Source organism: Heptranchias perlo, chromosome 1, assembly GCF_035084215.1.
Source record: "Heptranchias perlo isolate sHepPer1 chromosome 1, sHepPer1.hap1, whole genome shotgun sequence".
NCBI classification, from domain to species: Eukaryota; Metazoa; Chordata; class Chondrichthyes; order Hexanchiformes; family Hexanchidae; genus Heptranchias; species Heptranchias perlo.
The window spans coordinates 169,880,122-170,380,586 of NC_090325.1; the positions used below are offsets into that span (position 1 = coordinate 169,880,122).

The 500,465-nt window shown below is 43.9% G+C and overlaps 3 protein-coding genes across 6 annotated transcripts; all 3 read left to right on the plus strand.

Annotated features, from left to right (window-relative positions):
• Positions 1-43,961: 43,961 nt before the first annotated feature.
• Positions 43,962-159,262, plus strand: LOC137302084 (uncharacterized). The gene is made up of 10 exons (XM_067971792.1): positions 43,962-44,285; positions 44,767-45,173; positions 77,372-77,442; positions 101,721-101,783; positions 132,978-133,120; positions 139,556-139,652; positions 141,428-141,580; positions 149,383-149,555; positions 153,529-153,694; positions 156,788-159,262. The coding sequence occupies exons 1-10, from the start codon at positions 44,107-44,109 to the stop codon at positions 156,974-156,976; spliced, it is 1,641 nt and encodes a 546-aa protein (XP_067827893.1). The 5' UTR covers positions 43,962-44,106; the 3' UTR covers positions 156,977-159,262.
• A 26,943-nt stretch (positions 159,263-186,205) lies between these two features.
• On the plus strand, positions 186,206-410,858 carry intu (inturned planar cell polarity protein). Of its 4 annotated transcripts, none has more exons than XM_067993504.1 (17): positions 186,206-186,620; positions 222,182-222,777; positions 255,073-255,158; positions 316,046-316,255; positions 351,184-351,302; positions 353,447-353,536; positions 357,558-357,635; positions 359,598-359,787; positions 364,676-364,729; positions 369,383-369,445; positions 375,601-375,822; positions 376,876-377,004; positions 379,685-380,185; positions 381,394-381,491; positions 403,759-403,948; positions 404,883-405,049; positions 410,164-410,858. In XM_067993504.1, the coding sequence occupies exons 1-17, from the start codon at positions 186,532-186,534 to the stop codon at positions 410,273-410,275; spliced, it is 2,994 nt and encodes a 997-aa protein (XP_067849605.1). In that variant the 5' UTR covers positions 186,206-186,531; the 3' UTR covers positions 410,276-410,858. The 4 variants fall into 4 exon arrangements, with proteins under 4 accessions (XP_067849605.1, XP_067849596.1, XP_067849614.1 ...); XM_067993495.1 differs by lacking the exon at positions 186,206-186,620 and adding an exon at positions 197,133-197,381; XM_067993513.1 differs by lacking the exons at positions 186,206-186,620; positions 376,876-377,004 and adding an exon at positions 197,133-197,381.
• A 1,048-nt stretch (positions 410,859-411,906) lies between these two features.
• LOC137321510 (ADP/ATP translocase 4-like) lies at positions 411,907-471,813 on the plus strand. The gene is made up of 6 exons (XM_067983940.1): positions 411,907-412,117; positions 427,369-427,496; positions 429,698-429,815; positions 436,349-436,503; positions 447,232-447,357; positions 471,566-471,813. Exons 1-6 carry the CDS (start codon positions 411,907-411,909, stop codon positions 471,755-471,757), a joined length of 930 nt encoding a protein of 309 aa, XP_067840041.1. The 3' UTR covers positions 471,758-471,813.
• Positions 471,814-500,465: the final 28,652 nt, after the last annotated feature.

The following is a 500,465-nucleotide window of genomic DNA, read 5'->3' on the forward strand; positions in this document are numbered from 1 at the left end:
AGTGCTAGTGTATCTGCCTGCCTCTTTAAGGCGGCAAAAGGTTGCTCACCCTGAGTCCGAAGGGCCGTTGTCAGGGCCTCAATGAGCCATGCTTGAAGCTCAATGGAGGCTAGCCTTCCCTCCATCACAGACATTCCCGCACTTACCCGCAGCACTATCTCAGAGAGTTGCTCATGTCCCTGTGACAGTATCTCAGAGATTCCCCCCTGTACCTGTGCCACCATTCCATTCATGCAGGAGTGGGACTCCTCCATCCTCTATGTGATTGTGAAGAGTGCGTGTGGCACCTGTTCCAGCACCTCACAAATGTGCTGCTGCCCCTTGATCATTCTCCTTTTAAAGGATAGCTCCCAGGGTTCAGCATCTGTGTCCAGCTGAGCAGAGCCTGGAGAAGAGTGCTCCCACCGATGCAGACTCTCCACAGCTACCCCTGCCACCAGTGTCTGCTCGTGCTCACGTGTGTGGTGACTCACCATGTGTGACCCCAACTAAGTGAGGTTGGGGACCCACCGAAGTGTGTGTATCTGCGCTGGTGGATGGCTCGCTCAGATGTGACGGTGCCCTTCAGAGGCCAGCAGGTCCTCTGAGGAATCGCCCTCTGTCGTCACGGCAGTCGCTGAAGGCCCTGTAAGAGAACAGAAGGCAATATTAAGCATGATGACAGATGTTGAGGTGCTGAAGATGGCAAGGCATGTTAACATCATTTCCTATTGTGAGTGCTGAATGTTAAAGTTCTGTCACGAGCCATTTGTCGGGTGGCAGTCTCAACGTCCCTGACGGACAGGCACTCGAGGGTGCGGCTCAATTCGAGATTCTCCTACTCCGCATCCGTGAGGACGACCTGATGTTGCGGCTCCCCTCTGGTCTTCGCCCTCTCCCGTGTATTCTGGGCTCTCTTCTCCTATAAGGGGAGAAAGTAGAGAGGCGTGAGTGTGGGATGGTGACGTGGCCAACCGTTGAATGCATTGGTTTGGGTGAGGCTGACCGTGAAAGAGATGCATCAGAGGGTGAGTAAGAGACAGAGCCATGAGATTGTATGAGGATTGGGTTGAGTGGTAGTGGTGGGATGAGTACTGGGGAGGTGAGTAAGTGCAGGTAAGTTGAGGATGAGCTTTGAGTGGGTGTGAGGAGTGATGTGATAGAGTAGTGTTGGCATGTACAGAATGAGTTGTGGGGTGGGGGCAGTGATGTGGAAAACGGAGTGTAGGAGAATGAGTAAGTGTACTCAGTTTGGCTGACCTAGTTAGGTCATTGAAGCGCTTCCTGCACTGGATCCATGTGCGGGAGACGTTGCTGCTGCTGTTGACCTCCTTTGCCACCCCGAGCCAGGCCTTCTTGGTGGCAGAGACAGGCCAATTCCTCTTGTCCGCCGGGTAGAAAATATCCCTCCTCCTCCTCACCCCATCCAGTAAGACCTGGAGTGAGGCATCAGTAAATCTGGGAGCAGCCTTTCCCCTGGCCTGCTCCATGCTGCACTTTTGGTTGGTTGCAGCATTGGAGGACTGCCCCTTTAAATAGCGCTCCTCCAGCTGACAGCCTGTGATGCGGGTGCACAGTCTGCCCGCTGCGCAGGTTTCCAACGGGAAACCTGGAGGCCACGGTAAGTGCCTTCAATTTACCCACAATCGCGTGGGGAACGGACCGATTTCACTGGGTGGGTTACCCACGCGCCCTGTCGCCTCCCCCACCCTCCCAGCTGCCATCCCACCTCCCTGGTAATATCGGGGCCACTCTCTCTCATACACACACACTCTCACACATACTCACTCTCACACTCACACATACACTCATACGCACTCAGTCACACACACTCTCTCACACACTGGGCCCGATTTTAGCACCCTCCACCGGGTGCGTTCTCGGCGGGGGGGCCCCGAAAATCCCGAAATCCCGGAGCGGGACCGGATCGCGCCTCGATTCCGCCCACTTCCGGGTTCCGCGCTGACGTGCGGGGGTGCGTGCGCAGCCCCCGCTGGTGGGAATCCCGCAGGCAATTAAAGCCAGCGGGATGCCACTTGAGTGTATTTACTTTGGTTGTTCAGGTCATTAACTGACCTGATTAAGGGACTGTGTGTGATTTTGGATAAACATGGGACTGTTTCACACACTGGGGGAAACAGTCCCAGTTGAAATGGACGTGTTGCAGCCGTCAGCCTGTGGCAGCTGCAAAGGTCCATTTGACAGGTGGGGCGGGGGTGGGGGGAGACCCTCAGCCATTGCAGGAGGCCGCTCTGTCACTTCGGACAAAGTTTGGCCTCCACCACCCTCCTCCTGATGGTCGAAGTCACCAACCTGCACACTTACCCCGGGGTCCGGAGACATTGCGGACCCCCTCAGATGTACATCTTGCGGATGGGGGCCGCCGTAGCTGCAGTCATGACCTCCTAGGAGGGCGAACAGCATCACCAGCCTCACCATCCACGCCGTCCACCTCTGACACGTGGAGCTCCACAACAGAGTGCTGTGACACATCCACCTGCACAGCAGGAGGGAGGGCTACCGCAGAGAGAGATGCGTCGCAGAGGGCACTACCCTCGCCACACGTTCCACAGACCAAGGCTCAGCCTCCTGGACCTCTCTGAGCAGCAGTGCACACGGAGGCTCAGAGTCACTCGACATGTAGCCGTGGACATCTGCAGCCTCTTTCATGCCGAGCTGCTCCTGGCTGGCCCTTGCACCATCTTCCTACCTGTCGCTGTCAAAGTCACCACTGCCCTCCCGAACTTCTGCTCCACAGCCTTCCAGGCTGCAACCGGGGACATCCCCGATGTCTCTCAGTCGTCTGCGCAGAAGAGCCCTGCAAATACACCTACACCCACTCTGCAGTGACACACTGGGTGGCATCAGTGGTGGGTCCTCATAGGGATACCCAGGAGCGGGCATTATTGCACAAACCGGACAGGATTCACAAAGACATGGCAGTAGTGGTGCCAATATAATGTGTGATGTGTGTTGTTCTTTAATTCAATAGAAGTAAGAACCATGACAATCCCTCAAACACCCTTGTGCATCCCCTTCATGCTCACGACACGTTTGCCTTACGCTGCCTACTGCACATATGTGATGCATGCCCTGTGGCTGCAGCACAGGTAGTGGCAGGTTGAGTGAGGCTGGCCGTGAGAGAGATGCACGAGAGGGTGAGTATGGGATAGAGCCATGAGATTGTATGAGGATTGGGTTGCGTGGTAGTGGTGGGATGAGTACTGGCGAGGTGAGTAGGTGCAGGTAAGAGGAGGATGAGGTTTGAGTGGGTATGAGGGGTCATGTGACAGAGTAGTGTTGGCAGAGCCGATGTAGATGTGGGGTGGGGGCAGTGTTGTGGCAGGCGGAGTGTAGGGGAAAGACTACGTGTTCTCACTGTGGCTGACCTACTGAGGTCATTGGAGCGCCTCCTGCACTGTATGCAGGTGGGCGATATGTTGGTGGCGCAGGTAACCCCCTCTGCCACCTCGAGCCAGGCTTTCTTGGTGGCAGAGGTGGGCCGCTTCCTCCCGCCCGCCGGGGGGAAGATCTCTGTCCTCCCCCTCCTCCTCACCCCATCTAATGATACCTGGGGTGAGGCATTATTAAACTGGGAGCAGCCTTCCCCCTGGGCTGCTCCATGCTGTAATTTTTGCTGTTTGTGGCAGCATCTGTCAGTGGAGGACTGCCCCTTTAAATAGAGCGCCTCCAGCTGACAGATCCTACTGCGCATGTGCAGCCCGCCCGAGTCGCAGATCAGCATCGGGGAACCCGGAGGAGCAGGTAAGTGGATCCAATTAGTGTGTTGCCTGCTACGATCGCGCGGGCAACCCACTAATTTCACCGGGCTCGTTTTCAACGCGCCCGCTGGCCTACCCGCCGAGAACCCGCACCCCTGGTAAAATCGGGCCCACTCTCTCATACACTTTCATACACTCTCTTTTACACTCTCTCGCACACTATCTCTCTCTCTCTCACGCACACACAATTCAAGCAGTAATCACTTGTTTGCAATTAGGAGCAGGAACCATGGCCAATTTTTCAGTCCCTAGCTTAGGGAATGACAAGGCCAATTATACTGCCTCTGCTGTGCTGCAGTTCAGTACAGTTAACGGAGTTCAGGCCAGGGTTTGAGCCTGGGACCTTACTGGTCTGAATGGCCACAACATACAGGGGGTAACTTTCAACTTCGGTGGGAGCATAAAACTGGTGGTATCAGGTCAGCCGCCCGGTTTTCAAACCTCGCCCGATATCCCTTTCCATTGTGGAAAGGGCGGCTAGTCCAATACCACCAGTTTTACACCCATGCCTCTGTTGAAAGCTGTGCACACAGTGCATTTATCTACTGAGCTATCAGGCCGTTGTGAGAATAACTCATTCACCAGGACTCGAGTCAAGATGAGGTTGACGGTGAAAGATCCACCAAGGAGGAAGCACAGTGACAAGTTTTTTTGCTGAATAACAAGGTAGGAATTGGATTTTGAATATAAGGTGTAAACCAGAAAATAATTGGAGCCAATGATGGCCCACTCTGAAGAGAATGCACTGCAATCAAGTTTTAAAGCAATAGGTGCCCTGATGTAATTTAAAGTAATACAGTTATGATTATCTAATAAAAAAGATAAGGAAAGATGTTCTATAGAGTTTATTTAATATGAGGCGATAAGTTTGATCACAGTTTGGTCCATTAAATTGGAGGTTTCTGGGAATGTAGGATATTTACAAATTTGTTGTTAAATATTGTAATAAATAATGGTGAATTGTATGGCATTTGAGAATTTTATCTAATTTATGTCACCAGAAAAGGGATCAATCTAAAAATAGTTTCAAAGGGGCTAAATTTCCCTTTTCTCAAGCGGGAATCACTAAATACTTGGAGGATATTTGAACTGCCAATGTTCATATGATTTGACAGATTTGTTTGGAAACTGACATCCTGTCTAAAACCTTGAAACTTATTCAAATAATACATTGACCAAAACAGCGGACCCATAGAAACATAGAAAATTTATGGCACAGAAGGAGGCTATTCGGCCCATCGTGTTTGTGCCGGTCAAAAAAGAGCTGCACAGCCTAATCCCACTTTCCAGCACTTGGTCCGTAGCCTTGTAGGTTACGGCACTTCAAGTGCATATCCAACTACTTTTTAAATGTGATGAGGGTTTCTGCCTCTACCACCCTTTCAGGTAGTGAGTTCCAGACCCCCACCACCCTCTGGGTGAAAAAAAATTTCCTCTAATCCTTCTACCAATTATTTTAAATCTATGCCCCCTCGTTATTGATCTCTCTGCTAAGGGAAATAGGTCCCTCCTGTCCTCTCAATCTAGGCCCCTCATAATTGTATACACCTCAATTACATCACCCCTCAGTCACCTCTGTTCCAAAGAAAACAACCACAGCCTATCCAATCTTTCCTCATAGCCAAAATTCTCCATCCCTGGCAACATCCTCGTAGTTCTTCTCTGTACCCTTTCTAGTGCAATCACATCTTTCCTGTAATATGGTGACCAGAACTGTAAGCAGTACTCAAGCTGTGGCCTAACTAGTGTTTTATACAATTCTAGCATAACCTCCCTGCTCTTATATTCTATGCCTCGGCTAATAAAGGCAAGTATCCCGTATGCCTTCTTAACCATCTTATCTAACTATCCTGCTACCTTCAGGGATCTGTGGACATGCACCCCAAGGTCCCTCTACACCTCCCATTTATTGTGTATTCCCTTGCCTTGTTTGACCTCCCCAAATGCATTACCTTACAATTCTCCGGATTGAATTCCATTTCCCTTTTTCTGCCCACCTGACCAGTCCATTGATACCCCAAACTACCCCACAGTATTTGAGCTGAAGCATGATTAAAAGTCACCATCAAAAATAGGACTGCACATTCTTATGTCTAATTGGATAAAAATAAACGACAGGAAGAGCTTGTCAAAGTTTTGAGAAATCCAAAAATGGGAAGATTTTAGTACAGTCCCCACTTCTTACAATGTCCCTGCAATATCAGGCAAAATGGCGCTAACTATTTGCCATTTCCACAGAACTCAATTACAAAGGCACCGCTTATAACACATTAAACGAGGGGGCTATTTCGGGCAGTTCAACAGTGCCACAGTAATGCAGAAATGTTTGCGATGGCGTATTTGCCCTATTATCAAGCCTGCCTCAGAATAAATTATAGATTTTAATTATAGGGATTACAGGAGAATGATTGAGGCTGCATAACATCACCAATTTCCAACTGCCTCCCGTAATTGTTAACAGTACGAACAGCTGATGAAGACTTCAGGCAGCATCATTCAGCTGTTTTTACCGTCCACCGCGTGAAGCGGGCAAATCACGTTAGCACGAGTGCGGCCGCTATATGCGGTGGGGACTGTATTTAATTGAGTGTTCTGACATTCAGAGAATAAAGTAACTGACAAGTGACCAGATGGATCAGCGGGCTAATTGTAGTAGTTAGCAGTTGAAGGGGGTCTATTTTAGCTTTCTGAAATCAGCGTTAATGCCTCAAAATGGGGTCGGTAGACGTACCATTCCATTAACAATGATGCTGTGGCCGCCACCTTTTTTGCAGGGGCCTAATGCTGGTCAGCCGAAGTGCCTGCCTGTTTCAGGCAGTAGGCCCCTCTAAATATGCAAATTGAGGTCCTATGACACACATAGGACCCCGATTGCCATTTTAGAACAGAACTGCTGGGGGCGTGTCCCGTACACTCTCTGGCCAGTTATAATGGCAATGCATCCAAAGAGTCTCCAAAAAGGTAAGCTTTAAATTATTTTTGTGGGGCCAGGAGGAGCTAGTTTCTGCCACCCTGGGCTCTTGCCCCCCGCCCCCCCAACCTTTGATCGTGAAACCCCCTTACTATGCAGATATTCTGCCGGCCTGAATCTGGCAAGCTGCACCTGGATGCCCGTTTGGGGCGGGTAGCTTGCTGGTTCTATTTAAATGAGGCTCCGACCTTTGCCATGCCGGACTGGGCAGCATGCTCCGCTGGTTGGCTGCCCGAACATTAAAATCTATCCCAAGGTATTTGAGCTGAAGCATTCTCAGTTTGGCGTTCCTTCAGCCCTGCACATGGTTTAACAAAGCATTTTGATGTGTATAAAGAGACTTGGGTAAACTCAGCAATCCTGTGCTCCCAGCAGGGATCTGTGCTCAAAGGGAGCGAGGTTCGGAGAATTGGCACCATAGTGTTCTAGGCCTGTACCCAACCGACACTCCCTTGCAGTTTGGCTCTCCAGAGAGGAGGATCAGTGAATTGTGCACATTAGCTCTTGAAGATAACAGGGTTAATTTTACAATTTGGAAAGTCATGGGGAATTTCCAAAATGAACTGCCAGCAGAGGATGCTTCCAGCCGGCAGCACGTACTTGGAAATTGCCCCTAACATCCATATCTGGACGTGATCCATAATATGGTGTGACTATGTTCTGAATTCACCCAATTTATACTGTGAAGCAGATTCATAATAACACTTGAAGAGCTGCACATGCAGAGGAACATGTATGCACAGTTGGGCAAAGACCAGGTTTGCAACTTTATGCTTTCAGCTGCGGACTTTCCACGATACCAGGGATAGTCCACACAGGCCAAAGGCATGAAACTCATTTTGCTGATCTGCAGAGGCATCTGAGAGTTCTACCAGGAAGCAGCATTTTGATATAAAAGCAGCAGTGTTTTATCTCCAGAGGCAGTATTGTAATATAAATGATTTGGACATAGATATTATCCAACTTGATCATTTGTTCTGCCTACCTATCTAATTTCATAAGCATTCCAGGTCCTTAAACGTATGGAACTCCATACCTCCCTCAATTTTTCTTCCCTTCTACAATTTATGAGTTTTGGAAACCCACGGTTGGTGTAACCTAATCACTACTTCTGGATTTACTTCATCTCTCCAGCTCTTTTTAACCCTACTGGTGTCCTGCACAATGAACCTTGGCCCTTCACCTCCATTGCAAATATATGACTTTTATGATTTGTTTAAAAGAAAGCTGTACTGTACACACTTGGACCAAAGGAATATATTGAGACCAAAATAAATTTAACAAGCACTGAAGCAGCAATGGTGTTAGGAAGACATACACAAAGCAGCAAGCAGTTAGGAAGGCGAATGGTATGTTGGCCTTCATTGCAAGAGGATTTGAGTACAGGAGCAGGGATGTCTTACTGCAGTTATACAGGGCCTTGATGAGACCACATCTGGAGTATTGTGTGCAGTTTTGGTCTCCTTATCTGAGGAAGGATGTCCTTGCCATGGAGGGAGTGCAACAAAGGTTTACCAGACTGATTCCTGGGATGGCAGGACTGACGTATGAGGCGAGATTGGGTCGACTAGGCTTATATTCACTAGAGTTTAGAAGAATGAGAGGTGATTTCATCGAAACGTATAAAATTCTAACAGGACTAGACAGACTAGATGCAGGGAGGATGTTCCCAATGGCTGGGGAGTCCAGAACCAGGGGTCAAAGTCTCAGGATACGGGGCCATTTAGAACCGAGATGAGGAGAAATCTCTTCACTCAGAGGGTGGTGAACCTGTGGAATTGTCTACCACAGAAGGCAGTGGAGGCCAAGTCATTAGATATATTCAAGATGGAGATAGATATATTTCTTAATGTTAAAGGGATCAAGGGATATGGGGAAAAAGCGGGAACGGGGTACTGAGTTAGACGATCAGCCATGATCATTTTGAATGGCGGAGCAGGCCCGTAGGGCCAAATGGCCTACTCTTGCTCCTATTTTCTATGTTTTCTATGTTTGTATAGTGATTGACAACAAAGCAGGGAGGAGAGAGATTGAACGGCTTCAATATAGCAAGAAAGAAAAATAGAGAAAGAAAGGATGAAAAGATATAGGGAGAAAATGTAGAGTTGGGAGAGTGAACAAAATAGGAGAAAAGCACAAAGGGAGAATAGATGAAGAAAAAGCAAAGAAAATAGGGAGGGAGAGTGAGAAAACAAGGAGAGAGGAAGGAATAATAAAGACATCCAGAAAACAATAAATTCATCATAAAAGCAAGGGGTGAGGGTAAGCAATATGGTCTAAATTGAGGAAGGAGAAAATGAAAATGGTAAAGCAGCCGATAGAAATGAAGAGAAAATAGCTATAGAGGACATAGGGAGATCTCATAAAACAACCAAGAGTTAAATGACCAGTTAATCTGTTTTAGTGGTGTTGGTTGAGGGTTAAACATTGGCCAAAACCACCAGGAAAACATCCCTGCTCTTGTTTGAATAGTGCCATGGGATCTTTTACATCTACCAGCAAAGAGAGATGGGGCCTTGATTTAACATCTCATCTGAAAGATGGCACCTCCAACAGTATAGCACTCCCTCAGTACTGTGCTGCAGTGCCAGCCTAACTTATGTGCTCAAGTCATGGAGTGGGACTTGAACCTTCTGACTCCTAGACGAGTGTGCTACCACAGAGCCAAGGCTGACACTTGAGCCAGTAATAGATCTGGGTAAAACAGGAATCAGTGTGATCCAGCAAAGCAAATACAGATTGATACTATATAAATTTCACCAATACCACGCTGAAGACATACTTCAAGCCAGATACTGCATGTGGGAGCTTTGTGGAGGTGGTTGAGGAGCTCTTCCACAATGAAGTGAATTGGGGCTGGATCAGACTTTCCTTATGTTCAGGGAGCCCAATGTGTGGAGAATATCAAAAAATGCAAAATGGTGCTCAGCAATAACATCACCAGCTGGATAACTATTTCTCTATTCCACAGGTTCCAAAACCGGATCCATACCAGTGCAGGCCAGATATACAAAAGTGAACAAAACGGGGTCATGTGCTTCAGAAAGACATTTTTTAAAATTTAATTCTTGACCCCTCCATCCCTCAAGAAATATGCGTTATGGGAGGCCAAGATAACGGGAAGCAAAGAGGCACGGAAAACATGCAGGGGCTTTGAAGGTCACGTGTTCAAAAATATCAGCACTCGAGGCCCAATTATGTATCCAAACTGCAAAAAAGGAGCAGAAGGTAAGCTCAAGAATGTTGAGAGAGAGGAGTTCTTCAGAGGGTGGGGGGGGGGGGAGGGTAAATTGTTTGAAACTGTTGGAAGGTGAGATAAGTAAGTTTACATATTGATTTTGTGATTTGCTTGCACATAGGTTTAATTCATTATATATTTTTTGTGCAATAAATTAAATGTTGAAGGGTTACAGTGGGATGGGTTGGGAACTATCGGTTCTCAGAAGAATTTGGGAAAAAAGGTAAGCAATTTGATTGGTTTTGTGGTGGTTACTGGTTTTTCTGCATTTTTCTTTAGCATGATTCATTTAACAAATCATGGTTTGTGATTGGTTGCTTTCTTTATCACCAGGACATTTGAGCTATTTTCAGATATATCCCAATGCCTTACAGACATTAGGCTTATTCCAGTCAGGTAATCCCCGCACAGAACAGCGATCACAGGGAGCGCTGGCCAGAAGAGCGTGGGCTCAAAGTGCCTGATTTTCCCATCCATTTAAATGGACTTCCTGGCCAGGGGCTCCCTGTGGAGTCTGACCATGGAATCAGTCCTATGTTACTATTGCGAGGCTAAACGCAGAACTTTTAGGGCTTGCACTTGACATTTTACACAATGTCAGGACATAGACACGGGAAGCAGAAAAATTTACAAAAATTTGCGACTGCAGAAATAAAAGTAAAAAAAACAGATTGTATCCATTCTGTGAAGGATTCACCAGTCTCTAGACAAATGAGAGATCTCTCTACGGCACATCAGTGACTCACTTGAATCAGAATGGAAAACTCTCGTCTTGATTTTGGGCATGTTGCAGAAATACTATTACATTCCAACAGGTTTATTGGAACCATTTTAAATAGAGCAACACCTTGCAATTCCCCTTCAGCCTTTAGTCCTCAAACTGAAATAGCACTTGGTGAATTTCAAAATGACCACAATCACTTGAATATATACCTACGGACCTAGAAAATGATTGCCTTTACATTTTTAACACTGACTGTAAAGTAGAATTAGAAGATGAAGGTTAATTTGCCTAATTTTCCCCTGATAGTTGACGTCAAAAGCTAACCGGAGAACCTCGACTGTGAACCTGAGCCCTAGCACTCTGAAGTGCCATGGAACCACACAACAATTTTGCTTACCATGGTTTCTGAATAAATTCCCCAAAATTATGCTGTTCTTTGGCAACAAAGCCAGAAGTATTATCCCAATCTATTCTCAGTGAGACTACTGACTGACTGTTACTCACTTTCTTAGTTTCTCCCTCTTCTCCGCACATGTCTTTTTCCTGATCTTCCCCTCTCTCAGTTTCTCCCTTATGTTTATCTTTCCTGACTCTCTCCAATTCATCCTTCCTCCCCGATGTTTTTTTTTCTGGTTTAACTTTACACCTGAAGTATTGTGTCTAGTTTTGGTACCCTGACTTGAAAAGGGATATCATATTGTTGGAGAGGACTGAGCAGAGGGCTGCAAAATTAATACCAGAACTTAGAGGACTGAGCTATGAAGAGCTCATAGTTGAGTTTGACTTTTCTCTCTTGGAAGGAGAAGACGAAAGGGAGACTTGATAGAAGTTTTTAAGATTATGAAGATGTTTCATGTGTTGGAAGTAGATATATTTTTCTGTCATGTACGGCATTCTAGAACCAAAATCATAGGTTCAAGATAAGGAAAACCAAGTAAAAGAGAAATTCTGACCGAATAGCCCTGATTTTAACCTGCTTGCCCGGCAGGAACAGGGCAGGCAAAGGGATTAAAATTTAAAATAATGCTAGCCGCTGCATTCACGGTGTGTTCATGCCCGCCGCCATTTTAACACCCAGGTTTTCGAGGCCACCCACCTCAAGCAGGCAAGCAGGGGCCTCATAAATATTTAAATGTCGGGGTCTGATGATGTAATTCAAACCGACGCAAATTTAACTAAGAATCGCACAAATAGCACACAATCCTGGACCCGCCAGCAGAACCTGGCAGCAAGCTCCCATCCACCATCCTCCACATCATCCCTGACGGCTTCGGGCGGGAGTCAGCACAGACCAATCTGAATAAGGCCAGGGAGTTAAAATGGCAGAGGCCTCATGCTGCAGGGGGATCAGACGGATTGCTGCCCGGATCAGTTCCTGCATGTCCTGAGTTAAAATCAGGGCTAATTTCTTTAGCAAAAGTGACAAGCTACCAGTGCAGGTGATCAAACAGGAAATTTTAAGGGACTTCACAAAAGAATGGACAAGTTGCTGACATTTGAAGGGACTCTTGGCCTTTAAACTTTATAAATTGTACAAAAGTGTTATGCAGGAAATAAATAGTTAATTGGATGGGCAGGCTAACTGTACCAATGGTCTTCTCCAGCCAGAAATATAGTACTTTATTGAACTCATCACCGTATAGGTCTCCCAAATGACAGACTGACTTACCAGCAGCAATGACCTCTAGTAGAATTTAGCACTAATTAGCATAACCTTGGCAGCGTTCCCACCCCGACATAACACAGGATACCACAAAATGCGCGTAAAACACAGTTGGAGCAGATACATTTTCATACATCGGTGTATCTGCACCTTTATATCTTTAACTGTATCTGGCATCACTACATTTGTAACTTTTTCCTCTGTACTTTGTGGGTCATTGCAGGCCTACTAACCCTCCTGCATTTGGTATGAAACTCAAGTGGGAGATCGCAAACTCACTTCCAGCAGCCTGTGGAATGCCATGTCCTGCTGTTTTGACTGTGGGATTTCTCCCATTTTCTTCTGCTAGGACACAAGATAAAACAATAGAAAGGGATAAAGGTAAATCTACCCCAACATCCCTCACAGTAGGGAAAGCTATCTATTAAATCTAAAGCTTCTATAGTGTTAATAAAGGTTTTTCACTAATGCTTTCTCTCCTTCTTCAGAAAGAGAAGGCAAAGGAATCCATGTGGATCGTGAAGAAGGAGAAGTACAGAAAGGGGGGGGGGGGGGAGAGAAAAAGGAGATCCACAATTTTGCGGTCTGGGGAAAGAATGAGTTAGAGTTGGAGAATATGTGATTTTAGTACAGTTAAAATATAGGAAGGAGGAAACGCATGTAGTATGACACCATATTTGGAAAGGAAAGTTCAGAGGAGTATTTATCTTAGCGGTATAGAAAAATGGGGAAAGACAAGAAAGGTTGCAACAGACCAAGAGAAGCACAAGGATAGAGACAAGAAGGATTGCCTATCAGTTGACAGGCTTGTATTTATATCTTGTCCAGGAGTCTGAGAGAAGTGTTAGAAGAGTCTCTTCAAATATTGGAGCAGTATTCAAGTGTACTGTTGTGTATGGAAACCTACACAGATGTTCATTTCTAATGGATATAAACCCATATAATTTGATTCTGTCGTGTGCGTGTAAGCAAGAATTATGATTTACTAAACTGAGGTATGTGCGTGTAAAAATCAGATAATTGGTGATATTGGGAGGGGGTAAGGTAGAAAATCCTGTTCAAAAAAATGTGCACAGTTCAAGGTCCATCAGTTGCTTCTAATTGCCTCTCTCACCATTTTCCTTTTATGGCATTAACTTCAATGTAGATAATTTGTTATGACATCATGAGACATGGGGTCTGCTGAAATCATTGCCGTGTCCACTATTTTAATTGTTAGAGTAATTGTAATTGAAAACAAAACATAAACAGCTATTAAGTGTAATGAAGTGGATTACAATCTATCCAGAAAACTCGAAGACAATTCAAGAGGGCAATTTCATAGTTCCTGTTGAAAATGCCAGAATATGTTCCCTGAGTGTGTGAATTTACATGTGTTCTTAATAAATAGTTTAATTTTAGAGAAGAAAGGTGATAAATCATCATCTTAAATCTTAAACATGTCCATGCACGGACCTGTCAAATCTTACTTACATTCAGTAAAAAGGTCACAGTTCCTGTGTTTCAATGCAAGAAAATAAATGCAGCTCTATTCATGTCCCTGAATTTGCAATCAATCTCACTGTTCCCCTACTAAAAATTCAGTGTTTTGCCAATTGTCTGACCTTGGCAACTATACATACATGTGCTTATAACTACAGACCAATGGGGAAATGTATTGACGTTGTTTCAGTAGACATAGCCCCTGTGCTTTTCCTTTATATGGATCAGTGTGCCAAACTGTTATTAGAATGTTCTTTTTTTATCTGAATTTAATATTTCTCAATGCACTGGGGATTGGAACATTTCCCAATTTTAGACAGCAGTGTCAGCAGCAAGCACTCCCAGGTCAGGTACAGCACAGGTTGGATGCTGAATAACGTTTACTCTACTCTACCCCAGAAATTGACCCCACCTTCAAAAAAGGCCCCCATGGATTTTATTCCCATTTCCGACACCAGCCATCCTTGTGGCCTCTTTGAGTGAGATTGCTCATTTGGTGCTAAATTAGAAGAAGCTTTGTGCAGTAAGCCCATTTTCACTATTAACTGAGTTAGAACTGCCCAAATATATTTCACAGCCAGCAAAGCGAAAAACTTTTATTCCCATCAGTCTGACGTGGTTTTGAACTTGGATCCGAAGGTAAAGGGATGCTGTCCGAACGCACTATACTGCCCAGAACCTCTATTCTAACTACTTTTACAGATTTTTGTTGAACTGTGATACTTGAATTTACAAATATACAAAGTTCCTTGAGTCTACTGCCCCATATCAATGATAATGCTGTAGTATTCATTCAATAGCTTAGAAATAACTGCAATATCACTGGACAAATGCCAATTCTTTTGTATGACGTTCCTTTGTCCATTGCTATAGCACAGGTATTAACGCATTTAAATAGAGATTAATGCATGTATTAAAGTGGTGGACAGAGTAATGTACCACCAAAGCACCATGCATTTGTCCTTTATTACAGACAGCATTCATTTTTATCCGGATACCCTAAAGTGTAGAAATTGTGATTCTTTTGTTCTATTTTCCAATATTTGTGGTAGTTTCTTTTTAAATGTTAACATTTCTCAGTGATCGCACTCTCACCTCTGAGTCACAGGGTTGTGGCTTTAAACTTCACAATAGACTTGAGTGCATAATCTAGGCTGGCACTTGAGTGCTGTACTGATGGAATACTTCATTGTCGGAGGTGTTGTCTTTTGGGTTAAATCAAAGCTCCGTCTGCCTGCTCAGCTGGACAGAAAGGATTTCACAGCAATATTTGAAGAAGAGCAAGGAGTTTTCCAGTGTCCGAGCCAACAATTCTTCCCAACAAAAACATATTATCTGGTCATTCATTTGCTTTGTCGACAGTGCGATCAAACGGCACTTAATCACCAATAACCTGCTCACCGATGCTCAGTTTGGGTTCCGCCAGGACCACTCAGCTCCAGACCTCATTACAGCCATGGTCCATACACAGACAAAAGGGCTGAATTCCAGAGGTGAGGTGAGAGTGACTGCCCTTGACATCAAGGCAGCATTTGACCAAGGAGCCCTAGTAAAATTGAAGTCAATGGGAATCAGGGGGAAAACTCTCCAGCGGCTGGAATCATACCTAGCACAAAGGAAGATGGTAGTGGTTGTTGGAGGCCAATCATCTCAGCCCCAGGACATTGCTACAGGAGTTCCTCAGGGCAGTGTCCAAGGCCTAACCATCTTCAGCTGCTCCATCAATGACTTTCCCTAAATCATAAGGTCAGAAATGGGGATGTTCGCTGACGATTGCACAGTGTTCAGTTCCATTCGCAACCCCTCAGATGATGAAGCAGTCCGTGCTCGCATGCAGCAAGACCTGGACAACATCCAGGCTTGGGCTGGTAAGTGGCAAGTAACATTCGCGCCAGACAAGGTGGCGGTACAGTGATATACAGTCAGGAGGGAGTGGCCCTGGGAGTCCTCAACATTGACTCTAGACCCCATGAAATCTCATGGCATCAGGTCAATCATGGGCAAGGAAACCTCCTGCTGATTACCACCTACCGTCCTCCCTCAGATGATGAATCAGTCCTCCTCCATGTTGAACACCATTTGGAGGAAGCACTGAGGGTAGCAAGGGCACAGAATGTACTCTGGGTGGGGGACTTAAATGTCCATCACCAAGAGTGGCACGGTAGCACCACTACTGATCGAGCTGGCCAAGTCCTGAAGGACATAGCTGCTAGACTGGGCCTGCGGCAGGTGGAGAGCGAACCAACACGAGGGAAAAACTTACTTGACCTCGTCCTCACCAATCTACATGTTGCAAATGCATCTGTCCATGACAGTTTTGGTAGGAGTGACCACCGCACAGTCCTCGTGGAGACGAAGTCCCGTCTTCGCACTGAGGACACCATCCAACGTGTTGTGTGGTACTACCACCGTGCTAAATGGGATAGTTTCAGAACAGATCTAGCAGCTCAAAACTGGGCATCCGTGAGGCGCTGTGGGCCATCAGCAGCAGCAGAATTGTATTCCAGCACAATCTGTAACCTCATGGCCCGGCATATTCCTCACTCTACCATTACCAACAAGCCAGGGGATCAACCCTGGTTCAATGAGGAGTGATGATGTGGAGATGCCGGTGATGGACTGGGGTTGACAAATGCAAAGAATCTTACAACACCAGGTTATAGTCCAACAATTTTATTTGAAAATCACAAGCTTTCAGAGATTATCTCCTTCGTCAGGTGAGCGTGGGACTCCTTGAACGTTTCGCATTTATAGTCAGAGAACAATACCTGGTGATTACAGATAATCTTTCCAACTGCCCGTTGTCAAGGCAATCATAGTGTTCAGACAGAGAGGTGTTACCTACAGGACCACCGAATATACAAACGGCCAGAACACAAGACGGAGAGAGAGAGGGAGAAACATCCAAAAGGATGAGAAAGACAGAGAATGACCCATTGTATTAAAAACAGATAACCTTTATCCGCTGGTGGGGTTACGTGTAGCGCGACATGAACCCAAGATCCCGGTTGAGGCTGTCCTCATGGGTGCGGAACTTGGCTATCAATTTCTGCTCGACGATTTTGCGTTGTCGTGTGTCTCGAAGGCCGCCTTGGAGAACACTTACCCGAAGATCGGTGGCTGAATGTCCTTGACTGCTGAAGTGTTCCCCGACTGGGAGGGAACCCTCCTGTCTGGCAATTGTTGTGCGGTGTCCGTTCATCCGTTGTCGCAGTGTCTGCATGGTCTCGCCAATGTACCATGCTCCGGGGCATCCTTTCCTGCAACGTATGAGGTAGACAACGTTGGCCGAGTCACAGGAGTATGAACCATGTACCTGGTGGGTGGTGTCCTCTCGTGTGATGGTGGTATCTGTGTCGATGATCTGGCATGTCTTGCAGAGGTTGCCGTGGCAGGGTTGTGTGGTGTCGTGGATGCTGTTCTCCTGAAAGCTGGGTAATTTGCTGCGAACGATGGTCTGTTTAAGGTTGGGTGGCTGTTTGAAGGCAAGTAGTGGAGGTGTGGGGATGGCCTTAGCGAGGTGTTCGTCGTCATCGATGACATGTTGAAGGCTGCGGAGAACATGGCGTAGTTTCTCCGCTCCGGGGAAGTACTGGACGACGAAGGGTACTCTGTTGGTTGCGTCCCGTGTTAGTCTTCTGAGGAGGTCCATGCGATTTTTCGCTGTGGCCCGTCGGAACTGTCGATCGACGAGTCGAGTGTCAATCCCGTTCGTACGAGGGCGTCTTTCAGCGTCTGTAGGTGTCCATCGCGTTCCTGCTCGTCTGAGCAGATCCTGTGTATTCGCAGGGCCTGTCCATAGGGGATGGCCTCTTTGACGTGGTTAGGGTGGAAACTGGAAAAGTGGAGCATCGTGAGGTTGTCCGTGGGCTTGCGGTAGAGTGAGGTGTTGAGGTGCCCGTCTTTGATGGAGATTCGTGTGTCCAAGAAAGAAACCGATTCTGAGGAGTAGTTCATGGTGAATGGTGAACTTGATGGTGGGATAGAACTTGTTGATGTTATTGTGTAGCCTCTTCAGTGATTCTTCGCCGTGGGTCCATAGAAAGAAAATGTCGTCGAATCTGAGTTTTTGTAGGAAGTCTGTAGTGTTGCGACAGAAGCTGGGGGTTCCCTGTACGATGGGTTTCAGGATACCCTCGACGTATCCAGAGAGGTTCTCACACAGGGTTCCGTTGCCTGATACGATAGGACGTCCGGGTGTGTTGGCTTTGTGTATCTTTGGGTATCCAACCAACGCTATACACCAGATACATCGACGACATTTTCTCGGCCAACATTGTCTACCTCATACATTGCAGGAAAGGATGCCCCGGAGCATGGTACATTGGCGAGACCATGCAGACACTGCGACAACGGATGAACGGACACCGCGCAACAATCGCCAGATAGGAGGGTTCCCTCCCAGTCGGGGAACACTTCAGCAGTCAAGGACATTCAGCCACCGATCTTCGGGTAAGCGTTCTCCAAGGCGGCCTTCGAGACACACGACAACGCAAAATCGTCGAGCAGAAATTGATAGCCAAGTTCCGCACCCATGAGGACGGCCTCAACCGGGATCTTGGGTTCATGTCACGCTACACGTAACCCCACCAGCGAATAAAGGTTATCTGTTTTTAATACAACTGGTCATTCTCTGTCTTTCTCTTCCTTTCGGATGTTTCTCCCTCTCTCTCTCCGTCTTGTGTTCTGGCCGTTTGTATATTCAGTGGTCCTGTAGGTAACACCTCTCTGTCTGAACACTATGATTGCCTTGACAACGGGCAGTTGGAAAGATTATCTGTAATCACCAGGTAATGTTCTCTGACTATAAATGCGAAACGTTCAAGGAGTCCCACGCTCACCTGATGAAGGAGATAATCTCCGAAAGCTTGTGATTTTCAAATAAAATTGTTGGACTATAACCTGGTGTTGTAAGATTCTTTACATTTGTCAATGAGGAGTGTAGAAGAGCATGCCAGAAGCAGAACCAGGCATACCTAAAAATGAGGTGCCAACCTGGTGAAGCTACAACTCAGGACTACATGCATGCTAAACAGCGGAAGCGATTGCACAACCAACGGATCAGATCAAAGCTCTGCAGTCCTGCCATATCCAGTCGTGAATGGTGGTGGACAATTAAACGACTAACGGGAGGAGGAGGCTCTGCAAACATCCCCATCCTCAATGATGGCGGAATCCAGCACGTGAGTGCAAAAGACAAGGCTGAAGCGTTTGCAACCACCTTCAGCCAGAAGGGCCAAGTGGATGATCCATCTCGGCCTCCTCCCGATATCCCCACCATCACAGAAGCCAGTCTTCAGCCAATTTGATTCACTCCAGGTGATATCAAGAAACGGCTGAGTGCACTGGATACAGCAAAGGCTATGGGCCCCAAAAACATCCCGGCTGTAGTGCTGAAGCCTTGTGCTCCAGAACTAGCTGCGCCTCTAGCCAAGCTGTTCCAGTACAGCTACAACACTGGCATCTACCCGACAATGTGGAAAATTGCCCAGATATGTCTTGTCCACAAAAAGCAGGACAAATCCAATCCGGCCAATTACTGCCCCATCAATCTACTCTCAATCATCAGCAAAGTGATGGAAGCTGTCGTCGACAGTGCTTTCAAGCAGTACTTACTCACTAATAACCTGCTCACCGATGCTCAGTTTGGGTTCCGCCAGGACCACTCCGCTCCAGACCTCATTGCAGCCTTGGTCCAAACATGGACAAAAGAGCTGAATTCCAGAGGTGAGGTGAGAGTGACTGCCCTTGACATCAAGGCAGCATTTGACTGAGTGTGGAACCAAGGAGCCCTAGTAAAATTGAAGTCAATGGGAATCGGGGGGAAAACTCTCCAGTGGCTGGAGTCATACCTAGCACAAAGGAAGATGGTAGTGGTTGTTGGAGGCCAATCATCTCAGCCCCAGGACATTGCTGCAGGAGTTCCTCAGGGCAGTGTCCGAGGCCCAATCATCTTCAGCTACTTCATCAATGACCTTCCCTCCATCATAAGGTCAGAAATGGGGATGTTCGCTGATGATTGCACAGTGTTCAGTTCCATTTGCAACCCCTCAAATAATGAAGAAGTCCGAGCCCGCATGCAGCAAGACCTAGACAACATCCAGGCTTGGGCTCATAAGTGGCAAGTAACATTCGCGCCAGATAAGTGCCAGGCAATGACTATCTCCAACAAGAGTCTAACCACCTCCCCTTGACATTCAACGGCATTACCATCGCCAAATCCCCCACCATCAACATCCTGGGGGTTGCCATTGACCAGAAACTTAACTGGACCAGCCACATAAATACTGTGGCTGCAAGAGCAAGTTATTCTGCAAAAAGCTGGGTATTCTGCAGCGAGTGACTCACCTCCTGACTCCCCAAAGCTTTTCCACCATCTACAAGGCACAAGTCAGGACCGTGATGGAATACACTCCACTTGCCTGGATTAGTGCAGCTCCAACAACACTCAAGAAGCTTGACACCATCCAGGACAAAGCAGCCCACTTGATTAGCACCCCATCCACCACCCTAAACATTCAATCCCTTCACCACTGGCGCAGCGTGGCTGCAGTGTGTACCATCCACAGGATGCACTGCAGCAACTCGCCAAAGCTTCTTCGACATCACCTCCCAAACCCGCAACCTCTATCACCTAGAAGGACAAGGGCAGCAGGCACATGGGAACAACACCACCTGCACGTTCCCCTCCAAGTCACACACCATCCCGACTTGGAAATATATCGCCGTTCCTTCATCGTCACTGGGTCAAAATCCTGGAACTCCCTTCCTAACAGCACTGAGGGAGAACCTTCACCGCACGGACTGCAGCGGTTCAAGAAGGCAGCTCACCACCACCTTCTCAAGGGCAATTAGGGATCGGCAATAAATGCTGGCCTTGCCAGCAACGCCCACATCCCATGAACAAATTTTTAAAAATTGTGAGACCTTGCTGTGCATGACTTGGCTGTCACATTTGCCTGATAACAAAGTGATTGTATTTCAAAAGTAATCCATTGGTTGTAAAGTGCTTTGTGGATCCTGAGGATGTGAAAGGGCTTTTAAATACAAATTCATTCTTTTTACTGCAACTTCTTGATTCTGCAGTTTAGTGCAAGTAGCATTTGCTTTAACTATTGGACAGATCCTCATTCTTTTGCCATGTGTGCCAAAGAACCAGGCTTTACAAAAGGATATTATGAGTAAATAAACTAAAAACTTTGTAAGAGAAAGATTTTAAAATGTGCTGAAAGAGGTGTGGTGTTCAAAGCAAGTCCAGGTTTGAACCTTAGTATAAGCTGAGTTAGCTGGGCAATGTCAACACCACAATTGGTCCCAATACCCTTGGGTTAAAATAGAAATCAGACGGGGTTCCTATTTCGACCTCTATCCAGTGACCCCTGTGAAAGTATGTGTGTACGAATATCAGGAGAGGATTGGTTTGGTTTCAGTTGTGTTGCAAATTCTCAGCTGGGTGAGAATCTGGTGGCTTGCCGGCGCCCATGGACCCATAACCCTCAAGAGAGGAGAAGGAGTAAGTGGAGCAAATCTGAGGCATACTAACAAATAAATGAATATTCAGAGGAATCAATTTCTTTAGGTTCAGACTGAGATGTGAAACCTGCCTTCAAACACAACTATTAAAGTTTTGGGCCCTGCACTTTTGGAAGGATATCAAGGCCATGGAGAGGGTACAGAAGATATTCACTAATATGATACCAGGGACGACAGGCTCTATGCACAGACTCTAGAGAAACTGGTGCTCTTTTTATTAGGGCAAAAAAATGTTAATAGGAGATCTGAAAGAGGTATTATTATGAGAGGTTTTGATAAAGTAAATCGAGAAAAGTTATTTTCACTCGCCAGTGAGTTGGTAACTAGAGGGCATAAATTTAAGATCATCTCCAAAAGAACAAAGAGAGAGCTTAGGAGAATTTTTTTAACACAGAGGGTTGATAGACATGGAATGCCCTACCAAAAACAGTGGTGAAAGCAGAATCCATACTAGGATTTAAAACAGAAGTGAATAAATACTTGGAAAAGAAAAAATTAACAGGGTATGCGGAAAGGACAGGGGAATGGAACTAATTGGTAGCTCTTTCAGAAAGGCAGCACAGGTGCATGGCCCATATCTGTGTTATAAAATATTTATAATTCTATCTTGATGAAAGTAATAGGCCTCACTGGTAACTGCAGCAGCTTTCTACCCACCATAATCAGGGTTTAGTTTAGCCTGTTTCTAGATCAGATCTGACCTGACCCTGGTTTGGACTATTTTGAATGAGCAAAATTTTTCCATACACAAATTCACACCTGGCCATTTAAGGTGGGATCTCAAAAAAATTATTATAGGGAGAGATTTTCCAGTTACTAAAACCGATAGAACAGATTGAAAATTCTGGCTCAGATCCACGTAGCTGGATTTTCGGCAGATTAGTGCCACGTGTGATTTTCCGCAAGCCTTTTAAACTGGCCTAAAGATGCCTTAGCTTCATTTAAATATTATAATGGCTTTAAATGAAACCCAGCTCAATTTGATCGAGGTCTAGAAAATAGTGAAGAGACTAGATTGTGTCCATGCTGACAAATTATTTCATTTGGATAGGTTGGGGAGGACTAAGGCCCATGCTTATAAGTTACACATGGGTAGAACTAGGTTAGGTGTTAGGCAATTTTTCTTTTCCCAGAGAATAGTAGACCTATGGAACAAGTTGCCAGCTCATGCGATAAGTGCTGATTTATTGTATGCCTTCAAAAGAGAGCTGGACCGGTTTCTGACTGGGGCAGAGATCATGTCCTACAAGGGGTAGGAACCAAAGCAACATAAGTGATGGTCGATGTAATCTCCTGAACTAGTTTCAGTGGCCTTGTGGGGGAGGGGGGGGGTCGGAGAAGAGATGTTCAGATATTTTTTCCCCTAATTGGCCTTGGAATATTGTGTGGTTTCTCGCCTCTCCAAGGAGACTACAAAGTCACGGGTAATAGGGAATGTCTTAATCATGAACTATAAGGCATCATGACTGTATGGGACAGGCTAGATGGGCCAACTGGTCTTTTCCTATCCAGTATTTTTTGAATGTTCATATGTCAAAAATTGACCATGTATCACATAGGTAGATTGTGCTAGTGATTTTATATGTAATATATGTGTGAAGATATGAGTGTGCCAACAGTGTCCACTGTTAGTCGCAGTTTGAATATGTGCCCTGCTGGAGTATGGGTATGTGTGATAAGCAATGAAAGCCTTTTCACCATCTACAAGGCACAAGTCAGGATTGTGATGGAATACACTCCACTTGCCTGGATGAGTGAAGCTCCAACAACACTCAAGAAGCTTGACACCATCCAGGACAAAGCAGCCCGCTTGATTGGCACCCCAGGCACCACCCTAAACATTCACTCCCTTCATCACCAGCGCACCGTGGCTGCAGTGTGTACCATCCACAGGATGCACTGCAGCAACTCGCCAAGGCTTCTTCGACATCACCTCCCAAACCCGTGACCTCTACCACCTAGAAAGACAAGGGCAGCAGGCACATGGGAACAACACCACCTGCATGTTGCCCTCCAAGTCACACACCAACCTGACTTGGAAATATATTGTCATTCCTTCATCGTCACTGGGTCAAAATCCTGGAACTCGCTACCTAACAGCATTGTGGGAGAACCTTCACCACACGGACTGCAGCGGTTCAAGAAGACGGCTCACCACCACCTTTTCAAGGGCAATTAGGGATGGGCAATAAATGCTGGCCTTGCCAGCGACACCCACATCCCATGAACGAATAATAAAATAAAAAGATGGTGTGCAGGTTTGGCATGGGCCAGCAGCATATGGAACATGTTAATGGGCAATACTTCGTGACTGCATACTTAGGTAATCTACCTGGTAAATGGAATTGTTAAGTAGCCTTACCTTAGCAGCTTCCTTTAGATGTGACATCATCTTCTACATCTGCTCCCAGGTTTTGTGAATATTGTACACAGCACTCACTGGCTGTCACACTTCCCAACATTACTACAGTGACCACACTTCAAAAGTACTTCATTGGCTGTGAAGCACATTGGGACCTCCAGAGGTTATGAAAGGCACTATATAAATGCAAATTCTTTTTTTTTTCTTTCTTTCCAGTGTAATATTGCTTTCACATCCAATGCAGACTGGGCCCAGACTAGAAGCTTTCTCCTGTGATGCACTGATGCAGGCACATTGTCACTGTCATGAGAAACAGCAACTTCTGCGCCCACTAGTGCTGGGCATGGGCTCAGTTGGGCTAATATTCTGCATGAGAGCAGGCTGAATAGTCACAAGTAAGCTCTGAAAGCTTTGAGCTGGAGTGCTCTTCAGGCCATTTGTGGAAGCAATCATTGCTGCCACTCTGGAAGTGACAACTGCTCTTTGAGCCTCTTTCTGACATCTTGAGGTTGCATTAATTTCCTGGACTACATAGTAACCTGGGTGTACCTCATGGCATGTCATACCTCCTGAATTGTGTTCCAACGTTTCCACCATCTGCACCACATGAGAGGACACATGTGTCCACTGCCTACATTTTAGATCTATACTTCCAAGTCATAGATCTTGTAAAGACTGTATCCTTCAGATGTTGGTCCTTGATCTCCTCAGCAAACAACTATTTCTGACCCCTCTGGTGAGAGATGGCTATTTCACCATCATTCCCCCTCACCTCCTCTGCTCACTGGTGCTCTGTGACTCATCCAGTGATACCCACTCCGGGTCAGTAATTCCTTCATCCCTTGTGGGTGTATCTGGGCTGGTGCTTGAATAAGTAAAGTGGTTAAATCAGGTGGAGAAAGGATCCCTCAGGCTTCTTTCAGTAAGCCTTCAGCACCTGTGAGGGACAAAAAGGACATTTATTTTAGGAAGGTGCTGTCTGACTTGTGGATCAGAAGATGTGCAATAGCAGGAGGCCTTTCAAGTCATCAGAATGTCTGTAGACAGGAAAATATCACAGCTGTGTAAGTGCTTCATCTGATTACCAACCTGAATCTAACAGCTCTCCTCCAACTTCTCCGTCTCCCACAGGCTCCTCAGTGTGTCTGCCCAAGGATTGCAGAGCTTCCTCCTCATGCTTACTGAGGGGCCTGATGCTAGCCATTCCGCCACCCGTGACAGCCCATTGCCTCTGGTAGTGTGCATGTCTATCCTTTGCAAAGAACACAAAGATTTAGACGTGCTACAAACTACTTCCCAATGGGGTAGAATTACTGCGGGGGTCCTCCCGATTGTCCCTCATGCTACCTCCCGACAGACTGCCTCCACATACTTTTTCTGGGGCATGATTCCTCAGGTGCTAAAAAGCCTTTGCCTCCTTGACCCTATCTCTGCCAACATTATCTCCACTGCTGCTCCTGAGAATACTTGGGGGCTTGGTCATTGCAGACACCACCCACCCCACCGCCCCCCGGATGGTGCTCCTACTTCTGACATTGCTCTTCAGTCTTCACGTGAAACTCCAGCTCTTCACCTCGCTTCACTTTCTGAGTCACCTTCTGTACTTCTGATTATTTCAGCTGCAGGAGCCTTTTAACTGCAAGCTCTCTCTCCCAGCTTTGGAGATCTAGTCAAGAGCGGCATTCTTGTTGAAATCCCATCATAATATAGGAATAGGAGTAGGCCATTCAGCCTCTCGAGCCAGTTCTGCCATTCAATGAAATCAAGGCTGATCTGTATTCTAACTCCATTCACCCGCCTTGGTTCCATATCCCTTAATACCCTTGACTAACAAAAATCTATTAATCTCAGATTTAAAATTATTAATTGAGCTAGCATATAATGCTTTTTGTGGGAGAGAGTTCCACACTTCTACTACCCTTTGTGTGAAGAAATGTTTCCTACCTTCTCTCCTGAATGGCCTGGCTCTGATTTTAAGGTTATGTCCCCTTGTCCTAGTCTCCCCCACCAATGGAAAAAGTTTCTCTCTATCTACCCTGTCAATTCCTTTCAAAATTCAAAAAACCTCAATCAAATCATCCCTTAACCTTCTAAATTCCAGGGAATACAATCCTAGTTTATGCATTCTAAATTACCTCAACCCCACCTCCCATAAAAATACAGTCAGGTGTCGGTTACATCATGTGGATGGGTGGAATCCCGCCCGGTCATTTTTCCAACAATCCCAGGAAGATCCAGCCCTTATTGCCTCAATGTGTAGAACCACTTGCCAGACAGGATAGCAAAGGCAAAAACAGTGGGGCTGTTTCAAATACAGCTGGATGCTATGATGGGAGCTTCAACAGGCCCTGACCCTGCCGTGATCCCACCCCATTTTCCTGGGTCCGTGTTTATTTAATATGGAGGGTGGGATCCTAGGCACAATGAGAGAGAGCCCATTTCTGCCAACATGAGAAATCCTGGTGGTACTGCAGCACCAGAAGAGGCAGACGGCTATTGGATGGGGCTAAGAAGCCCAAAGGACTGCAGCAATTTTTTTACTGAAAGCCTCAGCCAAGATCGAGGCCTTCAGCAAGTAAGGAAATGGGCCGAAGTGGAGGCAGAAGAAGACTCCACTAGCCCTTCTCCCTCCATCAGGGCTATCTCACCACTATCCCAGGAAGTATCGCCAGACTTTACCTGGCAGTCCCAGAGAATAGTGATAAGACAGGAGGAAATGGTTCAGGATCCCAGGCCCTGCCTCCCCACTGGTATTTGCATGCAGTGGCCGGAGAAAGAGTGACCAGCAGTGGTCCCGATGAGAACATGGGAAGGGATATTATTATTGAGATGGGGAAGGCATTAGGCCTCGTTGCCCATTTTTCCCCACTGTTTCCATCACTATGCTGCACAATTTGGGACAGGATGGTGGAGCAAAATCCAGGCCCATGGTCTTTTCTTTTCTCTAACTTTTCTCATCTTTCAATGCACTCTCACTTGTGAAAACAAGAAAATGTTTGGGGGAGAAAATTGTATTATTCATGAAAGGTCTGATCATGAGCTGGGAGCACTATATTGATTGGGTCCTTCTCTCAATTCAGCCATTCTGGTGGTTGGTAGAGAGAGATGGGATCAATCTCTTAAATTTTTTAAAGTTAAGGCTCTGTTGTAAGGTGTTTGTGTATGAACATAGAAACATAGAAAATAGGAGCAGGAGTAGGCCTTTCGGCCCTTCGAGCCTGCTCTGCCATTCAATATGATCATGGCTGATCCTCTATCTCAATACTATATTCCCACTTCCTCTATCTAGCTCCTTCTTAAATATATTCAGTGACTTGGCCTCCACAGCCTTCTGTGGTAGAGAATTCCACAGGTTCACCACACTCTGAGTGAAGAAATTTCTCCTCATCTCAGTCCTAAATGTTCTATCCCGTATCCTGAGACTGTGACCCTCGTTCTGGACCTCCCAGGTAGGGGAAATATCCTCCCTGCATCCAATCTGTCTAGCCCTTTCTATATGTTTGAATAAAATCCCCTCTCATTCGTCTAAACTCGAGTGAATACAGGCCGAGTCAACCCAAACTCTCCTCATATGACAGTCCTGCCATCCCAGGAATCAGTCTGGTGAACCTTCGCTGCACTCCCTCTATGGCAGGTATATCCTTTCTTAGGTAAGGAGACCAAAACTGCATACAATACTCCAAGTGTGGTCTCACCAAGGCCCTGTATAACTGCAGTAAGACATCCTTGCTCCTGTACTCATCTTCTTGCAATGAAGGCCAACACACCATTTGCCTTCCTAACTGCTTGCTGCACCTGCATGTTTGCTTTCAGTGACTGGTATACAAGGACACCAAGGTCCCACCCCATTTTCCTGGGTCCGTGTTTATTTAATATGGAGGGTGGGATCCCCGGCACAATGAGAGAGAGCCCATTTCTGCCAACATGAGAAATCCTGGTGGTACTGCAGCACCAGAAGAGGCAGAAGGCTATTGGATGGGGCTAAGAAGCCCCAAGGACTGCAGCAATTTTTTTACTGAAAGCCTCAGCCAAGATCGAGGCCTTCAGCAAGTAAGGAACATTTCCCAATCTATCACCATTTAAATAATATTCTGCCTTTCTGTTTTTCCTTCCGAAGTGGGTAACTTTACATTTATCCACATTATACTGCATCTGCCATGTATTCGCCCACTCACTCAACTTGTCTAAATCGCCTTGAAGCCTCGTTGCATCCTTCTCACATCTCACTATGTATTTGTCGGAAATGTCTTCACCGTGATGCTAGTGGAGGTATTAACCTATTTATTTTAAAGAGGTTAGCGTTAGCAAGCAGAAGAATTTCAGATGAACATGTAGATCAACGTAATTTTATCACTGAGAAGAATCCAAGCTGTTAATCATTTGAAGATCTCCTCCTGCTTCAAGAGATAAGGGAATAGGAGGAGTGAGCAGTACCATTATAGTCTTTATTTTTGTGAGCGTTCACTTGTTCTTCACCAAATATGCAATAGAGGGTGCTATATGCTTAAAAGTAATAAACCTCATGTACATTCACAGTGGACATGTAGGCATCAAACAAAATCATTTCATAATTTAACTCCATCGAACCGAAAATATCCTAGCTCTACCCCCACTGCAGAAAGCTCCGTTGATAAATTGGCTATCTACTATGGAACTGAGCTGTATTGACCAGGAAGGTCCCAGGTTTTATCCATGCCGTGCTGATTTAGCTGGTCTCAGCCAGTGTGGCAATATGGCCAACACAATTGGCTTCAGAACTCCTGGGTTAGAGAATGGGGGTGGGGAGCAGGGGGAGGAATCAATCAGAGTTTGGACTTCTGATCGCTATCGAATGAATCTCGGTAGGAAATGCATGTGTGTGTAGATGGCAGGTGAGGGCAGGATCAGGCCTGCGATGCTGTAATGCACCATAATCCAATAGCCTGCTGACTCTTGCTGTCTAAGCACGCAACTAAAGAATAGTCATTTCGGCAAGATACCAAATGAAGCAAGTTGCCTGTGGAACTGTATGTCAACATCAATCGACACCTTCAGGAGAGCAGGGGGGAAATTAAAGGAACAAAAATTGCACCTTTTTTTTTTAAAAGAAGTGCCATAAATATACTAACGATAGCACAACTAAACCTACTGAACAGAAGGGCAAGGCAAGAGAATTGTCAGCATACCTGTATCTATTACCGGACAGGGTTAAAGTAAATGATGACTCATATACTGAGGTTAAATATACGAGAGGTCATTTCCTGGAGTTTATCTTCTGGTGGTTGATAATGAGCACATGATAGAAAAAGTGACTTGTAAAGCATTTCTAATGGAGTTAGGATAACAACTAATTTCAAAGACCAACTCTCTGTTTAAAGTCAGTTCCAATTACTTTTGTTTAGCATAAACTTTGTTTAGCTTGGATAGTCAATCACAAATGAGTTCACCAAGTGCAGTATTGAACTTAAAGATTCACTTAATTCATTTCCTTTGATTATTTTTAATATTTGACCAAAAGAAGTGAGCTACTTCTTCTTTTGTTCTTTCTGAAAATCTCTCAAAATATAATGATCAAGACCCACAAAAATTTAGACCTCAAAATTATAGTTTATTTTAAGCAGCTAAATGCCTCTGCTAACGTAGCACAGGGAGGAAATTTATACAAACGTATTAAGCGTCTTTACACTGGTATTCCACCGTGTAATTTCAGAGACTTGGCTCAGTCTCATTGGAAATCTGTCCCCTGCCACTCCGTTGCACATGTTGCCGTACTATTTCCTAATTGTCCTTTTAAAATCAGAAACTTGTTGTCTACACATTATTACTTATTAATGGTATATAGGTAATTATTGGGAAGGACAGAAGTTTTGTTTAGTTGACAAGTATTTTAAAATACTATCCTACCTATTAAACATTAAACCCATAACTGTCTAAATTTGTACCGATAAAATGTTCAGTAACGCTGGCCTCAATGTGTATGGCTTTTGAGCAACTGAAATATTCCTTCCAGAATCCTTTGGCTGTTTTTTTAAGCTAACCCACAGAGGTCAGGTTCCTTAGACACATACTTGGTCTGTTTTGGTGCAACGTTTTCGTTGCTGTTTATAATATGCTATATATGACCTTGAGAAACAAAATATAAAACACAGGTCCTTTTTTCCCTCAAAGATTAATTACTTAAAACGTAAAAAAAAGACTCCAATCACACAGAACATAAAAATGGGAACAATTACTCCAGACCAAAGTGTGCACAAATATTCCCAGTTCTGAAGTCAACAAAGTAATGTGCTGGCTATCCATTCCAGAGGCAGAAATCTCACAAATGAAAAGTGGGACATCTGTTTCCACCCAATACCTCATGCATGCAGAATAATTCTGACATTGAAATGTTATTGGGAGTCAGACTGCCTGATAAAAGCAATGTTACACAGGGTATGTTTTAATTAAAATAGGAATGTAGCAGAGAAAGAACTTTATTTATAATTTGGTACAAACAGTGCATTTTTGTTGATGCGCAACACAAGTATTGGCATGATCACCAAGCTAAAAGTAAACAAAATTTTACAACTAAAGCACTGATGTTGTATAACAGGCAGGTATGTAACACACAAGATAAATACGGATGAGGAAGCCCATTCTTCCCAACTTACCTCACCCATCTAGAAAAACCTACAGTATCCCATCATAACTGTCTTTTAAATGATCAAGATTTTTGCCTGCAAGATCCGACCTAGAATTCCATTCTAATTGCTGATCAATCTTTGCAAGAGGGCATATTTGCTGATATCAGTGCTTTCACCTGTTTAAATATGTGTCCTCTTGTCCTGCTTTCATGGTTTTAGTTTGAAGCAGTGTTCTGAATTTATCTTTTCTACATTATTTTAATATCTTATATATCTCTCAGTCCCCTCTTTTCCAGGCTGAAAAACACAAGTTTCTGTAGTCTTTCCTCAGAAATCAGTCTGCCAATGCCAGGGATCGGCTTTGTGATGCTTCACTACACTACTTCCTAGTCTTGAATGTCTCCCTTGTGTCTTGGTGAGCTAAAGTGATAAAGTATTCATGGTATGGCCTGACTAAAGCAAGGTATATTTTCAACATGAAATCCTCTGACTTATACTCTACTGAGTCAGCAATATCATATGTGTCAGCCTAGAAAACTAGCAAAAGCTGACCAACAGCTTCAAAAAAAGCTAGCACTGCTCCCAAAAAGCCAACAACACAAAAAAACAGCTCTGAATATAAACCTATGACACATGAAGAAAAGGGAGGAAAATTTTCACAGGGTTCTCCTGAATTCTGCAGCCAGGAAATATTTATCTTATCTCAAAAAAGCAGCTGCAATCAATATCGAGGAAAATAAACCTTCACGTAAGACAACAGTCAGGCATGCCCCTGAATGTTCCTTTTGGGGAAAATAAGGGCCCCGGTTTTGACTGTGGGTGGGTTTTGGGCAGGTGGGTGATGAGATGAGTTGGAAACTCACCTGCTGCTGCAGAAATCAGGCCGAGGCTGTTTTAACTCCCGGGCCTAATTAACATGCCGACAGTTTTACATACTGATTTTGTGGGTCCTTAGCTGCTGCGGGAAGCAACTGCTAGCCTTTGGAAAATCAGGCAGCACGTGGCTGCCTGCCGGCATGCAGGTAGGTATGAGGGAGGGGATTCTGGGATGGTCTTGCGGTGGGGAGTGGCGGGGGGGGGAGTCAGGTAAGAAAGGCCTAAACTTTCTTTGTGGGACCCAGAGCCTCCTACTCCTCCTGATCCCACAAACAAAAGTAAAATACTTACCTTTCCCACTGATCCTCTTCTATCCCGGGTTGGCCTGGCAGGAAAGCCACAGAGGCTTCCCCAGTCAGACCTGAGTTAAATCTGCAGTCAGGTCCTGATGACATTATCGGCACCCAACATGCATATGTAAAGATGGACTTTGCCAGCTTTCGGCAGGTGTCCTTGCCGCCTGCTCGGGAGAACAGGTTAAAATCATGGATGGCATGATCCTGACAGCTCCAGAGTGGGTAAATAATTTGGGGCATTTTAACTGCCTACCCGCCTGGATTCTGCCAAGCAAGTAGGGTTAAAATCTCCCCCAAGTTGTTTTCAGAAGCTGCATTATAATAGCTTATTTGTTGTATATAACTTCTTTGGGGACAAAAACTAAATAAACTCATCCGTAACTGGGACCTTAAGAAACCAGCAGCTTATTTTAAATTTTGTTCCGTCAACTTTATGCACAAAAAACGAGAGAAAGTATCATATGATTGGTTCCACTCCCACCCTCCAACCTATCTGGTGCTGACAGGCTCCAGTTCCACCTTCCAAATGATCAAATTGGTTGACACTGGTAACTTCCAATGCCAGTGAAAAAAGTTGATATTTCTTGTAAAATGCTGACTCATAGGAGTAGATTTACAACTTGCCACCCAGGCGTAAAACTGGTGTTGCAGATTGGTCACTCCGTAGGTTGAAAAGCTGACTGTCAGCTTAAAAACCTGACGGTTGGCACGTATGAAGTGTAGTTCAGTATTCCATTCATTTTGTTGATTGCTGCTCCACAATGTCTGAACATGTTAAGCACCGATCAACTATCGCTCTTAGATCTCTCTCAACTTCACCCCTATCTAGTTTGACATAATTCATAGAGTGTGGAGGTGGCCCATTTTTTTTTTCTTCCAATATGCAGCATTTTACAGTTGTCCCTAATGAATTTCATCTGCCACTGTTCCTCCTGCTTACAGCTTTATCCACTAATTTTGTGGATTCTTAGCTTCCTCATCAGATTTTATTACCTCCTCCTACTTAATAATATCTGCAAATTTGACCAATTTGTGTTTAGTTTCTGAATCCAAGTCACTGAAGTAAATCAGAAACTTTGGAATCCCTTCATTACTTTATGTCCTCTTAGATGTGTATGTCTTTTAAAATTGCTACTAACCTAGTTCTAAAAGTTCTAAGTGCTGTATTGAAAAGTGTAGTTCCTCCTCAGAGACTGTTTGTCTGTACCACAGGCCCAGAAATCTTTCATCAAGAATTAATCAAATTAAAGCTTATGGTTGAAGGGGAAGGGAATTTTAAATGCTAAATCATTGATCAATATCCTAGCCACAAATGTTGTTTCCAACTGGTGTGCAAGGGAAGTGGGTGTTCACACAGTCCGTATGACACTTTAATCCCTTTGAATTGCAAGCATTATGCTGCCATTGCAGCATTTTCTGCCATTTATCCAGAGAAAGTCATTCCGCATTTGAACAGACAATACCTCGGTGATTCATTACATTGTCAAGCAGGAAAGGGGGACCTCACTCCCATTTATTATGTTAGTAAACGATTTGGCTGGCAATATGGTAACTTCCCCCGTGAATATCTCTCTCAGCCCTTCAGCTGATGAGAATGGATAACTCAAGGCTGGATGTCCTCAGTCATCCTACTATCCATTCCAACTTTCAGATCCATCATAAGGTGATTTAAGGAACACACTGCAAAAGGCTCCAACCAGATATCAACCTGGATATCAAAAGCAGGACCTCAAAGGTAGGAAGACTAAAGAGGCCACATACTGCTTGGATAATAAGAGTCTAAATAGGGTAGAGGAGCAAAGAGATCTCGGGGTACAGATACACAAATCACTAAAAGTAGCGACGCAGGTTAATAAGGCCATAAAAAAGGCAAACCAAGCATTAGGGTTAATTTCTAGAGCGATAGAATTGAAAAGCAGAGAAGTTATGTTAAACTTGTATAGAACCTTGGTTAGACCACAGTGCTGTGCACAGTTCTTGTCTCCATATTATAAAAAGGATATAGAGGCATTGGAGAAGGTGCAAAAAGGATTCACAAGGATGATACCAGAACTGAGAGGATATATTTATCAGGAAAGACTAGACAGGCTGGGGCTCATTTCTCTAGAAAAGAGATGCCTGAGGGGTGACCTGATAGAGGTCTTTACGATAATGGAAGGGATTGATAGGGTAGATGTAGAGAAAATGTTTCCACTTGTGAGGGCGTCCAAAACCAGCGGTCATCAATATAAGATAGTCACTAATAAATCCGATAGGGAATTCAGAAGAAACTTCTTTACCCAAGGAGTAGTTGAGGCAAATAGCATAGATGCATTTAAGGGGAAGCTAGATAAGCACATGAAGGAGAAAGGAATAGATGGGTATGCTGATAGGGGTAGAGGAAGTAGAGAGGGAGGAGGTTCGTGTGGAGCATAAACGCTGGCATAGACCAGTTGGGCCAAATGGCCTGTTTCTGTGCTGCAGACTCAATGTAACTCAACGTAAATGTAGTAATCTCTGGATTACTCCCAGTGCCACTCACTAATGAGTTTAGGAATAGTAGGATAAGTCATAGAGTCATAGAGTTATACAGCACGGATAGAGGCCCTTCGGCCCATCGTGTCCGCGCCGGCCATCAGCCCTGTCTACTCTAATCCCATATTCCAGCATTTGGTCCGTAGCCTTGTATGCTATGGCATTTCAAGTGCTCATCCAAATGCTTCTTGAATGTTGTGAGGGTTCCTGCCTCCACAACCCTTTCAGGCAGTGAGTTCCAGACTCCAACCACCCTCTGGGTGAAAAAGTTCTTTCTCAAATCCCCTCTAAACCTCCTGCCTTTTACCTTGAATCTATGTCCCCTTGTTATAGAACCCTCAACGAAGGGAAAAAGCTCCTTAGTATCCATCCTATCTGTGCCCCTCATAATTTTGTACACCTCAATCATGTCCCCCCTCAGCCTCCTCTGCTCCAAGGAAAACAAACCCAATCTTCCCAGTCTCTCTTCATAGCTGAAGCGCTCCAGCCCTGGTAACATCCTGGTGAATCTCCTCTGCACCTTCTCCAAAGCGATCACATCCTTCCTGTAGTGTGGCGACCAGAACTGCACACAGTACTCCAGCTGTGGCCTAACCAGTGTTTTATACAGCTCCATCATAACCTCCTTGCTCTTATATTCTATGCCTCGGCTAATAAAGGCAAGTATCCCATATGCCTTCTTTACCACCTTATCTACCTGTTCCGCCGCCTTCAGGGATCTGTGAACTTGCACACCAAGATCCCTCTGACCCTCTGTCTTGCCTAGGGTCCTCCCATTCATTGTGTATTCCCTTGCCTTGTTAGTCCCTCCAAAGTGCATCACCTCGCACTTTTCCGGGTTAAATTCCATTTGCCACTGTTCCGCCCATCTGACCAACCCATCTATATCGTCCTGCAGACTGAGGCTATCCTCCTCGCTATTTACCACCCTACCAATTTTTGTATCATCAGCGAACTTACTGATCATACCTTTTACATTCATATCCAAGTCATTAATGTAGACCACAAACAGCAAGGGACCCAGCACCGATCCCTGTGGTACCCCACTGGCCACAGGCTTCCAGTCACAAAAACAACCTTCGACCATCACCCTCTGCCTTCTGCCACTAAGCCAGTTTTGTATCCAAAGTGCCAAGGCACCCTGGATTCCATGGGCTCGTACCTTCTTGACCAGTCTCCTGTGGGGGACTTTATCGAAGGCCTTACTGAAATCCATGTATACCACATCCACTGCGTTACCCTCATCCACACGCCTAGTCACCCCCTCAAAAAATTCAATCAAATTAGTCAGACATGATCTTCCCTTGACAAAGCCATGTTGACTATCCCTGATTAATCCTTGCTTCTCCAAGTGGAGACTAATTTTGTCCTTCAGAATTTTTTCCAATAATTTTCCTACCACTGATGTTAGGCTCACTGGCCTGTAGTTCCCCGGTTTTTCCCTACTCCCCTTCTTGAATAATGGTATTACATTAGCGGTTCTCCAGTCCTCTGGCACATCCCCTGTGGCCAGAGAGGTTCTGAATATATGTGTCAGAGCCCCCGCAATCTCCTCCTTTGCCTCACACAGTAGCCTGGGATACATTTCGTCCGGGCCTGGGGATTTATCCATTTTTAGGCCTGCTAAAACCGCCAATACCTCCTCCCGCTCGATGTTAATATGTTCGAGTATATCACAGTGCCCCTGCCGTATTTCTATGTCTACATCGTCCTTCTCCATCGTGAAAACAGATGCAAAAAATTCATTTAGAACCCCTCCTACATCTGCCGGCTCCACACACAGATTGCCATTTTTGTCCCTAATGGGCCCTATTTTTTCCCTAGTCATCCTCTTACCCTTAATATACTTATAAAACATCTTAGGATTTTAAGATGGGTTAATGCGTGGTTTAAGGAACGGTGCAGGAGGGAGGGCTTCAGATTCCTGGAGCATTGGGACCAGTTCTGAAGCAGGAGGGAATCTGTTCAAGATGGATGAGTTGCACTTCAACAGAGCTGGGACCAATGTCCTCATAGGGAGGTTAACTAGTGCTGTGGGGGAGGGTTTAAACTAATTTGCCAGGTGAATGGACAACAGGATGAAACATTAGAGAGGAGATACAAGATGCACAGAGAACTCGGAGGGACAAATAGGAGGGATCAGAAAGGGGGCAAATGCGAGGCAGTCTAAGATGAGTTTGTGGGTAAATGCTCCTAGCCTGGTAAATAAGGTTGGTGAGCTGCAGGCTCAAGATGCCACATGGGACTATAACATAGTGACAATAACAGAGACCTGGCTCAAAGAAAGGGAGGATTGGATACTTAATATTCCTGGCTACAAAGTATTCAGGAAAGACAAGGAAGGAAAGAAAGGAGGGGGTGGGTGGCAGCATTGATCAAATAAACTATTATAGCATTGAAAAGGGGATGATGTAGTTGAGGTGTCAAAGACAGAATCTATTTGGTTAGAATTAAGGAACTATAAAGGAGCTATTATGCTACTAGGTGTATACTATAGACCACCAAACAGTGGAAAGGAGGTAGCGAAGCAAATTTGCAGGCAAATTACAGAAAGACGGAAGAACTATAAAGTAGTGATCATGGGGGACTTCAATTATCCCAATTTCGACTGGGACAGTAACCTTGCCCAGGTGGATTGGATTGATCAATGGGAGGCCTTCAAGGAGGAGATGGTTCGGGTACAGAATAGAACCATTCCCATGAGGTGGAAATGAAGGGCATCCAAAGCTAGAGCTCCCTGGATGACTAAAAAGATAGAGATTAAAATGAAACAGAAAAAGGAGGCTTATGACAAATGTAAGGTTCATAATACAGTAGAGAACCAAGCTGAATACAGAAAGTACAGAGGAGATCTAAAAAAGGAAATAAGAGGGGCAAAGAGAGAGAGGGTAACATAAAAGGGAACCCAAAAATCTTTTATAAACATGTAAGAGGGTAATCAAAGGAAGGGTGGGGCAGATTAGGGAAAAAAGGAGACCTTGTGGAGGCAGAGGGTATGGCTGAGGCACGAAATGAATACTTCGCATCCATCTTCACTAGAGAAGAGGATGCTGCCATTGTAGTAGTAAAGGAGGAGGTAGTAGCAATATTGGATAGGATAAAAATAGATAAAGGGAAGGTAATTAAAAGATTGGCGGTACTCGGTCCAGATGGGATGCATCCTAGATTACTGAGGGAAGTAAAGGTGGAAATTGCAAAGCCTCTGTCACAATCTTCCAATCCTTCTGAGATATGGGGATGGTGTAAAAGGGCTGGAGGATTGCAAACGTTACACCCCTGTTCAAAAAAGGAGAGAGGGATAAACCTGGTAATTACAGACCAATCAGCTTAACGTTGGTGTGAAGATGCCGGTGATGGACTGGGGTTGACAATTGTAAACAATTTTACAACACCAAGTTATAGTCCAACAATTTTATTTGAAATTTACAAGCTTTCGGAGGCTTCCTCCTTCCTCAGGTAAATATCAGGAACTCCTCGAAGCCTATGCATTTATAAATCACAGAACAATACATGGTGATTACAGATAGTCTTTGCAACTGCCCGTTGCCAAGGCAATCACAGTGTTCAGACAGAGAGGTGTTACCTACAGAGCCCCCGAGGAGCCCTGTAGGTAACACCTCTCTGTCTGAACACTGTGATTGCCTTGGCAACGGGCAGTTGCAAAGACTATCTGTAATCACCATGTATTGTTCTGTGATTTATAAATGCGTAGGCTTCGAGGAGTTCCTGATATTTACCTGAGGAAGGAGGAAGCCTAACGTTGGTGGTGGGGAAGCTTTTAGAGACAATAATCTGGGACAAAATTAAATGGCACTTGGAAAAGTATGGGCTAATAAATTAAAATCAGCACAGATTTGTTAAAGGAAAATCATGTTTGACTAAATTGATTGAGTTCTTTGATGAAGTAATGGAGAGGGTTGATGAGGGTAGTGTGGTTGATGTTGTGTATATGGACTTCCAAAAGGGATTTGATAAAGTACCACATAATAGATTTGTTAGCAAAATTAAAGCCCAAGGAATTAAAGGGACAGTGGTAGCAGGGATACAAAATTGGCTAGGAGACAGAAAGCAGAGAATAGTAGTGAAGGGTTGCTTTTCAGACTGGAGGGAAGTATACAGTAGAGTTCCCCAGGGGTCAGTATTAGGACCACTGCTCTTTTTGATATATATTAATGACCTGGACTTGGGTATAGAGAATATAATTTCAAAGTTTGCAGATGACACGAAATTCAGAAATGTAGTAAATAATGTGGAGGATAGTAACAAACTTCAAGAGGACATAGACAGACTGGTGAAATGGGCAGACACATGGCAGATGAAATTTAATGCAGAGAAGTGTGAAGTGATTCATTTTGGTAGGAAGAATGAGGAGAGGCAATATACACTAAATGGCACAATTTTGAAGGGAGTGCAGGAATAGAGAGACCTGGGGGTGTATGTACACAAATCTTTGAAGGTGGCAGGACAAGTTGAGAAGGCTGTTAAAAATACATATGGAATCCTGGGCTTTATTAATAGAGGCATAGAGTAAAAAAGCAAGGCAGTTAGGTCACAGCTGGAGTATTGTGTTCAATTCTGGGCACCACACTTTAGGAACAATGTCAAGGCCTTAGAGAAGATGCAGAAGAGATTTACTAGAATGATACCAGGGATGAGGGACTTTAGTTATGTGGAGAGACTGGAGAAGCTGGGGTTGTCCTCCTTAGAACTGAGAAGGTTAAGGGGAGATTTGATAGAGGTGTTCAAAATCATGAACAATTTTCATAGACAAAATAAGGAGAAACTGTTTCCAGTGGCAGAAGGGTTGGTAACCAGAGGACACAGATTTAAGGTGATTGGCAAAAGAACCTGAGGCGACATGAGGAAACATTTTTTTACGCAGCGAATTGTAATGATCTGGAATGCACTGCCTGAGAGGATGGTGGCAGGAGATTCAATAATCCCTTTCAAAAGGGAATTGGATAAAACTTGAAGGGAAAAAAATTTACAGGGCTATGGGGAAAGAGCAGGGGAATGGGACTAATTGGACAGCTCTTTCAAAGAGTCGGCACAAGCACGATGGACCGAATGTCCTCCTCCTGTGCTGTACCTATTATGATATTACTTGTATCCCCAGAGAACCTTTGCCTTTCTCTGTTCTAAATCTGTGACAGGAGGTACATCAACGGCTTCTCCTTTCCCTGGACATGAATATTTCTGTATATCTTTCTTCCCTTTCCCCGATCCTCTAGGTGCTGCAGGAGGCAATCGTAGACCAGACTAAACTCATTCCGATCCTCCTGTTTGTTTGAGCACAGTCAAAAGTCACAGTGGTACTGTATCACAGTGATCAAATAGCCATTCTTATTTGTAAAAATCCTTCAGTTAGTATCTGAAGATATCCAAAAAACGTAACTTGCATTTATTTAGCACCTATAATGCAGAAAAATGTTCCAAAGCACTCTACAAAGGCATAAGGAAAATTGGACGCCAGACAAGAAAGATTAGGCTTGGTCGAAGATATGTGTTTTAAAGAGGGTCTGAAAAGAGAAGACAGAGGTGTAGAGGTGGAAGATTTTCAGTGGAAATTCCAGCGTATGGGGCCCATGTGGCTAAAAGCATGGCTGTTAATAGAGAGGGGATGCAGAAGAGGTCGGAATCAGAGGAATGGAAGTTTTGGAGATGTTATAGGGCTGGAGGAATTTACATGGTGAGATCATGGTGGAATTTAAATATGAGGATGAGAATTTTTAAAACTGAGCTGTTGGGTGACTGGAAGCCAATGTAGGTCAATGAGGACAGAAATGGTGAGTGAGTGAGACTTAATGGGGTTGAGGGTGTTTTTTGTGAGGAAGAAGTGATAACGGCAGTTTTGAAAGGGAGGATAACAATGTCCAAGGACGGGAAGCCATTTACAATTTCAGTTAGCATGGGCCCAGGAAGGGAGGTTGGGTAGTCTCAAATTTAGTGGGAATGGGTTCGAGGAAGCAGGAGGTCAACATCACGGATGAGATGAGCTTGGAGAGGGCATAGGGGGGAGATATGGGGGACACAAGAGAGAAACAGAAGATCAGGGCTAGCAAGAAGACTGGGGGAAGTTTAGGCTTGGTGGACAAGGGGAAGGGGGGAATCAGCAGAGGCAATTAGACCTGATGATGGATGGCTAAGCCAGTTGTGCACCAGTTGCAGTCAAGTTTGCGCCCCTTCTGATAGGCTTCAATACTTTCTTTTTTCTAATACTTTCCAATTTATATCTTTGCTGAGGTTTGCAGGTACATTACCAGGCCTAGGAGAGGTACAAACAGTAAGCCAATACATCCTTTACAACTTTGGTTTACTATTGCCTCATTTGGGCATTGAACCACCTTCAACAACTCCAACAAATATCTGGTAAGATTGCTTAAGGCAGTTTTAAGTGCCAATATTTTCCATGAAAGTTTGAATGGCACAGCACAGGTCCGAAGGATAGGTAACAATTGCATGTGAGAGACGCGACTAATCCAGATTAATCACGGTGTGGCAAAAATGAATTTTTGCTTATGTTTAATTTTTAACTTGTGTTTTGTATTGCTAGAAGCAGCATGTTAGGGGTTAACACCCAGGGTCAACAGAAAGCCGTCTCAAGCTAGACAGTTTGGCAAGGTTTTCTACAAGGCATGAGATTTCAAGGCTGGTAAATTGATTATCTAAATTGCTATTGTTTAATTAACCAAAGCCATTATAGTGAATCAAAAACATCTTTGCCATTGACAAAGATTGCCTACATTCCATATTGATGAATGGTTGTTTGATTTAATTTACTTATGAGAAATGTAGCCATCTACCTCTTTTGTTTCAGGATATCTCTGGGGAGAGATCAAAGAATGGGCCTTGCCTGAGTTAGTGGCTTTGATTGATAGCTCTGTTTGGTGCCAGAACAGGGTCTTTGATTGGTTGGAGTCCTCTTTGAAGGACAGATCAGTGATTAGAGATCTCCTATTACAGAATTATATTGGGCATTGAGGGTCAATCTACAGCCAATTAGGCTTGTAGCCAGTGGCCAAAGAACTATTTGTGTTTTAATTGTTTCAGTGGTGTTCATCCAGAGATTTAGGCTAAATTGAGATAACAGTATAAAAAATTTTGTTTAAAGTCAATGTTTAGAAAGAAAACAAGTGGCATATTTACTATTGTTTGTATCAAAGAGGGTAGAGAAATATATATTTCACTGCATTATCATGTTTACTTTATTCATCTGTCTTACATAAATAAAACCATTGTTCGTTCAAAAGCCTATTCTTGGTCTATTATATATGGTTATCCAGTACACTTTTCAAAGACACAGGATTTATATAGCTGCTTTCCAGTAATTTGTGTACAGTGTAAGAGCTCTCTGCTATGATTCATGGGCCTTGCTCACATTTACCTGGATATTGGACAGAAAAAGACGCACTCCAGATCATAGGGGATGTCAGGTGAATCCAAGAAAATATTTAATAATACTTAAAGGTGACACACATTCTATTTATTTCCATGATTATTTAAGACACCAAGAAAAAACCAAAGGGATATCATCTTTTGTGAACAAGACCTTTCTGAAAGTAGAAAGCCCACAATCCTAAACTAGTTTACCTTCAGTTCTGCTCACTGCTGAATATTGAAAGTTAATTCGCATGAATGCGTTCATTATAACAGGTTTCTCGATACTTGAAATGTTGGTCTTAAGGCTTGGAAATGACTAGTCACATGCATAGAATAAACTACATAGAATAAGTAACATAATAATATATATGTAAATATAATGTATGTACACCTATATATAAGACAGGAGGCAGATTAAAAGAGAAAATGTACTGGGAGTACCAACAAGCAAATTCTAAAATATGACCCAACAACCTTGCTACAGGAATTAATCATTAAGTGTGTTTCAATTTCTGCATATAATCTTTCATCCAGCTTACTTGGTAGTATTCCCGCAATGAATTTCTGGAACTTGGCAAACTCCGATATTATCAGTGTGGCCAAAACTATTCATCCTTAAACCTTATCATGATCATATTCAAGGCAGGTAGGTCCAGCTTTACAGATTTGATATAGGTGGAGTCACTTTTCATTCTTTCATATTTGGTAGATATATTCCACATAAGAGACTTATGGCATAGATAATGGGACCTGTAATTAAGAGGAACGTGGTCACATGGATAAAGAGATGTTTGGAGGGCAGAAAACAAGATAGAAGTAAAAAGTTGTTTCTCTGACTGGAAAGGTGTGGTGAGTAGTATTCTATGAGGTCTCTTATTTATTCTATACATAAATGATTTGGATTTAGGAATTAAAAAAACAATATCAGCATTTGCTTATGACATCAAATTGGAGATGTATGGCAAATTGTAATGGGGGTTATGAAAGATTGCAGGAGGACATAGGCTAGCAGGATGGGCAGATAGATGGCAGATGCAGTTCAACAGTGAGAAATAAATTTTGGAAATAAGAATAGGGAAAAGGAATGCATCTTAAATGGTAAGATTTTAAATAGAGTAGATGAGCAGAAGGACCTTGGTCATTAAAGGTAGCAGCACAAGTAGGTAAGGCCATAAAAAAGGCAAATGGAATCCTTTGTTTTGTATTTAGAGGCTGTCACATTTCGAGATTTCTGACCAAATGTTTAAAATGCTATTGAGTTAAACTGAGCTCAAGAGGTTAAATTCACATTAAATTCACAGGACAGCAGGACTGGAAGATTTAGATTCAGATTCAGATGAGGTTTCTGAACCAGCATGCTTCAGACAATGAAAGAGGTTTATGTAATGAAGTTAAGAATTTAGGGTTTTTTTGCAGTAGAGCTGAGAAGGTTAAAGGTAGCCCTGACTAAAGTCTTCAAGATTATGAAGAATTATGGAGTGAGCCATGCCTTGCAACTTTAGGATAAACAAATGCAAACAGCTATATAATATTTTCTCAGGACAGGGTGCAGCTTAAAATGGCCTACTCCCGTTCTATGTTCCTAAAAGGAAATTAGGTAGTTATGTAGATTTACATAGAAATTATAGCACAGAAAAAGGCCGTTCGGCCCAACCAGTCCGTGTTGTTTATCCTTCACACGAACAGTATCCTAATCCCATGTGTCAGCCTTTTTCCATATCTTTTTACTGCCCTTTCCTTCAACCACCTATCTAACATTTTCTTAAATGTTGACATAGTCTATGCTTTGACCACTAACTCCAGTCCTCTAATCCACAGTCCCACAACCCTCTATGTAAAAGAGATTCTCCTGCTCTCTGGCCCACATATCTTACATTTAATCTTGTGTCTGTGTTCACTTGTTCTAAACACCTCAATCACTGGAAACAGTTTGTTTATATCTACTCTGTTCCATTCCTTCTCAATTTTAAACATCTCTATCAAATCACCCCTTAAATTCCTCTGTTGTAATGACAACAAGCTCCAATTTTTGAAGTCTTCGTATTTGTGTTCCCTTCTGCCAGGTGACATTTTATTGACTGCGCTGTACCCTCTCTATTGCCTCAATATCCTTCCTATGGTATGGAACCCAAAACCCCTGAATAAAAAAGAGGAATATTAAAAGATATAGCTCGAGAGACATAGACTTAGATGGCTCATATCCAGAAACCAGCCCCACACATTTGATTGGCCCAATGTCCTCTTTCTTTGCTGTAACCTTCTATGATTCTGTAAAATAAATTGGACTCGAGTTGGGACAATCTCTTTACCGTGTGTGGAGCCTCCTGTCACCAGAAGGGGGCGGCTCCCTTCACCATCCCCAGATTCCCACTTCCACAAATAGGTGTAATATTCCAGCAGAGTATTTTCCCATATTAATCCAAGTACATTGCTATACAGACCTGTGCTTGTCAAGGATTTAGGACAGTACTCCAGCTACATTCTGCCGTGTGAATATATTATAAGTCTGTTTGCATTCATTTATCCTAAAGTTGCATGGTGCGGCTGACTTCTCGAGTGTGTTTGCAGAGCAATGAATAGGTGTGGACAGGGGCACTTGGAGATAGTGAATGACACTGGTCACACACATGGAGCTGGACTGTGACTGCAGGAGGAGGAGGAGCCGGCCCGAGTATTCAGTGCCCTAATCCGTGGGTGCACACCTATGACAAGTTCAGTTCCAGACATGGTGGCGGCTCCTCGTCCTTCGTCTCAGCTCAGTCTCGGTCCCGGGCAGCAAGAGCCCCCGAGAGCCCCGAGCGGCGGCAAAGCGCAACTTGCTGGCGGAGCTCAAGGACTGGGACATGGGCACTGGGAACACACGGTCCCTGCTTTGGTAACGGGGTGAGTGGTGCATCGCATTTCTCTTTTTTTCACTTGATTTTCTTCTCCTTCGTTTATCCCTCTTCATCTCCCTATTCGTTTCCTCTTTTTCCCCGTCTCTGTTTATTTTGTTTTTTCCTCTTTTACTTTATTTTTGCTTTCTCGTCGGCACCGCGACTAGACGTTGTCCTCTGTTAATGTATGTACATGTGTCATTCGTGTAGTTAATGATAAAGCGTTACTGTTGCATTTGGAAAAAAAACATAAGTCGATTATTACCAAATTTTCTTTATAAATAAACCAGGTCAATCTAAAGCTTTTAATGAAAAAAGTGCAATTTCAAGGGAGTAAGACCAGAATTAAAACAATTTCCCCGTAAGCTTTTGCATTCATTAATGTATAATTATTAATTGCAATAATTAATATTTGAATTATTGTAAGAATTGCATGATAAGTTATTAATATTATTACAAGAATGCAGCCTGTTACTTTTTTCCTGTAGAAATCTGACAGAACTGCAGAAGCTGGTAGAGATGGAAGATGTAGAGGTTCTGTGTCAGTACGATAAGAAAGGACACACTCTTGTGCACTGGGCAGCACTCACTGGATCCACATCGCTCCTCAGATACTTGGTAGATTTAAGGCTTCCTGTAAATCTGCCCAGCCGCTCTGAACCGGCACAGCGACCTATTCACTGGGCAGCGGTCAATGGACACATCACTATCATAGACATCCTGCTGCAAGCTGGGGTTTCACTGGATGAGCGGGATCAGAGAGGATGCACTCCTTTGATAATAGCTTCACAATACGGACACATTGCTCTCTGTTGCTACCTGATGGGGAAAGGAGCCAGACTGCAAGTCTGTGACAGCGAAGGCGACAATGCATTGCACTGGGCAGCATTTAAAGGTGAGGTGTAACAATTTTTTCTGGGATATATATGGGTGCCAATGTTGAGGTTTTCCTTATGAAAAAGCTCGCCTTGTACTCTGGAAAGAAACTAATGTATACCAGACTTAGTGAGAGTCTGATGATCAACAGCTAAATTATCTGTTATTAATAATTTTAGAAATCTCCATTAACTAAGAGCAATGAATGGTCAATCAGATAGCAGTATTGGTGCTATCTGCAGGGATCTGGGCTAGATTTTCTGCCCATTCATAGTCAATAGGCAGTAATCTATCATTGTGTGTCTAAACATGATCAGTTAGCTCTGGATCTGTCTACCATTTCCTCTACATTTTATATTATAGCCTAATCTTTTTGCATCCATTTAGATGTATTCTTCTCTATTTGATTTTAGCTTAAAAATAAGACCTGGAATATATGATACGTGAATGTATTTCCTTTGGAGATTAAGTAGCTTCTTGCACGGGTTATCTTGTAAAGAACAGGTACCATAAGTCTATGCTTGAATCTATGCACCTATTATGACTTAAGAACATATAAAGCTGGATTGGTGACACATGGCAAGTTGTTCACTGTTGCATAGACCAGGAGGGCAGGTTTCAGATCAGAGGAGAGTGTATGAGAATAGATTTAATAACATAAAAGGGAACTCAAAAATCTTTTATAAACATATAAATAGTAAAATGGGTGTCAAAGGAAGGGTGGGGCTGATTAGGGACCAAAAAAGATCTTCTTGTGGAGGCAGAGGGCATGGCTAAATGAATACTTTGCATCTGTCTTCAATAAAGAAGAGGATGCTGCCAATGTCACAGTAAAGGAGGAGGTAGTAGAGAAATTGGATGATAAAAATAGATAAAGAGGAGGTTCTTAAAAGGTTGGCAGTGCTCAAAGTAGAAAAGTCACCTGGTCCAGATAGGATGCATTGTACGTTGCTGTGGGAAGTAAGGGTGGAGATAGCGGAGGCTCTGGCCACAATCTTCCAATCCCCCTTAAATATGGGAGGACTGGCGGATTGCAATTGGAACATTCCTGTTCAAAAAAGGGGAGAGGGATAAACCTGGTAACCACAGACCAGCCAGCCTAACATGAGGAAACTTTTCGAGACAAAAATCTGAGACAAGGTGGGGAAACTTTCAGCAACAATAATCCAAGACAAAATTAATTGTCACTTGGAAAAATATGGGTTAATAAATGACAGCCAGCAGAGATTTGTTAAAGGCAAACCATGTTTCACTAACTTGTTTGAGTTATTTAATGAAGTAATGGAGAGGGTTGATGAGGGTAGTGTGTTTGATATTGTGTATATGGACTTTCAAAAGGCAATTGATAAATTACCACATAATAGACTTGTTAGCAAAATTGAAGGATTAAAGGGGCAGTGGCAGCATGGATACGAAATTGGCTGAGGGGCAGAAAGCAGAGAGTAGTGGTGAACATTTGTTTTTCAGACTGGAGGGAAGTATGCTGTGGTGTCCCCCAGGGGTCAGTATTCGGACCACTGCTCTTTTTGATATATATTAATGACCTGGACTTTGGTACACAGGGCATAATTTAAAAGTTTGCAGATGACACAAAACTCGGAAATATAGTAAGCAGTGAGGAGGATAATAAAAGACTTCAGGAGGACATACTCAGACTGATGAAATGGGCGGACACATGGCAGATGCAATTGTACGCAGAGAACTGTGAAGTGATGCGTTTTGATAGGAAGAATGAGGAGAGGTAATATAAACTAAATGGTATAATTTTAAAGGTGTGCAAGAACATAGAAACCTGGGGGTAAACGTACACAAATCTTTGAAGGTGGCAGGACAAGTTAAGAAGGCTGTTAAAAAAGCATACTGTAACCTGGGCTTTATAAACAGAGTCATAGAGATGTGCTAAATCTTTATAAATCACTGGTCAGGCCTCAGCTGGAGTATTGTATCCACTTCTGGGCACCACACTTTAGGAAGGATGTCATGGCCTTAGAGAGGGTACAGAGGAGATTTACTAGAATGGTACCAGAAACACGGGACTTCAGTACGTGGAGAAACTAGAGAAGCTGGGGTTGTTCTCCTTAGAGCAGAGAAGGTTAAGGGGAGATTTAATAGAGGTGTTCAAAATCATAAAGGGTTTTGATAGAATAAATAAGGAGAGGCTGTTTCCAGTGGCAGAGGGGTCAGTAACCAGAGGACACAGGCAAAAGAACCAGAGGCGAGATGAGATTTTTTTTATGCTGCGAGTTGTAATGATCTGCAATGCACTGCCTGAAAGGGTGATGGAAGCAGATTCAATAATAACTTTCAAAAGGGAATTGGATAAATACTTGAAGGAGAAATATTTGCAGCGCTATGGGGAAAGAGCAGGGGAATGGGACTAATTGAATAGCTCTTTCAAAGAGCCGGCGCAGGCACGATGGGCCAAATGACCTTCTTCTGTACTGTATCGTTCCAAGGTTCTATGATCTTCTGCTGACATTCAGGTCTGGGCTTCCCCTGGATCATGAGCAGGGTGTCAGATAATGAGGAGGTAGAATGACTGTTCTTACTACACCCAGCGCTCCTGACAATGAAAGGTCAACTAAGGGCAGGAAGCATAGTTGGAGAAAGAAGGGATAAAAATACAGGATTATTTTCAAAATGTAAATGGCCCAATTGCATAACCCGTTGGAGCACCAAGATCCAAAGCCAGGAGTGGGTTCAATCTATCATTTCATCAACTTTACAAATTAACTGTCCTAATGCTTCCTCTCAAAGGAGGGGAAAATGATCACTAGACTACTCTTGTGCACTTCAAAGTTGCCAGGCCAAGAATGGCATTGACTGCAAGGGCCTGTTAGCAAGTCTCTCGCGTACCTTTTCAACAGGGGGTGTGAGTCTTGGGAAGAAAACTGGGTAGAAACTATAGAGCAAAGTGTCCAAAATACAGCCTATGGGCCAAAAGTGACCCACAGGTTCTGTCAACAGAACCCAGGGAACTCAGTTGCACTTATGTCGCTTACACATTGGTTTGACCTGTTTGAATTTTGTGTGTCCAGAAAGATACGTTTTTAGTCTCATTGTGTTATTGGTGGATAAATCTTCAATAAAGACATTAAGATTTATTAGTATCAGCAGCTTAAGATATATGTAAATATATGGGAAGATGGATTTAAACTGCATATGTACATCACAAAGCTACATAGTGTATAAATAAGTGATCCATGAGACAAACAGCCTGTACTGGAAGATAATAGCTCATCTGAAAAAAACAAAGAAAAGTAAAAAGTCCACAAAGCCTCTTTCCAACTGCAAATTTTGCTAGTTTTTAGAGACTTGGTAAAATATCTCTTGTTAACCATGCGTCAGAAACTTCCTTGTTTGGTTGTAATACAGTTTATTAACAAGTATTGTGTCTTGCCTAGTGTAAATGTATTATTTTTGTCTGAAGCTTCTTCTCACACATTTACTACTTGGACACTAACCAGGCCACAGTGCTGTACAGGGCTTGGGGAAGCGACTGCTAAAAAAAAGTGCTGATGTGTTTTTGTTTGCAAACAATATCTAATTTACACAAAATTTTAATTTAAGCAGTACTTCTTGAATTTACGGCCATCTATAATACTTGTATAAACCATGCCATGAGTATATTTATACTACACAATGCACAGTGTTAATTATTTGTCTTTCAAAATCACAGGATAGAACCCATCAAAATGACTGAATTTCAACTAAGAACCTCAGTACTGTATTGGGTCCCATAATAGAAAATATTTTTTGCATATTGTCCTTTAAAATATCAAATCTGGATTTAATTCAACCCAGACTAATAGGATGAAAGTTTCATCCTTTTGCTAGCTGTGAAGGTTCTATATTAAATTAGTTTACGCATCTTAGACTGCAATTACACTGCAGCTGTAGCGTAGGTGCAAAGTGAAACTACTTCACACCAATGCTCCAATTATAATACAAATGAAACCTTAGTCTACTTTCTGTTATATGGAGGCACACAGTATAGAAGCACCCACAGTTTGGCACAAATTAGCAATAATTTAGCAGTCTTGTATAGAGAAACATAAGGATGGCTTGTATGGGGAATTGAAAAGAATTCACACTGTATATTAGTGGATCCTCTTCTGAAATTAGAGCTGAGTCACATTGATGATCCAGAGTAGAGAGAATTTTACTCAGCTTAGTTAGATGAAGTAGCTGACCCACAAGTGCTTGATGTTGACACTAGAGCCTAGAATTTCTGCTCCTGGCCACTCATTCCACCCATATAAATCAGGTGGCTAGGAGTATAAAATGGGCAGGAGTTCAGTTCCACAAAACTGTCCACTTTGTGTTGAGGTGTAGTTTCCAGGTTGCACAGGGACCAGCAGTGTCAGAAGTGCTCACCTTGAATGGGCGGAAACTTCAAATAAATATTAATTTTGGGGCAGGGGCAGCCTGCCCCAAACTTTCTGGAATGCAAGACCTCGGGTATAAATCGTGCCCATGTGCAATAGCTGTCCAAGGTTGCTAGGCAGCGGTAAGTATACAGAAGGCCACAGAAAGGAGACAGCAGTGTTAAGCTAAATGTAGTTCATTCATTTCTTAACCATTTTTCTTTTGTTTTTCCTGGTGGCACTTAGGTTCTTTGTGCCAGTTGTATTTTTATTTTACTTTCAGCACTTCTTCTGACACCAATAATTATCCCAATGGGAATTCCCCTATCTGAAGTGTTTGGAGTAAGAAGGGGAGAAGAAGGACCAATCAAGGAATGCTAAGTAGGTCAGGCTGCATGAGTGGTGCTCTACATCCACCCATCAGTATCCACACAACCACATCTGCAGAGGTGAACATGCACTGCTTTGGCAGCGATTATTCTGTTCAAAGAAAGTTGAGACAGCATACCCGCTGCCACCAATAAGATATGTGAATGCCTGACTAACTACTTTTGGATACTTCCTGAGAAGCACATCAAGCACAGAACGTCATGCTTTCAATCATGTTGCAAGAAACAAGGCATGCCAGGGCAATCAATAGCTAGTATACCTTGATTGGCTATACCCACCAACATGCCATCATTCACGTCTTCGGTGTCTCTTAATGACCATGTGGTACTGTCTTCACAGGCACCGGGTCAGCAGAGAGCCAGCTGCAGACTTGTGCCATCTGCTGCAAGGACACCTGCTGCTATCATGTAGCACAGGACTGGTACAACCATTGACACTAACAGGCAGCTATGCCCTGAAATTTGGCTGCACCTCCTAGGCATGCTGTAATTCATACCTATGGAGATGGTAAATGGAGTTACACAGAGGGCAACTTTCTTTGCCACCACCTCATGCAGCACCTCCTCCACTTCAGCAGCCATCAGACAAAGGGTCAGGTGCAACACTTTCCTACAGACTCATGCCTCCATCTTGGTTTGGCTTTCCCTTCATTTTTATTTGTCACATCTTAGTCCAGTATCCCTTATTTACTTGGAGTTTTCCATTCCCTGCACTCATCCAAATCTGGACCTGAAGCAATAAAAATGAGCTAACCTAGGGAGAATTGAATGCTTACAGCACACCTCCCTTTGAATCTATTTGCAACCCACCACTAGCCTTTCGGGTTTACACTGCGCCATTAGCAGTAAATCTAGGCTTGGATGACAAAAGTGGAAAATGTTTCATTCTCACCACTGACATCTCTCACCTTGATAAGCATATGTATTTACAGAAAAAAGTTTAGAAAAACATTTTTAGATGTCCCAAAGGTACAGCAATTAATGGAGAGATACACCTCTGAGTCAGAAGGTCCTGGGTTCAAACCCCACTCCGGGACGGGTAAATAATCTCAGCTGACACTCCAGTGCAATACTGAGGGAGTGCTGCACTGTCATGGGTGCTATCTTTTGGATGTGTCAAACCGAGGTCCCTCACAGGTGGACATAAAAGATCCCATGGCACTATCTAGAAGAAGAGCAGGGGAGTTCTTCCAGTGTCCTGGCCAACATTTATCCCTCAACCAGCATCTCTAAAACAGATAATCTGGTCATTTTCACGTTGCTGTTTGTGGGACCTTACTGTGGACAAATTGGCTGCTACATTTTGTACATTGCAATTTCAAAATACTTCATTGGCTGTAAAGCACTTTGGGACGGCCTAAGGTCATGAAAGGCGCTATATAAATGCAAGACTTTCTTTTACAGTATAAGGAAAGTAGGTGGAGGATAAGAAAATATTTATAACAAAGATGTCCTCAAGTATTAGGGTATCATTATATATACACACAAAAATACATTTAAAATATTGGTAAGTCCGAGAGTGGGGATCAGACCTGCAACCTTCCACTTCCTGATATTTAATTGTTCTTCACAAGCGTCCTAAATAATTATGGATGAGGAAGGACATTGAGTACATCTTAGTTCATCCTGCCTCAAAGACCCTTGAATTCCCCCACTGTAGCATCTAATTGGTTCTTAGAGGCTTTTCACCTCCAATATTTTATCTGGGAGTCTGCCCATTTGTTGATCACACTTTGTATGAAGAAGAACTTCCTGATATCAGTCCTAAATTTGAACTTGTGTCCCTTTGTCCTACACACACAATTTAATTTAGAGTAATTTTCCAGATTCACTTTTTCCAGGCCACTTACTATTATTTAATTGTGTTCTCTCATCTCTTGGGCGCCTCCTTTCAAGGTTGAAAAAGTATAAGTTTCTCCAGTCTTTCCCAGTAACTCAGACCTCTAAAACTAGAGATCAGCCCTGTGGCCCTTCCCTGCACTGCCTCCAGAATCTGACTGTTATCCTTCTGTCTTGGCGACCAGAACTGGACACAGTAGTCACAATGTGGTTTTAAATGTCTAGATCTTAATTCAAGCAGAGTTTTAGCTGCCCTCCCTCAAATTTACTGTGTTGCCAAAGAAAATATTTTACCATCTATGTGAGTCTCACAGATGTGGGTTATCCTTTGTGGTTCTTTCTTGTGCCTCCCAATGGAAGTATTTTGCAGCAGTTATCACAACCCTCACTTTACTGAGCTGCCATCAATTCCACTTTTTCTCTTCTCATTGATTATTTTCTCTTCCACTCTCATTTATCTTTACTGGTGCTCCATCTCATTTGCTCATTTCCATTCCAGTTTCTATATCTGGAGACACCTAATTTAAACAGAAGAGCTTCTGGTTTCAGACTGAACTCCAGATTGCAGTACCAAGTGTCCCACTGGACACCACAGAAATCTTACACTAGATAACTATAAACAACTAGTATTTTAAAAACAAAGTACCAGGACGGGTTGTATAAACAAAATACATGTCAGTGAATGATATGAAACAGATCACATGACATGTCTAATGTAACTCACTTGTTGCCATAGCATTGGTGAATTATGCTGCCCTGTACCACTTTATGGTTTATTTTACACAAACTGTTACTGCCAAGTATGTTCCCTACTTATTATTAAAGGAATTAAACATTGAGTTTGTGTTTAAGGTTGACATTCAGCACTATCAAGGTTCTTTGGTGGCACAACAGAAGTTGTACAGCTTTTGACAGTGCTGTAAGCTATTTACCATAAACTCTGTGACTATCGAGGGGAAAGCCGCTTATGTTACTTTCGTTAATTTTGTACGGCTTTTGACTTAGTGCCTCATAGACCCCTCATGAAGAAGCAGAAAGTTATGAAAGCACACAACCGAATATTGGATTTTATCCAGGATGTATGCTGCAGCTCCAAGTTTTGTGCAAGGGTAGAACTCCTTTAGATTCAAAAGAAGTGAGTCAAGGCTTTCCACTATCACCCATCCTATTTGATATCTTAATCAGTGAAGAATTGTTAGAGACCGTCTTTGAGTGTCTGTTATGGGCTTTCCTAAAAGAATTGCAGTGATTCTTTCATAGATGATATTTTGTTATTAGCAGTCTCAACTGGGATTCTAGTGCACTCTACTTACCATCTGGAATAATCAGCTAACAATTGGGTCATTTTACTGGGTGCTGCCAAGTGCGTTATTATGGCTTTGCACAGCTCATCAGGGCACCTCAAAGATTTTGATTTGAAGATGTAAGGGGTATCTGTCTCAATTGTTCAGTCATGTTAGTACCTGTGGGTTCTGGTGAATGTTAACTTTAGCTAGGACACTGTTCTTTGGGACAGTAGCTAGAAGAGACGAAGAGTGCTTTGGTCTTTCTCATTTTTCTTCAGTGACAGCAAAGTCCCATTGCATGATAAGCTTGTGGTCTGTAAACAGTTCTCCTTCATGATTCAGAACTCTGAAGCATGCAACAGAAGGGCTTCCTCCGTGCGAGCTCCAGGACCAAGCTATGAGGTGGATTTGTGGTAAAAAGAATTATTATTTGAGGGGGGGGAAGGCTCCAGCCTTTACCAACCTATCACTCAGCACCCTGGAAGAGGAGTTAACCTAACAGCAGACACATTTCTTTATCAAAGTTCCTTGCACGAGAAGCTAGATTAAGCAGTTGATGATGAGTAAGCCTAGTACACGACATTGGACATGAAAGCCTAGAACATCAAGGTGGAGGGCACATCACATGCTTTTCCGCATAGTCCTTCCACCAAGCAAAGTGCAAATGTCCATCAGATAGCTGATTCTGAGGATGTAAAGTGTTACCTGGAGGCCAGGTATCAGAAAAATGCACTTTATGTCCGAGGTTCAATCCCTACCTTGAATGGGTTGCTTTAAGCAAGGAGTTGCTGCTGAAGTTGCGCACGTCCAATTAATGGACCACCATTCAGTGAGGTATGGTATGTGTCTATACTGTGGTCAGGAGGATGGTGGCAATGCACTCTCACGTTATATGGTGAGTCGTGCTGCTCACTATGCCATTTGTGAGAAGATAATGGTTTCTGCTATCTGTTGAGCGGAGGCTTCAATCTACTTGCTTGTCCGACAATAAGTAAAATAGTGCAGATGCTGAAAATCTGAAATAAAAAGAGAACATGCTTGAAACACTCAGCAGATCAGACAGTATCGTGGAGAGAGGAAGGTAGGGTTAATGTTTCAGATCGATGACCTTTCTTCAGAACCTGGTTGACAGTTGTTTGATGAACAACTACTGACTATCCTCTTTTGGGAGAGGGGGCAAACGGGGTATCTTTGAGATCAAGTCAGCTCCAATATGACATGTCTGGCAATGGAAGATTGGGACGTCATCATCCTTTCATGGCAGACTGGACAATCCAATACTTGAGGCAGACAGGCCTGACCTACTTCAGGGCACTACAGGTAATTGACCAGCCTTTCTGACTCATCAATAGGAATTGGGTATACAGGCTTGTCACAGGGGACTGACATTCTTCCCACTTAGCTCCAGAAAATCCTGCAAGCTAAAGCTGGACAAGCAGCAGGAAGTTTACCAGTGCTCTGTACTCTGTAAGTTTATGTGGATTTAAATGGTTAAGCTCTACCATTACTCCACATACTTTGGGGTCCCTAAGCCTCAGTTGTTCTCAAGTTGCATCTAAGCTCACACTTGACTTGGAAAAATGGATTGTATCCCTTTGGAGAGAGAGAGAGTACATTCCATATCAGGCAAACAGAAACTCTACCTGGGTGGATTTCTTGGTAGTTTGGTTTGGAGAATCTTAAGAATGGTGATGGGTTTATGCATGCGTCATGCCTAGCTGATCATGTTACCTCGTTCTAGTCTTAATATCTTTTGTTTTACAGTTGTCTTTTAAATTCTAACCTTGTCTCATATAATTATGTTTTTTTTCAAATAATATGATAGAGAATAAAATAGACAATATTTTAATCAAGAGCTTGTATGTTCCAATGCATTGATATATAACGATATAACATGTACAATGCGATTTATCCCTCTGTGCTTTCTCAAAATGATACCCTTGAGATCCACACGTTCATGTGTCAGACGATATAAATTAGTTTCCTGTAATGTTTGTACTTAACTGATATCAAGCTTTTTAATGGCTGGCTACTTTGGATCAGCATCCGGGAAGAAGAATTCTGATCCCACCAAATGGATGCAAGCTTTCGCTATCCCGGTTGTGAGTGATGTAAAATGAGTGCAATCTGAGGGCTTTCGCTGCTTAAAATGTTAGATTCCTATGATGGTGCACTGCAGTGTTAGCAAGGAATATCTCTTCAAACGTTAAGGGAATTTTCAATAAATTATAAATGTGTTCAAGGGGAAAATTACTCGTCCTTTCCTATAAACTATCTTTCCCCTTCAAGTATCGCTGTATTACACATTAATTAGTGCTATTTTTCAGTCCCAGGCACGCTATTTCTTACCAGTGAATGATAAAATTGCATGTACATGTTAAAATAACACTTCCAGTGCCCTCCACATAAATCGTTGTGACCACTAAAAGGCACCACAAGAGTATTCCCCTCGTGAAGCTGATCATGCGGCCTTATTTACACAAATAAAGTTCAATAATTCATTGTTTCTGCCATTTATTCTGCATGAACACACCAATGGCTATCACACCTCTAGCAGCCTATTATTGGGGCCCTGAAACTACACTGTAGGATGCTAACACAGGAATGCTTAACAGGTTTGTCTAGAATTCTTCTCTCCACCATTTTAGTGTCGGCTTTAGCCCATTTAAAATATTATTTCACTTTTGTGGAAAGTTTCTGCCTATGCATTTGTGGCTCTTTCATACTCCTGAAATAAACTCTGTAGAGCCTCGCAGGCAGTGGGCCCGGGTCTGCACAACTAATTTGGGGTATCTGATGTCCTGACGGGTGATTTGAGGCAAACACAGGCTACGCTCCCGGTAAGCATAGGCCTAATATAAATTCTTAAATAAGCCGGACAGAGTCCCATGCTGAACTTTACAGAGCACGTCTTGCCCATAGAAACTTGGTACACAGGAGCCCGGGGGCTGCTCTGCTGAAGCAGGATTCTTAAAGGGAGAAAGTAGATTTTCAGGAAATAATTTATTTTTTGCTGTCCCTTTGCTTCATTTTGCTCCATGTGCTAGTTGGTTTTGCTGGGTTGTCCTCCATATTGTTTCTCTTCCCCCACCAATACTTTGCTTCATTATTCTTTGTTTTGATGGCTTTGACATCGCACCTTACAAAGAAGCAAGGATGGGTATTTCTTTGGTGTTTGTGAAGGGACAACAGATCCATGTGCGATAATGTCTGATATGTTTTGACCACACCCTTCACTATCTCACGATCTGCGTTTATATACTCCTTCACATGTATCTGAACATATAAGAGGGAACATGTCTTTGCCACCTCTGCTACCACAGAGATGTACCATCTGCTGCACAATGATCTGCACACAATACCAGGGATTTCTCTTTCAGTAGAAATGATGGTTACCGCAGCAAGAAGAGACATCTGCCAGATCAGGCACTCTACAGTGTGCACACGTCAAGCAAATGACAAATGCTATGTTTGCAAGGGCCAGCACCTTCCTCACTTTTCCTGGGATCTTCATTGTCAACCTCATGGCCTCATGAACAGAAAGGGTTTGCACTCAATCATTGTTCAGGTGGTATCTGACTACAGAGACATCATTATGCATGTCCAGGAAGCAGCCATGATACCTTTGTCGTATAGCATTTAAAGATTATTTTATGGAGAAGAAATATTGGTTGGATGACTCTTAGGATATCAAAGCTATCCTCTGCATCCATAACTACTGACCCCACTGAGAAACTCCCTAAGTACCCACATGAAGACCCCTGATGCTTAGAAGGATAGCATGTGTGAGGGAACCCTACTGGCCCATGCAAGCTATGGGTCCTCCCTATTTGATGTCTTCGATTCATAGGAAAAAGGCGTGGACAGCTTTGCATGTGTTTGCCGTTCCTTGGCTGCTACCTAAACCTTCAAAAAAACTGTGTTGTGCAGTTTACGCACAATGAAAGAATGAATGCGAAAGGGCAATGGTTGTGCACACAATGTTTCAAATGGAGCCTCCCAGTGGGATGCGGGAATTCTGAACTTAGGTTTGAGCCATGGTTGATGGGACACACAAGGAATGTTTGCAAAAGAATCTGGCACCTGATGCCAGAAAATTTCTTCCTTATTTTCAGGCAATATGAGGGATCTGGGTGACTACATTGACACAGTCGACAATCTCCCTCCAGGCAGCTGGCAGGTGTGCTTTTACTGGAGGGTGGCCTTCAATAAGGTCACCCTCCTTTGGTGTACCTCCTCCAGCATGACCTCCAAATCTTCAGTACCAAAGGAAGCAGTATTACCCACATGTTGCTACTGTGCCACTGTGAATAATCAGTTCACTTTTCTGTCACCACCAAAACATCCCCTTTTATGGCGAGCTGCAGCCCTTTAAGACCTACTGCCTTGCTGAATCTTGCAGTCCACAGCCACGCATTCTACAAGCCAAACTCTCTGGGCAGGCTATCTCTATTAAGATTTGGTGCAGTGCACCCCTGAGCTATCGGCACAGAGGTACCTGTGCCATGGGCCAACACAACCTCATTTTTGTCTGGCTTACAGAATTGAGGTTAGGAAATCACTGCTATTAGTAAAGTATTGTTTATTTCATATGTTAGAAATTACAACAGAAATCAAGTATAGTATCAGTTTGAGTACTTTAATTCCCATCCATTAAATAAAGGCCATATTATTGGCACAACAGGCACTTATAACAAGCTCTCATTGGGGTGGAAAAGTTGAGGTATTTCAACCATTACTCACACAGATTCTCAAACTATGTTAGGATAGAAAATGAGCCTCAAATACAGTGGAGCTAACATTATAAGAACTTGGCTCTGTACTATACCTCTGGCACTAAGTTGTTCATGTTGGCTTCAGTGTAGTACAGAAACCAAATAAAAACTGTATGTAACTGGAGCTTGGAATGCTCCACTTTATACACCATGTCAGAGAACCATGGGGAGAGCAATCAGAAACACACAGCTGTCTTTCTCTATTTGTACGTATATAATTGCTTATGTATGTGTGTATATATATCCTTACAAAATAACTGATCTATGTAAAAAAAATAGTAACACTGAAGCCCCGATTTTAACTCCCCAAGCCTGGTGGAAACCAGGGGGGGTGCAGTTAAAATGGAGTGGGTGAGTTACCCAATTTTGAACTGCAGGTGGCAAGGAAACCCGTCCCAAGCTGACGGAGTCTAATTTAAATATGCAAATCGGGCTCCAATGATGCAAGCGGGGCCCAATCTGCTATTTTAACTGGAGGCCATGAGCAAAGAAGCAGTGGTGGCTTCCCCGCCAAGACAAACCTGCCGGAGCTGAATCATGGGCCAGAGGAGGCCCAGGCAGGGAAGTTTAAAAATTTTCTTTTAGGTTCTTTGCTGCTCCATGGGCCTCAGAGGAAACCTTGGGCCTGCCTTACCTTCCCCCACCCACTCCCAAACACGATCCCCCCCCACCCACCGCACTCCTGACCACTTACCTGACTGCTTCCCACATGTCCACGCCGGTGGCCTCCTGCCATCTAAATGTTTGCTCCTGCCCGCCGGCCAGTCAGTGATTTCTGCTGGGTTTGGGTGGGAGTCGTGGCCTGGATATGGAAATGATATCCACGAGTTAAAATCTCTCTGGGCCTTGACATGCGAGCTTGTTGCTCGCCTAGGTCCCTCACACGGAATGATCCCACCCTGCAATAAAATCGGGGTCAGAGAATCCAATGTAGGAGAAATCTAACCCCCACCCACCAGGCTGGAATGGGACGTGGAGCAGTAAAAATCAGGAGAGCAAACTTACTGTCTTGCTTCCACTTTCTTCGTGCCCGTCGCCATTTTACTGGCTCATGCTTGGCAGTCGGCCAATGCACCTGCTACAGGCAGCTGGGAGTCTCATGAATGTGATACAAGTCAGGATCCTATGGTGCAGTTCGAACCCCAACGCATTTTGCCACTGAAAAACCCCAACGCATTTTGCCACTGAAATGCTGAAGTCGTTTCCATCGGCGAGCGGGATTGATGGCTGATTCATCAAGCTGCAGAATTTAAACAGTTAAGCACCTCCAAGCACTCAGATCATTGGCATCTGAGTGCTGGTGAAGTTTTTGTAGACTGACTCCTGCTGTGAAGGCCCAGCTGCAGTGTCCCTGGAGATGGAATCACACCCCTAGGTAGATTGCAGAGTGGAAGTGCCATGCGATAAAACTCCACACATGCTGGAAGTGGACTCCTCCATGCTTTTTGACATGGTGCTCAAAGTCTTTGGCAGGTCTTCCAATACCTTATATAATTGCTGGCGTGCCTCAAGCATTGTAAGATCAGAAGGTCAAAAGCATTTTTGTTTTCATGGCTGGGCCTCAGAGGTCCGCATCTCTGTCCCAGCAGAGCTGGGAGAGGACATCGCCCTCTGGTGAGTAATTTCCTGAGCTGTTCCTGCCACCTGTACCTGCCCCTGCTCACTTTGCAATGCATTTCACCAGGTGCAGGCCCCTCTAACTCGCTATCTATCCCACCCAGCGGGCCAATCACTATGCTGATGCTGGGGGGGATGAAGTGCACAAAGGTGTTTGCTTAGGAGGAATATTGTCTTCCGAGGTGTCTTCTTTAGCAGGTTGCCGATCAGATTCTTCTTGTTGTGAGGGACCTCAAGCAAAGAAGAGAGGGATAAGAGTTAAGAGGGATTGAGAGGCTGGGCAGTTGTGCATGCAAGTCTTGACCACACTGGTTCATGTTTTAAAGTTGTGTGGTGGTGCAATTGCTTGTGGTTCATGAAGTGGTTCAAGTGACAATCAGTCACCCTGCTCAGAGGAGCCACCAGTCTCACCATCTCCAATGCTGTCAGCTCTTGCTGTGCCACAGACTTGCATTGCCTCCAGTTCCATCTGGTGAGTGTCATGATGACTGGTGTTCCTCAATCAGTCTTATCGCTCCCTCTTCTGTTATGCAATGTCTTTTCCTGCAGAAGGAAAAGAGAGTTATGAGTGGCTACTTAGAAGGAAAGTGCACACCTGTGGGGCTTCTGCGGTAGTGTGTTGGTTGAGAGGCAGAAGAAGCAAAGTGCTAGGAAAAAGGGAAGTTTTGAGTGGGAAGTAACTGGCTTGAGTGTGAATTGAGGAAGGAGTCATGAAAGGAGTTGCAGGTTGTGCAATTGCGAGCAGGTGACAAAAGCTTGCCGTTAGTGGAAGCGGTGAAGGCAGCAAACAGCAGGTGTGTGTTAGGAGTGAGAATGAGAGGTGGTGCAGTGTGCCCTTGTGATTAGTGGTGAGGAATGTGATGCAGGAATGGTGAATGCTCTGAATGTTGGAAGAGTGAGGAGAGGGACTGTGACCAGGTACAATGCCAGATATGGGGAAAGGAGTGGCTGTACTCACCTTCGCTGTCCATGTGAGGTCATTAAATCTTTTGTGGCACTGTATCCAGGTTCTTGGGGTGATACTCCTGCTGCTAACCTGATCTGCACCTCTAGCATGCTTTCTTCGCCAACGTTCAGTACCTTTCTCCCACGTTGATGGAAAAGCACATCACTCCTGACCCTCACCTCAGACAATAGTCAGAAAGTCTGGGGCCTAGATTTCCCTACCTTGCAGCCATCTGAAAGCTCCAGCAGATTCAGAATTCGAAGTTGTCAAAAACTGAACGCAACTTCCCTTAAAGAGGTGCATTCACCAGAGACTACGTGTCAGGTGCTGTCAGGGCTACCAGCCAGGCAGTCCACCAAGCATATGATAATAAGGCCTGACACTTATAATCGGCCAGGCCCCACACCGACAAGGGTGTTCAGGTCCACCACTCTCCTTGGACACCCCTCCCCGCACAGATCCCACCTCACGGGAAAATCGACCCCATTATGTCCAATCCGTACTTCGTTTTTTACAATTTATACGAATAAGTACTAATGTGGATTTCTGATATGATTCTCTGATAGTTGCTGTTTGAGTCATATTGAGGATCTGGCCATATTTTATGTCTTGATTCAATGAAGCCTCACTGGAATGGAGAGTTGAGTTTCTTCACAGTAAAAACCATTGTGGGTTCTTGTTCCAAGATGACATCTGTACATTGTTATCTGATTATTTCATTGTTATTCTGACACCTCCTATTTTTAACTGTTTTCTAATCAATCCTTTTCTGTGACTCTGATCTTTACAATCTAGAACAGTCCTCGTTCAGCCTGTCCAGTGCAGGGAACATCTGTAGGGGGTGGTGGTGTGTGTCAGCTTCACCTCTGACCTCTGAGCGGTCCGAATCGCTCCCACTCCCTGGGTTCTAGACCTTGGACTTATTTGGGGGTTGTGGCAAAGTGCAGCAGACAACTGGTTTTGGTGCAAGAAAAAAAAACTGGGTTTATTGAAATCACAAATGAACTTATAACATTAGGATTACACTGAGATTATACAGACATACAAAGTACACTTAGTTAAGAATGGGGAATACACGGCATAACGAGGGAAAATCACGCTACTAATCCCCTTACCCTTGTCCCACCCCCAAAACCTTACTAAATTGAAATAGGAGAGGTCAGGGATCATGCTCACCAACCAGGGTTCCTTGACAGTTCGAAATCCAGCCAGGTAAGCCGGTTGCAGTTTTGGGGTACGCTCTTTGTGTCCTCTGGGGCCTGCCGTCCCCACGTGGTCCTAGTCTGTGGAATCTGCGAAGGTTCTTCAGTTGGGTGGAGTCCGCTGATGCGGTAAGGCGCAGTTGTGGGTGGGCGATCTTCATGGAGGGCTGCGGTTGCGGCCTTGTTGTCTTCGGTTGAGCCTGCCACGCCATGCCCCTCGCCGTGATGTTGTTTGCGGGCCTGCGAACCTCCGGATCTCCTTCCTCCGCTTGGCTCAGCTACCTCTCCCTGCTTAAAACTCTGCTTCAACCGCTTAACACCTGCTTACAACCTCTGCTTAAAACCTGCTCCAAAACTGCTCCCCTCCCCTTCATAACTGGTGGCCTAGTTATACTGTTTTTCGAATTTCTTATCTGAATCCAAATCAAGGTTAGTTCTTTGTCTGATTATGGTGGGCTTCTTCAGGTGATTGTTGTCTCGTTGTTTTTAATGGGCCCACATAATGTTTATTGTTGTCTTCCTGTCCCCGTAACTAGTCTTGAACTGAAAGCCATTGTATAAGTGAAGTATTGATGGGTTTGCATAATTGCATTGATTGCTACCTTCCTGCCTTAGTAGTTAGTAGCGATTATTTATGCAAGGTTTTGATGGGCTTTAGTTTCGTGTAAGATGAAGTCTTTCTCTGGGTTGATTGTTTTAAAGGGAAGAATGCGTATTCTGTCTCCTCTCGTTGTCTGGTTTCAGGCAACAATCCGCACTGCATCCAACAAGCCCGGGCATGTCCAGTCCCAGGCCCTCATGGGCCTAGCCTTCTGTCTGCAGGGTTCTACACTTAACCCAGCAGTTGGGTCCTCTGCCATAAAAGTCCAAAAGTCATATCCTTGTTGATGATATGAAAAATGTGGGAATTTTGAGAACCCTTCACATCTGGTTTGAAAATGCTACAGGCAGGCATTAAAAAACAAACTCTCTAGCCCCCAAAATTCCACACAGCGGATTTGCGCCAATGAAGTGGGACTTGTGCCCACCGATGCTCTGCAGTGCTGACACCACCATAATTTACGGGGTCAGCTCATTTAAATATCGATAGGTGGTTCTCTAATGCAAGTCATGTATAAGTTAGGAGTACTGTGCTGGGGGTGCTTAAAAATTGGACTGCAACCTTTAAAAAGCAAAATCTGGCTGAGGGAGCAACAGGTAAGTAAAAAAGTACTTGACTCACTCAGAATGTCACAAAGTTGTAATGGATGGCTCACGTGATTATTGTCCCACTTTTCAAGAATATCTTCCACTGGAGGATCTGGCAAAGGCAGCCCAGGAAGGGACAAGGGCATTGCAAAAAGGCTAGAGAAGACACAATTTCAGGGAGACGGTCCTCCAAACCCTCTTCAAGGAGATTCAGCAAAGGTGAGGGATGCTGCTGGGTCTCTATCGGGGAAGCCACAAACAAATGTGTCTTGTACCACTGGCACCGAATGTCACTCTCTCACCCCCAGAACTGCAGACCAGTGCTGAAGGAAGTTCAATGACCTGATAAGGGCAAGCAAGGTAACATTCCAGCCACTCTCCCTTTTATTCCTTAGACAACAACACATTCTTCACCCTGTAAAATTAATAGCTGCACAACTAACTCTTTACACTGCACTCTGGTTAAGAAGGCCATGAACTCAGGATCTAACCGCCATTGCTTGCAAGTAGAACTTTAAAACCCCTTCCCCCACTTTAACAAAATAATAATAGCAGATCTCTCACATCAGCTGTCTGATGCCACCTAATTCACTTAATCTTGTTGCAGGAGATACTTTCTCACACCGCTCATGAGAGCCAGGGCACAGGAGCGGACATGTCGAACATTAAAGTCCTCACCTCCATTCCACCAAAGTCTCAGGCGCAGCCCCAGTCCCCACCACCATTTGCTTGCAGTGAGAGGGAAGGGATGGTCCTGACATGTTGAAGGACCTCCAGGTTGGGGCGGTGAGGCAGTGAGAGGCTTCACTCCTGGATTTTGCCTAATTCTCTGCCATTATCCTGTCCCATTTTGGGAAGAATCCCACGGTAGAATCCAGCCCCGTGTATCTTGACTTCCAGAACTTTGCCAAAGTTTATCATGAAAGGCTTATAACAGCAGGAATTATAGGTAAAACTTGGATACAAGTAAGAAATTGCCTGCAGGAAGGAAAGCAGTGGGTACTTTTGGGGGAATGATATCGGGGTGGGAGGAAGTATTGAATGGAATACCCTACAGATTTGTACCAGGGCCCTTACCGTTACTAATACACATTGACAACATGGATTCAGAAATTCAGTAATAATTGGTCAACTTGGCAGACCACAATAAGATAAGTATAATTTAACCAGCCCAAGGCTTATCTTGATTTTATTTAGCAAGTTTATTTACAAGAAGAAACTATAAAGTATTTTATTTTCACTTCTTCAACAAATTTGCAGAAGAATTCAGCAACTACTTTAGTAAACAGTAAATATTCCACATGATTCCAGCTAATTCTATAAAAGAGAAAATACATTCCCGTCACATCTTTTTTTTTCAAGCAATGAAACAAATACATCCTAACTAGAATTGGGTCCAACAACAACCAAAGGGATTATTCTGACCTTGCAGTTGCTAACTAATCATCATCCCTGTCATAACTTTTCCACCATTTTATTAATGCAAAGGAGTGACTTGGAGTAGATACTCAACTAGGAAATAACCCTTAAACAGTAGTGATCTTAAGGCTCAGATTCATCTCATGCTGATGGTAATTCAATCCCAGCCTGTAAACCTTGATCCGACCTACTATTCTTTGAACTTGGAATCAATTGTAGATGTCTAATGTTCCTGAAGATAGTGTTATTATCTGTCTATACTCTACACTATATATGATTTTGCAGTCCAGGATTTCCCCAACCTTTTTCCCTGCAAAGCTAGAATTTTACTTTATCACCAAGTTTTAGCTCTGGAAGTGCTCTAAATGAATATTGCTAGTTAAAGAAATGCCAGTGTCATGTTTCGGGATTTATGAATATGCTGCCACTGGGGGACCTTGGTGTAATATATATTAAAAATGCTACTATTGAATTAAACTGAGCCTAATCAATGGGATAAATTCATAAGACAGCAGGGTTGGAAATGTAGATTAAGATTTAGACGGGATGTCTGAACCGGTGTGCTTCAGACGTTGAAAGCCAGTTTGGATATTTTAGTGATCGTTCACACTTATTCTGGTTGAGATAAGTCTATTCATTTGAGCTCGGCAACGATAGTTAACTGGGCCGTCTGGTGAAATTCTGCTTCTGGTGTCAGAATGAAAAGAGAACAAAATATGCTCGGGTTCAGGCAGGTCTTACAAAGGCTGCAACAAGGAATTAAAAATAGCAGGTTGGTTTAATCAGCTAGAAACTGACTTGAAAGGAAATAAAACAAAAAGTGAATATTCTGTCCATATGTTTTGTTGGTTTGTGTTATTACAGGGAATTTACAAAGTTTGCAATTGCTATTTTTGTTAGTCACGGGTATTCTGCAAAATAAACCAGTTTCTTGATTTGTCATGACCTCTTCTTACCAGAGTCTCATTAGTTCCGCCTATTGAAAGATTGGAGAAGCAAATATAGGAGCAAATTTGATTTCAGGATATCCAGTTCATATGTTAACGGGGTGCATCATTACATCCTCTGGGTTATGAAATTGTATAAGTAAATATTGGGCAGTGTGAGTCAACTCCATAGCATAAGGGACATGGGATCCACTTACGGGAGTGACTGTCATCACTGAACCCATGAAAGTATCTACGACACACCCGAATTTGTAACAGCTGGTAAGCCTCATTTGCTTTCTTGCCAGCCTGCTTTATCACAAACTTGCCTTGTCAATTTTCTGCTTTTGCTTTCAGATTTTTGTCTAATATTGGGACCACAGTTTTAATCTGCTTTCCAATTATTAACTGTGCTAAGCTGTTCCCTGTAGTTGCAATTGTAGTTGTTCTGTAACTAAACTATGCTTGGAAAATATCCTCTTGTTTTAGAATTTGCTATGCTCTTTTTACAGATCCTCCATTAGGTTATGGAAAATAAGGACTAGTTCTGTACAAAGTCATACCGAGTCTTGACTGCCTGAAACTCTGCCAATTTTCTCCCCCACCCCATCCCCTCACCCCACACAGGTGGAAGTCAGGCAGAGTGCGTCTGAAGTATGCTTTGTCTGTCCTGAACTGCACCTGTCTGTATTTCCAAGTTTATATCATTGCCTTAGGCCTGATCCCCTAGCACAAACTTGCTGCTTGGCAGGACCTTGTACCTGGAAGATAGAGAGGAAAGTCAACCACTACTTCAGGCCTGAGAGACCTGCAGCAGTGGTAATGGCTGCCAATTTTGGCGACTTTTGGCTGCGGTCCAAAAACCGCAGCCAAAAGGCCTCCAGCCTCGAAGATTTCATGGTATACCTAGAAAATAGGTCACTTACCTTTTGTAGCACTCCGTGGCCTTGCGCCTGCTGCTTTCAGCTCCTCCGATCTGACATGGGTTGGACACAAATACTAAGGCTAATGATTGTGGGTGCAGCTCAGGCCTCTGCCAAGTAGAGACCCAGGATATTGAAGTAGGACCCATAGCCATTTCACTTATATAGCCTTTAAATGTTTGTGCCTGCTGCACTCAGTCCATCCCCGGGCCAAAACCTGGAAGTGCAAGGGTAATGTAAATGGAGCAGGGAGAAACGTAATTGTTCTCCATACTACTTTCCTCTGCCCTGCACTTGGGAAATAGCCTATTTCAAGTAATCTGGAATAACAGTCAATAACTACAAGGTATTTTGGTCCTCTGAGCATTCACAAGTCTCTATAATCGTCTGTCAAAGTCTCTCCAGTAATGGCTCTCTTCTTTAAGTTTGGATTATTAACCTGACAGAACTAACATGATGCACATTTTCTGATATCTTTGCTGACACATGATTACCACAGATATGTTTACCAATTCTGGCACTTCATCAATCCTTGATGTCTCTCATGAATTCTGTCAAAAATGTCGCTCCTCATTGTAGGAGATGTTACAATCCTCTAAAATTGACTAGAAAGCTGTTTATTATGGAGAATTCCCCATATCCGATAAAACTATTCTCAATTCATAAGGAGCACTTTTGAATATACTTAGGCCACCCTTCCTTAGTATACCTGATAGCCATTTGAGGTTTTCTGTCTGCAATTGTTCCTTCTCCTATTATAATAATAATAACAACAGCTTGCATTTATAGAGAACCCATAATGGAGAAAAACATCCCAAAGCACTTCATATAGGCATAATCAAAAAAAAGTGTGCTGAGCCAAAGAAGAAGGGATTAGGAGTGTGACTGAAAGTTTGGTCAAATTGGTGAGTTATACAGAGGGTCTTAAAAGAAGAGAGTGAGATGGAGAGGCAGAGGGGTTTACAGAGGTCATTTCAGATTGCAGGGCCTAGGCAGCTGAAGGCATAGCCACCAATGTAAGTGAAGGGATAGGAAGTTACACAAGACACCAAAGTCAGAGAAATGGAGTTTGTTGGGGAGAGGGGGTTGTAAGGCTGGAGGAGGTTACAGAGAAAAGGGTTGAGGGATTTAAACATGAGTTTGAGGCTTTTATATTTGAGATGTTGGAAGATCAGGAACCAAAGTAGGGCAGCAAGCACAGGGTTGATGGCAATCGGGCCTTGGTGTGGGGTAGAATACAGGCAGCAGAGTTTTGGATAAGCTGGAGTTTATGGAGGGTGGAGGATGAGAGGCCAGCCAGGAAAGCTTTTGAGTCTGAAAGTGACAAAGGAATGGATGAGGGTTTCAACGGCAGATGGGCTGAGTTGGGGCAGAGGCCAGTGATGTTACGGAGATAGAAGTAGGCAATCTTTGTGATGAAGGAGTCAGAAGTACAGCTCGGGGTCAAAGAGAACGCTGTGGTTTGAGCAGATAGTGTCCAGGGAGTGGGATGGAGTTGGTGGTAAGGGTATAGAGGAGCCAAAGATTTGGTTTATCACAATGTATTAATTTATCAAACTTGAGGAAATAGCAAATCATACAATATTGGATGTCAGATGAGCAGTTTGACAATACAAAGGCAGTGGATGGATCAGGAAACATAGTGGAGAGGTAGAGCTGGATGTCATCAATTGCCATGTGGAAGCTGACTGCATGTCTGCGGATGATGACACCAAGAGGCAACATCTAGGATGGGGCCAAGGATAGATCCTTGGGGAACTCATGAAGTGATGGTGAGGGGGCAGGAAGAAAAGCCATTGATAGAGATGCTTTGGCTTCACACGAAGAATAGTTCCACTGAGCCGGACGAAAGAGAAGTATTGGATAAGGATAGTGTGGTTGACTATGCCAAATGCTGCAGAGATATCAAGGAGGATGATGAGGGACAATGCAACGTGGCCACAGTTACAGAGAATGTCATTCATTACTTTGTTTAGGGCTGTTTCAGTGCTGTGGGAAAGGCAGAAGCCTGATTTGGAGATATTGAAAAAGAGAGTTGCAGGAGAGATGGACCTGGGTTTGGGAGGCAACAATACGTTCAAGAGTTTTGGACAGAAAGGAAGGTGGATGATGGTGCAGTAATTTTAAACTTTGAGATGTTGAGGGTTTTTTTTGAGGGGGTGTGATGATAATGTTTTTGAAAGAGAGGGAACAGTACCTCAGGAAAAGGAACCATTTACAATCTCAGCTAGCATGAGGGCCAGTTAGGGAAATTGGGTGGTCAGGAGTTTAGTGGGAATGGGGTCAAGGGAGCAGAAGGTGGGTTCATGGATGAGATGAGCTCAGAGAAAGCATGGGAGAAGGTGGGAGAGAACATAGAGATGGAGGTTCAGGACGAGACCTTAGGTGAGGTTTGGCTGGGTGGACAATGGCAAGGGGTCAAAGGAGCAAAGACAGCTAAATAGTTGGTCTCTATCTTGGTGACAATGAAATCCATGAGCTTCTTGCTCTTGTTGGAGATGAGGGTGGTGGGGGCAAGGGAAATAAGCTTATGGAGGTGGTTAGTAGTGGGAAAAGAAGCTGGGGTTAGCATTGCTCTTCAGGATGATCCTAGAGTAGTGGGCAGTTTTGGCAGAGGAAAGCGAGGCCCACTAGAGTTTGATGTGGTTTAGCCAGATCTAGTGATGGATGTCTAAGCCAGTTTTGTCACAAAAATGTTCAAGTTTGCACCCCTTAGACTTGAGGGAGCGAAGCTGGGGGCCATACCAGGGGGAACAACTGAGATACAAAACAGTGAAGATTTGCTGGGGACAAGGATATAAAAGGTAGGGCTGAAGTGGTTGAGCAAATCAACAGCTGCAGAGGTATCATGGCGAATGGAGGGCGCAAAGACTTGGCAGTTTGAAAGTGCCGTATCTAACCCGGGGAAGAGTTTTTTCCAGAGCCGATGCAGAAGGAGGTTGGTTTGGATGGGATAGGTGGTGAAGGATACAAGGAAGTGGTTGGAGATTGCCTTGTCAGTGACTGAGACCACAGGAGTAGAGAGGCCACAGCAGATATCAAGGTCAAGGCGTTGACCATGTTTATATGGAGGGAGAGGTTTAGTGAGGACAAGAGGGCAGTGAATTCAGATGAGAGAAGAAAAGAGGAGCAGAGATGGAGATTGAAATCACTGAGGATGAGAAGTAGCTGGGTATAAAGGCTGAAGGAGAAAAGGAAGGAGGATATCTTGGGGAAAAACTTGGGCTGGGATGGTGTACAACATGTATTTAAAGGAAAGGTGAGAGAAGTGGAACAGGGTGAGATGTTCAAAATAGAAGAAAGTGCCAGGGGAGTAGGAGGTGAGACCAAAGTGTTATTTGATAATAAGGGCCGCACTGCCTCTGCAATGGTTTGAGCGGGGAAGATGGTGGAAAGTATAACCAGGCGGGGAGGCTTCAGTAAGGGGCAAGGTGTTGGCACCCATGAACCAAGTTTTAATCAAAGCCAGGATGTCAATCAAATCATTTAGAATAAGGTTGTGGATGGCAAGGGCCTTCTTCATGAGTGAATGCACATTGTGGAGGGAAATGTGGAGTGGCACGATGTTGTTGATCTGCCAGCAGAGTCCAAGGAGACAGTGATGGTTGGGGTTAGCTCCCAGCAGGCACGCTGGGCAGGAAGGTCGGCTGGAGAAGAGGATGGGGCAGTTAGCTTTGCTGCTCATAAGGAGGCAGTGATGGGCACCTCAATGGGCCCTTCGTGGAATGCTAAGAAAGATACACTGGTTAGGCATGGGCTTACTCAATTGGCATTCAAGCCTGGGACAGTAGCAGGACAATAGAAAGGCAGAGCAGCAGTAATGGGTTAGGTAGGGATTGGGGGGGATGTGGGGAGAGCCAAGGTACCAGAGAGGGGAGAAATGAAACATGGCATGGCTGAGTGACAAAGAAGAGGAGAGAATGTCCAAGAAGGAACAAGAGAAAAAGGGAGTCAGAAGTACTGGACTTGGGCCTGGAATAGCAGCCAAAGTGCGCATGTGAATGGACACAGAGCAAATTGGGGTATATAGGCATGGCAGAGATTAGACAGGACAAGACAAGCTTTAACTGCTTCAACAAGAAGCTTTTACCTTATTCTCAGTATTGGATCATTCTGTGTCTTGAATATGGTTCCTGGAATGGTGTTTTGCTACAAGAAACTTTATATGTCCTTTGTATGTAGTGTGCGCCGTAAATTATTCCTTTGCAATCCAGTTTTCCTTTGTAGGCTTTTCAGTATAACCTTTGATGACCATAGCTGGGAATACTGTAATAGTCTGTAGTACATATGCTGTGACATAATGGTAATGTTTGCACCGGTATCAATCTTAAAATTTACAGGGGGTGAAATTGTTCTTCGGCAGTAGCGCAAAACAAGCGATAGCGAACCGACTGCCCATTTTACAGCCCGCTCAGTTTTCTTTTCCACTGAAGTGGATGGAAAAGAAATCAGGCAGGGTGTAAAACGGGCAGCCGATTCGCTATCGCTCGTTTTGCACTATTGCCGAAGAACAATTTCACCTCCCTATTCTTGCCTTTATTTTCAGGTCTAGCTTCCTAATTTGTCTGCGTTGTCATCACACATAATTATCCCAATGAAGAATGACTCCTGATCATGTGTGAGAGATAGAGGCCAACAGGGTTTAGGAGCACTACAGGCCAAGGAGCAAAGTTTAAAGTTAATAGGAAGCAAATGTTTTTAAGATGGATGTCAGGCAGTAAGGAAGTTTGAGTAGGTTTCCAAGAGATGCAGGAATGGGTCAAGCAGCTTATATAGTAAAATACCAAAGATTGTGAGCTACCCCTCAGCATTAGCTGATAGTGGTAACGTTACCTAGGTGATCAAAAGTGATTGCTTTGAGAGAGTATTCATCCATGACACAGATTACTTAATATGAGATATCACAATGTCTTTCACTCCTTGTTATCCTTGCTCTAATTGCTCTTGCTTATCAAGAAAGGTGTCAGAAAGTAAAAATCTGACATTGGTTTGTGATATTAAAAAATGAGCAGGTAAATGATTGATTGAAATCATGATCCTATAGAAGTGTTCAACTGAATGTACTTTGAATAACATTAATCAAGTTCTAGAGGTCTGCAGTGAGATTGGCAGGCATATCCAGCTGTCGCCTTCTGGTATACATAGCACATCATGTGACACAAGTCATCCAATGCAGTGTTCTGTCAGCCTCAGCAACACTTGCACCTTATCTTTACCAATTGGAATGGCTGTATTCACACACTTAAATCACCTTTGTTTCTGAAAGTGATGTTTCTTTATCTTTACTGAAAACTGTTTATGTTTTTATTATAATTCTTTTGATTAAAATTAAGCTTATGAATACTGAAGTATAGGCAGTTGAGTCTGTCAGTGTACTGATGCACCAGAGGTCAAGCCCAATCTTCTTCTGGCTTGACAGCCACACACAAGTCACTGGAGAGCAGTTAAGGGCAGGAACTCTGGCTAATTTTTCATAGGACTGTTGAGGGTGCCCCAACTGAGATCAGCTACCTCAGCACAGACTGGGAATTAAACCTGGGAATTAAATCTGGGACTTCCTGGACTGGATGGCTCAGTTAGACGAAGCCTATCACAACTGAACCATCAACAGAGATACCTCAGGAGCTTAAATGGGTCAGGCAGAATCTGTGGTAGAAAGGATTGTGTATAAATGGCCTGTGATATGATTTGATAGGCCAAATGGCTCTTCTCTGTCATTATTTTCTTACCTTCCTAGATTCTAAAAATAATTACAAAAACAAAGTACAAAAGAATAAATTCTAAATTCACCTTTAACTGATACATCCTTGTATTACTAAAGGTAGTAAAGTAAATTGCTACATTGTTACTCAAGTACAAATGCTAAAGGGCATAGACAAAATAAACGTCAATAGGGCCGATTTTAACCCTTCCCCGCCACCCAGCGGTAATGGTAGGGGTTCAGGTGGACTGAAATGGCCTTTTCTGTTTCTGTACATTCCTCTGTTCCTATATACATTTAAGGCAGAATTTGAACATGCAGGTGTATTTGTTACAGTTTGGCCCTTTAACCACAGAATATTGTTCAGATATATTGGCAATCATATTTGTACTTATTGCGAAGATTGAGTTTGAATAAACCTAATATGTAAAGTGGAGTGTTAGGAGGTAGTAAACCACAAATACTAGAAACCATAAGAGTAAAAAGTTTGTTATGTTTTGTTTGTTTTGTCAGTGGCAGGTCTTATGGTGGATGGCAACAGATGCTAGGATCCAGCAGTAAACCATGAGATTTGCACTGCAATGCTATCGGATTTTATTTCTCTGATTTTTACAGAGGAAGTACTCACCCCTTATATTGCACTATATAGTATAGAATAAAAATTATTTAAAGTGGTTATTTTTGTGTTTTGTCATCTGGCATTTGGATTCTTTCATTTTTTTAAATAGTTTGATTAATAAGAACATCTGTTTCCTTCATTCCTTTCTGTTCACCAACCCTTTGCGAGTGTTAGATATTAACCCCCATCCGCATTCTCTCTTGGAGAGCAGGTGCTGGTAATGGAGGATAACTGCACCAGAGCCACTGGGAATGGGGGAGGTGTGGGCTGGTGCTTAGGGTGGGATCCCCTATCGGTACATGGCTGGTGGGGTGGTCCACACCCTGGGGTCTGCCCACCTTTCTACGTCACATTCCCGGGCCACGGGAGCCTTCTCCTTTTTGCCAGATTTTCCATGCTTCCCTCCCCCTCTGCTATTCTGCTGTAACCATTTACACCTCCTCTGGACGTTTTGTTTCTTTACTTGTCACATCATCACCACCTTTTGCCTTGCACTATCATCCCTTTTGTCATTTAATCACTCCTGTCCTCCACCCTATCACAGACCTTCCCCTTTGTTCTTTCCTCTCCTCCCCCCACCCAACCCGGCTCTGTCCTTGCTTAAAACTGTTAATCTCTAACATCTTTCAGTTCTGATGAAAGGTCATCGACCTGAAACATCTATTTCTCTCTCCACAGATGCTGCCTGACCTGCTGAGTGTTTCCAGCATTTTCTGTTTTTATTTCAGTTTTCCAGCATCCACAGTATTTTGCTTTTGCCTTTGCAAGTGTTACTTATTTTTCTATTTGCTGTTTTTTGGATTTCTTTTGCAACACTAAAAGTAGCGACACAGGTAAATAAGGCCATAAAAAAAGCAAATAAACACTGAGGTTCATTTCTAGAGGGATAGAATTGAAATGCAGGGAAGATATGTTAAATTTGTATGGAACCTTGGTTAGACCACATTTGGAGTATTGTGAACAGTTCTGGTCTCCATATTATAAAAAGGATATAGAGGCATTGGAGAAGGTACAAAAAAGATTTACTTGGTGATACCAGAACTGAGAGGTTATACCTATCAGGAAAGATTGAACAGACTGGGGCTCTTTTCTCTAGAAAAGAGGAGACTGAGGTATGATATGATACAGGTCTTTAAGATTATGAAAGGATTTGATAAGGTAGACGTAAATGTTCACTTGCTGGGGAGACCAGAACAAGGGGCCATAAATATAAGGTAGTCACTAATAAATCCAATAGGGATTTCAGGAGAAACTTCTTTACCCAGAGAGTGGTTAGAATGTGGAATTCGCTACCACAAGGAGTAGTTGAGGCGACTAGCATAGATGCATTTAAGGAGAAGCAAGATAAACACATGAGGGAGAAAGGAATAGAAGGATATTATGATTGAGTTAGATGAAATAGGGAGGGAGGAGGCTTGTGTGGAGCATAAACACCAGCATGGACCTGTTGGGCCGAATGGCCTGTTTCTGTGCCAAGCCGTTTAATAAAATTCTATTAAATCTATGTAACTCTATGTAGCACAAGTGAGAGAAAGTAACATCACATGCAATTTTTGCTTCTCCTAGCTAAACAGTTGAAATACAATAGGTGCCAGTCAAGGGCACCTTGTCTGTGGGAGCATTTATTTTAAAAGGAATGCTTACTCAGGCAGTGATTCAGTGCCTACAAGTCTGCAGTGCTTGCATAATAGGAACAGCTGTGTGAAGGGACTGTTTTATCTGTCAATATTGTATTCGTTGATAGAGTAGTTATACTGCACACCCTGCATTTGATGCAGATGGTCTTTATGCCACATTAACACAAAGAGTACAGTTTAACTTCAGTTTTCCGGTATAAGAATGTCGCCACTCTAGCTAATCTTTTTAATTAATAGGTCCGAGTGTCAGCAACTTTAATACTTTATTAAGAAATATAAGATTAACAGTTTTTCAGTCCTCTACCCTATCTTATATTGATACAACAATCATAGTAAGCTAAGAAATATAAGGTTAGGAGATTTTCTGTCCCCTATTTTATATTGATATATCAATCATAGTAAGCACACAAGTGATACATGTCTGAATTACTTACATCCGACCAGCCCACTGGATGGATCCTTGGTGTCTTAAGTTCAAACTACCCACCTTACACTAGTACACTCACTTTTTATACCTGTTTTATAACACACCTACTTTTGGTCACAGGATATGGGGTAACCATAGCATCATGTGCTTGTCTCTTTGTCGGAAAAGTGGTACAAATCGGTTATGTCCGGATCTTGTAGGCTCATTTCTTAGCTCTTTAAGGTTTTTCTGTTCAGTACTTTTTTCCACAGCTTAGGGTTGCCAGCCCTCCAGGATTGTCCTGGAGTCTCCAGGAATTGAAGATTAATCTCCAGGACACTGCTGCGAGCAACCTAGGAGAAAATCATAGGGGCATTAAAAAAAATTGTGTTGTTTTCATTTTCTTTGAACATTTTCATTTATTAGTTGTAAAAATATTGGAGACGGGGAAAAAAGGCTGTTTAACTAAAAGTCAAGATTAATCCAATTGGCTGACAGAGTGTTCGCTTTTCAATTAGCATGGGAAGGCAGTGCACCCGGAGGATGGACCAATGGCGGGAATGTGGGGTATGGTGTTGGAAGCAGGAGGTCATGTGATGAAATCTCCAGGAATACACCCAACCAGAGTTAGCAACCCTACCACAGCCGGAGCAGGACAGCACTTCAATTGTCTGACTTCAACCCTTTCACTGTCAAAGTCTCTTAAGCATTCTACTTATCTATAGCTAGTTTTTCTTCTGATAATTATGTTGGTTCTTATAGTACTAAAATCATATGTTATAATCTGATCTATTATTCACTCTTGCTTAAGCTTATATTATGGTTAATAACAGACAAACCGTTGTTCTTCCTCCTTCTCTCATTAAGGTACCAGCCATCCGACTCCGAGGAATGTCTTATAATAGTTGCCTTAGCGACCTGTCTGCAGTGAAGTGCCTGTCTGTATTTCTAACTCAGACTAACATCTCTTTCCCACAACGCATATAATCGAGTTATTCAAAACTACAGCACAGAAACAGGCCATTCGGCCCAACTGATCTATGCCGGCATTTATGCTCCACATGAGCGCGTTCCTCATTCTTACCACTCTTTGGGTAAAGAAGTTCCTCCTAAATTCTCTATAGGATTTATTAGCGACTATTTTATATTTATGACCTCTAGTTTTGGACTCGCTCACATTTTCTCTACGACTACCCTATCAAACTCTCTCATCTTAAAGTCCTCTATCAGGTCACCCCTCAGCCTTCTCTTTTCTAGAGAAAAGAGCCCCAGCCTGTTCAGCCTTTCCTGATAAGGATATCCTCCCAGTTCTGGTATCATTCCTGTGAATCTTTTTTGTACCCTCTCCAATGCCTATACATTGTTTCTATAATATGGAGACCAGAGCTGTGCACAATATTCCAAGGTTCTATACAAGTTTAACATAATTTATTTGTTTTTCAATTGTAACCCTCTAGAAATGAACCTTAGTGCTTGATTTGCTTTTTTTATGGCCTTATTAACCTGCGTCGCTACCTTTAGTGATTTGTGCATCTGTACCCCTAGATCCCTTTGCTCCTCTACCCCATTTAGACTCTTATTATCCAAGCAATAAGTGGCCTCCTTATTCTTCCTACCAAAATGCATCACCTCACACTTACCTATATCGATATTATATCAGCCATTTTTTATAAAGATATGAAATTGACAGGTGGGAAAAGGTCAGCTGGTGCATCAAGCCTGCCCCACACTCATGATGGCAGGAGCATCATGAGTGGACATTTCCTACCACCCCCCCCCCCCCCCCCAGCCATGTCAATGTATGTTTGCCATCTTATATTAATATATCTTAAACCTGCACTGCTTATCATCCTGGGAATGATTTGAATTTTCTGGAGTATAACTGCAGTCAAACTGAATTTTGAAACTTTTTAGATGGCTCTCTGAAACTTTTTAACATTGAAGTTTCATCTCCTTTCTTGCAAACATGTTACCATCAGTTAAAGGCCAATATGCTGAGCTCTGTGTGCATGTTAATGTACTGCTTTGGATGATTAGTGTGAATGGGCAGTATATACCACTGTGAAGATGGTACAGGTATCAAATCAGTAGATGCATTGTAACTGCCCCAGGAGAGACTTCTGTATTTTTGGGATGTTTTCACACGAAAGTGCCACTGACACTCAGTGCCTGGATCCCACACAGCCAGTTGCACCACCGAAGATAAATCTAACAGGTCAGTTAAGTACAGCAGCAGCAGAAACCCAGTTTCTAAGGGGGATTGCCAATTGCCACTGGTTTCCACACGTCCGTTTACTGGCCACTAACCAGGTTGAGTCGAAATCACTGTATCTGTGTTCTGATGACATGATGCGAGGCAATGACATGATGTCAGCACACAAATGCAGGGGACAGACTCAGTGCCCGTGGTGTTGCCGTGACACATGTTCTTTGGCCCATCCCTGTCCTGGGCTTTAAATGACCCAGGTAAATGCTGGGTCTTGTTTAGGTGCTTTTATATTAGGAGCCTTTATAGTCCTGGTTGCTAAATGACCTAAATGTGTCACTCTCTTGTGTTTATGTGTAAGAATGGAGCCAGCTGTTGCTGACTATACAATGCCGGTGCTTCAGTGGCCAAAGTGTCACAGCCACTCAGGCATTCCTGGATTCACAGGGTTTATGATCCGAAGCTGGCCTACATGCAGGCTGGCTCCACTTTTATGCATAAGCACAGGAATGGTTGAGTTTTGAGTTCGTACCCCACACTACAGTGGCTCCTAATGTAAAAGTGCACTTTCACCATCTTAAACATTCAGATATTGTGCTTCAGAGCACAGTGCAAGTGTTGATCTGAAAGAGATAACAGATTCTCGGACATAATCAGTATCTGGTCAGGTGTTTTGCATGTCATTCTCGTAAAATTGGCTATGTGCAATAATAAATTGTCCCAGTCACTCTTAACTTTGTCCCTTTCTCCCCACATTCTTTTTTTACATAGGACACTGTGAGTTAACTCGGCTGCTGATATATTCTGGCTTCAATCCCAAGCAACTGGATGGCTTTGGTCAGGTAAGAGAAGTTTTTATTTTTTTCACCCCCCAAATTTACCCCTTTCCTCTCTTGACACGTCCCATGGTTGTTGACCACCTTCCAGTACCTCACCCATGGGACTATTCTTCATGTAGGAACATTGAGTATTAATGTCAGCAAGCTGTCCAAGTGTGAAAAACATCACAGCTAAGCCCGATCCTGTCCTCATCTGATGCGCTCTTGTGTACACACACACACGCGCACACACATCTGAAGGGACAACTGGATAGGACAGGAACATAGAAACATAGAAAATAGGAGCAGGAGTAGGCCATTCGGCCCTTCAAGCCTGCTCCGCCATTCAATATGACCATGGCCAATCCTCTATCTCAGTACCATATTCCCACTCTCTCCCCATACCCCTTGATGCCTTTTGTGTCTAGAAATCTATCTAGCTCCTTCTTAAATATATTCAGTGGCTTGGCCTCCACAGCCTTCTGTGGTAGAGAATTCCACAGGTAATTGGGACCCTGGTTATTTTTTCCCCCTCTTTAGCTCAGGACACTCATACCAATTCTATGCCCAAGGCTGCTATCAGCCAACTGAGCATAGACTGTGAATCATAGAATCATAGAAAGCTACAGCACAGAAGGAGGCCATTCGGCCCATCGTGTCCATGCCGGCTGAAAAAGAGCTAACCAGCTTAATCCCACTTTTCTGCACTTGGTCCGTAGCCCTGTGGGTTATGGCTCTTCAAGTGCTCATCCAAGTACTTTTGAAATGAGTTGAGGATTTCTGCCTCTACCACCCTTTCAGGCAGTGAGTTCTGATGAAATGAATCTTGGAATATCTATGTGGCTCAGTTCTGCACTTACCTAACTGAGCCTAACATGGAGCCCTTCCAATACTGTTGCAGCTTACTAAATACTTGAATTGTACTTACTGTTTTTTCTAAATAAATACTGTTTTATATAAACAAAGTAAACAATGGATACTGGATGGCTGTCACTGCATTATATGACAGTAATCTAGTGTAGGGGTTCAGATGATGTTGCACAAAAGCAAAGGCTTTCATCAACTGAACTTCAAAACAGTATTATTGACTGTAATACACAGATAGCTAACTAATTTTATTGGTGTTAGTGAATTAGTTGTCAACCCTGGCTAACTGGTAGCACTCTTGCTTCTGAGTCAAAAGGTTGTGGGTTCAAGTCCCATTCCAGAGACTTGAGCACAAAATCTAGGCTGACACTCCAGTATTGAAGGAATGCTGCACTGCAGGGGTGCCATTTTTCGGATGAGATGTTAAATCAAGGCCATGTCTCTGGTGGACATAAAAGATCCCTTGGCACTTTTTGAAGGAGAGCAATGGAGTTCTCCCAGTGTCCTGACCAATATTTATCCCTCAACTAACATCACTAAAACAGATTATCTGGTCACAATTACATTGCTGTTTGTTGGACCCTGCTGTGAGCAAATTGGCTGCCGCGTTTCCTACATTACAATAGTGACTACACTTCAAAAGTACTTCATTGGCTGTAAAGCGCTTTGAGACATTATATATATTTAAAAATGCAAGCTCTAAGTTATTTTGCAAAATTATAGATTTTCTTTCATTGTTAATACTTTTCGATCTCCATTGACATTGTCATTTAGGACCCCACAGGATATTATTCTTTTACACAATTAATTATACTTTCACTTACCACCAAATTCACTTACCACCAGATATTTCAAACTTCTGAAACAATTACCTTGATAACATAGATTTGACAAGATGGACAAAGTGTTCCAATGTGAACTTAACTGTAACCTATTAATTCAATTTATATTGAGATTTATATTGAAGAAAATGTATGAAAAGAAAATGAAGACAAATGAGGGTAATCATTTTGTTGGGGTTTTTTGGGGGGGGTGGGAAGGGAGGAGGAACAATTTCTCACTCTACAAGTGAGAGCTGATACTAACCCCATTGGAAGACACTGAGACGGATTTTGCTGTGAAAATAATGGTGAGGCTAACAGCGCTCAATGTTATTTATGTGCAAATCGGACAGCAACTTCCAGCGACCGTACATGTGCAGTTAAACGCGGAAATCGGGAAGTTGCTGTCCGAGTTGGCCTGCGCCTCCAAAAACTACACAAAAACGGCATCTCAACGTCTGACTCACCATTGAAATGTATTGAACAGCGTGAAGTTCCGGTACTTATTTCATAGATACGGACTAAACTTGCCAAAAAAAGTTAATGTTTGTCCATTCCAGTGCAAATACCCTTTTAACAGCGTGGTAAGCCTTAGTCACTGCCAAACAACCTCTCTGGCACTGAAAATTAACTTTTACAAGTGTGGAATCTCATTTCTTCAGCTTTTAAATATTGCTGGACATTTTTTTTTAAATTTTACTAACTTCTTTAACTTTTTCTATCTGTTCCTTTTATCTCTGTCTCTAAATCCAATCTTTCTTTCCCTCTCTTTATTTTGCTTTCTGTACCTGATTTGACAGTGAATTCACTATTCTAACGTACACTTCCTGGTTCAGACTCCGCGCTGCTCATTAACGATTCTTCAACCTGATTGGTTAAGGAGACACACAGTTGCTTGTCCTGTACACACAGGTTCCAGATGTGCCGTTGACAGGAACTTGCTGTGCAAAACCCCATAGAAAGTCTATGGGCAAGGGCAAGTCTAACAAACGGCTGGCACTCTTCGTTCGCTGCTCCCAGCACAATCCGGCCCCTTGTGATGGAGTGCAGTCTGACCTATCCAGCACATGCCAATCACAACATCTGCACAGCTGATTCAGATTCATTATTATTCATAAGTGGTCACTTTAAGTGGGTGTGTAGTGCAAGGAATTTGACACCCAGCAGCTTTGTGTAAAATGTTGCATTTCTGTATCACTGCTGCTTTAAATATTTGGTTGGTTGTGCAGTGGCAACTGGCAGAGACCCCCATCCTAACTTCTAACCACAACAGTTTTCACGGCGTTATTTTTTACTTATTGTATTACACTCCCCAGCCAAGATGGCAACCAGGTAACTAGCTGTTTCCACACCCCTCCTTATATTACTTAGTAAGCAGGCACTGGGAGGTACATGAGAGCAGTTCAGAGTGACCCTTTTTCCAATTTTTCCTATTTCCGGTGGAGAAGGCCTGGTCTTAACGTCTCCTGCCAGCTGACATTGGGAGCCAGATAAGTGGAGAATATTCCTTTAACTCGAGTTAAAATGCCAAAATGCTTGCAGAGAGTGCCAGATGCAAGACCCGTTTTTTTTACACAGCTTTTCTTCTTTTTTCTTCTACTATTACTACTCAGCATCTGCTGCTCCTCTGTGGGATGTTTCCAGTGCTGAAGGTGCCGTTTAAGTACATTTGAATCAAATTCTACCGCCGGCTGCTGGGCGGGAAGCCAGCAGTAGAAGGCAGCAGCCGGGCAATCAAGAAGATCGGGGGTTGGTGGGGGCGGGGCTCGGTATGCAGCCAGCAAGGAGCGAGGGAGGGAGGGAGAGATCGTGGGGGGAGAGTTAGAGATCGCAGTGGGCTTAGAGATAGGTGGGAGTTTTAAACCCCACGGCAGGCGGGAGAGGGTTGGAGGGGTTAAATTGTTAAAAATGTGAAACCCGACCCCAACCCTCTGAGAATGCACCTACTTCCGGTTTAACTATGGCGTTTCCCAGGATTCGGGAAACCCAGCAGCTGAAGGGAGGCGGGAGCTGCCAGATCCAGTAGGTAAATGCTTTTCCAGCACAGCTTGTGGACCTGGAGGAGCTTGCCCCTGCCCCTCAAGCAAATCTTCTGCTGCAATCTCTCCCTCCAGTCCCACCACAATCTGCGGATCTGGGGATAGGGCAGGAAAGTGGAGTTGAGGTAGAAGATCAGCCATGATCTTATTGAATGGCGGAGCAGGCTCGAGGGGTCGTATGGCCTATTCCTGCTCCTATTTCTTATGTTCTCTCCCCCACCCCCACCATAACTCCCCCACTCCCACCATCTCTCCCCCCGCCATCTCTCCCTCCTTCCCTCCCTCCTCACTGCTGTGCTCCAAGCCCCACCACCAATCCTTGATCTTCTTGATTGCTGGGGACCGTCCCCAGCAGTCCTCGGCTGCTGCCTTTTGCAACAGGCTTTCCCACCCAGCCAGCCTTTCAATCTGGTGGTGAGATAGGCAGCCTGACTGAGGGTTAGCAAAGTAAGATTTGGATTAAAAAATAAAACCTATCATATACTTTAATTTTTAAATAAACTTTAATATCCTCCTAAACTTTTCGATAAGGATATACATAATCTGTGATGTGTTGAAGGACTTTGTAATGTCTTTGCAAAGTAATCAAAATAACTATTCCCACAACATTGCTCAGGTTACACAGCAGGCATTTTACACCCAAATCTTTGCTGTAATCTATGATACATATTGAACAGAAGAATCTATTTTGTTCATAAACAGTTTGCTTTTATTTACGGCTGCGTCTATTTACACCGCTGTGTTCCAAATACGCGAATTCGTTATTGTCATCGACAGGAAGTGGGAGGACAACACTCACCCAACCCTTTGTCTGGAATGTGTAATTTGATCCAGTCTGCTGTAGAGTAATTGAAGTTCTCTGCAATGTGTAATTTGATTCATGATGTGGAGATGCCGGTGATGGACTGGGGTTGACAATTGTAAACAATTTTACAACACCAAGTTATAGTCCAACAAATTTATTTTAAATTCCACAAGCTTTCGGAGGCTTCCTCCTTCCTCAGGTGAATGTTGTGAATACCGATTCCACACCATTCACCTGAGGAAGGAGGAAGCCTCTGAAAGCTTGTGGAATTTAAAATAAATTTGTTGGACTATAACTTGGTGTTGTAAAATTGTTTATAATTTGATTCAGTCATTGTCAGGCAGGCTACAGAGTTCAGACAAGGCACAGTGCTGACACTACCGAGTTCAGAGAACACACAGCACTGACTCTACCGAGTTCAGAGAACACACAGCACTGACACTACCGAGTTCAGAGAACACACAGCACTGACACTACCGAGTTCAGAGAACACACAGCACTGACACTACCGATTTCGGAGAACACACAGCACTGACTCTACCGATTTCGGAGAACACACAGCACTGACACTACCGATTTCGGAGAACACACAGCACTGACTCTACCGATTTCGGAGAACACACAGCACTGACTCTACCGATTTCGGAGAACACACAGCACTGACTCTACCAAGTTCAGAGAACACACAGCACTGACTCTACCGATTTCAGAGAACACACAGCACTGACTCTACCGATTTCGGAGAACACACAGCACTGACTCTACCGAGTTCAGAGAACACACAGCACTGACACTACCGAGTTCAGAGAACACACAGCACTGACACTACCGAGTTCAGAGAACACACAGCACTGACACTACCGAGTTCAGAGAACACACAGCACTGACACTACCGATTTCGGAGAACACACAGCACTGACACTACTGATTTTGGAGAACACACAGCACTGACACTACCGATTTCGGAGAACACACAGCACTGACGCTACCAAGTTCAGAGAACACACAGCACTGACTCTACCGAGTTCAGAGAACACACAGCACTGACTCTACCGAGTTCAGAGAACACACAGCACTGACACTACTGATTTCGGAGAACACACAGCACTGACGCTACCAAGTTCAGAGAACACACAGCACTGACACTACCAAGTTCAGAGAACACACAGCACTGACACTACCGAGTTCAGAGAATGCACAGCACTGACGCTACCAAGTTCAGAGAACACACAGCACTGACACTACCGAGTTCGGAGAACACACAGCACTGACACTACCGAGTTCAGAGAACACACAGCACTGACACTACCGAGTTCAGAGAACACACAGCACTGACACTACCAAGTTCAGAGAACACACAGCACTGACACTACCGAGTTCAGAGAACACACAGCACTGACACTACCGATTTCGGAGAAAGCATAGCACTGACACTACCGAGTTCAGAGAATGCACAGCACTGACACTACCGAGTTCAGATAGGAAGGGGTGAGGCCATGGAGGGATTTCAACATGAGGATGAGAATTTTAAAATCAAGATGTTGGTGGACCGAGTGCCAATATAGGTCAGTGAGCACAGAGGTGATGGGGTGAATGAAACTTGCTGCGAGTTAGGATATGGGCAGCAGAGTTTTGGATGAGCTCAAGTATATTGAGGGTGGAAGATGAGAGGCCAACCAGGAGAGCATTGGAATAGTCAAGTCTGGAGGTAACAAAGGCATGGATGAGGCTTTCAGCAGCAGATGGGCTGAGGCAAGGACTGAGACCGGCAATGTTGTGGAGGTGGAAGTAGATGGTCTTTGTGATGGAGAGGATATGGGATCAGTAGCTCAGCTCAGGGTCAGCTAGGTTGCCAAGGTTGTGAACAGTCTGTTTCAGCCTGAGACAGTGGCCAGGGAGGGTGATGGAATCAGTAGCAAGAGAATAGACTTTGTGGCGGAGACCGAAGACAATGGCCCTGATTTTCAGATCAAATTGCGGGTGTTTTGGGGATGGGGAGGGCTGTGAAAATCGGAAAAATCCCCAGCGGGTGAGGAAGCCAGTCCCAACCCACCGACTTCCGGGTTTCCCACAGACGCACCTGTGTGTGCGCGCGCTTCCCAAATACGGAAGTCCCGCCTACAATTAAAGGCAAGTTAAAGAACCAAATGTACCTCATCGAGGTACTTAATGTACTTTATTTCTGACATAATAGATAGTTAAACTGATTTTAAACTTACCTGGGCGGCTTTCCCACGGCTTCTGATTCATGTCTGGTGAAACCAGGCGTGATGGGCCAGATCAGGCAAAAATAAACAAAATAAATTAAATAAAAAACCATGGATTCAAATGTAGGAACGTTAAAAAAAACAAAATAAAGCTACCTTTCCACTGATGTCATCTGCACCTCCCTGCTCCGATGTCCGATGTCCCCCTCTCCGATGTCCCTCTCAGCCCCCGATGTCTCCCCAACCCGATCTCCTACTCTCTCCCCCCGATCTCCCACTCTCTCCCCCCGATCTCCCACTCTCTCCCCCCGATCTCCCACTCTCTCCCCCCGATCTCCCACTCTCTCCCCCCGATCTCCCACTCTCTCCCCCCGATCACCCCCACTCTCCCCCCGATCTCCCACTCTCTCCCCCCGATCTCCCCCACTCTCCCCCCCCCCCATCTTCCCCACTCTCCCCCCCCATCTTCCCCACTCTCCCCCCCCCCCATCTTCCCCACTCTCTCTCCCCCACTCTCCCCCCCAATCTCCCCCACTCTCCCCCACTCTCCCCCCCATCTCCCCCACTCTCCCCCCCCATCTCCCCCACTCTCCCCCCCCATCTCCCCCACTCTCCCCCCCATCTCCCCCACTCTCCCCCCCATCTCCCCCACTCTCCCCCCCATCTCCCCCACTCTCCCCCCCCATGTCCCCCACTCTCCCCCCCATCTCCCCCACTCTCCCCCCCCATCTCCCCCACTCTCCCCCCATCTCCCCCTCTCCCTCCCCCATCTCCCCCTCTCCTTCCCCCATCTCCTCCTCTCCCTCCCCCATCTCCCCCTCTCCCTCCCCCATCTCCCCCCCTCCCTCCCCCATCTCCCCCCCTCCCTCCCCCGATCTCCCCCTCTCCCTCCCCCGATCTCCCCCTCTCCCTCCCCCGATCTCCCCCTCTCCCTCCCCCGATCTCCCCCTCTCCCTCCCTTTCCCCCGCTCTTCCCCCTTTCCCCCGCTCTTCCCCCTTTCCCCCGCTCTTCCCCCTTTCCCCCGCTCTTCCCCCTCTCCCCCATCTCCCACTCTCTCCCCACCTTCTCCCCCTCTCTCCCCCCTGATCTCCCCCTCTCTCCCCCCCCGATCGCCCTCCCTCTCACCCCTCTCTCCCCCCCCCCCCCCCCGATCTCCCCCTCTCTCCCTCCCCGATCTCCCCCTCTCTCCCTCCCCGATCTCCCCCTCTCTCCCTCCCCGATCTCCCCCTCTCTCCCTCCCCGATCTCCCCCTCTCTCCCTCCCCGATCTCCCCCTCTCTCCCTCCCCGATCTACCCCTCTCTCCCCTTTCCCCAATCTCCCACTCTCTTCCCCCCGATCTGCCCCCTCTCCCTCCCAATCTCCTCTCTCCCTCCCGATCTCCCACTCTCTCCCTCCCGATCTTCCCACTCTCTCCCTCCCGATCTTCCCCCTCTCCCCCCCCGATCTTCCCCCTCTCCTCCCCAATCTCCCACTCTCCCCCATCTCCCCCTTTTCCTCCCCATCTTCTCCCTCTCCCCCCTCATCTTCCCCCCCGCACCCGATCTCCCCCTCTCCCTCCCCCCCCCCCCCCCCCCGATCTTCAGCGCCCACCCCCACTCTCTGTTCCAGCACCGGATGGCGTCTCTCTCTTTCTCTTCCCCCCCACCCCCCGGCCTTGCAGCTCCTATCAGCAGCCAGCCTCTCAGTTAGGCTGGATGCCGCACTCGAAACTCGGAAACAACTTTAATCACCATCAATTACATCACCATCGCGTTGGAAAAGGTACGTTTTTTTGCCACGCGCACCTTTCCCCCCCCCCCACCGCTGCCAACCTGCTACCATTTCAAAATTGAGCCCAATATCTTTGGTCTTCCCAATGTTTAATTGGAGGAATTTGCAGTTCATCCAAGACTGGATGTTGTGACAACACAGAGGCAGTGGAGGGGTCGAGAGACGTGATGGTGGTGAGGTAGAGCTGGGTGTCGTCAGTATACATGTGGAACCTGACGTCATGTCTTGGGGTGATGTCACCAAGGGTCAGCATGTAGATGAGAAATAGGATAGGGCCAAGGATAGATCCGTGGGGGACTCCAGAGGTAACAGTGTGGAGGTGGGAAGAGAAGCCATTGCAGGAGATTCTCTGGCTGTGACTGGATAGATAATAGTGGAACAAAGCAAGGGCATTCCCACTCAGCTGGACAATGTAGGAGAGGCGTTGGAGAATGACAGGTTAACCGTGTTTAAAAACTACAGAAATAAAGATGAGGAGGGATAGTGCACCGTGGCCACAGTCACAGAGGATGTCACTTTTGACTTTGTTTTGGGCCGAAACCTGATAGGAGAGGTTCAAACATGGAGTTGTGGGAAAGATGGCCGACAGGTTTTTTTTTATTCATTCATAGGATGTGGGTCGCTGGCGAGGCCGGCATTTATTGCCCATCCCTAATTGCCCTTGAGAAGTTGGTGGTGAGCCGCCTTCTTGAACTGCTGTAGTCCGTGTGGTGAAGGTTCTCCCACAGTGCTGTTAGGAAGGGAGTTCCAGGATTTTGACCCAGCGACGATGAAGGAACGGCGATATATTTCCAAGTCGGGATGGTGAGTGACTTGGAGGGGAACGTGCAGGTGGTGTTGTTCCCATGTACCTGCTGCTCTTGTCCTTCTAGGTGGTAGAGGTTGCGGGTTTGGGAGGTGCTGTCGAAGAAGCCTTGGCGAGTTGCTGCAGTGCATCCTGTGGATGGTACACACTGCAGCCACTGTGCATCGGTGGTGAAGGGAGTGAATGATTAGGGTGGTGGATGGGTTGCCAATCAAGCGGGCTGCTTTGTCCTGGATGGTGTCGAGCTTCTTGAGTGTTGTTGGAGCTGCACTCATCCAGGCAAGTGGAGAGTATTCCATCACACTCCTGACTTGTGCCTTGTAGATGGTGGAAAGGCTTTGGGAAGTCAGGAGGTGAGTCACTCGCCACAGAATACCCAGCCTCTGACCTGCTTTTGTAGCCATAGTATTTATATGGCTGGTCCAGTTAAGTTTCTGGTCAATGGTGACCCCAAGGATGTTGATGGTGGGGGATTTGGCAATGGTAATGCCGTTGAATGTCAAGGGGAGGTGGTTAGACTCTTTCTTGTTGGAGATGGTCATTGCCTGGCACTTGTCTGGCGCGAATGTTACTTGCCACTTATCAGCCCAAGTCTGGATGTTGTCCAGGTCTTGCTGCATGCGGGCTCGGAGTACTTCATTATTTGAGGGGTTGCGAATGGAACTGAACACTGTGCAATCATCAGCGAACATCCCCATTTCTGACCTTATGATGGAGGGAAGGTCATTGATGAAACAGCTGAAGATGGTTGGGCCTAGAACACTGCCCTGAGGAACTCCTGCAGCAATGCCCTGGGGCTGAGATGATTGGCCTCCAACAACCACTACCATCTTCCTTTGTGCTAGGTATGACTCCAGCCACTGGAGAGTTTTCCCCCTGATTCCCATTGACTTCAATTTTACTAGGGCTCCTTGGTGCCACACTCGGTCAAATGCCGCCTTGATGTCAAGGGCAGTCACTCTCACCTCACCTCTGGAATTCAACTCTTTCGTCCATGTTTGGACCAAGGCTGTAATGAGGTCTGGAGCCGAGTGGTCCTGGCGGAACCCAAACTGAGCATCGGTGAGCAGGTTATTGGTGAGTAAGTGCCACTTGATAGCACTGTGAACGACACCTTCCATCACTCTGCTGATGATTGAGAATAGACTGATGGGGCGGTAATTGGCCGGATTGGATTTGTCCTGTTTTTTGTGGACAGGACATACCTGGGCAATTTTCCACATTGTCGGGTAGATGCCAGTGTTGTAGCTGTACTGGAACAGCTTGGTTAGAGGCGCAGCTAGTTCTGGAGCACAAGTCTTCAGCACTGCAGCTGGGATATTTTCGGGGCCCGTCGCCTTTGCTGTATCCAGTGCACTCAGCCGTTTCTTGATATCACGTGGAGTGAATCGAATTGGCTGAAGACTGGCTTCTGCGATGGTGGGGATATGGGGAGGAGGCTGAGATGGATCATCCACTCGGCACTTCTGGCTGAAGATGGTTGCAAACGCTTCAGCCTTGTCTTTTGCACTCACGTGCTGGACTCCGCCATCATTGAGGATGGAGATGTTTACAGAGCCTCATCCTCCCATTAGTTGTTTAATTGTCCACCATCATTCACGACTGGATGTGGCAGGACTGCAGAACTTTGATCTGATCCGTTGGTTGTGGAATTGCTTAGCTCTGTCGAAAGCATGTTGCTTCCGCTGTTTAGCATGCATGTAGTCCTGAGTTGTAGCTTCACCAGGTTGGCACCTCATTTTTTGGTGCACCTGGTGCTGCTCCTGGCATGCTCTTCTACACTCCTCATTGAACCAGGGTTGATCCCCTGGCTTGTTGGTAATGGTAGAGTGAGGAATATGCCAGGCTATGAGGTTACAGATTGCACTGGAATACAATTCTGCTACTGCTGATGGCCCACAGCGCCTCACGGATGCCCAGTTTTGAGCTGCTAGATCTGTTCTGAATCTATCCCATTTAGCACGGTGATTGTGCCACACAACACGTTGGATGGTGTCCTCAGTGCGAAGACGGGACTTCGTCTCCACGAGGACTGTGCAGTGGTCACTCCTACCAATACTGTCATGGACAGATGCATTTGCGACAGGTAGTTTGGTGAGGACGAGGTCAAGTAAGTTTTTCCCTCATGTCGGTTCACTCACCACCGGCCGCAGGCCCAGTCTGGCAGTTATGTTCTTAGGACTCGGCCAGCTCGGTCAGTTGTGGTGCTACCGAGCCACTCTTGGTGATGGACATTGAAGTCTCCCACCCAGAGTACATTCTGTGCCCTTGCTACCCTCAGTGCTTCCTCCAAGTGGTGTTCAACATGGAGGAGGACTGATTCATCAGCTGAGGGAGGGCAGCAGGTGGTAATCAGCAGGAGGTTTCCTTGCCCATGTTTGACCTGATGCCATGAGATTTCATGGGGCCAATGGACAGCAGCATTGCCTTCTACTCCACAGCTGCAGATATCGCAGTGTCTTTTGGAATACGGGTGATAGCTGTTGGGAATTGCAGGCAACACAAGTTGCACAGCGCCTCCTCTTCGCTCCTACAACTGCCCTGCCAGTTGTGTTATGTGCGTCTATGAATGCTGCTCATCCTCCTTCCATTGCTCCTTCTCTTCTTCAATCAAAAAAAGAATCACAAGTTAACTTTGGATGAGCAAAGCCATTTGGATCACTTTGAATCAAGTGTTGATCCCTCTCTGTGTGAGGAATGATTTCTTGATATCATTCCTACATTTGAATCTATGTTGTTTTCTCCTATATTAACAATCCTCCTTGTGGCTTTTCTCTGCACTGGCCACAGTACATCAGTAGCTCCCTTGTGCCTCAGTGACCAGCACTGCATAAGGGAGTCAAGGTGTGGTCTGAGCAGCAGACTGTTCACAACTTCCTCTGGCATAAAGGCCTGGACTGTCCTTATGAAAAATACCCACTTCTGGGTAGTGGTCTGGCAAGTGAAGTGGGGCTGGGCATCTCAGCCAAAACTCTGCCGCAGAGTTGGCCACCTCAATTTCTGCCATGATATCCCTCACATGACCTCCCTGTGGCCCTAATCATTCTGCTGCAGCGCAACCACTGGAATCAAATGAACAGGGGGTGGGGCATGTCTAAATGCGAGCCCACCAAGGTGCGATTCTGGAAAACAGATTTGACTGGGAGTAACTGTTGCCAGAACAGAAGTGACAACAGCTCTTATACCCTCCTCCTAATGTTTGGTTGGCAGCTACGTTGATCTCCTGGACTGCCAGTCACCAGGCGCTAAATTGGGCTTTGTAGTGCCCGTTGTTTCGGCGCTACATGGCCTCTCCGACATCAAAGATGGCGTCTTGGATGCGCACACACATTTCCTGCGTGACATGCCAGACACCTGGTATAGGAGTTTGCCCAGGTGCAGATAACGAATGCTGGAATCATGTAAAGTAGGGAGAAAATAGCTTCAATCAGTGTGCAACGCTAATTTAAAGTGATGGACACCATTTTGGAACTTAACGCTCAACTCAACGCACAGTCTTAACCCCAATCATCTGAACATGTCTTAGAGTGGCTGGAGGGCCTCCCACCGGCGCTATTTAAAGGGACCATGCAGGATTTACAGGTTAGTGGCTGGATTATTGCCTCTGGCTGCCGAGACATTTGTAACTGTTTTTGGAGGTCTCCTAGACTTCAATACTAGGACGCAGAGACATAGTCTAACATTTAGAGTCAGGACGTGAAGGAGTGAAGTTAGGAAATGCTTCTACACGCTCTTCTGCAGATGGCAGTTGATGCTAGCTCACTGGTGAATGTTAAATCTGGTGACTGATAGATTTTTGTGAACCAAGGGTATTAAGGGATATGGGGCTAAGTCGGGTATATGGAGTTAAGTCACAGGTCCACCATGATCTCATTGAATAGTGGAACAGGCTCAAGGGGCTAAATGCCACGGCCACTTGCTGCCTCTTGATATGTGCCACCTTCTCCTGCAAGAAAGCGGGAGGTGTGACTGGATGATGTGCCTGTCATGGTTGAATAGCTGCCAATGTGTGTGGCCTGTAAGTTGTGGGTGGGCAGCTTGAAACAGTGGTAATGTGTAAGGGTGAGAGGAAGCATCTGATGGGAAGAGTTGAGTACTGATGGAAAGAGTTTATTGGTATATGGGGGATGGGGGGTGTAGTGCGTGGAGCAGTTGGTAGGAGACGCCACTTGACAGTTGACCTCACTCACCTTGACCTCTCATGTCAAAGCATTGAACTTCTTCCTGCACTGCATCCATGTTCATGATGCTGTGCGCCTGGCATTGACTTTGTCCCCCACTGCCTCCCACTGTCTTTTGGATGAATGTCTGGAGGACCTCTTGCCACCCCCCCACCACCCCCGCGGATATAGGATGTTCCTCCTTCTGTCCACCTCTTGCACCCAACGTCTCTAGTGCATCAGCAGAGAACCTTGGTGCATGCACTCTCACAGGCCTGGTACCAACTCAGATCGGCAGATTGGTGAGGTCTGGTGTGCAGATTGAAGGATGTGGGATTTAGTAGTGCGCAACCTTTATTCAATGTTTTAACATAACTCATCAGTGTGTAAACGTAGGGATGGGATCTACATCTGTGTTTTACGTGTGCGATGTCTGATCTCTGTTCAGATTCCATGCAGACAGTAGACTGTTATTTTCAGCAAATAACAGGTACCAGTTACCTTTAAGAGATTTCTAAAAAACATCGTCCCTTTAAGAGATATTGCTCCCTCTGGTGGTGAAAAGTGTGAATTGCATTGATTCCATGTGCAAGGCCTGGAAAGGAACGCTGATTGCAGGTAAATGCTCCCTTGGGTCCAAATTTGCATCCTGCCTGTGCAGAATCCGTCGGGCATGGGATGGTAGCTACCATCGCCCAAAATGGACCCTTATCCAATTTTTCCCCCTTCATGTCCTGCCTCTCTCATTGCATTGCAGATGCAGGTTCTGGACTCTTCCAATTGTCCCATCATCAGCATCAGGAGAGAAGAGAATATTTCCTGAATCATTGATCTTTAACAGCCCAGACCCCTGGGATCTTGGACTTGAAATCCTCAGCTCAGGGCACTTACTTATGTCACCTCTGGGAAGAGACAGATGTCTCCTCAAATTTGCCTACCATCTCCTCCTGCTCACTGCTACTCTGGGATCCAGCCAGTAATATCTGCTCTTTGTCAGTGATACCATCTCCCTGAATAGGTGTAACTGAGCTGTTGCTTGGATAAACAAGATGCCATGACAGAATGGATGGATTGGGTGCAGGAAGGGTCCTTCTGGAGGTACCAGGGTGCTCAGATGCTTCTTTATCTAAGCATTCAGCACCTTTGAGGGATGTGCGTCATAAGGTTGTGATGCTCTTCAGTGTCGCTGTGTTCTGTGCACCTCGTCGAGAGCTGACAGCTTCCATTATAATGGCTTTACTGTGATTCCCACAGAACTTTGGCCCTTGCCCACCTGTAGGTGGGTGGTAATTGTTGACGTGTCAAGCACCAAGATACTAAGAGAACTCAGTGAGGAGGCACAAAACTAGTTCTCTGACCAGACAGAGGAGCAGCACAGTAGCTACTTCCCTGGTTTAGGGCTGACCAAAGGGACAAGCCAGGTGAATTAAGTAGCTATGAGAACTGGCCAGTGTGGAAAGCCAGTCCCCACTCTATAGAGGGATGCATGGCACCAATTTGTGCCAGTCGTTGTGAACCTGGAGTCACTCATGTCACACTATCAGCATGATCTGTAAACCCCGCCCCCCCTGTCTGCTGGAGGAGTGAGGCCTCCACATTGAGCAGCCTCCTGCCTCGCTTTGACTCTAAAAACACTCCATGCCAGAGCAACTCAAAAATTTACTTGTGGGCTCCTTCAAATATGTGGCCCCATGAATGGGCACTGCAAGATCATGTGGGGGGCTGTAGCCGTTTCTTTGAGGCTGAAGTTGACAAATCCACAGCATTGACTATTTTACATAATTTGAGCTGCAAGGTTGGTTTTGGGTAGAACTTTGCGGGGGGGGGGGGTTCACCTTTTACATTACAAAGTGAAGTGACACTGCCTCCTAACCTTTGGATTTCGGGCCGTCCGATAAATGTCTCTTGCGCCGGATGTGACTATCTGCCATTCATGCTCAAGTGCGTGATCCAGACCTAATTTGGTGGGGGGGGGGGGGGGAGAACATGATTCGTTTCCCCGTCTGGAACACGTTCTTCCCCCCACCTCCCCCAGGCTTCGGTTTCCCTCCGGCACCTGCTCCCTCCTCCAGGCTCCTGCAGCCCCACCCCCGTGCTTCTGCTTCCACCCCCATGCCCCAGCTTCCCCCACCTGGGCTCCTGCCGCCCCCCCCCCCCCCCCCCCGTGCTGCTGCCCCCCGGGCTCCTGCCCCCAACCCCCCCTCCCCGGTGCTCTTGCCCCCCACCCTCCAGTGCTCCTGCTGCCAAACCGCACCCCCCCGGTGCTTCTGCTCCCACCCCCCCCCACCCCGGGCTCCTGCTCCCCCCCACCCCCCCACCCCAGGCTCCTGCTCCCGACCCTCACCCCGTACATCTGCTCCCCTCGCATCATGCTCCTTCTTCCCTCTCCAGGATCCTGCTCCTGCTACTGCTCCCCCCCACCCCCCCCCCCACCTACTCCCACCCCCAGCTTTTGCTTCCCCCCAACCCGGACTCCTACTCCCCCCCCCCCCCCCCCCCCTGCCCCCAAGGGCTTCTGCTCCCCCTCCCCCATCTCATGCACCCCTCCCCCCCAGGCTACTGCTCCCCACCCCACCTCCCCAACGTGGTCCAGTTCCCCGCCTTGCCCCAGCTTACCCTACTCGGGCTCCTGCCGCCAACCTCCCTCCCCCGCCCCGGCCCCTGCGCCTGCTTCTGCAGCCCCTCCTCACAGATGCCTGCTTCTGCCCCCCCGCCACCCCACCCCCACTCTCCTGCTTCCCCCCCCCCCCCCCACCTCCGTGTTCCTGCTTCCTCCCCCCGATGCTCCTGCTTCACCCCTTTGCATCGGCATTATTTTTGGTGCTCGACCTCTGGGCTCCAGGTCGTGCTCGTAGTGAACGGCAGCGAGGAGGGCCAGCGCAGTGTGCATGCGCGGGTGGTGACCTACAATGTGCACGCCTGGCAAGTTAGGAGTCCCGCACATGCGCTTCAGTGAAAGAGGAGGAGGTTCTCATTCCCTGGCACCACTCACAGCGTTTATTTATTTGAGGAATATATTTATATTTAAGATATTTATGAAAACCATTTAATCACTTCACTGGTGTGTTTCCTGATGAATATAAGTGTCAGCACCTAATCTGTCGGAAGCTGTTAAGCTTAAAAATTTGCCGCCTGGTGGTTAAAATGGTCCTGGCTAAAAGAAAACCTAGAAAACTGCAACGTGACAGTGTCTGTGTTTCTGGTGTGCTAATTTAAGAATGGAAGACATTACGCCCTTCGTCTCACCTTACTGTGCTGATGAGTTTAGTCTCTCTTGTTTCAGCTTGCTGCCCTGGGATTGGTCAGACCAAGGATTTATTTTCAGTTCCATTTCCGTTCCCACCAGACACTGAAGGGGCTGATTTACAGGCTTTGATGTACAATATGTCAAACATGCCCGCTGACGTCACACAAACGGAAGTCTAACTGGCATGTGGCCTACGTATGAGTTTCAGAGCATTGATTGTGACCTCCTTCTAATGGAGCACGGTTAACCAATTATGAATGGTTTCACAGTTCAGCAATTACAAGAGAATGCTCCAATACTGGAGGTTCTAGAAACTTAGGGCCCAATAATATCGCAGTGGTGGGTTCTGAACAGGGTTGGTGGGGGGGTGTGTGTTGCAACAGTGAGCGTGTAATCCGGAAGGAGGTTTGGCGCGTCGGACTGTCCGATTTCAACATGGCTACCTAATTGTGATTTTACTTATGGGTTTCGCGTCTCCAGTGCTCGACAGCGGGCATGATGCGCACCTGCGTGTCACGATTTCATCTCAACTATTTAAAGGGCCAATTCAAAGATGGAATTTGGAAGAGTTAGGAGTTGTGTAAAGAGATGGCAAAATTTACAGATGGACTCAGGACGGTCAAAGGCTGCGCCCCGGTTTAACGACACCTCACTTGATGAAATGTTGGCTGCAGTAAGGAGCAGGAAGTAGATAATCTCCCCAGCAACAGGAAGAAGAAACCTGCTGCTATCACCAAGAAGGCGTGGTTGGAGTTGGTTGAGGAGGTCAGCAGCAGGAGCATTGTGCCCCGTATCTGGATCCAGGACAGAAAACGCTTTCATGACTTAACCAGGTCAAGAAAGGTGATTATATTTGCAGTTTCACCTACATCCTGGAGTGCACACCAATCTCACTCTGTCTTGTCAATTGTAAACAATTTTACAACACCAAGTTATAGTCCAACAATTTTATTTTTAATCCCACAAGCTTTCGGGGGCTTTCCCCTTCCTCAGGCGGTGTGGAAATGACATTTTCGAATCCTTCGCATTTTAAGATCACAAAATAATGCCTGGTGATTACTGCCCGTTGCCAAGGCAATCACAGTGAGCAGACAGAAAGGTGTCACCTAAAAAGGCCACCGAATATACAAACCCCCCAAAAAAAAGAGAGAGAGAGAGATAAGGAAGACAGTCAATGACCCGTTATATTAAAAACAGATAACATTTGTTCGCTGGTGGGGTTACGTGTAGTGTGACATGAACCCAAGATCCCGGTTGAGGCCGTCCTCATGGGTGCGGAACTTGGCTATCAATTTCTGCTCAACGATTTTGCGTTGTCGTGTGTCTCGAAGGCCGCCTTGGAGTATGCTTACCCGAAGGTCGGTGGCTGAATGTCCATGACTGCTGAAGTGTTCCCTGACAGGGAGAGAACCCTCCTGTTTGGCGATTGTTGCGCAGTGTCCGTTCATCCGTTGTCGCAGCGTCTGCATGGTCTCGCCAATGTACCATGCTCTGGGGCATCCTTTCCTGCAACGTATGAGGTAGACAACGTTGGCCGAGTCACAGGAGTATGAACCGTGCACCTGGTGGGTGGTGTCCTCTCGTGTGATGGTGGTATCTGTGTCGATGATCTGGCATGTCTTGCAGAGGTTACCGTGGCAGGGTTGTGTGGTGTCGTGGACGCTGTTCTCCTGAAGGCTGGGTAATTTGCTGCGAACGATGGTTTGTTTGAGGTTGGGTGGCTGTTTAAAGGCGAGTAGTAGAGGTGTGGGGATGGCCATAGCGAGGTGTTCGTCATCATTGATGACATGTTGAAGGCTGCGGAGAACATGGCGTAGTTTCTCCGCTCCAGGGAAGTACTGGACGACGAAGGGTACTCTGTTGGTTGCGTCCCGTGTTAGTCTTCTGAGGAGGTCTATGCGATTTTTCGCTGTGGCACGTCGGAACTGTCGATCGACGAGTCGAGCATCATATCCCGTTCTTACTAGGGCGTCTTTCAGCGTCTGTAGGTGTCCATCGCGTTCCTCCTCGTCTGAGCAGACCCTGTGTATTCGCAGGGCCTGTCCATAGGGGATGGCCTCTTTGACGTGGTTAGGGTGGAAGCTGGAAAAGTGGAGCATTGTGAGATTGTCCGTGGGCTTGCGGTAGAGTGAGGTGCTGAGGTGCCCGTCTTTGATGGAGATTCGTGTGTCCAAGAAAGAAACTGATTCTGAGGAGTAGTCCATGGTGAGCTTGATGGTGGGATGGAACTTGTTGATGTTATCGTGTAGTCTCTTTAGTGATTCCTCACCGTGGGTCCATAGAAAGAAAATGTCGTCGATGTATCTGGTGTATAGTGTTGGTTGGAGGTCCTGTGCAGTGAAGAAGTCCTGCTCGAACTTGTGCATGAAAATGTTGGCGTATTGGGGTGCGAATTTGGTCCCCATGGCTGTTCCGTGTGTTTGGGTAAAGAACTGGTTATTGAAGGTGAAGACATTGTGATCCAGGATGAAGCGGATGAGTTGTAGGATGGCGTCTGGAGATTGGCTGTTGTTGGTGTTGAGTATTGATGCTGTCGCAGCGATGCCGTCATCGTGGGGGATACTGGTGTAGAGTGCCGAGACGTCCATCGTGGTGAGAAGTGTTCCTGGTTCAACAGGTCTGTGGGTACTGAGTTTTTGTAGAAAGTCTGTAGTGTCGCGACAGAAGCTGGGGGTTCCCTGCACGATGGGTTTCAGGATGCCCTCGATGTATCCAGAGAGGTTCTCACACAGGGTTCCATTGCCTGATACGATAGGACGTCTGGGTGTGTTGGCTTTGTGTATCTTTGGGAGGCAGTAGAAGTCTCCCACGCGGGGAGTACGTGGGATGAGAGTGCGTAGGATGTTTTGAAGGTCTGGATCGAAGGTCTTGATCAGTTTGTTGAGCTGATGGGTGTGTTCTTTGGTCGGGTCTGCGGGTAACCGTCTGTAGTGTTCCTGGTTGTCCAGTTGTCGGTATGCTTCTTTGCAATAGTCCGCTCTGTTCTGTATGACCATGGCTCCTCCTTTGTCCGCTGGTTTGATGACGATGTTGCGGTTGGTCTTGAGAGCTTTGATGGCGTTGCGTTGTCAAGCGGACTCTATCACATTGCTTCTCACAGCCACTTAAGTTTCAACAGGACCCATCATTCACTTTCTATGCACTTCCTCTCCTCCCCATTTATCCATCACCATTGCTACTCACCCCAGTTCTTATGCAATGTGATGCATCTGGCTAATAGTCACCCTCACCAAATGCACTGGATCCATCAGGTGAGCACATGCCTTACGGACACTCACAGGCCTGTTGTTTCTCCTGTTGCAGGTGAAGCGAGCACAAAATATAAGGGGGAGGGAGGGACCGGAGGTGACCCGCCACAGATAGTGCAGCTGATCTCAGCAAAGGAAGAGGCCATCGAGATCAGTGACATCTGTACATCACTGACCATCGGAGATGGAGAGACTGGGACTATTCAAATGCCTAATGACAGAATTAAATATCTCTGGCCCACATCTCATTGAAGGCTAAGTCATGTTGATTTGATTTCAGCAATACGATAAGTGTAATTATTCTGAGTGGCAACATTTTTACATTGCCAGTACTAATTCATATCCGTCTCTTCTCTCCTCCAGGGCTTTCATGCATAGCACAGCAGTCCGCCAACTTTCCTGACGACGATTCCTCAGAGGAGCTGATTCCTCCTGAGGGTGCACCGTCCCAGGACATATTACCAGGCACCAGTATAGATTCTCACACTTCGGTGGGTTCTGTTAGACAGCTAGTTGGGTTTTCACCTGGTGAGTCACAGTTCACAAGTGAGCACGAGCAGACACTGGTGGCAGGGACAGCTATGGAGAGTTCACGTTGGAGGGCACTCTCCTCTCCAAGCTCTGCTCAGCTGGACACAGGTGCTGAACCTAAGGGACCATCGACGAGAAAGAAAATCATAGAGGGACAACAGCAAATTTGCGAGGTACTGGCGGACGTGCCTCACACACTCTCCACATTAGCAGAGGAGTCCAGCTCGAACATTTGTGGGTTGATGTTGCTGGCCATCGTGAGAATGTCTGCCATGTAGAGAGGGGCCTCCTCCGTGGAACTTCAATCGCGACAATCAAACCAGTCCACGGATGGCATGACCACAGCCGTACAGACTTTGGATGCCAGCATGTCTGCCGCCTTAAACAGGATGACAGAAACTTTATCCGTGGCCTTACATGGCGTCACTGATCTGCACCAAGCTGCTCCCCAGCAGAGTGGCAGGAGTGATGTGCCGCTGGCCCGGGAGAGGGATAATGGTGAAAGGGGACATGGAAATGGGAACTCTACTCATAGCACTCCCACGTTGCACCCGTTGCCCCCGCCCCCTCAGCCAGTACCTGATATGCTGCTTCATCTCCCAATGGCCGAGTCTGCCCCTACACAGTTGCAGGTGGAGCAGTCTTTGGCGGGGCCCTCATGTGGAGAACAGACACCAGGAAATTCGCCCCCCCGCCCCCCCGCCCCCCCACTTAAATCTGGCGGGCCGATACTTAAAAGGGCAATGTACCTCATTGAGATACTTGAGGTACTTAATATTTTGAGTATTGGAATAATACAGTGAATTTAACCTTTCCTGTTTGGGTTTTCCATTCACGTCAGGTGAAAGCAGATGGTGAGTGCCTTTATTGCACTGCTTGTAGACCCAGAGGATCAGGAGTGCTTCATCCAAACACAACAAGCTCACCTGGCCGACAGGACCCCTGCGATCGGCCGCCCCCCTCCCCCCACCCCCCCCATGATGCCCCCTCCCCCTGATGCTGGACCCCACCTACCTCCGACTCTTCACCCGACCTCCAGGGACCTCCGATCTCCTTCTCAGCCCCCCGATCTCTTCCTCAGCTCTCCCCGCCCTCTGATCTTCTCCCCCGCCTATGATCCCTCCCTCCCTTCCTCTGATCCCCTGCTGCAGCAGGCCTTCCTGGCCAACAGCCAGCCATCCTGTCAATCAGGCTGGCTGCCGGGCGCAAAACCTGGAAATGCCATTGATGGACCTCATTAAGGTCGCGCGCCCACTTACCTTCCGGGTTTTGCACCATGAAAACCTCCCCCCACTCCCTTCCGGGCTGGAAGTTAAAATTTACCCCAGTTTCTCTGGATCGGCCAATTTTGTAAATTTTCAGCTCATATACTGCAATGTGAAATGAAACACTAATAAAGCTACTGAAATGTTAAAAATAGCTTTATTAATCTTAAATTGCAAAAATATATATTTAAAATACAACTTTAATTGAAAATAACAAAAATTAAACACTTCAATTCTATTCAAACCTCATTTTCCCCAACCATTCTTTTCCTGTTCTCTTACTTTAATTTTACTTGGCAGTAAGTTATCTGAAGTAATAGTCATAATCTATAAAAATAGTCTAAGGAATCAAATACTAGAAAACCTATTCACAGATCATGAACGTAGGTCTGAAAATTACTCTGTGCCATACAATGTTTAATGTGTTGGTATGAAATTCCTCTGCCTGCTTTATCAGTAGAGACACTGATGCATTTATTTTAAACAGGTTAATCAACTCTGTTGAAACAGAGTTTCATACAACTGTGTTGAGTGCCAGTACGCTAATATCGCACGGCTTCAGACCATCTTATTTTAGAATTCTGGGGATATTTTTAGCCCAAACGGCCCAGCAGGAAACTGACTGGATCGGATTGGCTGCCAGTTTTACACCCTGCCTGATTGACTTCAATGGAAAGTAAAATCGTTTACGGTTTAAAACGGACGGCCAAATCGATTCCCGGTTAGGTTAAAATTATCCCCTCTGTTTGCATTGTGTTCAAGATTGTGTGTGGAATGTAGGGTAATGCATGCTATAAATTATTTGCATAAGGACATGCCTGGCACTCATCCACACATAAGCGAATGGGACTAGGAGAGTCAAGCTAGTATCATTTGGAATTCATTTTTCCCCTTACAACCTGACAGATCAATATAATTGATGCAATGATTTCTATTATCACAAGCCTATCCGATAACACTTAAAGCTGTACTGTGCAGGATGTACACAATGTACATTTATATGTACATATCTTGTCAATCTTTCATGGGCTCCTACTTTCAACATGTTTGAACCAGACATTAAGTGCCAAAATGGTGTTTTCGATTATGAAATATAATCAACCTATAGCTAAACAAGAAAATGAGCCTTCATTTGGATGAAATGTTTTCTGACGTTATGGGGAATCAGGACGGCTAAGTGTAAGTGGTAACACGAGTGGTATCACAAGACAGATCCTGGTTCTAGCATTTTAATTTACAGCTTTATCTTGAAGAAATCCATTCTGGCAGTGGCTCCTTTGAGCAGAGTGGCAGGGATGATGCTTTGCAGCTGCACTAACCACAGTTATAATGTGTGTCCTAACTCGCACCAAGCCCCAATCACCCATCACCCCTGTACTCGCTGACATACATTGGCTCCCAATTCAGGAACACCTCGATTTTAAAATTCTCATCCTTGTTTTCAAATCCCTCCAAGGCCTTGCCCCTCCCTATCTCTGTAACCTCCAGCCCTTCAACCCTCCAAGATCTCTGCGCTCTTCAAATTCTTGCCTCTTCCACATCACCTATTTTAATCACTTCACCATTGGCGGCCGTGCCTTCAGCTGCCTAGGTCCTAAGCGTTGGAATTCCCTCCCTAAACCACTCCACCTCTCTGTCCACCTTTAAGACGTTCCTTAAACCTCTTTGACCAAACTTTTGGTCACCTGCCCTAATATCTCCCTATGTGGCTCGGTGTCAAATTTTGTTTGATAACACATCTGTGAAGCGCCTTGGGAAGTTTTACTACATTAAAGGCGCTATATAAATGCAAGTTGTTGTTGTGTCAGTGGTAGAAGGCCGCAGCTGGGGACCCTTGGGGACGGTCCCTGGCAATTGGAAAAGATAGGGGCTTGGTGGTGGGGGCTCAAAGCACGGCAGTGAGGAGGGAGGGCAAGTGGTTAAGGGTTCAGCAGATCGCAAGAGGGGGGTCAGCAGATTGCGGGAATCAGAAGGTCGTGGGGGTTAACAGATCATGGAGGGTCGGCAGGTCGCTGGGGGTCGGCAGATCGTGGCAGAAGATTTGCTTGAGAGGCGGAGGGGAAGCACTCCTACTCCTTCTGGCCCACAAGCAGTGCTCTAAAAAGCACTTACCTGCTGGAGCCGGCTGTTCCTGCCTCCCTTTAGCTGCCAGCTTTCTCGAGCCCTGGGAAACCCCACCCACAGCCGTTAAATTTAAATGGCTCCCAAAATGTGAGGAGTGGAGCCTCATTAACATATTATAATGATAGACCCGCCTCTCCAGAGCAGATTACTCGGACACCCCCAAACCCGCCACGGTTAAAACAGAAGTAGGAGTGTTCGCAGCGGATTGGGGTTAGGTTTCACATATTTACCAAGTTAACCCCCCGTCCCCGTCCCCCGACCCTCTCCAGTCCATTGTGGAGTGGTTAAAATTCCCCCCATGGGTTGGCAAAAAAGACTTACTCTATGATTGTAGAAAAATTTCAAGAGCAGCAAATTGTCTTAGCTTAGTAGTCAGGTAAATAAAACTGCTGTGTGTGTGTTTTTTTCCAGACACCGTTACATTTAGCTGTCCTTAATGGAGATCTCCTCACAGTCCAGCTGCTATGTGAGCAGGTAGGATAAAAAAATCTCCTGTGTTGCAGATCATGTTAAACCATGGCCATTCAATGATTTGGACAAGTTCAAGTCACTGTGTCTGATGGAAGGATGTTCAGTAATATAATTAAATATCTGCTGGCAAAAAAATAAGAATCTTTCTTGCAGTGGAAAATATTGCAACATTCAAATTAGAACAAAAGTGCCAACATTAGTGCTTCAATCGACCAGTTTTTTGTGTTTAAGATCTGATGCCTATGCTGATTTTATGGTGGAACTCAGGCGCTGAAGTAAATATTGAGTTAATTGTTCACACATTTCTGGTTGGAAGTCCATCTCATAAACCTGCAGAATTGTGTACCACAATACTTTAACTAGACAGCGACAGGCACAAAAAAATGAAGGAGCTGAGAATCTGGCATTAACAAAAGCCAAGAATAGCCTTTCTCAATCAGACCAGACAGATATCATCCAACATATGCTATGTTAACAATTTATCTGTAACTCCTTCAGAGATGTCATTGATTATCTTTCAGAAATCAGTACACCTAACTTATACAATGATGTGGAGATGCCGGTGATGGACTGGGGTTGACAATTGTAAACAATTTTACAACACCAAGTTATAGTCCAGCAATTTTATTTTAAATTCACAAGCTTTCGGAGGCTTCCTCCTTCCAACAACGTTCACCTGAGGAAGGAGGAAGCCTCCGAAAGCTTGTGAATTTAAAATAAAATTGCTGGACTATAACTTGGTGTTGTAAAATTGTTTACAATTAACTTATACAAGACTCTTTTCAATCAGCCAGTAGTCCAACCATTCTCCCAAGAAAGCATTCCAGCAATTAATACGGAACTGGGACTGTACTGTGGCATTGTGTACCTGTAGTGTTGTAAGATACATAGAGAGTGCTGCAATTAAATTGATTTCTGTCTTCATTCAGCCTCCATTTTATTCCTGACCTATAAGTTAGACTGCCCAATGAGTCACCATGTTAGAGCTACTTACAGTTTGATTTAAAGTAATAAACTTTTCCAATACCCTTAACAATCTTGTATACCTCTAAAAGATCACCTCTCAGACGCCTCCTTTCCAAGCTGAAATGCCAGAGTCTATCCAGTCTTTATAGGAACAAGAGAAGGCCATTCAGCCCCTCAAGCCTGTTCCATCCTTCAATTAGATAATAGTTGATCTGTACCTCAATTCCATTTCCCTACCTTTGATCCTTATCCCTTGATAGCTTTATGTAACAAAAATCTATCGAACTCAGCCTTGAAAATTTCAATTGACCCAGCATCCACAAACTTTTGGGGGAAGAGAGTTGGCGGGGAGTGGAGTGGCGTCTCCAATCCGGAGGCCCCTCTGCAGCGGCAACTGGTGATGTCACGGAGCAGGGTGGGCCAGTACTGCAGCGGAAAATTTAAAGTGAGAAGATCTACTGGGCTGCTAGCAACAGCGCCCAGGAGATCCATGCCCCATTCCAGGAGGCTCCCGAATAATCCGGGAGGGTTAGCAACTCTAGATGAGGTTGCCCAAAACTGAATGCAGTATTCCAGATGGGGTCTGACCAAGGCTCTACACAACTGAAGCATAACTTCCTCACTTTTGTATTCCAGCACCTTTGAGATAAAGGCCAACATTCCATTAGCCCTTTTGATTACTTTTGTACCTGTGCACTAACATTTGGTGATTTGTGTACATGGACCCCCAAATCCCTTTGCTCCTCCACAACTTCTAGTCTCTCACCGTTAAGAAAATATTCCGATTTGTCTTTCTTTGATCCAAAGTCGATGACCTCACACTTTCCCACATTGAACTCCAACTGCTATACTTTTGCCCACTCACTTAATCTGTCTATGTCACTTTGGATCTTCCTGCTCCCATCGACACAACTTACTGTGCTTCCTAACAGTGTCACCTGCAAACTTTGATATACAACTCAATTCCTTCATCCAAGTCATTGATATTTATGATGAAAACCTGAGGCCCCAGTACAGATCCGTGGGGAAAACCAATTGTCACATCCCACCAATTAGAGTACATTCCTGTTATCCCTATTCTATGTCTCCTACATCCCAACTAATTATCCAGGTTACCTCCAATTCTGTGCACTTTTATTTTCGCTAATAACCTCTTGTGCAAAATCTTATCAAATATCTTCTGGAAGTTCGTATAGACAACATCCATAGACACTCCCCTGTCCACCATGTTAGTGGCCTCCTCACAACACAGATCCCAGGTACTGAGGATCAGCGTCATGGCTCTTCTCTGCACTACCTCCAGTGCTTGAATGAAACAGGGCACTTAGAACATCATAATATGATTAGGCAGAGTCAACATGCTTTTATGAAAGGGAAATCATGTTTGACAAATTTATTAGAGTTTTTTGAGGATGTAACTAGTAGGGTGGATAGAGTCATTGAATCATAGAAAGGTTACAGCACGGAAGGAGGCCATTCGGCCCATCGAGTCTGTGCCAGCTCTATGCATCAGCAATCCAGCTAGCCCCATTCCCCTGCCCTATCCCCGTAGCCCTGCATATTTTTTCATTTCAAGTACTTATCCAGTTCCCTTTTGAAGGCCATGATTGAATCTGCCTCCACCACTCCCACGGGTAGTGCATTCCAGATCCTAACCACTCGCTGTGTAAAAAAGTTTTTCCTCATGTCACCTTTGGTTCTTTTGCCAATCTCCTTAAATCTATGCCCTCTGGCCCTTGACCCTTCCGCCAATGGGAACAGTTTTTCTCTATCTACTCTGTCTAGACCCTTCATGATTTTGAATACCTCTATCAAATCTCCTCACAACCTTCTTTGTTCCAAGGAGAACAATCCCAGCTTCTCCAATCTATCCACGTAATTTAAGTCCCTCATCCCTAGAATCATTCTAGTAAATCTCCTCTGAACCCTCTCTAAGGTCTTCACATCCTTTGTAAAGTGCGGTGCCCAGAACTGGACACAATACTCCAGTTGTGGCCCAGTGTTTTATAAAGGTTCATCATGACTTCCTTGCTTTTGTACTTGATGCCTCTATTTATAAAGCCCAGGACCCCATATGCTTTTTTAACCGCTTTCTCAACCTGCCCTGCCACCGTCAACGATTTGTGCACATATACCCCCAGATCCCTCTTCCTCTACCCCTTTTAGAATTATGCCCTCTAGTTTATATTGCCTCTCCTCATTTTTCCTACCGAAATGCATCACCTTGCATTTTTCTACGTTAAACTTCATCTACCATGTGTCCGCCCAAGCCACCAGCTGTCTATATCCTCTTGAAGTCTATCACTATCCTCCTCACTGTTTACTACCCTTCCAAGTTTTGTGTCATCTGCAAATTTTGAAATTGTGCTGATTACCACCTACCGCCCTCCCTCAGCTAATGAATCAATCCTCCTCCGTGTTGAACACCACTTGGAGGAAGCACTGAGGGTAGCAAGGGCACAGAATGTACTCTGGGTGAGGGACTTCAATGTCCATCACCAAGAGTGGCTCGGTAGCACCACTAATGACCGAGCTGGCCGAGTCCTGAAGGACATAGCGTCCAGACTGGGCCTGCGGCAGGTGGAGAGCGAACCAACACGAGGGAAAAACTTACTTGACCTCGTCCTCACCAATCTACCTGTCGCAAATGCATCTGTCCATGACAGTATTGGTAGGAGTGACCACCGCACAGCCCTCGTGGAGACAAAGTCCGTCTTCGCACTGAGGACGCCATCCAACGTGTTGTGTGGCACCACCACCGTGCTAAATGGGATAGATTCAGAACAGATCTAGCAGCTCAAAACTGGGCATCCATGAGGCGCTGTGGGCCATCAGCAGCAGCAGAATTGTATTCCACCACAATCTGTAACCTCATGGCCCAGCATATTCCTCACTCTACCATTACCAACAAGCCAGTGGATCAACCCTGGTTCAATGAGGAGTGTAGAAGAGCATGCCAGGAGCAGCACCAGGCGTACCTAAAAGTGAGGTGCTAACCTGGTGAAGCTACAACTCAGGACTACATGCATGCTAAACAGCGGAAACAACATGCTATAGACAGAGCTAAGCGATTCCACAACCAACAGATCAGATCAAAGCTCTGCAGTGCTGCCACATCCAGTCGAGAATGGTGATGGACAATTAAACAACTAACGGGAGGAGGAGGCTCTGTAAGCATCCCCATCCTCAATGATGGCGGAGTCCAGCATGTGAGTGCAAAAGACAAAGCTGAAGCGTTTGCAACCATCTTCAGCCAGAAGTGTCAAGTAGATGATCCATCTCGGCCTCCTCCTGATATCCCCACCATCACAGAAGCCAGTCTTCCGCCAATTCGATTCACTCCACGTGATATCAAGAAACGGCTGAGTGCACTGGATACAACAAAGGCTATGGGCCCCGACAACATCCCGGTTGTAGTGCTGAAGACTTGTGCTCCAGAACTAGCTGCGCCTCTAGCCAAGCTGTTTCAGTACAGCAACAAGACTGGCAATGTGGAAAATTGCCCAGGTATGTCCTGTCCACAAAAAGCAGGACAAATCCAATCCGGCCAATTACCGCCCCATCAGTCTACTCTCAATCATCAGCAAAGTGATGGAAGGTGTCGTTGACAGTGCTATCAAGCAGCACTTACTCACCAATAACCTGCTCACCAATGCTCAGTTTGGGTTCTGCCAGGACCACTCGGCTCCAGACCTCATTACAGCCTTGGTCCAAACATGGACAAAAGAGCTGAATTCCAGAGGTGAGGTGAGAGTGACTGCCCTTGACATCAAGGCAGCATTTGACCGAGTGTGGCACCAAGGAGCCCGAGTAAAATTGAAGTCAATGGGAATCAGGAGGAAAATTCTCCAGTGGCTGGAGTCATACCTAGTACAAAGGAAGATGGTAGTGGTTGTTGGAGGCCCATCATCTCAGCCCCAGGACATTGCTGCAGGAGTTCCTCAGGGCAGTGTCCTAGGCCCAACCAGCTTCAGCTGCTTCATCAATGACCTTCCCTCCATCATAAGGTCAGAAATGGGTATTTTCCCTGATGATTGCACAGTGTTCAGTTCCATTCGCAACTCCTCAGATAATGAAGTAGTCCTTGCCCGCATCAGCAAGACCTGGACAACATCCAGGCTTGGGCTGATAAGTGGCAAGTAACATTCGCGCCAGACAAGTGCCAGGCAATGACCATCTCCAACAAGAGAGAGTCTAACCACCTCCCCTTGACATTCAACGGCATTACCATCACCAAATCCCCACCATCAACATCCTGGGAGTCACCATTGACCAGAAACTTAACTAGACCAGCCATATAAATACTGTGGCTACAAGAGCAGGTCAGAGGATGGGTATTCTGCGGCGAGTGACTCACCTCCTGACTCCCCAAAGCCTTTCCACCATCTACAAGGCACAAGTCAGGAGTGTGATGGAATGCTCTCCACTTGCCTGGATGAGTGCAGCTCCAACAACACTCAAGAAGCTCGACACCATCCAGGACAAAGCAGCCCACTTCATTGCCACCCCATCCACCACCCTAAACATTGACTCCCTTCACCACCGGCACACTGTGGCTGCAGTGTGTACCATCCACAGGATGCACTGTGGCAACGCGCCAAGGCTTCTTCTACAGCACCTCCCAAACCCACAACCTCTACCACCACAAGAGCAGCAGGTACATGGGAACAACACCACCTGCACGTTCTCCTCCAAGTCACACACCATCTTGACTTGGAAATATATCGCCGTTCCTTCATCATCGCTGGGTCAAAATCCTGGAACTCCCTTCCTAACAGCACTGTGGGAGAACCTTCACCACACGGACTGCAGTGGTTCAAGAAGGCGGCTCACCACCACCTTCTCTGGGGCAATTAGGGATGGGGAATAAATGCTGGCCTCGCTAGCGACGCCCACATCCCATGAACGAATAAAAAAAAAATTCCCAAGTTCAAGTCATTAATATATATCAAGAAAAGCACCGACCCCTGGGGAACACCACTGTACACCTCCATCCAGTCTGAAAAACAACCACACTCATCCAAGTGACTGTTAATTCTGTCCTGGATTATCGTTTCCAAAAGTTTCCCCACCACAGAGGTTAAACTGATTGGCCTATATTTGCTGGGTTTATCTTTACACCCTATTTTGAACAAGGGTGTAACTTTTGCAATTCTCCAGTCCTCTGGCACCAGCCCCGTATCTAAGGATGTCTGGAAGATTATAGCCAGTACCTCCTCAATTTCCCCCCATACTTCCCTCAGCAACCTAGGGTGCATCCCATCCAATCCAGGTGACTTATATATTTTAAGCACAGCTAGCCTTTCTAATACCTCTTTATCAATTTTTCGCCCATCCATTATCTTAACTATATCTTTCTTTACCAAGACTCTTGCAGCATCTTCTTCCTTGGTAAAGACCGATGCAAAGTACTCATTTAGTACCTCAGCCATGCCCACTGCGTAGATCATGAGTAGATCTCCTTTATGGTCCCTGATCAGCCCCACCCCTCCTCTTACTACCCGTTTACTGTTAACGTGTCTGTAGAAGACTTTTGAATTCCCTTTTATGTAGGCCGCCAGTCTATTCTCATACTCTCTCTTTGCCCCTCTTATTTCCTTTTTCTCTTCCCCTCTGAACTTTCTATATTCTTTCTGGTTGGCACTTGTGTTATCAACCTGACACCTGCCATACGCCCCTTTTTTCTGCTTCATCTTACTCTCTATCTCCTTTGTCATCCAGGAAGCTCTGGCTTTAGTTGCCATACCTTTCTCCCTCGTTGGAATGTACCTTGTCTGTATCTGAATCATCTGTTTAAAGGCCACCCACTGTTCAATTAAAGTTTTGCCTGCCAATCTTTGATTCTAATTTACCCGGGCAGGATCTGTTCTCATCCCACTGAAATAGGCCCTCCTCCAATTGAGTACTTTAGAGTGGTCAGAGTCCTTTTCCATAGCTATTCTAAACCTTATGATGCTATGATCACTGCTCCCTAAATGATCCCCCACTGACACTTGCTCCACTTGGCCAGTCTCATTCCCTAGATAAAGGCGAACCAGTGGATGTAGTATATTTGGATTTTCAAAAGGTTTTCGATAAGGTGCCACATAAAAGGTTGTTACACAAGATAAGGGCTCATGGGGTTGGAGATAACATTCGCATGGATAGAGGATTGGTTAACGGACAGGGAACAGAGAGTAGGGATAAACAGGTCACTTCAGGTTGGCAGGCTGTAACTAGTGGGGTACCGCAACGATCGGTGCTTGGGCCTCAGCTATTTACAATCTATATTAATGACTTAGATGAAGGGACCGAGTGTAACGTATCCAAGTTTGCTGATGATACATGGCTAGGTGGGAAAGTAAGCTGTGAGGAGGACACAAAGAGACAGGTTAAGTGAGTGGGCAAGAAGGTGGCAGGTGGAGTATAAAAGCAGGGAAGTCATGCTACAACTGTACAGGGTCCTGGTGATACCACACCTGAAGTACTGCGTACAGTTCTGGTGCCCTTTTGTAAGGAAGGACATACTTGCACTGGAGGCAGTTCAGAGAAGGTTCACTAGATTGATTCCGGGTATGGAAGGGTTGTCTTATGAGGAAAGATTGAACAGGTTGGGTCTATACTCATTGGAGTTTAGAAGAATGAGAGGAGATCTTATGAAACATACAAGATTCTGAGGGGACTCGATAGGGTAGATGCTGAGAGGATGTTACACCTCATGGGAGAATCTAAAACTAGGGGACATAGTCTCAGAATAAGGGGTCACCCGTTTAAGACGGAAATGAGGAGAAATTTCTTCTCCCAGAGGCTCGTGAATCTTTGGAATTATTTACCCCAAGAAGCTGTGGGGGCTGAGTCATTGAATACATTCAAGGCTGAGTTAGACAAATTTTTGATCAGCAAGGGAGTCAAAGGAAATGGGGAAAGGGCGGGAAAGTGGAGTTGAGGTAAAAATCAGATCAGCCATGATCTCATTAAATGGCGGAACAGGCTCAAGGGACCGAATGGCCTACCCCTGCTCCTATCTCTTATGGTCTTATGGGAAATGTGAGGTTATTCACTTTGCTAGGAAGAATAGAAAAACAGAATATTTTTTAAATGATGAGAAACTAGTAAATGTTGTTGTTCAGAGAGACTTGGGTGTCCTCGTACAAGAAACACAAAAAGTTAGCATGAAGGTACAGCAAGCAATTAGGAAAGCAAATGGCATGTTAGCCTTTATTTCAAGGGGGTTGGAGTACAAGAGTAAGGAAGTCTTACTGCAATTGACCAGGGCTTTGGTGAGATCTCACCTGGAGTACTGCATACAGTTTTGGTCTCCTTATCTAAGGAAGGATATACTTGCCTTCGAGGCGGTGCAACAAAGGTTTACTAGATTAATTCCTGGAATGAGAGGGTTGTCCTATGAGGAGAGGTTGAGTAGAATGGGCCCATACTCTCTGGCGTTTAGAAGAATGAGAGGTGATCTCATTGAAACATATAAGATTCTGAGGGAGCTTGACAAGGTAGATGCTGAGAGGTTGTTTCCCCTGGCTGGAGAGCCTAGAACTAGGGGCATAGTCACAGGATAAGGGGTCAGCCATTTAAGACTGAGATGAGGAGGAATTTCTTCACTCAGAAGGTTGTGAATCTTCGGAATTCTGTACCCCAGAGGGCTATAGATGCTGAATCTTTGAGTATATTCAAAGCTAAGATAGATAGATTTTTGAACTCTAAAGGAATCAAGGGATATTGGGATCGGGCAGGAAAGTGGAGTTGAAGTTGAAGATCAGCCATGGTCTGATTGAATGGAGGAGCAGGCTCGAGGGGCCGTATGGCCTACTCCTGCTCCTATTTCTTATTGTCTTATGTCTCTTTTGTTTTTTGGTGACCAGAACTGGATGCAGTATTCAAGGTGCAGTCTGACCAGAACACACTAAAGTTTGATCATTACCTCCTCTGACTTATGTTATACTGTTTGGCTATGCAGTACAACATCCTATTAGGTTTTGTAATTGCTGTTCTGAATTTGTTGGACATATCTGCCCCGGGTTTAAGTGGGGGAACGGGAACGGAGCGTGCAACGACAGAAGCGGGCAACGAGTCTGCAACTTCAGAAGAGGTGGAGGCCTGGTCGATTTTAACAGCCAGGCCTCATTTACATAAGACTTCCAGGTTTCCCGGCCAAGTGACTCATCTAACACAGCCCCGCCCATCCGCATGACGCAATCTCCAGTGGGAGTCCCGGCCACTATTGAAAGCGCCAGTGCACCTCTTCAAGGGAGGCTGCAATCAGGGCTCAAATCTGAGGAATTGTAAATCACTGGTAGAAAGTCTCTATGTGCCTGCTGTTGTGCTTTCTCTACTCCCATACTGGCAGAAGCTAGCTTGTCCAACTTGGGATCTTCAGCTACAGGACATGGCAGAGGAATCAGTTGTATTCCTTGATGATGTAGCAGTAAAGGAAGGAGAGCTTCAGACAGTCATTGTGCAGGACTCACTGCCTTTGAAGGGGGAACTTGACACGTTCTCATGCACTGTTCTGATATGAAGGACATGCTCCTGATTTGCATTCCAATATCCTTTACCTGATGTCCCCTATTTAGGTCACTGTTGGTGAGTGTCTTATCATGGCTGCCAGTGATCCGTCTTCATATAGAATCCAAGGTATTGCCTTAGAGCTGACCACATTCTCTTAAAACTGTCCTGCCCTAAGCAATTAGTTACTTGGATGATGGACCCTGCATTAAACATAGCACCAGAGTCATCTGGGCTATTCCCCCATGTTGCTTGGTCCTTGGGTCACAAGATTTCCATTGCAGATGCTATGTTGGTACCATTCCCTCTCTGGTAAACATAGTTGGACTAACACATCAGCCATGCCCGAGATGGAACTACTCATCTGAATTGGAAGTATCCACCCAAGAGATGATCTCCCCTTATTGCCCAGCCACTCATCCAGCATGGTATATATGGTGGCCAGGACATTGTGTATATTGTTTTGTTCAACTTCCTCACGTAGCAGGTGGGGCCACTGACCTCTTCCATCTTTTTAGGAAGAAGTTGATAAATTCCAATAAAAGACAACACTGACTGCGAAGTCACAGCCCGCAATGCAGTGAAAGACAACTGTTACAGCTGTATTCTCATTGTGGCCCCATTACATCAGCACACTGAACAGTGCCGATCCAATCCTATCAGGGTTCCCCGAGCGATGTCCCCAGGCTCCCTGTTTCCCATGCTGCACCAGTTAAAATAACACTGGGGTCCTGATTTACAGATATTCTTGAGCCTCCCGGCTCTCCATAGTGGGAGACTTGTCGGCCATGTGAGTTATCTATTTTATGGGTTTAGTCCAAAGTAAAGTAGCTTTATTAATAAGTTATAATAAGCAGCAAAGATGTTAAAATTCAAAAAGTACAATTAAACATACTGAGAAGATGTTTGAATACAACCTGGCAAAGTTTATCATCCCACACAGGGCCTCGAAGTGCACCTTTTGAAGGTCCTTGATATTAGTTGAGCTGTCCAGCCTCGCTCCAAGAACATTCTAATCAATACAAAGATGTTCTCATCTTATATACATTTTTAACATGTTAGCTGTATGTGGGGCCTCTCATCAATCATCCTCCCTGTCTCATGAATCTGCCATCTGCTTTACTTCCTTAAATTCCAGGTGACACACATCTGACGTCATGCCTCCCATAATGATTAGTTGTCTCCAGGTTATCAAGAACACTTATCTTTGCCAAGACGTACTAAAACTAAAGACAACTCCCTTTACCCATCTTATGCACATGAGATAAGAATGACACAGGATGCTTATTACTCAAGGGTCCCTTTCTGCACAAGGTAACCAAAAGCTTGATCAACAGAAAGCCTTTGTTCACAGGGAAAACTGACACAACGCTTTTCTTTAACAAGGTTAGCAATACTATATAGAAAGCATGTATAATGCTTTTCTTACATTCCCTTCTTCTGAACCTACAGGGTAACCCACAACTTGGTAGCGCAATACATCCATTTGCATATTCAGATTTTATACATTCAGTATACTACACAGAGATTAAAACCTATGAAAGAATTCTAGCTCAAGGATGCTGTTCTACATTATATACTGTTTCCAACCATGCATGATTCCCAAAGATAGATGTCCCCTTTTCAATGTCAGCATTATGTTGTTTCATTTCAGTCTTTCAGTCTTAATCTCCAACAGCCCCTGGTGAACCCACACGGCCTTATTACACACTTATGAGTTTTTTGCTCTTCTGATCTAAGTTTCATTTGGTTAATATTACACACCATGATACAGAGAAAGAAAATCATAATACACTGTACAGAAAACTACAGTGTACCATATTATCAAGAAATCATGGACTTAAAAGATTCTCCAGCTCTCCTTTTAGCAATAACCATCTTGTGGATATTTTTGCTAAGCATTATTTCTCCCTAGTCCTCAAGTTGTCCCAATTTCATTGTTAACTCAAAGGAACCTAACCCTGAATTTTGGAAATCCAAATTTCTATGTCCCTCTTTACTTTAATTTTGATGTACCAGTGTTTAACTCTATCCTGATTTAATTCATGAATTAATTGGTTTCTCTCTATGGAGCATGTGTCAGTGCCTTGCTTAAAAGGTTTTCTCACTCTCCTGAGTCACATTAACCATTTTATGTTGTGCTGTTGTCAAGTAATTGAGCATGTCTGAGACCCGTTCTTCAGCGCATCTTCATCATGCATTTCTGCATGCTAGTTGTCTCACATGCAACATCTCACATTTGCACACATATCCCAAGACCATGCCACATGTGACATCAGATACAAAACAATTCTTGGGCTTTCAGGTTATCGTATCAAAAGATCAGGGGGTGTCTGGATGTCTTTGCTGATCACCCCTGTATGGTCCAGATGTTTGGGGTAGTGGCCAGGCTGTCAAACGCAGTTTTCTCATTGTTCAGTATAGACAAGGACGCAAACATCTCCAAGAGAAAGCTATCAATTAACCATTCTCAACTACACTTTCCTGACTTTCACTAGATTGTACATTGATACCAGATTGATATCTTTTGGTGAATCATGCCCAGGTGATTTCTGTTACTCATGGATGCACTCACACCTCTTTCCCTAACCCCTTTGGTTCGGTTCCTGAAATTCATCCATAATCACCAGAGCGATGACCTTAGAAAAATTCCCATTTGGTGACGTAATTTCCCTGTTTCTATCTTATATCCTCAATCATTTCCTCTCATCCAATTTTACACACCCCTATTACCATTTCATCTCATTCATGAGCCCTGGAGGAACTTTACTGTCCAATACAATATTCACAGTCTGGTCCAATATCTCAATACATTTTTGGTTTATTTTACTTAAATTCTTCTTGGACTGTTTTTCATTTCCCAAAATATCCCGTTACATTGTGCCTGAGTCTATTCCATCAGTTCAAAATTATCCCATTTCCAGACAGCAGTATTATTGGATTGACAGGACTTGTCAATGTACAATTTTATTTCCCCAAGATACTCCCTCTGATACACAGCACCGGGCAGCAACCACTTAGACTTGACTCCTTTTTTTAAATATAATTTGATTATCCCCTTAAACTTCAGGTAAATTTTCCCTTCTAGAGTGCTTAAATAGTAACGCGTATCAATTTATCTTATCAATTTCAATTTCACAAACAAATTATGTCCAGTCTTGGTAGTTTTACAGTAGAGACAGAAATGCTTGTAATTACTTTTGGATGTAACTCCCCATATCTATACCCCCCCCCCCCCCGAGCCCTCTGTCTCGAAAGATAACAAATAACCCTGAACCCGTTAAAGCCAAACCTTTGAGAGGCAAAGTCTTAGTCCAAATCGTCACCGTGCTGTGACATTTGATATCTGCCGAGATCTGCAGATAAAGTCTTAAATTCTTAACACCACTAGATCGCTTCCAGCAAAGGTTGCTCCGTAACTTTGTGAAGCCACTTTTATGTCAAAGAATTACTCTTGGTAATCCTGCACCAACATTCATGTGATGCCGAAAAACATTGTCTCCCGCTTTAAAAGAAATGAAAAACAGAAAATCTATTGTGACTCTTCTTGAGAGCCCAAAGGGTTAATTTGTCAATTCATGATTTCCTTCTGTCACCGTAGCGAAACACCCACCCAAATTAAGAAACTTAAAAATTTCATATGCTTAACCAAAGCACTGTGGCTATACCACTAAATGATCTATTTTTAAAAAAATCCCTTTAATCAAAACAAATTCAGAAAAACAAAACCTGGGAGAGACAGCCTAGCTTCTCTGTCCTATCTCTCTCTCACTTTTTGGAGCTCGCAGCCTGTCTGAAATTAATCCTGTCTATCGCACACACAGATGTACATAGAATGGCTAAATTTGGAATTTCCAACTCCAAGTCCTTCACTTTGTGTTTTTGATTGTTTTCATCTATTCCCTCAGGTAAGGAGAGTTCAGAATGTTCAAACTCCCACTCATCATCCTATGTTATTAAAGGCCCACAGCCTGGGAATGTCCTTCTGGAGTCGATGGAGACAGTCTTGTCCTCCTCGACTTGCACATTGTCATTGTCCATAAGCCATGAAAGGATTTTAGAAACAATGAAATGTACCCTTCTGGTATCCTGTCCCTGCCACTTCTTTATCTAGTTGTTATGTACTCACCTATCCCTTTTATCAGCTCGGATTTTATACACGTTACTACTCAATTTGTCTATTATCAAGAAGGGTCCTTCAAATCTCTTTGCCCATTTTCCTGTTATATTGTTCAGTTTCATCATCACCTTGTCCCCCACTTCTAGACCCTTAACATAAGGACCAAACTTGTGCCGACTCTTATTATTGTGGCCAATGGATAGGGTGCATGGCTAGGTACACATGTAACTGCTCCATATATGTGTCCATGGTCACGCTATCGTGCTGAGGTCCAGAGAGGGCGCCGCCTAGCCAAAGCTCTGGCGTCCAGTCATGACCTCGAATGGAGCATGTCCCGTCGCCCAGGAAGAGTTACCCCAAATTGCCATCAATATAAGCAGCAATACAACATACAATATCCCAAGTCTTACCAGCCTCTTCCATTGCCATGATAACTCACTGCTTAAGTGTACGATTCATACTCTCGACCAACCCAGCTGCCTAAGAGTTATATGAAATGTGAAATTTCTGCCTTATTCCTAGGAGTCTTAGTGTCTCCTTCATTCGCAGTCCCCAGCAAATGAAAACACGCTCAATAAGTACCTTTGCAGTTTGGGTAGCAGTGGCTGGTCTCACAGGGATAGCCTCAACCCTTCTGTTAAAGGCATCTTTGGGCCATGAGCGCTCACCTTTGATGGTCACCTGGACTGATTTAATCCAAGGGTCCTCACCATGCACCCCTGAAGAAAAGAGGGTGTTTCACTTTGAACTTTTCAGACCAATTTCTTTAAAAAAACTAGTACAGTCGAAATATTTAACTTCTACAATACAGAAGTAAGGGGTTAATTACTTCTAGCTTGTCAAAACCTATGGAGATGGGGGAGGAATCAATCACAATAGCACAAAGTGTTTTGAAGAAGTTCAAGTTGATTTATAACTAGAGGCCATCCTGCAACTATAATTTGTAATTCTTTAAAGCTGCATTTTATCTTTTTTCTTTACAATTAAATTCTGGATAATAAAATCTGTTGAAACAAGCATTTCAGTTCATTCATCTCATTTTAAAGCATTTAGCATTTATTTAAGGAGATGTCCAAAATGTTATTGACTCTTAGATAGTCCAACTACAAGATATCTTCCAATTGTTGTCACAGAGACAGCAGGAGATCCTTTATTCATTCTTTCGGTCACTTTTTTCTGACCATAGTCAATCACAAGATCAAAGGGGTGCTGTCAGTTTGCTAACAGCTATCACATTCCAGTACAACCAATATCATTAAACCAATAGAATCACCTGCAATATCAAAATTTTAAGACATCAATTCACGCTCACCATTACTCAACACAACTCCAAATGTACAAATTCACTCAACATTCACTTCAAATCATTAGGCATTTAAGAAATTCAAAATGGCAATTTTTATTTGATAACCTCACGTCCGGAATTAGAGACCCTCACTTAAATAACCAGAATTTCACCGTAGCCACAATAAAATTGCCGCTGGGTCAAAATCCTGGAACTCCCTTCCTAACAGCACTGTGGGAGAACCTTCACCACATGAACTGCAGCGGTTCAAGAAGGCGGCTCACCACCACCTTCTCAAGGGCAATTAGGGATGGGCAATAAATGCTGGCCTCACCAGCGACGCCCACATCCCATGAACGAATAAAAAAAAAGTCTGGTTTTCACAATTTAACAGGTTAGTTAACCTCAATAACTCCAATTTCATTCATCAATATCTTAAACTTAACACAATACAGAACAGATAACTATTATCAAAATAGTATGTGCTTACTAAAACCCAGTAAATTACATCATCTTTCATTTTGTTCGTTCATCAAGCCTGTTTCCAAAAAAACTGTAAAAATACTAAATATAACTGAAGGAAAAGTTAGCTTGCACAGTTGAACAAAATTTTGAAAAGGGGGGAAGCCATGCATTGAAACATTCATACAGGTTTTTAAAGAGACATTACATTAAAAACAAAAAACTATTGTAGAACAGTAAAGAGACATGATCTTCCCCTTTCTCCATCTCTATTATGTCAGACTCATTTATCCTTTTTTTTTACTTAAACCAATTTTCAATTTCTGATGTTTCTGACTTAACCCCACTCTGTACTGACTCAAAGTCTCAAGCTCACAATCCGTGTGCTCAGCCAAGCCTGGTGTGGTGAAGGTCCCTCCATCTTTCTTTTTGTTCCTCTTTTCTCCTTTATCTTTCAACTTACCCTTCAGAACTTCAACTTTCTCTCTTAACCTCCCTAACTTTTGTGGTTGAAACAACAAGACTCCCACTTTCCAATCTTCCTCTTTAATTTTCTTCATCTTTACCAGTTTCTTCATCTTTACCAGTTTCTTCATCTTAGTCTCCACTTCACACAAAGTCTGACAGATTTTAACTAATACAGTACAAGTTCCTATTTTCTCCTGGATATACGTCTTTGTTTTACCCACCAGAGTTTTTACTAGCTTTCCTCACACCTTCCCACTATCTAAACACACTCCCTATTTTTTATTTGTTTTCAAAATCATGAGTCCTTGTGAGGATATACGCTCTTACCATGTTAAACGATCCACCACTAAAACTGTGAGTCCGTGCAAGGATATAATCTCTCGCCATGTTAAACAACTCACTGCGGTACCGCCTCTGGATTATTACACTGGTCTCTCATGACCCAAAACGCATGATCCCAACTTCGCCCGTTTGACATGTACAACAACTCAAATACTTATACTTCAAACCCATAGTTTTGTACAGTCTTTAATCAAAAAGGCTCTGGGGTGTTTTGTTCCAAAGTATAATAGCTTTATTAAGAAGTTATAATAAGTAGCAAAGATGTTAAAATACAAAAGTACAATTAAACGTACTAAGAAGATGTTTGAATACAACCTGGCAAAGTTTATCACCCCACAAAGGGCCTCGAAGTGCACCTTTCGAAGTTCCTTGATATTAGTTGAGCTGTCCAGCCTTGCTCCAAGAACATTCTAATCAATACGAAGATGTTCTCATCGTTTTTTAACACGTTAGCTCTATATGGGGCCTCCCATCAATCATCCTCCCTGTCTCATGAATCTGCCATCCGCTTCACTTCCTTAAATTCCAGATGACACACATCTGACATTGTGCTTCCCATATGATTAGTTGTCTCTGCGTTATCAAGAACACTTGTCTTTGCCCAAAACATGTTAAAACTAAAGATAACTCCCTTTACCCATCTTATGCATGAGATAAGAATGATACAGGATGCTTATCACTCAAGGGGCCCTCTCAGCACGTGGTAACCAAATGCTTAATCAACAGAAAGCCTTTGTTCACAGGGAAAACTGACAAAACGCTTTTGCCCAACAATATTATATACAAAGCTTGTGTAATGCTTTTCTTACAGGCCCCAATACTCACCGCCTTTAATATCATGGCGGCCAGTAAGGCGGTGGGTTGGTGCGGGAATGCTGCTTCCGCCATTTTAACCCCGCGCCTGACCCTTTCTTGCCTGTTGGGTGGGGGGAGGAGGGTTAAAATTGAGGCCATTTAGTCTACTAAGACCCCAGTCTCGTTCAACCTCATCTTTGTTTATTTCAACACCATTCATGGATTATGCTTGTTATCTATTTTTTCTTCCTTTATGTGGCACTTTACCCTAGTCTGCATTAAATGTCATCTCTCATTGTTTTGCCCACTTGCATATTTTGTCCATTCTGAGCTACCTTGGCCAATTCCACTGCCCCTTCTAGTTTGGTATCACCTGCAAATTTGACCACTTTGCAATCTGAATCCAGGCCATTGATATAAATTAGAGACAGTAGTGGTGCCAGCAACAAGTCCAGAGGCACCTCTCAGTACTCTCCCCCCTCCCCCCCCCCACTTCAAAATTATTCCTCTAATGAGTAATCGTTGTTTCCTACCCGTCAGCTAGTTTCTTAACCATTCCCAGGATTTACCCTGAAACCTCACAGCTTTGAATTTAATTAATTGTCTTTCGTGTGGAACTTTATGAAAAGCCTTTTGGAAGTCAAGGTGCACCACATCATAGGACTTATCACAGTTAATTTGGGTGGTTAATGCATCAAAGTCGAGGAGGTTGGTCAGGCAGCATCTTCTCCTTCTAAATCCATGTTGACTTTATGACTAGGTTTCTGTTGATCAGATGATTCTCAAGTTTACGCCTGATAATCAGTTCCATTATTTTACATAAAATGGAACGAAGACTAATGGGTCTGTAATTGTTTATGCCTGTTTTGTTACCTTTTGTTTGAACATGGGAACCACATTAGCCTACCGGTGGTACCAATCTACTGGTACTTCCCCTGTGTCCGTTGACTCCCTCGTTTTATAGTCAGTGATTCACAAATCTCTCTCACTTCCACATGTTTACCATTCCCTGCGTAAAATAGTTAAATTTAAACAGTCTGTACACTTTCCTCTTCCAAGCTTGAGCCAGAGGCTCATGCTTCTAGAGTTTGTGGCAATCTTGAATATATTATCTGGGTTCAATTTATCTCTTACCTTAATCCAGGCAGCTCAACCACTCCTCAAGCATAAGATGCCTTAAGCTTGCAATCAGTTTGGTTGCCCTTTATTGCACAGTCTCCAATATCTGGATATCCTTGTTGCAGTACAGCAACCTGAATTGTACACAGTACTTCAGGTGCGGTTGTACCAATGTTGTGTACAGATTTATTATCACCTCCTGAGGTTCTGTCCCTGTGGCTATACATCCCAAGATCTGGTTAGCTTTCCTTATCACTGCTGGATACTACACTGATGGTCTCAGTGAACTAGCCACCATTTTCTTCCTCCCTGATCTCTCGCTTGTGTTGTGACCTGTAACCTAGAGTTAGATGGTTTATATTCCCACTACTTATTTCCCTTTCCTAGTCTCATTACTTTGCATTTGACCTTTTAAGTACCTTTTACTACTCATTAGCTCACCTTTCCAGTCCATCCACATCTCTTTCTGTTTGGTTTGTCTGTTCCCTATTGTTTGAAACATGTCCCCTTGACCCTGCTATTTTAGTACCATCTACAAACTTAGATTGATTTTTGACTCCAGCTGTAAAACATTTATATTCACTGATCTCTATGGTGCCTCTCTAGCGACCCTTAGCCGTTCTCTACCTCGTTTTTATATTCATTTCAACCATCATGGTATCAATAGCTTTATAGAATCATAGAAGTTTACAACATGGAAACAGGCCCTTCAGCCCAACATGTCCATGTCGCCCAGTTTATACCACTAAGCTAGTCCCAATTGCCTGCACTTGGCCCATATCCCTCTATACCCATCTTACCCATGTAACTGTACAAATGCTTTTTAAAAGACAAAATTGTACCCGCCTCTACTACTGCCTCTGGCAGCTCGTTCCAGACACTCACCACCCTTTAAGTGAAAAAATTGCCCCTCTGGATCCTTTTGTATCTCTCCCCTCTCACCTTAAATCTATGTCCCCTCGTTATAGACTCCCCTACCTTTGGGAAAAGATTTTGACTATCTACCTTATCTGTGCCCCTCATTATTTTATAGACTTCTATAAGATCACCCCTAAACCTCCTACTCTCCAGGGAAAAAAGTCTCAGTCTATCCAACCTCTCCCTATAAGTCAAACCATCAAGTCCCGGTAGCATCCTAGTAAATCTTTTCTGCACTCTTTCTAGTTTAATAATATCCTTTCTATACTTATAATTTTATATTTTAGGAACTATGGAGGTAACTTTCAACTTCACCACCTGGGTGATAACCTGGCAGAGCAGATTGCCTTCCAGCTGTAGAACCCATTTGATCTCCATTCCATTGAAATGAATGGAATGAAAATCAGGTGGCTTCTATAATGGACGGGCGATCCACTCTGCCAGGTTATCGCCAATGTACTAAAGTTGAAAATTACCCCCTATGTCTATTTTGCCATTATTCCCCACATTACCTCCGTTGTTGCCCACTTCAGCCTTTTATCCTCCATTACCACCCCCACCAACCCCCGTATATATCCATTCTGTACTCTCTGTATAGTATGTAAAAACATGATGCTGTTCCATGTTTTCCCCTCAAAGTACTGACCAGTCTAGTTACTTATCTCATTCCTCATCTCCTCAAAATCTACCTTTTTAAAAGTTGAATATTTCTATTGTACTCGTTCTCTTTTCCATCATAAGTCTAACCTTAAACTCCACTATATAGTGGTCACTGCTTCAAGGAGTTCCCTGACACTGACTTGTTCTATCATCTCCTGGTTATTATTTAATAACCCATTAGAAAATATATTCTGAAAGTTGATTAGTGGAATAGAAGTTACTGCAGTGTAGTGATTTTTTGCTGTACTTAATGTGACATCTTCACTTTCTACACACTTTTACCTTAGCACTTTTTCACACAACGGGTTGTGGAAATCAAGAATTCTCTCCCCCAAAAAGCTGTGGATGCTGGGTCAACATACTGAGAGCAACAGATACTTATTATTAGGTCAGGGTATCAAAGGATATGGATCAAAGACATGTAAATGGAGTTGAGCTACAGATTAGCTATGATCTAATAGAATGACAGATCAATAGAATAGGAAAGGAGAATAGCAGGGAAACTGATTGAAAGGGAGGGCGCCTCTGGCCTCTGAGCACTCACCCTTAGGGAGAACAAGTGGGAATGGGGGAAGAGTCAATGGAGGATTAAGGGTGAGATGAATGACAGTAAAGCAGGGAAGAGATAGGGGTAGTGATAAAAATGAAGGAATGGTAGGAAGGGAAATGGATAGTGGGAAAGCACATGTGATTGGGGAGGAGATGGGAAGGGAGCTATTGAGGGCCATATTTTTGTACAACCCCACCCCAAATGCAGCCAGCAGTTATCGATGGCTCCTTTCCCCAGCTCACAATACTATGCTACCTGCCATTTCCACTTGAAATGAAAAAGGAAAAGAAGAAGACAGAGAGAGAAAGTGGAGGACAGAGAGAAGAAAAAGGAGTAGTTAGGGAGAGAAGCAGAAGCAGCAGCACATCTTAGCACTTATGCCATGATGTGCTGCCTCGTAAATTTTCAGGGTCATTAAATGTAGAAGTGAAAAGAATAAACACTTCAAGGTAAATTGCAAGTAAAATTAATTTTTACTGATGCTGCATGTTAATTTTTTAAATAGTCTATTTTTTCCGGCGATAATGGAGAGGGTTGATGAAGGTAGTGCGGTTGATGTGTATATGGACGTTTAAAAGGCGTTTGATAAAGTATCACATAATGGACTTGTTAGCAAAATTGAAGCCCATGGGATTAAAGGGACAGTGTCAGCGTGGAAATGAAATTGGCTAAGAGACAGAAAGCAGAGAGTAGTGGTGAACGGTTGTTTTTCATACTGGAGGGAAGTATACAGTGGTGTCCCCCAGGGGTCAGTATTAGGACCACTACTCTTTTTGATATATATTAATGACCTGGACTTGGGTATACAGAGTATAATTTCAAAGTTTGCAGGTGACACGAAACTCGGAAATGTAGTAAACAGTGAGGAGTATAGTAACAGACTTCAGGAGGAGATAGGCAGACTGGTGAAATGGGCAGACACATGGCAAATGCAATTGAACACGGAGAAGTGTGAAATGATGCATTTTGAGGGGAAGAATGAAGAGAGGCAATATAAACTAAATGGTACAATTTTAAAGGTGGTGCATGAACAGAGACCTGGGGGTGTACATACACAAATCTTTGAAGGTGACAGGACAAGTTGAGAAGGCTGTTAAAAAAGCATACAGTATCCTTGGCTTTATAAACAGAGGCATAGAATACAAAAGCAAGGAAGTTATGCTAAACCTTCATAAATCACTGGTTAGGCTCCAGCTGGAGTATTGTGTCCAGTTCTGGACACCACACTTTAGGAAGGATGTCAAGGCTTGAGGGAGGTGCAGAGGAGATTTATTAGATGGTACCAGGGTGCGGTACTTCAGTTACGTGGAGAGACTAGAGAAGCTGGAATTGTTCTCCTTCGAGCAGAGAAGGTTAAGGGGAGATTTAATAGAGGTGTTCAAAATCATGAAGGGTTTTGATAGAGTGAATAAGGTGAAACTGTTTCCAGTAGCAAAGGGTCAGTAACCAGAGGACACAGATTTAAGGTAATTGACAAAAGAACCAGGCGTAAGCTGAGGAGAATTTTTTTTTTACGCTGCGAGTTGTTATGGTCTGGAATGCACTGCCTGAAAGGGTGGTGGAAGCAGATTCAGCAATAACTTTCAAAGGGGAATTGGATAAATACTTGAAGGGCAAAAATTTGCAGGCTCTGGAGAAAGAGAACGGGAATGGGACTAATTGGATAGCTTTTTCAAAGAGCCAGCACAAGCATGATAGGCCGAATGGCCTCCTTCTGTGCTGTACCATTCTATAATTTGTTATATCAACATTTATAATCGAAACTGCCTATGTAAACTTTTCATGCTCTAAATACACTCTTCTGCCAACAGTGATGCAGCAAGGCCTCGATTTTGCTTCTCCCAGCCCCTCCGCCTGGACTGTGACAAATTTCTATATTCCAACTAATTCTACTTTTCTGCTTCCCAAATGGCCACGTGTCCACCCTGATATTATATAAAAATAAAACATAATAGTAAGGGGAGTTTAATGTCACTAAAACCTTGTGTAAAGTTTATTAATAAAAGGAAAACACTAAGGATTTCCTTTGCTATGTTTGCAATGCACTTAATAATTTTGATCACAACTGGAAAAAGCAAGTAATGGAATTTTAAAAAAAAGAAAAATATTGTTCCATCAATATATTAAATTATGATGTGCTCTGAAACATACCTTTGTACTATTTACAGAGTGCCAGCTGCTAAGCTTTAGAAGGACCCATCACACAAAAGAATCATAGAAAGGTTACAGCACAGAAGGAGGCCAGTTGGCCCATCGAGTCCGTGCAGGCTCTATGCAAGAGCAATCCAGCTAGTCCCACTCCTCCGCCCTCTCCCCGTAGCCCTGCAAATTTTTTCCTTTCAACTACATATCCAGTTCCCTTTTGAAGGCTATGATTGAATCTGCTTCCACCACCCCCTCAGGCAGTGCATTCCAGATCCTAACCACTTGCTGTGTAAAAAAGTTTTTCCTCATGTCACCTTTGGTTCTTTTGCCAATCTCCTTAAATCTATGTCTTCTGGTTCTTGATCCTTCCGCACCCTTCATGATTTTGAATACCTCTATCAAATCTCCTCGCAACCTTCTCTGTTCCAAGGAGAACAACCCCAGCTTCTCCAGCCTATTCTCGTAACTAAAGTCCCTCATCCCTGGAATCATTCTGGTAAAATCTCTTCTGCACCCTTTCTAAGGCCTTCATATCTTCCTTTAAATGCGGTGCCCAGAACTGAATACTCCAATTGTGGCCGAACCATTGTTTCATAAAGGTTCATCATGACTTCCATACTTTTTATAAAGCCCAGGATCCCGTATGCTTTTTTAAACCACTTTCTCAACCTGCCCTGCCACCTTTAACGATTTGTGCACATACACCCCCAGATCTCTCTGTTCCTGTATCCCTTTTAGAGTTGTGTCCTCTAGTTTATATTGCATCTCCTCGTTCTTCCTACCGCAATGTATCACTTTGCAATTTTCTGCGTTAAATTTCATCTGCCACGTGTCCGCCCATGCCACCAGCCTGTCTATGTCCTCTTGAAGTCTATCATTATCCTCCTCACTGTTTACTACCCTTCCAAGTTTTGTGTCATCTGCAAATTTTGAAATTATGCCCTGTACACCCAAGTCAAGTCATTAATATATATCAAGAAAAGCAGTGGTCCCAGCACTGACCCCTGGGGAACACTTCTGTACAACTCCCTCCAGTCCGAAAAATAACCGGTCACCTCTACTCTCTGTTTCCTGTACCTTAGCCAATTCTGTATCCATGTTGCTACTGCCTCCTTTATTCCATGGGCCGCAATCTTGATGATAAGCCTACTGTGCAGCACTTTATCAAATGCCTTTTGAAAGTCCATATACACCACATCAACTGCATTGCCCTCATCTACCCTCTCTGTTACCTCATCAAAAAACTCTATCAGGTTAGTTAAACACAATTTATCTTTAACAAATCCGTGTTGGCTTTCCCTAATCAATCCACCCTCGTCCAAGTGACCGTTAATTCTGTCCCGGATTATCATTTTAAAAGTTTCCCCACCACTGAGGTTAAACTGACTGGTCTATAGTTGCTGGGTTTATCCAAAGTACCACTGCTCTAAACGACACCTTCTCAGAACAGATGTCTGCGCTCCTCAAATTCTTGCCTCTTCCGCATCCCTGATTTTAATCGCTGCTCCATTGGTGGCCGTGCCTTCAGCTGTCTAGGCTCTTAAGTCCTGGAGTTACCTCCCTAACCTCTCCGCCTCTCTACCTCTCCACCTCTCCTCCTATAAGACACTCCTTAAAACCTACCTGTCCTAATGTCTCCTTAAGTAACTCAGTGTCAAATTTTGCTTGGTAACACTCCTGTGAAGCGCCTTGGGACGTTTTACTACTGTATAAATGCAAATTGTTGTTGTAGATATATCCTCGGTCCCTGCGGCAGACGTCGCCCTTGGTCCCCGCAGCTGATGTGTCTTAGAATCACAGAATGGATACAGCACAGAAGGTGGCTATTCGGCCCATTCAGCCCAAGCCGGCTCTTTGTAATACCAATCCAGTTAGTCCCATTCCTCTGCTCTTTCCCCATAACACAAACCCTCATTTTTCCCTTCAAGTATTTATCCAATTCCTTTCCCAAAGCCACGATTGAATTTGCTTCCACCACCATTTCAGGCAGCGCATTCCAGATCATATCTACTCGCTGCGTAAAAAAGTTTTTCCCCATGTCGCCTTTGGTTCTTTTGCCAATCACCTTAAATCTGTGTCCTCTAGTTCTCAACCCAATGGGACCAGTTTCTCTTTATTTACCTTATCTAAACCCATCATGATTTTGAACACTTCTATCAAATCTCCTCTTAACCTTCTCTGCCGTAAGGAGAACAACCCCAGCTTCTCCAGTCTATCTACGTAACTGAAGTCCCTCATCCCTGGAAACATTCTAGTAAATCTTTCTGCACCCTTTCTAAGGCCTTCACATCCTTCTTAAAGTGTGGAGCCCAGAACTGGACACAATACTCCAGTTGTGGCCGAACCAGTGTTTTATAAAGGTTCAACATAACTTCCTTGCTTTTGTACTCTATTTATAAAGCCGAGGATCCCGTATGCTTTTTTAACCACTTTCTCAACCTGTCCTGCCACCTTCAAAGATTTGTGCACATATACACCCAGGTCTCTTTTCCTGCACCCCCTTTAGAATTGTACCATTTAGTTGATATTGCCTGTCCTCATTCTTCCTGCCAAAGTGTATCACTTTGCACTTCTCTGCATTAAAGTTCATCTGTTATAAGTCCGTCCATTCCCCCAACCTGTCTATGCCCTCACTGTTTACTACACTTCCAAGTTTTGTGTCATCTGCAAATTTTGAAATTGTGCCCTGTACACCCAAGTCCAAGTCATTAACATATATCAAGAAAAGCAGTGGTCCTTTGGGAAACACCGCCATGTACCTTCCTCTAGTCCGAGAAACAACCGTTCACCACTACTCTGTTTCCTGCAACTTAGCCAATTTCATATCCAGGCTTCTGCTGACCCTTTCATTCCATGGGCTTCAATTTTGCTGACAAGCCTTTTATCAAACGCTTTTTGAAAGTCCATATACATATCAACTGCATTGTCCTCATCAACCCTCTCTGTTATCCTCAGCAAACAACTCAATCAAGTTAGTTAAACATGATTTGCCTTTAACAAATCCATGCTGGCTTTCCTTTATTTATCCATACTTGTCCAAGTGACTATTAATTTTGTCCCGGATTATCGTTTCTAAAAGCTTCTCCACCACTGAGGTTAAACTGACTGGCCTATAGTTGCTGGTTTTATTCTTACATCCTTTATTGAGCATGGGTGTAACATTTGCAATTCTCCAGTCCTCTGGCACCACCCCCATATCTAAGGAGGATTGGAAAATTATGGCCAGCAACTCTGCAATTTTCACCCTTACTTCCCTCAGCAACCTAGGATGCATCCCATCTAGACCAAGTGACTTATCTACTGTAAGTACAGCTAGCCTTTCTACTATCTCCTCTTTCTCAATTTTTAATCCATCCAGTATCTCAACTACCGCTTCTTCCTGCCAAAGTGTATCACTTTGCACTTCTCTGCATTAAAGTTCATCTGTTATAAGTCCGTCCATTCCCCCAACCTGTCTATGCCCTCTTGAAGTCTATTACTATCCTCCTCACGGTTTACTACACTTCCAAGGTAGCATCTTCTTCCTTGGTAAAGACAGATGCAAAGTACTCATTCAGTACCTCAGCCATGCCCTCTGCCTCCATGCGTAGATCTCCTTTTTGGTCCCTAATCAGCCCCACCCCTCCTCTTACTACCAGTTTACTATTTATATGCCTATAGAAGATTTTTGGATTCCCTTTTATGTTAGCCACCAGTCTATTCTCATACTCTCTCCTTGCCCCTCTTATCCCCTTTTTCGCTTCTCCTCTGTACTTTCTATATTCAGCCTGGTCCTCCCCCTCTTTGCCCTTTACACTATTACTATCCCAGTCTATATTAGGATAGTTGAAGTTCCCCCATTATCACTACTCTATTGTTCTTGAACCTACCTAATTTCCCTGCACATTTGCTCCTCTGTATCCTTCCCACCAGTTGGTGGCCTATAGAATACACCCAGTAGTGTAAAAGCACTTTATTGTTTCCTAACTCTAACTAAATAGATTCTGTCCTTGACCCCTCAAGAACATCCTCTCTCTCCAGCACTGCTATATTTTCCTTAAATCAATACTGCCACCCCTCCTCCTTTTTTCCCTTCCCTATCTTTCCTGAACACCTTGTATCCAGGAATATTTAGTACCCAATCCTGCCCTTTTTGGAGCCAGGTTTCCGTCGTCACCCCTACGTCATATTCCCACGTGGCTATTTGCGCTTGCAGCTCACCAACCTTACCATACTTTGTGCATTTACACACATGCACTCCAAACCTAGCTTCCACCATCTCGTATTCTCTCTTAGTCTGCCTAATACTGTACTATTTCTTACTTTAGTGCTATCTGTCTCTCCCAATCCTTTGTGCACTTTGTTTCTCCTTTCTAATGCTATATCCTGGTGCCCATCCCCCAGTGAAATTAGTTTAAACCCTCCCCCACAGCAGTAGTGAACCTCCCCACAAGGACATTGGTCCCAGCTCTGTTGAGGTGAAACCCATCCGTCTTGAAAAGCTCCCTCGTGCCCCAGAACTGGTCCCAATGCCCCAAGAATCTGAAGTCCTCCCTCTTGCATCATGTCTCTAGCCACACATTAACCTGCCTTAGCTTCCTATTTCTGTACTCACTAGCGGGGGCACTGGGAGTAAGTACCTGAAACTGTAACTGCAGGACCTCATCCCTTTTTTTTCCATGTCGTTGGTACCCACATGGACCACGACTTCTGGCTGAACTCCTTCCCCCTGCAGAATGTTCTGCACCTTCTCCGTGATGTCCTTTACCCTGGCACCTGGGAGGCAACACACTCACATCGGCGGTCACAGAAACACCTGTCTGTCCCCCTAACTATCGAATCCGCTATGACTACTGCATTTCTACACTTCACTGTGCCACCCTGTACAGTCCTTTGCCCCATGGTGCCATGCTCAGGACTGCACTCCTTCAAGCTGTCACCACCCTCACCTGGTATTCAATGCTGAATACCAGTTTGAGAGTGCCATTCGCCCAGAAGATTCCTGCAGTGCCTGCCTCTTCCTACCCTTTCAGATGGCCAGCCACTTGCTATCCTGAACTCTCTGTGGCTGCGGGGTTGACCAGCTCCTGGAACGTACAACCCAGGAAACCTTCAGCCTTCCTTATGCCCTGCAGTGACTCCTGCTGCCCCTCAAGCTCAGAAACCCTCAGCTTGAGCGCAAGCAACTGGAGGTATTTCCTGCACATGGCCCTCCAGGACACATGAAGGGTCCTGAAGTTCCCACATGGCACAGGAATTGCAGGCAATGGGTCTTAGCTGCCCGTCCATTATATTTAGAAACCTTCTTTTCTAAACTCTCTTTAGATTCTCGATTATTATTAATTTACTTACCCCAATTAACCTACCCTTTTATTCCAGGTCTCTCAGAGCTCCTCCTCTCTGTTCACTGTGCTGTCACTCTCTGTTTTTAGTGAATGGGGAAACTCCCCTGGTGCTCAGTGCCACTTCTCCCCATTGATTTATAGATAGTTACTTTTTAGTCTGTTTTGTTTCTTTTTCTCTTTTTTTTAAAATTTAGCACCTCCTTCCCCCTCTACACCTAATTCCCACTCTCACCAAATTCTCAAGTTCCCACTCGGTTCACAATCCATACTGTTCAATGCGCTCTGTGCTTCAGCAGATAACCTTCTACTTTATACACCTTTTGAGAACAGCAGTTACAACTGCTCAATCAGTTTCCAGCTCACAGTAACTACTCTCTATTCAGGCAATCACTTACAACTGATTGACTGTTAACTATTTACTAGAATTGACTTGCAGTCCCTGTTAACCATTAACTAACTTGCTGTTTCTTTTAAGTTCTACGTTAAATTTTAATTTCAATTCACCCACTACTTTAACAGAGTCCCACTCTCGCCAAATTCTCAAGTTCCCACTCAGTTGACGATCCACACCCTTTGCGATCCACTCTGTGCTTCAGCCCTCTGTCTCCATGGCTAATGTGTCTTCTGTCCCTGTAGCTGATGTGATCGCTGAGCCTGTGGCTGATGCGTCTTCTGTCCCTGTGGCTGATGTGTCCTCTGTCCCTGTGGCTGATGTATCTTCTGTCCCTTTGGCTGATGTGTCCTCTGTCCCTGTGGCTGATGTGTCACCTGTCCCATTGGCTGATATGTCTTCTGTCCTTGTAAATGATGTGTCTTCTGTCCCTGTGGCTGTTGTGTCCTCTGTCCCTTTGGCTGTTGTGTCCTCTGTCCCTTTGGCTGATGTGTCCTTTGTCCTTGTGGCTGATGTGTCCTCTATCCCTGTGGCTGATGTGTCCTCTGTCCCTGTGGCTGATGTGTCTTCTGTCACTTTGGCTGATGTGTCCTTTGTCCTTGTGGCTGATGTATCTTCTGTCCCTGTGGCTGATGTGTCCTCTATCCCTGTGGCTGATGTGTCCTCTGTCACTTTGGCTGATGCGTCCTCTATCCCTGTGGCTGATGTGTCCTCTGTCACTTTGGCTGATGCGTCCTCTGTCCCTGTGGCTGATGCGTCCTCTGTCCCTGTGCCAGCTTATATTATTGCTAAAAAGATTCACATCAGTATTTTGTAGGTGTTTTCTTTTGTTTCAGTTATTATCCATAAGTAGCTCTTTCAAAATGCTGACTTAAATGAAACTATCACCCAAGTAAAACCTTTCCCTGACAATTGTTTTCCTTTAAACTCAGGGGCTTCGAAATTCGATGATGCTGTGCCCATTTTTCAGGCACTAAGCAACCGCCTAAGCCTTCAATTCCTGGTGGTCAGGAAATGCACGCTCGTAGGAGCTGGATGTGCATCATACACCATATTGGTGAAGGCAAAAAAAAGGCCTCCAAGGCCCACACCTGAAACAGGCGTTAGCCCCTTTCCATATGCAAATAATGATCCTAATACCTGTTTGAGGCCCCCCTCTTTTATATCGGTTTGCCCTGAGGTAGCTGGCACCTGCTGCATTCAGGAAAAGCAAGTCTACATGCGGCCTAATAGGTGATCCTTAAATAATACTTACCTGAATGTGGAGCCGGGAGGAGCACTCGACCTTGACTCCATGCGCCCCTCCCCAATGACCACCATCACCCTCCCCGATCGCCGCTGCCACCCTACCTTCTGGCTACCAATACCCTCCCTTCCAATCGCCCCCATCCCGGTCCCCTTTAAGGACTTATCTGACGGTGGCTGCCGGTGATATAGCGGCCCGATCTTCAAGGTCTCTTCTCCAACGCACTGCCTGGGGACGCCCATTAGGTATCCGCAGCTCGCCTGTTCGATAATAATGAAGCCTGAGGCCCAATATTCGCTGCATCTCAGGCCTTTCCATTCAGGCGCAGGAAATCTTCTTGCGGGATGATCAGTGGTATTGCTGACTTTTGAATTAGCTGAGACACTTTATTTTCTTGTACTGCCATTACTTCATCCAATGTGTTGTAGATTCTTTCAATGTCCATTTTAAACCATTTTTTTTGTAAAGATTTGCAATGCTATTGAATTTTATACCTTCCCGCAAAGCAGAAAGGTTTAATGTAATGGCCTGTGGGTAACATTTGAACTTTCCTACCTGTTTGGTTGATATTTCTGACTGACCTAGTAAATGAATCTATTGTTGATTTAAAAACTGTATTGGTCTTCAGTTTTCACTTCTTTGCAAGAAATTATAATTTTTCATGCATTCAGAGGATGGCGTTGAAACTGTAGAACAGTTTTTAATAGATTCCTAATGGACAATATTATATTCTAGGAAGACCACTTGTATAGTTGGTGTTATGTATAACTTCAGATTAAATTCTGACAAGTCTGTGCTGCACGACATTTTCACATGCTGGTCTACACTTCTTGAGTTGTCTGCTTTTTTGAAGCTTTTTTTCAGCTTTTGCTATTTTTCTAGCTTAGCATGTATGTAGCAATATAATCTCAGCAAGATTTTTTTATTTTTCATTGAAACAATTGTTGCAGAACAAATGAATAAAGAAACTTTTTCCTAATTTCCTTTTAAAATAATGTAAAAATTATTCTCCATGAGAGGAATGTCCTTGTAACACAGGTACAAAAGTATTTTGGCCAGGTAGTCATAGATCCGGAACCCACTGAACCCACCCATGACAGTATTCAGCTGGGCTACTAAATGGAGTGCCTGAGGATAGTCGGATGACCCATCTTGATGAGGAGGGGAAAACGTATAATTGGCTTTCACCACCATGTTGCATTTGTGACATTAATCCTTCCTAGGCTGATGGCTTCAGTGTCCTATCTATAATCCCTTTTAAGAAGACTCAACCCATAATTCAAGGTTGTAAGGATAGTGGTGTGGGAAATGGGAAAATTACTGACTGACAAGTAGGGTATGCCTTTCTGAGATTGGCATTAACATATACAAGTATATGTTAATGCCAATCTTCAGAGGGAGCATTACTTTATATTTATACAAGATGAATTCTGGCAGGTGCCATTCCTTCCTGTTTCCTCCAGCGGTAATCATTTTTGGGCAGGCGGTGAAATGCTACAATACTACAGCTAAATGTCTGCTGCAGTTTAGCACCTTACTACCAGTAATCAGTCTTGAATGTTATTTCCATTTTGGCTGACATTTGTTAGTTTAAACACATTTATATGTCATTTTATATGACTCAATGTTTATCTTCACTACAGCTTGTCATGTACATGATATTAAACATCTTGGGGACCAGTTGTGACCTTGAATCTCAAATTATCCTGTCCTCCCCAACTACAGACAGAAATGTCACAAAGAGCAGCCTGCACAAAGACACAAATGGGAAAAATTATGGAGATGATTAAAAAAATAAATTGGAATTTGAATCATAATCAAACTTTTTTCAAAAAAATCAATCTAGTTTTTACCATATCTTTGTCACCTTTGCTTGTTATCTCTTAAATTATTTTTCTTTCATATTGCAGAATGGAGTAGAATTAGAAACTGAGGATAAAAATGGGAACACGCCTCTAAAACTTGCGAGAAATCGCCAGTATAAAGAAATCGTTGTATATTTAAAAAATACTATCAGTCAATCAAAAAGTCTGATTCCGAAGTTTGACTGGAGGTAAAGTAATCAATTCAGTTGTGTAATTTCTTTTTTTTTAATATTACACATTACTGTGGAGATACAGCCTCAGGAACGTGTGTTACACTGAACAGTAGAGGAAGGTCTATAGTTGATCACTAGAAAGATTTTTGAGAGTATTACAATATAAAGTACTAGCAAACAGCCAACTTTGTAACTAAGTTCATGGTGGAGTTAACAACAGAGTTTAGTAGATTGGGAAGCAATGTGTTTTTTTTAAATGGCTTGTGTGTGTGTATGGAGAGAGGTAAGATGTAGGGGGTCACTTTAACCTCTAAGAATGGATGCATTGGGGGTGGGTGGGAGGTTAAAATAAGAGCTTTTTGAAACGCGACCGCAACCCACCTCCAACACGCCCACTTCCAAGTTTAGCATGGGCACGTTTGGGTGCACGCGCACAGCTGAAACCCAGAAGTTGCGTCCCCAATTAATGCTGGTGGGCGGATCGTTAAAGGGGCAATTTACCTACTTGAAATACTTGAGGTAAGTAATTTTTTGTTGATTCTGAACCTGAAATGAATTTTACTTTGCCTGCACACATTTCTCATAGCTTCTGAATCTTGCCATTGAATCGGAGGCGAGATGCAGTCGAAGTTGATTTGGCTCTTTAAACCTGTGATTGACACATAAAAGCTCAGGGTTTGCAACTACTCTCTCAGACCTCTCAGGCAAACATTTGGCTGAGGGTTCTTTGTTGAGATAGCTTTAGGAAAACTTTGGAGCCTCTCAAGCTGACAAGATCAGGATTGGGGGGGGAGGGTGCAATGGATGTATGCTGAGGAGGAGGAAAATGACCATCCACAGCAGCCACGTTGTGCTATGTTGGCAGAGGTGCGGAACAAGGACCTGGAGAACAGCCAGGAGGGGGCCAACAGAGGGGCCGAGGTGACAGGAGGCACTACCCACATACGAAGGAATACAGGCAGAGGCTGAGCTTCCTGGACCTCTCTGTGGAGCAGAGCCTATGCAGGCTCAGATTGAGTCAGCAGCTGGTCGCAGACATCAGCAGCCTCCTTCAGGAAGAACTGCTCCCTGCTGGACCTGGTGGCGACACATTGCCCATGGTAATAAAAATAACCACTGCCTTCAATTTCTTCGCCTCTGGGTCCTTCCAGGGTGATACTGGTGACATCTACAGGATGTCTCAATTGTCTGTACATAAGTGTAGATGGCAGGTGACGGATGGGTTGTTTGCCAGGGCGTCCAATTACGTGAACTTCCTCCCCCCACCGACGACATTAGCCAGAATGAGCGGGCGGTGGGTTTCGCCTCTCTGGCTGGCTTCCCACGGGTGCAAGGCACAACCGATTGTACACACATAGCAGTCCAAGAACCTGCACATGAGCCAGGAGTCATCATAAACCAAAAGGGCTATCAGTCCATCAATGCACAGCTGGTGTGTGACCGCTGGAAGAGATTTCTACAGGTGTACGCCAGACTCCCTGGCAGCTGTCATGATGCATTCATTCTGCACCAGTCCGACACTCCAAGCCTTTTCCAGACAGGAGATAGACTTTAAGGGCTGGCTCATTGGAGACAACAGATACCCCCTGCAAACATGGCTCATGGCACCTGTGAGGAACGCTACCAATGAAGCACAAGAGCGATACAACCAGTGCAACATCACCACCAGGTATGTCATTGAACAAGCCATAGGCATGATGAAGATGCACTTCAGGTGCCTGGTTAGGTCTGGAGGCCCCCTTCTGTACCTGCCAGAGAGGGTCTCCAGAATAATCATGATGTGCTGTCTCCTGCACAACATTGCGCAGCAAAGAGGTTTACAGGTGGAGGAGGACGAAGGCACTCGTCCATCATCCCCTGTTGGTGACAACATTGAAGAAGAGGAGGAGGAAGAGGAGGAGGAGGAAGATGAAGATAAGGCACCTATCGCCACACCATCCGCTCAAATTGCCGCCTGGGATGCCAGGGATGCCCTCGTCTCTCACAGGCTCTCATAATAAAAGTGTTACAATAAAGATATTGAGATACTCAGACCACCTGGCACAATCACCGCCAACACCCCCCTCCCCTGCCTTGCCTAAAACAGTCCTTCATACACCCATTGCGCATCCGCCCAATGGGTACCATCACGTATTCGTATTCATCATAAAGCAAATGAAAAGGCGACTTAACAGTTGGGACGGAATAATGGCCAAGACGTGGAAGTGGTGAAAATCAATACATTTCATTGTGCCAATATAAAAAAAAGGAAACTTCACAACATAACATTTCTTCAAACACCCTTGTGCATACCCTTGGTGAACTACAATTGCTTAAAGTTATGCTTCCTTGCACTTCTACGTCTTGCATCCCCTGTGGCCTCAGCAGAGGTAGTGGCAGGCTACTCAGATCCCTGCCCTAACTGCTGAGATGCTTTTGGCCTACAACCTCTGGGTTTCGGAGCCCGTGAGATCCCTTCCAAAGACTACTCCACCTGCAACTGTGCAAGGGCAGACTCAACCATCGGGAGAGGAGACAGTATTTTGGGTACTGGTTGAGGAGAGGTGTGGGTGAGATGTGGGAGCGCTTTGAGTGGAGTCTCCACTCCCTTGCGTTTTGCGCTCTCTTCTCCTATAAGGACCAAAAGAACAGAGCTGTGAGTGACTGAGGGTGCCGTATTCACCTGATGGAAATAGTGGACTTCAGAAGTACAATTAAGTGCCTTCAATTGAGTTGCGATCACAGATTCCAACATGCTCACTTTACTTCCAGGTTTCCCACGTGAAAATCTACCCACCTGCTGAGTACCCAGCGCCAAGTAAAAATCATGCCCCTGGTATCAGTAACCGGAGCAGAGTGGTTAAAATGCCTTGAGATTTATTCCCAGGTTTGATAGGTTTTGGCCGGCTGTGGCTCCTTGAGGTAGGACAGGAAACTGGCCTAGGACCAGCAGCCCTTTTGAAAGAGAATTTGTGGAGGTAAACATTGTGCACAGAAAAATGTTGTTTCGTGAAAATGCATGTACATAATATAACGGGAGGGGGGGACGCACTTACATAGGCCGGGGATGTGCTTACATAGGCCAAGGATGTGCTTACATAGGCCAAGCAGAGTCCCAATCCTCAACTTGCTGCTTTGCAGTTTTCATTGGACTGCTGCAGAATCAAGTGTCCTCTATAACTCTCTATGTTTGCATGATATGGGGATTATGGAAGATGCTGTGTGACCTTTATAGTCAGAGTAAAGCTAGGAAAGCAAAGTCAGGGTAATGTTTTATTAAAATGAGCCAAAGGCAGCCAGAATGTTATTGATCTAAAGAGTGCTTGGTGTGCAAAAATGTCCTGATAATACAAAAGGTGATTCTTATAGGTCACAAATAATTCTGAATTGTCATTCATTTGGTAATTCTGATATTTAACTTATTTTAAATGCTTTGTAATATCCTCGCGAATTAAACTATTCACATAGTTTGCACAACCCTAAGTACCTTTGAAAGCAGACATTAATGGCTAGGGAAAGGAATGTTTGAAACCTGAAAATTACATTTTAAACTTGGATCTATAAAGGTAGAAATTGGACAAATGAGAATTAATATTCAAATATGAAGAAATCAAACTCCATTCTGCAAACTCCTAATTGATAATATCAGGATTCAGCTTGAGGTAAATGCTTGACAGAACTGCAGAAGCGATGGCTTGTTGGAGATAGAGGGGAACAGTCAAATTGGCCCAGCAAGGGAAATTCTCACAAAATTTGGCTAATTATAAGGAACACAGAAAACCTGTAGCCACAGTTTTTATTGGACAAATCATCAAGAATGTACCTTGAAGGCGTGGGAGGTGATTGATGCACTTGTGAACCTTGGCACTGGTATTGCCGATAGGAATGCAGTACTGGGTAAAAAAGAAGCATCTTTTCCACAGGAATTCCTTGCCTGGAATGAGTATCCACCATTGAGTTTTGGTTACCAGGAATTTTGGCATGTCAGGCTGAGGTAATAGAATCTCTTGCGTTGCAGACACTGTACCAGAAAGCTAGACACAATGGTGTGAATTTCCATGGAGGTTCTCCCGCACATCCGCTGTAACAGAAACCCCAGGAAAATGGTGTAAACGTTGTCTACTCCCTTTTTCCAAGGTTTCCGTGGCTCTTTCACCGAAGTGACGGCAGACAATCAGCAGAACCTCCGTGGAAATTCACCCCATTGTATTTAACATGCCTTCCTAATTTAGATATGCTACAAGTGAACTTATTGCCATAATACCATCCAGGACAAAGTAGCCCGCTTGATTGGCACCCCATCCACCACCCTAAACATTCACTCCCTTCACCACAGGATGCACTGCAGCAACTCGCCAAGGCTTCTTCAACAGCACTCCCAAACCCGCGATCTCTACCACCTAGAAGGACAAGGGCAGCAGGCACATGGGAACAACACCACCTGCACGTTCCCCTCCAAGTGACACACCATCCCAGCTTGGAAATATATCGCCATTCCTTCATCGTCACTGGGTCCAAATCCTGGAACTCCCTACCTAACAGCATTGTGGGAGAACCTTCACCACACGGACTGTAGCGGTTCAAGAAGACAGCTCACCACCACCTTCTCAAGGGCAATTAGGGATGGATAATAAATGCTGGCCTTGCCAGCAACGCCCACATCCTATGAACGAATAAAAAAAAATAAGCGTTTGCTTTGGGATGGGTTTTATCTGAGATAAAAGCTCTGATTTTAACTCCCTGGCAACTGGATGGCCCTCTGCAGTGTGAGGCCTGGGAGATTTTAATTTAATCTCAGTCTCCCGCCCAAACCTGGTGGGAAGCGCTAACTGACTGGTGGGCAGGAGCGAGATTTAGGGCAGTATTAGCCTGCTGCCATGGACCCGAAGGATTGGTCCTGGCACTCAGGTAAGTGGTTGGGAGGGCGGGTCAGGAGGGCATTGCAGTCGGGGGAAAGGGAGGGAAGTCTAGGACACGGGAGGCCCAAGGTTTCCTAGTAGGGCCCGGAGGAGCATTCCTATTCTTCCTGGCCCACAACGAAACAAAAAAAATTAACTCACCTTTCTAGGCCTCTTCTGGCCCCAATCCTCTTGCCGCTGGGTTAAAATTGCAATCGGGCCCTGATGATGCCATTGGAGCCCGATATGCATATTTAAAGAAGGGCCTGGCTGCCTTCCAGAAGGTGTCCCTCTTGCCTGCTCAAAAGAGCAGATTAAAATTGCAACCCGGGGGTAAGTTGCTGCAGCTGGTTTCTGCCAGGTGGGCAAGGTTACAATCAGCCCCAAAATATTACTAACTGTAAGGCATTCTATGTGAATTATGTGAAATTATCCACTTGGTGAAGCCATCTTCACCCAAAAGAGGAGGAACCTGGAACTGGGCATCCACTGCTCCTTCAGGACTTGTGTCTCACTTATAGGCAGGAGAAAGAAGTGTTTGGGGAGGAATGTTCTTCAAAGTGGCAGTTCACCAGTAAACACAATGCTTCACCTACTTTTCATACAATGACACAAAAGAAAAAGGTGAAATTAGATAGTATGGGGTTGAATTTCTATGGGGTTTCCCAACCACCTGCCAAATCTTCGGCAGAAGATTCATGGACACCCCAGAGAAACTGTGTCACCCTAACCCTAACCCAAATTCAACCCCTACAATTTTAATTTTCTGTTCTTCAAAAAGAAATCCAAAAACTGATATGTCAACAAAAAAAACAAAAGCCTACCTCAGGAATGGATAACATTGGGATTCAGACATATGGATGTTAAAAAAACTTTACTGATGTATCACCAAATAGGACCTGAAGTTTCTGAAGCATGTGTGGAGATAGGAAAATTTCTGATCTGAAAAGCAACCCTTAGTGCTTCTAACTAAGATTACTAACAGTGAGCTAAGCATCCTTTGAAAACCTCCTACTTCTTGAGAGAGAAAGAGAGAGGCTCCATTGTTCTGTTTATGGATCGCAGGACTTTCTGAAGTTCTATACCACATAATCATAGTTGCCTCAGTCATGTTTATCACAGACCTCCAGAGAGGACAGTGGGTAGTATAATGACATCTTTTGGTACAGTTGCTATTTTTAGCAATATTCCAGTAACTTGGAAACTACAACCAAAGAATGCCACTTTTGTCACTCCCACTACCACCAGCGGAAGTTGAAAATAATGTACAAAGCTGTAGACTCCACATCTTGCCTTAACCATAAATTATTCCCCATTTTGATCTGGATTGGCTACTGTAGTAGCAAATACAGCCCTCAACAAAGTGTTACTAAAGATAGTATAGAAACCGTAAGTGTACCCTCTGTATTTACTGTTGGAGATATTTTTCTGAGCAAAAAGAAACAAAAGGATTTCAATGTCGTTATCTGCTTTCTCGAACTCTTCAATCCAATCTCTCAAAGCCCAGTCAGAGAAAATGTCATTCCAACATTCAGTGCCAGTGATCTCATCTGATTTCTTTAATTCTTTGCAGTGCGATGGTCTTTGGCCCGCCTGGAAAATCAAAAGGACCGATTCTTTTCTTTTACGGCTGTTTGCTGTTGTGGGGTTACCCTACTTATTTTACACAGGTCAGTAAATTCAGAAATGCTAAAGTGACAGCCAGCTCATGTTCAGCAATGTGTTCAATATCCCACAAGAAACTGTTTCTTAATACAAGACAATAAGATCTGCATTTTTCAACACTATATTTTGCCGATAACTGTTGGGGAATTTCCATTCCATTGCCTCACAGATCTGCCATTGACATGGATATCTCAGTATCTGCATTATATTGACATGATCACCAATAATGGATGAGGGGGGACAAGGTAGGTAGAAGCTTAAGGGGCAGCACTGTCAAGATGGGGTGGTGTATCTGTATACTGTATTATTAAGTGGTAGGAATGATATTAGTGCTGCCATTGTGCACACAATGAGTTCCTGAGTTTGACTGGATCACTGGTGTGAGGTATCGAGTAGAGGTCTGGCACTTCTCACATGAAGGGTTAATTGGCCAACATGTCACTCCAAGTCATCCTGCAGAACCTCCTTGTAACCAATTGCAAAGCAGCATAGAAAGAGGCCCGGAGCAGGTCAGATCCTGCCTAATTGGCTGAGGACTGTGGGTGGAGGTAAGGAACCTAAAGAGGGGGAGGGGGGCAAAAAAACTAAGAAAGAAAGAAGAAAGAACTTGCATTTATTTGGCACTTTTCATGACCTCAGGATGTCTGAAAATGCTTTGCAGCCAGTGAAATATTTTTGAAGTACTTTTGAAATGTAGTCACCTGACAGGACAGACAGCACCTTGGTTTAATGTCACATCCAAAAGTCGGCACCTCTGCTAGTGCAGTTCTCCCTCATAACTGCACTGAAATGCCAGCCTAGATTATGTACTCAAGTCTCTGCAGTGGAATTTGAACCCATGACCTTCTGACTCAGAGGCGAGAGTACTACCACTCACGACCCACTGTCTCCAGGCATTGAGAGCCTAACTGCCTGTCTTTAACAGGCCTGAAGGCCTCCCCCAAAAGGTAAGTCCTTTTGTTTTTTTTAAAAAGATTTTTGTGGGGCCAGGCGCAACTGAAGTGCTTCTCCAGGCCCTACAAAAATCTTATAGCCTGCTGCCTGACTGCTCTCTCCCCTCCCCCTGGCATCCGCTCCCCCAGCATGCCCCCCGGCCACAGGCATTACCTGCCAGTCGGCTGCGTAGTAGCTGGCTGACTTTACTCCTGAACAGGCCGGTGAGCTGTAGCGGTGCGCACATTTGACAACTGCAGCCTCGCCAAAAAATTGGTTTCAGTGAAAGTGGTTTCAGCCTCCCAACTGCCGATATCACGCCAATTTGACACCCAACCTGAAGGTTTCCCCCTAAACTTGTGTGATAACGTACCACTGAAACCTCTCCTGGTATATCTTCAGTAATTACACAAAACATTAATCTATGTGACTTACAGAATAGTCAATAAAATATTGCAAACAGTTATTCGAAAAAGATCCAATTGAGCTCTTCTGCAGATTTGAACAATGGTCTAAATCAAGATTTATCTATATTTTAATGACCTTTAAAACATTTGTCTTTTATGATTAAATAAAGAAAATTGACAGAGATGCTGTGAATAGAAATATATTTGTTAGAACTTATATATATTAAACTATCGATACATATGGAAAGTATGATCTGCACAGTTTTATGTCATTAATTCAGGGTTTCCACAGAAATATATATTTTTTCTCTATCCTTGATTGGAGAGTCTTTCAGTCTGTCTAAAAGGCAGTGCAGTAGGTATTAGATTACATACATAGCCAAGGCAAATTCATTAATCTGCCACCAATGACTTCAGTTGCTGTCTATTCTATTGCACAGATTGTCTCGATCTCCTTCAACAGGCTATTCGGCATCCATATCACCTTCTTGATCGGCAATGTACTGATGTGGTATCTATTTCTAAAAGCTTCCCTGATGGATCCTGGTTTCCTTCTAAGAGACAGTGAGGAATACGATCGTGCTCTTAGACAGGTATAATTCCCAGCCTTTCTCCCAGGCCAAGGAAATTGTAGCTTACAGGAAATTCCCATGAATGTTTCATCACCAATTGTTTATATCCAAGGGATGTCACAGTTTTTGATTTTAAGTACAGTAAATATCTTCATCCATGTAAACCAAAAACAAGTATTCTGTAAGTATATAAAGTATATTTTATGTTTCCAGTCACTAAGTTTGGTGCACTATCACAGTACACATCTATTTATTATTCTATATATAAAGTGAATCCACTTTTTAGCAGATGAAAAAGAATCTTAAAATGATGATTATTTCTCAGCTGCAACCTGAAACTGACCATTACATAACAGACTTCAAAGTTCCCTGACCAAACAACAATAAATTCTGAGCAACCTTGGGATAACTTTAGTTATTGCAGTTAGACTTTGTGGCCTTAAAGAAACAGTCTAATTAAACACAGCTATGAGTAGAATGCACAGTGCATTCCATGATGTAATACTACTATCATTATAAAACAGCAAATCATTTAATTTACTATGAGCAACACTGTGGGAAATCCACTAGTATATGTGGTCCGTTGAGTGTACCGTCTGATTGACCTAAAGAATGATACTTTTTAAAAAGAGAAAGAAAGTCAGTCACCTAATGCTGGGTACTTTCTGACCACCAGTCTGCAATTTACAAGCACTTCCCAATCTACAAAGTTCCCTGGCAAAACAATAATTAAACTCTGGCCTGAACCTGTATTTACTTAACAACAATCAGACTTTGTGAGCTTAAGAGGACATATCTCCACCTTAGAAACAAAGTAATAGATTGTGCATTGCATAGGATAATACTTCTGTCCTTATATAAAACAGTATATCATGAGCAATGGCATGAGAGATGCATGTGAGTGAGTGTTTGTGAATATAATATATTTGTATACACATATATACACAGTTGCATCAAGATGAAAATCGAATGGGTAGAACAACGGGCAGGTGATCCGCTCCACCGGATTACCGCCCAGGTGTTGAAGGTCAAAATTACCCCCAGTGTATTTTTTCTATAAAACATGAAAACAAGGTAAACCACGAGCTCTTCAACTTTTCACTGGGGTATTTTTTCCGAAAAATACAATGTTACTATATTCAAGGGGTTATTTACAATATGTTCCATGTTTGACAAATAAAACTTTCCACTTTAAATTTTGGCATTGTTTTATCTTGCAGGGAATGACTGAATAAAAGTCATAATTAAATCAGAACCATTTAGTAACACTAAGTACAATGTCACAGATATTTGGCAAAGAAGGAAAGATAAAATAGTTTAATCTTATCTTAAGTTTAAGTATTTCTTGGTATTTGCAATAAAACCCACCAACTGAAAAAACGGACAATAAAGAGTTCTGCCTTGAATTTACGTGCTAAGATTTATTTAACCGTGGCATTATTTATCTACCTGCAGTTGGTAAGGAAAACATTATTTGCTTTTCAAGAACCAATTAAAAACCACATATTTTATAGTCTCTGAGGTGATCTCTTATAAAATTCATTCACTGAAGTTCTGAATCTCATCACCTACATCCACACCCGAGTGCCCCCTTCCAAGAACGTAACCTTGGGTTCACTGTGAACAACACTGGAGGAGATATGCTAACATAAAAATGTCACATCTAGCGTGCATTTTTCCATCAAATACTTCACACATCATATTACCTAAGTGACAATTCAGCATCATTTGTATATATACATGCAAAATTCTTGCAGTTGACCTCAGCATGCCATACATAAAGCAGAAACAAATCACAACTAAACAGGTAGGCAACATACAAATCAAATGTGAGGAAGCAGGTAAATAAACTTCTAATGAGGAACTGCTAAGGACATATAGAAACAACAAATTAAGCATGAGGAGTCAGCAGAAGAAGGGGTAGTGGGGTGGCTGTGTTAATGAGAAAAAAACATAATGGTAGTAGCAAGAAAGGACAAAACAAACAAAGAAATAGAAACAGAATCCATATGGACTAGGATAAGAAGGGATCGGTCACACTATTAGGGGTATACTACAGACCACCAAATAATGGAAAGGAAGTGGAGGGAGAAATATGAAGGCAAATATATGAAATAAGTAAAAAAAACAGAATCACAATTATGGGCAATTTCAACTACCCCCAAATAAACTGGCAGGGAGAGGGAGTGAAAGGGGAGAAGGGGTTAGAGTTTTTACAGTGTGTGTGTCTCTTTTCTGACCCAATATGTAAGAAGCCGAACAAGGAAGGAAGTACGGTTAGACCTAGAAATAGGAAATGAACTGCAGCCGATAAGAGGATTAATTGTGGGAGAACGTCTAGGGAGTAGTGATCGCAATATAATAATTTCAAGATAATAATTGAGAGTGATATAGATAGTACAAAGACCAAAATAATAGATTGGAAAAAAGTTAACTATGAGGGAATAAGGGAGAAGATGACAAAAGGGCTTAAGGGATAAGAGGTTAAAGAGGTAATTAGGAAGGCAAAGAGGAAATATGAAATCAAAATATCAGGCAATACAAAAATAAATAGCATTCTATATACACATAAGTAACAAAAAGAGAATTAAGAAAAAACCCAACTGTGACTGAATGAGGATGGAGAATGAGTAATAGTGGCCATGAAACTACCAGATTGTCATAAAAACCCATCTGGTTCACTAATGTCCTTTAGGGAAGGAAACCTGTTGTCCTTACCCGGTCTGGCCTATATGTGACTCCAGACCCACAGCAATGTGGTTGATTCTTAATTGCCCTCTGAAATGGCCTAGCAAGCCACTCAGTTGTCAAGAAGGTGGCTCACCACTACCTTCTCAAGGGCAATTAAGGGATGGGCAATAAATGCCGGCCTTGCCAGCGACGCCCACATCCCATGAACGAACAAAAAAAAGCTAAGGAAGGTAAATTGGAGAAAACTATTGACAGACGAAGAAGTAGAACAAGAGTGGGCAATATTTAAAAGCGAGATCAATGGAGTTCAGGAGAAATATATTCCACTAAAAATAAGAACAAACTAGTCAGGAGTGAGATGCCATGGAAAAATAAAGAGGTGAGGATAAAAGTGAATCTAAAGAAATAGGCTTACGCAAAGTACATGAACAATAAAAGAGAGGATGACAAAAGGGAATATGATGAGCTCAGGAAAGAGATTAAAAAGACAATTAGGAAGGCAAGGAGAAAATATGAAATGAAAATATCAAAGAATATAAAATCTTTATAATTTCATCTTCTTTTGGAATAGAAGTAAAAATGTTGCCACTGTCTGCTAACGTATGATTTAAAAAATAAATGTAGCCGGATTATATCCTAGTATTTCTCTTCTAAAGGTCTTTAACACTCATCTGACGATGATTTTGGTGCCAGTTTGTCTCATACACATCAATCATCATATTCTATAAAGATCTCTAATAATGGATTCCCGAAGGTCACTGCAGCTCAAAAGAATTGGTCAACCTGACGAGTAAATACCAATTAGACTCACTTGGCTATGATGTGAAAACTGCAGAAATCGTCTTTAACATTTTCAGGACTACAGTAATAATCCAGTACCAAATAAAAAACCCAGCAGAGTTGTAGTTTCATTCTTTTTATTCCATGATTTCAATTCTGAGATTTAACTTTGCCAAATTTACTATTGGAGATTGATATTATTTTAAGTTTCCAAGCTGGCACTGCATTATTTTTGTGCATGTGTCTTATTTTCCGAACATACAGTTGGAGGATTACAAGGAGCTATTGACTTTATGGATTTGGGGCAGGGATGCGCTGAATTCAGCTATTTTCAGCTCCTTGCAAATTCTAGAATCAGCTGCAGTGCAATACATCCCATAAAGCAGCTGAAACCTGTCTTTGTTTCCCCAAGTTTCTCCCTGCTTCTGCAGAATATGCTGACATCTTGTTGGTGTAAGTTTGCACGACCTTCTTGGTCCTGGCCATTATTCATGTGAAAGCCTCGTAAGTGAAAGTCATAGGCTTTTGACTGTGACAGGCATTGCAGCTAAGCTTGATCCTCCTCTCACCCAACATCCACACATGCACACTTTCCAGCCCAAATTACTCAACTGAGATCAGGAGCATGTACCTTGACTGGGTTTTCCCCTCCCTAGCCCAGGGCTTTGAGCCCAATTGTTGCACCCTCCTGCCACCCTGACGTGAGATCAAATAACTTCATGCAAACCATGAATCGAACCTGTGACCTGGTGATGATATGTAACTTCAAAATAAGTCACATTTGAAATGTGGCTTAAAAGAACATTTTAAATCATTAGCTCACTTTTAATTGATACAAAAAATTATGGGGAGCTCCACATTTAAACACAAATTGTATAATATGATTTTTTTAAAATTCAATTTTACTTTTTTTGAATTTTAGAAAGGTTCCATTTTCTGAATGCATTGTTATTAGTCATCACAAGCTATTTGTTTACAATAAAGAATAAAGTTAAAGGACACCCATCAGAGTCACAGAGCTCAACAGCACATAGCTGCACCATGGTACACCATGAGAGTCTGCATTTCAGAAATCCTGCAACAGATGATTTGTCTGAACTATAAACCCACAGAGTTTGTAACTTTTAGAACCAAATCTTGACCTTTATAATCCATTATTTGTGCTTTGCAGTTATTCAGTAGCAACCTACAGCTAATCACTGACCAATAGAGACTGGTCTTCCTCCCTTCCCCTCAGAACCACCCATACTCCCGACAAAGAGAGAAAATTCAGAGCCAGTGCTTCACTGTAATCTTTTAATGCAATCTGCTTCACCCAATTGTATCACACTAGAACAGAGAAGCTCTGAACCATAATATAACGGCCTCTTGAGAATTTGCCATTTCCAGAAATCCACAAACTTCTCTCTCCTGCCAAACCGTTTACAGACTATGATTTACCCCAACAGATTTCTGGTTTAGTGTTCACAAATAATATCTAACCCATCACATTTAAACCCTCGCACCATACCACTATTTCTGTTTGTTTTGATGAAATTATGTCTAATTATTATAAATATAAATCTTAATGATCATATATCAGTTTACAAATGTCGACTTTAAGATATTTGGTGAAATATTTAAGTAGTTTTTCCTCTTCATTATTGCTGTCATTCATCTGAAGGTGTTGCTGTCCTTCACTTCTCTAGCCAGCAGCAGTGCCTTTGCAGTGAGTCCTTCACACTTGTGTTGTGCCAAATACATCACCTGAGAGCTTCTGACTCGGGGTTGATCCAGGCTTCCTGGCAAAATGACTAGGATTAAACACTCCAACTTTATTTATGCAATATACAAACATCTGATTTCCCCCCTCCCAAGTTGAAGGAAGTGAAACACATTAATCTTCTATTAGCTCATAATGATTTTACTTTTTTAATAATTGCATGCTAGATCATATCTGACTAATCTAGTTGAATTTTTTGAGGAGGTGAAGAGCATGGTGAATAGGGGAGTTTCTATGGATATTGTCTATATGAATTTCCAAAAGGCATTTGATAAAGTTCCTCACAAGCGATTGTTAACAAAAATAAAAGCGCACGGAATTGCAGTATCATTGTGACATTGGTTGGTAATTGGTTGTGATGTAAGAGGCAGACAGTAGGGATAAAGTGAATGTTCTTTGATTGGCGAGACGTGACAAGGGTGTTCCACTGGGGCCTTAGCTTTTCACCATATATATTAATGACTTGGATGAAGCAATAGAGAGTTGTATATCCTAGTTTGCAGATGACACTAAGTTAGGAAGTACAGTAAATTGTGTAGATAGGAACATAGGAACAGGAGTAGGCCATTTAGCCCCTCGAGCCTGTTATGCTATTCAATGAGATTATGGCTGATCTGTGACCTAACTCCATATATCCGCCTTAGCCTCGTATCCCTTAATATCTTTGGTTAACAAAAATCTTATCAATCTCAGATTTAAAATTAACAATTGAGCTAGCATCAACTGCGGTTAGCGGAAGAGAGTTCCAAACTTCTACCACCCTTTGCGTGTAGAAGTGTTTCCTAACTTCACTCCTGTAAGACCTGCCTCTAATTTTTAGGCTATGTCCCCTATCCCTAGACTCCTAGGACTAGAAATAGTTTCTCTCTATCTACCCTATAAGTTCCCCTTAATATCTTGAAAAGTTCGATCAAATCACCCTTTAATCTTCTAAATTCTAGTGAATACAACCCTAGATGGGAGTAGGAAGTTCCAAAGGGACATAGACAGGCTAAGTGAGTGGGCAAAAGTATGGCAAATGGAGTTCGATGTGGGTAAATGTAAGGTCATCCACTTTGGATCCAAGGACGACATCAGAATATTTTCTTAATGGTGAGAGGCTAGGAGCTGTGGAGGAGCAAAGGCATTTATGTGTCCATGTGCGCAGATTACTAAAAACAAGGACAAAAATCAATGAAAAAGCGAATGGAATGTTGGCCTTTATCTCAAGGGGGTTGGGATACAAAAGTGAGGAAGTGATGTTTCAGTTGTACAGAACCTTGGTCAGACCCCATCTGGAGTACTGAGTTCAGTTTTGGGCATGAAACCTCAGGAAAGATATATTGGTCTTGGAGGGGGTAGAGCATAGATTAAACTGACCTTTTGGTGGCAGCTACTACTAAGGCTGCAGCAGCCACTGAAGAATTCTCAGTGGAGCAGGTAAGGCATCTGCTCCACTCTGCACAGCCTAATTTGGCAGCAGAAACCTAATACAGGCATTAAGCCCCTCATTTGCGTATGTAAGAGGCCTAATGCCTGATTTAGGTGGCTGCCTGGGTCGCTTGAAAAATTGTCCAATCTAACTTTGGGTCGGTTGTCTTTCAAGCGTCCTTGGGGCGCAGGACGTTGATCCCCAAAATTGGCCCTCATTGTGTTTCCTCTGGTGAGGGAATCCAGAACAAGGGCGCATAATCTTAAAACTAGAGCTAGGCTATTTAGGAGTGAAATCAGGAAGCACTTTTTCACACAAAGGGTAGTGGAAATCTGGAACTCTCTCCCCCAAAAGGCTCTGACTGCTGGGTCAAATTAAATTTTCAAAACTGGGACCGGTACATTTTTGTTAAGTAAGGGTATCCAGGGATAGGGAGTAAAGGAGGGTAAATGGAGTTGAGGTACAGATCAGCCATGATCCAGTTGAATGGTGGAACAGGCTCAAGGGGCTGAATGACCTCCTCCTTCCTGTTCCTTTGTTCCTACAACAACCTGTTCCCACACATCAGCCTATGATACCCTGTACTGCCTGTTTTGAAGTGCACAAAGAGAGACTTGGAGGAGTTCTGTTTCTAATTTTGCCTCCTCTGTGAAAAAGCACTTGCAGCTGAGATTGGGAACTTAACAGTGTGGGACAATCATACAAACAAACCCAAGTGCCATTATTCTGTATCACCACGTGTTGGTGCTCTCTGTCATCTTTATTTTATGGTGCTAAATGATTTGATGGACGAAGATGATTTGAAACTAGCTTTAAATTAAATATGCACTGTGTTCTTTGCCATAACTCAATGCCACTGTAGATCAACTTAGTTGAAATTTTTTTTTTAATCTGCAGGTACAAAAATTTCTATCAAAGAAAAGAAAAAAATACAAATGCTGAAAGTCTGAAACAAAAACAAAATGCTGGAAATACACAGCAGGTTCATCAGCATTTGTGAAAAGTAAAGGCAAGTCATTGCGTTCCGAGAAAGGGTCTTAAATTCAACACATTAATCTGTCTTTTCTTCTTACAGATGCTGACAAACCTGCTAAGTATTTATAGCATTCTCTGATTTTGTTTGTATTTTCTGTCAATATTTGTTTTTGATGGTGTGATTACTGATATTTGTATTTTTAGGCAGTTTATTTTGATGAATGGAAACAGGGAAAGAACCCTCTGAGGAGGCTTTGCCATACTTGCCACCTTGTGAAGCCTCTCCGGTCCAAGCATTGTCATGTAACTAACCGCTGTGTGGAGTACTTCGACCATTACTGCCCTTACATCTATAATGATGTAGGCTACAGAAACCGGTACAGTGATGTTAATTTCTTGTATAAGTTTGGTTATTCATAATTTGTGTTTTACTTTTTTTTTTATGGTTGCAAACGCAAAACAGAATAATATTAGGCATGAAAAGTCTGAAAGTATACTTTATCTTTTTTTTCTTGTAATTTTTCTTACCTCTATGTTGTTTTTGTTTCCATGCAACTTATTTCCTGGTGGGTCTTATCCACAGCTGCTATCATGCTGCTCTGTCATTGATTTTGGAGTCAGTTCACTTGGTGTCTGCCCTTTGATCTTCTGGGGCAGCTGTAAACTGACAACATTTTCCTACTAGAGGGACACCAGTTTGAGCCCTGGTACTCAAATTAATAGTCTTTTGGTAGAAGTTGAGATCTCCAATGCCACCGTTATCCGTATGTCCCATAACGATCATTCTGGCATTAGGGAATGGATGTTTTTACTTGTACGTTTATAAGTTATTCAGTAGGATTCAAAAGCATTTATTGGCTTTCATTGGAATTAAGCATACAGTGATAACCATTATTACCAATAACCACACAGATACAATGATAACCATTACTAATAATAATCATACATGTACTCAGTGTCACATTTACAGTATCATGTACCGGAGAATTCACACGTTCAGTTCTCGAGCTGAGGAGATCGGCTGACCAAGTCTTTTCGAATTCTGAAGTATCTATTCTAACACCCCTCTTTTTATACCTTTCTTTCACTCTAGCGCAGACTCATATGTTATCAAAGGATCACCTTAACCCGTTATTCACCTAGTGAATTTCAGTTTTAATAAGAAAGCCTACCATACACCTTATCAATGCTAAGTTGCCAATCAAATTATTCAACTGGATGAGTTATCAATTGCCTTGTGCAGAAATGTCCTTGGAGGAGTTAATTTCTAGGAGGACAGCTGCCATGAAAGCTTGTAGCTGAATGCTTAACAGCTAAAGTTTCTGTCTGGTAAACAAAACTGACTTTTCCACTGAATATTTCACTGGAAACGAAACTGGTATTTCCAGCCTTCTAACAAAAACTCACTTAAAAGCTAAAGTTAATGTAAAGAATTTAACCGTTTCCTTAGAATGGTTAGCACCATATGCATAAAGTCATATTGTACCCAATGAGTTTAACTTACTAAATATATATACTTACTATATATTAAAATGGTGAATGATCTCAAGATTCCAGTGGTACTGCACCTGTAGGTGACACTGTGAGCATTACCTGACATTGAGTATAGTGGGGCAGCACCTAATGTTAAAGGACTGTCGACCAACAGATGTTGAGTCGTTTATAGGTACTCAGTATAGTACCTTGCATCCATGTATTTACGGGGGCAGGACTGACATCTTTTTAATGGATAAGAAATTCATACTAGTTAACAGGATAGATATCCTTCCGAGCAAATAAAAACTAAGAAGCTCACAGTGAAAAACAGCAGTAGTCTTCACATTGTCCCTCCCTGAATTGCACCTGATGACTCTACTGATTCAATCTTAGCTGTTCAAGCAGAAGCTCAACCTGATGGCCTCCATGAATGGGAGCATGTTAAACTTTGATGTTGATGCCAGAATAGGCTGAATGGAGTTATGGGCACACTGATAGACAATATATGTGAGGCAATGTAATTATTCATGTCAGCTACATAGTAAATTGGCAGGGCGCTGTGCCGTTGCGAATATTGACCAGTGCTGCACGGATCCTCAAAGTCACATACTGTTTGCCAACAGAACGTAACCTGCCCCCCACCGCCCCCCCCACACCACCCCAACCCCCCCACACCCCCACCACCACCCCCCCCCCCACCCCGCCACCCAGGGGACCCAACCTCTATAGGGTAAATGCAATAACATTTGTAGAAGTCAAGTGATCAGATGTCACATGATCAGATTTCATGTGGTCAGAACATCACATGATCAAACCTCCAGGAATGCCTCCAACCAGAGTGGGCGAATCTATCCTACCCATCTCGCCCTCCCTCCTCTGCTCCCTTCTCTACATCTCTCCCTCTCTCCTTTCCATCCCCTTGCTCTCTCTTTCACAAACTTCCCTTTCCACTTTGGTGCTCCTCCGGATTCCACAAAATCAGCCCAGGCCGCTGCCACACCAGGAGCCCCTCCCGAGATCGGAACCCTCCCACCAGACCAATGCTTGATTTCAACCTAGTCGCCCGCCAGCCTGATGCTAATGAGACCCAACCCTCAAAATGGACCGAGCTTGCCGTCAGCACTATCGGGCAGTCAGCCGGTGCGCTCTGCCAGTCAGCTGCCCAATAGTTAAAATCTACCCCATAATCTTGGGATTCAGGGGTTAATGAAGTCCTGAAGTTTTGCTGTCACAGCTCATGACATCTGCCTGGACATTCCATAAAAAGCTTATACTAAGACAGGAGGGCAAGTCGTGGGAGTAAAAAGAACTCTTTGATGTCCATGAGATGAATAAATCAGCTCAAAAATAAACATATGATCCAAGAACACAGCCTTTGGACCGCAGACTTAAGACTCAACTGGTCAACATGACTGAATTTTTTTAATGTTTTTTATTTTGCTAATAAGTATCTATCAAGCTAATAGTAGTTAATTTTGATGGATTACCCAGTGAGTTCAACTTACTGATTAACCTATACCTATTTTTAAATCTTCAATCTAAAAAAATCCAAAAAGACAGTGCAAAGTTTTGCTAGTAAACTTTGTACCAATCATCTGCAATAGTTCTGGTCTCCATATTACAGAAAGGATATAGAAGTACTGCAGAAAGTGCAAAAAATACTTACAAGGATAATACCAGAACTGAGAGGTACAACTGTCAGAAAAGACTGAATAGGCTGGGGCTCTTTTACATTGAATTTTTTCTTTTTTTTATTCTTTCATGGGATGTGGGCATTGCTGTCAAGGCCAGCATTTATTGCCCAGAAACCTAATTGCCCTTGAGAAGGTGGTGGTGAGCCGCCTTCTTGAACCGCTGCAGTCCATGTGATGAAGGTTCTCCCACAGTGCTGTAAGGTAGACCTTACAGTGCTGTAAGGTCTAGAACTAGGAGTCATAGTCTCAAGATAAGAAGTGGGCCATTTAAGACCAAGATGAGGAAAAATATCTTCACTCAGAGCGTTGTGAATCTTTGAAATTCTCTACCCCCGAGGGCTGTGGGTGGTCAATCGTTGAGTATATTCAAGACTGGGATCGATAGATTTTTGGACACTAAGGGAATCAAGGGATATGGGTCTAGGCGGAAAAGTGGAGTTGAGGTAAAAGATCAGTCATGATCTTATTGAATGGCAGAGCAGACTCGAGGGGCCGTATGGCCTACTCCTGTTCCTATTTCTTATGTTCTTATGTTCTCATGAACCATTCAAGCTTTGCTCATCTAAACTTCCAAGCATGTAACAGCTTCATAAAAACACTCCCGCTTGTATTTTATTCTATGTATAATACATTGTGGATGTGATACTTCCCAAAGTCATACATAAAAAAATGTCCCTGGCCGCTGGCCCTTCTATATGGTCTGATGTGGGTCAAGGCTTTCATCATAACTGCAACTGCATCTTCCTGTAATAATATCTACCGCTGTCCTCAGAAGACCGTTGTGCAGACAGTACATGTGCTGGTCCTTACAGAACCATAACCACTTTTAAGTACCAAATGACATAATCCACTATGTAAAAACATAATTTTGGAATGAAATGAGGTTGTGAGATCTGACTGCCAAGCGCCTGGCACACAGGGCAACTCATCAATCCCCCTCATCTGGCTTTCAGTACAATATGTGAGTCCAGGATTGGGCTCTTCTCCCATCAGCACACCCACAATAACTGAGACTCATCCGTTGACTCGACAGGAGATTACAACATCATGGGGACGAAGGAGAAAATGACATGGAAATGAGAGATTTCAGTCCTGTCGGAGCAGGATGCAATAAATACATATATTTAAAGTTCATATCCTGAATGTTGCTCACAAACTTCATTTGTGTTTATTTTTACAGGATTTATTTTTTGGGCTTCTTGGCTACAATGTGCCTTAATAGCGTGATGGGAGTCTACCTCGCTTGGGACTGGTTTAATGAGATGGGTCGCAGCATATTCATTGGAATTGGCTTCATCTTCCTGTCTGTCATTGCTGTCATCTCAGCAATAATGACTGGTACATGTGTATGTACTGTTCCTGTCTTTCAGATTATAGTGTTTCTTTTTCCATTTTCATTCTTCTTCCCCTGAAAACAAACCCATGTTGGGGTACAGTTCTACAGGTGCTAGCAGTACTCTGCTGTCTCACTCAAGTGCCCCTTCTTCGTGTGTGAACCTAATCAGGGTGTCAGCAGGCTATTCGACTGTGGGATAATTACAGCTGAGCATAATCTGGCCCTCATTCCACTTCCCCACACACTTTCCAGCAGGGATCACAGCATCGCTAAAATGAGCTTATGCTCTATATTCTTCGCATAGGTCAAAGATAATTGTAGGAGCTCAGCATAGATGAGACATTTCCTCACAGGTAGAGAGAGAGGAAGCATCAAAAGGAGAGTTGACTCCTGATGACCAACACACATTAGAGAAACCTGATACAGAGGCCTGGAAGCATGTTTAACAATTAGGAAATGTTGCTAGTTATAGGGTCAATCTAAAGGTGGTAGCAAAGACACTAAAATACAAAATAATTACTTTTTTATGTTTAAGGTACTGCAGCTGTCAACATTTTTTAAAGCTGTGTGATACCACAATTAGTTTTTAATTTATTTCAGAAATTAAACAATTGAAATCATGAAAGGGAAAATCATTTTGAAAATGTCACTTTAAAATAATGAAACATATTTTATTTTATTCCTGATCTAATGGGTCAGGTCTGGCCTGAAACATTCATGAAAAATCTTGTTTACGACTATAACAGGCACAATTGGTCAACAAAGGAATACAATTCATATGCATTATTATTTTAATATTAATTATCTATTTACAAAAACAAATTGATAGACAGTTATTATTATGCACTTTCAATTACAGAATCATAATGTAATTCTTCTACTTAAAGAATGTTATTTTATTTGTTTTGGAAGTGCTATTATTTAGTACTATGCTAACAAAAACTAACTATTATACAGTTAGATTATAAACTGTAACCTACAATGGTTAAATGAATGGGACACAGGCTTTCATTTTATGCTAGCTTTGTTGCCCTCTAGTGTTTTACTTTGTTAAAACTACTAAAATTCATTAGCAATTCAGAATTTTCAGTGAGTTTGCAGGACTATGGGGGTGATTTTAAACCCCAAGAATGGGTGGGTTGGGGGCAGGTGGGAGATGTTTTTTTGGGTCGCAACCGCAAACTTTTTGGACTGGGCATTCCCAGTGGGAAGCCTGTACTTTTACGCGCTGCTTTATACCCGGAAATAAAGCCGGATTGCGGTCGCGACCCAAAAAACAACTATTTTCAACTCCCACCCACCCCCAACCCACCCGTTCCTGGGGTTTAAAATCACCCCCTATGTGTATGGTATATCTGTTATTCAGACGTATGTCCACTGCAGCCCCTTCATTTATACTCTCATTTAATAATGCAGGTCACATAGCTAGCTTCATATAGTGTCTGCTACTCTTCACAGAATATATTTCTTACTGGATGTGATTTGATTTGAATATGTTATTTCTATATCAGCCCTTAACTCTACTCAGCGGTTTTCATACAAATTACAAAAAACACTTGACATACTGACTACTTTGTAATAAAACTCAATTCTTCTCCTTCTCTCCGCCTTTGCTATTTTTCTATTTCTCTTTCATTTTCCATTTTTTTCTGTCTCTTGACAATTTTGTCTCTTTCTTTATTACTCTCATATTTTCTTGGATATCTAACTCTAGGTTAAGGATTATAAATGAAAGGCTCAAAACTAAAATATTGCTGTAATAATTGAACTTCAGCAGTGAAGCTCTCAATTAGCTTCTGAACTGATTACAAAGTAGATTATAGCTCTAATGCAGTGATGCTCTCAACTGCATCTATTTTATTAAATTTGACCTAAGAATACATATTGAAGTTATTGGAAGCAAAATGGAAAATGCCCATTTTCCTATCACTTTTCCATATTATGTTCCAAATAAAATCTGCACTGTGTCCTTTTTCTATGCGAATTGTACAAGGAGCACAGTAATTTGAGTTGTGCACAGTAATTTAGTCTGACCATTTCAATTGAAAATCATTGATAAAATAGCAATTCAATTGCAATAAATGATAGATACATAAAATTCTGGAGAGATGAAGCTTTATCATAGAATCATAGAAATTTACGGCACAGAAGGAGGCCATTTGGCCCATCGCGTCTGTGCCGGTCGAAAAAAATTATCATGCCTAATCCCACTTTCCAGCACTTGTAGGTTACGACACTTCAAGTGCATATCCAAGTACTTTTTAAATGTGATGAGGGTTTCTACCTCCACCACCCTTTCAGGTAGTGAGTTCCAGACCCCCACCATCATCTGGATGAAAAAATTTCTTCTCAGCTCACTTCTCAGCTCACTTCTAATCCTTCTACCAATTACTTTAAATCTATGCCCCCTGGTTATTGACCTCTTTGCTAAGGGAAATAGGTCCTTCCTATCCACTCTATCTGGGCCCCTCATAATTTTATACACCTCAATTAAATCTCCTCTCAGCCTCCTTTGTTCCAAGGAAAACAACCCCAGCCTATCCAATCTTTCCTCATAGCTAAAATTCTCCAGTCCTGGCAACATCCACATAAATCTCCTCTGTACCCTCTCTAGTGCAATCACATCTTTCCTGTAATGTGGTGACCAGAACTGTACGCAGTACTCAAACTGTGGCCTAACTAGTGTTTTATACAATTCTAGCATAACCTCCCTGCTCTTATATTCTATGCCTTGGCTAATAATGGAAAGTATTCCGTATGCCTTCTTAACTACCTTCTCTACCTGTCCTGCTACCTTCAAGGATCTGTGGAGATGCACTTCAAGGTCCCTCTGTTCCTCTAAACCTCTCAGTATCCTCCCATTTATTGTGTATTCCTTGCCTTGTTTGCCCTCCCCAAATGCATTACCTCACACTTCTCCGGATTGAATTCCATTTGCCACATTTCTGCCCACCTGACCAGCAGATATCTTCCTGCAGTCTACAGCTTTCCTCCTCACTATCAACCACACGGTCAATTTTTGTATAATCATTTATAAACTTGTCAAAATTTATTATGCACTGTACGTACTGCTGATGAGTCATTTAATTGCCATTGCTTACAGATCTACATGGCCGCAGTTAACGTAACAATAAACGAACACATGAACCAGATGAGATACAGTTATCTTTATGATGAGAACGGATGCTTTCATAATCCGTTCAACAGGAGTATTAAACTGAATCTAATGGAGTTCTTTCACCTCATCGAGCCATGGAAGGAGGATCAACTGAATGAACTGGGTATCATCTGAACAACAACGTGGAAACTGTGCAAATGGATAAGATTTGCCTTCATCAAAATGGAAGCACAATTATCTTTTTTTTTAAAAGTCCTGATAATTTCTACTATTTCAGAAAAAAATGTAAAGACGCACTACTGTCAAACGGCAAATATAAGTAATTTTAAAAAAGCAGGGATTAAGTTTTTCTGTGGACACAACTAGGTGAGTGCAGTGTCACTCTGCTGCTATTACAGTACTAACTAAGCATTTGCATTTGAGGTGCACTAGAAAACCACAGAGAGGGTAGCTATAAAAAGTCAGGGTGGGTCACTGCTGTGAGCACACAACTATGTTAATTTTCATCTCCCACCTGAAGCATTACGTTAATAAAATTCAGGGAACAAGTAAGGCCATCTGTCAATGACCCAGTGGGGCCGCATGGTCTCTTTTCCTAATATTGTTAGTTTTAATTCAATGCTGTCTGGCCCATTATGCAGCTGCCTTGCCTATTCAGGAGTCAAGTAAACACAACTAATTCTAAAAAACTGGACATTAGGAAATTCCACGAGGCTTAGTGCAGGTGATCCCTGCTGGCATTTTATGCAAATAATGACGTGGCCAACCAAGTGTTATGTATAGAATGATTTCCATATTCTTACAATTGCAATTGCTTACTGCACTGCACTGTTGATGAAAGTGCCATCTTTCACAGTTGAACATTTTAGCACCTGTTTTTAGCGCTTATGCACAGAAAGGGTGAACTTGGGGCAAAAAAATTATTCTCAGAAAAAAAATTTATGCAACAACTGCTCTACAACAAATGTTGTTCTGTAACTATGCATTAAAAATAGCTCTGTGTTCCAATGCTGCTTCATGATACCCACATGAATGGGTAAAGGGCTGAGATATCCACCACAAAACTTTGGGTGATGTAATTTGAACTATAAGGATTGATTGGTATAAACCCCTTTGAGGATTATGACAGTATTTGCATGCACTCACAATTTTGTTTACTCAGAGAATTATTTTTTCTGAGCATTGTGTATTTTGCCCAGTGCTTGCTTTTGCAATCTGCAGAAAGTGACTTTGAAAATCTGTACGCAAATAAGCATTGCTTTTGCATTTTCAAACCTGCAAGAGGTATTTAGCACCTTAAGGGTTAACTGACACACGTGGAATAACTATTGACAGTTTCCAGGTTAGGAATAGAATAGTAGAACAAGCCGGTTTAGTAGGAAAGCTTGTGTGCTTCCTACACCAAAATGTGTTGTAATTTATTTTGCTAAACCGTTGATGTCCTAATGGGTTATTCTCTGTTGATAGGTTAATTAAGTTGCTTTTGAGGTGATATAATAATCCTGATCAGATAATAAAGACCAAGATATTATTATAAGTCTTTGATTTTTGTTTAAATATTTTCAAATTGTTTTCAAAGTTGTAAATCTCTGAAACTCAAACTTGAATTTGTTTGTGCCAGTTCTATGTAAACATATCATTAGATTTCACCCATGTAGGAGAGATACTCTGGCATTTATCAGCGTAGGTGAGACTCACAGGCTCATTCTCCACTAATAAGCCTTTGACTTTCGATGCCCCTACCAGCTATGTATATATTATTTCCTCCGATGTGAAGCAAACTAATTGAAAACCAAATATAATCATTTCAGTACTTTGCACTGGTTCACGGTGTCAGCAAATCACATTTGAATATAGCTTTCAACCTTGAGCACAGAACCCAGATAACACTTGGCACTTTAGTCCAGAATGAGTTCCAAATAGATGACAGAGACGGAGCAGTGACTCTCTGCAAGGCTCAATAAAAAGCACAACTATTATCAATATATCAACTTTAAAGCCTTGTGAGGCAACTGAACCTAACCATGTCACACTGCATTAACTGCTAATATATGTAGTACCAAAACTTTGTATTAGCTGTGCCTTAGCGATTTTTACAATTTCTGTGTATGATAACAGCAAGAAAGTGATACCACAGTTTTCACTAAATTTTTTCAGTTTTAGAAAAAAGTACAAAGGTGGTCAAAAATGTTTCTTTTTTTAATATTTGTTATCAGTTGTAAACCTTACTACAAATGTATTAAATATAATAAATAGAACACGTTGTGAAGAATAGCATCATATGGTAAATATCTCTACTTGTGAAGTTAACTATAACCCACTTCAGACTTTGTTATGTAACCAGCTTCATTTTAAAGACATTTATCATACTGGACCACTAGAAGTGGCATATCTTCTATATAGTTTAGTCTCTTTGTATCATGTATAAGTATATGGATTTAAAAAGGAAAGGTCCAATTTACTGAATCATATATTTTTGGCTTAACATTTCAATAAAGTATGACTTTAGCGTTAACCCTAGTCTAATGTTTTTGTGTACAAGAAAATATGACCCAATCCTTGATTAGCTTAACATCAAAATTATCATTGTACAAAATAATTGCAGCTGTTTTTATTTTATTCATAAAATATTGAAACTGACATTTTATATAGTCATTCATGGTTTTGCTATTGTATTTGTTGATCAGTATTGGTAATTTATAGAAAAAGCATTTACTCAGATTTTAGGAGACTTGCATGTATTTTGAAGACTTTAAAGGCTATTCAGCAACATGGGATGAGTTACTTTCCACCTATGTTTGCAGACGTTTTGGCAGGATTTGGCAGCTAATTTACGCCATTTCCCTGCGGGTTCTGCCGGCGTTACAGTGAGAGACCAGGAGAACCCCAGCAGAATTTTAAGGCCAAAAGCAAAATACTGCAGATGCTGGAAATCTGAAATAAAAACAGCAAATGCTGGAAAAGCTCAGCAAGTGAGGCAGCATCTGTGGAGAAAGAAACAGAGTTAAGAATTTTAAGGCCACTGTGCTTTGTGTCCTACATTGTTCAGTAATAACATATTCCTGATATGAAAGATATGGACCCCGATATTAACGCGGAGACAGGATCGGAGCGGGGGGGCACCAATAGCGGGCGCATGATCGTGGGGCTGTAAGGGGTTTCTTTTTTTACTGTTTCTCGGGCTTATAATAGGTCAGCCAGTTATGTTTTCCTGAGCTGCCCTGCCCGCAGTGCGGTTGCGAATCGCTTACCCCTTCCTGATTCTGAGCTGAGGACTTATCGAGTGGTAACAAAGACAGACAAACAGACCAGTGGATTGGTACAAGGAAAACCAATGTTTATTAATAAGAAAACTAAAACTACAAGGTAAACAGTATAATACAGAAGATAAAGAAATCGCTATGGATGTAATACAGTCTTACACTTATCGGGTTGAAAGAAACAGACACATCGAGGGAAAATTCTAAAATCACAAGTTTAGCAATATCCCTTAACCCCCAACCTTACACTTATGCTAGGTTGTCTTGTGGCAGCCAGAAAATTAATGCTCACCGGTGAAAACAGATGAAAAGGCCTGGCCCCTGTGCCTGCTGCTGCCGTCGACATGTGGTTGCGAGGTTTACTGGATGGCTTCCTTCTTAGTTGCTAGCAGACAGCAGGACAGGGCCAAGAGGCGAAGAGAGCAGCTACTCCTCTACTACTAGCCAGAAATATACTGGGCAGCTTCAGTTATACCCTCTTGGTAACAGGTTTTTTCATACCTTATCAGCTTGCTTCATTGTTTGATTTAAGCACGAAACGTAAGACAAAGGACCCCCATCTCTGGCCCATTTACATTATGGCCGTTTCCTGTATCGATCTGTATGCTAACTGCTTTACCATTGTTCCGAATGTACCTTGATGGTTCACCTTTTGTCCTGCGATCACTTCCTGCTCGAATTTTGATGTGTTGACCGGCCATGTTGATAGCTTGCCTCAGGGCTAGAAAGCAGCTGCATTGTTTAAAGAAACCTGTCTAGACACGAAACCTGCCAAGTTGTTGAAAAATGCAATTTCAAATCTGCCGGTCCTTGGCCATGTGTCTGACTGCAGCCATTTTGAGAGACCTTGGATTTTTTAAAACAGTCACACCAGGGTTTCTTTAATAACTCCAATAAATCTTCGGGGTGGGGGGAACATGTGAAATTTTGCGAATCCCTTCAGGGCACGTGGGAATGTCTGATTTCAACAGGGATGCCTAATTATCATTTTACTTCCGGGTTTCTTGTCTCCACTGTGCATGAGCGGGTACGATGTGGACCCACATGACGCGATTTCACCATGACTATTTAAAGGTACACTTCACAGATACAATGGTGGAGGAGTTTTGGAGTTTTGTGGATTGTGCTTTGTGTTCAATAAAGTAGAAGGTGAAAAATGGAAGCAAGGAAGGCAAAGGCTGCGCCAGATTCAATGAGACATACCTGGACATACTGCTAGGTGCAGTAAGGGCGAGGAAGGAGGACCTGTTCCCTAGCAATGGGGGAAAAATCCTGCAGCCATAACAAAGAAGGTGTGGCTGGAGGTGGCCCAAAAGGTGAGCAGCAGGAGTGTTATTATGAGGACATGGATCCAGTGCAGGAAGTGTTTTAATAACCTAGCCAGGTCAGGAAAGGTGAGCAGAGTTGCAGATTCACCTACATCCTGTAGTGAACTTTTCCCTCACACTGTCTTGTCAAGCGTATCACACCTATTTAAGTTTCGCATCACTCCTCACGCTCATTTAAGTGTCAGTAGCACCCATCGTTCCGTTTCAATGCACTGCCTCACCACCCCCTTTCTCCATCCACCGCTACCATTCACCCCAATCCTTATGTAATCTGAAAGCACCTCAGTGACCTTCCCCAATTCTCAGTACGTGTCCTCAAATGGCACTGTCAACACGTTCCTCAAATGCATGCCAGTGCCACTCATGATGCATCTGCCTGAATGTCACCCTCACTCCATCGGATGCACACATGCCTTACAGCCACTCATAGGCCTGTCGTGCCCCGCAGGAGAAGAGAGCGCAAAATACAAGGGAGAGGGAGAGGACCGGAGGCAGACGGCCACAGATCGTGGTGCTCACCAATGCTGAACATGAGACTTTGAAGATTAGCGGCACATCAGCCTCCATGAACATCGGAGATGGCGAGACTGGTAGTTCATTGCTGCAGGGTGACAGAATTAATCTTTCAGACCCACATCTCCTACAAGATTAAGTCATCATGACTAGAAATCAGCACCTAATGAAATATGATCACCTTAATCATGTGCATTTCAACATTTGTACATTCCCATGACTAAATCACATCTGTCTCTTCTCTCCTCCAGGGCCATCACGCAAAGAACAGGAACCCCTGCCCCTAGATGATGAGGATTCCTCAGAGGTGCTCATTCCTGCTGAGGGTGCACCGGCACATGACACATGCAGGCACCAGCGTAAATACGAGCACTTCGGTGGGTCCTGTTAGAGATTTAGGTGGATCGCACTTGGTGAATCGCATGGCACAAGTCTGCATGAGCAGAGAGTGCTGGTAGGGACAGCTGTGGAGAGTCCGCGTTGGAGAGCGCCATCTTCTCCAAGCTCTGCTCAGCTGGACAGAGATGCTGAACCTGGGGGAGCCATGAATGAAAAGGAGAATATTAGAGGGTCAGTAGCAACTGTGCGAGGAACTGGCAGTGCTGCCAGGCACACATTCCACAATGTCCCAGAGGATGGAGGAGTCCAGCTTGAACATTTGTGGATTGATGTCGTAGACCATTGCAAAGATGTCTCCCATTGAGAGAGTGGCCTCCTCTGTGAAACTTGAATCACAGTGTACTAATGAGTCCCTGCAGGCCCTAATGGCGGCCCTGCAAACTATAGATGCCAACATTTCTACCACCTTACTCAGGATGATGAACAGATTAACTGTGGGCTTACAAAGCATCACTGATCTGCTTCAAGCTGCTCCCCAGCAGAGAGGTAAAAGTGATGTGCCACTGGCCCAAGAGAGGGACAAAAGTGATAGGGCAGATGAAAGTGCAAACTCCTCTCAAAGTGTTTGCACATCTCACCCTTTGCGCCCTCCCCCCCCCCGCCGCATTAGCCGAGTCTGCCTCTGCACAGGTGCAGGTGGAGCAGTCTTTGGCGGGGCCCTCAAGGGCTCCAAAACCCAGAGGTCATAGACCAAGCATCTCAGCAGTCACAGCAGGGATCTGAGCAGCCTGCCTCTACCTCTGCTGAAGCCACAGGGGATGCACCACGTAGAAGTGGTAGAAACCGTAAGGTTCAGAAATTGTAGTTCACCAAGGGTATGCATAAGGGTGTTCAAAGAAATGTTATGTTGTTAATTTATCTTTTTTTTTGTATTGGGACATTACATTTATTGAGTATCACCACTTCCACGTCTTGGCCTTTATTGCAACCCAAGTGTGAAGTAGCCCTTTCATTTGCTTCATCATGAATACCAAGACATGACAGGACTCATTGGGTGGGTGTTCAATGGGTGTATGCATGTTTTGTGCAAAGGGAGGGGGGAGGGTTGGTGGTGGTGTTAGTGCTGGTGGTCGTTCCAGGCTTGTTCCAGGTGGCCTAAGCATCTCAAATTCTTTATTTTGCAACTCTCATTGTGAGAACCTGTTGGAGATGTGCGCAGCTGGTCCGGCAATGGGTGCCCCATCGTCACTTTCCTCCTGCTCCTCGTCCTCATCCTACTCCTCTTCCTCAATGTTGCCGTGAGTGGACGATGCTTGACGTGCGCCTTCGTTGGTCTCCACCTGTAACCCTCTCTGCTGCGTTATGTTGTGCAGGAGGGGGCACACCGCGATTATTCTGGACACTCTTCTTGGTGAGTACTGAAGGGCTCCTCCAGATCTATCCAGGCACCTTAAGCTCATCTTCAACATGCCTATGGCTTGCTCAGTGACACACCTGATGGTCATGTGGCTCTGGTTGTACCTCGTTGATGGGGTTTCTCATAGGTGTCATGAGCTATGTTTGCAGGGGGTATCCCGTGTCTCCAACGAGCCAGCCCTTAAGCCTGAATCCTGTCTAGAAGAGGTCTGGAATGTTGGACTGGGGCAAAATGATTGAATCATGACAGCTGCCAGGGAATCTGGCGCACACCTGCAGAAATCTCTTCTGGTGGTCGCACATCAGCTGCGCATTAATGGAGTGATAGCCCTTTTGGTTTATGAACACTCCTGGCTCATGTGGTGGTCCTTGTATTGTTATGAGTGTGCAATTGATTGCGCCCTGCATGTCGTTGCGGGGGAATTTCACATAGTCGGACGCCTCGGCAAACAAACCATCCGTCACCTGCCATATAAACTTTTGTGCAGATGATTGACACACCTTCGAGATGTTACCAGTGGCACCCTGGAAGGATCTGGAAGCGAAGAAATTGAGGACAGTGGTGACTTTAACTGCGACGGGCAATGCGTGGCCACCAGGTTCAGCAGGGAGCTGCTCTTCCTGAAGGAGGTTGCAGATGTCTGTGACCACCTGACGACTCAGTCTGAGTCTTTGTAGGCACTGCTCCTCAGAGAGGTCCATGAAACTCAGCCTCTGCCTGTATACTCTTTCACATGGGTAGTGCCTCCTGCAACATTGACCCCTCTGTTGGTCCCCTCTCTGCTGTTCGCCAGGTCCTTGTTGCGCACCTCTGTCTTGTGCACCTGCAGATCCCAACACACCACAACGTGGCTGACATGGATGTTCTTTTTCCTTTTCCTCCGATGTCCTTTGGAATACATCCATTGCGCACCCCCCCCGCCCCACACCCATCCAGATCTTGTCAGTTTGAAAGACTCCAAAGTCTGTCTAAAGCTGCCTCAATAAAGAACTCTCAGTCTCAACAAAGAACTCTGTCTCAACACAAGAAGAACTCTCAGCCAAATGTTTGCCTGAGAGAACTGAGAGATGAGCAGCAATGATTGAACTTTTATTGAGATGTGTCAATCACAGGTTTAAAGGGCCAAATCAACTTCTGCATGAATCTTGCCTCCGTTTCACTGGTGAGTTTGAGAAGCCATGGGAAACCAGTGCAGGTAAGGTAAAATTAGTTTCAGCTTCGGAATCCACAAAAAGTTGCCTATCTTAAGTATTTGAAGCAGCTAAATTGCCCCTTTAATGATCCGCCCACCTGCATTAATAGAAGATGCACCTTCCGGGTTTCGAATGCGTGCCCAAACATGCCTGGATTATACCTGGAAGTGGGCACATTGGAGCCAGTTTGCAGTTCTGCTGATGAAACCTACAATTTTGACTACCCACATACCCCCAGCCCACTCGTTCTTGGGGGTTAAAATTACCCCCAGCAAGTCCTGCACAATGACTGTCTGAAGCTCTCTTTCCTTTATTGCCACACTATCAAGAAATACAACTGATCCCTCCATAATGCCATATGATCCAGTTGAAGATCCCAAGTTGGACAAACTAGCTTCCGCCAGTATGGGAGCAGTGTGGTTATGTTACTGGACTAGTAATCCAGAGGCCTGGACTAAAAATCCAGAGTCATGAGTTCAAATCCTGCCACAGCAGCTGGCAAATTTAAATTCAATTAATTAAATTTTAAAAATCTGGAATTAAAATACTAGTATCAGTAATGGTGGCCATGAAACTACCGGATTGTTGTAAAAACCCATCTGATTCACTAATGCCCTTTAGGGAAGGAAACCTGCCGTCCTTACCCGGTCTGGCCTATATGTGACTCCAGACCCACAGCAATGTGGTTGATTCTTAATTGCCCTCTGAAATGGCCTAGCAAGCCACACAGTTGTAAAATCTCGCGACGAAAAGTCATAATAAGAATAAAACCGGACGGACCACCCGGCATCGGACCACTAGGCACTGGAAACGACAACGGTAAACCAAGCCCAGTCGACCCTACAAAGTTGTCCTCTCTAACATCTGGAGACTTGTGCCAAAATTGGGAGAGCTGTCCCACAGACTAGTCAAGCAACAGCCTGACATAGCCATACTCACAGAATCATACCTTTCAGCCAACGTCCCAGACTCTTCCATCACCATCCCTGGGTGTGTCCTGTCCCACCGGCAGGACAGACCCACCAGAGGTGGCGGTACAGTAATATACAGTCAGGAGGGAGTGGCCCTGGGAGTCCTCAACATTGAATCTGGATCCCATGAAATCTCATGACATCAGGTCCAACATGGGCAAGGAAACCTCCTGCTGATTACCACTGACCGCCCTCCCTCAGCTGATGAATCAGTCCTCCTCCATGTTGAGAAGCACTGAGGGTAGCAAGGGCACAAAATGTACTCTGGGTGGGGGACTTCAATGTCCATCACCAAGAGTGGCTCGGTAGCACCACCAGTGAACGAGCTGGCTGAGTCCTGAAGGACACAGCTGCCTGACTGGGCCTGCGGCAGGTGGTGAGCAAACCAACACGAGGGAAAAACTTACTTGATCTCGTCCTCACCAATCTACCTGTCGCAAATACATCTGTCCATGACAGTATTGGTAGGAGTGACCACCGCACAGTCCTCGTGGAGACGAAGTCCCGTCTTCGCACTGAGGACATCATCCAACGTGTTGTGCAGCACTACCACCGTGCTAAATGGGATAGATTCAGAACAGATCTGGCAGCATCCATGAGGTGCTGTGGGCCACCAGCAGCAGCAGAATTGTATTCCACCACAATCTGTAACCTCATGGCCTGGCATATTCCTCACTCTACCATTACCAACAAGCCAGGGGATCAACCCTGGTTCAATGAGAAGTGTAGAAGAGCATGCCAGGAGCAGCACCAGGCGTACCTAAAAATGAGGTGCCAACCTGGTGAAGCTACAACTCAGAACTACATGCATGCTAAACAGCGGAAGCAACATGCTATAGACAGAGCTAAGCGATTCCACAACCAACGGATCAGATCAAAGCTCTGCAGTCCTGCCACATCCAGTCGTGAATGGTGTTGGACAATTAAGCAACTAACGGGAGGAGGATGCTCTGCAAACATCCCCATCCTCAATGATGGCGGAGTCCAGCACGTGAGTGCAAAAGACAAGGCTGAAGCGTTTGCAACCATCTTCAGCCAGAAGTGCCGAGTGGATGATCCATCTCGGCCTCCTCCCGATATCCCCACCATCACAGAAGCCAGTCTTCAGCCAATTCGATTCACTCCACGTGATATCAAGAAACGGCTGAGTGCACTGGATACAGCAAAGGCTATGGGCCCCGACAACATCCTAGCTGTAGTGCTGAAGAATCGTGCTCCAGAACTAGCTGCAACTCTAGCCAAGCTGTTCCAGTACAGCGACAAGACTGGCATCTATCCGACAATGTGGAAAATTGCCCAGTTATGTCCTGTCCACATCCAATCCGGCCAATTACCGCCCCATCAGTCTACTCTCAATCATCAGCAAAGTGATGGAAGGTGTCATCGACAGTGATATCAAGCGGCACTTACTCACCAATAACCTGCTCACGGATGCTCAGTTTGGGTTCCGCCAGGAACACTCGGCTCCAGACCTCGTTACAGTCTTGGTCCAAACATGGACAAAAGAGCTGAATTCCAGAGGTGAGGTGAGAGTGACTGCCCTTGACATCAAGGCAGCATTTGACCGAGTGTGGCACCAAGGAGCCCGAGTAAAATTGAAGTCAATGGGAATCAGGGGGAAAACTCTCCAGTGGCTGGAGTCATACCGAGCACAAAGGAAGATGGTAGTGGTTGTTGGAGGCCGATCATCTCAGCACCAGGACATTACTGCAGGAGTTCCTCAGGGCAGTGTCCTAGGACCAACCATCTTCAGCTGCTTCAACAATGAGCTTCCCTCCATCATTAGGTCAGAAATGGGGATGTTCACTGATGATTGCACAGTGTTCAGTTCCATTCGCAACCCCTCAAATAATGAAGCAGTCCGAGCCCGCATGCAGCAAGACCTGGACAACACCCAGGCTTGGGCTCATAAGTGGCAAATAACATTCGTGCCAGATAAGTGCCAGGCAATGACCATCTCCAACAAGAGAGAGTCTAACCACCTCCCCTTGACATTCAACGGCATTACCATCGCCGAATCCCCCACCATCAACATCCTGGGGGTCACCATTGACCAGAAACTTAACTGGACCAGCCATATAAATACTGTGGCTACGAGAGCAGGTCAGAGGCTGGGTATTCTGCGGCGAGTGACTCACCTCCTGACTCCCCAAAGCCTTTCCACCATCTACAAGGCACAAGTCAGGAGTGTGATGGAATACTCTCCACTTGCTTGGATGAGTGCAGCTCCAACAACACTCAAGAAGCTTGACACCATCCAAGATAAAGCAGCCCGCTTGATTGGCACCCCATCCACCACCGGCGCATAGTGGCTGCAGTGTGTACCATCCACAGGATGCACTGCAGCAACTCGCCAAGGCTTCTTCGACAGCACCTCCCAAACCCACGACCTCTACCAGCTAGAAGTACAAGAGCAGCAGGCACATGGGAACAACACCACCTGCACGTTCCCCTCCAAGTCACACACCATCCTGACTTGGAAATATATCGCCATTCCTTCATCATCGCTGGGTCAAAATCCTGGAACTCCCTTCCTAACAGCACTGTGGGAGAACCGTCACCACACGGACTGCAGCGGTTCAAGAAGGTGGCTCACTACCACCTTCTCAAGGGCAATTAGGGATGGGCAATAAATGCCGGCCTCGCCAGCGACGCCCACATCCCATGAACGAATAAAAAAAAAGTGAAGGCACAACCGCAGGCACATAGGGCTATAAATTGGGCCAAGTAGTGCCTGTTTTATACGCGCTACGCGGCCTCGTAAGGACCAAAAATGACATCCAGAATGCAAACCCACGCTTATAGTATGACGTGCGCCGGACGCCACCTTGGTAGAATATTCGTTAGATCAGTGTGCGACGCTGATTTAATAGGACAGATATCATTTTGGAACTCAATGCTCCAGCTAACGCACTGTCTTAATCACACATAGCTGAACAGGTTGTAGACGGCCTGGAGGACCCCCCCGCCTCCCCCACCAGTGCTATTTAAAGGGATCATGCAAGTGTTGCAGGTTAGTTGCTGGACTATTGCTTCTGGCCACTGATGCACTTGTATGTCTTTCTTGAAGCCTCCTATACTTGGAGAAAGTTGCAAAAGTATATAGAGAGTAGTCTGGTAGGTCCTGCATTACTGTAGGTGGTATTTGCAACAGTGTGCTGAACAAGATTTCTGGCAACCATGGATGGCTTGCCAGGGCTCCTGCTGGGCATTGAACATGACTGGGAGCATGCAGAGAGGCCACGCAGAGCAGGTCAAGCTGCGAGGAGAGGGAGGAGGAGGAGGTGCAGGGCAATGAGCAGGAGGCCATATCCAATGAGGGCTTTCAGGGACCATTTCTCTTTCCTCAACCTGAGCGAAGATCAGCGCATCCGACGACTGTGGTTCACGAAAGAGGTCGTGACGGAGATAAGTCAACTGGTGCAGTCACAACTGCACCCTCAGAGCAGGGCATGGACAGCATTGCCTGTGGCTGTGAAGGTAACCGTGGCACTGAGCTTTCATGGCTCTGGATCCTTTCAGGCCGCTGTTGGCGATATGTGCAACATCTCGCAGTTTGCAGTGTACTGCTGTATAAGGGAGGTCACTGAGGCTCTGTACGAGCTGCACAACAGATTCATAATGTTCCCGCTTGACAGAGAGAAGCAGAATGAGTGAGCACAAGGGTTTGCTCGAATTGCAGGCTTCCCCCGATGCAAGGTGCCATACATGCTCCACATCTCAACTCGGCCATCTTCATGAACAGAAAGTGGTTCCATTCCCTCAATGCGCATCATGCAGGACAATGCCCGCTACCCTGGCAACAGTCATAATGCCTTCATTATGCGGCAGTCCAACGTCCCACCTATCTTTCAACTGGCACGGCAAGTCAAAGGCTGGCTACTGAGTGATAAGGGCTATCCCTTCATGAGATGGCTCATGACTCCAGTCGGGAACACAGGCACACATGCAGAGCAGGCCTACAATGAGAGCTGTGCGGCCACACGAAACGTCATCGAGCACACTATGCATGTCCTAAAGCAACGCTTCCGCTGCCTGGACCATTCTGGAGGAGCCCTGCGTACTCTGCTGAAGGGTGGTAAAACTCGGCGTTGTACGCTGCATGCTGCACAACCTCGCCCTTATGAGAGGACATCCCTTTCCACTGTCTATGTGGCAAGACCCTAAGCCAGAGGCAGAAGAAAAGGAGGAGGAGGAGGAGATGGAGGAGGAAATGGAAGAGGCAGGGAGGCAAAAACGTGCACAGGCCCTATCTGCCAGTGCTCTGCGTGCTCACCTGATTCACGAGCGATATCAGTAACCTCAACGACTCCTCACCTCTCCTCTCCAACATGACCATCAAATCGTCCTCCTTATGATTACACATTGCTTCCTCCCTCAGCTCATCGCATAAATAAAACCACCACCAACTGCAACTTCAAATCCAAATTTATAAATTTACACATGAAATCATGTATGCAACATTACACTATTCACCCTTGTGCAGTCCCTCAGTGCCTGTCGTTCGTGTACCTTTTGCTTTCCTAGTGCTCCTACGAGGTGCATCCCCAGTGGCTGCAGCATGGGTGATGAAAGACTGCTGACCTTCAATTGAGTAGTGTGCAGATGGCCATGGAGGACGACCTCGAGCAGCTCTAGGCCGGGAGGGCCCGGCTTCAGACTGCACCATCTCGACATGGGCTGCAGCATTCTGGCCTGGCTGGCTGATAGGCAACAGCAAGGACGCTGGCGGAGTGGCAGGGGTGGGAGCAAGAATGCTGTCATCCGGACAGAGGACAGCAGGTTCGACTGCCATGGTGCTACTACCACCCGCACAGGGCGGCGCCTCAGCACTCCTGGTAATCAGCTGGAGGACAGAGTGCTGCCACGATAGCAGCAGTCTGAGCTTGTAACACAGCAGTCTGAGCTTCCAAAGCTACAGTGGAAGCTGTTTGTGCTGCAATGGAAGCTGAGACATTGGTCATCAGACGCTGCACATGGTGGGTTCCACAGGTGTGCTGATGGAGGTGACTACCCGTTCCATGTGGGAAAGGATGGGCTCCAAACTTTGCGCAAAGCCCTGTGCCAAGTTGGAGCTGGACTCCTCCATGCCCCTTGACATTGTGTGCAGGCTTTCTGGCAGGCTTTCCAGTGCCCCAAGCATTTAGTGGTGTACGCCCATCAGTCTAGCCCATCGAAGTCATCATCTGACCCCTTGGCAGCAGAACTAGTGTGCGGCCTCGCCCTCCGACAAGCTGGCACCTGTAGTATCCGTTCCCCTTGCCCCGTGTGCCCGGTGTCTCACCACTTCCAGATCCCTCCTCTAACCTAGCCTCTAAAGGATGCGCAGTGTCAGTCTCTGAGCCGGTGGGCGCGAGTGTCAGATCAAATGACGGTGCAACTTCATTGTCAGTGTCTTCCTCCCCCTCCTTGTCCTCCCCCTCCTCCTCCTCCTCCTCCACCTCAGACGGTGCCAGCTTCAGTTCTTGGGTATCTGCAATTACAAAAGGAGACGGGTTGAGTTGTGGAGCGGGGAGAGGAGCAAGTAAGACTTATGTGCTGACAACATCTGCAGCACTTGAGTCAGAAAAGATTGTGGGATGAGGGAATGTGGGAAACGAGAAAGAGGATTAGGTGTGCAGAAACCCTCATCTTTGATAGCTCCAGCACCGCCAGTGGCCAGGGCCACAGCGATGGCCCGCCCAATAATCCCAAGCACGGTCTCCTCCATGGGGACGAGGACATGTAGGTGCGCCTGTCCTCCGTCCATTCTTTCCCGCTGCCGGCTCTTATGTGCCACCTTCTCCTACAAGACAGAAGGAAGTGTGTCAGTGAGTGTCCTGCAAGATGTTTGGGTGATGTGCCTATCATGGTGGAATAGCTGCCAGTGTGTGTGACCTGTGAGTTATGGGTGTGTGGATTGCAAGAGTGGTACTATGTGATGGTGAGGTGCAGCATCCGAAGTGCAGCATTGCGTACATATGGGAGGCATTTGTTAGTGGGTGGGTGATGGGGGGTGTCATGCGTGGAGCAGTGGTGCAGTTGGAAGGATGTGCCACTTGACACTTGCATTCACTCACCTTGACCACTCGTGTCAAATCATTGAACTTTTTCCTGCACTGCATCCATGTGCATGGTGCAATGCTCCTGGCATTCACCTCTAGGGCCACTTCCTCCCACTGCAGGTGGTGTCTGGAGGGTCTCCTGCCACCCTGCAGATATAGGATAGCCCTCCGTGCGTCCACCTCCTCCACCAAGGCCTCCAGTGTGTCATCGGAAAACCTCGGTGCATGCTGTCTTGCAGGTCCAGCCATTCCACTTGTCTTTGTCCACCGATTGCATTGACAGTGCACCTCCCTTTAAGAGGTGAGGGTTGCCTTTAAGTAGTGCTGGCCACACCCCGTATTGGGCTCCCAACTGCACCACTGCTCCACGCATGACACCCCCCATCACCCACCCACTAACAAAGGCCTCCCATCTGTAGGCAATGCTGCACTTCGGATGCTGCACCTCACCCTCACATAGTACCACTCTTGCGTGTAGCCATTCAACTGTGCAGGTATGAGTGGCGGTACACCGGCAGATATATTAGTTTGCCGGGAAACCCGGAAGCCTATGTAAATGAGGACTGGCCGTTAAAATCGGCCTTGTGGCTCTTCTCTGCACTGCCTTCAGCATTTGAATGTTTTGGCAACCAGAACTGGATGCAATATTCAAGGTGCAGTCTGAACAGACCGCCATAATGTTTTATCACTACGTCCTCTTACTTATAGGGCGCTAAATTGGGCCGTGTAGCACCCATTGTTTCGGCGCTACACAGCCTTTCTGACATCCAAGATGGCGTCTTGAATGTGCACGCACGTTTCCAGCGTGATGTGCGCTGGATGCCATCCTGGTATAGGAGTTAGCGCAGGCGCAGATAACGAACACTGGAATCATGTAAAGTAGGGAGAAAATGGCTTCAATCAGTGTGCAACGCTAATTTAAAGTGATAGACACCATTATGGGACTTAAAGCTCAATTCAACACACAGTCTTAACCTCGACCATTTGAACATGTCTTAGAGTGCCTGGAGGACCCCCTACCAGTGCTATTTAAAGGGACCATGCAGGATTTACAGGTTAGTGGCTGGATTATTGCTTCTGGCTGCCCAGACATTTATGACTGTTTTTGGAGGTCTCCTACACTTGAATACTAGGACATGGGGACATAGCCTAACAATAAATGCTGGCCTCGCCAGCGACGCCCACATCCCATGAACGAATAAAAAAAAATTAAAAATTTAGAGCCAGGACGTGCAGGAGTGAAGTTAGGAAATGCTTCGACACGCAAAGGGTGGGAGACGTTTGGAACGCTCTTCTGCAGATGGCAATTGATGCTAGTTCACTTGTGAAAGTTAAATCTGAGATTGATAGATTTCTGTGAACCAAGGGTAATAAGGGATATGGGGCTAAGGAAGGTATATAGAGTTAGAGCACAGGTTCACCGTGAACTCATTGAATGGTGGAACAGGCTCGACGTGCTAAATGCCACAGCCACTTGCTGCCTCTTGATATGCGCCGCCTTCTCCTGCAAGAAAACGGGAGGTGTGTCTGGACGATGTGCCTGTCATGGTTGAATAGCTGCCAGTGTGTATGGCCTGTGAGTTGTGGGTGGGCAGCTTGAAACAGTGGTAATGTGTAAGGGTGAGAGGAAGCATCTGATTGGCAGATTTGAGTACCGATGGAAAGAGTTTGTTGGTGGGTGGGTGATGGTGGGTGTATTGCATGGTGTAGTTGGTAGGAGACGCCACTTGACAGTTGACCTCACTCACCTTGACCACTCATGTCAAAGCATTGAACTTCTTCCGGCACTGCATCCATGTTCATGATGCTGTGCGCCTGGCATTGACTTCGTCCCCCACTGTCTTTTGAGTATATGTCTGGAGGGCCTCTTGCCACCCCCCCCACCCCTGCAGATATAGGATGTTCCTCCTTCTGTTCACCTCTTGCACCCAAAGTCTCTAGTGCATCAGCAGAGAACCTTGGTGCATGCACTCTCGCAGACCTGGTACCAACTCAGATCGGCAGATTGATGAGATCTGGCGTGCAGATTGGAGGATGTGGGATTTAGTAGTGCACAACCTTTATTCAATGATTTAGCATAACTCATCAGTGTGTAAACATAGAGATGGGACCTGTATCTGTGTCTCATGTGTGTGATGTCTGATCTCCGTTCAGACTCTATGCAGACAGTAAACTGTTATTTTCAGCAAATAACAGGTACCAGATACCTTTAAGAGATTTCTAAGAAACATCTTCCCTTTAAGAGATTGAGCTCCCTCTGGTGGTGGAAAGTGCAAATTGCATTGATTCCACGTGCATGGCCCGGAATGGAATGCTGATTCCAGGTAAGTCCTCGGGTGGGTCGAAACTTGCGACCTGCCTGCACAGGGGCCATTGGGCACGGGGTAATAGCACATCACGCTACCTATGCCCAAAAACGGCCCCTATCCAATTTGTCCCCCATACTATTTTGGCTATGTAGTTCAACATCCTATTGGGTTTTGCTGATTGGTCTGCATTAGTTGGACGTGTTTAGTGTAGTATCTACTAAGACTGGCAGGTTTCTTTCAGGTTTCATCCGTAGCTATTTCAACACCATCCATGGAGTACATATGTCATCTATGTTTTCTTCCTATATTTAGTGCTTTAAACTTATGTGCATTAATTTAATCTGCCATTGTTCTGACCACTTGTATATCTTGTCTGTCATTTCTGAGCTACCTCTTGCGACTTTATTGTCCCCTTCAGTTTGATATCACATCTGAAAATTTAACCACTTTGGATTGAGTTTCTGAATTCAGGTCACCAAACTCTGAGGCACTACACTCAATACTTACCCCTCTCTCTCTGATATAACTCCTCTAATGAGGACTCATTTTTTCCAACCCTGTAACCAATGTCTTATCATTCCCAAGATTTACCCTGAATCCCCACAACTTGGAGTTTATAGCCTTTCGTGTGGAACTTTATCAAAAGTCTTTTGGAAGTCAAGGTACACCATGTTATAGGGTTTACCATGATCCACTTGGGTTGTCACTACAAAGAATTCGAAGAGGTTGGTCAGGCAGAATCTTCCCCTTCTGAATTCATGCTGACTGTTGTTACCTAGGTTGTTGTACAGATTGTTCTCAAGTTTATTTTTGATAATTAATTCCATTAATTTACATGAAATGAAAGTAATATTATTAAATCTGTAGTTGCCTGTGTCTGTTTTGTACCCTTTTTGTATATAGGCACCATATCAGCCTCTTTTCTGTCTATTGCTACCTCCTAGGAATTTGACTCCCTCAAAGTAATTGTTGGAAGAAACCTGCAGGTTGTTGTGTGGAATATGGCATAAATTGGATGTTTCATACGTTTTAAATACACCTTAATACAGGTACAAAACAATTTGTAGATCTCCTGATGCATTCTAAGTGATCTTAGTTTGATTACTCAAACAAAATTCTGACCCTTATAGGTAAATGAGTTGTATTTGTTCTTTGAGTTCTAAATTTGAACTTTATTTATGTTTAAAGATTTGTATTTTTAAAATATAGATTAGATTATGACAAGCATATGTAACTCAACATACCTTTTTAAAAGTTTTTGTTTCCATATTTACTCATGAGATATCCTACAATTATAGACCAACCATATAGAATATGCAGCAGTTCATTGTGATTCCAGTTGTATCTGCAGGACCGAGTATGTGATTTCTTGACCTTATATATGCACTTTACACGTTTTTTCCATTAAATTTATGGTTATTTTTCACCCTTCCCCAGGGAAGAAAAAGAAAGTTTTAATGACTTGCAAAAACCTGTTGAAACAAAACATCACAAAAAATAATAAAATTAGGAATACTCCAAATATAAGACAGCAGTAGATGTGAATTTTATTTTAACATTTCACCTTATGGAGCATGCTTTATGTAAAAGTAATACTATGATTAGTTGCTAAACTTACGGCATGTACATAGTTTAAACTTCCCTTTATACAGTATACATGGTGCCTCCTTGTTAGGAATCATTCTACTAAGTTTATGACAGTCAAATCTTTCAGATGTGGGTGGACGTGGACAGTTATCAATGAATTACATTCCTGTGATTAAAATTGCATTTATTTCTGAAATTAGTGTTTCAAGTTCTGAAATAATATTTCAAATTATTTGTGAAAACAAAAACATGTGACAGCAAAAGGATAACCCAAAATATCAGAAGCGTTTCAGCTACCTGAATGAAAAGATTAGCTCAGAGAGACCAAATGAAAGTCTCCTCATATTGTTGGCTGTTAAGGAACACAAGTAAAGTTAAATTTCATAGATTGAATCCACCATTCAGTGAACTTGAAATTACAACACAGCCTACTGTGAATTGCCATATTTGGAAGCACTTTGATTCTTATTTCTCTCTCTCAAAACTACACAATGGTGCACTAAAGGGTAGCTTTGTAAGAATAAGTGTCAGTTTAATTCAGAGTGTAAATTGTCCATACCATACCCAGCCTGAGAATACTCTATCACAAGTAACAGCTGCTGCTGTAGTTCAGAAGTTCTTCCTTGAGAGGCTTGGATATCTATGTTGTTTATTTTATTAATGTGAATACAATACACATTCAATCCTCATGAGATTATCTTTTTTTATTCAATAATTAGAAGATCAATGTCCAATGCAACTGGTCCCATCCGCTTTGCTCCAGGTTAATGGGAGTGACAGGTCATAGTGAGCCCATCATATGAGTTCACAACTACATTACTTGTTTAGCTTAGACCCCCCCCCCCCAACCATACTCAATGAATGGACGCCATTATAACATTACAGCTGCAAAATCTCAAGTAAATGGTGGGAAATTCCCATTTTCTCAAACTAGTCTGGTTGGTGAGAAACATAATTCTGAGACTTATTCCAAGCTAATTTACCCTAAATAATACTCCAGGTAATTCTGTATGCTTCTGGGAGTTAACTCCTTGTGAGCCCAATTTAGCTTCATAGCAACATTGAAATGTAAATCAACTTGAAATTCCTTCGAAGCCAAATAGGTAAAAATCTTGAAATATGATATTGTTATATAAATGGAATTATTTATTTTTAAGTATATTGTTATCTCATTGGCTATACCAATTAGCTAAATAAATCTCTAATAAATGCCTGACAGTTTAAATTTTGATTGATGTAGATTCAACGCATCGGAGACTGTTTTGTTCATTTTCACTTAAGCAACCTTCACACAGTGGTCATGAATTACAATCCTGTTTGAAATATGCAGCAAAACAATAAAATTATCATGTTATACTAAACCCTTTAAGCAAATATTCTGTGATTTTAAAGATAACATTTTATTTCTGAAATTTCTGAATTGAATAGCAATATCTATAACATGCAAAGGAGAGAAGCACGCAAAAGTCCAAATAAAGAAAAAGAGCTGAACATTACACTATATAAAGAGAAATAGCAATATTACAACCACAAAAAAATTAACACACAGGTACGTTGCAGTCAACCACATAAAATGAAATTAAGGGGTAAATTTCTTCAGGGCTTCTCTTGCTCTGCCACTGTAATTTTGGAAGTTTAGTTAATAAAATAAATTTTGTGAGATAATGCTGCTTGTGGCAATCTAATCCCGCACTGCATCAGTTTACAATCTCAGCTAGCTCACAAGAAAGGCAAAAATCAGAGATCAAGGAAAGCTATCCTCACTCACATAGTTTTAGCAGGCAGCAACACTGTGGCATTGCCAGAACCACCTGAATACCTTCTTAGCTGGGGCATTCAGGTAGTTCTGGCATTGGGTACAGTAGCATAATGGTTACGTTACTGGACTAGTAATCTGGAGTCATGAATTCAAATCCTGCCACAGCAGCTGGGGAATTTAAATTCAATTAATTAAATTAAATTAAATCTGGAATTTAAAAAAAACTAGTATCAGTAATGGTGGCCATGAAACTACTGTTTTGTCATAAAAACACATCTGGTTCACCAATGTCCTTTAGGGAAGGAAACCTGCCGTCCTTACCCGGTCTGGCCTATATGTGATTCCAGACCCACAGCAATGTGTTTGATTCTTAATCACCCTCTGAAATGGCCTAGCAAGCCACGCAGTTGTACAATCTCGCTACAGAAAGTCACAATAAGAATAAAACCGGACAGACCACTCAGCATCAGACCATTAGGCCCGGACACGACAAAGGCAAACCAAGCCCAGTTGACCCTGCAAAGTCCTCCTCACTAACATCTGGGGACTTGTGCCAAAATTGGGAGAGCTGTCCCACAGACTAGTCAAGCAACAGCCTGACATAGCCATACTCTCAGAATCATACCTTTCAGCCAAAGTCCCAGACTCTTCCATCACCATCCCTGGGTATGTCTTGACCCACCGACAGGACAGACCCGCCAGAGGTGGCGGTGCAGTGATATACTGTCAGGAGGGAGTGGCCCTGGGAGTCCTCAACGTTGACTCTGGACCCCATGAAATCTCATGGCATCAGGTCAAACGTGGGCAAGAAAACCTCCTGCTGATTACCACCTACCGCCCTCCCTCAGCTGACGAATCAGTCCTCTTCCATGTTGAGCACCACGTGGAGGAAGCACTGAGGGTAGCAAGGGCACAGAATGTACTCTGGGTGGAGGACTTCAATATCCATCACCAAGAGTGGCTCGGTAACACCACTACTGACCGAGCTGGCCGAGTCCTGAAGGACATAGCTGCCAGACTGGGCCTGCGGCAGCTAGTGAGCGAACCAACACGAGGGAAAAGCCTACTTGACCTCGTCCTCACCAATCTACCTGTTGCAAATGCATCTGTCCATGACAGTATTGGTAGGAGTGACCACCGCACAGTCCTTGTGGAGATGAAGTCCCGACTTCACACAAAGGACACCATCCAACATGTGTGGCACTACCACCGTGCTAAATGGGATAGAATCAGAACAGATCTAGCAGCTCAAAACTGGGCATCCACGAGGCACTGTGGGCCATCAGCAGCAACAGAATTGTATTCCAGCACAATCTGTAACCTCATGGCCCGGCATATTCCTCACTCTACCATTACCAACAAGACAGGGGATCAACCCTGGTTCAATGAGGAATGTAGAAGAGCATGCCAGAAGCAGCACCAGGCGTACCTAAAAATGAGGTACCAACCTGGTGAAGCTACAACACAGGACTACGTGCATGCTAAACAGCGGAAGCAACATGCTATAAACAGAGCCAAGCAATTCCACAACCAATGGATCAGATCAAAGCTCTGCAGCACTGCCACATCCTGTCGTGAATGGTGGTGGACAATTAAGCAACTAACAGGAGAAGGAGGCTCCGTGAATATACCCATCCTCAATGATGGCAGAGTCCAGCACGTGAGAAGAGAAGGCTGAAGCGTTTACGACCATCTTCAGCGAGAAGTGCCGAGTGGATGATCCATCTCAGCCTCCTCCGGATATCTCCACCATCACAGAAGCCAGTCTTCAGCCAATTCGATTCACTCCATGTGGGATCAAGAAACAGCTGAGTGCACTGGATAGAGCAAAGGCCCTGACAACATCACGGTTGTAGTGCTGAAGACTTATGCTCCAGAACAACCATGCCTCTAACCAAGCTGTTCCAGTACAGCTACAACACTGGCATCTACCCAATAATGTGGAAATTTGCCCAGGTATGTCCTGTCCATAAAAAGCAGGACAAATTCAATCTGGCCAATTACAGCCCCATCAGTCTACTCTCAATCATCAGCAGAGTGATGGAAGGTGTTGTAGACAGTGCTATCAAGCGGCACTTACTCACCAATAACCTGCTCACCAATGCTCAGTTTGGGTTCCGCCAGGACCACTCGGCTCCAGACCTCATTACAGCCTTGGTCGAAACATGGACAAAAGAGCTGAATTCCAGAGGTGAGGTGAGAGTGATTGCCCTTGACATCAAGGCAGCAGTTGACCGAGTGTGGCACCAAGGAGCCCTAGTAAAATTGAAGTCTATGGGAACCAGGGGAAAAACTCTTCAGTGGCTGGAGTCATTCCTAGCACAAAGGAAGATGGTAGTGATTGTTGGAGGCCAATCATCTCAGCACCAGGATATTGCTGCAAGAGTTCCTCAGGGCAGTGTGCTAGGCCCAACCATCTTCAGCTGCTTCAGGAATGACCTTCCCTCCATCATAATGTCAGAAATGGGGATGTTCGCTGATGATTGCACAGTGTTCAGTTCCATTCGCAACCCCTCAGATAACGAAGCAGTCCATGCCCGCATACAGCAAGACCTGGACAACATCCAGGCTTGGGCTCATAAGTGGCAAGTAACATTCGCGCCAGACAAGTGCCAGGCAATGACCATCTCCAACAAGAGAGAGTCTAACCACCTCCCCTTGACATTCAACGGCATGATTTCTGTGGCTCTTCCATTGAAGTTATGGTGGTCAAATGAGAGAACCACTGCAAAAATTCATCCCCATAGTGTGGCACAGTCCTGCTGTCTTTATAAAGTAGCACATTCTCTGACTTACCATGGGCAGCACCATGAGCGATCTGGCAGTTTATTAAATAAATGGTCAAGAAGATAATTTCTGATTGCTGAGCTTTTTACATTGTCTAGTTGTTTTATCTTACTGTGACATTGTCAGCAGTAAATTAACATGTGGAAGAAGCAGAAAAGATCAGTAACTACATATAATTATCACACAGTTTCCAATATAGCTTCATTAACTGTAAACAGGACAATCCTGCCCACAAATTATCTTGATCTCAGTTTTTTTTTAAGGAAAGAATAAATCACTGCCAACATAAGTGGTGCTTTGCTTTAAGCCCAAGGACAGATGTGTAGTGTAATGGAGATGCACCCCCACCAGCCAGCTGAGATATCAAGCTGGATGTTTCGCAGCTGTTCAAAAGGCTTAGGTGATGAAAAAAAACAGGGAACTGGAGAGAAAGTAGAGAAATTTAATTTACTTAGAAAAAAATGTTAAAGCGATTGGACATTATCTGATTCAAAATGAACCACATCTCTTTCCATCATATCATACGAGGTTTGAAATAGGTGTCCAAAGCTTTCTGTTCTATGTCCAACAAAATTGAGTCTATAAAAAGACTTGTTACTGCTACTATGTTATTTCACTGACTGACTTTAAATTATATTGAGTTTGTATTGAAAGAAAGAATTTGCATTTGCTGCACACCCTTAGGATGTCCCAAAGTATTTCACAACCAATTAATTACTTTTGAAGTCCAGTCACTATTGTTCTGTAGCCAATTTGCCCACAGCAAGGTCTGCTGTTTTTGTTGATGTTGGCTAGGACACAGGGAGAACTCCCTGCCCTCAATAGTGCTATGGGATCTTTTACATTCACCTAAACAAGCAAATATGGCCTCTGTTTAATGTCTCACCCAAATATACATCTGCCAATACTGCACTTATGTGCCCAAGTCCTCAAGTGAAGTTTGAATCCACAATGTCAGAAGTTAAGCACACCCTAAACCCCCCTTCTTATAAAAGGGGGGCCTAAAAACAAAAAAGAAAAAAAAACAATGTCAGAAGTGAGAGTACGAGCAATTGAGCCAAGCTGACATTAGGGTGCAGTTATACTATCACATTCACATGGATGCAAAGTTTTTTTTTTGTTTTTTTTATTCGTTCACGGGATGTGGGCGTCGCTGGCAAGGCCGGCATTTATTGCCCATCCCTAATTGCCCTCGAGAAGGTGGTGGTGAGCCGCCTTCTTGAACCGCTGCAGTCCGTGTGGTGACGGTTCTCCCACAGTGCTGTTAGGAAGGGAGTTCCAGGATTTTGACCCAGCGACAATGAAGGAACGGCGATATATTTCCAAGTCGGGATGGTGTGTGACTTGGAGGGGAACGTGCAGGTGGTGTTGTTCCCACGCGCCTGCTGCTCTTGTCCTTCTAGGTGGTAGAGGTCGCGGGTTTGGGAGGTGCTGTCGAAGAAGCCTTGGCGAGTTGCTGCAGTGCATCCTGTGGATGGTGCACACTGCAGCCACAGTGCGCCGGTGGTGAAGGGAGTGAATGTTTAGGGTGGTGGATGGGGTGCCAATCAAGCGGGCTGCTTTGTCCTGGATGGTGTCGAGCTTCTTGAGTGTTGTTGGAGCTGCACTCATCCAGGCAAGTGGAGAGTATTCCATCACACTCCTGACTTGTGCCTTGTCGATAGTGGAAAGGCTTTGGGGAGTCAGGAGGTGAGTCACTCGCCGCAGAATACCCAGCCTCTGACCTGCTCTCGTAGCCACAGTATTTATATGGCTGGTCCAGTTAAGTTTCTGGTCAATGGTGACCCCCAGGATGTTGATGGTGGGGGATTCGGCGATGGTAATGCCGTTGAATGTCAAGGGGAGGTGGTTAGACTCTCTCTTGTTGGAGATGGTCATTGCCTGGCACTTATCTGGCGCGAATGTTACTTGCCACTTATGAGCCCAAGCCTGGATGTTGTCCAGGTCTTGCTGCATGCAGGCTCGGACTGCTTCATTATCTGAGGGGTTGCAAATGGAACTGAACACTGTGCAGTCATCAGCGAACATCCCCATTTCTGACCTTATGATGGAGGGAAGGTCATTGATGAAGCAGCTGAAGATGGTTGGGCCAAGGACACTGCCCTGAGGAACTCCTGCAGCAATGCCCTGGGGCTGAGATGATCGGCCTCCAACAACCACTACCATCTTCCTTTGTGCCAGGTATGACTCCAGCCACTGGAGAGTTTTCCCCCTGATTCCCATTGACTTCAATTTTACTCGGGCTCCTTGGTGCCACACTCGGTCAAATGCTGCCTTGATGTCAAGGGCAGTCACTCTCACCTCACCTCTGGAATTCAGCTCTTTTGTCCATGTTTGGACCAAGGCTGTAATGAGGTCTGGAGCCGAGTGGTCCTGCCGGAACCCAAACTGAGCATCGGTGAGCAGGTTATTGGTGAGTAAGTGCCGCTTGATAGCACTGTCGACGACACCTTCCATCACTTTGCTGATGATTGAGAGTAGACTGATGGGGCGGTAATTGGCCGGATTGGATTTGTCCTGCTTTATTGTGGACAGGACATACCTGGGCAATTTTCCACATTGTCGGGTGGATGCCAGTGTTGTAGCTGTACTGGAACAGCTTGGCTAGAGGCGCAGCTAGTTCTGGAGCACAAGTCTTCAGCACTACAGCTAGGATGTTGTCGGGGCCCATAGCCTTTGCTGTATCCAGTGCACTCAGCCGTTTCTTGATATCACGTGGAGTGAATCGAATTGGCCGAAGACTGGCTTCCGTGATGGTGGGGATATCGGGAGGAGGCTGAGATGGATTATCCACTCGGCACTTCTGGCTGAAAATGGTTGCAAACGCTTCAGCCTTGTCTTTTGCACTCACGTGCTGGACTCCGCCATCATTGAGAATGGGGATGTTTGCAGAGCCTCCTCCTCCCGTTAGTTGTTTAATTGTCCACCACCATTCGCGACTGGATGTGGCAGGACTGCAGAGCTTTGATCTGATCCGTTGGTTGTGGAATCGCTTAGCTCTGTCTATAGCATGTTGCTTCCGCTGTTTAGCATGCATGTAGTCCTGAGTTGTAGCTTCACCAGGTTGGCACCTCATTTTTAGGTACGCCTGGTGCTGCTCCTGGCATGCTCTTCTACACTCCTCATTGAACCAGGGTTGATCCCCTGGCTTGTTGGTAATGGTAGAGTGAGGAATATGCCGGGCCATGAGGTTACAGATTGTGCTGGAATACAATTCTGCTGCTGCTGATGGCCCACAGCGCCTCATGGATGCCCAGTTTTGAGCTGCTAGATCTGTTCTGAATCTATCCCATTTAGCACGGTGGTAGTGCCACACAACACGTTGGATGGTGTCCTCAGTGCGAAGACGGGATTTCATCTCCACGAGGACTGTGTGGTGGTCACTCCTACCAATACTGTCATGGACAGATGCATTTGCGACAGGTAGATTGGTGAGGACGAGGTCAAGTAAGTTTTTCCCTCGTGTTGGTTCGCTCTCCACCTGCCGCAGGCCCAGTCTAGCAGCTATGTCCTTCAGGACTCGGCCAGCTCGGTCAGTAGTGGTGCTACCGAGCCACTCTTGGTGATGGACATTGAAGTCCCCCACCCAGAGTACATTTTGTGCCCTTGCTACCCTCAGTGCTTCCTCCAAGTGGTGCTCAACATGGAGGAGGACTGATTCATCAGCTGAGGGAGGACGGTAGGTGGTAATCAGCAGGAGGTTTCCTTGCCCATGTTTGACCTGATGCCATGAGATTTCATGGGGTCCAGAGTCAATGTTGAGGACTCCCAGGGCCACTCCCTCCTGACTGTATATCACTGTGCCGCCACCTCTGGTGGGTCTGTCCTGCCGGTGGGACAGGACATACCCAGGGATGGTGATGGAAGAGTCTGGGACGTTGGCTGAAAGATATTATTCTGTGAGTATGGCTATGTCAGGCTGTTGCTTGACTAGTCTGTGGGACAGCTCTCCCAATTTTGGCACAAGTCCCCAGATGTTCGTAAGGAGGACCTTGCAGGGTCGACTGGGCTTGGTGTTTTGCCGTTGTCGTGTCCGGTGCCTAGTGGTCCGTCTGGTTTTATTCTTATTCTGACTTTTCGTAGCGAGATTTTACAACTGAGTGGCTTGCTAGGCCATTTCAGAGGGCAATTAAGAATCAACCACATTGCTGTGGGTCTGGAGTCACATATAGGCCAGACCGGGTAAGGGCGGCAGGCTTCCTTCCCTAAAGGACATTAGTGAACCAGATGGGTTTTTACGACAATCCGGTAGTTTCATGGCCATCATTACTGATACTAGTATTTTAATTCCAGATTTTTAATTAATTAATTGAATTTAAATTCACCAGCTGCCGTGGCAGGATTTGAACTCATGACTCTGGATTTTAGTCCAGGCCTCTGGATTACTAGCCCAGTAACATAACCACTATGCTACCGTACCCTGGGTTGGAGTGCACAACGATCTGATTTGCAAATCAGATCAGCAATCTGACTCCCAGGTGAAAGATATGAGACACCCTGCAGAGGGTTGTCTTATGCTCCAGGAAGTTCACACTTGCTGCAGTATAACCTCAGTCCAGTATAAAGCCATGTTTTAAATCTTGGATCCTTTTAAACTTATTTTTAAATCTTTTTTATCATGAGAAAGCAAACATTCCAGCCTATGCTCTGCTAACTTAAAAAAATATTACCTATCCAGGGAATAAAGCTCTGCTTGCTCAATAAGCTCCTTTGTCACTCGGTACACTTGAGGTATAGCTCAGTTCTGCCAACTGAGGACCACACTCTGCAGATACTGGTTTGAAATTGAAAATTTCAGTAAAAAAATGTTTTACCCCTCAAATTTGAAGCAAGATGCCCAAAACTAAATTGTTGTATTTGCACTTAAAATTGAGTAACTATAATATTGCGGGTAATGCATTTTTTTAAAAAAATGTGTTTTTGGGAGTGAACATAAGAGATTGTTCTGGCTCTGCTTGTTTTAATTGTGGTTTAATTTTCTTGTTTATATTATCTCTTCCCTGGTAAGACTTTTATTGTATGTAATTTCAACAAGTCGGCTGAATACAATTTAAGTTTTTTTTTTCTGGAGCAGCCTCTGTTACTCTGCTCAGTCCACCTTCTATTTTCGGGGACTTTTTTTTTTCTTTTTTTTTCTCTAAATTAGGCCCCCCTTTTATAAGAAGGGGGGTGTGGGGTGTGCTTAACAACTAAAAACCAAACAAACCAAAACCAAGTGTTCAAATCAAAATTTTATTATCCTCGTTCAGGATGCACTCCAGCCCCTGCGGTGCCCAACGGTCGCGGAAAGCCTCAAGCGTACCGGCACAATTTAAGTCATTCTATTAGGTTAACATTTGAAATGTTTATTATTAGCTCTTGTTAAGTGACAGAAGTCGAACTAAAGTGATTCTCCGCTACAAACCCAAAGCCACACTTGTAGATGGTCTGTGGGAAAACAAAACACCAGAGACGACACGCAGCCATCCGGAAGTGTCTTGGTTTTCATAAGAGTAGAGAATACTTTAAAAAGGGATTAACTCTCCAAACGTAGTTTTTTACTTTCTATCTTTTTGACAGTTGGCTTTCAACAGGGGGTAAGCAAAAGAATAATTATACTAATGGTAACAATTCCAATAATTATTTACATGTTTCTGTTTTGTTTAATGCAAATGACGCAGCAAACACTCCCGAGTAATCACTGTAATGTGAGATAGCTGGGCTTTAGGACCCGCGGGGATGCGGTTTGACGAGTGGGAAGTGCTGGCTGCACCCACCTGCTCCTCTGGAGACAGAAAGTGAAGGAAGTTCAGTCCCCGGCGTTTCGCGAGCTTTCTGTCGCTGCATTTCCGCGGATCAGAGCTGTATCGTGGCTCGGTCTTCAAAGAAGGGGATTGAAGGAAGCTTTGTCCCTAAATGATTGGCAGCTGAGCTCTAACCTCACTCAGGCGAGAGGAAGCTTTTATTCGCTTGAATGAGTGAAACAGTAAGAAAAATGCTACTTGACACCCTTTCCAAGGAAAGATTATCGCCCTGCAATCCCTAAAGAACGTGAGGCACAGTGTAAAGGCTCAGCTAGTATGAGATAAAGCTACAAACTCGGCAAGTTGTATATCTGGCATTCGTCTTGCGCTGCGTGCAAAATACTATAGTCCGACCTGAGCGTGATGAGCTGCACATTACTACAGTAATGTTTACTGCTGGAATGTGAGTGTTCAACTGAAATATGATCTGAAGCGAATAATGTTCAATGTTGGGAGATACGGCATCTCAAGACCCGCAAGAAGTCGTCTGGATGAGTTGGATTCAGTACCGAGTATCCTTGTTCACAGGTGAGTATAATAAAGGGGCAGCCTGCAATGGAAATGATTTGTGACAGAAACTTTAAACCTGTATCGGCTTTACTTGAATTTCCCAAATATATATCACGTCATGACTGGGGAATTTTGTTTGGGTGAAAAATATTTCAGTAGCTATATTAGTCTTGAAAACATTAAATTGGATCATTGCCAATCAGCTCAAATCCGGGAATGGTTGGTTAGCGGATTTTAGGTTTGATATTTCTCAGAAAACTGTCAATTGTTAGAAAAGACTAAGCTCTGGGCAATTAACAAACATGTGGAAATTGAGAATTGTAAAACTTCTAACCCATAAAAATCTGATCGCTCCATTTGACGAATTTCACTTTGGGGCACAATTTACATTGGGCAATAATCCAAAAAATATTACCCCTTCCCCCGAAATGTGACAGTTTAATAGGGATTAGCTCTGTTTATAGATTAATACTCTGATTTTAAATACAATACAATGCATGTCTGGAGTAATCGTGCAATAAAAGTGAAATTCTCCAGAAGGCGCATTGGGTAACAGACCTGTTTTTCTTTAAATGACAGGTGGTATTTGTTGTGATCTTTACTGCCCACTCAACTCCCGAGTCAACCCAAAAGAGTGCAGGTCAAGAAGAATGTCTATGGATAGAGACAAGGGAGACGGGTGAATATATAGCATCAGAAAGACATATTTATGGCCCAGAAGTGAACAAATACAATAATTTGAAATCCTAAATATGCTGCCTCTAATCTCACTTAGCTTCTTAAAGAATCGATGTCAAACTCAAGGTTAAAATAAGTATCATTACAAAGTTTACGACGGTTTACAAAATATGGCAAATGATGCATAAGATAATTTGATGTACATTGTAGGAAGAGTCGGCGCCCTGGTGCAAACAACTCGCACAATTTTTATTAAAAACCTTTATTTTAGGAAATATAGGTCCAGTTCTCGACATTTTAACCGCACAGTGCGTTATTTGCTCTAACTTTTAGGTATTTTGACTTTCTTAGAACAACTTCTCCTTTTATAGTTTATATTTAAACAATTTCTGTCTGAGAACTTCAGAGGCTCCGATGTCCTCCACAGTAACACCATCGCGACACACTGTCCTTCCAATCTTTTCACTAATTATTGTACCTCCAGAATCGGTCCTGAAATGTCACAGAATAATAGGAGGAAGACGAAGAACTAGAGGTAAAATATATGTATCTTTTAAAACGAAACAACTTTCACTGCGTTTGTCTTAAAATCGGGAGATTTGAACGTTTGATTTGAAATTTTTTTTCGTATTAAGTTGGAACAAGAAATCTGCTTTTTTTGCCATTAGCGAATTGAGATGTGTAGAATCATAGAAAGGTTACAGCACGAAAGGAGGCCATTTGGCCCATCGTGTCCGTGCAGGCTGTATGCAAGAGCAATCCAGCGCGTCCATTCCCCTGCCCTATCCCGTAGCCCTGCAATTTTTTTTTTACTTTCAATTACTTATCCAGTTCCCTTTTGAAGGCCACGATTGAATCTGCCTCCACCAACCCCTCCGGCAGTACATTCCAGATCCTAACCACTCGCTATGTTTTTTTTAAAAAAGTTTTTCCTCATGTCACCTTTGGTTCTTTTTGCCAATCACCTTAAATCTATGCCCTCCGGTTCTTAACCCTTCCACCAAAGGGAACAGTTTCTCTCTATCTACTCTGTTTAGACCCTTCATGATATTGAATACTTCTATCAAATCTCCTCGCAACCTTCTCTATTCCAAGGAGAACAACCCCAGCTTCTCCAGACTATCCACGTAACTAAAGTCCCTCATCCCTGGAAATCTTTTCTGCACCCTCTCTAAAGCCTTCACGTCCATCCTAAAATGAGGTGCCCAGAACTGGACACAATACCCCAGTTGTGGCCGAACCGGTGTTTTATAAGGGTTCATCATGACTTCCATATTTTGTACTCTCTGCCTCTATAAAGCCCAGGATCCCGTATGCTTTCTCAACCCGCCCTGCCACCTTGAATGATTTGTGCACATATACCCCCAGAACTCTCTGTTCTTGTACCCCTTTTAGAATTGTGCCCTCTAGTTTATATTGCCTCTCCCTGTTCTTCCTGAAATGTATCACTTTGCATTTTTCTGCATTAAATTTCAACTGCCGCATGTCCGCCCTTGCCACCAGCCTGTCTATATATCTTCTTGAAGTCTATCACTATCCTCCTCACTGTTCACTACCCTTCCAAGTTTTGTGCCATCTGCAAATTTTGAAATTGTGCCCTGTACACCCAAGTCCAAGTCATTAATATATATCAAGAAAAGCAGTGGTCCCAGCACCGACCCCTGGGGAACACCACTATATACCTCCATCCAGTCCGAAAAACAACCATTCACCACTACTCTCTGTTTCCTGTCCCTTAGCCAATTCTGTATCCATTTTGTGACTGCCCCCTTTATTCCAAGGGCCACAACCTTGATGTCAACCTTACCATGCGGCACTTTATCAAACATTTTTTGAAAGTCCAAATATACCACATCAACTACATTGCTCTGATCTACCCTCTCTGTTACCTCATCAAAAAACTGTCAAGTTAGTCAAACATGATTTGCCTTTAAGAAATCCGTGCTGGCTTTCCCTAATCAATCCACACGCAAACAAGTAACTGTTGATTCTGTCCTGGATTATCATTTCTAAAAGATTCCCCACCACTGAGGTTAAACTGACTGGCCTATAGTTGCTGGGTTTACCCTTACACCCTTTTTTGAACAAGGGTGTAACATTTGCAATTCTCCAGTCCTCTGGCACCAACCCCATATCTGAGGATGTTTGGAAGATTATGGCCAGTACCTCCACAATTTTCACCCTTACTTCCCTCAGCAACCTAGGATGCATCCCATCCAGACCGGGTGACTTATCTACTTTAAGCACAGCTAGCCTTTCTAGTACCTCTTCTTTATCAATTTTTAGCCCATCCAGTATCTCAACTATATCTTCCTTTCCTGAGACTCTGGCAGCATCTTCTTCCTTGGTAAAGACAGATGCAAAGTATTCATTTAGTACCTCGGCCATGCCCTTTGCCTCCCTGAGTAGATCTCCTTTATGGTCCCTAATTGGCCCCACCCCTCCTCTTACTACCCGTTTACTGTTTACATGCCTGTAGAAGACTCTTGGATTCCCTTTTATGTTGGCCACCAGTCTATTCTCATACTCTCTCTTTGCCCCTCTTATTTCCTTTTTCACTTTCCCTAGTGTAATTTATACTAGCTGAAATCCAGAAATTACATAGATATTTGGGTTTGTAATTTTGGTTCTCGATTGCCAGTGTGCAGTATAGAAAGTATTTCATTTCATTCCGCTAGCCCGGGTGTTGCATAGTTTGATTTTCTTTTGAAGTGGGGGGTGGGGAAGGGGGAATATTTAGTCAATGTTTCAACATTTTCTTTAGGTTATTCGTAACCATAATGCTTATAGTGATTCTCACTAGAATCAAATTCAACTAGCCAGTTTTACAAACCTATATCAAGTTACGTTTAAAGATCATGAAAGAAGGTTTATTTGGAAAAAACAAACTGCAGTGTGCACATTTACACTCAAGGAAAATACATTTCACCATTTTGTTCAATTGGCATACTGTGTATAGGCTGACATAGGTACAAGACTATTGTGGGGTCCCATCAGGTTAAAATGGAGTAGATAGGGCCTTTAGCTCTTGATTACATAAATTTGGCTTTCTTCATCCCCTAAATAGAAATATGAATATTTTATAAAAGTTTGTTTTATATGATACGAACAACCTTAGTTGCTGTAAATTCAGAAACTTCCATACCACGGTTTCCTTTCATACTTTGACGCTACATAGTTCTTTATTCATTTGTTTTGCGTATTTATTTTACATTTTTATATTGAAGGATAAGAAGCTTTATTTTTGGAAAAATGTTTTGATTTCATCAATTGCTTTTACTTTCTGATCATTATATTCCTTTTAAGCTTGGTCAATGTGGAAAGAAACAGCTTAGAAATCAAAAGGTACACAATGTATAAAAGTGTCTGGGTGATCATTTTATTTTAGGACAAAATGATTTGTCCCCCTGAATGGGTCACCATGCGAGTTAATAGAGTTAATGTACCTGATGAAGTCATGTTTTGGATCATCTAGCAGGTCGAATTAGTTAATGGTTGGGTGGGAGCAGGATTTGGGGATTAGCAGTTAATGTTAGGATATTAAAGGAGTGGGTAATGAAATCGAGAATGCTGTTTTGGTAATTATGTCTGGGCAGCGATTAGGGATAGTTATTTTGATTAGATTGCTATCCATAATACTGTTGGTCCTTCTGACAGGTTCCTTATGCAAACAAAAATCTAGGGAGGCACCAGCTTTGACAATGTAAAGATTGATACTTTCTGCAATGGAAAAAGAGGCCCAGGGTTGGGGCCCAGAAAGTAGGGTGTCAACCTTGCCATCCCAAGACTAGAACATTTTGTAGTTGAGCACTAGAGTACATTACCTAGGTTGGCACTTCAGTGCTGTATTCAGGAAGTGCTGCATTGTCAGAGATGCAGTCCTTCAGATGAAATGAGGTCCCATTTGCCTGCTCAAGTGGGCAGAATAGAACCCATATCACTATTCCAAGGAGTTCTGCTCCCTGGCCAACATCCCTCCCTCAACATACACCAGCAAAAACAGATTAACTGGTCCATTATCTCATTTACTCAGGCCCTGCTTTGCGCATATTAGTTGCCTGTTAGTCTACATAACAACAGTGACTGCACTTTAAAAGTATTTCAATGGCTGCAAAGTGCTTTGGGATGTCCTGAGGTTGTGAAAGGCACTGGGTAAATGTGAGTTCTTTCTTTAATTATTTTTCTTTTGGACAAAATAATCAACCGTTTGTTCACAAAAGCTAGTAAATAACAATTTACATTGCTAACCACTCATGACTTAGGGGTATAATGTTGCATGTGTGGTCTAGGTACTTGTGGAGCCCTGGGGATCTTGTCAAGGATAAGTGTTTCTGAAGTTGAGTAGTGAGTAGTTGGGGGGGGTGGTGGTGAACTGTAGAGGTTTTGGCATCTGTTACTATGCTGTGTGGTCTGGAGTTTTTCTTGCAGAGACTGTGACTTGTTTGGTTCCTGCCTTTGAGATGGACGAGTCTTGATTTTTCATGGGTTTGTTGGAAATGCCAGTGTCTGCAGGTGAGTGGGTAAAAGGAGACTTACTAGATGGCCTGAGAAATCCTGTGCAGGGAGTTGTGGACGCCTGTGCAATAATCCTCAATGGCCATATTGCTGAGGGCCAGAAACTAGTTTTTTGTTGAACCAGTAGGCATCCTTTTTTCCCTAATGTCATGACAGCTTTGCTATTGTTGATGGTATTGTGAATAGATTAGTCACACTAAGTCATTCATGCCTATGCTTTCCATAATATTATCAAAATAAAGGAAAATGAGTGTGCAAACTCGATCAGCTAGAGATTGATGATATTGCTGTTTATATGCAGCAGGTGGTCCTGCTGCCTCTTGGCATAGGGTGAGTTGGCTCTGTCTGGGGATGAAGCATTCTGATTATGGCCCCTTTGCATTGGGGATTGCTGATATGAGTTTGTGGCCTACCGGGTTCCTGCCGCAGAGCAACAGCAGGAGCTTTAAGTTGATTCACGTGCACTCAGCAGTGGCATCAACAGGTAAGCTGATTTTCCAAATGCTGTTTCTGCTATTTCCTCACTATATTTAGAGATGTGGGTGCTCCCCAATAGCTGAGAGAACTCAGTGCAATGCCAAAGGCCCAAAAAAATTTTTGTCCCCAATGACATGATATGTTACTATAGTTGATGGTATTATGAATGGATTAGTCACATTAAGACATTCATGCCTATGTTTTCCATAACATTATCAAAATAATGGAAAATGAGTGGTAATTCTGTCCAGAATGGTGCTTTATGCTGGGAGAATTGATGTTGTTGGATACTCTGATCTCTAATGGTTCCATTGTATTGTGGAGTGGTGTGAGCTGGCAGTGCTGACCCCAAAACATGAATTTGCCTTCATCTATGCTGATACCTGCAATTATGTTGACTGATTCCAGTACTTGCTTTTAGAGTGGTGTGAACCAGTAATACTCCTACTCTACTTGATACTCCTTTTATTACAGAGCTGCATCTTTATGAAAGTATCCAAATGCTAGTGAGATTTTTAATGTTTCCAAAATGCTGACAGGACAGCCCAAAAAGTTCTAAGGCAGTCCCAGGACTTTTTTGAAGTTTGTTTTAAAAAAAAATTTAAAGTGTCTCCTGCTGCTTTTGTATGGCTGAATGGTACTAAGCTTACAATAATTGTCTGCAGATTCTGTGTCAATTTGAATTATTTTTAAGACATCAAATCAATAAAAAATCTGCATTATTACTGGGTTACTATACTGTACACATTGTATTGCTGTGAAGCCAAAACCACTAGGCAGTAACACAAATGGGCAATATAACTGGCCTATAGCTTACTATTGTGGGTTGATGTACAGGATACCATTGCAGTGTATTGATGAATTGGATATATTTGGGTGGGCTGATGTACTGACAGGAACTTAGCAGTAAGGATAAAAGTCAAGCAATTTTTTTTCATCCAAAAATGGGGACTAAATTTGTTGAACAAGTTACAAGGGAAGGCCTTTTAAGCAGACAAGTGTAGTACAATGAAGTGTCAATTAAACGTGTTTTTGGAAAAAGATGATTTTAAGGGATATAGTGGAAGTTAATTTGGTGATCTATCAAAAAGGAAAAGGCTTATTGGGCCTTCCTCATTGTTCAAAATAATGTTCTTATGTCTAAAATGCCATGGTCTTCTCGGTACTGGGGCCAGAATATGGTAAATGATATTACTGCCTTGCTAAGTATTGTGTGTGTTAGCAGATCTCCTGTGTCATTGCTCATGGGATGAGTGGTGTGGCGATGAAGGAAGGATGTGCATCTCCATTGAAAGAATTTGGAAAGAAGTTTGTAAGAGATTTTTAGAGTGACAGTAAAGTAAGTCATTTTTGATTGCATCCTAGAAAATAAATAAATAGTATTTTTCTTATCAACTGTAGGTAGATTTTTTAAAAATTTCCTTACTCAGAAAGCACACTTAGTAAAGAAAATGTTAAATCTCTATCTGTAATATGGGGAGCAGTCCATTTTCTTTACTTCCCATAGAATCATAGAAAATTTACAGCACAGAAGGAGGCCATTCGGCCCATCATGTCCACACTGGCCGAAAATGAGCCGCCCAGCCGAATCCCACTTTCCAGCACTTGGTCTGTAGCCATGTGGGCACATCCAGTTACTTTTTAAAATGAGTTGAGGGTTTCTGCCTCTACCACCCTTTCAGGCAGTGAGTTCCAGACCCCCACCCCCCTCTAGGTGAGAACATTTTTCCTCAACTCCCCTCTAATCCTTCAACAATTACTTTAAATCTATGCCCCTTCGTTATTGACCTCTCTGCAAAGGGAAATAGGACCTACCTATCCACTTTATCTAGGTCCCTCTTAATTTTGTACACCTCAATTAAATCACCCCTCAGCCTCCTAAGGAAAACAACTCCAGCCTATCCAATCTTTCCTCATAGCTAAAATTCCCCAGTCCTGGCAACATCCTCATAAATCTCCTCTGTACCCTCTGTAGTGCAATCACATCTTTCCTGTAAGGTGGTGACCAGAACTGTATGCAGTACTCAAGCTGTGGCCTAACTACTGTTTTATACAGTTCCAGCATAACCTTCCTGCTCTTATATTCTATGCCTTGGCTAATAAAGGAAAATATTCCATATGCTTTCTTAACCACCTTCTCTAAATGTCCTGCTACTTTCAGGGATCTGTGGACATGCACTCCAAGGTCCCTCTGTTCCTCTACACCTCTCAGTATCCTCCCATTTATTGTTTGCCCTCCCCAAATGCATTACCTCACATTTCTCTGGATTGAATTCCATTTGCCACTTTTCTGCCCACCTGACCAGTCCATTGATCTCTTCCTGCAATCTACAGCTTTCCTCCTCACCATCAACCACAGGCCAATTTTTGTATCATCTGCAAACTTCTCAATCACGCCCCCTACATTTAAGTCCAAATCATTAATATATACCACAAAAAGCAAGGGACCCCACTGGAAACTGTTGAGGGTGGGCTTCTTATAGTGAAAGCCAAGAAATTTCTAATACTTTAGTTAATTTTTTTTAAAATTTGTATTTTTTCCTTCTTTATTATATAACTCTTCAAAGGACCTTTTTGTGTTAGAAAGAATATTTGAAGTGATTTGATTGGTTCAACTTTTTTTTATTGATATTTGTTGCTGACTGTCCATTTTTGATTCATGGTTTTTTGAATACTACATTGCCACATTGCCCTTTATTGACTGCTTTTATTTCTGCTTGCCATTTGCTAATTAGTGCACACTGTACAGTTCAGTTGTGATTCATTGCTGTTTTGTGAATATGAAATTTGAGTTAATTATTTTTATTTGTTCTTGGGATTTGGGTGACAGTGGCAGGCAGTATTTATTGTCCATCCCTAGTAGCTGTGTGGTCAGATCAGGTAGAAGTGGTGGGTTCCTTCTCTGAAGGACATTGATAAACCAGTTCAGTTTTACAACAGTCCAGCAGCTTCCATGGTCATTTTATCTGGTGCCAGCCCAGATTTATTGAGTTCAATTTCATAACTTGTCATGAGTTCAAATCTCACCATGGTATCTACGCTGCTAGTCTAGTACCATAACCACTAGGCTGCGTACCCTATTTCATATAAGAGTGAAACAGAAATTTGTACGAGGACAGATGTAGTTCCTGAAGTGCGACAGACAAATGTATGCTAGATGTATATACTATAAAATATGTCAAATATGCACTAGTCAATCTCCAATAGCATTGTGCACTAAGAGTTCAGACCTAATGAAGTGAAGTGGGGATGGATGTCAGGATATAATTGGACCCGGGCATGCAGACGTGACTTTTAATAAAATATTTCTCTGCAGTACAGGCTAATGAGCTTGGAGACACAAAAGTAAGGTATTATGCACCACCATTACTGAAATGATATGATTACAGCATGGCAAGTTTACATAAGCAGTTTCCATTATAAATGTAGACATAGGGATTTATAATAGCAAAAAGTTGACACAAAAATGTGGCAGAAACGTGACGAGAAGTGTGCACAGACATAAGATTTTTAATATAGTATTGTATATTGTGTCTTTCGGATGGGATGTCACACTGAGGCCCCGTCTCCTTGCTCAGGTGGATGTAAAAGATCCCATGGCACTATTTCGAAGAAGAGCAGGGGTGTTCTCCCTGATGTCCTGGCCAATATTTATCCCTCAACCAACATCATTGAAACAGATCTAGTCATTACCACATTGCTGTCTGTGGGACCTTACTGTGCGCAAATTGGCTGCCGCATTTCCCACATTACGACACTTTAAAAGTACTTCATTGGCTGTGAAGTGCTTTGGGACATCCTCAGGTTGTGAAAGGTGCTATATAAATGCAAGTTCTTTCTATAGATATAAATGGGGAGACAAATTTTTAACAACTAGTGCACTTTTGATCTTCAAGATACCATTAAGCATAGTGACATCATGATTCTCCAATGGTAACCAAAAAATCCGTGTCCTAAATAGCAATAGCCCCCTATCCATTCACTAGATTTCAATGCTCTCAGCATAATTGGAGTCTACTGATGTCTAACGCTGCAACTGTGGCGTCAATATTAAGCAGTTTCGACCTCTGCTGACCCTGCCGTTATAGTGTAAATGCAGACTGAATTCTAATCTGACACCGGAGTAAAGCAAAGTAACCCTGCCTATTTTTAACTCTGCTTTGGTTCCGAGTTAGTTCCGGTCTTGAGATGCAATTTACATTACACAAGTTTAGCATTGGTGCTCAGGGAAAGTCTCGTATTAATGCTAAACTGTTAGTATAAACGTACCCTAAGATACCTTTTAGGTATATTACTGTCTAGGATATCTCAAAGTTAAGGAATAGAATTTACGCTGTTTACTCTTGGGCGTCTGTGTACTCTTGGGGGCACAGATGCCTGAGGTAAGTATTGGGGGTTGGACTATTACTGTATTAAGATTGATTTCAGTCTATGCCTTAAGTTGACTGATGTGGAGATGCCGGTGATGGACTGGGGTTAACAATTGTAAACAATTTTACAACACCAAGTTATAGTCCAACGATTTTATTTTTAATCCCACAAGCTTTCGGGGGCTTTCCCCTTCCTCAGGCAGTGTGGAAAAGACAATTTCGAATCCTTTGCATTTTAAGATCACAGAACAAAGCCTGGTGAGTTGACTGCGCAGACTTTTTTGTGGTTTCGATGAACAAGGTAATACTTATTTAAAAAAAAAATACTGGTCAATTTTCACCACTATCAAGGGCTAAATATTACCAATGTAATTAAACTTAAACTGAGCGAATGCAATCAAAGTCACAGCTTCTCTCGTTTCTATGGCTACCGAACAGAAACCAATCGTAGCAAGCGGGTCCAGGTCACGTGACGGAACAGGCGACCCGGATGTTGACAATATGGCGGGGGTGCGGTAGTTGATGGGATGTTCCCAGAGAGACCGAAAGCGCTTCCACAAACTGAGGCGATGTCTTCCCGGGTTCCGGAGGTGAGTAGGTGCGCGAGCGGCCCCCGGGAGCGGAGCTACGAGACGCCTTACACCCTGGAGGATGGAAGTTGGGACAGTGGGAGTGAGACGGTGTCGTCGTCGTCGTCGTCGTCAGCTGCCCGCACGGACTCAAACTCGTGCTCCTCAGAGTAAGTGCGCGCGAGGCCAAACTTTAAGCCTGGGGTGGGGTGGGGTGGGGGGCGGTGACGATGCTGTAAATCTGCAGAAAGATGTGTCGGTGTCTGAGGCGAACGTTGTCAGAAATGTGTATTCTCACAGGCCGCACCAGACACGTGCGAAAACCGAGTACAGTGGTGTTCTTTGACAGCTGCATTGCTGCAGTCTAGAGCTGTGAAAAGTTAAAGAATAGCTGTGGCGTATTCACTTGAAATACTTGGCCGGTGACTGCTACAATGCAGAATTACATAGTAAGCGATATTTATTTATTATGCTAGGAATACAGCGCGGATGATAAATTACTTTAAACAAAACAAAAATAGCAAACTCAAGCAAGAATTTACGTCTTATCTAGAAAAATAGTTGTACAGTGAGAATATTATTTGTAATGAGAAAATACAAATTATCGTAAGAGCCTCTGGTAAGTAATACGCCCTGATAAAATAATTGTCCAAGGTGCTAGTCTAATTGCATAATTTGCTGATCGTGTTATCAAGTTTCTATTATTGAAAAATGTAAAGTTTTGAAGGGGACAGTGAGAAGTCCTTGGTTTGAATGACTTTGGCCCAGATTTTGCTGCCAAAATAATGGTGTGTTTAATGGCGCTCGCTGTTGTTGTTGTGTAAATCGTCCAGCAACTTGCGGCGAGGAAGAGATGAATTACGAATTGCCAAAAGTTGCTGGATGATTTGCGTTCCTCCGCTGTTAGCCTTGTGAAAATGGCAACTTGCCCTCAACCTCCCTGTGAGTTTATGAAATTGCTGCATTTGTGCATTAATTGCCAATTAAACTTGCTGCAGAAAGTTAGGGCTGCTACTTAACAGCGTAAATCTCATTAAAAAGGTACTTATGTTCCTGCAATGCCATGCAACCTCTCTGGCCCACAACGGAACAATTTAAATTGTAGAGTCTCATTCCTACAGGTGGTATGTTAGATTTTTTTCTAACTTTTCCTTTCTGTCTCTTTTCTCTCAATCCAATCTTTCTTTCCCTCTATACAAGATTTGACTCTAATTCACCCTACTTCCTTCTCCATCTATCCTGTTTCTTTCACAATCCTTGCATCTCATTGGTTAAGGAGATAGACTGTTGATCTTTTCACTCACCAAGATCCCAGATGCCCCATTGCCCTCGCTGCCATTATCAGCTTGTACTTCCAGCAATTTGAAGAGCAAAACATTTTCGAGCTAAAGGGTGAGGGGAAAAAGTCTAACTAACTGGGCATGCTGTGAAATGACCGCGCTCCATCAAATTCTGGGCCTTTCAAGTCTTTGCGCTAAACAATAATTGCTGATCTTGGGGACAGCATTGATTGGGGAAAGGTGTGTTAAATGCTACTATACAGTCCATCTATTAGGAATGCACATGGGAGTAGCCTGATTGGCCATAATGTAGTTTGCAGCTGAGGGTGGAGTATCTTAAAAGGTGCAATAAACTGTTTCTAAACGGTTTCTTTATTAATAATGCAGTCAACTTTGCAATGAAATTTTATCATTGTACTATAATTATAAATGTAACTTCAATTTGTAAACCTATAACTTGTATAGGTACTGCACAACTCTTACTTTTACACTTAATTTTTAACTTGCAGTAATGTTAAATTAACAATTACAGTAATTTAACCAAAAATGCATTGAATAGTTTGAATGTTTTCAAATGAAAAATGTCTTTAGTATAGCCATCTTATGTTTATGGCTGCAAACTGACAATTATCCACAGTTTATGATGCCTTGATCCAATGGCTGGCCTGATGAAGTGGGAGAATGGTGAAGTAATGTTGACTAAGAAGAATTTAATTCTGAAATTCTGATGTTTAAATTTGTTTTGGGTGGCAGCCAGGAATATCAAGAAAGAGAAGAGCTTTACATTTCTGTCTGATCATTTTGCAATCAAATTCCTTGAATCATTTTTTTTTTATTTACGTGACAGGTCACAAGTAGTATTCTTTGTCAAAATTTTTGAAGCAGTAAGGCTTCTTGACTTTTCTAAAGATGACAGCCTGTTCCTTATCTCTGTGCATTACGCAGGGATACATCTCTGAAGCGCGCACCCCCCCCCCCCCCTGCCCCCACTGTATTTACAGTGCTTTGCTTTAAAAATGAACTATTTGTCTGGAAGGCATGAAACCATTAGTTGCATCCATGGATCATGTTGTTACCAATGGATGGCAATTTCTAAATATACAATCACTGCTTTTTCTGGTATGTTTTCACTTTTACCACATCACAGTAGATGAAGCAATATTGTGATCTTTCTGAAAAGAATCCCGCTGAATTGGGAATTTTGAATTTGTTGCCTACTTGCTGAGCAATTGTGAGGACCTTTTCTTGCACTAGTGGTGGTATTGAAGTGGAACCATTTCCACACCAATTAATTAACATTATCATTGCATGATGTAATTTACTTTTGCAGCTTTTTGCCACATTTTCTTCATACAAGGAGCAAACTTAACATTTTTTGATAATTGGCTGTATTTGTGTCCTTTTTTATATTTAAACTGGATATTAATTTCTTGTGCTGCTTGTTCCGGATGGGTATAGAAGAAAGAACCTGCATTTACATAGCGCCTTTCACAACCTCCGAACACCCCAGCGCTACCCGATGAAGTGTATTCACTGTTGTAATGTAGGGAAACAAGGCAGTCAATTTGCACACAGCAAGGTCCCACAAACAGTAATGAAATAAATGACCAAATAATCTGTTTGTGTTGTTGGTTGAGGGAATAATTGTTGGCCAGGAGAGCTCCCTATCTCTTATTCGAATAGTGCCATGAGATCTTTTACTTCCACCTGAAAGGACAGATGAGGGCTCATCTCATCCGAAAGACGGTATATCCAATAGTGCATCGCTCTCTCGGTACTGCACTGAAGGGTCAGCCTAGATTACATGGTCGAGTCTCTGAAGTGAGGCTTGAATCTTCTGATTTCAGAGATAAGAGTGCTATCACTGAGCCAAGGCTGACCTATGCATCCAGCAATGATTAGCTCTGCTACGGACCTCTTTTCCATTATTGTTTTCTGACTTTCAGAAACCATCTTTGTGATGTACACTCCACTGATATAGCCAACAACAGAGCAGCAAGCACAAAACCTCAGACACTTTATTTAATAATCTGAACAAATTGATTGGCAGAAATAAGGAAGTCATACTATGCAACAAATCAACTGGAGCCAGTGGCAGGCCATCAATATCTAAATTAATGAAATACAATTTAGAATATATAACAGTGAACAAAATAGGGCTATTGCAGGTGCATCAGAATATGCTTAGCAAATGACAAGATAAACACCGCGGTCTCTACCCCAGAGGGCTGTGGATGCTGAGTCATTGAATATATTCAAGGCTGAGTTGGATAGATTATTGGACTCCAGGGATATGGGGATCGGGTGAGAAAGTGGAGTTGAGATCGAAGATAGCCCATGATCTGATTGAATGGCGGAGCAGGCTTGAGGGGCTGTATGGCCGCCTATTCCTATTTCTTATGTTATTTTAAAACACCAATTTTAATTTGTTAATATCATCTGAAAAGAACAGTGCAGTAAAAAGATTGTCTACTGCTATTTTGTGATTTTTTTTTTCACGCTGTTAACCGTTGTACACTGATGCAATATATAAGCACAATGTATAAAACTGTCAAATGAAGTGACCATAAACTTAAACATTTTAAAATCTGAAAGTCATATGTAGAACTTTTGGAAATAAATGTTTTTTGTTGTATATTAGGTGGCGTAACATTAGGGTGCAGTTGTAGACAGCAAAGGTAAATATCTTCGGAAAGATACCCTGATGGTTGCTGGGGGACAGAATAACTGGGGAAGATGCTAGCAAGCAGATTGCAGATTTTTTCATAGCCAATTGCATGCTCCACCAATACTGGTTCAATAAGTGATGTTGTGCAACTGGATTTGTATGTATAAAAGAGAAATTTTCAGGTAAAGCACTTGGAAAGAATTCCATAAGCAAGAGAAATAGTGGATCTATCTTGTGTAGTAATTTAAAAAAAAAATTATGGTATAAAAGAGGCACTATATTGAAGTAAAGTATGGTTAAAGTCATCTATAAAATACAGCAATTTTTAAAATATCATACCGAGCTTTGTTTGGCATTGCCAGTTAACTGTAGATCTCTTATTGGTAAAGTCTTAAGCATAACTTAGATATTGACATTTTGACACCGTTCAGCAACCTGTCTGTTCTTCTGCAGTATATTGCATTCATTCTTTTACAGTTTGCTATGCCTCCTAGTGTAGCATCATTATTAATCTTCAATGTAATTATTCTTGGCCTATGTCCAAATCATTTGTATAAATGAGAAGATATAGCACAGATCCCTGTGGTACATCACTGCCCATATCCCACCAATACAAAAAATATCCTTCGAGCCCTGCTTTTTGCTTCCTGTCCCTTTTTATCTATGCCGCTATGTTCCCTTTAATTTTCATACAAGTCTCATATTTGACATCTTATCAAATGCTTTCTGAGAATCTTTCTGGATTGCTCTAGCAAAGTGCTGGCTCAGACAAAATAGACAATGGCCTCTTTCTGTGCTGCAAACTTCTGTGGTTCTATAAAAACAAACTAGAAGATGGTTGCATTGTTGTAATCGAAAAACCAGATAATGAAGTTTTGTTCATACTGAAATCACTTTTAGACTGGCACTATTTTAATTTGAATTCGGGAGATTAGTGTCCATGGGGTAAAATGTCCACTACACCATTTCGCTGCCTTGTTTGTTGTGTCATTCTGGAAGCAAATATCATAAATTATGCATTCCAAGCCTGTTATTTTACCATCCTTTAACTTTAATGGATGAAAAATTGTGTGCTGGCAGTGTGCAACTTGGCAATGTGTACCCTTGGCATCACTAAGGAGCAGCACAGTGGAATGTTTAATCCCTTAAACTGGCTCCTCTGGATCCATTGACAAACTGGGTCTACAAGTCTGCGATGGGGTGAGGGAGAAGATTTAACAGGGTTCTTGTTGGGAGGTGGCTCACAAACTTTAGCCTTCCTGAATCTGAACTAAAACAGTATCATTATGAAAGCAGATATGATTTGTAAATCATATCACTTTGATCATTCAAAATGCCAAGACTGGATTTGGAGCTTCTGCAAATACAGCTGAGATCAATATATTTAAATGAACCTGTCACACTTCAGACTTCAACTTTGGCGTGTCAAAACATATAAAAAAGAAAGTCACTAATTTGCTAATGTTTTTTCTGATAACCTAGCTTTTCCGCAATGGCAAAAGCTGGGGATTTACAAGCAGCTGCCAAACTATAGAAACTTCTCGCAGCAATATGCCTCTAATAGTATGTTGGCCTTTATTGCAAGGGGGTTGGAGTATTCGAGCAAGGAGGTCTTGCTGCAATTATACAGGGCGATGGTGAGACCACACCTGGAGTACTGCGTACAGTTTTGGTCTCCTTACCTAGGGAAGGATATACTTGCCTTAGAGGGGAAAAACTGGCAACCAGATGGATCAAATCCAGTAATTTTCCATCTAATACTGGGAATGTGCTTGTAGAATGTGATGACTAAGGTAGTTGTAACAAACCGTATATGAGTTGCAAAGAAATACTTCTGCTGCTAATGTTGTCAAAGCTAATTGCAAAAAAACCCCAAATATTTTAAGGTTACTTTAACAACAGCTGTTGATCTGGCTAATAATTTATACGTTTTGTTGACTAGTAGAATTGACTCATGGTAAACAGAATTGTCATCTGTTTAACTACCCTAAATTTTACTTGTATCTTTCTAACATAACAATTTTTTAAAAATTCTAGCAGATCTCCCTTGGCATTACTCATGGTGCAAAGGAAGATATGCTATTTATATCAATGTACGTTATGTGGCATATCAACTCTAATGTATTATCAGGACCACTAATTTATGATGACTGAAATAGTCAAGTTTTGTATATTGCATGGTACTTTATCACTTGTATTGGGGATTGAATTTTATGTTCATTTTTCTATGAAAACTGTAAATTAGTTGCCTTAATTTTTATATTCATAGTGAGTGGCCTACACATCAATTATGTATTAAAATCAGTAGGTGGATCACAGTGAATGATACCGGGGCTTAGAGGGTTAAATTTATGAGGACAGGTTGCATAAATTTGGCTTGTATTCCCCTGAGTATAGGAGATTGAGGGGTGATCTGATTGAGGTGTTTAAAATGTTAAAAGGATTTGATAGGGTAGATACGGAGGAACTATTTCCTCTGGTGAGGGAAACCAACAACAAGGGGACGTAATCTTAAAATTAGAGCTAGACCATTCAGGAGGGAAATCAGGCAGCACTTTTCACAGAAAGGGCAGTAGAAATCTGGAACACTCTTTTCCCCAAAAGGCTGTGGATGCTAGCTCAATTGGAGCTTTCAGCACTGAGATAGATAGATAGATAGATTTTTGTTAGGTAAGGGTGTCAAGGTAGAGCAAAGGTATTGCTGGACCTTACTGATTGCTGAGACTAACATGTCAGTTACATGCTGAAGGTTGCTAATGAAGTAAATGCACAACAGATGCAGATTAAATTCAAGTTACAGATAAGTGTGTCAAATTTCAGTCTTTAAAAATATATATGTATTTTTCAGGGGTTGAATGTGGCATTTTGAGATTAAAAGAAAATCGGGTAAAGTGTAAAATAGGTTGTTGATTCTCTATTGCCCGTTCTGCGCTACTGTCCCACATGAATTGCTTGCTCAATGTTCCTCTAAAGTGTCAAGAAGCAGTAGTTAACTCAAGTGTTCCATTGAAGAGTCACGTTACTCAATTTGTGTCAACTATAGCTGGTGCCTGAAATTAAGAGTTTAGAGTAGAGGGTATCCCAATTAAACATCAAATGTGATTTTTAAAATATATTTATATATACATACATACATATATAATATTTATTTATATTATGCTGGATCACCAGTGACTTAATGCACACTCTAAATCTGAAATCACATTTATTAGATGGCAGTTTTTACCCATATGTATGTGAATCTGAGGGAACAAAGATTTTTAAAAATGGAGAATGAAAGACAGAACCCCAGCTGGTGTTGATGCTGGATTCATAATTGCAATTACTAGTAGTTTAGATTGCCCCAATACTTTTTCACAATTGACAATTAGATATGAGTGGTGCCAGAGGACTGGAGGGTTGCAAATGTTATATCCCTGTTCAAAAAAGGGGAGAGGAATGAACCTGGCAACTGTAGGCCAGTCAGCCTAACGTTTGCGGTGGGGAAACTTTTAGAGACAATAATCAGGGACAAAATTAATTGGTACTTGGAAAAATGAGTTACTAATTGAAAGTCAGTGCAGATTTGTCAAAGGCAATTCGTGTTTGACTAACTTAATTGAGTTCTTTGAAGTAATGGTGAGTGTTGATGAGGGTAGTGTGGTTGATGTTGTGTATATGGACTTTCAAAAGGTGTTTGATAAAGTACCACATAATAGACTTGTTAGCAACATTGAAGCCCATGGGATTAAAGGGGCAGTGGCTGCGTGGATACGAAATTGGCTAAGACAGAAAGCAGAGAGTAGTGGCGAATGGTTGTTTTTCAGACTGGAGGGATGTATGCGGTGGTGTTGGGACCACTGCTCTTTTTGATCTATATTAATGACCTGGACTTGGGTATACAGGGTATGATTTCAAAGTTTGCAGATGGCAGGAAACTTGGAAATGTATTGGACAGTGAGGAGGATGGTAACATACTTCAGGAGGACATCGACGGACCAGTGAAATGGGCAGATACAAGGCAGGTGAAATTTAATGCAGAGAAGTGTGAAGTGATTCATTTTGGTAGGAAGAATGAGAGTCAATATAAACTAAATGGTACAATATTAAAAGGGTGCAGGAGCAGAGACACCTGGGGGTGTATGCACACAAATCTTTGAAGGTGGCAAGACAAGTTGAGAAGGCTGTTAAAGCATATGGGATCCTTGGCTTTATAAATAGAAGCATAGAGTACAAAAGCAAGGAAGTTATGCTAAACCTTTATAAAACACTGGATAGGCCCAAACTAGTTGGTCAATTCTGGGTACCACATTTTAGGAAGGATGTCAAGGCCTTAGAGGGGATACAGAGGAGATTTACTGGAATGGTACCGGAGATGAAAGACTTCAATTACGTGGCAACTAGAGAAACTGGTGTTCTCAGAGCAGAGCAGGTTAAGGGAAGATTTGATAGAGGTGTTCAAAATCGTGAAGGGTTTTGATAGAAATTGTTTGCAGTGGCAGAGGGGTCGGTAACCAGAGGGCACTGATTTAAGGTAATTGGCAAAAGAACCAGAGATGCCATTGAGGAAAAATTTTTTTACATAGTGAGTTATGATCTGGAATTTATTGCCTGAAAGGGTAGTGGAAGCAGATTCGATAATAACTTTCAAAAGGGAATTGGATAAATATTTGAAGGGGAAAAATTTGCAAGGCTATGGGGAAAGAGCAGGGGAGTGGGATTAATTGAATAGCTCTTTCAAAGAGCCAGCATGGGCACGATGGGCCGAATGGCGGCTGCCTCTGCTGTATCATTCTAGTCTATGATTCTATTTCCCCATTTTGAAATTATTAACATGTACCTGCAGTACCAGTTACACCTGATGATGGTGCTGTGATAGGCTCTTTACTATTTTAAGAGCTGTGTTATACAGTTAGGTACAAAACCCACTATTGGTATTGTAGTGTGAGCTTGAGAGTCAGCATGCAGTTGTACAGTAGGCAACAGGATGGCTGGGGAGAAGTCTCATTCATATCAGCCCAAAAGATAATTATTATTTGAGCTCTAATTACTTTGAACATTGAATAAGTTCATTTTCCTCTCCCCTCCTGTTGACAGTTTGCTGGATGTGCTACCGTGTTTCTCCCCTATTGGCAGAGGTATTTCCTCCCTGTTAGTCTTCTGACTTGAGATAGTTAGCAGTTCCTAGCTCACCCTCTCTTCTCTTCCCCCGAAATTATGCTGAGCAGTCACTATGGAGCGAGGCAATGGTTATGCAGCAGCTTTGGCAGAGGCCAGGGAGCTGATCTTCTGTCAGCCTCATGCCCAAGGAATATTACACACGATGTAAGAACCAAAAGGAGGTAAAGGAAAGAAAAGATTTGCATTTGCCACATGTCCATTTCCCCCTAATGGACAGGGATTGACTGCTTTTCATTGAATTTGAGCTATTAAAAATACTTTTATTTCACTGTCTCAAAATATTCCCCGTCATAGTTCTGAGAAAAATATCAAAATCCTTTCAGTTGTCATGTTGGTGTCTCACCCAACTCTAAAATCTTATGTCCCTAAAATTCAAATTCATGATACAATAAACTCATTTTAAAAATCAAGAGTTCAGGGGTGGGGGAATCAGAAAATCTGCCCATGAGCTTGCCTGCTGCTACAATTCAGGCTGCTTCCCAATACTTTTTACTCGTGCTCAAAGCTTAAGTTAACTTCCATAGGTAAGCTCTGAATATCCTGTGAATCAAAACTTGAGCTTATGAAGTATCTAGCATAGCAAACCTCCTGGTGAACAGTGAACCCTCTTACCATTGAGTTAAGCACTGAAAATGGTACACATTGCTCACCATATCTTTTTGATCTTTCTGAACCAGTAGATAAATCATGCAGCCAGACCAGACCATGTTGCTCAGGCTAAAAACTGATTCAAGAAGTAAAAGTTATAAAGAAATGAAGAAAACAGCATGAACATAGTAATTTTAATTTCTCACCTGTACTTTTAAAGCAGCTTTCTGATACCAAAATGGCAAAGGTCCGTTGAGCTTTTTATTAAGTATTTGCTGTTGTACTCACTGAGTCCTTCCTCACTGCAGCGACTTATGTATGTAATGTAATTGTGGTTTGAACTAAAGAACTAATGAAAGCTTGTCCTATTCATTCCTGGGTTCAGGCTGCTTCTGGATACAGATCTGAGTTAGAATGAGAATAAAGACCCATTGAAGGGGGAGAGTCTCATTACATGTGACATCTAGTGTTTGTTACTTCAGGACACACTAATCCTGACATAATAGGGATGATTCTTCAAGTGCACACAATCCTGTGGTGAAGCCAGGACAGCCAGAAGTTCACATTGGGGGAGTAACTATTGAGAAATATGGGCATGTTCCTTCTGTCTGGTAGCATGCATTTAGAAAATTGCTCCCATCTTCCTTACAAGCATGGGCCCCCCTTATCTGATTAATTATCACTTCAAAGAATCTGGCCTGCTTTCTATCAAAAATTTTGACTTATTAATTAGTTTTGAGGGACAGGCAGTTTTCATTTTTTAATTGTGGCTGGTTCAAAAATCACTAATATTTAAAAGCCGAACAGAAGAAACATATATAATCCAGAAATTTCATGTAATAAGGTAAAATATTTAGAATTTCTATAATTTGAACCAGGACTCTGTCACACCCACCTTCCAATATCTCCAATTACTTTTCCCTACCTGGTCATCGAGCTCATCTATTGCTCCTATTCAGCTGGGTTGCTTCCTCTCTGGGCTCCTGATATTCAGACACTTCCATTGTCTACTTTGCACATGTTTGACTCTCTATCCTGCTCATGACAGCCACTTGACCATTGCTCTCGGCTTGGTGGCTGTGGGTTCCCTTTAATTCTGGCTTGGTGGCAATGGTCACTGTATCTTGCTGAGTAGCCGCAGCCTGTCTCCATGTGCTTTTTGCACCCTGCTCCCACTTTGTGTTCCTTTAATGCCCCCCTCTAAAACTCAGACAAACAGTCTGAGTTGAGAGGTCAGAAAGAATTGAAGATTGAAAAAGAACCAGAAACATAATCACAGGAAGAGAGAGACTATGGATGAGGAAATAGTAATTCATTCATTTTGATTCAAACTCTCTTTGCTGTACCCCAGAATTGTGATACAACATTAACCTCACATGAGTATCTAGTGTGAATTTTTTCTGTGTTCTTGGGATGTGCTCATCACTGGCAGGGTTGCATTTATTGCTCATCCCTGGTTGCCCTGAGAAGGTGGTGGTGGGCCACTTTCTTGAACCGCTGCAGTCTTTGTGGCAGTGGTATTGGGTGGAGAATTCCAGGATATTGACCCAGCAACAATGAAGGAATGACGACATTTGTCCAACTCCGGATGGTTTGCGACTTGGAGGTGATGGTGTTCCCACAACCTTACTGCCCTTGACCTCTACCACAAAGAAGGACGTAGGACTGGGAGCTGCTGTCAAAGTAACCTTGGTGAGTTGCTGTAGTGCACCCTGTAAACAGTAACTCCTGCAGCCATAGTGCATTGGTAATGAAGAGTGGATACTGAGTTTAGTGGCAGGGACACTGGTCAAGCACCTGCTCTATCTGGGTGATGTTGTGCTTTTTGTGTTGCAGCTACACCCATCCAGGTCGATGGTAAGTATTTCATTATACTTCTGACTTGAGCCTTTTGGATGGTGGGGAGGCTTTGAGAGGTCAGGAGGTAAGCTGTTCATTGTAGAGTACCCAGCCTCTGCCTTGTTCTTGTAGCTACAATGCTGATATGGCTGGTCCAGTTAAACTTTTGGACAGTGGTGACCCCCAAATTGTTAATGGGGGGGGGGGTCCAAGCAATGATGGTGAATTGAAGATCAGAGGGATTGGGTTGGACTTTTTATTGTTGGAAATGATCATTTTGTGGCACATAAACGGCAATTAACATTCGCACCACATATCAGCCCATGTATTGCTGCAAGCTGGAATGGGCTGGTTCATTATCAAAGGAGTTGTGAATGAGGCCGAACACTGGAATTGTCAGCAAACAGCCCCACTCGCGACTATTTGACAGAAGGAAGGCCATTGATGAAGCAGTTGAAGATGGTTGGGCGAAGGACACTTTCCTGAGGAACTCCTGCAGCGATGCCCTGCTGTGGTGATTGGCCACTGACCGCTAGGATCATCTTCCTTTGTGTCAGGTATGACTCCAGTCACTAGAGGGTTTTTTCTTTGACCCCCATTGACTTCAGTTTTGCTAGGGCTCCTCAGTGCCATACTTGGTTGAATGCTGCATTTAATCTTGAGGGCAGCTACTCACCTTTCCTCTGGCATTCAACTTTTGCATCCATGTCTTGTTTTTCTACTTCCTACATCAGCCATTCTATGAGTAAGACTGCTCTTTTGCAAATTGTAGGCATTTTTGTGCAATAGACCCACATACAATGCAACAAGGTTTGAACAAGCCCAAACTTATTTTTATGTAATCATCAATTTGTGTTGGATTTAAGTCTAGATCCCAGAGTTGAAAGGATAATTCCTTAACTCAGGACATCACACAGTCCCTTGTAAAAATGTAGCTCTTTTAAAACTGCAACAATATGAAGCACCTTCCAATTTTACTGGCCCACTGCACTTTGTTTACCATAGTGCTTCATCTAAAGAGAACAAACGTTAGTGTTACAGGACACGGCAAAGGTTAGAATCATAGGTTACAGCACGGAAGGAGGCCATTCGGCCCATCGAGTCCGCGCCGGCTCTATGCAAGAACAATCCAGCTAGTCCCATTGCCCCACCCTATCCCGCAGCCCTGCAATTTTTTTTTTACTTTCAAGTACTTATCCAGTTACCTTTTGAAGGTCATGATTGAATCTGCCTCTGCCACCCCCTCAGGCAGTGCACTCCAGATCCTGACCACTCCAGTGTTTTTAAAAAAAAGTTTTTCCTCATGTCACCTTTGGTTCTCTTGCCAATCACCTTAAATCTATGCCCTCTGGTTCATGACCCTTCTGCCAGTGGGAACAGTTTCTCTCTATTCTGTCTAGACCCTTCATGATTTTAAATACCTTTTTATCAGATCTCCTCTCAACCTTCTCTGTTCCAAGGAGAACAACCTCAGCTTCTCCAGTCTGTCCACGTAACTGAAGTCCCTCATCCCTGGAATCATTTTAGTAAATCTCTTCTGCACCGTCTAAGGCCTTTACATCTTTCCTAAAGTGGGGTGCCCAGAACTGGACACGATACTAGAGTTGTGGCCAAACCAGTGTTTTATAAAGGTTCATCATGACTTCCTTACTTTTGTACTCTAAGCCTCTTTATAAAGCCCAGAATCCTGTATGCTTTTTTTAACCGCTTTCTCACCCTTCCCTGCCATCTTCAACGAATTGTGCACATATACCCCCAGATCTCTCTGTTACTGTATCCCTTTTAGAATTGTGCCTTCTAGTTTATGTTGAAGAGATTAAAAGAGAAAACAAGACATTTTAGGAAGTAGTGACGAGGTTTAAAAAACCTGAAGATTGTAGTAGGAAGAAAAGACGGGAAGGTGAGGAAATCCATAAAATCAAAAGTAATTTTTCTCTATGCTCCGTGTCGCAAAATTGTAAATTCTTCATGCATGTTTTATAGCGCACAGAGCAAGTCTTCCCTTTATATTATTTCTATCACTTGGTTCTAGACCACAGAAGTTTGTGGAGCTAGACCTCTGGTATTTTGCTAGACCAAAAGTGTTATTCAACATAACAACTGCAATCAAAAGGGACACAGAGGACGACACACTGGTATTTTTTTTCCCCTAATTTGTCCCTATCGGATGGGTTTCTTAACAGAAGTCTTTTTCTAAGCTGTAAAAGAAAACTGTTCAGAAAGGATTTGCTAAGCACTAAGGACGTTTTAATGTGACAGCTTGTGGATTGTATGGTAACTGATTTCTTATTGGTATTATTATGAAATTCTTTGTTCTGATTATTGCTGAAAGTATAGCTTTAAAATGTTATTTAAATCGTGATTGTGTAGTATATTGGAGCATTATGCCACCCCATTGCCATTGACTGGAGGGATATAGATTGTAGTTTTCAGTCTGTTGGTATAGATGAGCCATCAAGTGGAGGCCATGTGACTTTCCCATGGAGGCGAGAGAAAATGGGGGAGATGGCTGTTCTCTAGCATCAATGATGGGAGTCTTTGAATATGTCAAATTAATGATTCTACTATCACTACTGTGGTATTTTTAAAGTCTGTGGTCCTTCACCACACAGTAAGACTATTTCCAAGTTTTGGTTTTGTAACCTGAGCCTGATGATACATCCTTCAGATCTGCAGATGCAAATTTACATTCTATGTGTAGGCGTTAGTACCATGACAGCGTGTCGATGTGTGCTGCAGATGTCTTTGTAAATTATTTACTCTGTTTGACCAGATGCAATGAAATTTCAACAGTGAGGTCTGTGAAATGTTTCACTTAAGTAATAATGCAGAAATAGATCGGCTGCATGTTGTTAAATTTTATTGAATTCAACAAAGTGCAAATATAGATTTTTTTTTTAAAACGAAAGCAGTTGCAGTAAAAAAAAATCACCTACCTTTGAAAAAACTTTAATTGCTTTCAACAACTGTTTACAAAAATAATTGCCCAGGTTCCACTGAGATTGACTGAGAACATCCTGTCCCCTTCACACCTCCCCACCTGCCACACACACAGACTGCTTCCAACATGACATAATAAGGTTTAAGATAATTGTCTTGTGTCTCTCTCTCAAAGACCAAAGTAATAGATTGGAAAGAGGCTCGTTATGAGGTGTTGAGAATGGAATTAGGGAAGGTAAACTGGAAAACAAATATTGACAGGAGATAGAACAGCAGTGGGAAATATTTTAAAAGGTGATCAGGAGGAATATATTCCGCTAAAAAATAAGGGGCAAAAAGAGAGTATGAAAATAGACTGGTTGCTAACATATAAAAGGGAATACAAAAATATTCTATAGACATATAAGTAGTAAGAGGAATGGTGGGGCCAATTGGGGACTATAAAGGAGATCTACGCATGGAACCAGAGGGCATGGCTGAGGTACTAAATGAATATACTTTGCATCTGTCTTTACCAAGGAAGAAGATGGTGCCAAAGTCACAGTAAAAGGGGAGGTAGTTGAGATACTGGATGGGGTGAAAATTGTTAGAGGAGGTAGTAGAAAGGCTAGCTGTGCTTAAAGTAGATAAGTCACCTGGTCTGGATGGGATGCATCCCAGGTTGCTGAGGGAAGTAAGGGTGGAAATTGCAGAGGTGCTGGCCATAATCTTCCAATCCTCCTTAGATACGCGGGGTGGTGCCAGAGGACTGGAGAATGGCAAATGTTATACCCTTGTTCAAAAAAGGGTGTAAGGATAAACCCGGTAACTACAGGCCAGTCAGTTTAACCTCGGTGGTGGGGAAGCTTTTAGAAATAATCCAGGACAAAATTAATAGTCACTTGGACAAGTGTGGATTAATAAAGGAAAGCCAGTGTGGATTAATAAAGGAAAGCCAGCATGGATTTGTTAAAGGCAAATCATGTTTAACTAACGTAATTAGTTTATTGATGAGGTAACAGAGAGGGTTCATGAGGGTAATGTGGTTGATGTGTATATGGACTTTTGAAAGGTGTTTGATAAAGTGCCACATAATAGGCTTGTCAGCAAAATTGAAGCCCATGGAATAAAAGGGGCAGTGACAGCATGGATACGCAATTGGACCACTGCTTTTTTTGATATAAATAACTTGGTCTTGGGTGTAAGGTGACAATTTCAAAATTTGCAGATGACACAAAGCTTGGAAATGTAGTAAACGGTGAGGAGGATAGTAATTGACTTCAAGAGGACATAGTCAGGCTGATGGAAAGAGTGGACACATGGCAGATGAAATTTAATGCAGAGAAGTACGAAGTGATACATTTTGGCAGGAAGAACGAGGAGAGGCGACATAAACTAAATGGTACAATTCTAAAGGGAATGCAGGAACAGAGACCTGGGGGTATATGTGCACAAATCTTTGAAGGTGGCAAGGCAGATTGAGAAAGTGGTTTTAAAAAAAGCATACGGATCCTGGGCTTTATAAATAGAGGCATTGAGTACAAAAGCAAAGAAGTTATGTTGAACCTTTATGAAACACTGGTTCGGCCACAACTGGAGTATTGTGTCCAATTCTGGGCATCGCACTTTTAGGAAGGACGTGAAGGCCTTTTAGAGAGGGTGCAGAAGAGATTTACTAGAATGGTTCCAGGGATGAGGGACTTCAGTTACGTGGATAGACTGTGGAAGCTGGGGTTGATCGCCTTAGAGCAGACGGTTGAGAGGGTGATTTGATAGAAATGTTCAAAATCATGAAGGGTTTTGATAAAGTAAATAAAATGAAACTGTTCCCATTGGCAGAAGGGTCGAGAACCAGAGAACACATTTTAGATGATTGGCAAAAGAACCGAAGGTGACGTGAGGATAATCTTTTTTACATAGCAAGTAGTAATGATCTGGAATGCATTGCCTGAAAGGATATGGTGTATGCAAATTCAATCGTGGCTTTCAAAAAGGAATTGGATAAACACTTGAAGGGAACAAATTTGTAGGTCTACGAGAAAAGAGCGGGGGAATGGGTCTAATTAGATTGTTCTTACAAAGAGCTGGCATAGGCTCGATGGGCCGAATGGCCGCCTTCTGCGCTGTAACAATGATATGATTATAGGAGTGCAAGCCTAGTTGATGTAATCTCTCCTCATAATCTAGCCCTAGGAGCCCTGGTAACATTCTGGTGAATTTGCACTTCACTGCTGCCAAGGCCAAAAATACCCTTTCTAAGGTGCGGTGCCTCGAACTGTACGCAGTACTCCAGATGTTGTCTAAACCGGGTTTTGTATAGCTGTATCAAAACTAACATTCCATTAGCCTTTTTGATTTTTTTTTGTATCTGACTACTACATTTTAGTGATTTGTATACATGGACCCCTAAATCTGTTCGGACCTCCACTGTTCCTAGCTTCTCGCCATTTAAAAAATACTCTGATCTATCCTTTTCTTGGTTCTTAATGGATGACCTCACACTTGCTTGCGTTTAAATCCATCTGCCACAGTTTTGCCCACTCACTTAATTAATCTTTTTTTGTAATTTTATGCTCCTGTGTTCACTACTTTCTATGCTACAAATCTTTTGTGTCATCGGCAATCTTGGTTATATGGCTCTCTATTGTGTTATCTAAGTCATTCATAAATATAGTGAATAGTTCAGGCACCTGCACAGACCATTGTGGGACACCACTAGTCACTTCCTTCAAATTAGAGTACATACCCATTATCCCTGCTCTCTGTCTTCTACCGCCTAACCAGGTCAATAATTTGCCTTCAATTTCATGAGCTTTAATTTTAGCTAACCATCTCTTATGTGGAACGTTATCAAATGCCTTCTGGAAGTCCATATAAACCACATCCATGGATGTGGATACTCCTTAGTTACTTCCTCAAAAAATTCAATTAGTTTCGTTAGACATGATTTACCCTTTACAAATCCATGTTGGCTCTCTGAGCATTTAGAGAAATTTGAGCTGATTAGTCACTTTTTTTCCTTAATTATAGGTTCCAATAACTTCCTCACAACAGATGTTAGACTAACAGGTCTATAATTTCCTGGTTTCTCTCTCTTACCTTTCTTAAATAATGGAGTTACACTTGCAATTTTCCAATCTAAAGGGACAATTCCTGAATCGAGAGGGCTTTGAAAGATTATGGCTAAAGCAGCTGCAATTTCCTCACCTACTTCCTTTAAAACCCTGGGGTGGAAACCATCAAGTCCTAGGGACTTGTCAGCCTTTAGTGCCATTATTCTTTCTAATACTGTTTTCTAGCTTACGTTAACTTTAGTGAGTTCCAGTCCTTGATTCATTATTAGTTTCCCTGGAATGTCAGGTATATTATCCTCTTCCTCCTAGAGGGAAGACGGACCCAAAGTAATTATTCAACAAATCTGCCATTTCCTTATTTTCATTTGCCGTATTATCTACATCTGTTTTTAAAGGGCCCACATTACCTATTACTACCCTTTATCTTCTAATATAATTGTAAAATCTTTGTGTTAATCTTTATATCCCTCAAGTTTCTTTTTGTATTCCCTTTTTGCATCTCTTACTATCTTTTTTTGTCTTCCTTTGCTGTTTTTTATATCTCTCCCAGCCCTCCTCTTTGTGCTTTTGTATGCCCTTTCCTTTAGTTTTATGTCATCTCTCACCTCTTTTGTCGACCATGGATGTTTTAATTGGTAAGTGTTTGAAAGGGAGAAACCCGTATCAGCTACTAAGAGTCTAAATTTATGTAAGGCCGTCTTCAACAGGATGAGACGGAGACTGTCCACAGTAAACTGGGCAAATCTGTTAATGGGTAAAACGACAGATGATCCGTGGGAGGTGTTCAAAAAAGAATTTGTGATACAGACCCAATTATACCCCTATGGGGCGAGAGCTCCTCTTGCCAAAAAAACAGCCATGGATGACAAAAGAGGTAAGGGACAACATAAAACTAAAAGAATACAAAAATGCAAAAAAAAAGCACAGATCCTGGCGACTGGCAGAGAAAGAAAGAACAGCAAAGGGTGACAAATCAGATAGTAAGCTACAAAAAGGAAGTATGAAAAGAAACTTGCAAGGGATATCAAAATCAACACAAAATATTTTTACAATTAGGTTAGGAAAAAGGTGGTCAAGATGTTTGTGATATTGTAAATGAAAATAAGGAAATGGCAGACATGTTAAATAATTACTTTGTGTCAGTGTTTACGCAGAGGAAGCCATGCCAGACGCCCCAAGGAAACTAATTTTAAATCGGGGATGGGGACTTGCCATAATTAACGCAAGCAAATTAACAGTAATGAAGAAAATAATGGCACTAAAGAGTGACAAACTCCCAGGACCAGGTGGTTTCCATCCCAGGGTTTTAAAGGAAGTAGGTGAGAACATAGCAGATGCTCTAACTATAATCTTCCAAAGTTCTCTCTATTCAGAAATCATTCCTTTGAATTGGAAAATTGCACATGTCACTCTGCTATTTAAGAAAGGTGAGAAAGGGAAACCAGGGAATTATAGACCAGTTAGCCTAACCTCTGTTGTCAGGAACTTACTAGAGTCTATAATTAAGGATAGAGTGACTGAACACCTTAAAAATTTTCAGCTGATCAGAGAGCGCCAACATGGATTTGTAAAAGATAGGTCGTGCCTGACGAACGTGATTGAATTTTTTGAAGGGGTGACTAAAGTAGTGGACGGGGACGGTTTGTGGATGTTGTTTATCGATTGCCTTCTGGAAGTCCATATAAAGTCCCTCATAAGAGACTGTTAGCTAAACTTGAAGCCATGGAATTGAGGGCGAATTATTGACCTGGTTGGGAAATTGGCTGAGCAGCAGGAGACAGAGTAGGGATAATTGGCCTCAACTATTCACTGTATTTATTAACGACTTAGATGACAGGATAGAGAGCCACAGATCCAAGTTTGCCAATGACACAAAGATAGGCAGCATTGAAAGTAGTGTAGGTGGAGGCATAAAATTAGAGATATTAATAGATTAAGTGAATGGGTAAAACTGTAGCAAATGGATTTCAAAGTAGGCAAGTGTGAGGTCATCCACTTTGGACCTAAAAAGGATAGATCAGAGTACTTTCTAAGTGGTAAAGCTCAAAACAGTGGAGGTACATAGATTATTAAAATATCATGGACAGGTACAGAAAATAATTAAAAAGGCTAATGGAATGCTGGCCTTTAGAACTAGCGGACTAGAATACAGGGGGGTAGAAGTTATGCTACAGCTATGCAAAGCCCTGGTTAGACCACACCTGGGGTACTGTGTTCAGTTCTGAGCACCACGCCTTAGGAAGGATATATTGGCCTTGAAAGTGCAACGTAGATTTACTAGAATGATACCTGGACTCCAAGGGTTAAATTACGAGGAGCGATTACACAAACTGGGGCTATATTCCCTGGAATTTAGAAGATTAAGGGGTGATTTGATCGAAGTTTTTGATATATTAAGGGGAACTGATAGGGTAGAGAGAAACTATTTCCACTGGTTGGGGAGTGTAGGACTAGGGGCCATAGCCTAAAAATTAGAGCCAGGACTTTCAGAAGTGAAGTAAAGAAACACTCCTACATGCAAAGGGTGGTAGAAGTTTGGCATCCTCTTCTGCAAATGGCAGTTGGTGCTAGCTAAGTTGTTCATTTAAATCTGAGATTGATAGATTTTTGTTAGCCCCATATCCCTTAATACCTTTGGTTAAGACGGGTATATGGAGTTAGGTCACAGATCAGCCATGATCTCATTGAATGGCGGGACAGGCTCGAGGGGCTAAATGGCCTTCTCATGTTCCTATGTAAGTAGAGCTGTTAGGAGTATATACTGGTACTGTATTAAGCTAAATTTTTTTTGAACACCTTCTGATAAACATTTTGACCAGTTTGCTGTCATCAGTCTCTGCCTCATTACATTAAAGGTAGCCTTACCAGAATCTAAATTTCTTAGTAACTGTTAAGTTTCTCCTTTTCAAACCTGACATTGAATTTGATCATATTACGATCACTGTTAGATTATTAACTAACAGTAAGGGAACATTTATCTATGTCTGGCTCATTACTCATTACTAAATTTAGAATGGCCTGCTCTCGTTTTGGTTCTAGAACATATTGCTCCAGAAAACTATTTTGAATGCGCTCAAGAAATTAATTACCTTTCTGACTTGAGCTACTCTGCTTCTCCCAATCTATATGAAAATTAAAGTCTCCCATTAAAACAACTCTGCTTTTGCTACAAACCTCTCATTTCTGAATTAATACATTGCGCCATTTCATTGCTGCCATCAGGAGGCCAGTGGACAACTCCCACTACAGTTTTAAGTCCCCTCTTATTCCTCAATTTACAAGGATGGTACAAGTATCAAGAAAGACTGAGCAGGCTGGGCTGTTTTCTCTAGAAAAGAGAATACTGAGAGGTGACCTAAAAGAGGTCTTTAAAATTATGAAGGGGTTCGATAAGGTAGACACAGATGATGTCTGCATTTGTATGGCGGCTATGAAACTACCGGATTGTCGTAAAAACCCATCTGGTTCAGTAATGCCCTTTAGGGAAGGAAACCTGCCATCCTTACCCGGTCTGGCCGATGTGACTCCAGAATCGATGTGGTTGATACTTAATCACCCTCTGAAATGGCCTAGCAAGCCACTCAGTTGTACAAACCGGACAGACCACCCGGCATCGGACTAGGCACCGGACATGACACAGGCAAACCAAGCCCAGTCGACCCTGCAAAGTCCTCCTCACTAACATCTGTCCCACAGACTAGTTAAGCAACAGCCTGACATAGCCATACTCACAATCATACCTTTTCAGCAAACATCCCAGACTTATCCGTCACCATCCCTGGGTGGTGGTACAGTATATAGTCAGGAGGGAGTGGCCCTGGGAGTCCTCAACGTTGACTCCGGACCCATGAAATCTCACCACTTGGAGGAAGCACTGAGGGTAGCAAGGGCACAGAATGTACTCTGGGTGGGGGACTTCAATATCCATCACCAAGAGTGGCTCGGTAGCACCACTGCTGACTGAGCTGGCCGAGTCCTGAAGTACCTGTAGAAGAGCATACCAGGAGCAGCACCAGGTGTACCTACCAAAAAAAAGGTGCCAACCCGGTGAAGCTACAACACAGGACTACGTGCATGCTAAACAGCAGAAGCAACATGCTATAGACAGAACTAAGTGATTTTACAACCAATGGATCAGATCAAAGCTCTGCAGTCCTGCCACCTCCAGTGGTGGACAATTAAACAACTAACAGGAGGAGGAGGCTTCGTGAACATCCCCATCCTCAATGATGGCAGAGTCCAGCACGTGAGTGCAAAAGAGAAGGCTGAAGCGTTCGCAACCATCTTCAGCCAGAAGGGCCGACTGGATGATCCATCTTGGCCTCCTCCCGATATTCCCACCATCACAGAAGCCAGTCTTCAGCCAATTTGATTCACTCCACGTGATATCAAGAAACAGCTGAGTGCACTGGATACAACAAAGCCTATGAGCCCTGACAATATCCCGGCTGTAGTGCTGAAGGCTTGTGCTCCAGAACTAGCCGTGCCTCTAGCCAAGCTGTTCTAGTACAGCTACAATACTGGCATCTACCCGACAATGTGGAAAATTGTCCAATTATGTCCTGTCCACAAGAAGCAGGACAATTCCAATCCGGCCAATTCCAGAGGTGAGGTAAGAGTGACTGCGCTTGACATCAAGGCAGCATTTGACCAAGTGTGGCATCAAGGAACCCTAGTAAAATTTGAAGTCAATGGGAATCGGGGGGGAAAACTCTCCAGTGGCTAGAGCCATACCTAGCACAAAGGAAGATGGTAGTGGTTGTTGGAGGCCAATCATCTCAGCCCCAGGACATTGCTGCAGGAGTTCCTCAGGGCAGTGTCCTCAATCCAACCATCTTCAGCTGCTTCATCAGTGACCTTCCTTCCATCATAAGGTCAGAAATAGGGATGTTCGCTGGTGATTGCAGAGTGTTCAGTGCCATTCGCAAACCTTCAGATAATGAAGCAGTCCGTGCCTGTATGCAGCAAGACCTGGACACGTCCAGGCTTGGGCTAATAAGTGGCAAGTAACATTCGTGCCAGTCAAGTGCGAGGCAATGACCATCTCCGACAAGAGAGTCTAACCACCTCCCCTTGACATCAACGGCATTACCATCGCTGAATCCCCCACCATCAACATCCTGGGGGTCACCAGAACCTTAACTGGACCAGCCACATAAATACTGTGACTACAAGAGCAGGTCAGTGGCTGGGTATTCTGCGGGGAGTGACTCACCTCCTGACTCCCCAAAGCTTTTCCACTATCTACAAGGCACAAGTGAGGAGTGTGATTGAATACTCTCCACTTGCCTGGATGAGTGCAGCTCCAACAACACTCAAGAAGCTTGACACCATCCAGGACAAAGCAGCCCACTTGATTGGCACCCCATCCACCATCCTAAACATTCACCCACTTCACCAGCGCACCGTGGCTGCAGAGTGTACCATCTACAGGATGCACTGCAGCAACTCGCCAAGGCTTCTTCGACAGCACCTCCCAAACCTGCAACCTCTACCACCTAGAAGGACAAGGGCAGCAGGCACATGGGAATAACAACAGCTGTGTCCTGCAGTCACACACCATCTTGACTTGGAAATATATCGCTGTTCCTTCATCGTCGCTGGGTCAAAATCCTGGAACTCCCTTCCTAACGGCACTGTGGGAGAACCGTCACCACACGGACTGCAGCGGTTCAAGAAGGCGGCTCACCACCACCTTCTCAAGGGCAATTAGGGATGGGCAATAAATGCCTGCCTTGCCAGCGACGCCCACATCCCGTGAACGAATAAAAAAAAAAATGCTGGCCTTGCCAGCGACGCTCACATCCCATGAACGAATTTTAAAAAAACTCAGTAGTGAGAATGTGTAACGCTCTACCACATGAAGTATTTGAGGCGATTAGCATAGATGCCTTTAAGGGGAAGCTAGATAAATACATGTGGGAGAAATGAATAGAGGGATATGTTGATAGAGTGAAATGAAGTAAGGTGGGAGGAAGCTTGTGTGGAGCATAAACATAGATGTGTTGGGCCGAATGGCCTGTTTCAGTGCTGTAAAATTCTATGTAAAGTCACAATTTGTTATACGTACTGTCACTATGGAACAGATTCAATTTTGCAACCTTTTAAATTGCAAGATATTGGAACAAGTTGTTCTCTACTTTTTTGTTTAAATTACATGTTCTTGATAATGGTTGCACTGAGTTCACTGTGGTTGTGGGACCTGTGGACAATTAGTCCAGGAAGAGGGTTAACTTGAGTTTTAATATACTTAACCCTTTGAAGATTTTTGGGTATTAGTCCCTTATCAAAATGTGCCCCTTGGATATTTGGTTTCATTAATCCTTTTGAATACTGAGTGTATTTTAGAGATTGTCTCCATGTCACTTAATTTTTAATTCATAACAGTATAGATTATAAACTGGAATTTGAGATATGTATGTAACTATGAATATTGGGTTAAACAGATTGAGCAGTTTGTCTGAGCCAGTCGATATTAATATGCGGTAAATAGCAGCTGATGGTAATAATGAAGTGTATGTCTATTGCAGTGTAAAAATGCCATTAGTGTTATATAATAGAAATAAATACTTAATCTTTTTATTTAATTTGTTCCTGAACATGCCATACAGTAGTAAAATGATTAAAAATCCAAGTATGTGCAGAATTTTGTTTCTTGTGTTGAATTATTCCTCCTGTAATCTGTTTGTTCAGTGTTGTGCTAACATAACAAATGGAATTTATTTATAAACAGTATACTGTTGATTCAGCACATAAGGGCTTATGTCATTTTGTGGTCGTGCCTTTCTGCATATTCCTTGCTGTAATACATATTGCGGCGTTGCAGAGACCACAGTAAAACCAAAAATCAAAGAATCTGCTTCTAATTCTTCAGCTGTTCCCTTGCAAATAATATAGTTGTCCTTTTTTTGATAATTGTCATAATGGGAAGAAAGTGTGATGCAGCCACTTTGAATCTTAACCAGCACGGTCTTCAAATATTAAATGCCATATATGCCAAGGGAATGTTGAGGTCTTTTTCATTGCCTATCTGCAAGCCATTTAAAACTTGTGCAGTATGGCTGCTGGCAACACTGGAAGTGAGTTAGAGATGCCATTGACACAGATCAAATTGAAGGGAAAGAATAGCATTTGTTGAATGATGCTTTTTTTTTCCTGATGGTGATTGTGGAGCTATAGTTCAACGGAACTCGCTTTTGTGAATGACGAAGTGTGTTGATTATGGTGTCGCTAAGGGAAAGCTGATTTGAAGCTCAGACTGGGCTTTCTGTTTTTTTTCTCTCATGGTTACAGACAGCTCAGTGAATTATGCAGCCTATTATGAACCAGAGCAAGAACCCTGCAGAACTCCAAGGGACTCTGCCTCAGCTGTCCAGCAGGAGGGCTTTGGTATCCTCATCTTCCTCCTCATTCACCTCTGTTACCTCTTTGCTTTTTTGCAGCGATCTTGAACCAGAGTGGTTGGATGATGTGCAGAAGAATGGTGAGCTATTCTACCTGGAGCTGAGTGAAGGCGAGGAGGATACGCTGATCCAAGCTAATTCAACACCGGCACCTCTGATCAATCATGTTAGGTTTAGTGAGAAAGAAGCAGAGGTCATTACTGACCACAAACCAAAGGAGCCTTGCAAACGTGAACACAGACTTAAAAAGCTTGCTAATGCTTTAAAAAAGAAAAAGCTAATGTATACACATTCTTGCAGCAAAGCTAATGAACAGGGAAGTAGTCAGCCACCTGGACCTGCTTCAATATTAAAACACCAGGCAAATCCCAGAATTGGTGTTTCGATACAGTTATCTTACAAGGATGTGTATGTTTATGTTAATCCAAATAAAATAAGTGACAGATCACTGGATGAAGGGACAAAGCTCTTGGAGACTTTTGTGGGGATTTATCATCAGCCTTCAAGGAAAAACCCAGTAGCAGGAAAGCACTCGGACAGATTGACCGACACTAAATTAACAACTGAAGAGAGACTTGTTGTACACAGTTTGGTCCATGGCAGTGCTGCAATGAAGTGTGGTCAAATATTAATCGGTAAGTGTGAAAATATTTATTTATACAATAAGATATATTTTTGTTAATGTGTTAGAATATAGTATGTACAAATTGGTAAATAATATGGTCTATCATATTTACAAAACAAATTCATAACATCAGAATACTAACCGCACAATCCTTGCGTATTCTATTCCAAACTACAGTTAATGCTGTAATACGAACTTGTTTGTGACAGTATCGTATTGTTGCTGATGACCCCAACCCTGTCATTCTTATTCACACTGCCAGTAATTATAGTATTGGAAGCTACAGTGGTAGTGCATAGTATAGGAGCTGAAGTCTTTAAAGTTTTAAACTGCACACATTGTAGAGAAGCCTCAGCATTGGAATAGTACATTGGTGCCTAATGACTCATTCCTCGTGTGTTAATTTTGAATAAACTCTTTTTGATTACCTATTCATATTCCTAGTTGATGTAACAGTCACACACGGCCCATAAAAGATCACTTGCACAATTTTTTAAAAAAACAATTTTCCTTGAGAAGAAAACATATACATATATTTTGTGCAGTGACTGCACAATTTTGTCACAAGGTACACAGAAGAATACATTGGAGTAGTGGGTACATTGTGCACATATTGAGAACAATGCAGCATTTGGGGTTAGGATAATTTTATGATGGTCCCTGGGGTTTGGCTGGGTTAGAGTATCAAGGGTCTTGCATATAGGATGATGGGCTTTGTAGGCTTAGTACGTTGTTATTTGTGGAGCACCAGAAGGGGATTGTTAGTTTTCAACTCCATTCTGACTTAGGGATGTGGGAGGTGGTCTGGGTTGTGTGGGCTTAGAAGAATGGGTTCTAGACTATGTGGCATTTCCTGAGTTTCAGACAGAGTCTTTTTGATTGGGATATGTCCCACAGATGTTTTCTCCACTTGTTTATGGTGGAAATAGTTGTAGTCAGGCAAAGTGGATCCATTGCTCCTTTCTTCAGTCTGGCACAATGGGGAACTCCCAGATGAATGGCGGGTCCTGAACTTGGTATACAAAAGGCATTAGCAGATTAGGACAGCTTCTTGATAGAAGCCAGATTATGCTGTTTCAGCGATTGTCAGATGAATTCCACCTTGCTCAGCATTGGTCTATTCTACTGTCTCTAAGTTCAACATATCTCCCAACAGCAACCTCCTATTCTCCAGGACCTAACCATGCTCTTAAAACACCAGCCTGAGCTGTCTTTCCCCCCCACCCTTGTAACTGTACCTCCATTTTCTGGCAAATCCCTATACCCAAATCTTCATTATCTGTAGCATGTTTGCCTTCAGACCACAAACAACTGAGAACCTAATAGAGGCCTGGGATTTAGACCTAGGTTACCAGACCAAAAAAAAGGAATGGAGAGGGTATAGAAGCAATTCCTAAACTACTCCAGCAGAATGTGTGAGGGCCAACTCTGGATAATATAATGAGTGTACCACACTCCACATTTGGTCCACAAATTCCGCCACTCCCTGGAAGTTGAATAAAAGGCAGGGCTGCTGCCAGAGGGGTACACTATTGCACATGCTCTTTCACCCTTATGCAGCCATTCTAGCTAGTAATCTGGAAAGCCAGAGAACATGTCAAGCTTCACAATCCCTTGATCAAAGTCTACTCAGTAATGAGTGAACTGAGTCTACTCAGCAGCAAATTAACCCTTCCTGCAACACACAAACTAGTGTAATTGCTATGCAGTGATTTTATGGTAGTTGATTTTGTTGGGTTCAGGCTTTGTCTTCAAACAATTTTTCTTGTCAATGTGAATTCAAAAGCTGTTCGCAAGCAGAGCATTGAAACAAAAAAAAATGGAAAAACAATGGGCTGGATCTTGCTGGAGCAGGGCCCCGTTAGTTGGACTTTTTTCTGCACCCTTTAGCTCAAATTTTTTGCACCATAACTTGCTGGAAGTGCGAGCTGATAAGTGTGGCGAGGGCAATGGGGCATCTGGGCCCTTTGAATGGTGGGAACAACAATGTAACTCCTTAACCAATGAGATTTAAAGATTGAGAGAGAAAGAGAGAAACATGAATTGGAGTGGGTGAATTCAATGTCAAATCAGGTACAGAAAGAGAAATAAAGGGCCCGATATTAGGAGGGTGGCGGGTTGGCAGCGGGGGGTTGACTGAGCGCGTGGGTAACGGACCCAATGAAATCGGGGTGCTCTGCACGCTAGCACACCCTAATTGAAGGTACTTGCGCGTGCTTCCGGGTTTCCTGTTGCAGGCCTGCGCAGCGGGCACACTGCGCATCTGAATCACAGGCTGTCAGCAGGAGGAGCCCTATTTATAGGGGCAGTCCTCCTGTAGCATAGAGCCAAAATAATAGAATACAGCAGGCCAGAGGCAAGGCTGCTCCAGGGTTTTCTGACTCCTTGCTCCAGGTGCTGCTCGATGGGGTGAGTAGGAGGGAAACATTTTCCCATCTGATGGGAGGAGGTGGCCTCCCTCTGGCACCAAGAAGGCCCGGCTCGAGGTGGCAGAGGAGGTCAGCAGCAGCAATGTCGGCCGAACCTGGGTCCAGTGCAGGAAGCGCTTTAATGACCTAACCAGGTCAGCCAAAGTGAGTATACTTACACGTCTTCTACATCACCTCCACTACCACACAACTTCTGCACTGCCACCACAATGCTCGCGCATCACTCCTCACATCCATCCTCACCTTGCCTGCACTTACTCACCGCCCCAGTTCCCATTCGAACACTACCACGCAACCCAATCCTCATACAATCTCATGGCTTTGTCTCAAATGCACCCTCCCATTCATCTCCCTCACGGTCACCCCTACCCATACCAATGCATGCAGCGGGTCACTATGCAACCATCACTCAATCACGCCTCTCTGTGTTTTGCCTTGATAGAAGAGATGCCCGAATGCCCGGAAGAGGGCAAGGACCGGAGGGGGCCCGCCACACCAGGTGGTCCTAACGGACGCTAGCAGCAGGTAAAGGAAATAAGCTGCACGCTGGAGTGCCTGTCTGTGGCGGACGCCAAGACTGGGAGCGCACAAGCGGCTGTTGACAGAAATCTAACACTCAGCACTCATGATAGTGAATGATCTTAACATCACTTGGCATCTGCAGCATCTCAACATCTGTCCACTTGCTTAATATTGCTTTCTTTTCTCTTGCAGGGCCATCTGCGACAGCCGTGACTGCGGAGGGTGATTCTTCAGAGGACCTGCCGGCCTCTGAGGGTGCATAGTCACATCTGAGCGAGCCAGCCATCCAGCAGCGCAGATACACACCTCGGTGGGTCCCCGTCCTCAATTAGTTGGGCTTGTACATGGTGAGTCACCACACACATGTGAGCACGAGCAGACCCTGGTGGCAGGGGCAGCCATGAAGAGTCCGCTTCGGTGGGAGCACTCTTCTCCAGGCTCTGCTCAGCTGGACCCAGATGCTGAACCCTGGGGGCCAGCCATGAAAAGGAGAGTCATCGAAGGCCAGCAGCACATTGCTGAGGTACTGGAACAGTTACCATGCGCACTCTCCACAATCACGCAGAGGATGGAGGAGTCCAACTCCTGCATGAATGGAATACTGTCACAGGGACGTGAAGGCACCTCTGAGATAGTGTCGCGGGAATGTCTACAATGGAGGAAAGGCTAGCCTCCATCAAGCTTCAAGCATGGCTCAACATTGAGGCCTTGACAACGGCCATTCGGATTCAGGGTGAGCAACATTCTGCCGCCTTAAACGGGCTGACCGATACATTACAACTGGCTTCCAAGGCTTCACACAAGTCCTCCGAACTGTCGTCCAGCAGGGTGGAAGGAGTGATGTGGGCCTGGCCCAGGAGAGGGATGATGGCGAAAAGGGACATGGAAGTGGGGACTCCACTCAAAGCGCTCCCACGTCTCACCCGTTGCCCCCCTCAACCAGTGTCCGCAATGCTGCCTCCACTCCAAGTGGCCGAGTCTGCCCCTGCACAGGTGCAGGTGGAGCAGTCTTTGGAGGGGCCCTCACGGGCACCGAAACCCAGAGGGCGTCCACGCAAAGCATCTCATCGGTCAGGGCATGGACAAGCGCAACCTGCCACTACCTCTGCTGAAGCCAAAAGGGTAGCACCACGTAGGGGTTCCTGTAAACGTAAGGCTAAGGTTTTGAGTGCAAAGGGGATGCACAAGGGTGTATGACAGAATGTCATGTTTTTCATTTAGTTTTGTTTGTCTTGCCAAGCACATTAAAATTTGTTATCACCACTACTGCCACGTCTTTGCAAATCTTGTCTGGTTTGTCCAATAATTCCCTTTCCTGAGGATCATCATGAAGACCCACACCAGATGCCACCCATTGTGTCACTGCAGAGTGGGTGTAGGTGTATTTGAAGGGCTCTTTTGTGCAGACGACTGAGAGATGCTGGCGATGTCCCCGGTGGCACCCTGGAAGGACCTGGAGGAGAAGTTGTTGAGGGCAGTGGTGACTTTGACAGCGACAGGTAAGATGATGATGCTCGGGCCAGCCGGGAGCAGTTCGGCATCAAGGAGGCTGCAGATGTCCACGACTACATGTTGAGTGATTCTGAGCCTCCGTGTGCACTGCTGCTCAGAGAGGCCCAGGAAGCTGAGCCTCGGTCTGCAGACTCTGGTGAGGGTAGTGTCTTCTGCGATGCATCTCTCTCTGCAGTTGCCTTCCCTCCTGCTGTGCAGGTGGATGTGTCACAGCACTGTTGTGGAGCTCCACATATCAGAGGTGGACAGCGAGGCTGGTGATGCTGTTTGTCCTCCGATGAGGTCATGACTGCAGCTATGGCGGCCCCCATCCGCAAGATGTACGTTTGAGGGGATCCGCAAGGTAGGTAAATGTGTCTGTACACCAGAGTTGAGGTTCCAAGTTTGTGAATTTTTGTGTTAGGAGGAGAGTGGTGCAGGCCAAACTTTGTCCAAAGTGACAGAGTGGCCTTCTGCAATGAGTGAGGGTCTTCTCTTCCCTCCCTCCCCCCCCCCCCAAAACTTTTCAAATGGACCTTTGCAGCTCCTACAGGTTGGTGGCTGCAACACGTCTGTTTCAACTGGGAGTGTTACAGCTGAAAATCCCACCCCTCCTAAAATATCCTCCCAATCAGGTCTGCAAATGACCTGAACTATCTAATTAATTGGTTTCAGTGGGATTCCGCCGGCTTTAATTGCATATGGGGTACCCGGAAGTGGGCGGGTTGGAGCCAGCCTCCGGACCCGCCTGCCACGAACGCACCCGCTCCGCCATCCAAAAATCGACCCCAAAGAGAGAAAGAAAGATTCAATTGAGAGAGAAAAAATAGAAGGGAAAGGTAAGAAAAAATAAATTAAAATTTGACATTTTTAAAATCTCAAACAATTTCACACCTGAGGGAATGAGACCACAGTTTAAATTGTTCGGTTTCTGGGCCAGAAAAGTTTAATTGGCACTGCATTAACAATTATCACGTTGCAAAGGTATGTGCGCTGTTAATTACAAGGCTTAAATTTCTGTGACGTGTTTAATGGGCAATTAATGTGCACATCCAGCAAGTTCTTAAAAATAACGGGGAGGCTAAGGGCGAGATGCCATTTGTACGAAGCAGAATGGTGTAAACTTCTGGAGATTTGCATCTCGCAGTGTATCTCTTAATCCCCTGAACTTGCTGGCCGATTTGCACATTAATAACGGTATGCATTGTTAACATACTGTTATTTTTTGAGTAAGATCCAGCCCAATAAAATGCCACAGTTGAACATGGGAGAAATACGTTAAGGTGACATCTATGTATACAGCGCATAGATAGGGGCTGTTACTAAACTCATTGCTGGAGTAAATTAAAATAGATCTGACCACCTTGGATTTATTCATAAATCTAAGATTAGGTAAAGTCCAGGATCTAAAGAATAATTCAAACAGCTATTATCATTGCTAAATAAAGGGAATCTCTTGAGCAAAGTATCTGGATCGATGCCCCACATAGAATCATAAAATGATTACAGCACGGAAGGAGGCCACTGGGCCCATCGAGTCTGTTCCAGCTCTCTGCAAGAGCAATCCAGCTAGTCCCACTCCCCGCTCTATCCCCGTAGCCCTGCAAATTTTTTCCCTTTAAGTACTTACCCTTTTGAAAGCCACGATTGAATCTGCCTCTACCACCCCCTCAGGCAGTGCATTCTAGATCATAACCACTCACTTTTTAAAAAAAAAAGTTTTTCCTCTTTTCACCTTTGGTTCTTTTGTCAATCACCTTAAATCTATGTCCTCTGGTTCTTGACCCTTCTGCCAAAGGGAACAGTTTTTCTCTATCTACTCTGTCCACACCCTTCATGATTTTGAATACCTCTATCAGATCTCCTCTCAGCCTTCTCTGCTCTAAGGAGAGCAACCCCACCTTCTCCAGTCTATCCACATAACTGAAGTCCCTCACCCCTGGAATCATTCTAGTAAATCTTTTCTGCAACCTCTCTAAGGCCTTCACATCCTTCCTAAAGTGTGGTGTCCAGAACTGGACACAGTACTCCAGTTGTGGCCGAACCAATGTTTTATAAAGGTTCATCATAACCTCCTTGCGTTTGTACTCTCTGCCTCTATTTATAAAGCCCAGGATCCTGTGTGCTTAACCACTTTCTCAACCTGCCCTGCCACCTTCAATGACTTGTGCACATATACCCCCGGATCTCTCTGTTCCTGCACCCTTTTAGAATTGTACCCTTTAGTTTATTTTGCCCCTCCTTGTTGTTCCTGCCAAAATATATAATTTCACACTTTTCTGTGTTAAATTTCATGTGTCACGTATCCGCCCATTCCACTAGCCTGTCTATGCCCTCTTGAAGTCTATCACTATCCTCCTCACTGTTTACTACCCTTCCAAGTTTTGTCATCTCCAAATTTTGCAATTGTGCCCTGTACACCCAAGTTCCTGTCATTTAATATATATCAAGAAAAGCAATGGTCCTCGTACCAACTCCTGGGAAACACTACTGTATACCTCCCTCCAGTCCGAAAAACTACCGTTCACCACTACTCCTCTTTCCTGTTACTTAGCCAATTTTATATCCATGCTGCCACTACCCCTTTTATTCTATGGGCTTCAACTTTGAGCCTATTATGCGGCACTTTATCAAACGCCTTTTAGAAGTCCACGTACACCACATCAACCGCGGTGCCCTTTCTTACCTCATCAAAAAACTCAATCAAGTTAGTTAAACACAATTTGCCTTTAACAAATCCGTGCTGGCTTTCCTTTAATTAATCCATACTTGTCCAATAATTTTGTCCTGGATCTTCGTTTCTAAAAGTTCCCCCATTACCGTGTTTAAACTGACTGGCCTGTAGTTGCTGGGTTTACCCTTACACCCTTTTTTGAACAAGGGTGTAATAATTGCAATTCTCCAGTCCTCTGGCATATTCTATAGCTAGTCCTGCCAACAAGCCAGCTGTGTTAGTTTAGCTGGAAAAATTAGTACGGTATGGTGTTGCACAGCAGACATTAAATTCTAGCTGGGCAAACTGCTAGTTGATCGTGAACATCTCTACAGTTTCTGATGATGTTGCCGGCTACTAGAAATGGCTTAATTTTGTTCTAAATTGAAACACCTGCCAAATTTCCCTACCTGTCATTACGTTGTCTGATAACCTAGCCAACTTGCTGATTCTTGACTCCTGTCAAAATTTGGGCTGACATTAATGGAACTTTTGTTTCTTGATTCCTATTAAGTTTCACGCTTGTGGCAACATAGTTAATTTATGCTGTTTCTTGAGTTCAAACCTGGTGAAAATATTGTAGCCAATAGGCAAGGTCAGTCCTAAAATTCTTCCTTGTGTCATTTCATGACATAGAATTTACGGCACAGAAACAGGCCATTCAGCCTAACTGGTCTGTGCCGGTGTTTATGCTCCGCACGAGCCTCCTTCCACCTTACTTCATCTAACCCTATCAGCATATCAGTTTATTCCTATCTTCCCCCATGTACTTATCTAGCTTCCCCTTAAATGCATCAATGCTATTTGCCTCAACTACTGCATGTGGTATATGGAGGGAAATGAGTATGTCCTTAAAGATAAGGACACATAGCATTTGGTCTTGAGCAGTCCTTTCTCTTTATATAAAAGCAATTTTTCCAACTAACATTGTTTTTAGAGAATCATACAACACAGAAAGACATGATGGGCTGAACGGCCTCTGTCAGCTCTTTGAAAGAGCTATCCAATTAGTCCAACTCCCCTGCTCTTTCACCATAGCCCTGCAAATTTCTCTTAAGTATATATTCAGTTCCCTTTTGAAAGTTACTATTGAATCTGCTTCCACCACCCTTTCAGGTAGAGCATTCCGGATCATCATAACTTGCTGTGTTTTTAAAAAAAAATTATTCTTCTGATTTTCCACACTGGATTTTTTGCCAACTATCTTAAATCTGTGTGCTCTGTTTACTGACCCTCCTTCCAGTGGAAATAGTTTCTCCCTATCTACTCTATCAAAACCCCCTCATTCATTTTATACTATATATAATGTTTCTCTCAAGTTTATACCTAACTTGGATAGATGACTTTATTTATATGAGCACAACAAATATGGAAGGCAGAAAAAAATGAAAAAAAAATTCAAATTTTAAAAATGGCATTTAAGTGAAAGTTATCACTTATGTCTTGTAACTAGATCAGAGTAATGAAGCAGTGAGGTGAGTTACTGCTCTTTGCTACTGCGAGGGGAAGGAGAAACAAAATGTGATTTCCTAAAGGTACACCAAGCACAAGATCAAAACAAGAGCTGATGTCACTGTTTTCTCTTTTACAGAAATCATCTCTTGTCATTTGGTAAATTAAAGGAACTGCAACATTTGGCATGTTTTCAGCTGCTTCTTTGGTAGAAGGAATGACCTCAATTTAAAAGATTAAAATGTACACAGGCATCTTGGCAAGCCTGCATATTTCTATATGGCACAGGTTTATTAAAAAAAATCCCTTAACATGACTGCACCAGAAGCTTCCTTTTTTTTGGCTATGGTACAATAGTAACGTTGTTTAGTATTAATAACCTTCATAAACATAAATAATGTGATGAGTTTTCATAAACCCATAAACTACCATTGGAGGTGCTGAGTGTTAGAACAGCTGGTCTAAAGTATTTGAATTCTCAGTTCAAATACAATAAATGCAAATTCCAAATCCCAGGGTTGACTGTTACTTGCACATTGGATGTGCTTCAATGTACATGCAGCATGTTGTTCCCTCTCCAGGACACGGTCAAATGGAAACAATATGTTTCTGTTCGCATGAGGTTATTTTTGAAGAAAAGTCAATGAATTTATCATGCTGCTGAAGAAGAATAATGCAGTCTTTTATCTGGTAGACGACTGGAAATGAGTGATTATCTGATATAACCTGGTAATGTCAAAATAATAAAGTACCATCACTTTTCTGATGCTTAAAACCTTCTGGAGAGAGGTGAAAACAGTTCATCAATAGACATGAGAAATACAGCAATGCCTTCTACATTTACAATAATCCAGACCAATATAAAACTGTTTCAAAATAATGAAATAAATCTCATTTTATTCAACACTTATCATTGAATACTTATTGTAATGCAGGTAAGACTTTTATCCATTTATAGTGTGTAGTAGGCGAAAAAATAAAGCACATTAAGGCTTGAAGGATAACAGGATTAAGAGTCTGTCTAAAAAGACTGGGTTAGGAAAAAAATCTTTACATAGAATGGTTAGCATTTGGAATTCTCTGCCACAAAACATTGTTGAAGCAGATTCCATCAGTTCTTTTAAAAGGGAATTTGGTGCTTAAAAAACAGTCGGTATAGTGAATGAGAACTAGAGTGGGTATTAGACAATTTCTTCAAGTCCTTGAACATGCTGTCACCTCCTAAATTCATGCCCATCTTTCCCACAACTTCATATTTTAACCTCTCCAATAAGTTTTCCGCCCCTGCCATAGCACTGAAACGGCCCTAAACAAAGTCACACATTACATCCTCTGACTGACCGTGGTGCACTGTTCTTCCTTATCCTTGTCAACCGGTCTGCAGCCTTTGACACGGTTAACCGCACCATAGGAACAGGAATAGGCTATTTAGGCCCTCTGCCATTCAGAGAGATCATGGCTGATCTGTGACCTAACTCCATATACCTGCCTTAGTCCTGTATCCTTTAATACCTTTGGTTAACAAAAATCTATCAATCTCAGATTTAAAATTTAACAATTGAGCTAGTGTCAACTGCCGTTTGCTGAAGAGAGTTCCAAACTTCTACTACCCTTTGCATGTAGAAGTGTTTCCTTACTTCACTCCTGAAAGTCCTGGCTCTAATTTTTAGACTATGGCCCCTAGTCCTAGACTCCCCAACCAGTGGAAATAGGTCAGGTAGAGAAAATCTATCAGCTCCCCTTAATACCTTGAAAACTTCGATCAAATCACCCCGTAATCTTCTAAATTCCAGGGAATACAACTCTAGTTTTTGTAATCTCTCCTTGTAATTTAACCCTTGGAGTCCAGGTATCATTATAGTAAATCTACGCTGCACTCCCTTCAAGGCCAATATATCCTCCCTAAAGCGCAGTGCCCAGAACTGAACACTGTACTCCAGTTATGGTCTAACGAGGGCTTTGTATAGCTGTAGCATAACTTCTACCCCCTTGTATTCTGGTTCTCTAGATATAAAGGCCAGCATTCCATTAGCCTTATTGATTATTTTCTGTACCTGTCCACCTCATTTTAATGATTTGTGGACCTCCACTGTTTTGAGCTTTTCACCATTTATAAATTACTCTAATCTATCCTTTTTTAGGTCCAAAGTGGATGACCTCACAGTTGCCAACTTTGAAATCCATTTGCCACAGTTTTGCCCATTCACTTAATCTATTAATATCTCTCTGTAGATGGAAGCATATAATTACACTACTTATAATGCTGCCTATCTCTGTCATCAGCAAACTTGGATATATGGCTCTCTATATCCCGTCATCTAAGTCGTTAAAAAGACAGTGAATAGTTGAGGCCCCAACACACATCCCCATGGGACACCACTAGTCACATCTTGCCAATTTGAGTAACTGCCCATTACCCCTACTCTGTCACCTGCCGCTCAGCCAATTTCCTAACCAGGTCAATAATTTGCCCTCGCTTGCATGAGCTTCAACTTTATCGATTGCCTTCTGGAAGTCCATATAAAGAACATTCATAGACATTTCCCCTTTCCACTACTTTGGTCATCTCTTCAAAAAAAAAATTGAATCAGGTTTGTCAGGCATGACCTATCCTTTACAAATCCGTGCTCGCTCTCTCTGATCAGCTAAAAATTTTCAAGGTGTTCAATCACTGTATCCTTTAATTATAGACTCTATTAAGTTCCTGACAATAGATGTTGGGCTAACTGGTCTATAATTCCCTGGTTTCCCCCTCTCGCCTTTTTTTAAATCGCGGAGTGACGTGCAATTTTCCAATCAAATGGAACGGTTCCTGAATGGAGAGAACTTTGGAAGATTATAGTTAGGGCTTCTGCAATGTTCTCGCTTATGAGCTCCATAAACTTGAGCTCATCAAACTTGAGCTCATCCAAAACTCTACTGCCCATATCCTAATCCGCACCAAGTACCATTCACCCATCACTACTGTGCTTGCTGACCTACATTGGCTTCCAGTTCACCAACGCCTCGAATTTAAAAGTCTCCTTGTGTTCAAATCCCTCCATGGGCTCGCCCCTCCTTTTCTCTATAACCTCCCACCCTATAATCCACCGAGAACTCTGTTCCTCCAACTCTGGCCTCTTATGCATCCCCCACATTCTTTGCCCACCATTGGCGGCTGTGCCTTCAGCTTTCCAGGCCTAAGTTCTGGAATTCCCCCACCCCAAACCTCACTTTCAAAGCTGCCTCTTTAACCAAGCTTTTAGTTACCTGTCTTAATATTTCCTCCTTTGGTTCAATGTCAATTTTTGTCTGATTAGACTCCTGTGAAGCCCCTTGGGATGTGTTACTATGTTACAGGTGCTATATAAATGCAAGTTGTTGTATGCAAGGTGGCTTGTGGAGAAAAAGACAAACTCAACTTGGTGAGCCAATGGCTTGTTTCTGTGCTGAAATCTTCTATGGTTCTATGACTGCTAAGGTATCTGAAAATGCTTGAAATATTATTCTCCTCATGAATACCCTTTTGGTTGAGATATAAAAGGTTTGGTTTATAGCCTGTTTAAAGGAATATACTCCAGACTGCCTTTTGAGATGCTATTCAATAGTATTTACTAATGATAAATAGGCTGCAAGGTCCTGCATAAGTCTAATTATATGTTTGCTGTTTCATATTTGGTGAAGTACAGCAGACATTGATCACATCTGCAGTTGATAATTGCCATTCGTTCTGCTTGGTGAAACTGGCTGGTTACCTTGCACTTGGTGTGAATCCGTTGCATGAAAGCAAAATGGTTCAATCGATACATTGAGCAAGGCCGTTCAGATGAGGTTGAATGGCAACATCGACTCTAGATTTGGTCTGTGGTGTATCTTTAGAAAGTCATATTTTATTTCTCTTTTTCTTCATAGTGGTTAAGAATAGTTGCATAGAGAATTGTGAACTCACACTCTCCCTTTTCCACTCCCTGGTACAGCACAATGGAACTTCTGTGCACTGCAGTATTGTCCATAAGAGTTTTTAATGACAGCAAACTGTTACACTTGCAGGGAATGTAACAGATATTTTAAATGGAACCCAAGCATATTCCTTTAATGTAATACTGAACTTCCATATATTCTTTCCTCACTATTTCTGCATTGTAAAAATCCTCATTGTGTGATATTAGTTTTGAGGTACCAGAAATGGCATTAATTATTGAAACTAAAGTAAAACTTCAAACTTAAGTTTAAATGCCATTTGAGGCAAAAATGGCACTTTTGAAATGAAGAGGCGGAAGCTATTTAATTAGGAAAAGGGTGAGTTAAAAGTTAGCAGGTCGGCAAGCCAATGCTGCAGGCCCCCAATACCATGGTTACCAAACAGCAGGAGAATTGTTTTGTTTTTTGGATTCAGACTGATCCACTGGAACCATCTGGTTCTGTGAAGAGATTTGGACAGCTTTTCTAATTACTATGTGCTGCTTTTAAACAAGTTGTCAATGTTAGTACATTAGCAGTTTAAAGAATTACTGTACAGTCTGGTGTGCATTGATGCAATTTATACATGTTTTATTCTTTCTGAGTATAAGAGTGACTTCTAAAACTGACTTATTATCTCCATTTTGCAGTGAAACTGATATTCTTGTAATGACTCACCCCAGATTGAAAAAAAATGGCTATTCAGTCCAGGTTAGGATTCTATCCCAAAATATGTTAGTGTAACATTAGTGTAAATATCTGCGGCGAGTGACTCACCTCCTGACTCCCCAAAGCCTTTGCACCATCTACAAGGCACAAGTCAGGAGTTTAATGGAATACTCTCCACTTGCCTGGATGAGTGCAGCTCCAACAACACTCAACAAGCTCGACACCATCCAGGACAAAGCAGCCCGCTTGATTGGCACCCCATCCACCACCCTAAAAATTCACTCCCTTCACCACCGGCACACAGTGGCTGCAGTGTGTACTAGCCACAGGATGCACTGCAGCAACTCGCCAAGGCTTCTTCGACAGCACCTCCCAAACCCATGACCTCTACCACCTAGAAGGTCAAGGGCAGGAGGCACATGGGAACAACACCACCTGCATGTTCCCCCTCCAAGTCTCACACCATCCTGACTTGGAAATATATCGCCGTTCCTTCATCGTCGCTGGATCAAAATCCTGGAACTCCCTACCTAACAGCACTGTGGGAGAACCTTCACCACACGGACTGCAGCGGTTCAAGAAGGTGGCTCACTGCCACCTTCTCAAGGGTAATTAGGGATGGGCAATAAATGCTGGCCTTGCCAGCGATGCCCACATCCCATGAACGAATTTTAAAAAAACGGCACAACAATAATTAAAATGGCTGTGGCTGGATTATTGCAAAAGATGACATGGTGCAGTTTCATTCTAGATAGAGATCCCCTTCTTATAAGATCATGGTAACCTATTTTTCCTCCAAAAATATCCTTATTACATTTGGGCCCATCCTATATCAAAATAAGCTACTTTGACTCCTGAGATTTGCATTGATTTTGAACTAGAGAATGCTTGTCTGCTTCCCTCTTCAGGCTGTTCAGGGGGGTGGTGGCACAGATATTCTCCTTACACTGAGTTTGTACTCAATGACAATTGATGGATTCTGTAGTAAGTATTGTGATTTAAGAAATCTATCAGATCTAAATATGACTTTCATGAACCCTGTCAGTGGGAGAACTCCAGATATTTACAGAACAACTTCAAGGGGCATATGAGAAATTTAGATAACATTTAATGGAATACTCACTGAAAACAGACATCAATTTATATGTTTGGATGTGGTCGCTGTATAACCATGGATATTAATTGAATCATCAACTCCGTGTAGAATCATAGGTTACAGCACGGAAGGAGGCCATTCAGCACATCGAGTCCGTGCCAGCTCTATGCAAGAGCAATCCAGCTAGTCCCACTCCCTGCCCTATCCCTGTAGCCCTGCAAATTTTTTTCCTTTCAAGTACTTATCCAGTTCCCTTTTGAAGGCCATGATTGAATCTACCTCTTTGGGCAGTGCGGGTCCAGATCCTAACCACTCAGTGTTTTTAAAAAAAAGTTTTTCCTCATGTCACCTTTGGTTCTTTTGCCAATCTCCTTAAATTTATGTCTTCTGGTTCTTGATCCTTCCACCAATGGGGACAGTTTCTCTCTATCTACTCTGTCCGCACCCTTCATGATTTTGAATACCTCTATCAAATCTCCTCGCAACCGTCTTTGTTTCAAGGAGAAAAACCTCAGCTTCTCCAGTCTATCCACGTAACTGAAGTCCCTCATCCCTGGAATCATTCTAGTAAATCTCTTCTGCACTCTCCCTAAGGCCTTCACATCTTTCCTAAAGTTTGATGCCCAGAACTGGACATGATACTCGAGTTGTGGCCGAACCAGTGTTTTATAAAGGTTCATCATGACTTCCATACTTTTGTACTCTATGCCTCTATTTATAAAGCCCAGGATCCCGTATTTTTTTTAAACTGCTTTCTCAACCCTCCCTGCCACCTTCAACGATTTGTGCACATATACCCCCAGATCTCTCTGTTCCTGTACCCCTTTTAGAGTTGTGCCCTCTAGTTCATATTGCCTCTCCTCGTTCTTCCTACCGAAATATATCACTTCGCATTTTATATCTATATCAAGTAGTGTTCCCAGCATCGATCCCTGGGGAACACCACTGTACACCTCCCTGCAGCCCAGTACTCTGTTTCCTATCCCTTAGCCAATTCTGTATTCATGTTGCTACTGCCCCCTTCGTTCCATGGGCCGCAATCTTGATGATAAACCTACCATGCGGCACTCTATCAAATGCCTTTTGAAAGTCCGTATACACCACATCAACTTCATTGCCCTCATCTACCCTCTGTTACCTCATCAAAAAACTCTATCAGGTTAGTTAAACACGATTTGCCTTTAACAAATCTGTGCTAGCTTTCCCAAATCAATCTACACTCGTCCAAGTGACTGTTAATTCTGTCCTGGATTATCGTTTCTAAAAGTTTCCCCACAATTGAAGTTAAACTGTCTGGCCTATAGTTGCTGGGTTTATCCTTACATCCTTTTTTGAACAAGTGTGCAACATTTGCAATTCTCCAGTCCTCTGGCACCACCCCCCGTGTCTAAGTATGTTTGGAAGATTATGGCTAGTACCTCTGCAATTTCCACCCTTACTTCCCTCAGCAACCTAGGACATATCCCATCTGGACCGGGTGACTTATCTACTTTTAAGTAGAGCTAGCCTTTCATGTACTTCTTTATCAATTTTTAGCCCATTCAGTATCTCAACTATATCTTCCTTTACTGAGACTCTGGCAGCATCTTCTTCCTTGGTAAAGACAGATGCCAAGTACTCAGTACCTCGGCCATCCCCTCTGCTTGCTTTATGAATCACTAATCAGCCCCAGTAGATCTCCTTTATGGTCACTAATCGGCCCCAGCCCTCCTCTTAGTACCCATTTACTGCTTACATGCTGTAAAAGACTTTTGGATTTCCTTTTATGTTAGCCGCCAGTCTATTCTCACACTCTGTCTTTGCCCCTCTTATTTCCTTTTTCACTTCTCCTCTGAACTTTCTATATTCTGCCTAGTTTTCACTTGTGTTATCAACCTGACATCTGTCACACACCCCTTTTTTCCGTTTCATCTTACTCACTGTCTCTTTTGTCATCCAGGGAGCTCTGGCTTTAGTTGCTCTACCTTTCTGCCTCATGGGAATGTGCCTAGACTGTACCCGAACCATCTTCTCTTGAGAGGCCACCCACTGTTCAATTACAGTCTTGTCTGCCGATCTTCGATTCAAATTTACCCGGGCCAAATCTGCTCTCATCCCATTGAAATTGGCCCTCCTCCATTTGAGTATTTTTACTTCAGAGTGGTCCGTGTCCTTTTCCATAGCTATTCTAAACTTTGATACTATGATCGCTGCTCCCTAAATGATCCCTCACTGACACTTGCTCCACTAGGCCCACCTCATTCCCTAGAACCAAGTCCATCAATGCCTCCTTCCTCATTGGGCTGGCAATGTACTGGTTAAGAAAGTTATCCTGAACACTTTTCAATTGGACAGCTATAAGATATGGAAAAATAAAACCTATCCATGTCTTTTACAATACTCTTATTTTGCTTTGGTTACTTAGATAATCAGGGACTTTTCATATTTGGTTAGGCTGATTTCAGCCACTTTTTCAGGAGTTACTGGGGCTGGGTGATGTCATACACTCACCTTTCGGTGGGGAGCAAAGTAGATTCTCTCTCTCTCTCATGTTTGGGGGGGGTGGTGGTGGAGAAATCTCGGAAGGGAGGGAGCTATAGGGCTCAATTTTAGGGTGCAGTTGTGGGTGGAGAGGCTCCGGAAATCGCAGAAATCCCGGCTCTAACGCCGACTTCAGAGTTTCCCAGGGACCCACCTGTGTGCAGCCGGGCAACCCGAAAACGCATAGTCAAAGACCCATTGAGGTACTTAAGGCACTTTACCTGTGACAGATGAAGTAATTAGAATAATTTTTAACTTGACTAGGTGGCTTGCCCACCACTTCTGATTCACACCTGGTGAAACCAGGCATGAAGGGCCGAATTAGGGACAAAGAAACTAAATAAATTACATAACACCATAGAAGGAAGTTAAAACACAAAATGAACGTACTTTTTGCACCCTGCTCTGATGTCTCCCTCTCTAATCTCCCCTTTTTCACTCCGCCTCCTCATGTCCCCCCCGGATCGTCCCATCTTGCTCCCTCGGGATCTTCCGTTCCAGCGCCAGATGATGTCTTGCTTTCTCTTCTTTTCCCCCCCCCCCCAACCTCAATCAGGCTGGCTGCTGGGCGCGAAACCCGGAGAGGATGTTGATCATCAGCAATCAACATGCGATCGTGTAGGAAATAGTAAGTTTTGTTCATGCCGGTTTGCCACATGCACCTTCACTGCCGTACCGCCACCATTGCAAAATCGAGCCCATAGTGACTGTCGAGTGGAGGAGAGAGAGAAAGATGGTCCTTAATTGAGCAGGAGTGTGGTTCTGGATTAAGAGAGGAGGAGAGAAACCATGTTGCAGGGGGGCATTTCTGTCTCTGCTGGGAAGCAGAGAGATAGATGCTGTCAGAGCTTAGCCTGTCCATTTTATGGAGCACTGCATCCTTTGATTCACCATGAGCAATGATGAGATCTACTAGTTTAGAAAACAGTTCAGTGCATAAATGTTTCTCTTCCTATCCTCATTTTCAAAGAAATGAAAGTTATTCACCGAGAAAGTAACTTTTATGGGAATGAAACTCAGACAACATGATGGGAAGGCTGCAGGAGACCTCATGTTACAGTTGCTGAGTTCAGTTGCAGGATGATTAGCCCCCGGGTCTTCCTAAACTTCCGTGACCATTATCTCATTTTTTATCCTCAGCTTAAAAGCCATTACATCATACCTCTACGACCTTCATTCTTGGTTTACGCTAACTTACATTAGCTCAGCACTCCAGAGAATGCGTCTCTAGTGCAATCACATATTTCCTGTAATGTGGTGACCAGAACTGTACGCAGTACTCAAACTGTGGCCTAACTAGTGTTTTATACAGTTCTAGCATAACCTCCCTGCTCTTATATTCTATGCCTTGGCTAATAATGGAAAGTATTCTGTATGCCTTCTTAACCACCATCTCTACCTGTCCTGCTACCTTCAGGGATCTGTGGAGTTGCACTTCAAGGTCCCTCTGTTCCTCTACTCCTCTTAGTATCCTCCCATTTATTGTGTATTCCCTTGCCTTGTTTAACCTCCTCAAATGCATTACCTCACGTGTCTCTGGATTGAATTCCATTTGCCACTTTTCTGCCCACCTGACCAGTCCTTTGATATCTTCCTGCAGTCTACAGCTTTCCTCCTCACTATCAACCACATGGCCAATTTTTGTATCATCTGCAAACTTCTTAATCATGCTCCCTACATTTAAGTCTAAAAGCAAGGGATCCTGTGGAACCCCACTGGAAACAGCCTTCCAGTCACAAAAACACCTATCGACCATTATCCTTTGCTTCCTGCCACTGAGCCAATTTTGGATCCAATTTGCTGCTTTCCCTTGGATCCCATGGACTTTTACTTTTTTGACCAGCCTGCCATGTGGGACCTGTCAAAAGCCTTGCTAAAATCCATGTAGACTACATCAAACGTGCTACCCTCGTCAACCCTCCTTGTTACCACCTCCAAAAACTTCAATCAAGTTAGTCAGACACGACCTTCCCTTAACAATCCACGCTGACCGTCGTTGATTAATCCATACCTTTCTAAATGACTTTGTTTATACTGTATCTCAAAATTGATTCCAATAATTTGCCCACCACCGAGATTAGACTGACTGGCCTGTAACTACTAGGTCCTTTTTTCTCCCTTTTTAAACAATGGTACGACGTTAGCAGTCCTCCAATCCTCCAGCACCACGCCTGTAGCCAGGGAGGATTGGAAAATGATGGTCAGAGCCTCCACTATTTCCTCCCTTGCTTCTTTTAACAGCCCGGGGTACGTTTCATTTGGGCCCGACGATTTATCTATTTTCAAAGTTGCTAAACCCCTTAATACTTCCCCTCTCACTGTTTATCCCATCCAATATTTCACACTCCTTCTCCTTAACTACAATCTGCATCGTCTCCCTCTTTTGTGAAGACAGACACAAAGTATTCATTAAGAACCATACCCACATCTTCTGCCTCCACACACAGGTTACCTTTTTGGCCTCTAATAGGCCCTACTATTTCCTTAGTTATCCTCCTGCTCTTTATGTATTTATAAAACATTTTTGGGTTTTCCTTAATTTTACTTGCTAGTATTTTTTCGTGTCCTGTCTTTGCTTTCCTAATTTCCTTTTTTAATTTCACCCCTGCACTTTCTATACTCTAGGCTTTTGTAGTATTGGGCTCTCGGTGTCTGACATAAGCTTCCATTTTTTGCCTTAGCTTACCCTGTATGCTCCTTGTCATCCAGGGGGTTCTAGATTTGACAGCCCCACCCTTTTTCTTTGTGGGAACATGTTTACTCTAGGAACATAGGAACAGGAGTAGGCCATTCAGCCCCTCGTGCCAGCTCCGCCATTTGGTGAGATCATGGCTGATCTGTGATCTAACTCCATATACCCGCCTTTGGCCCATATCCCTTAATACCTTTGGTTGCCAAAAAGCTACCTATCTCAGATTTAAATTTAGCAATTGAGCCAGTATCAATTGCCGTTTGCAGAAGAGAGTTCCAAACTTCTACCACCCTTTGTGTGACTGAACCCCTTGAATCTCTCCCTTGAATGCCTCCCACTGCTCTGACACTGATTTACCTTCAAGTTGCTGTTTCCAGTCCACTTTTGCTAAGTGAATTCTCAGCTTAGTAAAATTGGCCTTTCCCCAATTTAGAACTTTTACTCCTGTTCTATCTTTGTTCGTTTCCGTAACTGTGCTAAATCCAACTGAGTTATGATCACTATCGCCAAAATGCTCAACCACTGATATTCCTTCCACCTGCCCAGCTTCATTCCCTAAACTGGACTGAGACAAAATAAAGGAAGACATTAATTAACTTGCAGAATAGGCATATAATTGGCAAATGAATTTCAGTGTAGATAAGTGTGAGGTATTACATTTTGGTAGGAAGAATAAAGGGTCCACATATTGCTTGGATAATAAAAGTCTAAATGAGGTAGAGGAGCAGAGGGATCTAGGGGTACAGATACACAAATCACTAAAAGTAGCGATGCAGGTTAATAAGGCCATTTAAAAAAAAAATAAAAGGTAAACCAAGCACTGGGGTTCATTTCGAGACAGATAGAATTGAAAAGCAGAGATGTTATGTTAAACTTGTATAGAACCTTGGTTAGACCAAGAGATCTTTAATATTATGAAAGGGTTTGATAGAATAGAGGTATAGAAGATGTTTCCACTTGCAGGGGAGACCAGAACTAGGGGCCATAAATATAAGATTGTCACTAATAAATCCAAGAGTGAATTCAGGAGAAACTCCTTTACCGAGAGAATGGTTGGAATATGGAACATGCTACCACAAGGAGTAGTTTAGGCAACTGGCATTGATGTATTTAAGGGGAAGCTAGGTAAACATATGAGGGAGAAAGGAATAGAAGGATATGTTGATAGGGTTAGATGAAGTAGGGAGGGAGGAGACTCATGTTGAGCATAAACATTGGCATGAACCTCTTGGACTGTGTGGCCTGTTTCTGTGCTGTACATTCCATGTAATTCTGTGTAATTTGTTTAATATTACACATGATACAAAGAAAATCATAACACATTGCACAGCAAGCAAAGTTTTAAAGCTAATTATCTCCCCAATTACTGCCATAGACTAAAAAACCATCCCCTGGGCTTAAGATCCTCCACTCCTTTTACCATTATCCAGCTTGCGGATAATTCTGACTAAATATTATTGCTTCCTAGCCCTCAATTTCAGTGTTAGCTCAGGGGAGTCAACTCTGAATTGTGGATTTTCAAATTCTTTAATTTCAATCCCTCTGATAGATATGTGTGTCGAACTGTACCCTGGTTGTTTCATTAATTAGTATGTCACTTATACACACAGAATCATACTTTTCAGCCAACGTCCCAGACTCTTCTATCACCATCCCTGGGTATGTCCTGTTCCACGGGCAGGACAGACCCACCAGAGGTGGCGGTACAGTGATATACAGTCAGGAGGGAGTGGCCCTGGGAGTCCTCAACATTGACTCTGGACCTCATGAAATCTCCTGGCATCAGGTCAAACATGGGCAAGGAAACCTCCTGCTGATGAATCAGTTCTCCTCCATGTTGAACATCACTTGGAGGAAGCACTGAGGATAGCAAGGGCACAGAATGTACTCTGGGTGAGGGACTTCAATGTCCATCACCAAGAGTGGCTCGGTAGCACCACTACTGACTGAGCTGGCCGAGTCCTGAAGGACATAGCTGCTGGACTGGGCCTGCGGCAGGTGGTGAGCGAACCAACATGAGGGAAAAACTTACTTGACCTCGTCCTCAACAATCTGCCTGTCGCAATTGGATCTGTCCATGACAGTATTGGTAGGAGTGACCACCGCACAGTCCTCGTGGAGACGAAGTCCCGTCTTCGCACTGAGGACACCATCCAACATGTGTGGCACAATCACCGTGCTAAATGGGATAGATTCAGAACAGATCTAGCAGCTCAAAACTGGGCATCCATGAGGCACTGTGGGCCACCAGCAGCAGCAGAATTGTATTCCAGCACAATCTGTAACCTCATGGCCTGGCATATTCCTCACTCTACCATTACCAACAAGCCAGGGGATCAACCCTGGTTCAATGAGGAATGTAGAAGAGCATGCCAGGAGCAGCACCAGGCATACCTTAAAATGAGGTGCCAACCTGGTGAAGCTACAACTCAGGACTACATGCATGCTAAACAGCGGAAGCAACATGCGATAGACAGAGCTAAGCGATGCCACAACCAACGGATCAGATCAAAGCTCTGCAGTCCTGCCACATCCAGCCGTGAATGGTGGTGGACAATTAAACAACTAACGGAGGAGGAGGCTCTGTAAACATCCCCATCCTCAACAATGACGGAGTCCAGGACGTGAGTGCAAAAGACAAGGCTGAAGCGTTTGCAACCATCTTCAGCCAGAAGGGCCTAGTGGATGATCCATCTCTGCCTCCTCCCGATATCCCCACCATCACGGAAGCCAGTCTTCAGCCAATTCGATTCACTCCACGTGATATCAAGAAACGGCTGAGTGCACTGGATACAGCAAAGGCTACGGGCCCCGACAACATCCCGGCTGTAGTGCTGAAGACTTGTGCTCCCGAACAAGCTGTGCCTCCAGCCAAGCTGTTCCAGTACAGCTACAACACTGGCATCTACCCGACAATGTGGAAAATTGCCCAGGTATGTCCTGTCCACAAAAAGCAGGACAAATCCAATCCGGCCAATTACCACCCCATCAGTCTACTCTCAAACATCAGCAAAGTGATGGAAGGTGTCATCGACAATGCTATCAAGCGGCACTTACTCACCTATAACCTGCTTACCGATGCTCAGTTTGGGTTCCGCCAGCACCACTCGGCTCCAGACCTCATTACAGCCTTGGTCCAAACATGGACAAAAGAGCTGAATTCCAGAGGTGAGGTGAGAGTGACTGCCCTTGACATCAAGGCAGCATTTGACCGAGTGTGGCACCGAGGCGCCCGAGTAAAATTGAAGTCAATGGGAATCGGGGAAAACTCTCCATTGGCTGGAGTCATACCTAGCACAAAGGAAGATGGTAGTGGTTGTTGGAGGCCAATCATCTCAGCCCCAGGGCATTGCTGCAGGAGTTCCTCACGGCAGTGTCCAAGGCCCAACCATCTTCAGCTGCTTCATCAATGACCTTCCCTCCATCATAAGGTCAGAAATGGGGATGTTCGCTGATGATTGCACAGTGTTCAGTTCCATTCGCAACCCCTCAAATAATGAAGCAGTCCAAGCCTGCATGCAGCAAGACCTGGACAACATCCAGGCTTGGGCTGATAAGTGGCAAGTAACATTTGTGCCAGACAAGTGCCAGGCCATGACCATCTCCAACAAGAGAGAGTCTAACCACCTCCCCTTGACATTCAACGGCATTACCATCGCCGAATCCCCCACCATCAACATCCTGGGGGTCACCATTGACCAGAAACTTAACTGGACCAGCCATATAAATACTGTGGCGACAAGAGCAGGTCAGAGGCTAGGTATTCTGTGGCAAGTGACTCATCTCCTGACCCCCCCCCCCCCCCCCCCCCCCCCAAAGCCTTTCCACCATCTACAAGGCACAAGTCAGGAGTGTGATGGAATACTGTCCACTTGCCTGGATGAGTGCAGCTCCAACAACACTCGAGAAGCTTGACACCATCCAGGACAAAGCAGCCTGCTTGATTGGCACCTCATCTACCACCGTAAACATTCACTCCCTTCACCACCAGCACACAGTGGCTGCAGTGTGTACCATCCACAGGATGCTATGCAGCAACTTGCCAAGGCTTCTTCGAAAGCACCTCCCAAACCTGCGACCTCTACCACATAGAAGGACAAGGGCAGCAGGCACATGGGAACAATACCACCTGCACGTTCCCCTCCAAGTCACACACCATCCCGACTTTGAAATATATCGCCGTTCCTTCATTGTCGCTGGGTCAAAATCCTGGAACTCCCTTCCTAACATCACTGTGGGAGAACCTTCACCACACAGACTTCAGCGGTTCAAGGCGGCGGCTTACCACCACCTTCTCATGGGCAATTAGGGATGGGCAATAAATGCTGGCCTCACCAGCCACGCCCACATCCCATGAACGAATAAAAAAAATGTAAAAAGTCGGTTTCTTTGTGGAGCATTTGTCACGCCTTGAGGTAAAAAGTTTAAATCAGTAGTGATAAAGCATATATTCTCACTCTCCAATGCCGCATTAACCATTTCATGTTCCTATGTTCCATTCCTGCCTTTCTGGGCTATATATCAAAAGATTTGGAGGGTCTGGAGGTGTTTGATTTAAAATCTCCCCGACATGGCAGGACAATGGCCAGGTTGCGAAATATATTTGCATTGTTAAGGACACAACCATCTTCAATTAACTACTTCCCTGCCCTTTACTAGCCTGTGTATTGATACTAGATTGATACCCTTTGGTGGCTTGTTCCCAGGTGATTATGTTTCTTGTGGGTGTACTCACATATCCTTTTTTCCTTGACTCCTTGGTTCAGGTTAGCATAAAATTCACCAATATCATCAATGATCATCTAGGATGCCTATTTTAGACCCCAGTTGGTGGTGCAGTTCTTTTGCTTCTACCTCTTATTCCATCAGTCACTTCCTCTGTCCAATTTACACGGACTATAACACAATCTTGTGATCTCGGTTAAACATTACCCCTGGAGGAATCTTACTGTCCAATAAACTAGCTACATCATTTCCTGTAAATCATTTCTTTCACAGCCTGTTTCAATGCATCGTCAATACTTAGTTTATTAAACCCTTCTTGGATCTCTTTAAAATATCATGCATATTGTCAACAATTACTGTTCAGTCGAGTTAGTTTCTTTTTTTGAGTGTGCGGGTGGTCCTCTCAATATGATCTGCATAAAACATTAGAAGTTCTAGGAAACCATCGTATTCATGTAGTACCTGTACGACTGTAGGTCCCAGGTTTGGTATTGCTTAAATGAGAATTTTTTTGTAAACAAGCGACGTTCAGGCTGAGTCGATAGACAACAGTGCTCACACCTGCCTTGGGAGCTAACCACCATGGATGGCTTCCCCATCCCCCATGAGCAATTTGTTTCAAAAGCTGAGAGAGGACACTAAGCCTTTGAGGGGCTAAGCTTTACTCCACCTTGTGACCATACTGTGAAAAGATGTGACATTTGGCAATGTTCTTCCGTTGTCTGTAGAAGCAAGTACATTGTCAGCCTAAAACAAAATTTGAGGCACTCAACTTGAGTCCTGAAACTTCAAAAAAAAGCAATCCCAATAAAGCATGATTTCTTCACACTCAACACTGCAATTTAGCAAAATTTTTGTTCAGTAAATATTGAAGCAGAGCTGAATAGCCGATCGTAAATTCTTAATGACTTGAGAGAATAGAATCATAGGTTACAGCACAGAAGGAGGACATTCGGCCCATCAAGTCCTTGCTGGCTATATGCAAGAGCAATTCAGCTAGTCCCACTCACCCACCCTATCCACGTAACTCTGCAAATTTTTTCCTTTCAAGTGCTTATCAAGTTCCCTTTTGAAAGCCACAATTGAATTTGCCTCAATTGCCCCCCACCCGTGCATTCCAGATCCTAACCACTCGCTGTGTAAAAAAGTTTTTCCTCATGTCACCTTTGGTTCTTTTGCCAATCACCTTAAATCTATATCCTCTGGTTCTTGACCGTTCCGCCAATGGGAACAGTTTCTCTCTATCTATTCCGACGAGACCCTTCATGATTTTAAATACCTCTAAACCTTTTTTCCAAGGAGAACAACCCCAGCCTCTCCAGTCTATCCACCTAACTAAAGTCCCTCATCCCTGGAATCATTCTAGTAAATCCTTTCTGCACCCTCTCTAAGGCCTTCAGATCCTTCCTAAAGTGCAGTGCCCAGAACTGGACACAGTTCTCCAGTTGTGGTCAAACCAGTGTTTTATAAAGATTCATCATGACTTCCTTGCTTTTGTACTCTATGCCTCTATTTATAAATGTAAGGAATCTTACAACACCAGGTTATAGTCCAACAAATTTATTTTAAAATCACAAGCTTTCGGAGATTATCCCCTTCGTCAGGTGAATGAGTGAAAAGGTTCTCAAATCGCATATCTTATATTAGGCTGGGACAGCATCACACCAATCAAAAGGTGTCGTCGTTATTCAAACAGGCCAGTCACGGAGAACAGCACGTCCCAGTACACTGGATATACATTGTGTCAATTACACAGACAGACAGAAAGAAACCCAAATGGCAGAGAGAGAGGGGGAATATTAAAAACATAATTTTTTTTCCCCTTTTTGCTGGTGGGGTTACGTGTAGCGTGACATGAACCCAAGATCCCGGTTGAGGCCGTCCTCATGGGTGCGGAGCTTGGCTATCAACTTCTGCTCGACGATTTTGCGTTGTCGTGTGTCTCGAAGGCCGCCTTGGAGAACGCATTGTTAAGTCATTTATCCTCGTTTTTCAGTTGACATGTTCAATGCCCCTTCAGGATTCCTCTTATTGATTCTTTTGTATAAGCAGTATAGTAGTTTTGACTTGGGGTTCAGTCAGTACAGTCCAGTCACATGTCTCCAGTTGTTGCCATAGAGCTGGCAGGAGACCCTCCACTATAACCTTCATGAATGCAGCCTTTCCAGTGTTTTCCCAGACTAGGGTCCACTTGGACCACAGTTGGTCACAAAACTCCAAAGAGTGCGCTTAACTTCCTGCCTGACAACTATTCACCACTGAACTTAATCTAATTCACTGTTGTGATTTAAGGTGATTGGCAAAAGAACCAAAGGCGACATGAGGAAAAACTTTTTTACATTTATGGTCTGGAATGCATTGCCTGAAAGGGTGGTGGATGCAGATTCAATTGTGGCTTTCAAAAAGGAATTGGATAAATATTTGAAGGGAAAAAATTTGCAGGGCTATGGGGAAAGAGCGGGGGAATCGGACTAAATGGATTGCTCTTACAAAGAGCCGGCACAGGCTCAATGGGTCAAATGGCCGCCTTCTGTGCTGTAACAATTCTATGATTTCTTTTAAAAATAGACCAAAACAAATGACACAAAGCAATCTCCCAAAGTTTCAGGGTACATTATTAAGTTGGATTTAATTCTTCGAAGGCGTAATTTCATGAATAACTTGTATTTAAACTAGGTTTTCTTAGCTATCAACTTTATTTGTGTTCTCCAATACTTAGTGCCACAACTCTGGTTATCCTAATTATACTCAACATTCACTACTTATTCACCCTGATACAGCTTAAATTATTGATTTCCTGTTATGGGTGACGAAACTTAGAAGTGTCCGTTGTTACGTGGCAAACCCATGTTGTGCAACTATGGAGTATTAGATTTCTTTCAGAAAATAATATTTTGGGATATGGTATGAGTAATTTGAGACATAACATGTAACTGTAGCATGCTTGTGAGGAATGCTTGTTTGGACCTATGGTTCCTAAAGTGCTACACTGGGTGTTTCCTCGCCTCATGTCTCAGTCTGTTGTAGACTAATTGATAGAGATTGATTTCCATTATTAGTCAACAACTCCATTATCGTGGTACCATGTGACTACCAGGATGGTAGAAGGCGAAGAAAATGGACTGCGGTTTTTTTCATCTAGCAATTCTTATGTTCAGTTAATTTACTCATCTTGCTATCTGGTAGCCAACAATAGAAAACCACTATTCATAACTTAATAATTTTGATCAGACATTCCGTCTGTAAATTCAGGTCAGTTAGCATCAATTACTCTAATACAGTTCAGACCCAAAAACTGAGGGAGCCAGTATCATTACTTTTATACATGTATGTGTTAATTTAATATAAGTTAAGACAGCATAAGCTTACGACTACCCAGTAGGTTACAAGTTGTCTTCTTTCCTCAGCATGCCTTGTGGATAACCTGTAAATCTACTTTATGTAACTGGGTAAAAATTTGCTCTTGCAGGTATAGATTGAATTGGGATAACAGGCATTTACTACTTTGGCCACCTCCATCCAGGCTTCCTGCTGAGTCTGTTTAGGGACCCTGGTGCCATGTGAGGGGAAGAGGACCTGCCTGCATGCTTGCTCCACGAGGACCTCCATCCGGTGTCATTGAATCTAGGCTGCTGTGAATAAATCCCTGCACCTGCCACAATTTTAAGAGGGGCTTTCAACCTTTAGGTTCGTGCCAGAACCAATGAAATCCTGCCGCCTAATTGGGCAGGTTGTCCGTGACTGCTGCAAATACATGGGCAGCCTGCCAGTGAGATGCTAATGAGCCCATCCATCAAAATTGGACGGGGCTTCAGCTCACGCGATCGGGTGGTTGGCCCATCGTCCCGGCGGTCCGAAAACTGCCACAGTAACAATCTATCCCATGGAATTCTTAAAGTGTATGGGCTATAAAGTTCCACATATGGTATGTTTCGGATATTTTGTTAATGTGTTGGAATGCAATGCTGTGTATTTGAGGTTTTCTGGTGGAGAATCCAGTTCAGAGCTTGTCTACTTATCTCCTTGTAGTCTAGTTAGCGCAGTTACCATAGTTTGGTTGCCTGCTCCTGCAATTAAATTGGAAGCGCACCGTCAGATTGAAAGGTGGATTCTCACTTCCATCTTAAACAATTTTTGTCATAATATCATTGCTAAAGAATGGTTTACTTGTTGCTAAGATAGCTGTAGGTTTCGATGTCACAAAGAATGGTTTTGCTGGGCTTTTGTTTTTACTGTGGTTGCTCAACATCACAAAGTTAAGCACAGGATTTTATTGCTTAAGACATATTTTTTACTACTATCAACTGTGGATAAAGACTGTCAGAATGAGTGACACCTCTAGTCAAAATTGTGTACAGCTGGCCAGTGCAAAGGGCAGGGAGATCCCATGTGAGAGACAAAAGTGGACAAGCAAATTTTGGTTTCCTTTGTTAATCATCTCTATTGTATAGAAGACAGCATATGTTGACATCTCTTAAATGATGTTGTGACAAGAAATCCATCATATATTAGTCCTGATTGTACATGAGTTTCAGCTATGATTTACTAATTGCCTTATAATTTGGTATGTAGTAATATCTGAATTTTTATTGACATTTGAATTTAAAATTGTTGGATTATGAATTGATATTATTTCTGTTGCTGCATAAGATTGGTCTTTAAGTAAAACATTACAAGCCAAAATAGCCATTATGTTGTTTTAATTTTATATCATGTCAAAAAAAACAATTAATTTTACACAAAGGGAAGAAAACTCACACATGGATATTTCGGTTCAAAAAATCCCTCCGTCGTTTGAAAAAAACACGAGCTCACTAAAAGAAAATCAAATTTGCTGTAAAAATGTTTTAACTGTATGATTACTAGGCTGAAAAGAAATTACAGTTTCTATAACTGCACAGACCCAATAAAATTCACATCAGCCTGAAGGTTTTGTAAGTCATTAAATGTTCCTTTCCACTTTAATAACATGGACATCAACAAATGAAAGTGAACTGTTACCACCTTAAAACTAAGTATTTCAAGGAGAAATTACTCAGATTTTATTGAACCTGTTGAAGAATCAGAAAGCTTTATTGGTGTGAATTATGATTTTCATACTTCAAAAGAGACTAAATTGTTACACGGTTTCTCCCAAACAGCAATTCTCAACAGTGATAATGTATATGAAACAGATGCAACGAAAGGAGATTGTGAACTGAGAACACTGTACAAACAGAATTGTATCGATAACAAATACCTCTGTTGCTATTGTTTTTTTAAATTTAAAGCAATACTCGTGGGGAGAAAGGCTTTATTTAGGAATTTACCACATGGTGACTGATATCTCAATTTGGGGTGGTGAGATTGCCATCTTTTTGGTGCTTCTGAAGCTAGGCTCTGAAATGAGAGCGCTCTTCACTGCTCACTCCTTTCAGTGGAGGAATTGGGTTGTTGGGGAGTCTACACTAAGCAAAGAAACGTGCTATTTCAGTGCCTAGCCTCACAGATGAGAAGATGGTAACCCCATTTGAGAATCCAGTGACCACGTGCATCAATAATCCTTTCTATATTGCCCTGAAATTGAATTTCATATACATGATCACTCCAATTATTTCAACTTAATGTAAACCAATTATGATGCATTCAATAGGAACAGTTTTGAGATCAAGATGCACTCAGTAGCCTTGCACGAATTGCGTGAAAATGTTTTTTTTGTGCTAATCTGAATGCTTTATTAATCTTTGTGTATTTATAAAATTAGCTAATCTCCTTTCATATTGCTCATGGATAGTCTGGGTCCTAGAGTACAGCATCTTATGTGTAATATATAGTCTTAATCACAGTTGATTTGACTAAGTTAATAGCTATAGTCATGCAGCTTTTGTTTATGTTTACTTTCTAAAGATTTCTCTCTTAGACTAAGTTCAACTCAGAGTTGTCACAACTTCACAGATCTATGGGAGTTTTATTCAGATTTCTGCTCAATTTTATTCAGGTTTGAATATTTTATTCAGCTTTAATTGGTATAAATTTATAATATTTCTCAATCTAAATTCAACTCACTGAGCTATTCCTGTGGCTGTAGTTTTGCAAATTGCTGGGTCCAATTTTAGAGCTGCTGAAATTTATTTTTATGTCATATTAAATTTACAAATATGCAAATTGTTTGTTTTCAAATGGAGAATGAAATAAAAATAGCCTTTGCCTCTGATTTATGCAAATTGGGGCTCTTGGAATAGAGGTAATATATTAGCATGGATTGAGGATTGGTTAACGGACAGAAAACAGCATTGGAATAAACGAACCATTTTCGGGTTGGCAGGTTGTAACTAGTGGGGAGCCGCAAGGATCCCTGCTTGGGCCTCGGCTGTTTACAATCTATATCAATGACTTAGATGAGGGGACTGAATGTAATTTATCCAAGTTTGCTGACGATACAGAGCTAGAGGGGAAAGTAAGCTGTGAGGAGGATGCAAAGGGGCTGCAAAGGGATGTAGACAGATTAGTGGGCAAGAAGGTGGCAGATGGAGTATAATGTGGGGAAATGTGAAATTATCCACTTCAGTAGGCCGAATAGAAAAGCAGAATATTTTTTAAAAGGTGAGAGACTAAGAAATGTTGGCATTCACAGGTGCAATGAAGGTTCACCAGATTGATTCCTGGGATGAGAGCGTTGTACTATGAGGAGAGATTATGTAAAATGGGCCGATATTCTCTGGAGTTTAGAAGTATGAGGTGATCTTAGTGAAAAGTATAAAATTCTTAAAGGGCTTGACAGGATAGATGCTGAGAGGCTGTTTCCCCTGGCTGGAGAGTCTAGAACTAGGAGTCGTAGGGCATGATTTTAACTCGGAAAAACGGGTGTTCTGGGGGGCCGGGGGAGGGCAGAAAAATTTTTATAAATCCAGAACCCGCCCACAATCCGCCTCCAACCTGCCCATTTCCAGTTTTAAAGGGGGCGGGCGACCAACCCGCTCTCAGGAACTCTGGTCCCCTCCGCGACCTACGCGCCGCCCCCCACACCCGACCTCCGCGCGCTGCCCCGCCACGACCAGTGATCTTTGGCCCCCTCCGCCCCGCCCTCTGACCCTCCGACCCCCCCCCCCCCCCCAATGTCTGGAAAACTTGTACTTCCGGGTTTCCCATCAGGAATTCCACCCCCTCGCCCCTTTCCCGGCACCCCAATAAAATCATGCCCATAGTCTCAAGGGGTGGGCCATTTAAGACAGAGATGAGGAAAAAAATTTTCACTTAGAGAGTAGTGAATCTTTGGATTCTTTACCCCAGTGGGCTGTGGATGCTCAGTTATTGTGTATATTCAAGACTAAGCTCGATGGATATTTGGACACAAGGGATATGGTGATAGGGCGGGATAGTGGAGTTGAAGTAGATGATCAGCCATGGTATGATGAATGGCGGAGCAGGCTCGAGGGGCCGCATTACCTATTCCTGCTCCTGTTTCTTCTGCTCTTATGTAACTGAAGGCACATACCAGTGAGGAGACTTTTCCCAAACCTTTCAACAGATTTGGCAAAGCTGTAATCTGATAATTGGAAGAAATCATAAAATTCATCTGTGACCAATCAGGTTGCTAGATAGGGACAGCTTGTGGCAGGCCAATCAACTTGCAAGGACAGAACACTGGCACATACTTTTTTTGTGATGTAGATGAATTTGTTCTAATACTTTTCAGTCTACATACTGGCTAAGAGGATCAGCAAACAACCTGATCCTGTGCCCCTATCAATGTTATTCTTGATCCAACTACTTGAAATCATTCTGGAATGGCTTGGGGGATTGTTCTCATTATGGTTTTGGTTTTATTTCTATTTATTAGGAACCAAGCTCCCTGGCTGGAACCTCTCTGGCTCAAATTGGGAACACTATGCAGAGTTTCATTTGTGAATCTACTAATGACTCTACTGTGATGGATGTAACCCTAAAATCAGGAGGCCTATTAGTAATTATGTTCGGGAAAATAATTGAGGATTAAATTGGTATTTGCTTATTTTACAGCTTGAATTTCTCAATTGTTAATATAGTCCAAGTAATAATATTGAACTTCTGCCCGTCAGGTGATGCTCTAATTGCTGTGAATGATGTGGAAGTAACCACTGAGAACATTGAGCGGGTTTTATCTTGTATTCCAGGTCCAATGCAGGTATGTTTATGAACCATATAATTGATATTGAAACAGTGTTCTCTGTCGTGGAAACCATTTTGCATTGTTCCATCGTACTGGTGTCAACAACATATTGGGGTAAATTTTTATCTTCACCACATGGGCGGTAATCTGATAGAGCGGATCACCTGCCCACCCATTATAGAACCTGTCTGTTTTTCATTCTATTAAAATCATTGGAATGAAAATCGGGCAGGCAATCCACTCCATCAGATTCCCGCCCATGTGGTGAAGACAGAAATTTACCCCAGTGACTTCCCATGATTGCGATACTACATTTTGCAAATGTTTCACTTGTTTGTTTTCTGTGTTCATCTCTGCCTTATTGCAATGCTGTCATAATTATCTTTCTGTTGAATTTGATGGTATTGCTGGACAATGACTAAAGCATGTGTCTGTTAATGTGAAAAATGCTCATTTCTCAAGGACCATTGAATAAGGATGGAGTGCATTAAGAATTAACACTCAAATGAAAAAAAATCCAGTGGAAATCACACGATACAGCAAAGTCAACTCATTTGTCCTTCGTGTCTTTTATATTTTTTCGATGGAAATACTAAATGTGAATAGCAACCATGTCTGAATTTATTTCCCTTAAGTTAATATTTTAAAAGCTTAAGGAATTCAAGAAGACAATATTTGTGTCAAAATCGTCTGAATTTCCTACTGTTTAACCTCATCCATTCAGTTTTAGTTGTAGTTTGACGGCTGTAAAGAGAAATACAAATGGAGGTAATTTGATGGTGAAAAATGATTGTTCCTGAGCTGGTGAGACCATGAAAATGTTTTGCTAAGGAAGGCAAGCTCTACATTTTCATTAAAATTACTTTTGAGAATGGAATACTTCGACAAATTGTGCATCCAGTGTTACTGTCACATATTCTCTTCTTGGCTACAGTGTAGCCAGATACTGAGTAAAGCTGCATCTACATTTTTCCTACAATGCACCTTAATTTCAGAAGAACACATCTGTGTAGAGGTTTCAATTTCCCTTGCTAGCTACGTTTTTATGAGTGAGATTGCCAGTTTAGTGCTAAATTGTGGGTAGTTTTATGTTGTGGATCCATGTCTACTGGGAACTGAATGAAGATTGCTCAAAATCATTTCATGTGGGAACCTTGCAACTAGCAGAGAGAGAACATCAGTCTGGGCTGGATTCATACCGAGGTCCCAGAGAAGAAAGAACAAGATGCTAATCCGTTGTGTCATTAAATCCCTACCTTTCTGTTAATTTTTAAAACTAATAGTTTAAATCCAAATACTTGGTGGCAAACAAGGTCGAGGGTAAGAATTCCACTTCTGCGCTCGCATCACCTGCCAGAAGCGCATATCTCAAAATTGCTCAATGCCAGGCAGTAACTTTCCATCTGTTCATTTTGTTGGATCGGAAATCACGGGCTACAGTTCCACAATTTCACGATTGCCAGGAACACATAAGTGGAATTTATCAACAAGTTAATATTGTAAGTGTCAACAGGGCTCAGTGGTAGCACTCTTGCTTTGAATCAGAAGGTCGTGGGTTCAAGCCCAACTCTGAGGCTTGAGCACATAATCTAGGCTGATACTTCAGTGCAGCACTGAAGAATTGTTACATTGTCAAGATGTGCCATTTTTCACATGAGACATTAAACGGAGGCTCCATCTGCATAATTCAGATGGCTAACTTTCATCCTCAAACCAACACCATCAAAACAGGTAAATTGGCCATTTATCTCATTTTCTGTTTGTGGTATCTTCATCAGCACAAATTGGCTACCTACAAAGCAACAGTGACTACTCTTCAAACGTAATTCATTGCTCTGAAGCACTTTAGGATGTTCTGAGGACATGAAAGGTACTATATAAATGCAATCTTGTTTGCTCTTTTGCTTGTGAGAGGGAGGAACTTAAAGTAATTGAGATTAGTAAAGAAAAAGTTTTAGAAAAATTAATGGAACTAAAAGCCTGCAAATCCACTGGACCTGATGGCCTACATCATAGGGTTTTAGGAGGTGTCTGCAGAGATAGTGGATGCATTGATTTTGATCTTCCAGAATTCCCTGGATTCTAGATTCTAGTGGATTGGAAGGTGGCAAATGTATCCCCGCTATTCAAGAAAGGAGGGAGAGAAAACAGGGAACTACAGGCCAGTTAGCCTGACATCAGTAGTAGGGAAAATGCTCAATCTATTATTAAGGACATAGTAACAGGGCACTTAGAAAATCATAATATGATTATACAACACCAAGTTATAGTCCAGCAATTTTATTTTAAATTCACAAGCTTTCGGAGGCTTCCTCCTTCGTCAGGTGACGAAGGAGGAAGCCTCCGAAAGCTTGTGAATTTAAAATAAAATTGCTGGACTATAACTTGGTGTTGTAAAATTGTTTACAATTGTCAACCCCAGTCCATCACCGGCATCTCCACATCATAATATGATTAGGCAGAGTAAACATGGTTTTATGAAAGGGAAATCGTTTTTGACATCTATTAGAGTTTTTTTTGAGGGAGTAACTAGCAGGGTAGATAAGGGGAAAACCAGTGGATGTAGCATATTTGGATTTTCAAAAGGCATTTGATAAGTTGCCACATAAGAGGTTGTTACACAAGATTAGGGCTCATGGGATTGGGGGTAATATATTAGCATGGATTGAGGACTGATTAACGGAGAGAAAACAGAGAGTAGGAATAAACGAGTCATTTTCGGATTGGCAGATTGTAACTAGTGGGGTGCCGCAGGGATTGATGCTTGGGCCTCAGCTATTTACAATCTACATTAATGATTTAAATGAGGGGACCAAGTGTAATGTATCCAAGTTTGCTGACAATACAGAGCTAGGTGGGAAAGTAAGCTGTGAGGAGGACGCAAAGAGGCTGCAAGGGAATATCAACAGGTTACGTGAGTGGGCAAGAAGGTGGCAGATGGAGTATAATGTGGGGAAATGTGAGGTTATTCACTATGGCAGGAAAAATAGAAAAACGGAATATTTTTTAAATGGTGAGAAAGTATTAAATGTTGGTGTTCAGAGGGATGTGAGTGTCCTTGAACATGAATCATAGAAAGTTAACATGCAGGTACAGCAAGCAATTAGGAAGGCAAGTGGTATGTTGGAGGGGGTTATTGCAAGGGGGTTGGAGTACAAGAATAAGGAAGTCTTGCTGCAATTTTTACAGGGCTTTGGTGAGACCACACCTGGAGTGCTGTGTGCAGTTTTGGTCTCCTTACCTAAGGAAGGATAGACTTGTCTTAGAGACGGTGTAACACAGGTTCACTAGATTGAATCCTGGGATGAGAGGGTTGTCCTATGAGGAAAGATTGAGTAGAATGGGCCTATACTGTTTGGAGTTTAGAAGAAGGAGAGGTGATCTCATTGAAACATACAAGATTCTAAGAGGGCTTGACAGGGTAAACGTTGAGAGGATGTTTCCCCGTGCTGGAGAGTCTAGAACTAGGGAACGTAGTTTCAGGATGAGGGGTTGGACATTTAGGATTGAGCTGAGGAGGAATTTCTTCACTCAGATGGTTGCGAATCTTCGGAATTCTCTACCCCAGATGCTCAGTTGTTGAGTATATTCAAGACAGATCGATAGATTTTTGAACGCTGAGTGAATCAAGGGATATGGGGATTGGGCGGGAAAGTGAAGTTGAGGTTGAAGATCAGCCATGATCTTGTTGAATGGCAGAGCAGGCTCGAGGAGCCATATGGCCTGCTCCTATTTCTTATGTTCTTATGAGACAGTTATGAAGGTTTTCCTTTATGGGCATTTCCAATTATTTTGTGTGTGTGTGTTAATACACAACTTAGATAAACAGTACCAACATCAACAAGTTTAAGATCTCAGTTTGGGTGTGCTGTTTTATTGACCATAAAGTCCTGTCCCGGTCTCTGCAGTAAGGAAGTGCATAGTTTCAATGCTGTAAAATCTCTGATGGCACCACTGAGATTGAAAACTATACGTGGAGAAGTAAAGGATAAGAACTTGCATTTTACTACTTTATAGTCCATTGCTGTGGAGTTCCAATGCTGTGTGCCATTCCAGGTTTACCATTTATTTTATATTATACCATATAAATCAAAAGAACACAACATGTGAAGGGATATGCATTCCACTGGTAAGATGCATATATCCATGATTTAACTGAATTTTGCTTCTAAGGTAAATTTCACTGTATATTATCCTTTTCTAAATCTATTTAGAAAGGAAAAAAAGTTGGATTGTAAGCGTCTATAGCAACTTAATAGGAAGTAGTTGTTTTGTCCTTCCATTTTATTTAAACAGAATAATGAACAAGTCCCACGGCAGTCTTTAAATCCCACATGTGTGGTCTCTAGAACAATAGTTTAATGTTCATAGTATATAGTTTTGTTATTTACCATAATTGTAGTATAATACTTTCAGCATGAACCATAAGGCTAATTTAAACCGGCTGCAAGTCCATAAGGATAGCTCACCTGTGCAGTGTGTACATTGAGTACAATTGTCCTATGCTGTTGCCATGGCTCTGCCAGCCAAACCTACTGCCCCAGTTTCCTGCCCCCTGGCCACACATAGGATCATATCCTTTTAGCTCCAACTCAACACTTTTTAATATTATGACACAGTAGCAATAAATCTGTAGAAAGAAGGAAAAACTAAAATTAAAGTGTAATCAATACATTTTACTTTTCAGTGCCCCTTGTACTGCATACTTTAAACCATTTAAAAAAAACTGCTAGCAAAGTCAAGTTGGTAACAGATATTTGTATAGAATAAAATTGAAGTGGAATTTTTATGATGTAATAGCATTTAATTCTCCCTAGAACTTTCTCACAGCTTGGATGGGGTATTGGAGAGTTATTAGTACAGCATCAGAAGTAGATGGCAATGCAGATAGATACAGATTCTGTAAGTTAAAACTTCTTTGTATTTCTGTGACGGGACACAGTTAGACAATTATACAAGTTATCTAATATAATTGACAGGAGTTTCATTAGAACACAACAGGAGACTTCTTCATTTCACACAATCACTGATTGCTCACTGGTACATTTTAATGAAACTGGCATCTGCATTGCAGAACATCCACCACTCATGTGTTTTGTGTCAATTCTGTTTCTTTTTTCAATTCTCCTACTTTAAAACTTAATTTAGCCTATGTTTATTGTACCCAGGCTTCCATTGCATCACATAAAATACATTGATTGGATTTAAAGCCACAATTATTTTACATATGTTTTCATGAAACATATTGTAACGTGCTTTCTAGCCCTTTTCTGCTTTTTGAGCAATGTGAATTTAGCTATAGTGTCAAATTTAGGTTTCAACTTGCACCAAGTCCTGTTCACCCATTACCCCCGTGCTTGCTGACCTCGATTTTTAAAATTCTTATCCTTGTTTTCAAATCCCTCCATGGCCTTGCCCGCCCCCCCCCCGCCCCCCCCCACCCATCCCTGTGACCTCCTCCAGCCCTTCAACTCTCCGACATCTCTGCGCTCCTCCAATTCTGGCCTCTTTCGCATCCATGATTTTAATCGTTCCATTGTTGATGGCCATGCCTTCAGCTGCCTGGGTCCTAAGCTCTGGAATTCCCTCCCTAAACCTCTGAGCCTCACTAACTCTCTCTCCTCCTTTAAGATGCTCCTTTAAGTCTGCCTCTTTGGCTAAGCATTTGGTCACCTGTCCTAATATCTCTTTATGTGGCTCGATGTCAAATTTTGTTTGATAACGCTCCTGTGAAGTACCTTGGGACCTTTTACTAAGTTAAAGGTGCTATATAAATGCAAGTAGTTGTTGAATGGAAATGAGTCAAATGTTTCACACTAATCAGATAGTAAATCTGGTCAGGCGAGAGATTCTTTACTGTGTGGTTCAATACTAGAGTTCAATTTTTCAACATTTATATTAATTACTACTAAATGAATTACTGTAGGTATTATTTTCTAGTTTGATCTCCTCTGGTATGATGTTGATAATTGGAGTGATTTGAATATATAACTTCTAGCTGAATAGGGGCAGCCCTCTTGGATTGTGCAGTTCAGTGAATAAGACCCAACACCAGATGTTCACTATGGAGGTGAGCTGAAATTCATAATTGAAACAGGAAATGGATATCCATGAATTGTCAACATTCATGAGAAATTGGAAACAAAACTCTCTACTGTCAGCTTTGCATTCTACTGGATTTGTTTTCTTAGATTTTTAAGAGTCTTAACAGTATGACCATACAATAGCTTTCCTTCTGTACTCTGATGCTTGGATCTTGAAAATGTACCAAACTGACTTTTCATAACTGAACATTCCCGTTCACTTTGTGGAAAATGTTTGGTCAAGAGCTGTATTGGTGAAAATCCTTGGCCAGGATTCACAACTGACTGCTGAGATTCATAGGCAATGATTGATTTAGTAGTCAATTGTATAGTTAAAAATTAAATAGGAAGAGAGAACCTCAACTTATCAGAAGGAAGTTTGGAGACATCTACAGTGCTCACAGTTTACAGAGGACCCCAAAACATTAACAGTCCAAAAAATTAATTTCTGGCGATAGTTGGAAATATCAGTGGAGTGTGTCTTTCTTATGGGGGCTGAGAAGATGGTAGATTGTTCCCCAAGTGTGATTCAGATTTTTTTTGTATTTAACCTAACTGAAAATTGACAGCACACTGTTTGGCACTCCTGGTACATCTTGGTAAGTGTCCGCTTATGTGAGTGGTAGCACTTGCCTCTGAGTCAGAAGATCGTGGGTTCAAGCCCAATTGAGCATATAATTTAGGCTGAAACTTCAGTGCAGTTCTGAGAATGCTACATTGTCAGTGGTGCTGTCTTTCGGATGAATTTAAAGCAAGGCCCTATCTGCCTGGATGTAAAATATCCTGTGCACTATTCAGGGGGAAAAAAGCAAGGAGTTCTCCCAGTGTCCTGGCCAACATCATCAAAACAGATTAATTGGGACCTTGCTGTGCACCAACGAGATGCAGCAGTGACTACACTTGAATAATTAATTGGCTGTGAAGCACTTTGGGATGCCCTGAGGAAGTGGGAATAACATTACATAAATAGAATTTCTTTCCCCCTTTACTTTGACGTTCTCTTCCTCCTGGAAGTACTATCTTTTTGCGTACCACCCGGTAGTCGTTTTGTTTGAGGAGCAGGGAGAGCTGTGGTACCTAGCCATGAGTAATTTAAGGGCAATGGCTTTACAGTGGAAAAGAGCAGAATAAAGTCCCAATGACTTTGAGAGTCATCCAGAACATTGTAATTTCACACAAAGACACTGCATAGCATCCATGTCGTTGTGGCCAAAGACACCTTGATCTATTGACCCAGAATTTGCTGAAAAAATAACGGCATGTGAACGATGCACGTCGTTATTAATGTGCAAATCAACCAGCAACTTGTGGTGAAGAAGAGATACCCCGTGAATTATGAATCGCCAGAAGTTGCTGGACGATTTGTGCCGTTCCGCCATTAGCTTTGGTCCGAGTTAGCAGCTAGGCAATTGCGAAGCTTTGCCATTGCAAAGAATTACTTAGAATCTACAGTACAGAAAGAGGCCATTTGGCCCAACTGGCCTGTGCCGGTGTTTATACTCCACATGAGCCTCCTCACTTTCTAATTACCTCTTCCCACCCTGCCCCCATATCTCTCCATTCCCTCATCCCTCATGTATGCATCAAGCTGCCCTCAAATGTGTCAATACTACGTGCTTCAACCACTTCATATGACAGGGATTTCCACACTCATCATTCTCTGTGTAAAAGAATTCCTCCTAAATCAGGGGTGTCAAACTCATTTTACATGGTGGGCCTGATCTGCCATGCTGGCACTTGGCGTGGACCACATTCACCAAAAGTTATTTGGACACACTGGGGTAGAAATTGGTATGTGTTTCGTCCGATTTTTATCACCTACTCCAAAAACAATTTACACCTGGATCGAACAAGACAACAACCCAGACCAAGGCTAATTTGACTTTCTAAGCAGGCTATACAGAATTGATGTACACAAGAGATAAAAACCAAATCCATTCACCACATTACATTTTTGAAAAAGATGTTCAATATATCTCACTATCATTCCAAACATTTAAAAAGAAAAGAATACATGGAGGAATAAGATGCTCTTCAGAAAATGATTATAAACATGTTACTCAAATAATTTAGAAAAATAATCCCTGCCATCAGGACAGCTGGCCTCCCCCTCAAATCACATTGTTCAACTGTTCCCCTTGCTGCTGATTGAAGCTCGGGCCCGGTCTCCAGCTCCAAACTCTGTGAGATACTGGGAACCAACAGACAATACCTAGGCGTCAGGCCTGGGATTGTTTGTGGGGTTTGTTATCGAGAGAGGAGCCATGGAAGTGGGGCTGCAGCTTGCAGCTGTGTTGCTCACTTTCCCAGCCCGATGTGAATGGTTGCAGTTATAACTTGCAATATAAAATCAGGACGTCCAATTCCCCAGGCCTAGTGAGAATCCTCAGTCTTCATTCCCTTATTCCCCATTTGCCCACCAGTGGAAACAATCATTCACTATTTGTCCACAGTAAAGTCTACCAGTTTCACTCAGGTCTTTAATTGCTGCTCCTCTTTGCGTGCTGCTCCCACTCACCATGTTGCTGCTACTGCTCCCGGCTCTGCAGGAAATGCTGGACCCCATGCCCACACAACCCCACCCCATTCCGTAGCCCTCTCCCGATCTCAGTCCCCCTTTACCTTTCTCTCCCAACCTCTCAAAATCCCAGGTCTCCTGACCCCATGGCCTCCATTTTAGCACCCGCTATCGGGTGTGTTCCTGGCGGGGGTCTCCCGGAGCGGGTCGGGAGCCCCGGCTCCAACCTGCCCACTTCCGGGTTCCCCACAGACGCGCCGACGTGCGCGCGCAGCCGCCACATGTGGGACTCCCGCAGGCAATTAAAGCCGGCGGGGTGCCACTTGAGACTATTTACATTGCTATTTCAGGTCATTAACAGACCTGATTAAGGGAATTTGTGTGGAGAGGTGGGATTTTAGAAATAACTGGGACTGTTTCCCGTACTGGGGGAAACACTCCCAGTTGAAATGGACATGTTGCAGCTATCAGCCTGTGGCAGCTGCAAAGGTCCATTTGACAGGTGGGTGGGGGAGACCCTCACTCATTGCAGGAGGCCACTCTGTCACTTGGGACAAAGTTTGGCCTCCACCACCCTCCTCCTGACAATCAAATGCACCAACTTGCACACTTACCCCGGGGTCCAGACACATGTACCTACCTTGCGGACCCCCTCAGATGTTCATCTTCCGGATGGGGGCCACCGTAGCTGCAGCCATGACCTCCTCGGAGGATGAACAGCATCGCCGGCCAAGCCGTCCACCTCTGACACGTGGAGCTCCACAACACAGTGCTGTGACACATCCACCTGCACAGCAGGAGGGAGGGCTACTGCAGAGAGAGCTGCATCGCAGGGGGCATTACCCTCGCCACAGGGTCCACAGACCGAGGCTCAGCTTCCTGGACCTCTCTGAGCAGCAGTGCACACGGAGGCTCAGAGTCACTCGACATGTAGTCGTGGACATCTGCAGCCTCCTTCATGCCGCGCTGCTCTCGGCTGGCCCGAGCACCATCTTCTTACCTGTCGCTGTCAACGTCACCACTGCCCTCAACAACTTCTCCTCCTCATCCTTCCTGGTGCCACCGGGGACATCGCCGACGTCTCTCAGTCGTCTGCACAAAAGAGCCCTGCAAACACACCTACACCCACTTTAAGTAACACAATGGGTGGCATCAATTGTGGGTCTTCATTGTGGTCCTCAGGAAAGGGCATTATTGCACAAACCAGACAAGATTCGCAAAGACATGGCAGTAGTGGTGCCAATATAATATGTGATGTGAGTTGGTCAGAAATTCAATATAAGTAAAAACCATGACAAACCCTCAAACACCCTTGTGCATCCCCTTCATGCTCACAACACGTTTGCCTTACGCTTCCTACTGCACGTATGTGATGCATGCCCTGTGGCTGCAGCACAGGTAGTGGCAGGTTGAGTGAGGCTGACCGTGAAAGAGATGCATGAGAGGGTGAGTACGAGATAGAGCCATGAGATTGTATGAGGATTGGGTTGAGTGGCAGTGGCGGGATGAGTACTGGTGAAGTGAGTATGTGCAGGTAAGATGAGGATGAGGTTTGAGTGGGTGTGAGGGGTGACGTGACAGACTAGTGTTGGCATTGCAGAAGGAGATGTGGGGTGGGGGCGGTGATGTGGCAGATGGAGTGTAGGGGAATGAGTAAGTGTACTCACTTTGGCTGACCTACTGAGGTCATTGGAGCGCCTCCTGCACTGTATGCAGGTGGGCGATATGTTGGTGGTGCAGGTGACCTCCTCTGCCACCTCGAGCCAGGCCTTCCTGGTGGCAGAGGCAGGCCGCTTCCTCCTGCCCGCCGGGGGGAAGATCTCTGTCCTCCCCCTCCTCCTCACCCCATGTATTGATAACTGGAGTGAGGCATCATTAAACTGGGAGCAGCCTTCCCCCTGGGCTGCTCCATGCTGTAATTTTTCCTATTTGTTGCAGCATCTGTCAGTGGAGGACTGCACCTTTAAATAGGGCTGCTCCAGCTGACAGACCTTACTGCGCATGCGCAGTCCACCCGACGCACAAATCAGCAGTGGGGAACCCGGAAGACCAGGTAAGTGGATCCAATTAGACTGCGATCGCGCGCAGGGCAGACTGATTTCACCGGCCGCGTTACCCATGCGCCCACTAGCCCCCCCCCCCCCCCCCCCCCCGCCGGGAACCCGCTGCCCTGGCAATATCGAGCCCCTAGTCTCTGTTCGCCCTTGCTCAGTTCAGCCTTGCACCTCACCCTGCCCCCATGCTCTCTCCCCTCCAGCAGCTGGTCTCATTCCCTGTCACCCCTAAGCTAAGAATCGCAGGGCCTTCACATCACAGGGTCCAAGCGCTGGGGTTCATGTTCACTGTTCCCGCTTCCCTTTTAAAATCGGGGCCCAAGGGTCAGTCAAGCAGCAGAAGGGAGCGAACTGCTGTCCTGGGTGGTACGATAGGATACAGCGAGATTTTGCTTTTTAAGATGAGTTAGACGACGCATCAGTGTAGGTAAGCATTCACATGCTCTTTATTTCTTCAGTAGTACATGAACGGAAGTTATACTGATCGTAACAAATGTTTCTTATTGTACTCAATAGGTATGTTTTACTTACTGTAGAATAAAGCAGCTTATGAATCGAATGCCATTGCACCGTGTTGATTCGATCTATTTTTGGAGAGATTGAAGGAGTACACATTCTTGAGTTATTAAGATTTGAACCCGAACACAAGGGAGTTTTATTATTACGCTTTGGGACCTGCTACCTCGTTAGTACATATACAACAAAAACTTGCATTTATAAAGCGCCTTTAACGTAGTAAAACGTCCCAAGGCATTTCACAGGAGCGTTGCAGAAGCAAAATTTGACACCGAGCCACATAAGGAGGTAGTAGGACAGTTAAAGAGGTAGGTTTTGAGGACCGTCTTAAAGAAAGAGAGCGGCGGAGAGGTTAAGGGAGAGAATTCCAGAGCTTAGGGCCTAGGTAGCTGAAGGCACAGCCTCTGATGGTGGAGCGAAGAAAATCGGGGATGCACAAGAGGCTAGGATTGGGGGAACGCAGAGATCTCGGAGGGTTGTAGGGTTGGAGGAAGTTAAGGAGATCGGGAGGGATGAGGCCATGGAGGGATTTGAAAATAATGATGAGAGTTTTAAAATTGAGGCGTTGCTGGACTGGGAGCCAATGTAGGTCACCGAGCACAGGGGTGATGGGTGAATGGAACTTGGTGCGATTTAGGATATGGGCAGCAGAGTTTTGGATGAGCTCAAGTTTATGGAGGGTGCAAGGTGCGAGGCAGGCCAAGAGAGCAATGGAATAATTGAGTTTAGAGGCAACAAAGCCATGGAAGAGTGTTTCAGCAGCAGATCATCTGTGGTGGGGCGGAGACGGGCAATGTAACGGAGGTAGGCGATCTTGATTATGGAGAGGATATGGAGTTAGAAGCTCAGCTTAGGGTCAAGTAGATCGCCATGGTTATGAAAGGTCTGGTTCAGCCTCAGACAGTGACCAGGGAGAGGGATGGAGTCAGTGGCTAGAGAATGGAATTAGTGGCGGGGACTGAAGACGATGGCTTCGGTCTTCCCAATATTTAATTGGAGGAAATTTCTGCTCATTCAATACTGGATGTCAGACAAGCAGCATGACAAATTAGAGGCAGTGGAGGAGCCAAGAGATGTGGCAGTGAGGTATAGCTGGGTGTTGTCAGGGTACATGTGGAACCTGATGTGTTTTCAGATGGTGTCACTGAGGGGCAGCATGTAAATGAGAAACGAGAAGGGGGCGCAGGATAGATCCTTGGGGGAGCGGCAAGAGAAGCCATTGCAAGTGATTCTCTGGCTACGACTAGATAGATAGGAACGTAACCAGGTGAGGGCAGTCCCACCCAGCTGGACACTGGAGTAGAGATGTTGGAGGAGGATGGTGTGGTCAACCTGGTCAAAGTCTGCAGACAGTTCGAGAAGGATGAGGAAGATAGTTTACCATGGTCACAGTCACGTAGGATGTCATTTGTGACTTTGATAAAGGCTGGTTCACTGATAGGGTTGGAAATCTGATTGAAGGGGTTCAAACATAGAGTTGTGGGAACGATGGGCACGGATTTGGGAGGGGACAACATGTTCAAGGACTTTGGAGAGGAAAGGGAGGTTGGAGATGTGACCGAGGGGTCAAGGGTGGGTTTTTAGTGGGGGGAGGGGTGATGGCAGGTTTGAAGTTGGGGGGGACAGTACCTGAGGAGAGGGAATCGTTAACAATATCAGCTAACATGAGGGCCAGGAGGGAAGTTGGGTGGTCAGCAGTTTGGTGAGAAGAGGGTTGAGGGAGCAGGAGGTGGGTCTCATGGACAAGAGGGCATGAGGGGAGATAGGAGAAAAACGAAAGAAAGATGTAAGTTCAGGACTGGGGGAGGTGGGAACCTTTAGAGGAAGTTTGGTTTGGTGGGCTAGGGAAAGGGAGGGAAGCTGCAGGGGCAGCTGAACGATCCCATGGGATCCAAGGGAATGTGGCAAATTGGATCCAAAATTGGCTCAGTGGCAGGAAGCAAAGGGTAATGGTCGACGGGTGTTTTTGCGACTGGAAGGCTGTTTCCAGTGGGGTTCCGCAGGGCTTGGTACTAGGTCCTTTGCTTTTTGTGGTATACATTAACGATTTGGATTTAAACGTAGGGAGCATGATTAAGAAATTTGCGGATGACACAAAGATAGGCCTTGTGGTTGATGGTGAGGAGGAAAGCTGTAAACTGCAGGAAGATATGAGTGAACTGGTCAGATGGGCAGAAAAGTGGCAAATGGAGTTCAATCTGGAGAAGTGTGAGGTGATGCATTTGGGGAGAGCAAACAAGGCAAGGAATACACAATAAATGGGAGGATACTGAGAGGTATGGAGGAAGTGAGGGACCTTGGAGTGCATGTCCACAGATCCCTGAAGGTAGCAGGACAGGTAGATAAGGTGGTTAAGAAGGCATATGGAATGCTTTCCTTAGCCGAGGCAAAGAATATAAGAGCAAGGATGTTATGCTGGAACTGTATAAAATACTAGTTAGGCCACAGCTTGAGTACTGCGCACGGTTCTGGTCACCACATTACAGGAAGGATGTAATTGCACTAGAGAGGGTGCAGAGAAGATTGACTAGGATGTTGCCAGGACTGGAGAATTTTAGCTATGATGATAGGTTGGGGTTGTTTTCCTTGGAACAGAGAAGGCTGAGGGGTGATTTGATTGAGGTGTACAAAATTATGAGGGGCCTGGATTGAGTGGATAGGAAGGACCTGTTTCTGTTAGCGGAGGGGTCAATAACTAGGGGGCATAGATTTAATGTGATTGGTAGAAGGATTAGAGCGGAAATGAGGAAACATTTTTTCACCCAGAGGATGGTGGGGGTCTGGAACTCATAGAGAATATGGGAACAGGAGTAGGCCATTCAGCCCCTCATGCCTGCTCTGCCATTTGATAAGATCATGGCTGATCTGTGATCTAGCTCCGTATACCTGCCTTTGGCCCATATCCCTTAATACCTTTGGTTGCCAAAAAGCTATCTATCTCGCATTTAAATTTAGCAATTGAGCTAGTATCAATTGCCGTTTGCGGAAGAGTTCCAAACTTCTACCACCCTTTGTGTGTAGAAATGTTTTCTAATCTCACTCCTGAAAGGTCTGGCTCTAATTTTTAGACTGTGCCCCCTACTCCTAGAATCCCAATCAGCGGAAATAGTTTCTCTCTATCCACCCTATCTGTTCCCCTTAATATCTTATAAACTTCAATCAGATCACCCCTTAACCTTCTAAACTCTAGAGAATACAACCCCAATTTGTGTAATCTCTCCTCGTAACTTAACCCTTGAAGTCCGGGTATCATTCTAAAACTCATTGCCTGTGAGGGTGGTAGAGGCAGAAGCCCTCAACTTATTTTTTAAAAATACCTGGATGTGCAACTGAAGAGCCGGGACCTGCAGGGCTACGGACCAAATGCGGGAAAGTGGGAGTGGGGTTGGGCTTGGTGGCTCGTTTCTCAGCCGGCGTGGATACGATGGGCCGAATGGCCTCCTTCTGTGCAGTAAATTTTCTATGATTCTATAATTCTAGTGACAAAGTCGTCTATGAGCTCCTCGCACTTGTTGGAGATGAGGGTGGAGGGGTCAGGGGAGACAGGTTTAAGAAGACTATTTGAAGTGAAGAAGAGAAGCAGGGGGTTATCTTTGCACTCCAGGATGATCCTGGAATAGTGAGCAGTTTTGGCAGAAGAGCACAGGACCCGACAGTGCTTTATGTGGTCCAGCCAGATCTGGCGATGAATGGCTAAACCAGTTGTCGGCCATATACGTTTAAGTCTGCGTCCCTTGGACTTCAGGGAGGGGAGATGGGGCCGTACCAGGGGGAATGATCAGGTTGAGAGAGAGTAATGGTTTTAATGGGGACAAGGACATCAAAGGTAGAGATTGAGCAGATCGGTAGCTACAAAAATGTCATGGTGAATGGAGGGCCAAAAGCTCGATAGTTGGGAATTTGAAAGTGCTGTTGTAAGAGATTTGGGGGGAGAGTTTTTTCCAGGGGCAAACACAGAAGGAAGTGGGATTGGGAGGGGAAAGGGGTTGTGAGTGGAGAGCGATGCAAGGAAGTGATCAGAGATGGCCTTATGTGATTGACACGAGGTCAGGGTGGTGGCAGTGAATATGAATAGACGAGTTTATATGGAGGGAGAGATTAAGGGAGGATAGAAGGGCAGTGAACTCAGGAGAGAGGGCGTGATGAGTTGAGATGAAGATTGAAATCAGCAAGGATGAGAAGTCGCTTGGTGCAGAGGCTGAGGGAGGAAAGCAGTGAAGATATCTTGGTGAGAAACTTCCTGTGTTACTTGGGTGGGCGGTAGAGAACGAGGATTTTAAAGGAGAGGTAAGAGGGGTGAAACAAGGTGAGATGCTCAAGGAGGAGAAGGTGTCAGAGGAGTCGAGGAACGGACCAAAGTGTGACCGACCAAGACATAGGGTTGTGAGAGTCAACTTCTATAAAAAGCAGGCAACCAGACCACTTCAGAGACCGGCTGACGCTACTGAACCAGAGTATATATCAGCAGCAGACCCACGTTTGTAACGCTCTGCAATAGTATTTAGTGTTACAAAAAGGTTCTGGTTGAATAAATGATTAAAATTCAACTTTTGTTCTGAACCTCCCTCCAAACTTCTACGTTCTTCCAGAACTTGTCACTGTTAAAATGCATTTTTTTTGTTGTTCCTGAGTTCTAAGATCAACATTAAATAAAAGAAATGCAGCTAGCATAAATATTTTGATTACAGAATATAAAGGCATACAAAGCCCTTCCTAACTTGAAGGATTTCTGCTCAGCTGCATTGATGTTCTTGCGTACTTGCCAACTACAGTTGTGGAAGATCAGTTAATATATAGTTAAACATTACTTTTGCTTTCAAAGCTACCTCAGAATAAGACACAGAAATCCAATCATGCCTAGAATCATTGGCTACATGCATGTGGAGGTGTGAGGTGGGGGGGGGCACTTAAGGGCTGCCAACACCTTTTAAATGGGAGGTGACTTCTGGCTGCAGGCAAGGGAAAAACTTTTGGAAGGAGAGATATGGCTGAAGCAAGTACTGAGAGGCACCAATGCTGCCTTGGAGGCCCTGGTGCAGGCAGTGGACAGGAAGAGGGACATCCTCCTACTCCCTTCTTCTCTTCCCCCCCCCCCCCCCCCCCCCGCAACCAATGGGCAGGAAGACCTCCAGGCATCAACTTTGCCATCAGTGTGAAGAGATTGCAGAGTGTGTTAATGCCAGGAGTTGAGCACCCATAACATGGCTGCAATGCCAGAAGAAATTCAATAATGTCACTAGAGTTGTTAACATAAAATTACTGCTGTCTTACTCTCTGCTCACAGCTGTACCAGTTACAGCGTTGCGAATCACAAAACTCCCCTCCTCCGCTTCCCTTCACTCTCCTGCAATCAGTGCACCACACTTCATTTTGCCTTGTCTTTGATGTTTTATACCCAAAAAAATTCTGGTTAGTTTCACTGCAGCTGAAAATGATTTTCTTGAGGGTCTTCATCTGTTGTAATTTTCCATTGATACACAGGATGAGGGAGGGGACATGTCTTAAAATTCTTGGTATGCTCTGTGAATGACAGTCTTGCTGTTCATCATTTAAAAACCACTCTGAGTTGTAACTGCAAATGTTTATAGGGAGTTACGGTCATGCTACCTTGTTCAGCTGAGAGTGATGACTTTGGTGGAAACACCTGGATCGTAATTTGTCTCATAGGGCCTAAGAATATAGAGCACTGTGCACATCAGGATTGCATTACTGGCTCCTGTGAAGTTAATTCTCATATGACCACTACCAGCAATAGTTCTCCTGCTCTCTGCACTATTCACATTCTTAGGCCCTGTTAATTTTAATCATTTCAACAAAAAGGACTTTTCATAAATCACACCTCCACTAAGCTACTCAGATTTTTCCTCAATTTCCTTTTCTTCTGAGTACACCCTTGGTGTTATCTGAAACCTATTGGGCTCTTTCATTTCCCGTATTACTGCACTGTTCTGCCTGTTTTAATGATGTGGAGATGCCGGTGATGGACTGGGGTTGACAATTGTAAACAATTTTACAACACCAAGTTATAGTCCAGCAATTTTATTTTAAATTCACAAGCTTTCGGAGGCTTCCTCCTTCGTCAGGTGAACGATGTGAACGATGTGATTTTCACATCGTTCACCTGATGAAGGAGGAAGCCTCCGAAAGCTTGTGAATTTAAAATAAAATTGCTGGACTATAACTTGGTGTTGTAAAATTGTTTACAACTGCCTGTTTTAGTTATAGCTTCAATCTACCTCCTTTGTCAGCCTTTTTCTCCATTGTTTTTTTCTAACATGTCTGTTATGCATCTCCTCCAGTTGTCGCTCCCACTGAGCCCAAAATCAATCATATACATTCTGTGAACCTATCACATTCACCAATTCCTGTTAATACCTCGACATTACTCTCCAATTCACTATCCGCTCCTTTAGCTCAGGCACAATACTCTGCTCACAACAATAACTCTGCCTGGGATTACAGCTCTGTGGCTAAATATATCCCATCACACACAAACCATTGTTCTCTTTCCAGTCTCCAACTCCCTTAATTTACTGCCCGCCCTTATTTCAGTCCAGTGTGGATTCCCCTCGCTCTCTCCCACACTCCCTACAAGTGTGGCTCCCTGCGAGGAGAACAGAATCTCAGAATTACCCCTTGTATTCAATCTAAGATGCTTCCCCCTTCCTATAAGCATAGAAAAAAAATTAAATGTCCTCTTTTATATAAAAATAGAAATTGCTGGAAATACTCAGCAATTCATGCAACATCCATGGAGAAAGAAACGTTTCAGGCCAATGACCATTCGTCAGAACTGGAAGAGGTGAAAATTGAAGAGTTTTTAAACAAGTACAGAGTCAGGCGAGGGTGGGGGGGTTGGAGGAGAGGGAGGGGAGGAGGGAACAAAAGGGAAGGTCTGTGATAGGGTGGAGGGCAGGAGTGGTTAAATGACAAAAAGGATGATGGTGCAAGGCAAAGAGGTATATTGGGATGTTCATTTTAATTTCTATTTTCATAGTTCCCTGTTGTGTTGTTCTTGCACTTAAGGATCACTATAATAAGAGGTATGATGTTGACAATTCTGGAATATAATTTGTTAAATTTACTGGAGTTTTTTTCTACTTTCTCGCTGTAGGAACGTGCTACAGAAGGTGCTTTTTGTTGGCTTTTGCAAGTGATTACACAAGACTGATACTAACATTGCTTCTTGCTGGTTCTTTTTAATTGGATACTCAACACTGTTATTAGCTCTTCCATTGGCCTTTAAAAGCCATTAATTATGTTGATTGTTAGATACCGAATTTGTTTTCTCTTCCTGTAATCTGGCAGTGCACGATGTAAGGGAAGCTGTCCTCTCAAGTGTCGAAAATTGCTCTTTCCAGAGCTTCGACATGTCTTTTTTTTTGTTTTAGCTGTCTTTGTTGGGTTTTTTTGTGTATTCCTGAAACTTCTTTGTCAAGGAATTGCTGATGAGTCTAACAGTTTCACTTAAGCTGGTGAAGTGATGAGTCTGGTTTTTTATGTTAAGCTTAGGATGCTTGTGGTCAGTGTAGTGTCCTCTTAATATAGTTCTAAAATAGTGGGGATTAGTCATTGCAACAATTTTATGTGTGCAAAACCTAATCTCAGGAATTCAAAATACTCTTCATGAATTGTATGTTGGTGTAGAAGCTATCCTGGGTTTTGTAAAGATTTTCCTGTGGTGACTGAAAAGAAAATTAACAATTTTAACATCAAATTAATTTGTAGTGTGAACAGATATTCTAAAACAAATCTATATGATTTGGAAAATCATTCTGATTTGAAACCATTTGTCTTCTAATGGGAAAGTTTGTTTCTTTTTTTGAGTCTGCTTACCAGCCCAGCTCCCGCTGCCCCTGGTAAGGCTGTCAATAATGGACTCAATCAAAATGTTTAGGCTTCACAAGCAGCAGTTAGAAAATGAAGGCAGTAACAGCAGTACAGGAGCAGCATATTTTTTTACTGTCTGCAGAACTTCTCCCTCAGCCTGGCATTTTTAGCCTTCTCAGGTGGCATGTTGAATAGCTTCTTTGAACCTGATGTGGAGATGCCGGTGATGGACTGGGGTTGACAATTGTAAACAATTTTACAACACCAAGTTATAGTCCAACAAATTTATTTTAAATTCCACAAGCTGGCACTGAATCCACATTCTTTGAACCTGGCACTGAATCCACATACACAGAAGCAGTAGACTAGGTCTGTGCCATACAGGTGATGTTTTGTGCTCCTGCTTCTGTGAGTTGTCTACCCCAAATGCCAGTTTGAATATAAGCAGCCATTGTAAATATAAATGTTGCATTTTTAAAATGTTGATATTTCCATTTGCTGTGTACACTTTTGCAAAAAGTATAAACTTGCATTACGATGTCCAATCTTAAATAATGAAAATGTAAAACCAAATTTGGAATACTTGAGAAGGGGCTTACATACTTTGGAAATTTTAGTGTTTTCCTGTACACTTACTAATAATTGGAAATAGTTTACCGAAGTTAACTATTTTCCTTATTAGTGACCTGGTTATTTGAGTAGTTATTAGTCAAGTGTAAGTACTTTATCAACCCAGTGCATGTTTGCTGTCTCTTCCTCTCATAACCATTAGGAGTTTGGGGCAAATGGAGAGGTTATTTTTATAATTCTGGAATGGATTTATATATTGTTCCTGTATCCTGTGTGTGTACTGACTTAAAATAGAATTAACATTCAGGCAATTTGATATCAAATTTTCTTTAGTAGGGAAAGAACATTTGACCATCTTGTTCTGCTTCCAATCATTAATCCAATGCCACAAATTCTGAATGAATAAAAATGATTACTAGCAGCTTAATTTGCACTCTGTCCATTGCACTCTGCTGTGGAAGATGTTCAGTTCTACGAGGATAAAGTAAAAAGCATGATGCTTCCAGGATGATGCATTGCATTGGAGTACTGAGCACCAGTTCCTAGTACTGTGGAGTAGAGAGATGAAGATTTGATCTCCTGGTTTGCTGAGTTCCTAATCTCAGTTGCACTGTGTATAGAAGCGAGATAGTTTCCGGCAATGGTGAGTGACAATCAAATGGCAAGTTGTCACTAGGTCACTGTAATACACTTGTAAGAGTGGCAGTAGTGGAGACCAAGAAACAGTTTTCCCACTCCCTTAGCATAGGTTAAATCGTGGTCAATAGGCAATTTTATCTTCACGCTTGAACGGAATCTATTTTGGGAGAGTGAAGAGGTGCTGCTGTCTCTCCCTGGTACTCAGATGGCCTCCCACCATGTTTGCAGCCCATATACTGTCTAAAGTGCACATGGAATGTGCTGCCATCCATCTGTGAATCAAGCCCCTGCCCAGTTCCCATGCCCATTGGGCATTTCTTCACCTGCTGCCACCAAGATCTCATCTGTCCCTGCATCTTCCACATATTGTACCCACATCCTCCCATGTTCCTGCCTATCAACATCCCCATCTACTGAGACCCAAAATGTACTTCCCCAAAGTATTCCCAGTCATCAGCCAGGAACTGGCTTTGTCAGTTGACAATTGGCAAATACTAAAAGCACATTAAGTGCTTTCAACGGACCTAAAACAAGGAACTTGGTGGGGGAGGGCTCTGTTTCCTGGACTATGGGCCAGTCAGGGGAAGGGTGAGTAGTGCAAGCACTGGGGAAATGGCTGAAGCCCCAAAAGAGGCCAGTGCGAAATTGGTTCACATTCTTCTGTGTGCCCTCCCAGTCAACAAAACACAGCCTGACTTCTCTCTTTCTTTTCCCCGCTATAATATTGAGACACCCCGGGTCCCCTCATAGCTGCCAGGCTCTGGTTCTCCAGTTCTTTGCCAGAACATGACCCCTCCCCAAGCACTTTTCCCAGTCCTTGCAGACCCTATACCTTCTCTCCACAACATTCCCACACTTCAGGGCTTTCTAAAATGTATAGAAAATTAAACAAAAATTATAACAGTTGTGTAATAAAATGTCTTTTTTGCTCTCTCAACAAGCAGAAATGTAAATTTGCCTCAAAGCTTTTCAAATTTTCCTATTTTTCAAAATTATTTGAAGAAAATCTACTGAGCAGAATGTGCTAAAAGCTAAAGAAAAATATTCCAGCAAAGAACAGACAGTTGTGAGGAGATTTGATAGAGGTATTCAAAATCATGAAGGGTCTAGATAGAGTGAAACTGTTCCCATTGTCAGAAGGGTCAAGGATCAGAAGACTTAGATTTAAGGTGTTTGGCAAAAGAATCAAAGGTGACATGAGGAAAATCATTTTTACACAGTGTGTGGTTAGGATCTGGAATGCACTGCCTGAGGGGGTGGTGAAGGCAGATTCAATCATGGTCTTCAAAAGGGAACTGGATAAGTACCTGAAAGGAAAAAAATTTGCAGGGCCAGTGCGGGTGAGTGGGACTACCTGGATTGCTCTTGCATAGAGCAGGCGTGGACTCGATGGGCCGAATGGCCTCCTTCTGTGCTGTAACCTTTCTATGATTCCATGATACAGCTGACTGAACAGTACTGATGTATCCTGGGAAATTAGGTACACTGCACATGTTCAGATTCCACAGCCCAAATTCAGATCAGCGTGATGGCTCTAGGCCTTCAAGTAAAAACTTTGATTAGGGCATCAAAATACAATTCAGTGAGGAAGGGGAGTGGAAGAGCTGGGGGTGTATGACTGTTTTCTTAGTGGGGGGAGGTGGAGAAGTGGGATGGAGTTTCGGCAGTGGTTTTTACAGCCTGGGGGTGGAGAGATTCTGGTGGCCGAATCTGCTTCAAAGGGGTTCTGGTGTGGGACGGCTACCTGATTTTTTTTTGTCTCAGTCGGATGTTCGGTGACTGCTTTCTCCCGGGGAGAGATTAGGTTTGGCTTCAACAAGAGTTGGGTGTGGATCACTGGGTTTCTTTTTAACATTATTTCTTCAGTTTGTGCATCTTTTACGACCGCCATGCAGCTTTAGCATCTTCCTTTTGCTTCTTGCTGTGACAGGGATACAACTTCCTTCGTATTGGTGTCTGCTTTCCTCTTCCAGGCGCTTGGGGGCTACAGATTTGTGCTGCCAGTTATATTTAAGTAGCAGTTGTGAGTGGAGAAGAGAGCTTCCAGTGCTTCGTTCAAACGCAGAAAGTTGTGGGTTCCTTTTATTTTGTTCTCTTAGTAACTTACCCATATAAATCAACTTGCTTATTTTGTTTTTACTGAACCGTTTTTTTAAAAAAACATCTTTTTTTTGGGGTTCCAAGGGTAGGCTGATTATTTTTGTTTTAGGTGGTCCTCTCGCATAATGTTACATTTAAAAAAAAATTTTTTTTATTCGTTCACGGGATGTGGGCGTCGCTGGCAAGGCCGGCATTTATTACATCATGTAATCTTAAGCTCATAGCACCGCCTACAAATGCAATGGGGCCGATTTTTGGATGTCCGAGTGGGGCCGGGTGGCTCAGAAAATGGTGGAATCCTGAAGCAGGTTCGGAGCCCGGCTCCAACCGCTCACTTCCGGGTTCCCCAATGATGTGTTCGGGTGCGCTTGCAGCTCCCGCATGCGGGACTCCCACTGGCGGGATGATAATTTACATTGTTATTTAGGTGGTTGAGGTACTTGACAGACCTCATTGACTGGAGATTTTGGCAGGGGTGCAATTTTGAAGGATCCTCAGCGTGTTTCCTGTGCTGTGGGAAACACTCCCTGTTGGAGCAGACGTGTATCAGCCAGCAGCCAGTGGGAGATGCAAAGGATTATTTGACAGTTGGGGGGAGTACCTCATTTATTGCAGCAGGGCACACTATCACTTCAGACAAAGTTTTGGCTGCAACACCTTTTGTCTTTCCACTCAAAATTATAAATTTATACCCTAAACTCTGCTGTGCAAACACATTTACCTACTTTGCAGACCCCCTCAAACTCACACGGTCAGGATGGGGTGGGGGGGGGTGCCATAGCTGCATTCAACACTTCATCCAAGGACGAGCAACATCACCAGCCTCGCCTGGCACACCGTCCACCTCCGCCACGTGGAGCTCCACAACACAGTGCTGCGCCAAAGGCACCTACGTAACAGCAGGGAGGGCAACAACAGAGAGAGCGGCGTCGCAGGAGGCACTACCCTCGCCACAGGGTCTACAGACCGAGGCTCAGCTTCCTGGACCTCTCTAAGGAGCAGTGCATACAGAGGCTCAGACTCAGTTGCCAGGCAGTCGCGGACATCTGCAACCTCCTTCATGCCGAGCAGCTTCCGGCTGGCCCGAGCAGCATCTTCTTACCTGTCGCTGTCAAAGTCACCACTGCCCTCAACTTCTTCGCCTCCGGATCCTTCCAGGCTGCCACCAGGGACGTTGCTGGGGTCTCTCAGTTGTCGGCACACAAGTGCATAAGGCAGGTCACTGACTGCTTGTTTCACAGGGCCTTGCACTATACCAACTTCCCCGTGGATGACCTCAGCCAGACGGAGAGGGCAGTGGGATTCCACGCTGTGGCTGGCTTCCCACGGGTGCAGGGTGTAATCGATTGCACCCATATAGCAATACGAGCACCTTCACACGAGCCAGGACTATTCATCAACAGGAAGGGCTATCACTTCAACGCTCAGCTCATCTGTGACCACTGCAAGAGATTCCTTCACGTGTGCGCCAGATACCCTGGCAGCCGCCACGATTCCTTCATCCTCCGGAAGTCCAACATCCCGCCCCTCTTCCATGCACCGAACACCCTCAAGGGCTGGCTCCTCTGGGTCAAGGGATACCCCCTGCACACGTGGCTCATGACACCTCTGAGGAACTCCACCACCAAGCAACATCGTCGATATAACGACAGCCACATCACTACCAGGTGTACAATTGAGCATGCTATAGGGCTGCTCATGATGCGCTTCAGGTGTCTTGATTGTTCTGGGGGAGTGCTTCAATACGCACCAGCCAGAGTGGGACGCATTATAGTCGTCTGTCGTGCCCTGCACAACAGGGCACAACAGAGTGGGGTGCCGCTGGAGGAGGCCCCATCCACATCTACCACCCATATTGAGGAGGAGGAGGAAGAGCAATCCATGGGCAGAACAGCAGCTCACCTGGCTGCTCGTGAGGCCAGGGAGCCACTGATATGTGAACGGTTCTCCTAACATCAGACAGTATGAAGAGTCCAGTCCTCGCCACCTGGACAGAGGAGCGGCCACACCAGCCCCTCCCCTGCCCCCTGCACAAAATAGTCGTGCAACAACATATACACCCACTGTAGAGTGTCCCAATGGGTGGCATCAAGAGTGGGTGTTCTTGGTGAACCTCATGAAAGGGACTTATTACACAAGCCAGTCAAGAATGGCCAAGACGTGGCAGTGGTGGTGACAATAATAACATTTAATGTCCTATTAACAAAAAACAAATATAAATAAAAAACATGACAAAGCATGTAACACCCTTGTGCATCCCCTTTATGCTCCCCTGAGCAGGGGCAGACTCAATCACCTGGAGAGGAGGCAGCATTGCGGGTACTGGTTGAGAGGGGGGCAACAGGTGAGACGTGGGAGCGCTTTGAATGGCATCCCCACTTCCATGTCCCCTTTCACCATCATCCCTCTCCTGGGCCAGGCCCACATCACTCCTGCCACCCTGCTGGACGACAGTTTGGAAGACATGTGTGAAGCCTTGTAAGGCCAGTGCTAGTGTATCTGCCTGCCTGTTTAAGGCGGCAAAAAGTTGCTCACCGAGTCCGAAGGGCTGTTGTCAGGGCCTCAATGGACTCATTGGTGAGCCGTGCTTGAAGCTCAATGGAGGCTAGCCTTCCCTCCATCGCAGACGTTCCTGCACTTACCCGCGACACTATCTCAGAGATGTCCTCACGTCCCTGTGGCAGTATCTTAGAGATTCCCTCCTGAACCTGTGCCACCATTCCACTCATGCAGGAGTTGGACTCCTCCATCCTCTGAGCGATTGTGGAGAGTGTGCGTGGCACCTCGCAAATGTGCTGCTGCCCCTCGATCATTCTGCTTTTAAAGGATGGCCCGCAGGGTTCAGCATCTGTGTCCAGCTGAGCAGAGCCTGGAGAAGAGTGCTCCCACCGATGCGGACTCTCTACAGCTGCCCCTGCCACCGGTGTCTGCTCGTGCTCATGTGTGTGGTGACTCACCATGTGCGACCCCAACTAATTGAGGACGGGGACCCACCGAGGTGTGTGTATCTGCGCTGGTGGATGGCTCGCTGAGATGTGACGGTGCCCCCTCAGAGACCGGTAGATCCTCTGAGAAATCGCCCTCCGCCGTCACGGCAGTCGCTGAAGGCCCTGTAAGAGAACAGAAGGCAATGTTAAGCGTGATGACAGATGTTGAGGTGCTGAAGATGGCAAGGCATGTTAACATTATTTGCTATTGTGAGTGCTGAATGTTGAAGTTCTGCCACCAGCCATTTGTCAGGTGGCAGTCCCGGCGTCCCCGATGGACAGGCACTCGAGGGTGAGCCTCCTGCCCCGCGTCCGTGAGGACGACCTGATGTTGCGGCCCCCCTCTGGTCTTCGCCCTCTCCCGTGCATTCTGGGCTCTCTCCTATAAGGGGAGAAAGTAGAGAGGCATGAGTGAGGGACGGTGATGTGGCCAACCGCTGAATGCGTTGGTTTGGGTGAAGCTGACCGTGAAAGAGATGCATCAGAGGGTGAGTATGAGACAGAGCCATGACATTGTATGAGTATTGAGTTGAGTGGTAGTGGTGGGATGAGTACTGGGAAAGTGAGTAAGTGCAGGTAAGTTGAGGATGAGCTTTGAGTGGGTGTGAAGAGTGATGTGATAGAGTAGTGTTGGCAGTGCAGAATGAATTGGGGGGTGGGGGCGGTGACGTGGAAGACGGAGTGTAGGAGAATGAGTAAGTGTACTCTCTTTGGCTGACCTAGTTAGGTCATTGAAGCGATTCCTGCACTGGATCCATGTGCGGGAGACATTGCTGCTGCAGGTGACCACCTCTGCTGCCTCGAGCCAGGCCTTCTTGCTGGCAGAAGCAGGCCACTTCCTCCCGTCCGCCGGGTAGAAAATCTCCCTCCCCTTCTCACCCCATCCAGTAACACCTGAAGTGAGGCATCGTTAAATTTGGGAGCAGCCTTTCCCCTGATCTGCTCCATGCTGCACTTTTGGTTAGTTGCTGCAAGAGCAGCATTGGAGGACTGCCCCTTTAAATAGGGCTTCTTCGGCTGACAGCCTGTCATGCGGGTGCACAGTCTGCCCGCTGCGCAGGTTGACCATGGGAAACCCGGAAGCCACGGTAAGTGCCTCCAATTTACCCGAGATCACGTGGGGAACGGACCGATTTGACTGGACGGGTTACCCACGCGCCCAGTCGCCCCCGCCCCGCTGCCATCCCGCCTTCCTGGTAATATCAGGGCCAATACCTTTTGGAATGTTGCGACCGTGCACCGTTTTTTATTGAATGATTTCAGTCAGCTAGCTTCGTGATAACTTTGAGTCAATGAAAGCGTTTCATGCATTATATGTACGTTCACGGACATATAGATTAAACATTTTAAATTGTATACTTTCATTGCTTCTCTTAACCTATTACTTGCCCTGCTTTTTGGAGCCATGTCTAGCTCATTCCTTCTTCTTAGCTTTGTTTTTCAAATGCCTACATATCTAATCCCTATTTACGATTGCCTTTTATATCGTGTACAGGACTTTTTACTGCTTTCCAGCATTTTAAAATCTTTTAATAATCCTTAAAAGCCATTATCCTCCTCATGTGACAATGTTTACTAGGTTTAAGCTCTACGTGTTGTCCTTTCCTCCTCCTTGTTCGGTTGCTCGTTTTTCATGTCTTTGTCAATGCAGCCTGACCCTGCCCGTTCTGATGAAAGGTTATACTCAAACATAAACCTATCTTTCACTTTACAAATATTGATTGATGTTCTGTGTATTTTTAGCATTTTCTGTATTTCCGATTTCTTATTTTATCAACACTTCCTAAATATCTTTTAAAACTTTAATTTTTTTATTACTTTTTAAATTTGGGAAATGGATAATAGAATATTTTTGTGACTGCTGACAATTTCATTAGTGGAGTTACTGGGCTTTGACTGTGGGAGAAAGCTGAATTAGAGCAGCAAATTTTGCAATTTTTCACTGTCTTGGATTAGTGATTTGTACTGATACTAATTTAGCCTTAATGTTCCCAAACTCATAAAGAAAAGCCCAATGACAGGACGAGCTGAATGAGCTCCTGTGCTGCAAACTTCTATGGATGTTAGTACGACAACCTAAGTGTAAATTTTTGTGCCTGTATTATTGTCCACTATACTGCAGTGTATCTGAATGTTATGAATTGGCTAACCACGTAACCAATCAGATCCCCATAAGAATGTGAGGTAGATTTTTATTTTATTTTCTACTTTGTTTTCTATATTTTAGTTTTTAGCATTTTTCCTCATTTTATTATGTGGCTTTTATCCGGCACAGCTCAATCCTGAGCCGTTCAGCTCCTTTGCTCCCCCCAAAATCTCTACTCGCCTCTGAACATAGCTACATTTTAAAGACTTCTATCCTGCCCAACTCAATCCTAAACTCATCTCTACCCTGATCCAATACCAACCTGACCTGGCATCTTTCTGACCACCTAACTCCGACTGTTGTACAAGGTAGCAGCCAGCCTCCCTGATATCATTGCCAGCTGTGCCTCCAACACTATTTTAATCAATTTTTTAAAAAAAATTTGTTCTTACTCTTACAGGTGTCAGGGAGTCTGAGTTTCAGATCCTTCTTTGATCTGAAATGGGGGTGGTGGTGGAGGGAAGGGTGGGATGGTGGGTGGGGAGAGGCCATCATGGGTGGGAGGAAGGCCGGAAATCGGGGCTGGAGGTAGGGGGGTGGGGTCGAGGTCTGCGATTGCAGCAGCGGGGAGAGAGAGAAACAGTGAGAGAGAGAAAGGCAGTGATCGACAGAGGGGAGATTGAAGGCTTCCTTGAGAGCCCGGGGGAGCACTCCTGCACCTCCTGGCTCACAAGGAGTGCTATAAAAGACACATACCTTTTTGAGCCAGCAGCTCCCACCTCCCTTTCACTGTTGGGTTTCCCAAGTATATCCCTTGATGCCCTCAATGTCCAAATATCCATCGATCTTTGTCTTGAATATACTTAATGACTGAGCATCCACAGCCCTCTGGGGTACAGAATTCCAAAAATTCACAACCCTCTGTGAATAATTTATTCCTCATCTCTGTCCTAAATGGCCGGCCCCTTATCTTGAGACAATGACCTCTAGTTCTAGACTGTCCAGCCAGGGGAAACAGCCTCTCAGCATCTGTCAAGCTCTCTAAGAATTTAATTGTAAACAATTTTACAACACCAAGTTATAGTCCAACAAATTTATTTTAAATTCCACAAGCTTTTGGAGGCTTCCTCCTTCCTCAGGTGAACGGTGTGGAAATGAAATTTTCGAATCCTTCGCATTTGAAAATCACAGAACAATGCCTGGTGATTACTGCCCGTTGCCAAGGCAATCACAGTGAGCAGACAGAAAGGTGTCACCTAAAAGGCCACCGAATATACAAACCCCCCAAAAAAAAGAGAGAGAGAGAAGGAAGACAGTCAATGACCCGTTATATTAAAAACAGATAACATTTGTTCGCTGGTGGGGTTACGTGTAGTGTGACATGAACCCAAGATCCCGGTTGAGGCCGTCCTCATGGGTGCGGAACTTGGCTATCAATTTCTGCTCGACGATTTTGCGTTGTCGTGTGTCTCGAAGGCCGCCTTGGAGTATGCTTACCCGAAGGTCGGTGGCTGAATGTCCATGACTGCTGAAGTGTTCCCCGACAGGGAGAGAACCCTCCTGTTTCGCCAAACAGGAGGGTTCTCTCCCTGTCGGGGAACACTTCAGCAGTCATGGACATTCAGCCACCGACCTTCGGGTAAGCATACTCCAAGGCGGCCTTCGAGACACACGACAACGCAAAATCGTCGAGCAGAAATTGATAGCCAAGTTCCGTACCCATGAGGACGGCCTCAACCGGGATCTTGGGTTCATGTCACACTACACGTAACCCCACCAGCGAACAAATGTTATCTGTTTTTAATATAACGGGTCATTGACTGTCTTCCTTCTCTCTCTCTTTTTTTTTGGGGGGTTTGTGTTTTCGGTGGCCTTTTAGGTTACACCTTTCTGTCTGCTCACTGTGATTGCCTTGGCAACGGGCAGTAATCACCAGGCATTGTTCTGTGATTTTCAAATGCGAAGGATTCAAAAATTTCATTTCCACACCGTTCACCTGAGGAAGGAGGAAGCCTCCGAAAGCTTGTGGAATTTAAAATAAATTTGTTGGACTATAACTTGGTGTTGTAAAATTGTTTACAATTGTCAACCCCAGTCCATCACCGGCATCTCCACATTAAGAATTTAATGAAATGATCTCTCATTCTTCTAAACTCCAGAGAATATAGGCCCATTCTACTCAATCCCTCTTCATAGGACAATCCTCTCATCCCAGGAATCAATCTGGTGAACCTTTATTGCACTAAGGCAAGTATATCCATCCTTGGGCAAGGAGACCAAAACTGTACACAGTACTCTAAGTGTGCTCTCACCAGAGCCCTATATAATTGCAGCAAGACCTTCTTACTTGAATCCCTCTGACTACCAACATTTCTTAGTCTTTCACCTTTTTAAAAAATATTCTGCTTTTCTATTCTTCCTCCCGAAGTGGATAATTTCACATTTCCCCACATTATACTCCATCTGCCACCTTCTCGCTCGCTCAATTAACCTGTCTATTTCCCTTTGCGTCCTCCTTACAGCTTACTTTCCCACCGAGCTTTGTAGCGTCAGCAAAGTTGGATACATTATACTTGGTCCCCTCATCTAAATCATTGATATAGATTGTAAACGGCTGTGGCCCAAACACTGATCCTTGCGGCAACCCACTAGTTACAACCTGCCAACCCGAAAATGTAGCCGTTTATTCCTACTCTCTGTTTCTTGTCGGTTAACCAGTCCTCAATGCACGCTAATATATTACCCCCAACCCAATGAGCCCTTATCTTGTGTAACAACCTCTTATGTGGCATATTATCGAATGCCTTTTGAAAATCTAAATATACTACATCCACTGGTTCCCCTTTATCTATTCTGGTAGTTACACCCTCAAAAAACTCTAATAAATTTGTTAAAGACGATTTCCCTTTCATAAAACCATGTTGACTCTACCTAATCATATTATGATTTTCTAAGTGTCCTGTTACTATGTCCTTAATCTAGCATTTTCCCTACTACTGATGTCAGGCTAATTGGCCTATAGTTCCCTGTTTTCTCTCTCCTTTCTTGAATAGCAGGGAGACAGTTCTAGAATCTAGGAAATTCTGGAAGATCAAAACCAATGCATCCACAATCTTTGCAGCCACCTCTTTTTATAATCCTAGGATGTAGACCATCAGGTCCAGGGGATTTGTTGGCTTTTAGTCCCATTAATTTCTCCAGTATTTTTTCTATACTAATCTTAATTGCTTTAGGTTCCTCACTTTCATTAGACCCTTGGTTCCTCACAATTTACAGTATGTTTTTTGTGTCTTCTACTGTGAAGTCAGATACAAAATATTTGTTTAACGTCTCTGCCATTTCCTTATTTCCCATTATAATTTCTCCTGTCTCTGCCTCCGAGGGACCCATGTTTACTTTCACTAATCTCTTCCTTGTAGAAGCTATTACAATCTTTTTACATTTCTTGCTAGTTTACTCTCATTCAATTTTCTCCCTCTTTATCAATTTCTTGGACATCCTTTGCTGATTTCTAAAACCCTCCCAATCCTCAGGCTTACTACTCTTCTTGGCAACATTGTAAGCCTCTTTTAATCTAATATTATCCTTAACTTCTCCAGTTAGCCACGGTTGGATCATTTTTCCTGTGGAGCTTCTTTCTTCAAGGGAATGTATATTCGTTGAGAATTGTGAATTATTTCTTTAAATGTTCACCATTGCTTATCTACAGTCATATCTTTTAATCTAATTTCCCAGTCTACCTTAGCCAATTCGCCCATCATACCTACATAATTGGCCTTGTTTAAATTTAAGCCCCTAATTTTGGACTTAACTACATCACTCTCAAACTCAAATGAAATTCTATCATGTTATGATCACTCTACCCCAGAGGATCCTTAACTATAAGATTACTAATTAACTCTGTAATAACACAATACTAGATCTAAAATAGCCTATTCCCTAGTTGGTTCCTCGACATATTATCCTAGAAAACTGTCTTTAATGCATTCCATGAACTTGTCCTCCAAACTATTTTTGCCAATTTGGTTTGCCCAGTCTACATGAAGGTTAAGGTCCCCCATGATCATTGCATTACCCTTGTTACATGCTCCTCTAATTTCCTGATTTATATTTTGTCCAATACTATAACTACTGTTAGGGGGCTTATAAACTACTCTCACCAGTGTTTTCTGCCTCTTGTTATTTCTTAGATCCACCCATACTGATTCTACATCCTTTCCTGAGCTCAGATCCTTTTTCACTACTGCCTTTATCTTAAATTTAAATTAGGCTCCCAATTGCACTGTGGGATATTAAATATGTTAATGAAGGTGGGACACTCATACGACACAAAACTCGCCGTCATAGGGGGTTAATATCGAGGCCATAGTCTCAACAATGAGAGTGCAAGAGCTAAAAAGAAAGGGAGACAGACAGTGAGATAAATGGAAAGACAGAAGAAAGAGTAGAAGACAAGCAGGGAGAATTATAGGAAGAGAGGCACACAATTTTTTTTTGATTGTAAGCAAAGCCACAGAAAATCACCTAGTTAAATTTTAATTTTCCTTTTGAATTTTCGACATAGCTGGTTTGGTTTTGAAAACTATTCTTTAGAACAAGTGTTGACTATTTTAATTCATTAAAGGACATATGATCACACACTGGCTTCAGATCATAGTTTGCAAATTAACTCGATTTATTCATTAGTGGTTAATTGAGTATTTAAAATTCAGTCTCTTTGACAGAGAAGTCGATTGTCGTGTGTTAGTTGGTGATTAGCAATAATACTGTCATGGAGATTGAATGCCCTGATAACGAGAGAGCTGGAGTTCCTTTGAATCTAATCCATAGTGCCGGGTATATATTGTTTAGTGTTGCACCTGCAGAAGAGCTGCCATCAGCCTTAATTAAATTTTATGCTGTTGCTAGTTAGCAGTCAGATCATATTTCAACAATACAGAACTTCTATTAATGTTTATGAATCTATGGCTTGTCTCTTGATTGATCTGAGACAGAATTACTTCTTTACGGATATTGAATGTTTCATTTCTGTGACTCATAATAATTAGTTATCATTTTAGAAAACCCAGCATATAGTTTGTTTTAAATGAAATATAGTAACTTTTACTATTGTTAAACTTGCATTGATCCGAAAATGTACATTTGCATTTAACACAATTTTATTAGGCTTCATTTTTGTTTTTCTCTTCTATAAACAATACATGGAACACATTTTTAAATCAATACAGATTCAATGTTTAGTATATTGAAAGGCCCCCCCCCACCCTTTGCTTAGACAACTGCCGTTGTTCGATTCCACAAATTGTTGACAATATTGTCCACAGATCTGAATTTACATTGGTTGTCATCCATATTCTGCATAAGATGCTTTGATGTAGCATTCCTAAGTTAAATTAAATGTCAGAACTGCTAACCCCAACTCCTCTAAGCAGAAGTAGCCTGTATCATGCAACAAAAACATAATAACGGAGCCTAACCAATTGCCAATTTGTAAGTACATGTCCTAGTTTGTAAGTAAGCCATGCAGACCTGGTTTGTACTGAATTAGCAGACCTCAGCTTGGACAGCATTAGGGGTACTGCAATTGGTCTCCTAGACTATGGGTTAGGAAAGGGAAAATTATCTAGGGTTCCTGATCACGATACGAGTGGTTTTGGCTGTTACATGTTCCACAGTCGAATAGCCTGACAATTGTTGCCAAGCTCAAACATGAAGAATGGCCACTTGTCAAGACACTAGGAGTGCAATGCCCAAAAGAAACATAGTCCAGCACAAGTTAGTGCCTTTGGGAGAGAAGGACTAAAAATGTGGAGGGGAGAGGTACAACAATCATAGGACCATAGAATGATACAGCCACTTGGCCCATCGTGCCTGTGCCGGCTCTTTGAAAGAGCGATCCAATTAGTCCCATTCCTCTGCTCTTTCTCCACAGCCCTTCAAATTTTTCCCTTTTCCTTTTGAAAGTTATTATTGAATCTGCTTCCACCACCCTTTCAGGCAGAGCATTCCAGATCATCATAACTTGCTGTGTAAAAAATTTCTCTTCATCTCGGCTCTGATTCTTTTGCCAATTACCATAAATCTGGTTATTTACCCTTCCTTCTGCCACTGGAAAGAGTTTCTTCTTCATGATTTTGAACACCTCTATTAAATCTCCCCTTAACCTTCTTTGCTCAATGGAGACCAACCCCAGTTTCTCTAGTCTGTCCACGTAACTGAATGCCCACATCCCTGGTACCATTCTAGTAAATCTCTTCTGCACCTTCTCTAAGGCCTTGACATTCTACTTAAACTGTGGTGCCCAGAAATGGACACAATACTCGAGCTAGGGCCTAACCGGTGATTTATAATGGTTTAGCATAACTTCCTTGCTTTTGTACTCTATGGACAGCATTTTAGCACCCGCTATCGGGTGCGTTCCTGGCGGGGGCCGTGAAAATCGTGAAATCCCGGAGCGGGACCGGAGCCCGCCTCGAACCCGCGCACTTACGGGTTCCCCGCTGACGCGCCGGTGTGCGCGCGCAGCCCCCGCTGGTGGGAATCCCGCAGGCAATTAAAGCCAGCGGGATGCCACTGGAAAGTATTTATTTGGCTTGTTCAGGTCATTAACTGACCTGATTAAGGGATTATTTGAGGAGGGGTGGGATTTTAGAGCAACCTGGGACTGTTTCCCACACTGGGGGAAACACTCCCAGTTCAAATGGACCTGTTGCAGCCATCAGCCTGTGGCAGCTGCAAAGGTCCATTTGACAGGTGGAGGGGAGGGAGACCCTCACTCATTGCAGGAGGCCACTCTGTCACTTGGGACAAAGTTTGGCCTCCACCACCCTCCTCCTGACAATCAAAATCACCAACTTGCACGCTTACCCCGGTGTCCAGACACATGTACCTACCTTGCGGACCCCCTCAGATGTACATCTTCCGGATGGGGGCCGCCGTAGATGCAGTCATGACCTCCTTGGAGGGCGAGCAGCATCACCAGCCTCGCCATCCACGCCGTCCACCTCTGACACGTGGAGCTCCACAACACAGTGCTGTGACACATCCACCTGCACAGCAGGAGGGAGGGCTACCGCAGAGAGAGATGCGTCGCAGAGGGCACTACCCTCGCCACAGGGTCCACAGACCGAGGCTCAGCTTCCTGGACCTCTCTGAGCAGCAGTGCACACGGAGGCTCAGAGTCACTCGACATGTAGTCGTGGACATCTGCAGCCTCCTTTATGCCAAGCTGCTCCTGGCTGGCCCGAGCACCATCCTCTTACCTGTCGCTGCCAAAGTCACCACTGCCCTCAACAACCTCTCCTCCGCATCCTTCCAGGGTGCAACCGGGAACATCGCCGACATCTCTCAGTCGTCTGCACAAAAGAGCCCTGCAAATACACCTACACCCACTCTGCAGTGACACAATGGGTGGCATCAGTTGTGGGTCTTCATAGTGATCCTTAGGAAAGGGCATTATTGCACAGACCAGACAAGATTCACAAAGACATGGCAGTAGTGGTGCCAATATAATATGTAATGTAAGTTGGTCAGAAATTAAATATAAGTAACAACCATGACAAACCCTCAAACACCCTTGTGCATCCCCTTCATGCTCACGACACGTTTGCCTTACGCTGCCTACTGCACATATGTGATGCATGCCCTGTGGCTGCAGCACAGGTAGTGGCAGGGTGAGTGAGGCTGGCCGTGAAAGAGATGCATGAGAGGGTGAGTACGAGATAGAGCCATGAGATTGTATGAGGATTGGGTTGAGTGGTAGTGGCGGGATGAGTACTGGCAAGGTGAGTAGGTGCAGGTACGATGAGGATGAGGTTTGAGTGGGTATGAGGGGTGATGTGACAGAGTAGTGTTGGCAGTGCAGAAGGAGATGTGGGTTGGGGGCGGTGATGTGGCAGACGGAGTGTAGGGGAAAGAGTAAGTGTATTCACTTTGGCTGACCTACTGAGGTCATTGGAGCGCCTCCTGCACTGTATGCAGGTGGGCGATATGTTGGTGGTGTAGGTGACTTCCTCTGCCACCTCGAGCCAGGCCTTCCTGGTGGCAGAGGCAGGCCGCTTCCTCCTGCCCGCCGGGAGGAAGATCTCTGTCCTCCCCCTCCTCCTCACCCCATGTATTGATACCTGGAGTGAGGCATCATTAAACTGGGAGCAGCCTTCCCCCTGGGCTGCTCCATGCTGTGATTTTTTTTCTGCTTGTTGCAGCATCTGTCAGTGGAGGACTGCCCCTTTAAATAGAGCTCAAAGGAAGATGGTAGTGGTTGTTGGAGGCCAATCATCTCAGCCCCAGGACATTGCTGCAGGAGTTCCTCAGGGCAGTGTCCTAGGCCCAACCATCTTCAGCTGCTTCATCAATGACCTTCCCTCCATCATAAGGTCAGAAATGGGGATGTTCGCGGATGACTGCACAGTGTTCAGTTCCATTTGCAACCCCTCATAATGAAGCAGTCCGAGCCCGCATGCAGCAAGACCTGGACAACATCCAGGCTTGGGCTCATAAGTGGCAAGTAACATTCGCGCCAGATAAGTGCCAGGCAATGACCATCTCCAACAAGAGAGAGTCTAACCACCTCCCCTTGACATTCAACGGCATTACCATCGCCGAATCCCCCACCATCAACATCCTGGGGGTCACCATTGACCAGAAACTTAACTGGACCAGCCATATAAATACTGTGGCTACGAGAGCAGGTCAGAGGCTGGGTATTCTGCGGCGAGTGACTCACCTCCTGACTCCCCAAAGCCTTTCCACCATCGACAAGGCACAAGTCAGGAGTGTGATGGAATACTCTCCACTTGCCTGGATGAGTGCAGCTCCAACAACACTCAAGAAGCTCAACACCATCCAAGATAAAGCAGCCCGCTTGATTGGCACCCCATCCACCACCCTAAACATTCACTCCCTTCACCACCGGCGCACTGTGGCTGCAGTGTGCACCATCCACAGGATGCACTGCAGCAACTCGCCAAGGCTTCTTCGACAGCACCTCCCAAACCCGCGACCTCTACCACCTAGAAGGACAAGAGCAGCAGGTACATGGGAACAACACCACCTGCACGTTCCCCTCCAAGTCACACACCATCCTGACTTGGAAATATATCGCCATTCCTTCATCATCGCTGGGTCAAAATCCTGGAACTCCCTTCCTAACAGCACTGTGGGAGAACCGTCACCACACGGACTGCAGCGGTTCAAGAAGGCGGCTCACCACCACCTTCTCAAGGGCAATTAGGGATGGGCAATAAATGCTGGCCTCGCCAGCGACGCCCACATCCCGTGAACGAATAAAAAAAAAAGCTCCTCCAGCTGACCGATCTTACTGCGCATGCGCAGTCCGCGCGACGCGCAGATCAGCAGTGGGGAACCCGGAGGAGCAAGTAAGTGGATCCAATTAGTGGATTGTCTGCTACAATCACGCGGGGAGCTGACTAATTTCACCGGGCGCGTTACCCACGCGCCCGATAGCCCCCCCGCCGAGAACCCGCAGCCCTGCTAACATCGGGCCCTATGCCTCTGTTCATAAAGCCAAGGATCCCGTATTTTTTTTTAACAGCCTTTTCAACTTTTCCTGCCATCTTCTAAGATTTGTGTATGTACACCCCCAGCTTTGAAAGAGCTATCCAATTAGTCCCATTCCTCTGCTCTTTCTCCATAGCCGTTCAAATTTTTCCCTCTTTGTTGCTCCATCCTCTTTAAAATTGTACAATTTAGTTTATATTGCTTCTCCTTAGTCTCCCTACCAAAATTCATCACTTCACACTTGTGTGTTAAATTGCATCTGTCATGTGTCTGCCCATTTCAGCAGTCTGCCTGTGTCCTCCTGAAGTCTGTTGCCATCCTCCTCACTGTCCACTACATTTCTGAGTTTCGCGTCATATGCAAACTTTGAAATTATGCCCTGTATACCCAAGTCCAGCTCATTAATATAAATCAAAAAGAGCAGAGGTCCTAAAACTGACCCCTGGGGGACACCCACTACATACTTCACTCCAGTCTGAAAAACAACCGTTCACCACTACTTTCTGCTTTCTGTCTCTTTGCCAATTTCGTATCCATGTTGCCACTGCCCCTTTAATCCCACGGGTTTCAATTTTGCTAACAAGTCTATTATGTGGTACTTAATCAAACACCATTTGATTGTCCATATACACAACTTCATCCGCACTACCTTCATCAACCTCTCCGTTACTTCATCAAAGAACTCAATCAAGCTAGTCAAACATGATTTGCTTTTAACAAATCCGTGCTGGCTGTCATTTATTAACCCATATTTTTCCAAGTGACTATTAACTTTGTCGCGTATTATTGTCTCTAGAAGATTCCCCACCACCGACGTTAGGCTGATTAACCTGTAGTTGCTAGGTTTATTCCCCTCCTTTTTAGAACAGAGGTGTAACATTTGCACTCCTTCAGTCCTATGGCACCACTGCTGTATCTAAAGAGGATTGGAAGATTGGGCCAGAGCCTCTGCTATCTCTACCCTTACTTCCATCAGCAAGTCCCATCAGGACTGGATGACTTTTCTACTTTATGCGCTGCCAATCTTTTCTGCACTTCTTTATCTGTTTATATCCTATCTAATTTCTTTACTACCTCCTCTTTTAATGTGACATTGGCAGCATCCTCTTCTTTAGTGAAGACAGATGTAAAGTACTCATTTAGTACCTCAGCTATGCCCTCTGCCTCTACAGGAACTATTCCTTTTTGGTCTATAATCAGCCTCACCCTTCCTTTGACTACCTTTTTACTATTTATATGTTTATAAAAGACATTTGGGTGTCCTTTTATGTTACCCGCCAATCTATTCTCAAACACTCTCTTTGCCCCTCATTTCCATTTTCAGTTATCAGTACAATGTTTTGATTACCACCACCACCCCCCCCCCCCCCCCCGAGCACTCATTATCCTGCTCTTATGGCCTTTTTTGATGCATTTACCAGTCTTGATTGCTAGGAAGAGACTAAGAATTCTATTGGATTATACATTTGCTGTGTTTATCTCTTGATGTTGAGGCTGAGATCAGAAACTCATGAGGTAGAGGACTGTTGTTGTAAAACCCCTTTCTATCATTCTGTAATGCTGATCCACTGGGTTTAATCTAATTTACAGCTTGTACTTGTATATCATCTTTAGCATAAAAAAAATTGTTCCAAGGCACTTCACTGTTAGGCATATGGAAAATGGATGCTGGAGGTGAGAGATTAGGAAGGGTGACCAAATGCTTGGTCGAAGTAATGGACTTTGAGGAAGTTAAAGGAGGAGAGGGAGGCAAAGAGGGAGTTCCAAAGAGTAGGACTGAGGCAGTTGAAGGCTGTATCACCAATGGGGGTTGCACAAGTGGAGTCAGAGGAAGAGAGATTTTGGAGGGAGGAGTTATGGGGTTGGAGGAGATTGCAGGAGCTAGGGTTGGGCAAGGCCATTGTGATTTAAGACGAGATCAGATATTTTAAATTTCAGGTATTGGAGAATGGGGAGCTAATATGGGTCAGTGAAGAGTAAGGTCATTGACGAGTAAAACTGTGAAATCTAGAAATTTCTGACTATATAGGCCCCGTCAGTCTCCCACTCAAGTTGTAACTGACCAGCGGATAGGAGAGGGTGTCGGGCAGCAGGAGGCCTCTGCCAGGGACCTGAAAGAACAGTCCCTGGCACTTGGTAATAGGGGAGCCAGGAGGGCTTTGCGGTGGGTGGAGGGGGAGGCAAGCCCAAGGCTTCCTTATGGGGCCCAGAGTAGTAGTCCTGTTCCTCTTGACCCACAAGGAAATTTTTTAAAACATAAAATCAACTTATCTTTCTGGGCCACTTTTGGCCCCAGCCCCTCCTTGGTTGGCCTGACTAGAAAGCCACAATGACTTCCCTATGCAAGCCTACAGTTAAAATAACAGTCATGCCCCAGCAGTCATGATGTCATCGGAGGCCAATCTGCATATTTAAAGAAGGACCCAACTCCCTTCTGATGGGTGTCCCTCTCACCTGCACAGAAGAGCAGGTTAAGATCACAACCTACGGGAAGGCTGTGGGATCGGTGTGGGTAAGTCGCATGGGCCATTTTAACTGCCCGCCTGGTTTCCACTGGACGGGCAGGGTTAAGATCATCCCTTTATATATTGATGGTTTTTCACTAGCTTTCATTTTACCATGAGCAAATGTTTAAAATGAAAAATTTTATCAGTTCCTTTGGACCTCCTAGACTTTCATAGTTTTGGACATATTTATTGGAAGAGCTTTTTGTCACAAAAAGCAATGTGTTATGTTTGTTTTCTATTTATTAAATGTTGTGTTACTTAGGGCTTATTGAGGTAACTACCAAGCAATGGATCAAAACAGCTGAGAAAATGCGTCAAATCTGACAACCATAATGCAATTGGGAGCCCGAATTGAAATTAACTGGTACAGCACAGGTTTCCCCAGGGGTCGGGAAAGTCAACAGGGAAACGGAGGCTAGATTGCTCTGCACTTTATCGGGGTAGTTAAAGGTCAGGAGGCCTGTTGTCAATAAAGGTTCTGTATTCGTGGGTCCTTTCTCAGTTCCCCGTTAGACACGGTTTGGTGAGTGTACTTGATGTGAGAGAGTTATTTGGAGAGGTTTGAGGTGGTCTCATAGAGAAGCTCATTATAGGTAGCGCTATGGCTGCTCTCGATTGGACTGAGGAAGGGCGTGCTGTGGAGGGAGCTGCAGGTAGCCAGCCAAGAAGGGAATAACAGAGGGGATGAGCTTGCAGAAGGCTCTACCCACCTAACAGGATTTACAGAGGCTCAGCTTCCTTGACCTGTTGGAGGAGCAGTGCTTCCGAAGGCTGAGATTGTCACGTCAGGTGGCCTCAGCCATCTGTAGCTTCCTACAAGAAGACCTGTTGTCTGCTGGACCTGGTGGCCACCGATTACCAGTGGCTATGAAAGTCACCACCGCACTTAATTTTTTTGCATCTGGTTCTTTCCATGCACTGACCTGGCGAGGCTTCCCAGTCAGCTACACACAAATACAAAAGGCAGGTGTCGGATGGATTATTTGCCAGAGCTGGGAGGTATATAAATGTCCCCTGTGATGACAATAGCCAGAATGAGTGTGCACTGGGATTTGCGTCTCTGGCTGGCGTCCCACAGGTACAGGATGCCATCAACTTCACTCACGTGGCAATCCAAGCACCACCAGATCAACCAGGAGTATTCACCAAATCGCAAGGGATTTAATTCCATCAATGTGCAGCTAGTGCGGAACCATAAGAAAAGGTTCATGCAGGTCTGCGCCAGACTCCCTGGGAGCTGCCATGAAGCTTTCATACTGTGGCAGTCCAGCATTCCCGACATGTTCCGACCTGGAACCAGCCTTAAAGAGTGCCTGCTAAGCGACAAAGAATACCCCCTTCAAATCTGGCTGATGACATCTTTGAGGAATCTCACCGATGAGCACCAGAAACGGTACTACTTTAGCCATATGACAACCAGATGTGTCATCGAGCAAACTATCAGCATGCTCAAGTTGCGCTTCAGGTGCCTGGACAGTTCTGGATGCGCCCTTCAGTACTCATCAGTGAGAGTCTCGAGGATAATCGTACAATGTTCTGTACAACATAGCGCAGCAGCAAGGACGAGAAGTGCAGAAGGAACAAGCTGCTCAGCACTCCTCATCTGATGAGGATTCCAATGGGGAGGAAGATGGGACGCCCAGTGCAAAACCAACCGATCACACTGCTGCTTGAGATGCCAGGGATGCCCTGATAGCTCAAAGGTTGAGTTAGTCATTCAAACTGGACCAATGTCACGATAACATCTCACCCACCGTCTCGCAAGTAGTCCTGTAACCATCCATTCACTGGTTCTACATCCACCAATTGATGTCAGTCAATTCATCTCTCCATATTCAGCACCAAACAAATGAAAAGCACAATTGGCACTTGCCGTTCAGGAAAGTGGTGCAAATTAATAAATATGATGTGATGTAAAAAATTAATTGGATTAACAAATATCAAAAAATACCCATGTGCTTACCCTCAGTGAACTATAAAGCTTTTCTTTTCCTATCTCTGGCACTTCTATGTGGTGCAATCCCTGTGGCTTCAGCAGAGATAGAGGCAGGCTGCTCAGTTCCTTACCTAGTCTTTTGAGGTGTTCACTGCCGACAACCTCTGGGTGTTGGAGCCCGTGAGGGCCCCGCCAATGACTGCTTCACCTGCACTTGTGCAAGGCTGACTGGGCCAGTGGGGTGCGGAGGTAGCACGTTGGGTACTGGTTGAGTGGGGGGGGGGGGGGGGGCAACGGTTGAGACATGCATACGCTTGGAGAAGAATGCACACTTTCATCTCCCTTATCACCATCCACCCTCCCCATTGCTAGTGGCACATCATTCCTGCCTCTGCTAAAGAACAGCTAGGAGGAGATCAGTGACTCCTTGAAAGCCCATGTCTAATCTATCTGCCAGCATGTGGTGGCCGGGAAATATGTTGGTGTTCACACTTTGCAAGGTTGCTGTCTGGGCCTGCAGGGACTCATTTGGGCATGCTGACACAACTTCCATAGAGGAGGCTGTTGACCGGAGGTCACCGGTTACAGTTACTGGCTTAGTACACAGAAGAGAAGAGTCAATTCTCTCTTAACTCTCAATTCACTTTATTCACGCCGTTAGATCATATACATATAGCTTATACGTCTGGTTAGATATAGGCATGCAGTTTACACCAGGTTATACAGTCTTATACCCAAACTAAGATCTAAACGCACACCCACTAGGTTTCTCTGACACTCCGAGTGGTCACAGAATATAAAGGATAATACCCGAAAAGGAGAGCTGACACTGGCCAGGCGTTCCATTCTCTCTCTCTTTCGACATCGTCTCTATGTCCCTGACGTAGGGTCTTCCACTTCTGCGATGGTTGATCTCCGGAGTCTTCGCTCTGGCTCCACACCCCAGATCCTTCATTCTTATTCCGAATCTTATCTCTTCAAGCTGTGCTGTCTCTATATTTCATTGGTTTAGGCTTCCTTGGTTATCCTGTGTCTTCTCTTCATTGGCTCTGTCCCAAGGACTTAGGTAGCATTACCTCATTACTCCTTTTCTAAATAAGGACTTGTGTCTTATCACGTTTCCTTTGTCTTTCACACAACTTGGTTAATTCAAACCGGTTCCAGGCAACTGAGATCAGGACTGAACTCAGGTTACTTTAGTTCAAAAGTCGTTCCTGACTGTGTATATCAGCAGCTGACGTCTCAGGTTACCTTCTGCAGCCTCTGGCCAACATCTGGCCAACAAGGCCAATGGAAGATTGTATCTTTGAAAGGGCCTGTGACATCACTACACAAATGTTTGAGCTGGACTTCTCCATCCTTTAAGCCATTGTGGAGAGAGTGCCTGGCAGGACTGCCAGTGCCTTGCACGGTTGCTGCTGACCCTCCAACGCGGACTCTCCACTCGTGTGATTCACCAGGTGACATCCCACCCAACTGTCTAAGAGGACCCATCGATGTGCTCATATCATGAGTCCTGTGATGGTGTGCCCTCAGTAAGAGTGAGCTCCTCTGACGAGTCCTCATCATCTCAGGGAACGGGCTCATTTTCTTCACATGATGGCCCTGGAGGAGAGAAGAGATGGATAAGATTTAGACATGGATCCTTACAAATGTTGAATAACACATGATTAAACTGATCATTTGATAAATTGCTGAAGACAACTCAAGATTAATTTGTCTTGTAGGAGATGTGGGTCTGAAAGATTAATGCTGTTACCCTGCTGCAATGCACTACCAATCTCGCCATCTATGATGCTCAGTGAGGCAGATATCTCACTAATCTCCAAAGCCTCCACCTCTGCCAGGTAAAGTTCCATGATCTGTGGGGTCCACCTCCTGTCCTCGCCCTCTCCCTGGCATTCTGTGCTCTCTTCTCCTGCAGGGGTGACACGACAGACTTATGATTGGCTCTGAAGCATGTGTGCCTCAGATGGACACACTGCATTTGGTGAGGGTGATAATCAGGTGAGTGTGAGGAGTGAATGGAGTACACTTGACAAGACAGTGAGAGGGGCTGCACTACAGGATGTAGGTAAACCTGCAACTTTGCTCACCTTTCTTGACCTGGCCATTTAAAACGCTTCCTGCATTGGATCCAGGTCCTCATGGTCACGCTCCTGCTGCTCACTTTCTGGGCCAAGTCTAGACACGCCTTCTTAGTCGAGGCAGCGGGTTTCTTTTTCCTGTTGCTGGGAAAGAGGAAGGACCTCCATCCTAACCCTTACTGTACCCAACAGAACATCTGGAGATGACTCACTAAACCCGGGTGTAGCCTTTGCTCTTGACAGACATGTCCCTCAGTTTTCTCCTTCAACTATCTCACTATCAATCTCCTGACGACATCCTCCATTGCATCTGTGAACTGGGCCTTTAAATAGTCGATGTGAAATTGGACCATGCAGGTCTGCATCATGCTCGTTCACGTGCATTGGAGACGCAAAACCCGGAAGTAAAATAATAACGAGGCATCCCTGTTGAAATCTGACATTTCTATGCAACCCACGATGTTGCGTGTTCATTGCCCGCTATCATCCTCCCCCCCCGCCCTGCTCCATTCCCATCTCTGCGTTATCAGAGCCATTGTCTCCTCACTTAGCATAGAAGTACTTGATTTTTAAAAAGTAACTACCGCCTTAAAAAAAAACTGCATGTTAAACTTTATGAATTCAGTAGAATATTTACCTACCAGGTGATTGGCTACTTCCAACTCGGGTGGGACAAGGAGGCAGCATGTCAGGGACTCGAAGAATGCTGTCTTTCCATCAGGGGTATGCACCAGGTTGCCTGTTTCTTTTTTTATACACGTGCCCACAGATGGTGGGATTATTTCGTACATGTGCAAAGCAAAGATTTCCTGTAGTGCAGAGCAACCTGTAGTTGGGTCTTCTCTGTGCAGCTTTTCATTGAGACCTTCCACCAAATATGGGAGAGTTGGTAAGGTTACTTAAAAGGCAGATCAAAGGTATACTCCAGAAGTCCCTCAAGAATCCCTTTTCCTTCAGTATTTATCTGACAATTAATGTACTACTGCTTCTATTTTTAAAATCATAAAGATTTTTAAAGAACTTTTCCATCTGGCAGATGGTCTCTTGATGAGTTGTTTGAAGCTTGGATGTAGAAATGTGACATTCAGTTTCTGTTCTTGCAGTCTGTAACTGTGAACACACAAAGGGCATGCTAGAAGTTGAGGTGTAGTAATGGAATATCATGTTTCTGCTCCTGAGCCTCAAATACTGAGAAGGTGACTACCACAATGAGGAAGCCAGTCACCTTGTGATAAGTTGAAACTGGGTGTTTGTCAGATGAATTCTTGAGGATAAGCTCATTGTTGGGCTTTGTTTAAGACTGTCCCTTTAACTGCCAATGTTTCAATGGTCTTACTTAAGGGTAGATGGAGATTCAAGTCACAGGACATTCTCCTACATTTGAGATCCTAGGATTCATTCATTTTCATTACTTTATGTCCACAATAAATCATTTCAACTTTTTTTTTTGTGAGCAGGAATTTCACTATGATGCTTACTTTTTTTTTAAAAAACTGATTTTTATTAAAACATTCTTATTTAGCAGTGCTGCAGCACATTGGAGCTCCAGCATATAGTGCTATGGAATGTTAGGATGTGAGTTTGTGCACTGGTGTACTACTCTGCTGAATTGCAAATTTTTATCTGCTGCTGGGCATTTTTTTCAAAGATGAAATTATCATTATTCTGCGCTTGCACTTCCAATTGACCTAGTCCAAAATTGGCTCAAGCCTAGGAGCAGGTTGACTACAGTTGATACACAGATCAGGGAGACCAAGAAGGTGAAAAATGCTAAAGGATATAAACCCTCTCACAAAAAAAATCTTCCATTTTTGTTTTCTTTCAATTATGTCTTCAGGACTTATTATTTAATTTTTTTTAAAGTGTAGAAAAATATAAAGAATAACCTGTTACCGTCTTATTTTTTTTAAAAGGGAATTATTACAGTCACTCACTTGGTGCTAAATGTATGTTGGAATTTGCAGGAACCCTGGGATAGTTTGAGCAGATGTTGTGTTGTTGAGTAAGCTCTACAAATTGGGCATCTCTGTCAGCAGTCTCCATCTCCAGAGAGCAGAGACACCTTACAGGAAGCGGGGTGGGAGGAAGTGTAATCAAGGTAGCTGCCGGAGTCCGTGGGCTGATACTAGATATTGGTTGACAGCCTATCCCCAGAAATGGAGATAGAGAAATTGAGGAAGGGAAGAGTGGAGATGGACCATGTGAAGGCGAGGAAAGGGTGTAAATTGGAAGGAAAGTTGATCTTTTCTGGTTCGGGGTGAGAGCAGGAAACGGCACTGATACAGTCATCAGTGTGGCACTTTACAACCTTCTGGACTCAACATTGATTTCAGTAACTTCAGATCATACGACTGCTTCCATTTTTTTCAGGGGTGTAATTTTAACATGACAGGACCTTTGCAGTGGCGGGGGGTCAATAATCAGGTGGGAAACGCAGAGAAAAAAATAGTGCGGTTTCCCGAGTGATTGGAACTCAATTGAAGCCACTTAACTAAACTTCCGGATTTCACGTCCTCAAGCTGCGCAGTGGGCGGACTGTGCACCCGCATGACTTATTTAAACCCCACTATTTGTAGGGCCACTCCGACAATGCAGTTTGAAGGAGAAAGGAATTTGAAATCACAATGCAATGTTCCAGAGCCAAGCCAGCTCCCAGGTTCTCCGCCACTGCCCTGGAGACGTTGCTGGGCGCAGTGAGAAGCAGGAGGGAGGTGCTTTATCCAGCCAACAGGAGCAAAAAACCTGGGTCTGTCACGAAGAAGGCATGGCTGGAGGTGGCAGACTGAGTCAGAAGCAACAGCATGGTGCCCCGGTCGTGACTTCAATGCAGAAAGAGACTTAATGACCTAACCAGGTCAGGAAAAGTGAGAACAGTTACTGGAGAAAACTTTGGAGGGGCCCTCACAGGCTCCAAATCCTAGAGGTTGTAGGCCGAAAGCATCTAAGCAGCCTGGGCATGAACCTGAGCAACCTGCCACTACCTCTGCTGCATCAGATTTCTTTGTTCACACTCAGAATTCTTCTGTTCAGACATAATTGCCTGCATTTTGGACCCCCTCAAACTAACACCATCAGGATGGGGGGCACAATGGATGTATTCAGCACTACATCTGAGGAGGAGGCACATCACCATCCGCGACAGGCACGGATGCACCATGTAGAAGTGTTAGGAAGAGGAAGTCAAAGGTTTTGTAATCACCAAGGGTATGCACAAGAGTGTCTAACGGACTGTCTTGTCTTTCATTTATATTTGGTTTATGTTAACATCACATTAAATGTTATGATTCTCACCACCACTGCCAAGTCATGCCCATTCTTGAGTCCCTTTTGTGAAACCGCCCTTAAATGTATGTGGTTGCTCATGAACGGCGAGACTTGATGCACCCATTGGGTGTGTTTGCAATGGTGTATGTGTTGTCGTATGACTGTTTTGTGCAACCTGGGTGGGGGGAGGGGGTTGTATTTGTCGTGGTCATTACAGGTGGTCTGAGTACTTGGCTGTCGTCACTTTGCAGATATCTCTGAGAATTTATCAAGTATGAGTGACTCCCTGGCATGACGAACACCAGGTCGAGAAAGCTCAGCCTCTGTCTGTAGACTCTCTCGTGAGGGCAGTGCCTCCTGCAACGTCGGCCCTTCTGTCATTCCCCTCTCTGCTCTTCTGCAGGTCCCTGTGGAGCAACTTTGTCTTGTGGAGCTGCAACCTCCAGAAATGCATGCCGTACCTCCTCCTCAGATGTAGTGCTGAATACATCCATTGTGCCCCCCATCCTGATGGTGTTGGTTTGAGGGGGTCCAAAATGCAGGCAAATATGTCTGAACAGAAGAATTCTGAGTGTGAACAAAGAAATCTCAGTCTAAACACTAAGAACTACCAGCCAAAAGTTTGTCTGAGAGAACTGCATGCCCTGCTGCAAAAACTCACCTTTTATCCCCACTTCTCAATCAATGGTTTGTGTCTAAATGGCTGCTGGCTGTAACTCGCCTCTGTTTCCATGGTGTCTTTCAGAGGCCACGGGAGACATGTTCAGGCAGAGTTAAAATTGTTTGTCTGCCTCAATCCCCAAAAATTTAATTGATTTAAGTACTTCAACTATTTTAATTCCCCCTTTAAATGTCATCCCGCCGGTTGGCGCACCCAGATGCATCTGGGTAAAACTCATTTTTTGGCGTGTTGGAGCCAGGACTTGTTCCCGCTCCCAACTTAAAAAATTTAATGTTCCCCCAACCTACCCATTTTTCGGGGTTAAAATCATGCCCCAGGTGCAGGTAATGGTTCTGATGTTGCCATTTACAGTTCCTCTAGACTCATCTTTTGTTTCTTGTCCCATTACCACCTCCTTGCCTTGCACCATCATCCCTTTTGTCATTTAATCACTCCTGCCCTCCACCCTTTAAGAGACTTTTCTTTTTGTTCTTTCCTCTCCTGCCCTTCTTCTGCCCCCCCCCCCCCACTTTCCCCTGGCTCTGTACATGCTTAAAAACTGTTTATCTTCAACTTCTTCCCGTTCTGATGAAAGGTCATCGTCCTGAAACGTTAGCTCTGTTCCTTTCTCCACAGATGCTGCCTGACTTGCTGAGCATTTTCTGCTTTTCTAATGAGATAAATGACCAGTTAATCTGTTTTTTTCATGTTAGTTGGGGGATAAATGTTGGCCAAGACACACAAATGTGGTGGATATCATCTTGGTGTTAACTTTTGCAGTCAACATAAAAGGTAATAGCAAAGGCTTCTATAAGTACATTAGAAGAGGAACATAGTTGAAGGGGTGGGCCACTGAGAGATGAAGGTAATTCTATAGAACGTACGAACATACGAATTAAGAGCAGGAGTAGGCCATTCGGCCCCTCGAGCCTGCTCTGCCATTTGATAAGATCATGGCTGATCTGATTGTGACCTCAACCCTACTTTCCCGTCTACCTACTATAACTGTTGACTCCCTTGTTAATCAGGAATCTGTCTAACTCAGCCTTAAAAATATTCAATGACCCTGCCTCCACCACTCTCTGGGGAAGGGAGTTCCACAGACTCACGACCCTCAGAGAGAAAAAATTTCTCATCTCCATCTTAAATGGAAGACCCCTTATTTTTAAACTGTGGCCCCTAGTTCTGGTCTCTCCCACAAGGGGAAACAGCCCCTCAGCATCTACCCCTTCTAGTCCCCTCAGGATCTTATATGTTTCAATAAGATCACCTCTCATTCTTCTAAACTCCAATGTACACAGGCCTAACTTGTCCAACCTTTCCTCATAAGATAACCCCCTCATCCCAGGAATCAGTCAAGTGAACCTTCTCTGAACCGCCTCCAAGCATAGAAGAAAATAAAGAAATGACAAAGATGCTTAATAAGTATTTTGCTTCTGTATTTACAAAGGAGCATAAAGGAATGACTAGGAGTACCAGAAGCTGGATGTGGAGGAACAACTAAAATAAATATTATAAAAAGGATTAAAATGGCTGAGTTACTAGGCCCACACAGTCTGCCCTCCAGAATTCTGCTGGAGGTTAGTGATGAAATAGCAGAGTTGCTTATCGTCCATAATTTTCCTGAATTCTTTAGGAATGGTACTACAGGACTCTAGGGAAGTGAATGTTATGCTACGTTCAAAAAAGATAACTATAGATCAGTTAGCTTCAAGTCTTGTAGTATGAAAAGTGTGTGGCCACATTAAGGGATAACATTCGTGAACACCTAGAATAATTTGTAAAGAGATCATGGTTGACTAATTTAATTGAGTTCTGCAAGGAAATTATTTGATGTATAGAAAAAGGGATGTAGGTATACTAATATGGATGTTCAAAAAGCCTTGGATAAAATGTTGACCTGGTCATTTGTAGCAACCCTCCAGTACTCTTACTAAAATCAGCTAACTCACCGCAAACCAGAGGTTGAACTTGCGTTGCTCCTGGTCTTTTTTTTTATTCGTTCATGGGATGTGGGCGTCGCTGACGAGGCCAGCATTTATTGCCCATCCCTAATTGCCCTCGAGAAGGTGGTGGTGAGCCGCCTTCTTGAACCGCTGCAGTCCGTGTGGTGACGGTTCTCCCACAGTGCTGTTAGGAAGGGAGTTCCAGGATTTTGACCCAGCGACGATGAAGGAACGGCGATATATTTCCAAGTCGGGATGGTGTGTGACTTGGAGGGGAACGTGCAGGTGGTGTTGTTCCCACGCGCCTGCTGCTCTTGTCCTTCCAGGTGGTAGAGGTCGCGGGTTTGGGAGGTGCTGTCGAAGAAGCCTTGGCGAGTTGCTGCAGTGCATCCTGTGGATGGTGCACACTGCAGCCACAGTGCGCCGGTGGTGAAGGGAGTGAATGTTTAGGGTGGTGGATGGGGTGCCAATCAAGCGGGCTGCTTTATCTTGGATGGTGTTGAGCTTCTTGAGTGTTGTTGGAGCTGCACTCATCCAGGCAAGTGGAGAGTATTCCATCACACTCCTGACTTGTGCCTTGTAGATGGTGGAAAGGCTTTGGGGAGTCAGGAGGTGAGTCACTCGCCGCAGAATACCCAGCCTCTGACCTGCTCTCGTAGCCACAGTATTTATGTGGCTGGTCCAGTTAAGTTTCTGGTCAATGGTGACCCCCAGGATGTTGATGGTGGGGGATTCGGCGATGGTAATGCCGTTGAATGTCAAGGGGAGGTGGTTAGACTCTCTCTTGTTGGAGATGGTCATTGCCTGGCACTTATCTGGCGTGAATGTTACTTGCCACTTATGAGCCCAAGCCTGGATGTTGTCCAGGTCTTGCTGCATGCGGGCTCGGACTGCTTCATTATCTGAGGGGTTGCGAATGGAACTGAACACTGTGCAGTCATCAGCGAACATCCCCATTTCTGACCTTATGATGGAGGGAAGGTCATTGATGAAGCAGCTGAAGATGGTTGGGCCAAGGACACTGCCCTGAGGAACTCCTGCAGCAATGCCCTGGGGCTGAGATGATTGGCCTCCAACAACCACTACCATCTTCCTTTGTGCTAGGTATGACTCCAGCCACTGGAGAGTTTTCCCCCTGATTCCCATGGACTTCAATTTTACTAGGGCTCCTTGGTGCCACACTCGGTCAAATGCTGCCTTGATGTCAAGGGCAGTCACTCTCACCTCACCTCTGGAATTCAGCTCTTTTGTCCATGTTTGGACCAAGGCTGTAATGAGGTCTGGAGCCGAGTGGTCCTGGCGGAACCCAAACTGAGCATCGGTGAGCAGGTTATTGGTGAGTAAGTGCCGCTTGATAGCACTGTCGACAACACCTTCCATCACTTTGCTGATGATTGAGAGTAGACTGATGGGGCGGTAATTGGCCGGATTGGATTTGTCCTGCTTTTTGTGGACAGGACATACCTGGGCAATTTTCCACATTGTCGGGTAGATGCCAGTGTTGTAGCTGTACTGAAACAGCTTGGCTAGAGGCGCAGCTAGTTCTGGAGCACAAGTCTTCAGCACTACAGCTGGGATGTTGTCGGGGCCCATAGCCTTTGCTGTATCCAGTGCACTCAGCCGTTTCTTGATATCACGTGGAGTGAATCGAATTGGCCGAAGACTGGCTTCCATGATGGTGGAGATATCGGGAGGAGGCTGAGATGGATCATCCACTCGGCACTTCTGGCTGAAGATGGTTGCAAACGCTTCAGCCTTGTCTTTTGCACTCACGTGCTGGACTCCGCCATCATTGAGAATGGGGATGTTTGCAGAGCCTCCTCCTCCCGTTAGTTGTTTAATTGTCCACCACCATTCACGACTGGATGTGGCAGGACTGCAGAGCTTTGATCTGATCCGTTGGTTGTGGAATCGCTTAGCTCTGTCTATAGCATGTTGCTTCCACTGTTTAGCATGCATGTAGTCCTGAGTTGTAGCTTCACCAGGTTGGTACCTCATTTTTAGGTACGCCTGGTGCTGCTCCTGGCATGCTCTTCCACACTCCTCATTGAACCAGGGTTGATCCCCTGGCTTGTTGGTAATGGTAGAGTGAGGAATATGCCGGGCCATGAGGTTACAGATTGTTGTGAAATACAATTCTGCTGCTGCTGATGGCCCACAGCGCCTCATGGATGCCCAGTTTTGTGCTGCTAGATCTGTTCTGAATCTATCCCATTTAGCACGGTGGTAGTGCCACACAACACGTTGGATGGTGTCCTCAGTGCGAAGACGGGACTTCATCTCCACAAGGACTGTGCGGTGGTCACTCCTACCAATACTGTCATGGACAGATGCATCTGCGACAGGTAGATTGGTGAGGACGAGGTCAAGTAAGTATTTCCCTCGTGTTGGTTCGCTCACCACCTGCCGCAGGCCCAGTCTAGCAGCTATGTCCTTCAGGACTCGGCCAGCTCGGTCAGTAGTGGTGCTACCGAGCCACTCTTGGTGATGAACATTGAAGTCCCCCACCCAGAGTACATTTTGTGCCCTTGCTACCCTCAGTGCTTCCTCCAAGTGGTGCTCAACATGGAGGAGGACTGATTCATCAGCTGAGGGAGGACGGTAGGTGGTAATCAGCAGGAGGTTTCCTTGCCCATGTTTGACCTGATGCCATGAGATTTCATGGGGTCCAGAGTCAATGTTGAGGACTGCCAGGGCCACTCCCTCCTGACTGTATATCACTGTAACGCCACCTCTGGTGGGTCTGTCCTGCCGGTGGGACAGGACATACCCAGGGATGGTGATGGAAGAGTCTGGGACGTTGGCTGAAAGGTATGATTCTGTGAGTTGCTTGACTAGTCTGTGGGACAGCTCTCCCAATTTTGGCACAAGTCCCCAGATGTTAGTAAGGAGGACCTTGCAGGGTCGACTGGGCTTGGTGTTTTTTTGCCGTTGTCGTGTCCGGTGCCCAGTGGTCCGATGCCGGGTGGTCCGTCCGGTTTTATTCTTATTCTGACTTTTCGTAGCGAGATTTTACAACTGAGTGGCTTGCTTGGCCATTTCAGAGGGCAATTAAGAATCAACCACATTGCTGTGGGTCTGGAATCACATATAGGCCAGACCGGGTAAGGACGGCAGGTTTCCTTCCCTGAAGGACATTAGTGAACCAGATGGGTTTTTACGACAATCCGGTCGTTTCATGGCCACCATTACTGATACTAGTATTTTAATTCCAGATTTTTATTTAATTAATTGAATTTAATTAATTAATTGATTTTTTTTTTTAAATTCGCTAGCTGCCGTGGCAGGATTTGAACTCATGACTCTGGATTTTAGTCCAGGCCTCTGGATTACTAGTCCAGTAACATAACCACTATGCTACCGTACCCGTGGATGCCTTACTACCGCACTAGGAGAAACATTAATCCATTGAGCTAAATTCAGTTAATAACTACTATATCTATCATCATAGGTTTTGCATATTTTACAGCAATGCAATGATGTCTATATTGATGCATTTTTGATGAATAGAAACCCTAATTTTATGCACTTTTTTTTCTGAATCCAATTCCTATGCATAATTTAAATGAAAAGTAACCTGAGTTTATACAAACCATTTGTCCTCCAATTTCACTGATACCCATGAAAACTAAATTTGGGGGTTGGGGAAGTCTGCCATTGATGACAGCTATAATGGTAGCTCCTGTCTTTTCATCTGGCAGTGTATCTCCTCTTCTGATTTTTGTAATGTCTTTTTATTACCATCGTCCCATTGTTTATACTTGTCAACAGACCTGCACCCTGGCTTTTGAAAATGTAAACATGGCTGTTATCCAAGATTCATACAGCGGTTTAAAAAAAAATTAAACAAAATGATAAGCTATGGAACCATAAACAGAATATGAAATAATTGTTAGGCTGAAAAGTATCACAGACTGACAGGCCAATTCTGAATTAAACATTTGTGACAGCAATGGAATACAATATTTTAAATGAGGATTATTGCCATTTTAGGGAGGAATGGAGTGTAGATGACAGAATTATTTTCACATTACCACATTGCTTGCATGTGATGTCTTGGCAACAAGATTATGTCATTGTGCTCAGTGTTCACAAAGATAGAGTCATTGGAAAACGACGCCAATTTTTTTAATATGCTAATTTCCCCTTTTAAATTGCTCTCTTGCAATAATCACACTGCTGCATTGGAGTGCTCAAAAAAGGATCGGATGAGCCCAAACTGATCTTCAGAGCATCTTGCGGGGAGCTGCTGAAAATATCAATGAAAAGTCGTTAGCTTTGTTTTACGCTGCATTTCTTGTTTAAAAGGACTATTCAGCCTCTAATATATCACAAAAGGGTTTAACTTAATTTAAAAAAAAACTCAGAATTGAAACCCACACATCGTGGGGTTGGGGCCTAATATTGGAAATTTCTGTGACTATTTTTCATGTACTGCATGTCCAAAATATTTCATGTGTATTTGTATGTACACAAATCCTTGAAGTGGCAGGACAAGTTGAGAAGGCCGTTAAAAAAGCATATAGGAACCTTGGCTTTATAAATAGAAGCATAGAGTACAAAAGCAAGGAAATTACGCTAAACCTTTATAAAATACTAGTTAGGCCTCAGCTGGAATATTGTGTTTAGTTCTGACACCACACTTTAGTAAGGATGCCAAGGACTTAGAGAGGGTGCAGAAGAGCTTTATTAGAATGGTACCAGGGATGAGGGACTTCAGTTATGTGGAGAGACTGGAGAAGCTGGAGTTGTTCTCCTTGGAGCACAGAAGGTTAAGAGAAGATTTGATAGAGGTGTTCAAAATCATGAACAATTTTGATGGAATAAATAAGGAAAAACTGTTTCTAGTGGCAGAAGGGACAGTTCCCAGAAGACACAGATTTAAGGTGATTGGCAAAAGAATCAAAGGCGACATGAGGAAACATTATTTTACGTAGCGAGGTGTTATGATCTGGAATGCATTGCCTGAAAGGGTGATGGAAACAGATTCAGTAGTAACTTTCAAAAGGGAATTGGATAAATACTTAAAGGGAAAAAAATTACAGGGCTATGGGGAAAGAGCAGGGGAGTGGGACTAATTGAATAGCTCTTTCAAAGAGCCAGCATAGGCACGATGATACTGTGTACTCGGTACACACCTGACTCCACAGTATGGGACATTCATCCTTAAAATATGGGAAAAGGTGGAATACTGATCCCAAAAGGCAGGACACAACTTTTTAAAGTAGATTTTAAAATGTGATTAAATAATTCATTTATTTAATCAATACGTCTAGTGTTTCTATCTCTCATTTAAAATTGGATTTTAGCTGTATCATTCCTTTCAATTATGACATTTCCGGCCAGTCATATATTGAGATCTCTAGAACTGAGCTGATTTGCAATGCGCTCACAAGGAAATTGCTCATTGTGTGATTTTAAATTTTGCAAAATCAATAAGCTTTGAATGGGGAATTCTGCAACTATTTTTACAATTTGATCATGCCTATCCAAAACTGAAACAAACAACAATGAATGTTGAATGTCAGAAGTCCTCTTTGAATCCAGCGTAGTCCATTTTTTAAAAAACTACTGATTATTAGCCCCTCCTGTTCCCATCTCTCCTAGCCTTATTCTTTATGGCCTGTATGAGCTGGCCTAATTGGAGCAAGTTAAGGAGGGATCACAAAATTGTGTGTAGTTCACCATCAGCCCTTTGCAGAATCTTTGTTGTTGCAAATTATGTTCTGAAATGTGGAACTTTTCCTGGGCAAGAGTAGAACAGCAGGTTTTCTGCTGTATAACTGCATGATGTCCCACGCAATGCAGGTCGCTTGAGTGGTTTGATGTTGTATCTTGAATAATTAATGCAATATAAAAGAGTAGAATGAATATCACAAATATGACATTTCACCCTCAGACAGAGAAATTAAAAGTATCTAAGTATATTTAATTATCTGGAAATCTCATTTTGTTTGGACAAATTTGAGATGTTTAATGGCCAACTGATAATTTTCACTGTCCTGGCAGTGTTTAAAAATTTGCACATGTTACATTGGAACAATTCATTTGTCAACAAAAGTTTTGTTTATCAGTTTTGTTTTGTGATCTGCTCTCACTTAATCGCAACTGCACACAGGTGAGTGCATAGAGGTTTTTTTAAATTAAAGCAGTAGTACATGTATGCAGTATGGTATGAATAATACAGCAGTAGTTAGTTAGCAGTTAGTGTAAGATTCATTCAATCTTTACAAATCTGAGTAACCTTCACCAACTTTTCTTTAGAGAGCTGGTGGACTAAATCTTCCTTCTCAAAATAATGTTTGTAATTGTGACCTGAAGCAGCATGGCACTCTGATGCAGCGTTCGTGGTACCAGCTTCTGATGTGCACGGCTGCTGCAGTTGCAACCCAAAAGTAAACTTGCTGGGTTTGTGAAGGCCATTGGGTGGTGATGGCCATTTTTACTGGGTCTTTTCAGCATGCTTTATTTATTTGCATACGAATGACAGCCAATCAATGCTAATGATCTTGCTGCAGTTACTTAAATCCCACCTGTATCATTTGAAATGGGCGGTTGATGGCCATAGCACAGCTTCAAATGATTTGGTCATTCTTACATTGCATTTGTTTGGTTTGGATTGCAGAGAGCAGCACACAGATTCTGCTACTGGGATAAGGGAGCTAATTTTAGCAATGTAAATGGAGAGCTAATGCACAGATGTTACTCTCCCGCTATCTGCACTAAACAATACTACTTTAAAAGCATCTTTTGATCTGCCTTTGCTGCTTTTTAGTAGTGGAAATGTGGGGAGCTGGTCCATTTATCCCCACAGATCGTTGTATAAAAGTGGAGTCCAGTACACTTACGGATCACAGCTCCCCCAGTCCATATGTAAAGCTTGAGAGCAGCACAAGGATGTTTCTTTCCTGAAACTGCACTAATTGTTATGCACAACTGGAAAAGTGCTCCCTTATTCATTTAAGCAGGCTACTAAATTCATTTAAATGAACTAGAAAATGTAAGAAAAGAGTTCGAATTGTATTAGTTTAGGTAGACTGTTCATTCATTCTTTCTTTAATTTGGATTCATTTGATGAATTTCACTTTTGATCAGCTAAACTTGTTTTATGACATTGGGCTTTTACCACACAGTAGTAACCCCTAAAATAGTTAGTCAGCTTATTCTTTTGTAATCTGTTTACTAATACAAAATTCTACACATTCTGCATAGCTAGGACCCAGATTTTCAGCTTCTGTGTCTGGGTGTAAAAACTTTGCCTGCCAGGAGCTCCTATTGTAAATTTGGACACAAGTTGTACATGATTTTCTGTTCTTTTATGTTTAATGGACAGAAAATCAGCATGTTCCCAAATTTGTGATAGACATTCATGATTGGTGAAGCTCTTACTCCTATAACAACAACTACTTGTATTTATATAGTGCTTTTAACGTAGTAAAACGTCCCAAGGTGCTTCACAGCAACATTATCAAATGCAATTTGACACTGAGCCACATAAGGAGATATTAGGACTGGTGACCAAAAGCTTGGTCAAAGAGGTAGATTTTAAGGAGCGTCTTAAAGGAGGAGAGAGAGGTAGAGAAGTGGAGAGGATTAGAGAGGGAATTCCAGGGCTTAGGGCCTAGGCAGCTGAAGGCATGTCTGCCAATGGTGGAGCGATTAAAATTGGGGATGTGCAAGAGGCCAGAATTGGAGGAGTGCAGAGATCTCGGAGGGTTGTAGGGCTGGAGGAGGTTACAGAGATAGGGAGGGGAAAGACCATGGAGGGATTTGAAAACAAGCATGAGAAAAGACCTAATCTCTACTTGTAAAACTATTTGCTATTCCAGGTTTAAATTTGTTTTAAATCTAGAGACACATGAAGACCATTTTGGCAGTACAGAAAAGACCTCAATTTGCAACTTCATGTTTGTCGATCCAAGTTAGATATAAATTTTGGAGTAACATATTGTAGTATAAATTAAGAATGAGGAGTTTTGATAGGGTAGATAAGGGGGAACTGTTTCCACTGGCAGGAGGGCTGGTAACCAGAGGACACAGATTTAAGATAATTAGCAAAAAAATTCAGGGGCGGAATTAGGAGAATTTTTTTTTACACAGTAAGTTGTTATGATCTGGAATGCACTACCTGAAAGGATAGTGGAAGCAGATTCACTAGTAACTTTTAAAAGGGAAGTGGATATATACTTGAAAAAGAGAAATTTGCAGTGGAGCGGGACTAATCGGATAGCTCTTTCGAAGAGCCAGCTCAGAAACTATGGGCCGAATAATTCTATGAAAACAATGAAATTTGGAAAAATTGCTTTTATATAAAAACATAAAAGAATGCTCAAGAACAAATGCTATCTTTAAGAATATACTCAGTTCCCTCTATAGCTGCATGCAGTAGTTGAGGCGAATAGCATAGTTGCATTTAAGGGGATGCTAGATAAGTACATGAGGGAGAAAGGAATAGAAGGATATGCTGGTAGGATGGGTGGAGGCTTGCGTGGAGCATGAACACCAGCACAGACCAGTAAATTCTATGTAATTCCATGTAATTTCAAAAACGCACTTTTTGTGTGTGACTGAATCTTTATACTTTCTCCCTATATTGTTCTGGCTTTTGTGGAAACCATCTTGCAATGTCAGTGGGGTGGTTGCTACAGCATCTGGTGTTACAGAACTGCTTCCCGAAGAGCTTTAGCAGTTTGAGTGTAATTTGGCAAAATGCAGCAGTTCTTGTGTTTATTTTATAATATTTGACTATTTAGGTAATGCAGTGCAGTATGCCATAAAATAATAGAACATTGATTTTGTGTATGCAATAATGCCTGTGTAAGTCGGTGAAGATACAGTGGAGACACGGGGGCAAAAATTCGATAGGGGCTGTTTTTGGACGCGGATAGCGTGATATGCTATTACCCCATGCCCAATGGCCCCTGCGCAGGCAGGATGCAAGTTTGGACCCACCGGAGCACTTACCTGCAATCAGCGTTCCTTTCCAGGGGTTGCATGTGGCATCACCTGAGGGAGCTCAATCTCTTAAAGGGAGGATGTTTCTTAGAAATCTCTTAAAGGTAGCTGGTACCTGTTATTTGATGAAAACAACAGTCTACTGTCTGCATGGAGTCTGAATGGAGATCAGACATCACACACATAAAACACAGATGCAGGTCCTATCCCTGTGTTTACACACTGATGAGTTATGTTAAAACATTAAATAAAGGTTGTGCACTACTAAATCCCACATCCTCCAATCTGCACGCCAGACCTCACCAATCTGCCGATCTGAATTGGTACCAAGGTTCTCTGCTGATGTACTAGAGACCTTGGGTGCAAGAGGTGGACGGAAGGAGGGACATCCTATATCCGCAGGGGGGAGGAGGGAGGAGGCAAGAGGCCCTCCAGACATATACTCAAAAGGCAGTGGGAGGCAGCGGGGACAAAGTCAATGCCAGGCGCACAGCATCATGAACATAGATGCAGTGCAGGAAGAAGTTCAGTGCTTTGACATGAGTGGTCGAGGTGAGTGAGGTCAACTATCAAGTGGCGTCTCCTACCAACTGCACCACGCACTACACCCACCATCCCCCACATACCAACAAACTCTTTCCATCAGTACTCAATTAGATGCTTCCTCTCACCCTTACACATTACCACTGTTTCAAGCCGCCCACCCACAACTCTCAGGCCACACACACTGGCAGCTATTCTACCATGACAGGCACATCAACCAGACACACCTCCCGCTTTCTTGCAGGAGAAGGCGGCGCATATCAAGAGGCAGCAAGTGGCTGTGGCATTTAGCCCGTCGAGCCTGTTCCGCCATTCATTGAGATCATGGTGGATGTGACCTAACTCCATATACCTGCCTTAGCCCCATATCCCTTAATAACCTTGGTTCACAGAAATCTATCAATCTCAGATTTAACATTCACAAGTAAGCTAACATCAACTGCCACCTGCAGAAGAGCGTTCCAAATGTCTCCCACCCTTTGCGTGTAGAAGCATTTCCTAACTTCACTCCTGCACGTCCTGGCTCTAAATGTTAGGCTATGTCCCCGCGTCCAAGTATTGAAGTCTAGGAGACCTCCAAAAACAGTTACAAATATCTCGGCAGCCAGAAGCAATAATCCAGCCACTAACCTGTAAATCCTGCATGTTCCCTTTAAATAGCGCCGGGGGACGGTCCTCCAGGCACTCTAAGACACGTTCAGATAGTCGGGGTTAAGACTGTGCGTTGAGTTGAGCGTTAAGTCCCAAAATGGTGTTTATCATTTTAAATCAGCATTGCACACTGAAGCCATTTTCTCCCTACTTTACATGATTCCAGCGCTCGTTATCTGCGCCTACCCTAACTCCTATACCAAGATGGCGTTTGGCGCACGTCACGCAGGAAACGTGAGTGAGCATCTAAGATGTCATCTTGGATGTCAGAGAGGCCGTGTAGTGCCGAAACAAAGGGCGCTACAATGCCCAATTTAGTGCCCTTAGTATTTCCATGTGGTATATTTTAACCAACTCTAAAAATGATACTGCTTTACATTGTCTAATTTTTCCAGTAGAAGTATGTAATTGCTCCTATTCTTTTTCAGAAGCTGTTTGAAGTAATGAAGCTATCTATGGATGTGCTTTATATCAGGATTCAGCAACTTTAGAAAAAAATCTTAAGTGGATTGCAGTTCTTATTTTTGGTAATAGTTCTGTAGTTAAGCACTCCTTAGTTGTCTTTCTGTGTGAACTGGAGTGGCAACAGCGCAGTATGATGCTATCAAGGGAAGATGTTTAAAAGAAGTTTGTAACTCATTACTGCATGATTACAGAGAAGAAACCTGCAGCTGATCATGTTGCGTTGCATGTTCAGTGTATATTTTAGTTTTCGAAGTACCATATTAAGTTGCATATAGTCCACATTCCAAATTTGAGATGTCCACCTGCACCCCCAGGCTGGGAAAATAAATAATTGTTAACCTGCATATAGGTTATGTCCAACTTAAACTGATTTTTTTTGCTTTAGAAAGTGGCTTATACACAGATGAATACTGCATTTCTAAGAAAATGACAATATCTTTGGATATTTCTGAATATTCTAAGGTTATCTATTTTAATACTCAGCATTTTGAAATTATCAAAAGTAATTCAAGTACAAGTTCCATGTCCAAAGCAGTACGTTATTTGAAAAGCTGAAAGAGATTTCTGATACTGAAAAGGATTAAACTGACTCAAACATGATGTAGCTGTATAGAGTTTGAGATTTCAGGTGAAACTGATGTGTCCTAAAGAACAAAACATCCCTTTGTATCAGATTCTGGAGCTTTGAAAAGGCTACACTTTTATGTTTTTAATTAAAACTATCGATGGCAGCAACAAATAGAGCAGTGATTAGTCACTCATCTGAATGATTAAAAGGAAGGAGAAATCAAAGGGCGAGTCAAGTTGAAGCTTGCTTTAAAAATACAGGTAATTTTGTCCTATATTGGAAACACAGTAAGTGAATAGTGTAAATGCAATTGAAAGATTAAATCTGATAATTCGCCCGTTTCCTCAGCATCGATTCTATCTCCAATATTATTTTCTTTAAGTGATTTCAATCTTCCCTTTGTATGATTTTCAACAGGTGAAACTCACAATTGAAACTTCCAGCCCTGACCCAGTAGGAACTGGTCTGTCTTTCGAACACATCGCTAAACCAATTTCCACTGTTAGCAATCTGGTGAAACTCTTGTGGGGTCAAGACACCACAGATCTCCAAATGGGAATTGGCAACATTCCTCATATTGCTATGTATCTAACTTTAAAGCTGGAATCTGAAAATTCAAAGGAAGAGGTATGTGCAAGATTGTTATTACGGTGTCTTTTTAAAAAGTTTGGGAAGGCTGATTTTGTAAAATGAACTACAGAATTGCTTAGTAAACTCATTTAAAAATGAAGCCTGTCCACTCCAATTAGGCTCCAATTAAACATTAATGCATCATTACATTGTACATGTTGGTACAAAAGTGGCATTATTTGAGCAGTATCCATGCAGAGCCATTGCTCAGTCACACTTCTGTGGAGAGGGAGTAGCAGAGTAAAGTCCATCAATGCTCGAGTGCATCCATGGAATTTTATTTGCATCCGGCTACTGGTGAATTTTCTACTGATCGCTGAAAACTAATAGGACAAACTAGCAATACAGGAGGCTGTTTCATTGTTTTTCTTAAAGCGAAAGTCTCTTTGCGCCGATGAAATGAATGTGAGTCCTTTGGAGCATCATATTCCTATCACAGTGTATATCTTTCCTGATTGATATTAGAAAAAATATAACACACTTTTAGCACCAGTGTTTTAGTGCCACCCCCATCCTGGCGCTAGACAGGAACAGTGTACTCAGTGTCTCTCTGCAGCTGCATCTTGGCTTGGAGATCAGCACCTTCTAGCTCCCGATGGATTTTGGAGGTGCCTTAGAGTGATGTTTCAGTACTCACCTTCAAGTCTTCATCCTGTCCCATACCACTGCGGATCCTCAGGTCCACAAAGGTCTGGGAGCAGACAACAGCGCCATGTTCTTCAGGCACCCTTGCCCTGGGGTGTCCAGCAAGTAGACCAACAGGGAAATGAGATGAAGGTCAGGAACGCCCCATCGTACCTCGTTATCCAGCTGACCAGCGCATACTTCAGATGAAGGCTAAACTCTACCCTTCCCCCAGGGAAGAACCGGAAATCCCAGGTTTACGTAAAAGGGTAGAACCTCTGCAATCTGGGTGTCTGTCCCTTTTTCCTTACCTTTGCACTGATGGAACTAGGCATACCTTGGGGGCGAAGGTCATGAAAATCCACCCTTATAAATAACATTCGATGAGCAGTATTTGCCATGGAGTGGAAGTATATTTATAATTCCTTAACTAGATGGTTATTGTTTGGAATGAGCGATCAAAATCTAGTACATAGCAAAGGTAGGTGCTTCCCCAGATGCATTAAGGGGAAGTGAGAGGAGAGGATGAGTCTAGTTGACACACCACTAGTGGCTGCCTCAAAAGTGCCATCAGTTAGAGAACTGAGAGTAAGTCTCTCAATTACTATCTTTTTCAGGAAAGGTATATAGTGTGAAGAGACCTAAAGCAGTAAGAAAATCAAAACGGGCAGAAGTGCAAACGTCTTAAATACAGAAGATGATTGAAGTTGTTGTAAAGATGCAATTCTGTTGACATTTATAAAGCACTGTGCTTTGTTGTTTAGAATATCCAAAGTTATGCACTTTGAATGGCAGATTTGTCGCCTGCTCAATCGATTTGTTGTTTATTCTGATGTGTTATAACTGGAGTAATGCAAACTTATTTTGTGTTCAGTCTGTGGTAATACCATTCAAACCAAGTTTTACTTTTCTTTTTTAAGTAGAACTTTAAAATGTATACAGGTGCACTATAATCTCTTAAAGCTCACTTTATATCCTGCTGTTATTAACTAGCAGAAAAATAAGAGTTGAAAGCTGATTGTTTTTCCAGAGGCTGTGCATTACCGTGCTGTGATGGGAAACAAGCTGCAGTCAAAGAAATTGTGATCACTATTCAGAATTTTCTTTTTTAAATTGTATTTTTGGCACACTTTAGCCATAAGTAAGCATCTTACTAGTTGCTTGCAGTAAAAGAAAAAGAAGGAACTTGCATTTATATAGTGCCTTTCCCAAGCTCAGAACTTCCTCACCGCCAGTGAATTACTTTTGCAGTATTGTCACTGTTGTAATGTAGGGAAATGCGGTAAGCTACTTGTGTACAGCAAGGTTCTACAAACAGCGGTGAGATAAATGACCAGGTAATCATTTTTAAAGTGATGTTGGTTGAGAGATAAATGTTGGCTAGAAAATCAGGAGATCTCCCATCTCTTCTTTGAACAGTGCCATGAGATCTTGTACATCCATCTGAACAGATGACCTAGGTTTAAAGCCTCATCTGAAAGAAGGCACCTCTGATAGTGCAACATTTTCTCAATACTGCACTGGAACGTCGGCCTAATTTATGTGCTCAAGTCTCTGGAGTGGGGCTTGAACTCACAACCTCCTGACTCAGAGGTGAGAGTGCTACCACTGAGCCAAGGCTGACATCTGCTGCTAGTACTTGCCATTTGCTCTGGTACTTGCTGAATTTATTCTTAGCAATAGTCCTGTAATATACATTTAACTAGGTTTATCCTTGTAGGCATTACATAAATTAGAGTTAATTTCATGGTAATTTATAGAATCCCCATAAGGGATAACCTGGTAGAGAGGTTGAGATAATGCAGACCATAAGAATAAAGCATAAAATTCATCATCATCTTCTGAGTTCTGAAATTACAATTTTGAAGTCAAAAATAATAACAATGTGTATTTATATAGTGCCTTTAACGTAGAAAAACACCCCAAGGTGCTTGACAGAAATGTAATCAGACAAAAATTGACACTGAGCCGAAGAAGGAGATATTAGAATGGGTGACTAAAAGCTTGGTCAGAAGTAGGTTTTAAGGAGGGTCTTAAAGGAGGAGAGAGAGGTGGTGAGGTTTAGGGATGGAATTCAAGAGTTTTGGGCCTGAACAGATAGGCACAGCCACCATTGATGAGGCAAAGGGAGTGGGGGATGCATAAGGGGCCAAAGTTCTTGGGGGAGAGCAGAGTTCATGGAGGAGCGCAGAAGGACTGGAGGAGCTTACAGTAATTGGGAAGGGCAAGGCAGTGAAGGGATTTGAACACGACAAGATTTTTAAATTGGAGGACCTGGAGCCAATGTAGGTCAGCAAACGTGGGTGAGCGGGACTTGGTTAGAATATGAGCAGCAGAGTTTTGCATAAGCTGATGGAGGGTGGAAGGTGGGAGGCTGGCGGCAAAGCATTAGAAGAGCCAAGTCTGGAGATGACACTGGTATGGATGAGGGTTTCAGCAGCAGATGGACTGAGGCAGAGGTAGAGACGAGTGATGTTACGGAGGTGGAATTAGGCAGCCTTTGTGATGAAGCAGATATGGGATCCCAAACTAAGTTTGGAATCATATCTTTTCTGGTATTTTGTTTCTAATATTTTCTTAAGCTTTGATATTACTTAGAATTTATATTCCATTTTCTTTTTTTTTGCCAGTATTTGCTGTCAATGTGCTGTTTTCTTGGTGCATGTTGACATTGATACAGGAAAATTAATGATGAGCAATGTAATTTTGGCAGGAAATCTGCAGTTGATTACTGGCAAATCCTGTATCTAGTATAGAAGGTTACTCTATATGACTTGCTTAGTTTGAGAGTCTGGCAATAAATGTGACCATTTCTTACTAGTGTCACAGCTTTACCAACATGGTAACTGTTTAAACGTTTTAAAACAATTATAGGCATGGAGAGTGGAAATGTAACTTGGGTTATAATCACAGAACTAGAAGACGTGAACCTCAAGCAAAACTGGAGATTAGAAATATATTTACATAAAATAGACTGCCAACAAAAATATTTGTTGCTATGTTGATTATTAATTTCCTTTTTAAAAAAAAAATAAAGTTCAGTATCTGGTTCAAAACAAGATTTATGGTTGTAAAGATAAGTGAGTATAGATAGAGCAGGTCAAGTACTCTTATGAGCATTGTAACTGGTAGGAGTTGAGTGACACAGATTGCAGGATGGATTGATATTTTGGAGTTTCATTTGATTGTCCTCTTGTATTAGGGATAAATTTCAAAGAATTTTATCTTATTGGAGGTTGGTCGCCAGAAAATTGAATAGTTTGATTAGAATCTGTGATTTTGACTGGCCCTTAGAAGGAATGGTCTTTTCTCGTTCCATACTACTTACATCCTTACATTTTAGTAAACAGGAATGTCACAGTCTGAAACTCAATTTATAATCATTGCTGCAGACGTATCATTATGCATAACATACTTTATTAGTGAAAGATGCAGTTCCTCACTATCTATAATTCCTTTTCTTAATAAAACCAAAAAGACTAGATTATCAAAAGACTTTGGTGCAATTATTTTAATAATTTTCACAGCTCCATTATCTTAAAACATTTTATATTTCATTTTGGATAACTTAAGATTAAAAAAATTAGATTACATTTTTTCAGGACTAATTTTGTCTACTTCTAGAAAAGTTGTCTTTGGGTATGGTGAAAGAAAGCTGATGGAGGAGGTTAATGTCTATTTGATGAAGACTGAATATATTCACAATTTGGGAGTTTCAGTGTAAAGTTAGACTTTCTTGCCAAAAGGAGAATGCTGAGTCAGTTAATCAATTCAGAAATTATGCAAGTTGGTTTTATTTTACAATTTTCATAATTAAACCTTTTTGTATTTAAGGACTTAAATGAGTCCTTCTTGAATTATTTTAATTATAATTTCATGTAGCTTTAGCAAGACCAGTAGAATCAACTTAACAAAACAAAAGGTCGATGCTACTTTCCACGGCAAACTCTAATAATGCAGGTTATCTGTAGAAACTAAACAGTAAAATAAGACTAAAATGACCAGCTTTGAACCGACTTCATGTGACTGATATGGTGCTGACTCAATCATCCGTTTTTTGCATCAGCTGATGGATGGATTCTATTGCACCCTTGCAGAATGGATGCATGCTCCCATAAGCAGATTTTTGTAGTGTTTGTATTGACTTAAATCAAAGCTTTATGATGGAGTTTGTTTGAGCAAGAGAAAGCCGAAGTGTCCTGTGCTCTGAAGTGAAGGTTCATTTATTATCTGCGTTAATTGACTTTTTAAAAATATACTTGGTGAGAAAAATAAGTATTGAAAGTGCTACCTTGAATGAGTTCAGGTTGCTGGGTTATATAAAAGATGATGTTATAAAGATTGCATTTTTAATATTTTGGCAGAAAAGCTAACAAATTACTAATACCTTTTTAAAATGTTACTACCTAAAGACAGTCTTTATTAATTCTCAAAATCAATATTTTGCAACACTGATTCTGTTCTATAATTTCAAAAACAAAAAGGGTTCTTGCATTTAACTTTGAAAAAAGTTTTATACATTTTTTTTATTCGTTCATGGGATGTGGACGTCGCTGGCGAGGCCAGCATTTATTGCCCATCCCTAATTGCCCTTGAGAAGGGGGTGGTGTGCCACCGCCTTGAACCGCTGCAGTCTGTGTGGTGAAGGTTCTCCCACAGTGCTGTTAGGAAGGGAGTTCCAGGATTTTGACCCAGGAACGGCGATATATTTCCAAGTCGGGATGGTGTGTGACTTGGAGGGGAACGTGCAGGTGGTGTTCCCACATACCTGCTGCTCTTGACCTAGATGGTAGAGGTCGCGGGTTTGGGAGATGCTGTCGAAGAAGCCTTGGCGAGTTGCTGCAGTGCATCCTGTGGATGGTACACACTGCAGCCACTGTGCGCCGGTGGTGAAGGGAGTGAATGTTTAGGGTGGTGGATGGGGTGCCAATCAAGCGGGCTGCTTTGTCCTGGATGGTGTCGAGCTTGTTGAGTGTTGTTGGAGCTGCACTCATCCAAGCAAGTGGAGAGTATTCCATCACACTCCTGACTTGTGCCTTGTAGATGGTGGAAAGGCTTTGGGGAGTCAGGAGATGAGTCACTCGCCGCAGAATACCCAGCCTCTGACCTGCTCTCGTAGCCACAGTATTTATGTGGCTGGTCCAGTTAAGTTTCTGGTCAATGGTGACCCCCAGGATGTTGATGGTGGGGGATTTGGCGATGGTAATGCCGTTGAATGTCAAGGTGAAGTGGTTAGACTCTCTCTTGTTGGAGATGGTCATTGCCTGGCGCGAATGTTACTTGCCACCTATGAGCCCAAGCCTGGATGTTGTCCAGGTCTTGCTGCATGCAAGCTCGGACTGCTTCATTATTTGAGGGGTTGCGAATGGAACTGAACACTGTGCAATCATCAGCGGACATCCCCATTTCTGACCTTATGATGGAGGGAAGGTCATTGATGAAGCAGCTGAAGATGGTTGGGCCTAGGACACTGCACTGAGGAACTCCTGCAGCAATATCCTGGGGCTGAGATGATTGACCTCCAACAACCACTTCCATTTTCCTTTGTGCTAGGTATGACTCCAGCCACTGGAGAGTTTTCCCCCTGATTCCCATTGACTTCAATTTTATTAGGGCTCCTTGGTGCCACACTCGGTCAAATACTGCCTTGATATCAAGGGCAGTCACTCTCACCTCACCTCTGGAATTCAGCTCTTTTGTCTATGTTTGGACCAAGGCTGTAATGAGGTCTGGAGCCGCGTGGTCCTGGCAGAACCCCAAACTGAGCATCGGTAAGCAGGTTATTGGTGAATAAATGCCACTTGATAGCACTGTTGACGACACCTTCCATCACTTCGCTGATGATCGAGAGTAGACTGATGGGGCGGTAATTGGCCGGATTGGATTTGTCCTGCTTTTTGTGGACAGGACATACCTGGGCAATTTTCCACATTGTCAGGTAGATGCCAGTGTTGTAGCTATACTGGAACAATACATATATGCATTCACTAAGAATTAGTTGTTCAGCTAAATAAATATATTTTATTTGCCAAATATGACTAATGCTGACATATTGGGCATAATTTTAACATAGAGGCGGGAACTCAGCAGGGGGTTTGTAAATAGTCGTGTGGGAAACCCGGAAAAATTTTGTGTGCGTTGGCTCGAGCGATTGCGACTAAATTGAAGGCCCTTAATTTTACTTCCGGGTTCCGTGTCTCCTAGCTGCACAGCGGGCATACTGCGCATCCGAATGACATGCTGTGAACTGGAGTATTTGAAGGGCCATTGCAAGCATGGATTTTGAAGGAGAAAGGAGGAATGTTCAGAGATGCAGCATCACAGGAGTAAGGAGTAAGGCAGTACCCCGTTTTAGCGACTCCTCTCTTGAGTTGCTATTGGCTGGTGTGAGGAGCAGAAGGGAGATACTATAGCCTGCTGACTGGAGGAAGCGCCCTGCTGCCACCAAGAAGGCGTGGCTGGAGGTGGCAGAGGAACTAAGTAGCAGGAACACTGGTAAGGTCGTGGATACAATGCAGGAAGCGCTTTAATGACATTACCCCCTCCCCCCCCCCCCCCCCCCCCCCAACTCTGTCTTGCCAAGCATACGCCATCACATCACTCGTCACACTCACTTAAGTCTCATCGTAAACTTATCTTCACTTTCTGTGCACTTCCTCACCTCCCCATTTGGGAGCCCACCACTCATCCCAATCCTGATACAATGTGACAGTCACCCTCTGATGCATCTGTTTCATTGGCAGCCTCACTGAAAGCAGTGCATCCACAGGGTGACCATGTCACCTTCACTCACTTATAGGTCTGTTCTTTCTCCCGCAAAATGCACGTGAGAGGAGTAGGACTGGACGGGGGCCACCACAAATAGTGCCCCTTGCAGATAAGGATGAGGAGGTGTTGGATCTGAGCCACTTGGCTGAATGCCTGGCCGTCGGTGGTGGCGAGACTGGCAACCTGCAAATGGCTGATGACAGAACTTTAATATCCTTCACACACATCATGAATTGATGTTATCAACGATTGACCTGTTGCACACCTCAGTATCCTCATTATAAACTAACTTCTGCGATGATTGTTAATATTGCTTTACGTTCTCTTCCTGGGCCTTCAAGGATTGATTTTGAGGCACACGCCATGAAAGAAGGCGATTCCTCAGAGGAGCTCAATTCCTCCTGAGGGTACACCATCACATCACATCACATCCAGCCATGCACCAGCGCAGATATTCGCATTTCGGGGGTCCTATTAGGCAGATAGCTTGGTTGTCACCTGGTGATTCAACACTCAAGTGTGCACGAGTAGACACTGGTGGCAGGGCCAGCTGTGGAGAGTCCACGTCGGGGGGCGCACTTCTCTCCAAGCTCTGCTCAGCTGGTGCTGATGCTGAACCCCAGGGGATATCGTTGAGAGTGAGAACGATCGAGGTACAGCTCCACCTTTGCGAGGTAATGGAAAAGATGCCACGCACACTCTCCACAATAGTGGATAGGATGGAGGAGTCCACCTCTATTGCTAGTGGTTTGGTGGCGCAGATAAGTGCGGGAATGTCTTCGATGGAGAGAGTGGCCGCCTCCATTGAGTTTCAAGCACAGCTCTCTAATGTGTCTATGCAGGCCATATGACAATGGCCATGCGGACTCTGGATGTCAACATGTCTGCCGCCTTAAACTTCATCCGTGGCCTTAAAGTGCCACATCTACTCACCAGCCTGCTGTCCAGGAGAGGAATGATGGCAAAAGGGGACATGGAAGTGGGGACTCCACTCCAAGCACTCCTGCATCACATACGTTGCGCCCCCCCCCAATCAGTACCCGCAATGCTGCCTCCTCTCCTGACGTCCGGGTCTGCCCCTGCCCCGGTGCAGGTGGAGCGGTCTTTGGCGGGGCCTTAACAGGTTCCAAAACCCAGAGATCGTAGGCCGAAAGCAGTCGGCATGAATCTGAGCAACCTGCTACTACTTCTGCTGAAGCCAAAGAGAGTGCACCACCCAGAATCGCTAGGAAGATGAAGGCTAAGGGAGTATGCACAAGGGTGTTGGACGGAATGTCATGTTTTTCATTTATATTTGTTTTTTGTTAAATGCACATTAAATGTTATAATTGTCACCACCACTGCCACGTCTTGCCCATTCTTGAGTCCCTTTTTGTGAAATCGCCCTTTCATGTGTTTCATCATGAACGCCAAGACTTGATGCCACCCATTTGGCACGTGTACAGTGGGTATATGCATGGCTGAAGGACTGCAAACGGAGGGGGGGAGGTGGTGGTGGTGCTTGCTCCAGGTGGTCTTAGTAGTTCACTATCTTCATATTGCAGATTTCATTATGAGAACCTGTTGGATAAGAGTGATTCCCTGGCATCGTGAGCAGCCATGTGAGCCGCTGCTCCGACGATGGGTTACCCATCTTCTCCCTCTTCCTCCTCCCCCTCCTTCTCTTTGATGTTACCAGTAGATGAGGATGCTTCATGAGCACATTCAAGCTCCTCCACCTATAACCCTCTCTGTTGGGTGATGTTGTGCAGGATGCAACACGAGACTATTATTTTGCACACCCTCGCTGGTGAGTACCAAAGGGCTCCCCCAGATCGATCCAAGCACCTGAATCGCATCTTCAGCATTCCTATGGCCTGTTCATTGACGGACCTGGTGGTGATGTGACTGTCATTGTACCGCTGCTGTGCCTCGTTGGTGGGTTTCTCAAAGGTGTCACGAGCCATGTCTGCAGGAGGTATCCCTTATCTCCAAGGAGCCAGCGCTTAAGTGTGTCTTGTGCGTGGAAGAGAGCCGGGATGTTGGGTACCGCAGGGATCAGTGTTTGGGCCCCAGCTATTCACAATATATATCAATGATTTGGATGAGGGAACGGAATGTAACATTTCCAAGTTTGCAGACGACACAAAGCTGGGGTGGAATGTGAGCTGTGAGGAGGATGCAAAGAGGCTCCAATGTGATTTAGACAAGTTGGGCGAGTGGGCAAGAACATGGCAGATGCAGTATAACGTGGATAAATGTGAGGTTATCCACTTTGGATGTAAATGGTGTCTTTTTCTCTTGACATTTTAATGGAAGCTTTTACGTTCTCTGCTAGTTTACTTTCATACTTTTTTTCTCCTCTTAATCAATCTCTTTGTCCTCCTTTGCTGAATTCTAAATTGCTCCCAATCCACAGGCTTGCCGCTTTTTCTGGCAATTTTATGTCTCGTCTTTGGATCTAATACTATCCCTAATTTCTTTTGTAAGCCACGGTTGAGCCACCTTTCCTGTTTTATTTTTGCACCAGACTTTTATTTTTGCGCCATACACAAAAAGTTAATCCCCTTACCTGGTTTAAAAGCCTAAATTGGCCCTTTTAAATATCGCCGGCGGGACTTCTGGGTGTCAGAAGCAGGCGCACATCCAAATGCGTCCTGGTCAAACCCAGAAGTGGACACGTTGGAGCCGGGATGCGGTCCCGCTCCAAAAACAGCATTTCCACTGCCCACCTGCCTCCAATCCACCCATTCTTGGGGGGTTAAAATTTACTCTATTTTCCCTATTTCTGATGAAAATGCCACTGTCAAATTCTCAGGAGATAGGTGGTTTTATGTCAATTGAATCCTCTTTTATTGTAGGTTTTTTTGTGGGTGCTAATTAAGAGTTGATTAACTTGTTTTTGGGCAAACATTATGTCATTAGCCTTGCACAAAAACCATAGTTTGAAAACTTTCAGTAGATTTTGTGAAGCTTGCACTTTTCATTGGTCACCCCGTATGTATCCTATGCTAAAAGGAGCATTGTCCTCCTTCAGTATAATGTATGTAGAAGTCTAAAACCCTTTTTTGTCTTAACAGCATTCTGGGAGTGCCAGACTTTGCCAGGGACTGTTTAGTATCTTAATCCTTGCCTGAAGCTAGCTATGATTAAGCAAAGACTTTCAGAGATATTGTTCAGTTTATGCCAAAATAGAAAAGATAATAATGGAGGAAGATGAACTGTACAGGCTTGAAGATAAGTCTCAAGATTTTCCCTTGACTGCAATGCTTTCTTTTGGGTTTCTTCAAACAGAATTGTATGTTTTATGCTTCAAGAAAGAGTGTCTTTGCTTCTGCATGTTTCCCATTTGTATACTGAACCACACCAAGCTTTTTGTTTATTTAGGGCAAAATGACAAGTGAAAGCTAGTGTTGAATAAGTGCTATCTTATCCTGCTGTTGCACATTGAAAGGAGCCAAGCAGAAGGACAAGGGAGAATGAAGGACCTTTGACACATTTTGTCTCAAGTTCCTCTGGGAAAGTACAGCTACTCCTCTGAAGTGCCTCCTCTCTATAACAGCAGATATAAGAGCCTTTTTTTTTACAGTTAAGGGTTTGTAATGATGAATACTAATTGATAAATAATGGGAGCTAGGGCTATAGGAGGTTCCATGAGGGAAGCTGTATGTGCCCATTCAACCAGTAGTCCCTTTCCACAAATCGTTTAATTTGTTTTATTGCTGTAAACTCCGAACCAATCTTTGACATTTTACCCCTATTGATACCCCCTGATATTTCCTCACGTAGAGCTGGGGTGGGGAGGGGAGGCTCATAATTAAGCAGAAAGGATTCTCTAGCCTTAAAATTTTTCTTTTTAAGCCACCTCACTAGAATGTTTTCTGTACAGCGATAGGTGTGATTCACACCAGGCTTTGTATTGGATCATTCTTTATTGCTATAATTGAAAAATACTGCATAGACATTTTTGCTTGAGTACAGTACAATGTGGTGACTTATAACAACAGTTTTAGGAATGTAAATTGTTGAAAAGTTCTTTTTGAAATGCAAAGTAAGAGTGGTAAGTGGGGAATTTTTCTAATAAAGCTAGTTATATGAAAGCCATTCTTAGAAAGCTTAATCGGTATGTGATTATAAGTCTGCATAGTACAGCATTTTCATCAACTGATTTAACATACGTCGCTATAGAAACCCTTTCAAGTAACAGCATTAATCCTCCTTCATGTTAATAGAGCTGGGTAAATGAAATGTTGTCATAGTGTTTAGAATGTGGAACTCGCTACCACATAGAGTAGTTGAGGCTAAAGCATAGATGCATTTAAGGGGAAGCTAGATAAGTACGACGGAGAAAGGAATAGAAGGATATGCCAATAGGGTTAGGTGAATAGGAGTAGGCTCGTATTGAGCCTGAACACCAGCATAGACCTGTTGGGCCGAATGACCTGTTTCTGTGCAGTAGACCCTATGTAATTCTATGTAAGTGTTCTTGAGTAATAAAAAAAAGTCTCATTATGCTCATGCTCTTTCTGTAAATTGTGAGTTAAAGATTTGAGTGTGCAGTCTATGTAGTTTCAGCTTCAGTTTGCAAATTAAGTTGTCAGAATGAACTACAAGGCAAAATCGTAAGTAATCGTGCTATCTAACTGATTTAAAAAACATCTGGTCTCAATTGTAGTGCTTATCCTCTCTGGCCCAGAAGCCTGTATCATCATGCCACCCCAATTTTGTTCTTTTAATTGCATCAACCCTACCCCCATTTCTGTGCCAATGAAACAAAAAAAAGGTCATTTCACCTATTGAGACTATTCCTTCCAAACATTATGTACAATTTGCCTCTTGGGTTCAATTTCCTAGGTGTGACATGGAAGAAGGCTCAACTCTGCAACACTTCAACATGACCCTTCCCTACAAAAATAACCAAGTGAAACCCCAATTTTACAGATGAAACAGACCAGTTATATTAATCAGATGGCACATCAATAGTCCTAGGAGCACAGGAACCATTGTGTTCCATAGAGTTTTGATCGTTGGTGTCTATCATTGCTCTTGTACTCCTCGATCGCGTTCTTAAAAAGACATTTATTCAATCAACTAGGCATTAACTGGGAGTATCGGCATAAATTTAATATATTACAGAAAGCTCAGGATAGCAGTTACAGAGAATAGAAATGGAAGAGAAATGTAAGTATTGAAATTGTGATTAAAAATGTAACATGGTGAAATGTGTGAATTAATATTAAAATACGATTTCCTGGAGGTGGCTGCAGACAACTAAAGGAACATAGGAACAGGAGTAGGCCATTCAGCCTCTCGAGACACTGGCACCATTCAGTGAGATTACGGCTAACCTGTACTTCAACTCCATTTACCTGCCGTTGCTCCATATCCCTTAATGCCCCTACCCAACTAAAATCTATCAAGTTTATTCAACCAGTCCTCAAAAGCCCTGATATAATTCTGGTGAATCTGCACTGTACCCCTTCCAAATGCCAATATATCTTTCCTGAGGTTCAGTTCTCAAAACTAAATGTAGTACTCCAGATGGGGTCTGACCAAGGTTCAATACAATTGAAAGATCACTTCCTCACTTTTGAAATCCAACGCCCTTGAGATAAAAGCCAACATTCCATTAGCCTTTCTGATTACTTTTTGTATCTGTGCACTTATTTTTAGTGATTTGTGTACATACACCGAAATCCCTTTGCTCCTTCACAGCTCCTAGTCTCTCTCCGTTAAGAAAATATTCTGATTTGTCTTTCTTGACTCCAAAGTGGATGACCTCATACTTCCCCACATTGAACTCCATCTGCCATAGTTTTGCCCACTCGGGTAGGCTTTCTAACTTCCTACTCTCACCTATTCAATTTATTGTAACTTCAAACTTGGCGTTATCTGCAAACTTGAATATCTAACTCTCTATTCCTTCATCCAAGTTATTAATATATACATGGTGAAAAGATGATCCCTGGAGAACACCACTTGTCACATCGCACCTATCAGAGAATGTTCCCTTTATTCCTACTCCTTGACTCCTACCTCCCAACCAATTACCGAATCATGTCATCCTCCAATTCAGTGTGCTCTTATTTTTCCTAATCTCTTGTGCTGAACCTTACTAAATGTCTTCTGGAAATCCATATAGAGAAGATCCATAGATACACTCTGATCCACCATGCTAGTGACCTCCTCAACTAGATTAGTCAGACATGCTGTAATTGTCTTTGATCAGCTCATACTTGTCCAAGTGCTCATTCACTCTGTCTCTAATGATATATAAAACCTTGGTTAGGCCACACTTGGAGTGCTGTGAACAGTGGGAGAACCTTCACCACATGGACTACAGCGGTTCAAGAAGGCGGCTCACCACCACCTTCTCAAGGGCAATTAGGGATGGGCAATAAATGCTGGCCTCGCCAGCGATGCCCACATCTCATGAACGAATAAAAAAAAATAATGCCAGGTTCCACACGTACGCTGACGACACCCAGCTCTACCTCACCACCACCTCTCCCAACCCCTCCACCGCCTCTGATTTGCCACGCTGCTTGTCCGACATCCAGTATTGGATGAGCAGAAATTTCCTCTAACTAAATATTGGGATGACCGAAGCCAATGTCTTCGGTACCCGCCACAAACTTCGTTCCCTAGCCACCGACTCCATTCCTCTCCCTGGCTACTGTACAAGGCTGAAACAGACCGTTCACAACCTTGGCGTCCTATATGACCCTGAGATGAGCTTCCGACCCCATATCCTCTCCATCACCAAGGCCGCCTACTTCCACCTTCGCAACATCACCCATCTCCACACCTGCCTCGACTTATCTGCTGCTGAAAGCCTCATCCATGCCTTGGCTATCTCTAGACTTGACTATTCCAATGCTGTGCTGGCTGGCCTCCCACCTTGCACCCTCCATAAACTTGAGCTCATCTGAAACTCTGCTGTCCGTATCCTAACTTGCACCAAGTCCCATTCACCCAACACCCCTGTGCTCTCTGACTTACATTAGCTCTCGGACTACCAAAGCCTTGATTTTAAAATTCTCATCCTTGTTTTTGAATCTCTTCATGGCCTCGCCCTTACCTATCTCTGTAACCTCCTCCAGCTTTACAACCCTCCGAAATCTCTATGCTCCTCCAATTTAGGCATCTTGCGCAACCCTGATTTTCATTAATTCACCACTGGCGGCCGTGCCTTCAACTGCCTAGGCACTAAGCTCTGGAATTCCCTCCCTAAACCACTCTGCCTCTCTACCTCTCCTTGAAATCTTTCTTTTTGACCAAGCTTTTAGTCACCTCTTCTAATATCTCCTTATGTGGCTCGGTGTCACGTTTTGTTTGATGCTGCTGTGAAGCGCTTTAGGACATTTTACTATGTTAAAGATGCTATCTAAATGCAAGTTATTGTTGTTGATAGATTCCAGTAACTTCCTTGCAATTGATGTTAAATTGATAGGTCTGAAATTATCTGTGTTTCTCCCTCCTTCGCTTTTTAAATAATGGAGTGACATTTGTAATTTTCCAATCAAAAGGCACAATTCCTGAATCTAAAAAGCTTTTTGGAAAATTATGACTAACACATCTGCAATTTCCTCACCTGTTTCTTTTAATACCCTGGGGTGGATATCATCAGGACCTGGAGATTTGTCTATTTTAAGTCCTATTGTTTTCTGCATTACCATTTTTTTTACATGTATTAAATCCACTAAATTCCTCCCCTTGACTTATTTTTAGGTTCCCTTGTACCACTGGTATTTTGTCTTCTTTGTCCACATTGAAAACTGATACAAAGCATTCATTTAACAAATCTGCCATTTCCTTATCATTCATCATAGTCTTGCCTGCATTTTTCTTTACAGGGCCATATTCCCCTTTAGCACTCTCTCTCTCTCTCCTAATATATTTATAAAAACTTTTGCGGTTTACTTTGATATCCCGTGCAAGATTTTTTTTCAATTTCCCTTTTTGCACCTCATTACTTTATTTGCATCCCTTTGTTGCTGTCTATAACTCTTCAAGTCTACTGGATTTTCAATTTTTTTCTTGCATTTGTATAAGCCTTTTCTTTTGGCTTAATACTGTCTCTTGCCATAAGTTTTAAAAAAAAACTTACGTTTATAAAGCACCGTTCGTGACCTCAAGACATCCCAAAGTGCTTTACAGCCAATTAAGAACTTTTTTGAAGTGTAGTCACTGTTGTAATGTTGGAAATGGGGCAGCCAACTTGCACACAATGAGATAATGACCAGATAATTTGTTTTAGTGGTGTTGGTTGAGGGATAAATATTGGCCAGGACACTTGGGAGAACTCCCCTGCTCTTCTTCGAATAGTGCCATGGAATCTTTTACATCCACCTGAGAGGGCAGATGGTTTAACAGTTCACCTGAAATACGGCACCTGTGATGGCGAAGCGCCACCATAGTACTGCACTGCAGTGTCAGCATGGATTATCGTCTCAAGTCCCTGGAGTGGGAATTGAACCCACAACCTGCTACCACTGAGCCAAGACTTTTTGTTGACCATGGTTGCTTCACTACACAAGTGGATCCTTTGGCTTTTAGGGATTGTACAGGTTTTGTATCAAAGCAAATACTGCCTGTGGGCCATTAACAGTTCAGCCCAGTTTAATTTCTCATTCCTTTTGAAGTTTGTCTTATTTAAACTTTAAACCTTGGTTTGTGACTCTCCCTTCTCCCTCTCAAATTTAATATCAAATTCACTCATAATATGGTAACCATTTGCAAGACATTTCCTTATTGTCAGAGTTCTGGTTCATTACTCATCACTAAATCCAGTATGTCGGTTCTAAAACATATTGGGGGGAATGTTAACCCCAAAGAATGGGTGGATTGTTGTCGGGTGGGAGGTTAAAATGATAATATTGGAAGCGGGACCACATCCCAGCTTCAATGCGCCCACTTCCAGGTTTAACCCAGGCACGTTTGGATGCATGCGTGCACGCACAACCAAAAGCCAGAAGTCTCGTCCCCACCTAATGCCAGCAGCCAGATTGTTAGAGGCAATTTAGGTCATTTAAACAGTTGAGGTACTTAATTTTTTGCGGATTCTGCAACAGAAACTGATGTAACTTCACCTGCATGAGTTTCCCATGGCTTCTGCAAGACGTCATTGAAACGGAGGCGAGATGCAGTACATCTGAGGAGGAGCAAAATCACCATCCACGGCAAGCACGTTATGGAGTTCTGGGATCTACAGGTGCGCAAGACAGCGGTGCGCAACAAGGATCTGAAGAACAGCAGGAGGCACCACCCACGTGAGAGGGTGTACAGGCAGAGACTGAGCTTCCTGGACCTCTCTGAGGAGCAGTGCCTATATAGGCTCAGGTTGAGTCGGCAGACATCTGCAGCCTCCTTCAGTAAGAGCTGCTCCCAGCTGGACCTGGTGACCACGCATTGCCTGTCACAGTAAAAGTAACCACTGCCCTCTATTTCTTGGCCATTGGATCCTTCCAGGATGCCACCGGTGATATCTCCAGGGTGTGAAAATCATCTGCACATAAGTGTATAAGGCAGGTGACGGATGGGTTGTTTGCCAGGGCATCCGATTATGTAAACTTTCCCTGTGACAGCAACAGCCAGAATGTGCGGGCACTGGGTTTCGCCTCTCTGGCTCACTTTCCATGGGTTCTGGGCGCAATCGATTGCACACACGAGGCAATCCGAAGACCACCACATGAACCAGAAATATTCATTAACTGAAATGGCTATCACTCCATCAATGCGCAGCCTACGTGCGACCACAACAAGAGATTTCTGCTTTTAACATCTTCCAGTTCTGACGAAAGGTCTTCGACCTGAAACTTTAACTCTGTTTCTTTCTCCACAGATGCTGCCTGACTTGCTGAGCTTCTCCAGCATTTTCTGCTTTTATTTTATATTATATGAGAGATTTCTGCAGGTGTGCGCCAGACTCCCTGGCAGCTGTCTTGATGCCTTCATTTTGCACCAGTCAAACATTCCAGCCCTCTTCCAGACAGGAGACAGACGTAAGGGCTGGCTCCTTGGAGACAAGGGATACCCCCTGCAAATATGGATCATGACACCTGTGAGGAACCCTACCAACGAGGCACAAGAACGATACAACCAGAGCCACTTAACCACCAGGTGTGTCATTGAGCAAGCCATAGCCACGTTAAAGATACTTCAGATGCCTCGACAGGTCTGGGGGAGCCCTTCAGTCCTCGCCAGCGAGGTTCTCCAGGGTAATCGTGTTGCGCTGCAGAGAGGTTTAGAGATGGTCGAGGACGAAGGTGCTTGTCAATCATCCTCTGTTGACGGCAACATTGAGGAGGAGGAGGATGAGAAGGAGGAATGTGACTATGGTGCACCCAGCGCTAGACCAGCTGCGCACATTGCTGCCAGGGATGCCCTCATCTCTCACAGGTTCTCATATTGACAGCCCAAAAATAAAGATATTTGAGATACTCATGCCACCTGGCACAACCACCCATCCCCCTCACTTTAGCACAAAACAGTCCGACAGTAACGCACTACCACCCAATGGGTGTCATAAGAACATAATGAATAGGAGCAGCAGTAGGCCACCTGGTCCCTCCTGCTCCTATTCAACAAGATCATGGCTGATCTTCTACCTTAACACCATTCTCCTGCACCATCTCCATATCCCTTGATGCCTTTAATATCGAGAAATCTATCGATCTCAGTTTTGAATGTACTCAATGACTGAGCCTCTACAGCCCTCTGGGGTAGAGAATTCCAAAGATTTACCACCCTCTGAGTGAAGGAATTTCTCCTCATCTCAGTCCTAAATGGCCTACCCCTTATTCTGAGACTGTGACCCCTGGTTCTAGACTCCCCAGCCAGGGGAAACATTCTTCTTGCATCTACCCTGTAAGAATTTTGTATGTTTCAATGAGATCTGGGGAGGGGGGGAGGGTGAACACCCAATAGTCGTGGTCCATATCAGTACCAACGACACAGGTAAAAAAGGGATGAGGTCCTGCAAGGTGAATTTAAGGAGTTAGGAGATAAATTAAAAAGCAGGACTTCAAAGGTAGTGATCTCAGAATTACTACCAGTGCCACGTGCTAGTGAGTATAGGAACAGGAGAATAGCCCGGTTGAATGCGTGGCTGCAGGGATGGTGTAGGAGGGAGGGATTTAGATTCCTGGGACATTGGGACCGGCTCTGGGGAAGGTGAGACCTGTACAAGCGGGACGGGTTACGCCCGAGCAGGACCGGGACCAATGTCCTCGTGGGGGTGTTTGCTAGTGCTGTTGGGGAAAGTTTAAACTAGGGTGGCAGGAGAATGGGAACCTGAGCGGGGAGTCAGAAGGGAGTAAAGTTGAGAGCAGCAAGAGAGGGGAAGACCCAGGGGAAATTTACAATACAAATAGTACAAACGGTTGTTCAAGAACAAGTGAAAGGGAAAAGCGTGGAGCAGCAGAAAGAAAGTGTACTTTAGGCACTACAGAGAAAGTGAAAACTAGAAGGCGTAAGGCGATTAACCCAGCATCAAAGCTGAAGGTCAGGCTAGGGTGTGTGGCCCAGCTAAGAGTTCTATATACAAGTGCACGGAGTATAAGGAATAAATTAAATGAACTACAGGTTCAAATTCAAATTGGAGGATATGACATGATAGCTATTACTGAGACATGGCTGCAGGATGGTCAGGATTGGGAACTAAATATACCGGGTTATAAGGAGAGATAGGGAAAATGGAAGATGGGGAGGAGTAGCCTTAATGATTAGAGATGAAATCACTTCAATGATAAAGGAGGATATAACGAGAGGTCAGCAGCCAACAGAGACCTTATGGGTTGAATTGAGAAATAGGAAAGGATCTAAGACTATAGTGGGAATTGTGCATCGGACCCCTGGCAGCAACTCTGAAGTGCTAGATTGTATAAATGCCGAGATTAGACAAGTGTGTAAGAAAGGCATAGTGGTCTTAATGGGGGACTTTAACCTTCATATAGATTGGGAAAAGCAGACTAGCAACTGTCAGAGAGGTAGTGAATTTCTTGAGTGTGTCCGGGATAGTTTTCTACAGCAGTATGTCCTAGAGGCAACAAGGAGGCAAGCCATACCAGATTTAGTAATGAGTAATGAACCAGATTTAGTTAACGGCTTAACTGTAAGCGAACATCTATCCAATAGCAATCGTAACATGATCGAGTTCAATGTAGTGTTTGAAAGGGAAAAAAGTGAATCAGCTGCTAAGATTCTAGATTTGGGTAAGGCCGACTTCAATGGGATGAGACAGAGACTGTCCACAGTAAACTGGGCAAATCTATTAATGGGTAAAACTACTAATGATCAGTAGGAAATGTTTAAGGAAACATTTAACATGATACAGAATCGGTTTATACCCCTGAGGGACAAGAACTCTACTTGCCAAAAAAACAGCCATGGACAACTAAAGAGGACAGTATAAGACATAAGGAAAGGGCATACAAAAAGGCAAAAAATGGCACAGATCCTGGCGAATGGGAAAGATACAAAGATCAACAAAGGGTCACAAAACAGATAGTAAGAGCTACAAAAAGAGAGTATAAAAAGAAACTTGCAAGGGATATCAAAACCAATACGAAGAAGTTTTATAGTTATATTAGGAAAAAGAGGTGGTCAGGAGCAGTGTTGGCCCCTTAAAAACTGAAAGTGGGGATATTGTCATTGACAATGGGGAAATGGCGGACATGTTGAACAATTACTTTGCGTCAGTATTTACAATAGAAAAAGAGGATAGAATGCCGGAAATCCCAAGAAAACTAATATTGAATCGGGGACAGGGACTCGATAAAATTAACATAAGTAAAGCAACAGTAATGAAGAAAATAATAGCACTAAAGAGTGACAAATCCCCAGGACCAGATGGTTTCCATCCCAGGTTTTTAAAGGAAGTAGGTGAGCACATTGCAGATGCCCTAACTATAATCTTTCAAAGTTCTCTAGATTCAGGAACTGTCCCTCTAGATTGGAAAATTGCATGTCACTCCGCTCTTTAAGAAAGGAGAGAGAGGGAAACCGGGGAATTATAGACCAGTTAGCCTAACATCTGCTGTGGGGAAAATGCTGGAGTCTATAATTAAGGATAGGGTGATTGAACACCTCGAGAATTTTCAGTTTATCAGAGAGAGCCAGCATGGATTTGTGAAAGGTAGGTCGTGCCTGACAAACCTGATTGAATTTTTTGAAGAGGTGACTAAAGTAGTGGACTGGGGAATGTCAATGGATGTTATTTATGTGGACTTCCAGAAGGCATTTGATAAGGTCCCACATAAGAGACTGTTAGCTAAGATAGAAGCCCGTGGAATCGAGGGAAAAGTACGGACTTGGTCAGGAAGTTGGCTGAGCGAAAGGCGACAGAGAGTAGGGATAATGGGTAGGTACTCACATTGGCAGGATGTGACTAGTGGAGTCCCGCAGGGATCTGTCTTGGAGCCTCAATTATTCACAATATTTATTAACGACTTAGATGAAGGCATAGAAAATCTCATATCTAAGTTTGCCGATGACACAAAGATTGGTGGCATTGTAAGCAGTGTAGATGAAAACATAAAATTACAAAGCGATATTGATAGATTAGGTGAATGGGCAAAATTTGTGGCAAATGGAATTCAATGTAGACAAATGTGAGGTCATCCACTTTGGATCAAAAAAGGATAGAACAGGGTACTTTCTAAATGGTAAAAGTTAAAAACAGTGGATGTCCAAAGGGACTTAGGGGTTCAGGTACATAGATCATTGAAGTGTCATGAACAGGTGCAGAAAATAATCAATAAGGCTAATGGAATGCTGGCCTTTATATCTAGAGGACTGGAGTACAAGGGGGCAGAAGTTATGCTGCAGCTGTACAAAACCCTGGTTAGACCGCACCTGGAGTACTGTGAGCAGTTCTGGGCACCGCATCTTCGGAAGGACATATTGGCCTTGGAGGGAGTGCAGCGTAGGTTTACTAGAATGATACCCGGACTTTAAGGGTTAAGTTATGAGGAGAGATTACACAAATTGGGGTTGTATTCTCTGGAGTTTAGAAGGTTAAGGGGTGATCTGATTGAAGTTTATAAGATATTAAGGGGAACAGATAGCGTGGATAGAGAGAAACTATTTCTGCTGGTTGGGGATTCTAGGAGTAGGGGGCACAGTCTAAAAATTAGAGCCAGACCTTTCAGGAGTGAGATTAGAAAACATTTCTACACACAAAGGGTGGTAGAAGTTTGGAACTCTCTTCCGCAAACGGCAATTGATACTAGCTCAATTACTAAATTTAAATGTGAGATAGATAGCTTTTTGGCAACCAAAGGTATTAAAGGATATAGACCAAAGGCGGGTATATGGAGTTAGATCACAGATCAGCCATGATCTTATTAAATGGCGGAACAGGCATGAGGGGCTGAATGGCCTATTCCTATGTTCCTATCACTTCTCATTCTTCTAAACTCTAGAGAATACAGGCCCAGTCTACTCAATCTCTCTACATATGACAGTCTCGCCATCCCAGGAATCAGTCTGGTGAACCTTCGTTGCACTCCCTCTATGGCAAGTACATCCTTTTTTAGGTAAGGAGACCAAAATTGTACACAGTACTCCAGATGCGGTCTCACCAAGGCCCTGTATAATTGTCGTAACAACGTGTCGTCATGTATTCATCATGAAGAAATGAAAGGTCCACTTAAAAGTCTGGAAGCAAAAATGGCCAAAACTTGGAAGTGTTGATAATGAATAAATTTTATGTTCCAACATAAAAAGAAATAGAACAAATGTTATGTTGTGATTTCTATCACTTTTGTGCATACCCTTGGTGAACTACAAGTGCTTAAACTTAGGATTTCTACCGCCTCTATGTGGTGTATCACCTGTGGCTTTCGCAAGCTGCTCAGATCCCTGCCCTGTCTGCTGAGATGCTTTTGGCTTACGACCTTTGCAGTTTGGAGCCTGTGAGAGACCCGCCAAAGACTGCTCCACCTGCACCTGCAGCTGTGCAGGGGGCGACTGTGCCACTGGGAGAGGAGGCACTATTTTGAGTACTGCTTGAGGTGGAGGGGTGGGGGGCAGGGCAATGGGTGAGACATGGGAGTGCTGAGTCGAATTCCCCTTTCATGTCCCCTTTTGCTATCATCTCTCTCCTGGGCTAGCGTCACATCACTCCTACCACTCTGCTGGAGAGCAGCTTGGTGAAGATCAATGACGCATTGTAAGGCCACTAATCTGTCATCCTGTTTAAGGCGGCAGACATGCTGGCGACCAAAGTCTGCACAGCTGTGCTAATGCCGTGTATAGACTCATTTGTGGGTCGTGCTTGGAGCTTAATGGAGGTGGCCACTCTCTCCATTGCAGACATTCTTGCACTTAACTGCAACATCACTCCACTAATGCTGGAGTTGGACTCTTCGAACCTCTCAGCTATTGTGGAGAGTGTGCGTGGCTCATTTTTCAGTACCTCACAATAGTGTACCTGTACCTCAATCATTCTCCTTCTGGACAATTGACCCTGGGGTTCAGCATCTGTGTCCAGCTGAGCAGAGCTGGGAGAAGAGTTCCCCCTCTGACGCAGACTCTCCACAGCTGCCCCTGCCACCAGAGCCTGCTCGTGCTCACTTGTGACTTGTGAATCACCAGGTGACAACCAAGTATCTGTATAAGAGGACCCACCGAAGTGTGAGTATGTGTGCTGGCGCATGGCTGCATATCCTGTGACAGTGCACCCTCAGAAGGAATGAGGTCGGTTGAGGAATCGACATTATCCATATCTGCAGACTGTTCTTGTAGGCTTGAAAGCACTGGAAGACAAAAGATAGCGAAACGACTTAGTCTTGGCACAATAACAATCTTGCAAATCTCCAAACTCAGGCTTCTCATACTTCAGACATTGATTATATAAATTAGCATCTTTGTGAAAGATGTTTTAAATTGAGTCACCAGCCATCTGTGAGCTTCCCGACTTTCCATCTTCGATTGAGAGGACCGCGGATCTCCATTGAGTCCTCCTCTGCATCAGTTACTTTCACAATTTATGGAGGGCCATTGCCATTCCCTGGTCTCTCTTGAGTTTTGTGCTCTTTTCTCCTACAAGGGGCGACAGAACAGACCTGTGAGTTACTGTATTCACCCGATGGATGCAGTGCCTTGGGTGAGGATGACTATCATACAGATGTATCAGAGGGTCACTGTAACACAGATGCACCACATTGCATCAGGATTGGGGTGAGTGTCAGTGTCGGTTGCATAAATGGGGAGGTGAGCAAGTAGATAGAAAGTGAAGGATGGTTGCTGGTGACACTTAAGTGGGTGTGAGGAGTGTTGTGATGGAGTATGCTTGCCAAGTCAGAGTGATGAAGAGGAGGTGTTGTACACAACAGGATGTGGGTGAATCAGCAAATGTACTCACTTTTCCAGACCTGGTCAGGTCAATGAATCGCTTCCTACACTGCAGCCAAGATGTGGGCATCGTGCTTCTGCTTGTTACATATTGTGCTACCTCCTGCCAAGCCTTTTTAGTGACGGAACCAGGGTTCTTCCTGCCATCCTTTGGATAAAGAACCTCCCTCCTGGCTCTCACTGCAGCCATTAGTACATCTAGGGAGGCATCAGTAAATCTAGGCGCTACTTTGCTCTCCTGGACTCCATTTCTTCTTTCTCCTCCAAAATCCATTTTTGAACTGGCCCTTTTAAATACTGCAGTTACGATCATGTCATTCGGGTGCGCAGTAGGCCGCCTGCGCAACTTGGAGACGTGAAACCCTGAAGCAAAAATACTTGCCTGCAATCCACGTGCAAATCCACCCACCCGCTGAGTTCCCAGCTCCAAATTAAAGTCCAGGCCATTGTTCCAGAAAACTGTCCCGAGTACATTCTAGAAATTCATTGCTTTTACTACATGAGCTGTTTTGTTTCTCCCAGTCTATGAAAATTAATTAATTATAACCACATTGTTTTTGCTACATGCATCCCTGATCTCCGTATTTATACATTCCCCCACTACATCACTACTATTGGGAGGAATGCAGACAACTCCTACCAAAGCCTTGAATCCTTTGTTGTTCCTAAATTCTACCCATATTGTTTCCACTACCTAATCACCCTTACTGAAATCCTTTCTTCCTATTGGGGTTATTGTGTTTTTTATCAATATCAATATTTCCTCTCCTGTCCTTTCTAAAGATCCTATAGCTGGATTATTTAGCTCCCTATCATGCTCAGGTTGTAGGCAGGTCTCTGTAATGCCTACTACATCATATCCTTTAAGCTGAATTTGTGAAGGATGTGGTTGCTTGACCAACAGCCCAGGACTCAAGTAAAATGGACAAATTTGTAGTCTCATGAGCACCAGAAAGCCAACAAGCAGGAGGCAGGCGGAAGTTCCACACTTACCAACAGGCAGTGATCTACCAAAACAGGTCAGCACACAGTGACACTATGCGCATAGCCAAGTAGCTCACAGAGAGAGGATTCAGAGAAACTCAAATGTTACTGATACAGTAAGGTGGGACACAAAGCAAAAAAACTGCTAGTCCATGAGGAATCTAAGGACACAGACTATCTGCAATTTAATGGGTTTTTTTCTATGTACGTGACATAATTTCTGATATCAAATGTATCCAAACAACCCATACGCAAAACATCATGAAGAAATACCAATCATATTTTTCAACTCTGCTGCCTCCAATATGTGCAATTTACCTATTTATATCATTATTATACAGGTACATTGTTCTGAACAGACACTTGGGAACATTTACAATTGTAACATTTTTATGGAGAAAGTATTTGATGTGTTTCAGTTGGTGCATGGAGAGCAACCTGCTATATCAATATAACTAACTGCATCTAACAAAGTTCTATATATTAGTTGTTATTTCAATAGCAAAAACTAAAATAATTTGTACACACGTTAGTGGAATGCAAATCTTAACTATACATAGACTAAATGGGCAAGGGCGGTCACTGACAACAGACAAAAAACATTTTTTGTTAAAAAGGAACTCGCAATAGCATTTTTTCCCTGAAAGAGATGAGAATGGGATGGATTTTAACTGCTAGCGATTTTTTTAGCAGGAAACTCCTGGTTTTAGTTAATTTGGCAGAATGAGACCATAAAGATTTTAACAGCCAGACCTCATTAACATGCCGCCAGCCATCTTAGGCGAGAAGCAGCTGCCAACCTGCCAAAAACCGAGCAGGGGAGGGCCGCCGCCGGCACTCAAATAAATGTGGGGACGGGGGTTCTGGGAGCTTTTTGTAGTAGGAAAGGGGGAGGAGTCTGGAGCAGGGGTGGCCTAAACTTTCCTTGTGGGGCCGGGAGGGCTTCCCTACTCAGGCCTAGGTTAAAATTGCATTCGGTGCAATTTAACGACCCCATCGGCTTTGGGTGGGTGGCTTAGTCACTCGGTGGATTTTAACTGCTTACCCACCCGGTTTCCATTTGCAAGATGATTGGGGAGGATCATAAATGATGACAAAGTCTGGGCAGAAGAGGGGATCTGCGCTTCGCTAGCAAATGAGATTGAAATTCAGATAGGTTGCTTGCACATTTCAAGGGAAATGATGCAAGCTTAATTAAAAAGGAGAAGGCACCAGGGCAAGATTTAGTTTGTCCTAGGGTGATAAGAATGTAACAGAGGTCATATGTGATGGCTTGGTGAATATTTTTAATAAGTCACTTAAAAATAGGGGTAAAGATGTGGTGTCTTTATTTATATAAAGAATCAGATCCTGGAAATGTATAGACCAGTAAATTTAACCTCAGTGCTGGGGAAGCATCAACACTCAATTGATGGGAGATACCCAACACAGTTTCACCAAACAGTGGTATTGTTTGACAAACCACATCCAGTTGATTGAAGCCACTAGAATGATGGGTCATTGAGATCAGGTACGCAACATCTGCTAGGATTTCTAAAAGCTTTTGACAAAGTGCCTCATGAGGGACGATGTACAAAAATGAGGTCCTATCTCATGAAGGGTGATATGACATGGTTGATCTTAAGTTCGCTAAGGGACCCTAAGTAAAGAGTGTTTTTTAAATGGGATGGCTTCACAAATGGGTTGCCTCAGGGCCCCCTACTGTTTATTATATTTATTATTAATCTAAAGCAGAGCGTAAATAGTACAATAATTTGTGGATGATACCAAACCATGCAGCGGAGTCAGGACCTTTAGAAGAGGAAAAAAATTGTTACTAGATCTGGAGAGATTGGGGAAGTGGGCCCAAGATTGGCAAATGGCTTTCAATATAGAAAAGTGCACAGTTATGCAAATAGGTGCACAAAATGCAGATATAGAGTATAGTATGAGTGGATGTAGGTTAAAGGTAATGGGAGGGAGAAAGATTTTGGATTGAGCGCCATGTCGGGAGGCTGCAGCCAAATTGTACAGGATCCTGGGCTGTATTGCCCAGACTCTTAAATGCAAAACTAGGACCACAAAAATAGGGTAATCCAAGTCCTCATTTGCAATGCTGTGTATAAATATTATCCCCCCCACCCCCCCCATCTCAAGAAGGACATTGTGGTTCTAGAGAAGGGCAACAAAAATGATTCTGGGCATAAGATCATTGTGTTATGAAGACAGACTTTGTGCCTTGGGTTTGGATTCTCTGGAGAGTTGTAGACTTACAGGGGATCTGCTTCAGGTATTTAAAATTATTAAAGGCATTGACAACATGCAAAAAATAGAGGGGCCGATTTTCGGATGGCCAAGCGGGTGCGTTGGGGGCTGGGGGGGCTCCTAAAATGGCGGAATCCCGGAGTGGGTTCGGAGCCCGGCTCCGACCTGCTGACTTCCAGGTTCCCCAGTGACGTGTTCAGATGCGCGTGCAGCTCCCAAATGCAGGACTCCCACCGGCAATTAAAGTCGGCAGGATGCTGTTTTACATAGTTAGGTGGATAGTTGAGGTACTTGACAGACCTCATTGAGTGGAGATTTTGGCAGTGGTGCAATTTTGAAGGATCCTCAGCGTGTTTCCCGTGCTGTGGGAAACGCTTCCTGTTGGAGCAGACGTGTTTCAGCCAGCAGCCAGTGGGAGATGCAAAGGATTATTTGACAGGTGGGGGGAAAACCTCATTTATTGCAGCAGGGCACTCTGTCACTTCAGACAAAGTTTTGGCTGCAACATCTTTGTCTTTCCACTCAAAATTCTTAATTTATATCTTAAACTCTGCTGTGCAAACACATTTACCTACTTTGCGGACCCCCTTAAACTCATGCTGTCAGGATTGGGGGGGGCGCCATAGCTGCATTCATCACTTCATCCGAGGACGAGCAACATCACCAGCCTCAGCAGGCAAGCCGTCCACCTATGCCACGTGAAGCTCCACAACACAGTGCAATGTCACAGGCACCTGCACAACAGCACGGAGGGCAACAACAGAGAGAGCGGCGTCGCAGGAGGCACTACCCTCGCCACAGGGCCTACAGACCGAGGCTAGACTTCCTGGACCTTTTTGAGGAGCTGTGCGTACGGAGGCTCAGAGTCAGTCGCCAGGTAGTCGCGGACATCTGTAGCCTCCATCCTGCCGAGCTGCTCCCGGCTGGCCCAACAGCATCTTCTTACCTATCGCTGTCAAAGTCACCACTGCCCTCAACTTCTTTGCCTCCGGATCGTTCCAGGGTGCCACCGGGGTCTCTCAGTTGTCTGCACACAAGTGCATAAGGCAAGTCACCGCCGGCTTGTTTTGCAGGGCCTCGCACTATGTCAACTTCCCCATGGATGACCTCAGCCAGACAGAGAGAGCAGTGGGATTCCACGCTGTGGCTGGCTTCCCACGGGTGCAGGGTGTAATCGATTGCACCCATCTAGCAATACGAGCACCTCCACACGAGCCAGGACTGTTCATCAACAGGAAGGGCTATCACTCCATCACCACTCAGCTCATTTGTGACCACCGCAAGAGATTCCTTCACGTGTGCACCAGATACCCTGGCAGCTGCCATAATTCCTTCATCCTCCGGGAGTCCAACATCCCGCCCCTCTTCCACGCACCGAGCACCCGCAAAGGCTGGCTCCTCGAGGACAAGGGATACCCCCTGCACACATGGCTCATGACACCCCTGAGGAACCCCACCACTAAGCAACAGCGTTGATATAACGACAGCCACATCGCTACCAGGTGTACAATTAAGCATGCTGTAGGGCTGCTCAAGATGTGCTTCAGGTACTTTGATCATTCTGGGGGAGCGCTTCAATATGTACCAGACAGAGTGGGACACATCATAGTTGTCTGTTGTGCTCTGCACAACATGGTACAGCAGAGAGGGGTGCCGCTGGAGGAGGCCTCATCCACATCTGCCACCCATATTGAGGAGGAGGAGGAGCAACCCATGGGCAGAACAGCGGCTCACCTGGCAGCTCGTGAGGCCAGGGAGTCACCGATATGTGAACGGTTTTCCTAAAATCAGACAGTGTGAAGAGTCCCCACCACCTGGACAGAGGAGCGGCCACACCAGCACCCTCCCCCACCCCCTGCACAAAATAGTTGTGCAACCACACATATACCCACTGTAGAGTGACCCAGTGGGTGGCATCAAGTGTGGATGTTCATGGTGATCCTCAGGAAAGGGACTTATTACACAAGCCAGTCAAGAATGGCCAAGATGTGGCAGTAGTGGTGCCAATAATAATATTTAATGTGCCATTAACAAAAATCAAATATAAATAAAAACATGACAAACTGTCAAACACCCTTGTGCATCCCCTTTGTGCTCTCAAGACCTTCGCCTTACGCTTACGAGTACTCCTACGTGGTGCCTCCCCTGTGGCTGCAGCAGAGGTAGTGGCAGGTTGCTCTTGTTCATGCCCTGACCGATTAGATGCTTTGGGCCTACACCCTCTGGGTTTCGGTACCCATGAGGGCCCCTCCAAAGACTGCTCCAGCTGCACCTGTGCAGGGGCATACTTGGCCACCTGGAGAAGAGGCAGCATTGCGGGTACTGGTTGAGAGGGGGGCAACGGGTGAGACGTGGGGGCGCTTTGAGTGGCGCCCCCACTTCCATGTCCCCTTTCGCCATCTTCCCTCCCCTGGGCTAGGCCCACACCACTCCTACTACTCTGCTGGACGACAGTTTGGAGTGCACGAGTGAAGCCTTATAAGGCCAGTGCTAGTATATCTGCCTGCCTGTTTAAGGGCCTAAATGTACTTATTGGTGAGTCGTGCTTGAAGCTCGATGGAGGCTAGCGTTCCCTCCATCGCAGACATTCCCGCACTTATCCGCGACACTATCTCAGAGATGCCCTCACGTCCCTGTGACAGTTTCTCAGAGATTCCCTTCTGTACCTGTGCCACCATTCTACTCATGCAGGAGTTGGACTCCTCCATCCTCTGCGTGATTGGGAGAGTGCATGTGGCGCCTGTTCCAGCACCTTGCTAATGTGCTGCCACCCCTCGATCATTCTCCTTTTCATGGATGGCCCCCAGGGTTCAGCATCTGCGTCCAGCTGAGCAGAGCCTGGAGAAGAGTGCTCTCACCGACGCGGACTCTCCACAGCTGCCCCTGCCACCAGTGTCTGCTCGTGCTCACGTGTGTGGTGACTCACCAAGTGCAACCCCAACTAAGTGAGGACGGGGACCCACCGAGGTGTGTGTATCTGCGCTGGTGGATGGCTCGCTGAGATGTGACGGTGTCCCCTCAGAGACCGGCAGGTCCTCTAAGGAATCGCCCTCCGCCGTCACGGCGGTCGCTGAAGGCTCTGTAAGAGAACAGAAGGCAATATTAAGCATGATGACAGATGTTGTGGTGCTGAAGATCGCAACGCATGCTAACTTCATTTGCTATTGTGAGTGCTGAATGTTAAAGTTCTGTCATGAGCCGTTTGTCGGGTGGCAGTCCCGGCATCTCCGACAGACAGGCACTCGAGGGGCGGTTCAGTTACAGAGCCTCCTGGTCTGCGTCTGTGAGGACGACCAGATGTTGCGGCCCCCCTCTGGTCCTTGCCCTCTCGCGCATTCTGGGTTCTCTTCACCTATAAGGGGAGAAAGTAGAGAGGCGTGAGTGAGTGATGGTGACATGGCCAACTGCTGAATGCATTGGTTTGGGTGAGGCTGACCGTGAAAGAGATGCATCAGAAGGTGAGTATGAGACAGTGCCATGACATTGTATGAGGATTGGGTTGAGTGGTAGTGTTGGGATGAGTACTGGGGAGGTGAGGAAGTGCAGGTGAGTTGAGGTTGAGGTGTGAGGAGTGATGTGATAGAGTAGTGTTGGCAGTGCAGAAGGAGTTGTGGGTTGGGGGCGGTGATGTGGAAGACGGAGTGTAGGAGAATGAGTAAGTGTACTCACCTTGGCTGACCTAGTTAGGTCATTGAAGCGCTTCCTGCACTGTATCCATACGCGGGAGATGCTGCTGCTGCTGGTGACCTCCTCTGCCACCTCGAACCAGTCCTTCTTGGTGGCAGAGGCAGCCCACTTCCTCTTGTCCGCCGGGTAGAAAATATCCCTCCTCCTCCTCACCCCATCCTGTAGGACCTGGAGTGAGGCATCAGTAAATTTGGGAGCAGGCTTTCCTCTGGGCTGCTCCATTCTATAATTTTGGTTGTTTGCTCCAGGAGCAGCATTGGAGGACTGCCCCTTTAAATAGGGCTCCTCCAGCTGACAGCCTGTGATGCGGGTGCGCAGTCCACCCGCTGCGCAGGTTGACGACGGGAAAACTGGAAGCCAAGGTAAGTGGCTTCAATTTACCTGCCATCGCGTGGGGAACGGACGGATTTTACTGGGTGGGTTAACCACGCGCCCAGTCACGCCCCCCCCCCCCCCCCCCAGCTGCCATCCCACCTCCCTGGTAATATCGGGGCCAAAGAGTTTGAGGAACTAGGGACTGCCTACATAAACTGCGAAAGCAGGGAGTGAGGTTGGATATTTGAAAGTGATGGAGATGTGAAGCAGATTTCAAGAGGTGGTAGAGAGAGCTGATTCTTTTTAGTCCTTCAAGAAGACATAAAATGCATTTTTGAAAAAAGACATGATCACAGCAAATGGAAGGTAAGTCTATTCACCCTGTGAATAACTAACTGGTTTAGGGCCTCTAATGGCTTGCTGACAGCCTTTGAGGGGTCAGAGGAATTTTGATTGAGGATTCCTGAATTGGGTACAGGGTAGGTACATGGGGATGAAACTCAACAAAATATGGTGGAAAGGGCATATAGGCCTGATGGCCGTTTCTCATCCTTGGTGCGTTACACAAGGTTTCGCAACACTTATGACATTTCAGTACAGTAGTGGCTTAACAGAGGTACTGTCTTTAAGATGACACGTTAGATAGAAGTTCAGTCTGTCTTTCAACAACAACAACTTGTCTTCATATAGCACCTTTAACATAGGAAAACGTCCCATGGCGCTTCACAGAAATATAATTGGACAAAATTGACTCCGAGCCACAAAAAGAGATATAAGGACAGGTGACTAAAAGCTTGGCCAAAGAGTTAAGTTTTAAGGCACGTCATAAAGGAGGAGTGAGAGGTGGAAAAATAGGTTTACAGAAGGAATTCCAGAGCTTAGAGCCCGGACAGCTGAAGGAACGGCCGCCAATGATGGGCTGAAGGGAATGGGAAGTTCAGAGTTGGAGGAACACAGAGCTCTTGGAGGGTTTTAGGGTTGGAAGAGGTTACAGAGTTAGGGAGGGGCGAAGCCATGGAGGGATTTGAACACGAGGCTACATGAAGAACCTGACGACTTGGCTTCAGATTATGCTGCCAAGCAGCAGCTCTGTGTTGAAATGTTTGCAGTGTTTTTTTTAAATCTTTTTGCTTACTTTTTCACTACTTAAAAACATCTCTTCATCCATATGAGTTGGTTAGTTCTTCTGAGAACCCCTCAAGTTTGTTTGGAACAGTGTGTTAGTCAGGCAGGAGGTGATTGTTCCTTTGCTACTGCAGCCATCTTTTACATCTTCCTTTTGGTGAAATCAGCTAGCATCAAAATGTAAAGTTTAGAAATTCAGGATGTCTTTGTTTATATTTAATCACAGCAATACCTTTTGAATTAGGGATTTCCCAACAATAGTTTGCATGTCTTACGAATAATCTTTTACTAATGATTGAAATACTGATTAGCATCACTGACAAACAGCATGCTGTTGTTTAGCTAATGTTAAATGTGATCTGTTTCTTGTTTGTTGCATATTTTTGTGTACCTTGTATATTGCTATAAACAGTAAAAAGCATTGACCTAATTATTCTCCAGCATGCAAAAAGCTTTGAAAATGAGGTTCAGGTGGTGATGTACAGTCTGCTAATGTTATAAATAGTGACAAGAAACAGAGTAGCAGTGAACGGTTGTTTTTTGGACTGGAGGAAGGTATACAGTGGTGTTACCCAGGGGTCGCTACTAGGGCCACTGCTTTTCTTGATATATGTTAATGACTTGGGTGTCGAAGGCACAATTTCAAAATATGCATATGACACAAAACTTGGAGGTGTAGTGAACAGCAAGGAGGATAGTGATAGACTTCAAGAGGATTATAGACAGGTTGGTGAAATGGGCGGACATGTGGCAGATGAAATTTATCACAGAGAAGTGGTAGAAAGAACAAGGAGAAGAGCAAAGTGATGGAAGGTGTCGTCGACAGTGCTATCAAGCGGCACTTACTCACCAATAACCTGCTCGCTGATGCTCAGTTTGGGTTCCGCCAAGATCACTCGGCTCCAGACCTCATTGCAGCCTTGGTCCAAACATGGACAAAAGAGCTGCATTCCAGAGATGAGGTGAGAGTGACTGCCCTTGACATCAAGGCAGCATTTGACTAAGTGTGGCACAAAGGAAGATGGCAGTAGTTGTTGGAGGCCAATCATCTCAGCCCCAGGACATTGCTGCAGGAGTTCCTCAGGGCAGGGTCCTAGGCCCAACCATCTTCAGCTGCTTCATCAATGACCTTCCCTTCATCGTAAGGTCAGAAATGGGGATGTTCGCTGACGATTGCACAGTGTTCAGTTCCATTCACAATCCCTCAGATAATGAAGCAGTCCATGCCCGGGTGCAGCAAGACCTGGACAACATCCAAGCTTGGGCTGATAAGTGGCAAGTAACATTCGTGCCAGGCAGTGATCATCTCCAACAAGAAAGAGCCTAACCACCTCCCCTTGACAGCATTACCATCGCCGAATCCCCCACCATCAACATCGTTGAGGTCACCATTGACCAGAAACGTAACTGGACCAGCCACATAAATACTGTGGCTACAAGTGCAGGTCTGGGTATTCTGCGGCGAGTGACTCACCACCTGACTCCCCAAAGCCTTTCCAACATCTACAAGGCACAAGTCAGGAGTGTGATGGAATACTCTCCACTTGCCTGGATGAGTGCAGCTCCAACAACACTAAAGAAGCTCGACACCATCCAGGACAAAGCAGCCCGCTTGATTGGCACCACGTCCACCACTCTAAACATTCACTCCCTTCACCACCAGCGCACCGTGGCTGCAGTGTGTACCATCCATAGGATGCACTGCAGCAACTCGCTAAGGCTTCTTCGACAGTACCTCCCAAACCCTCGACCTCTACCACCTAGAAAGACAAGGGCAGCAGGCACATGGGAACAGCACCACCTGCACGTTCCCCTCCAAGTCACACACCATCCCAACTTGGAAATATATCATCGTTCCTTCATCGTCGCTGGGTCAAAATCCTGGAACTCCCTACCTAACAGCACTGCGGGAGAACCTTCACCACACGGACTGCAGCAGTCCAAGAAGGCAGCTCACCACCACCTTCTCAAGGGCAATTGGGGATGGGCAATAAATGCTGGCCTTGCCAGCGATGCTCACATCCCAATAACAAAAAAGGCAATATAAACTAAAGGGTACAATTCTAAATGGGGTGCAGGAACAGAGAGACCTGGGGGTATATGCGCACAGGCCGTTGAAGGTGTCAGGGCAGGTTGAGAAAGCAGTTAAAAAAACATACGGGATCCTGGATATGTAGAGGCATTGAGCACAAAAGCAAGGAGGTTATGATGAACCTTTATAAAACACTGGTTCGGCCACAACTGGAGTATTGTGTCCAATTCTGGACACCGCACTTTAGGAAGGACGTGAAAGCCTTAGAGAGGATGCAGAAAAGATTTACTAGAATGGTTCCAGGAATGAGGGACTTCAGATACCTGGATTGACTGGCGAAGCTGGGGTTGTTCTCCCTGGAGCAGAGAAGGTTGAGAGGAGATTTGATAGAGGTGTTCAAAATCATGTGGAGTCTCGACATAGTAGATAGAGAGAAACTGTTCCCATTGGCGGAAGGGTCGAGAACCAGAGGACACAGATGTAAGGTGATTGGCAAAAGAACCAAAGGTGACATGAGGAAAATCTTTTTACGTTATCATCTGGAATGCACTGCCTGAAAGGGTGGTGGAGGCAGATTCAATCATGGCTTTCCAAAGGGAGTTGTATAAGTACTTGAAGGGAAAAAACTTGCAGTGCTACTGGGAAGAGTGGGGGAGTGGGACTAACGGTATCGCTCTTGCAGAGAGCCGGCATGGGCTCCATGGGCCGAACAGTCTCCTTCTGTGCTGTGACCATTCTATGATTCTATGAAATAATGTTTTTGTATTTAGCAGTAATGATGTGAAGCTTTTTTCTTATTTTTCAACAGCAAGAAATTCTTTATCAGTATCCAATGACTGACGCATCCCAAAAGTTGAAAAGTGTTCGGGGAATATTTCTTACTCTCTGCGACATGCTGGAAAATATAACTGGGGGTCAAGTTATCAGGTAACTCATAACATGTTACTTCATTAGTAGAGTGAAAGATCAATATTGTCACTGTTGAGCTTCTGTTGATCAAAATGGACCATTATTTTAAAGATTAATTGTAAGTGATATGTAGTGGAACGCTTGTTTTTATATCAGTGGTCCTCCAGTTAACCATTCAGAGTGCAATATGCAAGTGTAGTGCAATATTAATTTTTTAAATTTTGCTGTAGTGCGCATATGTTTTTTCCAATTTGACGTACTTTACCTTTTTAGTTATCTGCTTGTGAATATTTCGCTATCCATGAGATATGACAAACAGCATATATTATGTGCTGCACACTAGGTTTACTTGTTCTGCAGGGAACAGCTAAAAGTGATCAGAAGAATTAAAATTGGCTTGTTTTAACTTAAGCATTTCTCTTAAAATTCTCATTCTGTTTAAAGGCCGAAAGCTTCAACCAGATATGTTATACAAAAATTAGTTTGTAAAATAGAGATATAAACCAGTTCAGTGCCCCAAGAAAACAAGCATCGAGATTCCAATACTTGCCTGTACGACTGATACCATCATACTTGCACCTACTTTCTTATGGCAGAGAGAACTGATGGAAAACATGAATCAGTTTTTATCACTGAAGATTTAAAACATCTTCCGCAGTACTATTGTTTCCTATTCAGTAGCAGTTACAAGACAAAAAAACAAAAATCTGTTGAAGAAAATTATAGTGCATGTGAAACCATACAGACCAACAAGACTAATGTGTCACAGTACCAGAATTCAACTTTAAACACTAAAAATTTCCTTTAGTCCATATTATTTAAAATAGAAGATATTTAGAGAGGACAAACATGTATCAATCAATTTTGGGACTTCTAATAACTATATTAACCATGTCAGAACCCCCAAAATTGAATTAAAGCATCATAGCATGCCCAAATAGTCTAGTCTACAGTTTCAAAAGTTTTCTAATGTGTTTTGTTTACATTGTATTGTTACATATTGGTGAATTTTTGTCATATTTCCTTTTTAACTCGAGGGCTAGTTACTCTATTTCTGCTCATGTTCAATGGTCGCAATCAAAATGGTAGGTGATCCTGATTTTGCTTTGACCAGTTTTATCCAAAGTAGGTTTGAAATTGGAAGCAATTAATCATGGAACGGCTTCAATAATCGTCACACTAATTCACATTTCTCAAGCAGCTAATTTGGCAAGTAACTGGCAAATATGGTGAATATTTTGAGGTGTATGCAAAATATAGTCAAAATAGTCCAATCAAAATTCTGTGAATCCCAATTTACAGAACAGGATCCTGTTAGGTAGCTTAACCCAAATGCATATTGTCCTGACCTGACTTCCCCTTTTCCAGCCCCAACCCAGCTCAAGTCTGGTGGCAATGCTGACCTGACCTGAGTTTTGCTGGTAGCTCGCACACTCAACTTACTGCTGAGAGGTCAGCTAATCTTAATATGAAAGGGATGGATATATATTGGTGATGAAATTATATGGGTCAGCTGTAAGTTTGTTCATTTTAGTGTGTATTTTATTCATGTCTTTTAAAAATGAACACATACTTCAGCCCATCTATGTCCATTCACTCCTATGTTAAGAGTGGTTAATTTGTCACTTGTAAATTTGCTCATTTGAGTGTCCAGTCAGGTTGGGACTGCCAATAGGAATCATGTGGATCAGATTGGGGATTGGATCAGGATGGCCGGGGGAGTCGAGTTAATAAGGATGTTACAGCTTCAATCCACTCCATGAATATCGCTGATTATTTTTCAACAGTATCTGTCCTAACGTGCCTAAATCTTGAGCTTCTTTCATGTGACTAACCATCATTTAGTGAAAATTCAAAATTTTGTTTCTCTTCCTCCTCCCCCCCCCCCCCACCCCTCTTTGGGTTTTTTGATTTGGTTTTTTGCCCCTTCCAGGAGACTACAGGGAACCTAGGGAGTAAAGGGACTCTTGACGATATGCATAAGAAATCACAACTGTATGGGATAAGTTAGATGGACCAGCTGATCTTTGCTTGTCCAATGTTTTAGTACGTTCGTATGTTCATATATGTAATCAAAGTAAATTGAGGCATGGAAAATTGCAAGGGAACGTGATGTATACTTTTTATTTAATAGTTTACTTTTGTGTACTTCTCTTGGCTAGTTCATCATTGCTGCTGAATGGAAAACTTATTAATGTAGGTTATTGGAAAGAAGGTAGCAACCTGCTGCTCATAGGACTACCAGCTGAAAGGTAAAAAAGCATTTTGCTGTTAATGTAGTAGAAAAATCTTTGGAAGATAAATTATTGATTCATAATGGCCAACTCATGTTCTTTTTTCATTTTGCTGACCAAAAAAAATACTTCTAATTGTAATCCAAGAAGTTCAAGTTCATGTGCAAATATATAACCTAATTCTGTGTGGTTTACAGCATTTGGCTTTATATATAGCAGAACGTTCAATGATTTGTAGTAATGGGAAATGAACCAGAACAGATAGAGAAGTAAGTGTCGGGGAACATCTAGGCAATAGCAATCACAACATAATAAGGTTTAAGATAAAGATTGAGAAGGACATAAGTAAGACAAAGACCAAAATAATAAATAGGAAAAAAGCTGCTTTTAAGGGGATGAGAATGGAACTAGGGAAAATAAGCTGGAAAAATTTGCTGACAAACAAAAATAGAACAGCAGTGGGAAACATTTAAAACGATGATGAAGAGAGTCCAGGAGAAATATATCCCACTAAAAAGCAAGAACAAACTAGCCAGTAATGACACACCATGGATGAATAAAGAAACAAGGGCAAAATTGAAACTAAAGAAAAAGGCATACACTAAGAACATAGGCGACAAAGGAGAGGATGACAAAAGGGAATACAAAAAGGTTAGGAAAGAAGTTAAAAAGCCAATTAGGAAGGCAAAGAGAAACTATGAAATTAAATTATCAAGAAATAGTAAAGTATTCTAAAGACACATAATTAACAAAAGAAGGATAAGGATAGGACCACTAAAGGATTCAGATGAGAAACTCACAGGTAATGACAGTGAAATGGCAGCAATATTAAATAATTACTTTGCCTCAGTATTTATAAGGGAGACTAACATGGTGGGCAGGACATTAGATGAAGAAGAAGATCAAAAAAGATATAAAAACATTTAAGATAGAAAGGGGGGAGATAATAAACTAATCAAACTTAGAGAGGATAAAACCCCTGGTACGGCTGGATTGCTACTGCGCATATTAAAAAAAAAAGTTAGGGAAGAGATAGCAGAGGCACTAATACACATAATTTTTATATATAAAAATTAATTAGAAACGGGAATAGTGACCGAGGACTGGTGGACAGCTAATGTGACTCCTATATTTAAAAAGGGAAGATAGAACAAATCCAGGAAACTATAGACCAATTAGCTTAATGTTGGTTGTAGGAATGCTAATGGAATCCTTACTCAAAGATGTAATAGAAAAACATGTAGAAACCTAAAATATAATAAAGAATAGTCAGCACGGATTTCAAAAGGGAAGGTCATGCTTGACCAACCTTATTCAATTCTTTGAAGAAGTAACAAAAAGTTAGACAAGGGTAATGCATAAAATGTAATATATTTGGATTTTCAAAAGGCCTTCGATAAGGTACCGCACATAGACTCATGACTAAGGTCAGGGCATGTGGAGTCAGGGGACAAGTAGCAGAATGGATAGCTTGGGGTTAAAGGTAGTTACTCAGACTGGCAAAAGGTGGGAAGTGGTGTTCCACAAGGATCGATGCTGGGACCACTGTTGTTCACCATTTACATAAACGATTTGGACTCTGGAATCGGAAGTACAAATTTCAAAATTTGCAAACAACAACAAATTGGGGAGTATTGTTAATACTGAGGAGGACTGCGACAAAATACAGGAAGACATTAGGAAACTTGCAGATGGGGGTGTAATTGGCAAATGAATTTCAATATAGATAAGTGTGAGGTGGTACAGTTTGGTAGGAAGAATAAAGAGGCCACATACTTCTTGGAAAATAAAAGTCTAAATGGGGTAGATGAACAGAGGGCTCTGGGGGGTACAGATACACAAATCACTAAAAGTAGCGATGCAGGTTAATAAGGCCATAAAAAAGCAAACCATGCACTGGGGTTCGTTTCTGGAGGGATAGAATTAAAAAGCAGAGATGTTATGTTGAAATTGTATCGAACCTTGGATAGACCACACTTGGAGTTCTGTGAACCGTTCTGGTCTCCATATTATAAAAAGGATATAGAGTCACTGGAGAAGGCGCATAAAAGATTTACTAGGATGATATCAGAACTGAGAGGTACAACCTATCAGGAAAGACTGAGCAGGCTGGGGCTGTTGCTTTAGAAAAGAGAAGACTGAGGGGTGACCTGATAAAGATCTTTAAGATTATAAAATAATTTGATAGGGTAGAGGTAGAGAAGGTGTTTCCACTTGTGGAGGAGACCAGAACTAGGGCCATAAATATAAGATAGTCACTAATAAATCCAATAGGAAATTCAGGTGAAACTTCTTTACCCAGAGAGTGGTTAGGATGTGGAACTCGCTACCACAAAGGAGTAGTCGAGGCAACTAGCATAGATGCATTTAAGGGGAAGCTAGATAAACACGAGGGAGAAAGGAACAGAAGGATATGCTGACAGGGTTAGATGAAGTAGGGAGGAGGAGGCTCATGTGGAGCATAAACACCGGCATAGACCTGTTGGGTGGAATGGCCTGTTTCTTTGCTGCACATTCTATGTAATTTATGAAGCAGATGGTTTAGTTTTTAAGCCATTTTCCACTCCTGCATCATTACCCTGGAGTCCCCCAGTGATCTATCTTTGGCCCTCTCCTATTTCTCATCTACATGCTGCCCCTCGGTGACATCATTCGAAAACACGACGTCAGGTTCCACATGTATGGTGACAACACTCAGCTCTACCTCACGACCACCTCTTTCAACCCCTCCACTGCCTCTGATTTGTCACGCTACTTGTCTGGCAGAAATTTCTTCCAATTAAATATTGGGAAGACCGAAGCCATTGTCTTCGGTCCCCGCCACAAACTCTGTTCCCTAGCCACCGACACCATCCCTCTTCCTGGCTACCGTCTGAGGTTGAACTAGATTGTTCGCAACCTTGGCATCCTATATGACCCTGAGATGAGCTTCCGACCCCATATCCTCTCCATCACCAAGACCGCCTACTTCCACCTCCGTCTCCGCCCCGCCTCAGCTTATCTGTTGCTGAAAGCATCATCCGTGCCTTTGTTATCTCTAGCCTCGACTATAGCAATGCTGTGCTGGCTGGCCTCCCACTTTGCACCCTCCGTAAACTTGAGCTCATCCGAATCGCTGCTGTCCATATCCTAACTTGCACCAAGTCCCATTCACCCATCACCCTTGTACTCGCTGACCTATGGTCCACCAACGTCTCGATTTTAAAATTCTCATCCTTGTTTTCAAATCTCTCCACGGCCTCGCCCTTCTCTATCTCTGTAACCTCCTACAGCCCTACAACCCTCCGAAATAACTGCACTCCTCGAATTCAGGCATCACACGCATTGCTGGTTTTCATTGCTCCACCATTGGCGGCCGTGCCGTCAGCTATCTCGGCCCTAGGCTCTGGAATTCCCTCCTTAAGCCGCTCCGCCACTCTACCTCTCTCTCTCCTCCTTTAAGACTCCTTAAAATCTTCCTCTTTGACCAAGCTTTTAGTCACCTGTCCTAATTTTTTTTTATTATTCGTTCATGGGATGTGAGCGTCGCTGGCGAGGCCGGCATTTATTGCCCATCCCTAATTGCCCTTGAGAAGGTGGTGGTGAGCCGCCTTCTTGAACCGCTACAGTCCGTGTGGTGACGGTTCTCCCACAGTGCTGTTAGGAAGGGTTGACCCAGCAACGATGAAGGAATGGCGATATATTTCCAAGTCAGGATGGAGTGTGACTTGGAGGGGAACATGCAGGTGGTGTTGTTCCCATGTGCCTGCTGCTGTTGTTCTTCTAGGTGGTAGAGGTCGCGGGTTTGGGAGGTGCTGTCGAAGAAGCCGTATCTTCTTATGTGGCTCAGTGTCAAATTTTGTTTGGCACTCCTGTGAAGTGGCTTGGAACACTTTACTATGTTAAAGACACTGTACAAATGCAAGTTGTTGTCGTTGTTTCCTGCCTCCCAATACAAAGAGGATTTTTTGTGTGATATTTTTGCTGCTAGTAATAGAGCATTATAATCCATTCAAGCATTTCCACATTCTAAGTTGACAGGCTATTCTCTCCTTCAAAGGGTACCTCTTCCACAGCTACAGAACATGATCAAGAATGTTGTGAGAACCTTGCAGTATATGTACAACTCATTAGACAGGCAAGTACTAAAAAATAGTCCATACGAACACCAGATTGATAGTAAATTCCAACCATGATTATGAACTTTAATTCACTAAGTCTAAAGTGAAAATAGCTTGAGTACCATTGATGTGAGTGAGTTGTGCTTCCCTTCCGCTCTTAGATAAGCATTTTTTTTAAAAACTCCTCGATGGCAGATATTTTCACTTGTTCAAGTCCCATTCCAGATACTTGAGCGCATAATCTGGACTGGCACTTCAGTGCAGTACTGAGCCCTGCTGCACTGTTGGAGGTGCCGTCTTTCAGATGAGACATTAAACCAAGGCCCCGTCTTCCCTTTCTGGTGGGCGTTCAAGATCCTATGGCACTATTCGAAGAAGAGCAGGGGGGTTCTTGCCAGTGTCGTGGCCAATATTTATCCCTCAACCAACATCATTAAAACAGATTATCTGGTCATTATCTCATTGCTGTTTGTGGGACCTTGCTGTGTTCATTTTGACTGCCACGTATCCTACATTACAAAAAGTACTTAATTGGCTGTAAAGCATTTCGGGACATCCCGAGATCGTGAAAGGTACTATATAAATGCTAGTTTATTCTCTAGTGCACAGATGCCCAGTGACCGATATGACTGCTCCAAAGCAAAGTTTTGGGAACTATTTATTCCAAATTATTTCAGGAACTGAACGTGCTCTGAAAACAACAGCAAAGACTTGCATTTATATAGTGCCTTAAATGTAGAAAAACATCCAAAGACTTCAGAGACATGAGAAAAGTAGATGCCGAGGAGGAGAGATTTGGAGGGATGATCAAATATTTGGTGGAAGTGAGAATTTTTCAGAAAGGTCTTAAAGGAGGAGAAGGAGATGGAGGAGAGTAAGACTTACGTGGCTGCCAATGGTGGGACGAAGGGAGGGGGCATGCAAAGAGGCTGGAATTAGATGCTGAGAGTTTGAGGGGGTTGCAGGGCTGGAAGAAATTAGAGATAGGATTTAAAGACAAGAACCAGAATTTTAAATTTGAGGTACTGTGGGGACCAAGAGCCAATGTAGGTTGCTGAGGATGAGGGTGATGGCCAAAAGCTACTTGGTGCAGGAGAGCATGTGAGCAGAAGAGTTTTGGACAAGCTGTTTTTATGGATGGTGGAGAATGGCAGGCGAGCAATGAGAGGACTGGAATAGTCGAGTCTGGAGGTGACAGAGGCATCTAAGGGGTTTTCAGCAATGCATGGGCTGAGATAGGGACTAAGGCAAGCAACAGTACAGAGGTGGAAATAAGTGTTCTTTGTGATGGAGAAGATATGGGTCAGAAACTTCTTGGAGTTGAACAGGATGCCACCGTTGCAAACAGTCTGGTTCAGCGTGAGATAGTGGCTGGGGAAAGGGTAGCAGTGTCCCTTTAAATTGGGTTTACTCTTTGAAACTCAATGAACGGGCATCAGAGTCCTGATGACATCATGTGGGAACTGATATGGAGGAGTTGGAGAGCCAAACAATGTGAAGAAGCTGAATTAAACATGCATGGTTGCAGCTGAAACTCTATAGCGTAATGCAAGTTGACTTCCTCACACGCTCAGGCGCAATAACTCCTCCCTTTTAATTCTCTTTCCAGTGATGATATCAGCATTGAATGTTCAGACCAAAAATAGCTGGAAAAAGAAACTGATGTTGAAGTTACTGCCAATTATAGCAATCTATAAGTTTTCTTGATGGTGAAACCACTTTTTAAATGGTTTGGTGTTCCAGTCAAAAGAGCAGATGGTGTGGCGTATTTATTTCCTTTAGTTACACTAAACTAAGATTGAAAGTCACTTCTAAACATCTTCTGATACTCAATACTACAGAAGTGGTAGTTAAATGTATGTATCATTGAGTTATTGTCAATTTGTTTATTGAATTTTTAATGTTGTGTTCCAGTTTTAAACAGTTACTGTAGTTTGTTATTCAGTTTCTTTATTTCTAAATATTTTGTTCTCCTTCAGTGCCTTTTGCAAGTTGGAGTATGTTCCCCGGTTAGATCACTTTTTCAGTCTGTACTTCCAACGAGCCATCCAGCCAGCAAAGTTAAACTGCAGCGCCAGTCCCAGTTCCCAGTGTTACAGTAGTTCGAGTACATTGTTTTTAGACAGTCTACCTGGAGTTCGCTGGCTTACGTTATCCCAGGATATCAAGGTAAACTAATTTTATTCAAAGCACAACTATTAATGTCATGTGCAGTTAAACCTTTTTACCCTTTTTTATTATTTTAGCCCTCAAATATGTATTACCAGTGTGTTATCATGTGAAAAATTCGGGAACTTTCTGATGCTGAAAGTTAGAAACTGACTTCTACAAGGTACAAAAACATAGTGGGGTAAGATGTCCTCTGGGCACTGTGAGTAGCAACAATCCAAATTAGCTTATAAAGATTTCCTCTTCAGTATTTCTAGCAAAATCAAAAAATGTGAGAAATGTGCAGGGTACGTACACCTCATTAGACAGGCAAATACTAAAAAATGATCCCTGCAAGCACTAGTATTTTAATTTGCTCTCCTTAGCTGGCCTCCCACCTTGTACCCTCTGTAAACTTGAACTCATCCAAAACTCTGCTGCCGGTAACCTAACTCACACCAAGTCCCGTTCATCCATAACCCCTGTGCTTGCTGGCCTACGTTGGCTCCCGGTCCAGCAAAGCCTCGATTTTAAAATTCTTATCCTTGTTTTCAAATCCCTCCGTGACCTTGCCCCTCCCTATCTCTCTAACCTCATCCAGCCCTACAACTTTCTTCGATTTCTGCGCTCCTCCAATTCTGGCCTATTGCGCATCCCCGATTTTCATCGTTGCACCATTGGCGGCCTTGCCTTCACCTGCCTCGGCCTTAACCTCTGGAATTTCATTCCTAAACCTCTCAGCCTCTCTACCTCTCTCTCCTCCTTTAAGACGTTCCTTAAAACCTACCTCTTAGACCAAGCTTTTGGTCACATGTCCTAATATCTCCTTATGTGGCTCGGTGTCAAATTTTGTTTGATAACGCTCTTGTGAAGCGCCTTGGGACCTTTTACTACATTAAAGCATGAATGCAAGTTGTTGTTGTGGTTGTTGTTGTTCTAATCGTAAGGGGGAATTGGCATTCTTTTAAAGATGTTTACCATTTCACCACAGATATTGGTCAGAGAAATATTTGTGAATTCCTTAATGTTGTCACTTCACATAGCAATCAGAGGAACTCACTCCAGTGTTGGAAAGTCCAGCAAGCTTTATCTACTATATGTTTTCTTTTATTTGTTTGCTGTGACACTAATATGATCCATTGTGATCATTTGTTTGAGGCACTTCAGGCCTTTTACTGTAGAAATATCTCTGCTTTGCTACCATATAAACAGACTTTCCCACTGCAATATACTGAGACAGGAAATATCTAAAGGAGGGAATAAAGCTGTGCAATCTGTTAATTCAGCTCATTTGCTATAGTGTATTTTAATAAGATAGATGAAAGATGTCTCCATGACTGGAATATTTCAAGTGAATCCGTTCCACACTAGTTCAATGTGACTTGTATTATATAGTTGTATAGTTTTTCAAATAACATCTTAATGTTCCCTTAATAGCATTTCAAACATGCTTTTTCTTTTTAAAAAAGCATGTTACTTGAACGTTACCAACTATGATGTCTAAACAGATATAGTAATAATGTACCACCTCAGAGTGAATGTCAACATACAAATTGGTGAATCTCTGCTTTGTCATTGATGAGAAAACCATATACAGCACCCTCTTAAAAATAAAGTTCCATAATGCTTACAGCAAGATGGTCTGTACAGATCAAAAAGGCAATATAAAGAATGTGTGTAGGAATTTTTTTTTAATAGTCTTCATTGCCACTCACTGGTCTTTTGCTGCTATTACATGTGCTTTGCCCCATGTCCCTTCATAAAGCACAATAAGCAAATATTGAACGAACCTTTAATTAAAAGGGGATAATGCAACTTGCAGCTTTTCAGTACAGGTGAGAATAATTAATAAAGGAGGATTTCCATGCTGACTGAGAAAACAATGGATCTGAAATGTGTTTTTCATAAACTTTTATAAAACACTGGTTAGGCCTCAGCTGGAGTATTGTGTTCAATTCTGGGCACCATGCTTTAGGAAGGATGTCAAGGCCTCCGAGAGGGTGCAGAAGAGATTTACTAGAATGGTACCAGGTTTGAGGAACTTCAGTTATGTGGAGAAACTGGGGTTGTTCTCCTTAGAACAGAGAAGGTTATGGGGAGATTTGATAGAGGTGTTCAACATCATGAATGGTTTTGACAGAGTAAGTAAGGAGAAACTGTTTCCAGTAGCAGAAGGGTCGGTAACCAGAGGACACAGATTTAAGGAGATTGGTAAAAGAACGAGAGGCGACATGAGGGGAAAAAAAATATGCAGCGAGTTGTTGTGATCTGGAATGCACTGCCTGAAAGGGTGGTGGAAGCAGATTCAATAGTTACTTTCAAAAGGGAATTGGATAAATACTTGAAGGGAAAAAATTTGCAGGGCTCTGGGGAAAGAAGAGAGGATTGGGACTAATTGGATAGCTCTATCAAAGAGCCAGCACAGGCACTATGGGCTGAATGGCCTCCTTCCATGCTATATCATTCTATATTGTGATTAATTTTGGTATAGTTGTTTCGTGAAAATGATGGTTGAAATTAATTGCAGCCAGACCATTTCAATTTATATAGAATCATAAAAAATTTACGGCACAGAAGCAGGCCATTTGGCCCGTCTTGTCTGCGGCCAATATTTTTAAAAAATCATGTAGATTTTGAGGCTGGGGAGGGGTGAGGATCTAGTCTTACTTATTGATGGTCTTGCACCATGTCCAGCCAGCATCTTTAACAATTCTCAGTAAGAGCACAAGATAGTATGGAATGGAACTCCTGAGAAAAAGTTCTGCATTAATACTTTAATGAAGTGAAACTCCAGAATTTCTGTCACCCTTACCTGAGAAACCACTGTCACTTTTTTTTTGAGAAAGTGACATCCCAAGTGGATGTTAAAAAGCCCTTTGACAGACACATCCAAGCTTTTCTCTTTGTGCCCAACATAGGTGCACATGGAACCTCGGGTCACGTAGAAAGTTTAAGAGAATGTTCCCATTAATTTGCATATATCTCAGGTAGCTCATACTAACAGTTCTTGGTGTTCTGATTTAGGATTTATCCACCAATGAAGCAACAACATTAAAGGCAATCCTTTCCAAATCTCCAGGCCCACAAAATCAAAGCCAGCAAGTAAAAAATAAGTGTAAATAGGATAATACCCTGGTCTTCAAGGGGTGGATTGCAATGACTCGAGGGCTGCAGGTTGGACACCCTTTCAGTGTAATATTCATAGACTTCCAAAAAACCTTTGATAAAATCCTAGATGAAAGCCTGCTGCACAACTTGAGGCAGTGGGTATCTTAGGTAAAAGTTGAAGATAGATAAAGAATTAACTGAGAGGAAGAAGTGGGTACAAATTAGGGGAATGATGTTTGGCTGGGAAATGTACTGATTGTGATGCTGCAGGGATCAGTGCTGGGGTCTCTACTGTTTCTGATCTACATAGATGATCTGGATTCAGAAACACACACTAAGTTTTTAAAATTCACAGTTAATCCTGAACTTGAGTGGGGACAGTACTGTCTGATGAAGGGACTGAGGAACTACAGAAAGCCCTAGACAATATTTACAAGTATGGCAGATGAGATTCAATACACAATGGAACATTGTTATACCTTCGACGAAGAAAAAAGATTATATACAGAAAAGTGCTGTTCTCATTTTTCTGCATGACAGCCAATAACTACATATGGTAGCCAATTTTCTTGCCTTTTGTCCTCAGGAAACATTCCCTGAGCACAAAGGTCAGGAGAAACATGAAGGAGATCTATTATGTGGGGCCTTTGCTACCCTGGGATTTCCAGGGGAGGCAGAAAAGGGCCTGTACCTGCATTTGGCATAGGCACAATGTACTGATGATAACAAGGTGGAGGGGGTGTTCCTGCCTTCCCGCTTCTTTCTCTAGGAGTTATGCTGTGGGGCACCCCACAAAGCTGGCATTGGGCTTACACCAAGAGCCCCTCTCAGACCCAGCAGCAAGCCAGAGAGTACCACAAAAGATAGGGTTGAACATTTATTCAACCAACCCCATCGTATCTTTGGACTCTCCAGCAGCGGCCAGTAAGCCCTGAGGCTAATAGCCAGGAACATAGCTGTCCTGCTGTTTTCTACCCTGTTTAGCAGACACTAGGCCCAGCCACGCAGCAGACCTGCGCCAACCAGGAGTTCCCGTGGGCCATATTAATGGCTGGGTGCAGGAAATTTAGATGTTGCCCAACAAAGGAGGTAGCTGCCAGGAAAATTGGCCACATGACACGCTAAGAAATATTTGCAGTAACTGAGGTAAATTTAGGTGGGCTTATTATTTGTTTTCTTCCTCGACCCCACTCTCCATTTTTCAACATTCTTTTCTCTTCCACTTTTTTAGCTTCCCTAGAACACACACCATTATCTAGCCGAGACAGTGGTTCACTTCTTAGAAATTTAGAAGTCAGCCTATGGTGGAGTAATTTTTGCTTTTCCCTAATAGAATGATGGAGATTGGTAAATAGTGGATGTTAGCCTATCTTGTTTCATTCTGTAGCACACCATAGTCAACTCTTTTTAAATTCTAGATTTTCTCATTTTTTCCTATGTTAACTATAGTCATCTATACGCACAGTAAATAATCAACTTTCAGTGAACCAACCAACCACCCAGGCACATAAGTTTATGAAGTATAGATTATTGCTACTATAGCTCGAAACGATATTGCTGTCTGTTATCAATGCATAATAACAGTCTGCAGCATAGGTGAAAAATGACTTGTCCATTCCTTTTAACTATTTAAAATCTTACATTTTGCCTTTAAATTTATGAGTTAAACAAGCATTTGTTGTCTTTCACTTGTGCTGAGTGGAGACGCAACTCCAAATGACTTTTTGAAAAAAAATTAATTTAGTGATTCAGGTATGTTTCTTCATTATTGCATCCTAAATTCTAATTATTCCAATTTCAGGTGGACATTGATACTGCACTGAGTGATCTGGAATCAGCAAACTTTGGAGAACTGGTAATAAAACTATAATAATGTACAGCATCTGAACATCATCTCACACACGTTCATGCTAGGTTGTGTCCGAAGTAAAACTAGTTGCTGAGATTTGGATTCATAATATAGCACATAGAATCATAGAATGGTTAAAGCACAGAAGGAGGTCATTTGGCCAATCGAGCCCGTGCTGGCTCTTTGCAAGAGCAATCCAGTTAGTACCATTCCCCCACTCTTTCCCCGTAGCCCTGCAAATTTTTTCCTTTCAAGTATTTATCCAATTACTTATTGAAAGCCACGATTAAATCTGCTTCCACCACTCTTTCAGGCAGTGCATTCCAGATCATAACTACTCGCCGCGTAAAAAAGTTCTTCCTCATGTCTCCTTTGGTTCTTTTGCCAATCACCTTAAATCTGTGTCCTCTGGTTCTTGACCCTTCCGCCAATGGGAACAGTTTCCCTTTATTTACTTTTTCTAAACCCTTCATGATTTTGAACACTTCTATCAAATCCCCTCTCAACCTTCTCTGCTCTGATGGTAACAACCCCAGCTTCTCCAGTGCATCCACGTAACTGAAGTCCCTCATCCCTGGAACCATTCTAGTAAATCTTTTCTGCACCCTCTCTAAGGCCTTCACATCCTTCCTAAAGTGCGGTGCCCAGAATTGGACACACTACTCCAGCTGTGGCCAAACCAGTGTTTTATAAAGGTTCTTTTGTACTTTATGCCTCTATTTATAAAGCCTAGGATCCCGTACGCTTTTTTAAACCGCTTTCTCAACCTGTCCTGCCACCTTCAAAAATTTGTGCACATATACCCCAGGTCATAGAGTCATAGAGTTATACAGCACGGATAGAGGCCCTTCGGCCCATCGTGTCTGCGCCGGCCATCAGCCCTGTCTACTCTAATCCCATATTCCAGCATTTGGTCCGTAGCCTTGTATGCTATGGCATTTCAAGTGCTCATCCAAATGCTTCTTGAATGTTGTGAGGGTTCCTGCCTCCACAACCCTTTCAGGCAGTGAGTTCCAGACTCCAACCACCCTCTGGGTGAAAAAGTTCTTTCTCAAATCCCCTCTAAACCTCCCGCCTTTTACCTTGAATCTATGTCCCCTTGTTATAGAACCCTCAACGAAGGGAAAAAGCTCCTTAGTATCCATCCTATCTGTGCCCCTCATAATTTTGTACACCTCAATCATGTCCCCTCTCAGCCTCCTCTGCTCCAAGGAAAACAAACCCAATCTTCCCAGTCTCTCTTCATAGCTGAAGTGCTCCAGCCCTGGTAACATCCTGGTGAATCTCCTCTGCACCAGGTCTCTCTGTTCCTGCACCCACTTTAGAATTGAACCATTTAGTTTATATTGTCTCTCCTCATTCTTCCTGCCAAAATGTATAATTTCACACTTCTCTGTATTAAATTTCATCTGCCATGTATCCGCCCATTCCACCAGCCTGTCTATGTTCTCTTGAAGTCTATTACTATTCTCCTCACTGTTTACTACAATTCCAAGTTTTGTGTCATCTGCGAATTTTGAAATTGTCTCCTGTACACCCTGTAAGTCATTAATATATATCAAAAAATGCAGTGTTCCTAGTACCGACCCCTGGGGAACACAACTGTTTACCTTCCTCCAGTCAAAAAAAAACCGTTCACCACTACGCTCTGTTTCCTGCACTTCGCCAATTACGCACCCATGCTGCCACTGCCCCTTTTGTTCCATGGGCTTCAATTTTGCTGAGAAGCCTATTATGTGGCACTTTAGCAAACGACTTTTGAAAGTCCATATACACCACGTCAACTGCATTGCCCTCATCAATTCTCTCCATTACCTCATCAAAAAACTCATTCAAGTTAGTTAAACACAATTTGCCTTTAACAAATCCGTGCTGGCTTTCCTTTATTAATCCAGGCTTGTCCAAGTGACTATTAATTTTGTCCCGGATTATCGTTTCTAAACGCTTCCTCACCACCAAGGTTAAACTGACTGGCCTGTAGTTGCCAGGTTTATCCTTGTACCCTTTTTTGAACAAGGATGTAACATTTGCAATTCTCCAGTCCTCTGACATTACCCCCATATCTAAGGAGGATTGGAAGATTATGGCCAGCATCTCTGCAATTTCCACCTGTACTTCCCTCAGCAACCTAGGATGCATCCCATCCAGACCGGGTGACCTATCTACTGTAAGTACAGCCAGCCTTTCTAGTACCTCCTCTTTATCAATTTTTAGCCCATCCAGTATCTCAACTACCTCCTTTTTTTGGCAGCATCTTCTTCCTTGGTAAAGACAGATGCAAAGTACTCATTTAGTACCTCAGCCAGGCCCTCTGCCTCCATGCTTGGAACTCCTTTTTAGTCCCTAATCGGCCCCACCCCTCCTCTTACTACCCATTTACTAATTATATGCCTATAGAGGACTTCTGGATTCCCTTTTATGTTGGCCACCTGTCTATTCTCATACCCTGTCTTTGCCCCTCTTATTTCCTTTTTCACTTCCCATGTGTCTGTGGGCCTATACGGAGGAACACCAATATGATGTGTTGGTGGTGAAAGAGCTTAGAAACTGTACAGAATTAAGTAAAAGTTTTATATCAATATAATGAAAAGTCTTGCATTTAGTATATATCCATACTATGTGGGAAACTGTGTCCTGACACACTTAGTGTTCAGGACATCGGGGCTCAAATAAACAAATTAACCATGCTGATTCATTTAAATATAGACAGGGAGGAAAAACTACTGATCATGAACCATCAACCTACACAAAACAGCCGATCAGATCCTTCCATTTTTTTTCAAAGATGCTAAGCAGGACCCAGCAACTGCAGGAAAATGAACAAAGTAGAATATATTGAGTAATGTGTTATGAAGTCTGACCCAAGAGTTTTCTAAATATATTGAACAAAAATTTGCCATGTATTCTGTTTATACCATGGTTCTAGATGAACTATAATTTTAAAAAATACATTCCAAGGGATTTGGTGGGTGGTTTAACTTGGGATAGTGTGGTGATTTTTGGAGGATATGATTATTAGGTGATATTCGGATCAGGCTCTGTAGTTCATGGAAAGAGTTGTGCTCTGAAGATTCTAGAGGGTGCGGGTACCGTGCACTTAACAGAACAACTTTTAAAGGTGCAAAAGATAAATGGGCCCTGGATTAAGAAGTTAAATAGTCTGGTAAGGGAAGGATTAAAGAAAGAGAAGTAAAAGGTTTTCGAGGGACATTGAGGCGTTGCAATTATATTGCAGTAATCGAAAAGAAAATGTCAGATCTTCCTTATGGCTTAGTTGGTAAAGATAACATATAATTGAGCCATATAAATCAGAAGGTCTAACATTTGATTCTCTTTGTGCTGAGTTAGCTGATCTCAGCTGGGATGACAGTGGGTGCTACATTTAGTATGAGTGCTCCTTGGTTAGAGAGGGGGGAAAAAAATTAGCCAGGGTTTGTACTCTTTCTGTTGGAAGTGAGTATAGAGCCAATTCGACTCTCAGAAGAGAGAATGCCCCGCTGGGTCCTAAACAGGCACAGCACACGAGGTGCACTATGCCTGTGAATGGAGAAGCGTCCACAATTTTCTTGTCCCAAGCAATTTGCGTGGTCAGGGTGCAGTCCTGGTAGACCCACCCCTTAGCAGGCCTTGCACTAGAATCGGGAAGGGTGTGGAAATAGAGACATGGTTGCAGACCCAGCACTGGCCCCGTGACGCAAGTTTGAAAAACTGCAGGAAATCCCTGGGCAGCATTCTGAAGACAGGGACCTGTCTTTATAGGTCTCTGCCCCATTTACTCTTCATTGCACCTGGGAACTGAGTGTTCATCAAGCACAACAAAGCACATCTTCCTTTATTTGTCTAGGCATCGGATAAACAGAGGATTGGGCTTGGTTGTGATGTTGTCTATGGTCAAATGGCCTGCAACACTTCATCTTTGCTTATACATGAAGAATGGCCACGTGGTTGAGGTGCCTGTGGAACTATAGGGGTAATTTTACAAATTTGTACTCTCTGAAATTTAGGCTTATGCTCCCCACAAGTTTCTGTCGATTCATTTTGATGAATGAGAAGCTGTGAGGAGCGTGTGCCCAAATTCCTGAGATGTGCTCCTATAGGGTGAAACTCTGCTCGGAGATCAAATTTGTAACATGAATTTATATATTAGCAGAAGTCAATGGCTTTATGAGAGGAGGGAAAAAAGAGAAAAAATACAGAGGTGACTGTCTGAATACACAAGTCGGACTGAATTAGAATATGTACGCGGGTGAGGTATTAGCTGAATCACATCACTTCTGGTGTTTTTAATGGGGCTTATTTGGAATTAAAATGGTATGGTTGCAAAATAAAAGTCATATACAGCAGGTGTTGTACCATTATGCCAGGGATGAGAGCCAGGATGTAAGGTGTGATCTGCTTTTCGCAATACAGATATCTGAACAATACATACAAAAGAACGGTTTGCAAAAACTACACTTGTCTTCATTTACTTATCTACTTTGAATGGTTTGCTTACAGCTGCTCAAAAATTAATTACTGAAGATGCCATTCTTCTTCAAAATAAAATTTGAATAAATTGGATGCATTCTCCTGTATCAGTTTGTCCTGTTGCCAATCTACTGTTTGATAGCTAATTGGCTAGTAACCGGGAACCTAATTATCTTGTTGGTTTAATTTCAGTCTGAAGATTATTATGACATGCGACGACTGTATGCGATACTGGGTTCCTGTCTGTTCTTCAAGGTAAGCCTGTTGATGGTTAAGATATAAGAGTTCAGTAAAGGTGTCAAATGGTAACTTGAAGCCTGAGCAACAATAATATCATTGTTAACTGATCCATGAACTTGACTAATAGGAGAAATGTATTGACATTTTATCTGGTTGTCGGGAGATTTGAGCAGAATGGGACTTGAAGAGTGGAGCCCAGCTGATCTTTTTGAGATATAAATAAAATACTAAACTGATATTTCTACCACATGGTAAAAGATTGAATTCCCAGTGGGTTAAACAGTTAGTACACAATAGACCAAACACGTTATGCTGCACAATGAGGTTTTAGTGTTTTTAAGAGAACAGTGCATTAACCGTAGGAAGGACACTTTTCATGCTGAAATCTAACTAACTATTAAGTATTATGCGCCTGACTGTACAAAAAATTGCAAAACTGAGTGGTGTTAAAAGATGTAAATGGTTGTTTTCAGATTTAAAACATACAATATAATAAGTCCATAATGAAACCCATAATTTTACATCACAGCACCTAAAATTGCCATTTGGATTTGAGCATCAAATATAGTCAAGCATATTCGTATTCCAAATCAGCTTCCCTGCTTCCATTTTTTTTGTTTTTTTTAAAATAAGTACAAATGGAATTATCCACTTGCAAGCTTGAAATTGTTGAGTACATTATGGGATCTTTTGGATAAACAGGCATCCAACAGATTCTCAACAGTTTTGAAAACTGTTCAAAATTATATATGTATAAAATTACCGAACAGATATGAAAAAAAGACAAAACAGCAAATTCATTTGCATTGGATGTAAAACAACCTCTATATGTCATAACATACTTGTCATATTTCAGATGTTTGACCTTTTTTACCATTTTGGGTATGATTTATATTGAAGTGTTACTTTTAAATTAAATTGAGTTCCTAGAGATTTAAAGTCCACTTTGCAGGCAGAGTGGTGAGGGGGTGGAGGGAGAGGAGGAGCCGAAACAGTGATATTTAAAAATGTCCAAACGGCCAGTAATGCAGTAACTGCTGATGTTGATGGGTTGACTCCTTACCTTCACCTGGTCAAGGTGAACGAGACAGTCACAAGGAGGTTGCGAGACATTGGTTCAGGGAGAAGGAGGAGCCAAGACAGCCCAGTGAATGACTACCACAATGTGAGGGGAAAAGTTGTCCATGATTTGGGAACTTTGGATTACCACAAGAGATGTCCATGGCCAGATTTTGGCTGAAATACAAAGGGATGACAGAAGTGGACATCTGCTCATCCATACCATTTGATGTTTTGATAGGAAATTGCATAGATACTGAAGTTATAGACAAGCAACTTAGGGAAGAGTACGCCAGGTAAAGATTGTGAAGAGTGGCCTTCAATTAGCATCCAGATCGTACAGTCACAGGGTCCCACTATCTTGCATCCCAGGTTATGTACAACTAGATATTGAGCAGTATGGGTGAACTCCTGGTCATAAGAAACGCATGGTGCACTTATGGGAGAGACCATTATCACAGAACCTGAGAATATCTAGAGCAGATCTGAAATGTGATCTGGGTCCAAGTCTTGGGAGAGTGATCTGATGCAGCCTCTGTTGGCCAACTTGAAAATGAAAACCTGCTGTTCTGTGCGTGCACAGATCCCTTGTGCTGGCTCTGTGACCCTTTCATCACTGCAAAGTCAATGCACTGCCATCAGGTTGGTCCCAAGAGTGAGTGTGCATGTATCATGATGCTCTTTTTTGTCATGATGCAACACACTGATGCACTGAACTAGCTCAGCATGATTACAAGGCAACGAAGGAGCTCAGAGTACCAGCAGTAGATTGGAAGATCCATGAAAACATATGTCTCTGCTTTCATTGGCTGAACAGAGATCAGTAATTTTACATTTGCCAATTCCATCAACTATTTGAGACCCACATGTGCATGAGTTGACAGTGCTAAACTAATGTAACTTCTATCAGTGGAGGTCATGGAGCTTTTAGGTGAATGTTTGTGAAATAATGCATAATTGGTTTGCAGCTCAGGTAGCCAGCAGTGCGAGAGATCCGTGAATTAGGTGGCGACATTAGACCCTACAAGATTATTTAAATGCAGCGTAGTTCCTAATTGCCAATATAAAACGAACAATGGATCACCTGCGAGTTGATCGCTCCAGAACTCCATCACTTAAAGCTAGATTGTCATATTTGAGAGTTACATTTTGACTGCTGTTTTTGACATGACAAACAGATTTTTGTGCATTATAATTAGTGCATTTATTTTTGAAGGCTCCAATTGTTGTTAGGTTGGCCATGAAGCCATCAATCTCTCACTCATCCACTCCTTCAGTGGCCTCCACCCTAATTATTGGAATAGCATGCTCGTCGTGACATGAGGCATTGGAGGTTGGCTGGTATACCACCAATGTTGAGCGCACTTGTTGATGATTATGCAGAATCGTCTCCTTTTCAAATGAGAACGCAGGCACTCCTTAGGAGCATTAGAAGGTAAGACGAGGGGTACCCCAATCAGCAGCCTATTCCACCAAATAGGGTGTGCAAGTAGTTATTGGAGCTATGGTAAGTTAATGACCAAGCATTTACAAATTGTGTAAGTGAAACCGCTTTGTGATTTCATACACCTGTGGGTTTTATTTCCAATAACATTTCTACTAATAAGCTATAGCTCTCCATGATTTCAGAGCAACTTTCCTATGACCCCATGGGCTCGATGTTAGCAGGGCTGCGGGTTCGCGGCAGGGGGGCAGCGCCCGGTGAAATTAGTCTGCCCCCCGCGCGATCGCAGCCTAATTGGATCCACTTACCCGGTCTTCCGGGTTCCCCACTGCTGATCTGCGCGTCGGGCGGGCTGCGCATGTGCAGTAAGCTCTGTCAGCTGGAGGAGCTCTATTTAAAGGGGCAGTCCTCCACTGACAGATGCTGCAACAAATAGGAAAAATTACAGCATGCAGCAGCCCAGGGGGAAGGCTGCTCCCAGTTTAATGATGCCTCACTCCAGGTATCATTAGATGGGGTGAGGAGGAGGGGGAGGACAGAGATCTTCCCCCCAGCGGGCGGGAGGAAGCGGCCTGCCTCTGCCACCAGGAAGGCCTGGCTTGAGGTGGCAGAGGAGGTCACCAGCACCACCAACATATCGCCCACCTGCATACAGTGCAGGAGGCGCTCCAATGACCTCAGTAGGTCAGCCACTTACTCATTCCCCTACACTCCATCTGCCACATCACCGCCCCCACCCCACATCTCCTTCTGCACTGCCAACACTACTCTGTCACATCACCCCTCACACCCACTCAAACCTCATCCTCATCTTACCTGCACTTACTCATCCCGCCACTACCACTCAACCCAATCCTCATACAATCTCATGGTTCTATCTCATACTCACCCTCTCGTGCATCTCTTTCACAGTCAGCCTCACTCAACCTGCCACAGGGCATGCATCACATATGTGCAGTAGGCAGCGTAAGGCAAACGTGTCGTGAGCATGAAGGAGATGCACAAGGGTGTTTGAGGATTTGTCATGGTTTTTACTTATATTGAATTTCTGACCAACTCACATTACATATTATATTGGCACCACTACTGCCATGTCTTTGCGAATCTTGTCTGGTTTGTGCAATAATGCCCTTTCCTGAGGATCACTATGAAGACCCACAACTAATGCCACCCATTGTGTCACTGCAAAGTGGGTGTAGGAGTATTTGCAGGGCTCTTTTGTGCAGACGACTGAGAGACGTCGGCGATATCCCCGGTGGCACCCTGGAAGGATGCGGAGGAGAAGTTTTTGAGGGCAGTGGTGACTTTGACAACAATAGTAAGAAGATGGTGCTCGGGCCAACCGGGAGCTGCTCGGCATGAAGGAGGCTGCAGATGTCCACGACTACATGTGGAGTGACTCTGAGCCTCCATGTGCACTGCTGCTCAGAGAGGTCCAGGAAGCTGAGCCTCGGTCTGTGGACCCTGTGGTGAGGGTAGTGCCCTCTGCGACGCATCTCTCTCTGCGGTTGCCCTCCCTCCTGCTGTGCAGGTGGATATGTCACAGCAGTCTGTTGTGGAGCTCCATGTGTCAGAGGTGGATGGCGAGGTTGGTGATGCTGTTCGCCCTCCGAGGAGGTCATGACTGCAGCTACGGCGGCCCCCATCCGGAAGATGTACATCTGAGGGGGTCCGCAAGGTAGGTACATGTCTCTGGACCCCGGGGTAAGTGTGCAAGTTGGTGAATTTCCTTGTCAGGAGGAGGGTGGTGGAGGCCAAACTTTGTCCCAAGTGACAGAGTGGCCTCCTGCAATGAGTGAGGGTCTCCCCCCCCCCCCCCCACCTGTCAAATGGACCTTTTATATTTGTTCTCTGGATGTGGGCAACTGGCAAGCCCATATTTATTGCCCACAGGCTGACAGCTGCAACAGGTCCATTTCAACTGGGAGTGTTTCCCACATTATGGGAAACAGTCCCAGTTGTCAATAAAATCCCACCCCTCCTCACATATTGACTTAATCAGGTCTGTTAATGACCTGAAATAGCAAGGTAAATACTGTTAAGTGGAACCCCGCTGGCTTTAATTGCCTGCGGGATTCCCACATGCGGGGGCTGCGCGCGCACGTGGGCGGGTTGGAGCCGGGCTCCGAACCCGCTCCAGGATTCCCCGATTTTTGGAGCCCCCCCCCCCCGCCAGGAACACACCCGATAGTGGGTGCTAAAATGATGCCCCATAAATCAGTTTAACTACCTTCAGTATTTGAAGTTTGAAGTTTTTTTACAAATGGACCTTTCGATGAGTTTTGAATGTGTCCTTTCCAATGAAATAATTGTTTCACATTTCACAGTTGCTATTTCTTAGTGTAAATGATTAACTCTTACCTACATTGAACATTGCTACCATTTTTAGCAATGTGTAGTAGCTAGTATATTGCTTTCCCATACTTCTTTATATAGGTGACACTGTTCTCGAAGTGTATAAAGCAGCACAACAAGCACTACACAAAATTTTGACTGGCATAACACAGGACTGAAGTGAAGATAGAGATGTCACAAGAGGCAGCAATTAACAATTGCAAAGTTATGGTTGTTAGTTTTTTATATTTGTTCTCTGGATGTGAGCAACTGGCAAGCCCATATTTATTGCCCATCCCTTCTTACCCTGAGAAGGGGATGGTTGGCCTTCGCCTTGAATTGCTGCAGTCTTTGTGGTGATGGTGCACCCATATGACATCATTGTATACTTAATGGTGTTCAATAGGAAATTTCAGAACCACAACAATGAAGGAACGGCGATAAATGTCTAAGTTTAGGATGGTGTGTGACTTGGAGGATTAGCTTGGAGGTAATGGTGTTCTCAAGATATTGCTGTTCTTGTACTTCTCAGTTGTAGATGTTTTAAGAGAGTGAGGTGCTGTCCAAGTAACCTAGGCAAGTTACTGCAGTGCATCCTGTAGATCATACATACTGTAGTCACAGTACGTCAGTGATGGAGGGGGTGGACATTGAGCCTGGTGATGGGCACCAATGAAGCAAACTGCTATTTCTTAGATGGTATTGGTCTTCAGTGTTGTTGCAGTTGCATTCACGCAAGCAAGTGGTGCGTATGCCATCTCACTCCTGACTTGAGCCTTGTAGATGGTAGAGAGGCTTTCAGGGGTAGGAGGTGAGGTATTAATGTCAGAATATGTAGCCAGGTGTTAACGTGGTTGATCCAGTTAAGCTTCTCATCAGTGGTGGCCACCAAGATGTTGATGGGAGATTCTGTGATGGTGGTGCAGTTGAAAGCCAGTGGGAGTTCCTTTGCATAAGTGAAAGCTAAGGTTAAACTAAGGTGTTTCACCTATGCTGAAGAGCACATACAAGTATGGTGATAGTACTTCCATTTTGACTAAAGATTGACTCCAAAGGCGTGGGCTTGAGCAATGTTGGTAAATTTCGGTTGCGCAAATTTGAGCAGGAAGTGTTTGTATGAAGTTAGAATTTGCGTACAATTGGCCTTGACAGTTTAGTGTTGGTGTACAACCTGTACTTGTTGCAGAAGTACAATGTATTTGTTGCATTGTAGTAAATAGCATAAATTGCTTTTCAATGAAGTTGTAATTTTACAATTGATTTTTGTTACTTTTGATCTTTATAACAATCCTTTGCTAACGTTACTGTTTCGCATTTTTTTTGTATTTTTAAGGGTTACTTGATTGGCAACCATTTGCCAAAAGATGACCTCCTTGACATTGCACTTTACTGCCAGCATTATTGCTTACTACCCCTAGCAGCGGAGCAAAGGATTGGTCAACTAGTCATATGGCGTGAGACGTTTCCATATAGGCACCTTGTATCAAGTCAAGAACTGATCATTGAGGGTTACCAAGAGCCAAAAGGAAGATACTTTTTGCTAATTGTTGGTTTGGTATGCATTAATTTATGTTTATATATATATATATATATATATATTCTTCTGACATGAGTGCAGAACCATGCAAGCAAGAAAAAGAAAGCTATTGTTCGTGTATTGTTGGGCTATAAACCTTCATGTGAAGGTTCAGTTACTGACGTCATTTCCATTGTCATAGAAGTAGTTACATCTTAAAATGTGCAACTACTTTCTTAATTAAGGATGTTTAAAATAATCTTGGTCATTCCTTATAAATAGTCGCTAGTTGAGACCAACAGTATGAACCATCTCTAACTGTAAAATGTAATCCATTTGCACAAACTTTAACAGTACAAAATATGGAATAAGTAAAGGCCAATTGTCTCATTGTTTTCACAGACCATATAGTTTTCTATACCATGGGCTGACCCAACTTCCATAATATGCTGCAGGAGGTGAATCCCAGATAAGATGTGCAAGAAAATAAAATTGAAATTTTTTCAGACATCTGAAGCCAATTGTGTGAAACTCAGAGTACCAACCCAAACCCACAGCACATACCACTCACCCGTCAGCCAGTTAGATTCTAAGATGACATTTCCATGATCCCTGTAGCTCAGGAACCACTTTGCTCTGCAAAATACTTGATCATCTAGATCTGTAATTATCCTTATAGTATTCCGTTCTGATTGACATAGCATTACCTAGCCTACATTATGGGGAGTACTGCCTTATATTTCTCCTCAAGCCCTCCCTCCTGTGGTACATTTATTAACTCCTACCATGAGTTGATGCTACTTTGGAATTTATAAATAAAGGGCCTCATCAAAATATCATGTCACTATGTAACAATCAACAATTCACCCTTGAGACTACACTTAACCATTATCAACATAATCAGCAACTAAACCGTCTGACTTTCAATATTAAAAATTTTGATTTTCAAAAAAGGATTTGCCGCCTACGGGAATAGAACTTCTTAGCTTAGTGCTCAGGATACAAAAAAAAATTAATTTGTGAAGAACTTGTTTATTCACTTATGACTGTCCATTGTGGTTCCTTTTCCATGTCCAAATCTTGATGCTACAGTATCATCCTGGAGAGCAGGGACAACTCCAAACTCCTCTGTTCCATAATCAGCCATTTCTTGCGACCTCTCTCCACTGCATCTTGCATCCTCACAGACACCAAGGGCTCAATTTTAGGGGGCAATTGCAGGTGCGTTGGGGGCGGGGGGGCTCCAAAAATTGGGGAAATCCCATTCGGGTTCGGAAGCCAGCTCCAACCCGCTGACTTCCGAGTTTCCCAGGGATCCACCTGTGTGCGCGCGGGCGAACCGAAACCGGAAGCTCCGCCGGCAATTAAAGCCGGCAGGATGACAGTTAAAGAGCCAAATGTAACTCATTGATGTACTTAAGGCACTTTACCTGTGACGGATTAAGTGCTTGTAACGATTTTTAACTTAACTGGGTGGCTTGCCCATCGCTTCTGATTCACGCCTGCAAACCAAGCGTGAAGGGCCGGATCGGTGAAAAGAAAATAAATAAATTAAATAAAAAACCATAGAAGGAAATGAAAACACAAAATGAACCTACCTTTGCACCCTGCTCTGATGTCCGACGTCTCCCTCTCCGATCTCCCCCTCTTCACCGCGCCCCCCCCCCCCCCGATGACCTCCCGATCTCCCCCTCTTCACCCCCGATCTTCCACTCTCCCCTCTGATCTTCCACTCTCCCCCTTGATGTCCCCCTCTTCACCCCAATCTTCCACTCTCCCACCCCCGATGTCCCCCTCTTCACCCGATCTTCCCCTCTCCCCCAATCGTCCCCCCCAATCTTCCCCCCTCCCGATCTTTCACTCTTTCCTCCCCCCCCCCCCCCCCCCCCCCGATCTTCCATTCCAGCGCCGGATGACGTCTCGCTCGCTCTCTTTCTCGCCCCCCCAACCGCCAGCGTTGCAGCTCCTGACGGCAACCAGCCTGTCAATCAGGCTAGCTGCGGGCGTGAAAACCGGAGAGGACGTTAATCATCAGCAATCACCATGCGATCGCGTTGGAAACGGTAAGCTTTGTTCATGCGGGTTTGCCACGTGTACCTTCACCATCCCCCACCCCCACTGCCAACCCACCACCATTGTAAAATCGACCCCCGCTTGTGAGGAGTTTGTGGATTTCTTTATGGCCAGAATCAAGAGCATCTCATCTGTTGCCTCTGACTCTGCGTAACCCTACCCTTCCCTACCTCTACAGCTTTTTCCCCAACTGAACCCCTCCCATCCCAGCTCCTGACCACCCAACTTTGCTTTCAGCCCCGTGCCTGATGACATTACGAACCCATCTATAATTTCCCACATGGTCCCTACCCCTGTCAAAACTCCCATCTTCACCCTGCTTAAAAATACTGCCCATAACCTTCCATCCTTTCCAACTACTGGCTTGTCTTCAACCGTCCCTTTCTCTCAAGTCTTGGAACACATTGTTGCTTTGCAATTATTCTAATCATTTCCACAAATTCCTGTTCAAGACTCTTCAATCATGCTTTCACCCCACCTACAGCACTAAGATTATGCTGGTCAGTCACAAATAACATACTGTGTGAATGCCACTACAGCTCACTTTCCATCCTCGATCTCCCAAATGCCTTTGATGCTATCTATTCCAACATTTCTCCACCGTACACTTTTCTGGCACTGCTCTCGATATGTTCCTCTCCTGACTGTCATACTATAGCTACTACATTACCTCCAACAGCTTTTTATACTGTACCCATCTGTTGATCTCTTGTGTACCCCAAGGGTCCACTCGTGGTCCTCTCTTCTTATTTTTAGGATACCCTCGGTGATTTCATCCAGAAGCACTGAGTCAGCTTCCACGTACACCCGATGACAGTTGGCTCTGCCTCCTCCATTAAAGAAAGAAAGACTTTCATTTATATAGCGTCTTTCACAACTTCAGGATGTCCCAAAACGCTTTACAGCCAATGATGTATTTTTGAAGTGTAGTCACTGTTGTATTGTAGGAAACACGGCAGCCAATTTGTGCACAGCAAGGTCTTACAAACAGCAAAGTGAAAGTGACTAGATAATCTGCTTTAGTGATGTTGGCTGAGGGATAATTATTAACCAGAACATCGGGGAGAACTCCCCTCTTCAAAGTAGTGCCATGGGATCTTTTAAGTCCCCCTGAGAGAGCCTTGTTTTAACGTCTCATCCGAAAGACGGCACCTCCAACAGGGCAGCACTCCCTCAGTAGTACACTGAGTATCAGCCTAGATTATGTGCTCAAGTCTCTGGAGTGGGGCTTGAACCCACAACCTTCTGACTCAGAAGCGAGAGTGATAACACTGAGCCACGGCTGACTTATTATTAGCCCCCATGTGAGAGGATTTTGTAACTTTTTTTTTAAAAAAAGGTCTTATGTATAAAATAATAGCAAACAAATTTTATTTTGTTTCCTTCAGAATATTATATTTAAAAAGTCACCAGAATTTGTGTGTTGTATGTTTCTGAATTTATAATAATTAAGTTTCTCTAAGGAATGTTCAAACAGGAAAAATCACGCTAGCTTTCAGTGGAATAATTTATAACTATCACATTTGGAATTGATTTGGTACTGGCCAGAATACCAAAAAAAGTTGTTTCCTTTTGATGACTATTATATGTACCAGTTCTAGGTTTAAAAGGTCAGAGTAAATTATAAAATCATACAGCGCAGAAGGGGCCATTCGGCCCTTTGTGTCCGTGCCGGCTCTTTGAAAGAGCTATCCAATTAGTCCCACTCCCCTCCTCTTTGTCCATAACCCCAGAAATCTTCTTTTGGACCTTTTTATTAGTAGTATTTGATATGAAGATCTTTTAGTATTTGAAATGCAAAGATTAATTAAGGCTTATATTTCTTCAGAGGCACTTTATGCTATGTGTGCTGCTGGAAGCAGGAGGATGTGCATCCAAAGCAAATGGAAATCCAGGGCCAGACAGTGTTTATATTGACCAAGTTAAAACAACCTTACTTCAGCTTGAGGGACTAGAAGCCAGTATACAAGATAGGCTGGGTAGTCCCTCCACTCCATGCCTATCATGTGCTGATTGGTTCCTTCCTTCATCGCATGACAAGTTCGAAAGTATCAGCAGTTCTCCTATCATCAGCAAGTTGCAAGGTACATCCAAATCAACTCAATCACCAACAAGCCGAAGGACACTATTTGGAGACTCCAGCCTAAGAATGCAAAAGTCAAGTCCTCCAAGGGGCAATAGTGCCTCTGACAATGGTGGTGAAAGACATGGAGATGCATCCTTCAGTATGAACTTTAGTCCATATTCCACATCTGACACAATCAAGAAGCATCCTCGAAGAGAGATCCAAGGTTCTGGTGGATCTGAGGGCAGTGGAAGTATATTTAAGGTAATGGGGAGAAATCTGAAGAGGTATATAATTATGAAATTTAGGTGTGCAATTTACATATTTCAGTATTTTCCAATTCATAAATTTTTATGTTCAAAATATTAGACTTAAAATTCATGGCCTCTGGCGATGTAAAGCCACTATTATCTGGTCAGATGGAGAGGAATTTAGGATAGAACCAGGTTCCAGTGGGTCTCTACCCCTTTTCTTTTGCCCTTTGTGAAATACCAACAGGGGGGCCCACATCAGAAGAGGAGGCGAGATGTCACCAGCAAGAAATCCCACCATTTCCACCTCCTTTGCATGAGAAGCTGGGTAGTCCATCCACCACATGCTTATCTTGGAGCAATAAATTGCCGTTCAGAAACCAACAAGTGTCAATTAGCTCATCTTTCTAAAAAGAAAATGGGATGTTTGGCTGGAATCTCCCCCCACCCTGTGGAGTGGGCTCCCCCGCTTATGCTAATGACTCTGCACTGCTGTATTGCCTTTACAAGACTGGATACAGGGTCAGTGTTGAGTTGTAGGCACTTGGGGGTTGGGCGGGTTACAAGTGCACAGGTCTGGATAGAGGCTACAGGCAAGGGTAAATCTCATTTGAGTTTGCCCATGGTGCAATGCAACCAGCTCTAGAAACACTTGAAGCCGTTACATGAGGTGTATGTCTAGTTTCCCAATAAGTAGTGCTTCCAGTGCAAGTAGTGTGGTCCAAAATGCCTCAATATTGCCATGATGATTTTTTGTGTGCTGTCTGTTCAGTGATACTCTTCAGTATAGATGCCCTGCCACCTCTTTCCATGCTGTTCTAACAACTTGTTACAGTCAGGATTGGAGGGGGTGAAAACAGACCCTACTGCCATGGCAGAGAGGGAAAGGAATGTTTTTCTAATTTTAAAAAAATATTTTTTATCCTCGGCCACCACGTCTGCTCTTTCCTACCCCCTGGCACCAACCCCACACTCCCTCCTAAGCTCAGCCCCACCTTTCTCCCTTTTTAACGGTGGCCATTGTCAGTGTAGTCTCGCAAAGTAAAAGTATTCAGATTTATGAAAAATAAATGTAGAACATTGCTAACCCTTGCTAGCCAAAGGTTTTTAGCTGGTTACACTTTGGATAAAAAGATAGCTGTTAAATTAAAGTTGTTTAATTTTCAACTTTTTAATTAATTTACTTACATTGAATTAGTTAAAAATCTATTACATTTTCAGAGCAAGAAGAAACAAAGCTTTCCCAATCCATTTTATCTGGGAAGCATGAAGAAGAGCCTTTCTGAGACAGAGACTGAAGAAATGTACAATATAACAAAGTAAGTTTAAGGATGTTTAACACACTTTTTCTTTTATGCTATTGTAAGTTAAAAGCTATTATGGCTTTTCCTTTCAGTTTCCAGACTTGGCTTCAGTTTTTCTTTTTACTGTCCATTGTTCTGCTGACTTGCTTACTATCTGGAACAAAGAGCCTGATATGAGCACACTTTATGTTGGAGATGTATGAATGAAATTCTTATTGTGGTGGATGTTATTCCTGTGCATTACAAATAGTGCATGCACATTGCAAACATTAAAGGTGGTAAATTTCAGGTTTTGCATGTAATGCATGGGTTTATGTGTTTTTAATGCATCATTTTAAAAAAAATTCCTGTACCGTAACATTATATTTATATAGTATCTTTAAAGTAGAAAATATCCCAAGAGGCTTCAAAGGGGGATAATTGTACACCAAGCAGTCATAGAAGACCTGGGAGAGATGATCAAAAATGTCATCAAAAGGATAGGTTTTGCAGCCGTTGGTGGAAAAAGAAGCAGCAAGATGGAAGGGTTTCATGGGGAAACTCTACGACTCCGGCCAAGGTGGCTGAAAACACAGCCCCCAAAATGGAGCGGAGCGATGCACAGGATACCAGAATCGTAGGACAGAGCTATGGGCTGGGATGTAGAGCTAGAGTTGGTTCAGAGGTATCGTAATGAAGTGATTTGTAAATTAGATTGAGGATTTTGAATTCAGTGTATTAGGAGACAAAGAGCCAATAGAGGTTGCTGAGGTCGAGCAAGCAGGAATTAATGTGGGCCAGGATGTGGGCAGCAGAGTTTTAAATGAATTGTCGTTATTAGTGGAGCTGTACCATACACAAGCCAGTGAGAAAGGCATTGGAGAGGTTTAAGTAATGAAAATGTAGACAGAGATCCAGCACAACAACTTACATTTATATAGTCTCTTTAACATAGAGAAAACATCCCAAGGGACTGAATAGATGCATAATTAGACAAAAACCGACATTGAGCCAAAGATGGAGATATTAGGAGGGGTGTCTTAAAGCTTGGACAAAGAGGTGAGTTATAAGGAGTCTTAAAGGAGGAGAGGTAGGCAGAGGTTTAGGGAGGGAATTCCAAAACATGTGCCCTGGAAGGCTGAAGGCATGGCCATCAATGTTGGGGCAATGGGAGTGGGGATGCACAGGAGGCTAGAGTTGGAGGAACGCAGATTTCTTGGAGAGTTGTCGAGCTGGAGAAAGTTACAGTGATAGGGAGGGGTGAGGCCACGAAAGGATTTGAACACGAGGATGAGAATTTTAAATTTGGGGTGTTGGGAGACCGGGAACCAAAGTAGTTCAACGAGCACGTGGGTGAGGGTGAGTGAGATTTAATGCGGGATAGGATACCGGCAGCAAAGTTTTGGATGAACTGAAGTTTAAGGAGGGCAGTGGATGGTAGGCCGGCCAAGAGAACATTGGAACACTGGACTTAGGTGACAAAGGCATGGATGAGGGTTTCAGCAGCAGATGCTCAGGCAGGGATGAAGAACCTACAGAAATGTTGGACCGAAAAAGACCAGCTGGTCCATCTAGCCAGTCCCGTACAGTTATGGACCAGGTCAAGACACTCACTTCCCCGCTAGGTGCCATGGAGAAGGATGATGTTACAGAGGTGGAAGTAGGCGGTCTTTATGATGGAGAGGATATGGGGTTGGAATATCAGCTCGGGGTGAAATAGGACACCGAGGTTGCGAACAGGCTGAGTGTGACCGGTAAGGGGGATAGAATTGTTGGCGAGGGTACGGAGTTTGTAGTGGGGTCCGAAGACTGACAATATCTTCGGTCTTTCCAGTGTTTAACTGGAGGAAATTGCAGCTCATCCAGTACTGGATGTCAGACAAGCAGGCTGACAACACAGGCAGTGGTGGAGAGGTAGAGCAGCATACATGTCGAACCTGACCCCATGTCTTCAGATGATGTCGCTAAGGGGCTGTAGGAGGAAGAGGAGGAGGCCAAGGATAGATCCTTGGGACCCTCCAGAGGTAACGGTGTAGGGGAGAGAGGCCATTGCTGGAGATGCTCTGGCTACATTTGGCTAAGTAAGAATGGAACCAAGCGAGAGCAGTCCCACTGAGCCGGACAATTACATAGAATTAGAACACAAGAAATAGGAGCTGGAGTAGGCCGTAGGGCTCCTCAAGTCTGCTCCACCATTCAGTAAGATTATGGATGATTTTTGGTCTCCGGTCCACTTTCCTGCCCGATCCCCATATCCCTTGATTCCCTTAATCCAAAAAATCTATCGATTTCAGCCTTGAATATACTCAACGACTGAGCATCCACAGCCTTCTGCGGTACAGAATTTTAAAGATTCACAATCCTCTGAATGAAGAAATTTTTCCTCATCTCAATCCTAAATGGCCGACCCCTTATCTTGAGACTACGCCCCTAGTTCTAGACACTCCAGCCAGGGGAAACGGCCTCTCTGCATCTACCCTGTCAAGCCCTCTCAGAATCTTACACATTTCAATGAGATCACTTCTCATTCTTCTAAACTCCAGAGAGTATGGGCCCATTCTACTCAATCTCTCCTCATAGGACAACCCACTTATCCCAGGAATCAATCTATTGAACCTTCGTTGTACTGCCTCTAAGGCAAGTATATCCTTCCTTAGGTAAGGAGACCAAAACTGTACACAGTACTCCAGGTATGATTTCACCAAAGCTCTGTACAATTGCAGCAAGACTTCCTTACTCTTGTATTCCAACTCCCATGCAATAAAGGCCAACATACCATTTGCCTTCCTAATTGCTTGTTGTACCTGCATGTTAACTTTGTGTTTTGTGAACAAGGACACCTAAATCCCAACACCAACATTTAATAGTTTCTCACCATTTAAAAAAATTCTGTTTTTTTTATTCTTCACACCAAAGTGAATTACCTCAAATTTCCCCACTTTATATTCCATCTGCCATCTTCTTGCCCACTCACTTAACCTATATCCCTTTGCAGACTCTTTGTGTGCTCCTCACAGCTTACTTTCCCTGCTAGCTTTGCATTGTCAGCAAACTTGGATACATTACGCTCGGTCCCTTCATCTAAATCATTAATATGGATTGCGGCAACCCACTAGTTACAGGCTGCCAACCTGAAAATGATCCGTTTATTCCTATTCTCTTTTCTGCACCTTAACCAATCTCTATCCATGCTAATATATTACCCCCAACCCCATGAGCACTTATCTTGGGTAACAACCTTTTGTATAGCGCCTTATCGAATGCCTTTTGAAAATCCAAATATATTACATCCACTGGTTCCACTTTATCCACCCTGCTAGTTACATGCTCAAAAAACTCTGACAGATGTGTCAAACACAATTTCCCTTTCATAAAACTCTGCCTAATCATATTATGATTTTCTAAGTGCTCTGTTACCACATCCTTAATAATGGATTCTAGCATTTTCCAGACAACTGATGTAGAAACATAGACATAGAAACATAGAAAATAGGAGCAAGAGTAGGCCATTCGGCCCTTGGAGCCTGCTCCACAATTCAACATGATCATGGCCAATCCTCTATCTCAATACCATATTCCTGCATTCTCTCCATACCCCTCGATGCCTTTTGTGTCTAGGAATCTATCTAGCTCCTTCTCAAATATATTCAGTAACTTGGCTTCCACAGCCTTCTGCGGTAAAGAATTTCACAGGTTCACCACCCTCTGAGTGAAGAAATTTCTCCTCATCTCAGTGCTAAATATCCTACCCTGTATCCTGAGACTGTGACCCCTCGTTCTGGACCCCCCAGCCAGAAGATACATTCTCCATGCATCGAGTCTGTCGAGCCCTGTCAGAATTTTATATGTTTCTATGAGATCCCCTCTCATTCTTCTAAACTCGAGTGAATACAGGCCGAGTCGACCCAATCTCCTCATATGACAGTTCTGCCATCCCAGGGATCAGTGTGGTGAACCTTCGCTGCACTCCCTCTATGGCAAGTATATCCTTTCTTAGGTAAGGAGACCAAAACTGCAAACAATACTCCAGGTGTGGTCTCACCAAGGCCCTGTATAACTGCAGTAAGAGATGCTTGCTCCTGTACTCAAATCCTCTTGCAATGAAGGCCAACATACCATTTACCTTCCTAACTGCTTGCTGCACCTGCATGTTTGCTTTCAGTGACTGGTGTACAAGGACATCCAGGTCTCTTTGTACATCAACATTCCCCAATCTATCACCATTTAAATAATACTCTGCCTTTCTGTTTTTCCTTCCGAAGTGGATAACTTCACATTTGTGCACATTACACTGCATCTGCCTTGTATTTGCCCACTCACTCAACTTATCTAAATCGCCTTAAAGCCTCTTTGCAACCTCCTCACAACTCACGATCCCACCTAGTTTTGTGTCGTCAGCAAACTTGGAAATATTACATTAGGTTCCCTCATCCAAATCATTGATATATATTGTGACTAGCTGGGGCCCAAGCACTGATCCCTGCAGTACCCCACTAGTCACAGCCTGCCACCCCGAGAAAGACCCATTTATTCCTACTCTCTGTTTCCTGTCTGTTAACCAATTTTCAATCCTTGCCAGTATATTACCGCCAATCCCATGTTCTTTAATTTTGCATACTAACCTCTTATGTGGGACTTTATCAAAGGCCTTCTGAAAATCCAAATAAACCACATCCACTGGTTCTCCCTTATCTATATCAGTTACATCCTCAAAAAACTCCAGTAGGTTTGTCAAACATGATTTCCCTTTCATAAATCCATGTTGATTTTGTCTAATCTTGTTGATATTTTCTAAATGTCCTGTTATCATATCCTTTATAATAGACTCTAGCAGTTTCCCTACTACTGATCTTAGGCTAACCGGTCTGTAGTTCCCTGTTTTCTCTCCCTCCTTTTTTAAATAGTGGGGTTACATTTGCCACCCTCCAATCTGCAGGAACTATTCCATAATCTATAGAATTTTGGAAGATGACAACTAGTGCATTCACTATTTCCATGGCTACTTCTTTTAGTACTCTGGATTGCAGATTATCAGGCCCTAGGGATTTATCAGCTTTCAGTCCCATTAATTTCTCCAGCACTATTTTTTAAATAATACTAATTTTCTTTAATTCCTCCTTCTCACTAGACCCTTGGTTCCCTGGCATTTCTGGGAAGTTATTTGTGTCCTCTTCCATGAAGACAGAACCAAAGTATTTGTTTAATTGCTCTGCCATTTCCTTGTTCCCCATGTCAGGCTAACTGGCCTGTTTTCTCTCTCCCTCCTTTCTTGAATAGCGATGTTACATTTGCTACCTTCCAATCCACTGGGACCATTCTAGAATCTAGAGAATTTTGCAAGATCACAATCAATGCATCCACTATCTCTGCAGCCACCTCTTTTAGCACCCTTGGATGTCGGCCATCAGGTCCAGGGGATTTGTCGGATTTTAGTCCCATTAATTTCTCCAGTATATTACTTTTTCTTTACTAATATTAATCACTTTAAGTTCCTCACTCTCATTAGACCCTTGGTTCCCCAGTATTTCTGGTATGTTTTTTTTGTCTTCTACTGTGAAGACAGATACAAAATATTTGTTTAACACCTCTGCCATTTTTTTAATTCTCCATTATAATTTCTCCTATCTCAGCCTCTAAGGGACCCACATTTACTTTTGTTACTCTCTTCCTTTTTACATACTTGTAGAAGCTCTTACAATCTGTTTCTATATTTCTTGCTAGTTTACTCATTCTATTTTTTCCATCTTTATCAATTTTTTGGTCATCTTTTGCTGGTATCTAAAACTCTCCAAATCCTCAGACTTACTACTCTTCTTGGCAACATAATAAGCCTCTTCTTTTAATCTAATACTATCCTTTACTTCTTTAGTTAGCCATAGATGGATCACTTTTCCTGTGGAGTTTTTATTCCTCCGTGGAATGTATATTCGTTGAGAATTATGAAATATTTCTTTAAATGTTTACCATTGTTTATCTAATGTTATATCTTATAATCTAATTTCCCAATCAACCTTAGCCAATTCGCCCCTCATACCTATGTAATTGGCTTTGTTTAAGTTTAAGACTCTAGTTTTGGACTTAAGTATGTCACTCTCGAACTCAATGTGAAATTCTATCATATTGTGATCACTCTTCCCCAGAGGAACCCTTACTATGATATTACTTAATTAATCCTGTCTCATTACACAAGACAAGATCTAAAATAGCCTGTTCCCTGATTGATTCCACGACGTATTGTTCTAGGAAACTGTCTCGAATGCATTCCATGAACTCGTCCTCCAAACTACTTTTGCTAATTTGATTTGCCCAGTCTGTATGAAGATTAAAATCCCCCACGATTATTGCATTACCTTTGTTACAAGTTCCTCTTATTTCTTGATTAATACTCTGTCCAACAGCATAACTATTGTTAGGGGGCCTATAAGCTACTCCCACCAATGTTTTCTGCCCCTTGTTATTTCTTAGCTCCACCCATACTGTTTCTACATCCTGATCTTCCTAGCCAAGATCCTTTCTCACTACTGCCTTAATCTCATCCTTTATTATCAGGACTACCCCGCCCCCCCAACACCCCTTTTCTATTTTGTCTGTCTTTTCGAAAAGTCAAGTACCCTGGAATATTTAGTTCTCAACCTTGGCCACCTTGCAACCACCTTGCGTCTCAGTAACAGCTACTAAATCAAACCCATTGATCTCTTTTGTGCTATTGATTTGTCTATCTTGTTACGAATGCTTCGTGCATTTAGATAAAGCACCTTTAATTTGAACTTTTTACTATTTTTCCCTGAATTGATCTTACTCACTGATGCATAGACTGTATAGCACAGAAATGGGCCATTCAGCCCATTTAGTCCATGCTGTTGTTTATGATCTGCACGAGCCTTCTACCCCTCTTCGTCTAATCCTATCAGCATAACCTTCTATTCCTTTCTTCCGCATTTGTTTATCCAGCTTGGAGAGATGCTTTGGAGGAGGATACTATGGTCAACTATGTCAAAGGCCGTTGAGAAGGAAGAGGAGGGATAGTGCACCCTGGTTACAGTCACAGAGGATGTCATTTGTGATTTTGCTTTGGGACATTCAGTGCTGTGGCTGGGGCAGAAGCCTCATTCAATCAGGGAGTTGCGGGAAAGATGGGCATGGATTTGGGAGGCGACAACGCGTCTAAAGTCTTCGGAGTGGAAAGGGAAGATTGGGGATGAGACATTACTTTGGAAGGATGAAGGGTTTGAGGGTGGTTTTGTTTGAGAAGGGGGGAGATGACTGATGTTTTGAAAGGGGTGGATACAGTATCTGAGGCGAAGGAACTGTTTACAGTGTTAGATAGCATGGGGCTCAGGAATGGAAGCTGGGTGGCCAAGAGGTTGAGTTGAAATGGGGCCAACCGAGCAGGAGGTGTGTCTCATGGACAAGATGAGCTCAGAGGGGATGAGGGGAGAAAGAGAAACTAGCGAAAGACGGATAGGGTGGGGGGGGAACCTGGGGGAGATTTAGCTTGGGCAAGACAAAGAGAGCAATGCAGCAGATGCAACTGAACGGATCGGATCACACTTGTTGGAGGTGAGAGTGAAAGGGGCAAGGGAGAGAGGTCTAAGAAGATAGTTGTTTTGAAGAAAAGAAGCTGGGGGGGTTAAGACCAGAAGAGATAACAGGAGGAGTAGGCCATTCGGCCCTTCAAGCCCGCTCCGCCATTTAATGAGATCATGGCTGATCTGATTTTTACCTCAATTCTACTTCCCCGCCCTTTCCCCATATCCTTTGACTCCTTGCTGATCAAAAATTTGTCTAACTCAGCCTTGAATGTATTCAATGACTCAGCCTCCACAGCTTTTTGGGGTAAAGAATTCCAAAGATTCACGACCCTCTGGGAGAAGAAATTCCTCCTCATTTCCGTCTTAAACGGGCGACCCCTTATTCTGAGACTATGCCCCCTAGTTTTAGATTCCCCCATGAGGGGTAACATCCTCTCAGCATCTATCCTATAAAGTCCCCTCAGAATCTTGTATGTTTCAATAAGATCTCCTCTCATTCCTCTGAACTCCAATGAGTATAGACCCAACCTGTTCAATCTTTCCTCATAAGACAACCCTTCCATACCCGGAATCAACCTAGTGAACCTTCTCTGACTGCCTCCAATGCAAGTATGTCCTTCCTTAAATAAGGGCACCAGAACTGTACGCAGTACTCCAGGTGTGGTCTCACAAGCACCCTGTATGGTTGTAGCATGACTTCCCTGCTTTTATACTCCATCCCCCTAGAAATAAAGGCCAATATTCCGTTTGCCTTCCAGATTACCTGCTGCACCTGTATGTTGACTTTTTGTGTTTCATGTATGAGGACACCCAGATCCCTCTATACTGCAGCATTTTGTAGTATTTCTCCATTCAAATAATATTTTGCTTTTTTTATTTTCCTCCCAAAAAGTGGATGACTTCACATTTTCCCACATTATATTCCATCTGCCATATTTTTGCCCATTCGCTTAACCTGTCATCCCTTTGCAGACAATTTGTGTCCTCATCGCAACTTGCTTTTCCACCTATCTGTGTATCATCAGTAAACTTGGCCATTAGACACTCTGTTCCTTCATCCAAGTTATTGATATATATTGTAAATATTTGAAGCCCCAGCACTGATCTCTGCGGCACCCCACTAGCTACAGATTGCCATTTTGAAAATGACCCTTTTATCCCGACTCTTTGCTTTCTGTTAGTTAGCCAATCCTCTATCCGTGCCAGTATATTACCAACCTTGTGCAGTAATCTTTTATGTGGCACCTTATCGAATGCCTTTTGGAAATCCAAATATACTGCATCCATTGGTTCCCCTTTATCCACCCTGCCCGTTACTTCCTCAAAGAACTCTAATAAATTTGTCAGACATGATTTCCCCTTCATAAAACCATGTTGACTCTCCTTGATTGTATTATGAGTCTCCAATTGTCCTGCTACTACTTCCTTAATAATGGATTCTAACATTTTCCCAATGACAGATGGTAGGCTAACTGGTCTATAGTTACCTGCTTTCTGTCTCACTCCCTTCTTGAATAGGGGTGTTACGTTTGCAGTTTTCCAATCCGCTGGGACCTTTCCAGAATCTAGTGAATTCTGGAATATACAACCAATCTCTGTAGCCACTTCCTTTAAGACCCTCGGATGCAAATTATGTTTGCTTTCTGATGATCCTGAATTAGTGAGCGGTTTTGGTAGAGGAGAGCAAGCCCTATAGTGCTTGATGTGATCCAGCCAGATCTGGCGATGGATAGCTAAGCTAGTAGTTTCCTAGATACAGTTAAGTCTGCACCCCTTGTACTTAAGAGAGCGAAGGTAAGGGAGGTGGGTGAACGACCAGTGTGGGAGAGATTAAGGATTTTACTGGGGACAAGGGTATCAAAGGTGGAGTTGAGGGAGTGGTTGAGCAAATTGACAGCTGAATTATTGTGGCGAATGGAAGGCCAAAGGCTAGACAGTTGAGAGTTTGCAAAGAGTTTTTTCAGGGACGGACATAGAAGGAAGTGGGGTTGGAAGAGGATGGGAGATTTAGGTGGTGATGGATGCAAGGAATTGGTCGGAGATGGCTTCATGTATGATTGAGACAATGGGAGTAGAGAGGCCATGTGAGATGGCAAAATTGAGGGCGCAACCATGAATAGAGGTAAGAGAGTTTGTATGGAGGGAGAAATTAATGAAGGTCAGGAGGGCAGTAAAATCAAGGAAGAGTTGAGATGGAAATAAAATCACTGCGGATGAGCAGTCACTAAGAGCTGAGGGTGGAAAGGAAGAAGGGCATTGAAGTGAAAAACTCAAGGTGTGTCCACTCCTGAGCCAAGTTTCCATCAAAGCCATGATGACCATCATCTGCAATAAGGTCATAGATGGTAGTAGTGGAAGTGAAGTGAAGGTGGGCACTGTTGCGGAGCTGAAAGTAAACTATCATGGTGATGGACAAGATACAAAGTTCAAAGCACCTCTCCGGGTCAAACATGACAGAGATTTCACATGATTTAGTTCAGCCTGAGTAGAGACAGCTGTGCAGACAGTTGCATTTTTAGAAATGAAAGAATTCATAGGGCCTTCACACTTGGAGACAAGGAAGGAGGAGGTAGGGGAAGAAGTAGGAAAGGGGGTTTGATTGTTGAAAAGATGAGCCTGGGGTTGTCCTTGCCCTGCAGCATGATCCTGAATTATTAGAAGAATTTGCTGTAAAGAGAGAGGTGCGGTACTTCATGAGATGGCCAAGCCACATCTGTTGGTGACTAACCAGGCCAGTCATGCACCAAGTGCACATAAGTATGTGGCCTTTAAACTTGAGGAAACTGAGGTAGGAACTATACCAGGGAGCAACAGTGAAGATCGGTGACCACCAGTGACTTGGTAGGGATCAGGGCATCAAAAGCCGAGCTAAGTAAACATGATTAGGTCAACATTGGTAGCAGTATCATGACAAGTAGAGGTCAAGAAGACAGGGAGTTGGGAATTAGTGTGTTGATGAGGGAGCTTGGGGGAGATGTATATGGGGTTGGAAGTGGGCAGGCAAATGTAGACAGTGAAGGAAAAAAAATTCCAAGATCGCTCCTGAGCTGGCTGCTCCCTCGGGAGTTCCTTTGCTGTGTAATTCTATCCTTGGCCATCCATTGCCAGCCTTTGCCCTTTCTCTTCCAATCTCCTCTCTCCCACTATTTAAGTACACCTGGCTCTAATATTGAGTGCATTTTAGCCCTAACTACAAATTTAAGCTGCAAGTTTAATGTTACCTAGGCCCACTGCCCATCCCCCGACCATGCCTTATCTTTGTTTCTATCAGTAAGCACTGGATCTTTGCTCAAATTTGGCTTCCGAATTCCTGGGCTACTCTGCCGTCAAGGCTACGTTACTCCATTGGACTACACTGCAAGACTCAGCTGCTGTGACTCTGATCTGCTGTTCAGTTGCTTATAGCCAACCTGCACCGCTGCTGTTACCTGCTGAGCTTATGACTGGTCCTACTAGTTTTTCAGCTTTATTTTGGTGTAGTGTGGTTCCTGGCCAGAAATTCACTCTGCTGGGCCATAGTCCATTTCCCCGCCGCTTTTTTAATGAGGTAACAGAGAGGGTTGATGAGGGCAGTGCAGTACCACATAATAGGTTTGTCAGCAAAGTTGAAGCCCATGGAATAAAAGGGGCAGTGGCAGCAGGGATATGAAATTGGCTAAGTGACAGGAAACAGAGTAGTGGTGAATTTTTGTTTATCGGACTGGAGGAAGGTATACAGTGGTGTTCCCCAGGGGTCGATACTAGGACCGCTGCTTTTCTTGATATATATTAATGACTTGGACTTGGGTGCACAGGGCACAATTTCAAAATTTGCAGATGACACAAAACTTGGAAGGGTAGTGAACATTGAGGAGGATAGTGGTAGACTTCAAGAGGACATAGACTGGCTGGTGGAATGGGCAGACACGTGGCAGGTGAAATTTAATGCAGAAAATTAAGTGCGAAATTATACATTTTGGTAGGAAGAACGAGGAGAGGCAATATAAACTAAAGGGTACAATTCCAAAGCGGGTGCAGGAACAGAGTGACCTTTTTTTTCCATTTGTTCATGGGATGTGGGCGTCGCTGGCCATCCCTAATTGCCCTTGAGAAAGTGGTGGTGAGCCGCCTTCTTGAACCGCTGCAGTCCGTGTGGTGACGGTTCTCCCACAGTGCCGTTAGGAAGGGAGTTCCAGGATTTTGACCCAGCGACGATGAAGGAACAGCGATATATTTCCAAGTCGGGATGGTGTGTGACTTGGAGGGGAACGTGCAGGTGGTGTTGTTCCCATGTGCCTGCTGCTCTTGTCCTTCTAGCTGGTAGAGGTCACGGGTTTGGGAGGTGCTGTCGAAGAAGCCTTGGCGAGTTGCTGCAGTGCAACCTGTGCATGGTACACACTGCAGCCCCTGTGCACCAGTGGTGAAGGGAGTGAATGTTTAGGGTGGTGGATGGGGTGCCAATGAAGCGGGCTGCTTTGTCTTGGATGGTGTCGAGCTTCTCGAGTGTTGTTGGTGCTGCACTCATCCACGCAAGTGGAGAGTATTCCATCACACTCCTGACTTGTGCCTTGTAGATGGTGGAAAGGCTTTAGGGAGTCAGGAGGTGAGTCACTCGCCGCAGAATACCCAGCCTCTGACCTGCTCTCGTAGCCACAGTATTTATATGGCTGGTCCAGTTAAGTTTCTGGTCAATGGTGACCCCCAGGATGTTGATGGTGGGGGATTCGGCGATGGTAATGCCGTTGAATGTCAAGGGGTGGTGGTTAGATTCTCTCTTGTTGGAGGTGGTCATTGCCTGGCGCGAATGTTACTCTCCACTTATGAGCCCAAGCCTGGATGTTGTCCAGGTCTTGCTGCATGCGGGCTTGGACTGCTTCATTATTTGAGGGGTTGCGAATGGAACTGAACTCTGTGCAATCATCAGCGCGGACATCCCCATTTCTGACCTTATGATGGAGGGAAGGTCATTGATGAAGCAGCTGAAGATGGTTGGGCCTAGGACACAGCCCTGAGGAACTCCTGCAGCAATGTCCTGGGGCTGAGATGATTGGCCTCCAACAACCACTACCATCTTCCTTTGTGCTAGGTATGACTCCAGCCACTGGAGAGTTTTCCCCCTGATTCCCAATGACTTCAATTTTATTAGGGCTCCTTGGTGCCACACTCAGTCAAATGCTGCCTTGATGTCAAGGGCAGTCACTCTCACCTCACCTCTGGAATTCAGCTCTTTTGTCCATGTTTGGACCAAAGCTGTAATGAGGTCTGGTGCCGAGTGGTCCTGGCGGAACACAAACTGAGCATCGGCGAGCAGGTTATTGGTGAGTAAGTGCTGCTTGATAGCACTGTCGACGACACCTTCCATCACTTTGCTGTTGATTGAGAGTAGACTGATGGGGCGGTAATTGGCCGGATTGGATTTGTCCTGCTTTTTGTGGACAGGACATACCTGGGAAATTTTCCACATTGTCGGGTAGATGCCAGTGTTGTAGCTGTACTGGAACAGCTTGGCTAGAGGTGCAGCTAGTTCTGGAGCACAAGCCTTCTGGGGCCCATAGCCTGGGGGTATATGTGCACACATCGCTGAAGGTGTTCGGGCAGGTTGAGAAAGCGGTTAAGAAAGCACACGGTATCCTGGGCTTTATAAATAGAGGCATAGAGTACAAAAGTATGGAAGTTATGATGACCCTTTATAAAACATTGGTTCGGCCACAACTGGAGTATTGTGTCCAATTCTGGGCACCGCACTTCAGGAACGATGTGAAGGCCTTAGAGAGGGTGCAGAAAAGATTTACTACATTGGTTCCAGGGATAAGGGACTTCCGTTATGTGGATAGACTGTAGAAGCTGGGGTTGTTCTCCTTAGAGCAGAGAAGGTTGAGAGGAGATTTGATAGAGGTGTTCAAAATCATGAGGGGTCTAGACAGAGTAGATAGAGAGAAGCTGTTCCCCTTGGCAGAGGACACAGATTCGAAGTAATTGGCAAAAGGAACAAAGGCGACATAAGGAAAAACTTTTTTACGCAGCAAGTGGTTATGATCTGGAATGCACTGCCTGAAAGGGTGATGGGGGCGGATTCAATCGTGGCTTTCAAAAGGGAATTGGATAAGTACTCGAAAGAAGAAAATTTGCAGGGCTACGGGGAAAGGGCGGGAGAGTGGGACCAGCCAGATTGCTCTTGCAGAGAGCCGGCACAGGCTCGACGGGCTGAATGGCTGCCTCCTGTGCTGTAACTATTCTGTGATTCTATTCTGGATCTTTTAGTGACATGCAACTTCGCCACCGTTTTTCTGCCCCACGATCGATTCTGCACATTTCCTGGCTCTTCCTTCCCTCAGAAATGCCTCCTACAGTGCATCCTCCAATGCTCAACGCTTCAAATAGCTTCTGGGCTCTCATGCCCTCCACACCTGTCTCTGAACCTGGACATCAGTTCGTCGATGCTCCAAACTGACTCCACCCTATCTACATCAATTTTATCCCACCAGAGGGACCTCTGACTTTAACTTTGGACTCCATCCTGTTGTCTCCTATCTATTTCCTGTTTATTACCAGGACATATCTAAACCAGTCGTGCTATGTAGCCACGGCTTTGTAACTTGAGTTTCCCTGTATCCAATGGCTTGCAGGTTTTGGCTGCTGCTCCGGACCGAGCCCATCTCTTCTATTGTTTCACCTTTTCTCTTTACCCCTCCCAGGCTCTCCTTTTATTTCTCCACTATGGGTACTCTGCCTCCCAAATCCCTACCCAACCCTTCAGCACTCCTCGACCTTCGTACTCTCCTGCCGCCGTCCCAGGCTAGATGATGAGCCTACAGCTTCCCCATATGCCTCTCCTGGCATCCTCGGAAGGCCCATTAAGGCGCTCGTCGCTGCCTCCTTATGAGCATCAACACTAACTGCTCCATCCTACTCTCTCACTGACGTTCCCGCTCAGCTTGCCCACTGGGGACTAATCTTGCCAATCTCCTTCCTGTCCCACTTACCCCTCTCAGTGCTGACCCTGTGGACTCAGCCAGCGGATCAGCTATCACCGCCCCTCTCCTATCTCCCTCCAGAATGTCCGTTCACTTGTGAACAAAGCCCTTGCCATCCATGATCTTATTGTGGATGATTGCATCCACATCATTGGCCTTGACGGATGCCTCGCTGATAGGTGATGACACCTTCCCCCTTAATGAAGCCTCCCTGCCTGGCTATATCTGCCACCACTTGCCCCGCCCAGACCACTGCGGTGGCGGTGTAGCCCTTAACACCAAATCACAACGTAGTTTGTCCCCCTACTCCTCTGGCACCTTCTCCTCCTTTGAGCATCTCCCCTTGTTCCACCCCTCTCGCCTCTCCTCTAAAATCCTTGTTCTCTACCGCCCAGCCAAGTATCATGGTAAGTTTCTCACCGAGATATCTTCACTGCTTTCCTCCCTCAGCCTCTGCACTAAATGACTTCTCATCCTTTGTGATTTCAGCCTCCATCTCAATTCATCGTGCTCTCCTCTGAGTTCACTGCCGTCCTATCCTCCCTTAATCTTTCCCTTCATATAAGTACCCCTAGCCATATTCACGGCCACCCCCTCAACCTTGCCATCTCACGCGGCCTCTGTACTCCTACCGTGTCAATCACGGATAAGGCCATCTCTGTTCACTTGTATGCCTCTCCACCCACATCCCCCTTCCCCCTCCCAATCCCATTTCCTTCTGTGTTCGACCCTGAAAAATCTCTCCCCCAAGTCACTTACAACAGCACTTTCCAATTCCCAACTGTCCAGCCTTCAGCCCTCCTATTCACTATGACATTTCTGCAGCTACTGATATGCTCAAACACACCCTCACCTCCACCTTTGATCCCCTTGTCCCCATTAAAACCATTACTCTCTCTTACCCTGGTCGTTCCATTCCCCCAGTACAGCCCTCATCTCCGGTCCCTTAAGTCCAAGGGACGCAGACATGAACGTTTATGGCGGACAACCGGTTTAGCCATTCATCGTCAGATCTGGCTGGACCACATAAAGCATTATCTGGTCCTGCTCTCCTCTGCCAAAACTGGAATGCAAAGATAACCCCCAGCTTCTCTTCTCCATTACAAACCATCTTCTTAAACCCGTGTCCCCTGCCTCCTCCACCCTCACCTCCAATAATAATTGTGAGGAGCTCATGGACTTCTTTGTCACTAAGATTGAGACCATCCATTCAGCTGCCTCTGCTACTTCCCTCCCTTCCCCTAGCCCACCAGGCCAAACTTCTCCTAAGGTTCCCCCCTGCCCTAGACCTGAACGCTCATCTTTCTCTAGTTTCTCTCTTACCTCCCCATATGCTCTCACTGAGCTCTTCTTAAACATCAGACCCACCTCCTGCTCCCTCGACTATTCCCTCCAAACTGCTGACCACCCAACTTCCCTTCCTGGCCCCGATGTTAGCTGTTATAGTTAAGGGTTCCCTCTCCTTAGGTACTGTCCCCTTCCACGTCATATCTGCCATCATCACCCTCCCCCCTCAAAAAAACCACCCTTAACCCCTCTGTCTTTGCAAACTTCTGCCCAATCTCCAAACTCCCTTTCCACTCAAGTTCTTGAAAGTGTTGTCGCCTCCCAAATCCGTGCCCATCTTTCCCGCAACTCCTTGTTTGAATCCCTCCAATCAGGTTTCCGCCCCTATCACAATACTGAAATGGCCCTTATCAAAGTCACAAATGACATCCTATGTTACTGTGACCGTGGTAAACTATCCCTCCTCATCCTTCTCGACCTGTCTGTAGCCTTTAACACAGTTGACCACACTACCTCCTCCAATGCCTCTCCTCTGTCGACCAGCTGGGTGGGACTGCACTTGCCTGGTTCCATTCTTATCTAACCAGTCGTAGCCAGAGAATCACCTGCAATGGCTTCTCTTCCCGCTCCCGCACCGTTACCTCTGGAGTCCCCCAAGGATCTATCCTTGACCCACTCCTATTTCTCATCGACATGCTGCCCCGCGGTGACATCATCTGAAATCACGACATCACGTTCCACATGTATGCTGACGACACCCAGCTCTACCTCAGCATCATCTCCCTCGTGTCGCACTGCTTGACTGACATCCAGTACTGAATGAGCAAAAAGTTCCTCCAGCTAAATATTGGGAAGACCAAAGCCATTGTCTTCAGTCCCCGCCACAAACTCCGTTCCCTTGCTACTGACTCCATCCCTGTCCCTGGCCATTGTCTGAGGCTGAACCAGACCATTCGCAACCTTGGCATCCTATTTGACCCTGAGATGAGTTTCCGACCACATATCCACTCCATCACCAAGACCCCCTACTTCCGCCTCCGTAACATCACCTGTCTCTGCCCCTGTCTCAGCTCATTTGCTGCTGAAACTTTCATCCCAGCCTTTGTTACCTCTAGACTTGATTATTCCAGTGCTTTCCTGGACGGCCCCCCATGTTCCACCCTCCACAAACTTGAGTTCACCTAAACCTCCGCTGCCCGTATCCTAACTCGCACCAAATCCTGTTCACCCATCACCCCTGTGCTCGCTGACCTACATTGGCTTCCGGTCCAGCAACGCCTCGATTTTAAAATTCTCATCCTTGTTTTGAAATCACTCCATGGCCTTGCCACTCCCTATCTCTGTAACCTCCAGCCCTACAACCCTCTGAGATCTCTGCATTCTTCCAATTCTTGCCTCTTCCGCATCCCCATTTTTAATCACTCCTCCATTGGTGGCCGTGCCTTCAGCTGCCTAGGCCCTAAGCTCTAGAATTCCCTCCCTAATCCTCTCCGCCTCTCTACCTCTCCTCCTTGAAGATGCTCTTTAAAACCTGCGTGTTTGACCAAGTTTTTGGTCACCTGTCCTAATATCTCCTTATGTGGTTTGGTGTCAGATTTTGTTTGATAACGCTCCTGTGAAGCTCCTTGGGTCGTTTTACTATGTTAAACGTGCTATATAAAGGCGCAAGTTGTTTTTGTGAAGGAGATTAAATTACCTGAGATGGCCATGTTGGCTGAAACCTTGGAAGTTGTGAGGCCTTGGGTAATGGCAAGGTCAAATGGGTATCCTTGGATGTGGGTGGCGGATTTAATATGTAGGAGGAAGATTGAGCGGGGAAATGAAGGCAGGGAAGTGAGAGAGGGCATAAGTGAAAGTTAAAATTACTGAGGATAAGGAATCACTTGGTGCAGAAGCTAAGCGAAGAGCGTCTTGGTGACAAAATCACCGTGAGACTTGGGTGGACAGTCAACAATTTTTTCAGTGAACACATGGAGGTGATCCATAGTAAGAACTTCCTTGTAGAATTAGCAGGGATAATTTTTACATGTTAGGACTGTAAGTGGGGCGCTTTGCCCACAAGTAGTGCATAATGGAAGTCAGGGCACAAGTAATCCGCTATTTTCTAACCACATGGTCAGAAATTTGTGGGCAGCATATAGCCAAATTTTTGATGAGCAGTGCCAGTGTGCGAGGCTCCCACCGCGGTGTGAATTTTTAAAATTACCCCTAGTGTCTCCTTCAATTACACGATGGAATACTAAAAGGACTTGGGTAATGCGCTGCGGCTGCATATCGGTACCAACGACATAGGTAAAAAAAGGGATGAGGTCCTGCAAGGTGAATTTAAGGAATTAGGAGATAAATTAAAATGCAGGACCTCAAAGGTAGTGATCTCAGGATTACTACCAGTGCCACGTGCTAGTGAGTAAGGAACAGGAGAATAGACCAGATGAATGCGTGGCTGCAGGGATGGTGTAGGAGGGAGGGATTTAGATTCCTGGGACATTGGCATCGGTTCTGGGGAAAGAGGGACCTGTACAAGCGGGACCAGTGTCCTCGCGGGGGTGTTTGCTAGTGCTGTTGGGGAAGGTTTAAACTAGAATGGCAGGGGGATGGGAACCTGAGCAGGGAGACAGAGGAGGGGACAACAAGGATAGAAACAAAAGACAGAAAGGGAAGAAGCAATAGTGGAAGGCAGAGAAAACAATGGCGAAAAACAAATTGGGCAATAGGGCAATAGCGCAAAATAATACTAAGATGACTAGCAATCTTAAAAAGACAAGTCTAAAGGCATTGTGTCTTAATGCGCGGAGCATTCGAAATAAGGTAGATGAATTAACAGCGCCGATAGATATTAACGGGTATGATATAGTTGCGATTACGGAGACATGGCTGCAGAGTGACCAAGCATGGGAACTGAACATCCAGGGGTATTCAATATTTAGGAAGGACAAGCAAAAAGGGAAAGGAGGTGGGGTAGCGTTGTTAGTAAAGGAGGAAATCAATGCAATAGTGAGGAAGGATATTGGCTCGGAAAATCACTATGTGGAATCTGTGTGGGTGGAGCTAAGAAACACCAAGGGGCAGAAAACGTTGGTGGGGGTTGTCTATGGGCCCTCAAACAGTAGTGGAGATGCAGAGGAGGGCATTAAACAGGAAATTAGAGACGCATGCAAGAAGGGTACAACTATAATCGTGGGAGACTTTAATTTACATATAGATTGGTCAAACCAAATTAGCAATAATACTGTGGGGGAGGAATTCCTGGAGTGTGTACGTGATGGATTTCTAGACCAATACGTTGAGGAACCAACTAGAGAATAGGCGATCCTAGACTGGGTATTGTGCAATGAGAAAGGATTAATCAACAATCTTGTTGTGCGGGGTCCCTTAGGGAAGAACGACCATAACATGGTAGAATTCCTCATTAAGATGGAGAGTGAAGTAGTCGAATCTGAAACTAGGGTCCTGAATCTAAATAAAGGAAATTACAAAAGTATGAGGTGTGAGTTGGCTAGGATAGATTGGGGAACTTTACTAAAAGGGATGATGGTGCAGAGGCAATGGCTAATATTTAAAGAACGTGTGCAGGAAATACAACAGTTATTCATTCCTGTCTGGCGCAAAAATAAAACAGGAAAGGTGGCTCAACTGTGGCTTACAAAAGAAATTAGGGATAGTATTAGATCCAAAGACGAGACATATAAAATTGCCAGAAAAAGTGGCAAGCCTGAGGATTGGGAGCAGTTTAGAATTCAGCAAAGGAGAACAAAGAGATTGATTAAGATGGGAAAAATAAAGTATGAGAGTAAACTAGCAGGGAACATAAAAACCAACTGTAAAAGCTTCTATAAATATGTCAAGAGAAAAAGATTAGTGAAGACAAATGTAGGTCCCTTACAGTCAGAAATGGGGAAAATTATAATGGGGAACAAAGAAATGGCAGAACAATTAAACACATACTTTGGTTCTGTCTTCACAAAGGAGACACAAATAATCTCCCGGAAATGTTAGGGAACCAAGGGTCCAGTGAGAGGGAGGAACTGAAAGAAATCAGTATTCGTAAAAAAAAATAATGCTAGGGAAATTAATGGGGCTAAAGGCTAACAAATCCCCAGGGCCTGATAATCTACATCCCAGAGTACTAAAGGAAGTGGCCCTGGAAATAGTGGATGCATTGGTGGTCATCTTCCAAAATTCTATAGACTCTGGAACAGTTCCTACAGATTGGAGAGTGGCAAATGTAACCCCACTATTTAAAAAAGGAGGGAGAGAAAAAACAGGGAATTACAGCCCAGTTAGCCTAACATCAGTAGTGGGGAAAATGCTAGAGTCTGTTATAAAGGATGTGATAACAGAACACTTGGAAGGCATTAACGGGATTGCACAAAGTCAGCATGGGTTTATGAAAGGGAAATCATGCTTAACAAATCTACTGGAGTTTTTTGAGGATATAACTAGTAGAATAGATAGGGGAGAACCAGTGGATGTGGTGTACTTGGATTTTCAGAAGGCTTTTGATAAGGTCCCACACAAGAGGTTAGTGTGCAAAATTAAAGCACATGGGATTGGGGGGAATATACTGGCATGGATTAAGAATTGGTTGATAGACAGGAAACAGAGAGTAGGAATAAACGGGTCTTTTTCCGGGTGGTAGGCAGTGACTAGTGGGGTACCGCAGGGATCAGTGCTCGGGCCCCAGCTATTCACAATATATATCAATGATTTGGATGAGGGAACGGAATGTAACATTTCCAAGTTTGCAGACGACACAAAGCTGGGGTGGAATGTGAGCTGTGAGGAGGATGCAAAGAGGCTCCAATGTGATTTAGACAAGTTGGGTGAGTGGGCAAGAACACGGCAGATGCAGTATAACGTGGATAAATGTGAGGCTATCCACTTTGGTTGTAAAAACAGAAAGACAGATTATTATCTGAATGGTGATAGATTGGGAAAAGGGGAGGTGCAACGAGACCTGGGTGTCCTTGTACACCAGTCGCTGAAAGCGCGCATTCAGGTGCAGCAAGCAGTTAGGAAGGCGAATGGTATGTTGACGTTCATTGCAAGAGGATTTGAGTACAGGAACAGGTCTTACTGCAGTTATACAGGGCCTTGGTGAGACCACATCTGGAGTATTGTGTGCAGTTTTGGTCTCCTTATCTGAGGAAGGATGTCCTTGCCATGGAGGGATTGCAACGGATGTTTACCAGACTGGTTCCTGAGATGGCAGGACTGACGTATGAGGAGAGATTGGGTCGACTAGGCCTATATTCACCAGAGTTTAGAAGAATGAGAGGTGATCTCATCGAAACATATAAAATTCTACCAGGAATAGACAGACTAGTTGCAGGGAGGATGTGCCCGATGGCTGGAGAGTCCAGAACCAGGGTCTCAGGATATGGGGTATGCCATTAGAACCGAGATGAAGAGAAATTTCTTCACTCAGAGGGTGGTGAACCTGTGGAATTCTCTACCACAGAAGGCAGTGGAGGCCAAGTCATTAGATGTATTCAAGAAGGAGAGAGATATATTTCTTAATGCTAAAGGGATCAAGGGATATGGGGAAAAGCGGGAACAGGATACTGAGTTAGACGATCAGCCATGATCATTTTGAATGGCGGAGCAGGCCCAAAGGGCCGAATGGCCTACTCTTGCTCCTATTTTCTATGTTTCTATGAATGTTTGGCCACATAGACATAGAAAATAGGAGCAGGAGTAGGCCATTCGGCCCCTCGAGCCTGCTCCGCCACCCAACGTATGACCATGGCTGATCCTCCATCTCAATACCATATTCCTGCTCTCTCCCCATACCCCTTGATGCATTTTGTGTCTAGAAATCTGTCTAGCTCCTTCTTAAATATATTCAGTAACTTGACCTCCACAGCCTTCTGTGGTAGAGAATTCCACAGGTTCACCATCCTCTGAGTGAAGAAATTTCTCCTCATCTCAGTCCTAAATGTCCTACCCCGTATCCTGAGACTGTGACCCCTCATTCTGGACCCCCCAGCCAGGGGAAACATCCTCCCTGCATCCAATCTGTCTAGCCCTGTCAGAATTTTATGTGTGTCAATGAGACCCCCTCTCATTCTTCTAAACTCGAGTGAATACAGGCCGAGTCGACCCAATTTCTCCTCATATGACAGTCCTGCCATCCCAGGGATCAGTCTGGTGAACCTTCGCTGCATTTCCCTCTATGGTAAGTATACCCTTTCTTAGGTAAGCAGACCAAAACTGCAAACAATACTCCAGGTGTGGTCTCACCAAGGCCCTGTATAACTGCAGTAAGACATCCTTGCTCCTATACTCAAATCCTCTTGCAATGAAGGCCAACACACCACTTGCCTTCCTAACTGCTTGCTGCACCTGCATGTTTGCTTTCAGTTTGGTATGTATGGTTTTCAACCATACAAATGGCAATCTTGTCACAGATTTGTACATTTATAAGTATTTTCTCAATAAAAATTTAATATTGCTTATTTGATAACTAAGTACCTAAAAAAAAAATTGGTATCAAGCCTTGTTAAAGATCTACCATCTCATTTTTTTCAGGTTGACATCAGGCTCAGAAAACACTCTATTTCACTATATTTCTTTAGAAACAGTGCAGGGGATATTCATAACGGCCACACATACAGAAGTTGCACGGCTCAGTGGTTCTGTTCACTCACTGCTAATCAAAAACTTCCATCGTTGTTGCTTATCAATACGGTCTGTCTTCCAACAGACCCTGGACAAACGGGTGAGGTTATTTAAAAAATATATAGTAATTGGGTTTGTACGGACATTTGTAGAATATGTACTGCATGGGCGGTCGGTAAACTCACTGAAGATTCAAACAACTGATAGATGGAGTGGGTTAGCACACAATGCTTTCATCTATAGGAGAGAATTTGAATCCACCCCAAATAGAAAGGATGAATGTATCCTCACTTTCCTGGCTGTGAAGGTCCAAAATGAAATAAATGGATTCAGTTCAGCTTGTAGTGGATACTGGTGCATGGCACAACACTACCCATAATTCAACAACAATTGGCAGTCTTACTCAGTGAGAACACTTGTTTCATTACGAAGTGTTACCAACTTTGGCGATTTTCCTTTCAATTTCAACAAATTTTACTCTTAACTCATTGATATGAGTTGCTGTTATGGTATAGGGAGTTACCTATCATACGGCCTGTCAAACAGCCAACTAAGCTCGTCTAGTAGGGAGAATAGAGTTTGAGTGATGGTCAATACTAGCATTTGAACTGTGTGCTTCTGAATGAAACAGTTTGCACCTTCCTGCCGTGCATCCTTTATTTTTTCACCTCAAGTTTTAAATGTATCCAGCAAGAAGACTTCTAATCACCTTCTGCATGCTAATCTACAACATCTGTGCTACCCTTTGGTAAGATGCATTTAAAGGGATGTTAGATAAACACGGGGGAGAAAGGAATAGAAGGATATGTTGATGGGGTTAGATGAAGAAGGGTGAGAGGAGGCTCGTGTGGAGCATAAACACCAGCATGGAGCTTTTGGGCTGAATGGCCTCTTTCTGTGCTATACATTCTATGTAAAGTCCATTGGCACTACTTCAGTCTGAGAACCAGGCAAAGAGGATGTGCATAGTAATTTGCAGAGTATAATCTGGTAGATAACCACTATGATTTTTTTAAAATATATATTTTTAATAGGAAAGGAAATGTCCAGATATTATCCACAATTCAACTCAAATAAATCTCAGGAAAAGTAGCTCAGGACTTGGTCCAGTGAAGGAACATGGAGTCTTATTCCAGTGTAGTCCTGAAAACTGGACTGACCAGAAGAAGCCACCACCTATCATGTCCTACTGGGTTGTTGGGTGAGTCAGCATGACCTTGATCAATAGCTATGATGTTTGGAGTTCTAATTTCTTGGTTTGTCCTTTTCACTCCATACCTAATTGTTCATCTCCTAGTTTCACTGGTGGCATCCACGATAACTAACTAAACTTTAAGGGTACATGAACGTTTTCAGATGTTAGTTAAGTATAAATAATATCTGACAAACAGCGTCTTAGATAATTTTTTTTTTCCTCCTTTGATAATTTGTTTTAATTTCTCTCCCCTATGTTCTCTCTCTTGTCTCCATTAGACCATAAGAGATAGGAGCAGGAGTAGGCCATTCGGCCTCTCGAGCCTGCTCCGCCATTTAATGAGATCATAGCTGATTTGATTTTTACCTCAACTCCACTTTCCCGCCCTTTCCCCATATCCTTTGACTCTCTTGCTGATCAAAAATTTGTCTAACTCAGCCTTGAATGTATTCAATGACTCAGCCTCCACAGCTTTTTGGGGTAAAGAATTCCAAAGATTCACGACCCTCTGGGAGAAGAAATTCCTCCTCATTTCCGTCTTAAACGGGCGACCCCTTATTCTGAGACTATGCCCCACCCTAGTTTTAGATTCCCCCATGAGGGCGAGCATCCTCTCAGCATCTACCCTATCAAGTCCCTTCAGAATCTTGTATGTTTCAATAAGATCTTCTCTCATTCTTCTAAACTCCAATGAGTATAGACCCAACCTGTTCAATCTTTCCTCATAAGACAACCCTTCCATACCCGGAATCAACCAAGTGAACCTTCTCTGACTGCCTCCAATGTCCTTCCTTAAATAAGGGCACCAGAACCGTACGCAGTACTCCAGGTGTGGTCTCACCAGCACCCTGTACGGTTGTAGCATGACTTCCCTGCTTTTATACTCCATCCCCCTAGAAATAAAGGCCAATATTCCGTTTGCCTTCCGGATTACCTGCTGCACCTGTATGTATGAGGACTCCCAGATCCCTCTGTACCGTAGCATTTTGTAGTATTTCTCCATTCAAATAATATTTTGCTTTTTTATTTTCCTCCCAAAGTGGATGACTTCACATTTTCCCACATTATATTCCATCTGCCAAATGTTTGCCCATTCGCTTAACCTGTCAATATCCCTTTGCAGACAATTTGTGTCCTCATCGCAACTTGCTTTTCCACCTATCTGTGTACGATCAGTAAATTTGGCCACAAGGCACTCTGTTCCTTCATCCAAGTTATTGATATATATTGTAAATAGTTGAGGTCCCAGCACTGATCCCTGCGGCACCCCACTAGCTACAGATTGCCATTTTGAAAATGACCCTTTTATCCCGACTCTTTGCTTTCTGTTAGTTAGCCAATCCTCTACCCATGCCAGTATATTACCCTCAATACCATGAGCTCTTAGCTTGTGTAGTAATCTTTTATGTGGCATCTTATCGAATGCCTTTTGGAAATCCAAATATACTGCATCCGTTGGTTCCCCTTTATCCACCCTGCCCGTTACTTCCTCTAATAAATTTGTCAGACATGATTTCCCCTTCATAAAACCATGTTGACTCTCCTTGATTGTATTATGAGTCTCCAATTGTCCTGCTACTACTTCCTTAATAATGGATTCTAACATTTTCCCAATGACAGATGTTAGGCTAACTGGTCTATAGTTACCTGCTTTCTGTCTCACTCCCTTCTTGAATAGGGGTGTTACGTTTGCGGTTTTCCAATCCGCTGGGACCTTTCCAGAATCTCGTGAATTCTGTAAGTTTACAACCAATGCATCCACTGTCTCTGTAGCCACTTCCGTTAAGACCCTCAGATGCATGCCATTAGGTCCAGGGGACTTGTCAGCCTTTAGACCCATTAGTTTACCTAGTACTTTTTCTCTAGTGATAGTGATTGTTTTTAGTTCCTCCCTCCCCTTTGCCCCTTGATTTTCTCCTATTATTGGTATGTTATTAGTGTCTTCTACTGTGAAGAAAGATACAAAATATCTGTTCAATTCCTCTGCCATTTCCTTGTTTTCCATTATTATTTCCCCAGTCTCATCCTCTAAGGGACCAATGTTTACTTTAGCTACCCTCTTCCTTTTTATATACTTGTAGAAGCTTTTACTGTCGGTTTTTATATTTCTTGCTAGTTTACTCTCATAATTTATTTTCTCCCTCTTTATTATTCTTTTAGTCATCCTTTGCTGGTTTTTAAAGTTTTCCCAATCTTCGGGCTTACCAGTAATCTTTGCCATGTTGTATGCTTTTTCTTTTAACCTGATACCATCCTTGACTTCCTTAGTTGGCCATGGTTGGTTCAACCTTTTTGTGGAGTCTTTCCTCCTCACAGGGATATATTTTTGTTGGGAGTCATAAAATATCTTTTTAAATGTTTGCCACTGCTTATCTGCCATCATACCATCTAATCTGTTTACCCAGTCCACTTTAGCCAATTCCGCCCTCATTCCTTCATAATTGCTCTTATTTAAGTTTAATATTGTAGTTTTAGATCCAAGCTCCTCGCTCTCAAACTGGATGTGAAATTCGATCATGTTATGATCACTGCTTCCCAAGGGATCCTTTACTTTGAGATCGTTAATTAATCCTGTTTCATTACCCATTACCAGATCCAAAATGGGCTGTTCCCCAACATATTGGTCTAAGAAAGAGTACCTAATGCACTCTGTGAACTCCTCCTCAGGGCTATTTTTGCCAATTTGATTTGTCCAATCTGTGAAAGTTAAAATCGCCCATGATTATTGCATTACCTTTTTTACAAGCCCCCCTTATTTCCTGATTTATATTTTGCCCTACAGTGTAGCTACTGTTAGGGGGCCTATATACTACTCCCACCAGTGATTTCTTTCCGTTGCTATTTCTTACCTCCACCCAAATTGATTCAACATCTTGATCTTCTGAGCCAAGATCATTTCTCACTATTACACCAATTTCATCCTTTATTAACAAAGCTACCCCACCACCTTTACCTTTTTTCCTATCCTTCCGAAATGTTAAAATAACCCTGAATATTTAGCTCCCAACCTTGGTGAGCTTGCAACCACGTCTCTGTAATGGCCACGAGATCATACCCATTTGTTTCTATTTGTCCCGTCAATTCATCTATCTTATTGCGAATGCTGCGCGCATTCAGATAAAGAACCTTTAATTTTGTCTTTTTACCATTCTTTCCTACCCCGGCCCCATTTGCTAGTGCACTCTTATGTTTGTGCGCTCTGTCCCTTCCTGACACAGTCTGTTTATCATTGCCCCCATCACTTTCCTGTACTACTTCCTTTTCTTTTCTCTTTATCAATCTAAACTTTGACCCACCTGAGCCCGCCCCCCCCACCCCCCCACCCCCCCCCCCCACCATTTAGTTTAAAGCCTTCTCTATCACCCTAGTTATTCGGTTTGCCAGAACACTGGTCCCAGCATGGTTCAGGTGAAGCCCGCCCCAACGGAACAGCTCCCTCTTTCCCCAGTACTGGTGCCAGTGCCCCTTGAATCGAAACCGACTTCTCCCACACCAATCTTTGAGCCACGCATTCATCCCTCTGATCTGATTTATCCTGTGCCAATTTGCTCGTGGCTCAGGTAATAATCTGGAGATTATCACCTTTGTGGTTCTGCTTTTTAATTTAGTCCCTAGCTGCTCAAACTCCCTCAGCAGAACCTCTTTCTTAGTCCTACCTATGTGGGCTGAAAGGACAGTCTAGAGAACTGTTCCCAGGTCTGCTCCAATGTCAGTCACTAGAAACTGCACAAGAGTAATAGACCAGCCGTCCAATTTTCATTCTGTTCCAGCGGAAAACATTTGGCCTCCACTCAGCTCGTCCATGCAGCAGCCTAGTTTAGATTGTAGTTCACTGAGGAATTGTGAACATAATCATCAGTTTTAAATTGATTGTGTTAGTTGACTTTGAATTTAGTTTGTGAATTCTCTTGATTTGTTTTTCTGTTGCTAACTTATTAAAGAAATGTTTTGTCAGTGATTGAAAGGAAACCACAAAAGCATTTTAGATAGAACTTGTGTTCAGAAAATAAATTCTTCACCTGCTGGCTCAGCACATATATCCAGACAGTGGCTGACCTAACAGACCAGGTAGGTCCCAGATTCAATCCCAGGTCTGTGCTGAGTTAACTGATCTCAGTGATAGATTTGTTTCAATTTGCCTGTGCACTCCTGGTTGGAGAGCAGAAAAACTGACCAGGCTTCTCACTCCAGATTTCTATTCAGCTACCTTGTTGGAAGTGTGAATGTCAGGTAAGATCTGCCATTTTAACCTGAGGCCTAAGCAGGGAAGCAGCGGTGGTTTCGCACCAGGCAAAGCCTGCTTGGAACAGCAGCCAGGGCCAGAAGAGGCCCAGCAAAGTTTAAATCTGGGACCCACAAGGAAGCCTTGACCTTCCCAGGCAGGGGAGGAAGCCCGAGGCAGGGACCACTTACCTTGTGCCAAGGACCGTACCCCTGAGTTCCCAGTGGTGGCCTCCTGCTGCCTGATTTTAATGGCTGGGCAGCCGCTTCCTGATGACTTCCTGGCCATTTTGGTCAGCAAGCGGCATACTGGTTAAAATCGGCTGAGCCTGCCTGCTGCTGTTCCCGGACGGGCATGCTGCTTGCTTTAATATATATATGAATTACTGACCATACATAGTCATACAATCTGCTTTATATGGTCAGTAAATCAATTTTTGCCCAATAACAGTAATAATAGGATATTACTAAACTCATCCAATTTTCTTTCTTTGCTGTAGTTTGTGATAGGAATCTACTGGCAAATTTCAAAGAAGTAAAGGTAGTCCACAAACCTGATTTATCCACTATACCACCTTCAGTGAGAAAAACAAGATTAATTAGAAGCTGCTCTTATCAACGTTACAATGAATTGGCCGTACCACTCAGATGTTTCAAGCTCTGTGTCCAATATAACAGCATGCTGTTGTGCATTTATATTATGATGGCATTTATGTCATCATGAATTTGTAAACAAATGCAGAGGTTGCCAAATATTTTTAAGAATATGTGCCTTCAAAGAGTGAGGATATATTGAACTGTATAAACTTTACTGCACAGGACTAAAATGTGACTTTCTATAAAACTTATCAACAGAACTGAGTCACATATATTTCTGATTTTTTTTCCTTCCATTGCAGAAGACTTTTTGTGGATCCTCATCCTGAAGAGTTTTATGTGTGTTTCCATGACTCTGTGACAGAAGTTGCCGTGGAGCTTGCTTTCAGACTCTCATTCGGATTGGTTACGTAATGCAAATAAATGCTGGTCTACTAGAAAACCTTTCGGAGTGCAGTTCATTGACTCATTCCGAAATGTATGGTAAAGTAGGTGTGTAAAGAACACGGTCCATAATTTTCTTGGGATATTCCATCAACTGGATTCTGCATCTGAAATACTCGGGAGTATTTTTGGTGAACCTGTTAATAAAACAAGCACCCTGATTTAAAATATTTATACAATCACTCAGAAGAAAGGGAACTTCCAGCAGCACTTTTCCCCTTAATTATGAACATACTGTTACTTTGCTTGCTAACTGGAATAGCAAAGATTTTGTGATCTATTTATACAACAAAGCCATAAATTCTTTTGGCTTGTCATGATTTAAAAGTAATTGCCATCTAAATGGAAGGGTATGGATTTGTAATGTGTTCATTTCTTAGTGGATTTTTGTTCGTACTGACTGTATATGTAAATGTGAAATTCATTTTTGAACTATTACTTGAAATGTGCCTTTGAAAATAATTGCAAATATTCACCTTTTGCATAAGTAACACACCTTAGTTGTAAGTTGTCTGGTGTGGAAAAGGTAATAAATGCAGCAACTAAAACCTTATCAGCCAACATCGTATTTTATTCCTTACGAGTGACAGTACAGAAACCAATGATGCCAATCATCCCATACTCTCAGCAAAAGAAGGAAGCTTGGCAGTAGCAGGAAAATTAAAGAAAAATACAAGTTTCTGTTTTTTTTATATAAAGACTTTGACAAAGGAATACTTTCAAAAAGTAATGGACGATAGAGAATGCCGTTGCTTTACATTGGTGGAAGGTGATTTTATCCTGAAGGATGTTACAGGACCTTACCGAATGGAGAAACAAGACCACATAAGAAAGACTTGCAGTACTGTGTGCACATTAATTGGAAAAGGGGATTTTAAAATTCTTTAAGTTTTTAGTCTTTTTCAGGCTGAATTTTGCATCTGCAAACCCCTTTATTTCTGATCTTTGTATTTGCATCAAGGAAAATGTTCTATAAAAAAAATATTCTGCAAATTCATCCTGTTCCCCATCCCATAAATCTTTTTCTTATTCCTTATTATTTGCTAGTTGCTTCTGTGCTTCTTCAAGCAGCTGAAAAGGTTTTCTGGTAATTTTTCACGAATTTTCAAATTATAGCACATCTCTTTATCTCCAGTTTTTACGATTTGCCTTTTTTTTTTGCTAATTGTATTTATTTAAGAAAATGTTCGTTACTTGTTGCAGAAAATATATCTTTCATTGGTACATAACCTTCATCCTTAATTCAGCTACAACTGAGCTATTTGTGGTGAAATTATAAGTATGCTATTTATACAACAACTTACATTTATATGGTGCATTTAGCGTAATAAAATGTCCCATGGCGCTTAGATATAAAAACGCGTTGTAACTACGTGATGATGTCATAGTGTCCACTACACTGCGAAGTCGTCACAAAGGGAACGAACCTTACGGGTGGCCTTCACGTGCAGAACAAAGCTCCGCTGTCAAACCAAGGCGAGGCTGCAAAGTATCACATGTCTGATGCTTCTCGCGCCAGGACGCCGGTTGAAGCTGCTGGCCGCGTGCTGCGCGTTTAATAAAGTTTTTATTCGCTCTCTGTCTCTCGCTCTCCGTTAACCATGGCTGCTGGGTCGAATATTTTTGACATGTCGTCTTTTATCAAAGACCTACTGGCCGGAGGTATCGCCGCTGCAATTTCGAAGACGGCAGTGGCACCAATCGAGAGGGTCAAGCTGCTATTGCAGGTCCAAGCGTCAAGCAAGCAGATCAGGCCCGATCAACAGTACAAGGGAATTATTGACTGTGTCATTCGGATACCGAAGGAGCAGGGTAAGCGGAGGAGCCAAACAAGTAACAAAGAATTATTCATGGGACAGGTCAATAAACGGCCGGGTGAAAGATGAGAGGGATTGATGGGCTTTGCGCATCGTTTTCCTTTCCGGTTTTTTAATTTGGTCAAGTTTTAAATTCGGTAGTCTGACGCCGCGATTCGACCACCAGCTGCTGCCTTCGCTTGAAATGTTTAACGTATGTGAATGTCTGATGAGCCCGACGTGATAAATGTTTCAAAATGCTGGGGTTACAGAGGGCTGCGCTCGCGACCTGGGCGGCCATGTGGCAGCTTTCCCGCCGCCAGCAGAGCGCGGTCAGCCTGGGGCGGACGAGAAGCCGAGTTATCGTTCACACCATCACGATCCTAGATGCCTTATCCTGGATCTAAGGCAACCTGTTACAGTGAAGGGCGTTTTATTCGTGATGGCAACGGCCCAGATCTGGTGACACCGCACAGGTATTCAGGATTGAGATTTTTTTTTGCACATGAACAAGTGTTTCATTTTTTAAAAAAGTTACTGGATGTAAGCCCATTTGGACAATGGTTTGATGGACACTTTTTAGAGTGGTTTGCATTGGTTTGAAGAGTGTTGCACTTCTAAAATCAAAATGAACGAATCCTTCGAAATAAGTGAAACTTGACAGGCCTTGAATTGACAGCCACGTGATTTCACATAACGTGCTACGCACCTGGAGATTGGTATGTTTTCCAATAAATGAGCTCAAATTGGGTAGTGATCTGTAATGTCAGACCCGCGCCCACTTTGTGCATCATTCATATTTCTGGCAGTGAATGAAATCGGGGAACGAAGCTCCCATATTGTAACCAGAAAAGTGCATTTGTCTCACTAACTGTGGCATGCTTGTTATTTTCTATGTTGCTCGGAATGTTACAGAATGATGTTGAAATAAGGGGCGATTCACTATAAAATTGTAAAATATTGTTGATTTATAATTGCCCTTATCAGACTGCTTTTTGGAAGATGGGTGAAATGCACGTGGAGACATGTGAGATTACAGTATCCAGTGCAACCCTGGGTCAAGTTTATAGCATACCCAGATATTGGGTAATGGAGGTAGTTCATAAGGGACGGGGAAATCCACTTATAGGATAGACCAGTAATGCTGATCCCAAGAGAAAATCTAGTGCAGACCTGAATTTGTAATAGCTGATGCCATGGAGATGATGCCCTGGACTACCATTCTCGCAACTATCTCTTGCAGTATCACCTCCACATCTCCAGCCACCAAAAGAGTCAGTTGCTGGGCTGCTCCTTCACACGGTTGTAAACTCTGTTTTGTGCTTCCCTTTGTGTTTTTTTTAAAAATCCACTTCATGTTTCCCAGTCACTTTTTTTCCCCTCTGCCCCAAAAGCCTTGGCAGAAGCTACCAACTGATTGAAATGTCTTTTGTAAATATCTAAAAATATTTGGTCTGATATAATGCCATTTACCTTTATGCATGCCTTTAAATTTATCTGAATTGAAATTTTCCGGTCCCCAATTAGGCTACCTTCCTTCACAAGGCCAAAGCTGCACATGGACCTATGAATAAATATGCTCATGAGCTTAACTTGGAAAATTGCTTAATATCTGCACAGCACCCTTCTTGTGAGCTTTGCACTTGTTTCTAACTATTTGGGATTAAATTACACCTGTACTCAAATCTAGGCTAAAGAATTAGTGCAGTCACGATGACATTTTTTAAAAATTCCACAGGATCATAATTTCCTTAAAGTTAGTTCATAGTTTTATGATTGCTGGTATGCATCAGTTTTCTTATTTATGAATATTATATCATAGAATCTTACAGCACAAAAGGAGAACCATTCAGCCCATCGTGCCTGTGCCAGCTTTTTGAAAGAGCTATCCAGTCCCCTGCTTTTTCCCCATAGCCCTACAAATTTTTCCTTTTCAAATATTTATCCAATTCCCTTTTGAAAATTACTATTGAATCTGCTTCCTCCACCCTTTCAGGTAGTGCATTCCAGATCATAACAACTCGATGCGTAAAAAAATTCTCCTCATCTCCCCTGGTTCTTTTGCCAATTATCTTAAATCTGTGTCCTCTACCCTCCTGTCAGTGGAAACAGTTTCTCCCTATTTACTCTATCAAAACCCTTTATAATTTTGAACACCTCTATTAAATCTCCCCTTTACCCTTACAGCTCTAAGGAGAACACTCCCAGCTTCTCTAGTCTCTTCACATAACTGAAGACCCTCATCCCTGGTAAATTAGGAGACACTGTTTCCACTGGCGGGTGGGTCAGTAACCAGAGGACACAGATTTAAGATAATCATAGCTGTATGATTCTATTCTACAATCCTACTCTACCAAAATCCCTCATAATTTTGAACACCTATTAAATCTTCCATTACCCTTCTCTGCTGAATACTGAATTTGAGCAGCATGTGTGATACTTTCAGAATTCTGGAGCCAGATATCTATATAATTATTAAATAGAGTTAAGTAAATAGCACACTTTAATATATTGTTTGAAATACAGGTTCTAGTGGTGAATCTTTATATACAGTACTTCAGTATGCATCCTTTGACAAGTTTCTATCATCTCCTCAAACTGTGTGGAGTCTAAATTCAAACCTCAATTTTACAAAAGTCAATTCCTGTGGAAAGAAAGCAAATGTTTTCTTTGTCTTCAATGTTAAGACTATCCAATTAGCTACCTCAGCCTCTCCTGCTCCTGTCTTGTCCAGCGCCGACCACCCCACTATTCTGTTATTTCTCTCCCATCTTCTCTTTAGCCCTCATCTCATGCATGAGACCCACCACTTGCTCCCTTGACCTCCTCATGATTTTGCTCTTCATTATTCTGCTCAATGCTTGTTGAAATTATCAAGTACTCTCTCCTCTGACATAGTTCTCCTTTGCCCAACCCCTTCAAAACTCCCTTTACTGCTTCAATCTCTCTGTCCTCTCCAACTATTGCCCCTCATTTCCAACCTCCCCTTCCTCTCTAATGTCATTGTCACTCAACATTGTGCCCACTCTCCATTTGAATCCTTTCAGCTCTTCATGCCAGTAGTGCAAAGACCTTCCTGGTCAAAGGCACCAACAGTATTCTGTACAGTTGCAACCATGATTCACTATCCCTCCTCCATCTCTCTAGCTTTTGATACAGTTGGTCAATCCACTCTTCTCCACTTCCTCTCCATCATGGTTCACGTCTGTGATGCTGTCACATAATGGTTCCATCCCTACCTGTCCCAATGTGGCCAGCACAGCACCTGCAATGACATCTCCTCCCATTGCTGTATGGTAACCGCAAGCATGCGCATAAGTTCCAATATTGATCACTTTCTATTCCTCATCTACCTGACGCCTCTTGATGGCATTATATGAAACTTAGGATCAGTGTCCATATGTATACCAGTAACACCAAACTTGACCTCGCTACCAGCATCCTCAATTCCATGACTGTTTCTATGCTGTCCCACATGAAGTCACGAATGAGCCAGCACTTTGTCCGGCTCATTACTAGCCAATCCTGTTTAGCCCATGCCAGAAATTTAGCATTGTAGCTCTCAATTCCATCTTCCTTTCTGGCAGCTTATTCAGGCTAAACCCAGTAATGTTTTTTTTTATTCGTTCATGGGATGTGGGTGTCGCTGGCAAGGCCAGCATTTATTGCCCATCCCTAATTGCCCTTGAGAAGGTGGTGGTGAGCCGCCTTCTTGAACCGCTACGTGTGGTGAAGGTTCTCCCACAGTGCTGTTAGGAAAGGCGTTCCAGGCTTTTGACCCAGCGACGATGAAGTAACAGCAATATATTTCCAAGTCGGGATGGTGTGTGACTTGGAGGGGAACGCGCAGGTGATGTTGTTCCCATGTGCCTGCTGCCCTTGTCCTTCTAGGTGGTAGAGGTCGCGGATTTGGGAGGTGCTGTCGAAGAAGCCTTGGCGAGTTGCTGCAGTGCATCCTGTTGATGGTACACACTGCAGCCACAGTGCGCCGGTGATGGAGGGAGTGAATGTTTAGGGTGGTGGATGGGTTGCAGGCTGCTTTGACCTGGATGGTGTCGAGCTTCTTGAGTGATGTTGGAGCTGCACTCATCCAGGCAAGTGGAGAGTATTCCATCACACTCTTGACTTGTGCCTTGTAGATGGTGGAAAGGCTTTGGGAAGTCAGGAGGTGAGTCACTCGCCACAGAATACCCAGCCTCTGACCTGCTTTTGTAGCCATAGTATTTATATGGCTGGTCCAGTTAAGTTTCTGGTCAATGGTGAACCCCAGGATGTTGATGGTGGGGAATTCGGCGATGGTAATGCCGTTAAATGTCATGGGGAGGTGGTTAGACTCTCTCTTGTTGGAGGTGGTCATTGCCTGGCACTTGTCTGGCACGAATGTTACTTGCCACTTATCAGCCCAAGCCTTGATGTTGTCCAGGTCTTGCTGCATGCGGGCATGGACTGCTTCATTATCTGAGGTGTTGCGAATGGAACTGAACACTGTGCAATCATCAGCGAACATCCCCATTTCTGACCTTATGATGGAGGGAAGGTCATTGATGAAGCAGCAGAAGATGGTTGGGCCTAGGACACTGCCCTGAGGAACTCCTGCAGCAATGTCCTGGTGCTGAGATGATTGGCCTCCAACAACCACTACCATCTTCCTTTGTGCTAGGTATGACTCCAGCCACTGGAGGGTTTTCCCCTTGATTCCCATTGACTTCAATTTTACTCGGGCTCCTTGGTGCCACACTCGGTCAAATGCTGCCTTGATGTCAAGGGCAGTCACTCTCGCCTCACCTCTGGAATTCAGTTCTTTTGTCCATGTTTGGACCAAGGCTGTAATGAGGTCTGGAGCCGAGCGGTCCTGTCGGAACCCAAACTGAGCATCGGTGAGCAGGTCATTGGTGAGTAAGTACCGCTTGATAGCACTGTCGACGACACCTTCCATCACTTTGCTGATGATTGAGAGTAGACTGATGGGGTGGTGATTAGCTGGATTGGATATGCAACTTGGGTTTTTTTTTACCTTGAGCTAAGCTTCAAACCCCATATCTTGTCCATTACAATGACTGCCTTGTATTTAACTAGGTTTTCTTGTACATCAACTGTATTCACGTCCTCCGATACGATTTCCTGTTATGGCTAATGAACTCAGAAGTGCCAATTGGTACACGACAATCCCATGTCGTGAACCAGAGACTGTTCACCTAATTTACTCAACCAGTTTTTTGCAGTGGCCATCTGCAGAGAACCAGTATTCATAATTTAATAATTTCATCAGACGCTTTGTCTATAAACTCAGGTCAGTTAGCATCAATTACTCTTAATTCAGTTCAGACCCAAAAACAGAGGGAGTCAATGGAGGTAATTTTAACCCCCAAGAACGGGTGGGTTGGGGGCGAGCGAGCAGTAAAATGAATTTGTTCTTAGAGCGGTACCACATCCCAGTTCCAATGTGCCCACTTCTGGCTTTAACCCAGACGTGTTTGGATGTCCACCCGCAACAGAAACCCGGAAGTCCTGTCCCCACTTAAAGCCGGCGGACCGATATTTAAAGGGGCAATATACCTCATTGCAATAGTTGAAACATTTAATTTTTTGTGTATTACAAATGTCAAACGAAATTTACCGTACCTGTTCAGGTTTTCCATCGTTCCTGATTCACGTCAGGTGAAAGCTGGCGAGAAGAGCTGAAACCATGAGGTGAGTGCCTTTATTGCATTGCTTGTGGACAAGGAGGAGCAGGAGTGCTTCATCTGGGTCCAACAAGCTCACCTGGCATGACAGGACCCCCGTGATTGGCTGACCCCCACCCCCAATCTTTTCCAAGGCCCACTCTATGTTGTCCGTGCCCCCCACCCGATTTCTCCCACGGTCACTCCCTCTGCAATTCGAGCTCCTTCTCCTTCCGACAGACAGGCTGCCTGGTGCGCGGGAAACCCAGAAGCATACATACCTACGTTCAGTTGAGTTGTAATCGCAGATTGTGACTCACATGAATATCTATTTGTATGCTGGGTTCCCAATTCCGAGCTAAACTCATGCCCAATATCTCAAATTAACACACACACACACACACACACACACACATGATATATATATATATATATTGGACAGCACATGTTTACAAATACTCAGTAGGTTACAAGTCATTTTCCTCTTGCTCTTTTCTATGGCATGCCTGGCAGACAACTATAAATCCACTGACTATAACTGAGGAAAAGTTAACATGTTAATTTTAACTAAACTGCGGCTTACGAAAGAGTTAATGCAGCAGACTGAAAGGGACAGAGCCAGCTGTAGCCAGCAGCACTGAAAAGCAAACATTCACCCATATTTTTAAAGAGAACATTTTGCTTCTTTTTCCTGTTCTGAATAACCTATCCCTTTTCTATTATTTCAATTTTCAGTCTCTGACGTTTGCTACCGTTGTTTACTGATTCAAAACCCCAGTCCCTCCAGTTTAGCTCAGGAGACATGGGTTCATGTACCCCCATGATGTTCTCAGTGTCATTGGGCCATGCCAGAGTCTGTGTCTTTACCCAAGCCTGGAGTGGTGACGGTCCAGGTAATGGCCTTGTGGGCTTTTAATTTCTCTCTTTTCCCTAATTATTTTGCTACATTTGGCATGACTAACCAAGGGCTTTTTTATGTAACTCCATTGCAACCTCTGCTGTGAAAGGGCTCCCATTAATTTTTCATTGTCCTCCTGCACAATTTCCTTAATATTATTACACTGTTTTGAGCACTGTTCTAGTTGGTTTATTAGTGCCTGACAGGCTATACATAACCGTTGGACCATTACTCCTTTCGTTGTCCTGCTCTAATTCTTCCTTGTACAGTTAACATTTTCACATCTGCAAGGGGTGGAAAGGCATTTCATTGCTGCCTCTGAACTTGGCTTTAGGATCATCAGTATTAACATTTGGCCAAGCAATCAACAGGGGCTCCATAGATAAGTGAGCTGTGGGAATGGGACTTAGCACCGGGTCTGACTGTTGCTCAAGAATCTGAGGAAAGACATCTCCTTCATCAGTATAAAAGTACAAAGTCTTATCTGCTCTGGCAGGGATAGGAGCAGTTGGGGACTGTATCTGCACATGATTCAAATCGGAGAGCCCGAAGGTAAGGAGCGCGGACCTGAAGGAGTTTGGGGGCGGAGCAGCAGAGGATAAAGAGCAAGGGCATTAGGGAGCAAGGTAAAAAAAAACCTAAAGTGACGTCAGCATAAGGGAAGGAGCTGATTGGTGAGTAGCTGGTGAGTGTTTTTTTTTACGTCTTTAGTTTATTTCTGTTAAGTTGAATTAGTGATCTAATAAATAGAGGCATGGTAGGGGATCTCAGCCCTGTCGAATGCACATCTTGTGCCATGTGGGAACTCCAGGACACTTCCCGTGTCCTGGACAACCACAGGTGCAGGAAGTGTTGTCAACTGGAGGAGCTTGAGCTCCAGGTTTTGGAGCTTGAGCAGCAGCTGACGTCACTGCAGTGCATCTACGAGGCTGACAGCCTTGTAGATAGCACGTTTCAGGAGGTGGTCACCCCGCAGCTTAAAAGAGTGCAGGCAGAGAGGGACTGGGTGACCGCCAGTTAGTGCAGGAGTCCCCTGAGTGCATCTCACTCTCTAACCGATATTCAGTTCTGAGTACTGGTGAGGGTGATGGTTCCTCTAGGGAGTACAGCCAGAGCCAAGGCCATAGCACCACGGGTGGCTCAGCTGTACAGGGGGAGAGGAAGAAGATCGGGAAAGCAATAGTGATAAGGGATTCAATAGGGGAACAGACAGGCGTTTCTGCAGCCACAGACATGATTCCAGGATGATATGTTGCCTCCCTGGTGCCAGGGTCAAGGATGTCACTGAGCGACTGCAGAACATTCTGGAGGGGGAGGGTGAATAGCTAGAGGTCGCGGTCTATATCAGTACCAATGACAGACAGAAAAAGAGATGAAGTCCTGAAGACAGATTTTAGGGAGCTGGGAAAGAGATTAATAAGCAGCACCTCAAAGGTAGTATCTCCGGATTATTCCCGGTGCCACACGCTATTGAGTACAGAAATAGGAGGATAGAGCGGATGAATGCGTGGCTGGAGAGATGGTGCAGGAGGGAGGGCTTTAGATACCTGGGGCATTGGGACTGGTTCTGGGGGAGGTGGGACCTGTACAGGCCGAACAGGTTGCACCTCAACTGCTGGGACCAGTGTCCTCGTGGGGAGGTTCACCAGTGCTGTAGGGGAGGATTTAAGCTAATTTGGCAGGGGGGTGGGCACCAGGATGTAGCATTGGAAAGGAGAAACAAGGTGCACAAAGCATTGGGAGAGACAGATAGCACTAAAGTAAGAAATAGTACAGATTTAGGTGGGGTCAGACTGAGAGAATACAAGAAGGTCTAAGATAGGTTTGCAGTGCATGTGTGTAAACGCACGAAGTGTGGCAAATAAGGTTGGCGAGCTGCAGGTGCAAAAAGCCACATAGGAATATTATGATATAGCAATAATGGAGACCTGGCTCAAAAAAGGACAAGATTGGGTACTAAATATTCCTAGATACAAGGTGTTCAGGAAAGTTAGGGAAGGAGAGAAAGGAAAGGGGGTGCATTATTCATTAAGGAGAATATTGCAGTACTGGAGAGAGAGGATGCCCTTGAGGGGTCAAGTACAGAATCTATTTGATTAGAGTTAAGAAACAGTAGAGGTGCCATTACACTATTGGGTGTTTTCTATAGGCAACCATTTGGTGGGAAGGATATAGAGGAGCAAATTTGCAGGGAAATTACAGAAAGGTGCAAGAGCTGTAGAGTGGTGATAATGGGGGACTTCAATTATCCTAATATAGACTGGGATAGTAATAGTGTAAAAGGCAGAGAGGGGGAAGAATTTCTGAAGTGTGTTCAGGAGAACTTCCCTGATCAGTCATTTCCGGGCCAACGAGGAAGGGGGCATTGCTGAGTCTGGTTCTGGGGAATGAGGTGGGTCAAGTGGAGCAAGTATCAGTAGGGGAACATCTAAGGAACAGTGATCATATTATCATAAGATTAATTATGGAAAAGGACAAGGAGAAATCTAGAGTAAAAATACTTAATTGGAAGAGGGCCAATTTCAGTGAGTTGAGAACAGATCTGACCCGGGTAAATTGGAATCAAAGATTGGCAAGCAAAACTGTAATCGAACATTGGCCGGCTTTTAAAGAGGAGTTGGGTCGAGTACAATCTTGGTACATGCCCATGAGGTGGAAAGGTAGGACATCCAAAGCCAGAGCTCCTTGGACGATGAAAGAGATAGAGAGTAAGATGAAGCAGAAAAGTGGGGGCGTATGTCAGATGTCCCGGTTGATGAAGTGAGAACCAGGCTGAACATAGAAAGTTCAGAGGGGGAAGTGAAAAAGGACATGAGGGGCAAAGAGAGAGTTGAGACTAGACTGGTAACTAACATAAAAGGGAATCCAAAAATCTTCTATAGGCATATAAATAGTAAACCGGTGGTCAGAGGAGGGGTGAGGCCGATTAGGGATCAAAAAGGAGACCTACGCATGGAGGCAGAGGGCATGGCTGTGGTACTAAATGAGTACTTTGCATCTATCTTTACTAAGAAAGAAGATGCTGCCAAAGTCACAGTAAAAGGGGAGGTAGTTGAGATACTGGATTGGCTAAAAATTGATAAAGAGGAGGTACTAGGAAGGCTAGCTGTACTTACAGTAGATAAGTCACTAGGTCCGGATGGGGTGCATCCTATGGTGCTGAGGGAAGTAAGGGTGGAAATTGCAGAGGTACTGGCCATAATCTTCCAATCATTCTTAGATACGGGGGTGGTGCCAGAGGACTGGAGAATTGCAAATTACACCCTTGTTCAAAAACCCAGCAACTACAGACTGGTCAGTTTAACCTCGGTGGTGGGGAAACTTTTAGAAACGATAATCCAGGACAAAATTAACAGTCACTTGGACAAGTGTGGATTAATTAAGGAAAGCCAGCATGGATTTGTTAAAGGCAAATCGTGTTTAACTAACTTGATTGAGTGTTTTGATGAGGTAACAGAGGATTGGTGAGGGCAATGCGATTGATGTGGTGTACATGGACTTCCAAAAAGCATTTGATAAAGTGCCACATAATAGGCTTGTCATCAAGATTGAAGCCCATGGAACAAAGGGGGCAATAGCAGCATGGATACAAAATTAGCTAAGTGACAAGAAACAATAGTGGTGAATGGTTGTTTTTCGGATTGGAGGGAGGTGTACAGTGGTGTTCCCCAGGAGTCGGTACTAGGACCACTGCTTTTCTTGATATATATTAATGACTTGGACTTGGGTGTACAGGGCACAATTTCAAAATTTGCAGATGACACAGAACTTGGAAGTGTAGTGAACAGTGAGGAGGATAGTGATAGACTTCAATAGGATATAGACAGTCTGGTGGAATGGGCGGACACGTAGCAGATGAAATTTAACCCAGAAAAATGCTAAGTGATACATTTCGGTAGGAAGAACGAGGAGAGGCAATATAAACTAGAGAGCACAATTCTAAAAGGGGTACAGGAACAGCGATCTGGGTGTATATGTGCATAAATCATTAAAAGTGGCAGGGCTGGTTGAGAAAGCGGTTAAAAAAGCATATGGGATCCTGGGCTTTATAAATAGAGGCAGAGAGTACAAAAGTATGGAAGTCATGATGAACCTTTATAAAACACTGGTTCGACCACAACTGGAGTATTGTATCCAGTTCTGGGCACGTACTTTAGGAAAGATGTGAAGGCCTTAGAGGGGATGCAGAAAAGATTTACTAGAATGATTCCAGGGATGAGGGACTTCAGTTACATGGATAGACTGGAGAAGCTGGGGTGGTTCTCCTTGGAACAGAGAAGGTTGCGAGGAGATTTGATAGAGGTATTTAAAATCATGAAGAGTCTTGACAGAATAGATAGGAACTGTTGTCACTGGAGGGAGGGTCAAGAACCAGAGGACATAGATTTAAGGTGATTGGTTTTTACGCAGCGAGTGGTTAGGATCTGGAATGCATGTTGTGGGGGTGGTGGAAGCAGATTCAATTGTGGCTTTCAAAAGGGAACGGGATAAGTACTTGAAAGGAAACAAATTGCAGGGCCACGGGGATAGGGCAGGGGAATGGGACTAGCCGGATTGCTCTTGCATAGAGCTGGCACGGACTCGATGGGCTGAATGGCCTCCTTCCGTGCTGCAACCTTTCTGTGATTCTAATAGGCTTGTCAGTAAAGTTGAAGCCCATGGAATAAAAGGGGCAGTGGCAGCATGGATACGAAATTGGCTAAGTGACTGGAAACAGTAGTGGTGAATGGTTGTTTTTTGGACTGGAGGGAGGTGTACAGTGGTGTTTCCCAGGGGTCGGTACTAGGACCACTGCTTTTCTTGATATATGTTAATGACTTGGACTTGGGTGAACAGGGCACAATTTCAAAATTTGCAGATGACACAAAACTTGGAAGTGGACAGTGAGGAGGATAGTGATAGACTTCAAGAGGACAAAGACAGACTGTTGGAATGGGCGGACACATGGCAGATGAAATTTAACGCAGAGAAGTGCAAAGTGATACGTTTTGGTAGGAAGAACGAGGAGAGGCAATATAAACTAAATGGTACAATTCTGAAGGGGTTGCAGGAACCCATAATCCAAATTTTGAAAATCGTGCTTCTATTTAGATAGGAAATGGAGTACTGAGGACAAATGGGTTCTATTTAAAACCAGCCTCAAACAGAATGAAGTCGTGTATGTCTCAGTGGTTAAAAGAAGGGCACATGGCAAACCAAAACCATTATGGTTGATCAGGAATGTTCAGAGGCAAATCAGATTGAAACATGAGTTCTCTGGAAAAGAAGATGGTGTGCAATTGTGGTAATAGCAAAAGCTTTTTCAGCTACGTTAGGAGTCAGAAGACTATTAAGGATCATATAGGGCCACTGAAAGATACTGTAGGGTAGATTCAAACTGATTCCCCGGTAATGGCAGAGCTGCTAAATGACTATTTCGCATCAGTCTGTACTCTGGTAGAATATGCATATATTCCAAATGAGAAGTGCTCTGTAATGAATAGCATTATTAATATTAAAATAGGTAGTAATGTCATCTTGAATAGAGTAGGAAAGCTCAAAATTGATAGGGCTCCTGGTCCAGATAATATCCATCCAAGGGTGATTAAAGAGATGGGACAGGTGCTTTCTGAGCCCCTTGCCCGTATCTTCACTAGTTCAGTAGAGTCAGGGATAGTTCCCTTAGACTGGAAGCTAGCTCATGTAGTCACTATATACACAAAAGGGGACAAATCAGAGCCAGGGAACTACAGGCCTATCAGTCTTTTTTTTATTCGTTCATGGGATGTGGGCGATGCTGGAGAGGCCAGCATTTATTGCCCATCCCCAATTGCCCTTGAGAAGGTGGTGGTGAGCTGCCGCCTTGAACCGCTGCAGTCCGTGTGGTGAAGGTTCTCCCACAGTGCTGTTAGGAAGGGAGTTCCAGGATTTTGACCCAGCGACGATGAAGGAACGGCGATATATTTCCAAGTCGAAATGGTGTGTGACTTGGAGGGGAACGTGCAGGTGATGTTCCCATGTACCTGCTGCCCTTGTCCTAGGTGGTAGAGGTCACGGGTTTGGGAGGTGCTGTTGAAGAAGCCTTGGCGAGTTGCTGCAGTGCATCCTGTGGATGGTACACATTGCGCCGGTGGTGAAGGGAGTGAATGTTTAGGGTGGTGGATGGGGTGCCAACCATCTGAGATCTCTGCGGTCCTCCAATTCTTGCCTCTTGCGCATCCCCAGTTTCCATTGCTCCATCGTTGGCGGCCGTGCCTTCAGCTGCCTAGGCTCTACGCACTGGAATTCCCTCCCTAAACCTCTGTGCCTCTCTAGCCCTCTCTCCTCCTTTAAGGCGCTCCTTAAAACTCTTTGACCAAGCTTTTGGTCACCTGTCCTAATATCTCCTTATGTGGCTCAGTGTCAGTTTTTGTTTGATAGAATCATACAGTGCAGAAGGAGGCCATTTGGCCCATTGTGATGGAGCTCTTTGATAGAGCTACCGAATTAGCCCCATTCCCTGCTCTTTCCCCAAATCCCTGCAATTATTTCCACTTCAAGTATTTATCCAATTATTATCCATTATAGTCTCTCCTGCATCAGTCTTTAATGGGCCCATATTCCCCTTTACCACATTCTTTCTCTTAATATATTTATAAAAACTTTTGCTGCCAACTTTAATATCCGTTGCAAGTTTTTACTGCATATTCCTTTTGCACCTCTTACTACTTTCTTTGTATTCCTTTGTTGCTTTTTATAGCTCTTCCATTCTGCTGCATTTTCACTTTTCCTAGGATTTGTGTAAGCCTTTTCTTTTAGCTTGATACTATCTCTTACCACATTTGATAACCCTCCTATGGTTGCTCCGTAGGGGTCTTCCTTATCCTAAGTTGTCATTCTTTAGTGTGCTTCTATTGTGTGTAGAGAAAGCTTCACAAAGAATAAAGAAATGTTACCTTTTTTGGGCCTTCTTCATTCTTCAAATGATATGCATCCTCTATATCACGACTCCACTCATTCATGCACTCAAGCCCTGCACATAGTGAAATGTTTTGGAAGTTAGGATTTAATAATTAGTCAGTTTCAGGATAAAATGAACTGGCGCAGTTGCACAAATCCTGGAGATTTCTTTACTGTGGGAGAACACCTTGTGCAAAATCATCTAGCTGCAATAACACAGTGACATTTTTATCTGTATGCTATGCATATGGGGGAAGATGTTCCTCTTCAGTTACCCCAGTGGACAGGTTTAGGAGGAAAATCAGGTAGGGTGCTGTTCCACTGACCACCACCTGGTGCCACTTGGGATTTTCTGCCAGAAGTAACATTGAGCGCATAATACTCCTGTCCAAATATGGAGCAGCCTATTGCAATAAGATGCAAATGATGGGATGATGTTGTGCAATGTATTTCCCATCATTTACACCTGAGCAATCCTGGACACAGGGTCCATCCATTCCTGCCATCCATGTTGGGGGTAAATTTTAAACTTTATGGTTTGATTATGACATTCAATCGATTGTATTAGTCAAAATGAAAAATTCAAAGTACAGTGGGGAAAATTTTCATGGATCTTCAGCCAGCAGTGCCAGCCACCCTATGCAAGGCACTGCAGTAATTTCTCCACTCCACTCCTTACCTGAGGTGAACGCCCTAGTGGTGATCTAAATGGCCCTGGTGCCTCCTTTGATTACCCTGACTCCAGGAAATCATTTGGGGTCAGGGGAGCAGGCAAGAGGTGGATGGAATACCACCAAAGATCCACCACCATTGCAGCAAAGAGGAAACTCTGTCCTATGCTTTCCTCAGAACAATTCAAGCTAATCTTTTACTCTTATCATCTATGGAGCATGCATATAATTTAAAGAATGAAAAAGACCCAATCACATTTTTGGCCACAAAGAATATTTCAGGTTTTAAATTTATTGGTCCAGAAATATGGTCATGCCCGTTTTCGGGGGTGCAAGGTAGGTACCCTGCACCATAATGGTGAGGCCCAAAGCTCCCCAGGTATTGGGCCTCTTATTATAATGGAACCAGCGTGTCTTAGCAGTCCGCCAGCAATAACTTGTGAAAAATCGAGCCACAGTTAGCATCGCAGTGCCCCTCAGGTAGGTGGGGGCCGAGGCAACACGGGATCAAGGGCAAGGCAGTGCGGGTCCACGGATTGGGGCCGAGGCAACGCGGGGCATGGATAGGGGGTTGAGCCCGGCGGCGATCAGGAGGGGTGTTAAATATGGGGTTGGGAGAAGCAGGCATGCTTACGTTCAGGTATGTTACTCACCTTTGTTGTAGGTGACCCCTAGGGCTGGTTTCCCTGAGTACAGCCAGTGCTGGTTGCCTCAGGACAAACCAGTCTTGGAGACGGGACCTGAAACAGGTGTTAGGCCCCTTATTTGCACGTGCAAAGGGCCTAACACCTGCTTCAGATGTGGGCAAAAGGCGCCTCTTTGTCCTTACCCAATATGGCTGCAAACGCACTTCCAGTGGGCTCCCTGCCCGCCATTTTGGGGGCTTAGTAGAGCGCCTAGCGGCTGAAAAAAGAGCGCAAGCAGCCCAATTTCTAAGCCATAAAATTGTTTTACATCGCAACAGCTTGACTAACACGATGGTCTCCAAAAATTGCAGATTTTTAGCAGATCCTTTTGAGATTCAAACTGCTGTAATTTTTATTATATGCAGGTCTTTCTGACATGTTTACTTTCCATATTTTAAAACACTCCTTACACAAAAGTTCTTTCTGTTTAGGAGTTGTGAGTTTTTGGCGTGGCAACTTAGCGAATGTGATTCGATATTTTCCAACTCAGGCTCTCAACTTTGCCTTCAAGGACAAATACAAGCAATTATTTATGGCAGGAATTGACAAAGAGAAACAGGTATGATTAGATGACACATATCAGCACAAATGCCTGGAATATTATTTTATTAATACTGAACACACTATAGCTCATTCTGTCTTGGGTGAACCAGTAACATAAGCAGTTAAAACATAAATGACATAACTGCATTCAAGGGGAAGGAGAACCAAAGATACTGTTATTCGTTATCTTAATCGAGGACCGCAATCCTAAGCAGTGTCTTGTTCAAGGCAACTCAAGATTGCTGCAATGTGCTGCACCATGAAGTGATGGGACACTGGTCTGCATTTGCACTCCCCATATAATGAACTGCTAATTTCAGTTATGCCACTTTGGGCAAGTAAAGGCTTGATAGTTTGCCATTGGAGCAAAAAGAGAAAACATAAAACTACAGTGCAATTGGATCTATTTTACTGCATAGAAACTGGGTATAACTTTGCTTTCTAATAGTATTCCCTTTTGTTTGCTAAGAGCAAAAGAGCAGAGGGAATAGCACTGTGTCCCAACTTGGTAAACATTCCACAGTGGGACCATGATTGAGGCTCAGAGAAACTTGCAGCAGCATGACTGCCAAAAGCCATATGTGAAGAGAGATGGACTGTCAATGGCCTCTGCCCTCATTATGAAGACCACAGGCACAATTTTAAAAGGGAAAAACGGGAGGGTTGGGACCGGGGAGAGGGCAATCAAAATCGCTGTCTTTGGGAGCGGGCAGACATTCCAGCTAGAACCCGCACATTTTTGAATGAGATTCGGGCAAATCTGTGTGCGTGCATATAGCAGTCACCAGGAAGTCCCGCCCCCACTTAAATCCGGTGGGCTGATAATTAAAGGAGCAAATGTACTTACGGTAGTTTATTTTTTGTGTATTGGATAGTTAAAAAGATTTTAACGTAACCTGGGTGGCTTTCCCACAACTTCTGATTCACACCTGGTGCAACCAGGCGGTAAGGGCCGGATCAGTGAAAAATAAACTATATAAATTAAATAAAATTACATTTTCCATTGTAAATAAATTAAGTAAACATACCTTAAAAAAACAATGATGCCTGGATCTCCACCCACTCTGATCCCGATGTCTCCACTCTAATCTTTGTTTCTCCCCCCCCCATTTCTATCCTAACTGCTGATGAGCTCTCTCTCTTTCTCCCTCCCCACCACCCAAGGATGTGCAGCTCCTGTCGGCAGTCTGTCTGCCGAGCGCGAAACCCGGAAGAGGCTTTGGTTGGCCTCATTAGAATTGCAACCCTCCTACTTCCCATCCGCACATGACCTCCCCCGGACTCTTCCCGCCGGCATATTCAAATTGTGCCCCGCATGTCTGTTCAAAGTACTTCCCCAATCTTTTCAGAAATTACAGATGTACAAATATGCCTTACTGTTTGTAGAATTTTATCAAAATTCTGATGTCTTGGAAACCCATTTCATGTTTTCTTCTCTTCAGAGCTGCTCTTGTGATGTCACTAATGGGAAGGAGGACTTGCATCTCAGTATGGCTCCAATGGTTTCGTAGGGACAACTTTATACTGGTCTGGGGGCACACACAAAGCCGTTTGACCCCAGGAAAATACTCTAGTAGTATACTCCTGCATACTCCAGTAGCATGTTTGACCAAGGCTGGGTAGCTCGAAGTTGCCTCCTAGATGCAGGGGGAAAAAAGTCTGGCATTTTGTTTTGTCAAAACTAGAAATATAAAATGGCTAGATTTAATTTTCATATTAAAGTTTGTTTTCCACTGTTGCACTAGCCAATGAACTTTAATATGAATGTGCTTACTTTCACAGGACTATCTCATGGTTGGATCATCAAGAAGCAGTGGCTACAGTGATGGATGTTAAGCTGTGCATTAGTTGCATATTTTAATGATTCTTTTGTTTCTTGTTTAACTTTATGTCTCGTATCTTTATTGTTTTTCTCAGTCTTTTCCTTTTTTGTTTCTTAAGTCTGGGAACATGTGGAGGTTTAGTTGCTTGATCACAATTAAGTTTCAAACCATATACCTGACCTAAAGTCTGGAGAGCGACATTTTTGTAAAACATGCAAGTAAATATCAATGACTTCAGCAAATATTGAGTAGATGAGAGATAGAAGCACATTGTTTAAAAGCCTTGGCAATTGTTAAGAAAATAGTCAATGAGTAGCTGCAACTAAAAGTGTTAATGTCCAGTTCAAACGTTCATTCACAAGTGTGAGAATAAATATTTTTTTTCATGTTTCAGTTTGGAAAATGGTTCTTAGCAAATTTAATGTCTGGAGGAGCTGCAGGTGCCACATCCCTCTGTTTTGTGTATCCCCTGGATTTTGCACGAACACGCTTAGCTGCTGACGTCGGCAAAGGTAGGAACATTTGAAGCAAATTTTCAGCTGGTTACTGTAACAGTGGCTCGTCCAGTCAGCACTCCGCATAGTTCAAACTCTAATTTTAAACAGTGCTAGAGAACTGAGCATTTTGATGTGGCAACTGATTACGTGTGGTAGAACTTGAGATTGTGCAAAATATTTTTTTGAAAATCCTTTTTTCTGCCATCCTGAACTAGGTTAATGCTGAATATAAGATAAGATAATAAAGGTAGATAAAACTAGATGTAGAGAAAATGATGAAGCAAACTTATACAATAGTATTTTCAGTGTTTTAAATATGCAAAACATTAGACATCGGAGGCCTGTGGCTCTCTGAGAACTGTAGGTTTTGCATTTAGTCATCTGGAGACTCAACAAGGTTACAGGCTACAATTACCAGCATGTACCTGTGCCTACAACTCCCACAAATGTTTTAATAATTGACAGCCATACACAGAGCATGCCAGAACTTTGTTTGTAAGTCCCACCCTTCTTCCACTGTTGTGTATAAGGAAAATTACTGAAGAAAAACTTACAGGGAACAATGAAAATAAAAGAAATTTTGTATAATACAGCAAAACATGAACCTAGATTTTCAAAGATAACTTACCTGAAAAATAATTTGAGTTACCATATTCAATGAATGTTTTAACAAATGCAGCCTGCTACATGTTTGACAAATTAAACTTTAAGCAATATCAAACTTCATATTGTAATCTAGTTACACCAGCTGTATATCTCTTATTTATGTTTATCTCAGAATTCACAAACAGCAAAAAAAATTATATAAATAGTGAAGATTATTGATCCAGTTTGGAAGGAGGTTTTGAATAATATCCTGATTGGAAACATTTATTTAAGCAGAACTTTTCAGTAGCAAAATACTACTGCAAATATTGCAAATATTTGGCAAGATGCTAATGGATTTAACATTTTCTTAAGCTTTATATATTTATTGCTCCTGTATAAAAACCCGCATGCTAAATAGATATACCATAAAGGTAAAGAGCTGCTCCCTGTGTTACTTGCAGAGATTTATCTACCTGTAGTGGATGTATTTATTTTCCAGATATGAATCCCCACCCCCACTTCCACAATCTAGCACCCCTTTTCCCATGCAGTAGCGTAATCTCTGACTCACAATGAGAAAGGCTACGGGAGATCTGCTAATGTGTGTATCACCATCATTCTCATATCTGTTGATATTTCACATAAGTAGCTTTAACTTGGTGGTCATTTTCATTTCGTGAAACTTATAGATCTCCTTCCAGCTCCTCATTGTAATGGATCCAAATTCACTTGATCTGTTATGTGTTGCTACTTAATGTGTATTATTTATCAGCATTGTATGATGGTTGACTATGATGTAACATAAACAATACCATTTCTTTTCTTGAGCATGCCATCTGCTATCATCATCATATCCTTGTAATTGGATTTAGCTTGAGTTGAAACCTGAGCCATAACTTTGATCTTTTGCTCATTTTTACACATTTCACAGCAGTACTAACCAAGTATTTGCCATTTGTACTAATGAAATAGCTAATTAAAAGCTTAAGAGTAGTCGGTGTTCTGGCATTCCTACTAACAAATTTGTATTTCAGCTGCACAAAAGTAAGGATCAGCCACAATTTTGATTGGAATATAGAAACAGGAAGAGGCCATTCAGCCCCTCGAGCCTATTCTTTCATTCAGTTAGTTCGTGGTTGATTTGTACCTCCACTCCACTTACCCACCCTTGCTCCATATTCATTGATACCTTACCTAACAAAAATCTATCGATTTCAGGCTTGAAAAGTTCAATTGGCCTAGTATCCACAGCCTTTTGGGGGAGAATGTTCCAGATTTCCACCACCGTTTCTGTGAAAAAGTGCTTCCTGATTTCACTCCTAAATGGCCTCGCTCTGATTTGAAGATTATGACTCCTTATTCTGGATTTCCCCACCAGCGAAAATAGTTTAGCAGTATCTACCCTATTGAATCCCTTTTATCATTTTAAAGAACTCGATTAGATCACATCTCAACCTTCCATGTAATTTAAACCCAGGAATCTGCATTGTACTGCCAGCATATCTTTCCTGAGGTTTGATGCCTAAAACTGAATGCAATACTCCAGATAGGGCCTGACCAAGGCTCTGTACAACTGAAGCATCACTTCCTCACTTTTGAATTCCAACCTGCCTGAGATGAAAGCCAACATTCCATTAGCCTTTTTGATTACTTTTTGTATCTGTGAACTAGCTTTTGGTGATTTGTGCACATGGGCACCTAAATCCATTTGCTTCTCCACAGCTCCTGTGTCTCACCATTAAGAAAAGTTTCCGATTTGTCTTGGATTCAGAGTGGATGACATCACACTTCCCCACATTGAATTCCATCTGCCATAGTTTTGCCTACTCACTTACTCTGTCTATGTCCTTTTGCAACTTCCTGCTCCCATCAACCCAACTTACTATGCCTCCTAACTTAGTGTCATCTGCAAGCTTGGATATACTGTCTATTCCTTCATCCACGTTATCGCTATATGGTGAAAAGCTGAATCCCCAGTACAGATTCCTGGGGAACACCACTTGTCACATCCTGCCAATCAGAAAATTCCCTTTATCCCTAATGATAGGTCAGCAGAGATAAGGGTGATGGGTAAGTGGGACTTGGTGCAGGAGAGAATACGGGCAACAGAGTTATGGATGAAGTGAAGTTTATGAAGTGGGGGGGGAGGAAGGGAGGCTGGCAAGTAGGGCAATGGAATAGTTGAAGCTGTAAGTGACAAAAGCACAGCAAATGGGCGGAGGCAGGTGATGTACAGAGGTAGAAGCCTTTGTGATGGTGAGAACGTGGGGTCAGAAACTCAGCTCAGGGTTGCGAACAGTCTGGTGCAACCTGAGACGGTGGCTGTGGAGCAGGATGGAATTAGTGGCAGTAGTATGGAGTTTGTGTGGGGGGCCAAAGACAATGGCTTTGGTCTTACCGATATTTAGCTGAAGGAAATTGTGACCCTCTAGGACTGGATTTCAGATAAGCAGTCTGATAACACGGGGCAATGGGAAGGTCAAGAGAGGTGGAGGAGAGGTTCTTCTGCAAACATGTGGGAGCTGACCCCGTGTCTGCTGACAACATCACTAAGGGGCAGCATGTAGATAAGAGGGCCAAGCATAATCGTTGGGGGACTCCGGAGGTAACATTGTGGAGGTGGGAAGAAAAACCATCACTGGAGATATTCTGGCTACGATTGGACAGGTAAGAGTGGAACCAAGCAAGGGCAGTCAGACTGACATAGACAATGAAGGAGAGGCATTGGAGGAGGATGGTGCGGTCAACCATGTCAAAGGCAGCAGAGAGGTCGATCATGGACAGTGCACCACGGTCACAGTCACAGAGTAAGACAAATATCTGTATTGTGACAGGGCCGGAAATCTGATTTCAGAGATTCAAACAGGGAGTTGCAGGAAAGTTTGGCATAGATTTGGGAAGCAACTACAGAGTCAAGGACTTTGGAGAGGAAAGGGAGATTGGAGATGGGGTGGTAATTTAAAAGGACAGAGAGGTAAAGGGTGGGCTTTTTGAGGAGGGGTGACGACGGTGGTTTTTAAAAGGAGGATGACAGTATTTGCAAAGAGCGAACAATTTACAATGTTATCTAGCATAAAGCCCAGGAAGAGAAGTTAGCTGGTCAGCAGTTTAGTGGGAATGGGTTCAAGGGGGCAGGAGGTAGATCTCATGGGAGGAGATGAGCTTGAAGAGGGCATGAGGGGAGACGAGAGTGAAACTACAGAGGCGCAGATTCAGAACTAGGGCAGAGAGGAAGTTCAGGATGGTTTGGCTTAGTCGGAAAGAAAAAGGGTGTGAACAGGTGGTCTCAAACGTTGTGACAAAGAAGTCCACGAGCCCCTCACACTTGAAGGGGACAGTGAAAATGAGTTTAAGGAGACAGTTGATAGTGGAGAAAAGAAGACATGAGTCATTTTCGCTCTCCGGGTTGATCGTGGAGTAGTAGGTGGTTTTGGCGGAGGAAAGTGAGATAGCGCTTAATGTGGCCCGGCCGGATCTGGTGATGAATAGCTAAACCAATTGTGTGCCAGATACCCTGAAGTCTCTGGCTTTGGACTTGTGGGAGCAACCAGGATGGAAGAATAATGGTTTTGCTGGAGACAAGGGGATAAAAGGTGGAGGTGAGGGAATGGTTGAGTAAGTCAACAGCTGCAGAAGTATTGTGGTGAATGGAGGACCATAGGCTAGGCAGTTAGGAGTTTGTAAGTGCAAATGGTAAATAACTTGGGCAGGGGGGGTGGGGGAGTTTTTTCTAATGTCAGATGCAGAAGGAAGGGGGATTGGAAGGAGGTAGAGGTATGTTCGTGGTGAGAGATACAACAAAATGGTCGGAGATGACTGTCAATGATCAAGACCATGGGAATAGAAAAGCTGCGGGAGATGGCCATGAATATAGGTAGGCGCTTATATTAGAGGGAGAGGTTAAGGGAGGACAGGAGGGCAGTGAATTCAATGGAGAGAGGGCAAGGGGAAATGAGATGGGAATTGAAATCACAGAGGATGAGAAGTTGCTCAGTTTAGAGGCTGAGGGAGGAAAGGAGGGAGGATATGTTGGTGAGAAACCTGGGGTGGGGCTTGGGGGCATGGTAGAAAATGAGCATTTTAGAGGAGATAAGAGTGGAGGAATGAAGTGATATGCTCAAAGGAGAAGGTCTTAGAGGTAGAGAGAGAGAGAGATCATTGGTGATAAGCACCACACTACCACCATGGCAGTTTGGGTGGGGCAGGTGGTGGTAAGTGTAGCATGGAGGCAAGGCTTCACCACTCATGAGCCAAGTTTCAATTAAAGGCACAATGTCAATGCAGTCATCCACAATAAGGTCATGGATGGCAAAAGCCTTGCTCACAAGTGAACAGACATTCTGGGAGGAAATTCAGTCGATGGCGGTGATTGATCTGCTGGTAGTGTCCAAGGAGGTAATAGTGGATAAGGTGAGCAGGAAGCAAAGGAGGTTGGGAAGGTTAGCCCCCAGCAGGTGCGCTGGGCAAGAAGGTCGAGAAAGGAGGGTGAGGCAGCTGGAATCCCTGCTTGTTTAGAGAATGCCATAAGTGGCACAGGGTTGCTGTGAGCTTATTCAAGGGGGTCTCAGGCCTGGAATGGCAGCAGGAGTACAAAAAGGCAGAGGAGTAGTGATAGTTTGGGGTAGGGATTGGCGGAGGGAGAAGTACGCAAGAGGGGAGAAATGAAAGGTGAGATGACTGAGTATCCGGAAGTGGAGGAGACGGGAGGGAAGGGTCCAAGGTGGGTGAAGAGAGGAAAAGAGAGAGATAGAAGTAATAGGTTTAGGTCCGTAGCAGCAGCCAAATTGTGCATGCGAATGGACATAGGGAATTTGGGTTACATAGGCATGGCGGAGATTAGAATTAACATGTATTGGTTGTAAATCTCTTGCTTCAGGTGCCTTGTATCAAATGGATCAAAAGTTATTAGACTCAGTACACTTGGTACCTTACTGTTACAATATGTAATTAGCCCATAAATTCAAAACTTCACTGATCAACAACTTCACTAATGCAGTCCACAAAACAAGGCTCACAAATGCAACAGAAGTTGTCCTGTTTATAAAATGAATCTTCCTCTGGGTTCCGTGGATAATAGGCATTGATTCCTGGGCTGTCATGATTCTCTGATATTTACTGGGTAAACATATCAATCCTTGGGTTTACTGGGTAACGGCATCGATCCCTGGTCTATGCTGATCTATCTCTGATGGTTTAGTAACTAAACAGTTATGGTGCATACAAGTGTCTCTAATTCTATCCTGATTCCATTTGCTTGGATTCTTGCACACAATCTAACAGCACAATGAAACACAGCAGTTCACCCTTAAGATCCCAGCATCAGCCATCATGTGGCAACATTGCTTTGCTTTTTCGTCTTCATAGCAGGCAGAAATAGCAGTTTATCAAGTCCTCAGGACATTCCACAGTGGTACACAACCATAGATTATATTTGAAGTGTAGTCACTATTGTTATGTAGGCAAATATGGCAGCTAATCTGTGCACAACATGATCCCACAAAGAGAAAATGAAATGAATGACCACTTAATCTGGTAGTGGTGGTTGAGGGAGGAATGTTTCCCAGAACAAGTAAAGGACTCCCAGTATATTCTTCAAATATCGCCATGCAATCTTTTACATCCATCTAAACCACATAAACAGGCAGGGCTTGGATTAATGTCTCATCTGGAAAAACAGCATCTCTAATAATGCAGCACTCTTTCACCACCACACTGAAGTGTCAGCCTAAATTATGTGCTGAAGTCCTGGAGTGGGGTTTGGACTTGACTCAAGTGAGAGTGCAACCCACTGAGCCAATCTAACTCTGAGTTTGTAATTAATTTGTATTGTACATCCACAATGGACTCGCTAGTCCACCAGCATCTTTCGTCTTCACAATTATCCACTAATTTTATATAGGAATGTGTGCATTGTAGTTAAGATGGCTTTTAATGTAACTAAACATGTTTTTTTAAACTAGGTGCTAGCGAGCGGCAATTTACAGGTCTTGCTGATTGCATTGTGAAAGTTGCAAAGCGTGATGGGCCTCGGGGACTTTATCGGGGATTTGCTGTTTCAGTGAATGGCATAATTGTATATCGTGCTTCCTACTTTGGATGCTATGACACAATCAAGGTAACTTTTTAAAAACATTTATGTTTGGAATGAGTCAAAATCTCTACCATTACTTTTTGAAACGGTGTATTCTCCAGATATGTATTGACATTTAAGTATGCTTTGAGATTGTTTACTCTATTTACTGTAGATATTTTTGACTTCTGAGACTCAGACTACTCCAGCTTCCAGGGTCCCAGAGATATCTAGGCTAAATTCAAAGCATACCCAGGGAACAAATAGGGAACCCTCTTCAGTTTATTTCAGCTACTGGTTTTATCATATGACCTTCTGTGATCGTCCTTGTCTTCGGAAGACAGAAGAATATCAATAGAAAATAAATAAGAATAACAGCCAAACATTTATTGAACAATGAAGGAACAAGTGAATAGTAGTAATACAACATATATTTTTAACAATCATTATTAAGCTTAGCTAGCTCCTCAGGTGATAGAAAATAGTAGTTTTCAACTACTGTGCTAAACTGTGATATAAACAATATTCTTACATAATGGTTCATTTTTCTCACTGTCTATGGAAGCTAGCTAGCCTGTCTATCTTTCTTTGAACAAGACAGATTGATAAGTAACTTCAAGAGGGAGCAAGCAGATTGAAATAACTGGTAGATTTTAAAAAGCTGCCAATCAAACACTTATTTGAATAAATGCCACAAGATGCTTATATTTGAATTGAATAGCTTGGCCCCTCCGTCAAACACCAGTCTCAGACAAACAGAACAATTTTGTAACAGTTGTATAAATTTAAACTGGGACATGGGGTCGATATTAGCCGCCGCCACCACCCCCCCCCCCCCACCACTGCACGATGGGTGGGGTTAAAAAATTAAAAATCGTGAACCATGACCCCAACCCACCGGTAGTCGCCTGTCGCCGTTTTTACGGCAGCAGATTGCGAGCCTTGAATGGGTCCCGTCCTGATGAGGTGGGACACTTCGTTATAATATTTAAATCCGGTTTCCACAGTGCAGTTGGGAGCCTGATTTAAATTTAATGGTTGCCGTCAGGGTTTCCCAGGGCTCGGGCAACCTGACAGTGAAATGGAGACGGGAGCAGCTGGCTGCAGAAGGTAAGTGCTTGTTAGAAAACTCCTTGTGAGGAGCAGGAGTACTCCCCCCCCCCCCCGACCACCACTCCGGCCCCTCATGCAAACTTCCTGCCGATCGCTGCCTCTCCTTGCTGACCAAACCCCAATCTTTCTCTCCCTCCCGATTGCCGGCCTCCAACCAAGCCCCCCCCCCCCCCCCCCCCCCACCAAGCCCCGAACTTTCCCGATTGCTGGGGACCGTCCCCAAAGATCCCCAGCTGCGGCCTTCTACCGCTGGCTTTCCCCCCGGCAGCCAGCCAGCATGATAATCTGGCCGGCTGACGGGCAGGAAACAGAATTAAAAAATGATAACGAGGTTAAATTCAGCAGGACCTCCGCCTGTCCGGGATTTCCGGCCCCTCCCCGCCACCCCACCAATGTTGAGGCCTTGATTTCTGTGAGTGACTCCACATGTATCATGACTATTTAAAAACCCAATACCATGTTAAATCTTAGACAAAAATGCTTCATTTTGTCACATAGGACATTGAAGTTCTGATGCAGTGTGCTATAGATTGTTAGGACACAAGTTCTTCATTGTGATTCTCACATGCTTTGTTCCTGATATCAGCTGGGCCACCTGGAGAAAATGAATTTTTCGCAGTAGGTATCAGGGCAAGTCAACTCATTTAACTTTTGGATACCTAGTAGTAAGTCAGAGTAGCTGAGGTATAGTGGCTGTTGTCAGGGAATAATACAGGAGAAGATGAAGAAAATACATAACTTACCAAATGGGGACCAAAAAAGGCAGTAAAAATAACCATATACTGTAAGTACTGACCTTGTAGGTGGTTTCATTTATATAGCAGAGAGAAGCTTTTCAGCCTAGTACACTAGCCTTGGTTTTCCACTTTTGGAATCATTTGCTTCAGAATGGCTACTGGCACGTTTCAGACAAACTGAAATGGAAGTGTGTTGTTTGCACTGAATTTTCTGAGGTCGTCACACTATTATAGCTTCAAGTGCAGATTCGGACAGGTGATGGGAGCAAAATATTGCAAATGGGAAATTTACTAGTGGGAATAATTAAAGGGGCATGTCACGAAAGGGTGACAAAGATTCTGAAAACTTTTGAAGAGTCTCAAAAGGCATCTCAACCAACTGCCATCCTTTACCAGGGTTGATGGGGCAGGGGAATAAGAAGATATGGCAAAATGAAGGGAAAGTCATAGAATCATAGAAGTTTACAACATGGAAACAGGCCCTTCGGCCCAACATGTCCATGTCGCCCAGTTTATACCACTAAGCTAGTCCCAATTGCCTGCACTTGGCCCATATCCCTCTATACCCATCTTACCCATGTAACTGTCCAATGCTTTTTAAAAGACAAAATTGTACAAAAGTCAACCCAAGGTTCAGGCGTGAGTCTACAGGCAAGTGATGGAGCTTCCCAGCACCCAACCTCTATTTGATGACTACTGAAGTGGATGTGTTGCTACATGAGGTGGTTGTGAGGATGGTTTCGTGGTCCTCTCTGTGACTCCCCTGGCCATCCCCATAGGTAAGCATTGCAGCATTCCTGCAAGGAGACTGAAGCAAGCTTCAGGCTACAGTTGACTGTTGCTATCACCGAATGTGATAGCTCTATGCTGCAGGTATTCTTCCAACAAATGGTAGGTACATCTCTGCATCAGGCTGTCTGCTGACCCAGACCTTGACAAGATAGTTCTTCAAGATTATTGTCAGGTAGATGTGCCAAAGCCTGCAAAAGTGGTGAGAGCAGACAATTTGGGCTATTGGTCACCCTGTCATGTTTGTTCCATGCTTTGTCGCAGAAAGCATGGCATTCTGTAAGTGGGTGCTCCTGAGGAAGCATCCAAGATTATGGTTAGTCAGGAATTCAGGTATCGTAGTGGTGTCATCAGGTCTGTTGTTCCAGTTTTCTTTGAGAAGAGGAGCTTAATTAATCATAGAATTTTAGAGCACAGCAGGAGGCTGTTTTACCTGCATCAGCTGTGAGAGAGGTACCCCTCCAATGTTTTTCTCCAGACACTTTTGATTTTTTTTCTTTTTCAGGGAGAGACATTGGATGTTTTTCTACCTGGATTTCAGGAAAGCATTTGACACTGTCCCACATAATAGGCTGCTGCATAAGGACCAAACCTATTGGATAGATGGGAATGTTTTAAAATGGATTGGCAAATGGTTAGTTGGTAGAAAACAATGAATAGTAGTGTATGGGCAAGTATCTGGTTGGCAGCAAGTTACCAGTGGAGTGCTACAAAGGAAAGCCAGCACAGATTTGTCAAAGCCAAATCGTGTTTAACTAACTTGATTGAATTTTTTGATGAGGTAACAGAGGGTTGATGAGGACAGTGCGGTTGATGTTGTGTATATAGACTTCCAAAAGGCGTTTGATAAAGTGCCACATAATAAGCTTGTCAGCAAAATTGAAGCCCATGGAACAACAGGGGCAGTGGCAACATGGATACGAAATTGGCTGAGTGACAGGAAACAGACAGTAGTGGTGAATGGTTGTTTTTCGGAGTGGAATCAGGTACACAGTGGGGATCCCCAAGGGTCGGTACTAGGACCACTGCTTTTCTTGATATATATTAATGACTTGGGTGTACAGGGCACAATTTCCAAATTTGTAGATGACTCAAAACTTGGAAGTGTAATAAACAGTGAGAAGGATAGGAATAGACTTCAAGAGAACATAGACAGGCTAGTGGAATGGGCGGACACATGGAAGATGAAATTTAACAGAGAAGTGCAAAGTGATACATTTTGGCAGGAAGAACAAGGAGAGGCAATATAAACTAAATGGCACAATTCTAAAGGGGGTACAGGAAGAGAGACACCTGGGGGTATTTGTGCACAAATCTTTGAAGGTGGCAGGACAGGTTGAGAAAGCAGTTAAAAAAGCATACAAGATCCTGGGCATTATAAGTAGAGGCATCGAGTACAAAAGCAAGGAAGTTATGTTGAACCTTTATAAAACACAGGTTCAGCCACAAGGCAATTTAGGAAGGATGTGAAGGCCTTAGAGGGGGTGTAGAAAAGATTTACTAGAATGGTTCCAGGGATGAGGGACTTCAGTTATGTGGATAGACTGGAGAAGCTGGGGTTGTACTCCTTCGAGCAGAGAAGGTTGAGGCAATTTGATAGAAGTGTTCAAAATCATGAAGGGTTTAGATGAAGTAAACAAAGAGGAACTGTTCCCATCGGAGGAAGGGTCTAGAACCAGAGGACACAGATTTAAGGTGATTGGCAAAAGAACCAAAGGCGACATGAGGAAAAACTTCTTTTACACTGCAAGTAGTTATGATCTGGAATGCGCTGCCTGAAAGGGTGGTGGAAGCAGATTCAGTCGTGGCTTTCAAAAAGGAATTGGATAAATACTTGAAGGGAGAAAATTTGCAGGGCTACGGGGAAAGAGCGGGGGAATGGGACTAACTGAATTGCTCTTACAAAGAGCCAGCAGGGGCCGAATGGCCGCCTCCTGTGCTGTAACAATTCTGTGATTCAATTTTTTAAAGTTAGAGCTGCTGTTTATAATTTTTAGAAATGATTTAGAGGAAGGAATTATGTCCACAAAGTGTCCAAATTTTCAGACGATACCAAATTGGGAGCAAGTACAGATGATGAACATCAAAGCACACAAATTGAAAAGGAGCTTGACAAGCTTGATCAGTGGGCTTAGAACTGGCAAATGCAATTTAATACAGAGAAATATAAGATTATGAGAGTCGACAGAGGTAAGGTTGATGTGGATTGTGTGCTAAATGGGAATGTACTTGAGATATCGGAGCAGGAGTTCTTGGGGATTTAGTATACAGGTCACTAAAATCATCAGCACAATGTTCCCAGACTTTTTTTTTAAAAAGCAAACAGAATGTTGGGATGTATAGCAAGGGGTACAACATAAATCCAGAGAGGTCATTTTAAAACTGTATTTGTCCCCGGTGAGACCACATCTGAAGTATTATACGTAGTTTTGGTCTCCCTATTTCAAAAAGGATACTAAGTTATTGGAGGGGGTACAGAGAAGGGCTATACGGTTGATCCCAGAACGTAAGGGAATGATGTATGAGGAAAGATTAACTGCCTAAGTCTTTTCTCTCTTGAAAAGAGAAGACTTGAGAGGGGATATGATGGAAGTGTTTAAAATTATGAAAGATTTGGACAAATTGGATCCAATTTTCAGCTCTCTTGCCATGTACAGAATTTAAGCACAAGGGGTCATATTTACAAATTAAGGATAGCAAAAGAAAATATGAAATGCGGGAAGAACTTTTTAACTAAAATGGTGGTAAGTGTATGGAACAGATTACCAACACGGGTGGTAGAATGATGTCTAGTTCCTTCATGAAACCTTAATGGGTTTCATGAAGGAACTAGACACGTTCTTGTCAACAAATGAGATTCAGGGTTATTAGAAATGCACCACAGCAATATTATGGATAGGCGGGCTAGATCTATGGTTTTTTTGCCTGAAACTTACAATGTTACTAGATATTTGTCCACTTTTTTTTTTAAAACTATTAGAGATTCTGATTCCACCACTGTCTCTGGTAGAGTATTTTGGGGGTTAAATTGGATAAGGCCTATTATTGGGCGTAGGTGAAATGTGACTTTGAATTTGCATTTGGTGGTGGTTTTATTTGTGCAATGAGCTGAGGGGGAAGCTAATGTGTAATCAGATGGAGGGCGATTTGATGGTCACGTGGGAGTGGACAGGTGGGGTGTGTAGGACTGTTGGTGAGTTCGGGGATTTGACATTATTGATAGCGGGTACGGATCAGGCGAGCACGCAGAGCACTTGCAAACAAGGCATGTGTTCCCTGTTGCACCCTTGTGTCGTCCTTCTCTTCTTCCTCCGGCTCCTCCTCCTCTTCCTCCTCCACCTCTGGCTCTGGGTCTTCTCCGATTATCAGTGGCAAGGGCTGGTCCCTCATGATGTCAAGGTTGTGCAGCGTACCACCACGAATCTTCATCCCACTCAGCGGAGTACTGCAGGGCTTCTCCAGAACGGTCCAGGCAGCGGAACCGTTGTTTCAGGGGGCCTATGGTGTGCTCCACGATGTTGCATGTGTCAGCATGGCTCTCATTGTAGGCCTGCTCTGCAAATGTGTGTGGGTTCCTGACCGGAGTCATGAGCCATGGTGTGAGGGGATAGCCTTTGTCGCCCAGTAGCCAGCCTTTGACTTGCCGATCCTGATGAAAGTTAGCTGGCACGTTGGACTGCCGCATAACTGCTCCCAGGTAGCGGGCATTGACCTCCATGACGCAATGCGTGTGGTCACACGCCAGCTGCACGTTCAGGGAGTAGAAGCCCTTTCGGTTGATGAAGACAGCCGAGTTGATATGCAGGGCACACGGCAATATGCGTGCAGTTAATGGCACCCTGCACCATGGGGAAGCCAGCAATGTGAGTGAACTCCCGTGCTGGCTTGTTCTGCTTATCTCTGTCACCTATACCAAGATGGGTCCAGCTCACGTCACGCTGGAAACGTGCGTGCGCAGCCAAGACGCCATCTTGGCACTTCGGGAGGCCGCAAAGCGCCAAAACAATGGGCGCTACATGGCCCAATTTCTAGCCCTCGATGTTTTAGCAACCCTCTGTGTGTAACCTCTCCCTTCGTTCTTTTCTTGACAAACTTAATTACCAACCAGTGGAACTAATTTTACTTATTTATCTTATCAAAACGACTCATAATTTTGAACTCCTGTATCATATATATTTTCTTAACCTTCTCTGTTTTATTGGGAAAAAAAACAATTTCTCTAGTTCCAAAGGCATTCAACTCACAAGTCAATCAAAGCTTTACCGTTTTCTCCAGGGGCCTCAAGTAGACAGGATTCCATTACAGGTTCCATTGCCCAATTTATCTCTATTGTGATCCATCTAAGCAGTACTTTATGCTCAAGTACTGAAGATGAAAATCTGCCCCAATAAATTCAGTATGTGGTGGAAGATGAATGGAGTGTTGAATCTTCCAACTTCTTGGAATAGCTGGATATAGCCTGTTTCTTCTATTTTATTCATTCTGCACACATACAAATGAATAGGTGGTCATTCTATTTTGATTTGAAAAATCTCTTCTTTTGCTTCTTTCATCAAAGAATTGAAATGCAAGTCCAAAATGAGGATATATGGTATGTATGGGCTGCAGAGTTCAAATAGCTACTGCAAGAAATTAACATATTAAGAATACCCTGTGATTTCTGATTTTGGATGATGACTTATATTAAAATTATTTGTTCCAGTTAACACTATTATTACATGTCAGATTTCTTCCCAATACTCCTTATTCTTGCTTTCCACAAAAGTCAGCAAGCCTAAACTTCATGTGAATTGAAACTTGACATTATGAGCAAAATATATGGGATAGTGGGCCACAATGAACCCTTGTACCACAGGGGCATGCACTGGAATTGTATGAAATACTGGGTTATGCACTGGAATTATATACTAATCTTTCTGAATTGATGGAAAAGCAGCTTACTGACAGACTAGCTCAGGATAAGTAACTAATTTGAATTTAATGTAACAAATAACATTTCACAGAACAGGAATAAATCTGATTAAATACATGACTTAACTTTCTATAAAATAACACATGATTTCACAACTCTGAGGCCTAATTTTTCCAATCTGGTGAGAATCCTGCTGTATTAGTGCTGGTGCAGCATGTGTGCACGCCCATCTCTCAGCATCTTGACTCTGACAGATATTCCGAGGTTAGGCTCCATTTAATTTTTGTGGCTGATCCCTGGCGGTATATCCATTTATTCCAGTTAATCTGCCTCAGTTGGGGTGGAAGGAAATTGTAGCAATCAAAGAAAAAATGTTAATTTTTTTTTCAAATATCCCACTTTGTCACGCACAATGGGGTAAATTTTAACTTCCAGCCCGGAAGGGAGCGGGGTGGGGAGAGATTTCCAGTTGTGAAACCTGGAAGTTAAGTGGGCGGGTCGCAATCTTAATGAGACCCATCAATGGCACTTCCGGGTTGCGCGCCCAGCAGCCAGTGTGATTGACTAGCTGTCGGCTAGGAAGGCCTGCTGCAGCAGGCCGCAGCCAGGGATCAGAGGAAGGGATCATAGGTTGGGGTGAAGATCTGGTGGGGGTGGGGGGGGGGGGGGGGAGTTGAGAAGATCGTAGATGGGGTCCACCATGGGAGGGGGGTGGGGGAGAGTGTAGATTGGCCGATCGCGGAGGTCTTGTTGACCAGGTAAGCTTGTTGGGCCTGGATGAAGCACTCCTACTCCTCCTGGCCCACAAGCAGTGCAATAAAGGCACTCACCTCATCATCCGGCCCTTCCCACATTCTTTCACCTGACATGAATGGGAAACCCGAACAAGTAAGGTTAAATTCATTTTATTACTCCATTACACAAAATATTAAGTATCTCAAGTATCTAAATGAAGTACTTTGCTCTTTTAAGTATCGGCCCACCGGCTTTAAGTGGGGGCGAGACTTCCTGGTGTCTGCGCTCCACATGCAGACAGACCTGCTTTGATTAAACCCAGAAGCAGGTGGTTGGAGCCGGGATGGCGTCCCGAAAACGGAGTATTTTTACTCCCCACCTGCCCCAAACCCACCCGTTATTGGGGGTTAAAATTTACACCAATCACTCTGCAATCAATTGCAATAGGCAGTGCGACCTATTAATTTTTTTTAAAAGCAACCTCCAGAGCCTTTGCACCGGTGGACGTCAGGATCGCAACTTGACGCCTAACGTTTCTAAACCATTAATGAGAAAGGCGAGATCTTCCGGGGTCGGCGCTCAGGCGCAGTAGATTGTCTGGGTGCAGCAAATATTGAAAAATTGGGCACGTTGGAGCGCACGCCTGTGAAAGAATCTGCCTCATTTTCCTTCTATTTGAATTATTTTCTGATATTCGCGTGTAACCAGGTGATCCAGCGTGCCTGAGTACAGGTTCAGAATATTTTCCCTAAAATGTCCCCACCATTAACATTTTATTTGAATATGCCTGCCTACATGTGGAGGGGGTGGGGTAGGCGGGGTTGTATTCAATATCTAGCATCTCCAGCGGAAAATATTACAGAGTGTTGACAGAACAGTTCCTAGTTGCATTTCCCTCTCCCGCCTCCCAGATATCACTGGAAAATGAGCAGTAAATTCATGTAAGATCCAGGCCTTAGAGTCCTTTTACCAGAATTCTTCGTGAGGTGAAGCACATGGGGGTTTTTTGGCTCTTGGCTGTGACGTAGATCTAAATTTTTGAATCACGTGAACTGCTGAACTGGCCAAAGACTGCATTTATACCTGTTATGAACTTTCTGAGCATACAAGTGTCAATCACATCAGATTTCAAAGACTCAGTGGACACCCAGATGAGCGTTTCTAAAGCAAAACCCCTCTTCGTTGGCTCAACCATTAGAGATAATAGCTGCCTGTATTAGTAGGAGATCTCCTGTCAAAAACAATTAGCTCGCATCTGCTAGTTTACAATCTTTGACACCCGTTTTGAGGGGATTTCCCAAACCAAAGCATCCATTATCCTGCAGAGGATCCATAAATTGGTTAACAGAGTTCAAAGGGCTACTGGCGTGATGGGATGGCTTCACATTCCAAGCTATAGACATGGTTCCTTCTCTTTTGGAAGTCCATTTTAAAATCACAGAGCAGAAGCCTAGTTAAAATTTTATTTAAAAATGTAGCATTCAAATTAATAATATGAAATGCGATGGATATCTGTGTCATTGGTAGATAGGAATATAGGAACAGCAATAGACACTCTGACCATACTGTGCCATTTTGCTAACCACAGCAGTACTTCATCTTTTCCCCCGTAATTGAACACTGTGATTGTTTTCTCCTTTTCTCGTAGTTTACTGGACACTGCCAGGAACTTCAGCTGGTTACTAAAGGGCTGTGTCCAGTCTTAAAACCCTGCTATTAATACTAATGGTCAGCTAAATCAGATGATCAATGTTAAGTCAATAATGTGAAGTTGGAACCAACTAACATCTTCCATGTATCAGAAATGGCTTTGCTGGATTCTGTTGTCCTCACATATTTACCATGAGTTGAAACGGCTGATAGGTATTCCTGATTGAAATGGCTTGCCTGTTCTGAGTGAGTGAAGAGTGACGATCTCTCTGAAATGCTGGCAAGAATTGCACGTAACACAAGGAGAGGTCAAATGACACAGTGCCATGGAGTAGGTAAGTGTGGGTCCACTCCCCACTCTGCTCACTTCTGGATCTGAGCTCACTAAGTTTGGAGGCAGTGAATACATGTTGTGGAATCCCCCTACAGAAGGGGGGGAAGTTAAAGTTTTGCTTGAATAGTACATGGTGCTACCTGACTGCCGAATGAAGCCTGGCATCTGAGGCATAAAGGCCAGATATAAGTGAAGATGGGGAATAATGTACACTTTGTTTCTTATGTACTTTTTAATTGTATCAAAACACTAGCTGTTGTAAATAAATATACAGGAGTAAATTTTCATCTTCTCCGCATTGGTGGCAATCTGGTGGATTGGTTCGCCTGCCTGTTATAGAATCCACCCGATATTCATTCCATTGATTTCACTGGAATGAAAATCAACGGGTTCTTTATCAGGCAAGCAATCTGCTCTGCCACAATAGTGCCCATACAGTGAAGACAAAAAGTTACCCCATTATGTTTTAAGTATTACTTAAAATATTTTGTTTTCTTCCCCAGGGTGTGTTACCAGACCAAAAGAATACTCCTGTTTATGTGTCATTTATGATTGCTCAAGGTGTGACCTCGTTTTCTGGGATATTGTCTTACCCTTTTGATACTGTAAGAAGACGCTTGATGATGCAGGTTTGTCCTGGAATTTAAAGTCTATTCTTGGATAAATTGCTAGTTCTGAGTTGTGCAGAATAACCACTATATCCCCATTTGGTTTGAATTGATGAATACAGAAAAGTAACATTCAGCTTCCATCTACAACTAAGAAACAGCCAAGATGTAATTTCACTAGAGACACTAATGTACCTTTGGACATCCTTCCTGCGCCCTGCTAATTTTGAGGCAAGCCTTAGTTCTTTTTTAAGGTCCCACAGAAGAGACTGTTAGCTAAGTTAGAAGCCCATGGAATCGAGGGAAAAGTACGGACTTGGTTAGGAAATTGGCTGAGCGAAAGGCGACAGAGAGTAGGGATAATGGGTAAGTATTCACGTTGGCAGGATGTGACTAGTGGAGTCCCGCAGGGATCTGTCTTGGGGCCTCAATTATTCACAATATTTATTAACGGCTTAAATGAAGGCCTAGAAAGTCTCATATCTAAGTTTGCCGATGACACAAAGATTGGTGGCATTGTAAGCAGTGTAGATGGAAACATAAAATTACAAAGCGATATTGATAGATTAGGTGAATGGGCAAAACTGTGGCAAATGGAATTCAATGTAGACAAATGTGAGGTCATCACTTTGGATCAAAAAAGGATAGAACAGGGTACTTTCTAAATGGTAAAAAGTTAAAAACAGTGGATGTCCAAAGGGACTTAGGGGTTCAGATACATAGATCATTGAAGTGTCATGAACAGGTGCAGAAAATAATCAATAAGGCTAATGGAATGCTGGTCTTTGTATCTAGAGGAATAGAGTACAAGGTGGCAGAAGTTATGCTGCAGCTGTACAAAACCCTGGTTAGACCGCACCTGGAGTACTGTGAGCAGTTCTGGGCACCGCACCTTCGGAAGGACATATTGGCCTTGGAGGGAGTGCAGCGTAGGTTTACTGGAATTATACCCGGACTTCAAGGGTTAAGTTACGAGGAGAGATTACACAAATTGGGGTTGTATTCTCTCGAGTTTAGAAGGTTAAGGGGTGATCTGATCAAAGTTTATAAGATATTAAGGGGAATGGATAGGGTGGATAGAGAGAAACTATTTCCGCTGATTGAGGATTCTAGGAGTAGGGGGCACAGTCTAAAAATTAGAGCCAGACCTTTCAGGAGTGAGATTAGAAAACATTTCTACACACAAAGGGTGGTAGAAGTTTGGAACTCTCTTCCGCAAACAGCAATTGATACTAGCTCAATTGCTAAATTTAAATGTGAGATAGATAGCTTTTTGGCAACCAAAGGTATTAAGGGATATGGGCCAAAGGCAGGTATATGGAGCTAGATCACAGATCAGCCATGATCTTATCAAATGGCGGAGCAGGCACGAGGGACTGAATGGCCTACTCCTGTTCCTATGTTTCCTATGTTGTTCTCCCATTGCAGACAGACTACCCAGACGGATTTAGCTACTACTCAGTTGGCATCCTTAGCGAGAAACTGACATGACCTAATGTAATTAACGTGGATCAAGCTCCAAAGTTACTGCAGCTGTCTGCTGTGAATGGTCTAAACATGGATGCCTGAACAGTAACCAGGAGCATTATTGCCCTGTGGAGGATACCTCTAGGTTTTCATTGGAAACAACAAAAGTGCCTTGTATAACATAGCTCTGAGAGCAGATAGAGGTGGTAATGGAAAGCTTTAAGGAGCACCAGCATGACTTGCAGGCAATATATACAGGATGCTAACAAGGACTCTGCTTTAGCTAGTACAGTGTTCACTGGTAAAAAAATCAGCTACCTGGAGTTCAGAGCGTACCAGTCAGAGAGGGCAACAGAAATGTGGAAAAAGAAAGCTTCCTGCCCAGAATCCCAAGGAGACTTTCAGTTGGACGGGTGGGTTGTTTCCAATGAAAACCTAGAGGTATCCTCCACAGGGCAATAATGCTCCTGGTTACTGTTCCAATGAATGGCTGTGGAGATAGAGGCAGGATTTTGTCTTTCACTTATGGGGTCTCCCTCACAGACTCGGGGATAGTTTCTTAGGGCTGTCGCAGTCTAGTTTCATGAAGTTGCTGGGTAAAAGAACAGGACTTGCCTCAAAATAGACTGGATTAATTAAGGTGATGGAAGGTCACCTGTCACCTAAATCCATATCTTTCTTTAAGAGATAGCAGTGTTGGTGGAGTTCACCACTGAGATGAGAGCCATTTCCTAATTGTATGTTGAGGTTGACCTTTATCCAAAAAATGAGGAAAACTGCCTACGTTAAGTAATTAACCATTCTCGTCAAAATGGCAATCTATTTTTAATACATGGTTTAAAAGTATACTTGTATATCTTAATAAGTAGACATCTTGAACATAAGATTCTGTTGGGATTCTCTTGACCTCCCTTAGTAACTTTGAAGGGAGATCAAGAAAAAGCCTGTGGAATTTCTAGACCCTTATTTTTGTTCAATATTATTTGGCATTTTGTGCTCTCTGGAAGATGTAATAACTAAAATTGAGGATACGATGGTGGTGATCAACCTCAAATTTACTTCATGAAGAAGCAGTCAGCGATGTTGGGGGGAGCGATGTGAAGAGAGAGGGTGCAAAGAATTGTGGGGTGGATTATCTACTTTCTACCCCATCATTATTCTGCTAACGTATCCAGCAGAATTTCCATGTTCCTGGGCTAACACTTTTCGTTTGGTTTCAGCTCATGCATTGTGATGTGAACATAATACTAATGCCACTGAAATCTTCTTTTTAAAAAAATCAAGAATGACTTACTGTAATATTAACACCAAAGCATAATTTTAACCTAAAATAAAAAAGCATTTTAATTCTACTCACCCTGTCCTGTTTATCTTTCCCATTTTTATCTGTCCTTTTTAACTTTAATTTTACTTTTTCTTACCTAATGTAACCTAGTTTATCATGTCTTTAAAAAAAATCTTAAATGATATATTACATTTGGGTTATAGTATTTGAATAATATGACATATGGTAAGTGTAGTATGCTTGAGAGGAATAGGTGACTTCGGATCTGTGGTTCCCAAAGCTTTGCAGCACTGGGGATTTCCTCGCCTCATGGCTCAGTCTGTTGTAGACTAATTGATTGATTGCTATTATTAGTCAACAACTCTATTATTGTTGTATCATGTGACTACCAGGATGGTAGGTGGTAATCTAGATGGACTGTGGTCTTTTTTTGTCTAGCAATTCCTATGTATGCTCCTCACTTTAAATGCATTTATTTACCTTGTTTTTTCTTTGACCACCCTCTATTATAAAGATGAAAGCAAGTTGAAAAAAACTGTATTTCACTCTCTGCAAACCAGCTTTGAAAGCAATCAAAAACCCACATTTGGAAGATGGTTGCATTATATCAGAAGTAGCAAATTATCTTTTTTTGGCAAATTTTCAAACTTAAAATGCAAATTTGTGATAAGAAATCATTTGGTGCCTTGTGCATTAAAATGCCAGAACAATAAGTAACTTGGATTGCAGTTCTTAAACACCAGGAAGCAAGACAGCAGTAGAGGTAAGGACTACAGTGCAAAGTGACTCAGAAATTGTTCTGTTTCTAAACCATATTACTTTTCATTGTGAAAATGTTATTTTGAATTTAGAGTTTGCCGTTATGACTGGATGCCTCTCACTCTCCCTGCTACTGGAGCAGCTTTGTCTGCTGCTTCACATCCTCCAGCTTTTTTTCCTCTCTTCCCCTACCCCACAGACCTAAACAGGAGAGATAGTTAAGAAAAGGGGAAGTGAAAGGAACCAGGAAGGGAGAGAGGAGGAGAAAGGAAAGAGAGATCAGCAGGAGAGATGGAAAGGGAGTGGTCAAAAAGTAAAAGAGAAAGTAAAGCAGAAGAAGAGGGGATTAGCAAAGCTGGAAAAATAAGAAAGGAAAGAAAGAAGCATAAATGAAAGCGAGAAAAGCAGAGAGAAACGGATGAACGAGAGAAGCAGGAAAGAAGAGGAAAAGCAGACTAGAGAGAAGCAGGAGAGGCTGGTAAACAAGCCAAAAAACAAGAGAACCCAAAAAAAGGTTAGAGTGAACCAGAGAAGGGAAATAGGAAAGGTACACACATAAATAGGAAGAGTAGAGAGAAATATAGAAGGGAAGAAGAATGCAGACACTGGAGGTAAAGAGGAAGGAGAGAGAACCAAAGGTGGGGAATAAAGAAGAAAGACACAGAAGTGATGGAAGAGAAGGGAAGGAAGTGAGAGGCATTAGAGGAAAAGAGAGAGGAAAAAAGGGAAGAAGGAAAGAGACAAATTGGGAACAAAGTGAGAGAGACAGAAAGAAAGGAATCTGGAGTGTCAAGGTACTAGTTGAATGTAAAAGGCCAGGAATGTGGAATTTAGCCTCAGTAGAGTGATTGTGGGGAAAAATACTGTAATTTTTACTTTTTTATTTAATTATATTTTGACTTTAGTTTGCTTTATTTTAGCTGTTCAGTACTAGGAACTGTTTAAACTTCTTCATTTGGTGCCTTGCATGTGGCGTGTCTTGAGTTAATAGGTTAATTAATTGCTTAAAGGAGTGATAACTATTGTGTGATTGACTGGTGTTTCTCCTGGCAGCTAGGCTGTTTTGCAAGTTAAGACTATAAATTCGAGTTTATTAGTAAGAGATTAGTCTTGATCAGTGAAAGAACAGTGGTATGCAAAAGGGCAAGGAGAGTATGGAGTTTAGCCTCAGCAGTATTTCAGCATTGAGGTGCAGTTGGCCTAAAATTATATTTGAATGTTTAAATCACTAAGCTGTTGTTTGAATTTGTTAAACTTTAAAGAGAAAAGAATTTAGTATGGGAGATATCTGAAACCTAAGGTGTGTTCCTGCACAAATTGGGAGGTCTTGGATGCTGCATGTGTCTAGGATGACCACATGCCCAGGAAGTGTCTCCAACTGCACTTGAATTCAAGGTTTTTGAACTTCAGAAGGAGTGGGGACATTTTGTCACATGCAGGAAGCTGAATGATTCCTGAAATGCACATCCCAACAGCTGATCACCCTGCAGGCAGAGCGAGTTAGTGAAGAAGGAGAGTCGGTGTATGAAGAGTACTAGAAGAAGTGCAGGGATCTCCTGAAAGGGTTGAATACTGAATGCCTGTGACAGTAATAATTAAAAAGGGAATTCCATAGTCAGGGAATAGACGGGTGCTTTTGTAGTCTTAAACCAAGAGTTCCAAATGGTGTGTTGCCTGCCAGGTGCCAGTGTAAAGATTGTAACAGAGTGGTGCAAAAGATTTTGGAGAGGGATGGCGAACAGCTCAAAGTCATAGTTCATGTTTGAACCAATAATACAGGAAGGAATATAATTGAGGATCTGCAAAGAATTTCAGAAGTTAGGAGATAGATTAAAGAGCAGGACCTTAAGGATAGTAATCTCAGGATTATTAAGCATACCATGCGCTGATCATTATAGGAATAGCAAAATTAGGTACAGGAAATGTGTAGCTGGGGAAATGACAACATTGAAGAATTAGAATAACAAATGGAGGAATATGGTACAGTAGCTATAATGGAAATATGGCTTAGATTTGGACAAGACTGGGAACTTAATACTCCTGGTTATAACATTTTCTGGAAATAGAGAAACATGTGGAGTTGTGTTCAGAAAGAATCCATATGGATACAGTTAAGGAATAGGAAGGAAAATCGTACAATTCTCAGTATGCATTACAGGCCATCAAACAGTGGAAATGAGTTAGAGGGGTAGATATTTCAGAGAGATATGTAAAAACAACAGTGCAATAATATTGGGTGATTCTAGCTATTCCAAGATAAACTGGGATAAAGGTATTGTAATGTGGTCAAAGTGGGGAAAGCTTTTTTGAATACATCCAACCAAGACTGCTTCCTAGATCAGTATGTTTTTAGTTCAATAAGGAAAGAAGTATTGCTTAATTTTGCTCATTGCACTTTTCGAACTAAAGTGGCGGTTTACTAGCAAAGGTAATAGAGGATGCCTAAAGGCATTCAGGAGTCGGAGTGAGTGGAGAAGGCTGGAGGCAACAAATAGGCAGCGCCACACCTTGTCCTGATGGTAGGGCATTGTGGTGGGGTGAGGGACGTAAGCGAGGAATTTTTTTTTTTATTATTATAGTAAATAATATCTGTTCCCAGCCCGGTTCTGGGGACAGATGTTGAATTGTTTAAAGTTTGGGGTATGTGGATGGAGTGAAGAAGTGCAGGGATGGTAGAGAGGGAGGTGATGGTGCAGTATGATCGGAGTAGCAGCAGAGTTGTGGGGGGCAAAGCAGGGTGAATGTGGAGAGAGCAGGGACGAGCTGGGCTGACTGAGAGCCCGTAGCAGTAGGAATGAGATAATTGGGGGTAGAATGCATGAGAACATACCATCGTCAGAGGAAAGGCTGAGGAATAGGAGAAAGGTGAGGGTGGAAGCAGCAACAAAATAGTGAGGGTGGGGTCAGTCTGTATGGAACTGGCGGGGGATGGGGAATGGCATGATTGGAAAGGATGCTGGGGAGAGGGTGTAGCGTCGATCATGGACTGCGGGTTTGATAGGATGTGGAGCGTAGGTGGGTGAACTGAAGATACATTTTAACGCTTTACCTTCCCCCACCACCACCAAACATCGACCATCTCTTACCGAAGTGAGAAAAGACAAGAGGCACACAAATGTAGAAAATGACTCTGGGACAAGTGCTAGAGGGGGAGAGAGAGAAAAGCAGAAACATTAATGACAGAAATAAGTGAGAGAAACATTACACTGACTCACTGTGAGCAGTGCCACCTACTTCAAAATTAAACCATTTGGTCCATTTAGACCTGACTGGCTCTCAGCAATTTAGGTCCAACTGCCAGTTCTTCCGGTCTTTTTACAGGAACTGTTTGAAACTTAATTTGAAACTTTTTTAAAAAACCACTTCTGCTTACTACCGTCCCATCTCTGCCCTGCTTGCTACAAATTATATGGAATTGAAGTTGATGGAAAGACTTGTCGGAACTGGTGCTGATATGAGTCCTGGCATACAGAATTTCCACCCCTGATGTTGATGCTTTTTTTTAAACCTTCCTGGTGTTTGTTTTTCTTTAGTCCCACACCTGGCGTTCACTTAATTTTGTAGTGTTGCTCTGTGTTTCTGTTTTTAGGTATAGCTCAGCTACTTCTTTTAACTCCTTATATAATTGTTACGAGTGCGGTAGCGTAATGGTTATATTACTGTACTAGTAATCCAGTGGACTGAACTAATAATCCAGAGAGTATGAGTTCAAATCCTACCATTGTAGTTTGAGACTTTGAAATCGGTTTTAAAAATCTGGATATAAAAAGCTGGTCAGTAAAAGTGACCATGAAGCTGTCGGATTGTTGGAAAAACCCAACTAATAGTCGTTCACTAACGTCCTATAGGGAAGAAAACCTGCCTTCCTTACCTGGTCGGGCCTACGTGTGACTCCAGGCCCATACCTATGTGGTTGACTCTTAACTGATCACTGATGTGGCCTAGCAAGCCACCAATGCTGCAGGAAGAAGGCCCACCAGCACCTTCTCAGCACAGCTAGGGATAGGCAATAAATGCTGGTGTTGCCAGCGACGCCCACATCCTGAGTATTTTTTAAAAATCCTGTTCTTATAAAAATAACCTATCCTTTGCATTCTCATGAGCAATGCCAAAGGATATCTGCTTGTATTAAATTAATATTTTGTCAGTTTTTACTAATGATAGTGAATGTAGGTGTGCTAAAGGAGGATGTACAACAGTTGTTAGAGATAAGTAGAAAAAGAATTGGCTCTGGAAAAATTAGCAGAACTCAAAGTGGTCCTGATAGCATGCACCCCAGTGTAAGATAATCTTGTAGATGGTTGACCGTGTCCTGCGTCTACGGAATATATTCTCAGAACTCCCAATATTCAGTATAAACACAGCAAAGGTGTTAGACCAATCTTTATCCTTTTCCTCATGCAAAAGTACAGACAAAATTAGATTTCAACCATATACGTCTAAAGTTTGTCAGATATCCCATTGAGCTCGCGCCTGAACCCTGTTCCAGAGTATTTTAATAGTTACATCCGAAGCCCAGCGACATGGAATTAGATTCCAATATGGATGAAATTAGTTAATTCCTTCTTGCCAGAGTTACCAAAGATCAAGCCAGACACAGATGTTAAAACTATTACGAATTTAACCAAACATCTAAATTAACACAACTGATAGGCATTTCTCAGCATTTAGATGCTATTAAGCCAACACTTAATGTAGATACTTATGATGTGGAGATGCCGGTGATGGACTGGGGTTGACAATTGTAAACCATTTTACAACACCAAGTTATAGTCCAACAATTTTATTTGAAATTCACAAGCTTTCGGAGGCTTCCTCCTTCCTCGGGTGAATGTTGTGGACAACATTCCACAACATTCACCTGAGGAAGGAGGAAGCCTCCGAAAGCTTGTGAATTTCAAATAAAATTAATGTAGATACTTAGGTAGAGGTTATTAGCATTGACAGTACAAATTGTTAAAAGCACAAATTTAAGCATTTCGCCATATCTTAGCCATAGTTGAGTCCTCTGGTTAAAGCAGAGCACAGTTAAATTTACAGTTAAACTTCACTCAGATTATGACTGGGTCCTTCTGGGAGATTGATTTTGCAGTCTTGTCTGTTGACTTCCTCTTGGAAGATTGTAGTCTGTTGCTATTGTCTTTGTTCTTTGGTCATCGTCTTCTCGTTCTGGCTCAGCTAACTTTGCACATTTCTCTGCATTGCTATATTATACATAAAATTTCAGACTGCACAAAGATGTGAGCATTTAATTAATGGCGATACCTTTACAAGTTTTACTTCTGTCAAGTTTGAGAATTCTTGACTATTTGGCATTTGAGAGATTTTGAATTAATTTATATTAAGGTATTACTGTGAAACAGATTTAACCTTGTGAGGTGAATTTTATGGAACTTCTGGGAATTTGGTGTTTCTTGCATTGCATGTCAGACAGTTTAGTTCGTTAAAACATTCTAGTGACATTCACACTTAATATATTGAAATAGCTACATTCATTGGAGACGGGGGTGTTAACCGTCAGGGAAGCCCACACCTTGGAGAAGGATAACTGACTTGTTTGGCAGCTTAAATGACCAATATAGCTTATTAGCATTGACAGTATAAATTGTTACAGGTACAAATGTAATTTAAACATTTCACCGTATCTTATTCTTTGGCTTCCTGTCTAGCTGGGACACAAAGAGTCTGGAGAATGATAGAATTGTTACAGCACAGAAGGACGCCATTCGGCCCTTTGAGCCGGTGCTGGCTCTTTGTAAGAGCAATCCAGTTAGTCCCATTTCCCCGCTCTTTCCCCGTAGCCCTGCGAATTTTTTCCCTTCAAGTATTTATCCAATTACTTTTTGGAAGCCACGATTGAATCTGCTTCCACCACCCTTTCAGGCAACACATTCCGGATCATAACTACTTACTGCATAAAAAAGTTAATCCGCATGTCACCTTTGGTTCTATTGCCAATCATTTTAAATCTATGTCCTCTGGTTCTCGACCCTTCCGTCAATGGGAACAGTTTCTTTTTATTTACTTCATCTAAACCCTTCGTGATTTTGAACACTTCTATCAAATCTCCTCTCAACCTTCTCTGCTCTGAGGAGAATAATTTCTCCAGTCTATCCACGTAACTGAAGTCCCTCATCCTTGGAACCATTCTAGTAAATCTTTTCTGCACCCTTTCTAAGGCCTTCACGTCCTTCCTAAAGTGTGCTGCCCAGAATTGGACACAATACTCCAGTTGTGGCCGAACCAGTGTTTTATGAAGGTTCAACATAACTTCCTTGTTTTTGTACTCTATGCCTCTATTTATAAAGCCCAGGAGCCCACCTGCTTTTTTAACCGCTTTCTCAACCTGCCCTGCCACCTTCAAAGATTTGTGCACATGTACGCTCAGGTTTCTCGGTTCCTGTACTCCCTTTAGAATTGTACCATTTAGCTTATATTGCCTCTCCTCGTTCTTCCTGCCAAAATGTATCACTTCGCACTTCTCTGCATTAAATTTCATCTGCCATGTGCCTGCCTATTCCACCAGCCTGTCTATGTCCTCTTGAAGTCTATTACTATTCTCACTGTTTATTACGCGTCCAAGTTTTGTGTCATCTGCAAATTTTAAATTGTACCCTGTACATCCAAGCCCAAGTCATTAATATATATCAAAAAAAGCAGTGGTCCTAGTACTGACCCCTGGGGAACATCACTGGATACCTTCCTCCAGTCCGAAAAACAAACGTCCACCACTACTCCCTGTTTCCTGTCACTTAGCCAATTTCGTATCTATGCTGCTGCTGCCCCTTTTTTTCCATGTGCTTCAGCAGTTTGATGACAAGCCTTTATCAAACGTCTTTTGAAAGTCCATATACACAACATCAACTGCATTGCCGTCATTAACTCTCTGTTAACTCATCAAAAAACTCAATCAAATTAGTTAAACATGATTTACCTTTAACAAAGCCGTGCTGGCATTCCTTTATTAGTCCATACTTGTCCAAGTGACTATTAATTTTGCCCCGGATTATCGTTTCTAAAAGCTTCTCTGCCATTGAGGTTAAACTAACTAGCCTGTAGTTGCTAGGTTTATCCTTGCACCCTTTTTTGAACAAGGGTGTAACATTTGCAATTCTCCAGTCCTCTGGCACCACCCCCCCATATCTAAGGAGGATTGGAAGATTATGACCAGCACCTCTGCAATTTCCATCCTTACTTCTCTCAGCATCGTAGGATGCCTCCCATCCTGACCAGGTGACGTATCTACTTTAAGCACACCCAGCCTTTCTAGTACCTCTTCTTTATCAATTTTTAGCCCATCCAGTATCTCAACTACCTCTCCTTTTACTTTGACTTTGGCAGCATCTTCTTCCTTGGCAAAGACAGATGTGAAGTACTCATTTAGTACCTTTGCTTCCGTGCGTAGATCTCCTTTTTGGTCCCTAATCGACCCCACCCCTCCTCTTACTATCCGTTTATTATTTATATGCCTATAGAAGACTTTTGGATTCCCTTTTATGTTAGCCGCCAGTCTATTCTCATACTCTCTCTTTGCCCCTCTTAAATTCTTTTTCACTTCTCTGTACTTTCTGTATTCAGCCTGGTTCTCACTTGTATTATCAACCTGAAATCTGTGCTACGCCCCCTTTTTCTGCTCCATCTTACTCTCTATCTCTTTCATCATCCAGGGAACTCTGGCTTTGGTTGCCCTACGATTCCCTCTTGTGGGAATGCACCTAGACTGTACCCGAACCATCTCCCCTTTAAAGGCTGCCCTTTGTTCGATTACAGTTTTGCCTGCCAATCTTTGATTCTGTATCCTCATTCACATCATCGGGACCCGACTGCCATATTAGTCAGGCCTGAGCGGGGGAGCAATGATGGTTTCCCTGTTAGGCCAGACCTGCCAGGGGGTGGATCATGGGCCAGAAGACGCCCAGGCAAGTAAGTAATTAAATTTGATTTTAGGTTTCCTTGTGGGCCATGAGGAGCAGTGTTAGGATAATCCTTATCCTTCTAATAACAGATTCGTGAAAGCTAGATACAGTAATATGTCTGACAATTAACTTCATTTATTATTGTTCCAAAACATTCATCTTAAGACTACATACGGAGCAGCACACGCAGTCCCATATCTAGAAACTTGTAAAGAACGTCCCTGGAATCGTGAGCGAATGCTTGTCCAGGCCGTTCACAGTGCTTCTCCTTGAAAGTAGCTAAAGTTGCTAACTGAGTGAAGCTTTGTATCTCTCTTTTATACCATAAATTCTCTCGCTGATCTGCCTGAACGCAGGCAGAACCACTACCTGTCTGGCGGGCAGGAGCAGGATTTCAGCGGCAGGAGGCCACAGTCAGGGACGCAGGTAAATGGTATGAATTGGTAAGAATTGTTAGCAAGCATCCTTATCATTAACTAGCACATTGTCTAATTCTTACTGAGTATTAACTTTGCTGGGCAGTTTATGACTGTTAGGTCATCAAACAGATTGCTGCACATAAAATCATAGTGGTGGGGGGGGCGGGGGTCTCATCCTGGTTAGAATCCTGTTTCATTGTCTAAAGTTTCATCCTTCTCCAATGTTCTCAGTGTTTTGTGATCAAAAGATAAGATCTGCAAGCATACCGTTTATATCAATTTTGCCTACATTAGCTGTTCTGTCTTTGTTCCGTATTAAAACAATGTAAAAACATATTTATCTACTTACAAACAGGAGTGCTTCTCTGGGCCTCAAGGAAATCTCGGACGTCCCTTGCCCTGCGCTCCCCCCGATCATGTCCGGAACCACCCCATATCATTTACCTGGGTCCCCTGTTATGGCCGCCTGCTGCTGAATTCCCACTCCCACCTGCCGGACAGATAGTCGGTCTGGCTGGGTTCAGGCGGGTCAGTGAGAAGATTTATGGTAATACTGCCAAGCCGTTAAAATTGGCCGGGCCTCCACATTCCCAGGGTTCGCTGCCTGCTTCACGGCTTATGCGCACCATACCCACTGCGGCCCCCCAATATTAAGATTGGGGTCACTGTTTTTCTTGCTCACTCAGAGGTGTTAGCAGTTAGGATCTCTGTCTCTCAGATGCAAAGAATTAGCAGTTACCTTTTCTAACTGTCAGCAAAACACAGGTGGATAATTAGCCACCTTCAAAATTCAACTGTTTTCTTTAATTGAACTAACATTAACATGAAATCTCTTTCTGATCCAAGTCTGTCTCTCTCAACTTAATAAAATGTCTAAAGTTTATAGAACACAAAAGCTGCAGTAAGTAGATGATCATAACGTTGTCATTCCTTCCCCCCACCCCTCACAACGCACACAGACACAGCTTCTCTGTTTTCACTGTCTGTTCTCTCTCCAATCAGGTTTCTGCCCTGCTACAGCACTAAATCTGCCCTAATCAAAGTCACAAATGGCATTCTATGACTGTGGTGTACTATCCCTCCTCATCCTTCTCAACCAGTGTGCAGCCTTTGACATGGTTAACAACACCATCCTCCAACACCTCTCCTCTTGTCCAGCTGAATGGGACTGCCCTCGCCTGGTTCCACTCTTACCTACCCAGTTATAGCCAGAGAATCACCTGCAATAGTCTCTTCCCGACCCCGCACTGTTACCTCTCGAGTCCCCCAAGGATCTATCCTTGGCCCCCTCTTATTTCTCATCTACATGCTACCCCTCGGCGACGTCATCTGAAAATATGACGTCAGGTTCTACATGTACGCTGATCACACCCAGCGCTACCTGACAATAACCTCGCTCGACTGCTTCACTGCCTCTGCGTTGTCAGGCTGCAAGTCCAACTTCCCGGCCTGGATGAACCGAAATTTCCTCCAATTAAACATTGGCAAGACGGAAGCTATTGTCTTCGGCCCCCGCCATAAACTCAATTCCCTAGCCACGAATTTAATCCCCCTCCCTGGCCACTGTCTCAGGCTGAACCAGACTGTTTGCAAACTCAGCGTCCTATTTGACCATGAGCTGAGCTGGGCAAAAAGATGAAGTCCACGCCCAGGGTTTTGTGAGATGGTATTAAAAGATCATAAAAGATAATTCAATGGAAATGTTTAATCATGATATTGTAAAATACGTAATTTTTATTTTGTTTAAATGCTTTTTGGAAACCTGTAGTAATTATAATGTATTCAGTGAAACATATGCCCCACACAAACTAAATTTAATAAATTTCTAGTCGATCTCCTGTGTCGTCACGCACAGCAAGTCGGAGAAAATGGTCTCTCCTGTTCTTCTGTCTCTATCTTTCTCATCTTTGCTGCTTCTTTCCCCTTAACTCTTACTTTTGCTTCTCTCAAATAAATCTCAGGGGCTGGATAAGATGCATCCGAGGGTCCTTAAGGAAACTGCAGGAACTCTGGCACAAATCTTCCAGAAATCACTGAGTACTGGAGAGGTGCCTGGGGCCTGGAGAAAGGCAGATGTCACCCCTTTTTTTTTGAAGAAAGGTAGCAAAAATGACCCAAGAAACTATAGACCAGTGAGTTTAATGGCCATTGTGGGTAAAGTTATGTAAATCCTTATTTTAAAAAAAATAAGATCATGGAACATCGGGAAATAAATAAAATTGTAAAAGATAGCCAATATGGGTTCATGATGGGTAGGTCTTGCCAATCCAATTTACTGGTTTTCTTTGAGGGTGTGACAAAGGACCTTGATGGGGTATGGCAGTGGATGTGGTGTACTTAGATTTCAATAAGGCCTTTGCTACAGTTCCTATGGAAAGGCTAGTACTGTAAATAAAGAAAGCAGGAATCAGTGGAAATACTACACTGGATACGTAATGAAGGATTGTGGACTTTTCAATACTAGTTTAATGGGGAAAATAAACTGTGATAGATGTATTGGGGGTGAAATTGGGCTATGTAGCGCCTTATTTTTAAGCGCAACACAGACACCTAAGTCACGAAAATTGCATCCAAGATGCGCACGCACACTTCTGACTGGAAGTGCACCGGATGCCATCTCAGTAAAGGGGTCTCCGCACGCGCACCTAACGACCACCGACCGCAGAGTAGGGAGAATATGACGCAGATCAGTGTGCAACGGCGATTTGAAGGCAATGCTGCTATTTTGAAACTCCACACTCCAGTCTTAACCTCGCACAGCTGAACAGGACTTGAAGGACTTCCCAGCAGCACTATTTAAGGGGATCATGAAGTACTTATAAGTTAGTTGAAGGATTATTTCTTCTGGCTGCTGGTGCAATTGTACATGTTTTGGAGGTTTCCTCTACTGGGATAAAGTTTCAACACTGAGTGTGGTCTGGCTGGTTTTGCGACACTCATTGTGTCATTTAAAATATTGTCCCGACAAAAGTTGCTTCCAGACATGGGTGGCCTGGTAGGGCCTCCTCTGGGAATTGAACATGACTGGGAGAATGAAGAGAGGCCACACAGGGCAGGACAAGCTGCTAGAAGAGGAAGGAGGAGGAGCAGGGCACTCAGCAGGAGGCCGTATCGACAGAGGCCTTCAGGGACCAGGGGGCAGATTTTCGGATGGCCAAGCGGGTGCGTTGGGGGAGGGGGGCTCCAACCCGCCCACTTCCGGGTTCCCCAGTTCGGGTGCGCGTGCAGCTCCCGCATGCAGGACTCCCAACGGCAATTAAAGCTGGCGGGATGACAATTCACATACTTATTTAGATAGATGAGGTCCTTGAGAGACCTCATTGACAGGAGATTTTGGCAGGGGTGCAATTTTCAAGTATCCTCAGCATGTTTTCCATGCTGTGGGAAACACTCCCTGTTGAAGCAGACGTGTTTCAGCCAGCAGCCAGTGGGAGATGCAAGGATTCTTTGACATGTGTGGGGAAAAACGTCATTTGTTGCAGCAGGGCACTCTGTCACTTCAGACAAAGTTTTGGCTGCAACACCTTTGTCTTTCCACTCAAAATTATTAATTTATACCCTAAACTTTGCTGTTCAAACACATTTACCTACTTTGCGGACCCCTCAAACTCACACCGTCAGGATGGGGGGGTGCCATAGCTGCATTCATCACTTCGTCCAAAGACGAGCAACATCGCCAGGCACCCCGTCCACCTCCGCCACATGCACCTGCACAACAGCATGGAGGGCAACAACAGAGAGAGCGGCGTTGCAGGAGGCACTACCCTCGCCACAGAGTCTACAGACCGAGGGTCAGCTTCCTGGACCTCTCTGAGGAGTAGTGCTTATGGAGGCTCAGCCTCAGTCGCCAGGTAGTCGCGGACATCTTCAGCCTCCTTCATGCCGAGCTGCTCCCGGCTGGCCCGAGCAGCATCTTCTTACCTGTCGCTGTCAAAGGCATCACTGCCCTCAACTTCTTCACCTCCGGATCGTTCCAGAGTGCCACTGGGGACATCGCCAGGGTGTCTCACTCGTCTGCACACAAGTGCATAAGGCAGGTCACCGACGGCTTGTTTTGCAGGGCCTCGCACTATGTCAACTTCCCCATGGATGACCTCAGCCAGACGGAGAGGGCAGTGAGATTTCACGCTCTGGCTGGCTTCCCACAGGTGCAGGGTGTAATCGATTGCACCCATCTAGCAATATGAGCACTTCCACATGAGCCAGGACTGTTCATCAACAGGAAGGGCTATCACTCCATCAATACTCAGCTCATCTGTGACCACCGCAAGAGATTCTTTAACGTGTGTGCCAGATACTCTGGTAGCTGCCACGATTCCTTCATCCTCCGGGAGTCCAACATCCTGCCCCTGTTCCACACAGAAGGGCTAGCTCCTTGGGGACAAGGGATACCCCCTGCAGACGTGGTTCCTGACACCTCTGAGGAACCCCACCGCCGAGCAACAGCGTCGATATAACGACAGCCACATCGCGACCAGGTGTACAATTGAGCATGCTATAGAGCGGCTCAAGATGTGCTTCAGGTGCCTTGATTGTTCTGGGGGAGCGCTTCAATACGCGCCAGCCAGAGTGGGACGCATTATAGTCATCTGTTGTGCCCTGCGCAACAGGGCACAACAGAGAGGGGTGCCGCTAGAGGAGGCCCCATCCACATCTGCCACCCATATTGAGGAGGAGGAGGAGCAACCCATGAGCAGAACAGCGGATTACCTGGCTGCTCGTGAGGCCAGGGAGTCACTGATATGTGAACAGTTCTCCTAACATCAGACATTGTGAAGAGTCCAGTCCTCACCACCTGGACAGAGGAGCAGCCACACCAGCCCCCTCCCCCACCCCCTGCACAAAATAGTCGTGCAACTACACCTACACCCACTATAGAGTGACCCAATGGCTGCATCAAGTGTGGGTGTTCATGGTGAACCTCATGAAAGGGACTTATTGCACAAGCCAGTCAAGAATGGGCAAGACGTGGCAGTAGTGGTGATAGTAAGATTTATTGTGAGTGGGAAAAAAATCAAATATAAATAAAAAACACGACAGCGTCAAACACCCTTGTGCATCCCCTTTGTGCTCACAAAACCTTTGCCTTATGCTTCCGTCTACTCCTACGTGGTGCTTCCCCTGTGGCTGCAGCAGAGGTAGTGGCAGGTTGCTCTTGTTTATGCCCTGACCGATTAGATGCTTTGGGCCGACGCCCTCTGGGTTTCGGTGCCCATGAGGGCCCCTCCAAAGACAGCTCCACCTGCACCTGTGCAGCGGCAGACTTGACCACCTGGAGAGGAGGCAGCATTGCGGGTATTGGTTGAGAGGGGAGCAACGGGTGAGACGTGGATGTGCTTTGAGTGGTGTCCCCACTTCCACGTCCCCATTCGCCATCATCTCTCTCCTGGGCTAGGCGCACATCACTTCTACCACTCTGCTGGACGACAGTTTGGAGGACATGTGTGAAGCCTTGTAAGGCCAGTGCTAGTGTATCTGCCTGCCTGTTTAAGGTGGCAGAAAGTTGCTCACCCTGAGTCCGAACGGCCATTGCCAGGGCCTGAATGGCCTCATTGTTGAGCCGTGCTTGAAGCTCGATGGAGGCTAGCCTTCCCTCCATCGCAGACATTCCTGCGACACTATCTCAGAGATGCCTTCACGTCCCTTTGACAGTATCTCAGAGATTCCCTCCTGTATCTGCCACCATTCCACTCATGCAGGAGTTGGACTCCTCCATCCTCTGCACGATTGTGGAGAGTGAGCGTGGCATCTGTTCCAGCACCTCGCAAATGTGCTGCTGCCTCTCGATCATTCTGCTTTTAAAGGATGGCCCCCAGGGTTCAGCATCTGTGTCCAGCTGAGCAGAGCCTGGAGAAGAGTGCTCCCACCGATGCGGACTCTCCACAGCTGCCCCGCCACCAGTGTCTGCTTGTGCTCACGTGTCTGGTGACTCACCACGTGCAACCCCAACTAAGTGACGATGGGGACCCACCGAGGTATGTGTATCTGCGTTGGTGGATGGCACGCTTAGATGTGACGGTGCCCCCCAGAGGCCGGCAGATCGTCTGAGGAATTGGCGTCACGGCAGTCGCTGAAAGCCCTGTAAGATAACAGAAGGCAATATTAAGCATGATAGATTTTGAGGTGCTGAAGATGGCAAGGCATGTTATCATAATTTGCTATTGTGAGTGCTGAATGCTAAAGTTCTGTCACCAGCCGTTTATCGGGTGGCAGTCTCGGCATCCCTCACGGACAGGCACTCGAGGGTGCGGCTCAATTCGAGAGCCTCCTGCTCCGCGTCCGTGAGGATGACCTGATGTTGCGGCCCCCCTTAGGTCTTTGCCTTCTCCCGTGCATTCTGGACTCTCTTCTCCTATAAAGTGAAAAAGTAGAGAGGCATGAGTGAGGGATGGTGACGTGGCCAACCGCTGAATGCATTGGTTTGGGTGAGGCTGACCGTGAAAGATGCATCAGAGGGTGAGTATGAGACAGTGCCATGACATTGTATGAGGCTTGGGTTGAGTGGTAGTGGTGGGATGAGTACTGGGGAAGTGAGTAAGTGCATGTAAGTTGAGGATGAGGCTTGAGTGGGTGTGAGGAGTGATGTAATAGAGTAGTGTTGGCAGTGCAGAAGGAGTTGTGGGGTGGGGGCGGTGATGTGGAAGACGGAGTGTAGGAGAATGAGTAAGTGTGCTCACTTTGGCTGACCTAGTTAGGTCATTGAAGCGCTTCCTGCACTGTATCCATGTGCAGGAGATGTTGCTGCTGCTGATGACCTCCTCTGCCACCTCGAGCCATGCCTTCTTGGTGGCAGAGGCAGGCCTCTTCCTCCCGTCCACCGGGTAGAATATCTCTTTCCTCCTCCTCACCCCATCCAGTAAGACCTGGAGTGAGGCATCATTAAACCTGGAAGCAGCCTTTCCCCTCGGCTGCTCCATGCTGCTGTTCCGGTTGTTTGCTGCAGGAGCAGTTTTGGAGGACTACACCTTTAAATAGAACTGCTCCAGGTGACAGCCTGTGATGTGGGTGCGCAGTCCGCCCGCTGCACAGGTTTCCAACGGGAAACCCGGAAGCCAAGGTAAGTGGCTTCAATTTACCTGCGATCGCTTGGGGAACGGACGGATTTTACTGGGCGGGTTACCCACGCACCCAGTGCGCCCCCCCCCCCCCCCCGGCTGCAAACCTGCCTCCCTGGTAATATCAGGGCCCAATTCTCTAACCTCAACTTCAGCGCCGACCAATGCATCAGATATCTTCGGTTCACTAAAGAGGTCGTGACTGAAATTTGTCAACTGTCAATTTGTCCAGCCACAATTGCAGCCCCAAAGCAGAGCAAGGACAGTATTACCTGTGGCTGTCATGGTGACTGTGGCTCTTAATTTTTATAGCTCTGGCTCCTTTCAGGTTGCTGCTGGAAATATGAGCAACATCTCACAGTTTGCAGAGCACTGCAGTATAAGGGAGGTCACTGAGGCTCTCTATACAATGAGAAATACATTCATCTCATTTCTTCTTGCCATAGACAACCAGGAAGAGTGAGCATGAGGTTTTGCTCTCATTGCAGGCTTCCCCATGGTGCAGGGTGCCATGCGTGCTCCTCATCTGAACTCTGGCATATTCATGAACAGAAAGGGATTCCACTACATCATTGTGCAGCTAGTGTGTGACCACAGGCAGCCCATCATGCAGGTGAATGCCTGCAGTCATGATTCGTTCATTCTGCAGCAGTCCTCTGTTCCACCTGTATTTCAACCAGCACGGTAAGTCAAAGGCTAGCTACCAGGCGACAAAGGTCATTCCCTCGTGACTGGTCAGGAACCCATGCACGTGCACAGTAGGCCTAGAATGAGAGCCATTCTGCCACAAGGAACATCATAGAGCACACCATAGGCATCCTCAAGCAACACTTTTACTGCCTCGACCGCTCTGGAGGAGCCCTGCAGTACTCAGCTGAGTGGGTATCAAGATTTGTTGTTGTGTGCTGCGTGCTGCACAACCTGGCCATTATGAGGGAACAGCACTTGCTACCGCTTATCAGGTGAGAACCTGAGGAAGAGGTGGAGGAGGAGGATGGGAGGCTATAACGTAAACAGGCCCTCTCTGCCAGGGCTCTGGATGATCAGATTATTAATGAATGATACCAGTAACCTCAACGACGTGTCCCCATTCACCAACAATTTCACACTCTACCTTTTCTCTCTGATATGACCATCAAATCTTCCTCCTTATGATTACACATTGCTTCCTCCCTCAGCTCATTGCAGAAATAAACACCATCTTCAAATGCACATTTATAAATTAACACATAAAATAATGCAAACAAAATGAGACTATTCACTCTTCTGCATTCCCTTAGTGCCTGTTTTTTGTGTACCTTTTACCTTTCCTAGTGCTCCTATGAGGTGCATCCCCAGTGGCTGGAGCATGGGTGGTGGAAGGCTGATGACCTTCAATTGAGGAAACTGCAGATGGTCTTGGAGGATGACCTCAAGCAGCCTTGGGCCGAGAGGGCCTGGCTTCAGACTGCACCATCTCAGTCTTGGCTGGCTGATGGGCAACAGCAAGGGCACCGGCAGAGTGGGAGCAGGAATGCTGTCATCCTGAGAGAGGACAGCAGGTTCGTCTTCCATGGAACCACTGCCACTCTCCTGGGGAGGTGCCTCAGCAATCCTGGTGATCTGTTAGAGAACAAATTGCTGGACTGCTGTGATGCCCTGGAAGCCCTTTTTAAGTAGTACCCAGAGCCACCTATAGCTGCAGTCTGAGATTCCAATGCAGCACTCATGACCTTTGATGGAAGCTGTGCCATCAGTCATCAGATGCTGCACCATGGTGGGTTCCACAGGTGTGCGGATGGAGCTGACTACCCGTTCCATGTTGGAAAAGATGGGCTTCACGCTCTGCACAAAGCCCTGTGCCAAGTTGGAGCTGGATTCCTCCATGCTACTTGACATTATATGCAGGCTTTCCAGTGCACCAAGCATTTGGTTGTGTACGCCCATCCGCCTGTTTCTGTAGCCTGGCCCATTGAAGTCGTCATCTGAATCCTCGGCAGCAGAACTAATGTGAGACCTCGCCCTCCGGTGAGCTGGCACCTGCGGTATCCTTTCCCCTGCCCTGGCTCCTGTGCACTTGTGTCCAGTATCTCACCACATGCAGATATCTCCTCTGACTGGGAAGGTTCCAGTTCTTGGGAGCTGAAATGACAAAGGGACAATGGTTGGGTTGTGGTGAGGGAAGAAGAGAATGTAAAGTGCGTGCTTACACCATCTGCAGCACGTGAGTCAGAAAAGATTGTGGGATGAGGGAGAAGTGGTAAGAGAGAAGGAGGATTAGGTGTGCAGAGATCATCACGATCCCTCCAGCGCCACCAGTGGCCACAGACTGAGAGAGAGCCCTTCCCATGATGGCCAGCACTGTCTACTCCATGGGAGTTAAAGGTGCGCTTGTCGTCCTCCAGTTGTTTCTTGCTGCCTACTGTTATGTGCCACCTTCTCCTGCAAGAAAGAGGGAATTGTGTCAGTGTGTGTCCTGCAAGATGTTTGGGTGATGTGGCTGTTATGGTTGAATAGCTGCCTGTGTGTGTGTGTTGTGGGTGTAAGACTTGCAGTAGTGCTAAGTGTGTGAGGGTGAGAAAGCAGATGATTTGGACGGTTGAGTACTAGTTGAAAGAAATTATTAGTAGGTGGGTGATGGGGATGTGGTGCATTAAGCAATGGATGACGCTCATGGTGCAGTTGGTAGGATGTGCCACTTGAAACTTGAACTCACCCACCTTGATAACTAATGTTAAATCATTGAACTTCTTCCTGCACTGCATCCATGTTCTTGGAGCTATGCTCCTGGCATTTACCTCCTCTACTACTTCCTTCCACTGCCTCTTGAGCGGATACAGGATGCCACTCCTTCTCTCCACCTCTTGCACCAAGGCCTCCAGTGCATCATCAGAGAACCTTGGTGTGGCTCTCTCGCCGGCGCAGCCATTCTTCAAAGTATTAGAGCACTGAATCACTTCTCAAATGACTCCTACCACTTCTTGCAACCATAATGCACCTCCCCTTTAAGAGGTGCAGGCTGCCTTTAAGAAGCGTCAGCCACTCTCGATATTGGGGCCCCCTGCTGATGCGTGCAGCCAGTCAACAGCACAGGTAACGCTGGCTGCACACAGCCATCATTCAAAACAGCAGGCAGCATGAATGTAATGTGCTGCCTGCATCGCAGTGACTGGGCACAGGTTAATCGCGTACTGCACTCTCTGTGCCCGTTTTCAGGGGTTATCCAATTTAACCCCCATTATGTCAGCAGTCACATGTGACAAGGGGGAATAAAGAAGGACTGTTTGATCCTTGGTGGGGAAGGAGTCCACCGTCCCGGAAGAAAGAAGGCGTCAGGAGCGAGCCATCAGACAAGGGCGTGATCAACCCTTCGAATTGGACGTTACGTAGACTCTCCTTTTATTGTTAACTGTTTATTGAATAATTGATAGAAGTAATAAAACATTGTCGATTTTACTAATACATTGACTTACGTTTGTGACTGATATTCCCTCTGGGTTTGAATCTAAAATCTATAGCACAAAAGCAAAATCCTACACAGTGGGTAAAATCCTACAGTAATTGGTTTACCAATAGAACCCAGAGGGTGGTGGTACAGGAATTGTCATTAGCCTGGGAGAATGTTACCAATGGGGTCCCAGAGTGGTCTGTTTCGGGACATCTTGTTTCATAAATAATCTGGAGCTAGGAGTCACAAGCACAGTGGCTAAATTTTCTACTGAAGCTAGTAGACTCCAAAGCTGAACAAGATAAGCTACAGGAGGATTTGAATATACTTGGGAATTGGGCAGACAGGTGGCAGCTAAATTCAATGTAGAAAAATGCAAAGTGCTTCACATGAGAACAAAAAATCCAGGAGGGGACTATTACTTCAATGGAAGGAAAATAAAAGCGATCTGGGAGTCCTGATTGGCAATCGATTGAAGCTATTGCAACAGGGCGTAAAGCAAATAAAATGTTGGAATGTATTAAGACATCAATATTGAGCCGAAATAGTGAAGTAAGCCTGCCACTTTGTAAATCATTAGTGTGACTGCACTTAGAATACTGTGTACAGTTTTGGTCAACGCAATACAAAAGGATATATCAGCTATTAAAAGGATACAGAAGAGGCAACCAGAATGCTTGAGGGGATAGAGGGATTGGATTATGACAAACAATTACCTGTAAATTGGGCATGTTCTCACTGGAAAAAGAAGGTTCAGAGGTAATATGATTGCTGTTTTTAGGATTCTAAAGAGACTAGATAATGTAGACCATGACGAGAGCAGTATCCACACCTTGTCCAGAACAGAATCAGAGGACACGGCATGCGCTTGAAGGGGGGGCAAATCAAAACGAATCTGTGGAAACATTTCAGTGAGTGAGTGGTAAATGTATGTAACAGGTTCCCTAGGGAGATGATAGAAACAGATAGTGTTGATGCATTCAAATGCAAATTAGATGGATTTCTTTGAGAAAATAATATTTTGTGATACATTATATGAGTGATTTGAGTCATGACATGGTAAATGTAGCATGCTTGGGAGGAGCAGATGACTTTGGACTTATGTTTCCCAAAGCTTTCCACCACTGGGGGTTTTTCTTGCCTCATGTCTGGGTCTGTTGTAGACTAATTGATAGAGATTGATTGCCATGATTAGTCAACAACTATATCATTATTGTATTATGCAACTACCAGGATGTTAGAAAGCGAACTAGATGGACCTTGGTCTTTTTTTGTCTAGCAATTCCTGTGTTTCTCTCTGTCCATTTCTTTCCTTTCAGGTAGGAGGTGGTGAATGTTGTGGCAAGGACAGGAGAGTACTGATGCAGCCTGGGAATGTAGATACACTGCACATGCTCAGATTGCATAATCCAAATTCAAATCACAAAGTCAGAGCTCTGGGCAAAAATATCAAGTCCAAGCCCAGGCTTTTGGAGGAGACTGAGGCCTTCAAGCAAAACTTTAATTAAAAATCTTAAAAGACAATTCAATGGATAAATATTATTGTGTTATTATGAAATATGTAATTTCTTATATTTGTTAAAAACTTAATTTTGAATATAGAAATTTTAGTTAGAGGGGAAAAATGGCTTCTGAAAAAAATTCAAATTTATGGGAACCTGGAGGCCAGATTATGCAAAGGGTGATGTACTCTTGCTGTAAAATAGCAGCTATTGTGTGTCATAATGTAACACCTTTCGCATTGTAAATACCTATCAACACCACCTGCTGCAAGTACTTGTAACAAGTTTTCAATGAAACGTGTACTCCACATACCAAATTTAATATATAATAAATAGGTTGGTACTTTGGTACTAAAGAAGATGCTGTGAATGTGAATCTTATTTTTTTTTAAACCACAGAGCGGCGAAGAAAAGAAACAATACAGTGGAACATTTGACTGTTTCGCGAAGATCTATAAGAATGAGGGAGTTCCTGCTTTCTTCAGAGGAGCCTTTTCAAATATCCTGCGTGGGACTGGTGGTGCTTTAGTGCTTGTGTTCTATGATGAAATTAAGGAAGTGCTACATATTCTGGAAAACAAAATGAGTTAAGAAAATACATTTCTTTGGAATTCAAGTGTGTGTTAAGCATTGCTGTGCATTCATGTGAATGATTTTTCCTTGAGCAACATAATTTTATAATTAGAAAAAAATGAATTTTAAAATCTTCAATTACTTTTATTTTTAATTACTAGAGTACTTCAGTGCTTCACCCTTAACTAGAACTTTGAGTTCAGGTGCCTAAGGCAGGTGGATATTATTTTCCTGCTGCTTAACTGGGCCCTGTAGATGACAAATTATTCCAGAAAACTGACAGTGGTCATGGAAAATTGTAGGTCAGGCATTCTACCCTTCCAGTTAGAGGATGGTGTGTATTGGCAAGGGTCTGGAAAGGGGAAGAACTCTTCTACTGTATGTCTCTGTTAATTGTGCCCCTACCCTCATTTATAAGGGTCTCTGACAAAGCATTCTCTACTCCTGTGCAGCTCTTAACTTAGATGCCTGCTACATTTAGTATAGCGATTCCTCCAAGTTTCAGTGGAACTTTCCTAAGTATCGTGCCAAGGCCGCCTCTTTAATATTGTTAAATCCACACATGCATGGAAATAAGTTTGGAGTTGCAACTTCTAACAGTGGGGCAGATCAGAGTATTTAAACAGGTTCCTCCATAATTGTAAGAGAACAAAAAAGTGTTTTTTAACAGTAAAACAGTCTCCACACTGAATACGCCAAGTTAGCAACACTGCTTATGTTATCCTTTATGCGGTTATTGTTATTCAAGCCATAACTCAATGCAACATACAAATGCTTCATTCTAGAGGACTGTAGTAATGAAGGCAGGGTGTTAAATGCTTTCTTTAAATCACTCAAAGAATTGGATTTTGTGTGCAAAAACATTTTATAGATTACTGACAATTTAGTACAATAATAAAACACAGAAATTCATACTGCTGTGTTTATGTAATGATTTTTTAATGTGTAAATTTAAAAAAAAAATTTGGCAATTCTCTCCACATGCAAGTTTTTCAAAACTAGAAACTTCAGAGTTAAGCATTTGGCATTGGTGAGCCACAGTTTTGCATACCTTTGAACAGTAAAGTATTGAAGGTATCACAGTAATGACTCTTTGATGGTGGTTGGTGGGTAGATTCACTGTATGGTGCAGAATTGAACCATACAAACTAGGAAAATCCCAGATTAGATCCCTAATTTATGATCTCAGGCTGGTTAGCAGCGATTTAGCATAAGCAACCCAAGATAAGGGAGGGGTAAAATCAGGGATCCTGCTTCTGGTTGTATTTGGATAAATCTCTGCCATCAGGATAAAGCATGAAGTCAAAACGTAGTGAGATTGAATACAGCACAAAGGGAGCCACTCAGCCTATCACACCTGCACAACTCTGAAAGAGCTATTCAGTAATTCCTATTACCCTGCCCTTTCTCCATATCCTTTCAATTTACTTTATTTTCAAATATTTATCCACATTCCTTTTAAAAATGTTTATGGATTCTGCTTCCAGCAGGTTTCTGATAGGACATTCGATATCTTAATGACTCTCCACATTAAAAAAGTGTTCTCCTACGTTCTTTTGAGATAATAAATTATTGGGCCAGAATTTGCTGGAATATGGTGCATCTATAGCGCACGCCATTCCTATTTCCAGGAAATTATGGCATGAGTGACTCAGGCCATTACTTATGCCACTCCAAAATTTCCTGGGTCCTTTTGTGCTGCTGTGCCGTGAACTTCACCGAAACAGTGAGAATTTCATAATCATAACTTCGCCCATCCCCCCGCCCCCCCTATAAAATCAGTGGCGATGTCCAGTTTGCTGGATTAACGCTGCTTTGATTACCGCTGCCAATTAGACTGGGCCAGATCGGCACTGGTGATCTGACAGCGGCATGATTTATTGCTCCAAGATCAATTTGACAACTTTTTTACTGAAGTTTGCCGATTTATTTAGCTAATGCAAAAATAATTATCTAGCTGGCCAACAAGTTTCCTATTAAATGGAATTGAATTTTTGAAAGCCATTTAATGTTTGTGTCAATTCACTTATCTCTGGTCCTTCAACGGTGTCAATTACTAATTTTAACATGGTTTACTGATCCATATACGTGTTTCTTTCTGAATTCATAGTGATAAATACATTCAATTCCACATCAATAGGATAGTGTGTCAGTAAATATTTTGTTGAGGGAATAAATGTACAGTTGGTCTATTTAAAGAGTTAAGACCACAATTAGAGACCATGCAGCTTCTCTGAATTTAAAGGCAGAGCTATCTGAGAAATAAATTATTAAATCATTACTTCCTACAAATCTTGTATTGAGTTTTTAATATATATGCCCCTGCAAAACACAGGACCTGTGCTTTGAAATGAATTTGCCCACCAACATCTGAAAATGATTACAATTTTGAATCCTTCAATTAGCTCAGGTACCTGCAGCCAAACATGCTGACCATATTACACCCAGGAATAACTTTAGAAAAACAAAATTAATAACCCGACTAATAGATCTGTGGTAAATTCTCAAAACATGGCTCAGGTCGAATTCATGGTTTTATTAACCAGAATAAAAAATGGATAAATAATGTGATACTGTTCAAGCGATCGGAATTGATAGCGAACATTTGTTAGTGGCCATTGACTGCTCCACTTCCGACTGGCATATTCTGATGTGCTTTCCGGCAAATTTTTCCATAAATTCACTACTGATAGATCGAGGCATACAACAGTCTAAACTTGCGGTGTTCGGAGCCAAATGTGCCATTCCAACAAATTCCAGGCCTATGCTCTCTAGTTACCAGCCAGTGGAAATCGTTTTTTCTTATTTACCTTATCGGAACCCCTTATCATTTTGGAATATTTCTATCAGGCTTTCTCAGTTTTAGTGAGAAGAGTTTCTCTAATGTCTTCCGATAACTTAACCTCCCACTTTTAAAGATTTGTGTATCGACCCTCCAAGTTTCCTGTGTTGTTCTACTTCTTTTAAAGTTTTAACATTTGGTGTATGTTTCTTCTTATTCCTCCCAAAATGCATCACCTCATACCCACATTAAATTAAATCCTATATACATCTGCCCAATCTACTAACTTGTTTTTTTATCCCCCTGAAGTTGTATAAAGTTCTTTACACAAATAACTGCATCCCTCTTTTTGTGTCATTTGCAAATTTTGATAATATGTCCTCTATACCCAAATTCAGATCATTTAAATTGAGAAAGCAATTGTTCTAACACTGACCCCTGGGAGACACTCCTATGTTCATCCGTCCAATCCAAAAACCATCCATTGACCACTACTCTCTGCCCTTTAGCCAATGTCCTATCCATGCTGCCACATTTCTTTTAATACCATGTGTCTTCATTTAGCAAAGCCTCCTATATGACACCATATTAAGCACCTTTTCAAAATCTATAGACACAATATCTACTGCATTTCGTTTATTAATACACTCCATTATTTTCTCAAAGAACTCTTAAATTTGTCGGACATGACATGCCTTTCACAAATGAATGGTGGGGGACCTAAATTAATACACATTTCTAGTTCAGTATTCATTTTATCCCATATTATGGACTTTAGAATCATACCCACTATTAATGTTAGGCTGACTCGCCAAAGTTCCCTGGTTTATCTGTTTCTCACTTTTTGAGTAGAAAGATGTTATATTGGCAACCCTACAGTCCTCTGGCACAACATTTTCACTGAAAAATAACTTGCATTTATGTAGGGCTCCTTACATAAAATAAAACATCTCAGCATGCTTAATAGGGCAGAAAGATGGACATCAGGCAGGAAAGGGAGGAAAATACACGCTAAAGTGAAGAAAAAGGTTTTCAGGAGGAATTCGAAGGCAAGGAGGGAGATATCATAGCAAAGTAGTGTTCGAGAGGACAGGAGTGTAATGACTGAAAGATCAGACTCCAATGGTGGACTGGAGGGAGCATTCAACACAGTAATCTGATGTCACAAGAAGCAGAGTGAGTAGGTAGGGACAGATTGCTGAAAAATAATGGAATGTGAGATTGTGAAAGGATTTGATGAAAATAAGTAATTTGAAGTTGATGTACTGGAATACAGGAACCGGTGGAGCTTGGCCAAAACAGGGGTGATGGCTGTGCAGGAAAAGACATGGGGCTCGATATTAGCAGGGCGGCGGGTTCTCAGCGGGGTGTCGACTGGGCGCGGGGTAACGTGCCCCGTGAAATCAGGGTGCTCCACACACAATTACAGGATAATTGGAGCCACTTACCTGTGCTTCCGGGTTTCCCGCTGGTAAGCTGCGCGGCGGGCGGACTGCGCATGCGCAGCAAGGTCTGTCAGCTGGAGGAGCTCTATTTAAAGGGGCAGTCCTCTGCTGACTGATGCTGCAGAAAATAGGAATAATTACAGCATAGAGCAGCCCAGGTGAAAGGCTGCTCCCAGGTTTAATGATGCCTCACTCCAGGTATCATTGGCTGGTGTGAGGAGGAGGGGGAGGACAGAGATCTTCCCGCCGACGGGCGGGAGGAAGCGGCCTGCCTCTGCCACCAAGATGCTCAAGATGGCAGAAGAGGTCATCTGCACCACCAACATATCGCGCACCTGCTTACAGTGCAGGAGGCGCTTCAATCACCTAAGTAGGTCAGCCGAAGTGAGTACACTTACTCATTCCCTACACTCCATCTGCCACATCACCGCCCCCACCCCACATCTCCTTCTGCATTGCCAACACTATTCTATCACATCACTGCTCACACCCAATCAAAGCTCATCCTCATCTTACCTGCACTTACTCACCTTGCCAGTACTCATCCCATCACTACCACTCAACCCAATCCTCATACAATCTCATGGCTGTATCTCATGCTCACCCTCTGATGCATCTCTTTCATGGTCAGCCTCACTCAACCTGCCACTACCTGTGCTGCAGCCACAGGACATGCATCACATATGTGCAGTAGGAAGCGTATGCAAACGTGTTGTGAGCATGAAGGGTGTTTGAGGGTTTGTCATGGTGTTTACCTATATTTAATTTCTGATCAACTCACATATATTGTCACCACTACTGCCACGTCTTTGCGAATCTTGTCTGGTTTGTGCAATAATGCCCTTTCCTGAGGATCACTATGAAGACCCACAACTCATGCCACCCATTGTGTCACTGCAGAGTTGGTGTAGGTGTATTTGCAGGGCTCTTTTGTGCAGACGACTGAGAGACATCGGCGACGTCCCCGGTGACACCCTGGAAGGATGCGGAGGAGAAGTTGTTGAGGGCAGTGGTGACTTTGACAGCGACCGGTAAGAAGATGGTGCTCGGGCCAGCCAGGAGCAGCTCAGCATGAAGGAGGCTGCAAATGCCAACGACTACATGTCCACGGAAGCTGAGCCTCGGTCTGTAGACCCTGTGGCGAGGGTAGTGCCCTCTGCGAAGCATCTCTCTCTGCAGTTGCCCTCCCTCCTGCTGTGCAGGTGGATGTGTCACAGCACTGTGTTGTGGAGCTCCATGTGTCAGAGGTGGCCGGCGAGGCTGGTGATGCTGTTCGCCCTCCGAGGAGGTCATGACTGCAGCTATGGCGGCCCCCATCCAGAAGATGTACATTTGAGGGGGTCCGCAAGGTAGGTAAATGTGTCTGGATACTGGGGTAAGTGTGCAAGTTTATGCATTTGATTGTTAGGAGGAGGGTGGTGGAGACCAAACTTTGTCCAAAGTGACAGAGTGGCCTCCTGCAATGAGTGAGGGTCTCCCCCCCCCCCCCCACCTGTCAAATGGACCTTTGCAGCTGTCACAGGCTGATAGCTGCAACACGTCCATTTCAACTGGGAGTGTTTCCCCCAGTATGGGAAACAGTCTCAATTAATTTCAAAATCCGATCCCTCCTAAAATATCGGGTCAATCAGGTCTGTAAACAACCTGAAGTACCTGTTCAAGTACTTTAAGTGGCACACTGCCGGAGTCCCACATGCGGGGGCTGCGCGCGCATGTGAGCGCGTCACTGGGGAACCCGGAATTGGGGCGGGTTGGAGCCGGGCTCCGGACCCACCTCAGGAATCCTGCATTTTTGCAGCCCCCCCGCCACAAACGCACCCGATTGCGGGTGCGAAAATAGAGCCCATGGTCTATGAGGGTCTGCAATAGCTGAAGTTTGCAGATGGGAAGACAGGCAAGAAGAGTGCTACAATACAGGCTCTCCTCAACTCTATTTGTATTCACAGCAAAATGCATAAGTGGACCTGCATCCACTATGATCTGAAACCTACAATCTTAAGCATACTGTGAACAAAAGTAACTTGCCACAGGACTAAGTTGCCCTTTTACTGCAATATTTCAAACTGGATATTGTGCAGGTTGCCTATCGGGCACTCCTATTTTTTTCTGTTAAGGTGGAACTGGCATACTGTCTGAGTGTTGTATTTATCTGTAAAAATTATGTTTACTGAAGCAAAACAAAGCAATAAGAGACTAGTGATACAAATGTATTTATAAAAACAAAAGCTTGCTTCAGTCCGTAAGAATGTCAAATAATTCACAGCATGTTTCTTACACTGTCCAAGATAATGCACTTAGAGTGGTATGATTCTGCTCACCCCACACACCAGCATTGGCTTAGACACACCGAAACTGAACTGAATAAATGGCCAAAAGCCTTGTGAATAATTCCCACAATAAGAGGCTTCTGTGGATAGAACTGTCAATCAAGCCAGCTCAAAGATGTATTAGAGCACCTTGAACATTTTACAACTTGAGCAGTTTTAGGCCTCACACATTCAATTAGTGCTTTGACTTGGCATAAACAGATGAGCTGTTCACATCCTCAATGATTTGCAAATAAAAGCACTTGACCTGTGTCCTGCAAAACTGCTTATTTCTGACAGCTCAACCATATGGGATAACAACTACATCTGTAAGCTTGCATTCTTCGACATCTGTCTGAATGGAATCTAAACTAACCTTGTCCTTCAAGGGTCTATCATTTGGTTAACCAGAATTCAAAGCACTACTAGGAACTCAACTCAATATTTGACTGCATCCCATGCTGCAGAAACTAGATTTTTCCTAGCGATACCGCTGGCTGAAGTCCACTTACAATTTGCAGTAAATGGGCAAAGCAATAAAAAAAAAATCAATGTGCATAATATACACTACAGGGGCCCCAGATTTCCTCAGGAGCTAGGGCATGGGAGTACAGCAAAGTGGGCAAAAAATAGGGTGGGACCCAGGAGGACTGGCATAGAGAATTTGCACTGGGTTCTGGGGCAGGCAGAAGTTGCTTCCATCCGAGACAAGAAGTCCAGCAGGATGGCATCCTCTGTCAGAATTCCTGTAGTTCCCAGTTCCTGAACATAGCGACCTGGATTCCAGGTTGAGGGGCACAATTGGGTCTCATCAGGGTGTGCAGGACTGGGTCTTGGCTTGCCCCCCCCCCCCCCCCCCCACAAGTTAACCAGTAGCATCATGGTAAATTGGTCCTCTTAGGAGACTGACTGCCAGCAGTTTGAAACCATTTTAAGTTGGCACAACCGCTTGCTCCCCAAGCAGTGTGCGCTGCTCCCCCCACCTCCACTAGCAGGTGCCCAGACTTCACCACACTGAAATATTTAAATTGGTTGACCTTGGATACTCTCATGAGATCAGTGCCCCATGTATGGCAGTGGAGTGGGTCCAAGGAATTTTGGCCCCAGGAATTTTATTGTTTGAAGCAAGGTGACGTTCTTCCTTCTAGGGGATCATTGGAGATTATGAAGGCATGGATTGAGGGTGAAGCAAAAGTGCAATTTTCAGAGGTGAAAGAATGTGGTCTTAGCAAATTACTAGATGTGTAATTAAAAGATTAATTGAGGTCAAACAGGACACTGAAGTTGTGCAATTTAGTCTGAGAGGGAAGCAAGGGAGGTGATGGAATTGAGGTCAGAGGCATGAAGCTGCTGACAGGAGCCAAAAATAATGGGCTTGATTTTGATAATATTGAGCTGAAGGAAATTTTGATTTATCCAGGATGTTCATGGAGGTGGAAAATACAGTAATAGCATTGGTGTTGATGGAGGCAGAGAAATAGAATTGTCATTGGCATATATTTGGAACTGACCCTGTCTTTATGGATAATGTTGCCAAGAGGTAGCATGTAAATAATGAATAGCAGGGGACTAAGCATGGAACCTAGCCCACACCGAAAGTGACGATGAATATGAACTCTCTCCTGGTGTCTTCTGTGCCCACCTCTGTTCTTATGGACTGGGGATAGAGGTGGATGCAGCTGCAGTGACCACTAAAGAATTTTGGGCAGCAGACAGTAACTAAAAGGTCAGCCCCTGGTTGGACTGTGCAGTACTGCATGGGACTATGAGGGTTTGAAGAGTCTGGCGGTTAAGACTGTCGCTGAGAGCTACGAGGTTGGGACAGTGGTGGGCTCGGGGGAGGATCACTGCTGAGTGGATGGGAGTGAGAAGGTTTATGAGTTAGGTCAAGAGGATGGATGTCGAGTCAGGTCCAAGACTAGCAATAAGTATACTGAGAAACAAAATTGCTTGGGGATCAAATTGTCATGGCTACTTTCTTTCTTATCAAGACTATTTTGTATTGATGTAATTCCCACAGACCAGTCTGCTTGCTCGAATAGAATACTTGCACAATTCAATTTGTTAAGTAATACAAATATGTTTTTCTGGAAGTATTCACCAAAATAGCACAAACATGCCATCCAACTTCTGTACTACGTCATAGTCTGATGTACTTGACAACATAAAGAGACTTAAAGCTAACAAATCCAGTGTCCTAATGGCATATGTATTAGTGTTCTGCAGAAGATTTTCAGGATACTGGCTATTACCATAAAGGAACTGGCTATTACATAAAGGGATTATACAGCCCTGGGGAAGTTCCACAGAACTGGAAGCAAGGTATTGTGAATATTTTTTTAAAAGGGTGATAAATCTTGCCCAGGGCACCACAGACCCATTAGCATAACATCACTAGCAGATTAAATAATGGAAACTATTTATAAGAGTAAGCTGCAGAACACCTGTGTAGTTATAACTTAAGAAATCAGCTTGGATTTAGATCCTGCCTGATAAAGCTGCTTGAATTATTTGAGGATGTTACAAATACATGATGGAACTCCCTATGATATACTTCATCTAAACTTTCAGACTGTGAACAGTTCTGGTCTCCATATTATAAAAAGCGTGTAGAGGCACGGGAGAAGGTACAAAAAAGATTTACTAGGATGATACCAGAACTGAGAGGTTATACCTCTCAGGTAAGATTGAGCAAGCTGGGGCTTCTTTCTCTAGAAAAGGAAAGACTGAGGGGTGACCTGATAGAGGTCTTTAAGATTATGAAAGGGGTTGATAGGTTAAACATAGAGAATATGTTTCCACTTGCGGGGGAGAACAGAGCTAGGGGCCAAAAAGATAGTCACTAATAAATCCAATAGGGAATTCAGGAGAAACTCCTTTACTCAGAGAGTGGTTAGAATGTGGAACATGCTACCACATGGAGTAGTTGAGGCGACTAGCACAGTTGCATTTAATTGTAAACAATTTTACAACACCAAGTTATAGTCCAGCAATTTTATTTTAAATTCACAAGCTTTCGGAGGCTTCCTCCTTCCTCAGGTAAATGTCAGTTGCATTTAAGGGGAAGCTAGATAAACACATGAGGGAGAAAGGAATAGAAGGATATGCTGATAGGGTTAGGTGAAGTAGGGAGGGAGGAGGCTCATATAGAGCATAAACACCAGCATGGACCCGTTGGGCCAAATGGCCTGTTTCTGTGCTGTATAGTTCCATGTAAAGCTTTTGACAAAGTTCCTCCTGAAAGACAGCTAATTAAACTAAAGGGAGAGGAATCCAGGTTTGTGAGACGATCAGAACTTGATTGAAAATAGGAAGTACTCGTGAGGGGAGGTGTTGTTTAGGGTTTAGTGCTGGGACCCCTGTTTCTAACAATTAATGACTATCAAAATTAAATAAAATAATGTCAGATTTGCTGATTAGACTAATTAAGGGACAGCAGTAGAGATAGAGGATGTAGCAGAAGATTTACAGAATGATAGGGGGAAAAATTGGATAGGGCTTATTATTGGGCGGGAGTAGCGCAATCCGCCATTACCCCTGTGCAGGCAGGACGAGACTTTCGTCAGGCCTGAGGACTTACCTTCAAGCAGTGTTCTGAATCAGTGATGAACGAGGATTCAGTGCAATTTGCACTTTCCACCAGCGGGGGTGGGGGGGGTGGCTCCAATCCCTTAAAGGCAGGCTGCCTCTTAAAAGTAGCTAGTACCTGATATTTGCTGAAAATAACAATCTGCTGTCTGACCGGAGATCAGACATCGTACATGCAAAATACAGATGCAGCTCCCGCCCCTATGTTTACAAACTGATGAGTCATGTTAAAACATTGAAAACAGGTTGCACACTACTAAGTCCCACATGCTCCAATCTGCATGCGAGACCTCACCAATCTGCTGATCTGAGTTTGTACCAGGCCTGCGAGAGTGCGTGCACCAAGGTTCTCTGCTGATGCACTAGAGGCCTTGGTGCAAGAGGTGGACAGAAGGAGGGAACATCCTATATCCGCAGAGGTGGTGGGGGGGGGGGGGGGCGCGGGGGCAAGAGGCCCTCCAGACATATACCCAAGAGGCAGAGGGGAACGAAGTCAATGCCAGGCACACAGCATCATGAACATGGATGCAGTGCAGGAAGAAGTTCAATGCTTTGACATGAGTGGTCAAGGTGAGTGAAGTCAAGTGGCATCTCCTACCAACTGCACTACTAGCCGCATCCACAGCTCAATGTACTACACCCCCCATTACCCACATACCAACAAACTCTTTCCATCAGTACTCAACTCTTCCAGTCAGATGTTTCCTCTCACCCTTACACATTACCACTGTTGCAAGCCGCCCACCCATAACTCACAGGCCACAGATGGTGGCAGCTATTCAACCACGACAGGCACATCACCCAGACACCACTTTCTTGCATGAGAAGGTGGCGCATATCAGGAGGCCGCAAGTGGCAGTGGCATTTAGCTCCTCGAGCCTGTACCACTATTCAATGAGATCACTGTGGACCTGTAACCCAACTCCATATACCCGCCTTAGCCCCATATCCCTTAATGCCCTTGGTTCACAGAAATCTATCAATCTCAGATTTAGAATTCACAATTGAGCTAGCATCAACTGCCATTTGCAGACGAGCGTTCCAAACTTCTCTTACCCTTTGCGTATAGAACCATTTCCTAACTTCACTCCTGCACGTCCAGGCTCTAAATGTTAGGCTATGTCCCCTAGTATTCAATTATAGGAGACTTTCAAAAACAGTTACAAATGTCTCAGTGGCCAGAAGCAATAATCCAACCTGTAAATCCTGGATGGTCCCTTAAATAGCGTTGGTGGGGGTCCTCCAGACACGTTCAGATGGTCGAGGTTAAGACTGTGCGTTGAGTTGAGCATTAAGTCCCAAAATGGTATCTATCAATTTAAATAAGCGTTGCGCACTGATTGTATCCATTTTTTCCTTACTTTACATGCTTCAGGCATGAGGTATTTGTGCATGTGCTAACTCCTTCACCAAGATTGCATCCGGTGCACGTCAAGCTGGAAACGTGTGTGTGCAGCCAAGACGCCATTTTGGATGTTGGAAAGGCTGCGTAACGACGAAATAACAGGCGCTACACGGCCCAATTTTTTTTCTATTTGTTCATGGGATGTGGGCATTGCTGGCGAGGCCAGCATTTATTGCCCATCCCTAATTGCCCATTGATGAAGGAACGGCGATATATTTCCAAGTTGAGATGATGTGTGACTTGGAGGGGAAAGTGCAGGTGGTGTTGTTCCCATGTGCCTGCTGCTCTTGTCCTTCTAGCTGGTAGAGGTCATGGGTTTGGGAGGTGCTGTCGAAGAAACCTTGGCGAGTTGCTGCAGTGCATCTTGTGGATGGTACCCGAAGTCTTAAATTAGACTGAAGTCTTCCATCTCCTCTGAAGTAATTTTGAGGATCAGGCTGATGCCCAAGAAGAAAGTTGTGATATAGTGCACACAGAGAGATGAGATTGTTTCTTGGCTATTAGAGGATTAGAACTCTGTCTCTAGGTCCCCACGGTGGTTAAGCAAATAAGGAAACAGTGTGGGAGACATAGAAATAAAGACTTGCATTTAATAGTGCCTTTCTCAAGAGGGACAGAAGGGGCCTCAGTTTAATCCCTCAGTACTGCACTGAAGTGTCAGCCTAGATTTTGTGCTCAAGTCCCTGGAGTGGGACTTGAGCACAAAAGGCGGGTCCACAGTTCTCCAGGACACGATTGATGATTGACTAACCAACATGACTCATTGACGGGAGGATTAGACCAACCATTGTGGATAGGAATTTTTCCCCCTTGGATCCAGATAACCCTGCAAATCACATCTCTAATGAGCAGGGTGGTCTTATCTGTACACAAAGCACTGATAAGCTGCATGATTTTAGCTAGTTAAGCTTCACTAGAATTTAGGAGTCTCAGCTTTTGCTCTTACCAGCAGATGCCTCAATTCTTTGAGTTTGTGTATGCAGCATTCATCCCCACAAAGAGACTGCATTCCATATCAAGCTAAACAGAAATTTTACTCATATAGATTTCTGAGTAGTTTGGTTTAGAGACTCTTAAACATTGTGATGGGTTTCCAAGTATGTCTGACACCTGGCTGGCCAAAAATGCAGCTATACCATGCCATCAAGGAATGGTCTTTTTATGAAAGTATCCTGAAAATATTTTTTCTCAACAGTTGTCTTTCTGATGTATTGGGGGTGATTTTAAACCCCAAGAATAGGTGGGCTGGGGGCGGGAGGGAGTTGAAAATAGTTGTTTTTTTGGGTCGCAACCACAACATTTTCAGACTTTGCATTCCCAGTGCGAAGCCTGTACTTTTACGCGCCAACATTAAACCTGGAAATAAAGGCGGGTTGTTGTCGCGGCCCCAAAAACAACTATTTTCAACTTCCACCTGCCCCCATTAAAATCACCCCCATTGACTCTTTCTAGGGTACAGTTCCACTGATGTCCTTCTCTGCATCACCCAAATGCCCATTATTCATACATGAACCTTGACATTGAGTGTCGGCAGGCTGTTTCACTACTGGTTTATTTACCTTGTGTCTCACACACACACTCACTTCTAGCAGGGGTTACTGAAAGGAATTCAGAGCAAGAATCCTGACTTATTTTCCCCCTCTCTAATGTAGAACACTGTCCGATTGCAACATCCTACTGCTTTAAATCAGACAACGTAGACCAATTTCGAACCAAGAACTTTCTCAGTTTATTGATTGAGCTACTGAGCCATCGGGAGTTTCCTGAAAGTAATTTATTGGTTGATCAGCAAGTATTTCCCCTCACAAGGAAAGCAACACAAACACTTTGGGGAAGGGTGTGATGGTGTAACGTTTACCATCTGTACCAATAAAGATTTTGTGAGAAAATTAATAAAGTGCAGTACTGATCTACTACCAGAAGGTGGTGATGTCCACTGTTCAATGATAGCTGCTCCATCTGCAGTGGTTTTAAAAACACTTCACATTACTGATATTAATGTTCCTCATCCCCCTTCCAGGTTAACCTACATCCATGGAGCCTACTGCAATTTAGACAAATACAAACCCACTAAAGTGTCTGTTGAAGGACTATGTAGTAGACATCCCGAAGTACTTTACAACTAATTGAATACTTTTTGAAGGGTTGTCATTGTTGTTATGCGGGCAAACAGAGCAGCCAATTTGCACACAGCAAGGCCCCACAAATGGTAAATGAACAAATGACCAAATAATCAGTTTTCTGGTGGTATTGGTTGAACAAGGAATGTTAGCCATGACGCAGGAAGACTCTCAGCTCCTTGAATATACTATGCAATCCTAAGCGGACAGATGGAGCCTCAAATTATTGTAGGAATACAAAGTCTCATTCAAAAGACAGCCACTTCCAACAGTACTATGGTATCAACCTAGATTTCATGCTCAAGCTTGGAGTAAGGCTTAAACTCAGAATCTTTCCAGATGGAGGTAACAGTGCTACCAAACGAGTCCAGCTGACATAACTGGAAGATAAAGAAACACTTTTATTCATTTCTGAAAAGTTTATGGGGTGGATGTGCTTTCCCAAGTAATTTAGTCCATCAAATAAAATGTTTGCATAAATATAGGCTGCTCTACTTATCTGTATCAGTTTTCAACTTTGCCAGTATCCATCATTAGAATTGACACTGGGATAGATTTTGATTTTGTGTGATAGAGTAAAACAGGTGATAGCGAATCGGCAACCCGTTTTACATCTCTCCCGATTTTTATTTCCATTGAAGTCAATGGGAATAAAAATCAGGAGCGATGCAAAACAGGCTGCCAATTCGCTATCACCTGTTTTACTCTATCGCACAAAGTCAAAATCTACCCCACTGTGTTTGATTTTAAAAGAGAAATTATTTTGATATGTGACTTAAAAATAAACTGCCTCACATAATATTGAAATGGGTTTGCAAGTTGTGTCACATTTACTGATTACAAATATTACTAATACTTTAGCAATGCTGACATGTTCCTACAATATCCTATTCTCAGGGTTAGATAGGAATGGTTTGGAATGGAAGCAAATTGAGGCTACTGACCAGGGTGCTTTGTTCCTTTCTGGTTCAGTGGAAACTCCTGGATATATTAAGAATATGAGAAAAGGGGTTGAGTGGGATAAGGAAAGCTAAAAGGGAGTACAAGGATACTTTTTTAAAGTATCTTTAAAAATAAAACAGTAAAAAGAGAATTATTAAAAGCAAGGTGGGACCCTTGAGAAGAGAGGATTGTCAATTTGTAAAGGATGATCAAAAATGGCAGATATATTTAATAAGTGCTTTGCATCAGTCTATACTAAAGAGAATATCAGAGAGGAAGTGAATCCTGACATCGTTGAGAGTGAGGTGAGCGATATTGTGTTGGATAAAAGGAAAATATAAAATGTTAGATAAGCTAAGGGAAAACAAAGCGCCAGGGCCTGAGCAGAGCCTGAAGAAGTTGAGGGAGGAAATTGTAGAGGCCCTAGAAATTATATTTCAGGGCCCTATTGAGTGTGGATGTGTGCCAGAGGACAGAGAGTGGCCAATGTAGTGCCCAGTTTTAAAATGGGGGACTGACCGAGCTAATCCAAATAATTACAGGCTAGTTAACATCTGTGGTCGGGAAAATTTTAGAGTTTTTAATTAGGGATGAAATTACCACGTATCTAGATAAAAAGAAAATAGTTAGGCAGCATAGATTTCAAAAGGGACTATCATGTTTGACAAACTTCATAGAATTCATTAAGGAGGTAACACAGTAGATGGGGGACTGCAGTGAATGTAGTGCATGTAAACTTTAGGAAAGCATTTGACAGGGTACCACATGGGAGATTACTTGAGAAGATTAAGGAGTATGGAATTAAGGAGAGGAAACAGGATTATAAATTTGTTAGAAGGGAGAAAACAGAGTAGGAGTTCAGGACAGTTTTTCAAAGTGGTGGGTAGTAGTGTCCCTCAGGGTTCATTTCTGGGACCACTTCTGTTTACTGCGTATGTCAATAATCTGGACATAGGCTTAGAGGGCGTGGTGTTGAAATTTGCAGATAATACCAAGATAAGCTGTATAGTTCATTCCTTAGATGACTATAGGAAACTGCAAAGGGATATTGAAAAGATGGGGGAATGGGCTAAAAAGTGGCAGATGGAATTCAGTATCAGTGTGAGGTGATGCATTTTGGTAAAGAAAATAACAGCAGTAATTATACTCTGAATGAAAGTAGGGTCAGTGCAGTGGAGGAGCAGAGGGACTTGGAGGTACAGGTTCTCAACATTAAAGACAGCACTTCAGATTGATACGGCTGTTAAAAATAAAAATTCTAGGTTTTATCTTAAAATATGGAATATAAAAGTTGGGGTGATGACAAGCCTATATCAAGCCTTAATAAGACCTCAGTTAGAGTGCTGTGTGCAATATTTAGCTTCATGCTATAGGAAGGGTATTGAGGCTTTAGAATGGGTACAACGCAGATTGACTAGGATGTTGCCTGATATGAGGAAATAAAAATACGAAGAAAGACTTGCAAAGTTGTCTTTTTTGTTCGAACACACATTACCAGGAGAAGTTTTTAAAATTATAAAAAGATGGAACAGGGTAGATTGAAGCAGACTTCCCAGTAGTTAAGGGGTCAAGAACGAGGGACCATAGGTACAAGATTAAATATAAGCGATTTATAACACAGTTGTGAGGCTGTGGAATTCACTTCCAGGGTTAATGGTTAAGAACATAAGAAATAGGAGCAGGAATAGGCTATACGGCCCCTCGAGCCTGCTCCGTCATTCAGTAAGATTATGGCTGATCTTCGACCTCAACTCCACTTTCCCACCCAATTCCCATATCCCTTGAGTCCAAAAATCTATCGATTTCAGCTTTGAATATACTCAACGACTGAGCATGCACAGCCCTCTGGGGTAGAGAATTTCAAACATCCACAACCCTCTAAGTGAAGAAATTTATTTTCGTCTCAGTCCTAAATTGCCCACCCCTTATCCTCAGACTATGCCCCCTAGTTCTAGACTGTCCAGCCAGGGGAAACAGCCTCTCAGCATCTACCCTATCAAGCCCTCTCAGAACCCTATGTTTCAATGAGATCACCTCTCATTCTTCTGAACTCCAGAGAGTATAGGCCCATTCTACTCAATCCCTCCTCATGGGACAACCCTCTCATCCCAGGAATCAATCTAGTGAACCATCGTTGCAACGCCCATAAGGCAAGTATATCCTTCCTTAGGTAAGGAGACCAAAGCTGTACACAGTACTCCAGGTGTGGTCTTACCAAAGCCCTGTACAATTGCAACCAAACTTCCTGGGGGATAAAATTGGATAATGCCTATTATCTGGCTCAGGTAGCGCGATCCGCTATTAACGCAGGCCCGATAGCCCCTAAACAGGCAGCGTGTGAATTTCGTGCTGCCTGCTAATTAGCATGATAGCTCCGTGCAGCTAGCGCTACCCACGCTGCTGAGAGGCAGCACGGAGAATGAGGAAGCCCGAAATGGGGCATGATCAGCGCACGACATCGGCAGCCTGCACCTCTTATCGGTGGAGGTGCACATTTTAAATGGGACATTCACAGTCCACTGGGAGGAGGGAAAGATGGCCGGAAGGATGGAGGGGCCGGCGCAAGAGCAGGCCCCATACTTCTCCGATGATGCACTGGAGGCCCTGGTGGAGGGGGTGGACGAAAGGAGGGCCAACATGTACCCGCAGGGTGGCAGGAGGCCCTCCAGACTGCAGCTCCGCAGGCAGGAAGTGAACATCAGGAGCACTGCACCACACACGTGGGTGCAGTGCTGAAAAAAGTTCAATGATTTGACACAAATGGTCAAGTGAATGCAATTGTCAAGTGGCACATCCTACTAACTGCTCCACACATCACACCCACCCTGTCACCCATCCACCAATAAACACTGCCCACCCATACACAATGCTGCACATAATACCACACTTGCAGGTCACACAACCACCACTCACAGATCACATACACTGGCAGCTATTCAACCATGACAGGCACACCACCACACACCTTGCAGGATACTCACTGACACACGGCCCACTGTCTTGCAGGAGAAGATGGCGCATAACAACCGGCAGCCAGAGAGACCTGAGGGAGGACAGGCACGCCTATATGTTCTCACCCCCTGGGAGGAGACTGTGCTTCGGATCATTGGCCAGGCCATTGCTGCAGCCATGACCACATGCCGTGCTGGAGGACCCTATGAAGGGGGTCTCTACATATCTAAAACTCCTTCTCATTTCCCATATCACCCTCCTCCCATAATCTCTGACTCATGTGCTGCAGATGTTACCGGCACGCACGTCTTGTTCCTCTCCCCGCTCCACAATTCAACCTGTTTCCCTTTGTCATTGCAGATACCCAAGAACACGTGGCGGCACCTGAGGAGGAGGAGGGGGACACTGAAGGCACACCATCACTCGATCTGACACATCTACCAGCTCAGAGACTGCCACTACACGTCCTTTAGAGACTAGGTTAGAGGAGGGATCTGCACGTGGTGAGACACCGAGCACAAGTGTGCAGGAGCCGGCACATGGGGAACGGATACCACAGGTGCCAGTTCACCAGAGGGTGAGGTCGCTCACTAGTTCTGCTGCAGCGGAGTCAGATGAGGACTTTGATGGGCCAGGCTACAGAAGACGGCTGATGGGCGTACACCACCAAATGCTTGGGGCACTGGAAAGCCTGCCAGAAAGCCTACGCACAATGACAAGGGGCATGGAGGATTCTTGCTCGAACTTGGCACAGGGCTTTGCGCAGAGCTTGGAGCCCATCCTTTCCAACATGGAACGGGTGGTCACCTCCATCAGCACACCTGTGGAACCCACCATGATGGCCGATGTCGCGGCTTCCATTGCAGCACAAACCACAATGTAATAAAAGGTCTGCAAGTTACAGTTGCAGCTCAGACTGCTGCAATGGAAGCTCAGACTGCTGCTATCATGGCTCTGTGGAACGGTGCTTCCAGGGTATCACAGCACTCCAGCAATCCGCTCTCCATCTGATCACCAGTATTGCTGAGGCGCTGCCCCGGGAAAGTGGCAGTGGCGCCATGGTAGTTGGACCTGCTGCCTTCTCTCAGGACGACAGCATTCCTGCTTCTACCCCTCCCGTTCTGCCAGAACCCTTGTTGTTGCCTGTCAGCCAGACAGGCCAGACCGCTGCAGCCCATGCTGAGATGGTGCAGCCTGAAGCCGGGCCCTCCTGGCCCAGAGTTGCTCGAGGTCATCCTCCAAGGCCATCTGCATGCTCCTCCATTGAAGGCCAGCAGCCTTCCACCACCCATGCTCCAGCCGCTGGCGATGCACTTTGTCGGAGCACTAGGATAGGTAAAGGCACACCAACAACAGGCACTAAGGCAATGCACAAGGGTGAATAGTTCTGTTCTGTTTCCATAATTTTATTTGTTAATTGATAAATGTGACTTTGAATTTGCATTTGGTGGTGCAGTGAGCTGAGGGGGAAACCAATGTGTAATCAGATGGAGGGCGATTTGATGGTCATGTGGGAGCGGACAGGTGGGGAGTGCAGAACTGTTGGTGAGTTTGGGGATGTATTTGACATTATTGATAGCGGGCATGGATCAGGCGAGCACGCATAGCCCTTGCAGACAAGGTTGTACCCTTGCATCTTCCTCCTCCTGCTCCTCCTCCTCAGCCTCTCCCTCCTCCACCTCTAGCTCAGGGTCTTCTCCGGTCATCGGTGGCAAGGGCTGGTCCCTCATAATGGCGAGGTTGTGCAGCATACCACGACGAATATTCCCACCCCCTCAGCGGAGTACTGCAGGGCTCCTCCAGAATGGTCCTGGCAGCAGAGGCGTTTTCAGGAGGCCTATGGTATGATCCACGACATTGCATGTGGCAGCATGGCTCTCATTGAAGGCCTGCTCTGCACATGTGCGTGGGTTCCTGACCGAAGTCATGAGCCATGGTGTGAGGGGATAGCCCTTGTTGTCCAGTAGCCAGCCTTTGACTTGCCAAGCTGGGTGAAAGGTAGCTGGCACGTTGGACTGCCACATAACGAAGGCTGTGACTGCTCCCAGGGTAGCGGGCATCGACCTCCATGATTCGACGCGTGTAGTCGCACACCAGCTGCACATTCAGGGAGTGGAAGCCCTTTCGGTTGACGAAGACGGCCGAGTTGATATGCGGGGCACGCAGGGCAGTGTGCGTGCAGTCAATGGCATCCTGCACCATGGGGAAGCCAGCAATGCAAGCGAACCCCTTTGCTCGCTCGTTCTGCTTGTCTCTGTCAAGAGGGAAAGTGATGAACCTGTTCCTCATCTTGTACAGTACGTCTGTGACCTTATGCAGTAGTGCACTGCATACTGTGAGATGTTGCACATGTCGCCATCAGAGGCCTGAAATGATCCTGAGCCATAGAAGTTCAACGTTACGGTTACCTTCACAGCCACAGGCAATGCTGTTCTTGGCCTGCTCTGAGGCTGCAGTTGTGGCCGCACCAGTTGACAGATCTCCGTCATGGCCTCCTTGGTGAACCTCAGCTGTCGGATGCAATGCCGCTCGCTCATGTTGAGGTAAGAGAATTGGTCCCTGAAGACCCTCATTGGATACGGCCCCCTGCTCAGTGCGCTGGAACTCTTCCTCCTCCCTCTCCTCGCAGCTTGACTTGCTGTGCGTGGCACCTCTGCGTGCTCGCAGTCGTACTCAATGTCCAGCGGGAGCCCTAGCAGACCACCCATGGTTACCAGGAATGTTGCTCAACCACGGTTGTAACTTTCCGAACCGTAAGGCAGTATCTGCCAAACCACTCTCAAATGTACTCCAGCAACTCTCAGTAACTGTAGGGAGCTTCAAAAAACACTTCCTATTCCACCAGCAGCCAGAAGCAATAACCCAGCAACTAACCTGCAACACCTGCATGGTCCCTTTAAATAGCACTGGCGGGGGTCCTCCATGCTCTCTAAGACATGTTCAGGTGTGCATGGCCAGGACTGCACTTTGAGTTGAGCGTTAAGGTCCAAGATGGTGTCTGTCACTTTAAATCAGCGTTGCACACTGATTGTACGCATTTTCTCCCTGCTTTACATGCTGCCGGCGTTCGGTGTTTGCGCATGCACTAATACCTATACCATGACATCCAGCGCACTTCGGGAGGCCGCGTTGCACCAAAACAACAAATGCTACATGACCCAGTTTCTAGCCCCCTTATTCTTATAAAGGCAATAAAGGCCAACATATCATTTGCCTTTCTAATTGCTTGCTGTACTTGCTTGTTAACTTTCTGTGTTTTGTGTACAGAGACACCCAAATCCCTCTGAACACCAACATTTAATGGTTTCTCATCATTAAAAAAATATTCTGTTTTTCTATTCTTCCTACCAAAGTGTATAACCACACGTTTCCCCACATTATACTCCATCTGCCACCTTCTTGTCCACTCACTTAACCTGTCTATATCCCTATGCAGACTCTTTGGGCACGATTTTAAAAGTGAAAAACAGATGGGTTGGGGGTGAGTGGGCATTGAAAATTGCAATCATTTCAGACCCACCCCCAGCCTATTTCCAGTTTTGGGCCTTAAAACCTTTCAAGGAGGCTTCGGGCCTCCATTTTCCCACAGTTTCCGATTTCAACCCCAGGCGGCCGGGATTCCTGAGCCTTCTCTTTCATGCCAGGTGAAAGGAGGCAAGAAGGCCCGAGACTAACAGGTAGGTGCCTTTCTGGCATAGTGTGTGGGCCCGAAGCAGCAGGAGTGCTTCTCCCAGGTCCAACAAGCCTACCCCCATCGATTGCAGACTCCCGCCCCCGATTTCCGCCCCCCTCCAACGATCACGGACCCCGCAATGAACCCCTGATCCCAACACCCCTCCATGACTGACCCCCGATCCCTTTCTGCATGACTGACTCCCCCGTGCAAACCCATGCCCCTATGCACCCCCGCCCCGCCCCCCATCCATACAAACAAAGACTTACCTGAGTACGTCCTCTCCCTGGCTGGCCTCCAGTCCGACTGAGACCAGCCTGTCAATCAGGCTGGTCAGTCAGACAGCAAACCAACAAAAAAAAAAGGACGTCCTTATGTCGAAATCGTAAGGACGTCTGGGAAATCCATACTTCCAGGTTTCCTGTCTGCAATTTGATCCCCCTGCCCCCTTCCCAGCTCAGAGTCAAAATCATGCCCTTTGTGTCCTCCTCACAGCTTACTTTCCCACCTAGCTTTGTATCGTCAACAAACTTGGATACATTACACTCAGTCCCTTCATCTAATTCATTAATATAGATTGTAAATAGCTGAGGCCCAAGCACTGATCCTTGCTGCACCCCACTAGTTACAGCCTGCCAACCTGAAAATGATTCATTTATTTCTACTCTCTGTTTTCTGTCCGTTAACCAATCCTCTGTCCATGCTAATATATTACCCCTAACCCCATGAGCCTTTAATTTGTGTAAAAACCTTTTGTGTGGTACCTTATCAAATGCCTTTTGGAAATCCAAATATACGACATCCACTGATTCCCCTTTATCGACCCAGCTAGTTACATCCTCAAAAAGAGATTTGTCAAACATGATTTCCCTTTCATAAAACCATGTTGACTCTGCCTAATCATATTATGATTTTCCAAGTGCCCTATTACCACATCCTTAATAATGGATTCCAGCATTTTACCAACTATTGATTTTTTTTATTCGTCCATGGGATGTGGGCGTCGCTGGCGAGGCCAGCATTTATTGCCCATCCCTAATTGCCCTTGAGAAGGTGGTAGTGAGCTGCCTTCTTGAACTACTGCAGTCTGTGTGGTGAAGGTTCTTCCACAGTGCTGTTAGGAAGGGAGTTCCAGGATTTTGACCCAGCGACGATGAAGGAACAGCGATATATTTCCAAGTCGGGATGGTGTGTGACTTGGAGGGGAGTGTGCAGGTGGTGTTGTTCCCATGTGCCTGCTGCTTTTGTCCTTCTAGGTGGTAGAGGTCGTGGGTTTGGGAGGTGCTGTCGAAGAAGCCTTGGCGAGTTGCTGCAGTGCATCCTGTGGATGGTACACACTGCAGCCACAGTGCGCCGGTGGTGAAGGGAGTGAATGTTTAGGGCGGTGGATGGGTTGCCAATCAAGCGGGCTGCTTTGTCCTGGATGGTGTCAAGCTTCTTGAGTGTTGTTGGAGCTGCACTCATCCAGGCAAGTAGAGAGTATTCCATCACACTCCTGACTTGTGCCTTGTAGATGGTGGAAAGGCTTTGGGGAGTCAGGAGGTGAGTCACTCGCCGCAGAATACCCAGCCTCTGACCTGCTCTTGTAGCCACAGTATTTATGTGGCTGGTCCAGTTAAGTTTCTGGTCAATGGTGACCCCCAGGATGTTGATGGTGGGGGATTCGGCGATGGTAATGCCGTTGAATGTCAAGGCGAGGTGGTTAGACTCTTTCTTGTTGGAGATGGTCATTGCCTGGCACTTGTCTGGCGCGAATGTTACTTGTTGTCCAGGTCGTGCTGCATGCGGGCTTGGACTGCTTCATTATCTGAGGGGTTGCGAATGGAACTGAACACTGAGCAATCATTAGCGAACATCCCCATTTCTGACCTTATGATGGAGGGAAGGTCATTGATGAAGCAGCTGAAGATGGTTGGGCCTAGGACACTGCCCTGAGGAACTCCTGCAGCAATGTCCTGGGGCTGAGGTGATTGGCCCCCAACAACCACTACCATCTTCCTTTGCGCTAGGTATGACTCCAGCCACTGGAGGGTTTTCCCCCTGATTCCCATTGACTTCAATTTTACTAGGGCTCCTTGGTGCCACACTCGGTCAAATGCTGCCTTGATGTCAAGGGCAGTCACTCTCACCTCACCTCTGGAATTCAGCTCTTTTGTCCATGTTTGGACCAAGACTGTGATGAGGTCTGGAGCCGAGTGGTCCTTGCGGAACCCAAACTGAGCGTCGGTGAGCAGGTTATTGGTGAGTAAGTGCCGCTTGATAGCACTGTCGACGACACCTTCCATCACTTTGCTGATGATTGAGAGTAGACTGATGGGACAGTAATTGGCCGGATTGGATTTGTCCTGCTTTTTGTGGACAGGACATACCTGGGCAATTTTGCACATTGTCAGGTAGATGCCAGTGCTGTAGCTGTACTGGAACAGCTTGGCTAGAGGCGCAGCTAGTTCTGAAGCACAAGTTTTCAGCGCTACAGCCGGAATGTGGTCGGGGCCCATAGCCTTTGCTCTATCCAGTGCACTCAGCCGTTTCTTGATATCATGTGGAGTGAATCGAATTGGCTGAAGACTGCCTTCTGTGATGGTGGGGATATTGGGAGGAGGCCGAGATGGATCATCCACTCAGCACTTCTGGCTGAAGATGGTTGCAAACGCTTCAGCCTTGTCTTTTGCACTCACGTGCTGGGCTCTGCCATCATTGAGGATGGGGATGTTTGCAGAGCCTCCTCCTCCCGTTAGTTGTTTAATTGTCTACCACCATTCACGACTGGATGTGGCAGGACTGCAGAGCTTTGATCTGATCCGTTGGTTGTGGAATCGCCTAGCTCTGTCTATGGCATGTTGCTTCCGCTGTTTAGCATGCATGTCGCCCTGAGTTGTAGCTTCACTAGGTTGACTTCTCATCTTTAGGTACGCATGGTGCTGCTCCTGGCATGCTCTTCTACATTCCTCATTAAACCATGGTTGATCCCCTGGCTTGTTGATAATGGTAGAGTGAGGAATATGCCGGGCCATGAGGTTACAGATTGTGCTGAAATACAATTCTGCTGCTGCTGATGTCCCACTGCGACTCATGGCGGCCCAGTTTTGAGCTGCTAGATCTGTTCTGAATAAATCCCATTTAGCACGGTGATAGTGCCGCATAACACGTTGGATGGTATTCTCAGTGCAAAGACGGGACTTCGTTTCCACGAGGACTGTGCGGTGTTCACTCCTACCAATACTGTCATGGACAGATGCATCTGCGACAGGTAGATTGGTGAGGACGAGGTCAAGTAAGTTTTTCCCTCGTGTTGGTTTGCTCACCAGCTGCCGCAGGCTCAGTCTGGCAGCTATGTCCTTCAGGACTCGGCCAGCTCGGTCAGTAGTGGTGCTACCGAGCCACTCTTGGTGATGGACATTGAAGTCCCCCACCAGAGTACATTCTGTGCCCTTGCTACCCTCAGTGCTTCCTCCAAGTGGTGCTCAACATGGAGGAGGACTGATTCATCAGCTGAGGGAGGGTGGTAGGTGGTAATCAGCAGGAGGTTTCCTTGCCCATGTTTGACCTGATGCCATGAGATTTAATGGGGTCCAGAGTCAATGTTGAGGACTCCCAGGGCCACTCCCTCCTGACTGTATATCACTGAACCGCCACCTCTGGTCGGTCTGTCCTGCCGGTGGGACAGGACATACCCAGGGATGGTGATGGAAGAGTCTGGGACATTCAGCTAATAGGCCTGTGGTTCCCTGTTTTCTCTCTCCCTCCTTTCTTGAATGATGTGGAGATGCCGGTGATGGACTGGGGTGGACAAATGTAAGGAACCTTACAACACCAGGTTATAGTCCAACAATTTTATTTTAAAATCACAAGCTTTCGGAGATTATCCCCTTCGTCAGGTGAGTGAGTGAAAGGTTCTCAAATCGCATATCTTATATTAGGCTGGGACACCATCACACCAATCAGACAGGTTAGCCACGGAAAACAGTAGGTCCCAGTATGCTGAATACACATTGTGTCAAATTACACAGACAGAGAGAAAGAGACCCAAAAGGCAGAGAGAGAGAGAGAGAATATTAAAAACAGATAACTTTTTTTTCCCTTGCTGGTGGGGTTACGTGTAGCGTGACATGAACCCAAGATCCCGGTTGAGGCCGTCCTCATGGGTGCGGAACTTGGCTATCAATTTCTGCTCGACAATTTTGCGTTGTCGTGTGTCTCGAAGGCCGCCTTGGAGAACGCTTACCCGAAGATTGGTGGCTGAATGTCCTTAACTGCTAAAGTGTTCCCCGACTGGGAGGGAACCCTCCTGTCTGGCGATTGTTGCGCGGTGTTCGTTCATCCGTTGTCGCAGTGTCTGCATGGTCTCGCCAATGTACCATGCTCCGGGGCATCCTTTCCTGCAACGTATGAGGTAGACAACGTTGGCCGAGTCACAGGAGTATGAACCGTGTACCTGGTGGGTGGTGTCCTCTCGTGTGATGGTGGTATCCATGTCGATGATCTGGCATGTCTTGCAGAGGTTGCCGTGGCAGGGTTGTGTGGTGTCGTGGACGCTGTTCTCCTGAAAGCTGGGTAATTTGCTGCGAACGATGGGCTGTTTGAGGTTGGGTGGCTGTTTGAAGGCGAGTAGTGGAGGCATGGGGATGGCCTTAGCGAGGTGTTCGTCGTCATCGATGACATGTTGAAGGCTGCGGAGAATATGGCGTAGTTTCTCCGCTCCGGGGAAGTATTGGACGACGAAGGGTACTCTGTTGGTTGCGTCCCGTGTTTGTCTTCTGAGGAGGTCTATGCGATTCTTCGCTGTGGCCCGTCGGAACTGTCGATCGACAAGTCGAGCGTCATATCCCGTTCTTACGAGGGCGTCTTTCAGCGTCTGTTGGTGTCCATCGCGTTCCTCCTCATCTGAGCAGATCCTGTGTATTCGTAGGGCCTGTCGATAAGGGATGGCCTCTTTGACGTGGTTAGGGTGGAAGCTGGAAAAGTGGAGCATCGTGAGGTTGTCCGTGGGCTTGCGGTAGAGTGAGGTGCTGAGGTGCCCGTCTTTGATGGAGATTTGTGTGTCCAAGAAAGAAACCGATTCTGAGGAGTAGTCCATGGTGAGTTTGATGGTGGGATGGAACTTGTTGATGTTATTGTGTAGTCTCTTCAGTGATTCTTCGCCGTGGGTCCATAGGAAGAAAATGTCGTCGATGTATCTGGTGTATAGCATTGGTTGGAGGTCCTGTGCAGTTAAGAAGTTGTGCTCGAACTTGTGCATGAAAATGTTGGCATATTGGGGTGCAAATTTGGTCCCCATGGCTGTTCCGTGTGTTTGGGTAAAGAACTGGTTATCGAAGGTGAAGACATTGTGATCCAGGATGAAGCGGATGAATTGTAGGATGGCGTCTGGAGATTGGCTGTTGTTAGTGTTGAGTACTGAGGCTGTTGCAGCGATGCCGTCATCATGGGGGATACTGGTGTAGAGTGCCGAGACGTCCATCGTGGTGAGAAGTGTTCCTGGTTCAACTGGTCCGTGGGTGCTGAGTTTTTGTAGGAAGTCTGTAGTGTCGCGACAGAAGCTGGGGGTTCCCTGTACGATGGGTTTCAGGATGCCCTCGACGTATCCAGAGAGGTTCTCACACAGGGTTCCGTTGCCTGATACGATAGGACGTCCGGGTGTGTTGGCTTTGTGTATCTTTGGGAGGCAGTAGAAGTCTCCCACATGGGGAGTACGTGGGATGAGAGCACGTAGGATGTTTTGAAGGTCTGGATCGAAGGTCTTGATCAGTTTGTTGAGCTGGTGGGTGTGTTCTTTGGTCGGATCTGCGGGTAACTGTCTGTAGTGTTCCTGGTTGTCCAGTTGTCGGTATGCTTCTTTGCAATAGTCCGTTCTGTTCTGTATGACAATGGCTCCTCCTTTGTCCACTGGTTTGATGACGATGTTGCGGTTGGTCTTGAGAGCGTTGATGGCGTTGCGTTGTGCTCGGCTGACATTCTGGACTGTCTTGTGAGTGCGGCTGATGAATCTGGCATTGACGCATCTCCTGACAGCTTGAGCATACATGTCAAGTTTAGGGCAGCGACCCTCCGGAGGAGTCCAGTTTGACTCTTTCTTCTTCGGTTGCTGTACCGCGGATCCCTCTGTCTGCTGTTCGGATCGTTGATTGTCTCATTGGGTTCGCTGCTGAAATCTTGGGATTTGTGGAAAAATTCCCAGAATCTCATTCTCTTGATGAATTCCTCTGTGTCCGCCGCGAGACTAGTGGGGTCCATTTTGGTGGTGGGGCAGAAATTGAGCCCTCGGCTGAGAACTTCGATTTCGTCTGGTTGAAGGGTGTGGTCGGACAAATTGACGATGGACTTCCCTGTGGTTGTAACCGTGGTACCGGGGGAGGCTTGGTTGATGCTGGTGATGATGCCGAGTTTCTCAAGCTTCCTGCTCTTGGTTTTCATGTAGGCAGCGTAGTTCCGTTGCCTCGTCTGTTTGGCGGTGTCTCGTAGCTGGTCTGCTGTGTCCTGAGTACAGGTTGAGAGTATGGACTCTATCTTGGTTTCTTGCTATTCTTGAATAGCAGTATTACATTTGCTACCCACCAATCCACTGGGACCGTTCTAGATTCAAGGGAATTCTGGAAGATCACAACTAATGCATCCACTAATGCAGCCATCTCTTTTCGAACTCTAGAATGTAGGTCATCAGGTCCTGGGGATTTGTTGGCTTTTAATCCCATTAATTTCTCCAGTACATTTTCTTTACTACTATTAATTACTTTAAGTTCTTCACTCTCATTAGACCCTTGGTTCCCTGCTATTTCTGGTATGTTTTTTGTGTCTTCTGCTGTGAAGACAGATACAAAATATTTGATTAACTTCTCTGCCATTTCCTTATGCCTCATTATAATTTCTCCTGTCTCAGTCTTTAAGAGACCCACGTTTACTTTTGCTACTCTCTTCCTTTTTACATACTTGTAGAAGCTCTTACAATCTTTTTATATTTCTTGCTAGTTTAATCTCAAATTCTATTTTCTCCCTCTATCATTTTTTTGGTCATCCTCCACTGGTTTCTTAAATTATCCCAATCCTCAGGCTTATTACTGTTCTTGGCAACATTATAAGTCTCTTCTTTTAATCAAATACTATCCTTAACTTCTTCAATTAGCCACAGATGGATCACTTTTCCCATGGAGCTTTTATTCCTCAATGGAATGTATATTCATTGAGAATTATGAAATATTTCTTTAAATGTTCAGGTTGAAGCAGGAACTATATTAACAATCAAGATTAGATTGGATAGGTGGATGAAGGAAAAGGGTTTGAAGGGTATTGGAACAAGGTGGGTAAATGTGATAGAACTGTTTGTTCACGTGGAGGGTAAAGGCTGACAAGGACCTGCTGGGCTGAATGGTCTGTTTCCGTGTTTTAACTTCTCTCTATCTCCAAGTTACAACGGTCATAAAAAGTAAGCAAAAACTCTACATTGTGGATTCCCTTCAGTTAAGTCACCACTTTAAAAAAAGGATAGCACAGATTTTGTTTTATAACCAGGGATGTG

Coding starts and splice junctions, on each gene's coding strand:
- LOC137321510 (XM_067983940.1), top strand. CDS start 411,907: ATGGCTGCTGGGTCGAATATTTTTGACATGTCGTCTTTTATCAAAGAC. Junction 412,118..427,368: donor TCGGATACCGAAGGAGCAGG/GTAAGCGGAGGA, acceptor CTTTCTGTTTAG/GAGTTGTGAGTTTTTGGCGT. Junction 447,358..471,565: donor GAAGACGCTTGATGATGCAG/GTTTGTCCTGGA, acceptor TTTAAACCACAG/AGCGGCGAAGAAAAGAAACA.
- LOC137302084 (XM_067971792.1), top strand. CDS start 44,107: ATGACAAGTTCAGTTCCAGACATGGTGGCGGCTCCTCGTCCTTCGTCT. Junction 101,784..132,977: donor TCCAGCTGCTATGTGAGCAG/GTAGGATAAAAA, acceptor TTCATATTGCAG/AATGGAGTAGAATTAGAAAC. Junction 149,556..153,528: donor GATGTAGGCTACAGAAACCG/GTACAGTGATGT, acceptor TTATTTTTACAG/GATTTATTTTTTGGGCTTCT.
- intu (XM_067993495.1), top strand. CDS start 197,170: ATGTTCCCAGAGAGACCGAAAGCGCTTCCACAAACTGAGGCGATGTCT. Junction 197,382..222,181: donor TCAAACTCGTGCTCCTCAGA/GTAAGTGCGCGC, acceptor GCTTTTTTGCAG/CGATCTTGAACCAGAGTGGT. Junction 375,823..376,875: donor TTTTGCTAATTGTTGGTTTG/GTATGCATTAAT, acceptor TTGATGCTACAG/TATCATCCTGGAGAGCAGGG.